The sequence below is a fragment of the Cydia strobilella genome, chromosome 14 (genome assembly GCF_947568885.1).
Source record: "Cydia strobilella chromosome 14, ilCydStro3.1, whole genome shotgun sequence".
Taxonomy (NCBI): domain Eukaryota; kingdom Metazoa; phylum Arthropoda; class Insecta; order Lepidoptera; family Tortricidae; genus Cydia; species Cydia strobilella.
In genome coordinates, this window is record NC_086054.1 from 7,857,762 (window position 1) to 8,429,781 (window position 572,020).

General features: G+C 36.8%; 4 protein-coding genes, 1 non-coding gene and 1 pseudogene across 8 annotated transcripts; 5 read left to right on the plus strand and 1 right to left on the minus strand.

Moving 5' to 3' along the window:
- Positions 1–31,553: 31,553 nt before the first annotated feature.
- On the minus strand, positions 31,554–460,762 carry LOC134747107 (brain tumor protein). 4 transcript variants are annotated; one of them, XM_063681683.1, is made up of 5 exons: positions 234,929–235,120; positions 192,214–192,257; positions 146,711–146,789; positions 50,518–50,560; positions 31,554–37,315 (listed from the first exon to the last, which is right to left on the minus strand). In XM_063681683.1, exon 5 carries the CDS (start codon positions 37,294–37,296, stop codon positions 34,762–34,764), a length of 2,535 nt encoding a protein of 844 aa, XP_063537753.1. In that variant the 5' UTR covers positions 37,297–37,315; positions 50,518–50,560; positions 146,711–146,789; positions 192,214–192,257; positions 234,929–235,120; the 3' UTR covers positions 31,554–34,761. The 4 variants fall into 4 exon arrangements, with proteins under 4 accessions (XP_063537753.1, XP_063537751.1, XP_063537752.1 ...); XM_063681681.1 differs by lacking the exon at positions 50,518–50,560 and having other exon boundaries at positions 234,929–235,117; XM_063681682.1 differs by lacking the exons at positions 50,518–50,560; positions 192,214–192,257; positions 234,929–235,120 and adding an exon at positions 460,617–460,762.
- On the plus strand, positions 169,089–169,161 carry Trnas-gga (transfer RNA serine (anticodon GGA)). The gene has a single exon. It is a non-coding gene; the product is annotated as a tRNA-Ser (tRNA).
- On the plus strand, positions 309,647–311,094 carry LOC134747390 (uncharacterized; annotated as a pseudogene).
- On the plus strand, positions 314,935–316,884 carry LOC134747358 (uncharacterized). Its single transcript, XM_063681990.1, has one exon. It carries the CDS (start codon positions 314,944–314,946, stop codon positions 316,882–316,884), a length of 1,941 nt encoding a protein of 646 aa, XP_063538060.1. The 5' UTR covers positions 314,935–314,943.
- LOC134747359 (uncharacterized) lies at positions 320,425–322,389 on the plus strand. Its single transcript, XM_063681991.1, has one exon. The coding sequence runs from the start codon at positions 320,425–320,427 to the stop codon at positions 322,387–322,389; it is 1,965 nt and encodes a 654-aa protein (XP_063538061.1).
- Positions 460,763–534,893: 74,131 nt separating the features above from the next.
- On the plus strand, positions 534,894–539,431 carry LOC134747360 (zinc carboxypeptidase-like). Its single transcript, XM_063681992.1, has 6 exons — positions 534,894–535,191; positions 535,927–536,317; positions 536,688–536,772; positions 537,532–537,734; positions 538,202–538,286; positions 539,169–539,431. Exons 1-6 carry the CDS (start codon positions 534,899–534,901, stop codon positions 539,429–539,431), a joined length of 1,320 nt encoding a protein of 439 aa, XP_063538062.1. The 5' UTR covers positions 534,894–534,898.
- The last annotated feature ends 32,589 nt before the right edge of the window (positions 539,432–572,020 follow it).

Sequence of the window (572,020 nt, forward strand, 5' to 3'; positions counted from 1 at the left end):
AAGCGCTTCGAGCTCAATGTGTCCCAGAACTCTACACGGAACTGCTAAAAGATCTGTACCACATTATGACGTTCCGGCAACAATGACAACGCACAACAGTAATGCAGCTACAGATGACATAGGAACGTCACCTTAATAAGGAGATTCAGTGACGTCGCCCCCGTTAAATCTTTAGCAGACGTCACACACACACACACACACACACACACAGACTACAGAGTCGTCATGTAAATGTACTCTTTATTAAGGCCCCAGTAGACAGTGGCTTACGATGGGCCATGCCAAGCCACTGCCATGGGCGACCACCTACGCCAGCACGATTCCTTTGAAGAGTCATAAAAACCGACAACTTACCGATTGCGCACCACGATAGACAACTGATGGATAGCCGTCCACCGTTGTATACCATTGCCCCATGTACACAATGGCGATGGCTTGTCATTTGTCATGGACCATCCTCGACCACCTTTTTTTTTGAAGGGATTTTAATGAGCCGGGCAGCGAGTACCCTGCTCGCTAGCGGACTTGAGCGTCTAATGCGCGAGATGGCCTTAATATTACAACATAGTTTACCGCAAGAAGCGTCAGGCCCTGACAGTGCCAGATCAATATTATTCCCCCAACAGGGATCCCGTTATTAATGGTCAGGCGTCCCGTTCGCACGCGGGGTCCGCCTGCGGCTGTTACGCGTCCTGGGTTCAAATCCCGACAAAGCCGCCGATGAATTTTCTTTTTTTTCTATTTGTTCGGCTTAGGGAAGATTATGTAGTGAACACATGCCGGGAATTATAGGAGTTTGTGTTGCCAGATATAAATAAAAATTAGTCATCATTGCATCATTGCATCAGAAAGAAAATAACAGAGTTTGAATCACTACAGACTTGGTTATAGATAGATACTTACTCTTTTTTACAGAATTTCTAAAAAATCTTTAAACAAAATGTCCTTTTTAGGGTTCCGTACCCAAAGGGTAAAAACAGGACCCTATTACTAAGACTCCGCTGTCTGTCTGTGTGTCTGTCCGTCTGCCCGTCTGTCCGCCTGTCACCAGGCTGTATCTCATAAACCGTAATAGCTAGACAGTTGAAATTTCCACAGATACGAAAAACAGAATAAAATTAATATTTAAGTGGGGCTCCCATACAAAAAACGTGATTTTTTTCCGTTTTTTGCGTAACGGTGCGGAACGAGCGTCTTGCACTTGGCCGGTTTTTTAAGTTTAAAACTAGGTATTTTTACGCAGCTTTGCCAACCCTAATTTTCATGTATGTGTGTTAAATACATAATACACATCTAACCAACGAGCTCGTTATGTCATATGTTAAAAAGTTGAAAAACAGAATCAGTAACAAGCGTAGGTAACTTTGCCCTGGGCAATTAACCGGCGATGCCCGAGGGCCGCGGGGGGCAACACAGGCAAAAGTTGTCCGTGCAATAAATTAAGTGACGGTTGTGACATGGGACCCGGTGACGGTTAAACTTATATGGATTTTAACTTAATCCTATCTAAATAATATCTACAAATGACACTTACTCGTACTCGAAATATATACCTATTTAAATAAAACACAATTGAAGTGTGCAAAAAGGAGAAAATGAGTGCGAATAAAGAGGCAGACTACAAATGAATAAACTTGATCACTTTTGAGTTTCATACCGGCTGGTTGCGACACTCGTTACAAAGTGAGTTGGTGGTAACTACTGGGATTTTTTTCTCAGTTGTTACCACTGGTAACAACTCTATTTTTGCCAAAATTGCGCAAGTAGGTGTAGGTATATTACAATTCCTTATTACGGCGCCCTATACGCGACGGCAGCATATGATCTACTTGTAATAAAACAAATTAAAATATTTTTATAAAGACAATTTTATTTGTTACCTATTTAAAGAGCTTCAATGTTTTTTTAAATAATCAGCTCCCGCGCTACCGCGTTATGATAGGTAGTACGGCATTGGAAAGTTCCATGGGGTCGGCGGCAGTATCGATTTTCGGCGGACAGACAGACGGACGTGTCGCTGACAGCACGGCGGGGGTGCGATTATAGTGTGCTCAATAAAATGTATGAGTGGTGCTATAGATATGGCTGTTGAAATGTTGTCTGGCAAACAGGTATCACAAACAGTAGAATAAAAAATCGGAATGATGTTAAGTGTCATAGGAAGTATTGAATTCAGAAGTAATATGAGATTGCGTAAATTATTTGATCGATAGATAGATAGAATTTTTATTGGTATTAATCATACACTGTCATTTACATAACAATAATTACTTACAAAATGATAATAAATTTAGATTCACATGTCAATATTTTTAAAATGCACATAAATATAAATTAATAATGTCAACAATTCCATAATTCAAATTCATTAAGAAAATAATAACAGTAACATAAGATATAATTCTAATTACAATACAAAATTACACAATTTATTTAATCTAATCTACTTGGTCACATGTCACATGAATTTTCAAGGAACTCATTTACCGAGTAGTAGGAGTAGTAGGGTAGTTTATACCAGTATGTTCCGAGATATACGGCCCGATTCAAACATTGAGATACGTTAAATAGGTATGAGATAGGTCTAGAAACGATTATATGTGTCACTTTTGACACTGACATATCTAATTCATATCGTTTCTAGACCTAATATTTGACGTATCTTTAAGTTCGAATCGGGCCGATATCCACCCACCGTATCCCCTGAATATAGCTTTTCGGACTGTCCAGTTTGGGTACATTCTAACGGCCGCCGTAAAGCTCAAAAGTGGATTTTTTTTGTGGAATTTTATGCCCTGGATGTCAGCCCTTTAAGCCAAATCTCATAGAAAAAGGGGCAAGCTATGATGGCGCCATCTATGCGAACCTTTGACAGTTGCCAACTCTATTCCCGTGGTATTTTTAAGCTCTAGTCAGACTTCTATAATTATTCTTGTTCGTCGGTATAACCCTTACAAATCAAGTTCACATTTAAAAACCTGGAATATACTTCCTTGTCACATCTCCGGAACACGAGCGCGGGATATAAATAGCATTGTAGAAGATGAGAGCATGCACTCAATTTCTCCCAGGCCGGCTAATTGAAATCTCGGCCGCCTGCAAATTACTTGCGAACTTGGCGTCTTGGCTGGCGCTTCCGTGCCCCTCGGGGCCTTAAATTGTTTCATTTTTATTATATTTTGTAGGTGTTTTTACACTTTTATTTTGCAAGTTTGACTCGAAATTGGATAGCAGTTATTATTTATTTTAGTTTGATTTGTTTGAGTTTTATGTTCTGGCGATTTACCAGGGCCCGTACATTTCATGCCGTCGACGGAAAAATGACGTCACGTTACATGGAGTATGACTCCAATTAGTATTTTTGTAATAATTTATCATTTGTCAACCTCTTTAAGTAAACTGATATACTATAGATACTTGACAATCAGTACAGAAACGTCTAACTAACTTTCATCTTATTGTCACTCGACTAAATAATTGATTATTAGATTTATTAGTTAATGAAACATATTTTTGATTTTTAACCGTGAATTTTACGTAAGAATAAGCACCAATTTTTCTACGCGTCAATAGGTAAGTTATCTAAATTTGTAATGCTGTAAAAAAAAACTCCCTGTATGCTAAATTACGTCATTTTTGCGTCAACGGCATGAAATGTACGGGCCCTGATTATGACATGACTTTAACTAAATTCCACGCAAAATTTAGTGTGAAGCGAAAATGTCAAAAGAGCAATGTGGGGTAAGAGAATCTGCGGGCCTAGACAAGAGGACAATCGTTAATGGGAAACTTAAATAATGTATGGAAAATTGGAAATATTCACGTGACTTTTCGTAGCATCTGTCATCTCGATATATTTATTACTAGCTTTTGCCCGCGACTTCGTCTGCGTGGACTTAGTAACAGCAGCTAAAGTAAGTATAGCGCCTGGAAAAATTCTCATAGCAATCATTCAATTTGAGCTATTATGCACACAAATTAGCAGGCACTTCATTCATTATCTCAATTCCACCACGCTTTTTACTTTCTTAAGGGATGATTTTCGGGATAAAAACTATCCTATGTCCTTCTCAGGGACTCAACCTATCTCTATGCCAAATTTCATCTAAATCGATTCAGCGGTTTAAGCGCGAAGAGGGAACACACAGACAGAAAGACAGACAGACATACACTTTCGCATTTATAATATTAGTATGGATTTCGTTTGGCGTTTGTCGATGTACGATGGTCATCTGGCCCCTTGGTGAGATACTGCAAAACAGACAACATATCATTTAACTATTATAAGTAATTTCTTCTTCTTATCGTGTGAAGGGATCATAACTAAATAATATTTTGCCAATATCTTGCCACCTCTAACCCCCGGGGGGTAGCTCTTATGAGGTCTTCTGTAGTGCACGTAGTTGGACACAGGGAACACTGCATCATATGTTGCGTTGTTTGTAGGTCGCCACATTCGCATAGTACATCACTTTGTCCTGGGTTGATTCCCCATTTCAGAAGGTTGTCTTTGGATCGGCCCCCTCCTGATCTTAATCTATTTAAAGACTTCCAGGTCACCCATTTTTCTCTTGCCCCGGGGGGTATGTGCTCTTTAGGTGTTATGTAATTTATTTTGTGTTATAAGTAATTAGCTATATGATTCTGATATACATATTTTAAAATTTATCCTCCCCGACGAAGCCCACGTTGCGGATTTGAATTTGTAAACCGTAAAATTTATTTATATTGTTAAATAAAAAAATCTGTAACTGTAACTACTGTAATTTTTTTTAATGTAAGTTTGCAATAAAAATAAAATATAATAATTATTAGTTTATAATCATTAGTTATTATATAATCATTATGTTTGGCGCTATTAAGAAAAAACCTCAGTATTGAATGTTAATAAGCAGTAAGTAATAAAAGTAACAAAACCTTTTTAGTATTCAGTTTATATACAAATTAATCATATACTCTTGCATTTTATTTTCATTATTGTTATTACTGTTTTTTTTTCTTATTTGCACAATTTATTTGGTATTTTTTTTATTTAATTTTTAATGTAATTATAAAAAACGACATGTAATACGAATTATTATGAATATACGAATATGAATATATGAATAGCTATATTTTACTCTGTAGAAACTTTATTAAACATGATGTTAAAATATTTTCATTAAGGAAACTGTAAGTCTAGCTTTAAGAAAATTTCCAGCCAGTGTTATGTATAACTATAAACGACTGTTTGTTTCTTAAATAAATAAATAAAATAAAGTAGAAACAAGTAGACAAAAAGGCAAATCAGTTACAAGTCTTTGTCACTTACACCTTACAACTGATGTAATTCGCAACAGGCTTTGTCAATCTTAACAGTCTAATCCTCCGCTAACGTGAACTCCCAGGCTCAAAGGGCTTTGATTCATCGCGCGAGAATCTCAGGCCATCACCGTCACAGGAGACCGTATTTTCCAGCCGGCTTGACGCCGAGCCCAATTCAGATTTAACCACTTGTTACGGTTTTGATATGACCTTGAAGATCGGAGAAGAAATGAAGTGAAAGTCGTGCGTGAGATGCGCGCCAATCACCAAGTTCATCGTCAAGGCCGTATCAAAATCATAACAAGTTATAAAATCCGAATTGGGCTCGCCGTCGAGCGTGTTATCTCGCCGGAATATTTCACAAGCAGCTCGGTGCAGTTTCGTAGATTGGCCCCGATATTTATGGTAGCGCTTTAGCTGCCGGCGTTCGATGAAGATCGCGTCCTTGGAATAACACGGTCAAAAAATTCGTTGTCCTGCTTTTTGTCCCCAAAAAATGTGACGAAGTGGAGCTTTTGTAGGTATATGAAATGAAATTAAGTCTTTAATTTTCTCATGTAAAATCTAGTTAGAAAGACATGCGCTAGCACTCGCCTAGAAAGTACTGGCAACTGAGGATTTTTATTTTATTTTTCACCATACCAACTCGTCAAGTGAACTTTTATTCTTCAGAAACTGATAAGAAAGCATTTTATCCACAAAAGTGGCCTTCGCCATTAATTTCATGTAAATAAGTTGTTTTAGAATATACGAGGCGTCAAACAACAACTTTGCCGCCTTGTAAAAACAATAACTTTTGTACTATTATGTCATTTTTATTAGGTCGGAGTTACCTAGGTTTCTAGTGGTGTTTTCTATTGACTTTATTCGGCTGTCAATATCTTTCTTTTTACACGACTGCCCAAAAAGAAAAAGAGTGTATTGATTTTATTCGAAAGGTAGGTATAAAACAAACAACTATTTGTTTAATTAATTAGAGGGTTTTAATGTTAGATTCATTATTAATCTAATTTTCATCAAGCAGAAACGTCTGTGAGTGATGCTACAAATTTTTATATTAAACGGAAATTGGAAACATTTACACCTTCCGCAAGACTCGGACTTGCGACCAAATGGTGGTGGTTGGTATGGTGGTTCAAATGAACACCGGTAAATTTGTAAATTTTTCCTTTAATCAAAAAGTTTTCCTTACCATTATCGTAATCTCATTCCTCAATTCTGGGTAAAAGACTAATGTAATGTGTGTAATGTATGTGTTTTTAATTTATAAGTAGTAGAGTGACTACTTAACACAAATTACTATATTTAATAAAATAATTCATTTTCATATTAAAACCTAGTGAAATAACTTGCCGGCTTGTAGGTGAAAGTTGGCAGGTTCTCGTTTCGCTGATCTTCAGTAAAAATACCTAATTAATATTGCTAATGAAGCAAGCCCTCGTACAAGCGCCTGCTGAAGTTCCCTGAGGCTAGATCGATAGACAAGACTTTCGGAGGGTAGTTTCAAACTATGCTGTAATAAAGTATGGTGTAGGTACTGTAAGTATTTTAACACGTTGGATGCCCACCAGCACCACCTACAGTAAGTTCACTTAAATACTAATATTAGTACTTAATAAAACAAATATTCCTCTTGGATCATTTTAATGAAGTCTGTCAAAAATACATTTGAACATACAGCAAATAAAATAAAACTATGAAAACGGATTATATCGCGTATATTGAATTTATAATACATCCCGACGTTTCGAACTCTTTACAGCGTTCGTGGTCAACGGGTGACTGAGGAAAAATTACAAAATGCAAAAATACCCACATACTAAAATAATGAACAATCATAGACTACAAACTTTAAGGCTGGTTGTACATGCAAAATCGGTTCATAAGGCTAGTTATACACTATAATTATTTTTCAAGTAAAGATATATATATATACGCGATAAAAAACTATGCCGGCTCCAACCCTACACCACGGACCCGAGAAGATTTAATTCCCTCCTAAATTGTAGGAGGGTATCCCAATATGGGACCGGCAACAAACTCCGCGTTTGTTGCCGGTCCCATATTGGGATACCCTCCTACAATTTAGGAGGGAATTAAATCTTCTCGGGTCCGTGGTGTAGGGTTGGAGCCGGCATAGTTTTTTTTTATCGCGTATATATATATATCTTTACTTGAAAAATAATTATAGTGTATAACTAGCCTTATGAACCGATTTTGCATGTACAACCAGCCTTAAAGTTTGTAGTCTATGATTGTTCATTATTTTAGTATGTGGGTATTTTTGCATTTTGTAATTTTTCCTCAGTCACCCGTTGACCACGAACGCTGTAAAGAGTTCGAAACGTCGGGATGTATTATAAATTCAATATACGCGATATAATCCGTTTTCATAGTTTTATTTCATGAGTAACTATCGCGGTAACCGAAGACAATATTATATACAGCAAATATATAAAAAGTATGTACCTGATGGCCAGTTTCAACAGTACTAAGTGAACTTACTACTAATAAATTCACACCTTTATATCATAGGGCACATAATGCGATCGCCACACCACAGCCTCGAACGTGACATCATACTGGGGCAAGTTGAAGGCAAGCGCGCTAGAGGAAGAGCCCCGGCAAGATGGTCGGATTCCATTAGACAAGCATGTGGTTCCATGCAGAGGGCAGCCCACATAGCCCTTGATCGCGTTAAATGGAGGGATATAGTTCTTGGTCACGATCCTCAGTCATGAGGGAACGACGAAGACGAAGAAGAATATCATAGTTAGTTTCTTTCTAATAAATATTTCATGTTAAAAAAAATATCCAAGTACCTATGCCATTAACTTTTATAGGTGTTTAGCCTGAGAAAGTAATTTTTATATTCGTGATTTGTAAGTGTTTGATTTAGTGTACAGCATATTACTTTGTATATTGTATATTTATTTTGAAATAAAGAACATATAAAAACAAAACAAAACATACACTTACAGTATTTGCTCCCACGCCCAATAGAAATTTAGGTGAGCTTTTGATCCCACCGGTGATGCTCATGGCAGCCAACGTGTTTATGGACTTTGTTACATAACGGCAATTTAGTTCGTTACACGTGTTCGATTCGAATTACTTTAAATTGGCGTATATATGAACATACCACAATATAATCATTTTAAATTTCTAATTTAGAGCAAATTCTGGACCAAAGTAGGCACATTTCACGATACATTAACAGGAAAGCTAAAACACATCTTACTCCTTCAACCTCTAAAGCCTAACATCCAAAACATCCGTAATTTTTTAATATATAACCTTATAAATATTCATCCGTCCGGACTCCCCGTCGCAATTAGAAAGATGGACTTCCGAGTATTATGCAAATTCCGCGCTCAAATAACATTATGAGGAACGTCTGTTATTTTTAAATGTAAGACAAATCCTTGACAAGTTGAATTGCGTTTTCGTCGTACAAAATCTTTGATATTCAGTTACATTTTTTATTTACACGGTTTTGTGCTTGGGGCAGTAGGGAGTTTAGTTCTTTTGATAATCAGAGAAATTGAGTTTTAAGGATGTGTTAGCGCCTATTTGCGCTGTTTAAATAATACAAGGTATCAACTTGAGATTACCATTTTAATGGATTTTATTACAATGTACAATAACTATATGTATAGGTTCTATGTCTAGGACACGCGCGTTTATCGTGGTGGTTAGATTGCAAGAGAGGGATGCGCTCGCAGCGATGCCCGAAGATGCGTCGTATGTGTGAAACTCTGGCGCTAGCATCACGCTTTCTGGTTGGACGCCGATCCCGCCGTCTATGTTGGCATCTTGGGGCTGCAGGGCTGCGTTTCCACACATCATTGGTTGGCGAAGCTAGCGGTGTTGCCACAGCGCTAACAGGATGACTTATGCCAGAACAGTCGAGTCCGGGCGAGGCTTCCGACACTTCGTTTTCTGGCCCCATCATAATATAGTAATTATTAATTATAATATATAAATTATAACAATATTTGGATAATTTTTATTTTATTTTCTTTATTGGGGAAGAAACAGATACAGGCCAATAAGATTTACAGGCAGAGTTATAAAAGTACATATAGCCTACATCCTAAGACAATTCCCACTAGGAGGTCCGACAGTAGTTATAGGATAGCCTTGTGATCGGAACTAAATACACAGACATACACTATATACTTACACTTAAACTTAACAATAACGACATTTAACACTTCTAAAGTACATAAGCACATGCGTAGGTTTATCATAGGTCATTAATGTCCTATAATATAATAATATTAATAATACTTGTGTTCGATTTCACGGAGAGGGAGGGGTCCAATCGCTTCAAAATGAGTATGAAGTATGAGGGCAACAAAATTGACGATGGCGTCAAAATGAGTAGGTACAATTTAGTTTTATGCACGTATTTAGTCAAGACCTTATAGGTCTTGAGATACAGCAGCCCAAAGTTGCTTGATTTTTTTAAATGCCAGAATATATGATACCAGGTGAAACATAATTCAAAGTATTCAAATCTGATAACCTGATAACATTTAAAATATTGTCTTCGGTTACCGCGATAGTTACTCATGAAATAAAACTATGAAAACGGATTATATCGCGTATATTGAATTTATAATACATCCCGACGTTTCGAACTCTTTACAGCGTTCGTGGTCAACGGGTGATAAAATTTGTTAGTTTAAGCCTCTAAAACAGTTTCATAAAAAAATTGCTGAGTGCTAACGGCATCAAATACGCTTTATTAAATCGGTGCGAATAGCACCCAAACAATCGATTGCACACATGTGTCTATCAAATGAATGAAATGTATAAATGAGTTACTTAGTCATTCTTCATTATTTTTACAGATTTTCTGAGAGAATATTGCATTTTCGCGCTATTTTGGACTTAAGTGTGCTTTAGTTACCTACGAGTAAAATGTAAGTAAATATGCACCAGGCAAGTAAATACTAAAAGTTAGCATTTCGTGTAACCAAAGATAGATATAACTCCGTAATAGATGGATACAGTCTAAGGAAAAAACGTGCCTCGAAAATCACGAAAATTTGATTCTCGATCAGAGGGCGCCACTAGTTTTGGCCTACACTCGTATAGAGGGCGTTGACGGTTTCGTTTGTTATTTATAATTTTAACGCATATCAGTGAAGGAACATGTGTCAAAATCATAAAAATAATTAATGCAAATAAAAAAAATCATTTATCCATATTTAAATACATTTTATCGTATTTTTATAAATATTTATTTTTAGTTTTAAAGTGTGTCGACAGATGGCAGTGAATTTACTGGGGTTACAAAATTTACTATGACAGTACCGCTCTAGTATAAGTTACTCTATGGTGTAACGCTAAATCGAGTCCATTATGAAGTGAAGCTCACTTCATTACTGCTGCGCAAAATTGAAATTTGTATTCAAAGTAAAATATCCTGCATTCAGGAACTGGCAAACATATTCCCTTTAAGGTTGTATATAGCGACAGTAGTCGATGCGGCAGTAGGGTATCTGAATTAATTTTTGTATCTACAATTCTTATAATGTTAACGTTGAAGTTTGCTACAATTCAATATATATTTGTGACGCAGTAGTAGGCTTGAAGAAACATTTTTTTCCTGTTGTAATGTTTTCTTGTAATATTGTGATTTTTTTAACCCTCGAGTAATTTACAAATAAATATCAACATAGCAGATGTAAATATTTAGAATAAGAGTAAAGCTTGAAATAAAACTATGAAAACGGATTATATCGCGTATATTGAATTTATAATACATCCCGACGTTTCGAACTCTTTACAGCGTTCGTGGTCAACGGGTGACTCGGGGTGACGGGTCACCCGTTGACCACGAACGCTGTAAAGAGTTCGAAACGTCGGGATGTATTATAAATTCAATATACGCGATATAATCCGTTTTCATAGTTTTATTTCATGAGTAACTATCGCGGTAACCGAAGACAATATTAAGTAAAGCTTGAACTTTTTTCGCTATATCAATAATGTCACAAATCGACCTGACGTATATAAGTAGTAAGTACATCTGCGGGCGCAGCATGATTCCATTTTTATCGCCTGTCACTATGCCCGTCACTTTTGCACTTACATACTTGTTAGAACGTGACAGGTATGGTGACAAGCGATAAAGAGCCGACCAAGCACTTTTTTTTTTTCGCAGGGGTAAACGCCTTTACGCATCTCACCCCCGGGCCAAGGAAGCCCATAAGGGGGGTTGGTATGTGGGACTCGCTCCTCCTGCTCCCTCTGTTAGTCAGAGGGAGGGGGAGGAGAATACCCACTAACATCCCCTCCAGCGATTCTCCGCACTGCCGTTTATGGGGGCGCCATGGGGTCGCAAACGTTCTACCACGACGTCCCCCAGCTGCCTTGGTTCACCCAGAGGCTTCCGCGCCGAAGGAGGGAAGGATTGGAGTGCGCTACAATCCCTCCTCCAGACGTGTGGAGTCTTCCATTGTGGGCCCCTTACCCACGGACGCCGACCAAGCACTTGAGATATTATACATATAATATAAATATTGCTCCTATAAATAATATCATACACAAGAAAAATATCTATAGGTTATTGCATTGACAACAGTCTCATCTACGTCACTTCGATAGAAATATATAAACTACCTAAATCTGAAAAAGAACCTAACATTTACATCTCAAATACGTCTCTACTGCCTTTAAACAACGTATACTACGCCCCGAGTTTACACTTCAAACGACAGGTCATGAATTTTGGAGTACAGCTCTACGATGCGGCTACGAGCTACGAGCTACGCCGTAGCCCCGCTACGGCCACGCTGATTTGATTCCCAAGTCTTCCGGACATTTTTCATTAGGATCTTTCAAGCTGCTTTGCTGCGCATATTTCAAAGCAGATTTATAATATCTTTAGTTGGGTTCCTGAAAAAGGGAAAGGACAGGGAGAAAAGTTGGGATTTATATTTACTTGCTTAGTATTCACAGATAAAAAGAAATAATGGAAATTGTTAATGTAGTCGAAATATGTCTATAGATAAATCCAACTATACCTTGTCTGAATTATTTTACACATTAAGTAATGCATACCTAATTATTTCAACAGCAATTATAATATTGCATTTTTGTAAAAAATAAACACTATATTACATAAATTATCTTTATTTTGCTCCGTGTGGCACATCATTCAATAGGTATTAAGAAAGAACTTTGAGGATTCTAAAAAAGTCACTGTACTAACTACACACTATACCTACTAGTACTATACTTTTGAAAATAATCGCTTCGAATGTCCAAAAAAGTATGTCCGTCCCTCCAACTTGAACAGTGTACCTGTGTGTAAATTGTTTAAAACATTTGAGCCATTAATGATTTTTCCAAAAATTTTATTAACGACGTAAATGCCGCGAAGTAAGTGGGTTTCTCATATCGAATGAAAGTACGCAACCCTCCATTAAGGATGAATCACGCTAGACCGGACCGGCCGCGGGCCGAAGCGTTCGACATATCATCTGTGATGACAAGCTCGGCCGAATTGCACCTTCCCGTACAAACGTAGTTCCGCTCTCATTTTAAAACTACGTATTGGATTGTAATGAAACTTTGCACATACAATGACGTGAGGTATATCTAGGTCTGTAATTAGTTTATCAAGCTCCAGTTTATAAAACAAGCTAAATAGAGCAAAAACAAGTTTTGTATGAATAACTTAAATTCGGTGTATTTTTAGGGTTCCGTAGCCAAAGGGTAAAACGGGACCCTATTACTAAGACTCCGCTGTCCGTCTGTCCGTTTGTCTGTCACCAGGCTGTATCTCATGAACCGTGATAGCTAGACAGTTGAAATTTTCACAAATGATGTATTTCTGTTGCCGCTATGGCAACAAATACTTAAAAGTACGGAACCCTCGGTGCGCGAGTCCGACTCGCACGGCCGGTTTTTTAACTATGGTATCTGAAGCTACATAAACTAATTACAGACATAGATTTATACCTTATCCTATTGTAAGTACAAAGTTTCAGAGCAATCTAGCTAGTCGTTTTAAAATGAGAGCGGAACTAGGTTTGTATGGAGAACCGAACTTGCTGGGAACCCTTAATTTAGACTTACAAAAAGTGTGTGCGTGTATTCTTTACGCGCGATTGAAGTAAAACTTCTACGTTTATCGCTATGTTGGCAATTTGACGTGTGTCCTACTGTGCGTGTGTCACTACTGAGCGTTACTTCCGTCAGAAAAAATCTGAGTTACCCTCTAGTCGCGCCTAAAGAAGTTTTACTTCAAAAATTCAAATGCTCATTAAATATTTTAGACTAAATATTTAATTACACATTACACACCACACGCAACCCGCTTCTGTTTCGTATCACCGGTGCCACATGAATATGAAATACGACTCGAAATGGAAACATTTTAAATTCCGACACTTGCCTCACTTGCATATGAATTGAAAAACAGAAAATGCACAGCACTTTGAATTACGTATATTTTTCACTTACGAAATGTACTGTGGCGCTCGAAAGTGCGTTATTAAATATTAATAGTTAGTAGCAGGTAGTATGTATAGGGCTACCACTTCCACAGTATAGCAAAGATGGTCGGTTTGTAGGGTTCCGTACCCAAAGGGTAAAAACGGGACCCTATTACTAAGACTCCGCTGTCCGTCTGTCCGTCTGTCTGTCACCAGGCTGTATCTCATGAACCGTGATACCTAGACAGTTGAAATTCTCACAGATGATGTATTTCTGTTGCCGCTATAACATCAAATACTAAAAACAGAATAATATAAATATTTAAATGGGGCTCCCATACAACATACGTGATTTTTTTGCTGTTTTTTTCTGTAATGGTACGGGACCCTTCGTGCGCGAGTCCGACTCGCCCTTGGCCGGTTTTTTTAAAATCTGTTATCACGCCTGTAACGTTCTAACAGGTATGTAAGTGCAAAAGTGACACATAACGACAAGTGATAAAAAATGCGACCATTATACCACCGCTGCAGATTTTTCACTGTTTGTCTATTTTACTCGGCTTGAAGGGAATAAAGATGTCATATACGATGTCCTTCATGGTCCAGGGCAGGATTCGAACCTGCGACACCAAACACCACAAACTGCACACACAAACACAAATCTAAATATTTAAAATGTTTTCTTTTTTTATTTGAAAATATTCCAATATAAATAACATTACTACATTATAGCTGTACTATTTGTAATACAAGAAATACGAAAAATAATAATTAGAAACTAAAATAAACTAATTAGTTTAAATCTAAATAAATTTGAAAATTGGATCTTCAATTTCCATTTTCTTGTTAAAATTACATAATATATGCTCGATGACTTTTTAACTATTATGTTTAGTTAAAGATTAAGCGCCACTTGCACCATCCCACGAACCAGGGGTTAAGCGGTTAAACCGTTAACCCAGTATCAAATTATACGGGTAACCATGATAATACCGGTTAACCCCGGCTTAGTGGAATGGTGCAAGTGGCGCTAAGACGGTTAGTAAGAAGTTAATGTCAACAAAAGAACGGCCTGAGCCCGGGCTGAGGCGTCGGACTCTTCGTTTTCTATAGAAATCATCATGTGACCACCGAGGAACCCTTTTTATGTGCAAATAAATGTTTCTGATTATGATTATGAGGCACAGAAGTGGCTGTTTTGTAGGAAACGAAGTTTTGAAGGCCTCGGCCCGGACCCGGACCGTTTTAGCGTGAGACATCATTAAGGACTGATTAGAAGCTCAACTTATTTGTATGATGAAGAGGGGTACGAATACTTTAATCAAATTGCAGACTCAAAAAACATTGACAAATTAAAGTGCAAAAAATAATTGACAAATAAAAGAGCCTTTCTCTACCACCACTTTCTCAATATAATTCACTGGATCTTACATAAAATATTTAAAGCATAAGCTTTAATTATAATGGAATATACAACCACATTAATTAGGCTTTGTGCAGCCTAAATTGGACGCTTATAGGCGTAATGTCCAGAAATGTGTGAAATTTTATGCATTATGCCGCGGTGTTGTCGACTGTACACTAACGGAGTGACGCAAATATGAAATTATGATGTTTCAGCGGCACATTCATCTGGCGAACGGGCTGTATTTCAGGCAGACAACCTCGCGGGCTTGAATAAAACGAATTCATTTTGGTACGTTTAATAAGTTCAACGATTTAATTAATTGGTTTACATAAAATACGTTAATGTACGAATAAATGAAAAAAATCTTTATTTCAGGCAATTAGTGGCCCATAAATAAATGTTAAAACTAGTATACATATTCTTCTTCGCTGCTTCTTTGCTGCTTCTCTCCTCCAGAGTGGGCACGCAATCTTTTTAATATCATCCTCCCATCTTTGTTGGAGGTCTGTGATCTGATCTTTTTGAGCGAGGCCTACATACATAATATAAAACTGAAAACTAAACAATACTTTATGGCTGCGATACGTTATGCAACCTCGCAGTGTCAGGGAGCCGGACGCGAAAACGCCGAAAATTGGCACCCTTCGGCCAAAAGTCCTTGGTGAAGGTCGCTAAAAGTGCGTATGCTCAGTTAAAGACCCCGCCTCGCCGCCACATTTCGGTTGTTGAACCTAAAACTTTATTAGTTTCTACACGAAAACTAAATTAATATATAGTTTTCTGATTGAAAATCCTACGAGTAAAAACAGTTTTTTACGGATTATATCGCGTATAATGCATTTAAAAGACATCCCGTTGTTTCACTTTTTATAGAGCTAGTGGTAAAATACCATCACCACCAACGTTAAAATTACAATTCATTATTGTACGCGATATAATCTTTTGAATTCACCTAGGGAAATTGCAACTGTGGGGCAAATGCATCTACTCTAAAAATATATATAAGAAGTGAGTGAGCTAGAGCCACTTAAAACATGGATGAACTTTCTTTCATCGCGAAAGTGTGTCATGAATTCAAATGGCTCTACTCTAGACTCACTCCTTGTATTTTTAGAGTAAGTAGTGCCCTGGCTGACCTTAAATAGTTTTATTTCATGAATAACTACCGTGGTAACCGAAGACAATATTTAACATTTTATGTGTTGTTTGATTAGAGAAGTTTTATACTTCTCTCATGCAAAAACCCGTATGACGTAACATTTTCGGGGACAACCACCATACCTAAAGGGACCCACTGACTATCAAGTTCGCCGGACGATATCGGCCTGTCAGTTAGAACAAAAATTTGACAGTTCCGAACAACTGACAGGCCGATATCGTCCTGCGGACTGATAGTCAGTGGACCCCTTAAGGGTCTCTATTGTTTCCCATATAATTTTAAGTCATAATAATGTATTTTTTGTCCACATTTTCGTTAGTCATAATTTGGTTTTTCTCAGAACCGCGTAACTTTTCAGGATTGCCATAAAACAAACCTAACCTAACCTATCTATAGGATCATCATCATTCGCTTGCCCTTATCCCATTCATTTGGGGTCGGCGCAGCATGTCTTTTTCTTCCATACCTCTCTCTCGCCCGTCATCTCATCACTCACTCGCATTCGTTACATATCATCTCTCACATAGTCCATCCACCTTTTCCTCGGTTTTCCTCTCCCGATACTTCCCTCCACATTCATTCGTAATACCTTTCTCGTCACATGCCTTTCATCCCTCCGCATTACATGTCCGTACCACGCTAGGCGATTCGCTCTTACTTTTTCTACTATAGGTGCAACTTTCAGGCTTCCTCTTATATACTCATTCCTTATCCTATCCATTCTTGTCACACCACACATCCATCTTAACATTCTCATTTCCGCTACATGCAATCTCTTTTCATCCGTCACCTTTAGGGCCCAACACTCTGACCCATACAACCTATCTATAGGATAACCTGAGGAAATTCCTGAAAAGTTAACGGTTTCTGAATTATGACTAATGATAATAACTTTAGCCAGTCTTCTCCGAGACCACGGGGACAACGCCGTCCTTGAAACGTCGGAGGTAAATTTAATACTTATTTTACGCGATTAAGTCCCGTTGTTGTAAATAATAATGATAATATGACAATCATTACATTATGACTTTCAATATTTATGTCAAACAAAGGGATCCCCATACCTAATTATGACTTAAATTCTAAAAAATATTCTTTAGTTGCACCAGACTTATATCGACCGAGATATGGACCGTGATTTACCTTACCCAGTTACCCGTGAACAAGATGCATGTAACTACGTGGAAATATCGGGAGCTCGAAAACAATACAAAAGGTAATCACGGTCCATAACCCGGTCGATATAAGTCTAGTGAAACTAATAAAATAAATAAAATAAAATAGGCTTTATTACTGAGTGTACAATCATTTTCAACAGTCAAAATAAATGTATAGCTATGTTTGTTTTGCTGAATTTAAGAAACAAAATTTTGGTTTTTATATGACATTATTGCTTCCTGGCTAACCGTGAAACTAACGTTGAATCATTCAAAACAGTTTTTTCAATTCTTTAGTTGCTTTTGCCAAGTTCCCAAGTTTTTATTATCTTTTAGCGTCCACTAGCTACTTGTTCGCTTATCACGTGCGGGTGACGTCACGCCGATAGCGGCCTGCAATCGACAGTTATGACAATGTCCCGGGCAAAAAACAGGCGGTTTCCGCACGAGAGGAAAAGCTTTTATTGCTGGCCTGAGTCTTGCTGAAGGAAATGGTTGCGTGATTTTCTTTAACCAAACTATTGGGTAATTTCATTCGTTTTACTGTTTTTGTTTTATTTCAGATTCCCTTGTTTTTCTGTTGATGGAGGAAATGATTGTTTTGTGAGTTTTATATGTCATTGAAAAGTTGCTGCACACAGGTAATTTTTTTTAAAGTTTGACTTAATAGTGAATTATTCAATTGCTTTTATGAATTGCGCCTGATATGACCTATTGTATAGTCAGCATCAAAAGTAACGGATCAGGCTATGCGTCAAAAGTATCTACAAAATTCTCTAACAGCTTAACAAAAAGTGTTATGTATCTATATGTGCAATTTTCAACCAAAAGGTTACTTATTGTCGCTTGACAGTAAGGCGCTATTTCCATATAGCTTCAATTAGAAATCAACCTTATCAACAAGCGACAATGTGGTACCTTTTGGTTGAAACCGTCACATATGTAGGATAATTGGACTGTACCAGATACTTTTGATCTCTATTTGGAAAAGTTTTCCAAGATGGCGCGATGTTTCATCCGGTTACTATTGATGCTGTCTCCTTTTACACAATCAATTTTCATTAGTTTAGTTTGAGGAGTAGAAATGGTTATTTCACTTAAAGGGCATCTAAGTTGACAAAACTTCAAAAAGCTACCAAACCTTTGATTATAAGGGAGACCGTGACAAGACGGGATATCTAAGGAAAAACTTACATATAAGAAAAATTAAATTAAACTGTTTAATAAAATAACTTTTATACATATACATATATGTATAGCATCATCAGTAAATTAAGTAGGTATAAGTACTAATGGCGCTGCCGTAGCTCAATGTCATGCATAACTCACGCATATTTTCCGTGCTGCCCCGAACTTCATCTTGCCCCGGTCTCCCCTAGGTAGCGCTGTACGTGGTAACTGGATTTTCACGCGTTAAATACTAGTGTTACTGTTACCGCATAACGTACGGAGCCGTCTAGCGCCATCTGCATCAGCTTCAAAGCACGAAATTTTATTACACTAGATTTCTTCCACAGTCAATAACCATTATGTGCACTTCAGCTCTTGGCACGTTGGTGGTGCGCGTGCCGCGGCTGCTGCGGGAGACCATTGAGACCGCGGGCTTCTGAGGAGGAACAGGTAAGGAAGCAAAAAATGTTTTAGGTGTAAATAGGAAGGATCTGTTCCCATCTGTGGCCGGCGGGGACAAATGAGAATGAATCCTTCCCATCTGTGACCGCCTCAGTTTCTTCCTGTATTTGTTATTATACAAATGTCGATTTCGATAGTTGTTATATTGAACAGTTAAAATTCCAATTCACGGCCCGTGATGTCACGAATGGGATCCGTCACGTGTCAGGCATGTTTACAGACGGCCTGTTTGCCGTACGTTGTACACGTGGACTGAATTGCAATGACATGTTTTGCTGCGACTTCCTAAAATGATAATCGGCGGGATGAACTGACACACTGGAGGCCGATTATTGAATTTCGAGCGCTCGATTTCGTGTGGCTCCCTTCAATATATCTCCACTACTAGGTATTTAAATTCTACTAATAGAATTGAAAAGGAGTGGTCAATACCACTAGATTCCTAATTTCTCTCGTATTTCAAAAATAGCATTTCGCCGTTTTCCACAGATTTTCGAGTGACGAAATCGAGCTCTCGAAATTAAAAAATCTGCCCCCTGATATGTAAAAGCGGTTACTTATAATAATTAATGTACCGCGCCATTGAAAAGGTTTCTATGTAAATCTATCTATCTTATACTTAGCTGTGTAAATGTTCCGTACTTATGTTGTATGTATCTCTTGTGTTGTTGTATGTTGTAGTTGTTGTTATGTCAGATTTTACTGACTTATTTTTAGTTTAAAGTTTTCTAGTTTAGTTATTTAGTTCCGTATTATGTTCGTGTGCTTAATAGAATATATTCTTGATTGTAGTTATGTATGCACGTATGTATGTGTCTGTTTCACTGTAGGGTCAAGACCACTTAATCAATAGAGTCGTTTTTACAACGTACTTTAAAGGGGAAACTTTTTTTTAGGAAAAACGTATATATTTAAAAGTATTAAGTAGTATTTGCAGAATTCATTTTTAATAGGTGTACCTATTAAAGGTTCATGACAATTAGGTATGTAAAGTGTTTCTTAATGTTAGGGTGAACTCAGAGCTCAGATAATATGAGTAAACCGTGAAAAGTTTAAGTAGGTACTTACTAAGTTACTCCTTTGGCTCGACGTCTGTACGTCCTTAACGTGGTTCTTGGCACTGTCTGCTAAAAAGGCATTCAAAAACATTCCCGCATTCTACCTCCTAGTGAATTATGGCAAATTTTCTTTAAGGAATATTCTACTTCTTATCAAATAAAATATTCATAAAGGATAATACTTTCGATTACCGCGAAACAACCAACACTACTTATGAAATAAAACTATTTTAGCGGATTATATAGCGTAAATACTTACGTATATTACTTATAGACTTAATTAAACAACATAATCAAACAACAACAAATTCTGTTTTATCTCCTTGTAATAAAATAATAATAATAATAATTAGGTATACACCTAACGCGTAGCTCTAAAGGGTTTAAAACGTCGGGATCCATTTTAAATTCAGTATACGCGATATAATACGTTAAAACGGTTTTATTCTTAGGTATTTTTTGACTTCCTATACTTATAGTTGGTAACACTGCTTAACAAGTTAGAGAAGGGTCCTTGTCCTTATGCTTCATCTAAATCACATTTGACCTACATACATGCTAACCACACTGACACTTCTATGTCACAACTATGTGCAAGCATTAAATGTCTATATAGTTTAAATTGTGTCACTAGTTATTTATTAATAATTAATTAGGTAAGTACTAACTTTCGACTATTTCATTATTTTCCACTGTTTTTTGTTGACGTGATCAGGTCCTGGCAGAAAATCAGTGCTTTTCCTAATGGGTGAAGCGTAATACTGAGCCAGAACCTTTTTGTTTTGCTGCGACGCACACAGGATTTTTATTTGTATAAAACAGTATTTTTATGTATTTTTTCCTTTTTCTCTCCTTTTTCTCTATTATGTAAAAATCTGTGTGACTTATTTGTTGTTGTAATTTTTATTTTTTTCTGGATTGTTCTGTGTACCTATGTCATTTCTGTATTTGAATATTTTGTGTGTATTGTGGCAAACAAATTAACAGTTATCTATCTATCATCTGCAATAAGGACGTTTTTATCAGAATTTCTGTTGAAATTTCAGATAGAAAAGTCCTTAATGCACTTGAAGCATAAGGGCCCTTCTATGATGGAAAGCCACATTTAATTTAGTCGCATAGGCAGTAAAATAAAATGTGTAACCAGTTTTCTTGGAGCAAATCAGGCTTTAAAAATTAACAGCGTTACCTTATACGACAGGGTGGCCCAAAAATATGTTGGCAAAGAATTTCTACAAATATTTTTCTTACACGTCTTTTACAAAAGTCAAAAGTAACTAAAAATAATTCCTTTTTATTTTTTCTACCACTGGTAAAAGGTGTTTTTTTTTCAGTAACTACTGGGATTTACCACCAAAGTTGTGTTAGAGTTCAATACTAATAAAAACAGTATAAATAGTGTATTATAAATATTTAGATTATTTTCCAAGTTATTTTATTAGTTAAACAGTTTATGTTTCAGTACTTTTGATCATTTTCAAGACAGTTTACTGAAATGAAACACAAATCCATTTATAATAATTTATTGAAACTAAATTTATTTAAAAAAATTGACTGTGTCATACATTTTGGCTGGTCTGATGTTGATATTTGTATGGGACAGTGAATTTTTTTTGCACGAAGTCGGTATTGGTTTCATAGTAAAAGTTGTTTAGTATGACCTACATATTCACCCCGTAAATTATTGCAGGTGATAATAAAAAAAAAGTAGCCTGTATTTATTAGTATTGAACTCTAACGAAATCGGTTTGGTGGTAACTATTGGGAATTTTGTTCCTAGTAGTTACCAGTGGTAAAATGTGGGGAAAAAATTCCCAGTAGTTACCACTGGTAACAACTTGGTAACTAGTAGGAATAAACCGGATTTAACCACTTGTCTGTGTTTGATAAGGATACTGATCTTTTCGTCATCTCGAATTTTTTCATCTTTTTGCAGTTTTTCGAGAACGTACATTTACTACATGCTCACTTCGTGGGATTCGAACGTTCGCTGACATCAAAATGATATTTGAATCATGTTTAGTTATCGTGCGTCTCGCCCGTGCAAATAGATACATGTACGAGCGAAATACACGATACCTGAAGGACTTCGGTCAGATATCAGTGTACTTTTGAATACCTGACACTAGTTCTCAACAAAGTTAAATTTTAGCAACCGTTGTGCTTTGTAGGCGAACAGTTTTTATAATAAATGTGACTCGAAATGTACGCATGTTATGCCGAATATTCGAAAACCACTAAATTCGTGGCATCTCTAATTAAATATATCATAAACATGAATTATACGCATAACAAGCATCGGTTACATTGGAAAATTAATCTGAAATTGGAATTAGCTGATGGAATTCGGTAAACAATTTAATGAGTTTTCAAACGTCATTTACTTAATTGACAATATTTTGTATAATTTTTATAATGCAAAGTTAATTATTGAGTAGGTACTCGTAACCTATCTAAAGGCATGAAACATAACCCTGTGGTACTAGTTTGTTTGGTAGTGAATGTGTTAAATTTTGTTTTAGCCACTATTATAATTATTAATATTAATAATAATTTTGAGACTATGGTTTATGTATTAGTTCCTGACTTTGTATTATAAGAAGGTAAGGGTGCCGACATATAGGTGCTTACTTGCAAATGAAACTAATATGTATCAACTCCGTGTGGATACATATTAGTCAAAAATCGATAAGCATTGTAGTTCATTATCATAAAAACGAAAAATACTGAGAGATCGATTGTGTCATACTAGTAGTATCAGGCTGTTCCATATTATGAATGGAATCCATTCAAAAAGACGTCTCATTTTAATACTGACTCTACACACCGAGGAGGAAATAATATTAGGACAAGTAAAAATAAAACGCACATTTCAAACCAGTTTCTTTATTTCGTGTTCATCATTTTAATACAACATACGAGTAAATTTATCATCAGATATTATTTATCAATTCTTAAAAGCTAACTTAATTATGACCTGAATAACAAGTATGTATGTATGAGTATTTGAAGGCGCGAATCATCCGCGCCGAACGAGTGAAAATTTTGTCTCTGTTATTTCAGGTTAGAGAGAAGGAGATGACGCTACTCACTTGGCGCGAATGTAAACGCGGCCCACCAATGCGCCTGAATGATCCATGGAAACATTATAAACGATCCATGAACCATTATAATTAGTAGAAAGTTGTTCAACCCACACAGTTCGCATTCGAAGACAAATCAACCAATAACAAAGTCTTATTATTTTTAAAACCCTTAAAAATTGGAATGTTTAGATTATAAATATTAATTGGAAAACATAAGACTTTGACAACTTTTTCGGTTATAATATTAGAAACAAGTCAGTAGATACATACTGTCGATCTTAAATATGAACATAATAAAATTATCAAAAACACAAACTCGCTGGTTCACACGAAAAACAAGGGATGGTGAAAAACGCATCATTAAGTCGTTGAACATGATTTTACGAAGACACTTTCTCCGTAAACTTGGTTATAAACAAAACACTCAGCTATATTCGACAACCATCAACTAACACAGATTCTACATATTTCCCGTCGATAATTTACACATGTTTCGAAAACGATCATCAGAATGGAAACCAAACAACGAGGTAAAATAAATAACTGGCGGCAGCGCCGACAGTGACTAGAGAAAGAAGTAGCATCTCGAAGACTCCGTGAAACGAAATTAAAAGAACCACGAAACTTATTCAACGTAACTCGTGAAACTAAGAAGTAACTTAGTAGCTAACCTAATCTGAAGTTGACTAGCTTCGAGTAAGCAAAAATACAAATAAATATTATCTCCTACAGTATTTAAGATTGTGACTTCTGCATGTCTATCACGCGATTTGGAAAGTCTTCACAATATTCAACAATAGAGGAAGACAATTCATGTGTTTTGTCCATTATTCTTTGATCTACATTTGTTCAGTTTAAAAATTCCAAAGTGACATGTTTATCTCGACAAAAATATCATGTTATGTAGGTACTCGTATTAGATTAAATAGAAAATATGCCGCGAGATGCTTATATAATTCCGGCAAAATCTCTTCTCTTTTTTATAATATCTCTTGGATTGTGTACTATCGGTGCCTATTTCACAAGATTTAAGAAACATATATCAACAGTTGAATGTCTAGTTTTTTGTAGGTCCACGACGAGGATAGACAAACAGCAGAAGTCAGAAATCAGAATTTAACAAATAAAAAAATCACTCAGAAGGGATAACATGGGTGCGTATAACAGAAGTGCGGAAAGGAACCGTGAGGTGGGTATACATGGATGTGCATTAATAGGCGGAGTGTAGTACGTAGGTCGGTTCGAGGACTGTTGATACGATCTAAAACATGAACACTAACAACTAAATCATTTGCCACGATCAAACTGCTTTGTGTCTCCAGTCACTGAGAACTGACCATATGCTAGCTGATCCAGAAAATCAAAGAAGCACGAGTGATCCGTGGCAATGATGAATACCACACGTTAAGTTTAAATTCCTACACAGTTATAAACCTTAATGTACCGATTAGCATTCAAGTTCATTATGAAAAAATATATCATTGGAAATATTTTTCAACTTCTCTCCTTAATTTCAAACCACCCAAGAACATCTTAATTATGCATGTGACAACCGTTTTTTATAACTACATGTATCCCTAACAACACTTTGGCAACAAATAGTATTTTTGTTCAGTATCCCGTCGATCAAACGGTTGACTTTGCTGCAGCATAGGCAACTGTAATCACGCATACGGAATCAAAGAACATACTCGTGGCTGTCACTTAGTGTTTAGATGCATGTGGTGACTCAGCTGATAGCCGCAAAATATTCTTGGACTCCGAACAGCAATGACAATCAGTTGTCTGTGTACAGTTATCAATGTTATCATTATCCTTACCGCAGATTTTCCCCATCTTTCATCCCTTAGATTCATCGTCTTATTAGGAGACAGAGAAGTCGACAGAAGATGAATATAGATAATGTAACACTCACTCAGGTAGTCCACCAGCAGACCTCATACAAATTTGGCTAATCAATTAATTAAATACCTACCCCTTCGGCTTGTAGACTACCCCAGTATCGAAGCAAACTGAAGCTTACCTAACCGATAAAAACAATTATCCAGGATTTTTCTTTTTTTTTCACTTCTTTTTCTGTGATCAGTCTTAAAATTGAGTCATACCATCTAACTAAGAAATGATGAACCCTTAAAGTTATCTTAAACCATTGCTAGGCCAGAACTATAACTTCGGAATTTGAGGTGAGGTTGTGTGGTACGTTTATATAAATAGTGGAAGTGTGTCAAGAGCTATTTGAGGAAGATAAGTACAAAAAGTAGGTAATATTAGTGTAGACGATCTGTCTGATTATGCTAACTGGCCTGCGTAGGTACTCGCTGCCACACCACCGTACATCACTACAATAAAATGGGAAAGGGAAATTTTAACTGTCTAAGGAAAAGGCTTCTTCTCCACTAGTAAGGCTCTCGGGGAAACTAGTTTACACCATACTTAACACATACATTATTGGTTTTAGAGTAATCAACATTGAATAGTTTTCATTTTAATATTAATCTTATTACTAAAGAGTACAAAAAATAAAGGAAATTTTATGAATACCTATGAAAAACAACAAGTTATCAGCGAAAACCATCGCATATCTTATTAGAACAACATTGTTTTTTCGTTACAGTAACATTTCACGCTTACAATGTATAGATGTGAAGTAACAGTCGCCGGCGCAGACTGCCCTCCCCTCCCGTCTCCTCCACCCTGCGGCCGACCGAAGTACCCCCCAACAATCCTTTATCTACAATTCGCGATTGTTTCCCTTCGATTATCCTCAAAGTATCAAAAATATCTGCTGAAACAGCCCTTTCCCTTAGAGAAAACTCGATAGAGTACATCTTGAACAGTCTCAAAGTAACTAATGAGTAGGTAACAAGTTATCAAATGTGTTAAATGGGGATATGCACGAATCGAAATATTGAAATCAACAATTATCATTAAGTTAAGACATATATAGGACGTAGACATAGCAATCCTACTCTACCAACATCTAGCCTAGACGAGGGTTACCCTACAAGTTAAGATATAGCACTTACAATAAACAGTTGATAATGCTTCATATTGAAATGTGAAATTTTTAATCTGTACAAAATTCAAATGTCTTTTTAATAAAAGGATAACACATTCCTTCGTATTTAAGGCCACGGCGCAAAATGGTGTTTCAGTAGATTAAAGTTAAGACTGAATTTAACATTTAAGTTATTAGATGTCATTAAATACTAATGACTGGCCTTATTTACAGTGTTCAGTGCAGTGCATGCGATATATATAACCATACGTTGCTCTGATTAGCAAGTCTGATTCGAGTATGAAGCGAAATCGCGTGTTACATTTAAAATTAAGTAGTGCAAAAGCACTTTTCTCGTGGAAAAGTTAAAACCGAGCGCTTGCTTCTTAAGGGTATTCCTGACTACATTACCGGGAAAGCATGGCTTGAAGTTACTGTTATTACTAGGTCCATAAAAAATATTGGTGCCAGACTCACACTGTTCGAAGCTCAAGATGTGCCTTAATCACTAAACTAACATAGACAATGCAATATCTAAAAATACACACTACTCCATACACTAAGTAGGATATAATTTACTTTAGTCATCATAAGCATTGTGTTCTCCTTACAACTGGCAGGATGGCATTAATTAAATGTGTAAAATCGATTTGTGTGTGGACAATTTAAGCATCATATAATTAATTTAGGTTAAAACTTACGTGCATACACAGTTACATTTAATTATCTAAAAGCATTTATCTTTGGCGACTAGCTCCGTTAAGAAAGATTCCAAAATCCTTGCTCGCCTCGCCTCGTCCGACCAACACTTCATCATTCCTTAACATTTCCTTAACGAAAACGGTATCTTGTGCTATTAGTTTCTTTTAATTTTCAAGTGTCACCACTAAGTGGAAGATATGTGCGTCCCGACGGCCGGGACTATTTCCTATTAAACCTTTCATTATTTTAACATGCGTAATCCAAAATTGAGTAGTATTGTCCATAATAATATCAAACAAAAACTTCAATTTCTCGTAAATACTTCACTAACCGTTCACCTGCTCATCCTCACTCCATTCGATTAATAATAAAACATTACTTGATATGTCATTAGCTACACCATAATTTTTCTATGCAGTTTCATTTGGAATCTTTCCAGTACAAAAATTATTATTTCTTAACTAAAATCACACATCTTACAATAGTAGTAAATATATCTAACACGTCATAAAAACATCGAAATCGATGGTGACCACTTCCATTGACCGTCTCTTTTGTTCAGGAGAATGTGACATCCGACAACTACTATCTGTCATCATCGATCTCTATGGCAGAAGAAGGAGCAACGAAACGCATAGAACCATAAAATGTACGCCTATATTTAAATATACTATCAATATCATGGTAGAATCCATGTCATATTATCCACGAACTCTCAAAACTTTGCCACTAAAAAAATTTCTTTCCTCTTGAGAAAATAAATACTATTATATGCAAACGTTTCAACTAACTTAAGCGATAGTAAAATATTTTTTACAATAAAATGTATCATAAAATTCAAACGCGAGTTAAAACAGCGTAGTTTTCTCTGAGGATGGATGGTTTGTGCTCGTGTGTGCTTTGTAAATTTCTCCTTAACTTACAACAATCACATTTTCGACATGAGTGTACGGACGAGGAGACCGCGGACACTATAATATTGCCCGTCGGGTTTGTCCACGGCCGCGTCCCCACCCCGCACCTTTTAATGAATTTACTTTCATTCAATTTAAAACAACGTCAGTCATCGATTTCAGTAAAATCATTGAATATTCTTTCAAGAAAAAATACTCCAAAAATCAAGTGAAATACCAACGTTCTGTGCAATTCACTAAAATATTCAATTAGCGAAATGGAGTTCAACAATGATACAACACCGCCGTATTAAATCACAATATTCCATAAAAGCGGTGTTTTAATATTACAATTATTCAAATACAATGACAATTTAATAAGAAAATGAATGCAATTCCTGAGCTTGCGCGTACGAGAGTACGCGACAGTAGAAGCGACAATGATATTTACAAACTTTGCATAATACATATCAACGTACCGTTAAGTTCTATCAAATTCAACGACGCTCTACGTAATATAATAATGACCAAACCGTCAACCACATACAATCTGACAAGCTAACATTGCTACAATATTTCTACCTTGATGAATACATTAACAGGTGTATTTATTAACTGCCACAAAAGTATAGATTCCAAACAATGTTAAGAGTAGGTATACTCCTACGGATATGGTTACGGTAGACCCTTATTCGAACCTCGACGCCGAACTGTCGCCCCAACAACAAATTCAATGTCTCGCTAAAGTATGTCCCTAACAACAATCCTAAATAACATCTTATTAATTAGCGACCTATTGTTGACTCGTAATTCATAAAAAAATACACACTTTTAATTATTTGCGTCCTTCATTCCGCTGTTTACCTTTACTCTTGTTCTGTGCCCGGCTCCCTACCCTACGCTACCACTAATCCTAAGAATGACATAATCTAACATATTTACATTATTTTCTATACACTTCCTGGCAATCGTGATGTGGATATTAGAAATCAATTTTCTGGGTGAAGATGGGACTAAGTAGCTATAAGCTTGAAATTTCATCAATGAGCTTGAAGACTTGGAAAATTTTAATGCATTTTAGATTCATGACTATAATCAAAGCGGTTAAATTGTATTTAGGAAATTTTAAAGTTAAAAGCAGCAGAGTTAATTTACTTTGTAATATTAGTGCAATAAACGTTACAAATGATTGTAATGAATGTGATATTTGTACACTGACTATTCATTGAGGAAACGTATACCATATAAAATTTGATGAAAAATAAACTGGACCAAATAATGGTTTTATTGTATCTTAAATTTTAACCTTAGGAAAACTGCTGAGTATAAAATTATAAACAATTGAGTAAGCCTAGTTAGTGCTTACGTTTATCTAATAGGTGCTAAAGTTAGTAGTAAAATGTTCCCTATAGTAATTGACTTGGAAATAGTGGTTTTGGTTAGCGCTTTTCATTCAAAAGCAGGTGCTGAAGGGCATCCAAGAATCCAAATCAGGTATGTCTAGTAAGTGGAAAAGTAAAGCTTAAGGATGACAAGCTAGACCGGGCCGTGCCCGGGCCGAGGCGTCCGACATGTCATTTTCTATGACGGCTGATCGGTGATCACGTGGTGCTTTCCATAGAAAACGAAGCGCCGGAAGCTTCGGCCCGGCCCCGACCCGGTCTAGCGTAAGTCATCCTTTATTCGGGTTACAAAGTTTAGACTTATGTTAAGTAGTACAAATAGTTCTTATCACGAAGATTATAGCCTATAATCATAAGAATATGTATTTTTACTTACGTTCTGTGAACAATTGTTATATCGTACCGCCCAATTCACTGAGGAGCTGTTAAAATCGCCTTGGCAAACTAAATATGCAGCCACTACCATTACAATGGGACTGTGACAAATTAGATTAATGTGCTTCTGCACTAAATAAGTACAAAAATAGCTAAGACCTTAAATAATTGTTCCTTTCCGCAAAAAGAATATAGTATTTAATAGTAACAAAGTTTTTCGTTTGGATATCATTAGCATCTTTCTTTTGGTTACATCTACCCAATCGAAATATTTAGTTTGCCAATTTTAATGAAACTTCATAAAGAAGAAAAAATCTAGTAAGTGAATAAATAGATACTACAGGAAACTATGCTCTAGTACTGAAAAAATAAGTAACTAACACGTGCACGTGAGTCCCGTCGTTCAGCCTTTCTCACATGTTAGGTTTTCTCATGTTGACAGAGAAAGAAGAAGAGAAAGTCACGTGACTATAATTGTAATATTAAGTTTGGAGTCTCACTGTCTAAATAAAGACAGTGCTGCTAACTCCGTTTCGAATCCAAGAAAAAAAAATGCTCCAAACCTTATCGTTGTTTGACGAAAAAATTAAAAATATCTACTTAAACTTGTGCTCGTAAGGTATATATTATACCGGGTGTTTCCTGTAACAGGAGCATTAAATTAAACTGGAGGCTGTATTCCTTAAACTGACCAACATTTGTTCAGCAATTTTTAAAAATAACTAGTGTTTTGATTTTCATTACACTTTAAAGTTTAGTTCTAAGACGCAATGTATTGCAAAATTTGTTGTTTAAACGGTGACAAGCAACGTCAACCACACAGGTCAGAAAGCCTCCAGTTTAATTTATTGCTCCTATTACAGGAAACACCCGGTATATCTAAAGTTGGAATGCCTTTGGGCCATAGTGTCAAGTCATGACTTATACGCAACGTTAAAGAAATACAAATTCATGAACGCTTCGATTTTCAAATGACTAAAAATTGCGTTTATTTTTTATTGTCAAGATCAGTTGCTTAAGATAAAAAAATAAAAAGTGAAAAATCGCTACACGTCATATGAAACACTTGATTCCCTAGTAGGTAGTATTTTGGTATTACGGAATTTTATTGGGGCTCTGTAAGTAAACAGAGGTCCAACAAAATGCCTACCAAAATGCTACTAGGGTATTAAATATAAATACGTAATCGTAAGACGCAATAGTTTGTATTTATTTCCAATTGCAGTACTTTGGTCGATTTGTGAATATTCTAAATAATTGTGTAAAGTAGGTACTTAATACTAAAGCAATACTTACGAATCTCATGCCAACGCTTGTTCCCCAACACCAACTGTTTGAAAGTAATACTTATCAAATGCACACACACGATCAAACAAACACACTCGCACACGGTCCTACCACCACACCATCTGGTAAAATTTTACAAAACTCGAAATATTGTTTTTGTCATTATGGACCACATAAATATTATTTGTGAAAAATTATAGTTTTGTAAAATAAACCAAAACGTTTGTGCTAAAAAATCGATTTGACGTAAAACTATCATTAAAACAGTATCTCGTAAGAAATATTGGCGTAAGTGACGACTGTCGGTATGCTGTGGTAGAGGTGCAGTAATTCAAATATTGTTGTACTTAATGAAAAACAGAGGTAGTGCAGGGTTATTTTAGACATTGTTTATATGTGTTCATTTTACTAGTATTCGGAGACACTTATAAATAAATTATAAAGCAACGGCAGAAACATCTAGGATCATAATTTTATTGTTTTTTTCTATGAAATAGCCGATAAGTAGATTAATTAGCACAAACACGCATTTTTCTAATCAGTCGCAGCTAATTTAGCTAAAACTAAAGTAACTGCAACCAAGAACAGGAACACTACTGAAGCACTACTCGGGCAAAATCAAAATAAAACACACATTAAAACTGCAATGAATTGGTATTATTAAAAAAAGCAATTATACAACAAAAATAATTCAAAACAAAACGATGTACATTAATTTAAAGAACAATTGTTTATACAAATAATTAAAAAAATATAATAATTATAACAACAAACATCGACAAAATATATTTAAAGACAAAACATATTTCAAATTTTAATCAGTCATCAAGCTTTAGAAATGCAATTTTAAGAATGAAATGTTTTTCGTACTTACAGAAAATCATTTTTTTACTTATATTATGCAAAAACACAAAAAAGTTAAATGTGAACGAAATTTGTAATAATAAATCAATAGGGATGTAACTTAAAATACCATATCAGGTTAAAAATAAAATAACTAACTCATTACCGTCATAATTAAAAAATGTTCGAAAGGATTACACTGCTTTACATTGAAGGTGTAGGTGTAGTTGTCATAATTTGCAAATCTTACGATAAAATTTTGATACTATGCTATACTTAATATAAATATAATACGTTGTAACGATCTCAATTAAGTAGAAGCGTATGTAGTTACCGAAATCATTCGTAAACATTACGACAGGATTTATGATGTAGATTGATCGGATATTTTTTGTTTGTATACAATGATGGCGTAATTTTTACGAATGAAACTTTTGCAAGTCTAAATGATTGTATTCACCTTGTTTAGCGTAACCTCAGTTCATTTAGACGAATTGTGCATAGTATTATAAACTAAAATAATCGGTCAAGATTGGTAAAGCAACTATAGATTTTATCAGATGACACGTTGGAATGAAATGAAGTATGTTCGAACAATTCATCAAAATGGAGTGAGATGAAGCAGGCTACGGCAGCTAAAATCGCAATCAATAGACCTTCACTCAAACTTTACTCGATTCAGTAGATTAAGTGAAATACAATATTAACGTCCGATCTTAGGAATGGTAATAATTTACTAGGAACAGGGCAGCCTACATTAAATCATTGGTGATTCATCACTGAAATTTCGACTCTAGAGATCTGAAAATAAATTCTACTTCACCTAATCTAGTGAGTATCCAAATTTAAAAACGAAATTTTACTATTGAATCGAAGACGCGTCGTGTTTGGCAGTAAGTGCGTGGGTCGCAATTTTTGAAAAAAAAAAGAAGCATAAAGAAAATCTGCTGTTTCAGAATGCTAACGATAGTGCAAGTGTGCAAACGATAAAATGAATTAAAATAAAATGCGATCCAAAAGTAGCGACTAAATTTCATAAAAAAATCCATAAAATAATCGAAACACAATTGCACTAACGAGTAAGATGTACGATCGAGTTCATCGGAGGCTTATAATTAGATTCCGTAGTCAAGGTTGTATGGTACATATTTACAAACGATACTAAATATTATTTATTAAATCACAACAAAGTTGTATGGCACATGTGTTGCAGGTAGGCGAGGCCACGACCCAAGCCCTCGCGACGCGCCTTCAATCATTAAACAGATTAACTTTAGAACATTGGAATATCACCGAACTCATCATAACCTAAGCAATATACTAATGCAGATCAAAAATTAAGAAATAGATCCCCCGACCGTAATAGACGGATCGAATCAGATCTCTTCACTTGTCATAGATTCAGCGTTTAAAAATAACTAAAAACGATTATTCACTAAGAAAACCAAAACTATTGAAATCAAACTAAAATAATTCTGCTAACACACTCACACACGGTAATGAAGTAAAAATAATAGTATAATATTCATAAAATACAAAAAAGTAAACGTTACACATGCACCGTATAATACTACTGCTACAAAAATAAAGTTGTTTCCACATAAAAAAATATCTTACCAGAATAACAAATTGCATAGTTATTTGTATACCGAGTGAGCTATAATACCTCAGTAAGTAGTGAAACGCTAGTTACACGCGTATCGAAATCTCAAAAATTATAATTATTTAAAAAAAAGTCTAGCGAGACGACCATTTCCTAAAGTGCTCTACTAGTTACTACCGTGTCCAAATACTAAAAACATATTCAATTACTAGATTTGTATAAAAACGAACAATATTATTATCAACCAAATGTTACTTATCTTTAAAACAACGAAAACATGAATTTCAGGTCCGTGGGCTCTCAGTGACTAGGCGGTACTGACATCGGTCGGGACAGAAGTCTTCCAACAAATATAAAGAAACTACAGCCATTTCATTCATAACTTATTAACATCATAATCTAAAATGCTTTATAATACTCAAGGTTCATGTTGGAAGAGGAGTGGCGTATCTAATTCGGAACTGAGCTGAGGTCTATAAAACATTTTCGATCAGTCACAGTTTTGTGGCATCAAAACTTTCCGTTCCACATAGAACGACATAAGGAAAGGACCTGTAGCATTGCTCGAGTTACATAGTGTCCAAGGAACGCCGCAGTCAACTTTGTCATTGATAAAACCCCTACCATCACTTTCCCTAAATTTTGTAACTACATCAAGAGGGTAGTAACTAATGATTGTCCACATTAGCTCAATCAATTTAACACTTACCTAATAATAATGTAACAACTTCTTACTTAGTTTCATAATCATATTTCCATCGACACAGAATAAGTGCTAATCAAAAACAGGAAGTGCCATTGTGCCGAAGAATATCTTACAACTAACAACAATACCGCTCGATGCTCTCTTATTACGATAAAATCACACGCTTAACGCCTAACAATTTGTTAAGTAATAATAGTTAAAATATTGGTCCAACAAATGGGCTAAATAATACAAATGCCCTTAATATTCATCCCTAATTTAACGATGTGGGATATGAAAAAATATTATTCAATAGATCAAAAAATGATAGGGTCGAGAACACCGTTCGTTATGCTTGGATCGATTCAACGGAATAATCTCCATCCTTTAAATAGGTACTCGAATAACAATGTCAATACTATGACTAATCTCATTACAGTTCCGAAATAATACATACAGATAGATTTTATGCCAAAAACTATTTTAAGAATTCCCATCGTTAGTTGAATTGATCACATCGAGACAGCCGCAACACTTGCACTTACAAAAACTATCAAGTACCATAATTCACATCAAAATTGTCACATGCAACTATTCAAAAATTGACACATCTGGCCGATCCGTTCACTTGCAAGTTTTTGCGATTCAACAAATGGTTTTTTGGCTTATAGTTCATCGGTCAATCCGATCTGATGTGATCAGAGCGGGGGGCTCACATGCCTATAGGCGGCACTTGCACGTAGCGATAGATATAGAGCCGGTAGTCCTTACTGGCCAAAACGACTGAGCCGTCGTCCATCAAAGCCACATCGAAGCACTGGGCGTGCTTCACCTTGCTTTCAAGAGCGGACACGAGTTGCCCGTCCTGAGTAAAGATCGTCAAGTTGAAGTTGTTGTGATTGTCCGCGATCAGGATCTCGCCGGCGGCGTTAATGCCTACACCAATCGGGTAGTTAGTCACACCTTCGCCTCCTATCTGGCGTAGATAAATCCCCTCATAGTTGAACACCTTGACACAATGCGCGCGGTTGTCGCTAATGAATATCTCCTGTTTGTCGTTGACTACTACTCCGTTAGGGAACTCTAAATGCTTGGAGCAGCCGAATTTCTGCAGCACGTTGCCCACTTGGTCAAAGATTATGACGCGCATCACTTTGCATTCTACGACCACAATACGGCCCTTGTTGTCGACAGTCACGCCGCGAGGGTGCTGCAGAATGTTGGCGCCAAATTTACGCACGAATTGGCCATACTGGTTGTAGATCTGTATTTGGTGTGTGGGGGACCTCTCAGTAACGATAATGTCGCCAGATGTGCGCACCACGGCAACTCTGTTAGGGTATAGTAGTTGTCCGTCGCGTTTGCCACACTCTCCAAATTGGAATTTAAAGCGGCCTTCCTTGTCGAATATCTGAATGCGATGGTTGTTGGTGTCAGCGACGATGATGTCGTTTTGAGCGTTGACAGCGACGCCACTGGGCTCCGTGAACTGGCCCTCCATAACTCCGAACTCTCCGAATTTGCAGTGATAAATCATCTTTTGTCGTTTAATTTGAGATTTCGGTGGGAAAATGGCAGTAGAAATTAACTTGTTCGTCAGATCTAATATAGGATCATTGTGTGCGGCAGTGGTGAGTGAGTAAGGGTCATTATTGGTGGGAGGAAAGAGTGAGTCGCAGCCACCATTTGACCATTTTTCATAGGGATTAATTCCATTCAAGTTGATGTCTCCAATAGCGGTAGAGAATGGTCCAAGACTCGCGCCATTATTAAATCTCTTGGAGATGATGTTGGATTCGAAAGGTGATGTGGACTGGCTGGTGGGTCCAAGTAGGCCATTGCTGTAAGGACGGTCTAAAACGCCGTTGAGTCCAGTCGGGAGGTGGATACCACCGTTTAAGCTTCCGGAACTTCCGTTGACGCTACTGCTGCTAGACGATGAGCCCCCATTCAAAAGTGAGCCGTTTGTAGGACGGGCAATAGGTGGTTGCTTGGTGGGCCCTACATTTTCGGGGTTAGAGCGGACATATCCAAATGTGTTTCGTACTCCAACTTGTATTGCCTGATAATTCGACACAAATTCGAGTTCAGATGCCGTTTGCATGCTTTGTTCTGGGTTTGTTTGCATCAAGGTCTGCAGTTTATTATCTAATAACTTTCGGAACATTAATATTTCTGCTAAATTGGCGCATTTGGTTAGCCGCTCTACAAAGTCGCAAGTTTGATAGATTTTGTCGACAGTCTCTTGAGCTTTCTGGCCTACAACCGTCAACGCGATCTGTTTCGTTGAGAATACGCTTTCGAGTTCTTTAAGTAGTTCCTGTTTGCGCTCTTCTAGCATAGAACGGTAGAATTGGAACGTATCATTTATTTCGTTTTGAGCTTTGTGGTACTGGACTTGTAGTTTGCCAGCAGCGTGTTCGACAGTCTTGACGACGTGCCTGATCTCCGTGGCGCGGGTCTTGGCTTCGTTGACGGCGGCTTGCATGAGCTCTAATTGTTTAGGTCCAGCGTCGGACAAGTGCTCATAGTCGTGCAATGCAGCGGGGTGCTCGATGATGGTGCACTCCTTGCACACCGGCACTGAGCATGTGCGGCAGAAGTATTTGAGAATATCATTCTTGTGCCGTGGGCAAAATGCGGTTTTATCCCCGCTCGTCGTGAGCGTAGATCCGAGCATGCCCTTGTCATCCTTCAGATCTGTGAACGCCAGCACTCTGTGGCCTTCGAAGCAGTGCATAAATTGGTGCGCCATAACGCAGTTTGGGCACAGGAAATTGGCGCAGTCTACGCAACGCGCTACGGCGTCCGATTCCTTTGATTTGCAGCCGGTACAGCGGGCCGAGGGCGAGTTGGTCTGGCGAGCAGACGGGAGGAGATCGGCGTCCTGCTCAACAGCGGCGGCGATCACCAGGTTCGTGAGCAGGCCGGGTACACCAGCCGGCGGAAGCTGACTGTCCACGCGGCAAGTCACGCAGGTTACTTTGTCCGGGTGCGTCTGCTCGCGCTCCAAGCAGCTGCGGCAGAAGGTGTGGAAGCAGTTGAGTACTTTCGGGTCGACGAATGTCTCCCGGCAAATGGCGCAGGTGGTGTCGAGACCGTCGAACTCGCGAAGGTCACATACAGCGGAGTCGCTCGCGGGGGGCGAGGAGCCGCTGAGGGTCAGGGGCGATAAGGAGCCACGCTCCAGCGAACCTATCGAGTTGGCACCGGGCAGCGACTCAAGAGACGGGGTGCGTGAGGCCATCTTCAGGAAACCGGCATCCCTGGAACAAGCGAACAGACACGGTTAGTATAAAAGAGAATGTTTTAAATTAATGTAAAATAAAATCATAACATTATACTCTTAATTTATTGCTCTCGTTTAGATTTTAAATATTGACTTCCTTTTCAAATCTTCAAAGTGAAGTGACGTGGCTTCATGTCTAGTAGGTAAAATTACTCTAAAATGTTGCATGGTAGTCGCGTCACACCTGTCATTTTGGCGAATCGAACTGCGTCCTGATTAATTGACAAAATCTGGTGTCGACTATTTGTCCTCCTGAGTCTTAGAGGCCCTTATAACATTTGCTTTTAACTTATATGAAATTAGACAAGGTTCGAAATTCAAAAACAAAACTTGAACAACTTTGGGAACAAATCAAATTATTTAATAAAATATTTTGATTTGTGTTTTTTTAAGTAGTCACACTACTATATATAAATTATAAACTGTAATAGATGTCATATATTAAAGAAAAAGTGACGAAGCCCTCCAGTGGTGAAGGCCGGCCTTCCACTGGAGGGCTTCGTCACTTTTTTTTCTATTACAGTCTATAAAACTAAATTTATCAAAAATACATAGGTCACTAGATAAGTTTTGCAATAGACTAATATGAAACACAGAGCAGGCATTTATCAAAAAATGTCATATCGGTACATATACATATCTCATTTCAGCTCTAATAAATCGATCTTAAAAATAACAAACTTTTACTAAAATGATCTTTTAAGCCACTACAGCACCATATTTGAGTGTAGATTTGCTTAAGTTGAAAACCTCAGTTTATACACATTACGCATATCCAACGTGGTAACGCGGCAAGTGTGATGGGCACCTTTGCACCCAGCTCGCGTATTTTAGAATAAACAAATATATTTAGTTTTGTAGTTTATTAATTAATTTTAGATATATTTGTTATTTTTTTATGATTGGATATACCATTTTTACATCATGAAATTAAAAAAAACCGGCCAAGTGCGAGTCGGACTCGCGCACCGAGGGTTCCGTACTTTTTAGTATTTGTTGTTATAGCGGCAACATAAATACATCATCTGTGAACATTTCAACTGTCTAGCTATCACGGTTCATGAGATACAGCCTGGTGACAGACAGACGAACAGACGGACAGACGGAGTCTTAGTAAGAGGGTCCCTTTGGATACGGAAGCCTAAAAACGTTTTTTCATTGATGAGAGAGAACCGATTACAAATACACTATAGGTAGTATGATCGGTGCCCCAACTTAAGTACCCACGTCGCCATACTAATAGGATAGAAAAGTGGATACTTATGTTAGGGAACCGACGTACTACGGCGCGCATCAGTGTAATAACTATGGATAGATAGATACACGTTTTTGTACGAGTTTTTGTACCTACAAAGGTTACAAAAATAGGTACATATTATCATCATCTGATAAGTATCTACTGGGCCAATATATACGACCTACGCCGAATAAAATCGTTAAAGGGCACGTGGCACGTTTTAACATTCTAATATCAATTTAGAGCGCCATAACGTAAATTCATCTCCTGTCCTGACCTTACCCGAAGATACAAGCGCCATAAACGTGATAAATAGACAAGCTTAACTTTATATTTTGGAGCCATTTACGGAGCCGGCATGCCGGAAGGAGCGGGAGCAACATCAATAACGAGAATGGGTAGCCGAAAAGTGCATTTCAGGAACGCCTCTGGAATGTTTACATCGGCGGTGCACTCCCTACAAAGGGCCCGTTGCCATGCCAACGCATAGGGCGAATCGAAAGGGGATCGCGCTCATTCGAATTAGGGTGAGGGTGGAAATTTATTTTGACTCCCCCGTGTTTAGAAGTGTGCCTAGGGGGAGATATTTGGAAGGTGAATGGCCTTGTTTTGTAGAAAGTAGTCAAAATTGCTCTCGACAAAAAGGTACAGAGATAAACCGGAATACTTAATTAGGTTGGTAGCTAACAGGTTCTAATTTCCGATAGTGCAGCTCTGGGGTAATATGGGAATTTACGGGCAGCATCCGCAATACATTACAGCGGCCCGCTTAGTCCCCAGTGACAGTGACGGCTCGATTGCATTGCCTATGCGCTGCTGCATACGAAATGACCACGTTGGCTCGTCGACTAATGATAAAATTTGCAAGCACCATTCGGTAACTATATCGTTGTCTACATTCCGTTTGAGGTGTCAAAGCGATGCAGCATGCATTAAAGTGGTTTATTTGTAAGCAGGGCGATGTTTCAGGCCTGCCGCGGGATTATTGTGTCAGGGTTTTACATGGATACAGTTACAGCGGCATTTGTTCAAGGAAGGTTGAAGTTTGAAAATATTGTTAAATATTACTGTTATTAGATTTACAAAAATGTGATATTATCTATATATGAGCCAATATTTTACTGTAAGTCTATATATTTTAAACAGCAGTTTTTACTACCCTCTTATTTGAAGTTAAACTGTCGTGAGTTAGGTCGTGAGTCATACTTATATTAAATTAATTTACTATGTACATAATTATTAACATGTCGCCCGGGTGACTAAAACTTTGCGAAACCCGTAAAAAGAACACTTAATTTGTTGTTACTTATTAGTATTTAAATTCGTTATGAAAGCATGTTGTTTTTTTACTGTAACAAATATTATATTGTTAGCTCCTAGTCCTCTGGTCTAGGACCTATTTGGGAACAAGCACCCGCTCGTAACCGTAACTCAGCCAGCAGCATTGAGCACAATCGAAGTATGAGCCGTTTCCCCGCACGGAGCAATTAGACGTCCATCGCTGCGTTGCAGTTCCGTCCCCGATGTATAGCTCGATCACGATACGGTAGATATACGACGAGCCAGACACATTGTTGCGAACAAAGCCCAGGCAAAATAGGTTTCGGCTGGAATCCGAATTTCACGAGACAAAAGGCCCTCAACGTAGTTTGTGATTACTCTTGGAGCTCGCTAGAATCAATAAATACTAACAATTGGATACAGATTGAACGATTAATCCATCAGAAATTGCCTGACAGAAACATCAACAGCAACCTCAGCGAATCCGTCAGATTTTAACGAGTTTTTATTATTTTTCGATGTAAGGGATTTCGAGTAAAATATTTCAAATTATTAAGGATATTTGTAGCGAAATCGGGGCTAGGACATACTAGAAAATTGTATGGCCTTTTGCCGCCACTCTTCGGGGAGTAGCCCTTAGTCCCGATGATATATAGTGGAATGGAAACGGTGACATCGCGTGGATTAACATCAGAATGTGGACATTTGACTTGGTGATGTTGCTTCAAAACCGTCGAGTTGTGTAGAACAACTATGCGCATAATCTTATGTGATTTGGGCTTTCTAGAGCGGGATACAAACGGGATAGAAACCTGTTGGCTTCTACATAGTTTTTCTATGAATGTTTATAAAAGAAAGAGAAGAAATAGGAAAGAGAAGCAAGAATAAACCTGAAAAGTGCGATTCCAGTGTTTTATATTGCTTCTACAATGTATAATTACCAATATAATATGCATGAAAACTATCTACCAGTACGTACAATATGATTATTGAACAATCTAAGACGTACAAAGAAGAGTTTATAAGCAGGATCAGTTTGCAATAAACACGTCCAGAATTCCCAGTACGAGCAATAAGACCGCCTGAACCGACTCCGCGCTGTTGGGACCTCATTAATTGCGATTGGGTCGAAGCAGATTACGGCAGCCGAAAAGGTTTACTGATTCGTCGTATATCACAGGCTGCAGCAGATGGAAACCGACTCAAACGTGCAGTAATTAAAGCAGATAATAGCTTGGAACGGTTAATGACAATTGAAACGTAAGGGTGGGCCGGGAGAGCATTTTAGCACCGTCGGTGAATTGTGGTGGAGGCGCGTCAAGCTGGAGTGTACAATAAATAATCTGAGGCTAAAGTATTGTTTGGGAATTAGCTTGAGGTAACTTTGGATTTTTCTGATCTCGCTGTAAATAAAGTTTGCGCAAGGGATGATCTTGGCTTGGGCAAATTGAAAAATTCAAGTCTGTTCGGAGCGTCTATAGAATGTCGATTTGAATTCAACTGCGAGCTTTCATTGAAAAGGAATAAAGATGTCTAGCGAGTGTCATAGCGGAAAATCGAAGTCTTATGATATGCGAAAAAAGAGAGAAAAGACCGTAGTTTATTTTAGCCGTATTGATATTAATATGTATGTCTGTCTGTGGCATTGTGACACACATGTAGCTGTGTTTAAGACTCATCAAGCACACAAAACCAATGCGTTTTCGTCATTATTTACAATACGTCAAACGAACATTCTTGAGTTAGCCCTTGTGCTTTATTAATACGATAAATGACAGGGAATCGGCAATAATGAGCATCGACAGCTCATCTAACGCAGATGGCGGGGACAGATGCCAATATTAACCTTTTTAGGGTGCGCTGGGTATTCCAATTAACGGTGTAACATTGTTTAACTTTGAAAGTCACAGAGCTATTATTAAAGCGCAGTTATTTGCTATTTAATTAAATACGTTTTATCAATTACGGTAGTTATTGGAAGTCTTTACATATCGAAATTTAAGTGAAACTAGATAACTGGGAAAATTTTTGAAGAGGGTGTTTTATCGACATTTGTATGGCAAATTTTTATTTTTGGAAAATCAGATTTATAATCATCGTTTTAGAAAGGGCTCTTAACAACAAAAAATATACTGTACGAGGCACCACTCTACTTTTTATAGCTAGATATGGAAGTTTGAATATCGACATTTTTATGGCACTGTTCATTAATTTTATGGCATTTGTATGGCACCTTTCCGACATTTGTATAGGACTATGTCGACATTTGATTGCCACATTCGACATTTGTATGGTCAAAGTAGCCGTACAAATGTTAGCACACAAATGTCGACAATAATGTGTTTTGGCCATCTTTCCTACATTATGTACCCGATTCACGTATTTATTAAACACAACATTCTTACACCATATTGCTAAATTTGCTAACTTGTATTATAATGAAACACATTTTTATTTCAATTGTATATCAATAAATAAGGAGCCATACAAATGTCGTAGTGGCCGTAGCAAAATACGTCGTTCGATAAGATTAACTGTTTCTTAGGTCAAAACTACCGTTTCTGTGTCCACTACCGTTGAAGATAGAAGCCCAAGTAATGTACTATGTACTATTGTATTGTCAATTAAAACGGAATGGTAGATCAATAGACAAACCAGATTTAGGGAGGTATCCTTGAATCATAAAAAAACAGTGCCGCGAGGTACAACCACAAAACACGCGACACAGCGGGACACGCGAAATAGCGGTATAGATTTCGCCGTTTTTAGGGTTTGAAAATCGATTTTAACATAAACAATACAACTTTTTTTATTAGTTTATAACATATATAATGAATATATATACATAGCATAGTTCGTTTAATGTATTTGGAATTATAGCCTTGGGACAGTAAAAATGCGCATTTGAAAATTGACCCAACTATAGGTACGATGTTATTTTTTCAAGAAAACGGCGTCACACCCCTCCATAAAAAATAAAAAACCGCCGGGCATCTCAAGAAAATCGTTTCATAAACCCAAATATATAATGTATCGGGCTGCCAGTTGCCATGTGTAATATGACGGGAGATTGAGAAGTTAAAACGTTAATATAAAAAAAAGACGTATAATTTTGACGTTTGAATTTTAATGTTGGCTCCCCGTAACATTTCAGCGTTTCAAAGCGGTATTTCCCGGGTAGCGTAATTAATTTTGTACTAACTCTAACTTAGTTTCTATTAATATTAAATGTTTTTCTTTAACTTTGCATAAAACTGTGAACGAGGCGTAAATGCGGTTAAATAAAAACACATTTTGACACTTATGATGAATAGTGTTTTATTTTATTTAAGTCAAATAAACTGATATCCATTTTTTTCCTAACAAGCGTGAAATTGTAAATCCTCTTTAAAAAGCTACCCTACATTTCTGTTTTATAAAAAAGCCAAAGTGCCAAGAAACCCCTGGTAAAACTTTGCTCCAATGGATTTCCAAGAATTTGCAATATTTCAAACTTGCAAACAGTTGCCGTCTCGCTTCATACATAATATTAATAAGGGACGGGAGATTTGCATGATTCCACTTTATTGAACAAGTTTCGTCTTGTCATTCAATATTAAAGATTAAACGTAGGTACTCTCTTGTTTAAGGTTTTTGGCTTAGACATATTTGTTTTATGCAAATGTATAGGTAAATAAAAAAACGAAACTTTTACCCGAAAGGGGCCCACATATTTTTAAGTTAAATTTTAAGTTGTTATTATACTCTAATGTTTTTATATTAATTTTGTTTGAAGTATGTGTGGAAGTAATAAAGCTTTTTTATATACATATTTACAGCGTGGGCATATATTGAATCCTGAACGAAGCGAAGGATTCTAAAATAGAATTCGGGGCGTAGTGAGGGATTCAAGTGTTAACGCCCAAGGTGGAAATAATTTTGCTACAATGTGACACATACTGCTTGTCACATCATCTATGAGGAAATTATTATGTTCTAACATATTATTTAAGCTAAAAAAATTGTATCCAAAATGAAATAAAATTGTGCCCTAGCACAGAAAATTGTCACTGGTCCCTTCTAGCAGGGAAGAAAAGTGCCACTTTGATCCCTCCTGGCAGGGAAGAAAAAGCCTTTTATCGAATGGGCGATGTGAAATAGTAGATTGTGTTACAAGGGAGCAAAATTACATATTTACGGCGAGGGCGTACATTGAATCCTAAACGAAGCGAAGGATTATATAATAGAATCCCGAGAGTAACGAGGGATTCTAAAGTAGAATCCTGAGAGTAGTGAGGGATTCAAGTGTGCTACGTCCAAGATGGAAATAATTTCGCTACCATGTGACACATACTGCTTTTCACATCACCTATGAGGTAATTATGATATTAATATTATTTAAGCTAAAAAAATAATGTGCAATAAAATGTAAAAATAGTGTCCTAGAACAGAAAAGTGTTATTTTGACCCCTCCTAGCAGGGAAGAAAAGTGCCACTTTGATCCCTCCTGGCAGGGAAGAAAAAGCCCTTTTTCGAATGGGTGATGTGAAAAATGATATCCCTACATTAGTAGGTAAATAGAGTAAAGGGCATTTGAAAAAATATAAGCGAATATAAAGAAACCACAAGCGACATAACATTGCAAATTGCTTTTTAATGGTGTTTAAAACGGCCTGTGTTACGTGTCCATGTTTGAAGTATAGCTTTAACACAAAGTTGTAATTTTTAAAGGTAAACCCACAGGGTAAACCTCAAGCTGACTCATTGCTGTCAAGTTAATGTATTCACAATGTTAGCATTGCTTGGCGAGCGTAGAGTGGGTCGCGTATGGGAACTAGTTTAAATCAGACCTCGAGATTATGCAGCATCGGGGACTTTTGAAAAATTTATAGTATCGCCAAACTGTAACCAGTTTGTTGGTGATTGAAGCGCTCAGTTACCTAATCGAATCATGAACCTAAACAAAACAATTAGCAGCTTAAACAATAAACCTTATGTATAATATTAAAAATAACAAGCACACATGCCTATATGCCTAATAAGCAAAGAGTTTATTGATTGCCGTAAAATTGCCGTCCAAGAGATAAATGTGCAGATCTCCCTGTACTGCGCCATATGTTTTGTGGTCACTTGTCAAACATCAAATTTTGACAGAGTTCCCGCATAATGTACCGAGCCGAACAGCGCCATCTCGTTAAGCTGTCTAATTCGAAGTACGATATTGCCAAACTTTACTCATCTTCCTCAATCAAAAAATTAAAAACACACATCTGTGCCCCTTGTAATGCCCGTAGTATTTTAGAAAGAACAGTTAAAGGTAAAAACTAAATAATTTGTGACTTTTTGAACGAATGGCATGGTTTTTTTCGTCCCTATGAAACAGCTCTCCATTATTATAACTGGCTGGTTGTCTTCGACTCTGTAAACCATCGAAATACCATTAAAGCATACGCCAAGGAAGCGTGAAGCTTGGCGTTTTACTGACGATGACGTCCCAAAACGCTCTTTCATTAACAATAACGCTCAAGTAATATTAATTATGGCTAAAGACAATTATAGCGTAAGGCGATTACGTCGAGATGACGTCGCGAGACGCCATAAATTGCCTCCATTAAAATTCTGAGGAATTCCAAATTTGAATTTCGGAGGTAGCGGTACGCGCGACATTTGGAAATCGAATTTGATAGTTACAAATTGTTCTTTAATGGCGCTCGGGGGAAAATGGGCTTGTTTGCGTATTTGGGGTTTAGCCAGAGATGCTTTTAATAGGTAATGCGGTTATGTTTATATTATGTTACTGGATTTTGAATATTATTAAACAACATAACTAAGTACTTATACATTTTGTAAGATAACTTACGTTATCTATGGTTTCTTTAGTATTTGTTTGCGAATGACATTTAACAATATTTTAATTGAATCGTACTTACTTTAATTATCAATATAAATTCACCATAAAGTAGTAAGTATGACATAACTTTATGTAGTAGTATCAGCTTTCCTTTTTTTCCAAGTTGCCTCCAGTAAGTTAGTACTAACGTATATCTATTTGTGACGTTTTCAACCAAAAGGTATCACATTGTCGCTTGTCGATAAGGTTGATTTCGAATTGAAGCTATATGGAAATAGCGCCTTATTGACAACCGACAATAAATACCCTTTTAGTTGAAAATGGCACATTTTGTGTTTACCCCCAAAAAGTCTACGTCTCGAATAAAAACTTTTTTTAAATGATAGATACAGGAGGCAAACGAGCAGACGAACCGCCTGATGGTAAGCGATTACCATTACATGGGGTGTCCAACTCCAGAGGGGTTGTGAGTGCGTCGACGGTGTTTAAGATTTAAACAGGTTTTTTCTTGAAGGTTTAAAGAGGTAAGTATTGTACTTAGTGTAACACGACAGCGTTGTGAGAGACGTAATTAAATTGAATTAACATAAACCAACACAATATACGCGGCAAGCGTTTGTACAAATTAGCGTGTTTGAATAAATATTTTGGTCCGCGTTAATTACCAATTACTTGTGTTATTCGGTTTACTTTGTTACGTTATATTGTTTATAATATAGCTCGCTTAGTAGGTTTCCGTTTTTCAGACAGTTTCAATTAATTAAAATAAACAGAAGTTGTTATAATATTATAGTACTTACTAATTGTTAATATTTTGAAATCGGCCCCGACCTAAAATAATAAGGCTTACCGAGTCTTCATTTTGATTAATTTATGTAGCCCTATTAGGTAGGTACCCACTTTATATAAAATAAGTTAAGCTATTCTTTATTTCAATTCCGCTTCAAATTAATAATAAACGAAAAAATGCTAGGTTTGATTTTTGTATAAAATACTATGAGTAAAGCTTCCATAAGTAATCATCAATGTTTTTACACATTAAGCAGTATCAAAGAAAAAATATTAATTAAAGTCTAGATAAATATACCAAGTAATAATAATATTAGTAAGAAGAAAATATTAGACGTACCAGACCAATAATAATTATGCTGAGGTCTCGACACGAAATTATCCACCTACGTGATTGAATTAACTGATTATTGAAACTACATAATTAATTTATGTATTACCCTTCGTGATCCATTGATCATGTTCTGATAAACACGTAATTAATCACAGATAGAGACAATTCAATTAATAAGAATATTGTCTAGGTTACCGCGATAGTTGCTCATGTAATAAAACTATTTGGGGCCACTTGCATCATTCAGGGTTAGCCACTAACTCATAGTTAACCGTTAACACAGGGGTAACTCCGGGTTTAACCGGTTAACCCGAGTTAGTGGCTAACCATGGATAGCGCAAGTGGCCTTTAGAAGGATTATAAATAAATAAATATTATAGGACATTCTTACACAGATTGACTAAGTCCCACGGTAAGCCCGAGGAGGCTTGTGTTATGGGTACTCAGACAACGATATATATAATATATAAATACTTAAATACATAGAAAACACCCATGACTCAGGAACAAATATCTGTGCTCATCACACAAATAAATGCCATTACCGGGATTCGAACTCAGGACCATCGGCTTCACAGGCAGGGTCACTACCCACTAGGCCAGACCTGTCGTCAGCAGCAGGGATTATATAGCATATAATGAATTTAAAATACATCCCGACGTTTCTAATCCATTACAGCATTAGAATAGATTGTTTTTTAACCTGGGAGTAAATTTTACCTAGAAAACGAATTTAATTTGTTTTTTGAAGTAGAAACACTACTATATTAATTAATCCCCTTAGCGCCAATTGCACCATTCCACTAACCCGGGCTAACCGATTAAACCTGGAGTTACCATGGTTGCCCTACAATTTGACACTGGGTTAACGGTTTAACCGGTTAACCGGTGTGATGGTGCAAGTGGCGCTAAGAAGGTAAAAATAAGTGTTCAGGTTAATACAGGAGTATTAATGTGGGAAAGAAAGGGTAGTTTTAACCACTATTACTTAAGTAGACGCCAGTTGAAGTCTTTAATGGAAATTAATATGGAACTAGCGACATCAAAGCGTATAATCCCGACCACGATCGCCGTCAATCACGAGGCCTCAACACTACCTAATTGTCCGATAAACATTCCAATTTAGTCGCCGCAACTATTGCCTACAGGCAGGCGAATAAAGGTTATCCATCCATTTAGGCTTTAGGAAATAATTAGGCTTTTAGTAATGATGTTAAATCCACTCTAGTGACCAGAGAGCTGGCCAATATTTTGCACAGCGGATCAGCCTTTTTGCCTTTTCCAGCGGGGCAATGCGGTTAGCCTTTTGGGCGAACTACCTAGCGATCAAGACTCAGGGGGTCTAGCCAAGGTGACAAACGTATATCCACAAACGCCAAACGAAAAGTAAAAATATATCGGGATGACAGATACGCTGTGCGAGGAAAACGCCAGCTCTTCGGTCACCAGTTACGTCAACCAGTATTATATTTTTACTCTGTCTTAATAGTTTTACATATGTAACCATACAAAATTAGTTTAAAAACGCGTTTTCACTACTTAAAACTAGTTTTATCTGGGATTTTTCAGTCAAAAGTAGTTTTCGCGGTGTTTTTACGGTGACATATACACCATATTAAAATCAGTTTTAAACGAATAAAACACAGAAGTAACAATGTGTGTTGTACATGAACCTGCAAGAGTGTCGGCGTGGAATGTGTTATTTTAAGGTAAACAGGAGAACCGGGCTTATTTTTATGTCAAGGGCATAGTAAAGCAAGTGCGTCTTAAAATAGCTTACTCAGCGGGAATGGCAATCGGAGTAGCAAGTTAATTATTAAACCGGTGTGATTACATAACCGGGTGTTTGTAAGGTTTTAAAGAACAATATTAAACTATTCGTTTAAAATACTATTAAATATTTAGCGGTATTCGTTTTAAAGTGAAAACTGCAAAAGTGAAATTTCAGATTGTGTTTTAATATGAATAAGTATAGTAAATAATGATCATATTCTTATTATTAGTACGAGTATATACCCTTAACTAACATTTCGTATAAAAACCTTAACCCTTTAACAGATTATATTATTATTATAAGTGGCAATGAGGCTTAAATTGAGGATTTATATCATTGCCACTTATACCCTTATGGGAAAAATACAAAAAGATGACGATATTGTGAGGTATCTTATAAAAGGTTATAAAAACCAGTTTCCATTGCTTTCACTATTCTTTTAAGTATTTGTCACTATTTTTACTTAACCATAAACACAGCGGGAGATCGTTCGAGGTCAAAATATCGAGCTAAAAACAACAGTTTTACACGGACGCAGTTGTCTCCGCCCTTAATGGGCAGCAATTTGATCCCCGGGCATTGGGCACCCTAATGCAACCTTCGAAACACAACACCTCCCTATAACCAAACGAAGCCTTTGTATATCCGAATCACTGTCTATGCAATTAAGGTTTAATTTTATTTGTAAGTTGAGTGGAATAAATTACCTTTTTGTTCCATGTTTACAATTACCAAGTTAGTTATTCAGCTAAATATATAATAGTAAAGCCGGTAAGCGCTACAAACTTTTAGTTTGTTGTTGGACATGGTATTGGGACCCCAAAATTGTCCATGTCGAGAGACAGTGGCGCAGGCCATCTACTCCAGCGTAAGCTCCTCGATGCGAATACTGCATATTGCACCCAACTTATGCATTGCCCATAGCCCCATACACGTGTAGGGTATCAAATGAAAGCAAATTAAATACATGACTTTAACACATACATGATTTTCCGAGAAAAATCTGTATATCTTGTTCTTATAGGGGCCGTGTAAAGTAACAAAGACTCAAGGTACCTAATTTGAGAGAATAAAGTGTGCTTAATACTCCAGGGCGGGAAAATCACGTCGAGCGGGATTTTTAGTCCGTAAAACAAATGACGCGCAATGTTTTACGACGAACACTGCTCATTTATCGGCTTGGAGATCCGTTAGGGTAAAAAACTACTTAATGATTGGCACTGAAAGGTAGCAGTGTTCGGCGCCTGATTTTTCAGGAGGCTCTGAAATTAATTATATGTATAGATATGGACATTTTTTATAACTGTTCTAAGTACAATATGGAGCCCGATTCTGATTCAACAACTTGTTACGGTTTTGATCTTGTTTTGATACCATCTTGAAGGTCATTGTGAAAGTGAAGTATGAAGGTGAAAGTCGTGAGATGCGCGCGAATCACCGCGACGATCGTCAAGTTCGTATCAAAACCAGTTTCAAATCATAACAAATTGTTAAATTAGAATCTACCTCAAGCTATTTGAATACCGCAAAGTGGGATGACTGGGAACAGGAGGGATAACATTAGACAAAGGTAATACATCGAAATAAAACTTTCCTGAGACTTATTTTCAAAATATTTAGGCTACAACGGTTACACTCACTTCGGGTCGGAAAGGACCCCCGACGGTCCCGAAACATGTCGCCAATAGCGACAAAAAATTCAAGATTTAGATTTAGGTAATACATATCCCCGTCATCTTTGAATGAGGATTTACCAGTCTTAGGGTCAATTTTTACAGTTTACACTAGCTAGATTAGTTCATAGTCAAATAAAATTGTCTAAAGTTACCCCACCTGTTATCCCCAGTCTCCAGTTATCCCACTTGATGGTAACGACATCAGGCCCAGTGGCATGATCCGATTCGTACTTGACGTGTTTTTAAACGACATTTTACCTTCATAGCCGTCCAGGGATTCATGTCGAGTCAGGATACTTACCTGTAATGAAAAAAACCAAATTAATACTAAGACGAGGAAAATCACCCATTATGCTTTGAACATTTTCCAACGCTACTTAAATACTTAGGTAAAAAAATTCTTCAATATTGAACGAGCTAGTGTTTCCGATACTTAAGTCTATTGTCTAGTCTAGAAGCTTAAAAAACTAATAGATAATTACGTCGACATTGTAAAGGAATCTTTAGAAATATGAAATTATACCGTAAAAAACTAACCAAGTTCCTAATGATTTATTTTTAACTGCGGAATCACGACCTAGCCCAACATTTCTTTGTACACGAGAGGTCGTGTCAAGTGACTGCTTGCCTCTCACTCATAGTTTAGACAAGTGAGCGAGATGTAAATCATTCATTTGTAAAAACAGCTTGACTACGGCTAAAAAAGGAATTTCAGTAAAAAGATTTTTTTTAGTAGGTATGTGTTATATTGAGACCGTCATTTTCCTTGTGAAATATGAAGTTTTATTCGTTATATTAATAAGTTTGTGTTAGTTGAAAACGAAAAAAACATAAATATATTTTTGTCTATGCTGCGCGGAGCCAGCTAATAATTGAAATCAGAATATTATAGGTATGTATGTTTCAAAAACTCATCTAATACGTATTTATACTTCTGTCCCCAACGGTTGTGATTTTATAAACAAAACAAACAGAAATTCTCGATTTGAATATTTAATTAATATTATCTTACACGAAAACAAGTGAATCGTTAAAATTGAGACAGAGACAACGGCTGTTACCGAACTGTTCCCAACATCTGTGTTCGGGAACAAAAGTAATCCGAACGAACGGCTTATACACTGCCCAAGTAATCCGAAAGGCTTTTCTGCGGTTAAATTTCGGACGAACTTTCGCCCTTTCAGTTCGGCGCGGTCAGCTGCATCCACATTTCAAACTGACACGTTCCAAATTTAAATTTTACCCTTCGTAAACTTGAATTTGGAATATGAATGTGATTTGAGAGTATTATTTTTTCGGTAATTTTAGGTAGATACCCTAAATATCACTGTTTGGTGCTTAAAGACAGTTTTTTTTTTAAAGACTGATAGTCTGGCAAAACAATTTGCCAGTAGAATAAAGGTAAATTTTAAGATCATGACTAAAGGACTAGAATCCATGGTAAAAAAATAAATAAAAAAATATCAAAGAGGCGTATACATTTTTTTTATTTGTCGCCTTTTTCTTCTGACAAAGTTGGCCTACCAGACTAAATATATAATTTATTTCGTTCACGAAAAAAGGCAGGGGTTAAAGTTATAATGTCGAAATTTAAATTAAAGTGCACTTTGAATATTGAAAGGCTAAACTGGTCTCAAAGAAAGTGAAACCATAACTCAAGTATTTCCGCAGAAAAGTTCCTGTTAAGTTACTGAATGACGTGAATTTAAAATTCGCAAAGCGGGAAAAAATGCAAAAACCGCTACGGGCAGTTTGTTTTGGCTCAAATTAAAATTCCGCTGGGCTTCGGAACAAATTCGTGCTTAATTAAGCTAAATAGTCTAATTAAGGGAATCTTTGAAGTTCACGTCGAGAATATGAAACAAAATTTGATTTTCTGATACAAGGATCGAGTTTCTTAATTAAAGTTATCCGAATTCCCTGGCGGGTGCCAAAGTTTTCTTTGGAATTTTTAATTTTCATTTAAAATCGTCAATTCGTTACGGTTAGAGGATCTCGGACTTGTACATTTCAAATATGAATCAAGAACCTGAAGTAGAATTGAAATTCCTAAATTGATCGGTGATTCTTATTTCTATAAAAACGATTGAAAAAACGAATGTTTAACATTTCTGTCACCAGTAGGGATAGGATGGTTGCGCTTTTATCGTCTACCGTGTAAAATGTGTCATGAAAAACTTTCGCACTTACTCACTTGTGTTGAAATAATACCATAAGCTTGATAATTAATGACATGTAACATATATTAAATAACCAATGCGATAAATATTCATTACCTAACTGCCAATTAATGGCGTCGCTGTAACGGTCCAAATTTCCAGTAAAATAATAACGGGACATTAATCGTGACGACAATTATTATTTATTGGCCCGCAATCATTTGTAATTGGTTTATGTGTTTAAGGATTTCGTGTATATTGTCCACACATGATAGCGTAGCAAATATATACTGGCGCCATTTTGTTTTTAATTTAACAATGAAATAATCTTGATAGCACAGAGATGTGAGACAAAATTTTACAAGAATGAAGATATTGGATTAGGTACATCAGGTATGGGCTAAAAAAATCTTATTAATCGCTCGTTCGAAAATGTAGATTTACTGTACATATTTACTATACAAAATACACACAGAATTTAGTTTTTTTTTAATAAATGGGGGGACAGTCTCACACAGTTCGACCTAGCCCCAAACTAAGCGACCCGACCGTAGTAGTTCTGTCGAAAGCGACCAAATTTTTATTATTGTCAGTTACCTACACCATAATTCATTTGGTCGCTTTCTGCATTGATAAGAGAATGGAGTTGGTCGTTTTCTGCATAAATGCGGTCAGCAATGCTTGTACTATGGGTACTAGGCGACGTTATACATAGATAAATACATACTTATATACATAGAATCCCCCATGACTCGGGAATCTCAGAATAGTTTATCTGTGTTCATCACACAAATAAATGCCCTTACCGGGATTCGAACCCGGGACCATCGGCTTCATAGGCAGGGTCACTGTCACTACCCACTACTAGGTCAGACCGGTCGCCATTGACATTGTATAGTCGCCATCAGATATATCGGAGCGACCGAGGCGCTCACAAATATCTGAACACGCCTCTATTGTCAAGGCGTTAAGAGTGCATTTTCAGATATTGTGAACACCTCGGCCGCTCCGATATATCTGATGGCGCGACTGTACACCGCATTGTGATTAACTACTACTAATTCTGAAGAAAGGCCAGGTCAAGAGCACCCTAAACCGGAGAACGTGTATGAAGAATGTTATGAAAGTGAAGGAAGCGAAAGAGGTATGTCAGGATCGTAGCAAGTGGAAATCCGTGGTCTCTGCCTACCCCTTCGGGAAATAGGCGTGATTATATGTATGTATGTACTACTATTTTGGAAGAACTGTATTTATAAGATTTTACGAGTATGTATATTTTTTAATGCGTCCCGCTGAGTTTCTCTCGCCAGTATCTCTCGGGGGTGTGGTGTACCCAGAGTTAGAACCGGTGGTAGTTTTGGACATTCATAAGTGCATTGTAACATGCCTGAATTGAAGAGACTTTCACTTTAATTTCAAACAGCTACAGCCAAAGTATAGTAATTTTGATTTTCGACGATTGTATGCGTTCTGTATAAGCCAATTTATAGCGCTCTATTTTCTTTTGCTTTTAACCCTTCTTTGCATGGTGATGGAAATTTCCATCGTAACAGTGTCCTATTTATTTATTTATTTTATTTTATTTAATGATTTAAAGGTACTTTTGGAACAGATTGATACTTATTTTTAAGACTGTCAACTTTCAACACTAATCCATTTTCCGACTCTTTAGTTAAATTTACGCAGTATTTTAATTTATAAAAATTACATTTGTTTTAAGACGAAATGTCGGAAAACTTGGCAAAACCCAGATGTAGATGATTTTTAGTATGTGATTTTGGGCGTTTTTTCGGGGTTTGTAATTGTTTTATATTCAAAAACTTTATCATAGGTATATCATAAATAGTGTACCTTTCTGATGGTAGTAAGATTTTTCATATATATCTCTTACTGAAAATTTTAAAAATGTGATTTATATGCAGCTTCTAACACTGATTTCGCAGTAAAAATCGATGCTATATATTTTTTTACAATTTTTCGCAGAATCAGCAAACAATTACACTGGCATTTATATTCATTTCGGGCAAAAAAAAAACATGCACAGAAGGGTTAAATACTGATACAAATAATAATATATTCATTTTGTGTCAATCAGCTGAAAATTTACATTGGCTATTCGAAGTAACTCGTAAGTACTTTTGTTGATATCATCATTAAATGCAAGTCGTTTCCACCATGATGGATCATTAAATTATATAATGATGCTTGCCATTAACATTGGAGCTTTACGAGTCAGTGTTACAGGTAATTAATAATACGAGCTGTATAATAGCTATATAAGAGCAATAAGAGGTACATAAGAGGGGCCTTGGCATGGTAGCACATGTTGGTTATTTGAGAAACTGTTTAATATATACGTATGATGTACATTTTAGAAATAATTTGTAAGCGCACCTATCTAACCAGAGCTGAACCACAAACAAGCTAATTATTTAAATAAAGTACTTTTGATAGTAAGTGGGCGTAAATCACAGTGAATATTTTTATCTAAATCGGGGTTGACAGCTGTCGTCACATAGAAAATTACGTTTTATTATGATGTGTACGTTATCCCAGTCTGTATTGAATATTTTACGCAAGCCTAATACTATGTTAAGTGCAAGCTTCGTTACCCTTAGAATACTCAGACATGGATAGTTAAACCCATCGCATACCATTAAAATCGATCCAGCCTGACGCTAACGGGAATTTATATAAATCACTACTAAATGCCCGTAACTGCGACAAACACCCGACCTGATGCCAATTTTGACATAAAATAAATGGCGACGAATTCGTTACTGTAGAAAAATCGTTAGTCACTTAAAAAAAAAAGGAGAATGAATGACGTTCACTCGAGTTGCCAGCTGTTTCCGTCAGCTGATAGAGCGGATATTGGCTGTTAGAGAGACGCCTTCGCCCTCTCTTTCCACTGAATAACGCCGTCCTTATCGGCGATTTTAATTTTTCATTCGTCACCTAATGAGGCCGCTTTCGATTGGGAATGAACTCTGAAGCTCGTAGGTATTTGCCGCTTGAAAAAGTAGTAATACTGGGGCAAAAACATTAAACAAAGATGAGATTTAGGTCAAATGTCCTAGTTTAAAAACTTAATTACAATTTTGTTAAAATTACTTATGCACCAATCGCGTGTTTTGGGACTTGTTACATTAAACCCATTGTAAAACTTGGCAGAATAGTAGTTTTATATCTCGTTTTGCAATAAAATAAAGTATAATACCTTCAGGCTTGCACGCGATTCGAATGCGGACGTCGTGTTCGAAATTTGAACTGGCCAAGTTTATAAGCTGTATTTTGCGGTTCGCATTTCAAAATTTTAACAAGAGGAGTTCGTTCGGAAACAATGCTTGTTAAAATTGCGATTAACTAGCAAGAACAACAGAAAAATGTTGAAATAAACACTATCACGAGTAATAATCTCAGCTCTGATTTTTATGAGACTATTCATTAAATCATTAAATCCCTTAAAGTTTATGTTTATACGATATGTGTAAACTAGAATGTTCAAAATAATTACATTTCAAACGGAATACATTTCAGATTTAAATTTTAATACAATGCATTCGATTATTCAGAAGGCCATTGCATCCATCGTATTTAAAATATCAAAAGTTTCCGCTTGTTTGGACTTTACCCGGTCCTACTAAAATTCGATTTTGTATGCATCAAGCAAAATTAAGTCGACGGATTTTAAGAGCGAAGTTTTGACAGAATTTCGCTGGAAATTTGCGGTTTCATGCCGCCGTTTGTAAAATTAAGAAGGTTTAATATATAATAATGGACGACCTCTGGGAGGGGAATGTTTGCTTTGACAAATTGCTAACCATTAGTCAAATATTAAAGGATCCCTAATGAATGTAATAACAATTCATGTACCTAGTAGTGTAATGAAGTTACCTACCAACGTCAGTTAGTAAAACGTGCGAGGTTGTTTTATTTTGCCCTTTAATTTACAATGCCCTGGTAGGTAAGGTAGGTTAAATATGTGGTGTCAAATATAATCCAGCAAAAATCTGTTAATCAAGCGGATTCAAGCGCAACATTGGACTTCTTAAAAACTGGTGTCGGATCATAATTGAATTTAACCCTAATTCCACAAAGAGGTCTAGTTTTTCCGGGACGTGATGCGTATGGCAGCTACCTTAATAACCAGCAGAACCGTTAAATTTAAAATTACGTTGTCAAACGTTATTATGCCGAATATCGGCTTCTTAGCTGTATCAGAAGTGTTAAAAAAATAGCGTCACATAGCCGACACTTCTAGAATGCCCTATAATAGGTAACAATACTTGAACAGGTATATATTACTATATATTTTGTTAAATTGGCAAACTAAAATCCACAATCTTATATTCCGTATCGCAACGTATTATTTAGGGTCAGTAAATTATACAGACACGAGTTGGCTGGCATTTCCTATTTAAATAAGGTAGAAGCAATCTTCGGGGTTCGAGCAGCCTACTAGATCCCTAGGGAGTAGGGACGGTACTGCATTGCGGTGGTATTGCCCGCGGTGCACGCAAAACCTCCATTACGTTTAGTTATTGATAACATATTTATGATAGGATATAGCGCTAGAGTTATATTATACTCTAGAGCTATATTACTATGATAAAGATATATTCAAGGAGTTTGATTAAATCGTAAGACGTAAATATTTTAAAAGACCCTGAGGTTTACATCAAGGTCACATCATGGTCATTTTATAAATTTAGTTTTTCTGCGGTCGGTACCTAGGTAATAATATCACGTATTCTGTTTTAAACATTGTATACATGGAGACTATATAAAGGAGCCAAATCTCTATGTATGAAAAGTGTCAATCAAAAAACAGTAATTAGGCGGCGCCACCATACACCGAAATACTACCAAAAACAACCTACGTAATTTGGTCGGGTTATTTGTTGCCTTATGTCCCAGAGCCTAACTAGCGCCACCGGAGAGATTAGGAACTATTATTTAAAGCTAAAAGCGATTACTTTTGCAACAATTCTGCCTTAAGAGATTGGCATACTTTCTATACCATCCATAATTGTATACATAAAAAAGTTACAAGTCTCCGAATTCAAAATTTTCCGCACGAATTTCTCTACATTCACCGAATGCTCAAAGTTTGAATCGAGGAATAAGTAAGTTTGATAAAGTACACGCGAAGTCTAATGAAATAAGGTTCATTTCCAAGTAAATTCAATGCACACGGGGTTAATTGTAGAATGATGCATAATTTGCATTCAGGTCATTTGACATGCAATTTTCTTTGTAAACTCGAATGTTAAATATGAAAATTGCACACGTTCCGTGAATTGATGGCATTATTCATACTAATAGTTCATATGCTTATTAACTTCGCTATTATTTCACTTACGATGCTATATTTCTTGAAGACAACATTTGTTCGACGGAAAATTAGCTCCTAAAGTTTCCGGCTGACAAAATGAGTTGGGAATTAAATCATGTTGGCCAACATAATGATATTCGTTTTAATTTGTTAGACTCTGTCGACACAAGTCAAACAACTACGAAAGCCGGACGTTCCGTTTTTGCTGCAAATTATTAAATGTACCTAATATACATTTGTTTGGCAAACATTAGATGTGTTGTGTGGTACGAGATTTGGTACAAAATACTGATAAGTAAAAGTATTCTGGTACCGGTTACTTGGTCATAAATACTAGGTACTTCTAGGAACTTATGTTTAACTACTTACTTACACCTCTGTCTTTAATATTGTATACCTACATATTTACTCAGCTAACGCTATCACCACCACCACGTGGCGATAATACTTAAGGATATAAGCATCCAGTTTCAAACTTTGAGAACTATGTTTTCCAAGTATTTATGGCATCTTGTAAACTCAGAAACCTTATCTAGTAATTATACCGGTCTCAAATCCTTTTGGCTCATCATAGAAGTGAGGAGTGGATGGAAACGCGCAGATTTAATGTAAGCTCATAAAGGCATGATTATGATTTTTTAGATGCAACGAGCAGAGCCGACTTATAACATTATACTACATATAACATTATATTATCATGTTTTTACATGAGCGATGGTGGCCGAGTGGATCTGGCGTCCGACTTTCAATCCAGAGGTCTAATCCTGGCTAGTACCAATGAGTTTTTCGGAACTCATGTACGAAATATCATTTGATATTTTTTTATTTGATTTGATTTTACGAATATCTACAATAATCTACATAGATGGAATTTTACTTTGAATAAAACGTCAAAGCTTCAAAGTCCTACTAGATTTTCTGTCAAAGACCTTCTTTGAAAGCAAAAACTAATCTAAGGTAACAAGTTTCACAACTGAAATTAGTAATTATAAAATAAATTAAGATTTCATACAACTTCAAGTTGCAGACTTGTCTGAGATTGTAATAAGAATTGTTCCTGTCATTTTAATTGGGGTTTTTGATGTTAAAATTAGTTTTGTTATTATAATTATACAGGGTGGGCACAGGGATTCCGACACACTTTAACCATGAATTCTAGTGCCTATTTGGATAAAAAAAAAGTAATATAACAATGCCATAGAAAGCCTAATTTACGAGATATTCAATTATTTAAGTAATTTCGAAGTTAAAAAAACTCAAGGCTAACACGCCCTTATGTGACGTAATCATACATACCAAGACACAAACAATCACACATGCAAAGCAGAAGTGTTAAAAATAGTAAATTTACCTGTCACCTGCTATAAACTAAGACTATAAAGTGTCATATTGGTGTCGCATGTTGTCTTTTTCACTCTTTCAAACTAAAGATACGTTCACAAGTTAGTACTATCGTTAATTGATTTATTTTGTTCCAGAAATTAAGTAAATTAATTAGGCAATTTTGGACCCATGTTGATATAACATTTTTCTTTCGTAACACTGCCAGGAATCCACGGTTAAAGTCTGTCGGAATCCCTGTGCCCACCCTGTATAGTAATAAACATTTATGAAAATAATTAACAGGCCAATTCGAACGTGCACCTGACATTAAAACGATGTCTGAGTAGGGGTCATACATTAATTACATCCCAAGATTAGGGGGAGGGAGGGGGTCAAGAAAATGTGACATGTTGTGACAAGGGGGAGGGGAAGTCAAAAACTTTGTTACGTCACTAACTTCATCTGTAACTAAACACTGTTTTGATTTTTTTTATTCGCTTTACAGTTAAATAACTAGTTTTTGAAATGGAAATCGATTTTATGTCATAACATCTCTAATATTGCTTTTCTTTAATTAAGATAATAATACTTGACTCGAATCTCTGATTTCGTTGAAAAGAAAATTGCCAAATATATGTGACATCACACCAGGGGGAAGGGGGGTTGTTAATTGTGACCTGGTGTGACAAGCAGGGGGGGAGGGGTCACAAAATCATGAAATTCGTGTGACGTAATTAATAAATGACCCAATAATATCAGATGCGTGTCGCTCGCGTTAATACACGTACGGACAAGTCCGAGCTAAATGAACGCGCCAATGATAAGTATACTAACTGACGTAAGACATCATTCAGATATCGTTTTGAAATAAAGTGAGGTAACCTAACCCCTTTGTTGGTTGGCAAAAAAAAGGTATTGAGGTATATTTGCCTATTCTTATTGATGGCCGCGTCCTTCTCGGTAAACCCTGAATGCAATGCTTTTATCTGGTCCAAACCATACTATACACAAAATAACGTCAATAATAAACATGGCTAGGCAATAAAATGCTGCTAAATCTAACACCTTACTTCCTAAAACAAACGTCAATTAGGTGCAAATACATCACGTTGAGAAAACGTGAGGGCGTAACACCTAATCCTAAACGTTTCCGTCTCTCTCACACTCATGCACGAAGCGAGACAGAAGACGAAGTTTCGGAAACGTTTGGCGTATTCGGATAAAACTGCAATAAAACTTTAATGTAAACGCACTTAAAAGTAGATTTAGTCCAGGTGGGGGGTTAACGACAATGTAATGTTACGAGGTTTGTGGAAAAATAGTGCTCATAGAATTTTAAATCGTTCTGAAACCTAAATGGACTATAAAATATTCTTGAAGAGCGTATTGGAGAGAATATGAATAGTCCGTCTAAGCTAACTTGCGCCGTATGTGTGTGAAGTATGTGAATGTGTTATCATAAACGTGTTTCTATGAAACTTCAAAATACAACGTACGGCTAGCTTCAGTTTGGCACTGACATAAACGCTAGCGTGAACGTAACTTAGGCCCAGAGGGCCTACCGCGAACCACGTTCGACGTGTTGCCTCCCTGTCACACTTTTGTACGAATTTACAGGTGCGACAGAGAGACAACACGTCGAACGTGGTCCCCTGCAACAAACGCCGTAGACCACTATAGTGCATTTCCATAGTAAGTATTCGTACGTCACGTACAGCGGCACGCCGGACGCGACCTACGGCGTTTGTTGCAGACTAGGGCCTGACATTCTATGCATCTCACTCGTACTGACATTAGTGCGAGCGAGATGTATAGAAAGTAAATTTCGTAGACGTTAGAGTTTTGACATACCTGACTACAGGCGCTTTGACAAGTTAAAAGTATCCCTGAGATGCCAGTTATTTATTACATGCGGAACGCTATAGTAAACATGACAAATAGCGCCATTTATAATAATATTATGTACGCGGCGTTGTACGTCCTCAATTCTCATCCAGAATTTTTCACCAAGTACGAACCTACGAACGTGTTAGTTTCGAAAAATAACTCTTGAAGCACTTTTAGTAGAATATTCAGAATAAGTTCTTGTTTAACTTGCTCTCTGTAACTTCGGGTTCTGTGGAGTCAATCTTGAGTCGCTTCTCGACATCCTGTCAGGATTCTAGACTAAATTTATTCTGACTTAAGGCCCGTTTATATGGTAAAAATGTTAGGTAGTAAAATTTTATGGTAACTGCCTAGGAATAGTGCGAGTACAAGTGTAGTTGAATTTTTCTCGTGTTACTATTATCTGATGTTCGAGGCGAGAAACTCTTACTATGTAAATTTTACTTAAATAGTACCTACCCGAGTATTCACAGGATGGCATTACGCATTACGTTTTTTTTTATTTAACAATACCTAGCTTTTAAAGGCAGTTATGAATTAACTTCGTTTAGAGGACAATTACTGTAAAATTAAATTAAATATGCATTAAAATAATAAAGGTAACCAAACCTAACGGCAAAATTGGACTGTGTTCGCAAAACTTTTGATATCAATCAATACGTAATTCTAACCCATCGAGTTACAAACAAGTGTAGTGAGGGCACACGCGGGGGTTCATCGTACACGGTGACAGGAGTTTTGTTACGTTGGGGTGGAATTACGTTTGACGGATGACGATAATGTGTAACGCAGATGTTACTTATTCTAATTTTGTGTGTTCTGAATGTTACTATTTTATTTTTATAAATTCGTTCAATTATAATTATTTCTGTATGTTCGATTTTTAAAAATTGGGCAAAAAGCATGGAACTTGGCATGTGTGTAGCTTCCAGGTGCGGTTTTTAAATCAGTTTAGTCATTCATAATAATGACATTCATTAAATTTCAGACCGAACGTGAGACTAAGTGTTGCATTTTTAAATACACAAGATCGCACTAAAAACGACGCGATAAATTTCCCTTTCGCACATACTTCACATAACACGGGATAAAAAGTGATGGATATACTTTCGCGCACTATGTAATGGCAGTAATAAATTGGGGTTATACTTTAAAGCCATACGCGCAGCTTTCCATGTATCGTATCTTAGAATACGTGTCAGTTTAAAAAGAGACTTTAGTGATATAAAAACAAAGTCGAAGTTTAAAGCGAACGCGGAATCAGAAGTATCAGAATGTGATCTAAGGAAAAGGATATATACGAAACGTTGCAGGTAGTTAACCAAAAACCCAGTAGAATGACACATTACGTAATTAAATTGCAACGAGGGTTGCCACCGTTCGGTTAAATTAATAGCTTAAAGTAAAGGGGAGTTTTACGCCCGTGTCGACTAATTGTGACTTTGTACCTTTTAAAACCGCGCGCGGACCTTTGCTAATAGCTTTTTGTTAGGCTTTGACAGATATTTGTTTGTAGGAATTACATATAATGTTTTAACAAATTTTATGGATATTTTGCCATGTTTTTTTGTTGAGGTATACTCAGATATATTGGGTGCTAATCAAATTTTGTTGTTTACAAATCTAACTTTTAAGGTATATGAAATAAAGAGTATTTCTATGTATCTTGTCTCTTGATCGCTGACTCTATTTATATTTTAAAGTCAGAAAAATGTTGTTACAAAATTTCTATCGTAGATAGATATCAATTGGTAGCTTCGAATTGTGTTCTTACGTAAACGCGAGCGTATTTTTTTGACACAGCCATTAACAAACACGAATAGATTTACGCATTCACGAAATCTATTACGACTGTACACAATCTAAAAGACGTGTTCAATCAATCATCGTCCGTCATCCATCAAACATGCAACAAGTAAAAATAACTGTTATCGGGCAACCCTGGAGCCAGTCACTGTTTTATACAATGGGGCTGCGCCCTAAGCGAATGACGGAGCTGTGTGCTATACGCACGACTAGCTGTGTACTGTGTGCGTGACAGTGCGTGTCATTACGACGGAAGGTACGTGCGTGTGTGTTGTTCGCGCGCGAGTGTGCACTAGGGCTGGCAGATGTGTTGTTTCACACGCAGCTGTCGTTTCTCCCCTTAAGCTTTAAAGTACTGTATATAATACGGCACGCGTTGCTTTCACGAAATTATACATTATTATTACCGGGTTATTATTACTGGATTGTAATTTTTGTTTTAAATGCAGTTGCCATGTCGCCGCCGGTTGCCCGGAGGCGACACGGTGACAACCAGTTAAATCTAATGGGGTGTCTTTGGTCTCGTGTAATAACAAAGCTATGTCAAACAGAGCTTGATTTGTTCTGAAGCTTTGATAATGAATTCGTATTTATTTTAATGCTATGCCATATTTGGGTAGCAAATGTAGAAAATTATGATACATATTTAAATAAAACACCGAATGCGTACGCAGCTTAGTAGTGAATAATTACGTAACACATAATGATATGACCCGAGAATGATACTTCATATCTAGAAAATGTGAAGGTCAACAATAACAAGAAGAAAGCACACAACAAAAGAAAAGGTCGAATAATATTCCTCCGTCCCTTCAAACAAAAGTTGAAATATGATGCTATATTTAAGATACAAGCACACTTGTCAGATATAACACAAGCAGCTAAGTGCGCAGCCCTGTAAGTCGTGAATCAAACAGAATTCTCTAGATGGCAACGTATTTCTAGTGTTTTATTGTACATTTTTGTAAGTAAATAAGTAATCGACGGTTATTACGTGATTCTAGGAATTTATGTGGCGTAAAAGTACAAAGACAACTTTTGTAAACTATAAGGTTAGTTGTAGACGATTGAGCGTCTGTCGTTAGTTATCGTTAGTGCCCTTACAGACGAGCGTTTTTCTTCTGCTCTTATTTCGGTTCGTGGGTATATAATTATTCTGATCCTATCGACGGTTTGCTACGCACCCCCTTATGTGGCTTTAGGCGCAAGTAAGTACTAACTTGTAACTGGTAAGCGGTTATTTAGTTTAAACCGCAAAACGGGTAGAAGGGTCATATTTACACATATTTAGGTTCTAATGTGCCAATGTTCTCAACTTTTTCGGCGAAATCATTCATCAGTGATAAAATCGCCTAATGTGTTTCTTATAGCAATTTTTTGTAAACAATTGTTTTCTGTATTTCAATATTCTTGCATTGGTTTATAATTAATGCATGTGAATTTGCTAAACGCACTGTCTGCCTTACAAATTATCGTTGTTTTCGATATTTATTGAACCAACCGGAAATACAGGTGTGTACGCAAACGACATTTTAATTGTCGAATGTGACAGTATCCGAACTTGCGACACCATTAACTTTTACTTTCATAAAAACCATAAACTGATAACACAGTAAAGTACAGTAAAGTATACATGTTACAATTAATATTACATACGGCGCGATTCGAGAAATGAATTAGAGCTTCACTAGATATGAAATAGTAAAGATATGTGACATTTCACGACAAAAGGTACCTTATGGAGGCTGGCGCTTACGTCGCATAGCGCCGCAATACCAATATTAATTGGAGCGGCGTTAATAATAGCGTAAGCTCCAACCGCCATAAGGTACCTTTAGCCGTGGGACGTCACATCTTTACTATTTCATATCTAGTGAATCTCTAATTCATTTCCCGAATCGCGCCGTTAGTTTCTATTTAACATTATACGTTATATGAATTTAGGGCGGTTTGAGACTAGCGGTTATACGCGCGTATAAGCTCGTTTTTGGAAGTGCGTATAAGTGCGTATAGGCGCGCCTTTTGCGAAATGTAGAGCGCGTAAAGTATCAGATAAATACGTGTTATCAAGAAATGGAAGGTACAAATACACTGCCGAATTTTGCTGTTTATTTCCTAGAAAAATATACAATACTGTCTACAGTAAAAACACTGACAATATGTAGCCTTTCAGAGAAATGGCCGTTTCAATGTACCAAGAGAAGCTTTTACACGTCAGTTAATAAAAACAAAATAAAAAACAGAACCCACCACATTTCAAATTGAAAGTTTGGTCAAACAAAAACACCACGAACTCTACTTTCAATAAACCCTATCAAGTTTCGATTTTTTAATCTTTTTAGAGCTCTATTTCGTGCAATCAAAGTCTTGTTTTCAACAGTAAAGTTTTTTGTTATAAGATTTTGTGCTAGTTATCGCTTGGAACATAATAATAGCCTGTGACATACATTTGTCGATGACCGATGTAAATAAAACGCCATTAGGGTAGTAGTAGTAAATTTTTGATGTAGGTAGGTAGTAGGTGTTAATACCAATATTGTCTGTGATCGGCAGAGGGTTACTAATGGGATGCTTTAATGATATGTGATTGGTTTAATATGGTTCATATATATGTGTGTGTTAATTGTTAATACATTCTCTCACGCTATGATGAACATTTACTAATAGGTATGGTTAAGCTTTATATAACTTCACGCAGCTTTTGATTATTTATTATGTTGCCACATTTTAAGGTAGACATCTAAATATTTAATATATAAATTTAATAGGGCATTTATTTGAGTGTTTATCAAAAACATTTGTTCCTGAGTTATGGAAGTTTTCTATATGTAAATATTTAAGTATATCGTCGTCTAGAGTACCCACAACACACACACATATTCGTGGTAAACTTTAACTCCTATCTATTTTATAAATGCTTATAAAACATTTGATTCTTGATTCTTGACAACACAAGGCTTATTGAGCTTACTGTGGACCTAGGTCAATGTCGAAAATTTTAAGGGCCATATGTACTGTAAACGTTGTACGATAGGTACACGTGCGAATAGGTAATTCGCAACTCGTTTCGATTTAAAACACTCCCTCCGGTCGTGTTTTTATTTATTACCACTCGTTGCGAATTTCCTACTTTTCGCACTTGTATCGTAAATAACTATAATACGTACATATATAAAATTTTAGAATAAGGCCCTCGCAAGTTCAGTTATTGATTCGTACCAGTCCTGGATCAATTCAGTACAGCGGACATGCCCGGCCGACATGGCATCATTGAGTTATCGAAGGTTCGGCTCCTCCTTATTTCGAGGAAGTGTCAATTGATTCGGAGCTTCGGGATTAGGCGTACCTAAGCCAGAATAAGAAAATTTTAACCCTCATTGGAAACGGGATACAAAATTAACATTAACTTTGACAGTATTTTGGCATTTCTTTTTCTACAAAGTTTCAAAGAGGCTTGAACTTACGACCTTGGAAACGTTTTGCGGCAAATTAAGGGTTAACACGAGGTCGTTTTTTGTAATAGATACACCTCATACTGTACTGTTTGCATATCTATATATAAATTTAGTCAACTAACAAACAACAATCGATCAACACTTCATTCACCAAAATCGATTGAATAGTTTTGACACTTTAATTAAGACGCTACAGCACAATAAAAAATCGTAGATAGGCCCTGTGTATTTCTAAAGCACAGTTTAACACATACAAATAGAAAATGGCCGGACTGCTGCTGCTGACTGTGCATGTACACTAATATTGTTTTCCAGTTGCAAATTCGAATATTAATTTCGATTGCCATGTTATGTCGATTGTTTTGGAAGCCGTACAAAGCTAGTTAACGAACTACAATCGCGCAAATGTAACAAGGTCGTAATTCAGTATTAACAGTGACCTCTAAACTAGTATTATGCAACAGTTATAAAAGATGCAAATTAGCGTAATATTTTTATTCTTTGTGTATACTATTTCGAGTGCCAGCCGGCTAAATAAGCTTCGGGTGAAGGAGAGCATTTTTTACATACGTTTTATGCGTGCTACGCGATTCTTTGGCGCAATAAAAAATGTACTGGTATATGTTGGGTTATTTTTCGTTGCCCTTTTCGGCTTGTTCATTCACATACCTGACATATACCACATATTATTATCAACTAGCTTTTGCTCGCGACTTCGTCTGCATGGAATCAGTAACAGCAGCTAGAGTAAGTTTAGCGCCTGGATAAAGTGTAATAGCATTCATTCAATTTGAGCCCAAGTTTAATTGCTTAACATTAATTATCAGGCAATTAATTAAATCTCTCAATTCCACCCCCCTTTTCACTCTCTTTAGGGATGATTTCCGACATAAAAACTATCCTGTCCTTCTCCGGGACTCAAACTATCTCTATGTCAAATTTCAACTAAATCGGTTCAGCTGCAGCGGTTTAAGCGTGAAGAGGTAACACACAGACAGACAGACAGACAGAAACAGACAGACTTTCGCATTTATAATATTAGTATGGATATGGATTTGACTACGGTACGCTGACTATTCTACTATTATAGTTGGTCAAGCAAATCTTGTCAGTAGAAATAGGCGGCTTTAAAAAATGTAGGCGCGAAGGGATATCGTCCCATAGAAAATTTTAATTTCGCGCCCATTTCTACTGACAAGATTTGCTTGACCAACTACATATATAGGTATGTAGCAGGCTTGACAATTAGGTATAAGGGGGTTTTCAGAAAAAATGGTACCATTTACTTTTTTTCGAAAACCATCAACTTTTGGGTTATTTAGACTCAGAATCACTAGTACTATTGAATGAGATAAAGAAAAAAAGTGTTCCCAGTTTTACATACAATTTTTGGGTGTCAGTTTTGCAATGGTCCATACAAAATGTATGTGAAAATGAGTTACAAGTGAATTTTTTTTTGGGGACATTTTTTTCTTTGTAAATTAAGTCCTCGTGATTCTGAGTAGAAATAATCCAAAAGTTGATGGATTTTCGAATAAAAGGAATATAATACATACACGGGCCTTTTCAATTTAATCGATTTTATCAAAATAACTGATGTGTAAAGTAAAGTACTACTGTATCATGTACAAATAAAGCCTATTATAATCACAACTACGTAATAAAATACACAAGATAAATATATACTTAACACAAAATTAAGAACATTATTTTAATGTCTTAAATTTAAAACAAAGCGTTCATAAAAAGTGTCTATAAAAAGCGGTCTTCCGACGTAATTACAAAATACGTTAGCGAAAAGCAATAAAAGGGAAATTGCGTATTTGCATAAAATAGTGTTCATAAAGCCGCTATGCGATGCATTGAGTTGTCTAGGAACGAGCGTTGGTTACCTAAACTTACCTCATTTGCCAAATTTTCATTTCAACGAACGCGCCTTTTCAAAAACCGTTGAATTTTAAGAAGGTTGTGACATAATTTGACTTGATGGTTACTGAAAACGAACGCTTTCGGTAAAATGAAAATTTAGCAAATAAAACATTTGGACAAAATATTTCGTGTTACGATAGGTTACCATGCCCAACAGTTGATTCTGCTGAAAGAATAGGATTAACCGAGATTTATCTAATGATATTCGTATACGTTAAGGCAAACAGATAAGTTCCGATAGCAAATACAGGCGTTGTATGACACTAAATATTAAGCAACGAACTTGACTGTATCATATCATTTATTGAATGCCAACCATGGTTATTAGAAGGTGTTTACATATAATTACTTTGTTTAACGTAATATTAAGACAAGATAGGCTTAAAGTCATGTTTAAGCCAAGCAGAGATTATTTTTAAAATGACATTTATTTAAATTAGGACATTACGTATATAAGAGCACTGGAATAAACGTGTACAAGTATTGAAAGTATCCTGTAATATTAAACTCCGGTAACATATAAAAAGTAGTTGGTTAATTTTGCGTGAAGTAAAAGTAAAAGGTTGCTTCTGTTTTCCTGTGTACGTTGCAATTTTAACTTATGAACGCTGGCGGGGTACTTAAAAGAAGGAAGCTTTCAAGAAACATCTCACGATGAACTTTTTATGAAACAGTTAAGTCTATTTCATTTCGCTTTATTTATCTTCCATAATCGATACACGCTCACGTTTTTATTTTCGACGATTAAAGCTGTGTAGAACTTATCAGTATTCGTATAAAGCGTGGGGTGGATCTAGTTAAACAATAAATATGTAGCTGTAAAACTATATTCACTATGCTTACTCGCATCTAAAAGAGCAGGACCGTAATAGGATTACGGAACAAAAGGGCGATTGGTCGGACATGGTGCAAGGGGCACACACTTCATCACGAAACGTCGGGAACGATATAGGGAGTTCAAGGCGCTTACGACGTTTCTGTTTTGAGTTTTAGATCCTATTGGATTTGCGCGCACGCTTCGGGATAATACGGAGAGGGATGGAGTTTTAATTATTTTTCGAACTTACAATAGTATGTACATTGTACATAGTGTACTGATGAAGCAGGAGATAGTAATCTTGTTTTATTTCGATTTAAGAACAGTTTGACCAAATCTGGGACTTGATTTGTTCAAGGATATCCAGAAAAGCCACATTAAGAAGGTTTTCGTAAAATTATAAGTAAATTTTACCCACACTACAATATTGAAACAAAAAAAACCCTTAGTAAACGCATTGAATTTTGTTTTAACTAAAGACGAAATACAAACAGACAACTGTTCGTATTCTGAATGTAAATTAATATAGACGTGTAACATTCACAAAAAATATACTTTTTGGGGAGAAAACGTACTAAAGCGAAATTACGTGTAAGCTAGCAAAGACTAGATCCCTCGAAAATATAACAAGGCAAACGCTTCCATGAATTTAATTAGTTACCTAGTTCACCCCTAAACTAAACTACCGAACCACATCACGTGCAGGGTTGACGTGGCTCAGGGGTATTTCATCCCCATTCTATTCAATCCCATAGTGCGCATGTCTCATACTCTAAGGGGATATTTTTGATGACCCCCAAACACAATGTAATTTTATTACATCGTATTTTCAAGTAATGGCGTAGCTCGTAAATTAGTAGATTCTTTTATGCGTTTTAATCGCGATTGTTATGTGACTGGGTCCCGTTTTATATGGTTTATAACAGCGTTGGGTAGTGGGAGTGTAATAATACTTTTTTTTATCCACGTATGATTGGTTATGAACGATGGGCGAATAAATAATACGGTTTGGTTACTACGGTTATCATGTCGGATAGGTATGTTTCGTGAAAGTAACATAATTATATCATTCGTTTCGTTATTTCCATGTATTTCAGTACTGTAGGTAAGACCGAAGAATTTAGCCTTGATATTGAAAATAAGAATAAAAAATGTAACTCCTCCTAGCTGCAGCAGCGAGCATTACCAAACTTTATTGCAGTGGCCACCTTCCAAATCTGATAAAAATAGGTGCAGGGAAATGTAATCCCAGATGTAATTTCCTTTGTTATATTTAGGTCGGCGAATAAAGTACGCGAAAAATGGAGCGGCGTTGACCTGCTTTAAATGGCGAAAACCGAAAAAGTTAGCAATTAAATGGAAATACTGCAGCCTGAACGCTTACCATTCAGCTGATTTACTATTGTGTTACATTATAACTGAAATATATAAAATACCTGTTAAAGGTCAAAACACATTTCAGAGATTAGCCACGAGCAAGAAAATCTAAATATGTACACCCCAGGCCAAAAGTATGGAAACAAGCTTGTATTTCAATAGAAAAGTGTGATCTTTTAAGCGATGGATTTTATACTACTCATTGAGAATTTGGTAAAAATAATAATAGAACATTCTAAAAGTAAATTACTCTGGCTGTGATAGTTGCCAATTCAACATTTTGTCATGTAATTAAAGGGTAGGTATAATTATGTAACTTTTTCCTACTTTATTTTTTTAGCTTTTTGACAATATTTTAGGATGTTTTGATATTAAGCGTGTATTTTTAATTTTTTGGGTTTGTCTAATGTAAGTCTTAATTTACAAATATATACAACAAAGATAGAAACATTAGATATTAAAGAAAACAACGTAGTTTCCATTATGTTGGCCGGGGGTGTACTTGCAACGTCTTATTGGATATTACCTAGTTCTTATCAGTTTTAAACAAAGAAATTATTTTTTATTAGATTTTTACTTTGAATGATAGAGTTGATTTCCTAGAAGCTTTTAGCTTTCGTCGGCCCAAATTGAGTAAAATTTACTCAGTTATAAATACAATAAACATCCCTTTGGTACGGAAAAACATTTACGTAAAAGAAAAGAAAGAATGACGAATCTGGGCCCATTGAAACGGTATTAATACTTTTGTTGGATCCGTTGGAGGGAGGGCCCACATACACACAATACGATGTAGTATATAACAAACGTTTTGTTTTGTGATACGAATTATACAGAATTTCGGACACACGCCAAAATGTTTTTAACTATTTACCGTGGTACATAAACATAATACATGTATCTTTTTTATATGAGTGTTTTGTGTAGAAACTACTATCTACTAGCGACGACGGTACGGTGGTGCGATTTTTTCCGTATCTTCGTCCGAAGCTGCGATGCGCGACGAATCGCGTTTATGAACAAAAATCCGTACGGTATTATGGAGCTCGGTGTGGCTACGGCTACCCGCACCGCATCTCCGTCCGGAAGCGCGAATCGTCGTGCGATTCACACCTTCGCACGGAGAGGCGGAGCCAATGTGTTATACTATGCAGTTTTTGCATACAAATCGAGATTCTACAGTAGAAAGTTAAAAATTGTAGCATAAGACGTCGCCCCGAAGTGCAAAGCAGAGTGATAAGCGTCGTAGACTGGAAAAGTAAGGGCTATTTTGTTTCATCATTGCCATGTAATGTAGACAGAATACTATGTCGATGTCCGACCGCTTTTTATGAAATAAATGTCTAAGAATCCGATATACCCGCCGGGACCCGATAAAAGTGGTAAATGTATCAGATTGAATGAGAATTATATGGTTTATTAAATAGTAGCGGATACATAGATTTTTCAACTGAGAATTTCTAAAGGACGCGTCCCTTCCGCTCAACCTCCCTGCTATTGAATTTGGACAGATTTCGTATTGGTGACGCGACGAATTCATGAATGTTCTTTGAATTTAAATATAGAAATACGTAAAAAGTCACATTGACACTAAATGCTACTTACTGTCTCCTCATTCATAGCGAAAACAGGCAGGTCTTCTACATATAATGACTAGGTAGAGGTACGTACCCTAATATTTAAATAAGAAGGTCAGATGTACCTACCTACCAAGATCAGCGACAATTATTTCAATAAACAAACGTCACCCAACTCCGCGTGTTTACCTTTTTAAGAATAAATAAATTTAAGAATTAATATTAGTTTAGCTACTTTTCAAGGATTTTTCTCCCGAAGTTACTTTCGATAATCGAATTTGCGGAACAATCGCGTACGATGGTTAAATACGATAAAAATTACCGAGGAAAAGTAGGGAGGGTTCCTTATCGTGTCCATATGAGACGGCGTTTCCATTTGTCAATGACATGTTAGTAAGACATATGGTAATTACTTAAGAGACATACTTTTTTGACAACAATATTTTACCTACAGTCTCAAAACATCAGAAAACGAGTATCAAGACCTACATTTGGAGTATAGCGTTATACGGAGGACGTGGGCATTAACCCAGCGCGATAGAAAACGATTGAGAGCTTTTAAATTGTGGATACAGAGAAGAATGGAAGGTATAAGCTGGAAAGAGAAGAAACCAAACGAGGATGTATTAGATTTGGTAGGTGAGAAGAGATGTCTGCTGAGAGCGAATGAATACAGAAGGGGTAATATGTTAGGGCACCTGATATTTAGCATAACTGTCCTAGAGACCAGCCTTCATTTAGTTTCCCTATAATCAAAGTATTTTGAAGATAGCAGTTTATAAAATGTTTTTGTAAAATTTCTCAAACATGCGAACCCTAAAAATCTGTCGAACTCAGCATTCTGCTTAATTGGATGAACCCCGGGCGAAATTTCCTGTGTAATTCATCCCGCATGGCATTATACCGCAAATTAGCATTATTCTACGTTCCTTTTGTACCTCACGTGCTCCCTGTATCGGAATACATTCCAAATTGCTCGAACTTACCTGGAAAAATGAAAATAAATTATTAATATATTTCAAAGGAAAAAATAATAAATTAATGACTGAAAATTAATTGCTTTCGCTGGAATTTCTATTACGCATTCAAGTTACGCGAAGGTCTAGAGTTGTGGGGCGGGAAATTATCGAAAGAATCGGAGTAACGGTAGGTAATATTCTTTTCCCCTCACTACCTCGGAAAGCCGTCTATTATCCTTTAAAACAAGCGGGGAAAAACGCATTTTATCCACTAGTGGGGAAAGTAATTTGACCTTGGATGGAGCGTGTTTATGTAGCTTGACAGATAACAAAACGTAAAACGCTCATAATAATGGTTCGTTCGATATTAATTATCATTAAATAAATGGTTTGAGAATCTAATAAAAAATACCAAATTTAGCTTTATTTAACAATTTTAAGTCATAAACCTTAAAACTCCATAAGAAACGTTAGATTTTTTATAATGATGTTAAATATAATTCTGAACGCACAAGTTGAGTCGATGCAATTTCAAAACGCATCGCTGACATTTCATACGTCAGAACAGAAATGTCAACATTGTCAACAAAATTTTTACTGTTCTTCTCACCGACTCACGTAAAAATCAGAATTTCTAGTGTTTTCTGTTATAATATCGTAAAAAAATTAGTGATTCCAGTGATGAAGATGATCTAACGCCTGTGGATGTTGCACTTTCCTCGCTATAGTGAGGGGAAAAGTTTTGTGTTACACACGGGTGCAAATGTATTTTACTTCTCGTGTGTTGAAACACTCGCTACGCTCAGGATTCTATTTTTCAACTATAGAATCCTTTCGCTTGCTCATGTTTCAATTCCACACTCGCGGGTAAAATACAACTTTGCACCCTTGTATAACCAATAACTATTTCCTATAGATATAATAATATAGTTTCACCAAATCTTGCTAATGTAAGTAAACTAAATTTTAGGTATTAAGAAACTGTTCGACAAAATCTGAATTCCAATTTATTACGCTAAAAGAACAATTAACCGCGATATGAGTTCGTTTCATCGAACCGCCAACTTTCTAGCCACACATTTTGATACCTTATTCCAACGGAACAAGGAATAAAATCGTAAAACATATTGGTAAACGAGTGAACATAAGGCAAAGCAGTCGCGAATCCGTATTAGCCTATCCAAGGCTTTGGCAGTACGCCAACGTCGCTGCTTCTCTAAGAGAAAGGTGAAATAAAAAGTACGGAAATTACCCTATCGGGCGCTTTGCAATCACTTTGTTGTGTACTCGTATAAATGAAAACGGGACTTCAAACGAATTTCGGCAGTGAGCCTTTTGAGCTTCAGTATATGCGGAATATGTAACATTAGTATACGTTTTTAGGGTTCCGTACCCAAAGGTAAAAACGGGACCCTATTACTAAGACTCCACTGTCCGTCTGCCTGCTTGTCACCAGGCTGCATCTCATGAACCGTGAATAGCTAAACAGTTGAAATTTTCACAGATGATGTATTTCTGTTGCCGCTATAACAACGAATACTAAAAACAGAATAAAATAAATATTTAAGTGGGGCTCCCATACAACTAACGTGACTTTTTTGCCGTTTTTTGCGTAATGGTACGGAACCCTCCGTGTGCGTGTCAGACTCGCACTTGGCCGGTTTTTTTATTATGTAATATAACCTCAGAGAGTTGTGAGACATAAATGCCAGTGCGCAGAGCACCTTACTCAAAGAATCGAAAGGTCACGCGGTAGAATACGTACCGGAAAACGCAACGCGGGAAAGGTAAAGGCGGGCTGACAAGCTCGTCAAGATTGCAAAGAACCCTTGGAATCCTACTGATCGTTAGGGAAGGCCCGGAATAGGCATTTTCAGATGCGAGTTGACGTACGAGTATCATGCAGATAATATAAAACGGTTGCACTGAAACGGTGAGAAGACTTAGTTGAATACATTGCGGACTGTTGAGGTTACAACTGTGGCGAGCACTGGGTGATGCGCGAGATCGCGCATAGGCCTGTGCCGATGCCGGCCGTCTAGTTGTCTACGTTTTTCTTGACGTGAATGACGTGATGAATATCCAGGGAGGAAAATGAGGACTACGTTTGTATAGAGAATCGATCGCCTATTCTATCAAGGGTAAAGTACTAAAGATAAGATTTTCTCAAATATTATTCCAATTAAAAGCTTCTAATAAAGCACTAAAATGACCTAAAAGAAAGAAACGTTGAAAGATATATATATAAATATTTTCAATAATGTTAATATCCAGAGAGGAAAATGGGGAATACGTTTGTACGGAAAACTGATTTCGAGGCGGTCGTCCCCTTTCGTGTTAAGTTGGTTTGCATAAAGCAAGCTTAGTTTATAAGCAGGTTCATATCATATTGCGAGAAGCTTAGCTTACTATATAAACTCAAGACAATCCTTCTCCGTTAAAGGAAAACTGCCAGAATTAAACTACCTACGTATATTGCTGAAGTGAAGCACCTGTGGCTTCACTTCAGCTTGGATTGTGTTTAGAATTCTAAACTTAGTTAATATTCTAGTGTCGTTCGGGTGGCGGAGTTTTTAAGAAACGTTTAATTAAAGTGTAGACCAAGTGTTCAGTGTGCTTCACTTGTTTATTTTAGCTTTAGACTTAGAGGTTTGTACACTATTCATGTCACTGTGTTTTTGTAAATTAGATCTTAATTTTATGAACATTAGTTATCACTTTCGTGTGTCCCACATTGATCTACGCAGCCGTGAAATACGCTGTCATGTCACCGGTCACTTTACGCGACACAGCTTGCATAGTGTTATAGACTCAAAAGCAATTAATTGATGAATACAATATTGATTTGAATAGGTATGTCAATATTGTGAAAAAGTAGATGGATTGTTGAGTATACAATTATCAACTTTATGACAAACATTTTATGATTCCATTTTAATCAGAGTAGTGAATCAGAAAAAAGAAAAAGTAAAATCATATATTGTTGATTTATTTTTCGCGGAACACCATCCATGAGATAAATTGTTTATTTTTTATTTTATGTGATAGCAAACGAGTAGACGAGCCTGCTGGAAAGTGGACCGTCGCCCGTGGACATAAGCAACACCCAGAGGAGCCACTTAAGCGTTGCCGACCATTGAAAACCCTGAATATCCGCTTCTTGAAGAACCCAATGTCGTAGCGCAAAAAAATACCTCAGGTATTTATTTCTCCCGACTTTACTCATAAAATCAAACAAACTGGAGGTAATATATAGGAAATGGGTAAGAAAACAGGCTCAATCTAGGTCAATTTGTAAGCTATGAGAGTCCGTTTGTCGCAATTCTGGATTCTATTTTGCCTCGCACCTGCCTCCGGTAAATGAAAGGTAACGAATAGATACGTAAATATATGTATGTCGGGGAAACAAGGGCGAATTTGTCATATATTATTTAGGAGGGCGAAGTAACGAGGAGAGTCGGACAGGGAGTTTTGAAAAATTATTTTTTTCAGTAGAATACGGTTTGGATACGAAACGAGGGTAAGGGGTTCTTAATTTTTGTTTTCGTGCGTATATATTTTTATGTGTGCGTAGACTATGTATATTATTCAAAGGTGACGTGACGATACCTACACACGTCGTGTCAATGTCATTAACTTTAGTCTTCCTCAAGCGGACTTAGTCTGCACACGTCTGTTGTGCGTAGTTAACGCTATAAGAACATATTTACGACCTACATTCGTTTTCGAATCCTTGTAAGTGCATTTATTTGTATAATGAGGGTGTTCTATGGTTATAAGTATGTACATATTTATTGAAGGAGTTGGAAGGGGCAGACCTCGGCGGACTTTCTCTGATCAGATCGGGGAAATCCTAAAGAAAGGCCAGGTCAAGAGCACCCTAAACCGGCGAGCGTGTATGAGGAATGTTATGAAAGTGAAGGAAGCGATAGAGGTATGTCAGGATCGTAGCAAGTGGAAATCCGTGGTCTCTGCCTACCCCTCCGAGAAATAGGCGTGATTATATGTATGTATGTATGTACATATTTATATATTATATTTATATCGTTGTCTAAGTACCCACAATACAAGCCTTATTGAGCTTACCGTGGGGCTTAGTCAATAGATATATTTATTATTAGTAAAGTTTTTGTTTGTTTTTCCCCCGCCCGTTGTAAAGTTTTTCACTAATAACGAAGTTCACATGTGGTCCTTAAGCCAATATTCATCACAAATACAGCCACAACGATCTCAAACGGCCGTGTAAATTTAAATTTCGAAGCCTGGAATGGACGATATATCCCGTGTATTTAGTAGCCCCGCTATAATAGCGTAATAGTATAACAACGCTGATCACCACTATATCCTATCAAACCCGCACATACTCGTGATTCATGGCTGTAGGGCGTGGAGCAAACATGCTTTTTGTGCAAACAATTAGGGCACTTGTTGCTACATCGATATTCTATATATATACAATCAACAGGGTTGTCACCAAATAAATGTAAGGTAAAATTATGTTGTCAGGCCTGCAAAGAAACAGATGAGATTTAGATATTTGTGCCATTTTCAATCAAAAGGGTACTTATTGTCGCTTGTCAGTAAGGCGCTATTTCCAAATAGCTTCAATTAGAAATCAACCTCATCGACAACCGACAATATATCTATGGGTTTTTAAATGCATCATTTTTTATTGGACAACTTCCAATAGCATTTTTATGTCAGTAATGCAAAAAGTCTAGTCAAAATAAGGCATTTGAATATTGTATACGCAAAACTACTTTACGGGTATAATGAATAGCGAATACATTCTAGACTTGCTATTGTTCAAGTCATGCCCTAGATAAAAATAAATTGCGTTAGTAAGCTTTGCGTTGTGCCACCTGCCTCTCTGAATAGCCTATAAAATGGAATCTAGAAAAAAGTACTAAACGCACTCGATGGTGAATAATTGATCTTGCATTTTTCAGACAAATTAAATAAAAGCAATGTGCTTCAGACCGTTGGCTCATAAAGGTGCTATCCAATCCAACCAGTCAATTATCTTGATGTATCTTTTGTCTTGGGTACAGGTTTTCAACTGTTTTTTCTTCTCTCGCCGTATTTAAAATGTAGCATTGGTCTTTGAAAAAAATTCTTCAATAATTTATATATCTATAATAAATATAATAATCGAAGGTACGTTTTTATTTAACAACCCTACTTGGTAACCAAATAGGGTATTTGTTTTGCACACCCTGTATGTATAACGTTTCTGTTGGTACATCGGAATTGACATTTTCGTTCCATCAAAATAGGAAATTGGTATTTTGTAGGTATATATGCCTCCAGCTACGGATGTTTATATACTGCGATATACATATTATTTGTTTGTAAATAGCCCGTTTGTTTATTCATGTTCGTGTATACGTTCTATGGGTATGGAGGTGTTAATATTTATATCAAATATTATCTCATATCATTTAATCAAAAGTGTTTACAACACTGTTATATGGTAAAAAAAAACTAATAACCACTGTTGTAAGTACCTTTTTACTTACGTTTGTTTAATAATGTAGTTAACGATAACGTTTCAAATTGAGAATTAAGTATTTGAGGGTTCATTTTATAATTATTTTTGTTAAACAACAATTCAATTATTTAGTAGTCAGGTAGATTTTAAGCTTACTTTAGACTTAGGTTTCGGCTTATTTATAGTGTAGCTATTAGACCGATGTTTTTATGAATAATATATTATTTATTATAGGTAACAGAGTGTGTTAAAATACAGCAGTTTCAGCACAAGAGGCGTAAACACAAGCTCGTGTTAGGTCTACAAAATAAATGGAGTGGACGCATCGCATTACCGAAGCGTGCATCCGCGAGCGTGGAGGTTAAGAAAATAATTGAAAGAAATGTCGACTTTCCCGACCTGAATGGGTATAAGAAAACGCGTTAGATAACGGGAATTGTTGGCAGATTTACCTACATTCGTGATTTGAATTTACATTTCTGAATAAGCTCAAGACGAGATTTTCAAACATGTAGGCATTAAAAATGATACTGACGATATTTTTGCTGGCTCGAGTATTTTCGTGCGACGACCCGATTTTTGTCTTTCTTGCCCTTGGTATCTTGATAAATAATATCAAATATTCAAGGAGTAAAAATACGTATACGTACGTACGTATTGTTTTGCTCTCAAGCAAACAGTCTCCTACGCGATACGTATAGTCTTTGTCTGCCTGTATGTATTAATAAGTCACATTTAATAGTTTTCTTTATTGACATTATTGACAACCGAAAATCATATCTCTTATCTACGAACGATTAATATACATACTACATAGAATGCAGATAATCTAAGTATTCTCCGTCTTTAGAAGTAACATCAGTTTAATTCCAAGCGAACTCTTTCAGTACGAACAAATTAAAATCGATGCCTATTCGATTGAATGAGGCGTGCCAACCAATGGTGCTGAAAACGGCCTAACTTGATAATATATTGAACTAAGTTGTCTTTTGAATATCGAGAATTTAAGCTGATTCATTGAAAAAGTTGGATTGCTATAAGTTATCTTTGAATTGTGGAGACTTCTCGGTTAAATTTTGAGTAGTTTGTGTGATACTTTAATTACTTAAGTACTTTCATTTGACCTGATAAATTCTGAATGTTGACTAGCTTTACGGGTAACTTCAAAGCTTCCAACTGTTTTCGTTACATTCAGAAGCACATCCGGATTTCGAGGTAGTAAATTTTTACTTCTGTATTTATAAGCATACCCAGATGTTTCCAAACAAGCCGTTAATGGTAATCCTATTTAATGTTACAAATAAACAAAAGATAAACTTAACCACTCCATAAAAAACGTGGAAGGAAACAAACTCAAAGCATTCTTCACCCAGCCGCAAAACCAGCCCTTTCCTTTCAAGTTGAAAAAGTAATTAATGAACTCGAGCCTAAGGACCACTGAAGCTTGGACTTCGTTAAAAATAGAAGCACGTTACGTAAACAGGCCCAGTAGACAACATGCCAATCGCTAACGCTACGTAGCGAACGAAACGCAACTGTCACTATCGCACTAATATGGAAGAGTGATAGAGAGACACAAAGCGATTCGATGGCGAAGCGCAAGCGATCGTCACCCTGGCTAGGCCGGCAGGTCGCGAGAAACGATTAAGATTAGTGGAGATATGATTAGTTTTAGAATTTGTTTATAGATGGCGGTGCTTGCACGGGTCAACGTTACTCGTGTCAATACGGAAATGAGTCATGTTCATGTCCATATGATGTGATAATCTGATAATTGTGTGTGCGTTAAATTTTAAAGGAATATATGAAAAGTCGGTAGTCGGCTTTATTATGTAATATAATTTTAGTAGTAGTATAAAGTTATTATTGTATCAAATCTACTGCGGATGGTGTACCGAGACAAACCTTACTGGTTTAACGGTACTTTTGTAATTAAGTTGTATATTATGTGTATTTACCTGAATAAATAATAATAAAAAACAAAATTCTTATTTCAAATTTCGTACTAACTTTAGTTCAAAATCGTAAACGTGTGAAATGGTAGGTGCGAACCCACCACCATGTTAAAAACGTTACACAAAGAGTAAACGTTTGAAAATTTTACAACACGAGATCTTCTTTTGTTTAATTAATCATAAATATTAAATATGTAAGCGCCTCAAAAAATGCACGCCTCATTACGCGTTATGTAAAAAGCCAAGATATAAAACGGCGTTAATGCATAACGCATTTACTTTAACACAAACATACATTCGATAAACGCAGGGGAGGTTCAGCTAAGGCTGGCGTCAGTCGGAAGTCGCGGGAATGATTTAAATACTTGCGTCTTATCTAGAATCTGAGACGTGACGACAAACGCTTTAGAGTCTTCGGGCCAGTGCGAGCGGGCGTCAGTGTTGAACATACTCTTTTGTATTTTATTACCTATTTTAACAAAGGTATAAAGGCGCAGGATGCGAGAATAACAAATGTCGATACACGGTATAAGGACACACCTAGTCAGGATTAACTTATCGAGATTTGAACTTCGAACACGAATTCCTATGTTCGGAGATGTGACTGATGTGAGTGTCTTTATTGCTTATTTATACGTTAGTTAGGGTGTCGGTGGAATGCAAGCAAGTTGATGTCACAGATCATTGTTATCTGACTATAACAATTCTGCGTACGAGTAGTCAAGTAATTAAAAAAACCATTGTCACTAATCGACAAAGAATTGTCAGTCAAAAAACAATTGACCAAATTGTTGAAATATAGACCATGGGCATAGACTGACCAACGGTTTTCTTATATTATCTGTGCGCACTTAAAGGTATCAGTCTACTTGTGACGCAAGAAATTAATCGCATATAAATTAAAAAGCTTCTAATAGCCCATGTATTATATCAGCAAAATAATTTACATGTAATTGGCGCCAAAACGTGTCAGATTTTCGCAGACTCGAGAGGAAAGTGAAAAACCAGAAAAAACGGTAGGTATAATAAAGCATTGTGTCAGGGGAATACGCGAAATGCGAGGATCGCTGACAAGTGTAATTGACGCGTGTCGTGCTTTGATCAGCATAATCACTATATTCGCAAATGTCTCTGAGCGGACATAGTGCTCACATTCGTATGTAGGCGTAGCTTTATTTGACGTTCATAAGCGCATTGTAATACGCCTACTTGAATAATAAACTATCTTTATCTTATCTTATCTTAGGTATGTACGAACAATATGTACTTGACAAATAGTTAAAGCGATGTTTCTAGTGGCGATGTGGATTGTGGAGAAAATTCCGTGAGTTCTTAGTCTTTTGGGCTTTAGAAAAACTGGGTCCTTCAATTTAAATTGAAGAGAAATGTCAAATACAAAATGTCAAATATGAAGAACATTTGACAGCCAAACATTTATAAACGTACTTTCGTTTTTCGACTGCAAAACTACTAGTACAAAAGTTTTTGATCAGGGCCTTAATCGCGAAAATCAAGTTCGCAATTTGCGAATTTCGGTTTTAACGGTAGGCCCCCAGGGCCGTGTTGCATAATAACTACAATCAATATTACAAGCGGAACTACTTTTCTAACAAGTGAAATTAGAAAAGGAATTCCGCATGTAATATTAGTTGTAGTTTATTATGCAACACGGCCTTGATATAGACTAAAAGTGCAGCGTTAGGTGTGGAACTGTGGAACCATCGTGGGAATGACATAATTTTCGTTTCATCTCAGCGGCGAACGTTTCATCTCACGCTAGAACGAGTGTGGAATAAGCTAAAAAAAAGGAAAAACCGATACGAGTATAGAATGAAAGCATGGAAATGGGAGTGGTCCTTGGAATTTCATTGAATACGTTTTGCTGTTAGATTTAAATTGACACATCGGATCGTGTATGTCAATCCAGACTGAGCATCACTATTTTAAATATTTATTTAAGAGGGTCACTTTTCTCTGCAGCTGACTGTACAAGCTCTGTTGATATAAATGGACCATGTTGCAAATGAAATAGGACACCTTATTACACGCTTTCATGCCCTACATTAATTAAAAAGGTACTCCAAGCACCGCCAACAGTGTGTCCAAACCTCACCAAGTAAATCGAGCCAGGCTTGTCCAAAATCTTGTTAAAATTCATTAGTTTGCGCGGGTTGATTAAGGGTTAATTCACGAGGGATTTTGCAGTAAATATGTTGACGTATATGCTTACTTTTGCGCCTACGGAAAATGTGCATGTTTAAAGTTGAAAACACTAACTAGAACCTTGAATTCTAACTTGAAAACATTTAATTATTATTAGAAGGAAACATTAGAAAAAGCGATTTCCCTAGGGAGTTATGAAGTTACTAGTATTATAATTAACAGTTTTTCGTGTTTATACTTAATTTTTGTATCGCAAGTGTGATGAAAAACATTGTGTGTAACTGTCGGGGCGTAATAATATTGAAAAACCAGTCTATAAATCGCTCCGGAAAGCCGTCGCGATTTAACTATACTCTCGTTTGCAATATTTAACTTACGCCCCATGTTGCACAATGTACTATAGTATCGTATCAGAAAGTCAAAACAATTACAGAAAAGCATGATGAACGAGGGTCAGTCCACCGACAAGAGTTGTGCATATTGGTGAGAATATAAATATATATATAGGGAATATTCCATGGGTTTTCTGGTAAATTTGTAAACATATTTACTATTAACTGCAGATCCCAGTAAAGGAAATTACGTCACGTTTCGAAGCCAACCAAATTTAATTGAGAAACGACTCCCTTAAAGGATTCACGTTTATATAACGGTAATTAATTAAGTTATATCGATCATAATTATTTTAAAATCTATCTAGGTACAACACTACTAGGTACAGTACATTTTATCTAAGTACTGTGTTGTATAAATGTACGAGCTTGCGAAAATTTACCGACGCCTTACAATTTACATGAAGTTTAAATGCTTTTTAAAACGTGACATAATGCGCTAGGTATAAATTCCAATTAGGGGGTGATAAAAGTCCATTAATCCAGGAGTGAGGGCGAGAATTAAAAACGTATACAGGGTAATGGCCTAAGTTCCGACTCCGACACACGTTCCGGCAATTTAGGCCCGCCGCAAACAGACCAATTAAATAGGATACTAAAATTTAATTTACAGTATCAATCAGATTTATTAAAATTTCGCTGTTATTGAACATTCTTTTATTATTATTCTCTTTATTTATTCTTTTTCTTATGTTAGGTTTTTTATAATATGCATATAAAAGTAAAATATAAAAACACTTACAAAACAATACAAAATACATATAAACAAATTATAAAAAACCTAACCTAGGGTGCCGCCAGCAGCGGGGCAGGGCCCAAGCTGCCGGTGGTCAGGGCCGCAGAGAGAGGAACCGGCGGACTATCCGCGCCGTGTCCAAGATCACCGCCTTCTGCATCTGACCCTTGATCCAACCACCTAGCGAGAGTCTCTCAAGGTGTTGGTCGAGACTCTTCGCTATGAGACCGTTCGCTGAAACGATTATTATTATTATTATTATTCTTTATTGGTATATGTGCGTTTTCATCGAATTAACGCAACAAAACATACAGCAGTTTGAACACTGCGTTAACATACAATAAACATATAATATAATAAACATATATATAATATAATATATATATAGTAAACATACAATTGCAAAGACGCCAGAAATCTAAACCTTTGAAAACTCAAATCTTTTATTCTCAGTGTTACATACCTACTCAGTTACAGACCATACCTATTCTATTGGATAATCATTTAACGTCACTTTCTCCATCCCACTAACCTGGGGTTAACCCGTTAAAACGTTAACCCAGTGCCAAATTGTACTGGTAAACATGGTAGCTCAATGCAATGCATGGCAATTCTTGGGATTAGTTGCCAAACGGACCCCAGGTTCCCATGAGCCGTAGCAAAATGCCGGGATAACGCGAGGAAGAAAAAAATCTCCAGGTTTAACCGGTTAACCCCGGGTCAGTGGGATGGTGCAAGTGATGCTTAAATAATTGTTATTAGCGGATTTTTCTGCCGTTTTTTGAGTAATGGTACGGCACCCTTCGTGCGAGAGTCCGACTCGCACTTGGCCGGTTTTTTATTAAATTTCTTTATTCACATGTGTGACCTTATTTCAAAAACGTAATGTAACAAACCAATCGTGACAGTTGCACGTGATTTACGTGAATCACAAAAAAGAAAACAATTCATTCGAGTATGCAGCTTTTTGTTAATCTTGTAGTAAAAAATATCCGTCATTTTTCACAAACGCAAAAAGAATATTTAAGATAGGGTTGCCTCAATTAAAATTTGAACCAGAGGAAAAGCGACCGTGTACCCTTGGAATTAGGTCCACAATTCACCCAAATTCATCTCTACATTTAGATTCGTTACAATTAGTTTTCGTAGGCCGGGAGTCGTGACTGTTTTTTAACTTTACTTCATCAGCCCGTCTGGATTGTATTGTTATACATTTTCATTTTTCATTTTTTCTTTAATAAATTTCAATAAGGAATTATGAATTTCAATGTTGTTTTCATGGTACTAATTTAGAAATTTACACAATAGATTTTTTAAGGTAGGCTACCTAATAAAAACAACTTAAGAATTGATCCTCACAGTCACAGGACGTTATGACGTAAAACATGTATGTTTTGTGGTAGGTATATGTATAGATAAGAAGACAAAAACTTTGTTGTGACGACATCAGGTTTAGATATTTTTGATTCGTCATCATCATCATTATTTAGTCATGAACAATATTAATTGTTAACAGCGGTTTAAAAACACTGACTGGTCCATAGTACATTAAACTATTGTCACTAACGCAATTCAACCTCTATATTGAACTAATGGTGGCACACTGGTTGTTATAGAACGTTACATAACATTGTATGACAGGGACAACAAAACACTATCAATACTATCATGTTTTCCCTGTCATATACGATGTTATATGACGTTATATAACAGCCAGTGTGGGACCACCATAACAACGTATTGAAAAGAGTTAAAGTACAGCTCCCGCCCTAGCCAATAGTACCTTACCCCTTTGTTCCTTACCCTAATTTTACAGCGCCTTATCACGAGATTCGATGCTATCGCGGCTTGTTTACGATCGCATAAATGTCTCACACTATTGGGTGCTCGATGGGTCACTGATTATGCATAATACTTTATAACGCTACAATAAGTATATGTACATTTGTTGGGTAAATCACGCGAACGCGTAGATGAGAGTTTCAGCCCGCACAGCATGGTTCCCCTATCACTAAGTCCGTCACTTTCGCACTCACATACTTGTTTGAACGTGACAGGCATGGTGATAAGCGTACCGTGCTACGACGCCTGGTGTGTCTCGCAATAAACATTGGGAAAATTAAAATATGCAAGTAGGCAGAATTCTTCTTAATGGCCTCTTAGCCTAGTTGGTAGTGAATCTGTCTACAAAGCTGAAAGTCCTGCGTTCGAATCCCTGTAAGGGGTTTTGTTTGTGTGTTTATTACGAATGTGCAGAACTTGTTTGGGGCTAGGTCGATTTAATAAGTAAATTTAGTTGTTCTATTTAAGCAGAGAAAGCTAACAATAGAATAGCAAGAAAATAAAAACCTTAAGTAATATAACAACTTATGTAAAGGAAGTTCCGTTGTAATGACGTTATTGTTTCTTGCTAATCTTGTCAAGGATAATTGCCAGATGTTTGTCATAAGGTTCGCAGAAACACTAATGATTATAGTACTGGCTGACAGCAATAGTAAGTTCAAGATGGAATAGAAACCATTTGAGCTTTTGTTAAATAAATGCACAATAAAACGTTATTGGCATTTAAATTAGATCATGATTTCGAAACGATCTATTTAAATATATTTCAAACATCCCAAATATGACAAAACTTCTGTGAGACTAAAACACATTAAATATATTCACCGTCACCGCAAGGTCCTGATGATGCTCCTCGGTACGGAGTGAAACATGTCGAGCGTTTTTCGACTTAAAATACGTGAGTGACCCGTTATTAATATATTTAATATCCCAAATATGTATAGATTACAGCGTAATCTGATAAAGCGAGACGTAAAGTGGATCATCTCAATCTATCAAATGTCTGTCTCCTCTTAATATAAACGGGAGGCTTCACCAGTGTTCTGACGTCAAACTCACGTCGACCTCAAACGCGCTACAAATCACGTACGATCTTGATTCTATTACAGGCACCTATTCTAAATACGTATTTGTATAATTGGAACATGTCTGAACCTTGAGGCCTATTCGAACTTACATTTAGACATCTAAATAATATCATTTTGTTCTCAATCGCCCGTGCGTCTCGCTCGCGCCAATGCACGTATTTATCGGCTGAGTACGAGCTAAACGGCACGCGCGAATGGTTACAAAATACATCAAAATGTACGTTCGAATTGGCCTTCTCGTCCTTCAATGAGATACCCCATGACACGGAATGAAAGTATGTAAATGTAATCAGCGGGAAAGTAACCTTTCCCAGAGGAAAGGACCCTAATATTTAACAGGGCTGTAAATAGACTGTTTAGGGGCATGCTAACACGCAAGCTATTAAGTTTTGACGTCGAAAACACAATATACGAGACGTGGATTTGTAAAGATGAATTTTAATGTCCAGCTTGTACCTAAGGGTGGTATTACACCTGTCCAATTTATTTGGCCAGTGTCATTGCGCCTCACTCTCATTAAGCAAAATGTGAGACGCAATGCACATTGGACAAATAAATTGGATAGGTGAAATACCCCTTAATAAATAATTGTCATCTAGCCTATTAGATGACAATTTTTTATTAATGGTATCAATCGATCAGGTTTGTTTTTGGGATCAAATGCCTATATGGGACCAACAGCATTAAATCAATACAAAAGTCAGAAATGATAGTCAAAGTCCGACAGTCGTACTTCACTCGCGAAACGCTCCTAACAAAATGATAAGTGAACGTGACGTCAAGGTCACTGATAACTGAGAGCCCATCTTGAAGTATGGAAAATTAGTCAAATTGCGATTTTGTTGGTGAAATATTGCGTTTATGCATATAGTTGCCACATAATCTTTTTTTGTATAAAATGCAAGGAATTTAATGGTACCCTTGCTTTATTCCTTTATGGAAGTTAAAAAAAAAAACTTTATTTTGAAACTTTAAGGTCCTGAAACCCACTACCAACTAACCAACCCAAAACCCTAAACCCTATTTTTATCACTACATTTTTGCAAATAAATATATCTTATCTGAATGTTTTTATTATTTCCGTATATTATTTTAATATTCACTTTTTTTGCCAGGATAAAAATTACACTATAAATTTGCGTCAATGTCAAAATTATGCTTATCTTCTTATCATGATCGTCAAACATTACATACTAAAAAATCCATACTAATATTATAAATGCGAAAGTCTGTCTGTCTTTCTGTCTGTGTGTTTCCTCTTCACGCTTAAACCGCTGAACCGATTTAGATGAAATTTGGCATAGAGATAGGTTGAGTCCCTGAGAAGGACATAGGATAGTTTTTATCCCGAAAATCATTGCTTAATTAACGAAGTGCCTGCTAATTTGTGTGCATAATATGCTCAAATTTAGATTGCTATGAAAATTTTTCCAGGCGCTATTCTTACTCTAGCTGCGGTTACTAAGCCCACGCAGACGAAGTCGCGGGCAAAAGCTAGTATAAAATAAATAAAAATAATTTTCTCTCCCAATAAGGATCGTCATATAAGTATGTATAAACAAAAACATGTTAAAAATTATTAATTAAATTATTAATTATTGTGATAAATTGCTCATTTGCTATCTATTTTACTATATTTTGTTATAAAATTCAACATGTGTCATCATCCCTTAGATGAGTTGATTGTTCCGCTGAACCGGAAAATGCATCTCGACTTTATTGGAAAAACGTTAGGTATAAAATTTTAAATGACTACTCTAAAGAGTGACATGGCCACATGAAAACACGCGAAACACGGCTTACAGCTCACACATTGTACACACATGTCATGAGTGACACACATCGATGTCTTTAGCCGCAACGACCATAAATAATTCTGGCTTCGCATGAAACTATTTGAATATTGTATGGGATATGTACACTTTGTACACGCAGTGCCCATTAGAAGACCTTTAACACATTGTATTAGGTAGTAAGGCACCTAAATATAAATAAATATTATAGGGACATTCTTACACAAATTGGCTAAGTCCCACGGTACTCAGACGATATATAAACGGTGTTTCCTATAACAGGAGCAATAAATTAAACTGGAGGCTGTACGCCTCAAACTGACCAACATTTGTTCAGCCACTTTTAAAAATTATGAAATTTTTAGATTTTAAGTTTTTCATACTAATTAAATATTATTTTCAATGTACGCTGCCATCTGTGTTTGACGTTGCTTGTCACCCTTTACACAAAACAAATTTTGCAATACATTGCGTCTTAGAATAAACTTTAAAGTGTAATGAAAATCAAAACAAAACCTCTTTAAAAGTTGCTGAGCAAATGTTGGTCAGTATGAGGATTACAGCCTACATCCATGACCCAGGAAAAAATATCTGTAAATATCACACAAATAAATGCCCTTACCGGGATTCGAACCCAAGACCATCGGCTTCACAGGCAGGGTCACTACCCACTAGGCCAGACCGGTCGTCCTACCTATACGAATAGTCTGACTGTGTGTCGTTGATGCTACTGTCTCTTAATAATCTAATGGATATTTGTGACGTTCTCAATCAAAAGGTACTAACATTGTCGCTTGCCATAAGGACGCTCTGACTGGTTATTCGTATAAAGATACAAGCAAATTTCGTTTTTATTGTAAGCGAGAATGTGGTACCTTTTCATTGAGAACGTCACATTTATTGTTCATTTCTTTAGTCATTCCAAATTGAGTATTTACATTGGATTAACTAGTGGATAATTGTTGCATTTGTGAGCGATTTGGTGATTTGGCGAACTGAACCTTTCGTTACGATAATGTGATGCGCACATTGTGATACGTTTGTAAGACTATTGATTTATTTCATTTGAAACCTAAAAGACACATAGGATCTGGAGGTTACTAATTCCTTGAAGGTTTTAAATCACATTGCCAACTGTTATTTTGACTAGATCTCTAACTAAGAACTAATGGAATAAGGTATGTAAAAATAACACAGCAAATGCGCCAGAACTGACTTAAAAACGTTAAGAATAGTGGTTCCAACTTCCCATAACTACTCTTTAAAAACTACCGCACAAATACAAAAGTCATTATAAAATAGGTGTGAATCACACAACATTCCCGAAACAATTGTAAAACGTTCAAGTGAAAAAAGTCCGTTAAAGGCCGCCATCTTAAGATTTGAATTCAAAAGGACAGGTCCAACCCTAGGATCTATTGTTCCATTTTCAAATAGAAAAAGGCACCTGATCGTGAGAATATGCGGGCTAGTAGCGGTTCATAGAAGAGGGTAAGTTTAAGGTATTTTGGGGTTGTGAAAAGTGAATAGTTTAATGTTCTTAACGGTTAACTCAAGACATGGATACGTATGAGGGCTATTCAGTTTTTGTAGCAGGGCCATTGTTGTTTAATCTTAATTTGTTTTATTCGTGAGAAAATGTCACGCGAAACGTACTATTTACTATTCTGTTGTGCATGGTTATGGTTACGTTAGTAAAGTTGTGAAGTTTTACGCAATACTAATGCAGCTCTTCGAGTTAGCATATTGGTACCAGGTTCGGAATTGATTAATATTCAATACGGGACATAAAATTACTTGAAACTATGTATATTCCCTCAGACAACAAATCGTATGCATGCATGCTTATCCTTCCTACGAATGGATGGATGTAAAACGACTAAACGGAGTTGAATGAAATGTGACGCCAAGATAGGTATTTTCATGCGAAATTCATTTTGAAAATAGATTGGTAATAAATAGTCATTTAAAAATCATAAAAGCTCTCATTTTTTAATTAAAATACTAACATTAGTAACAGATTAAACTTTAATCGTACTTAACAAAATATGGCTGGTTTGGTAGTGCGAGAAGAACAAAAGAGAACAGTCTACGAACAGTGTTTTAATTGTTTGATTGAAACTTGTTATGAGCAATTTGATTTTCCTCACTTTTACATTCAAGTTCAAATTCGAAAACAATCAGCCCACTTGGGTTGAAAGATCACTTGGCATGTAAGCTAACCCATTTTTCCGTAAATCAGTACATCGGTAACAGAGTTACGTCACGCGACGTTAACGTAACGTAGTTACGCGTAATCTGGTTGTGACGTCGATACGTAATAACGTTAATATGGAATATTGCGGCGCAAAGGACGTGTCAAGTGGGCAATAAAGGGTTTGTCTCATTTAAAGTTTCAGTAATAGCATACTTAGAGAATAAGTAAGCTTACTTATTTCTCTATTGTAATAAGAACAGTGACGAAGATAATTTAAGTGGCCATTACAGCTTATCTATTATGAGGACCTCAAACGGCTAATTAAGGTCGTCATTTACAAGCTATCCTAACAACGCAAGACAAGCCATAGTTTCGACAATTTGTGTCGCAGATAATAAAATAAAAATATTATTTTAAGAATCCACTAAATTGAGAATAAAATAAAATTACTTACACTAAAAAAATAAAAAAATAAAACGAATACGAATGTCTTTGAAAATAATCCTTTTACAAAACGTTTTCAATAAACTTCTTTCAAGAATTTCCCAAGTGTTTCGAATTGAATGGAAACCTAGTTACAGCACTTTTATCATCCATCACAGTAAGTAAACTAGTAACTCTAGAAACGTCAGGTAGGTTCTATCACAAAAAAAAACCCGACTACACTCTAAACGTTTCGTCAATGTTTTCATAAAGAAAATAAATAAATAAATAAATAATAGAGCTCCTTGCTGTCCTTTACCGCCCTATTGAAACGAAAATGCCGGCGTGGGCGGTGGGTATTATTCGCAATTTTCAAACCAGTTTAAGTATAATTTTCTCACTCGTACTCTGTATATCAAGAGGTCTTGATATAATAGTAAGCAGCTCACAGTCGCGTCACCATACTTAGCGAACTTTGGTACTTTCATCGTCAAAACGTCGCAAATCACATATATAATCCAATATGGATACAGCGTTTTTAAAATAACTAGATCATACATAAGCCAACCGGTCGCGTCTGCGCGCCCTAACATGAATCGGGACATCATTACTCATTGGGGATATTAATCACATTAATTACGGGTCTCGGCAAAAAGCGAGTGACAATTTATGACTTATTTGACGATTTGGCTATAAATGACACGGGTGTTTCCAGCTTAATTAGGGAACGTTTTCACCAACATCGGTGCGTTTGACATCTATTCGACTTGTTTTGAAGACATTTCTTGACACGACAGGAATATGAACGCTTTTTAAAAATTGAAATGTCACCGATGAACGGTCAAATGAAAGTCTACTTGGAATGCTTAAGAGAAGTCAAAACCAATTCTGGAATAGCGCCTGTCAGTTTGCTCATAGCAATTTAGCTGTAATATTCATTTGTTTCTCGAGCGCGTAGGCACTTGCGTATTCAATTCTTTCTATTGAAGGTATAAAAATAGTAAATTAAATAAATAAACAAATATTAAGGGACATCTTACACATATCAAACTAAAGCTAAGCAAAGCTTGTACTATAGGTGCTAGACGACGATATACATATGTACTTATATAGATAAATACATACATAGAAAACACCCATGTCTCAGGAACAAATATTTGTGTTCATGACACAAATAAATGCCCTTACCGGGATTCGAACCCAGGACCATCGGCTTCACAGGTAAATAAACCTGATAATCTGCTTATGAATTTCAAAACACCTTCTACAAGCGTCTCTGCAAATGTAATATTAGATATTACCTTAAAAAAGTATTAAAAAATATTGTCTTACATTGAGGTTTACAAAATTCAACCCTACCATTTCGACCTGACGTTTATCTATATTTACAAGCACTTAACTTTTTAAAGAAATGTACGGTGCGGGACGAACAAAGGATTCCACTGATGGTAACTGTGTTCTATGGGATGGAATACGTTTTGGAAACATGTTTATGACAAGGTTCTTTGGATTCGGTTTTTTATCGAGGAAATTTTACGTAATCAAGTAAACATTTAGTAATGTCGCTAGTTCAAAAGTATGCTAATTACTAAATGGTTTCAGATTTTCGTTTGATAGAAAATCCAATTGAAAATGCACATCGCCCAGGTTAATTGTGATTGTTATAACAAGTTATGAATTTGATGTAAATTTGTTATGGCGTGGCAGACTGAGCCTCCCTGGCGTATATTACGTCTTTAACGTATTTGTACTTCGTTTCAAGATGTAGACATTGTAGACTTTAGATCTGAAATTTTTAGAGGATGCTCTTTTTATAACAATATAAATAGAATTCGGAAACTCAGTTTGCACGTAAGTGATATTAAAATGGGGGCTATTTCGACTCGTCGAAATGACAAGTCGTGACGTGGCCATTACATGTCCAGGTATGGTCGACGACCAAACCAAAATGTCCCCGTCCATGTTTAGTAAAATGGGTTAGTGTTTATCTCATTATAAACCGACTAAGACCAAGCCCTCTAGTGGCGGAGGCCCGATACGAACCGGCGTCTTACAGCTTACGCGAGTTACGCGGCTAACGCCCTGCCGGCCTAGCCAAGGTGTCATCGCTATCGCTTCCACAACGCTTTGTGTCTCTCTATCTACGGAGCGTAAGCGATTGGCATGTTGGCTACGCGGCCCGGACCTCTAAGCTACCCGACCACGGCGGTACCCGTCAACTTCTCGAGTATATGCAATCTTTGTCTGTCTTTCTTCGTCTCATTGTTACTTAAATTTTAACATAAAATAGCACAAAAAACTAAGCAAACTGCGCACATTCAAAACGTTCATCGCATAACAGCCCTTGTTCCGATCAAGTTAAAGTACACATTCCAAGACAACGAGAGTTGCGGAAAGTTAGTGTACATGTGCAAGTTAAAGCCATTAATCAAATCGGGTGCGGAGCTAACTGAAATCTGAATAGCAAATTCGACGGTCGCTGTTTTATAACTCGCACGGTGAAGAGCGGAGCGGGTAGCGTTTCTGGGAGTTTTCTGAAAATAGTGTAGGTATCCACTTAGCGTGAGTTGTTAAGAAAAGTTAATCACTGTCAGTTTTGTGACGATAATTAAGCATCAATCAGGTACGTGGTTTTGGTGTTCATTCCATAAACCATAAGCGATAATGATAAAGCTAAAAAGCCGATATATGACATGATAACGTTTGATGACTTAACTTTAAATTCAACGGTATATATAATACAGATTTTTTTTATTTATTACAAAAAGGCAAGCATTTGACCGCAATCTCACCTGATGGTAAGTGCCGATGCAGTCTAGGGTGATCATGCTTACCTAAAAGATGTCTATTCACTCTCGATTTAAAAAGATCCAAGTTATAGTGGACTGGGAATAGATTTGCAGGAAATGAATTCCACTCCTTAGCCGTTCGCATGATAAAGCTGGATGCATAGCACTTAGTACGAATCAGATTTCTGAAGGTTATTAAGGTAGCTGCCACACGCGTCACGTCCCCGACAAAGTAACCTTTTTGTGGAATGCCCCCGCTCCTCGCGTCTCTTCGTACTGAATCCCCTAACTAATGACCAAGCCGTACTAATAACTATTTTAGTTTACAATCGAGACGCAGCCCGTAATCTGGTTCCAGACTAGGTACGAATAGCTGATGGCCCTTGCTTTAAGGGATTTGATGTATAGGTTAATTGGAAACCTTTGCTAACCAAGACTGATAAATACTCTTAAATACATGATGAATATACACAAGTCTATAAGATCTTCAGGGCTGTCTCGTGACGCAGGATTTAGATAAACTTACCTGAAACAAAACAAATAAGTTATTAATAAATAGGCTTTTTTATGGGTTTACCGTTTAACTAAGACGGTAGGTCAGAAAGTTATTTTCTTGTGGTTGATGTTTGGTTATTGTTCAACTGATTTGTATTCAGTAAATAAAAACAAAGCTATCATCTTTCGCTAAAAAACCGCATTAGGAGTGTCATTGACATATTCGCTAACGTCTGCGTAACTTACTTTCTATACATCTCACTATCACTAATATGCGAGTACGAGCGAGATGCATATAAAGTAAGTTACGCACACGCTAGCGAATATGTCAGTATCAAACTGGTGGTAGCTGTATAGGTAGGTACCTACATCGCGAATGGTCACAGTTAAATGGTTGGACTGTAAAAAACCTATTAAATTAAATTAAAATTCGTTTAGTAACATAATGACTCATACATATAAATTTGGAACAGTACACTTTAACACTAAACTTAAACAGGTAAGTACGTACGTACGTACACGTACGTGCTGGTATTACGTACTTTTTTTTAGTTTAATTTCAGGCTTTAAAACGTCCCGAAGCTCGAAGGAATAAACATATCCATATATATTTCTAATCAATACGGTACGGTAGACGGTAAAAAACCAACAAGAAATGAAGCAAGAAATATAAAGCAACAATAACAATTAGGTACAAAGTTCACGCCAACAAACTGCTTAATATTAGATTCCCATCGGTAAGCTAAGGTTACATATGACGTCATTGTGGGAAAAGACAGTTCTATACACATACAGGGTGTTTTATCAACGTCTAGAGTTGCTGGATGAAAAAATGGAATGTTCTGACAAACGTCCATCTGACATTTCCTGTACGGTAATTTGTCCAAAAATCTAAACCTTTCCTAGGCCACTAGGCCCTTAACTCGCCATCATATGCTGTAGCTACAGCATAATCATACCTAACCAAAATTTTAGCTAGTTTCTAGTAGACCGAGCGAAAGCGAAGGTCTCCGTTTTAGCTTGTGCAAAAAATCTTTAAAACGATTCTCGTGGGTGAGCAGGGATCGGGCGTATTTTATGTATGGGAACGAAACCGGTATTTTTTCGTACTTTGTTAATTATTTCATTTTTAATTGGGCAATCTAATAATACGAAGTCGTTACCTAAAAACACAGCTGAGTCGTGCATTTGGAGTATAAAATAATTCGAAATCATACATTTCGAAGTTTTTGCAAAAAACCGGTTCCGATCCCTGGGTGCACTGAGCAGCTTCATTAATTGTATAATTTTTTTTTGTTAATTCTGTTTTTGATTTTTTTTCAAATGACACAGTATTTGGGGCTCGCGCGAGGTCTACTCTACTTAGACCCACTAGTGGTTTTTTGAGGTCTCTAAAAAAAACCCTGATATTCTCCAAAATCCCCTGGAATCCTGGTAAAGGACCAAATATCTTAACTTGTCAGAAGAAATCCTGACGTATAGCAACCCTATCAACGCCTGATCATGCTTCGAGTTAAATATGTATGTGGACATTAAAGAAACACCGTATACTTATAGATAATTATAAAACTAGACCAGTAGAGCAATGAATTCATATACTACGACATATGTAAACAAAACATATGTGACGGCCATGTTTATAATATAACCGCGTGGGGCTATTGGCATAACGAAAAATTGCTTAAAACTATGGATGTCATAATAGACATGTGATTGGGAGCTTGACTGCTGTCACTAAAATAGCTGTATACATAATGTCAATGAAATAGTTATTTGTGCAACAAGAGAGGAAAGTTGGTTTTTCTTGCGAGTGTTTATTTTGAGTCCTGAGAAAGCGAAAGATTCTATAATTGAATCACGAGCGAAGCGAGTGATTCTAAGGTAGAATCTTGAGCGTAGCGAGGGACTCAAAAACACGAGATGTAAAATAACTTTGCTCTCGTGTTGCACACATAATTTTTCACCTCAGTAGTGAGAACATATTAAAGGTTAAAATGTATTTCGAATTACACAGAATAAACAGAAAAAAAAGTATTATAATATGTACGATACGATACGATACGGGACGGACCGGACCGGACCGGACCGGACCGGACCGTACCGTACCGTACCGTACCGTACCGTACCGTACCATAAAAAAAATGTAATAAAAGTATGAAGTTCATGGCCTTCACTAAATTAAAAAGTTACATTGTTTCACTCCCTGGAGTGAGGAAAGTCGCACTTTCCTCACTCCAGGGAGTGACGAAAGTAGGCTTGTTCGAGCTGCTGAGGTGAAAATAGTACTTTTTACATACCTACATCTTTTAATTGCTTATCATCTCGTTTAATCGTAGGTATTTGTATTTAGGTGAACTGAAAAATATGTCATAATCGACATCCGTAAACATGTGTTTACTCTTATTATGAAAACTGGTTTGGTATACTTCCGGTCGACCGGTCTGGCCTAGTGTGTAGTGACTCTGCCTGTGAAGCCGATGGTCCTGGGTTCGAATCCCGGTATGGGCATTTATTTGTGTGATGAACACAATTATTTGTTCTTGAGTCATGGCTGTTTTCTATGTATTTATATATAAGTATCTGTATATCGTCACCTAGCACCCATAGTACAAGCTTTGCTTAGTTTGGGGCTAAGTTGATTTGTGTTAGATGTCCCCAAATATTTTTTTTCTTTACGCCAGATTGGACAATAATAAAGAGAATCTTGGCATAACCAAGGCTTGGTTTGTCAAATTTACACATAGATTGTCTATACGCAGACCTGTCTTCGTCACGTACTATCTAAGTTATAATATTGTTATACCCACACGGAAACATTCTATAATATATAAACCAAGCTATAACTTTCCAATTTAGGTACTTCGCATCTCGCTCGCACTCATTCCAAAATGCATCGATAAAAGTAGTCAAGATTATCTTCACATATCATAACAGTCGACCCCAAATTGTAACTATGCATTTGTCGTCCATTAGGGGGGAGTAAGTGTACAGATATTTTTGACATCGACACTGAAAAAATCGGGTCAAACAGATTTGGACGTGATAAGTGTCTAAGAGTTCGAAGATGGAAGGCGTTGAGATAATACGCGATACATTTCCTGTTTACTCTGTTACACATCTACAAATCTAAGTAAAGGGGCCCACAGACTATCAGTCCGCCGGACGATATCGGCCTGTCAGTTGTTCGGAACTGTCAAATTTTTGTTCTAACTGACTTAATAGTAAGTTGAATATATTCAGACAGCTGTGTATATTTCACGTAAAAATAAATATTTTTGTCGTATTTTATTGTCTCCCAGAGCGACTAAACATAATACTGAATACCAAACTGAGTGCGATTGTAGATAATATAGTACATAATGAAATGTTAGAAATTAAACTATCGTGAGACATATTTCAAGATATTTAGATCAGTACGGTTCCCGACGAATCCGAAACATGTCGCCAAAAGCGATTAAAAACAATAGTGAGTGAAACCGTACCGATCTAAATAATGAAATGTATTAAAACAAATTAGAAAAAAGCGAATGGTGTGATGGTACCTACTGAGCCCCCACACTACTACACATATATACATAATATATTCTGCAATATGTTCAAGTTAACATAAGGCAAAAAGAACACGATGTAACATTATACCTAATTGGGCATACAGGTTGCCATGCTGGCCCCGAGGGCCTACCTTGAGTACCGCGAACTACGTTCGACGTGTTGCCTCTCTGTCGCACTTGTAAATACGTTCCTCAGTGTGACAGGGAGGCAACACGTCGAACGTGGTCCGCGGTAGGCCCTCAGGGCCCAAGCTGCTTATTCCTGCCGAGTAATAGCCATCTTCCGGACCTCTCTTAATAAAAATAAATCTGGCGCTAATGTGTTGAATGTCCATAAGCGTGCCGGAAATTACAGTCACGACAACATAAACCTGAGAACAATGAAACGAGTCTTTTTGTATGGATATTCATATAAAGTGGCCAATTTGTATTGCTCTTATGTAGTATATAAGCACGGAAAAGATACTGCATCACTGCATACTACAACTGAATTTTTTTCAAAATGAAAATATAATTGACATTTTTGTAGGCATTTTTGCTATTATAAATGTATGTTTTTAGGGTTCCGTACCCAAAGGGTAAAAACGGGACCCTATTACTAAGACTCCGCTGTCCGTCTGTCCGTCCGTCTGTCTGTCACCAGGCTGTATCTCATGAACCGTGATAGCTAGACAATTGAAATTTTCACAGATGATGTATTTCTGTTGCCGCTATAACAACAAATACTAAAGAATAATATAAATATTTAAATGGGGCTCCCATACAACAAACGTGATTTTTTTGCTGTTTTTTTCCGTAATGGCCCGGAACTGGTCCTTCGTGCGCGAGTTCGACTCGCACTTGGCCGGTTTTTTTAAATAATTAAGTTATCTACGTATGAATGTTGTTGTTTTATCAGTGTTTAAATTAGGCAAATATTGGAGCTGTTTCATGCACTGAGACATTAAGGCCTGAATAAATGGCTTATTTTAGTTTTTCTTGTACACCCATAATCGCAGTTCTTGAAAGATTTGTAAGGCGCACTTACACCATTGCACTAACCTGGGTTAACCGGTTAAACCTGGAGTTACCATGGTTACCAGTACAATTTGACACTGGGTTAACGGTTTAACCGGTTAAAACGCCTTAGTTGGATGGTGCAAGTAGGCCTAAGTAGAAGTTGTACTCTTGCAATTTCTGATACAGTAGTGACTAAAGGTTTTATGATTCTTTAATTTTGTCCTTGACTTTAATCCAAGCCAGTACATTAAAGTAAGGCGTGCATTATTGTTCAGATTTTTACCAAGCCACCTTTTACTCACTCTAATGAGGCACCACATTAGACTAAGTTCAATTCCCATCGCTAATCTACAGTTAGTGCAACTCAGACCATATAACCGTGACCTCGAGATTCCTAACATATATGTGAAGTTGGACATTATGCTTAGAGATGGACCCTCACATGCGGTCGGCGATCGATCGGAATATCCTAGTGCGTAGGTTTCATAACATTTGAACCGAGACTTTTGAAACACTCACGACAACTAAAATTAAACCTTATCCTAATATAAACAAGACCTACATTTGAAAGTAACAATGCACGTTTAGTTGTACGTTGTTACCTAACCTGTAATGTGATGGACTAATTTCGATGCACGCTTTGAGATGAAATCTAGAAACAGTATTGTCGGGTCATTTAAATAGTATCGCAACCTGGCCTACATTCACATATAATTTTTGGTATTTTCTTGTATTGCTTAATTTACTACTTCTTTTTTTTAATAATACCTACGTCACATAAAAACAACAATTTAACTTGACCGGTATCGTTTTGCAAATAGACCGAAAAGCTTCAAAAACCATAGGGTGTTCACGGGCACATACATAGAAGACACCGATTATTATATTAGTTGTATCTAATACATATATCGATCAAACATACAAGCATTACAAATCTATGTATAAACTCTTTATTGTACAAAACACAAATATGGCACAGGAAAGGCAGTACAAAGGCATATCAAGGCATAGGCAAGGTAAATCTATACTCGGTTAAAGGCATATACATAAGCAGAGAAAAAAACGTTATAATTATATGTAATTATGTATGACATTGACATGTATGTATAAAAAAAGTAGGTACGAACCCTAGAAGCGCGACTCCGACACGGTTTTTAGGGTTCCGCCGTACCCAAAAGGTAAAAACGGAACCCTGTCTCTGTCTCTCTCGAAACTCCTCTGTCTGTCACCAGGCTGTATCTTATGAACCGTGATAGATAGACAGTTGAAATTTTCACAGATGATAACAACAAATACTTAAAAGTGCAAAGCCCTCGGTGGGCGGTGTCAGTTTTTTTTAATCATCCAACTAAAAAACTAGTGTCCGAAGAAATCAAAAGTTCAATTTTGCTCTAGTTTGGGCCGAAATACGATACTGAACCTTCAGTCGAAACACGATTTTAATGCCGAAACCAGTCGACACCGAAACTTCGATTGGACCCTATAAAAAACGAATACACCTTTTAAAACTTAAAACGCACAGAGCCGATCCTCGGAATGTTTAGTCATACTCGAATAAGTCGTATTTTTTCTGAAAGCGACCCGCGGCGGAACAAAGACAGACACCCGGCGAAGTAATTTGTTGAGAGCTCTCGCCCAATCACTTTGGAAGGCAGGTTCAGTTTCAAAGATACGCACAGACTGGCGAACTAATACGTTTCTCGTTACGAAAGGTAAAGTGAGTTAAATATTTAATAGGAATTCGGAGTTTCCTTAGGTTAGAAATCTTTTATACGTAGCAGCTTTAGAATTTTTTCGTAGGTAGGTTAGTAAAAGACAATGATAAAAAATAAGTGATTGATTGATTGTTAAGTTTAAGTTTAATAAAGATTTAACGTTTAATATCTAATCAGTTTTTATTAAATTCGTATGTATAATAAACTAATCAAATATTCATTGAATAAACCAGGTAGACCAAGAAATATTTGAAGCTAAACATCTTCATAGCTACATTCAGTAGATACCAGCTATTTCGTTCATAGCAATTACGAAAATCACCAACAAAAAGCTCACGAATCAAGATTAGAATGTTTGTGGTAAATACTAAAATTCCAAGTTTATTATCTAAAGATATTTTAATTTCCATAGCGCCTGATAAAATTTCGGAGGCAATCTAACATTTCTCACACTAAAAGTATTCCAAAAATTTAAGGCCATTTTGTTTCTGTAGGATTTAGGACATTTTAATTAACCTAACGAACTTTGAATAACTTGTTTGGAAGTCCCGCAGAGTTATCTTTGAAAAATTCTCAATTAAAATTCTAATATTCAAAAAGTTCTACTTTAATTAAACTTTATATTATAACCGTGACTTTAGGTAATTTGAACACCGTTTATATAAAACACAAAATGAAATATCAAGCATTACACAAGATGAAATTGAAACCCTGTATTTTTATAACCGGCACACGCGGCGTTAACAAAGAAAAACAAACAAACTCACCAAAGCAATCCAAATCCGTTCATTAAAAGCAAATAATTCTTCTTCCAATCTTAAAAACAATTCAAACTACACAATTAAAACTAAACTAAGCTACACGACACTAACTTAGAAATACAATTTGGCGTTGACTAGAATTCCGAGCGCACAACCGTTCGCGGCAACGGTCGGATCATAACTGAAACAGGGGGTCAAGTTTTGGAAAAAAGAATGCAGGCAAGGCGCCCATACGTTACGGACGAGATGACTACAACAAAAAGTACCCTACTAGTTATATTACCGAAAACTGACGGTTCTCAAACATCTGTTTGTGTAAGTGTTAATTACTTTTTTGTGTCCACGCATAATTTTAAAGGAAATTAGTTTTTTAGTTTTGCTCCACGCACGTTGACTTGTCGGGCGAGCGAAGGTAATGTAGTCCAGTGCTATTTTCGTATCGGTTATAATAACGTACTTATTTTTTTGTTTTAGTAAAGATCTCGCATACAAGTTTTCAAGGTAATCGGCCCGCGTTCATTGTACCGAGGAGTTATTCTACTTCGTATACAGATTAAACTTTATGGACGTGTTTCTTTTTGTTTTATTAACTTTAAACGAATGGCGTTGTGCCGATTATATTCAGTGACGCGGCCTGTTAGGGTATAAGGCAGTAATTTAGATTATGATGTAATCAGTCTGTTATTAATATTTAGACTAACGCCAAATAAGCCTCCCAATTATTTGTTTCTCCATGTTGAGTTTAGGTACCTAGAATGTACTTATAAAACAGGTAAATGACACGGATTGGCGTACACGTGGTGATTGCTGGGTTTGTCGACCTCAATTTGAGGTGGTCAAAGACATTTCTCGGAATGTATAGAACATTTTCGGAATAATCTCTTTTCCTGCGATAACATGGTGCTTATGAATGAATATCTCATCACGCCTTTAGTCAGGTTTTTATTTACTTAGCCCTTATTGTGCGGGCGTAGGTGAATGACGCATCACGTAAGGGACATTGTCGCTTATACAGGGTGTTGCCAGAGGCTGTCCATTAATTTTGCTTGTGTAAAATAGTAGTCAGCATAATTATTGCAATGTTTTTTGATTCATATAAATAAGCATTTAAATATCCGTTAAGTAGCAAATGTCTGCTACTTTTCGATGCTAAGCTGACATTAATAAAAAAACTAAACATCGACTCACTTATAGAGAAAAATATATTCAATTAAGTAAAATCATGATATTTCATTTTTCAATAATTGATCAGAATAATTTAGTAAAAAAAACTGTTGTACCTACATATGTAACTTTTTATACTCCAATCTGACATAGTCGAGTCATAGTCTATAGTCGACGTCGAACACATCGCCTACGGTGTATATTTTTTTACTGTGGCAAACCCCAACCTGACGCGGCATTGACAGTTGGAGTCGCCGGGTGAATTTGTAAAACTTTGCCATCATGTTATTGGCTGCGGCCGCAGAATACATAGTTTTGCTATTGTCATTCCACGTTTGCAGGGTTTCGTTTTTGCAACGTGTTATGTTCAAGGCCGTAATCTGATAGATAAGACGACGTGTTCTAGAGCTGATATGTAACTACCTATTTATTGCACGTATATTACGAATTAACCATATATATTTCCAAAGCGGGTCTAAGTAGAATTCTATGTGTAATGCTAGTTGTATATTTAAGTTTTTATAACTAAAGAATAGATCAAATTACTAGAAATAAATACGCACACACACATACATGTTATCCTTGTCCATTAAATATAAAACATCAAAAGTATACTAAATTGAACACATTCATCTTCTAAAAACAACACACATTAAAAAGCAACATGCTTTTTTACATTAATAAAACGATTGCAACAGTTGCAGTAAATTCAAAGCAACACAAAACACGAGTCACAATTCATCGTATTCCTTGCAGTTAATAATAAAAGTTTGGGAACCGCGGGCGGCGGGATTCGAGTTTTGCAGCTGCCGCCGCACACATGCGCGGGCACATGTGTGCATGTCGTGTGCGTGTGCGTGTGATTAACGTATTGTTGTGTTGTTAATTGATTTTATGTATAGCAACTGCTGATGGATTATACATAAATAAAATATGTTGTTAATAATTTTTTTTTATTGTTAGTGTAAATTTGTTTTTCAGTTTTGAGAATAAATCGATGATGTTTTAATTTGTAATTTGACCCAATAACGAAATATACTTACTCAAGAGGTAATGCAAAGCTAATTCTGCTAACATTATTTACACGACTTGCTGGATCAGATTTTTTTTTCTTAAAATTTAAATCGAGTTCTGTACACTGCTTTGACCTATATCTTAATAGGTATTATCATTATCTACAATACAGACAGATAATAATACAAAGCGTTTTATAAATTCCGTTAAGCACAAAAAATATTCTTTTATTTTTGTGGATATTTTGACAATCTTATGTTCACTTCATTCGTCTATACCTATAGGCTAACTTATTCATAAATGTTTGTAAAATCTAACATATCGTTGATAATTGTTGGTCCCTAGCCGTCATCTTGACATCTGTTTGTGAGACAAAACTTAACAGGTTTGTAAGAGGTTGATAAGTTTTATGAATAAGGGGGTAAATCACAGATACTCAAACCGTCTTCAACATTTTTGGCCCCTAAACTCAGCTACTTTTGACCGTCAACACGACCTTTATGTAATTTCAATCTTGGCCCCTCGGGAGAAAACTGACGTATCCCAATAGTGTCGTAATAGGGATATGGTACGCGCGGGAAATAAGACTTGGATGGGAAAGTTGGTGAACAGTAATTGTTGATAGAAGTTTGCCATTGTCTGTGTCTGAGGGACATTTCGGGACATTGTGGATTGTTTTTGCGGCACTTCTGTATTTTGGGACGACGTTGGACCAGTCCACGAAGCAAAATCACCAGTCTGTTTCTTTTGTTAGTAAAATTATATTAACCATCAGGCCCCTGTTTCACCATGGTGACAATTAATATTAGTCACTTGACCCGCACATTGCTGGTCCTACAAGTAAATAAGTATTGAGGCTAGGTACCGTTCGTTACTTGTCGATCCAGTAATAGACAGGATATTGTCAGTGTCAGGTGTCAGTTGTCGCTGTGGTGAAGTAGGCCCCAAATGTTGAGAAAAATTATGTTCCAAGTCGTAATTTTTCTAATAAATACATATCAATTTTAATAAGTTCGCCTTTGTACATAACATTTTTATTTTTGTTCTGTTTTGTCCGTTTTATGTAAACCTGTTTACGTGCAATATAGTGACATACATACATAAATACATACCTACATACAATTTTTTTATTCCCGTTTATTACTAACGTTTAAACAGAACCGGGAACCCTATTCCAGGTAATAAATGATGTCATTTTGATATCATTTTTCCGCCATATCACTCATATTTATTGGGTATCTAACCTAACATTTTGAATAACTGATTTTTAAAGTTCTAATTCTAACGACACGTTTCGAAAAACAGTCAATTCGAAAATACTAGCCTAAACGAGTTGAAACCAGTAATTTTCTAGGAAACACCAATAATGACCGTCTATAGTCAACGAAACTGGATTGAGTAACGCTGCCAAATAGCGCAGGTGTGAGTCAACCATGAAACAATAAAGGGATACTCCGTAACCCTGACCTCTGGGCAAATAATGGAAAACTGTGTAGGTGAAACTATTACAAAAAAAAAACCGGCCAAGTGCCAGTCGGATTCGCGTTCCAAGGGTTCCGTAAATTAGAAAATTTTTAACAATGTTTTTTTTTATGTGAAACGTGAGTGATGTCTTTTAAAAACCCGTAGGGGTCGTATCAAAAACTAAGTAATTAGTCCGACTCACGCTTGACTGCTCATTTCTAATAGGTTTCCAGTCATCTATTATTGGTAAAGAACTATTTTGTGTATTTTTTTCAAAATTTTAGACCCAGTAGGTTCGGACATTTATAAACGGGGTTGGATGGGGGGGTGTACTATTTAATTTAAAATTACAAAAAATATATATTTGAGATTCTCAAAATGAGCTATTTCATTAAAAACGTTATTTTTAAATTTTCTCAATTGCCCCACAAAACTCACAAAAGTGGCCGCCATGTTTAAAATTTCATGCATTTGTTTACGTTAGATGTCCGTCTTTGGGTCACAAATTTACATATGTGTACCAAATTTCAACTTACTTGGTCCAGTAGTTTTGGAGAAAATGGGCTGTGACAGACGGACAGACAGACAGACGCACGAGTGATCCTATAAGGGTTCCGTTTTTTCCTTTTGAGGTACGGAACCGTAAAAAGCTCAGTCAAGAGTACCCCTACAGACGATCACGAGAGTGAATGTTTTGAAAGTGAAATAAAAAGGTGGCTAGGATCGTAAAAAGTGGATGTCAGACGTTCAAACCCAAACCTACCCTTTTGTTCAAAATCCATAATTATCTATTATAAATGCGAAAGTAATTACTTTCGCATTTATAATTCGCCTCTTTTAGATGAAAATTGATGTGGAGATAGTTTGAGGCCCGGGGAAGGACATAGGGTAGTTTTTATCAATCATTATCATCAATCCAAGCAGAAGAAGTCGCGGACAGAAGCTACTGTTTTTAATATAAACAGTACCTACTTACAATTAAAAAAAAAAACAACAAAATAGCTGAGCTAAAATGATTATTTCGATATTTTACTATAATATGTACATTTAGATAAATGATTTGTACACCGTGTTAATGTGTAAACTGTGATGATACACAGGAATACGAAACTTACCTGTAACAAATAAAAAAGACATTAGACACAGAAAAATAATTAAGTACATCGCAGATTATTTAGAAATATAAAAAAAAATGCTACCATATATTATGAGCATTTCACTAGATAGTCGCAAGTCATATGCAGGGACCGGCCCGCTATCCCTTATCGGGGTTTTATAAGGGTATTGCATAAGGCTTAACTCACCATACCCTTTGCCAGACGAAACCCTTTGTTTTGCTTTTAAAAACCCTTATATAAAACTACCATATTTGAGTAATCGGTAGCCCAATACCCTTACAAAACCCTTATCATCCGCTCACCAACACCTTGCATATTGCTTATAAGGGTTAGCCTTATAAAGGGCTTCCATTTTAGTATATAAGCGTGCTAATTTAAGTCGTCTACCTTGTTCATAAAGCACACATTACTTCGAATCCGAGCGATCGTCGGCGGCGACGGCGGCGTTCTTTGACTAGGCACGTATTTTCTTTCCTTTTCATACACTACCGTAGATATATACTAATCCTGTCTCTTTCACGCAAAGGGAAACCTTTATAAAAAGCGCTTAAAGATAAGGGTAACCCTTATTAAGGGCTAGCCTTATTTTTGGTTAGCTTTTCGGTAAGGGTTAGTCAAAGGTAAGGGTATGAATGGGCTTGCAGTTCAAAAGGGAAAGTCTTTCAATGTGTTAGCCGTGTTTAAGTGTCGCCCATTGAAAGGGTTTTATCGCGGAAAGGGTTGTCCGGTCCCTGGTCATATGGCAGCATTGTCTAAAACGTCCATAAGCTACACTCCTACGGCTACATCGTACCACCATGCTTAAGGGCTCCTTGGCTCCTCTACACGATGCACCAGCGAGATGGCCCATCGTGTAGAGGAGTCATGAGAAGTTTGCAAATGAGTTTTGGGGCTAGGGCCAAATTGACAATTGTACATCGACATACGCCAAATTAAATGAAAAAGACGTGTACCGGGTTGACATAAATGCCATGCTGAAAATTCACGTGACTATTTCCATACGTTATTTGAGTTTGGCGTTTTCAACCAACGGTTGTCATGATGGCTAGGACCAGAGGGTTGTTCCGAGCCGTTACGGGGTCACTTTACACTGGCACGCTCAAAAACTCACTCGCATTTTTTTTTACAATGCATGTGCTCGAAAAGTGCGTTTCCTACGGAGCCATATCATGCGGAATGTACTACTTTTCCGCACTAGTGCTTTTTGTTTTCAATTTTTTAATAATTAAACATTTGCCATGATATATTTTTTTATTTACTCGCACAATGCATAGTAAAGCATTGTATGATACATGTGTGTAAAGATGATTTCCGCACTTGTTGCATAAAAAATAGCTATTATCGCTATTTTATTTTATAGAGGAAAATGGGAATACGCACGGACCGATTAGGTATTCAAATATGTGTAAGACCTTATTGTTATCTTAACGTGGTAGGTCTGTAGGTGTCGCCTTAAGTACTTAAATACCAAAAAAACCTTTTAAGTCCGCAAAAAAACGGATTTAGCCGTGTACCTGTTATCAAAGGGATTCAGGTAGCCAGACAGTTGGTACCGCAGATTGGTGGTTAAAACGAGGCCGGTGGCGTTTTAAAACTAAGAAAAAATTTGTTCCATGTATAAAATAGAAAAATAAAAAAAGCACCACCACCAACATTGTGTGGGCAAATCATAATCAACTATTGTGTGATTTAAGCACTATATCGTCGATTTCGATCATACTCTCGTATAGTTGATTTTTATAAGCTGACCGAGGGATGAGATAAGATGAGAGCTCATGTTTAGTTCTAAACGGTCAGTTAACAAATTTCACCTATAGCTGTCGTAAGGCCTGTCCTACCTATAAATAGTACATACTTATTAAGACAAAACTACAATATGAGATAAGGGAATCACTAAAACACTACAAAATGCGATAAGAGAATCACCGAAACCGACATCACGAGTTTCCAACAAAACCTTTCGTATAGGCCCCTGGTTACATCAGACGATGACGCCACGGCCACCTAGGTCCGCAAAACGACATGTGCGGGGCTGTATCGTGGGGGTCCAGTGCTTTCGGATTTTTAACATGCTTGCACATGCCTCGCATATGGCGTTGGCACGGTGAAAATATTATAAACAGTATTATAATAGACTTATATTGACCGGGATATATTAGACCGTGATTACCTGCAAGAATGAGGGTAGACCGAGCGCGGTCTACACAACTTTGACCCACCCGCTATCTTCAGTCACCCGTGAACAAATATCGCGAGCACACAAACAATACGAAAGGTAATCACGGTCTATATCCCGGTCAATATAAGTCTAGTGAAACTGACCGTGAATTATTCCAAACTCTTAGTATTATAATAGTTTGCTAAAATGCTCGTACCAATGATGCCCTTGGAACTTTATTTTTTATTTAGTAGGGCGTCCGCTAGATGGCGCGGGTGCACGGAGCGGGCGCACGCACGTGGGTGTAATGGGGTTGGCAACTGTCAAAGGTTTGCAGAGATGGCGCCATCATAGCCTGCTCCTTTTTCTATGAGATTTGGCTTAAAGGGCTGGCATCCAGCGCATTAAAAAAACAAAAATTTTACACAATTCTAGGGACTGACAGGGCAAGCTATGCTGGCGCCATCTGCTTATGATTTCGACCGGCCAACCCTATTGTAGGTAAAATCCGCCGCACGCGTCCGCGCTAGTTAGCGTTGTTCATATTTTTCGTTTACCCGCTCACCCGCTCCAGCTAGCGGACGCCCGTATTAGTATTTACCAATTGCTTTTCACTAAAGGAAAATATCGTGAGGAAATCGGACAAGTCCCAATAAGGCCTAGTTTCCCCTTTGGGTTGGCGGGGCAAGAAGTTGGTAGTCGTTTTGTAAAAACTAGTGCTTGCACCAATGCGTGTACGCTCGACCTGATATTAAGCGGTTACAGCTTGCAATTTCAGGGGTGTCACATTCCATTTCCGACCCTTAAAAAACATTTGTTTCTTGTTTAGGAAGCCCAAATTGTAGTTTGTAGTGTGTAATGTGTATACAGTTTCTGTGTAACGTGTAAGTGCAAATAAACACGACACGCGGCAATAATTTTGTAAAGTAAACAAGGGTTGAGTGGCCTGCGTGCTCGATATCATAACATAACTGACGACTGGTATACATATTTGTTATTAGAATGGGTTCGGTATAGCAAATGTATTTTCAAATCTCAAGGAAAGTTACTTGCAACTTGTTACCGAGGCTTCAATTTTAGTTTAATTTTATTTTTTGTGCATAATAAATCAGAAAAACCTACACAAAAATTGACATTTACGTCATTATCATTTTCTTGGGCTTCACAAAACAGATAAAAATAAAATTGAAGTTATTATACTGGTTTAAATACATATATTACAAGCTGCAAGGCCGAAAGCTGATACAGCGGGAAGTACTTATAAAACTTATGAAAAACCGGACAAGTGCGAGTCGGACTCGCCCACCGAGGGTTCCGTACTTTTTAGTATTTGTTGTTATAGCGGCAACAGAAATACATTATCTGTGAAAATTTCAACTGTCTAGCTATCACGGTTGATGAGATACAGCCTGGTGACAGACAGACGGACAGAGGGGTCTTAGTAATTGGGTCCCGTTTTTACCCTTTGGGTACGGAACCCTAAAAAAAGAGTACATGCAAGATCTAGTAAGTTTACTTGAAAACAGTAAGAAATATTTAAAGTATAGGTTTTTTTGAAGTATTTGAATAAAAAAAGGATACTTTATTCGATAAAACGAACGTATTGCCAGTAACACTTGACGCAAAGTAGTCCGCGCATAATCGTACGCGCATATATGTCGCATATGGCACGCATCGGCAGGATGCGGCTATAAATACCTAAACTATACCTGTACATGTACATTGTATGGGTCAGCAGAACGTTCCCGTCGCGTCTCACAAATACAAGGTTGACATAAGTTAAAGATTTCAAGAAATAATTAAGACAACACAACGACAGCAACAGCTCAACGAGGGTGCGGAGTGTTAGGGTCGGCAACGCGCATGTAACTCCTCTGGAGTTGCAGGCGTACATAGGTTACGGAGGCTGCTTAACATCAGGCGGGCCGTATGCTTGTTTGCCACCGACGTAGTGTAAAAAAAACGCGAATAGATACGACCACATATCACATATTCCACTGGCCTAATAAATGCAAGCAATGTATCATCACTACGTAAACTTCGCACTTACCGACGGGACGTCACAATATATTACCGCTCGAAAAAAAAATTTACTACGCTCTTTTAATTAAGGCTACATAAAAATCTATCACATTAATTTAATATTTAACACTAAAACTAAGTATATTTCCTTTTATTTTGCGGTAGTATTAAAATACACTATATTTGGTCAATATTCAGTGTTCTATATATGCAATACCTAGATGATTCTAATTATTTTCAACATTTGCCTTTGCATGTCACTCATCCAATAGAGGATCTCAAGAACTGTGTCGTATGTATAAAATAATATACCATTAAACGAGCAATTTTTCTAATTAGGTCGATTCCCAAGAAAATTAAAAAAATCCTACTTAACGTGCAGCATGAGAAAGTGCTTTATGTTATGATACACAAGACCTCTAGGTTGATTTTAATTTCACTCTGTGGGTCATGAAGTAAGAACTGTTAAGAATGAAATCCAGTGAAGGACCGAAAGGAACTAAATCTTTTTGCTCGCTCTTAATCGGTCTTTAGGTCCTTCTAGTTCGGTAGGATTGGAGAGCGCTTGACTGAGTAAACAGACAACGGACGGAATGAAACAGTTCACAATGTTGCTAGCACAAGTGCGAACGAGACAAAAATCGACGTGACACGCCAAAGTATGAAGGAAAATCATTTTTTTTCTGTATTTTTTTTTTAAGTCGTGTTAAGATGTTTTAATATTTAATATCGCCATAATCATATCGTACAGTCAGCTGCAGATAAAAGGCACCCCCCACTGCATACAAATTTCTGTAAATTATTATTGTTATTCAATTACCTAAAATTCGAAAAAAATCGAGTGTAAAACCGATTCCTATTCATTCCCGGCTCTCAACAAGTTCAAACAATGGAACTGAACTAAAAGACCGAACTAGTTCGTTTGAACGATTGACCGAGAGCGGAGCGCTCTCTATAGTGAACGAGCAGGCACAAGCCTAAATTCAATGATCAAAATAAATGAGGTACCTAATAGTTTTAATTGTTTACTAGTTTTACAGCATCTGTTATCAAAATCAGCAAGTCGATATTTGAACAGGTTTCTTTGTAAGAAAAAAAAAACATAATTTGAACAGTAATGAGAGGTAAACATGGAATTACCGAACCGCCAAAACAAGAACAATTACCGGTCGTAAACGAAAAGTCAATTGAGTTGCATCTGGTCACGGAACAGAGTCAGTCGGCCAAGGTTGGGCGAAACAAACAGTCAGCGCCGATTTGAGTGCGAGTCCGGTTGATGAAGACGATTTTTAAAATTATTTTAAAACGGGTCACTCACGTATTATTAAGTCGAATAGATCCACCAGTCGAACTATGAATAGTCGACCTGTGAAGACGTGTCGTTGCTCCGTGAAGAGGATCCTCGTAAATTGGATCGTAACATGTCGAGCTATTCGACTTAATAATACGTGAGTGACCCGTTTTAAAATAATTTTAATATGTTCGAGCCTCACGGGAGTTTTATAGGACGATTTTTATAGTATTTGTGTGTTGGTTATATAAAAAAAATGGGTGACGTTTTATAAGGTAAAACAAACTCGTACTATTTTCTATGATCAACTTTTACTAAAGCATCAACTGAATTTACAAAAAAAACTGGACAAGTGCGAGTCGGACTTACACACCGAGGGTTCCGTACTTTTTAGTAATTTTGTTGTTATAGCGGCAACAAAAATACATCTGTGAAAATTTCAACCCTAGCTATCACGGTTCATGAGATACAGCCTGGTGATAAACAGACAGACAGGCGGACAGACAGACAGACGTACAGAAAAGGAAGACTTAGTAATAGGGTCCCGTTTTTACCCTTTGGGTACGGAACCCCGGTCGGTAAAAATCCCGGTTTCCATACATTTGTCGAGTTTTTTATTCTTTAGTTAACTTTTGTATAAAACACTAGACATTTTTTTGGGATTTTAGGGTTGCTTTCATAATAAAAGTTGGTTATAGTAAATATATGTATGTCTTGTAGATATTACCTAAAAAATTCAGCCCATATACAGAAGGAAAATTTGTAAGTAACTGTGACTAATACTAATATCGTCATGTTTTGATTTACTTTTTTTTTATGCATGATAAATTTAAATACGTATTTACGGCCACATTGATTGGGCTATGTGTAATGGAGTACACGACATTGCTGTTTATATTTGCGTCAGCAACCAGAAAAAATATTGCATTTAAGGTATAATAACAATTATGTGTAATCGATTTAATAATATGCTGACCCTTTGACTGAATTCAAAATAGGAAGATTTTCAATTTATCAAAAAATTATATAATATAAATACATGTTCAGCAATGCTTCTGAACCAATTGTAATTTTTCTTCTTTGAAGCAATTATGTCTTACAAATTATGTTTCAATATTGCTAAAATTTATTAAGTTAGACTATAGATTTATTTCCATGCCAAATTGTTTTTTTTTTTTTGACTAAGCAGAGAACGAACGAAAATGTTTTTTTTTAATGACCACTTCAATTGCTATGACAATACATCCAATATGATAATGACATCTTCGACTGTACTACAAATAAGTTTTAATTATACAGTAATACCTACTAACGTTATAAACGCGATAGTAAAACTGTCTTTCTGTTATATCTTAACGCTTAAACCACTGGACCGATTTAGACGAAATTTAATATGGAAACATCATTTTACGCAGACGAAGTCGCGGACATAAGCTAGTCTGTTATATGTATATGTAATACAAGTGTGAAAAGGAAGCAATTCCTGACGAGAGGCGATATTTAGCGATACGATATGACATGAATACTCGGCCTTTGTATATGAAATGAAATATCGACACGGACACATTACCAAAAATATGTGTACACGAACTTATAGCCCGTACGTTATGGTAGTGTGCCCATATTTTTGGCACTTTGTCCGAGTCGATATTGAATACCTTGACTGTACAAGAAAAAATATTTTCCCACATATACCACAATAAAAATTTACAGACCCGATCAGGAAAACACCGGGTCAACGTTCGAGTGAATGACCCCCGCTAGATGACTGGAGTCATCGTTTTACGACCATTGTGTGTATGACTCATGTATGGTCTTCAGTTTGTATGTAACAAAAGGCCGTTACAGTAATGATTTACACCTTTCGATCCTTCAAAAATGCGCGTCAATCAATATTTGGTTTGGGTTATTGTTAACGTTTTTGATGGTTTGTTGACAATGTATTTTAAGACTTATGAAGATATGTTTAGAATTTAAATTGCATTGGACGTGCAATTAATAACATTCACCAGTCGGCTCAAGAGTGAATAAGGAAAGCTATTAGAATATGTTTCTCCCAAAAAATGTTGTGATATTCCAGATATGTTATTAATTCAATAAATGGATCAAAAACATTCCGGAAAACCGGCGTCGTCTGTTCTGTAGAAATTACAAAAGTTGACGGTTTGTGTATTTTTTTAATACATTTACTATATAATTTTAATATTGTCTTCGGTTACCGCGATAGTTACTCATGAAATAAAACTATGAAAACGGATTATATCGCGTATATTGAATTTATAATACATCCCGACGTTTCGAACTCTTTACAGCGTTCGTGGTCAACGGGTGACCCGTTGACCACGAACGCTGTAAAGAGTTCGAAACGTCGGGATGTATTATAAATTCAATATACGCGATATAATCCGTTTTCATAGTTTTATTTCATATATAATTTTAGTTTTTAAAAACAAGCTATAAAGATAAACTGTGAAAATTAGGCTCATTTAATTTTATTATGTTAACGGGAAAAACGCATAACCTACTGATACTAGAAAAAAAGTGTGTGCGTGTAATCTTTACGCGCGATTGAAGTAAACCTTCTTTGACGATGACGTTTATCGCTATGTTGGCACTGACTTGTGTCCTATTGAGCGTGTGTCACTACTGAGCATTACTTCCGTCAGAAAAAAATCTGAGTTACCCTCTAGTCGCGCCTAAAGAAGTTTTACTTCAAAAAGCGTTTAACCAAAATATGGTCTTTTCATTCTAGCTTGGTGGCTTTGGTGGTTACAATACATGGTGGCTAATGTAATTAAATATATAGCCACCAATAGGTACAGTGGGTTTCGAAATTGCATGGAGAAATTATGAATGATTTCCATTCATAATTTCTCCATGCAATTTCGTACCTCACTGTACCTACTCTGAAATTTGATCGTGTTACCAGCAATCCGTCCAAAAGGATTAAATCATTTAGCGATTAAACAGTAACTTTTCAGGGTTCCATTCTCAAATAAAGTATGACTATGTGCACATTTAGCAGTTTTTTTTAATTATCATCAGATCAGATATATCGATTAGCGTCTCAAAGTCAAACGTGCTAAGGTTTAAATCCAATTTAATCTATACCAATCATATATTTTTGAAGATATCTGCATACGTGAAGTTTAATTTTCCTCTGATTAAGCCACGTGGGGATTTAACCCCTCAAATTACTTCCTACTATAACATGAATATACAAATACATATATTCCTTGTGTCCTCATGTGAGGAGGGATTAATTAACACGTTCTCGTAGATTTTGATCAGTGGCTGAAAGATAATTTAGCAACGTTTAATCGATGGGTGTGGCGGTAGAGGTTGTTGACAGTCACGGCTCTAAAGTACACATGGCTCTTATAAATTATAAAGTAGACTTTTGTTAACTTCGTGTTAAAAAAAACATAAAGTTAACAAATTACCTTGGCATTTTAGGTCATGAGTCATGACTCTAGTCTTATAAACAAATTGTCATCCTAGCTTTTTGGGAAGCATTATTATAAAAGGATATGTAGGCGGCACTAAACTTGCGGAATACTCCCGCAAGTCAGTTGCGGCTTTCTGTGTGAGCAATATGCACATGCACACTGACGTTTCTAGCCCGGCAGCGCAGTCCCATACAAAATCCAATGACAAGAAGCGCCTGTATGAACGTGCTCTAACCATCACAAATAAAACGCCTTATCTTATTCAAATACTACTGTCACTTCAGACATTTTGTGTGACATGGATAACCTAACCGACAAGTCCTTCCGTTCGGTCTCAGGTTGCACCGCGACATCGATACGGCCAGCCGTAACTGGGCCTGGCCGGTGTCAGTTGGCGAGGTTATCTGTACGCAATTGATTTATTGGCAATGGTTTAAACGTCAGCTGGTAATTGGATCAAGTCTGGCGAAAATCCATCGAAAAGAGTTGATAGGACGCTGTCCATGGCATTTTGAAAACCAAGTACAAGCATGAGTCATCCTTTCTCTAACGTTGATAGGTTCGTTGATTGTGCGCAATACAACCTACCCTTAATTGTTCAATTCGTGATTATTTGGATATTGTTTTAAGAACCATGGCTCAATCGGTTACTCTTGCTCTGTCACCCGAAGACCTGGTGAAATTTGGTGCATGCCGTGCATGCTGTGCGATTAATCTTACCAACGCGTGAAACTTTTGCCTCTATGTCTTCTGCCTTCTTTTTACCCTGGAACCATTCATTTTCCAGGTCATTCTCATCTCTACGCAACATGGCTGAAGGCATGCATTGAAAACTGATAGATCGGAGGAGAATTAAAAACAGACAGACGCTGCGACTTTATGTACACCGATCAGATTGCCAAGGCAGTCGTATCTGGATCATCCAGTCCGGATTTAAGAACAATATTCGGTAAGACGTTTACATTGGATGCGCATTTGCACGTCGCACCGGTGTCGGTATCGCTGTCCCGCTCATACGCCGGAGCGACGCGCGGCGTGCGAATTCGCAATTTAGCATCAGTGTGATAACCGCGTAAAGAAGAGGTGCACGTGAAATGTTATTACTCTTCTCTGCAGTTCTGAATCTCGAGGCGCCACTGTTGCAGAACAATATGCTCCGAGAATATCCCAACAACGCCCGGTCCTTAAACGAAATAGTGCACATACGCGATTTATTTAAATCTCTAAACGCCCCGAGGAAATTCCTGCAACGAACACCCATTGAAACCCACCGACATAACAGTTCCCGTACGTTCTGCATTGAAATTCAAGAATACCCGGACGCTGAAAACGAATTTTCCGGACGAGCTCCTACGGACCTTGTAAAGTGGTTTCGAAGTGAAACTTCCTTCCTAAAACGACGCATGTTGTCGGATAAGCCTGGCGCTTACGCCCTTCTTAGTAAGTTTTAAACGGCCACAGACCTATGTCCGTGGAAAGACCAAGTGACATAAGCTCTTTTTATAAATATAGCCTAAAAGTGTTTTCTCGATGTCGATAGCTGAATTTAATCTTATTTAACTGTAGTCTCCGAGTTAGAAAACACATTTTCAGAACGTGGTTTCCGTTTAAATAGGTCTTCTCCGTACAATGCGTCTGACTTTCTTGGATAAACCACGATGTGGCTAGCTTGATAGTAAGTGTTACCAGTTTTGTTAGACTTACCTGACTTAGCGGTTTCACTCACGTATTTTTAGTCACTCGCGCGACATATTATGTGTGTGTGTATATGTGTTGTGTGTATGTTGTTGTGTGTTTGTTGTGTTTTGTTAGACTGTACGAATTCTCTGTTCTACAGTCAGCATATACAAGGTGTTCACGAGGAAACCGAAAGATTTTAGCCACGCTTTTCTGAGGCCAGAAGAAGGAAAAAATGTAATAAGTTTAGGTCAAATTCACAAAAAAAAATTTTTTTTTTTGTTTTTTTTTTTTTCAATTTTTTAAATGTATTTGTACATAAAAAGTAAATATTATTGGTAAACTTGTCACTTAAAATGGACTTTTACTTTTTTTCTCGTAAAACCTAGTTTTTACAAAGTGTTACTTTGTCACTTTTTGACATCTATCAATAAGGATACTTAGACTACGTTCCATAGTGGCAACATCGCTATCAAAAATGCGTTTTGTCACTATGTAACAATAAAAACTTGTTTATTTTATTGTTTTTTTTTTTTTTTTTTTACTGAAACTAGGAGAATTACAGAAAAGTTTATAGGACATTTTAGTGTTTAAATATGATCAGGAATACGCTGTTAAAATTATTCGGTTTCCTCATGTTACACCGTGTAGTAGCGAAACGCGTAACACGCCAAAAGTATTGCCACCTTCGAATACTTTCCCAAATAGATATATCTCTATATTACGCGTTCAAAAGTAGCTGCTCTAGAATAGTAGATACTTTTGACGCGTTGTTTAATCCTTTACTCTTTATGCAGACTGTACTATTATATTAAATCACATTTTTAATCGGGTCTATCGCGAATTTATTTTGTTACCTTTATTTACAGTGGCGTAGCGTGAACCGTGCCGTGGGCGAAATCGCATCTGCGAGGCCCTCTTCCTTCACCGTGCCCGAAGGGGCCCCGCGCGAGGCCCCCCTTGGGGCGCGAGGCCGTGGGCGACGGTCCACTTCGCCCACACCTAGCTACGGCACTGTTCATTTACCGACGTTGTGTACATTATTGACGTTATGTGTGACATTTATGTGTAGTAGGTGGTTTGGTGGTTGTCTACCCCAAACTTTTTCATACACTTTTCGTAGGGTAGTCACACAAATCTCTGTTTTGACATTTTGCTGGGACATCAGTTATCCGCGACCACGACCAGTGAAACCTGTGTCGAAAGTCGGTAAATAAAGGTAACAGCGATAGACCCGATTATAAATGTGATTTAAATATGTGATCAAAGCGCGAAGGTTTTAAATGTTATACTATTATCTACATATGGCGTTACTGCCGTTAACGCACAATAAGTTGCAATTCTAGAGCTCACACGCATGACACCAACACCCTTAATAAGTACCGAATCGCTTATTAAAAGCAAAAAGGACAAATGCAGATCGAGCGGCGTCAACACTGTACAGTCAGCAAAACTAATAGTAACCTAGCACCTCTGCAACTGCATACATTTTTATGAATGCTTTATGCTGACCGTACTATATGTTGTTCGTGAATTTCAAATAGCAAAACTTAGGACCTGACCTACCTGTTGACATTGGTATTTTCACAAAATATTGGAAGTAACCTACAACTACTAACCTAACAATTTTACTCTTTTAGCAAATTTGCAACCAAAACAAACGCCATTCGTTATTAGCAAAACAAAATACTGTTTCAATACTTCCAATAGCGCACAATAAAATGAATCGAACAAGCAAACAACAATCGGTCCATGGCATGTCAAACGTAATTTATTCTTCTGCAAAGTAAACACGAGACGATCGCATTTTAAATACGAAACCCGAACGGGAAACAATTGCGGGCTTCGTTTGTGTTTAAAATTATTGAATTCGGTGTAGTATAATAATTGAACGATATGGGTCACACACATTTTATAGTGTGCTTAACTCGTTCGCGTCTTTCTTGTAGACATCGCAAAGTTAAGGGAATCTAAAGCTAATAATTTTTACGCTGCACACCCGCCCTTACAGGCGGGATACATTTTTAAGACTCAAATAAGAAAAACGGGATATTATTTCATATGTGTACCAGTCGTTAACTTCTATTGTATTGTCCACAGAAGTGACCGTTTCCTAAAATGAGTTTGACTCGTATAGGTGATGTTGAATTGTGTAACATCCTTGCTAATTATAAATGCAGTAAATTTGTCTAACTTAGTTCCTCTTCACGTAGTAGGCAGCACCAACTCGACAAAGCTGTGTTTTATATTTCGAATACTAAAATGACATTTCGACGGTCCAATTTACTATTTAATGGGACATTCAGCAAAAAAGTCAGCATTTACTATCTAATGGGATATTCAACAAAAAGTCTGCTTTGTTGGAGACGTGACGCGTATGGCAGCTACCTACCTTAATACCTTGCAGAAATTTGTTTTAATGTTTTAATGTTTTATGTCATTGTATTTGTATTAGGTTGAATTTAAAGCTTTATCATGCCAAATATCGGCTTCTTAGCTTTATCTGTTTAAAAAATAGCGTCACGTATCCGACACTATTCTGAAATGCTAGGCGCATTTCAGAATAGTGTCGGATAACCTGCTTTTTAGGGTTCCGTACCCAAAGGGTAAAAACGGGACCCTATTACTAAGACTCCGCTGTCCGTCTGTCTGTCACCAGGCTGTATCTCATGAACCGTGATAGCTAGACAGTTGAAATTTTCACAGATGATGTATTTCTGTTGCCGCTATAACAATAAATACTAAAAATAGAATAAAATAAATATTTAAGGGGGCTCCCATACAAAAAACATGATTTTTTTGGCCGTTTTTTGCGTAATGGTCCGTGGAGTGGACTTCGTGCGCGAGACCGACTCGCACTTGGCCGGTTTTTTCGCCGGCCGCGGACTGGAGCGCGGCGCGGCGAGTGGCAAATCAAGGCCATTGATACATTGCGCTCGAAAAAAAAATGAAGAACGGCCTTGATTTGCCGCTTGCCGCGCCGCACGCCGCTTGCGTCCTGTCCTCGGCCTGAGCGTGATATCTGAAGCGGTTGACGTATACAAATAAAACCGTTAAATGCGTTACGATTATCAGAACGATTGGAGTCCCACGCCAGGTGCCGCTGCGGTTAGGCAGGTGCGACAACTATGGCAAAAACCGCCTAGTAACCTAACCCTTGAATAAAGCCTATGTAATTATGTACGGACGGTAGGATGTCCGGCTTGTCAATGTAGCAATATGTAAATGGGTAGATTGTAATCTGATGTTATTGTTACAAAAACTTAAGAAAGTCGTAGGATGGGGTTTTGATTGATATGAAACGGTTCTCTAACTGTTTATTACAAAGTCGCTTTTTGTTCTAGAATTAAACTTTTCAATCGCTTTGAGCAAAAATAAACTAGGACAGGAAAAATTAACTAAAATAACTACTAATAACTACTAAACTAACTAACTACTACCATAGGTATTCTATTAAACGTTTTAGACAACATATCATATACGTACAATACGTCACAAGTAGACAAATTACTAATTACTTTCGTAATAATAATGCATCACATGGAGCCACTTTCGACAAAATATCTACGTAAAGAGACAATTACTTTAGGACTTTAAAGTAAGACATTTGCAATTTTGCAGAAATACATGTACCGAGTACAGACAGTAAATTAATTAGGAAATTAATTACGACAAATATGCAAACTTGCAGAAAATTGCATGACAATACTTAAATGCCCGACCGTATGAAATGAAAATGAATCTTTAAGAATCCGACTCGAATGGAACTAGGAAAGGAGGACTCGAGAAAACACGTGTGCATATCGTGATTTCCGATTTTAAAATTCGATTAAAAAAATAAGTAAATAAACCTAACCTATTTTTATAATATTTTTATAAAATGAAGATGAATGCGGATAAAATTTTCTTAATGTCGACCTTCGCTGTGTACTCAGTTCGCCAACCTTGTCCGCATATTCGGAAATTTATGGAAAACTTGCGGTACCAAGTGAAAATCCTTTGGTACGCCTTAATAGCATATGCACAATGCTCTGCTAGTCAGCGATCATTGTCTAATCAATCCGCAACACTCACAAAACTAAAACAGATCCCCGCGTCTCCCTCGCACTTTGTGTTCGAAAATTATTAGAATTTGAAATTGGTAATCTGCCGCTGGACAACCTATTACAAATCTACATAAAAAAATCACATCGTCATTCTACAAGTATTTCAATTGCCCTGAACCCTAAAAACTCCCCTTTTTCCGAGTTTTTAAAATAAAAACCGCGTTCAATAATAAATAGGCACACAAAGGAACGCCGCCAAATTTATCGTCACCACGAGCTCGGTTAATATATAGGGAAGGAAAGCGAACAAAAGAGAGAATAAATCTTCTAGGATTGACGAAACAATTACTTGGATTAAAAGCAATGGTCCTCACGCAATCGCGTTTAAAAAACAAATCGTTGTTGCCACGCGAAACATCAGAGCTGGAGTGTAGGCGGTAAAGGGGACCCTAGAGCTGCCATGTCACCGTATAAAGGATCATTGTACTTACCAGCCGTGGAGTTACTCAACGCTGCTCTTTTATATAGATTATACAACAAGGGCATAAAGTAACACATTTCATCTGAGGCAACCTATACAGGGTGGCTAAAAAAATAAGTGCATTCCCGTTGCCAGGGAGGTTTTGGGATTATACTGAGCAACTTTTACTATAGGACCAACCACAAAATCGCGAAAAAAAAATTTACCCTCCCATAGAAAATGGACCAGACAAAATGTATGAAACAGCCAAATTTTTTTTCGTGATTTCGGTGTTGGTCCCATAGTAAAAGTTGCTTAGTATAATCGCAAAACCGCCCTGGCAACGGGAATGCACTTATTTTTTGCCACCGTGTATAGGTCGATATAGGGGGATAAAATGGTCATTTTTGCCCGAGTTATTTATATACCTACTCTGCTTTTCACTTTGATTGCGCGGAAAATATACAGAAATATCAAATACCTATTTAAGTTTATTTTAACGTTTTTGTTCAAGACTAAAGAAATGAGTAGGTAAGTAGTAAGTACTCGGGCCCGCGCACGTTTGCGTAGGGCGCGCCGGCCGTCAGCTGCAGCACTGGCAATTTGTACGGCAGGTTTTGGACTTTATTGCTAAGTCAATAACGGTCGTAATAGATGATTTTACTTGATGCACTCGAACATAAAAAGCAACTTTATGCCGCTTACACGTGACTTAAACAACAATTTTACGAGCATGAGAAGTGAAAAATTTAAAATACATTTTTGTTCTGACATTGTATAATGTGGTGTGCGAATTAGGTGATTTAAGGTCCTTAAATGTACGCTTCAGTAATTCTTAATATAAGGGTATAGGGTCATTGCGCTAGTTTTTGTCTATTTCAAGAAATTTAAATATAAACCTTACATTGCTGCACAAGTTTGCCTCTGCTAAAACCTTCCTATTGGAGGAAAATGCTTTACATCCCGTTTATATAATTGACGACGCTTGAAAGGATAGGTACTGATGGGAAAGGGAAAATAAATAAGTCTAAAAAACCGTTTCAGCTTTCAGCATTCATTGAAATGTTTTCTGAACAGATTTTATTTCTGATTCAAGGTGCTAAATCGGATTCAAATACTACCAATTAATTCATTATTGGACTACTCTTGATGAAATGTAACAATTAGATTACAATTTGTATAAGAAGACAATTTTAATATGTTGTTAATTTTAGGGACGTCCGTAGTAGCGAATCGATTTGAGGTAGGTAATATACCTGGTCTGTACTAATATACTATGACTCGGTAAGACAGTACCGTCAACCGGGGTGAATAGGGACAAAACTTAAAATGTGATTTAACTGACAATTTCTTAAAAAAACACCGACACAAATTGTATCATACTAAATCGACTATTATTTTCAATCGAATGATACAATTTTTGTGGATATTTCTTTAAAAATTGTGAGGTAAATCACATTTCAAGTTTTGTCCCTATTCACCCCAGTCATCCCTATTCACCACAGTCATTCCTATTCACCCCGGTTGACGGTACGTACTGTTCCGTTTTTAAAAAGCGCGTTTCGATTTCCAAAATCATTTGACATAAAGCACATCGTAGCAAATTGCACCGAATCGATACCGACTAAACCAAAAATCCATGCTAATCACTACTTAGTGGCCACTCTCCACATTGAGCTCCTGATTTGTTTAAAAAAAAACATTCGAATTTCAAAATGATTTGAGATCGAGAACGTAGCATTGCACGTAGCAAGTTATCTTGGGCATGAATGCAACGGCGGGTCGATACGGCGGGGTAAACCCCAAAATCATTAGGTATGACGTGCAAAATTCTGTCGTCCTCGTTTCAAACGTGGTTGCACAGAACTTTTTGAGTATTTAGAAACAGAAGCTGATATCCTAGGTGTAATTGTAACTAATTTGGCCTGTTAAAACACTCGAATATTAAATTTCGAAAGAACGGCAAAGCATTGCACGTTATCCGTGCACGACTGAACGTTGCAGAAAACCCACATTTTTCATAGAATTTTACTTTTCGTCAGTAAAACAACAAAAACACTTCCGTCCATACCTCTTACACAAATCCAGCCAAATTACATTTCAAATATAGCATGCAAACATGTTTGGTTAGGTATTCGCTCGAATTCTACGGTTTCGTCGCTAAAATAACAAAACGCTTCGGTCCATATACCTACACACTTTCCAGCCGGGTTCGATTTTCAAAACTTGAAATGGAGAAAGGCACTGCACGTTATCCTGGCACATTGCACCGGCGGGTCGATACGGCGCGGTAAACACGGCGGTTGCCGCGGCAACGGCGGGATTCGTCACTTCCGCCCCGCCCTGGCCGGTTCCCGCGCACGTAGCGACTCGCAGGGCTAGTGTAAGTAGGGCCTCGAGAAAACGAACATGAGTACAGTCTGGCAAAAAGAGTAGAAATTTTAGTGGCAACACTGTAGTGTCGTCCCTTTCAAATCAATCTAAGAAAAACGGGACGACACTACAGTGTTGCCACTTTTTAATTTTTACTCTTTTTTGCCAGACTGTAAGTCGTAGCAGGCATTGGAAAAAAAATCACCACACCAACGCGAAAAATAGGTACCATCGCCCACACTTAACTGACAGTTTGTAAACCTTCCACCGATGGACAGTTAACAGTGTTGCTGTTTGTACTATTTAACTGTATAACATCAAAAAAAAAAACAAATCCAAATGAACGTTATTAAATATTTATCATTCCAAGTCACCATTTAAAAGTCAATGTGTGGTCAATGCTTACCAGCCAACATAAGGAAACAACTCCAAATTTGCATCAAATTACTGTGATTGAGAGGACTAGGCTAAATAGACTAATGGAGGTTTACCGATACTTCGATAATCCATAGGTACACTCACAATGCAATACGCATCTCGATTTACTACGAGCGAATTTAAATTAACATTAACTGTTAACAATCTACATTTTTTAGTTCGAATAGGTCTCTTCGCTACAACGTTACAACTTAGTCAAATAGTCATGCAAAATAAATAACAACGCCATTTAACGCTCACTGGATGTACGAGCATGTCAATTGTAATTATAATTATACTTTCTACTAACACACCTAATATAAGTTACTACTAACATAATATGGATTATTTGTATCCGAAATAAATGCTTTCATTTCATTTAATTAACGTAATGTAACTGAACTTTTACTTCTTCGCCTATCAACAGATGTCACTGTCACATGTATGTAGGTATGCACGCAAAACTCAAAAGGAATGTGAATGCCATGATTGTAACGAGCTAAAAAAATTTGATACTATGTACATTTTTTAATAATCAATGGCCCATAACCGCTAGGTGACGCTACAATCGTGCACAAAAAACAATACTGGTGAATACACGAATGCCTAAAATTAGAACGCTCTCGCAATATCCGAGTGATAAGGATGGTGATAAACGATTTTCAGAATTCGGTTAGTGTTGACCGCTGCCGTTGGCCGTTCGGTAAGCATTCGGAACAATGGAACCGAGGGCGCTGTCCGCACCACCTTCACAAAGTACAAAATACTCGACTGCGAGTTAGTGTCCAGTATAACATGATCTGAAGGACACTTAACAACTGTCAAATGAATGGTAAGAAGATACTGGTTCGTTTACGGAGAAGTGGTGCTTTGTGAATATTGGCTCTGTTGTGATGCTGTTCGATTTTTTAAATCGTACGTTGTTCTTGCAGTTTTGAATTTCGAAGCACCGGATTTCATTTAGAATGTTTGATTTTTGATTGAGTAAATCATTTTGATTGTTACCTAATTTAATAGCCGATATTAAAAGTAATATTTAAAAAAAATATTTATGTTTTATCGATATTCGATATCGAAATGTATGTTTGTTTGATATTTGAATGGTTTAAAACAGACGATTATCTCTCGATATTCACTTGAGTGCCATTAATGCATCAGTCTTTATAAAACAGTTGTTAGATTTTTTCTATTTTATGATAAACAAACAAATTTATTTGTATTTATATTTACCATTTCTGTGAAAACTGCAAACAACTTACCTGTAACAAAGACATTGTTATTAGAAATATAAAGATAAGTAAAGAAAATTTACTAAGAAAATAAACTTCAAAACAAATCTAGATGATAATAAAATTAGTGTGCTCTTAAATTAAATAAGTAAAATCAAATAATGGAAACTCGACTCCATGCCTCAATGCTATAAATATGTAGTATATTTGTTACATCGATAGCAAGCAATGTTCATGTTTCCAAAGTTTTGTTTGAAATACTTATACGGCTATAGAACCTTACACAAAACAGGACCCCACATGCCGTTGGCCGGTTTAAGAAAAAAAACCTCGAGATATCCTTGGACGGAATTTTAGCCGAATTCAAAATTGAACAATGGTTTTCAGCCCGATTGTCGGAGACAATCCGTTCGTTCATTAACGAATGGTTTACACAGATAAAACAGATGGGATGGCTGATTATTCGACATCCCTCTTTATGGGAGGGTGTGAGGGGTCTCGTCTCGACCGCATTTCTGCTTCGGAGACTATTCGCGCCCTATCCTTGTGGGGCGGTCTTCCGTGGACGACCGTGCGATCCGGTGTGCGCCATATTCATCGCTACCGGCCGTTATCGAACCCCACGACCCCTAACCTGGTGATACCGTTTGAGCGAGGCCAGGTTTCGGGGCCGCAGTGAAGGCGACCGGCAGCTTAGGCTGGCAAGTGCTTCGTGCCTATATACGCCTATATCCGATTGTGTGTTGTGTATTTGTGTCTTCTTCTTCTTCTTCTTCTTTGTGTAGGAGGGCTCGGGGAGATGCCGAGCCCCGTGTAGTTCCGGTGGTCGTGTGTAGTGTGGCGCGATTCCTCGTAGATGGCTGCAGTTGTCCGCGCGGTCATACATGACGCTCGACGAACTCCTCTATATAAAACAGATTTAATAACCCGGCCACACACTCGACGAGTGTTATGGGAAGTAGTGAAGGAAGTATGCAGAGCAGTATGGCGGCTGATGAGTAGCGCGTCCAATCCGTCGCTACTTCCCATGCCACTCGTCAAGTATGTGTGTATGTGGCCGAGGTATAACCGCTTTGTCAGGATATGAATTTGATTTTCAATTAAATGGAATTGTTGAAGATTTTACATTAATTCATATTATTATTATTTTAATTTATTTTGTATTCTTTATTATGTAATGTTTCTCGATCATGATAAGAAGATAAGCATAATTTTGACATTGATGCAAATTTATAGTGTCATTTTTATCCTGAAATAAATAAATCTAAATCTAATCTAAATTTATAATCTTGAATCAACACATTCATTAGTTGAATTCGTCCATTTTAGTCTGTATGTAGAATAGAATAGAAGAGAAAATAAATAATTTATTCGTTAGCACACACAAATAGAAAACAAGTGCGAGTCGGACTCGCGTTCCAAGGGTTCCGTACATTACACAATTAAAACAATGTATTTTTATGTGAAACGTAAGTGAAATGTCTTAAAAAAACCCGTAGGGGTCGGATCAAAACCTAAGTAATTAAGTCCGACTCACGCTTGACTGCAATTTCTAATAGGTTTTCCTGTAATTTATAGGTAAAGATCTATATTGTGTATTTTTTTTCCAAATTTTAGACCCAGTAGTACCGGAGATGAAGGGGGGGAATGGTAATTTTTTGCCTATTTTCTTGAATAACTACTAAATTGTTTATCCTAAAAATTATAAAAAAATATATTTGTGATTTTCTCAATGAGCTCTTTCATTTGATATATAATACGATACTTTACGATTTACCAAAAGTGGCCCCCGTGTTTAAAATTCATTTGTTTACGTTACATGTCCGTCTTTGGGTCCCAAATTTACATATGTATACCAAATTTCTACTTAATTGGTCCAGTAGTTTCGGAGAAAATAGGCTGTGCAGGCGGACAGACAGACAGACGCACGAGATCCTATAAGGGTTCCGTTTTTTTCCTTTTGAGGTACGGAACCCTAATTATACAAAACAGAGAAACATAAGAAACAAAAAGTGCCACGAAATGGTTTCACCTCAGCATGTTGCTGGCGACTTCCAGCGCTGATTTTCCGGTGAGACCATGTAGATATATCGCGTCTAGGTAAGTAACTAGTGACTAATACCAAACCAATATGTGCGGAACGAGACTGTATTTGCCGTCTCGCAACTCTCGCATAAGGAGTTTACTCATCTTTAGTGTGAAAGGAAATTTAACTCCTTATGCAATAATCTAACTAAATAAATCCGGTGTTAATTAGTTGTTTGTGTATAGACTGTACCCTGAGATATCCTCAAACACGTACCTACCGTCCTACCCTAAAGAAAACAAATTTCCGTATGAAGAACGCTATCCTATCACATATCTGGTTTAATCTAGTTTGTAGAAAGAATTAATATCAATATCATATTAAACTGTAAAAGTGCTTGCTAGACAAAATCAAATTAAATACTGGTGCTCAAACGCTACTCCGAGTACCTACTTTAATATATTTTGGAAAAAGCTTTTAGAAAACACTCGGAGCTTCTCCATCTTGGCTATTTAAACTTTATCTGTCTAAGAAATATCTAATTACGAAGTATAAAAGCTAGCTTACCCATAATTATGCCGCTTGCTTCAAATAACAAAGTTCTTTTCAAGCATTAATGTTCTCGAATGTTCAATACAGTAATATAATTCGATGGTCCGTTTGTATCAAGTAAGTAACATATGTCTAACTATGCTAGCGATTAGTGTTGATTTTTTTTACCTTTATGGTCTGAGAAAAAAACTAAAGTAAGAGAAAAAAAGCAACTAATTACCAAAAGTGCAAACCATTGTTACGAAATCACCAAATAAAATACAAAATTGCAACTGGACCATGTTGATATTTGTCAGTTTCTAAAGATATTGTTTGTTTTATAATTATTGTTATTTTATTCATGGTATATTCATTTAATCCATTGTTCATCAGTACATTAAGGTCAGTACATTAATTTTAATACGAGTACTATCTCGTCATTTCTACGTCAGTGTGAAATTGTAAAGCTTAACGTATCTACTTAATACATGATTTACATGTGACGACATGAACACAATAATGTATGCAGCGAGTCGGAATAACGTAAAATTAGCATACAAATCCCTAATTCATTAAAGCCAAACGAGGCAATTCGCGAGACTAACACTGCAGCTATGTGCCGCATGAAATTGGCTTTTCAATGGTACAGCAGTAAGTGATTATGACTGCATTGAAGTGCCAACACGTGTTTGGCATAATGATACATAACTTAATTATGATTTTAAGATTACATTAGCAGGTGCTTGTATTTGAGGCTTTGGGACTTATTTCTGCAAAAGATACATTTATTTTGATTATTACGTATAAAGCATCAAACAACTTTTAAGAAAATTCGAGGCTTACTTAAGGACTTGCAGATGATTTACAAATACAAATACAAATTTTACAAATACAAATAATTTATTGAAAAAAGTATTGTACAGAGGTTCATCTTAAAGACTAAGAGTTGTTAGTAGAGGAAAGTGGTTTACGAATGCCTGAACTAGGAGTTCCTGTGTTTCAGGCAGCGAAGGACAAAATTAATCAATTTTTAATTATTCACTTAATTATAAATTAATAGTAGTACTTACACAATAGAAGTCTTATCGCCTTAACAAAATGGGTCTTAAGTATTAAATTTCAAAGTACACAATCATGTTACGACTATTAGTAGGTTCTCTGTATCATCGTACGTCATATTTTGAAGGGCGCGTCGTAGAGTATTCTTACAACAAGCATAGCTAAGTGGGTATAGGTCTAGTTTTACATTTAACCTGTTGTACAAAAATGGGCCCAAGAAGACAAAAAATCTAGATGAAAATACGTGTTTCCTTTGAACGGTTTGAATACCTATTATATCTTTGCGCCTTTTGTTTCTGTATTCAGGGTTGAAAGGAATTCTGGCGTGCTGCTTTAGTGTTGTGCTTAATATATATAATTGACGAACAGTTAGTACGTTAGATTGAATTATTTTAAAATCTTGTATGGTAATATAAATTGTAAATATAAAAAATAATTTTAATACGTCAAACTTTAAATATAACTGCATAGCAATAGCATTTTCCGGTATTAATACTAGATGTTTAAAGTGAAAAATATTCTAAATAATATTTCGGTCAAGTAACTTGACAATGACTTAAGCCAGTAGACTGGTAAGACAAACGCACCATAATACTATTAGGGCTGTCAACAAAAGCGGTAATCCCCACTTTGTCATTCAGTTCGTCCGCGCCGATAATTGAATCAACTGTACGCAAGATGGCGCGGCCAGACGATTTAAGGAGGCTGTTTTTGTGTAGATGTGCCTGATTATTTCAGACAATTTTTTTTAAAATAAGTTTATAGGATTCCGTACCCAAAGGGTAAAAACGGGACCTTATTACTAAGACTCCACTGTCCGTCTGTCTGTCTGTCCGCCTGTCTGTCACCAGGCTGTATCTCATGAACCGTGACAGCTAGGCAGTTGAAATTTTCACAGATGATGTATTTCTGTTGCCCCTACAACAACAAATACTAAAAAGTACGGAACCCTCGGTGGGCGAGTTCGACTCGCACTTGTCCGGTTTTTTGTTCGGGCATAAAATTACATAATAAAAACAAAAATTTGACATTATTCTAGGGATTGTCAGGGCAAATGCTGGCGCAATCTGGTAAATACTTCGACCGGTCAACCCCATTGAAACAGAAGGAGAAAAGCCTCAGAACTGCATTTCGCATATACTTTTAAAGCCTTATAAAGACGCTTCAGTGAGCTTGAAACGAAGAGTTGTTAATAGTCCGACTGAAAGGGTGTAATGATAATTAACGTTAAAAGCTCAGTATAATCGTATTATGGATACTTGTGGAGTTCCGACATGAGAACGAGACGTAGGGTATTCTTTGGTAAAGGAAAAATTCTCATATTATTTTTATCTTATTTTACATTGAATTGGAAGTTCACGCTTTTAGTTGTACAAGTTCAAATTGATTTGAATTCATTTGCCTAAATGAAGAGTTCCAAATTCAAAAAACATAACAATAGCCTTATTTGAGATTTGGAACCTTGTTTATTTCTATAAAAGTTTAAAATTCAAATTAAAGCCCTTTGAAAAAGAAATACGGTCAGGGGTGCGAAACTCCTCGCTTCGGGCAAACTCGGCTCCGTTTGGCTCAGCATTGCTCCGAGCAATTATTAGGGTTGGCACAACTTGACGTCCCTTTGCGTGCACGACCACAGATAAGATAATGACTTGAATTTTGACAACCCTAAATAGCCGAAAGGAATAGTGTCATATATGAGAAAGGTACGTCATAATCCGACCCTGAACCGCTGTCAAACTTCGGTTTTGTGGGAAGTTTCCTTTCTGTACCGTAGTACTATTATTTATTCTGTGATACGGTGCCGAAATTTTAAGCCCGAGTAGCCTAAATGTGTCTGTTGTTGTCTGTACATGTTCGTACTCGTGTGTGTATATAGAAATAATATCTATGCTACTACCTATAAAGTACGAGACAACTCTGCTTTTTCCCGTCAGGTAGAATTTTTCCTTATAACGTCCACTAAAACTTTAAGCAACCCGGAAGTGAATGCGCGAATTAACATTGCACGCGCCCACGGGAAATCAGCCTGATAACGTAGTCTACGTGTGTAAACATCTGGTTTTAATGCCTATGCTAATGTTAAAAGCAAGGGCCTGACACTCTTTGATAGAGAAAAATAGTCTTAATGCGATTCCTATAAGAGGAAAAAGAAAACAGTGCAATGCTTTGTCCATCACCGACCGGGTGGCATCATAGGTAGGAGGCGATGGCGAAATACCGAATCAATGTATAAGAGCAAAGATAGATATAACTCCGTAATAGATGGATACAGTCAAAGGAAAAAACGTGCCTCGAAAATCAAGAAAATTTGATTCTCGATCAGAGGGCGCTACTAGCTTTGGCCTACTGTCGTATAGATGGCGTTGACGGTTTCGTTTGTTATTTAACAATTTTAACGCATATCATTCAACATGGAACATGGGTCAAAATCATAAAAATAATTTATGCAAATAAAAAAAATCATTTATCCATATTTAAATACATTTTATCGTATTTTTATAAATCTTCATTTTTAGTTTTAAAGTGTGTCGATAGATGGCAGTGAATTTACTGTGGTTACAAAATTTACTATGACAGTAGAGCGTAGAGTGGTACTCTTATTATACCTCTTTGATAAGAGTGATAGAGAAAAAATCCTATGCTGCCTAAATTTTATATGAATATTCATTCTCTTACCCCCGGTCGCTCGGTGGCACGTCTATAACTACTTTTATATTACGTAGCTTTATTCTTCAGATATAAACACAACATGTAGTACTTTGTATATACTATGTGTATGGTTTAAAGTGTTTATACTTGCACGTTTGCGACCTGAGAGCCTACCCGCGAACCACCTTTTACAGGTGCGACAGAGAAGCAACACGTCGAACGAGGTTCACAGTAGGCCCTTTAACCTCGTGTAAACCGCCCGCAATAGGGTAGTTCACTGACTAGTCATACAGTTTTTGTTTTCGAACTGTCAAAACGATTGACCACTATGGAATCTTCTTATATGAAAAACAGAACAATGACGGATTTATTTAATAGAAATTGTGTCTGAAAATAACTGCGGTCTAGATCTTTCTAATGCTTTATTTTGTGCATAGTGTGAAATAATGTATTTTAAAAACAGGCAACATCCCTATATTGTGATGTGGCCATTGTGGTCGGTTTACCTAAAGGGGCCTGTAGACGGACCACATTTTCACTGCAATATATGGCTGGCACCTATTGGTGTCCCTCTCTTACTCACATGTTACAGAAAGACACGAATAGTTGCCGGCCACATATTGCAGTGAAAATATGGCCCGTCTACACGCCCCATTATGTAAGCACCTCATGTTTACTAGTATTAATCAGTATAACTGCGCACACATAACACAGTTGTTACAGATTATAAAGTTACTCGTACACTGGCTAACTTTAATAGAAAGCCTGCGTTCTATAAGCTTTAAACACAACTCGCTACGTAACGTGGCTATTCGAATATAGACTTTATTAATTCATTAGCCAGGTATACAGGTTAAGGTATAAATTATTACATACCTAAAGCGAAATTCCCAGAGATTATGTAAATGGGGGTGTACTGCGAATCTTTGTTATGTATATTAAGAGGAAAGGGGACGGTCGTTTCTGCATACAAACGTAGTCCTCATTTTCCTCCCTAGATATTGACATTATGGAAAATATTTTTACATAATTTGATGTATATTAACCATAGCTATGACTATGACTGACTTTTTTCGATTTTTTTATTATTGTAAAAATTAGGACCGAAAAACAAATATCATACGATTTTTTTAATGCTTCTAACACTTATAATATTTAAAAATTTAAAAAAAATCAAACGTAAGGGCATAGCTGTGGTTGATATACAACAATTTGTGTCAAAACATTTTCAATAATGTTAATATCCAGAGAGGAAAATGAGGACAACGTTTGTATGAAAAGGCGATTTCGCGCGGGTCCTCCACTCTCGTCGTGATGTGTCTCTCGGAGTAGAGGCAGCTGAAGCTATGCGTACTCGTATCGAGCGTCAGTAAGTGACGTAATATTATATATAAATTCGCCGTACTAATAGTAGATTGTTAACCAAGGGATGAAAGGCACTCATTTCTGCCGAGGTATTTTGGTGCTCGAACGCAGTGAGAGCGCCAATAGTCCGAGGCAGAAATGATGCCTTTCACCCGAGTTAAACACTCTACTTTTCATTTCGAATACGAGGAAAGTAAAATGCATGTGTTTTTTTTAAAACATGACAAGTATACATTTTTATAGTATTTCTTGAGGGTACTTTCAATTAACAATTCAGGCAAAAGTATCGTTATTTATGAAATGGAGAGTCAAATATTAGAATGGAAATTGTATAACAAATCCATTTAAACTCAAATTTCAATTGCGTATCGTAAAAAAATTAAAAAAATCGTACTTCGAACGTAAAATGCTCTAGTGCAGACACGTATCATTTTCTGCACACCTTTTAGAACAACAATGACCCTCTTTCAGAGCATGAGAAATGAAAAATGTAGTTCAATACTCTTACCCAGGACTCCCAGAAGGGAACGCCCACGTGGTCTGTATTCATGCGTACTGTATGTAGTTAGCTCGCGAGACATATGTATGTAGGTAGTAAATAAGTAGTACTAAGATTCAAGGGAATGTTTATGCAGTCGCATTTTCAGGTAAAAGCTTTTAGAAACTACAGTATGTTTCCGCCATATTACATTACGCGTACTGAATGGAGTAATCTAGTTAAATTTAAATACAGAGTACAAGTAAAAGAAGACTCCCTTTTTAACACATTTTTTGTTTTTATGGTATTTTTTATAGTTTGTCTGATAAGTACAAGAATAAGTAGAGTATTGTAAGCCATACAATAAATAAAATGAATAGTTGTAATTTACTTATACACTTATTATCCAGAAAAAAGGCTAATTAAAATTTTGCTACGATACTAGTATGGGCCAATTGGGGCAATGCATGCAAAAAGTCTTAAAATGGTCATTAATTCTTTTCTCCATTACTGCTTCATATATGTATTACAAGATTTACATGCTGTATCGTCACGCACTATTCAACATAACGTACATCGTATGAACTACGAATTTTGATTAGTACTTAATCACCGCCGCCCCATCTCGAGCATTAATTGAAGTACGTGTACAAATATTTGCAGTTCATGAGGTAGATTGCATTTACGTGTTCTTAATACTAAATTGATATACTTTTGATTGAAACGGTGTAATTAATTACGCTAGGGTATCGCGTGGCTTAAGTCTGTATTCATTAATCATATGTATGATAACTATATGTGTCTGTTAATTATAATTGGAGACGTGTAGTTTAGCCCTTGCGTCAAAAGCGTAGATAAATGCTCGATAAGCAAGACTACTTCCAGCATATTTTACAGTAGAGAAATTGTCTCATGATATCCAGATATGCATTATCGCTGTGACGTGTTCAGATATTTAAGCTACAGTTTGCTTCGATGTGACACTGCAGTGTGAGGAAAGTTAAGTTTATGTAGGAACATAAATGTCAATCTTAAATGTATTAACACACGCGACTACCCTAAACATATGCATGTTAGTTTTAGTCCTTTATCTTTAAGTTCTTTATTTAATATTCGCACGCCAGAAAAGATGTTATATGCAGAAAAAAATTGTACCTACTTTAAGACCATTATGTAACCATATTACTGCGAATAAACTATTTGTATATAACTACCATTCGACCGTCAAATTAAGCATCAAAGTTCCGTGTTCTTTTAAACTCCCTAATGACTATAAATAATAATAATAAATAATAAATAAATTTCTTTATTTCAATAACACAACTAAAAGTTACATTAAGTACTTATAAATAGGTAAGGATGGAGGTACATACATCAGTCTGATTTAGGTACGTAAATAAACTAATTTAGTTGTAAAGTTATACATTATGAGAAGAATGAGTCCTTTACTCCCCGTACTAGTTAAAACTGTATCACGGTGAAGTAAGATTCGTCACCCGCAAACACAACTACTACTATTTCTGTTTTTTGTCATTTTCTAAGCACGCACTTGAAATTTTGTATAAAAAAAAGATGAATGGAATAGTTCAGTCCCGATGAAAGTTGAAATCATTGAGCTGACAACGAACTATTTTGTTGTTACAATTTGAGTCTTCTACGTTCTTCAGTAAAGTTGTAATTTGAACGAAAATGATTGTTATTCGGCAATGTTTAAGAAGTTCCACATATGGACAGTGTAAGTACACAGATGTGGCGTTCTTTAAAATGACAGAACGGCTGGTGTGTGTCGGCTCTGAAGTGATCACTTGAGACTTTAAGTTCTAATCCTCGAATCGGACTAGTTTTTCATAGCTTTCACGTTCAAGTAGTTATGAATGAATTTGAAGTATTTCCAGTTACACTTAGCACTTGATTTAAGCGGCATATGGCAATTGACAGATAAATTAATAGTATTAATGTCTAAATACAATGAATAGATTACCAGCATACATTATTGTTGTCCATCAGGCAAGAGAAATTGTCTTACTTTAGGATAGAAGTAAGAAGTTAAAAAATACTCGACAATATTATCTAGGCTAATTAATGACGATGATTAATATGACTGGAAAGAGCAAGTACTACTTGTTTGTGTTGCTATTATTTAACACCATTAGATGTAGGTACTTACGTTTAAATTTCCATGAAATATATTTGAACCTGATGTTAAATTATATAAGCCACAAATTAATATCAGATAAGCAAATTCAACTCAAGTCAGAGAAACATAGTTATAATGGAACGTTAGTTTGATAATTGTTCCATTATTTATTTGCTTTTAATGAAACGATACAGTATTAAATCATTTTACGGTTTAGACTCACTTGTTTTAGTCACTCGCGCGACATGTTTCGGAGAGCCTAGGTCTCCTTTCTCAAGCGCTAATAGTGCGAGCAGCGTTCACGACGACCGTGTGTTGCGTACTGCCGCTGCCGCGCGCCGCGTCGCTTGCTGCGCGCACTATTAGTGCTTGAGAAAGGAGACCTAGGCTCTCCGAAACATGTCGCGCGAGTGACTAAAACAAGTGAGTCTAAACCGTAAAATGATTTAATATTAGTATGTCTCACAACAATTTAAATTCGAAACGATACAGTGTAATGACGAATGAAATATTCTTATAAAATTGGTCTTATAACTTCTGCAAGTGTTATTTAATCATGTTATTACTTATTATTCAAATTCGTTAATTTAAAGACAAACTTAGTCCATTGTTGTATTTTTATTATTATTTTATTTCCAAATATGCAAGTTTACAGTTATAAACCAAAGCACTTACATACTACAATAAATCATATTATTAAATTACATTATATTACATTATTTTAATTTACATGTCAAACTATAATTTAAATCATTTCTTAAACTACCAATTCTTAAACTATACTATCCAATACTTAAACTACCAAACTATCCAATACTTAAACTACCAATTCTTAAACCAATTATTATACTAGTAAGTATTTAAAACGCATTTTATGAGGTTAATCAAATCAATGGTTAAATAAAATTTATTATTGTAAAAACACTACTTCAAATAAATAATAACTAATTAAAATTAATGAAATGAAAATATTCAGGAGTTTCAGGTTGTCTGGAAGAGATCGCTCTTTAGCGTAAAGACCGCCTGTTGTAACCTCTGTCTTCATTATGTGTGTCTGTAAATGTTATTAAGGTTGTACACTATAGAGGCTTTGTATTTGTATTGTATTCAGCAACACTAAAAGCCAAAACGTTCGTAAAATGCGGTGCACGATTAATTATAATAGTAAATTAAGCTATAATACCTTTTCCGAATGAATAGTTAAATTAATATTACATCCGAACAGGGTGCGGTTAGATCTGGCGTTCGGTTTTGCTCTAAAATTATTCGTAAGTCCAAAAGTATAAATCATTAAGCCTCGAACGAAATTAATACCGTTCGGTAGTTTAGCGGTTTAGGTTTTAATGAACTTTTTGGTTTACGAATTTATGGATTCTGGTTCTATGTTGTTAATAACAATACAATTATTATTTTAGCTTCGACTTAATGAAAGTAGTCATGAAAGTTCACAGTATATAATTACTTGCGTGCGTGCTCACAAATAAATAATTGATAATATTGATAAAAGCGAGAACGCAATTTATTTTCAAGTTAAATTTTAATGTATTGTCGGGGATATTTGGTTTTAATGGTTTATTAAATATCACAAAATTAATTAATTTCAGTATTTCACTGTCTAAGGTAATATCACAGCGAAGCGCTACGAAGAGTTATCGCTACGACGCGGGAAATTCTTGCTACGAGCTACGAAACGTATCAGGTAGGAAAATAGCGTATCAGGCCAATTCGAACAATGAGATACGTCATTTACTAGTTCTAGAAACGATATGGATTAGATATGTCAGTGAAAATGACGTTTCTTCAAACAATAACGTCATTTTTGACACTGAAATATCTAATCCATATCGTTTCTAGAACTAGTAAATGACGTATCTCATTGTTCGAATTGGCCTGAAAATCTTATAGGTCCTGAGGGCCTACCGCGAACCACGTTAAACGTCGCACTTAAACTATCGTGAGACATATTTCAAAATATTTATCAGTACGGTTTTTACTCACTATTATTTTTAGTCGCTTTTGGCGACTAAAAGCGACTAAAAATAATAGTGAGTAAAAACCGTACTGATAAATATCACGTTAAACGTGTTGCCTCGCTGTCGACTTGTAAATTTGTACGTAAGTGTGACAGGGAGGCAACACGTCGAACGTGGTTCGCGGTAGGCCTTCTTCTGACCTCATTATCCCGTTAATAGGTTTATTTTAAAGTACTTTTTAGGGTTCCGTACCCAAAGGGTATACGGGACCCTATTACTAAGACTCAACTGTCCGTCTGTCTGTCACCAGGCTAGCCTAGCTAGCTAGGCTAGGATCTCATTAACCGTGATAACTAGACAGTTGAAATTTTTACAGATGATGTATTTCTGTTGCCGCTATAACAACAAATAATAAAAACAATAGATAATGGTACGGAACCCTTCGTGCGCCAGTCTGACTCGCACTTGGCCGGTTTTTTTAGTCTGTCAGACGGTCATCCCTTATCAGTTTGCCACCGCGAGTGTAAAGCGGCCTTTCCACTAAGGCGGAGATGAGTGGAAATGAGAGAAGACGTGCAGTATCAAGTGTATCAACGAATAGCATTGGTTGTAATTCAGCGGAGCGCAGAAAACAATCCATGCTATTGGTTGATTTTCGTACGTCTCCTCTCATCTCCACCTCCGTGGAAAGGCAGCCTAAAGAGTCCCCGGCAAGCTCGGCCGAATTGCACCTTCCCTACAAACGGAGTTCCGTTCTCATTTTAAAACTACGTGTTGGATTGTAAATAAACTTTGCACATACAATGACGTGAGACATATCTAGTCCTGTAATTCGTTTATATAGCCTCAGTTTATAAAACTAACGAAATAGAGCAAAAGCAAGTTTTGTATGAAAAACTTAAATTCGCTGTATTTTTTTAACTATGGTATCTGAAGCTACATAAACTAAATACAAGAAGATACACCTACCTTATCCTATTGTTAGTACAAAGTTTCAGAGAAATCTAGCTAGTCGTTTTAAAATGAGAGCGTAACTACGTATGTATGGAGAACCGAGCTTGCTGCGGACTCTTAACGCCAGTTATCACAAACTATGGCATTTGTGTGTCAACGCCATAGTTTAATATACGGTTGAAATCAATTATTAACCCAAACTAAACCCAACAATGCCCCCAAAACATTAAGCGAACAAAAACATTGCCCGACAAAACAACTTAATAAGCGAAAGCCAAAATTAACAAGAAAAGCGTAGACACGGCAAAGGTTTATTAAAAATTAATCCCCCGAGTTGTAAACTACGTAACGCATTTACTCCCAAACTGTTGAAGTTTCATACGGATTATAATGAATTCAGAGCCGCGATGAATAATTTAATTTACCACACGGCGCATCTGAAGTTATGGCTGTCTATAGGAGTTTTGAGAGTTTTTGAGTTTGGTTATGCGATGGCTGGGTTAAATATATACCGCGCATGGCGGAAAGTTGTTGTATTAAGTATGTTAGGATCCTAAACTTGTGCACGTCAGGGGGAACAGCGAACATGATAACCGTACTGTTATGTATAGATATGTGGGTACCTATAATAGTGTATGCATACCGCCAGTCGGAAAAAAGCATTAGCTGTGTTAACGTACTCTCGTGGTTTCAATTATCCAAAATACCTCACGTACATCGACTAACACCAAACGAAAGGAAAAAGTATTGGGCATAGAAGAGTGGATACTCTGTTGTGTGGGTAGTCTGTTATTATTATTATTGCGAGCCTATTGTGTCCCACTGCTGGGCAAAGGCCTCTCACCTCTTCTTTCACTCTTCCCCGTTTTGAGCTACATCTGGCCAGTCTCTCAAAAAGGAGTCCAAGTTATCCCGCTATCGCCGACGAGGTCTGCTGAATCCCCGGTTCGACTCACGGGGCCCCCACTCCGTGGTTATCTTGGCCCACAAGTCATTCGGCATGCGGCAGACATGACCAGCCCAGTCCCACTTTAACTGGGCCGCTTTACGAGCTACATCTGTAATTTGAGTTTTGGAGCGCAGCGTGGTGTTCCGGTTGCGATCCCTTACACTTTTCCTTCTAAATTGACGAAAAAATTATTACTTAATAAATAATATTTTGTGTCAATACACGCCGATGGTCCTGGGTTCGAATCCCGGTAAGGGCATTTATTTGTGTGATGAGCACAGATATTTGTTCCTGAGTCACGGGTGTTCTTATGTATATATCTATAGGTATGTATATCGCGCCTAATAGCACCCATAATACAAGCTTTGCTTAGTTTGGGGCTAGGTTAACCTGTGTAGGATGTCCCCTAAAATTTATTTATTTATTTACATGCGTTATTCCATTTCAAAGGCGTTCAATCAAAACTAATATTAATATTTAAGCATAATTTTTTATATGGACTAATGTGTTAAATAGTGATTTTTTTAAAACTATAGGTATGTACAGGTATCGTAGCACCCTCATCTCTAGTACATCCTACAACTGTTAATTCATAAAAGCGACTGTTCATAATCAGACTTTAGGGCCGGTACAGACGGACTGGTACCCAACTGCAACTTGCATGGGAACTGCACGCCGATGTTGCAGTTGGCGTGCAGTTCCCATACAAATTGTAGTCGGGTTGCAGTCCGTCTGTATCGGCCCTTACATAACGATTCTTGGATGACCGTTGTGAATAATAGTATAGATTACATTGACCATTAGTAAGCTTTACTGCAAGGATATAAGGTCTACAATTGATTAGTCGTCGTTATTGTTAGGTGTGTGTAGGTCAACGACATGTAGGTGAATAGGCGATAATGCCAACAAGTACGCACTAACGACAATCAGTTAGCGTGTGTGATGTATACATAGGTGTTTGTGTTTAACCTGTTGGATCAATATGTTCCTGTGAGGTATTAACGTAATTCGTGGAATTCTGCGTCATGAAATTGAGATTCACATATGTGTACTAGTGACCAATACATATTTAATGATTAATACAAGTGTTGAATGTAGTAATGTTTAGTTTTTAGAGTTGCCCAATTTCACAATAGATGGCGCTGTTCTGTCGGCTGCTTCGCGCTGTTAAGATTTTTTCACAGCCCCGTATATAGTAAATTTGGTTTCGGAATAAATGTGTATTAAGTTGTCAAGTGAAGTGTTTCATTACAAAAGGTAGGAAGTGCAGTGCAGTATAGTGAGTGAACAACAAGTTTAGGTTAGTAATTTGTAGTGTTTTACCTTGCATGCCTGGATTACTTCTCTGTAACTCCTCCCTTCTTTGGTTTCTAGCGTAAGAATCCAATTGATCGAACCTTTTAAAATTGCATTCTCTGGCTCCAATTAAATTACTATTTTCTTGATCTGCGCCTGAAAATCACAGGATAACGTTACGGAGATGCTTAAAGCTCTCGCGAACTTTCCTGTCGCGTGCGAAGTCTGAAACCTCTGCCCCGCTTGCTGTTTCATAATTCCTGAAACTTACCTTGCTGTTTTTCTAATCATTTCATGTTTTTATAATAATTTCAAAGCTAATCGACCTAAAATTCACTATAAATTTTCCTTGACATATTTGTTTCTTTGTTTCGACATAATCCGTCAAACTATTAAATTACTCTAAATTCCTTAGCATGAAGTTTAGGTCGTATAGTTTTCAAGTAGTTTGTTCTAAATTTTACCTAAAAATTGTTACTGGTGAACAAATATTTTCAAATATTTTCAAAATTAATAACGAAGTAAAGAAGAATTCTAGAAAATGTTATTGCTAGCTATATAAGCGGCCCAGCGGACATCTGAATTCAGTTTGCTTCTAGTTCCCAACAAAGGAACATCAGTTGTAAGGGTCCGTGCGGGGCCAAGCCAGGCCCCGCACCATCAAGAAACCCTCGATCGCGCTCATTAAAAGGTTACCTGTGTTCCTGGCGAAGTCTGGCGCTCTCTGCACGCACCCAAGTCCGGTGGTGCTTTGCAGTTGCTCTAGCGGAGCGCCTCGTCTCCTAGGCGCGCGCTATCGGCGCGCCTCGCCTCAACAGGCGCGTGCTGTCACCGCGCCTCGCCCGCTATCGGCGCACCTCGCCTCAACAGGCGCGTGTTGTCACTGCGCCTCGCCTCTTTGAAGAGCGTGCTTATCAGCGCGCCTTACCCAGCGCGCCTTACCGTGCGCGCGCTATCAGCGCGCCTTACCCAGCGAGCCTTACCGTGCGCGTGCTACCAGCGCGCCTTACTGTGCGCGTGCTGCCAGCACGCCTCACCTTTGCGCGTGCTATCTGCGCGCCTTACCTTTGCGCGTGCTATCTGCGTGCCTTACTCTTGCGCGTGCTATCTGCGCGCCTTACTGTGCGCGTGCTACCAGCGCGCCTCACCTTGCGCGTGCTATCTGCGCGCCTTACCTTTGCGCGTGCTATCTGCGCGCCTTACTGTGCGCGTGCTACCAGCGCGCCTCACCTTGCGCGTGCTATCAGCGCGCCTATCCGTGTGCGTGCTCCTGCCTTGCACGTGCTATTAGCGCGACTATAAACTTTATTTTATTCTTTTTGTAATTTAAACCATCTGTAGCGTGTCATATTTAGACAATAGCCGTTAAATAAAGAACCTACCCCTGTTATATCTATCTTTTCCTTTCTACCTCCTCACTCCTAGCTCCGTTACTCACTCCTCCAATATACGTGGAGGAGGGAGTAACGTGACAGTTTTGGCGCCCAACTTTTAAATTTACCGGCTTTCTTAACCCTCTAAATTCAAAATTATAGACAGAATCCGTGTCTTTAAATCTTAAATAACTTTTCGGCCTCTTTCTGTTTAATTTTTTTTATTTTATTTCTTTAGTCAAATATGGCACGCACCATTAAATACGCTAATCTAAACAAAGCAGAGCTAGAATATGAGGTTCGCATTAGGTTAGAGGAACCTAGGGAAAACTTGGTTGCCTTGAAAAAGCAAGCAGAGGTTTTGGGTCAATCGCAACCCGCATCGGAGGTACTTAATTCCATTATTCCTCCACAGGAAGATTTATTACAGATTGAGACTTGCCTTACCTTCATACAAGCAAAAATTGAGCAGCTTCAAGCGAAACCTTCGCTATATGCAACTAAAAGGTTGGAATCATTTATCAATCACTTACATTATAGATTTAATCGTATTGATCTAGATCATGACTCTCCTTTTGCAGATAATCTTAACACTCTCTCTGAAAGATTCAAGGTTTTGGAGAACAGTTATGAAGGCTTACTATTTGGTTTGCTTCTAGTTCCCAACAAAGGAACATCAGTTGTAAGGGTCCGTGCGGGGCCAAGCCAGGCCCCGCACCATCAAGAAACCCTCGATCGCGCTCATTAAAAGGTTACCTGTGTTCCTGGCGAAGTCTGGCGCTCTCTGCACGCACCCAAGTCCGGTGGTGCTTTGCAGTTGCTCTAGCGGAGCGCCTCGTCTCCTAGGCGCGCGCTATCGGCGCGCCTCGCCTCAACAGGCGCGTGCTGTCACCGCGCCTCGCCCGCTATCGGCGCACCTCGCCTCAACAGGCGCGTGTTGTCACTGCGCCTCGCCTCTTTGAAGAGCGTGCTTATCAGCGCGCCTTACCCAGCGCGCCTTACCGTGCGCGCGCTATCAGCGCGCCTTACCCAGCGAGCCTTACCGTGCGCGTGCTACCAGCGCGCCTTACTGTGCGCGTGCTGCCAGCACGCCTCACCTTTGCGCGTGCTATCTGCGCGCCTTACCTTTGCGCGTGCTATCTGCGTGCCTTACTCTTGCGCGTGCTATCTGCGCGCCTTACTGTGCGCGTGCTACCAGCGCGCCTCACCTTGCGCGTGCTATCTGCGCGCCTTACCTTTGCGCGTGCTATCTGCGCGCCTTACTGTGCGCGTGCTACCAGCGCGCCTCACCTTGCGCGTGCTATCAGCGCGCCTATCCGTGTGCGTGCTCCTGCCTTGCACGTGCTATTAGCGCGACTATAAACTTTATTTTATTCTTTTTGTAATTTAAACCATCTGTAGCGTGTCATATTTAGACAATAGCCGTTAAATAAAGAACCTACCCCTGTTATATCTATCTTTTCCTTTCTACCTCCTCACTCCTAGCTCCGTTACTCACTCCTCCAATATACGTGGAGGAGGGAGTAACGTGACAGTTTTGGCGCGGGTAATGTAGTGTTTTACCTTGCATGCCTGGATTACTTCTCTGTAACTCCTCCCTTCTTTGGTTTCTAGCGTAAGAATCCAATTGATCGAACCTTTTAAAATTGCATTCTCTGGCTCCAATTAAATTACTATTTTCTTGATCTGCGCCTGAAAATCACAGGATAACGTTACGGAGATGCTTAAAGCTCTCGCGAACTTTCCTGTCGCGTGCGAAGTCTGAAACCTCTGCCCCGCTTGCTGTTTCATAATTCCTGAAACTTACCTTGCTGTTTTTCTAATCATTTCATGTTTTTATAATAATTTCAAAGCTAATCGACCTAAAATTCACTATAAATTTTCCTTGACATATTTGTTTCTTTGTTTCGACATAATCCGTCAAACTATTAAATTACTCTAAATTCCTTAGCATGAAGTTTAGGTCGTATAGTTTTCAAGTAGTTTGTTCTAAATTTTACCTAAAAATTGTTACTGGTGAACAAATATTTTCAAATATTTTCAAAATTAATAACGAAGTAAAGAAGAATTCTAGAAAATGTTATTGCTAGCTATATAAGCGGCCCAGCGGACATCTGAATTCAGTTTGCTTCTAGTTCCCAACAAAGGAACATCAGTTGTAAGGGTCCGTGCGGGGCCAAGCCAGGCCCCGCACCATCAAGAAACCCTCGATCGCGCTCATTAAAAGGTTACCTGTGTTCCTGGCGAAGTCTGGCGCTCTCTGCACGCACCCAAGTCCGGTGGTGCTTTGCAGTTGCTCTAGCGGAGCGCCTCGTCTCCTAGGCGCGCGCTATCGGCGCGCCTCGCCTCAACAGGCGCGTGCTGTCACCGCGCCTCGCCCGCTATCGGCGCACCTCGCCTCAACAGGCGCGTGTTGTCACTGCGCCTCGCCTCTTTGAAGAGCGTGCTTATCAGCGCGCCTTACCCAGCGCGCCTTACCGTGCGCGCGCTATCAGCGCGCCTTACCCAGCGAGCCTTACCGTGCGCGTGCTACCAGCGCGCCTTACTGTGCGCGTGCTGCCAGCACGCCTCACCTTTGCGCGTGCTATCTGCGCGCCTTACCTTTGCGCGTGCTATCTGCGTGCCTTACTCTTGCGCGTGCTATCTGCGCGCCTTACTGTGCGCGTGCTACCAGCGCGCCTCACCTTGCGCGTGCTATCTGCGCGCCTTACCTTTGCGCGTGCTATCTGCGCGCCTTACTGTGCGCGTGCTACCAGCGCGCCTCACCTTGCGCGTGCTATCAGCGCGCCTATCCGTGTGCGTGCTCCTGCCTTGCACGTGCTATTAGCGCGACTATAAACTTTATTTTATTCTTTTTGTAATTTAAACCATCTGTAGCGTGTCATATTTAGACAATAGCCGTTAAATAAAGAACCTACCCCTGTTATATCTATCTTTTCCTTTCTACCTCCTCACTCCTAGCTCCGTTACTCACTCCTCCAATATACGTGGAGGAGGGAGTAACGTGACAGATTGACAAAGCTTATCGAAAAGCTAGGGGGCGCCCTAATATAATCTCATCATCATCTTCCTCGCATTATCCCGGCATTTTGCCACGGTTCATGGGAGCCTGGGGTCCGCTTGACAACTAATCCTAAAGGAGCCCACTGACTATCAGTCCGCCGGACGATATCGGCCTGTCAGTTGTTCGGAACTGTCAAATTTTTGTTCTAACTGACAGGCCAATATCGTCCGGCGGACTGATAGTCAGTGGGCCCCTTAAGACTGCCATCTGACCTTCCAACCCAGAGGGGCAACTAGGCCTTGTTATGATTAGTTCGGTTTCCTCACGATGTTTTCCTTCACAGAAAAGCGACTGGTAAATATCAATTGATATTTCGTACATTAGTTCCGAAAATCTCATTGGTACGAGCCGGGGTTTGAACACGCGACCTCCGGACTGAAAGTCTTACCGCTAGGTCACCACCGCGCCCTAATATAATCTATTAACAATTAATAACTATATGGTAAAGCCTGTTGCGGATTACATCATTTATGTAATTGTGTTAGTACCTAGGTGACGAAGCCTATAAGTGATTTGTTTTTGAGTCCACTTGACGCAAAAAAAAACTGTTTTTTTGGGGTTCCGTACTCAAAGGGTAAAAACGGGACCCTATTACTAAGACTCCTTTGTACGTCTGTGCGTCTGTCTGTCGTCTGTCCGTCTGTCTATCACCAGGCTGTATCTCATCAACTGTGATAGTTGAAATTTTCACAGATGATGTTTTCTGTTGCCGCTATTACAACAAATACTAAAAAGTACGGAACCCTCGTTGGGCGAGTCCGACTCGCACTTGGCGGTTTATTTTGTCCATTACGATATTTGTTATTCAATCGTAAAGTAATAACTCCAAATCGCAGAAAGATCTAAGGCATCTAAGCGAACACGAAAACTTCATTATAAGAATTACAATTAATAGCTCGAGAAATGGAGAATCCATGTAAAACTTAATACAATGGATGAATTTGATGTTCAAACAATGATTTTCGCTTTTGTTGCCGAATCTGATATTCATCGGCATTTTCTTTTAGGGTTTCGTTGCTCACGAAAACTCCGATTAATGATATCTAGATTATCTAGTAAAGTAAAGGCAAAGCAAAAATATATTTTAATTTCGAAATCAACTAGGTATGATGAATACTAATAATTTCTGTACAAAAAGTAATGATATCCCATCAAAAACATAAATGTGAAATGTGAGCCAAGTTCAATATTAAGAATATGCGTCTTTGTTGACTTCACCGGAAAAAGAGTTGAGATCTATCTATATGGGTGCCAAGTTCTAGTTCGCTTGGGACGTAATTAAAGTTCAGGATTTGACTTGGCTAGTTTTTAAGTATACGCTATATTTTATTTGTCTGTTACTTTTCTAAAAAAAATTTTTGTTGATATAAAAACTAGCCAAGATAAACGACTCATGCTATTGGTTGATCCGCACGTCTCCTCTCATCTCCGCCTCAGCGGAAAGCCAGCTATATAATATGCCTATTAGCACGAGAGGAGCGCGACAGTATCGCCATCGCCTTTTGGCTTATTCTAACTGTGTTAATCAAAGAAGAACGGGTAGTCTATCTCGCGGGCGAGATACAGTCGCGCGCTCGCGCCATTCCTGTGCTAGCCCGGTCAGGGCCGGTAGCACAAAATCACTATTTAACCGTAGTTGAAAAAAAAATATTGCTTCGGAAACGAAAACTCTTAAGAGAAGAAAAGCTTAACACTCACGTTTCGATATCGTTTGTGCGATATCTAATGCATGGTTGGCGTTAAACGCGCCGCGTCCGTCGGCGCCGCTGAGACAAATCTGTAACAATAACAAATATTCATTAGACAGATTGATTTTTTTTACATAACTTGAGACCTGGATATCATTCCTTACAACGTAAACTGCATGGATCCACTTTTTTTTCGAGGTGCAAACCCTACATGAGCTGAATAAGTAAGAACTGGAAATATGGGATCAACCCATGGAAAAAATGCTTTTCCAAAAAAAAGTTGAGATCCCACAAGTGGAAACTGTTACTTTTTGCTCAGTTTGGGGCTAAGCCGATCTGTGTAAAAAAAAAATAGGGACTTTCTTACACAAATTGACACCGTAAGCTCAAGAAGGCTTGTGTTGTGGTTACTCAGACCGTATACATATATAAATAAATATTAAATCATCATCATCATCATCATGTCAACCGATAGACGTCCACTGCTGGACATAGGCCTCCCCCAAGGCTCGCCACTCCGACCGATCCTGTGCCGCTCGCATCCACCGAATTCCCGCGACCTTCACCAGGTCGTCGCTCCACCTCGTTGGAGGCCTACCGGCAGTTCGTCTTCCGGTACGCGGACGCCACTCCAGAACCTTCCGGCCCCACCGGCCATCAGTTCTGCGAGCAATGTGCCCCGCCCACTGCCACTTAAGGTTTGCAATTCTGCGAGATATGTCGGTGACCCTAGTTCTACTGCGGATATCATCATTTCTGATTCTATCACGCAGAGAAACCCCGAGCATAGCTCTCTCCATTGCCCTTTGCGTGACCTTGAGCCTTCTTATGAGGCCCATCGTTAGCGCCCACGTCTCAGATCCGTATGTCATCACTGGCAACACACACTGGTCAAACACACGAAAAGATACTGTGGAGCTTCCCGAACGCTGCCCAACCGAGTCGGATTCGACGAGTGACCTCTTTCTCGAAGTTTCTTTCTTTCTAGAAGAAATATTAAATAAATAATTAAATACATACATAGAAAACGCCCATGACTCAGGAACAAATATCTGTGCTAATCACACAAATAAATACCCTTACCGGGATTCGAACCCAGGACCATCGGCTTCATAGGCCCACTAGGCATTTTTCAAAACGAATTACATATTATTATTAACCTTTAGTATAGGTACTGAAGCACTGAACAGAGTGATCAGTGTATCCGCACATTCAACATGGGCATGACAACATTCATGTTTTGAACAGAGAAAATTTGACAGATACAAAAAATGCATCCTATTTAACATACATAACATACATTTTACGTAGTGCGTAATGTTGAAAAGTTCTAGTTCGTACATTACAGTATTACATCCCTGCAGAAATATATTGAACGAACCTAAAAATTTACACACACATTACTCATACAGACATTACAGACCTTAAATCTGCATTAACGGCTACTACCGCCAAAAAACAGAAAAATAAGCGTTATGCTATTTTATAACAGAACACAGGACACGTCCGTTGAGACTATTACCAACCGTCTCGCTCGACCTTGGGCCGAAAAAAACTCAGGTAGCAATAGCAACCGACCGACGCGACGTGATCGGAGAAGGCCAAGTATTCTAATTGCTTACCGAGCGCATTTGAGCCGAAAGCTCTGTAAAACCAACGTAAATTCGACCTCGACATCCATAAAAACTGAAAAGCGTAAATACACTGGTACTGGTTGGGCTCTCGACTCGTCAGCGCTCTGGAATAGCAGCTAAGGATCGCAGTCTTTAAAACGAACTAAGTTAAGTTTACCATCGAAAACGGCGACACTATCTGAGCTAGACAAGAGGTCTGTATGTAGAAATGGTAGTTCTTTATTTGAACAGCGGTATAAATAAGTTTGTTGAATCTTTATTGGATTCTTGACTCGATACAGCATTAGGAGAAAAAGTCATGGTATTTAGGTTATTGTTAGGTTAGGTTATGTTTAGCATTGTTTCTATATGTTTTACATTCATGCCCCGAAAATGTACGGTGCCTGTCAAACTAGACGCCAATCGTGACATCTTAATACAATTCATTGTATCAAAGAAATGTTTTCGAGTCAGAACAAGATAAGTCTGCAGCGATTTTGATAGCCCAGACTGTGCAAGTGTTATTTTAAATGTCAAACTTCAATGAAATTATGACATATACAAATCAATTGCACTTGCACAGTGTACTGTCAAAATCGTTGCAGAGTTATCTTGGTCTAGTAGGCATAGTTGTTGTTATGTAAGTAGCCCGCCAGTAAATAAATCCTTCAATATTTTTTCCATGGACCAAGTAGAATAAAAAAACCTTTTAAGTTTTGCTAAGGTTACATCACCTACATATATGTACAATTGTACACCTACACTAAAATCGAGTTCTTGTCATTTATAAATGCCCTAACATAAATCGCGGTCTTGCAATAAAAGCGTTAAATTCGTAATAACAATTTGTTAAAATTCAATCTACGAATCATTTAGCATTAAAGGCGTTAAATTATTCAAATTCACCAGACGTGCGGAAATAAACTCCAGTCTTAAGAAAACGAGTATAAATATAGTTGGAGTAACGTAATAATAGATTTTTGATAGTTATTAATTGATTGATTTATGAAACTCAGGCTAGTATCAGTTAAACGGGTCTTAGCTTCATATATTATATAAAGTAAGGCCTGATACACACGAGCGCTTTTACAACGCGCGTTAAAAAATAATCTTGATATAAACTAAGTAAGTAGGTATTTATTAATTGTCATTGTCGTATATTTTTGTACATTTTCTATATATTCAAGTGGACTACATCATAAAATCCAAAACATCCGCCCTTCTGCCTGATAATCTAATTTTACTGGCCTCCTAAGCCCTGTCGTACAAGGAAAATATTCAAGTTAGTGAAATTTGAATCTAAAATGTAAGATACTCAGTTGATTTTGTTTTGTTTGAAAATTGAACGCAGCAAAACAAAAGCAACTGTTCTTAATGAAAATATTTTTTTATTTTAAATATCAGGTAATATGTCCTATAGGACTAACCACGGTCCTACCCATAGGACCGCTACCTATAGGTAGGAGCTAGTTACCTTAGGAGGCTAGTATACGTGACGGCTAGGTGCGATGGGAATACACCAAAGGAAGGTCGCGTTATCGGCATCGTTTGAAATTCATTATCACCCACGCCATCATTTCTAAACCGACTAAGCACTACATCCCTCCCTTTCTCACCAATTACCGTAACGAAACGTAGAACAGAGACGACTTCAGCTATTTTGAAATTCGAACGATTCCATTAACCAAATGCCTACAAATACCTACATTACCAGATTAACACCAAATGTATTGGACGATGTAATTTGTGAATGTTCAGTTAGGAATTAAAATGTTAGGTAAGTTAACAGTCTATTGTTGAAAATGAATTTAATGGTTTATTTTGTTTTTTGTCAGGTTAATTGCTATTCAATTTTTATTGTTGTGTCGCCAATGTCGCCATCAGATATATCGGAGCTACGGTGCTCAATATTTGAACATTACATTTTGGTTAATTTTATTTTATTTATTTAAGTTATAATTATTTTAAATCGATATTAGAATAAGAAGAAGAATAAGAATATATTTATTTAAAAGAAAAAACCTTAATAATATTCGATAATATCCAGTGGCCCCACACTAGGCAATGCCTGTCACGTGGAAGCCGGGTTCGCATTAAACAACCAAAGGTTAAGTAAAAAACTAGGTGACATTAATAGAAGTAATAATTAAAGAAATTAAGTAATTTAAAGAAAGAAAATTAAAGAAAAACTTTGTCTCTCTGTGTGTGTGTGTGTGTGTGTAAGTGTGTGTGTGTGTGTGTGTGTGTGTGTGTGTGTGTGTGTGTGTGTGTGTGTGTGTGTGTGTGTGTATGTGTGTGAGTGTGTGTTGGGTTGCGCATGTATTAAGGCTACAGAGATTGTTAGCATACGTAAGTGATTAGGTGACGACCTTCAGCAGCATTTCAGTTTGACTATAGTTAAGACCTTTCAACCAGTTCTTAATTACGAATTTTGCTTCAAGAGGAGACTTTTTAGATATGTTGCAGGCCTTTACTACTGTATTGTAAATATAAGGATGCAGGGAGTTAGGCAAACGCCTCGCGAATGCGGATTTTGTGATGGGAGTAGGAACTTTGAAGATTCGATTACGGATTAGGGTAAGATATTCTTCGGAATTTATAGTTTTTCGATGCACGTGAGTTGCAACTCGTAGGATCAATAATTGTCTCACACTAAGAACATCCGCGTCTTTATAAAGGGTGACCGTTGAAAACCACCGAGGCTTCCCAAGCATGACCTTGAGCACAAACCTTTGGGCCCTTTCGAGAGGCAGTAGTGCAGAGCTAGTGGAGCCACCCCACACGCCAATGCAGTAAGACAGGATGGATTCGCATATCGAAGTGTATACAATCTTAAGCAATTCCCTCGTAGCAGAATTTCGTAGCAGCTTCATAATAAATATCACCTTTCTGACTCTAGTAGACATTATTTCGATGTGTTTTTTGAAATTAAGATTTTCATCAAGCGTAACGCCCAGATACTTTATGGTGGTACAATTACTAACAACACCGAAAACTCTACTCGAGTGACTGGCTGAATCGACGTCTGCATTGGCACGAGAAAACTTGAGATCTGGCCGGGAGCTGGGGGCAGAAGAAGCCGTTTTATGAAAGCATAAGTATTTTGTTTTTGAAATATTAAGTGAGAGCAGGTTGTTAGCGAGCCATTTGGTAATCACAGACAAACCTGTCTCAGCTACCGCAAAACATCGTTCCCAGGACACATCGTGAAACAGCAGAGCAGTATCGTCTGCGTAGCAGATAATTTCTGCCTGACTGACGGGCAGAGAAATTAAGTAATCATATTAAATAATATGATTGTCTGTGTCGCCCTGAAATGTATTGTACTCTTGAAAAGGTAGTTTGGTGAGACTACTAGTGTAAAAATTTAAGCTTAATATGTATTATAATAATTTTTTTTTTTTTTTTTTTTTTTTTTTTTTTTTTTTTTTTTTTTTTTTTTTTTTTTTTTTTTTGTGCTAATAAATATTTCTTATTCTTATTCTTATTCTTATTATGTAACCCATTCTCGACACATTAATATATTTTATTTCATTTATTCACAAACGTGTGTCAAAACTAACAAACCATAAGTTTGTCCCTATCTGTCATTTTGTTTCCGTTTGTTAGAGAGACAAAATTTAACAGAGTAACCTAGGACTAAGACAAAAATGTATTGTAGTTTTTAGTTTCATTTATTTACACAAATATTATATATTATATAGTATGTGAAATAAATACTTAAGCCACGTGGCCGTTCTGTATGATAATATCAGTAACTATTACTTATTCTGTGCCCATACATTCCAAGATTCATCTCTTTCCACACAGACTCTATTCGAATGTTCATGTCAAATTTCATGTTATTTCAGATTCAAAATGACGTTTTAAAATGAAATCGCAATTTCGATTGTATATCGGCGGCGAGGTACGTTTGACTCATAAATTATGCTAAAAATCATATCAATTACACTCGTAAGCGCTATATAATATGTTCATTCTCTTTTATAAGTAACGTCATTGTATAATGGTATTATACTGAGAATTTAAGTGTTAGATGATATGAAACTAACACAAGTGAATGATGAGATGACGGGTGACAAAGATGTATGGAAGAAAAAGACATGCGACCCCAAGCGAATGGGACAACGGCAAGCGAATGATGATACTGAGAATTTAAGTAAACAGAAATTGGAAACAGTGGCGTGTCTAAGTTTCTAACGAGCTATCAAGAAACTTATCCATTGAGAATAAGTACTAAACATAAATAACTCAATCAGTTACCCAAAGTTAACTTCAAAGAGCTGCTAATATCATTATGTTTATACACAAAAGCATACAAAAGCGGCGAAATTACGTTCAACTAAATTACCCATCCAAACTTCCATATTTACTTGGAAATCCGGATACTCGCCGAATCAATTTCTTGATAAACTCACTTCAAAGGAGTTAGGGAGGAAATTTAGTTAAAATTGATAGCTTATGCAACATTTTGGAGAGCCGCTAACTAATCGTAAAGGGGGCCCACTGATTATCAGTCCGCCGGACGATATCAGCCTGTCAGTCAGAACAAAAATTTGACAGCTCCGGACAATTGACAGGCCGATATCGTCCGGCGGACTGATAGTCAGTGGGCCCCTTAAGACCACTTGTCATTAATCTAGAGTCTAGACAAACCTAGGAGAGTCTGAGCTTTAGTGTTGGCCTAATCCTCCAATATAATGCTACATAAGGGATTACACTAATGGCCTTAATACACAGTGCAAATTCTACATAATCCATACTTATATTGACCGGGATATAGACCGTGATTAACTTTTGTCTTGTTTGCGAGCTCCTGATATTTCGACGCAGTTACATGCATATTGTTCACGGGTAACTAAAGATAGCGGATGGGTGTCAAAGTTGTGTAGACCGCGCCGGGTCGGTCGGGTCGGGAGCTCGGGAGCTCGAAAACAATACGGTAATTACGGTCCATATCCCGGTCAATATATTTGTTCGAATTAGAACGTCTCGCTCGCTTAGCTACTTCTGCTGCTGACTAAATAAATATACACTAATGCAGTCTCTAAGATAAACAACAATCATCGAGTTGTATATTATTTATTTAGACACAGACTGAACTGAACGGGACGCAAATGATAGCGCGATGTAGAAATTACTTTGCTCGCAACAGCGACATCTCCCGTGCAGTTAGGTCAACAAATCTTTTATGCATCAAATGTATTCGATAATCTGAAAAAGATGATAGTCAAATTTATGAATGAAGTTAAAGCCCGACCGGACGACACGTGACGTCCAGGCGTTGATCCCGATTGCGTAATGCAGGTGAATGGGATGGCTTATTCGGATTTCGGGTTATTTTTAAATGAATGGATAACGCTGGGAGTTCATACTTAATTAATGAATGGCGTTGGATTATGGAATCAAATGATTTGAGAAGAGTGACATGGGATTTATTTTACGTGAATTAAACGATTCCTAGTTGTAAGAATAACTTGGTCCCAGAGACAATGATTATTAATGACTATATATTTTCAGAAAACACAGTACCTAAACTTTACAAGCCTCATTAATTAAATTATATTATATCCCTTCCTTACAAATACATAAGTCAAAATGACAAATGACATATTATTGTTAATTGAAGCTTGTAGTGCGTTTATGAATAACGCCAATTAATATTTAGTTTAATTTGAAGAAGCCCGCATTGCGAAAATTAACAATTATTAAAGCATAATCACGAGCGCTTCCGCGGTCTATAATTTTGAAGACCTCAAAATATGAACTAGAAGGTTAGCAGTAACTTTTTGCTCCAAACGCCTTAACAAAGTTACATAAAGCAAACGAGCCAGGCGGGGCTAACTCCACTAACTCGGATCGTCAACACTCTCCTAACGAATTATCACAGCACAAACTGCTCGGCTTGACAAGTGTTAGATGTCTCTCGAGGACGAGGGAAATAGATCTTTAGACTTCCTCTCAACACTGTTAGGGCTTGAAATTGGACACTTATTAGGCTGTAGAAATGATGTCGCACGCAAAAGTAAAATACGTGAGTTAAAACGTCAAATTGGATGGATTGGAGGATTGAAAAAGGTCAAGAAAAATATTTTCAAGGAGATACCTAACGAATTATCACAGCACAAACTGCCCTATTTAACAAGTGTTAGATTAGATGTCTCTTGAGGGAGAAGGATATAGATCTTTAGACTCCCTCATCACAATCCTCTTCAGCACTAACAGAGCTTGAAAATGGAGACTAATGGCATTATTCATAAACGGTGATCAAATTTAACAAACCGTTGATAATCGTTTGTCCCTGTCCGTCATTTTGATATTTCTTAAAAAGAGACAAAATTTAACACAGCTTTATAAGAGGTTGAACATGTCGCTCGAGTGTCTAAAAATAGGCGAGTTAACCGTCAATTGATTTAATCTTTATAATTCTCTAAGGATTGAAAAGGCTCAAGAAAAATCTTTTTAAGGAGGTAAGTACCTGGAAGGAGACGAATTATCTTTAAGGAAACTAGATCTTGGAGCTTTATGGATGACCTGTTTTAAAACTTAAGTTTTATTACTGGTTTAAGGTTCATACTACCAAGGCTCAACTTATAACTCGTTAGTTTTTATATTTCAGATTTATTTTAAACCTAAAACTAATTGGTTTGTATTTGAGCTATGACATTTAGGAGCTGTAACATACTTTTGATTTCCTAAACGCAAGCTCTATACAGATTACAGAGCAACCCCAAAAGATGAAAATATTTCTTCGCAAATGCTGGTCTGAATCACGTCACCCCCATTGTTGATCCGGAACTCCTAGAATTGAAAAACACGTTCAAAACAATGGAGGTGGGAGAACGAATTAAATGCAAAACGATACAGCCTTAATTACCGAGCTCGGGTGGAATCGAATAAATTGTTAATTAAATAACACGCTGAACATAATGTTAGGTAATTAATTTGGAATGAAACGGGCGAATTGTATTAGTGGGCGGAGTTTAAATATACGTGAAAACAGTACACTGTTTTTGTCGTTGAAGAACGAAATATTTAGTTTTGAGTCGATTGAGCGCAATTAAATCATTCTGAGTCCGAATGAACAAAAAGGTACAGGACACAGATGTTTATCTATGACTTGTTTACCTCTCACAGCGTATCCATAACCACAAGGAAAGTTTACAATGAAATATCCAACAATTAATTTGTTTGTAAACTGAGGCACCACTATCCCACTCTAAACCGTTACGCTAAAACAAGACAGGTAGAAAACATAATCACGGCCGACCGTCCCCAAATATTTGTACTTCAATTTGGCAAGTAAAGTTCTTGTTTCATTAGTGTTATATTGTTAGTCCCAAGACAAGAGTTTACTTCTGATTGGGCCGAGTTCTGTGCAAAGTGTTGGCCGGTTTCTAAAGGGATTAATGTCGCAAACGTTGGTCCGCTTACGGTCCCGACAACTGGAGATTGGAACAACTAGGGATCTAAGTGCTCCTTGGTTTATAGCCTCTTAGTGGAGTTGACGAGACGTAATAGCCATGGGTTTTTTAATGTTAGGTACCTACATTTTCCTGAATTTTTTGATCATTAGTTTCAGTATTTTCAGTTAGTATGTTAATTTTAGCAATTTTTTAAGTTTTTATCAGGAATTTCAATTCAAATTTTGCTTGATTGCTATCAAGCAACATTTTCAAAACACGAACGTCACAAATAAAAAAGAGCCGCATCCTTCGTGAGCAACCTACTACCTACAATTAAGTTCCGTTAGTTGAAGGCGATATGTTACTTAATCATAACTTGATACACCCAAATATGGTACGCACGTCCCAATAATTTCAATCCAATTACAACACTAAATACATGTATATATGTTGACAAGACTAAATTAATGTCAAAGTTTAACATAATCTTGTAATTATTTACTTTTAATACGACTGAAACAGTTGTTGAAACGTTAATAATATAAACGTTACAATCATTAATTAATACAAAATAAAACACTTCGTATCATCGGAAATATTTAGGGGAAAAGGAATTTACGCCATCAGGCTCCCAACGCATTTTCCCAAAAATTTTCCCCATTATTCTACAAGCCGAATACCAATAAAGAGGCAATTTCCGAAGGTTCTCGAGGCCCAATACTGTGAATCAATGTGTAACCACACGTTAACAATTGAAAAGAAGAAATGGAAAACCTTTCAGAAGATAGCACTCAAGATAACGGAGGAAAAGGGCTGTAATTACTTTTTATGGCAGGATGTTGCTATACCTTACGTTCGGCAAATAGAAACGTGGAACATTGTGAAAGATTTTGACGTTGAACCCAGGATAGAAAGTTAATATATTTGTTTGTAAGTGCTTTATTTTGAAATGTATCTATTCAGCCTGTATCTTGTATCCAATCCACCCACTGGTGAGTATAGGCCTCATCTTTACTACGCCTATTAAATTGATAAATAATATTTCTGTCTAGCTTTTGTTCAGTTAAGGGACATGCAAACGATCCCAGCAATCCCAATTTTGCCATCGTTCTCGCATGAGGAGACATTGCAAAAGACTCGTCATTTAACTTAGGAAGTCACTTAGAACATGTCGTCAGATATTCGGAGGCAGTCAGCTATAAATATAATTGGCTTGTTAAGAATTAAAGGGGAAACTTTCCTTTGAAGACTATAGCTTTAGGCCCATACTTTAAATGAATATCTGGGGAGTGTCTTTTCAAAGGGCGTATTTCTCAAGAAAAGCATACAAAAATAAACCCTTTTGAAAAGACACTCCTCATCTGTAGAAGATCCAACATTTTGATTTTTTTCTTTGAAAATGAGTCAAGCCTACAACAAATATATTTCTCAATATGGTATCGTATGGGCGTGAGTCTAGAAGCATTCTGAGGTAGACACCATAGATAATACATAACATTCTTGTGACCTGTCAAAGATGATTTGTTGCCTTGTAAATAATTAAAACAAGCAACAAACTTAATTTTAGGTAGGTTTAGAATCCTAAATGGTTTATTAAACAAAAGATCGCTTAGTGACACTGAATTGATCCGGAAAAAGGTTTCATTTCGGTTGTCGGGAAATCAAATCAGTCGTGTCGTATCACGACGTCACTTTCAGTTTCACCAATATTTATTGGTTATTTTAAAAGGAGAGCGTACATGGATCAAGTAAAGGAAAAACTTAACGTGTCGTGTCGTATCAGGCTGCCAAGGAGAAGGCAGCTTACCGACATATATAAAAATCAATCCACCGACAAAGTAACTTTTAAAGATGATGATTATGACTTTAAATTTAAATTTTTCTAAGACACTGCCCGGTTAACTTGGGTATGGATTTTCCTAAATAGTTTATTTTACTATCCTTCTTGGTGTTGTTTGCTGCGTTTCTCACTAGCCGTTTTCAAGCAACTTATAGTCGGTTGTCAATAAACAAATCAACCGAAAGTTTTGTTCGTTTTGATTATAAGCGTCACATAATACATAAATATGGAAATGTAAAGACGGTTAATTATCACAGCTATTCCACTTGTTTTTAATCTGTTTGTTAATCCTCCATGTCCCGACGAAATTATCACGTCAAACAAACTCACCAACTTGTCCCTTTATTTTCATATAATGAATACGCTTCGTTCGCCTCAACTTTATCGCAGAGACATCTGTTGATTTTCTTTGTTAAACTCGCCTTTGTTCCAGGATTAAATTGAACAAGTTTCTGACTTATTACCGGAGAGATAAGGTCGCATGTCCTATTTGGTGGTATGTAATAATGAAGGTATTGTTTGAACTAGAGGGCGCCCCTATGCTCGCACATGTGCACTACCTACTCGTTACTCGTTAGGGCTTCATAACCACTTGTATCCTCGTGTATGTACAAAGATAATGTTTGCTGCCGGCGAGATTAAAATTAAACTATATTACCCCTTAATGCGTTAGCATTAGAGTCGCGTCTGGAAGGAAAGACCGAATTAACCTTGGTCGGTTCAGGGTTTAGGATGTTAAAATTCAATGGATTATGTAAATATGGGTTCCGCTCCTAATGGAACGATATATTTGTGTAATTGACATTCTGTTCCGTGAAATGAAGCTGAGGGGTCTCAACGGGCGGAGAGAAATGTTTCACATTAAAACCAACTTATTGGAAATTATATTAAGCACGTCATTAGTCAACTGTTAGAATAACCGACGCTATTCATTTATTATTCTATTCCGTAGTTCTATTGTCCGTTTTATTGCTATATCTAGATTATTTTTGTAGGGACTCATTAAATATAACGATTTCACGTAACGGCGCTCCTTTTTCTTTCTCAAAGTATATATTATTCGTACTTGTGAATGAATAGTTGTTAATAAATGAATAAATGTTAAAATGCTAGAGAAATCCTACAAATTTGAGTTAGTATCAAATTGAACCTACTTACTTTGAATCCAGTCGACAGTCGACTGCAGCAGTATTGCAGCGAAACAATACTGCCTGAAATGTCAAAACGTATCTAGATATAGATATATGATTCTCTTGTAGCCCAACCCAACACAAGTCTTACAAAGATTACTTTCTTTTTTATACGCGGACGGAGTATTTACTAAGATTACCTACTGTGTGCTAGGTAAATTATTGACCTAGGAGCCAAACTATGCGCACTAACGCCAGCAATGTTTCATTACATCATTTCAACTCTAATTTTGTATTTCTTAATGGAACGCTAGCTATGCTCAGAAGCATTTCTGGCATTTCCTACAAACCACGAGTCCAGGCGATTGCTGGATTTTAGAAGCAAATTATACTCTATTACGACTCTGTAAGGTTCAGTCTTGCCAGGTCGTAACGAATCAAATGCCCAATAAAGCAAGACCTCTCAACCCTCTTGCTCTAAATATTAAACAGGTGATAAATATTCAGCGTGATGCATAATGAAGTGTCCATGTTAAAATGGTCGTTGGCAAACGCCCTTTCTGTTCTGACACGCCATGCTTATTCAAATTTTTAAATAAAGAACGTGGTATAATATTCTGTTAAAAAAAAAAACAGACCATTTAACTCGTCCGATAACTATTCCAACAAATTACTCGTAAGTTTTGAGAATGACACATGAGAATCGTGTTATCAATGGAATAAATCCTATACGTCTGTTTAATTGGGGACTGAAAAATCGGCTCTTAAGCTAGTTGTTTTCGTTTTATATCAATATTTATGCAAGTTTTCTTGGTATGGTCGCGTGAGGATAAACTGTCGAGATATCTCCCTTAATGACTAAATGTAAGACTACGTTCCCAATAGTAATTATCTTTTTAAAAAGGCGGTTCATTGTTTTGTTGAGTAATTCTGTAACAGTAATATCCTTTGTAGATAACATTGCAGAACATAAAATGTAGCGGTATAGCAATACGGTCTGACCTAGTGATAAGAAAAATCATACGCAAAACAGTGAACAATGTCTGTAGATAGTTATAGCTGGGGACGCGGCGATGCTAAATGTGTTAGTTACTCGAGCGTCGTAGAGACCTATAGGAATCGAAAGATCAGATGATAGAAAGAAAAACTAGGTTATATAATATTTTCTTTTTTAGCGAGCAGGAAAGCGTCTACAGATTTTTAAAAATGTAAAAGAAAACCACCATGTGGAGTTACTCGAGCGCGTCAGATTAAGATAGGGATAACTTGCATTCTGTCGAGTACCTCCACCAAGTAGTAGTAGTCCTTGACACCGAGCCGGGAGTACAGGACAGCCCGTCAGAAGATTAAAAAAAATCGCTCTTGGGCTCCCCAAAGATTAAATTATGCACTGACCCAGCTAACGGTTAACGGTTATTTTAGTTCATTAATAGAATCAGGCGTTAATTTGGGGAAATCGATATTAATTCAAATAAAAATATTATTTTGCTAATCACGAAATAATAACGTGTTAATCAATCAGTGCTAACCCGTTATACTTACTGGCGTATTTTTCATATCCTCCTTTAACCTCCAAGTCATTTTAGTAGTTAAGATACACGTGCGTACTATGCACTTTTGACATATGTATCATATATGACTGTATCACGTATGTGTTCTAAATAAAAATAATAAAAAAATAATAGAAAAAGTTGTTTAACAGTCCATAATGTGTACACATTTCTTCATCTTAATTGTATACATATTTTTGTCACAGTACCTACTGTCAAAATCGGCGATGTAATTGCGTCATTTTTCCTTTTACGTCATTCATACTTGAAAAGCATTTTGCCTTCAACTAATTAATACAAAATCGTCTCCCCTCCCAGTTAGCGTGCCTGTTTTTAAAAACAAGTAAAAGTTCACATTTATCGAAATGAACCAGCTTGTAATAGAAATAGAAACAAAGCAACACGAAAATTACATTCTTCATTAATTTTATAGAACATGCGATTCGAAACTTTGAATATTCTAATTAAGACTATTCAATTTAGGATACAATAGAATCAGTAAATGGGTTATATTACAAGATTAAATTTATAACTTAACTGTATTCTTCAAGCCGAAATCCCGAATTTTAACTTACAGTATACAAAGGGTTAGACAGAACTATGTAGATACGTATAAAGCACTAGACATAAAGGAACTTTGCAATCTGCAAATTATGGTAATTTCATTTCATTGATTTCATCTCAGCGGTAATAATATAACGTAGGTAAAACAAAAATGAGTAGAATCTGACCAAGCTAACTCTACATGGCATTTGCAATGACAAAGTGTAACAATGTCATCATTTATATCCTATGAAAATATGACGTGTAAAAACTCTCTGATTGTTGTGTTTAAGTCGCAATGTTAGCTTAGATTGACTAAGTAAATAATATATTTTGCAAATAGTGACGCCAAAAAGCTTTATTTAATTACTAATCTGAATGGATCCCCCCCGTAAGTGACAATATGACAATATGTTTACAACACTTTTAAGGAAAATATTGACAAAAGAACCATTATATACGTGTCGTTTACCTACTTTACTTAGAAGCAAAACTCTCCTGTTATATGTATATTTATTATAAAACGCACTTACAACTTTGTGTTTCTTAAACTTTACACACGCATTTGTCCCAAACACTAAAGTCCCCCATTACGCACAGAAGTTATCTTCCACTGAAGTGCCCGCATGACTTATCTGAACGAACGCCATCTGTCGTTGACAACGGGAACTATTGTGAACGGGAAGACTTATTCACACAAAATGGCGTATACGCCGTTACCTTTTACGATGTATCGTGTGTGATGTGAGATGTTGCATTAAAGTCCGTTTTCCTGTGAAAACGACTCATGTAGATTCTCGCTTTTATCACGTCGCTTCAATTAATGATGTTTTTTTTATGTTTTTTCGTTAGTTTCAATGAGCCCCTATGCTTCCTCATACTCGAGTTTTTTCGTTGCGCATAAAATAAAGGTGTTCTTGATGTCTTCTATGTGGCTACAATAATGTGACGGATATTAATGAGACAAAAAAAACTGTGTCCTCTGATTAAGTATGCTGGTTCCCTTATGAGTTATATTTTTTTACCGGTATGTAGTATATATTTTCACAGGTAGGTACGTAGTATATGAGAGCCCTGTGTTCAGTGTTGTGATGTTACTCACAATAATGTGGAGTGTTTGACAAAGATAAATTATTGAAGTTAGGTTTACATTGAAAACCAATAATCGGTATGTATTTTTTTTAAGATTGTCGATCAGCAATCTGCATAATATGGTATGTAATTTGCAAGGACAAAGTGAGTGTCATCATTTATGTATTTTTTTAATGAAATATGCCGTTTATACACTCCCTCACTTTGTTCAGTCGCCATCAGATATATCGGAGCGGCCGAGGTGCTCAGAAATATCTGAACACGCCTCTATTGTCAAGGCGCTAGAATGTGTGTACAGATATTTTTGAGCACCTCGGTCGCTCCAATATATCTGATGGCAACTATTCTATTCAAGTCGGTGCAAAGTTAGCTTAGACGGATTCTATTATTCTTCGTTTTTAGGGTTCCGTACCCAAAGGGTAAAAACGGGACCCCGTTACTAAGACTCCGCTATCCGTCCGTCTGTCTGTCTGTCCGTCTGTCACCAGGCTGTATCTCATGAACCGTGAAAGCTATAGACAGTTGAAATTTTCACAGATGATGTATTTCTGTTGCCGTTATAACAACAAATACTAAAAACAGAATAAAATGAATATTTGAGTGGAACTCCCGTACAACAAACGGTGTTTTTATTGCCGTTTTTTGCGTAATGGTACGGAACCCTTCGTGCGCGAGTCCGACTCGCACTTGGCCGGTTTTTTTCTAAAAACCCGTGGATGATAACAATTAGTTACATATAAACAATTATAAATTAATACATTAAATTCTGCGTATATAAAGCCGATTCAGTCACTGTTTAACCTACATTGAGTTTTCCTGTTGTACATAACGTAGGTAATCAAAATTGAACTATGTTTTTAGGAACATAAGGTCGTCTTCTGGATGGATAGGTTAAGCCACAGATTCGAAGTACGATTTTGGATGTTTGTTTAGGTACGGATGTTTACTTGTCGATAAGAGCTTATGAAACATGTAACCAATGCATGACAGATATTTATAAGGCCTGTCTAACATTCATTCAGCACATTAAATAGGGCAGGGCCACTGTTGCTAACACTACCTTACACTGAAAGAAATGTTTGCATAACATCATTATTCGCTTGCCCTTGTCCCATTCACTTGGGGTCGGCGCAGCATGTCTTTTTCTTCCATACCTCTCTGTCGCCCGTCATCTCATCATTCACTGCACGTTTCATATCATCTCTCACACAGTCCATCCACCTTTTCCTCGGTTTTCCTTTCCTCGTATACCTCCCTTCACATTCATTCGTAATACCTTTCTCGTTACATAACTTTCATCCCTCCGCATCACATGCCCGTACCACGCTAGGCGATTTGCCCTTACTTTTTCTGTAAGTAAACACAATATTTTGGTACGTCGATTTAAGGATATTGATCAAAATTTATTTATTTTCTACTTGTTCATTTTTTTATTACTCATTTAGTTAGCTAATTTTTTTTTTTTTTCAGTTTATTTGAAACTTCTCTCATAGTGAACAAAAGTGTAACTGTTGTGAGCCCATCGTTGGGTGCGGGGTGTTAGAGTCGGCAACGGGCATGTAACACCTCTGGAGTTGCAGGCGTCCAAAGGCTACGGTACATCTTACCATCAGGCGGGCCGTATGCTTGTTTGCCACCGACGTAGTATAAAAAAATATTGATTTGTGTGTACCTTTAAAATCTAATACTAAAGGGGCCCACTGACTATCAGTCCGCCGGACGATATCGGCCTGTCAGTTAGAACAAAAATTTGACAGTTCCGAACAACTGACAGGCCGATATCGTCCGGCGAACTGATAGTCAGTGGGCCCCTTTATGTTATTAATCGTAATCCATTGTAATAAGGATGAGATCACATCACAGGGGAGCCGAGTATCAAATGTTTTGTGAACAGCTGCCTGATTGCAATAATAAATGACTGCATTGCTATTACTTTCGTTTTGATGACCTGTAGAGTAAAGAAAGTGTAACACAATCCATAGGCTATTTCTTACTGGTACTGGTACCCCACGTCCGTACCAATTTACAGAACTTTGTATGCAGGGGGGTGCCTTTTCTCTGCAGCTGACTGTACAATCGAGATGAAACACTTGCGTAAATTTATTATCTCGTCATCATCATCATTATCATCATATCAGTCATTTAATGCCACCTTTGAGCTTAGACCCCTTTTTTGAATAGAATAGAATAGAATAGAATAGAATACTTTATTCGTAAACACACACACAGACAATAGACATACATTAAAAGAACATGAAAATAAAGTGTCACGAAATGGCCCCATCTCAGCATGCTGCTGGCGACTTCCAGCGCTGATCTTCCGATGAGACCATCATGTGAGAATCACGGAAGGTAACAGACAAAAAGAAAGCAACATAAAAGAAAGAGACATAAAATATGGCGAAATAGTACATTACTACAGAGGCCGGGAAGTAAGGGGTTGCCGGCCGAATGCATATATACGGCCGAACGTAGTGAGGCCGGATAGTTATGAGGCCGACAACCCCTTTTCACGCCGATGTATGTATAGTGCTTTTCTCAAACATGCAATGAAATAAATAAAGAAATCTCCACGAAATCAAAGTTTTAATTCTAAAGAAACTAAAAGTAAACTAGGCACAAAATATAACTACCACCTGTAACTATCTTTATCACACGTGTCGTATATTTTACACATGTAGTTAATCAATTTATTACACAAATGTTCAAAGGTATATTTATGTATCTTTGATTTTTCGCCTTGCATCCTTCTGACTGTAGTTTTAGCCACATAACTAATAAAGATTACATCGTTTTTTATGTTGATATTATGCTTCACATACATCGTTGCCTTAAACATGGAGTATAATTAACAGGTATTCATTTAATATTTTCGTCGGAACTCATATTAAATAACACAATAAACAACGCACAATAAATCCAATAAAATAGAATTACAGATACACAATGAAAAATGTTCAACTTTACCTCCAAAACGATTAAAAAAACACCAACGCGTGTTTGAGTAGACATTTTTACCGCTAATATTTAAATGAAATATAGTTTGTCAAAGGACTGTCTCATTTCAAACATAGACAGAGATAATCATACTATCTTTGTCTTACACTGGTACTAGCACCCAAAAGAAAAGGATGAGTATAGTTTTTTTGTTCTTATTTACTGACAAACTGGTTTGACCAACTATATTTTAAATCTGTATTTGTAGGTAAATTTGCAATTCAATATTATTGGAATTTGTTAATAATGTTTTTTTTATATATTTTTTGTAAATTCGATACAAATAAAACTGCAAAATATATTAATTATCGTTTATTGTTTTTTTAAGGGGTATTGGCAGAATGTCATTCCGAACCATAAGCAAATATTGGTTATAGTTTTTTTTTGGCTGAATGCCATGATGCTGTGTCACAAATATATGTGAAATGGAAATTAAAAAAGAGCCACTTCCCGGCCTAGGCCTGCAACTTTGTATGAAATTTCATTACAGGCCCCTCGTCTAGCCGCGCCGGAGTCGTGATACTTCCCAGCCTAATATAAAGAACGTAATATCAATATTACATAGCATGTTTGAGAAAAATAAAATTACACATCGTTTACACAAACTAATACAAAAAGAGATACAATATGACGACATAAGAACATAACATAAGTACATATATACTTATATTTTGGTATGCCACTTGTCCAGAAGTCCAGAAGTGACCCGCAATCTTCCGAATGTCGTCCATCCAACGAGCAAGCGGACGCCAAGCGCTACTAGCTACTAGTACATATCTAGTATTTATGTATTTATTATCTGCAGTGGAGTAATAAATATTTTTGTCGTACTGTAGTGCATTTAGCTGAGCAGTCAGAGTTTTAATGACACAAAAACGCTTAAAAGGAACTATAAATGTAAACATAAGATCCTGTTTATACCCAGATTAGAAAAACTGTGCCTCTGCGTAGAACATTTGTGCGACAGATGCCAGTTTAACATTCAGAAATAGAATTTACCTGCTTTCCCCATTTTTTTCAAGTAACTTAATACCTCAACCGGTACAAGATATTTAGGACCTAAGATGTTGTTCTTAAACTATTTAGGTAATTAGCAGGGGGTAACTGCACAAAAGATCCCTATGGGTCGAAGTGTATCCCTAGAAAACCATAAGATAAGATATAGGTAGCGAAATTCGATTGGAGTTTTAGTTATTCGATCTGTTTCCGATATGATACTGATCTGTCAGTGTTAAAAGTGACGTTTTTGGTTGAAGAAGTGACATTTCATCTTTAATTTCATGTAATTTTTTCCAATGGAAACCTTGTTCAGTATGGCTATCTTAATACATTTTTGACGTTCGGGATCACGACCCCAAAATCACCCAGTTGGTATTCATAATACAAATCGAGTAGTATAAGGGACCTTTCTGAGACCGAAAATATCTTATTTTTACTCTTCCCTTTCAACCTTTTTTAACCTGCTCAACCTACATGTGTGTTAAATTCGTCGTAAAACTTTAGGGTCCTCTTAGGATTAGGGATGTATTATTAATGGCAATAAAACTGAAGCCCTTTTATATTATCTCGTCTTGAAAATCCAAGGCTGAGAGTGAGAGCTTGAATCCACGAGACTGGCTGAAAATGTCGTATATCATGTCTTATTCTAATTCGTATGGAAGAGCGACGCGGTATTTGAGAACTCCAATTTTCAAGAGCGATAGAGACAGAACTTGAACAGAAGGTGGTCGTGATTAAAGTCCTGATTTACCCTATTATGTACAATATATTATGCGTATTGCCTACGCTACGCTCCTGCCGTTCCTCTCCGTGTTACCTCTTTGATGAACATGACACTAATACGACTATCAAAAATTCCATTTTAAATTTAACTCTGTGACAGAATCAAAATTTGAATGAGGTCTATGTATACTATGTATGTAGACTTGTGCGGATGTGGAGCACCGGCGGCTAGGAGGTCCTAGAAAGGTGAAGCTTAGGCAAATACTCACCAGGGAGCTTTTTTGAATATCGAAAGCTCGATTTTGTGTGGCTCCCTTCAATATACCCATCTCCACTACTATTAGGCATTTACCCGCCGCTGCTGACGCACTTTATGTAACATTAAAATCATTTCTATTACTCACTTTCTAACAATAAATGATTTGTATTTTGTATTTTTTTTTTTTCAATTATAGATACTAATAGAAAACAAGTGGGCAATACTACTAAATTCCCAATTTCTATAATGATCTTATTTCAAAAATCGTCGTTTTCCACAGATTTTTGGGTGACGAAATCGAGCGCTCCAAATTATAAAATCGGGCCCCAGGCGTCATCATCACAGGCGCCAGACCATGTTGACACTTTGACAGTGTTACCACACAACAATTGATGTTCAGAGAAGGCAACTTGCCTCGTATTTCTTAATGAAAAGTGGGATTGACTTTCGTTGTCTATTATCTATGTATTATAAATGGCATATTTAACCTCTTGTCTGTGTATGATAAGGTTCCTGACCGAATTTTTGTCATTTTTTTGTATTTTTTTCGTGAACGATTTTTTCTGATCTACAGCACAACCGAGGCCACGATTTGGATCACCACACACATACATACCTATAGATTAAGTTAAAAATAAACCACTGAATTTTATTAGAAAACTAGGGTCAATCGCCGGTCATTCGTTGTCTAGTATTCCCAGACAGATACGTTTTAGGTCTCTTTAAATCAAAAATTAACCACTTAACTGTATCTTAGGTACTGTCATCAATTCCCATCAGGGTCAGCCGCCCATCAGCAATAAAAATGGTTACAAAGCGACCAAGTTAACTAAATTTGTAAAATTGAACAATGAAAACGGATAATATCGCGTATATTGAATTTATAATACATCCCGACGTTTCGAACCCTTTACAGCGTTCGTGGTCAACGGGTGTCACCCGTCATAGTTTTATTTCATGAGTAACTATCGCGGTAACCAAAGACAATACTAAATTTGTAAAAAAAATTTGTACTGTTGCCCCGGAAAATATATAAGCCAAAACGACAACATTAAATATAACGTAACGAATTCATCCCGGCATCGAGGTAAACACAGAGAGGAATTTTTTCATCAAAATTTGACTTAAGTAGGTGCCTGCAATCTTGGAGGCCCAAATATTTGTCCCGGGTTAATTATGATGCCGGGAATATGGACGTCCTGGGCTTTGGTATAATGGGCTCGAGAAATAGAATTTTCTAGACGTCGTTGGGAGGTTTTTGATTCTAGAATTAAAACTTTATTACTAAGGATGTAAATATTTTCTAACAATTCCTCGATATATTTAATTTAGGTGCTTGTGTTGCTCCGATTTAGTTAAAAAGTCAGCCAGGACACTTATTCCTATCAGGATCGAAAGAGCTCATGATTTTAATTAGATATACCTAACATAAAACTTCCCAAATCAGAAAAAAGTGTAGTGTACAACTTCCAATAAAATAACCCAGTTATGCAAGTAGGTTTATATATATCATTCAAAAGCATTCGAATCCGCCTCAACCATAAGCACACCTATTACACATGCTCGTCATATACTCACGTATGTACGGCGGTAAGGTAAACAGTGCCGGGAATAAACCGATGGGTTCACTCACTGGAACTTACCTGGAAACAAATGTACACGTTACGTATGGATATGAAGGGTGACGTGAAAACGTTTAAACGGGATGCTATGGGTAACATATTAGGTAACTTTACGATTGCAAAAAAATATAGATTCACAAAGGTTTAAATTACAGATGATTAACATATAAAGGAAAAATGAATTTTTCAATTTTTACACACAAATAACCAAAAACCAACTAATTTGAGATTTGTGTGCAGGGGTGCAAGGTAATAGTTATGCTGACTGTACTTTTATACAGTGACAATATTTGATCACCGCCATGTTTAGTTACTACTGTTACTAGCCACCGCCCGCGACACCGTTCGCGTAGAATTATCGTTATAAATTGTAAACCCTATTTTCGCCCCGCTAGTTTGAATGTCTAAAAATCCCTTCTAAGGGGAACTAACTAATTAGTGTCTAACCGAAACATAATTTATGTCATATATAGAAAAAGTGACTCGCTATATCGTAATTCCGTAAGGAATTCGTATAGGAGGTGCAAGCGCGTACTACTCGCCCTTAGAGTTTTTCAAAGACGCCTACTTAGTCTTAGCAGTCATAGTAAGATGGCATATAGTCAAGAAATTGGGACGGGGTGGCCTAGGGGTTCAAGGCGTTAGCCCGGATTGCTAAAGACGCCGGTTCGAATCCGGCCTTCATCACTGGCGGGCTTCGTCACTTTTTCTTTAATATATGGCATTTATTTCAGACTATAATATAATCCGTTTTCATACTTTTATTTTATGTGATTACTTAAAAAACACAAATTGAAAATATTTAATAAAATAATTCGATTTGTTCCCAAAACTTGTGCAATTGTATGTGTGTCAGTATCTATATAACGGAGCTCTTATATCTATTTAAATATATTATTAATCCAGTAACTTTGTCGCATTTTCGTCAAATCCGGTAGTTATGATTGGCCCAATGAATAATCCAAGTTTGTGACCTCGAGTGCCGAACGCAACTTTGTCAAAAAATTGAAAAATCCGCGGTGGAAAAAAATAATGGGCCCTGGAGGGAAAATGCCTTAAAACCTTAAGTAACGTCACGTTCGAAACGTCAGGCCATAAATAAACGTAAGTTTTTACGCGATTAGGTCCCGTGTTAGTTTAAAATTATGAGTGATTATCGTGTTAGTTTAATAGTAGTTTATGTGACTGCTACATAATGAAAGGCATTAAAACTCGAGTGTGGGTTAGGGTGGGATAATAGAATCACACGAGTGTTTTAATGCCTAATTTATGTACAGTTACATACACTGCTTTATCTACACACATATTATAAACTTTCTATGATATATTAACTAACCTCATATTACAGCCGACATTGGGGCATAGTTGCTCTCTGGCGGAATTCGCGGATATGAGGTGGCGTCTCCGAAATATCTTTAGCGCACATTTTACACGAAACTTTTGCTAGAGTTACTTTAAAAACAACAAAACAAATTATTTTTTACTAAACTGCACGTCAAATGGCGGCAAAGAAAACTTTTTTCACGCATGTCACGCATCCGTAGTTTTTTTTTTAATATTCAGAGACAAACTAGAGTGGGGGTCGATTGCCATATCGTTCGATTCGATACCAACTAACAAGCGAGATTTGTCAAATTTGTATACAATTGACATTTCCTTTCGAATAAAACGTCATCTCGACTGATATTAGAATAGAGGTCAAATCAAATTTCTTTGTTTTTCAGAGATGTTCGAAATTTGTATAAAATAATATTATCGAAATCGATGTTATTATTTAAAAATAATTACTTTTTCACAGATAAAAAATTTGCTGAAACAAAACAGTTTATTTTAATGTTGGCCATTATTTACGGATTTTGAAGGCATCATAGAGGGGGTATGATAATTATGTGTGTAGATAAAATATATAGCTCATTTTACTTAAAGGAATCATTCTTTTATTTAAAAAAAACTGCATTCAAAGATTTTTTTTTTTTTTATATTTCGTTTGTCTAAAAATATTCTTGTACTACTAAATATTCGATTTTATGGATATTTTTTACGACAGACGAGTGTAAGACCTAATGTTTCTTGGAGAAATGTTGTCATTAACATTAACTGTATCGACTAGTAAAATAAAATAGCGTGTTTATTTTTTGGAATTTTTAGATGGTTCGATTCCCGGGCGAGACTAGCGAATTAAAAAAAAAAACTTTGAATGCAGTTTTGTTTCTTTTAAAAAATAAAAGAATGTTTCCTTTAAGTAAAATGAGCTAACTTAAGGTTTTAAGGCATTTTCCCTCCAGGGTCCATACCTACATATTTTCCACACTGTATTTCTTGAAACATTTTCAGCTGAAACTGCTCAATGAAATCGCGTTTGCCGTAGTACTATTAACATTTTTGGCAAACCACATTATGTATCCAGTGTATAGTAAGAACGCCAACGACCTCAGCTCTAGCTTCCAGATCCTGATATCAATTATAAGACGACAGTCCTATTATCGTACAACTAATCGATACCTTTGTACAGGCAAGGTTTTCAATATCGACACGGACAAAGTGCCAGAATATGTGTACAGGACCTTATTGCCAAAACATTACGGTCGCGGTATATTGAATACCTTGATTGTACTCGATAAATTCCACGATTCGAGCGCCTGTGACGTGATAATGTGGGTACCTAGTAGGTAGGTAGGTATAGTCATTAGCTTTCAAGCTGGCCCCTAAGGGTTAAACTCTTTGTCTATTGTAAGTGAAACCGCACGTGCTACTTACCTGCGTAAAAAAATGGTTGGGCCGTTTTAACCGGTTATTGAATTGCCACTGTATGGAAATTGCAATAATGTTCAAAATAAAAAAATAATTTGCAATTTCTTGTGTGGTCGCTCTACGGTTATTGAGTGTCGGCGAGTCGAACGCTATAAAACCAGTCTAAAATGTGTCATCGAGATGCATAACAAAAGCGCGTTTTCGGAGAACGCACTTACACTGGTTTTTTGAGCGTTGGACTTGCCCGCGCTCAGGTGCCAATTAGGAAATGACTGACCTTTTTTTGCAGGTTGTAGCACGTGCGGTTTTACTTAACAATAGGCAAAGGATTAGTCGTTCGGGGCCAGCTCCAAATCGAACGACTTTACTACCAACATTCACGTATCTGCTTTTGACGTATTTGGATTGGATGAAAAAATATACAAAAGCGCTGGCTGCTGATTTGATTTCAATAAATGAATTGAATTATTACCTCTGAATGCAGCTCAGGCTGAATATAATTCCTGTAGTATGAAGTTTTGTTTATACCGTTATATTCCGTACGATGAAAATTATGATGATATGGAATTATTTAAAGGGTAGATCGTAACCTTAACTTAGCGCCACTTGCACCATTCCACTAACCCGGGGTTAACCGGTTAAAGCTGGAGTTACCATGGTTACCTGTACAATTTGACACGGTTTAACAGGTTAACCCCGGGTTAGTGGGATGATGCAAGTGGCGCTTAGAAGGTTATTCAGTTAGTTATTATATTATTATATTAAGTTATTAGGTTGATTAGTTCGGCTCGGCTATAGGGTGTGGCTGCGTGCGTAATAAAAAAAACCGGTTAAGTGCGAGTCGGACTCGCGCACCGAGGGTTCCGTACTTTTTTAGTATTTGTTGTTTTAGCGGCAACAGAAATACATCATTTGTGAAAATTTCAACTGTCTAGCTATCACGGTTCATGAGATACAGCCTGGTGACGCACAGACGGACAGCGGAGTCTTAGTAATAGGGTCCCGTTTTTACTCTTTGGGTACGGAACCCTAATTAGTTAAGTCATTCAAAAAGTTCGCAAGAATAAACCGGTATTCACCGTCACATTTTAAACCGATCTCGCTCCCAAAGAAGCCGCTATATCCTTCGTTTTACCAAGAAAAGTTCGTTAGCGAAATAAACCGGTTCACCGAAACATTTTAAACCGATTTCGCTCCTAATAAGCCAGTATTCGTGGTGCATGTTTATGCAGTGATACCACACGCAGTCCCACGTGGCAGGCGGCTCCAGAAATACCGCGTAAACACCGCAATATGTTCACAACTAATGAACCGAACACTTGGACGGGTATAAATAGATGGATAAATAATAGTGCTGCTCTAGGTGCAGTTGTCGATGATTGATTGACTGAAGAATTTGTCTAATTCACAACAGACCCATGACCGTCTTTCTATTGTGGTTGAAAAGACAGGCACTAAATGCAATACAATACAAATACTCTTTATTACACACCTCACTAAAGAAAACAATACAAAGAATACAGAATTCAAGTAGAGGTAAACAACAGGCGGTCTTATCGCTAAAAAGCAAGTACTTACGCACGTAAATACTTGTCAGAACATGAGTCTGTCGTCTTATCTTATCTTTGGCGATAAATGACAAAATAACTCTCATGACAGAAGCAGACCTGATACGATTTTGTATGGATTTGCGCCTGTGGCGCTGCGCTCACCACACGATATACCCTCTTACCAGAATTTCAACTCAAGGCGATGACCATGTTTGCCAAGTTGTTGAACTTAGCAAGCATAGCCACTACCGGCTAGGCTAGAGTGGCCTAATGGTAAAATTAAGTTATTGTAGCGCCACTTAGCTCAAAAACCTATGTTGCTACTGTATGCGATTATCTTTAGTACTGTCACAGACAATTACCAAGCCCACATAAGATACTATACAAAAGTAATACTGACATAAATGAGCCGCAGACTAATCGATAATGACGTGGCACATCCCTACTTAGCGCGGCCATAGAGCACATCTGTGTGCGTTTGGTACCGTTTTCTTTTTTTTTCGGCATAGGGCTGCGCTATAAAAAGATGAACTTGGTTTACTGCATGTGTGTTTACATTGGTTTTTGTGTTCGGTTTTTGAATCTTTTGAAGTCTATGCCTGGATTTATAACAGAATATTGGAGTGTATTGATTAACGAGAGATGCATTGTTATTGCTTTGTAGCGTAGTTGTGAGTTGTAACGAATGCTCTTCATAAAGCAAAAGGTTTATAAGGACTAACTAAAAAAACTTAATAAGTCAAACAAAGAGACATAGGAGAAGCTTACAAAAATATTATTTATTTATCGTATGGCTTCGTTACATGTCACTGGATACATAACTTTAGAGAAAACTTATATTATACTAACAACTTAAAATAAAATTTTCGCCCAAAAATATTACACATAATATAACAACTACAAATTAAATTCGAGATTTTGACTTTGTTAGAAATAAAAGAAAGTTCCAAATTCAAAAGCACAAAAATTTCCCTGTCTTAGAGGAATCTTAAAAAGGCAAACACACCTAGTGACATGTAACAATTAATAAAATATATTTTATAACAATCCTCATACATAATTAGCTTTTACTCCCGCCATCTTCCGGCCGTATTTTGTACGAGATAACTTGGTCCAACTTTCTCGTACTGCGTAGCAATCGCCCGATTGCGTAAAACTTCCCTTAGGCCATTGTTAGCTAATCCAAACTGGTCTAGGCCAAGTTGTTACGAAACACCATACATACCTGGGTAGGTTTGTAGGTATAGCTTCGTAAGTTATGTATTAAATTGAATATAGCTTTAGTGTGCTTGAAAATATCCGTTAGGTTACTCTTTTTACGATATACGAGGCACACGAGTAGACGAATCGCCTGATGGTAAGCAATAGGGAGTATTACTGCAAAATTCTGCCGCCAGAGTGCAGCACTAGCACCTATCGAACACCATAGAGTAACTTATACATACTGTGCCTTAAACAGTTTTTTGACAAGTTTTCACTATGGCACTGATGCATCAAGGCGGTTTGTTTACAGGCCTACCGCGAAACGCGAAAATCTAAATTTTGTTATCTGCCTCTCTATCGTTCGAATATGCAAGTGATAGAGAGGCAGAAACCGAGCTTCGATTTTCGTGTTTTGCGGTAGGCCCTGTGATTGTGCTAGTGACGCCCTCTACGCAGAGTTTCACGTAATATTCCCTATTATCTTTGCCCAGAGACACCTGTTACATTACATCCGAGAGGTTGCAATTGAGTTGCCGGCCTAGGAGTACGCTCTTTTCTTGATGGTTTGAAGGCATGTCACACCTTTAAGCTGACTTTTTAACTGAATTACATTTGTACAGGGTGAAAACTGCTTCAATAAGGTATATTAAGGTTTAGGACAGTTATCTTCGTAGAGAGTTCGGAAGACTTGCCCATGTGGGAGGCTAAAAGTGCCAAAATCAAAATGGACATTTTTTTTGCACTCCAATAATGACGCAACGATACCTATTATATAAACTATTATAGTATAAAAAATGATTTTATAAATTGGTTCGTCTCCCAAGAGTTTTAAACTTTACTTGAATGCGTAGGCGGTAACGCATTCCAAGTAAAGTTTAAAACTTATAAAACAGAGCAAAATGTTATATAATTACAAAATCATAATCCCTCTGAGAGTTGCGAGGATGTTATTCTCGTTACGAACTGTAAAACTGCCTTAAGTTTGCTTTTAATTACATATACTTATTTTGTTCATATTTAAACTTGAATATCAACTATCGTGGCGTCAAGCCAACGCGCAACGCCTCCGCAGACCTTACAACAGCCCACGGACCTTTATTGTCGTGGTCAGTGCCTCCTGCCCACAAAAATAAGACAAAACAGCATCACGAAACCAGTCCGACCGCTTTTGACCACTTTTCCTATCCCGTCGGACCGCAAACAGAAACTTTACGAGGGCGCAAGGGATTACAAACCTTATTTAGAGGGGTTAAGGTGAATGTGGCAGTAAAGGTAAAGTTGCGTTTTTTTCGACCCTGGTAAGATATAAAAATCGTTTCGTTTTCTTTAGGAATTCCGTCTGGCAAGGTTGGGGCCGTTGGGGGCTGCTAAATAATCGTAGAAGTGTAGTATTGAGCCGTTATACATAAATTATGTCTTGAGTCAAACAAGCGCTAGTTTATAAACTAGTTTTCTTGAATAAATTATAAAATTGTCAGAAAATTTCAGTAATATTTAAGATTGTCTAGATCGATTCCGAATTAGGTTTAATATAATAGCCTAAATCTTAAAAATATCGTGAGGCACACTTATTTCAAATAAGTACCTATTATAAACAATATAATTTGTAGAGCTTTTATTATATTACCCATTAAGGTACTTATCAAATTCAAATTAAGGTCATTCCAGGTTTTTTTAATATTTTATTTTATTTTATTGATTATATTCTTATGACATCCTTGTTTTGACGATCATAATATGAATTCTTGTAAATTGACATGCCTGCAATTTATAATGTAATCTGTATTATGAAATAAATGAATCTAAATCTTTCATTGTGGTTACATAAAGGCAACTAAACTTAAAAAGTTTAACTAATAAATTAAGTAACTTTTCTTGTTTGTGGTTATAGTTTAACAAAGTTTTATGAATGCATAGTCACCTTAACCTTAACATGCAATTTCCCATTAGCGGATTTTTATTTAATAATTTAACGTCGCCGAAGTGGGATTAGGTTACATTTGAAACAAATTTTAGCAAAAAAATTGATATTGATCAATTCAAGAACGTTTTCAAATATTTGTTGAATATCATTTTCATTTCTTTTTATGAAAAATATGGGATATATTTTCCTTCAAAACAAATGAATAACATATACATAATTAAAATGTTCTACTATTTTTGTATTTTACAAAGCGCTCTCCCTCCACCCATCAATTCAAAACGTTTCTGAACTACATACATCACAATTGAATTACAAATGCAATGTAAATTTCTATAACACAAAAACTTAAATATTATACTGCGTAATTATATTATGTATTTTATGTAATTATAAATATTTCATAATAAACGTTATCCAAATCAATTAAACACAGTTTCAACACTTACAACTTATTGTAAACAACATAAGATGAGTCAAACGTTCAAATATTTAACCTTATTAACTCATAAATAATACAAAACCAACACATAAAATGCCAGACGTTCACCTACCAGACATACCAACTAACAAAAAGACCACAAAACATATGGTTGAAAAAAGATAGTAACAAACTTGAACCAGACCTCTAAGAACGCTTACTAAGCGTGTACCCTGCTTTCATGCAGTTCTTTTAATACTGGCCGTTAAGAATCCATGGCCATTTTAAAAAGATCCCTTAAAGTTGATCTGAAGCTGTATAAGTGAGGGGCGGGAGGGGATCTTATTAAGCCGGTGTTACAGTCATCTAAAGGTTCCGTGGTCACTGACCAGCGCTGAGAATAGCGCAAGTACCTGATCCAGCGCCTTGGGTGTGACGTCACTATGTGAACCAAGTCCCTGTTAAGTGGGTTTAAACTTTTATTACATTATGGTGACGGAATATGAGTACATCTCGAAACTGTTCACGCTACGATAAGCTATGAAATAAGTTGTAAACTGTTTTATGTCTGTAAGCTAACATGGTTGTCAGCCTCCGTAAAGATTTTATATTTCGCTATAAATATTATGGAGACTTCTAGCGAAACAAAAGACTTGAAGTTTTACAATGTTTTACCCAAATTACAAGTTTTCATAGCACGGTAAGACTAAAGTGAGCTATGGAGTCGATGTCGATATTAACATTAAAATTAAAGTCATAGTCACTCATTTCATTCAGTAATTACGTAATGCCTTTATACACATTCCTAACTTTACAATACAATGTTCTATTTTTATTTAACTCTAGAAACTATTTTCTGGATGGTTACGCTCTGAAACTGCTCATATTTCTCATAGCATTATACTTATTATTTCTCATATAATACTGATCGAACTTCACTTTGAAGTTCGTTTGATCATGTATTATACATAAAAACAAAGGAGACGTAGAATAAGCCACCAATATAGAACCTAAATCGTTTTTTTCAGGCATTATCAATATTCAGACACATATCACAATTCACAACAAGGCCCATAAATTCATATTTAGCTATTCAAAGCCTCAAAAAGCGAAATATCACATTTCTTCAAAGCCGTATTACTTGCTTATAAAGGCGTACGTTCAAAGTAAAGCCCCATAGCTTATGATCTTCTAAGCAATGAGGGCAATGTAGCTGTATGAGTGAGAAATTTAACTCCTTAATAAAGCTGCTACCTGACGTCAACGGATTTATAACCCTCGGAATTAACCCTAGATGTCGCACCGAGATTTATATGGAGGAAATGAGGTATTTTTAAGTGCAGTTACATTCTTAAAGGTTGTTCAGAGCTTACAAAAGGCTACTGAGGAACTTTTTAATCTATTATAAGACAATTAAGTACAGAGATCTATATTTAAATAATGTATGGAAATAGTCACAAGGATATGGTCTAATTAAAGGTTTCCGGGTACGTCACGTAACTTTCAGCGCTCAGGCCGAAATGAGGAAAATGTTGTATGTTAAGAACATTTTCCAATTCCTAACCTGAATGGTTAAATTCACTTCAATTGTTGCAGCTGAGCGATTGTGTAGTAAAAAAATTCATTTTACAACAGGTGATACAAAATTAAACCTTACAACCTTGGCATTTTGTATGCCAAATAAGTCAAAATTCAAAAGCGCATTAAAACTGTACCTACTGCAAACACTTGAGACAATTTCACATGTGCAAGTGTCACTTACCTTAGTGTTTAGATTAAGAGGCCGGTTTCAATTTTAGTCGCAAAAATGTAAAATTGATAGATTTAGTCGGTGAAATTGTACACCTTTTGTTACCTAATTGAAATAACAAGTACTGGTTTCTATTAGCACGTCTTCTTATCTTGGCTTTTATCGGATAAATTTTTTGAAAACAGACTGACTAAGTTAGTAATGATTTTTTTTCTGATGGACGTTTAGGTAAACGTGCGTAAATTTCGTAGTTTGGACTGCTAAAAATGGTGAATTTGTGTTACACATATTCTGTAATTTTGTTATGACTTAGAGTTCGAGGAAATGAAAGTTAAACGAATTCAATTTCCTCCAGAAATTACTTCAAAACAAATGACAATTTCTCTGAAAATCGATTTAATTTCAACGTAATTTTGATACTTAAACAATCTACAACATTTGCTGAAACTATTCTTATACATCAATTTGTATAATTTACCACCATATTTTTTTATTGAATTTTTAAAAACTGCCCCTTCTCTTCATATATTACCGGTGACGCACGCTCGCGAACTCATTGTTAAAAGGAAAGATGAGAAGACGTGGCAATAAAAACCAATACTTGTTATTTAGATATTACGTAACAAAACGTGTATAATTTCAACGACTAAATCTATCAATTTTACATTTTTGCTCCAAAATCGACACCGGCCTCTTAAATAATAATTATAATATACGTACTTAAAAATATATGCGTATGTAGAGACACTTACCTGCAGGCAAACTGTAAATACAGTTTTGCAGGGATCTGTCTAGATTTAAGCTCTGTATTGTGTATTAATAAATAATTAATAATAAATAAAATAGCTTTTCACAATTTATTTCTCCATACTTTCAACAAATAGAATAACGCAAATTTAATTATTCATTATTCACCTGATATTTATTTTAAAGGCCCTCGACTTGAAAGGTTTCGTTAACATTCGAGAGGTTTTTTATTCCCTTTTTTGAATTTTCGGTTTAATTACTTTGAGGCAGGCCTTTCAAGGCGTGTGATAAATATTTATTAACAAATTTGTTTTCAAACCTTTACGCGTGAAATATAATGAGGGCTACCGCGTTTAATTTCGCCGCTAGGGGCGCTAGTGTTGACGGAGGTCTTTCAAAATGTCAAATGCATTGAAGTTTTGGGGTTTCAAGCTTTTTTATGGGGAATATTCACTCCTTTTTTATAATTGTGGTAAATCTTTGTCCATCTTTGATTAATCATGGTAAACAATAGATATAGCTCAAAAAAATTTAGTGGTTTAAAAAAAGTGCCAACTAAAATATATGCAAAATTAAACAGGTTGAAAAAATGGCACATTTAGACGTTTAAATACCTTTGTGTATATTAGAACGTATTGATTTTATAAAAATAAGCATAGAAGAATTTTGAGGTCTGTTTTTCTGGACCTACATCTAGTGGCGCCAACTGGTGACCACAAAAATATATACTTATAATTTAACTACTTGGAGCCTTGGAGGTAAAAGCTGCCGACTGATGTAAAAATATTGGTTATAGGTACACCTATAAGTGTGTATGTGTTAGTCTATTAGCACATACACACTTGTAAAACCAATATTTACACTGAAAACTAATACAACAGTAAAGCAATGTTGGGGGTAAAAAAATGCCTTAAACACAACATAATTCATTATTTTAAGAGAAATTAGATGGACATCATTAAAAATAAAGAATAGGTCATTAGAACAGTCTCGCAACACTTAACAACCACTATACGAACGATTAAAATGAAAAATGAAGCCCCGAGTCCCCGGGTGGGCCTTTTGTGATAAAACAATTAGGTATTCTTGTACAGTAATTTGGGCTCACACCGACAGACGAATTTGAAATTCAAAAACCCCAAGTTGGAGTTGACGTTTTGAATTTTAACTTCATTTACATACACAAATGAGTCATCTGCGGGATCGTTACGCCTGACTGACTGAATTTAGGGTTGCCATACATCAGCCCATTCCCGTGATGTCAGGATTTTTGGTCCTCTGTCAAGATTGCGGGAGGACTTGGTGAGTGTCAGGGTTTTATAGAAACCTCAACTAACTACTAGATGCTAGCTAAAAGTTTGGTGTTGGGCAGAGCAAAGCGAAAGTTTATGCTTTAGCTGTAGTTCATTGCATATACCATCGCCCACACTGTTAACTGTACATCGGTGGACCTTGTGTTTTACAAAAGGATAAGGATTAGGATTGGTTGCTGTTTGTACCATAGCCCGATTCCACTTGAGACCGTCGTTAGGCATGAACAGTAGTATTGTATTACTTGTAATGATAACAAAAGATATCATAGTGGCCGACTGGGTCATTTTTGGAGAAATTACCGTCCAGCAAATGTCACGGTTTTAGGGTGATGTTCGGACTTTGGATGTGGATCTTCCATTTGTTCATATGACAACCCTAATTGTGATGAACGTTACTTTATGCAGACGTATTTAATTTGGTCGATGGAATTAAAATGTAGCGTAATTTAATTGTGGACCGCGTTTCAATTGCACAAACGAAAAAGGATTTTAAGTTTATCACAACTGCTACAATATTTTCGTACACAGGGAAATAATGTAACGATCGCATTGTAATGAATAATAATCTGTATGAATAAGTTAGTTTGATATAGTGGTTTACTATTGTACCTATTGTGACTATTTTGACTTTTAACTTCGGCGTTATAAATAAAGTTTTGTATTTTGTATCACTTGAATATTCGGGCAAGCTCAGCGTTCAATCAGCTACGAACATACTGATGGTTCTCACTAGTACTTAGTATTAATGAACGGCGAGCGCAGCGCAGCTATTTAGTAAGGTCAATACGGGGCTGCGGGACAAGTGTGGCTGACCTTCACATAGGGGTCTGTTTATACATTTTCCACTAAACGCAAATAGCAAGTGTATGAACTCACAAACAACATTATAATCAATGTGTAAACACTAAACAGACCCCAATGTGAAGGCCAGCCACGCTTATCCGTATGCCACACGTACACTTCCCGTATTGACCTTATAACTTAATTTGTTGTTGTATTGACATTTTGATAGGTAGGTATCAAGACAAGACAACGCATTCAAGCAACATTTCAGCGAGGCGAAAAACGCGCAAACTTGACCCCTAGTGAGTCGAAAGAGAACTTGTTATGTGCCAAGGTAAAATAACATTCCCTGATTTTCGTGACCTTTAGTTTTGTTAGAAAGAGGACCTTCTGTACTTTAGCGCTAAATATTATTTCTTTTTTCTACTCCAGCACTCTTATTTGTAAATTAAATGACTGCCAGTGAGATCGAAAACAACTTCATAAGAAGCGCGGCGCGCGGGGGCCCCGGCGCAGTGTTTAAAGGATCCTGACAGCAGTGCTTTTAGGGATATTCATACAATATTATGCAACTGTCGTTTTTTTTTTGAATTCTAGGCAAAGATATACCAACCAATATTTACTTTAATTTTATTTCTAAGTACATACTTAGGTCTTAAAATTCTCGGGCCTCTTTACGAAACTCAACGTGGTCTCGTTTTGTAACTTTGGCCCTTGAATTTTAAGAACCCTTATTGTGTACCTGTTGCACAAAATACTATTAACGCACTGTAAAATTGTGCTATTGTTGTGATTTTTTATATTATACTAGCTTCTGCCCGCGAGTCCCGCGACGTAATCTGCGTGGAATGATGATCATTATTGATAAAAACTATCATATGTCCTTCATAACAAATTCCTTCTTAATCGGTTCAGCTGTTTAAGCGTAAAAAGGTAACAGACAGACATGTGACGAAATATGTATGAATATCTCAGAGTTATTCAGGCTCAATTTAAGCAGAGTTTTAGCTTCGTTCGCACCTCAAAGAAAATGCCGTATTCACTCGGCTTGAAAAGATCCAAATTTTCCTTTCCTTAAAGATCCAATAAAAGATTTCCCCCTTAAGGCAATGCGACATATTCGTAGATATATTATATGTATATAACAAAGAACTTTTTGTAAGCAATTTGGCGAAGGAAAAGGGTCGTTTGAATAAGCGGTATTTTGGTAACCTTATAAAGCTATTACATCGATAACTTAAACGTTTTAGTCCTAAATTTGTTATTAGAACTCAGGAAGCGCTATTGTCATGCCAGCCAATGGCGATCTTTCAATGAAATCAACGAAAAAAACATCAAAATCAGGCATTTGCATACATCAACGAGATGATTCAATGGACGGAAACGATTATTTTACAATGGGCTCCACTGGTAACGGAAACGCCCGTCTGTTTCCGAAAATATCTAAACATTCACATGTAAATTTGATTAGGCTACGCGGAAAAGGTATGTATTAAGCGAAATTATGTCATAAAAGTGTAGGTTAGATGGGCGTATTAGATAAAGATAGTTTTTTATTCAAGGAGGCATATTACAATGCGCTTATGAACGTCAAATAAAGCTACGCCGGCTTGAACCACCTCTGGCTCGAGAAGATTTAAATAACCAGTTAATTGGAGGAGGGTATCCCAATATGGGACCGGCAACAAACTCGGCGGGACACATCTTTTCAAAACATTACATTGCATCTTATAATTAACATGCATTACGAGTAAATAAGAAAAAAATACAATTTAAATTACCATAGAATTCCTGCAATTACATATAGGTACAGTAGGTACTTTTCTTTATAGAAATTCGATTTAAAAATGTATATGTACATCAAATCATACAAATACGTTACTCTTTCAGAAAACAAATCAAATTCTTAAAAAAAGGAAAAGAAAATATTTAATAAAAGAAATGAGAATATATATTATATAAATCTGACTGATTGTTATGAAATGTTACTAAATGGCATGGCGTGGAGTGAGTCTTCGTGTTTCTGAAATTACATTTTACACTTATATTATTTTAGTGTGTCGCGCTCTCTGAGAAAAGTGGCCTTGTTAAAGCGAGCGATAACGTCATTGTTGTATATCTTGGTACCAAAACATGTCAACAATTTGTTTCAATTAATACTTATTACTTAAAAATTCATTGCTATACATATATACGGTAAGTAAGTACGTACCGCACTAAGCTATATTTTTAGACAAAGACCATATGCTTAGCACAGGAACGCCGCGACAGTATCTCGCCCGCTAAGAAGACTATCCGTGCCGTAATTCGAACGTAAATACACTGACACAGAATGATATTTAAAATCATGTTATTTAGTTATCGTGCGTCTCAGAATGACATCAGTTGGATGACAGTGTACGTTCGAATTGGCCTGACACACATAAGAAATTTAAGAAAAGACAAAACACACCATTTCCGCAAAACACTAAAGTTTTATCACAAACATACAGAGGCGCATGAGTTGGTTTTTATATTTATTTAAGTATAATACATGTACCTATTTACATATATTTACTAACATATAACGTGAGATCAAGGACTTTCGGTCATAGACCTTCTTAATGGAGCGAGTTCCATTTTCGTATTAATTACTGTTTTAACCAAAAGTTCAAAACCGAATAAGAATATAGGTACTAGACTTATATTGACCGGGATATGGACCGTTGATTACCTTTCGTATTTTTGTTGTTGTTTTGTTTTGTATAAGTCTAGTGAAAATAACCGTGAATCATTCAAAACTGTTAAGAACATATTAATTTCTATTAATATTGTCTTCGGTTACTGCGATAGTTACTCATGAAACAAAACTATGAAAACCGATTACGAACACTGTAAAGGATTCGAAACGTCGGGATTTATTAAAATAAAATAATAAAAAAAAAATAAAAAAAAAATTCAATAAACGCAATATAATCCGTTTTTTATAGTTTTGTTTTAACTTCTATTGAAATGAAATAAGCCTTTCTTCAATGTCAAAATTCCACTTTCTGTGATATCAAAGAATTGATTTCGTTGAATATTTAATTTATATGAAGTATATGAACGTATTTATGTTATTTCCTTTAAGTTATCAAAATAATAGTATTTTTTACAATCGTGATATAATGGAGAGCTTTTCAGTCGAGTACCGTGTTAAGGCCACGAAGCATGCTGAGTGGCCTTATTGGGTAAGAAATTGAAAAGCTTGATTACCTATCACTATTGTATACAATACTTTTTCTACGAGTCAACAAAAATAATAGTTTAAACTAGTAGAATCATATACCTAGGTAAACAAACCAAAAGTATACAGCTAAGATATGCGACCAGCCGCGATACCTTCATACTCGTACGCGCCCCGGCCGCTGGGGCCCGGCGGGTTGGTCAACGACGCTTCTCGTAACTCATGAGGCCGTGGTACTTGCTCCTTGCTAAATTCAATTGTTAGACAGCTTTTTTTCTCGATTTTGGCCACCGTATTAGCCTATGAAAACTAACAAGCAACGCAGGCTGTTTTCTTAGTCTATTGATGTTGCTATATTAAGGGTGTCACATACGTGTTTCTGTCTTATGAAGCAATTGTTTCTACTATACAATCTAAAATAAAGAATTAATTTGATCTATCGTTTTGTTTCAATTTTATTATATGAAGTTGACTAAACCGTTTCTAAATGAATATTATAGTTCAGTTGAAGTACCCAATTACAGTATGATATACGAAATCCTTATTCAACCGTTACAGTCGACGAGTAGAAAAAGTAAATTAGCTTTGAATAAGTAACGAGCTTATTGAAAATAAACATTACCAATTTCTTACAAAGATCGATTTTATTTATGTATTGAAAAAATACTGTAACACAAGTTTTTACTAGGTACTTAGATTGCCTTCGATCGAACGGTATGGGTAGACGTAAGGCGAGGATTACACTTGTAAGTTTTACTTACGTAAGTAGGGACAAAGCTATTTGCTAGAATGAGATAACGATATTCATATCTCATTCTGTAGTATAGCTGTGTCCCTACTTACGTAAGTAAAACTTACAAGTGTAATCCTGGCCTAAGTCGGGTAGAAGTATTATTACTTATTTTTAAGCCACGCCAAGCCATAATCGAATAACAATACAAATTATGTAAACGAACAATTGATACAAGTAAGTTATTACTTTAAAAAAAGGCATTACGAGTATTTTTGTATTAAGCAGACACGTTTGCAAACGATACCACAAAGCTTAGAAATAAATGAGGTGGAAAAATTATCTGTCTCGGGCGAGACTTGAACTCGCGACCCTGGATCACTAGCCCATCACTCTGCCAGCCAACTGACCTACCGAGACTTCACTATGACAGCTAGTATTTCCACCATATCACTCATATGCGGCTTATGAAGGCGCCTAGCGACATCTACCGTAAGACCATTACACTTCTTAACACGTACGAATCGATACGTTATGTTTATTGTCTCAGGCGAGTTCGAGTGCCGACCGACACAGTGAATTTTTCCACTGTTAATTTATTTCTAAGTTTTTATATTGGCTATAGTACGAACTGTGTGATAGGAAACTAAAAGCAATGCACGCCGTATAATATGAAATGATTACTCTCCGGCCGAGAGAGATAAAAACCTCACATCTAAGATTTATTTTTAACCCCTCAGAAAGGTGCGATATTTCCAGATTTTCATCGACCTTAAGCCTATATGAAAACGAAATTTCGACATGCGACTCGTATCTTTCGGGCCACCCGCACTCATCCAACCGTGATTTTTATATCCTGACGCATCCTTTCCACTGCCGCCATATTGAAATTCCTTTCTTCCCCCATCACGCAAATATACCCTTTAACGCACTTGTAATACAGCTTTACACTTGCTGGTAAAGTAACAATGGAAAATGAACTCCCCGTGGTAAGTAATAAAGTCGGGTTTCAGGTCAACCGTGCTATTGCTCTTCTATTGTCAAGTTGAATAGAGCTTGATTCGGGTCGGGATGATGCGTCGCGTCAGTTTTTTTACCTGTCAAACCTTGGGCATTAATCAGGGGACACTTTTTCGTTTATTTTCAAGCGTGACTTATTATTTATTAGGTCGCTTGACGTCTAGTGGTGCGTTGAGGCAATCAAATATTTTTTAGAGTATAACTAATGCGTGTGCGTTCACTGATTCTCATCAGTGAACGTACGACGCATTAGTTGTTAGTGTTATTACCCGTTTACTCTCGTAAGAGGTATATAAAAACAAAATATGTGGCTTAAATAGTGGCCATCGTTACTTATTGGCTTGTGATTATCAGAGGTATTACAACCATCCCGAAATTGATCGCAATTAATCAAATTTTAGGCAATGCGCAGATAAAGTGAAATATAAAACATGTTTGACAGTTGCCTAAAGGTTTATTCTTTGATATTACGGAATTAAATCGTCGTGATTTTCATGTATGGCGTAACGTAAAGAGTTTAAAAGATTCCATTAATAATAATGCTAGAAGAAATCTGGTTTCAGTTGCGGGCAACCTGCAGCTAACAATACCTTGTCTTAAGGTTTGCAGGATAAGATGCCTGTTTGTTTTAAAATGTAAGCAAGCCGATGGGAATGAAGTTTTATGGATTACTCGTTACTGCTCTATCGTGTTACAGAAATATAATTTTTCGATTATATTTACTAAAGAATTTCGTATTTGCAAACTGGTTCTCAGTCGATTTGCGATTATTTTCTATTTTATTATAAAAATGAAACGAATACGCATCTGTAGGTAATTTATTCAAGCGGAATTCGTCTGAAATCCTCTTTATATTATGCTAAAATTAGGCCCGTATTCTCGATTGATAATATACGTTTTAGGCAATAAAAGCTCATTACTTATTTGATGGAGGAATAAAGTATGTCTTTTTTCGCTTATTCATATTCAGACCACTCAAATCACTCAATCCCATATTAAAGCATCTCTCTTTATACATATATACTTAATCAAGTGCTATACATAATATACATAAGTTCATACAACATTTTGAAATCGGTTTTCAGTCATGTGATGCGAAGGTTACGGTTACGGGCATGTGATGCGGAGGGATGAAAGTCATGTGATGAGAAAGGTATTAGGAATTAATGTAGATGAAGGTACGAGGAGAGAAAAACCGAGGAAAAGGTGGATGGACTGTGTGAGAGATGATATGAAACGAACGCAAGTGAATAATGAGATGACGGGTGACAGAGAGGTATATGGAAGAAAAAGACATGCTTCGCCGACCCCAAGTGAATGGGACAAGGGCAAGCGAATGATGATGATACAACATATTGAAATTATCGACATACGTTTACTGAAAGCATAGCGTTGTACAAAGGGCCAATGTAATTATTAAACGCGCTGATAACTCGCTTCCTGCGTATAATAAGATAAACAACAAATATGTAGTAGACAAATGTTTAGATTCTAAATTAGGACTTTGTCTACGCTGTCATCGTTGTGGAAGTACTGAAATCCGAAATTAAGCATAACGTACTTTAGATATACTATACATATGGTATTACCTAGTAAATAAACTTAACATTAATGATATCGTAATCGTAACTTAACGACTGTTAGACATTATAGTCAATTAAACATTCGTATAACTAATTCGTATAATCTCACTTCTGAGCCATGTCTACAAGCTGTTTTCGAGAGTCATCACGAACCGTCTCGCACGCAGGTTTGACGACTTCCAGCCTCCCGAACAAGCAGGTTTCCGTAAAGGCTATAGTACCGTAGACCACATACATGCGTTGCGGCAGGTTATACAGAAGACTGAGGAATATAACCTCCCCCTTTGCCTTGCATTTGTGGACTACGAGAAAGCCTTCGATTCGATCGAGACTTGGGCTGTGCTGCAGTCTCTCCAAAGGTGCCAAATCGACTACCGGTATATCGAAGTGCTGAAGTGTCTGTACGAAAACGCCACCATGTCCGTCCGACTACAGGGCCAGAGCTCGAAGCCTATTCCATTGCAGCGGGGAGTCAGACAAGGAGATGTAATCTCCCCAAAGCTGTTCACCGCTGCATTGGAGGATGCCTTTAAGGTTCTGGACTGGAAAGGTCGAGGCATCAATGTAAATGGCGAGTACATCACTCACCTTCGGTTTGCCGATGATATCGTAGTCATGGCTGAGACCATGGAGGACCTCAGTGCGATGCTCGCTGATCTCAGCAGAGTATCTGAACGAGTTGGTCTGAAAATGAACATGGACAAGACGAAGATCATGTCTAACGTCCATGTTGTGCCAACTCCCGTATTAATCGGAGGCTCTGCGCTCGAAGTTGTTGACGATTATGTATACCTAGGACAAACAGTCCAGTTAGGTAGGTCCAACTTCGAGAAAGAGGTCACTCGTCGAATCCGACTCGGTTGGGCAGCGTTCGGGAAGCTCCACAGTATCTTTTCGTCCAAATTGCCGCAGTGTCTTAAGTCAAAAGTCTTTGACCAGTGTGTGTTGCCAGTGATGACATACGGATCTGAGACGTGGGCGCTAACGATGGGCCTCATAAGAAGGCTCAAGGTCACGCAAAGGGCAATGGAGAGAGCTATGCTCGGGGTTTCTCTGCGTGATAGAGTCAGAAATGATGATATCCGCAGTAGAACTAGGGTCACCGATATAGCTCGCAGAATTGCAAACCTTAAGTGGCAGTGGGCGGGGCACATTGCTCGCAGAACTGATGGCCGGTGGGGCCGGAAGGTTCTGGAGTGGCGTCCGCGTACCGGAAGACGAACTGCCGGTAGGCCTCCAACGAGATGGAGCGACGACCTGGTGAAAGTCGCGGGAATTCGGTGGTTGCGAGCGGCACAGGATCGGTCGGAGTGGCGAGCCTTGGGGGAGGCCTATGTCCAGCAGTGGACGTCTATCGGCTGACATGATGATGATGATGATGATGATAACTAATAGATATTGTCAGCATTACTAATAAATGCATATAACTTTAATTTGCGTTTTATTACTCGGTGCGTGAGCTGTAGTAAGCTATTACCATGTGTTGTAATTCAATAGTCATAGCTATCTGCGCCCGGATTGCAAGTTAATTTTATTAGTGTGGAATCGTAGACGCTGTTGTATAATTAGTAATGTATGTACCTACTTATAACTAATAGATGTTGTAAGCATCACTAATAAATAGTGTCCGACCGAAGTCTCGGTTTCAGCAAAATATCATTTTCGGTCGAAGGTTCGGTTTCGGCTAAAAAACTGCCGCGCTGAAACATACAACCTTGTACTTTCATCACATTCGGCTAGTTCTCTATAATGATAAGTGAATTATAATTAGTCTTTCTTAATTAGAATTAAGGCATGGTCCGACACGTTTTTTACCACTTACTTGAATTATAGGTGTTTCATGTTCATATGTTTAAAAAAAGGTCACAGTTTTTTTTACGACAACACGTTTATAAAAGTTTTAGTTTCGGTAAAAAATCCGGTTTCGGTCGGACACTACTGATAAATGCATATAAGTTTAATTAGCGTTTTATTACTCTGTGCATGAGCTGTAGTAAGCTATACCATGTGTTGTAATTCAATAGTCTTAGCTATCTGCGCCCGGATTGCAAGTTAATTTTATTACTGTGGAATCGTAGACGCTGTTGTATAATTAGTAATGTACTTGAATAGATTACTGTGGGATATATGGGCTAATAATACAGGGAACACGGTTTTGGATAATATTATCTGTGGCTTTGAAAGATGAGTGTATACCTATTAAGTATACTGTTAAGTATAGTATACTGTTTCAATCATATTACGATGAAGATGCTTTGTAATTCGTCCTTATTTTTACACATGATTTTAATTAGTGACCAGGTAATTGATTAGATAAGATAATTTTTATTTTATTTATTAGCCTACTTTGGTGTCCCACTGCTGTGCAAAGGCCTCCCCTCGTATTTTCCACTCGACCCTGTCATCGGCATTTTCCCACCATTTGGGATCCATGATAAGATAATAGGGAATATAATATGATCCAGTTCCATTCTGGTCAGCATCAAGCCAAGCAAGGCAAGCAGTTTGAAAAGTGTGCTGTATAAAGTTACAACAAAGTTTCTTTTCTACACCGAAGACCTCAGCCCTCCTATTACAAATTACCACGATTAGCGCTCAAAAGGAAGCCGAGCGCTAACATGTATATTTAATTAAATACGTTTATATCGAGGAGTCACAATTGTTATTATGTTATTTGTCCCCGTCAAACCGGGCTACGCACTAAACTTAGTGCGTTGTGATTAGAAACCCACACGAGTGACACGAGACATGAACTTTCATCGAGAACTAATATCATAATATTGTTGTTATATCTATTATGAGCCCCAATTGTTCAAGTCACAGTAATCAAACATGACAAGACATATTTGCAATTGTCTAAGATGTATCTAATCTTGATAAGCTCACATGGAATCATTAGTCGTAAAACTTTTTTACTGTGAAAACGGGCAGTCAAGTTTGTGTACCCCTGAAGGTCGTTCAGCAATTGTGTTTGCAAGTAAACTAGAAAACCGACCAAATGACGCCATGCCAACAAGGCGTGTTTCCGCCGAATGTCGTTGACACTAACGGACAAAAAATGAACTTGAAGAGTGCGTGAACCTCCGAGTTTTTAAACAACTGAATATGCATGTATGTTGTGTGCGAAATACATCAGTTTGAAGAAACATTCGCATTCCTTCCAACAACAAAGTCAAGTCAATTCACGTCGCCAAGTAAAAATGGCTAGATGAAAAGTTAAGCTTGTCAAAGAGTCGTATGATCTATCAACCCGTCCTAATAGACCGCGGGCCAGGAACTGATTTCCATGACCAATCGCCTCCCGGGCGAAAATATATATATGATGAACCCTCGTGAACGTCAGCTGCCGCTCCGACGGTGGGTTGAGGAATGGCAGCAAATAACGTCTATAAAAAAAATTGTCATCGCCTCCCGCTTAGTAATTTGTCAGCTTATAGTTTAGATATTCACAATAGAATAAACAAAATTGTCAGCCGATTGTATCGCTGTGAAAAGATCGCCTCCCGTTTGATACTTTGTCAGATGATAGTTTAGATGCTATTGTTAATAAAACAAATAGTCAGCTGGTTGTATCGCGGTGAAAGACCGTGTTATGCGTTTTGGTGGCTGCCATTCCTCAACCCACCAACGGAGCGGCAGCTGACGTTCACGAGGGTTCATCATACATAGCCGTTAACCGCTATACGAGTTTTCGCCCGGGAGGCGATGACTGACGAAATTTGCGCCTGGCTCGCGGTCCATAAGTATAGGTATTTATTGACATACGAAAAAGTTGTATAATTTTATCTTAAAATGTCACATATAAATATAATAATACCTAAGAAGCGCGTATAAAAAAAAAACTAGTTTTAATTGGCTCGCAAATTTTTAAACGTACCTATGAGCGTCATGTTGCCAGCTTCAAGAATAACCAATTCTGTTCTTATTACATAGTTTACTTTTTTTCTTATGTCTGACACTATACCTCACTTATCGATTTCTGACATGTATTCAAGGCCAGAAATGCATTAGTTTTGTAGCGACAGTTGCACAACAACTAAATTCTGTAAATCAATTTTTTTTTTTCAAAATAACTTGATAAATACCTAATCCAAAGGCTACCCAAAACCAGTACCTAAAGGTTGCCTGGAAACGATTACTCTTTAGCGATAAGACCGCTTGTTGTCTGCCTCTATCAGGGTATTCTTTTCTTTTTCTTTATTGGGGAAAAAAACAGACATAGGAAGATAATATAAAACGAAGAGAATGGTTTTTACATTAATAGGTGCAACCTACATCCTGAGACAATTCCCACTAAGATTTATAAATCAAGAGTGTATAAGTGGCATTGTCATCGGATTGAGGTACTTATAACATGTGTGGTAGGTATAGTAGATAGGTACTATTCTATCTTTTATATATATTTTGGCCCTAAACTTTATTCAAAGTTTTCAAAAGAACGGCCATCGCTCTAAAAGTTTTGTAACTGCCCTGTTCATACAGCGTGTAACCGTTCTTATGTAGCATTTGACGTAATAGCAGTTCACACGATTGATACCTCAGTTAAGGTAAGTCACGTGAGTGAGTGCAACAATTGTGCAAGTCTGTAAGACAATGATAGCGTGGGAGTTTATCTAGTAACATAATTTATAGGTACAACACACATATATATAGGTATAACGTGTTGTTAGCCTCTGGGTAAACATTCAATACGTAATTTTTCCTCGTACATATTAATTAGGATATTTCTTAGTGATAGTTCAAATATTAAAATAAATAATACCTTAATAAACATATGAAGTTCTTCAGTAGAGTTTCAATAGGTACCTGTAAATAAAACATATACATAATTAATATCTCATTCACATGAATAATACCTACAAGTATTTAAACTGCATAAATAATAATATAACACATACACACAAATAAAACTGAACATAAAAAGATTTAGAGTACTTTCTTCGCAGCTGTATGGTTTCCTCACAATAGTTTTCTTATATCGAAAAGTTAAGTCCGCAAAAAGCTCGGTTCTCCATACAAACCTAGTTCCGCTCTCATTTTAAAATTATATATAACTTTAGCTCAATCAGTAATGTCTTACTGCATATCAGTGTGGGTTGGCTCAGCAAAAATCAAGTTTCTGGAAGTTGAAAGGGGGCAACGTTGATTACTAAGGTTATGTACTCTAAGCCATACAGATTCCCAACGAAAGACCTCTACCACCTAAGTGACTTACTAACAATGAGGAAGCTGTATGTACTGAGTCTAACAACGAGACTACATAAAACATTACCATTTAACCCACAGCTGCTAAATCGTAGAAGAAAACATAATGTTGCCCCCATATCAACTACAAAATCTGTATTTGCTAAGAGACAATTTGGAGCGCAATCTGCATATGTGTACAATAAAATAAACAAAATACTAAATATATACAATTTACAACTATATAAATGTAAAAAAATATTAACCGAGTGGCTTAAAATACTTAACTACGAGGAGACAGAGGCTCTGATATATTAAATTAAGTTGATATTAACTCAAACTCTAAAGTACCTACTTATCAGTTTTAATATAATAAGTAAGAAAATATGACATTTTACATTTTACAGTACCTATTGTATAAGAAAATACCTATTGTGTAAGAAAAGTACGATACATAGTTCTATGCTTTACAGTACCTATATATAAGAAGTGCCGATTATAGTACATCACCTCACCACCTGCACTCACACGATCTCATGCACCTACACACACACATACACACTCACTCACTCACACACATACACACACACACACACACACACACACACACACACACACACACACACATATATACACATTTAATGTAGATAAAATTGTATTAGCTTAAGTTTTCTTTCTGCTTTTGTTAAACTAAAAATTACTTGTTGCTACGGAGGAGCGGGGCTTCCTGATACAGGTATAATATACTTAAAAGGAAGTCCCAACCTACTACCTTGTAATGTAACATTTTATTAATGAAATAAAATATTTTCATTTTCATTTTCATTTTCATTTTTTTTTAAAACGACTAGCTAGATTGCTCTGAAACTTTGTACTTACAATAGGATAAGGTATAAATCTATGTCTGTAATTAGATTATGTACTCGTAGCTTCAGATACCATATTTTAAAAAAATACAGCGAATTTAACATATCATACAAAACTTGTTTTTGCTCTATTTAGTGGAGCTATATAAACTAATTACGGACCTAGATATACCTCATGTCATTGTATGTGCAAAGCTTCATTACAATCCAACACGTAGTTTTAAAATGAGAACGTAACTCCGTTTGTATGGGAAGGTGAAATTCGGCAGAGCTTGCTGCGGACTCTTAAGTGTTAGCTTAGAACTTATTCTCAGTATTCAAGTATTGTAAGTGTAAACTATTGATGTCTATTGTTACCTAGGCGTTACATATTATAACATCGATATTATATCATTCGACGAGCCTAATAGGGTCCTAATAGTTTTTATTATTAATTATTTCGTATAATAGCTTCTGTCCGCGACTTCATTTGCTAGGAATTAATATTTCTATATACCACTTCCAATACTTCCATAGTAAATTCCGCACCTCTTTTCACCAGAGGTTAAGGGATCATTTCCGGGATAAAAACATTCTTTCGCATTTATAATATTAGTACCTATATTTGTATTACTGTCTGAATACAATAATAGGTACGTGGTCGGCCGTATCCGTATTCAACTAGTTACGGTGAAGCAACATCATTGTAATGACATCATCCGAGGCGCTTGAACTTTATCAGATTTACCTCGTGACTACACAGTTTAGGAACCGTGGCCGGACTAACGAGAACGTATTTGTACTCAATTACATATAACATTTTGAGTGTAGTCAATAGTAATACATAAAACTACACAATTACACACTTTCGAAAAAAAAATCGACCCTTGTCAAGAGCTAACAGCTCCGAATTTGATATTGTCGCAACTCAGTCTGCAATCGCAGTCTTCCCTTCTTAGGTACGCAGCGTACTACGTAGGCGAACAACACGCGAACGCGAAGCGGCGTGGCGCGGGGTGAATCAATCCTTTGATACCATAGAAGTGTCCTACGTGGGCGATCTCGTTGCGAACGCGAACGCCTTGGGCCCGCCGCGCCGCTTCGCTTCGCGTTCGCGAGTGTTCGCTTAAGTAAGACGCAGCGTTAGTCAAAAGACGTACACATACACGGCGCTGCCAAGGTATACTCCCTTTTGCTTATAATGTACATGATTCTTAGGTACTAATAGCGCCTGTTCACGGCAGCATATTGGGACAGAAGGGTAACTACTGCAGAACCCTACACTGCGCAATGAGAATGAGCATGTCCCAACATGTTCTTGCCTGGTTTTTTTGGGTTTCGTACCTGAAGGGTCAAAATGGGACCCTATTACTAAGTCACCTGGGCCGCTAGATGTTAGATTAGATATAACCTCCATACAAATGTGATCCATTTTAACTGCTCGTGAGTGTAAGATACCAAGACAGAAGATACATTGTAAACATTTGTAACATCATTATTTTCTTGATTGTGTCTGTGACACCCGAGATTATGAAGGCTGATTGATCCACGCCCATCTTACTGTTCCGGACGGCAATGCTAGATTTTCCTCACTGCATCTTTCCGCGTTCTCGCTGTATAATGACATTATTGTTGCAATGAGAGCTAAAGTGGAGTGATTATAACGCATTTTATCATGATTTGAAATTGTATAACATAAGTTGGCCGTTTTTAGTTCGTGTCGATATATTTGTATTGTTTGATTTGGATAAATTAGGCTGGTGTGAAGAGCTCTTCTTCCTGTATGTATTAAATACGAATACAAATTGGGACAAAAAAGTGTAACGCTGCGTCTTACTTAAGCGAGCAACTCACGAACGCGAAGCGAAGCGGCGCGGCGCGGCAGGCCCACGGCGTTGGCGTTCGCAACGAGATTGCCCACGTAGGACACTTCTATAGGTATTAAAGGATTGATTCACCCCGCGCCGCATCGCTTCGCTTCGCGTTCGCCGCGTAAGTAACTATATAAGTTTCCGTTTAGTTTTGAAAATGCCATACGTTCTCGTAACACACAAGCGTATTCTGATTTTAATAACAGGACATGAATTAGATCTAGATTAGATTATGTACAGAATAGGGAATTATCTGTCCACTAAATTTTATCAAAATATGATGAAAAAAAAAACTGCCCAATTACTTTTATTTAGCTTTTACCGCATATGAAGCCATATATGGTGGATATGATATTCAACTCTATTAACATCTATTAAAGTTTAAAGCCGTTCCATCGGTTTGCCGCTGTCACTGTCACATTTCGTAAGAAAGAACGGGAAAAATCATGCACGCCAAATGTCAATTTTGATCAAATTTTGTCGATTTTTAATTATTTTAAAAACGTTACCTTCAATATCGAAAGCTATGAAATTACTATTTTTTAAGATTGTTTTTTCTTCTTTTTTTGTTTATAGTATCACATAATAAATAAACGAGTAAAGTTTGATTAAAAGTCCGAGTTAGAGGTTACTTTGGGAATTAATTGTATCGAGCGAAGTGTCATAATTCGTGCATCGGAAGCTATGTTATTAAAGATAATATAGTCAAGAACTACATATATTTTTTCCACATCTACGAATATATACGATTTTTCGCCTACTGGCACAGGGAACCGATGCAATTAGGGGTTAAAACAGAGTAGGTAGACTATCTTACAAGGGCTTTAGTCTGATGCCTAATAATCCTAATGTAAAATTAAACAAATAAAAAACTGAATCATAATGTTATTACTAAAGTGCGTTATCTTCTAGACGACGCAGTATGTCAATCTCAAGAGTAAATTAGTCTACAATGTCTACATGAAACCCTGTCGAGAAAAAACGCCTTATATAAATTCAACAGTCAGTCGCTTGACAAAAAATACTCAATTACATACTGGTTAATAGTGCAGAAGTCTGAATTGATCTTAAAATAAAGGCTTCAAGTTCAATATATAATGACAATAAATTTAATACAAACAGGTAATCGACAAAACAGTTGAGAAACAGAGCCGTCTGTCAAACTATTGTCTAATAGTTGTTATTTATAAACGCGTTACTGGCCTGAATTGGCTATGAATCGTTTGTCTTTATCTGTCATTTTGACTTATGTATTTGTAAGACAGAAATGAAACATAATTTAACTAAATCAGGCCCGTAAAGTTTTATGAATAAGGGGGTTAGACTGAAAACTAAACAAGGATCCCTACCCTTCATTGAATTATATTTATTAGTGAATTATTGATTTGGTAACCTTAAGATAATCGGGGAACCGGACAATGCTGCGGAGTTATGAATGAAGTTAAATAAATACGATAAATAGCACATCCTAAGCACTCATCCTAAGTTATCCCTTTTAATTTAATAATTAGCTAGCTACAAACTTAACGAATTAACTAAGCTCACCATTCTCGATAATTCCAAAATCCGGATGCGAATCAGGAACGGAAAGGAAACGTGCATTTATCGAAGTATCAGGCCCGGGCCCTAATTTTAGCATCACAAAGAGCAGGGCGGGCTGTCATTCGCCATTGTTTAAGGCGCAGACGTAATTTAAATATTCCATCGCGGACGACGGGTTTGACTCGTCGTTTTTCTTTCGAAACTTGAACACGCTTTGACTTGTGTAGACGGTTCTAGAGCGGTTTCGTGCGGCTTAGGGATTATTGATTGAACAAGTTAAGAGGATTTAAAAAAAAAAAAACAAATAAGTACTTACCTAATACATAAACAGTAATAGAATCTACTCACAGACGCATTCCTTATTTATTTAAACTTAATTGCACAAAAAGAGTACAAATGGCGGACCTAACGCCTTAAGGCATTTTCTACCAGTCAACCATTGGGCTAAACAGAAACAATTAGTTTGGTGCAGGATTGTAGAGAGCTCTTAAGCTAATTATCAGAGCAATTTATTGATGGTAATATTATTCCATAATGATATTGAATTATTATAGAGATCAAATTTAATAAGTACTAAATTTAATACAAATTTAATAAATCAATCATCATCATCATGTCAGTAGGATAATAAATCAATATTACAGTCATAATTGCTTGCAGTCATGTGATTCATGTCATAAATACATATTCAGAGACAAAGCAAACAGAGCATCAAACAAAGACAGAGACACCCGATATCGGCACATCACTAATTCCTTATTAAAAATAAGTCAAGGACCATTGTTCGATAATTTTATTTTGTCGACACGTGCAATCCTTACCCTTAAAGTGTCAATCAAAATCTCTTATTAAAAAGACAAGAAGGTTCAATTTCGTGCAATAAATCCGGAAGAATTAAATGAATCACTTTGTTTTCGCGTTCTAAATGTGCCAAGGATAACTTATATGATGCGTTGCTGCTACACGAAACTGAACCATACGGGCTATAACACAAAGTTGATTGATAAACGAGCTAACTTGGCGAGATACGAGTGTGCTACAGTAATCGGGGTTATGTTAAACAGCCTTTGTGAGTAGTACGACAAAGACGATACGCGTACTGTATGACCGATTTATTACGCCTACGTCATGTTTACAGTTATATGAAAGCGGTCTAATTTTAAGATTATACAAAAAATCTAAACGCTAGTAGTACATACCTACCTGCGTACAAAATATGACTGTAACTTTCCACGCCCCTTGGACACCTTTTCATCTCTCCATCTTAAGAACTACGGGGCAATATTAGTATCTAAGGATCGAAACCTTTAAAACATAGTACCTTGCGTTTATATTTAAAATAAAGTTGCCAAGAAAAACTCTATCTTCATAAATTAAATATAGGCCAGAATACAGTTTATTTCCTGATTTTCAAATTATTTTATATAATTTTGACGTTTAAATATACAATTTTGAAGTATGTCTCACGATAGTTTAAGTTCGAGTAGTCTAAGTTTATTAAGTACCAAGTAAATATATATCAGATATGTGTATGATTTATTCGCACAGACAAAGGCACCGCAAAGTAACTTTATCACTATCAGTAACTGCGATAATGAACCCTTAAATCAGAATAAGTACAAAAGAACGTAACAGCCCAAGATTTCGTACAATTTACGTCATATTGTATAAGCCTAACCCTATAAATAGATAAAACGGAACCCTAACAATGGGTTTAACCCTCTCTGCCCGCGACAGCACCCGCGTCACAAGTGCTTGACGGACCGATTGTTATTTAAATGTTCTTCCTTGAATTTAGAGCGGTTTAGGGTTGGTATTTACCTAGTTTGGGTTTCGATTTCGACAAGTTTCGCCATCGCCACGCAAGCCACGCTTTTCGCAAGGAATAGGAGGACCCTTGTTGAGGTTATTGGTTGAGCGATTTCTTAAAACGGGATTACAAGAAGCAATTTCTTGTTTTACTATCGTAAAAGTCAGTGTAATATTATGTAGGTAAACTTACTTTGAGACAGACTCCAAAATAGTAAAAAATTGTTGCTGCTCCATAGAAAACTACGAGTCAAAATGTAGGTACGCAACATGCATATGTCAACAAACTAAATTATTTAAAAAAACTATCTACTCTAGTGGTACAACATGTACAGGCGTAACTATAATAATATGGAGACATTTTTAAATGTTTCATATGTTTTTCCTATACTTTCTCGAATGGTATTAGTAAATTAAAAGGGCATGACACAACTACATTTTTTATTTCAAATCTAGAAGGCGAAGCGAGTAAGACAGTTTAGTCGAATACCGGTCGAGAAGACTCTTTATATGTATTACATACTAACAAATATTAAAAGCTCAAAACCCGGTATCGGTTTCGGCTAACCTCCGGCCCGCACTACCGAGATAGACTCATGTGTGAGACAGGTCACAAGGGCCACCCCCGTGCGATCTCGCCGGACTTGCAAATTACATTCGAGGAGCGAAATACTCATGCATGCTTTGATTGCTTTAGGATTTCGGTCTATATGCCGCAGGCAAATTGTAAGAATCCGCCGTTTACAAACGGCGTCGTCAATTTACAAACGTTTTCACGTTTGCAAATTGCCGAAGGCAAATTGTTAGTGCGCTCAATAGTGTCAACGTTAACGTGATGGTTGCCTGAGGGTGACCACGGTTTCCTGTTTTATAAATTTATATTAACTTTTATACCACACCACCATCCTCAAGGTCACCCAAAACCGAATCAGAGCACCCCACTATCCACGTGGTCTTGTCTGCCCTACCCCTAGAGAGCAATTGCGAAATCGGAGGAGCGGAGGGAGAGCAACCCTCGCCCACGGAGCGCGGGAACGAGCGAGGAGAGCGGCTGAGGCTGGTCACCACCGGGCGTAGTGACCATGCGTCGTCACGTTGGGGGGGAGGAAGGGTGGCTTTTCCGCAGCCCTGAAGCCACCCAGATCTAAATGCTTCCCCGCCCACTACGCCCCTAATAACTAAGTCCGAAGAACTCCAGATTTGATGGACACCCCAAGTTTTAAATTTTGATGTGCAGCGCCACGCGTGGTAAATAATTAAAGAACTAATTCGACAAAAAATGCCGCGGCAAATAACAAACGGCGCTGTTAATGTCATAAGGAATACCTTATGACATTAACAGCGCCTTATGGCATTATATAATATGTCGAAGGCAAATTGAAAAGTCCGCATTTTGTAATATTTTACAAAATGATGAGATGCAGTTATTTTCCATGCCTACATTATCACAGAATAAGTATCATCATCATCATCATATCAGCCCTTTATCGCTCATTGTTGAGCATAGGCCTCTCTTCTAGTACGCCACTTGTCGCGGTCCTGAGCTAATCTTATCCAGAAGTGACCCGCAATCTTCCGGATGTCGTCCACCCAACGAGCCAACGGACGCCAGGGGGGGCTTCTTTCATCCGAAAGCGGCCACCATTCCGAGAATAAGTAGTAGTAGTAGTAAATCACTTTATTGTACAAAACAAAAATTGTTAACATGAAATTCATATAAATTTAGGTACAAAGGCATAGGTATTAAGGTAGGATATAAGTATAGGCCAATCAAATTAGATATTTTCGAAGAATTAAGTCTCCAGCGAGCTGGAAATCGTTTTAAGTAATATCTTCATTTGGTCCTAAATGCGGGTGTGATCCGAGTTTACGCAATCCAGGTGCGCAAAATTTTTGCTCTCAGTTTTTAGCTTGTAGCTCAAAAACGGCGTGTCCGACGGAAAATTTGCTCCAATCATGATGAAAATTGATATCTGAGGATTCGAAAGGTACCTTAATATGAATTAGTAGTCAAAGTTGTAAAAAATCGCCTCCCTTTTGAATTTAGTTACTTTTGGTATAATCATATTTTTAAAATCCGAAAACACCTTTTACCAGTGTCTGATCCACCAAACCTTGCTGGTAATGCCATTGTAATTGATGGTGGGTTCACTTTACCTCGCCTAGTTTGGCAATCCAAGGAATTATGTAGCTCCCATGCTCCCAAAATTTATGTACACTTCCAGGAATTGCGCAAACTCGGATAACACGCATTTAGGACCAAATAAAGGTATTAAAACGATTTCCAGATTGCTGGGAATTCATTCCTCAAAACGCTTTTTTGGATCTAAGTTGATTGGCCTAGTAATAGTATTTCATATATAAATTACGTACCTCGCCCCGAACCTCACCTTTAAGTGAAACCTTGTGTTAGTACTACTTAAAACTTGAAGAATAAATATAATATCATTATTGTTGCCTTAATAAAACATTAAGGCAGTAAAATCGTATTATATCCAGATGTTTACCAGCCGCATCCAGATCATCAAAGGTTTATTGCTATCAGTCAATCAACACGAATCATGTGATGGTCTCAAGTGCTATTAACACTTTAAGTGTATCGAGAAAAATCAATAACATAATAGTACTGACGCAGTATTTGGATTTCTGACGGCCTTATTCGAACCTGAACCTTTTTCTCGATTAAGTTTTTTTTACTGTGTTGATTTTTACCAAACAATGGCAAAGCAAAAAGTCTATAGGTCTAAGATCACGCGGTCGATTAAGCTGCGAATACTTCGCAGATCGGAATCAAACTGAAATCTGCAGCTAACAATGGCTTAATGAGTTCATTACGAATTAATACTTCGTGTAAATTGTAAATCATCAATGTGTTGTAGGTATTCATTCAAAAAAAAAAATGAATATGAATATAACCGAAAGACGACAAAAGAAGCGTAAACTGCCACTTGCCTTCCGCCGAGAAATCATGACATTAAGAGTATGACTAATAAACTCTATTTCGGTTCGGCAATCTTCGTGCATTCGATGTAGGCAGTTTGCAACTCTCGTTCTATTCTAAAACGTAGCATCTAACAAGCAAACCTAAGACGCGTTCATATTTAGAGCAGGCCATGTGTTGTATCCCTTGCCCTTAACCCTCCGGAAACGACGGCTATTTCAGTCAGTTAAAATAAATTGAACAGTCCCAAGTTTACGACCGTTGCAGTTAACGCAATTCAAAACTATATAACAGTTTAAGATTTCATGCGTTTTCGAACGAACATACATAAAAAAACAGACTAATCCGGGACTACGGGAAAATTGTATCAATCAGCCTCGATATCAAAAAAGTTATGAGTGTGACATGGTCGTCATTACAAAATATACGTACCGTACTGAGTGTTTCAACGGGTAGTCATTGGCGAGGTGGATGGATAGATTATTAGTATTATAAAAATCTATAGTAAGGTATCTATCTCTATCTATTGCCTGAAAATAAATGATTTTTGATACTTGATTTTTGTAACTAAATATTCATCTTCCGCAAAGTAAAACTAGTCATATCACTATGGCATGTGTCGTTTAGTTTGTAACATGCCATTCTATATGTCGGGCAGATTTTTTAACGGCATTACTGCAATTGCGATCATTTTGTAAAATTAAATTTCCAACTAACATTATTCGCACGTGCTTGCGTTGCCTATTCGAAATGCTATCCTAGCATCGAATCCAAAGCATTGAGTGAGCATTCTCCGTATCTCAGCTGTGCTCATGGTATCCTATTACGACCCGTCGCCTAGTTTAAGTTTACCAATATACAAGATATTTTACGAGAAGTAGGAACTATGTTCAAGTATTGGCCCGTCATTTTTTAAAGCGATAATGTATTTATTTACTTAAGTTTAATAAATATTAAATTTTGTTACTTTTCATTACTTATTTATTGTTACATTATAAATAACATGAATACAAAGGGAAAAGAAATATTTATTCAAACAAAATTTAAGCCAATAATGTTCAATTAATCCATACATAATTTAATGCTATTTTGGGTATACAAGAAACTTGATTTGTTGATACGTCAAAAGATCATCAGGAGGAAATATAGCAAACTGTAATTCGAAAAGTAAATTCTGTATGTTACCGGGAAATAAATATATAAATAAATATTAACCTAACCTAACTCAGGACCATCGGCTTCACAGGCAGGGTCACTACCCACCACTAGGCCAGAGCGGGACCGGGTCGTATTTATCTATATTCCGGGAAATTTCCCAATTACACAATTTTGAGCTCGATATTAAACCCATATTTATCTGGTATTCAACGTAGTGTATTTTGCTAACGCGTAGGATTTAGCGATTTCATCGCTTTAATGACGTTTAACTGTCAACTATTCAACGCTCCGTCAATCGCAGGTGTATGTTGACCATACATTCTTGGGAAAGTTACTGACAAAAATATTCCCGACTCATAGGGAATATTTCCGGAAAATAGTCATTTTTCAGCGGGATATTAGTACTTGTAACACATTAAACCTTTTTGTAGAATAGGGAAGGAAGAAATCCTGTGGTCAGGATGATGATAATACTAAAGTTACCTCGATCTTTCTCTTTCTGTCTAGTTCAAAGTAGAGCGAAACTTACCTGAAACAATAATGTACGAATTTAAGATACATTCAGCAGCTAAACAAGAGCAAAAAAAAGCGGATTTGAGTTTTTGGTATTATATTATTATTATATTTGGCATTCGTCTAAGCAGGATCTACACGTAGAGCAAAAGATAGTGTCCAAAAATGACCCCAATTGTTCAAAATCAGTCCCCAAAAATATACCTATACTAGTTAAGTAAGATAAATCTGTACCTCTCTGATAGAATACAAAACATAATTTTAGAAACTTATTTTCTTACAAAAAGAACATAACTATCAAAATTTTACAAAAACAGCATAAGTGACGAACTTATTTTTCAATTTTTTTCCAAAAATACTGGTCTTTGAAATGTGTAATCGTATATTTCGGAACTATTGGCCACTTACTAAAATCACCTATACAATGTTTATGTCCAATAACTAATATATAAGAAGACATTTAGTTTTTTTCGTTTCCTGTAAATTCCTGGCTAGTGTAGTTATGTTGTTTTTGTAAATATGCCTTCAATTACACATAACTAAAATAAGCTTAAAAACCTAAATCTTCAAACTAAACTCATGCGTAAGTTCTGTTATTTAATGTAGCACGACGTAGCTAAAATGTGATAACTTTTTATAATACTGGTGTTGTGGAGGATAAATGAAGTTTTCTGCCAATAAACAGTAACGCAGTTTGACAGAAAAGTAATTATAAATATCTGAAACTATTTTTTGGATTCATTAACTTATATTTTTAACCTGCAAATTATGGTAACGTATGGTGTGGTGCGTTATTTTGTACAGAAAAACATGTACATTTATTATATGAGAAACCTTGATAATCATAAATAAGAGTAAACCCGTCTCCCTACATACACAAAGCATAATAGCTACAATTATGTATTATCGATCCTCTCATACATTATTATAACAATAATAGTAATTATGCTGTCTCCAGAGACGACAGCCCTACGTTGGCTCGGTAGACATGTAACTAAATTATGTCTGTTATTAGGGCACAATTGTCCTCATATTTTACATATGAATATTGTTATAAGTGGAAAGAAAGTAACTAGACAGCGCTTTTTTAACCGTTGGTATACCTTATATATAGTATGCAATATGCATGCATGCTAATGATATACAACTAAAATTAATAGAAAGTTAAAATTGGCGAAACGACTTTTTTTTCTATTGAGCCAATTTTAACCCTGTAAGGTTTTGGTTGGAGTCTGTCCTTGCAAATAGTCTAGTTTTTGTTTTTTTTTTTTCATTCGCCTTTATTAAAACGTGTAAAAAGTTCAATTTTCCCACTCAGTCTGTTCGGAAAGAGAAGAGTCGTGGAATGTATTGGGCCCCATACATTTCACGACTCGTTCTCTTTCCGCACAGACTAACAATGCGCATCTCTTATTGCTATGATCGTACTAGATTAAATAAAATAATTTTAAAAGTTTTTACCGCAACATTAGTCGTTTGTCGTATGCTCGTTGAATATTTATCATCATCTCTTTGAAGATACTTTATCAAAAATGGGATACAAGAAAAGCGGTATTTCACGGAGGATCTAAAACAAATGCGTCAAACCAAAGGTCTGGTATCAGATAGATATTAACGACGGACCGAGGAGCAATTTATACGCATAGCAGGTGCCCGCCCGGGTACATAATAAATAAAATGTGAATGTGTTATGTTGTGGGTAGTTCGACAAATAAGATATGGTTAAGCTGTTAGCGAAATATAAGATAAGATATAGGGTCAAACCGAATGTGGGTTTCGTAAATTTTGTTGTTTTGTGTACAAGAAATAGGTACCGTTCACTAGTCTTCGGTAATCAGTGTTTATAGGCTTTACTTAATCGACCTCCATCTTGGAAGATTTTCAATTTGTCTGCAATATATCTAGTAGTTATTTGCAATCCGTTTTTTCATAATTACTAAACCTCCGATATAATTTTTGTGAAGATCGCGAATCTTGGCATAATTGTTGTTGTTGTTGTATATAATATACTAGCTTTTGCACGCGACTTAAATAATCACTGATTATTTAAGTCGCTGTAGGCCTAGCACATGATTGGCGCGACAGTATCTCGCCGCGAGATAGACTACCCGTCTTTTACTAACTGTACGAATTAAAGGGGGAGGGGTAGTCTATGTCGCGGCGACATACTGTCGCGCCAATCATGTGCTAGCCCGGCTGATCAGCATTCAAAGATGACTTCCACAATAAAAACTATCCTGGACTTCACGGTACTAAAATTATTTCCATACTCATCTAAACCAATTCCGATGATGATGATGATACCTATACCTTTGAAGATACCAGGTATTTGTAAGACCACATAAAATATGGCACTGGCAACCGAAACGGTGAATACATTATCTTTTTTGACTTAGGTCACTTTATCGTTCAGACGTTAGGCATTTTATTCCAACACTTTCCGGGTCATTGACATAGAACAATTTTAAAGCAATTTTGAGGTTAGTTTTCGTGGTATAAGTTACACGGCTGAGGTCAAAATACTCAATACACCTCCACACCTAATTTGGCTAATATACCTACGTAAATACCAAATACCACAAACATGAATCTTAATAAGAACATCCGCTGCATGAATAAACACAACAGTCGTAAATCTTTTAATAGGTTATTGAATGATATAAATTAATAATTAGTACTTAAAACATACTTATTATACCTGTTGATTATAATTGTGTATTTATGCTCTCCGCCATAGGTATCGTCGAGTTCTCAAGTGAGTACTACCCGTTTACTTCCAGTTGGCCGTTGCATAATGGCGTCACAGTAATGTCACAGTCACAGTACTAAGCGGGAGGTTGACGGCCAAGTTGAAGCGAACGGCTAGTACAAATATAGGGATTATATGCACCAGTTTTTTTTTTTTTTTTTTTTTAATTTATTGAATAAGGAAGCAAATTACAGTTTTTTTAGATCATTACAAGACCCATCGTAGGCAAAACCTTATGGAGGTTTGTGTGCCGATGGGGAGTTCGAGAATAACATAAAGAAAAACAATATTATATCCTATATCTTATCATAAATATGATTCTTAGTATACATAGCTTGTGTCGTTAGTTTTTAATAAGTGCATTTTAACGACATTTTTTATATGTTTACCATTTAAATATTTAGCACAAACAACTTCTGGCAGATCATTCAATATTTTAGGTAATATATATGTGTACAGCCTAGTGCCATATATGTTGTTATATTTGGGTATACAATATTTGTTTTGGTTCTGTAGACATCTTAGTTTTGTACATCTTTTGTGTTCTTTTAGTTTAGTAACATGGTGATATTCTTCTGTTAGTATGGCTAGTTTACACATATTTTGAACTGGGAGTAAATTACAGTATTTGAAAAGTTGGGAATAGTCTGTTTCGTACTTCTTTTTGATATGCTTAGGTACAAGTGTCTTCAATAATCTTATTTGTAAGTTATATATTTTTTCTATATATGTTTTATAGGTTTTACCATAAGTACTCAGAGCGTAACCGATCACAGAGTCAGCAAGGGCTAAGTACAACATACGTAGGGTTTTGTACGGTAACTTATATCTTAATGTTGACATTTTACTTAGGATGGCTCTCAACTTATCGCACACATAATTAATGTGTGGTCCCCAGTTGAATCTGTGGTCGATTATTAACCCAAGGTACATGTGCTCTGTGACCACTTCAATTTTTTCACAGTTACACGTTGTGATATTATGCTGGTGCAGGCAGCTATGTTGGTGTGCAAATACAGTAATATTATGAGTAGTTTTATTGTGAGCTGAACGAATATGCATTATCTTGGTCTTTTGGGCGTTAATTACTAAACCGACATCGTGCGCCCATTTGCAGAGGGTGTTAAAGTTGGATTGCATTATGCGTTCTGCGGCAGCTATGTCGCGGTCGGCTGTGATAATGCATGTGTCGTCCGCGAACTGATAGACAGAGCCCTCAGTTATTATGTTGCACATATCATTAACATATAGCAGGTATTCCGTTGGTCCAATTATGGATCCCTGCGCCGTGCCTTTTTCGGTTTTTATTTCGTCACTGTATGTATTGTTTATTTTTACTCGTGTATGTCTATTTTTATGATAGCTTTTCAGCAAGTTAACTAGAGGACCCTGTATACCGCTCTGCTCTAATTTTTAATATAACGTTTCATAATCTAGCATTTCAAAAGCTTTGCTGAAATCAATGAAAACAACGAGCACATGCCTTTTTTCATGCATGTGCTCGTTGATTTCATTGTTGAAGTCGCGAAGTAGCTGAGAGGTACTTCGATTTTTTTGAAAACCGTATTGTTTACTGTTAATTATATTGTTTTGAGTCAAAAAGTTACTGATTTCGTTACCGAGGTATCTCTCAATTATCTTATCGATACACGACAATATAGTAATTGGTCTATAGTGCATATAGACATCGAAGAAGTAAGCTTCGGCACATCTAAATTTTAAAAGCGTAAACTGGCTTTCACATTTTTGTCGACCTTTAGTTAGGTATTAGGTTTATTATATCATCATACAAAATATGACAGATTTTTAATATTCTCATTACCCTCTCGCCAGTCAACAAATGCGTCAAATAAAAAGATTTAAATGTATTTATTTGTTTGTCCTTTAGGGCCACTTGCACTTCCCACTAACCCGGGGTTAACCCGTTTAACCGTTAACCCAGTGTCCAATTGTACCGGTAACTATGGTAACTCCAGGTTTAACCGGTTAACCCCGGGTTAGTGAGATAGTTCAAGTGGCGCTTAGAAATTTAAAGTAAAAAAATGTACGTATAACCAGTAAAAATAGATGGCGCAATTTAGCGTATGCATGGATTTATTCCCTGGTATCGATATAAATACCGATACCTCATTTAGCACACAAACACAATGATGTTTAAGATTTTAAACGCACATTTTCCCATACAAAATGAGTCACGGAGACAACGTGACAAAGTCGTTGAATTTTATTGCACTAATTGAAATCACATTTCGCAAACAGTACACGATGAACTCAAGTGTCAGATATCCTAATGGGGATCTTTTATTGTTCAGTATATCAAAACTCTTCTAGAATGTGCTACTGTATTGACAACAAATCTACAGATATAATATGAAGTGTCGTGGTCGTGGCGTAAAGGGGGGGATACCTTAGGGGACTTAGGACGAAGCGACGAATAAATAGAAAATTTTGATATTTGGATGTCGCTAACTATTATAGGTAGGTAAAATGTTTACGTATTTACTTTTAAAATGACTTGCAAAAGATAGGAAAACAACTGGAATTGTAAAAACATGTGACATGCCATGCATACGGTCTGGGTTTTTCGGCGATATGTCATAGACGATGTACCCGTTCACCTTCATAATATTACTAACGTAGCAGTAGGCGAACAACACGCGAACGCGAAGCGAAGCGATGCGGCGCGGGGTGAATCAATCCTTTGATACCTATAGAAGTGTCCTACGTGGGCGATCTCGTTACGAACGCGAACACCGCGGGCCCGCCGCGCCGCGCCGCTTGGCTTCGCGTTCGCGAGTTGTTCGCTTACGTAAGACGCGTTAGGTGATAATATAAGTTTCTCATTTTTTAATATGACATAGAAAGAGAAATAATTCGATTGTATGCCTGAGTTGTAATACATGTATCTAAATGGAACATCCCAGATCATTGTAGAACATTCCAGAACACTCTCGAATATTGTGGAATATTCTGGAACATTGTGGACCATTCGAAGCCTTTTTGTATGGGTAATCGGTAGGTAATAAAGCAAGATCCGTCGTGTTACCCTCTGTAAATTTAGCCAATATAGCATGAGTTTTTTGCTTTCACCTCTGATAATCAGGAAGAAACTGTAAATAGTTAGTAAAGAGTAATACCGGCCGGATTTGTCCGGCCGACTCTGATTTCCATGTCAAAAAGGGTTTCGAACGTTCAGGAACATCCCGAAGATCCCAGATCATTCTGGAGCATTCGAAGTCTTTTTTTGTATAGGGTGGGGGTGATCAAATTAAAATATTGCGTCATCAACCTCAGATTCCTACTTTGCTCACGGTCAACTATACGTAGCATGCTCTAGAGTAGGAAATTCTAAAAAATTACAATATTTACCCCGGATAACAAAATTACAAATGTTGTTAATAAACAAGACAGAACTATTGATTTATTAGAATATATTTTCCATAAAAAAATTGTACCTTATATTTTAAAGTTTTTTTCTCACAATCTCCCAGCTAGTCCTAATTACCCTATTTTATGATTCCTAAACATATTATATATACATGAGGTAACCCAACCAAAACTGCTTTGTAATTTAAGACGAATGAATTATGTACCAAAACAACGCCGGGGTTGATTTAAACCAGTCATCTCCGTTCCTTGTTGCCTGACGACAATGACTTACTATGGCAGGTAACGCCAAAAAAACGGCAGGTAGCGAGCCCCCTTTAGGAGAAATTAAGGCATAAGGTACAAAAAACTGAATAAGCGCGAGTCGAAACTAAGCAACAAGGGTCTATTAAATGTCTGGTCCTTTGGGGTATTGTTCATTTTTAACATAAGTGTTTTACTTTCATATGGATATGATTCTTCGACTGCAGGAATACTCCTAGAACGCCTAGGAGCTAGCCAAGATGCCAATCGTTTTTATTATACACAGCGATTTGCACTCATAAAAATACCGGCAACCTGTCGAGCACGTGCCCAAGTCATTTATGTTTAAAGACACTTGACAGTTGCTTTTTATTGTGATATTGAAAACGCCGTCTGACATTCGATTTCAACAACCCTGTTTTAAATTTTAAATTAGCTGTAATGTAAGTTTTAAAGAAATACATTTTAGAATGCGTTCAAAAAATAATCGTACATCTACAAACGCATGCGGGGAAATCTACAGGTGCTATAAAAACGGTTTGGTGTTTTAATTTTTATTTGCGGTACCCTAAATTTCTTGGTCGTGGCATCGTGGTTTTGATTCGGAGATAAAATGAAGTAGAAAAAATTCATAATTTTATCACGTATCACTCGTTGTTCTAGGGAACTACAACATTCCTCTGACCCGGCGTTCTGTGAAGATGAAATATAATGTGAATGCATTTCTAATGGTATAATAAAAACGAAAAACGGTGCATGGTTGTAGTTTGACAAAAGATAAATTTGTCTATCGGAAAATCTGGGGGGTTATAAATTTTTGGACGTTATGAGTATTCACCATACATTTTTGTCAGTTTCTGGATATGCTTAAACATTATCATTAAGGACCGGTACAGACAGACTGCACTGGGTTGAAACTTGCATGGAAACTGTACAAGTTACCCCATACAGATTCCACCGGAGTGCAGTCTTATGTACCGGGTCTAACATCTTAATAGGTAGGCCCGGCCAGATAAATGTACCTATAATGTATTTCACTATTCTGTACAAAATTAAGCATTTTTCGACGCTTCTTAGTGTAGTAAACATAATCGAATTTAAAAATAAATCTATTCTAAATAATTACTGAAAGCATCGAATCGTCAAATAAGAATTTTCAAGAAATATGTGTTTATTTTATCAGTCTATTTTCGTCCCTCGCAAATTCTAACCCTAATGCAGATAAGAATGATGAGCATCGGAAAAAGTTGGCAAATTCAGTTACAAGTTTAATCAGTTCGGGACCGATGTCAGAGCGGGGCTGACCCGAGGTCGATGACCTGGCTGTGTTGCCACATGGAGTCGAATTGTCAATATCTTGAAAAAAAAGGGATTAGTAGATTAGCACGGCAGTAGGAAAATGTTGATCTACAATTATCAGTAGCGTTTTTCGTCGTTTCTTATCAAATATAGATAAATTACGTTTGCTGACGCGTACGTTATGGTATAGAAAATATAGAAATAAAATATAAAACATATTTTTCTAATACCTACTTAGATATATTTTCTTCAAGCGGAACGCTGTAGTAGTTCCAATAGGTATTCAAAAGTGGAGTGGAAATGGTAACAAATCGAAAATAAAAATAATAAAATACCCCATAGGTACAAAACGTAGAAAAGCTCAGTCTCGTCAAATGTAACAAAACAATTGATCTGTCTTTATTGTCATGGTTCATAATAACCGTATCCAAAACTTCAAATAACGTCTAGCATATTCATCCCATATTCAGAATAAAGTACGTTAACTTAATCACGTAGGTAGTTAGTGAAAAAAACTGCGTGACGCGGGCAGAGTAACGACCGCTTTCAATGTTGTTTACCTGGTTAAGCGAATTCGGGGCCTGAATAGGTATTATAATATTAGGAGTGGAGTTATATAATGGCCATAGAATAAAATCGTGAAAACAGGTACGTCAGTGTGCCTATGATGGTCGCACGTTTATCGTGCCCATCGCGTCCTAACAAGCATTTAGTGCGTGAGAAGCGCATGAAACGATAGACGATAAAACGCGACCATTTAACCGTGAATTGTAAAACCAAATACATAATACGTTATGCTGTCAGATGTGGGTGCGTCTTATAAATACCAACATTTGATATAATCTAATTTTAATGCTTCCGTATTTATTTTACGTGTAAGTAACTCTTTGGGTACATCTTACAAACCAGGCTTGATTAAAATTTGTATGATAAGAATCACTTCCAATATACAAAGTAAAGATTCAAAGCAAACGTACAATATAGTAGATTGTTAATGAACGTCTGAACGAAAAGCAGTCCCCGACAAGGCCTGCACATCTTATTAAAACAAATTAACGTGCAAGCAGCGCCGCAAGTAATATTAAGAATGGTGCTGCCTCGAACAGACAAAAACAGAAAAAACACTCCCGCTCGTCAGAACAAAAATAAAAACGTGACAAGCACATTATAATCTCTTCCCGTCAGCCATTTTGTTTTCTAGGAAGGTCTCCTATCTCGGAAATTACCGAGAAAGTTTACGTTAGTTGGAAGATTGTCTTAAATGATTCAGTGGTTGATTCATATGTCATCACGCGTTGGAAGTGTTTTCAGGCTGGTTGAGAGATGGTGGATTGTGTATGAATGGGGAGTAAATACCGGTGAAACTATTTTTGGATAACCTGTCTACATATTCACACACACTGACTGCTTGCGATTACTCTTTTGTAATATATTCTTTTAAATGTTAGATACAGTACAGGCTACAGCTACAGGTAAACACGATTCCCACCGAACGGGCGGAGTCGGCGCGCATTTCACATTTGTACGGCTGCTGCAAGCGACTCCAGCCGATCGGTAGGAATCGTACATAAATGTGGCATACGATACGGATAAGTGTGGCTGATGGCCTTCACATTGAATAGGGTATTTGACTACCGGTCAAATCGGTTTCTTTTTTCGAACTGTCAAAACGATTTTGCTACTATGGAATTTATATGAAACACTAGCATGTGACGTCACAATCAAATTACCTACTCTTTATAGTTTTATACGTGTCTTAAAATTGAAATTGTGTCTAAAAATAACTGCCTTCTGTTTCTCTATTAATATTTTGGTGCTTTATTTCATGCATGGTGTTAAATAATTTATTTTAAATACAGTCAAATACCTTATTTGAGCCTGTTTAGAGTCTAGCTGCGCGGAAAGAGAATCATAGAATGTATTGGTTCCCTTATATTCCACGACACTTCTCTTTCTACAGTTATTGTTTATTGCTAGTTCATACATTCGCTACTTTCGACTTGCGTTTAGTGGCGAATGCATGAAGTCGCAATAAACATTAATCAATGTGTAAACACTGTAAACAGGCCCCAATGTGAAAGCCAACCACATTTATCCCGCAGACACACATCCGTATTGACCTTATATATCGTAGGTGTCTTGATTTTAAATTCACTTTTCTGACCACTAATCGCGTAGGTACTTACAACAACATTAACTCGTAACTACAAAATTACGCGTAAGTTTTCAAAATGGTATAAAAATGTCAAATGAAAGGGTACCTACACATAGAGTTGTACTTGTTTTTATACATTTTAATCCAGAATTAGAATTCTGGATAATTCGCTCTAAAACATCAGTTCTGTTGAACAGTGTGATTTTTGTACATTTAATATACAGTACAGTACTCATACAGATTCATTCTGTGCTTCCCAGACTCAAAGGACTACAAAGCGCTACCGTGGAGTGGAGCTCCGTAATCTGCAACATGGACATGGAATCCGCAATAACCCAGTACGTGTAACTAGGGGAACACAAAAGATCTCATTGGGAGAGCTTCAATAAGGCAAACTCAACGATGTAAGTTGCGACCTGGCGACCTGTCTCGCCTAGTGGGTAGTGACCCTGCCTGTGAAGCCGATGGTCCTGGGTTCAAATCCTGGTAAGGGCATTTATTCAGTGATGAGCACGGATATTTGTTTCTGAGTCATGGGTGTTTTCAATGTATTTAAGTATTTATATATTATATATATCGTTGTCTAAGTACCCACAACACAAGCTTTATTGAACTTACCGTGGGACTTGAGTCAATTTGTGTAATAATGTCCTATAATATGTATGTATGTAAGTATTAAATATTATAAAGACGTATGTACAGTCCGCATCAAAAGTAAAGGATCAGACTACGCGTTAAAAATTCATTCTTAGAAAAAGAGATATGTCACTATAATGTATGTAGAACAAATACACTGCAACAGATACTTTTGAACGCGAACTGTAGAAATATATCTACACTAGCTTTTGCCGGCGACTTCGTCTGCGTGGAATCAGTAAAAGCAGCTAGAGTAAGTTTGGCGCCTGTAGAAAGTTTAATAGCAATCATTCAATTTGAGCATATGCACACAAATTATCAGGCAATTCATTAATTATCTCTATTTCACCCCGCTTTTAACCCGCTTAAGAGGTGATTTTCGGGATAAATTATCCTATGTCCTTCTCCGGGACTCAAACTATCTCTATGCCAAATTTCAACTAAATCGGTTCAGCGGTTTAAGCGTGAAGAGGTAACACACAGACAGACAAATAGACATTTAGTATGGGTATTTGGAAGAGTATTCCAGGGTGGCAGATACTTTTGGCGCGTCGTTTCATCCGCTACAATTAATGCTGACTGTACAGTGGGGAGATGAAGCGCCACAAATAGCTGTGAACTTGTTTTGCTTATTTTCTGACGGTCGGTGAGACGTGAGACCAGTCTGACTGCCTTGGCGTGCATAAAAGGAGTTATTTGGCATATTTCTCGACCAACTCCATTCGATTGTTTCTTTTGTCTCCGAACCGACTAGACCGTCTAGTAACGCTCCCCTTATTTTACAAAAACTGACGAGAAAAATACATTTTATCCACAAGAGCGCGAAAGTAATTTAATTGATGCAAAATTTTGAGTTATTTCCTCGTATTGGCTGGTTGAATTAAATGATGTCAAGTGTACATTATGTGATGATTTTGAATGATAAATATTTAATAACGTTCATTTGGATGTGTACAGTAGGTGCGGTTAGTATTTTATTCGCGTTGGTGTGGTGAAAAATATTGTTTCACTCGGTGGCAATATTGTAACCCTCGCAACGCTCAAGATTCCACTTTTCGAACCGCTCGCTACGCTCATGGTTCAATTTTGTAATTTTTCGCATGCTCGGCTATCAATATTAGCACGAGGAATTAAACAACAACTTTGCCCTCTTGTGAAACAAATAGCTGTTACGTGATATCAACAAGGTTGACCGTCTCAATTTAATCGAAAGACGACAAGCAGTGGACACCTGTCGGCAAAATGAAATCGCGTTATTTCTGTTTGAAAAAAGAAAACAGGTACAAATTGTACCCTTTGTACATATTTGTTTTGAGACTTTTGCGGAATGAGAAAACTCGTTCATAAAATTCGTTTTAGTTAGTAGGATCATAAATACATAAAACATACGCGCGATGAATTTAATTGTAACAATAGGTACGGGTAAATAGAGAAATTGAATACCTAAAGTATACATCTCGATCACGAGGAAAATTAACATTGCAGCTAACATTAGCACATTACATTTATAATATTAATTAATACATCAGGGAACACGTCAATTTCCTCGCAAATATTTTAGTCAGAGCAAAATATTAATTCCCTTGCGGTCATTGTCATTCTTAAAAATAATCTTATCTTTTATTTAATGTTAATAATGTTATACGTGTTAAGTTCATCAGGTTATCGTGTTCAGATAAAAAATAATTACCGAATATGACACATGCGACGTCTAGACTCCCGTATGTTGTATTTACATAATTGAAGAGAACGAAAATAATTTAGATACAACCTATAGCCTCCGTAGTTTTGCAAGAATGGTATATTTTAAAAGTCGTCACAAATAAATAACATCTTTGATTGAGACACGGAATTTTGTATAACTTGACAAACATTGTTATTTACTTGCCTTCGCTGACACGTTTATAAAACTTGTTCATGGTGTCCAGAATTTCCAGATACAGATGTTATAATCATGTTTCTCTTAAATATCAATAGTTCCCTCTATCCTCTCTATTTCATTCATTCAGTAATGTGGAACTTACCTGAAACAAAAATAAATGAATAATTAATACACAGTTCAAGACATTCTTATTACGTGCAAAGTGATAGGTGAAGAAACTGGAAGCGATATGAAGGTAGGTAATTACTATATTTTGATTATATTTTTAGTTAAGAAAGAAAGAAAATACATTTATTTAGCATCATAACATAACATTGGACAATACATTGAAAAACACAAACAACACAAACTAGATGCTAAACAAGATCCTCACTCAGCATAATGCCACGGCAAGCCATGACGCTGATTTTTAGTAAGTATATCAATAGTAGCGAATGAGGCTTCACATCAAACGTATGTACGAGTATATACCTGTTTCTAATAGGTTTCTATTAGGTTTACAATTTCTTTATATGTGAGATCACCGCTGGATCTGTCAATTTCGAGATAGACTACCCGTCCTTCTCTAATGAATACATTTAGAATTGGGTTGTCTATCTCGCGGGTAAGATGCTGTTGCGGCGCTCCTGTGCTAAGCCTACATTATCACTAATATCCAGTAATACGCAGTAATAAGTAATAAGCAATCAACCAACAACGCATGAGCAACCTAAAAAATGCTTTATACCTCTTTATGCTTTTCATAAAACATTAGCTTCCTAAATTGAGACGTTTTATTATTAGAAATACGATTTTGACAGTCGTAAAGCGTCGATCCGGAGTTATTATTTCACTTTACGAGTTTGAATAGCACAATGCTGGCGCTTCAAAGAATTCGTAGGCCAATTCGAGTTTTAGTTATTCGATCGGTTCATTCATCCAGTGGAACTATATCGCCAGTATCAAGGTCTTTAGGTGCTTTAAATACGACTCAAATTGTACGGTTAGTACAAGACAGTGTATTACGGTGATTTTATTATCTCTTGTAAAGCGATAGCTGGACTTTACAAGAAGCACGTGGACTACCGGCCGTTGACTTCAAAATGGCGGTTAAACGCGCTTCAATATTAATGCTCTTTGCTAGTTTACTGTATGTGTAATAAGCTATCGATATTACACTTTAAACAATATTAATGAGCAAAAAACAAAGCAATTAATCACGAGTCTAAATATCAAGATGGCGCTCGAACCGAAAGTCCTTCGATCTGTTTCCGATATAATACTGATCTGTCAGTGTCAAATGTGACGTTTTCAACCAAAAGGTACCATATTGTCGCTTGTCGATAAGGTTGATTTCGAATTGAAGCTATATGGAAATAGCGCCTTATTGACAACCGACAATAAGTACCCTTTTGGTTGAAAATGGCACAAATGTCACTTTTGACACTGACAGATCAGTATCATATTGGAAAGAGATCTAATAACTAAAACTCGAATTGGCCTGTCGGTTACGACTACGACGAGTATTCAATTGGCACTGGCAACTGGGATAGTAGATTTTACAAGATGTATAAGTTTCATAACTTTCATAAGAGCTGGTGCGAGATAATACTGTACGAAATTCTGATATAAAGTATGCGCCAGCTTTCGTGAATTGAATCAATTTATGAAAATTAATTTATAGGAATCAATTTATTTTTCTCGCAATCACTTATGTTTTTCATTTTGATGCGTGTTGCAGATGACACACCTAATACCTATGTGTAAATGCACGTTTTATTTTGACGAAATTAAATCAAAATTAGACATGTTTTCATGATTTTTTTCTATCGAGCCAACTTAAACCTAGTAAGGTATTGCATGGAGTGTTGTGTGAGCTACTCCTTCCCCTCACTCGTGTAAACCGATACTATTTGCTCTTACTATTAATGTAAGTTCATTATAGACACCATAAACCTATACTTCATCAAATAAATAGTTTCATTCAACGTCCCAACACTACAGGAGTCTGCCCTTGCAAAAATAGTCTAGTTTCAGTGTGATATTAACGAGTAACAATTAAATATAAAACTACTATATGGCTAACACCTCGTAATGGCACTGAACGCCTTGTTGACTACCAACAACAATCCCTTTTGTTTGAAACCGTCACAAACAGAATAGTGACACATTAAATAGCACAAGAACGCTCTTCCGTTTCCCGACTTGAAACGAAGCCAATGTCATTGCCATTCTCTTCGCAAGGTCGTCGAGACTGCCTATTTGAACCTAATTAAACGGCTTTATGCGAAAATATATAAATATGGTTCGATAATTTGAATCGTGTGGCTGTGAGTCACGTTACATTATTTTAGGGTTCCGTACAAATCTTGTAGTTTCGACGTGGTTGGTTAGTATTTCATTAAGAATCATAGACAGTTATTTTATGATATAGGAGACAAAAAAGCAGAGAAGCGTATGGTAAGCAATTGCCGTTAACCTTAAACGCCAAGAGGGATTGCGAGTGCGTTGCCGGCCTCTAACGCAGCGTATTACGTAGGCGAACAACACGCGAACGCGAAGCGAAGCGATGCGGCGCGGGGTGAATCAATCCTTTGATGCCTATAGAAGTATCCTACGTGGGCATCTCGTTGCGAACGCCGTGGGCCCGCCGCGCCGCGCCGCGTCGCTTCGATGCGCGTTCGCGAGTTGTTCACTTACGTAAGACGCAGCGTAAGATACTCTTTTTTTGAAGGTCAAATCGGTCCGAAAATACCGCGGCCAACAGTTCATTCCACAGTAGCTGTGCGTGGCAGGAAGTTTCCAAAGGGCACAGTTGAGGACTGCCAACCATCTAAGTGGTGAAGATGGAAATGTTGTCAGTGTTGTACAGAAGTCTCACTGTCTAAATAAAGACACCTATGTAGCAGAAGGTCAATCAGGGTTGTCAATAGTGTAAACACTAGAGAAGCGAGCGAAAATCTCACGCCCAGCGTGTATGTGATAATACCTACCAGTATCACAGACGCCACAGTACGGATATGATGGTCGTATTTGTCTACGAGACAGCGTGATAATAACAGTATCTGTCTCTTTCAATCGCGTGGTGCTAAAAAGTGACACTTATTTTATCACATGGATAAAGGTGTTCGATGACATGTTTTTTTATAATCCGTAGATATTTATCGTAAGGATAATTCAAAGTGAATCGACCTTAAGCCAATATATATACTTAAATATGCTTCGCTAATTCGGTTCGTGTGGTAAGTGAGTCACGTTTTTTTCATTTGTGACGCGGTTTTTTTCCTGTCGTACCGCGTACGGCCGTGACATTTGTGTCTCTGACCGATTGGCCGGCCTTCGGACGCGGTCGTCAACACTGCGCATTAACAACGCCTGAGCGCTCAGACGAACTAGTGAGTGCGATCTCTGATCACGATGTCTTTACATATTAAGCTGGTCGCAGTAAGATTGGTTTTTCACGTGTGCACTTAAAAAAGCGATAGGAATTGCCGGTACCTTACCGCGTTGTGTTATGAGCAAAGCGGTTCATATTAACTTGCTTGCAGGAAACTCGAGTGCCAGAATGAACTAGAGTAACTGTGACCTTTATATGCTTAACCTCCATGCACAATCATAAATCACTATATTACTGGCTTAGATTAGCATTCGACCTATTTGCGCACAGTAGGTACCTATGTATTACACTTCTGTACCGAAATTTAGTCGTGCCGCTCCAGCGCTCTCGAGTCTTTCAACCTACACTTACATTGAGTCTGTAAGACGAATTCAAGGTGCGGTCTTCATCTGTAGTGCAGTCTTCATCCTTGGAGGATATAACCAAAAGAGACGCCTTGTCTGTAATTTGCTGTACAAAAGTCTGCCAGTTGTTGCGGGGGAGGGGAACGTCAAATGTATACGTAAGTTACGTAACGTCAAAATAGCCATGTCAGATAAACGTAAGTCCATACATTGTGTATGACCATCGGCAGACTATTTTCGACAGAGGGGAACGCCTGTTAATGGCTACTCCGTTTGGTTATACCCTCTAAGGTTATTGCGCTTTGTATAAGGTAGGATTGATACATTCAAAGTAGTAGAGACATCTGTCTGGGAAACAAGTTATAAAGTAATCAATCGAATAGTGTTTCGAATGTTACGTAGGCGTGCTTAGTTACGAAACGTTAGGATATAAAGTTATGCCTCTAAATATATTTTACGCAGTAGTAAAATAACCGTTAAAAGGGTTTGCCCGCATCGCTCTGCCCTTATAAATATAAATTGACTGTATGATGGATGTGTGTTAAATGATATTAACGACGGAATGAAATTATCAAGTGATTCTAATGAATTGCCGTTTCCAGCTATCAAATATTATATGATCATTTGACAAACTACTATGTCATAGTAAACCGAAAACTAACGTGAACTTTGTTCTGCTAAATAGAGGCAGGTTTATGTTTTCCGCTCAATATACTAATTATACATTCAATATGTTGATAAGAGCACTGGCCAGGAGTTTAACAACTTCCTTTGACGTAAATAAATTACCTATTTATCGCAGTAGTCTTACAGAATTAGCAAGTCTGTTCACACTTTCGACGCCACTATTCCGATGCGGCGGTGTGTGATCAATGATTTTTTGTGAGTCCTACATAGGTAACTAAGGTTTGTTTTTTTATTCCGTAGACTAAAATGACGTTTCATGTGTAAGAGATGACATTTCTTAGTACCACAAAAAATGTCATTTTAGTCTACGGAATAAAAAAACAGAATATAGTAGGTAGGTATAATACCAAAAATTGTACGAGTCTAATAGGAAGTGCACACTTATGTAAGTGTATGCTTATGGATGTTTGCAACTGACCCCTTAAAAATATTTGAGCGTTGAATCAAAAGGAAAAAACACGCGACACGCGGTTCAGGCCGACAAAAACAATATACAAAGGCAATTTCCATGAGGATATTTGTTAAGCAGTGCCATTGACCTCAGCTGGATACGTTAATAATGCCTATGTCCATGCCGAGTTCGAACTAGAAACTGTTTAGTATTTTAACTACGCATGTGTTCGCGGCATTTCCGCCGCTACCATGGCGTGTTGGGTAATACTAAAACTGTAGATAGGGCTTAAGTCCTTTTGTGTACTAAGGTACTTAATCCTTTCTAAGCTAACTCATTGAAAGGCCTTCGTCCGCTTACAATCGCAACAGACTGGAATCAATTTAGCGTCGCGGTTACAAAATACAACCTAATCACTTGTCCTCGTTGCGTCGGCAAAGGCGCAGAGCGTTTGTCACTGTCGTGTAAAACATTTGCTAGTAATATTATGGGTATTATGGCTTGGTCGTCCAAATCTCAATCTGATTCATATCGCCAATGTAATATACGTATACAAAGAGAATCACGATCATTTTTTCTAAAAGCGCAGAGATCATTACTTATACATGAATCAAATCCTGCGCCCCATAACATATTTCATTAAGCACTATTGGTTCGAATCAAATTATATATCACTGCGCATATGTATTCCTTACATATGTACGGTCACCATTTCAAGATAGTCTATAAGAAACGATGTCGGTGTCCAAGCGACCCACGGCCACGTCCAAGCGCACACACAACGCACCTTCTTTCTTAGCTTTGGGTAAACAAAGTCACGGAAATTTTCCTCATTAAGTATTTATATAATTTATTATTCACGAAAACAAGCAAGTTCCCCTTATTGTGTAACAGTCAAATATCGACCATTGAAATTATTATATTACGCAATGATGAACGGAGTTTCCCAAACGCTTGGGTATCCACGATTCCACGCTCCAATGACATACGCTTGCGAATTTCGCTAAGTCCGATGTAAAGTATCGCTGGGGGTGCACATTTAGCACATGCATCATCTAAATGCATGAAGTATCAATATTGTAAATGAAACGAGACAAGTGCCAACCAAGTTCTCTTGAAATTAAGACTTGGTTACGACGATATAAATTCTTAATGCACGAGTATTGAATCTTCATGTATTTAAGTGCTCATCACCTAATACTATACTCTCTCTTATACTCAAATGAATACGATGTCTAATTTTATCTTTTTTGTAAAATAAATATATTCAAAATTGTAGTTACATCTTTCTTCTGAAAGACTTAAAACATTGTGTGGGATGGCTTGTACAAAATCAGTACATTGTGAACTTGTCTGTCTGTCGCGTTGAATCAGCTGTCATTTAAGAAAAAGATTGTCTACGACCAGTGTTCCGTGACCTACCTTCAGATTTGCATTGACAAACTTAACCTGGACCTTTCACATATTCAGCAGTGGTCCGAAAAGTTTGGCCTTTCTGTAAATTCTTCAAAGTGCCAGGCCATTGTTATCGGTAGTTCCAGACAGCAAGAATAGACTTGGCCGCAGTAACACCAGTAAGTTTTGACGGCACTCCAATAAGGTTCAGTCAAAGTGTTAAAGATCTGGGTGTTCTTTTAGAGCACAGGTTACTAAAATCAGTCGATAGGTCATGGGTAATACGTTTGCATTTAAAAAATCTTTACGTGCTTTCTTTTTTTTTTTTTTTTATTACAAAAAGGCAAGCACTTGACCGCAATCTCACCTGATGGTAAGTGCCGATGCAGTCTAGGATGGATCATGCTTACCTAAAAGATGTCTATTCACTCTTGATTTAAAAAGATCCAAGTTATAGTGGACTGGGAATATATTTGCAGGAAGTGAATTCCACTCCTTAGCCGTTCGTATGATAAAGCTGGATGCATAGCGCTTAGTACGAATCAGTGGCAGAGTAACGACGTAAGGGTGAAACGCAAGTCCGCGTCTAGTCCCACGGTGACAGAATCGAGATGGGGGGATTAAATTATGTAATCCCATCGCACACTCCCCGAAATGTATCCTGTAGTACACCGATAAACAAGCTACCTTTCTACGGTGTTCAAGGCTCTGCAGTCTAGCCTCTACTAATCCCGCATCTCCAATAAGCTTCCTAGCGCGTTTGTCTATGGAATCTAAGGCAGCAGAATTCTTTGCTAGCAGAATGAAAGATTCTTTAATGTATGTACAAATTCTATATGTTTTGACAATTAATTAGTCTGTGTTGTGTGTGGTTTTGTCTTTATTTATGTATATATTATAAGTTATATAAGTATGTACATACATACTTATATATGTGTGTATGTATGGTATGTTATTATATTTTGTTGTTGTTGTTAAAGTGGCACCGCCCACAATCTCTCTGCCTTGCCGAAAGGTTGACTGGTAGAGAATGCCTCATGGCATTAAGTCCGCCTTTTGTACTGTAAGTTTTTCTTTTTTGCAATAAAGCCTAAATAAATAAATGTCCAAATGACAGACAAGGGCAAACGATTATCAATGGCATGTTAGATTTCACAGACGTTCGTGTAACTGAAAAAGGATGGTGGTGATTTTGAGTGCATCAAGTGCATGTCTCAATACATAAAGGTCAGAAGAAGTGCAGAATAATAACCATTTGACACGTTAGAACTAGCAATCTAGGCAATGTCATTCAATCGGACACACGAGCCGACATCGCACATACTCGCCTTCTTGGAATTCGTAATACACAATCGTTGCGCGGCATGCCAAGCGCTGGCTTTGTGATGTCTGGCTCGTGACGTAAGTTAGAATATCAAAATCTAGCAGATCACGTTTTTATTGGTTGTATTAACATGCAAAAGAGTTCTATAGTTCCTGATACTTTCTAGCAATAGTTTTGGCGTTTTTATCGTAAAAACCAGTAGGGTAACTGCTTTAGTTATTGGCCGAATCACTCCTAACAAATCAGAAAAAATATAGTCTAGCCTCGCGACAGAGACGAAATTGTGCAGACTTCGGCCATTCCTTTAAAAAAAACAGGACAAGTGCGAGTCGGACACGCCCACCGAGGGTTCCGTACATTTTAGTATTTGTTGTTATAGCGACAACAGAAATACATCATCTGAAAATTTCAACTGTCTAGCTATCACGGTTCATGAGAATCATGAGATACAGCCTGGTGACAGACGCGCGGACGGACAGACGGACAGTGGAGTCTTAGTAATAGAATAGAACAGTTTGCCTAGTTGCTATGCAACTTTGCAGCTATGCAGCTTTGCAACTTGGGTAACTAAAAAGGAGTTGAGCTCGTCTCGCTATCGCCGACGTATACACTTAAAATTGCCAAGTCCCTTCCCCCTTTTTACGCCTTAACCTCTTAATGTCTGTGATGATAAGGATCCTGACCGAATTTTTAGTCATCTTTTTTTACACATTTTTTTTGCTCTATATTTTTGAACCCACGATTTTTGACCACCACACACATATGAAAGGTTAAAAGAGTAAAAGACACAAATACGCAGTTTTATGTTATCAGCTATGTATTTAACCTCCGTATGGCTCAATAACTTCGCGATATAAATGGCGGAACAGTTCACAAGGAAACTACCTTACACCAGCAAGGTTAACCAGTGAAGGTAGTTCGCATAGTTAAGAAATATTTCTCATTTCTAAGATCCGTTTACACGCTACTGGCATTCATTGTGCAACGCAGATCATATCTATAATCCTGTATAATATTTCTTTAGTAATAATTTTATTAGTATTTTTCGCTTGGTTGCCGTACTGCGCATCGTTGTCATTACTGTGTAAATTAAATTTTTATTACATAGTATATTTTGCAAGTTTAGTTATTAAATTACCTAAGTGCAATGGAGTTGTTAAGCAATTTCGAGATAAACATATTCAATGCTCAGCATGTCTTAATTAGTCAAAATGTATGCCTACCTTTTTCGACATACAAAAGTAAAATTGGCGAACAGCAATGTTTTACATTATAAATATACAATTATATTTTAATTGACGACCGGTCTGGCCTAGTAGGTAGTGACCCTGCCTATTAAGCCGTTGGTCCTGGGTTCGAATTCCGGTAAGGGCATTTATTTGTGTGATGAACACAGATATTTGTCCCTGAGTCATGGCTGTTTTGTATGCATCCTAGCACCCATAGTACAAGCTTTGCTTAGTTTGGGATGATAATACTATTACTTATTCCGTGGATATAGTGACTCATAACACTTCTATGGCTAAAGCTCTTTAGGAGTAAAACTAAACAATCGTCTGTGCGTCTTCCCCATCGTTACTAACGCAGCGTCTTACGCTTCTATATGTATCATAGATTGATTCACCCCGCGCCGCGCCGCATCTCTTCGTATCGCGTTTGCGTGTTGTTCGCCTACGTAGTTCGCTGTGTAAGCGCACGTGTCGTAAAATGAAATATTCGTATTGAACGAAATGCGTCATATAATTCAATTTGACAATTCAGCGTTGGATGTCGTCATCTTAAAAACAGATGTGTAGTTAATACAATTATAGTTATACAACTAATAAACTGACTGCTTAAGAAATATATAGGTAAGGGGTTTTAGGTTTTTATATAGTATAATAAAATGAAGACAGATAAGACCTTAACTTTGTACTTTTTACACAAAATTGGTACTGATTGAATTCACCCGCATGAACACTGAAGTGTTATTATTCAATCCATACCTACTCAACTAAATCCGACCTTGACTTGACGCCAGTGACTACCCAGAGGCCAGTCTATGACTAACGCAAACCAAACGCGGCATGAGAACCGACTTGCGTGCCCGTTCCGGTCTCTTAACAATGAAAAAAGGGAGAATCTTACGGCCAATGACTATATGATAACGCTGAGAATTCGTCTACCCAGCATACCGTGACCTCTGCAAGACAACACCTGTAATTTTCCTTTCTAAAACGACGTAACCGTATACAAATTTGCAGTGGATATGACCTTTTTGCAATTAGAATGTAAACATACCAAGTATTGGCGAGCATAAGAGAGTCTAGGTCTTCTTCGAGCCAGTGTAACCATGGTCTTGAGAGCCATAATAAATGTAGGTAATCAGAGAGCGCGCTTAAACTGGTTTGACAATGAGTTCGAGTTGTTTGCACTTAGTAAGGTATTTTAGTAACACCTTAGTAACAAAGGTCTAAAGGTCTCCCATGATTGTATGTATGGGTTATGTAACAAATGAAGGGGACTCCGTTCCCATTGCGAGACGTAATTGCTAGTGCATCTTACGTTAATGAAGAAATGTACATGACAGGTGCAATTAGCGATATGCTGTCTTAATGAGAGCGAAGGTGTATTAATTGGTAATGAAATGAAGTGTGAAGATAGTGTACATATGTATGTCTTTTTTTAGAGTATCATAGTAACTACTTGTTGCAATGCGGTTTTGATGTATAACTAATATCCAAATTCATCGATTTTAGCGTGCGCGGGTGACGAGCTAAATGTATGGTCATGGTCGTTGAATTCGCTACGCGCCTTGAGCAGTCAAAAATGTTTTTTTGTGTGTCTTCTGTACTTTAAATTTATACAATACGAGTAGTACATTGTGCAACATGGGGCGTAAGTTAAGAGGCCGGTGTCGATTATAGTCACAAAAATGTAAAATTGATAGATTTAGTCGGTGAAATTGTACACCTTTTGTTACCTTAATGAAACAACAAGTACTGGTTTCTATTAGCACGTCTTCTTATCTTGCCTTTTATCAGATTATTTTTTTTTAAACAGACTCACTAAATAAGTAATGTTTTTTTTTCTGATGGACGTTTAGGTAAACGCGCGTAAAGCACTGATTTTGTCGCTCTTATTTGTAAATTGCGTAAAGTTTGGACTGCTAAAAATGGTAAATTTCTATGACACATATTCTGTACTTGACCTTTATCAGATTACATTTTTATTATATGACTTAGAGTTCGAGGAAATGAAAGTTAAACGAATTCAATTTTCTCCAGTGACAATTTCTCTGAAAATGGACTTAATTTCAACGTAATTTTGATACCTAAACAATCTACATCATCCGCTGAAACTATTCTTATACATCAATTTGTATAATTTACCACCATAATTTTTTGATGAATTTTTAAAAACTGCCCCATCTCTTCATATATTACCGGTGACGCACGCTCGCGACCTCATTATTAAAAGGCAAGATGAGAAGACGTGCTAATAGAAACCAATACTTGTTATTTAGATATTACGTAACAAAACATGTATAATTTCAACGACTAAATCTATAAATTTTACATTTTTACAAACGAGAGTATAGTTAAATCGCGACGACTTGCCGGAGCGATTTATAGACTCGAGTTTGCAATGTTATTACGCCCCGATTTACACACAATGTTTTTCATCACACTTGCGATACAAAAATGAAGTATAAAGACAAAGAACTGTTAATTATAATATTAGAAACTTCATAACTCACTAGGGAAAACGCTTTTTCTATAGTTCCCGCTAAGCCTGCGTGCAATTCCACATTTACTGAGCGGGTGTGATGAAAACGATATTTATTTCGATGTCCTGATTGCATTGGTGGGAGTTAGTTGCTATAAATTTTCAATTTATTCAACTCGCTTCAGTCACGCTCCAACTCTGCTCGGGTCACGCGTCGTGCGTAAGGGTCTTTCTTTGAAATTTATTACGTGTAAAATGTAAAAGAACGCACTTTTTAAATTGTGTAAAATTTTATCGCAATTCCACAACTTTTTTTGTTGTCATTAGACATAATTACAAGGATGCAATTACAAACGGCCTGTTTAACAGTTGACGAAGTGGTCTTTGTCTGAAGATGATTTATCGTCAATTAATTTACCATTGATCCTCTAACGCGACGTCCTTCTTTGACCGCCACGCCTATCATGCGCAGTGCGTTATTGTGAACCTTGTCAGAATGCACGAAGGTTCATATTGGGCTGTAGCCATGCGCATCATTCGACGTTTGGCGGTCAGTGTTTTAGAATTTAGATGGATATTTGAGCTTTGTATAATCTTAATCTTTGGTTGTCTAGAAGAGATCGCTCTTTAGCGATAAGACCGCCTGTTGTCTACCCGTTTAAGTGCTTAATTTGTATGTCATGTTCTCTTTCATGTTAGTGAGCAATAAAGAATATTTGTATTCGTATTGTAGCATTCTGATAATTTTAGTTTTATAGTAACTTCAGGCGATTCATGCTAGTCTTGTTATGTTAGTCTAGTATGTGACCTTTTGCGCACTAGGCGGTTTTGAGGGCAACGGCACACCGGCAGCGTGTGCGTAGACATCCACATGCGTTAAAATGTTGGCGCCGTGCACGCACACGTCACGCAAGCGGTGCTATCTGTCATAAGTATCTGTATATTATAACGCGCACGTGCACGTCCATGCACACGCGTCCGGTGTGCACAGGTCTATTACATAAATATAGTAAAAACATCGCGTTTGTACACCAGCAGGTTGGAGTAGCCCTCTTTGAAAAACCTGTTTTGTGTGTCGGAGTGTGTCCTGTCCTAGTCACTGCTTAAAAGCCCTTTCAAGGGGCTAGCCCTGACATTTGCGCCCGTAACCATGACGACGGACCCTCACAAATTGGATGATTACCCTTAATTGCAGCCGGGATGTGGTTTAACGGCACCCCCATAAATGACATGACTGTCAGTTTACGTTTGACATGTCATGGGAATGTGTTCGCTTCATTAAGTTGACCGTTGTTTTCGGTAGTTACAGTCAATTGTGATGACGCCGGTTTATATCGGGTTTTGAATGTATTATAAGTGTCTGTTATCGCAATTCCACAATGTTTAGGAAAATTCCGTCATTTAAAACCGCAACAACAACGTAGAATTGTAGAAAAGCAACCGCCTCTCTAAAAATACCTTTAGTAAATAAGTTGCAAATTAAAAATATTTCTTAGAGCCATCCACCGATATAAAATGGTTATGAGAGAAAAATCTCAACTAAATTATTTTTTAATTAAACAAGAGAACAGAGGGCATAGCTAAGGTGATAGTGGTTAATCGTAAATGCCAATCGATAAGTAAACAATCTATTGGTGTGACAAATGCGAACGAAACGTCACGTGGCCATAACTCATATCCATACATTTACTTTTAAATGCTTTTATGATATAGGACGCAATCTATCGGAGTGACCAATGCGAACGAAACGTCACGTGGTCATATACATACATTTACTTTTAAATGTTTTTATGATATAGGACGCAAACGAGCAGACGACACGATGGTAAGCCATTACCGTCTCCAAAGATAGATATAACTCCGTAATAGATGGATACAGATTACAGTCTAAGGAAAAAACGTGCCTCGAAAATCAAGAAAATTTGATTCTCGATCAGATGACGCCACTACCTATGGCCTACTCTCGGATAGATGGCGTTGAGGGTTTCGTTTGTTGTTTAACAATTTTAACGCATTTCAGTGAAAGAACATGGGTCAAAATAATATAAAAATAATTAATGCAAATAAAAAAATAAAAAAACATTTATCCATATATAAATTATAAATACATTTTTTGATATTTTTATTTTTAGTTTTAATCGTGTGTCGATAGACAGCAGTGAATTTACTGTGGCTACAAAATGTACTATGACAGTACCGCTCTATCCGATTATATTATTATCCTCTTTGCCGTCGCCCATGTACACTTACAACACCAGAGGAGTTGCAAGTGCTTTGCCGGCCTTTAAGAGGAGAGTACGCTCTTACTTGAAGGTTTGAAGGTCGTAGGTATCGGTCAGGTAATACCGCGGGCGACAGTTCATTCCACAGTTTATAGTATGAATTATCTCAGATGATTTTTTCGGGCTCGGGTCCTAATCTGTTAAACAAAAGCCTTTGTTTCTTTTAAGAGCGGTCTTCAGCAAGTGCCAATGCAAAAGCAACCATGTCGCTTACAAAACAACTATCGTGATAGAATTAAGGTTCAAATTTATGTGACAGCTCATTCAGAGAACAATCAGTGTGGTATTTTCTTTGGAGATATAACAAAACGTGTTCTCCGAATGGGCTGTTTCATGAATTTGAACCATATATATAGGATGGTAAACTTGCTTTTTAAACGGGCTTGTTCCCGTTACTTATGTTTGGGCTATTAGCAGTAAGCAGTGTAACCACTGCATAATGGAAACAATACCTTTTGTTTAACAGATTAGGGGCCGAGCCCGAAAACATTATCTGAGATAATTCATACTATAGCTGTGACGCAGGAAGTTTCTGAAAAAACGCACAGTTGAGGAAATGTTTTCAATTGACGTTGACGATTGTCATCTAGGCTACGCTCCTGTCGATAATTGAACCTTGTACCTTTGCCCCATTATTTTTATTTACTACTAATAAAATGACACTTATCAGAAATATATTTTTGCCTAATCATCAGACTAAAGAAATTGAAATAAACCACGTTCCGGCAATTCCACGTTCTCCCGGGCAATATCGCAATGTCATGGTATCTAGGATAATGGGGAACACAAGACTTGCCAATAATCAATTATAACACATTCAGGTATACAGGTGTTGAACACAATACATTATTAACAAGATAGATGACTGCACTGCTTGGCAACATAGTATAAATAACCAGTACCGTGATTTGAAAAGACAGTTAATCACAATAGGGTAAGCAATGGTTAACGGCTATGTATGATGAACCCTCGTGAACGTCAGCTGCCGCTCCGTTGGTGGGTTGAGGAATGGCAGCAAATAAAGTCTATGAAAAAAGTTTAGTGATCGCCTCCCGCTTGATACTTTGTCAGATGATAGTTTAGATGCTATTGTGAATAAACAAAATCGTCAGCCGGTTGTATCGCGGTGGAAAGACCGTGTTACGCGTTTCGGTGGCTGCCATTCCTCAACCCACCAACGGAGCGGCAGCTGACGTTCACGAGGGTTCATCATACATAGCTGTTAACCGCTATACAAGTTTTCGTCCGGGAGACGATGACTGACAAAATTTGTGCCTGGCTCGCGGTCTATAATTTTAGTGCAGAAAGGATATGTCTCCCTACAGTCCCTGCACTAACTGGCCCTAATAATGCTCAGGAGCCCGATTAAAATTTAATTGTTAATGATTTAATTTCCTTTGTTACGACCTTGAAGATCGCTCACCTCACCCTGATTGATGCATGCGAAATGAAGTGAAGATCGTGCGTGAGATGCGCGCACCAATCACGAAGACGATTGTCAAGGTCATATCAAAATTGGTTCTGAACCTTAACATATAGTTAAATTGGAATCGACCTCCAAATCAGAACGCGTTAATATGTATAAGGATGCCAAACTCATATTAGAACCGAGTAGGTAGATACAAATTATGAAACTGATGGCATGTACTATCACAGTGGAAGATAAATACTTTATACTGTGTAAAAACGGGCCAAGTGAAAGTCGGACTCGCGCACGAAGGGTTCCGTACCCCTTAGAGAAGTAAACTTTTTACTGTTACAGTTCTAGTTAAAAAAAAACTATTTCTTTTAAGGTATGTTTCGGTTTTAACTCTACGACCCTTCGCCCTTACAGCAGTTACAGCGTAGCTAAAGTTGTTCTGGTGCGTTGCACCGCGTCGTCGCAACGCATTTAATTGGGCATGTCATAAAAAAAAGTAAGTAAGTAAGTGAACACTTTATTGTACGAAAAGAAATGAAACAATGCGACGCATCGCTACGCACCAGTGGGGCTAGGCCATGGAATGAAGTCACGAAACTGCACATGATAAATATATTCTGTTGGCAAGTTTCATTAACAGATAAGGGTAGGTTTTCCTTTGTTACAAATAATAAGAAAACACGAAGAGAATATATAAGCGCAGTATTCCGAATGGACTAGAGTATTGTGAGTCATGAGTCACGTTCGGGATACGACTCATCTTAGTGTTATATGTAATAAGGTGAGCTACTTTCACCCTCTTTACGGATAAGACTTAGTATTTAATTAGGATTTACGAAAGAATATTTTTTTCGCCCGATTTTCTTAGGTTCTCGGGACGTAGTATTACTAATGAAATACAATCATTGGTTATATTAAATATATGAACTTTGAGAAATGGGTTTAGTTCGACTAGTAAAGTAGCAAACAAATTAGGTAAACATATGAGGCATTATAGGGATAGAACAAGACGAATGGTGATAGAAATTTTAAGTCAAAAAGAAAATAAATGAAATAGATAAGTTTTATTATTTATAAATATTATAGTGAATATCAAGTTGAAAACTACGAGAGAGTACAGGGTCCAGGAGTGCCGCTATAAGAACAAATAATGAAAAGTACGGAACCCTCGGTGGGCGATTCCGACTCGCACTTGTCCGGTTTTTTAAATAATTTAAGAGCCCGGTGTCGATTTTAGTCGCAAAAATGTAAAATTGATAGATTTCGTCGATGAAATTGTACACCTTTTGTTACCAAATTGAAATAACAAGTACTGGTTTCTATTAGCAAGTCTTCTTATCTTGCCTTTTATCAGATCAATTTTTTTTAAACAGACTCACTAAATTAGTAATGATTTTTTTTCTGAAGGACGTTTAGGTAAACGCGCGTAAAGCACTGATTTTGTCGCTCTTATTTATACATTTCGTAAAGTTTGGACTGCTAAAAATGGTAAATTTCTATTACACATATTCTGTACTGGATTTTTATCAGATTACATTTTTGTTATATGACTTAGAGTTCGAGGAAATGAAAGTTAAACGAATTCAATTTTCTCCAGAAATTACTTCAAAACAAGTTACAATTTCTCTGAAAATCGACTTAATTTCAACGTAATTTGGATACTTGAACAATCTACAACATTTGCTGAAACTATTCGTATACATCAATTTGTATAATTTACCACCATAATTTTTTGATGAATTTTTAAAAACTGCCCCTTCTCTTCATATATTACCGGTGATGCACGCTCGCGACCTCATTATTAAAAGGCAAGATGAGAAAACGTGCTAATAGAAACCAATACTTGTTATTTAGATATTACGTAACAAAACGTGTATAATTTCAACGACTAAATCTATCAATTTAAAATTTTTGCTCCAAAATCGACTACGGCCTCTTAATATGGTAAATAGTTGTCGCGGCTGCACCTTCAATAAGTAGCAATAACGATAATAACAAACAAATAAGTAGGTACTTAAATAAAACCTTATACTTAAATACGGTGTACGGTGGCAGTATCAATTTAATTCAATGTAAGGTCAGTAATCGGGTGACATTGTACGGTGTCAAGTCCAGGTTCCCATGAATGGCGAGATAACAAATTCAAACATTTCAACTTACATTTTGATGTCAAAATGCTGTAATTTTTAGGGTTCCGCGCCCAAAGGGTAAAAACGGGATCCTACTAAGACCACTGTCCTTCTGTCTGTCACCAGGCTGTGTCTCATGAACCGTGATAGCTAGACAGTTGAAATTTTCACAGATGAGGTATTCCTGTTCCCGCTATAACAACAAATACTAAAAACAGAATAAAATAAATATTTAAGTGGGGTTCCCATACAACAAACGCGATTTTTTTGCCGTTTTTTGCGTAATGGTACGGAACCCGACTCGCACTTGGCCGCATTTTTTAGCATTAGCATTTAGCAGTAGGTATGAGAGAAATGCACACACGAATTAAAACAAAATGACATTTAGAAATCATTTTGACTACAAGATGTAGGTACCTATGTTTGAATCGGTCAATGTATGAAAATATAGGGTAAACAAACCAACTTTGGTACCAGAGCTGTCTTAAAATGAGGGTGGAGGTAACAATTATTAGATGGGGCCCAATAATAAGTTTAGTTTGCTCTGTAGGCACACTTATTTCCTAAAGACTTACCTAGATATATGTATAAGGTACCTAGAATGTTGTTTGGTCTGACTATACTAGGTAGGGCAGGTACCTGCCTTGTAAAAACGTAGATAAGCGATTATTGTTATGCATTTACTGTAGGTACAGTCACTATTAGATATATCGGAGCGGCAAAGGTCCTCACAAATACCTGAACACGCCTTTATTGTCAAGGCGTTAAGTAGTGCGTTCAGATATTTTTGAGCACCTCGGCCGCTCCGATATATCTGTCTATCTGATGGCGACTGCACCTACTTATAACTACGATAAGCATTTCGGCGAATACAATCTCAACGATTTCTATGAGATAGCCATTTTAGTTTCGTGATTGCAAGGTTACCTAGGTATAATGTAGGTAGTGTAAATAATAGACATGTAGGTATGTGGTGTAGCATGCCTATATAGTTTGTCAAAGGACTGTCTCATTTTAAACATAGACGGAGAGAATCATATTATCTCACACTAGTACATATATTATATATTATAGTATTCTGTATTCTGTAGTAATAGCACCCAAAAGAAAAGGATGAGTATAGTTTTTTTCTTCTCATTTACTGACAATTTGGTTTGACCAACTATATATACCTAGTCACGTGGTTGCCCACTGACAATAGAGCTAATCTACCATAGGTTATGCCTACACGATGTCTAAGCGATAATTTCATATGTAAGTAACTCTAGCTATGTGAACTTAGGGCGTTAAAATCGCCTCTAATCCAATTTTATGGCAATTTGACATGTTATCATTGACATCTGACAGTGTCAACATTCAAAAAATACCTATTGTCCGTGTTAGGTCCATTGACACAATATTTACAAAGAATAATTTGTTAATCAGTGCAAATACGAGTACATCCTGTAAATATTATCCTCTTATTTACTCTGTAACATGTTGACAAGCATAATGGTTCATTTTAAAACGTTTAGGTATGTCACAATGACTGAAGTGAATTAAAAACATTAGTTACCTATTTGAAATATTTACCAATTGAACGTGCCTGTCTGTAGGTACCTTAATGTAGATATCTATTTGTAGCAACGGCCTCATAGATTTGAAATATGTAATTTGAATGCCGAAATGTAACAGTCATTTTGGCTGTTAAGATCGAATGTGAAGGTAGGTAGTAAAACATTACTGAGTCAAGAAAGGCTGTCAAAATGTCAAGCAAAAGTTAACAGATGGAAATGCAAGTTAACTAATATATTACGCAAGCATTATAAAAAGTAACCTAGCCTAACGGGGTCACTGACCTACAAACTCACGATTCTCGCAGATGCAGAGATAATTTAGCCATACGAGAACTGATCGGCTATTCAGGCTAATTAGATAGGTATGTACCCAGCTGTACGGTATGGTACGACACCAAATGTACCTGACAAAAGGCTCGAAAGAGCGTTCACCTTTCGACAAACTAAGTCTTTGTTCCACAAGTCAACGGCTTCGAATCAATCCCAATGGTATTATCCTGGAAATAGAAACGACTTATTACGACTAACGCCATGATTCATACGCGGACTACCCGTTAAAAACCCTTAGAAAAAACATGTGTGTATTAATATATCTAGAGACGTAAACAAAGAACATGTGCACGTTAAAAACACTTCAAAAGGGATACCAACCGTTCACCATAAAAACAACACGTACACTAACAGTTTTTTGTCTATAACACTGGGGTAACGTCGCTTAGGAACAAACTAGTTTTATTTTTCGAGCGCGTCGATCAAACGGGCAAACAGCCCATACGCTGGTCGGGGCGAGACTGAGTGCGGCGAGCGGCGGCTAGCGCCCTCTCGCCCCGCCGCCGCTGTGTGCGTGCGTGCCCGTGTAGGGGTGCCAGCCCCTGCCCAACCGACAACCACCGACCGACGCACACATATACACACGGACACCCGCGCCCCGGCAACCGTGTATTTATTTTCGACTAACTATAGGGTGGATAAAGCCGGTGCATTCGTCAGATATATGACTGCCGCTTCTCTAGATATTGAATGCCGATACGCAGTGGAAATTCAGTTTCCATTCAGCGGCTAAGTACGTTCGATGCTCAACATACGCGGTTGGATCGTTTAAAACGCGCGATTTAGACGACCATGAACTCGCGCCCGGTCATTGCCACGGGCACTGATATAAAAAGATGCGCGTCACACAAAACAAATCATCTGTTAAGATTTAAATTTCTAAAGTCGACCCCAATGCAAAAGTTTAAGAATAACTATGACAGTCTCGTTAATTTCTTGAGTCGTAATTACAGTGGCGTTCGGAGCGACAAGGCGGACTATTTCTAAATAAAAATAAATGGGAGCAGAAAAGGACGCGTTATTTCTGTGCAACAAGGCCACAATGAGTCCTGTGTTCGTTCGTGCCGCAGTTTTTGTTTGTGTACAATTTCGCAGTGCAGAAGTTGTAAGGCAATATATCTCCTGGCGAATGGCGACAGTATATTTTGGACGTTTGTTCCGTCAAAATGCGCATAAATAAGTCAGCAATGCTTTTCGGAATCGAGAATATATGTAGCTATCACATTTAAATTGTCATTTAAATATGTTGACTTTGCTAAACCTATTGGAGTCATGGAAAGTCAACTCAAACAAAGCTGATGAACATTATTAGTGACGTTAATGTAAGAGCCGATACAATTATTTACTAAACTCGCTGTTAGCTATAATTCGTCAGAAATCACTCTTCTTTGAATACCTAAAGATACCAACAAAATATGGCGGAAAATATCATTTCGTAGCCCCAGCTAATCATTTGCGTCTTTGTACAGTGAAATGACGCCACAGATAGCCCGAATAATGACCTCTCATTCCCTCACGAGTCACGACTGACAGTGACTAATACCCGAACTTCTCATGGCGTCCGATGTAAAGAATCGCATTTCCTTAGATAGCCATGGGTTTTTGAGGAAATATGACTTTTTCTTTCATGTTCAAGGGCCGTGCTCATGTTTCCTTTGTGAAAAATAAACCGCTTTTTGTGCATTTTTTTGAGCTGGAGTTTAAAAAGAAAAATCGATTGCTACATTACACTTTGTTATAGGTACCTCTTAGATATATTTTAGTATTTCATGTACCTATGTGTTTATGTCTCAAATACTAGATATTTGAGACATAAACACAGGATCTTGACATTAATATTATGTAGGTATTAAAACTTTTCACACACACACACACACATTCTTTTAAGATATGTACAGTACAAGCACTTTAGAAAAAAAAACATTTATCAGTAGAGGAAACAGAATTAACCATAGACATAGTATATACAAGTAGTTATAGACGCGCCACCGAGCGACCGGGGATAAGGGAAAGAATATTCATATAAAATTTGGGCAGCATATTAGGATTTTTTCTCTTTCACTCTTATAAATTTCGGTATTTCGCCATCGCCTCGTACCTATGATGCCACCTGGTCGGTGATAAGGACAAAGCATGGCAGTATTATCTCTTTCCTCTTATAGGAATCGCAATAAGACTATCTTTCTCTATCAAAGAGTCTCAGGCCCTTGGAATTAACAGTGGATAGGTAGGTATAAAAGAATTTACAATATACCTACCTAACAATGAATCTACGATTAGGTACTTACTTGTTTAACACCAGTTCATCTGAATGAAGAAATCTAAATAGGTACATTATAATTGAAAAAAATGAAAGCGTCCGTTTCGTCTTTAAATTCAAGACTCCCGAAGCTCCCGATCCTAATGTCTTAACGATTTCGGACATCCTGTGTCTTGATACCTGAATGTCACGGTCGGCGACGCTGTGTGAGTGAGGTACATTTACATTTTAAAAAAATGAGCCCTTTACCTGCAGGGCTGTCACAGCACCAACGCATCCTTTTGATAAAATTATGAACGAAAATACTGCTTTTAGGGTTCCGTACTAAAAAGGTACAAAAGGAACCCTTATGGTGCGAGGTGCGAGTTTGTCCGTCCGTCCGTCTGTCTGTCTGTCACATTGCTAAATATCTCGAGAACTACTGAAGCTATAGATTTGAAATTTGGAAGTTATGAACAACGCTAATCCAGACATATTGGGAGTGTTTTTTATTTATTGAATTTTTTATTAATTATGGAAAATGCCCAATATAAAGAGGTGGCAAAATTTCAATGTCGAGTGGGATATCATTTGAAAGAGCTCGAATTGAACTAAACTTACTACTTAAAATTAAAATTTTTTTTTTTAATAGTGAAAAGTGAGTTTTATATGAAGGAAAATGTGAAAAAAAAATTACCACTTTCCCCCCTCTTATCTCCGAAGTTTACCAACGAAAAATTGTGAAATTTTTACATAATATTAACATTATCATAAATATAACAGGAAAAATATAATCACACCTCTATCTTGAAAAAAATTTTTAATTATCAAAAAACATGTTCTAATTTAATTCGCAATTTAAGCCCCTATGCGGGTGTGTTTTTATACTTGAAACATAAGGTTACACTAAAAATACCTTTCAATTAAAATAAAAATTGTAAAAATCGGTTAACATGATAAAAAAATATCCCTGAAATACCCAACATACATACAGGTCGCGCAAATTAGTTTGCTAATTTGCCGATAGATGGTGCTGTACACAATTACGCTTAGTATCCTTCTGGTCAAAAGTCTTTCGATTATAGTTGCCTAGATGAGAAAATTAAATGTTAGAACCCTCGGTGCGCGAGTTATAGCACTTGACCGGTTATTATTTTATTTTTAGACATTTGTTCCAGCTAAAATGATAATATAGCGCCTATAAATACTTATCATTTGAAGTTGTATCGTCATTTTCTATCCAGTAAAAGTGGGGTGAAGCGCTGGTTAGTTTTATTAAAAACAGTACCTACAAAATAAATATAACGAATTTAATATTCCAAGCGTCGATAGAATCAATAGAAAAGATTATAAAAACATTTTCATGACAGCCATTTCAGCAGCATTTAAATGTATAAATGTCGTTTAATTTAACGATTTTTTGTCGCCCACGGCTAGACTGCCTGCGGCCTAGTTGTAACATTTAATTAAAACACGAAAGTGACTCGTAAACTATAACGTTTTGGGGTCAAGGTGAAAGTATGTGCTCACTGATTGTGACGCTACCGTAACTTTATAATGTTATGCAAGTTCTTTTACCGCTTCTTTATGATAAACTGTGAGCTAATTACGTACGTGTTCTGATTTTAATTTTAAATTAGGAATTATTGAGCGATTAAATGTCGCTGACCCGTGAGGGCATCCGTAATGCATAAGGCGACCTGGAACGCTATACGGTTTTCTAGGATCATCATCCTAACTCTTAAGAGCCTGGCTCTTGGCGGTGGAGTAACCGCCACTCCGTTCTTCTTTCTGCCACTGTTTTGATTTCCCAGGATAGGATGATTTTTTATTATACTAACATTAGAATTATCTAATAACGGATAAGAATCGTAATACTTGTGTAAAGTCTCTCATGCTATCATTTAGTGAAGACCATCAAATAGGTACGTAAGCAGTGAAAGCGTTTCAGGTACACATCTAATGTACTATAATGCACAATAACTGACACATAGTTGTGGTATATTTATCTCAAATAAAGATCATAAAATAAGAAATAGTACAAATGCGATGGATCATATAGATCATAGACGGTTTGTTATGTTTTTTTAAATAACACAGGAAATATGTCAGATCAACCCTCAGGCACATAGTTTTAAGAATGCTATGTTCCTATTGACAAGATTTGCTTGGCTAGATCGGGATATGGACCGTGATTACCTTTTGTATGTCAATATAAGTCTAGTGAAACTAACCGTGAATCATTCAAAACAGTTGAGATTGCTCGCCCAACTATATAATATATTATGTAAATCAGTAGTTTTGGGTCTTAATCTTTCGACGGTGACAACCCTAGCTATAACGCACACATCCATCCCATTGTTATAATAGGTGAACCATAACGACGATGCGTTGTGATTGTGATGTGACGGATATTATCTAAGTCGTGTTTTATTTTAAAAAGTTAACATTCATTTATGAAAACTATGAATAGCATTACCACAGCGTGATTTTGACCCCTCTCTTTGATGCGATCAATAAACAACCAAATTGGACTTTCATTAGAGTTCATTTTGGCTAGCGTTGGGAGAAAATTTTGTTGTATAATTTTTGTGGCGATATTTTAATTTCGTTTTCGATTTTGATTTCTAACACAACTTTAATAAAACCAAATAGACACATCCATCAAGATGTTTAAGCTTGGTTTGTTCAAATATGTGTAGTAAATCCGAAAAAAAACTATTTACTACATACCAAATACGTTCTATCGCTACATATGTAATTTGCGGAATGTGTAACTAAGATTCGAGCCGAAAACCTCCGGATTGAAAGTCGCCTTACCGTCAGCCAACGTTGCTCTATTTTTATTATTTCATATTAAAAAAAAAAACAAAGTACAAAATAACCTATTATATAGCCTATTTTTATGCTCTATTAATCACCATTAATGTTCACTAGGTAAATTAATAATGTACAGTCCCTTTCCTTCTCCTTTTGTAAAAGCACTCCGCCCTTGGCCAGCAATGCTAATCCTTACTTTATTCCGATGCTGTTTAGGGAAAATCATTATAGATAGGGTTCAACAATGTGGAAAATTTTTGACACTTTTCCCCGGGAAACCAGATTAATGGCCGATGTAAAGTTTCGAGTTTATTACGGAGTGAAATTAATCTGCTGTTTTCGAGAAGGCGGCGAATTAGAAGCGTTAATAAATGGAGTCCAGAGGGGAAACGATGATAGGCCATTTTATAACAATAAGATATATTTTGACTTGAAAAAGCTGGTGGCCTAGCGGTAAGAGCGTGCAACTTTCAATCCGGAGGTCGCGGGTTCAAACCCCGGCTCGTACCAATGAGTTTTTCGAAAATTATGTACGAAATATCATTTGATATTTACTTAGTCACTTTTCGGTGAAGGAAAACATCGTGAGAAAACCGGGCTAATCCCAATCAGGCCTAGTTTACCCTCTGGGTTGGAAGGTCAGATGGCAGTCACTTTCATAAAAACTAGTGCCTACGCCAATTCTCGGGATTAGTTGTCGAGCGGACCCCAGGTTCCCATGAGCCATGAGTAAGATGAAGATATGTGTTGACTTTGAACTATAGCAGTAGGTACTGTATTGGTCATCGATTTTTTTTAAGAATTTTATGATACGGTTGGCAACCTTAACAGAATATGATGAAAACGCTCAGAAACGAATTCCTTATTGTTTCAAAATCGATGGTCAATGTTACCCCACGAATCAAAGTAACCCCAGTTTAGCGGTACCATAAGTTTTGGAAAAAAGCACATTATGTTATCCTGAAACTGGAGTTTGTGGATAAATACTGGACCATGCCATAACAACGAGTCTCTTATTCCTAATTATGTTGAATATCTATTCCTTTCAGTCAAAAATCCGAGCGTGATTGGACCAGTCTACTATGATGGTCTACCTTGGGTCTAGCTGCAAAATTGCGAACCGAACCATTTGAACCCCAATTGAGATTATTATTTTTGGATTATCCACGGTGTTTTTTTAAAGTCCGTTAATTTCAAGGGTGCATTCCTGAGCTTAAATTAAGTAACTTTCTCAAAGAAACCGGTAATACCGATTTTTGTATATTGATTAGTGTTTAGTATGAGTTTATACATTTGCTACTAAACGCAAGTACTATCTCGGACGATCGATATTCGAACTGTCATTGGTATATGTCATAGTTTTCAATTGTTTGGTGGATAAAGTGTCTGTACTGGATGGTATAGAAAGGATGCCAATCTCTTATGGCAGAATTGTTGCAAAAGTGACCGCTTTCAGCTTTAAATAATAGTTCCTAATCTCTCCGGTGGCGCTAGTTAGGCTCTGGGACATGAGTATAACATGAACCAACAAATAACCCGACCAAATTACGTAGGTTGTTTTTGGTAGTATTTCGGTGTATGGTGGCGCCGCCTAATTACTGTTTTTTGATGGACACTTTTCATACATAGAGATTTGGCTCCTTTATATAGTCTCCATGGTCTGTACATGAATCTATAGTTATAATGTCAATGTTTGTAAACGTTTCATAAGTGTAATCTGTGAGATGATATCACGATGGAGTGACCCACGTTTAAGATGCCCACTATGTAATCCAAATAGGAAGGAAGGGATCGTGATAAGAAGCGATAGCGTGTAAGATTAAACTTACTTAAGGTGAAATTCACTCAGGCTGTTGAAGTGATAAGGCTTCGAGCAACACCGGCTTCCGACACGTCGGAAGGGAGGAGGCCAAGCGATATCTTACCGTACAAGTCGTTCTGCGATTTTTTGCGGGGAGTGCACACAGGCGCACTTCTCACTCACTACACTACATACAAAATCCAATCTGTAATGATGACACAAATACATATAAAATGACACACGTCAAAGACAAATCTTGTACACCTCGATCTTTTTTTGTGTACGGAGACAACTCGCACCGCGCTATGCCCAGTTGGGCATGTGCATAGGGGAAATAGTGCTAATGCCGACTTGCCCTTCCCGGTGCCAAATTTCATAAATAGTTCTAGGTCAACGGAAAGTAAGTACCCTATAAATTTTGAGAGCGCGAAAATAAGTTTTTTGCGACATACTCGTAAACTGCCGTATCTTTTTTATACGTTAACTTCTAGTTTGATTTTTTCACAGCTTCAAGGAACTGTAGATCTGGGTATATGGTTTTAATTTCAACTCGATACCTCCACGCATTCTCGAGATAAAGGGTCTTGACAGACAGACGGACGGACGGACATCAAAGAGATCCTTTAAGGGTTCCGTTTTCCTTTTGAGGAACGGAACCCTAAAATGTAACTATTTAGTACCTAAAGAGCTCGACTGAGGACCGCGAAACTGGTGTCTACTCCACCGACAAGAGCCAGGCTCTTAAATGATGATGATGGTGATGTTTATTCTTAAAAAGGAGAGGCCAAAAGGATACAGGATAAAATAATTATTATATAATTTTATAGTCATATTATTATAACACATTGAGTAATATAGGGAAGATTTATTATTTCAGTGTTAAATAAAACAATACTACATTAAATTTTTCCGTGACAATTCAATTTAGTCCAATCGAGTATTAAGAAGCCCTATAATTGCAGAAAAGTATATAATAAGTATAGATTTATAGAAGAAGAAACAGTATAAAAGACTAGTAGAATTTTTAAAGTCCTTATTAATGACACTGGACTTATTTCGCCTTAACACTTCTAATCTCAATCCATTGTTTGCATAAAGTCCCTTGTCAGTGTGTTTACAGACTCAAAACAGCGTATCAGTTTAGCTATACTTATGCCTTTTTGTAAGGAAGAATAGAAGAAAGGAGAGGCAGACGAGACGTGCATTTTTGGACCAAGCCGAAGAGAAAATTAACGTAGTGACATATCAGGAGCTCAAACCAGTGGCAGAAAGAAGAACGGAGTGGCGGTTACTCCACCGACAAGAGCCAGGCTCTTAACAGTTATGATGATGATGCCTTTTTGTAACTAAAGCTATGGCATGGCATCTAACCACGCCTTGCCTACCTCATGGTGGTTCAGACTTGCCAAGTACCTGTCAAACGTTTGTTTATTTTATTTTTATTCAGAAAAAAAATCATTGAGAGCAAATTTGTCTTGGTAGACTTACCAAGATATCAGCACATGATTTTCATATCATTGATCTATTACTTACTTAACTTTGTCGGATGATGAAATCGCAGAAAAACCTTTTTGTTATATGGCTTTGTTTCGCAGTGATTTTTAAAATGACATTTTGTCGAGACGTTCGGTATGAAATTTGCAGTAATTGTAAATTCCTGCAGCAGTATTGCAGCGCGACATTGCTGCAGCAAATGTCAAAATCGACGTTGCTGCCCGGATTATTGACAATTGCGGCATTAGAATTCGAACGGTACCTTCAGCCGCTTTGTTTTTGTTTTGCCTCCGTATTTCTTTCCAAATCGTGTAACCTGCAAGTGAACTCGACAAATCACTTGGACGGGCTCTAAATAATTACAAAGTGTAATAAAGTAATTAATTCGAGAGATCAGCGCTGGAAACCACCAGCAACATGCTGAGATGAGGTTATGTTTTCTTTTATATTATGTAATATCTCGTTTGTTTGTGCTTACGGATAAAGTAATTATAATTCGAATTAGCTAAAACGCGCTTCAGATCCTCTAATTAATCTTGTTTGCCGGCCTTGGCCTTTAATCTATTTCAATTCGCGCTAATCTACGAAGTACGAACCTTCGCCTTAGTAAATTTGTGAACATGACAATTGTTAACTACATATGAACTGAGGGAAATAAGCTAGTTTCCAAACTATATACACGCATAAGCACCATCGTCAAACCAGTTTAAATTTAGAACTTATTGCCCGGGAAATAAGGTAAACAATTGAGTGCGTTTTCAAATGGATGTTACGACTTTATGCTTGCTGGAAAAGTTCTATAAAATGTCAAAGCGGTGATTATGAAGTCAGTAGGTAGTTGGAATAGTTAGTCGTTCGTTATGGCGACACAGTTGCATTTCTCATAATAACTTTATATGACGTTTTTGCCGATTTTAAAATCATTGTAAGCGCAAAAACATGTTTGATGTTGTCGTTTAAGTTCATTTTCTTAAATTCGATTTCATGACTGCTGTGAAACGATTCTTTAGTGGTTTTTAGGGTTCCGTACCCAAAGGGTAAAAACGGGACCCTATTACTAAGACTCCGCTGTCCGTCTGTTCGTCCGTCTGTCCGTCTGTCTGTCTGTCTGTCACCAGGCTGTATCTCATGAACCGTGATAGCTAGACAGTTGAAATTTTTACAGATGATGTATAGGTATTTCTTTTGCCGCTATAACAACAAATACTAAAAACAGAATAATATAAATATTTAAATGGGGCTCCCATACAACAAACGTGATTTTTTTGCTGTTTTTTCCGTAATGGTAGTCCGACTCGCACTTGGCCGGTTTTGACAATACTACCACCTTGATGCATATTGCATAACTTGCATAGATGCCGATGCCTCTAAGATAACATATGATGCCAATAGGCGTCATCGCGATAACCTGATCCTCGGTGCGTCAAGGTATCAACGACAAATATAAATTAGCTCACAAAACGGAGACTAATTACCTACCATACTCGTACTTAAGTGAGTTTATCTTTAGTTGACATATGACCCTTACATTATATTGAAATTACCTACTTACTTACTTACTCCTCTGGCGCAGCGACCCAAAGTGTGTCTTGGCCTCCAACACGACAGTTCGCCACTGATCCCGGTCCTGTGCAGTTTCTCGCCAGTCTTGGACCTGGAGCTCGCGCAGATCAGCGTCCACCACATCCGCCCATCGGTACCTAGGTCGCCCGACCGGGCGGCGTGCTGTCGGTTTTCCCTCAAACGCCCCCTCCTCCCTCCTCCCTCTAGCGTTGAGGGAAATTACCTAGATATAAATAAATAACTACTTACTAATAATTACCTACTTGACAGTTGACATTTAAACCTACCCTCTCTACTCTCTGTCTCTACTAATTGGTTAGATACCCGGGCGAGACAAGCGAAAAAAAAATCTGAATGCAGTTTTGTTTCTTTTTAAAAATAAAATAATGTTTCTTTTTAGTAAAATGAGCTGACTTAAGGTTTCAAGGTACTTTCTTTCCAGGGCCCATAATTGTTTTCCACTCTGTATAGTTACTCTCTTAAGTTGAAAAGATACTTTATATCTCCAACGAACAATCATAACAATATTTAGCTTTTCGACTAGTCGCCCTAAGCCCTAGGGCTTAGACTTCTACCTATAAATTAACTTCTCGTTTCATAAAATAAATGTAAGATCAGTTTAAATGACGACCTTCGACCACCTTCGACCCCAGACAAAAATCACGCTTATTACGTGTTCGAAGTTCATTGCACAAATCTAATCTTAGTACACAATATGGCAGTAGAAATATTTAGAAAAGAATTAAAATAGCAACTAATATTAACGCAATACAAATGTAAATTTAAAACTATCCCGCTGTAAACACATATTAAATTGTAATTTGTAAAGGAAATGACCCCCGTTCTGAGTCATGGCTTGTTCAACAGGTCTCCATCGCCATACAGCGGGGTAACGCTGCTTAGTGTGCTGGGGACCTTTGGACCCGGCATGGCTCAGAACGGGTTTAAGTTTAAGTTTTTTAAGTCTAATTATTATTTATTTGTTAAAAATAACCTATTTATTAATGTTGAAATATAAAACACCTTAAAAATTAAAAAAAAATTGCGAAATAATATGTGATTTAATAAGTGTCATTTTGATATATCCATTGCGCATTCGAGCATAACAAAAGTCCCCGACGGCTACGCATATATATAATCAGTATCAAAAATATAATTTTGATTTATGCTAGAGAAATACTACAGTAATTATTTACTTTTTAATAGATAAAGAAAGTGAGAGAGAGAGATTTCCAACCTATTCATGCCCCCTCTACATTTTTCGGTGAAGTGATAAGTAACAAGAAAGTATGCGAGTTAATACAGTTTGCCCCCTTTAGCATCGTTACACCCTGATAGTAAGGGTGTGAACCTCCCCTGGTTGGATCTACAGTCGAAACTCGATTATCCGAACTAATTAAAAACGAGACTAGTTCGAAAATCAAAAGTTCGAATAGTCTGTGCGGAAAGAGAAGAGTCGTGGAATATATTGGGCCCCATACATTCCACGATTCTACACTTTCTGCACAGACTCTAACCGTAATGTGTTTTTAGGGATGAGATGAGATCAAACAAAAACAACACCTTTTTACATAAAAAGAGTACAGTATATTACAATTTCACGGACATATTAACGTTGAAATATAAAGTACTTGAAAGAAGTCGAACGACTTGTTATACCTACATATTATTTTTTAATTGACGAACGGGTGCAGCGTTCGGATAAAGTAATTCAGTGTTCCGATAATTGAAAGTTTGGATAATCGAGGTTCTACTGTAGATAGAGAGATGAATTCCTACCGGACCTTTCCGACAGGACGTTTCTACTACAGAACGTCACATGCACACCCTTTGATCATAGAGATGCGGCGTAATTGAGTCTTTCATCTTTGATCTCACAGGCGAGTACAAAAATGTCGTTCTTGGCGATAAGGAGTTTTAGTTTAGTGCCGTAGGATTACGCAGCTCTTCATGAGCCTTTAGATATGATACAGTGTATAATTTATCTTATAAATATGTATTATAAATCCGATTATACTATCTAATTAACTAATTCGTGACTATGGTTCAAAATTCCTTAAAAACTGTTCTCCATACTTAAGTTTTCCCAATTTTTCGCCCCTTGTCTGGCATTTTTAAAACATTCGCCGTTCTCAACAACTCTGTCAATAGCGTGATAGCCTGGTGGCATAGAAACGTGGCACACTCGCAATTTTTGCCCTAGCTGGCAAATTTGCCAATTGACAAAGGATTAAAAGATGGATAACAATGACAATTTAAGGATATTTATGGCAAACACATTATTGGTAGGTTCATTTAAGAAATCTTCATGGCAGAAAAAAGGAGAACCCAAAAAAGGTGGAATTTATGCCACAAGGCACTCTCTAGCATGTGTCTTTCCAATAGGGGCCACCCGGTCGGGTCGACCCGGTGAAAACGCTCCTGAATGGTGCAGCGGTGCACGGCTGCACGGTGACTCAAAGTCGTATCAAAATAAGATAAAACCCACACCAAATTGTTAAGACATAATCGGCCTCCTTACGTAGCAAGTTCAAGAACACCATTTATCCGCTGACGCGTTACTCGCTTTCAATTTCCCGAGAAAATCGGGAATATACGACTTTTCTTATTGAAATTTCAGTTTTTAGACGGTTTTATCTTCCAGGCTATTAATAAATAAGAAAGGGACATGTAGTTTTCAGCGTCTACATTCACATTATTAAATTGTAAAACGGGACTTAATCGCGTATTTAATTTTAAAGATTTTTCCGACGTTTCGAGGACGGCGTTGTCCCGTGGTGGTAATACGCGATAAGGTCCCGTTTTACAATTAAATAATGTGTAGAAATCGTGAAAGTGGTCTACATTCACGTTCGAACGATAGCGCATCGAAGTTTTATTTGAATAAATAGGTACAGGCTGGTAGGTGTGACATTGCTGCCGACTGCATTGCGGCAAATGACAAATATCCGGGCCTCAAAATTAAGTTTCACATTTGGCAGCTATGAAGAATGCAGATGTCGTGCTGCAATACTGCAGCAGTAATGCTGGTGCAGTTTGCATCCAAACGGTACCTTAAGAGCTTCTATGCGTGGAAAGCGGCAACTCCATCTAGTGACCTGTAGCGTAGTCACCTACTCGAACTACAAGCAGAAACGTCGAAAGCTCCTCGTATTTTGCAGTAAACTACGACTTTAGACTCCGCAAAATTCTCCAGACATATATATCACTGAGAGGTGAGATTTACGATGCTTATTTTTACGCTGACCAGAGTCTAGTAAATAAAGAAAACTGACAACCCCCGTACAACGCGGCGAGAACCGTCAATGTTGTAGATGACATTATTATTTTTAAATTTTAGTTATTTGCGTATGAAAACTATCTCCCTCTAATAGTTTTGAAGAATGGCATTTTCTGTCGGACGTACCGTTTTCGAGCAACAAGCAAAAAAATTAAAAAAGAGCAAAAATTTATGCACATCTCCCGGGATTGCGCAAACTCGGATTATAGTTTACACGCATTTAGGACCAAATGAAGATATTAAAACGATTTCCAACTTGCTGGAAATTAATTCTTGGAAAACGTAACATTGGACTTGACTGATCGCATTTATAATTTTATAGTCACAAAAGTTAAATTTAAAGTATAATAAAATGTTTTGAGCCCTTAAAAAATGTTAAAACTAGATGGCGCCATTAAATAAGAATATTCCTAAAATGCTTTTATTGTGCTTTAATTGTACTTTTGTGCATGACAGCGTCCAGGAAAGTCGAATTTTATGTTTATAAGTTATAAATAGCAGTAAGGTAACATATTTTATACGTACGAAGCTAAAGTAGAAAAATAGAAACGCGGTGTATGGAGTTTGTCCGTCTTAACTATTTCTAGCCTCTGACTGAACGCAGGTAGATTGCCTTCGATTTATTTTCTCGGTAATACGTTTGTTTTAGGTCGTATGTCAGGGGTTTAAGGTTAAAAATAGATAATCGTGAAGCTGCAAATATGAAACAAAGTACCTACACTACCTACCTATTGTTTCTTTTCTTTATTATTATTATTAAGACTTTATTTCGGACATCAATGATCCATAAATGATTGGTTAGTTACAATAGTACTTATCACTATGTTAGTATTGACAACACAAATTATATTGAAGAATTCTTTATACGCCGACGTATTTAAAGCCTGACCAGTAATATATGCTCATGCGCCATATTGCGGAATTTCATTGGAATTGGAACTAAATTTTTCATACTAAACTGAACTGTCACCATAAGTATACATGATAATAACAGCGCCCTCTTGACAATGATCATATAATCAATTTTTTAACATGCAGATACGTCTGCGAGCGATACTCCAAATTCTCAATTGGTTAATAGCAACGCACGGATTGCGGAGGTTGCGGGTTCAAATCCTGCCGGAAGTGTAACTTTTTCCATTTTTTCCTTTAATATAAAAATGATCATATATTTCCATAGACATAGTATATACACTTGTATGTACTAGTTATAGACATCTTTCTCTATCAAAGAGTGTCAGGCCCTTGTATATTTCTGGTCGGGCTTTATATAATTCAGATATATTCGTAAATAGTCCTCGTCGTTATCGTCATCCCACGTATACGGTCGCGGGCAGAGGCTAGTACTATGTATTGTGGTCACCACATGGCACGGGCATCTAATGTGGTCACTCGGTAAATTCTGCGCTTGTATGTGGTTACCGGCTATTGTGGTTTAACATACAAACATCAAACTGACCAACCATTGCAAGATGGTTTTAATGGGGTGTTAACTGTTTTGTACACTTGGGCTTGGTGCGCTTTTAGGCTCGCGTTTTTTTGCGTGTATATAAGCTCGGTTAATCATATTGAAATATGTATTTACGTACTCGCAATTCATAAATTAAGTATAATCCTTTCACATATATCAAATACACAGGCGCAAATACAGAATAGGCTGTACAAAGGGGAACTCATCCTACCTAAATTAATAAATTCAATAGTCTAATATTATGTATATTTCCCGGGATCCCTTTGTTTGACATAATTATTGAAAGTCATAATGTAATGATTGTCATATTATCATTAGTCATAATTCTGAAACCGTTAACTTTTTAGGATTTTCCTCAGGTTATCCTATAGATAGGTTAGGTTAAGTTTGTTTTATGGCAATCCTGAAAAGTTACGCGTTTCTGAGAAAAACTAAATTATAACTAACGAAAATGTGGACAAACAATACATTATGACTTAAAACTATATGGGAAACAATAAACCCATATTCCCTTATTTAATATATGTAATACTTCCGTTTTTATTCAGCCCATGCTTCGGGGTCTAGGATTCACTTTTCGACTTTTCCTTTTCACTCTACCACTTTGCACTCGCACTTTTTTGAGGCCATTGGCACGCATGTCATCATGGCTTGAGCTTTTCCATTCTTCCGGGCTGCACGTGAGTCTTTGTTACCTATAACCTAAGTAATCAATCTAATATACAGGGTGTCCTTAGCCATTGGACAAAGCCGAAATGTACATATGCATTAGGGTAATTTAGAATCAGTATACCAAGTATCATAACAACCGCTGTAACGGTTACGAAGAAATTAACAAATTACGATTTTTTACTTTGGAGCAGCCTGTATGTGTTAATAGCTCCTGAGGTAATAAATAGTATGAAACCTTCTTCGACCTTATTGATTATCTTTTTTATTTATGACATTAATAAGATTCTGGCTTTTGACAAATGTCATCATTCCCGCACATTATCGAACAAGTTGTCAAAAACACTGCCAATTATTTATACAGTATGTTTATTTTTGTTGTCGATCATTGGAATAAATTTTTGTTTGAAAATTTATTTCTTTATCGTTTGTTCTAGTTAAAAAAATATTAACGTTAGAGCATTCCTGAGAAGTAACCCTACGTGGGATTTTACGATTTGTCCAATGGTTAAGGTCATCCTGTATATATATTTCTAGTCAAATTTTAACGGAGAAAACAATCCTAAACCAAGTAGCTACCGCTTGTAGTGTACGTGCGCTTTTCTCCACCGTCATGGTGTAAAGAAAAAACGCGTCTAACTTCGCAAACGTATCCCCCCCAGAGTACATAAACGCAGTAGGTAAGCTATGCAAACGCGGTACAGACAGACAGACGGCTAGACGTCGAGACAGGGGGTCTGCGGTCCACTAATGAAATCACTGGGGGACCAGACTGCGTTGCAATTTGTGGCGGTTCGATACCGTCTTTTAACTGAATTGATGAGTGTTAATGAGTGCATGTTCCTGTGGTCGTTTAAATGGAATCTATACATGAGATTTGCTTATTTTAATAACAAAACATCCATGAAACACAGACATATTAAAGATATTAATAACGGGTCACTCACGTATTGATGACGCTCCTCGGTACGGAGTGAAACATGTCGAGCGTTTTTCGACTTAAAATACGTGAGTGACCCGTTATTAATGTTCTTAATATGAGATTTGCTCCTGAATTTAAAAGTTAAAATTTTTTTTGTCTTGGGTGAAACTTGAACACGCGACTGTGCCAGTAAATTTTTCCACTTTTAAAGTATTCTAAGCTTATAAATAATAGCATCGTTCGCAGAATTTACTGCTTGATACAAAAATAAATTTGCTTCTGAGTTATGTACTTCCTTGCTATGTACATTTAAAAAAAGCAAGGAAGCTTAGCTATTTGCTGCAAAAATATTGTTACCAGTAACATTTTTCAGATTCCTCTAGAGCAAGCTTTATAGTAATAGTTATTTGTTTTGTATGGGGCAAGTTGTTGTTTCACTCCTAGTGCTAATATTGATACCCGCGAGCAAGCGAAAGATTCTAAAATTGAACCACGTGTAGTTCGTAAAGTGGAATCTTGAGCGTTTCGAGGCACGACGGTTGAACAAACTTTACTACCGAGTTAAACACAACATTTTTCACCAAACTAACGCGAGGAAAATACTGACTGTAAAACATTAGAAATTAAATCCAAATCATCATCTTCCTCGCGTTGTCCCGGCATATTTGCCACGGCTCATGGGAGCCTGGGGTCCGCTTGGCAACTAATCCCAAGAATTGGCGTAGGCACTAGTTTTTACGAAAGCGACTGCCATCTGAGCTTCCAACCCAGAGAGGTAACTAGGCCTTGTTGGGATTAGTCCAGTTTCCTCACGATGTTTTCCTTCACCGAAAAGCGACTGGTAAATATCAAATGATATTTCGTACATAAGTTCCGAAAAACTCATTGGTACGAGCTGGGGTTTGAACCCGCGACCTCCGGATTGCAAGTCGCACGCTCTTACCGCTAGGCCACCAGCGCTTCGCAGAAATTAAATCCAAATGAACGCAATTAAATATTTATCATTCAAAATCATTACTTAAAAGTGAATTCCACCAGCCAACACTTAATATTTGCATTTAGGTAATTACTTTGCCACTCTTGTGAATGAAATTCAACTTTCTCATCAATTTTTGACAAATAAAGAGAGTCTTTACGAGCTGGTGTGGTGAAAAAGTATTAAAACATGTTCGAACTAATCACTAAAATTCGTCTCAGTGCAAACGAATGAAGCGCTCTGCATATGCATAGTGATTTCCATTTCAAATGCGAGCGCGATAAATTACCGCTTCCCGCTGAAACTCGCTTTGTTAACTAAAGATAGGACAAATTTAATTTAACAAAGAAAATGTGGTCATTGTTGTACTTAGAATTTCTATTATTTCCAACTTGCTATTAGCAGTTCTGAGAAGTGAAAATAAGTTTGCGAATATCATTTAGCATTTTAAGCTTACTTTAAAGGTCAGTCAGTCTCCTGAGGGCCTAGCCAAATAACAACGTTGGCAGAACACACCAATCGAAAGTGAAATAATGTATATGATCACGTGATTTTTTGTGACGTGATACATTTTTAGGTTTCCGTACCCATAGGGTAAAAACGGGACCCTATTACTAAGACTCCACTGTCCAGCTGTCCACTGCATCGCAGGCATCGCAACCATAATTTGTGTGTTTTTAGTTTTAAGATATATTTTATATGATATTCAGTTTTGAGGTTTTTATCTATGGGCCAATAGATGTCTAAAAATAAAGATTTTCATTTCATTTTCATTTTCATTTCATAAAAATCAATTTTGTGTCACTTTAGATTGTTTTTGGTAAGAAAATGAGAATGCCTTTAACAATTATACGTATGCACATTTGTTTGCATAACACAGCCAAAGAAAGCCAGTATGGCTCCTTTGACGTAGTGCGATCTACGTATTTATGCTAAAATCTGTCTTTTAGTCAGGCCAGACATTTTCAATTTTTCACCATCACACCTACAATTCACTCACAAAACCTTACTCAAACTTCTTAAACGTTTATTTAGTGTCAAAGCTCAAACGTTCAATACAGCTGCGTCCAGTCTCAAGCGGCATTCAAAACTTCAAAAACTGATCCTGATTTAATATTACTCTCAGTGGCTCTCGCTCATACGTATTAGTTCAAGCGAGATATTAAGAATAACTTAAAGGGCTTATTATTAACCGGGCAACTAAAATATTAATCAGGAACTTTCATTGGTCATATAATAATCTCCTCTGGAGTTGCAGGCGTATATAGGCTACGGAGACTGCTTAACATCAGGCGGGCCGTATGCTTCTTTGCCACCGACGTAGTATAAAAAAAAAATTTGGCCGTACATTAATATTTTAGAGCCTAAAAATGTATATTGGCTCCAAATATAAGCATCATATTATTAAAAAAACTGGCATCAAATTCAAGCCACAAAAATAATAATTGGGATCTTGAAATGATAGTTTGGCGACTAAATAATAAATTGGCATCTATAATTGCAAAGCGTATGATTTTAAATATTTGTTGTCATATAGTTGTTTACACCTAAGTAATCATATTGAGCACATCGTTTCAGGTAGTATTTAAATTGCGGAAGCAGCTAAATTTAATGAATATTAGTTTATTTTTTGTAATAATTTCTGACTAATATGAAATTTTAAAAATTTAAAGTCCTGGGTTAGGTTAGGTTATCGTGATCGTTAGGTGTGATTGTGAGTGAGGCCAAGTCAGGAGGAGCATGTAAGAATTAATTGGGACTTAAATACTCAAGTAAGTACCGAGAGCGCGAAGCGAGCGTACAAATACAAAATGGCATATTAAATTCAGGTAATTCGTTCATTAGGTAAATTTCAGACCATTACACTTTTCAAAGTTGGGTATTTAGACCATAGTTTATTAAGATTAGGTATATACATTTTATTAAGATCACCTAAGACCTAAGAATTTATCTTAGGAAGTTAGGTAATTCGTTTATTGGGTGTTATATAGTTTCATCATAAGGTTTTTAAAGAAATTATATTTCGAGCTTAAGTATTTTATTAAGTAGGTAAATCGATTTTTTAATACAATTACTTACTTAAAAAGTGCTACTTTATGTACCTCGCTGTTTACATTTATGACATTTGAAAAATAGTATTGTTTTTTTGTATAAATAATAAAAAAATGGTGCCGATTTTTTTTATCCCTACACCTACAAAAAAAAAGGAAACTTAAATACACAGTATCGTTTTCTTGTTAAAATGTGCTTCATAAATAGTCTCCAATATACTAATTCAGTTGCCAAATAAATAATTAGTACCTGCCTTTAAATAAACAAAAGCTGTAATGGCATTAAAATACTACTCATATTGGAATAATTTGATGCTCCGCTTTAGTTGCCAAAGTATTAATTTTAGTACCTATTTCTATTTTTTTTAAGCTACCGAAATCCGATTAATTAGTTAACCGGTTAAATACGCGTCAACTTAAAGTAAAACCGATATGTTTTTCAAAGTCAGAAAGCCAACCAAGTAAAAACATGCACAGCTGACCGTCGCGTCGCCGCGTTTTTGTGCGAGACAAATGGGGGCTTTGTAGTCCAGACACTAAGTGAATGAGGGACGTTAATAGCTTTTAGTTATAAACCGATACCGCTAGGCATGGGACACGGGCAGTCAATCGATAATATCTAGTTGTATACGTCAATCGATAATATCTAATTGTATACCTACTCGGGCAAGCCAACTTTGCCAGTAGAAAAAAAGCGAAATTCAAAATTTGTATGCGAGATACCGCTAGGGACGGACACGGGCAGTCAAACGATAATATCTAAATATATACTCTGGCAAGCCAACCTTTTTAGTAGAAAAAGGCGCGAAATTCAAAATTTGTACAGGAAATCAATCCTTCGCGTCTACGTTTTTCTTTGCCGCCTTTTTATATTATATATTAGTCTAGTGTCTACATTTTTTCTATTAGGTTCAGCGCCCACAGCTCACTGTCGCGTTGCTACGTTTTTGTGCGGAAGACAAATGGGGGCTTTGTAGTCCAGACACTAAGTGAATGAGGGACGTTAATAGCTTTTAGTTATAAACCGATACCGCTAGGGAGGGGACATGGGCAGTCAATGTATAATATCTAGAGTCAGACCAAGAAAAGTCTGAAACGATTTTGATAACACACGCAGTGCAAGTGTTGTTTTAAACGTCAAATTTCTAATAATGAGATTATGACGTACAAATAACACTTGCACTGCGAATGCTATCAAAATCGTTTCAGACTCGTTATCAGACTTTACTTGGTTTAACTCTAGTTATAACATAGTGTCAAAGGAGTCCGTGGCAATAATACCCCCAAACAACTTTATGGACAGTTTTCTTTCGTTCTTATCGAACCGCACTAGGGTCGGCATTCGGTTCGACAGTATGTTGAGTCTTTTAAGATTTGTTTGTTTGGCATCGATTTCGAACATTTTATTTATTCTTATCGAAACTTTAAATATTCGACATCTGACTCTTCATTCGGTCATTCTGACAATTATTAAAACTACATCAAATAGGTTATAAGTAATTTAGTTAATTTTATTGTAAAAGCGATTATAATATTTAAAATTTAGAATAAGGTACAGTCAAATAATTTAATGTCCTACCCACTTTTTACTTTGTCATAGTGACAATAGTATGCGGTCTTAAGCGAGTTCCATACTAATTGTCACTGTGACAAGGTACGAAATGAGTGGGAAATTAGTCTTAAGAGTAAGAGAAAGAATATTCATATAAAATTTGGGCAGCATAGGATTTTTTCTTTTTCACTCTTATAGATTTCGGTATTTCGCCATCGCCTCCTACCTATGATGCCATCCGGTCGGTGATAAGGACAAAGCATGGCACTATTTTCTCTTTCCTCTTATAGGAATCGCAATATGACTATCTTTCTCTATCAAAGAGTGTCAGGCCCTTGACACTATAAGTATAGTAATTTTTACTAGCGCTCGCACTTTTTAAAAGTCAAATAATATTGCATATTAATGACGTTATAACCTACGTCAAACCGGGGTATAAATATCACCCTTGTATCACCTTGGAAATAAACATATTTATATTTCAATGTCTCGCAATTAATAAGTAAGTACACGCTCTTTGAAAGTAATACCCTTTATGCTTGCCAACCTCGTTTGTCCTAATTTATGCTAACGTCCTTAATAAGCACTTCACCTTAGCCGGGCTGATGATTGGCGCGACAGTATCTCGCCGCGAGATAGACTACCCGTCCCTTTTTAATTAATACAGTTAGAAAAAGACGGGTAGTTTATCTCGTGGCGAGATACTGTCGCGCCAATCGTGTGCTAGGCGTACAGTAAGGAGAGCACAGAACACAAATTGTGTTCCAGTATTCTTGAATATCGAGGACTTTTTTTACTTTAAAGGGCCAGTTTCGCCAAAGGTTAACAGACTGATTAACTTCATCTAGCAGAGATCTATGAAAAATCCCATGCAATAAAATGTAGCGAACGCTTTAACTGTCAAAGGCGGTTTAGTGCAATCGACCCTAAGACTCACACGAATCCGCCGCCAAAAATACAGTGGATCCCGCTTCCATACAATCGAAGCTACGCTCTCATAATTAAAACGACATACTTAAATTACATGAAACGTGGCACATGAAAATTCACGTAACATGTAGAGCGAGAAGATTTGTATATAACTTCTACGCGCTCTAATTTCTTTACGACTATTTCGACCAACGAAATACCAGACATATAGTTGGTTAAGCAAATCTTGTCAGTAAATAAGAACAAGAAAAACTACACTCATCCCCTTCTTCTGGGCGCCAGCACCAGTGCAAGACAAAGACAGTATGACTAAGTCTACCCCCGAAATGAGACAGTCCCTTGACAGACTATAGATATATGTTACTTGAATGTTAACATCAAATTTCATGGTCGTTTTAAAATGAGTGTTTTATTACTGACGATAGTGGCGATGCATAGCCGAGCCAATAAAAGATAAAACGTTTGACGTGCCCGCCGCCTAAACGACGCTGGAGGATCGAACTGTACAAAATGGTCACAATTTGATCTCTTTTTGACATCACTGGCAGCGATGCATGCTTTCTGTGAGGTCAAAATCAGATTAAATTATGATTCAATTTTGATGTGTAATTTCGAATGCTGCTTTTGGACGGCTAATTAAAATTAAAATTAAATTATCGTTTATTTCGGGCTCATGACTCATAAAATGTTAGTACTTACAATAAAACTTAAAAAACTATGTTAGTGACAGTAATAATTTCTTAACTTAATTTACAGTTACTATACACTGTTACTGGGCTTGTGAAGCCCACAACAGTGCATTATGTACGGACAATCCATTCTATCCGCAATCATAGACAGGATGGTGTTGGGGCTGGCGCGCACGCGCCGTACTAGCGACGCGGCTCGCAGGCGCATTGCTGCTTTAAAACAGGTTACGCGCGCCTCGGCGATAATGATCATCGACTAATGATATGTATTTGATAAGAAAATTTATATGTAAATTAATTTCAAACACAATGATTTTTTTAATAAACTATGACTATGACCGAGCGTTAGCGAAGGTCTCCGTTTCAGCTTGGACAAAAATGCTTTCGCATGTCCGGATGTTCTCCTCTACATGTCGCATTTCTCATCGGTTGAGAATTTTTGTGAGCAGGTTCAAGAATTTTATGTCAAAGTTTATCAATATCGACTTATAAAGCAACTTTCATTTTGCCCTCACTAAAATTGCCCCAATTAGATAGGGCTATGATAATTTTATTATAAATAGGAACATAGAATTACTCATAGCTACGCGTGTCACGATACGTCTCCTGCTCAAACTGTTTTTTTTTTAAATATACATAAATAAAGAGACTTGCACTGTAGATAAATAGTTATCTAGTTGTATGACTCATTTACAAAGCACCTTTTCAAAGACAAGAAATACTGACCCATTTGTGTCAATCACCCTGTATAACGCTTGTTGAGGATTGTAGAAGGACCAGGCAGAATAAAAAATTGTTTAAAAATAGAAATGTACTGTATTCTGCCACGCAAGTAAATATATAAAAATAGAAAAATCTGTTGCTTGTTTCAAGTTCAAAATTGCAATGTCACAGCGATAGCTAGAGAGAATATCGTCGACAGAGGTCGCCCCCGTCTCGCCGCAGTCTCCGGTGAAGCCTTGCGTTTTGTTCCAACAACGCTCAAAGTCACAGACAACCTGACTTTATTATTATGTTTCTAATTTTATTATGTAGTTTGATAACCACAAATTATTAAGGAAAAGTGCCGCATGAAAATGTACATTCATTTAAAAGATTTACCACATCATGCGGCCGGGTTTCATCGTGTTAGTCTTTAAGGACCTTTCCATCAGAAAAGTGTCTTTATGCTCCATATGCATATGAAACATAAGGACCCTTCTCTGATGGAATGCCGCAAATAATGAAAATCAACTGAGTACGCCGAGGGTTATAACAACCTCATTTTCAGACAAGGGGAGTATTCACCCCGCCGCGCGTGTGGTCCACTTCAACCATGTTTACACACTTGACATCCATTTTAACGATAAACATGAACATTAACAGACCTCCCTGGCAATGCGGCTATAAATTTTCAGTACAGTCGCCGGATTATATATTAAATAAACGTTGTTAAATAAATCTAACAATTTAGTTAACAAAGATTGTGATATTAAAAAGTGTACTGCTAGTAAAGCTAAAATTGTAGTAACTATTGAATAAAAAATCTCACTTATAATGAAACAGAACAACTAATCAAATCTAATAAATGATAAAATTGTTGGACGACTCCTTTCGCTTTCTCTTTCTATTACCTACACTAACACACACAAACACCACAGACACAACACCAACACACACACACACACACACACACACACACACACACACACACCTGCTGTTTACAATTAAATAGTAATAATATTTATGATTTGATGTAATTTTTTTACTAGGCCTAAATTGTGATTTTTCTTGTATAGATTAAGCTTTTATTTTTATTTATTTATTTATTTTATTTATTTATTTTAAACTTTATTGCACAAGAACAAGTACAAAAGGCGGACTTAATGCCTTGAGGCATTCTCTACCAGTCAACCACTGGGCCAAACAGAAATTGTTAAGGTGGGTGCAGTGCGATGCGAAAAAAAAAATTCTAAATATAAATTCTAATACTAACGCCAATATACAAACTAGTAATATTTATATACTATAATACCTTTATAAACTACATAAATAAACAATATAAATACATATACAAATTTATCATATAATATACATAAATATAATACTTTAAGCTATTATTACTTAGTATTACTTAGTAGAATGCCAAAACGTACTTCAGCGTAGGAAGATGTAAATTAAAAATTGGAATTGTTTCAACTGACTCCACAAGACGAGACTCCACACTAGCCTAGTGTGGCGGTCATAGGTTAAAATAACAATATGTATTGTCAATTTTTTTTTCTATTTAATTTGTACAGTCGACATCAGATATATCGGAGCGGCCGAGTTTCTCAAAAATATCTGAACACGCATTCTAGCGCCTTGACAATAGAGGCGTGTTCAGATATTTGTGAGCACCTCGGCCGCTCCGATATATCTGACGGCGACTATACACATTGATAGATTTATTTACCAACGTTTATTTAATAACTGAATAGTTAAAGTTTAAATTAATTTTGTGTTTCATTTGTTAGGTTTCACTGTATTCCAATCGTGATGAAACTTTCTCACTGAAATAAAAACAAAAAGATATTTTATTTAGCATTGATAGGTACAAGATACCTTACGTCGAATACATCCATTACTCAATTTAGGATTTCAATTCTATTTCGGGTTTACATCTATAGCTTGAAAACGTCCTAAATTTAATTTTATTAAGATTAGCTTGCTTGCGAACAATTATTAGGCCTTTGTGCCGTTATCTATACGAATCGACAAACTGAAAAGCCCGGTTAATATTGATAAAAGTAGACCAATACGGGTATGATTGACGGAGATCTATACATATGATGTATGTATGTGTTAATATTTTTACCCATAATATATTTTTTTTGTCTCTCCGGTGTTACACCATAAATCGTCTGCAATAGACGCAAAGGCCAATGATGAATATTTTTTGTCATTATAATCGTTTTTTCTACTTATGATTACCCTAATTATGATTGATTATAATTATGTCTTACTGTTTTATAATATATCCTAATAATATTTTCTATAATTACTTCATGTCCTAATATGTTATTTCTTAACATATCAATTTGTCATAAGAAATTCTGGCAAAAGTTTGTGTTCGTGGAAGCCGCGGCATTAGGACGAATATGTATGGCAAGTGATTTTAGGCCAAAAATTTTAATGAAAATCGACTATGTTTTTCAGAATTAGAATTATGAAAGATAGTAACGACAAAGACGTTTCTTAGGACTGATGAGTTTTAGGATAATCATTACTACATTACTTTATGGCAAATAAGTGTTATGACAACTAAATATTTAGGTTTTTACGTCTTAGGACAAAGCGGTTAGGGCAAGGGATTTTAGGATAAAAATTATTAGGGATTGTGAGGGAGACTCTAATAGACCGCGAGCCAGAAACAGATTTCCATGACCAATTGCCTCCCGGGCAATAACTCGTATAGTGGTTAATGGCTATGTATGATGTACCCTCGTGGACGTCAGCTGCCGGTCCGTTGGTGGTGGATTGAGGAATGGCAGCCACCGCAACACGTAAAAATTGACTGACAATGTATCACCTCCCGTGTGATACATTGTCAGATGATAGTTTAGATGCTATTGTGGAAAAAAAATCGTCAGTCGGTTGTATCGCGGTGGAAGCAACGTCAGCTGGTGGCCTGAACATGTTAAAAAAAAGCGCTTTGCCTTTTTATAATAGTTTTTTTTACTACACTCATGAAACTTTGCTTGTTAGTAGCCTTTCATCAGAGTTTCAATAAACGGGTTACGCATTACGCATACTTTACGGACATAAAATGGTAGGGTGCGTATTTTTTACATGTTTATGTGGACAGCTGACGGTTTTTCCACCGCGATACAACCGGCTTTATTTAAAATAGCATTTAAACTATCATCTGACAAAGTATCAGCCGGAAGGCGATAACTGACGATATTATGCTCCTCCGCGGTCTATAATTTATTATTCTAGCAAAGTAGACGTTCGTATATTTTAATAGGCACAGTCAAAGTGGCCAAGTCAAATTATGTCGTCGTACCTATATACACATTTTTGTAGATATTACTTAACATGAAGAAACAAAGCTCTTTGAATGATTTCGGTCATTAATTTTCGACGTTTTGCGAATAAACTATTAAAAAACCGGACAAGTGCGAGTCGGACTCTCCCACCGAGGGTTCCGTACTTTTTTGTATTTGTTGTTATAGCGGCAACAGAAATACATCATCTGTGAAAATTTCAACTGTCTAGCTATCACGGTTGATGAGATACAGGCTGGTGACAGACAGACGGACAGACAGACGGACGAACAGACGGACAGACGGACAGAGGAGTCTTAGTAATAGGGTCCCGTTTTTACCTTTTAGGTACGGAACCCTAAAAAATGGCGACCCAAAACTGTGAATAAATTATTCAATTCAATCTGAACGATAAAGATCGACCTCGACGACATTGCAATATATAAAATGATTGGATAAAAAAAAAACCATTCAACAAATGCGCTGATTTTTAATCCAAACACCCGAAAATGCAAAAACGGAACGTACTAAATCCGACGCTCGAAAAAATTAAAAAGTAAAAATTTCAAGCGGCGAGTCGGATAAAACAAAATGGACGACATCTGGGACCGGCGGGAAGTGCGTTCCGGACGAGAGGACGTGTATCGATGGAAATGCAGTCGGCCATGCACGTTTCAACGGATTCTGTGAACTGATGTATAGGTTCCTGAATGCGTTTCGTTTCTATACGCGTTTGCTTTGGCTTCTATTTGCTCGTTGGATTTTCTTTTAATATTTGTCGAGTGCAGGGCGGAAAATATAGGTCGATGTTATGCAGTTCAAACATACGTGTTATGGGTAGGTAGTTCGATGGATAATATTTTTCACCACACCAGTTGGTAAAGGCTCTCTTGATTGTTCAAAAACTGATAGGAAAGTAGCATTTTATCCACATGTGGGACAAAGTAATCAAATATGCAAATTTTGAGTTGTTTTCTTATGTTGGCTGGTAGAATTGACTTTTAAATGATGGTTTTCAATGACAAATATTTAATACCATTTATTTTGAATCGATTTGCTTTGATTTTGTTTGATATTTTGCAGTTAGTATTTTCCTTGTGTTGGTGTGGTGAAATTTTTTGTGACGGACAGACGATCGGACCTTTCGTTCCCACCAATGGTTTTCGCCTTAGCCGGGGCCAGTCGCGCAATGTTGTGGCCAGCGCGTGAAAGACTTGTTCCTGCTTTAAAACGGCTGTATCGTTAAAACAAAAGAGCATCACCGTCTCATTTAACATTCACGCCCCGCCATTCTTTATTTGAATACATTCAAAATTGTAAGTGTTCTCAATTTGGATTGGGGAAGGGCAGGAAGGTGCGTTCCGTGCGAATGCGTCGGAGGGAGCGACGGTCGGGCTGGCACGACGCGAACGCTAGCTGAGGAGGATATACCTTTACATTTTAACACGTTTTTACTTAGCTTCGCTTATTAGTATTGAATAATGGGTCTTCTTGAGAGCTACACCGACCAACAGTAATCTATTGTGTGGAGGACCCGCGCGAAATCGCATTTTCATACAAATGTAGTCCTTACTTTCCTATTGAAAATATTTTGACACAATTTGTTGTATATTAACCACAGCTATGATGCCCCTACGTTTGATTTTTTTTCGATTTGATAATTAATATAAGAGTAAGGAGCACTTAAAACTTTGTATGAAATCTGTTTTAAGCTCCTAATTTATACAAAAATCAAAAAATCGAAAAAAATTAAATGTCCCCTACGGTACCACAGATAATTGATACGTGATTGATAACAAAGTCGGTCAAAGAGTACTCCGCGACAAGACACGCAACCACTTCACATTTAGTTATGATATATAAAAGTCTCGAGAAGTAATTGATTGACGTGCAAATAAGGTACAATTGGAAATAAAACATCAAACATTCTTGTTATCAAATATGTTAGAATTTTTTTTTATTTTTTTTCGTTGTTATGACATCGTTTGATTCACTTGAAACAAGTTGCAGGGATTACCGTGGTAAACTCGTGCCGCACGTTGCAGTTTCACTAAGTAAGATTCGAATGACGATAGAAGTAAAATAAAAAAGAAAAGTCTACAAGAAAAGAGCATACGGATCTTAAAGGCTGACAGCGCACTTGCAACCCCTCTGGTGTTGCAGGTGTCCATGGGCTACGGTTCCATGAAGCAATTCATGTGCCTCCTATAACTTTACAAAAAAACAGGTGTTTCAGGTGCTGTCTCCGCTTCCAATTCTTTACGTAGATAAACTAAAACTTAGTATTCCACACGGGTGTGTCCACAGTAAGCCTGTCGCTTGCCAAACTAGCTGGAACGAGTACTTGCGTCAAGTTCAATGTTACGAGCGACTTGCGCCAGTTCACTCGACCTTCCACTTCACCGTCCTAGAGACCGATTTGCTACGACACCGCGCGCACCACCTTGATATTTTAATTAAAGTAAAAAAGATCCATCCAGTGGGGTAATGCCGTGAGCATTATGGGCACTTTTGCACCGGAAGCGATAACGAACGGGTTTGACTAAATTACCTCGTGTAATTATATAATTATTTGTAAGGTATAAGTTGTGACATGTAAATTATTAATAAAAAGATTATTTTAAAAATAAATTTGATTAGACATATCGACCAGGATATTATGTCTAATTATGTGATTACGTTTTGTATTGTTTTCGAGCTCCCGATATTTCGACGCAATTACATGCATCTTGTTCACGGGTAACTGAAATATTGGAAACTCGAATACAATACAAAAGGTAATCACGGTTCATATATAAGTCTAGTGAAACTAACCGTGAATAATTCAAAACTTGATTTAAATTTTAAAAAGTGTAGAAATTCAATATAAAAACTAAAATTTTGCAATGCGATCTCTGACATTATGCGCATCACTTGTACAGTCGCCATCAGATATATCGGAGCGGTTAAGGCGCTCACAAATATCTGAACACGCCTCTAATTGTCAAGGTCTTAGAGCGCGTGTTTAGATTTTTTGAGCACCTTGGCCGCTCTGATATATCTGATGACGACTGAACTACTTACGTAGTTCCTCTTTAAGAGAAAATTCCTACTAAATTGTATTTAAATAAATAAAAGCTATTACTTATAAGGAAAAACATATTGAAACGACTTGCCATTTCTCCTTTGTTATAAAATACGCCTGAGATATTGTTTATGTTCAATGTACCTGAAAGAAGATAAGAAGGTGATTACTTTATTTGTTTACGAATATAATGTAAATGTATAGAGAACAGATCAATTTAGAGCCATACAAATGGAGAAAATACGTTTCAATAACATCATCACGTCACTTTTGATAATGACAGATCGGTATCGTACCGCTGTGACTTCTTATAAGCATTGTTGGAATCGGGCTGATAACCGTTCTTAAAATTATAATGGGTTACAGAAAAACGGCTATGTGTGGTGACCGCATAAAACTTATTAGATTAGTTGCTGTACAACAATCATAAACTTTGAGAGCGTCTTCACATTGTCCGATCCGACATCGGATGTAGGATCCTACATCCGCGTAGTCAGGCCGCGGGGGCGCCTGGGCGCCGTCTTTAGCGGTCACGCACACTATTACAACAAACATTATGCCGACACATACGCACACAAACAAATATTATCAGCTGACGGGGGGCTCCGACATGGCTGAATTTATCGGAAGCGCCTTTCAGATATCGGATGCCGGAAGGCGCCTATGACAAAAACAGCTACAGTAGATTGCCATTGGCATTAAGTCCGGCTTTTTTGCGTTATTTATCGTTTTTTAGTAATAATAATAATGATTTATTAAATGCATATATATTGGCGAGAGGTCGCACAGGATTGAGAAAAGTGGCGCCGTCTTGGTTCGGAGGCCAAGTCTCATTTTGGGTCGCTGAGCCAACGGAGTAAGTAAGTAAGTAAGTAAGTAAATAGTATATATAAATACAAAGAAACACATATATCTGACATTTTACTTTCTTCCGTCATCCGATATCGAATCGGACAATGTGAAAACACTCTTACGTTACTCGAGTACTTAGCTCTAATTACAAATAATACAATTAGCTCGCCTGTCCACCCTCATAACTAATTCCATTTTCATTAAAAACTACATGACCTTGAGTTACCTCGATAACTCGCAAAGCTCGGAAAAAGGCTAATATAAATTGGTCCTCCGATTATATATCGCTGTTTGAAGTTCAGAGGTCACCCCTAAGCTGGATAGGATCATAAACAATGGGAATTCTTACCAGTCTCAGGGGTTTATAAACGACCAAACCGTGTCAAACTGTTTGAAGGTCGCTGTAATTAGATTAAGAGATGTTTTAAAATAACATGATGGTGACGGAGGTTAGGGACACAGGTAAATTTTAAAAGTTTTGTGAATACCGTTATTTATGTTATGAATAACTTTCATAGCTACAGGTACATCTATCAGGTATAGATGCTCTATGTCTAAAAATGGCCATAACGACACGTCGTGTGTGATCTGTGAACTTACCATATATTCATAACGACACGTGTGTGATCTGTAAACTTACTTCTTGTTCGTCTAACGTCGTCGGGAACATTTTTCAAAAAACGAAACGAACAGAAAAAATCTATCTAATTATAGTTAGATAATTTTTTTAGATAAAATTTTGTAAGCACTGTAAGCACTTATCTTACAAAATCTTACGAGAATCGGTATAGAAATACGACCTGCAGATGAGAACTTCCGGACATACGAGAAAATTTTAGCCCAAGCTGAAACGGAGACCTTCGCTAACGCTCGGTCAACTACAGATTAATTTTAGTTAGGTACGTTGCAATGATTTTTGGTAATTCTTACATACAAACTAATAAGTACGTACGTAATGAAAGTTAGAAAATGGTTGCATAACATCGACAAAAGTGGAAGAGGCCATATTGAAAGGTTTTCCTGTCTTTTCCATCACGGAACCACGGACATTTGGGAGGCGTGCTCGGAGCCGAAGCCAACATGTAGAGCCGTTTACACTTTAATGAAATACGTAGTTGAAATGTAGGGGTACGTACACTGAGCGGATGCTGCCCTTGCCCGTTGCATAGTAGAGGCAGCACCCGCCAAGGTGTAAGGACTATTGAGAGTTGATGGGATCTAAAGAGCTAGGTTATTGGGTGAGAGCGATGGACTAAATACTGGGATATAGGATTAAATACTTAGGTTTTCCTTATTATTACGTTGTTATTTATTTGCGTTTGCATGAATAAATTATCCATAAACAATTAAACATGGTGTAGCCTTTAAAGAGGTATTTGTACTTTATAGTATTCCACGGGGAATACATCTGAATAGGTTCATTGTTAATTTCACACAACATCCAAAGCGTAGTTGATTTATTTCGCAATTTGCTACAACTGCTATTGCGCATATATGACAAGCGTATACGCATTCAATAATTCAGAGACAATCTCCATTTGCAAAGCGAGGATTCTAGGCTAACTATCATTTAGCCTAGCATCCTAAGCCACAAAGGGAAATTATTCCTTAGAACAAGACTCCACGCAATTTCCTTGGCCTCTTCAAAGTAAATAGCAATCTAAAATAGACCTAACCTGTTTTCCCACCCGGATTAGTTGGCGGGAAAACAAATTCCCCCTTGCAATGCAGTTCTCATCGTGGGACTGGTAAAGGATGCCCTTTGTGAGTGCGCTGCGTGCTTCTGTAGGGTACAGGGTCAGTATCAGCGGTCAATAAGCAGGGAATCCATGTGGAAACTGGCCATTTTAATCAAAGTTGTATACGATCCTAATAGGAGAAAAAGTGTCCCAAGTTCCATTACTTACTTGTTTACTTCCATTCCTTTACTATCGTTAATATTAGAGTAACATTGATATAGACCGTGATTACCTTTTGTATTGTTTTGTAAGTCTAGTAAACCACCGTGAATCATTCAAAACTCTTATCGTTAATTTACTTTGTATGACGGTAACAGAATGGAAGAAACGAATAAAAGCTATGGAAATTTTGGACACCTTTTTTCTCCTATTAGGATCGAAAAAGCTTACGGTTTCGAGTAGAAATAACATGTAAATTCTAAAATTTAGCAAAGGGTAGGTAGATTATGGGAGGATTTAGCGCCAGTAAAAGTGATTCTGAATTTAGACATTATTTAAACGCACAGTCTCTCCTGTGAATGTGTGTTCAGAATCGCTTATACTGGCGCTAAATCCTCCCATAATCTCCTTGGTCCCTTAATCTCACGCGGTTGCATAGCTCCAAACTTCATTTGGAATAAAGCGATTTCTCTCCTTTGTTTAGTTTGCTAACTCTTTTTTAATTTGTTTTGGTTGGCCCGGGCGGTTTGGAGCCTCTTTTGCGCAGTAATGTCCTAACTTTAACTAGATGGTAAACGGTTTTTTTGTAAGATAGTGTAGTTAACAATTATCCTGATAAAAAATAGACTTCTCACCACACCAGCTCGTAAAGACTGCCTATTATCCTCATTGTTCAAAAAATTATGAGAAAGTTGAATTGGTGAAGACGCTAATTTAATAATTTCAGCTCTCATTTCCAGACTTCAGCTTTCATTGTTCAAAAAACATATATAATAGCACACAGTCACACAATTTACTGTAACAAAGACATTAAACGATGAAAGTTAAAGGTGTGCATTTGTAGCTTTTTCCCAGAACGACTTTCTGTAACAAACTCCAGCTTTCAAACGTAAATGGTCGATTTAAAATTCCTAAAACTTTCATATGTACCCGTTAACGGGCATCCAAATCCTGTGATGGCGCACTCCGTGCAAAATCCGATTCTAGTAAAAAATATGTGTACACTCTTTTGTTTATTCGAGTAGTATAAGGTTCAAAGTTGTATAGATATTAATGACGAGTGACTTCGCGTCGTAAAAATGCAACATATTCACTTGACTGCGTTATTGCATTTGAGATTTAAAGAGAAACGTGTCGTAGGTTATGTTTTATGTTATAGTTAAAACGGGAAAAGCTTCATGCCAATATCCGGGGTAAAACTAATTTGTAAGTATATGTTGCAAGAAGGTATAGCTTTATATTTTTCTTGTTTCTTCTATGGCTGCAATTAATTTCTAGGTTTAATTTTAATTTTATTTTATTTAATATTGTATGAGAGTACATTTTGCAAAACAAGAATACTTATTATCAGGCATCGTAAACTGCGAGCGAAATCCATTGAAATGACGTACTTTGACTTGACTTGACTAAGTAACAACCCTAGTACTTCAATGGATTTCGCTCGCAGTTTACGATGCCTGCTTATTATATTCAGTTTAACTTACATTGGTTTAAATTAATTGTATATCGAACGGACTTAATTAAATAATTTTATTTTAATGACATTTTTTAAAAGTTGTGTAATTAAATATTCCTAAATTTTTTGTCAACGCAGTTTTAGGCCAACTTGTATAATAAATTGCTGTATGGCATTATCTTTAGCTGCAGAGTTATTCGTTTTTAACTAACTTGCAGTATTTAGATATTTTACTACTGGTATACAATAATGGTATACCGCAGCAGCAAAACCCTGGCTATAAAACCGCTGTTATTTCCGAAACTAGAATAAAGCTGTACTTCTTTAGGCAGATGTTGCACAAATGTAAGCCAAATGACACGGCTTTTGATGTTTACGATTTTACCGAAGGCGTTGGGATGACACAATATGTTTCAGTGGAGCAAAGATAGTTTTGAAAATGTATTCGTTGGAAATGTAGGAGTTCTTAGTTTTGTCTGTAATCTATATTCGACTTAAAAGAGTCCCCGGCAAGCTCGGCCGAATTTCACCTTCCCATACAAACGCAGTTTCGTTCTCATTTTTAAACTACGTTTTGTATTGTAATGCAATTTTGCACATACATAACATAAGGCATATCTAGGTCTGTAATTAGTTTATATAGCTCTAGTATATAAAACAAACGAAATAGAGCAAAAACAAGTATTGTATGAAAAACTTAAATTCGCTGTATTTTTTTTACTATTGTACCTAGACCCAGATATACCTTATCCTATTGTAAGTTCAAAGTTTCAGAACAATCTAGCTAGTCGTTTTAAAATTAGAGCGTAACTACTTTTGTATGGAGAACCGAGCTTGCTAGGGACTTAAGTTTGACGACGCAATGGGGATTTGTTAACTTATAACTTACAAGTGACCTAGTTTTTATACATTTGTTAACAATACCAACATATATTATAAATTAAATATACGAAGTATACGAACGAATCATTCAGATAAACAACATAAACTTTAAAAAATCTTAAATTAAACTCATGCATAAAAACATACACCAAACCGAATACACAACCTCCACCTATGAAATTGAAGTCGGTTAAAAAATGCTCCTCAGTTCGCCTTTTGCGTTATGGTGCCGAGAAGGCTGGCAGCGTTTTTGGATGGCTAATTGGCCTTATCAAATCTGAGAATTCCAAATCACTGAAATTCTGATTGGATTATCTGTAAAATTTGAACTCCGAAAATCGTCCATGGCATTGGATGGGGATGGGAAGTCAATGCCACATACGGCTTCTAAATATAACACTACTAATATTAGAGTATTATTTCAATCATTTAGTCTTTGACTTCGAGATTTACACATAATAAAAAATCAAGATCGGTTAGGTGCAACCAGACTGAAATAAATGTTTGCATAATTTTGTTACAACTTACACAAAAATAGACTTGCGAACTGTGTTACACCGCCCCACAGATAGATTTGTAACAAAAAATCGGTTTTTAGGATTTTTAGGATTTAGGGTGCAAAATTTATTTGTTTATTACTTGAGTTCAGTTATTTTTTTGATTACTCAATACTCAAAGTTCGGCTAATTATTTTTTCAGTGTACGGTTTGGTGCAACCAGCTCTTAATCCCTAGCACTCTGCCTGCAAATCGCCTGCGACCAACAGCCCAATTTATCGGCTGGTCGCAACAGCACTATGCTAATCCGCTCTTACAACGACCCAGCAAAGCTGTCAACATTCAAAAACAGTACCTACTATAAGCTGCCAGTGTAACTAGAGCTCTACAATAGGCTTGATGACAAATTTTCATTAATGGTATCAATCGATCGGGTTTTTAGGATCAAATGGATGGAGCAGACGAATCGCCTGATGGTAAGCTATTACCGTCGGCCGTGGACAGCTGCAATTCCAGATGGATTGTAGGTGCGTTGCCGGCCTTTAAAAAGGGAGTACGCTCTTTTCTTGAAGGTCGTATCGGTCCGGACGTACCGCGGGCTACAGTTCACAGTTTAGCTGTGCGAGGCAGGACGTTTCTGGAGAAACGCATAGCACAAATTGAGAATTGCCAAGTGTTTGGTCCAAAAGGTGGCACGTTCCGGCCGTCCGTGATCGGCTCCCTGACTCCGCGGGTTGCGTAATGCGTCGTAGTCATATTATATATTCAGTTGTATGTTTTAAAGTGATTTATTTAAGGGCCCTTAGTTGTCAGATAATACAATTTCACTTTAGTTCATTATATAATTAACATGTGATAAAATTGTATGCTTTCCGTCGAGGCAATCGTAGTATCGTGTCTTTCCACTATGATTTCTAATATGGAGGCCAATTCAAACTTACATTTTGACATGAAAATTATGTCATTTTCTTTATCATTCGCCCGTGCGTCTCGCTCGCGCCAATACACACGCGAATGAGAACTAAATGACATAATTTAGATATGATTTTGATGTTAGTGTACGTTCGAATTTGCCTCCAGATATCATGACTGGTCTGTTATAGGGTGACTGATATAGCTTAACATGGTAGAAAGAGACAAGGTAATAGAATCATGAACGCGAATGAATAAGACGTCAGAGTGGCCAATTACTATGGAGGGCCCAATAACTATAGCAGTCACACTATCAATCGACTCGGAAACCTTTGTGAACAACGATCCAGCTCAGCTTTTCTGCAAACTTCCACCACGGCTTGCATGAATTCATTATTACAATTTTCAGTTAAAAATGTCCGTTCAGTTTTATGGTTTTAATTCAGTTTGGAGTGTTATGTGAACTGCAATACTGTAAGTAGTTAAACTTTATAATTTTAAACAAAGTATTTTCACCATTCAAAATATTTGCTTGGCAAATTTCAGGGACATTGATCATAAAAAAATACTAGCGTTTAAGGGTCCCCGGCAAGCTCGGTTCTCCATACAAACGTAGTTACGCTTTCATTTTAAAACGACTAGGTAGATTGCTCTGGAACTTAGTACTTACAATAGGATAAGGCATATCTAGGTCTGAAATTAGTTTATATAGCTTCAGATACCATAGTAAAAAACTACAGCAGCAAATTTAAGTTTTTCATACAAAACTTGTTTTTGCTCTAGTTCGATTGTTTTATTAACTAGAGCTATATAAACTAATTTCAGACCTAGATATACCTCATATCATTGCATGTGCAAAGTTTTATTACAATCCAATATGTAGTTTTAAAATGAGAACGGAACATCGTTTGTATGGGAACGTGAAATTCGGCCGAGCTTGCCGGGAACTCTTAATTAGGTACTTAACTTAAAGTCTGTGAAACGCATTTCGTTTTGATAATGAATTTTCCCAAATTTTTTATTGAATGCGTTGCATCCATTTTAGTGTAACATTACAGTTCGTTATAACACTTATAACATGAAAACGATTTTGTTACTCAGCAACAATTTGCGAGTGTTTTAATTTTGAAAATATGGTATTTTGTTAATTATACAATACATAAAAAGCAAGATGCATTGAAACTGACATCCAATCTAAATTCATTTATAAAAAAAATGCGTTTCCCTATAACAACATTTTACGCAGTATTTTAACAACTATTTAAATACAAAATCGATTGCTCAAAGGTTGACTGGAAGATATCTCTTATAAGGATAGATTCGCCTTTGTATATATTTTGTTTTGTATATTGTATATATTTTGTTTTATTGTGTCTTAATATGGTATGTTGTGTGTAAGTGTTTACATATGTATATACAATACATATTTATTACATGCATAAAAATTTGTAATAGAGCTCAGGGTGCCCCTGTCTATATTAGTGCAAGAAAAACGCACCGAAATAAGTGATATTAACTATATTTTGAAATTCTGAGTAAAGCTCCTAAAGGCCACTTGCACCATCCCACTAACCCGGGGTTAACCGGTTAAACCTGTAATTACTATGGGTAACAGTAAAATTTTACAATGCATTAACGGTTTAACCGCTTAACCCCGGGTTAGTGGGATGGCGCAAGTGGCGATAAGGGAGTGAAACAAAAGGTTTTTGTTATATTTTCACAAGCAAACCTTATCCAAAGTTCGATTAAGCTCGTAAAGATATTCTCTCAAAGCGTTGTCCATATAATGAGTCCCAGAGTTTCTCTGATACCGTTTTATTCACTAAGGTCAGGGCAGAGGACGATGGTACACTTCTCAGATAATAGCAGTACAACAATAAATTTCTCTATGATGAATGATAGATAGATTGTCTTTGTTAATAGACCTAATAGTTATCACGATTAAGCTACAAAATGTTACAGTAATGCTGATAAGACTAATAAGTGATGTTATATTATTATTGGCAGGTTCATATATAGGCCGAATGATCACAAGGGCAAAATTTGTGGCCTATGTTACAAAATTTTAAATAAAAGTCGTTTTAGGCTTTTCGTAATAAATTTAAACAGTTAACCGTATTTACGTTATTTTTTATATCACTAATAAAAGCAAAGAAGCGTATAATCTGCTGGATCTGACTTCGCTATCAACAAAGTAAATTTTTGAGATCCGAAAACCTTGCTTACCATTACACACTCAATAATACATTTTTAAATAGCGCGATGAGGATCTTACTGTTTCAGAAACAACGTACTGTTTTTATCATTTTACTGTGCTACCGCCGACCTCATTCGCTAGGTATCTCATTAGGTCGCTTCGTCGCTTAATTTTTAACTTAAGTGAAAAATTTTAGTAAAATTTCACTCAGTTTGCCCTAAATGTAGGATGTTGGGAACGATATTTCGCTGGCAGCCACTGTTCTAGATTGCCAGCGGTGTTTAAGGTAGTACCAAGTTTTGCAGCAGATTTTTATAGAATCCCGGTTATAAGGAATGTTTTGCATTGTTGAGGCATGAGGTTATGGGATTTATATTTGTAAAATTAACTTAAAAAAATATGACGATTGAGACGATGCACTAGTTGAAACTAAGTGCCGTTTTGCAAAATGTTTTGGTGTTTGTAAATTTAAAAACGGATGATCGAAATTGAATGATATCCTATATATTTATAGACGGAATAACAGATATATATATATATATAGTTTGTCAAACGACTGTCTCATTTCGAACATAGACAGAGAGAATTATACTAACTTTGTCTTACACTACTACTAGCACTCAAAAGAAAAGGATTACAAGGATGAGTGTAGTTTTTTTCTGTTCTTATTTGCTGACAATTTGGTTTGACCAACTATATAATCTACTATTATTCCTATAAAACATCCCCGAATAAGAAAAAAATGGCAGATAATAAATAATTTATTTTCATTTTATTTTTTCCTCTGGTGAAAACGCGTTTTCTCTGGTCAAACTTAGTTTTAGCTGAAATTGGCGAAACCTAGTTTTCAGTAAGGTACTTCGTGGTAACTAGCTTTGAGTGAAAAATCCAAGTTAAAACTACTTAGTTTTGACTAGTGAAAACGCGTTTTCACCGAGGTATTACGAAAACTAGTTTTAACTAGGGAAAAAGCGTTTTTACTTAAAACAGGTTTTAGTGGTAGAAACTACAACTTGATTACAAAAAATGTTTCCATTTCGAGTCTTGATTGTCTAAAGGAATTAATTTTTAACAAGCAGAAACGTCTGCGATCGATGCTATTAAGCTTAGAATAAATTTAAAAGTGGAAAAATTACTGCCTTGGGTGAGACTTGAACTCACGGCCTCTGGATCGATACTCCAGCGCTCTGCCAACTGAGCCACCAAGACCTCATTCATAGTCAGCAAATCTTCCCACTATATGGGTCTAGGGGACCCTAGCGACATCTACCGTAAGAGTGTTACACTTCTTAAACGGCCACCGGAGTTCCAAGTCATATTGGAAATTCACCAGTTACGATGTGCTACCCATTCTAAATTAATTTTTAACAAGCATAGCAAAAGCAAGTATCGATCCAGAGGCCGTGAGTTCAAGTCTCACCCAAGGCAGTAATTTTTCCACTTTTAAATTTATTCTATGTCTAAAGGAAGTTTCCGAACTACAAAAGTTCTCAATATTCTGATATTGGCTCTGTACATACTTAACAATGTGAAGTGTCTCTGTTCTCAGTGTTCCAGTCCACAAACAATTAATTACCCGATACAGCTAATGCTTTATAAGTCGTTTGCAAGCAAGTATTCCAATTAAGCGCACCGTTGACTAATGACGAACATGTGAACTTGCGAATACTTGTAAATACTTAGGAAATACTTTGCGCGTTTAATGTCGAAACTACTTTCGTCGTTATAGATTCAGGTGTGGATAGGGTTACCGTATAGAAACTATAAGAATCGTAACATTTTTATATACACGACCGGTCTGGCCTAGTGGGTGGGCCCTGCCTGTGAAGCCGATGGTCATGGGTTCGAATCCCGGTAAGGGCATTTATTAGTGTGATGAGCACAGATATTTGTTCCTGAGTCATGGGTGTTTTCTATGTATTTAAGTATTTATATATTATATATATCGTTGTCTGAGTACCCATAACACAAGCCTCATTGGGCTTACCGTGGGACTTAGTCAATCTGTGTAAGAATGTCCTATAATATTTATTTATTATTTATTTATATTTATTTTTACCAGCTTTTATGAGTATTTAACCTGCAATGGTTTTAGTGTGTTCGGGTGCAATCCTGCAAGCTAAATTAACCACTTCCCATTATTCGATTGAGCTAAAACGTATGTACTTAGCAGGACACAGAAGGTGACCATAGGAACCATACATACAGGCCACCATAGGTGACCATAGGCATTATGATTATGATTATGATTATGAACTCTGTGATATAACAATGCGACTTACCTAATCTTTTTTTTTTATAAAATGCATTTATATTAGACAACATGGTCCATATTTTGTTAGTACATCTTAACAATGAAAATTTATAACTACGGTTAACTTAAAAATTAACATAATCTAACTTAGGCACTAAAGATAAATGCAGAGAGGACCAGTGCCTTATCAGGCCACTGTCCCATCTCTCAGCCACAACGGCCAGAAGGAGGAGGATAATTTCATTTTCACTTACCCAATTGTGTTTGGGTTTGTTAGAAAAGTTGTCAGCGTTAGAGTCTGTGCGGAAAGAGAAGAGTCCTGGAATGTATAGGGCCCAATTCATTCCACGACACTTCTTTTTCCGAACAGACTCTAAAAGCTTGTATTCAAAATTAAAGTTGTGACAAATAAGAAAACAAATGGTAGGCATTTATATTCTGGTAGCATTTATTATGCGTTAATTTCTTTAAACTGTATGTTTTATATCAGAATCACTGTAGTAAGAAAATAATTACTGTAAGAGCGTTTTCACATTGTCCGATCCGATATCGGATGTCGGAAGGGTTAAAATGTAAGAAATATGTGTTTCTTTGTATTTATTTATATATTTAATAAATCATTATTACTAAAAAACGATAGACAACGCATGAAAGGCGGACTTGATGCCATATGGGACCCTCCTGCAGCTGTTTTTCTCATAAGCGCCTTCCGACATCCGATATTGGAAGGGCGCTTCCGATAATTACAGCCATGTCAGAGTCCCCCGTCAGTTGTCGGACCGATAATATTTGTTTGTGTGCGTATGCGTAGGCATAATGTTTGTTGTAGTGTGCGTGAGCGTGACTGCTAAAGACGGCGCCCAGCACGCCCACGAGGCCTGACTACTAGGATCCTACATCCGATACCGAATCGGACAATGTGAAAACGCTCTAATTGTAAAGATTTCGGTGCTCTTAAAAAAAGGTTTTATTCCGGGAATTTAAAAATTAAATCAAGCACTGTAAAATAATGTAATATACGAGTATATGCACTAGGTTAAAAATTGCAGAGCGAAAAATGCTAGACAAGTAATTCTTTTCAAGTACTGAAATAAATATTAAACATATATAATAAAAATATTTCGCTTTACTAGCCAGAGTTTTATTAAAATGAAACATTGTTAATAATTGAAAAAAGACCTAGTAGGTTGCAATTTGCTAGTTCTGACATTTAACCAGTTTTTACACGGTTTTATTTAACTTGCCCTATTAGTAGGTATCATAGAGTAACATACTAGAGCGGTACTGTCATAGTAAATTTTGTAACCCCAGTAAATTCACTGCCATCTGTCGACACACTTTAAAACTAAAAATGAAGATTTATAAAAATACGATAAAATGTATTTAAATATGGATAAATGTTTTTTTTTATTTGCATTAATTATTTTTATGATTTTGACCCATGTTCTTTCACTGATATGCGTTTAAATTGTTAAATAACAGACGAAACCGTCAACGCCATCTATACGACAGTAGGCCAAAGCTACTAGCGCCCTCTGAACGAGAATCAAATTTTCTTGATTTTCGAGGCACGTTTTTTCCTTAGACTGTATCCATCTATTACGGAGTTATATCTATCTTTGGTAGGTATGTATGTTAGTTAGTGTGGGTCAAATCTTGGAAGCAAAATTTGACCCACTTCCCGATTTCTGAGAGAGCTGAAATCTTGCATACATATGCAAATCGGCGGGTGACAATGCAATATTATGATGACAGAGCTGATCTGATGATGTGGACAGGTCGGTGGCCATGGGAACTGTGATAAAACAACGCAAACTAAATTGTATTTGGGGTGATATAATTGTCTCGATGAGCACTAGTTGCCTGTAGAAAAAAAGTGTAGTCAGCGATAAAAGCTCGTACCAAAAATGATTTTTTTGCCAAAAACTTTTTTTTGTTTCTATATGATTTATTGCGTTTGTGATTTGCGCATAATGGTTTGTATACTACAGGTACAATTTACATGAACATTAGCATGATTGAACGAGCGACCTAAACGAAGTGTTCTTACATTCAACTTGGCACATGAAATTTTGTGAGACTATAAATAAAAAGATAATTTAAGTTTATGTTAAGTTTTAGAGATAATTTAAGTTTGAACATGAGGAGAATCGATCAGTTATAGATTAAAGAATTCGGAGGGCGAAAATAAATTAGTTCAGGGGTCTATTAAAAAAATGTACTGAAGGTAAACGTTATACTCGTAATAGTACTAATTTGCTGTCGAAAGTTCTTTAATTAACAAACTATTAAAACCGACAAACATTTTCACTTCATTCGTTAAGCACCCGACCTTCGTCAAGAGATGGCGCCACTATCGGGTCAGCTGTGACAACGTATTAATCCTATAGACTAAGAGCTAGCCTCGGAAAACGGTACAGTCGGTGCCCTAACATACTTATGTTACACTTTTCTATACAGCTAGTATGGCGAAGTGGGTACTTAAGATGGGGCACTTATTGTATATACATGATAATGAGAGCAACAAATTGCTATACTATCCTTGTTACTGGACCCAGGCGCCAGGCAGTTGTTCATCGGTGGAGGTTAAAAATGAGAGGCCAGCAAAACTTTTCAGTGGGAAAAAATGCCAATATTAATGTTACTTGGGATATACATGAAAAGTCCCAAACTTGTCTTATTCAAAGCCTATTATTAGACAAACTGCAGGGGATAACCTAAGAACCTAAGAAAAAAACTTAGATAACACCTGTCACTTGCTTCCCCCAACAAAAACCCATTCGAATTAAATACATATTTACCCTTAAACCCAGGGCTCTAAAACTTACAACCTTCAAGTTTCATCATTCTCTGATCTCCACCGATGAACAGCTTCCAGAAGCATAGTATAGCGAACTGTCAAAGTTTCGTTGCCCTCATTATCATGTACCATTTTCAAGGGTTAACTCTCTGTCTACTAGAGTAAGGTGGGAATGGTTTAGTAAATAATAAAGTGTGACCTGCTCAGTAACGGGGACATTGTGGGCACGTTTCGCAGTTGTAGGTCATGTGAGGTCTGCGGTTGGCAGCTCGTAGGTGTTTTCTAAACTTTACTTTATTAATTGTGCCTTACGAGAGACTACGGAGACGTGGGCACTAGTGGGCAGTTAGCAGAAAACTATTTCACTTGCTTAAAGTCGTTTAAGCGCATGTTGTGGAATACGCTCGTTTAGGCCTTGATCACACGTACCGAGTACTGGGGTAGTATGTCCGCCGGACATTGAATTTATATTTATTAATTCTGCAGCGTATTCATCATCATATACTTAAGAGTAAGTCTCTTGTCGGTGGAGCAATTTCCATGTTTCGCGGTCCTCTGCCTTCTCTTTGACAGCCTGATACGACACGACGTTGAGTTTTTCCTTTATTTGATGCATGTACGCTCTCCTTGGTCTTCCCTCCTTCCTCTTTGCTTCAACTTTCCCTTCTATGATGTTTTTGATAAATTCGTCGTGTCGTATCAGGTGCCCAAGCATCTTTCCTCTTCTATTATCTATAGTTCTTAACAAAGTCCTCTTTTCTCCTACTATACGTAAAACCTCTTCGTTGGTTTTTTTTTCAGTCCAACTGATCTTTGCCATTCGACGCCAGCACCACATCTCAAAAGCCTCCAGCCTCTTCCTATCACGTTGCCTCATTGTCCACGTTTCGCTTCCGTACAGTGCAATGCTCCAGATGTACACTTTTATGAGCCTTTTGCGTATATTGTCTGATATCCGGGCTTTAAATATGCACTTCTTTGTGTTAAAAGCTTTTTTAGCCATCGCTATTCTAGTAGTAATATCTTGTGTACATCTGGAATCACTAGTAATTATGCTGCCTAAATATTTAAACGATTTTACCTGTTCTATTACGTAGCGTTATAACGCCGTAATATAACAGCGTCTACAATAAGATTAAAAGAATTAAATTTATCCATGGCGGTGTCGCTACTGTAGAAAAGTGAATTATTTATCACCCGAGATAATACTTAACACAACTTTCATTACTACAGCTTCTATCACAAAGCAAACATTTCCGCACTAGTGAAATAAAGACGACGTTTGCATTGCTGCATCATTGTTAAAACTATGTTGCAACTTCTAGGTATAGCTCTTGGTACAGTCGAGTTCATAAGATATCTTTACAAACCAAAACTTCGAAATTATATTTACACGCCTAAAGACAGACTGACAATAAGGTCGTGTAAATATATACTCATACTCATACTCATTTTTTACTGGTAATAGAAAATATATTTACAGTACATATGGTGCTACTTTCTCGCACTAGTGCGTCAAATAGCACTTTTCGTGCATATGTCGAAAGTTTAAAGGGCCATATGTACTGTAAAACGTTGTACGATACACGTGCGAATCGGTAATTCGCAACTTACACAGTATTAATTACTATAACAGGACTTAATCTCGTACATTCAAGCGTAAATAATAATGATCTGACAAAACTTAATAGGTAGGTACCCTTATTCTATAAACGAAACATAATATAATCCTATACACTTGCAGTAATTTATTTCTCTCAACTTTACAACTCAAGAATATGAAATCTTCTTGCCACCAAAAGGTTACTTAAATATAAAACCCTGTTCTTATATCCTTAGCAATAGAGTGGTTTACAGATGATTCGCTTAGCTTCTGTAGCTGACTGTACACTATCTCGTTATTACGGAGCTGATGTAATAGTGAAAATTAAAAACAACACGGGTAAGTGGTTTAGAAAAACGGGGTCGGCAGAGATGAGTTTTGTAAGTTTGCGCGGGATTATACTGTTGTTGGCTTGAGATATGGTACAAGGTGCGAATATGGCTATACATATATAAAAGACGTTGGGGTAGTTTCGAAGCGAGGTAATATTGAAAATGGCTAATATCTACTAAACCAGAAGCACTGAATAAGTGAATACCTTGGCAACACTAACGCTACAGGACGCGTAGCCAACGCGCCAATCGTTAACGCTCCGTAGAGTATTGTAGTCATCTCTCTCTATCACTCTTCCACACTAGTGCGATAGTGACAGTAGCGTTTAGTTCGCTACGGAGCGTTAACGATTGCACGTTGGCTACGCACCCTGGAACGCTTTCCAAGGAATACTCACTGTTGGAAAATACATTAGAAAATGCGTCATGTTATTGGATATTTGTATGTAATTTTCGAAATTACCCCACATTCGTAGCTACTCTCATACGCAGTAATGCTGATTGACATCAAATTAAAGTATAGAGTTTGCAGTCAAGGGATTTGATTTACTAACATATATGTACATTTCGTACCTTGTCACAGTGACTGTCAATATGGAAGCCGCTAGAGATCTCATAACATAGAGTAACTTATACTAGAGCGTTACTGTCATAGTAAATTTTGTAACCCCAGTAAATTCACTGCCATCTGTCGACACACTTTAAAACTAAAAATTAAGATTTATAAAAATACGATAAAATGTATTTAAATATAGATAAATGATTTTTTTTATATGCATTAATTATTTTTATGATTTTGACCCATGTTCTTTCACTGATATGCGTAAAAATTGTTAAATAACAAACGAAACAGTCAACGCCATCTATACGACAGTGGGCCAAAACTAGTGGCGCCCTCTGAACGAGAATCAAATTTTCTTGATTTTCGAGGCACGTTTTTTCCTTAGACTGTAAACATCTATTACGGAGTTATATCTATCTTTGTCTCATAATTATTATCACTGTGACAAGATACGAATAGGTACATCAATCGAATTCCTTGCCCGTAGGTATTTATGAAAATATTTTGCCTTAGCTGCGACTTTCAAATAATAAACGAAGATTTTCGAGTAAGTTTAAGATCATACTTGGGTGGTTTTACGGTTAATGCTAAAATAGCCTTTCATAATCGCCTCATAACAGCAAATAGTTTAAAACCTATTATGTTCCAACCACAAATAGCCTCAGTACAAACAGCCAAGTGGACATATGAATAATTTCACGATATCATAAACCAGCGTTATTAAATATCAAATCATGAGTGGCCTTTGAGTCCCTGGCAAGCTCGGCCGAAGTTTACCTGCCCATACAAACGGAGTTTCGTTCTCATTTAAAAACTACGTGTTGGATTTTAATGAAACTTTGCATAAACAATGACATGACGTATATCTAGTCCTGTAATTAATATATATAGCTCCAGTTTATAAAACAAACGAAATAGAGCAAAAATTTTGTAAAAAATTTTTTAATTAGCTGTATTTTTTAAACTATGGTATCTGAACCTACATAAACTAATTACAGGACTAGATATACCTTATCCTATTGTAAGTACAAAGTTTCAGAGCAATCTAGCTAGTCGTTTTAAAATGACAGCGTAACTACGTTTGTATGGAGAACCGAGTTTGCAGCAGACTCTTAAGTGCACAAGTTTTATTTCAGTCTTAGCTTCAGCGATCTTTATGGCTAGATGCATTTTACGGCGGAAAGGCCTTCAAGATGTCCGCAGCAGTAAAGTTAAATGCAGGTTTTATTTGTCAGTCCGCGGAAGTCAAACGACGACGGCACGGAGCACTCACTACTGTCTAATCGATTTTAGGGATCCGTGGCTTAAAATATAAAAAAAACAGAAATAGTTTATTCGTGGCACACTATACAGGTTAACAAGAGGAACGAAAAGCAAACTTACACGTAACATTACACCGCATATTTAACATTAACAAACAAACAAACAAACAAACAAATTATTTATTCGTCGATCATAGGTGTACACAACATGATATTGCATATGATGGTAAAAAAGAAAAATTGTTCCACTATGTCGTACCCAAGGGCATACGAAATTCTGTTTGTTAGCTAATAGCAATTAGCATGCACCATGCACATTACCTATACATGACACAAATAATATTAGCTACGAAATGGTACCGATTCAGCATGGTGTTAGCCTGGATGGGCCAACGCTGGTCTTCCGTCGGGGCCATAAACGAGTGAAGCACGGAAAGTACACGTTAAAAAAAATCGCAACTTAAGGGGGTTTTCAGAAAAAATGGTACCATGTTCTTTTTTGTTCAAAAAACCATCAACTTTTGGGTTATTTAGACTCAGAATCACGAGTACTATTGAATGCGACAAAGAAAAAAGTGTCCGCAGTTTTTCATACAAATTTTGGGCGTCAGTTTTGTAACGATCAATACAAAATGTATGTGAAAATGCATTACAAGACTGTAATTTTTTAGGGACTTTTTTCTTTTTAAATCGATAGTTCTCGTGATTCTGGATAGAAATAACGCAAAAGTTGATGGATTTTTGAAAATAAGTAAATGGTACACTTTTAAGTGAAAATGCCCTTATTTTACGGTATTTCCGCGATACGACCTTCAAGAAACATCTTGAAGGCCGGCAACGTACTTGCAAGGTTGCCCCATGTCCATGGGCGATGGTTATTGCTTACCAACAGGCGATTCATCTGCTTGTTGAAGATCCAGAAATACCACGGAGAGAAGTTTTTGGAGAATGGATCAGGTCATATTTTGTTAAATTTACTTACATAATTTATTTCTCTGCGGGTCAATAAATAGTAGCCTGACACCAAAGTTTTTTTCATACAATTCTCTCAAATTGTAAAAAAATTTTTTATAAAGTGCGGTTCAGACTCGGCATTACAGGTGCGGATCGCTGGCGCCTCGCCCGCCACGTTATCTACACTGACACCGCTTTTATGACACTAAGTGCTCGATAGCTTATGTGAACTTCCCAATTGCCTTTAAGCGGTTTTAAGTAAAAGGTTGGGTCTAAGTATTTTTACGGTGACACTAAAAGTACTAAAACTGACCGCTTTAAATAGAGCGATGTCCCCATATCGTATTAAATTAAATACTTCCTACATAACTATGGATATTTACTTTTGGAAGTAATATTGACCGCGTTTCTATTACTCTTAAACGTAGTTGCATGTGCATTAGGATTTAGCAACAGTTGCTGCTGATTTGGCGCTGTTTGATTTTGATCATTACGAAAGAAATATTGTTGTGTTTTATGGACTAGTTCAGTCGCACTAAAAAAATCGAAACTCAAATAATATATAGTAGTTTAAACTCTCAGGTTTTGTACACATAATTAGTGATTAGTTATTTTTAACTTATCCGACGTTTCAGCTGGGTTGCACCAGCTGTCACGGAAAACTGACGTCTCAGCAAATATCAACGGAGATATGGGTAAACAACATTAAACCTGAAAATTGGTTGTAAAAATGTTTGTGTCGGATAAGGTAAAAATAGTGAAATAATATCGCGTTACACCCGTTTACATCACTAATTATGTGTCAAATTATATATCATCATCATCATCATGTCAGCCGATAGACGTCCACCGCTGGACATAGGCCTACTTCTACTGCGGATATCATCATTTCTGATTCTATCACGCATGATCTGAGACGTGGGCGCTAACAATGGGCCTCATAAGAAGGCTGAAGCTCACGCAAAGGGCAATGGCTACATGGCTAATAGAGCTATGCTCGGCGTTTCTCTGCGTGATAGAATCAAATTGTATATACAGGATGGAAAAAAATTATGGGCCCTGGAAGGAAAGAGCCTTAAAACCTTAAGTTAGCGCATTTTACTTAAAGGAAACATCATTTTATTTTTAAAAAGAAACAAAACTGTATTAAAAAAAATCATTTTTTTTAACTGTATAGTAGAATAAAATAGCGAGTGTTTATTTTTTTGGAAATTTTAGTCGGTTCTAATCTGTTTTGGGGCGAGGCAAGCGAATAAAAAAAATCTTTGAATGCAGTTTTATTTCTTAAAAAAAATAAAAGAATGTTTCCCTATGAGTAAAATGAGGTAACTTAAGGTTAAAAGGCTCTTTCTCTCCAGGGCCCATAATTTTTTTCCACACTGTATGTAAATAAGCAAGTTGTAGCTGCTGCAATAATTTACAGTAAAAAATTAATTGATATTGAATAATGATAAAAAGTGTAGTTATAACAAAAATAAAAATATTACAAGTTCTGACAATTTGAAATAATTCCCCTTGTCGCGTCGTTAAGGGTGATTCACACTCGACATAGGTGATGAGACGTGTTGGCGCCGCGCCAGTGTTGTCTACACTGCCATTACTGACAACGCTATGAGGCTAAAGTACACAACGATTTAGGAACTGTCAACCTAGTTAGAAATTGAAATAAAACTATGTAAAGGGATAAAAAAAACCGCGTAAAATTAGTTTAAAATACATAACGAACTCATTAACTGTGTAGTTTCATTACATTTACATTGCTACAGTTTACTGCCTAACACCTTCGCGGCTACGCAGTCGTAGCGCGTAAGCTTCTCGTAGGAGTCGTAGGCTTTCGCTCGTAGCACGTGACTCATTTCAGTTTTGGCGCTAGGGAGTTATGAATCATAATAACGTGTTGTTTTGATGATTCATTGAACGTATATTTTCAGACACAAACATATTGATTTGTGGGTGTACGGTGAAGGTTAAGAGCATTGTCTTCTTCTTTGTCGTCACATACTTGTCAGAACGAGCGGTCGTAGTCGTCATATCATGGCCGGTGGCAAGCCCGTCGCCATTCTTCCCGTACTGTAGCCCTTCTTGTACATTCGTGGAGTGGTCCATTGAGTGCATTTTTGACTCAAGTCCGACCAACGTATTGGTGACCTACCGCGCCTTTTGCCTTCGACTTTTCCTTGCACTATAAGTCGTACCACAGATGTATCGTTTCAACGTGTAATTTGTGGAAAATGGACGATGGAGGAAAGACGCTGTTAATACCAAGTTCCTGGAGAATTGAGACGTTGTTTCGGAACTGTGTCCAGGTTAAGCCAAGCATTCTTCTCCACATTACATTGTAGTTATATCAAATATCAGTGCGTGAAACTATTACTTGGTATACAGAGAAACCAATTTGTTTTTACCTTTTACGATAAATTATCTCTTAGGATAAGTTCTTCTTATTAGATGAGAACATTTCTAGAACACAAATTAATTTTACTCTTGATAGATTTAATGGGTGGCAACATTTACGACGAGGTGTAGTTAGGCCGTTACGAAGGCCGGATGCGTAGTTATGCGTAGACATACAGATTTTAATATACAGATCCTTATGAGAGACGGCACACCGCTTGAGTGAAGTGTGCGTGCACGGCTCCAACAGTTTAACGCACGCGCACGTGCACAACTACGCACATGCAGCCAGTGTGCTCTTTACCCATTAAATTTCGTCCTTGTTTTGAGTTAATCACAAAATAATATCGTTTGTGAATCTAACAGCACTATAAGGTAAGGCCTGAGTGGACGCTCGAGTTAAGCATGCAGCGGGGCGGGGCGTGCGGCGTGCATGTTAAACAAATGCAAACGTATAGGAGCGGCCTTAGTGCACGCTGCTCACATCACTTGTGAGCCCGACGCCACGCTGCACGCCCCGCCGAACGCTCCGCTTCGAGCGTCCACTCAGGCCTTACACTAACAGTACATTGTAAATCATATAACGATGATTCGAAAAGGATAATATTTTTCAGCATTTCCACCAAATTTCATTGTAACAAAATATTCGTAAAAAATGGCGATAGAATGAATGTGCTCGTTTGATTACAGGGCAGAAAATGACAGAGGGAACATATCGAATGACGGGAGTGATGTATCAACCTATGCGAGAAAATAATAGGACTTCGTCTGTTATTTATTTTGTGACGAAGTCGGCTTTTTTAAAACAAAGTTAGGAATGTACACACAGCTGCAAAAGTACATACCCATTTCATGAATAGGATGCATTCTGCATGATTCAAATAAAATAAATAAATATTTGGGAACAATCCACACATCGATCTAGCCCCAAAATAAGTAAAACTTGTACTATAGGCACTTGACTAGGCGACGATATACATGCTTAATATATATTAGAAAAATTTATAAATATATACAGATAACATCCATAACTTAAGAATAAATAACTATTCGTGATAAAGCCACAAACAAATGCCTTTACTAGGATACGGCCTATCGACTAGGCTAGATGCCGTTGAACACACATTATGAATGAATTGCTGGGTGTACAAAATTATATGCAATATACATTAAATAGATACGAGTAAACACTAAACTGAAGATTTTTAATTTGAAACACGTTATGTTTGGACACGTGGAAAGAATGAGTGAAAGCAAGCTAACAAAGAAAGTGTATAAGGGAGAAGTAGAAGCTGGAGTTGGAAGGGGTAGACCTCGGCGGACTTTCTCTGATCAGATCGGGAAAATCCTGAAGAAAGGCCAGGTCAAGAGCACCCTAAACCGACGAGCCTGTAGGAAGAATGTCATGAAAGTGAAGGAAGCGAAAGAGGTATGTCAGGATCGTAGGAAGTGGAAATCCGTGGTCTCTGCCTACCCCTCCGGTAAATAGGCGTGATTATAATTATGTATTTAAAAGAAACTTGGCCATCGAGGCAACCTGGATCTAAAGTTGAATTTGAGGATAGTGTAGTAAGGATTATGGTAACAGATGCACGCAAAATGCCTTAAGCCTAATGGATTTCAAAGTAAATTTAAAATATGATCCCCAATTCAGTTTCTGGTTAGAATTTCTTTTAAAGTCGTTTGACGTGACAAACATAATAAAAAGCAGTATTAAAAATAATTTCGTCGAATCTACGGATATTCTTAATTTTAAACAAACAGTTTTCAGGTTTTCATGATGTACCTTGCACCTTGTTTAAAATATTTGTATCATCACTTATCTGTCTTATTTATACAATACACAGCCCTGGTGAAAGGCAATATACCACACATTCCCACGAAAATTGGCTTCACCTTCGACAACATACAGCACGTAATATATCAATGGCTCTTACGTATAGGATGGTGTGGGTCGGCTAAATTGACACCACAGATGTACCTACTGACTTATCGTCAATTAGACTACGCACCTGTTTCAAAGTTTACGATTATCCAGTCAACTACATATTATTTTGCTTTTTTTAATTTCTCAGACTGACAAAATCACGTACCTAAATATGCATTTTACGCATTGACCATGTGTATTTTTCTGCTCAACATCGGACTCGCGCACGAAGGGTTCCGTAGCATTACGAAAAAAACGGCAAAAAAATGACGTTTGTTGTAGGGGAACACTAATTAAATATTTATTTTATTCTGTTTTTAGTATTTGTTGTTATAGTGGTAACAGAAATACATCATCTGTGACAATTTTAAACTGTCTAGCTATCACGGTTCATGAGAGCCTAGTGACAGAAGGACGGACGGACGGACAGCGAAGTCTTAGTAATAGGGTACCCTTTAAATAAAAATAAATAAAATAAAAATGTTATTTATTTAGGTATCAACCCATTACATAAATAATAATTATTGTATTAATCTAATTAATGGGTACGGAACCCTAAAAATGTATCGGACATCCCGACAAATGCTACGAAAAGTCACGTGACTATTTCCATACATTATTTAAGTTTCAATCTGGCGTTTTCTATTAACTATTGGCTGTAGGGGCCTAGCCATGATGACAATATCCCCATAGTCCTTAGCCCATATAAACTTAAATATATAAGATTAGAGCTAAGCAAATTTGTAATTTTGTTCTCTATGAAAAATAAACAGTTTAATTTTTTTTATTATCGTTGATAGAAAACGCCAGAGCAAAACTATAATGTATAGAAATAGTCACGCGACTTTTCGTAGCATCTGCCATCCGGATACATTTTATTTTTTGTTTGGCCTTTGTACCCTTGATATACGTACTCTTGGTGAATGTAAAGAAATTTTCCCGCAAATGTTTGTAATACAAAGCCACATTGTATATTACAGTTTAATATATGTTTTACGTGACGTGACGTTGCTTGCTAGTCTATAAACGTAAGTCTGCGACCTTCACCTCTTTATGGAGCAGATAAGCCACGCGTGAGGACTGCGAGAAATGGCGACGTTAACACGCTTTCTGCTAAAGTTGATGGTTGTGAGGATATTCTTAAAGTTACGTCGTTATGACACTTATGATCCTATTTTCGTATATGTTGTCTATATTATTTAGGTATATTTCAATCTTTACGATGAAGTGGTTAAATTTAAACTTTACGGTGCAAAAAGCCTTCGCTCTTAGTTCTTTATTTTGTTGTGTATTAAAGACTAAAAATAAAAAAAACAAGCAATTTAATGTTAACGTAGAATTACAACTAATAGGGAACAAATCAAATTATTTTATTAAATATCTTTTGATTTGTGTTTTTAAATAGTCACACTACTTTAAATTATGAATAAACAGATGTCATATAGATGGCTCTGGTAGCCGAGGCCGGAATTAAACGGCGTCTTCAGCTTACGCGGGTAACGTCCTGACCACTAGACCACCCGGCCACGGCGATACCCGTACCAATTTTTTTAGTATAGGTATTCACTCTTTGAAAGGCTAGGCGCCTTTGATGAATTCTAAAAGGCAAGCAGTACGTGCTTCGTATAGGTGATCCCGTATGGGATTCGTTCGTGTCCTATACGAATCCCTGACAGGATTACGGTATAGCGAGAGAGATGGTGCTGCCATCCATACGACTAAGGAACAAATTGAATCATTTTATTAAATATTTTTTGATTTGGGTTTATAGGTTGTCACACTACTCGTATATATTTAGATTATAAAGAATGTAGATAATTCTTTAGATCGTTTTTGAGTAACGGCTCGAAAAATTCTGATTGAATATACAATTTAAAAAGATTCAACAGGCTTACGAAGATCAGAAATCTAAACATTCAGGTTCATTTACTGGAAAATTTAGTAAGTTTTCTCAATAGCTTGTAATATTTTCTTTATAATTCTTAAAAAAGAAAATGAGCATTAGTCGGTTATAAAATCTTGCGAAGGTTCTTTTATGTCAGTAAGATCACGGTTATAGCGGGTGGGGCATGTAAAGGCGGGATTCCAACAGTGTGCGACACTTTGCGGCACAAGCATTTTTGTACTGAATATGCTTGTGCCGCACAGTGCCGCACACTGGTGGAATCTCGCCTTAACAAGAGCGAATAATTAAAAGATATATTGTACTCCTCAAACGGTGACACTTTTTTTCAATAACTTTTACAAATTATGAAGTCGACTTCCTATTTTTCATACAAATTAAATATTATCCTTAATGTACGCCATCATCATTCTAAATGATGTTGTTTGTCACGCCTTAAGCATAACAAATTCGCAATGCATTGCGTCTTAGAATAAACTTTAATGTATACAAAAAATCAAAACACAAGTTATTTTTTAAAGTCGCTGAACAAATGTTGGTCAGTTTGAGGAGTTAGCGTACAGTTTAATTTTTTCTTCCTGTTACAGGCCCCACCCGGTATACATGGTTATATACAATATATACCCGTATTGTAGTCAAGTTGTGTTTATTTTCAAAAGCAATTTTGATAAACTGCTTGTTTGCAATAAAATAGCATCTGAGAGAAAAGCAGCACAGGATTCGGAACGTTAAAAATGAAAATTTCAATAACTTACCCACGAATCTTATTCGATGTCTGCATATTAGATTGTATTAAATTCCATGTCCCACGACAGTTTTCGCAAACAATATACTTTTGCATTACGTACGCGGGCATATTAAATTTTCTTTTGTTCTGTGCGGGGTAATATATACGAGTGCCTGGAGTGGACACTAAGAGTAGAATATTGCTTGAAATATCATATTATGCAATGCGTTTCTGGACGCGGAAACTTGGGATTGGTATTTTGGTATTTTCTGCTAATAACTTTAGTAGTGCTTTAAATATCTGTCGGTATATCTACATTCAGTGCTGCCCGACTGATCGACTGAGAGACTACCATATTTTCAAATCATCATCATCAAGAGCTTTGCTCTTGTCGGTGGAGTAATTGCCAATCCTTTCTTTCCTGAGCCAGTCTTTTGATTTCAAATAACCGACCTTTAGATTTTATTATTTTATTTATTTCCCACACTTACAACTATTCTACTACAGGTACTCAACCTAAGAAAATAGTGTAACTATTTAAAAAAAAAGGAAAAATATCATTACGCCTGTCATACATAACCTGTATATACAATTCCGTCTTTGTGAATATTTTCCGTTGTTAAGTAGAGGGTCCGCACAGCGCGCGTCAGCGGCGCCAGACCGAAGCGCGGCCGACGCCGGCGTCACACATATCTATAGAGTACGTACATACACAAATTTACTAGAAGAGACTATTGTTTTCAATATAATACCTACAGTACACGTAAAGGTCGTGTACTGTAGGTATTATTTTCAATTGAATTCAATTATTTATTTTCAAGATAACATGATCCCATTGTGTTAGTATTACATATTATAAGGCTTATTGTAGGTATTATTTTATTAGTTAGGTAACTGTAAATATCAATAATGTAAAATCTTATCTTTTCTTCTGTAAATATAAAATAAGGCTTGCTAACTTCATGTTTATTTAAGTAAATTCTGTAAATATAGTAGCTAGTATTAGGTCTGCTGGCAAATATTTATATTATCCTAGGACAAAGAGTAAAGGGGCCCACTGACTATCAGTTCGCCGGACGATATCGGCCTGTCAGTTAGAACAAAAATTTGACAGTTCCGAACAACTGACAGGCCGATATCGTCCGGCGGACTGATAGTATGTGCGCCCCTTAATAGGGCCGAATCTGTCCGGCCCACTCTGATTTCTATGTAAAAAAAAATGGTGTACTGTCGAAAAGACGCTCAATAGTTTTTACGGCTCAAAGAAACAGTAAACCTAGACTGAAGAATAGACAGTTAAATCCGACACTATTTTGCCCCACCGCCCACGGAAAAACGTCTGGGGAAAATCGTATGGCAATACGTCAGGATTTCTCCCTTAGAAGCACAGTGTGAGTGTACTCGTATACTTAATACAAGCCAACAACAAGGCATGTTTTTGACTGTACCAATAGTACTTCTTGAATATTGTATAAATATTGAAATAAGCACGTTTGTTATGTAACATTATGAATAATATTAACATTGCCATAAAATATACAGCAGGTATTAATAATACACATCACAAATGTCCAAAGCATTTTAATAATCCAACCCAAACGCATAATAAAATAATTAAATCTCCTTATTAACAAAAGGTTTCGTCATTACACCCGTACATGAAATAAAAACGTATTTCCATTCCTAATCACGTACGTTTCATTATAAGGAGCCTGTTTCTGATTTACAATTTGATAAAGTTTTCATCTTGTTTTGAAACGACCTATGGCCTCGTGTCATTGTTGCGTTTCGCAAGCACCAATCAGCATTAGCTGTTCACGCTGATTGGTGCTCGCGAAATGCAATTAGAGTAATTTTATTAGACTCTCTCTCGCACCTATTGATGCCCTTGAGAAAGCCTATGACATTGTTACTATCTTTAGTATACTTGCCGCAGCGCCAAGTGGCAAATTGGTACTGTACCTTTTATCCATAATACTAGCTGCACAGTTGAGTCCCACGTCATAAAAGTCTGATGATACGACCTGACTCGCCACTTAGGTTTGCGACAAGTATAGGCATTCTTACCAATAAGTGCGAGCGAGTTGCCTAATAATACTACTCAAGGTCGTGTCAAAACCAGATTAACCTTATCAATTTTTTAAATCAGAATCGGAATTTCGGGGTCATAAGATTGTGTTCCATATGACTGTAATATCGCTAATGCTGGCGCAGTGGCTTGGTAATCTGATGCAAACGCGGGAATAAAATGTGTTGGTTATTGTTAATTTTCATGTTAGTTTCTTACTTATGTCCTGTGCCAAGGAAACGGTTTTAGTTTTCGTAATATAATAAGTTTCTTACTTTAGATGGTCCCCGTGGGGATCCAACTCGAGGTCACCACTTTAGGAGGCAGCGGCTGGTGAGTAAAGCTTCCTTTGGTGGGTAAATTTAGACCAATTTATTCTGTATTAATCAGTGCTTATATACAATAAATGCTATCTTAATATTACATCCTTAATCTACGCGCGGCGATACAAACATCATATTATTATGTCAAAATAACCGGCTAAAAGCATGTCGGGCCATGTTCAGTGTAGGATTCCGTAGTTACTTTTCCGTCACCCGTCACAATAGCCTAAACTGGAGCTAATAGTAAAGAAAATTGTTACCGAAGGGATGAAATGATGCCTTTCACCCGAGTTAAACAATGTACTTTTCATATCGAATAGGAGAAAACCAAAAACATAAGGCACATTTGCATAATCAGTATAATTAAAGTCATACGTCTATGGCCATGATTTTTTCCTTAGAACTTACTTTTAATCGGAGACTGCATGTCTGGTCACAATAATCCAAAGCGAAAAACATTAAATTGCTATATTTACGAAAAAAAAAACATATTTTTGGAAACTGCCGTAATTAAAAATTATTTGTTAATTAAAATATGAAAATCAGCGGGATGCAATTTTTTACTTTTTCGTTCTAAAACTGCCAATAGTCAACGGCATTACTTGTTCAGCCAGTGAAACTGTTTTAGAGAAATTAAATATCAAATAGCAAATAAATGCCTAATAACTTTAAAACCCATTTAATTATGAAGGGGAGACTTTTTCGTTCGCTATACTTTTCATTTAATGTCGTTCTCTCTCTGTATCTACGATTTTTTATCATATTTTTTCGACCCATGGTTCAAATCATATTAATCTCAAATTTTAATTGTTGAAACAGTTAGTTAAAGTCTAAAATCTCGACGGCCGGGCCCCGGCAGGCGATTGGCCGGGCGCCGGCGCCCTCCAGTCCTTGTTGTAAAATCTACTCGACCAATTTAAGAAGGTTCAGTTTCCATACATATTATTAGCAATCAGTTAGTCAGTCGGATTATCATTCATTACCTAACAAGTGCTATAATATAATAAAAAAGCACGCGTGTTTAATATCTAGAATTACTCGTATGAGACTACAGCGGTTCAATAACTTCCACGTTACGAGCAAGTATGTTAAAAAAATATTATTATTATAATATGTTAGTTAAGATTCATGCAGTGTTTCATAATCCGCCCCCTTAATTAGTATACAACAAATATTTGCAAGCGGAAACTTGAGGTTAAGCGAGTGTTCCCAATTTAGCTCACTAGTGGGTTCATTAGGTTGATATTAATATTCAATGTCGTAGCTGTGTTTAATACTTAGTTTCGTTGATAGGGGTTTTCAGAAAAAAAAAAACACCTTTAGGTTATTTAGAATCACGAGTAGGTACTATTGAATGAGACAAAGAAAAAAAGTGTCCCCAGTTTTTAATACAAATTTTGGGTGTTAGTTTTGTAACGGTCCATACAAAATGTACCTATGTAAAAATGCGTTAGAACTGTGATTTTTTTGGGGACATGTTTATTTCTTTTTAAATCGATAGTCCTCGTGATTCTGGGTAGAAATAACCCAAAAGTTGATAAATTGAATGAAATTGATGAAAAAAAAAAAAAAAAAAAAAGTAAATGGTACACTTTTAACTGAAAATGTCCTGATATCAAGATAGAAACAGTTCTTCATTTACCAGCCTTTACAACTAAAGGATTACCCAGTTCAACTAATTATCATTTATATTGCCGTCTAGTACCCAGAACACCAGCATTAGGCTGCCTTTCCACTTGATGAAAAGAGATGTGCGGGGATCAACCAGCATTGGTTGTAATACACATCTCTTCTCCGCTCCGCTAGATTACAACCAATGCTATTGGTGGAAAGAGAGTGCTCTCATCTTAAATACCGACAACGCACCTTCAACCCCTCTGGTGTTGCGGGTGTCCAAGGGCGACGGTAATAGCTTACCATCAGGCTTCGTCTGTTCGTTTGCCTTCTATATCATAAAAAAGTGTATAAAAATATAGCAAACCTCTTGTGTTTTTCTATCTAAATGTCCAAATGACTGAAAGAAATAATAGTACATTGTGCAACGAGGGGGGTAAATGAAATTTTGCAGACGAGGTCTTTAGATGCACGACAGCCGCAGGCTCCATTAAAGACTTGAGTTTGCAATATTCTCCCGGAGTTACACACAATGTTTTTCATCACACTTTGCAAAGAAAAAACTAAATTTAAAGCAAAATAATTCTTAAATACGGTGACGTTTCAAACATTCGTCCGCCATATTGTCATTTGTTGACAGGTTAGACATCGTGGGCACATACCAATCCGACATTCAGCCACGATTGAAAATTGTGTAAATATAATTTAAACGGCTATGAAATTAATGAAATTAAATATTTTTAAACGTAAACAAGACAATTAAATTATAAACTTTAGTATTTTGAAAGTAAAACTCATTTTATACCTTGAATTTTAACAAGTATTTTACTTAGAACCTAACATGGTTCGTATGAGTTAGTGTCATAACTTAAAAAAAGCTATAACTCGTGGGAGTAAAATGGACTTCACCTCACGCACACTTACTGAGCAAGTGTGATGAAAAAAATCAACGCTATGTTAAATTTACATAAACTCACGAGCCAAGAATTAAACGAATCTATTACTCAAGTTCCACGTCTCCAATCTCCATAATACGGGATCCTAGTATAGCTCGATGGATTATGAAGGCAATCTAGTGCGCTCGAAGTTAAACCTTACTGATGGACTTGTATAACGAGATCTAGCAACGGTTTTACTTTGTTGAGGTTTTCCGTGTCTTGCTGGCCTGAACGGAATATTAGTTTTAGTTCAACAAGGCGGCCACAGGCGAGTACACGTACAGTTATCATCAAAAGTAGTGGATCAGATTACGCGTCAAAAGTATCCACCTAGAAAATTGTAGCTTCATAAAAAGAGATAATATATGTATCTACATGTAGGAATAAGACTGTGAAAGATACTTTTGGACGGGAATTGTGGTGATATATCTATTTTGAAGAGTATTCCCGGGTGGCAGATACTTCTCGCGCGTCGTTTTATTTTATTCATCCATTTACACGCCAGAGCATTATAAAACTCAAGAAGTTGACGTTTAAACAACTTGCCTTATAGCGTTTTCACATTGTCCGACATAGGATGCAGGATCCTACAACCGCGTAGTTAGGCCGCGGGGGCGTGCCTGGGCGCTGTCTTTAGCGGTCATGCACACTACAACAAGCATTATGCCTACACATACGCACACAAACAAATATTATCGGTCCGACAGATGACGGGGGGCTCCGACATGGCTGAATTTATCGGGAGCGCCTTTCCGATATCGGATGTCGAAAGGCTCTTATGACAATAACAGCTGCAGGAGAGTGCCATTGGCATTAAGTCCCTCTTTTTGCGTTATTTATCGTTTTTTAGTAATAATGATTTACTAAATGCATAAATAAATACAGAGAAACACATATATCTTACTTACTTTACTTCCTTCCTACATCCGATATCAGATCGGACAATGTGAAAACGCTCTTACTACTCACAGAGTAGGAGTTTTTTTTAGCGCGGGGTCTCTTAAAACTAGGTCGAGTTATTCAAGTTAGAAGTCAAGCAAGTCCTTACTTTTCTGTGGCTGTGTATTGATAATAAACAAACTTACAGTGTACACTGTCTAACAAAACCAAATGTTGAATAGTGATTTATATCTCCCGTCTTTGTCGCAAAACGTTTTGCTAGAGTTGTCAAGTATTGTGCGTCAACTGGAGATGTTGAGATAATGCTGACAATGAATGCGGTAAGAATCAGTTTATAAAAAAAAAATATTTTCAGTAGGTAATTGAAAAAATAGACTAACGAATTAAAACATAATATAATATATATTATCCCTTATCCCACTGACTGCGCCAAATAATGAATTTAAATTTTCTTTTTCCAAAAATCCAAGTTCAAACAAATGTAATCTTTAACTAAGACATATATTTTATAGATTGTATACAATCTAAAAAAGATAAAGAAAGATAGTTTTATTTGCAAAAATATAGTGGTAAACATAGTCGAACAGTACGTAATTTAAGTGATAAATAAACTCAACGTTTAAACTAGACAAACCGGCTTCACTTATTTCAGACCTAATAAAACTAAACACAAAACAGTTACGTATCTCCAATAATCCCTTAACAAAAAACCTACAAGACACGAGAAACTATTTCACTCCCAGACAAGAACAAAACAATAAACTTTATTCTTTTTGTTTGTCGCTCGGCAGACCGACATACCTTCACAACTTTTGAAAGAAAATGTGGATAAAAGTCGAATTCTGCAAAGTTAACCTTTAAAAGTTTGTAAACGAAAAACGACCTTTCTTTTGGGGAATTAGGAGTAATAAATTTGTGGTAGAATTCTATGCCAAATTATGTTGTGTTGTAGTTTTTCTTATTTGTAAGTATATATGAGTAATAAAAAGTAAATATTTGGTCACTTGAATAAATAAATATTACCAATAGGATATTCTTACAGAAATTGGCCCAACCCCAAAGTAAACTCAAGAAGGCTGATATTTTTTTATGTCGTGACCTGGGTGAAAAAAGAGTAAGTATTTTTAACTAATTTTTTTTTGTAATTGTACTAAAACGAGGTACAGAAAAATAATCGTTCATCGACTAACGCCAAACGAAATTAAAAATGACAGAAACTACGAAAATTCACGTGAATATTTCTATATACTATTTATGTTTTGATTGGTGATATCTATCACCCTGAATAGCTAAAATACTAACTCAGATTTTTGTAGGTTAGGTATATGAAGCTGCAATAATTTGAGCCAATTTTTCCTCCTTAGGTACCAAGTCATACAAATTTCTGCACGTATGTATTTCAAGCTTCAGTACAACCTTGAAGCAGGGACACAAAGTTTACTACTGTCCAGAAATATGTCCCAATTGGGCATAATCCATCAAAGGAGCAATCCGACTTTGTCGCCCACTCGACGTGTCCGGAAAACATTGTCTAGCTAGAAATTTGACTGTAATGCTATCGCAGTAAAATTGACACATTTTCGCATTTTTATTCTAAAATGTAAACCTAACTGACTAAAATAAATGCTCCATCTTAAATCTTAAACAGTGTTTGTTAAAGACTTTGAAATCTACATCAAAAGGAACTATACAGGTTTATAATGTGTGGAGTTGGTAAGTAATTTTAAAATAAAAACTGTGTCAAAAACCTACACTCCGTTGATATAAATACACTAAAAATATTATATGTGCATCAAGGGACTAAACTATGTAGAATATAGCCAACACATTTTATTATAGAAGCAAGATACTCTTTCCTGGTCATCAAAAACCGATGTCGTAAAATATTGTATACCCAGCAACTTTTCTACTTTATTGAAAGATATTCTTAAGTAATAAAATTAATGTTGATTCAAGATTTTTGATATAGGTATACCTACTTACTTAAGTGTCTTAGAAATACAAGATATTTTGAATATCGGAGGCTTAATGAGCTTGCCTAATATTATTTTATATTAAAAAAATATTAGACGAATATTGTTGAGCAATATAATTTTGGTACCTATATAATTAGTAACACGAGATCTTTGAAACATTTTAGGTTTAATGAGCTTACATTTCATTATTTTATATTATAAAACAAGGTTTTCATGGATATTTTGAAATTACTCGTAAAATTACTCGTCAGGTGTGACTAGGGCCAATCGCCGATCAGTTTATAATAATAAAAAAAAAAAAAAGTAAATTTTTATTTCGTATTATTTAACAAATCCCATCTCAATCGGTGAAAAAGTAACAGACAGACAGACAGAATTGCTTTCGCATTTATAATATTTTATTAGTAGGGATTACAACTACAAAAATAACCTACTTACATATATTCTTTCAAGTGTATTAAAAACGAAGAAAACTATCAGTTCCCTTCAGTTTTTAAAACTTCTAAAAGTTGCATCCCTAGCGGAGTAAACAACAATTTTAAAAGCGTCACTGTGTATTTAAAAAGTTACTTTATGAGGAAAGTTAACGTGGTTAACTGCTTGACGCACAGGGTTGGTGAAATGGTTCAGCAATTTTAAAAATGCAGGCAATTTCGTTTAAGCTTTATGCAATTTTATAGTAACTTTGATAACAGGAGTTCTTTACCTTTTTAAAATACAGAGTATTTTTTTTTTAATCCTTTGGGATGTGAATATAGGTCATACTGAGCAACTTTTATTATGGGAGCAGCCCTGAAATCGCGCAAAAATCGTCAGTTTCATACATTTGGCTGATCAGATGCCGATATTTTCTGTAGAGGCAAATTTTTTTTGCAATTTCGTGATTGATCCAATAGTAAAAGTAGCTCAGTATGGCATTACCTTTGGCTTCAATCATTTTTTTCATCACACTTGCTCGTTAAAGGTGAGCACGTAGTCGATGGGGTCCGTTAATCCTAAATTTCGACTTGGGGCTGTAATGCACGTATTTTGGCGGAAGCTTTATTTACTTCCCTTTTTTCCTCACAAGTGGGATGAAAAAATTGTGTGTGCTACAGGCGATTTATGAATTAATAATGAATTACGAACTCTTGGTAATAAACCCCTCGCCTTCGCATTAAACTTCACGCTTCAAATCACACCAAGTTTACCGCCCCTTAATACACAATGTACTATTAAATACGAACGCCTTTTTCACCTTATGTGATCATTCCTGGCGTACTTAGTAATTCTTGTTAATCCAGGATGCAAACTAAAGTTATGTGAAAGGTCTGTTTTGCCGCTTTGAGCCACAAACATTCAAACATATTCATATTAATAGCACCTGTTTTATTTAATGGCCGCACATTTACTAAAAAACACAATCACTGTAGGCACTAAACGAGCCGCAATCGAGACAATGCCACCCAAATGCACTTAAAGGAATCAATGAAAAAGCGTTCCGTTCGTGCATCCATTACTTTGAAAGCAAGGTAAACAAAACGCGGCAGGAAAAGGCAGGGAGCGCTTAGTCTCCAGCAGCGAGAAAATATTCACGAGTTGTGTTTGTATGGAATAGACCCATTTTTAATTGCCAGGGCTTATCATTTCAAATACTTAGTTTTTTCTTATACAATTACCCCCGCTTTAATTAAACGATATCGCCGCTTGAAATGAGCAGTACATTAATTGTCTTTGACTAACAATAAATTGGAAAACATTCTCTACATTATTTTTTTTGCTTTGATTAGTGTTGTTGTTATTGCTATATCGTGTCGTTTAGGGATTCTCGTGACTGGTGTCTTTTGATCGATGTCCAAATTTATATTTCATTGACTTCGCTAGTTTCCTTACCTAAATCTAGGAGGCTTATTGGAACTTCACAGATTGATCTCGTTTTGATTTCAATTTGACATCAGTCGCTCTACACAAAAGAAAGCATGTGTGATGTCGTGCACTTCTAGTTATGTAATAACTACATTAAAATGTTACTTACTACATTTTTTTAATTTAATTTAATTTAATTTAATTTTAATTTAATTTAATTTTAAGATTTGTTTTAATGTACCTATTTATTGTTATTTTAATTGTGCTCGTGATTTTAATGTAATATGGATCTTGTTATCTGCAATAAAGAAATACATTAAGAGGAAAGGGGACGGCCGTTTCTCCATACAAACGTAGTCCTCATTTTCCTCTCTGGATATTGACATTATAGATAATATTTTAAGATAATTTGATTTATATTAACCATAGTTATACATTGACATTTACACATTTGACATTTTTAGATTTTTGGATTTTTATAAAAATTAGGAGCGAAAAACGGGGTCCCATTGTTTGACATAATTATTGAAAGTCATAATGTAATGATATTATCATTAGTCATAATTCTGAAACCGTTAACTTTTCAGGAGTTTTCTAAGGTTATCCTAGGAATAGGTTAGGTTAGGTGTGTTTTATGGCAATCCTGAAAAGTTACGCGTTTCTGAGATAAACCAAACTATGACTAACGAAAATGTGGACAAACAATACATTATGACTTAAAGCTTTATGGGCAACAATAGAGACCCACGAAAAACAGATTTCATAAAAAAAATTTAGTGCTTACTTTTATATTAATTAAAAATTCGAAAAAATATTTATATTAATTATATGGTGGCCCAAAATACGTTAAAAATTTAAAATATATTTTCGCACTTCAGCACTTTATTTTATTTCCCGTTGTATATTTATTTTATTTATACCTTTCTCTCGGAAAAAAAAACTGTCTAAACATGGACAACTCGATGGATATAAACAATTATACAATACAAAACAAATACTCTTTATTACACACCTCAATACAGAAAACAATATAAAGAATACAGCAAAAAAATCAAGAATAGGTTAACAAACGGCGGTCTTTATCAATCAATTATCCGTGCCTAGTTTGCAATCCGGATCCGAAATGTATGAAATTATCCGGATCTGGATACGGATCCGCGGATTTTTCCTTGCATTTCGGATCCGTCGTGCAAACCCTATTCGTGCCACATCCAGCTAATTTAGACCCACAAAAAAAAAACAGAAATGAAAAGTATGCTCAGGTCCGCCGCAAAATTCGCTAACATGCGGTACGGTCAGCAAGTCAATTAAAATATTAAAGCGGCCCTTCGCCCGTTACGAGGAAATGCGCTGTTGAATTAGGATGAAAAGCGTGTGTTTTGTTAATGTACATGGAAATTTCCATTTAATGTGACCCATTTTCAGTATTCTTGAGTGTATATGCATGTTTTATTAGTTTTTGTGGTACTTAATTTACGCTTTAATTTTAAAATGCCCAATTAAACAGCACCCGCAAAAATGACAACTGGTTTTGACACGACCTTAACGATTGTCTTGGTGCGCGTATCTTACGCACGATCTTCACTTCATTTTGCATGCACCAATCAGCGTGAGCGACCTTCAAATGTCGTATCAATACCATAACAAATTGTTAACTCCTATTTGTTTTAATTTAATTTGAAGTACTTATTAAATTTTACAAAAACAATGGAAGCATTAAAACGCGGAATCACCAACCATGACCGCTCAATCAATTTCACAAATAGTTAACCAAAACAATGCAGAATCCACCATTGTCATCACAAAAATGTTGAAAAGCGTAAAAAATTCGCCGGAAAAAGTAAAAATATAGTGATAAATTCGCCTAAAATAAACTGTGCACCGCTTGCGCCCTCCATCATAATCAATCATCGCGTCTGTGGCGCCTTTGTTTACGTTAACACGTGCATTTTCTTTCTGAAACTTGTTTTGAGGTACTTATTAAAGGTTACAAGCGGATGGCGACTGCAGCAACTTTGGTGTAATAATTTGCTGTAACGATAAGGCTTCCTGATAAATTAAAACTATTTGGTATGCAATACATTTCCTATATACTGACAGTAAAAAGTTGAAAACAAATTATCTTCAAAACTGAAATTACAAAGTCATTCCATTTTACCATTCGGATGGCGTCTGCAGATAGGTTTGTTGTAGCATTACTGCCGCAGCATTGACGCGTACAAATCAATCTGTCAAATATCTTGATAAATTGCTGCTGTCGTTGCCACACTGCTGTCGCAAATAACACCTTCAATCCGCCACTCATTTTTCAATGAGCATGACAGTAACATCGCCAGCAGCAGTAACACCGCAACAGCAAAGCTGATACATTGGTCAATCGCACCTTAAATACTTTATGAGCATACCCCGGAATTCTGGGTGCGGAAATGCACAATGGAATCACACCTTAAATACTTTCTGAGTTTCAAAGTTTATGTCCGCATTCACGGGTGATGTGGTTTTAAATGCTTGGCAAAATTATTTAAAAAAACCGGACAAGTGCGAGTCGGACTCGCCCACCGAGGGTTCCGTACTTTTTAGTATTTGTTGTTATAGCGGCAACAGAAATACATCTGTGAAAATTTCAACTGTATCACGTTTCATGAGATACAGCCTGGTGACAGACAAACTACTCGAGTCTTAGTAAATATGATATTATATGTTCGTAAATTTTCAGTGCGGTTAATAAGCTAAAAAGCTTTTCTGTATTTCCAGGTCGTGATAATAAACACTAAAGTTTTTATAACCTGATATTGTGCCGGTGGATGTAAAATTTACAATCTCGAGTGTTAAATGAATTTCCCTACTGTTCACAAATGTTGATTTTAATAGGTATGTGTAAAATTTTATGATATTTTTTTTATTAATAGTGTATTCAATGCGCCAAAGACAGAAGCAGATGGAAAAAGATCGTAAGAGAGAAAGTGATACAAAAGGGAGGTCATGACCCTTAATACTCAGAATACGACGCAAGGAGGAGGTATTCAATAAAAGTTTATTGCTAGGATAAATAACTACGAACATGAATTTGGGTTATAAGATAAAAGAAGCATAATAATAATTTAACAATAACATATCTTTTAATTTAGTATATGTTTCAAAACTTTTCATACTAATGTTAAAAATAGATTGCTAATGCAAAAAGAATCAGAAATATTGAAATTGGTATAAGTAAAAGAAACAAATAGACACCTAAAACCAATGGTGTCTTATTTATAATTATGTTAACTGAAGTCAATAATAACTGCATGTATTTCATAACAAACCCCGTAATTATTTTAATTTATCACGAAGCCTAGTTATTGTAACAACAAATTATTATCTTAAGTTCGCAAACAGTAAAGTTCAGTCGTAAGCTAGATAGTTAAAGGAAGATTCGAACTGTTTAATGATATAGTTTTAGTTTCTATCTGTAAATATTTTTATGCATTTAAAATAGTTTTAGCCACCGATATCAATACGATTGCGATTGCGGTACGAGAGTGCAACCCATCATTTGTCAATAATGCCGTAAACGAGGGTAGTTTCTCGCCCCCCCCTGCCTGCCGGTTCGTCACCGTCAACGCAAGCTCGGTACGGAGTGAAACATGTCGAGCGTTTTTCGACTTAAAATACGTGTGACCCGTTATTAATATATTTAATATGTTTGTGTCGCACGGAAGTTTTGTTATTAGCATAGTAACTTATACTAGAGCGGTACTGTCATAGTAAATTTTGTAACCACAGTAAATTCACTGCCATCTATCGACACACTTTAAAACTAAAAATTAAGATTTATAAAAATACGATAAAATGTATTTAAATATGGATAAATGATTTTTTTTATTTGCATTAATTATTTTTATGATTTTGACCCATGTTCTTTTACTGATATGCGTTAAAATTGTTAAATAACAAACGAAACCGTCAACGCCATCTATACGACAGTAGGGCAAAGCTAGTAGCGCCCTCTGATCGAGAATTAAATTTTCTTGATTTTCGAGGCACGTTTTTTCATTAGACTGTATCCATCTATTACGGAGTTATATCTATCTTTGTTTTTAGTCAATACGATTGTTTATACCCACCGACCGCTCTCTGAATATGTCACAATGTTTCGGTCTTTTTGGGCTGTTACTGCACACTATGTCTTTAAACGCTGGTCGGGAAAATCGTGCTTAATGGCATGCAATAATAGGAGAGGCCTATGTCCAGCAGCTGCTGGACATATTAGGACACAGCCTACTCTCGTTCAATAGTGGATGAGAGTAGACAGATGGTGATGATGAGTGAATAGCTTTGTATTGTTAAATAAATAAAATGAAGATATTCCTACTAATATTATAAACGCGAGAAAAACTCTGTTTGTTTGTCTGTCTGTCTGTTACCTGTTTACGCTTATACCGCAGAATCGATTAAGTTACCTGAGATGGAATTTGCTATAATTGGTATGCAGATAGTTCGAGGCCCGGGGAAGGACGTAGGATAGTTTTTATCAATCATCATATTTTTTACACTCAGACGAAGTCTTTCCGGGCAGAAGCTGCATATTGACTTCGTTTAAGAAAGTAATAACTTCCCTATATACGACGTGCTTTAGGTAATCAAATTTTTCTATTGAATATTTTTGATGTGATATTTTTTAAGTATTCATACTGCCAATTTAATTTATAAACTGAAATAAATGTCATATAGCTACTAAAGATAAATTCCCGTCTCGTTTGTAAGTAATGATTTCACAGACAGTGTAATTTAACTAATCAAAATGCATTTTAATAACAAAACTTCCGTGAGACATAGACAAATTAAACAAATCAAAATGCATTCCTATATAAATGTAGGTCATAATAGATAACGGATTTCTTTACTTTTTCAAATTACACCAAAATTCGACATGTCACAAGTGCAAAAATGAATAACGAACGACCTATCCTCTAAGTCGTAAAATGAAGTTAATACAGATTTCCCAAATAGAACTCGCAACTATGAAAGTACTTGCTCACCTATTACGACGCGAAGGGTTTATGAGCTTCACGTGGACACAGGTTGGCTAGATGTGGCCTGACATTCTTGAAATAACCTTGTTTTTTACCTTTATCTAATTGTTAAAAAATATTACTAAAAAACCGGACAAGTGCGAGTCGGACTCGCCCACCGAGGGTTCCTTACTTTTTAGTATTTGTTGTTATAGCGGCAACAGAAATACATCATCTGTGAAAATTTTAACTGTCTAGCTATCACGGTCGATGAGATAGATGGTGACAGACAGACGGACAGACGGACAGAGGAGTTTAATTAATAGGGTCCCGTTTTTAACCTTTGGGTACGGAACCCTAATAATGGTCATGAATCTAGGCAACTTCATGTGGAAATTTGTGAAATTTTGTTAGGCTGTCATTTTGTGAAGTTAGCTGCTGTTTTTCTTCATATTTTATGTCACACGTGTAGCCAGGACGTCGGAAAATGTATTTTTTTTAAATACCACGACGGTGGCAAACAAGCATACGGCCCGCCTGATGGTAAGCAGTCACCGTAGCCTATGGACGCCTGCAACACCAGAGACATTACATGCGCGTTGCCGACCCTTTAAAAACCTGCTGTACACTCCTTTTTTGAAGAACCCCATACTGTAGCCCCTCGGGAAAACCTCGGCAGAGAGCTCATTCCACAGCCGAAGCGTACGCGGGAGGAAATTCCTCTTAAACCCTTGTATTATTTTCTAATTAAAAATGTTCACTGACCTTTTAATCGTAATTTGACTGTTTTGTAAAATGAATAAATTTTGACTTCTTTATTTGGCTGGGTAAGGCTGCTAACTTCACACTCGTCATAGATTATATACGAGTTTACGTCAAAACAGAGTTTAATGCATTTAACTAGTTCAACATAATAGTATTTTGTGCAAGAGGTACATAAATAAATAAATTATAAACTGAAAAAGATATCATACACTAAAAAAAAAGTGACCAAGTCCGCCAGTGGCCAAGGCGGGAATCGAACATGCGTCTTTTGCTTACGCTTCCTGACCACTACACCACACGGTCACGGCGGTACAGGTATCGCCAATTTATGTTAGCGCCTATTTTCGCTGTTTAAATAAAACAAGTCAATCAACTTGAATTACCATTTTTAATGGGTTTTACTACAATATACAATAACTATATGTATAGGTTCTGTCTAGGACACGCGCGTTTATCGTGGTGGTTAGATTGCAAGAGAGGGATGCGCTCGCAGCGATGCCCGAAGATGCGTCGTATGTGCGAAACTCTGGCGCTAGCATCGCGCTTGGTTGGACGCCGATCCCGCCGTCTATGTTGGCATCTTGGGGGGACAGGTCCCAAATTCTTTGCCTTTGACTAACTCTAAGGGCGACCAGTACGTGCTTGCACCTCCTATACCTCAGAGTTGGTCAAAGGCGCCTATAGCCTTTCAAAAATAGGATACACCAGAGAATTTGGGACGGGTACCGCCGTGGCCGGTTGGTCTAGTGGTCAGGACGTTAGCCGCGTAAGCTGAAGACGCGGTTTCGATTGCCGCCTCGGCCACCGGTGGACTTGGTAACTTTTTCTTTAGTGTATGATAACTATTTCAGTTTAAAAAAAATGTTTTGTTAAATTATTTCTAATGACAATTACATATGACATCAATTATTTATAGGTAAAACTGTGTGAAAAATTAGATAAAGTTAGATGTTACATGCTGCAGTAAGTTCAATAAGGCTTGTGTTGTGCATACCAGATGACGATATATATAATATATTATCAAAACTTATATAAATAGAAAACATTCATAACTCAGGACGAAATATTTGTGATAAACACAAATAAATGCCCTTACCAGGATACGAACTCGGGACCTCCTGATTCAAAGGCACTTACTACTTACGTTGATTTTGCCGCATCTAGATTGAAACCACGGATAGAAGTTTTACTATCCAGCAGTATTTTATTGAAGCTTTCATTAACCTTGGGCTCTAATTAGCAAATGAGCTTTTATGGGGTTATTAACGCCGAGTAATCAAACGCGGATATTTATGTCCTTTTAAAATTCTTAATGAAACAGGTAAAAGAGAGATGATTATTATTCTAGATGATAGGTAGGTGATAGGCAAAACCTAATGAACAATTTGGAATTGTCTTTTCTATTTTATAGTTTACTTATTTATAGTTTAGTATGGGTTAGCACATTGTTACTGGTATAACTTGAGAATCGTCCCGTTAAGACATCATTCTCGGTTAGAGTTGTGCCGTTCCCGGTAACATTGCCCCTTTTATATGGGAAATTTTACCGAACGAGAAATTTCCCCATACAAAATGGGGAATGTTACCGGGAACGGCACAACTCTATTCTCGGTAGATGTCGGTATGCGCCTCCCTAACGCGCTGGCCACAACCACGACATTGCGCGACTGACTTAGGCTAACGCGACAACCATAGGTAGCGAGACACAGCGATCGGACCTTTCGTTCCAACCTATGGTTGTCGCCTTAGCCTAAGCCAGTCGCGCAATGTCGTGGCCAGCGCGTAAGGCGTGTAAACATAAGGAAAGAATGGAAAGATTCGCACGCTTATAGTAAGCTTCGTATTCTTCGTAGCTCAGTTGGCTAAGAGCGATTGAAGCGGTGAATTTATAATTTTTTCCTTTAATTAAAAAATTTGTAGTATCGTCTGCAGACGTACCTGATTGATTAAAAACTTCTCCTTTGATAGTAAAGTAGAAATACGCAACTAAAGCAATAACAAGAAGAAAGTGATGCAAATAATCATGTACTTCATGCAAAGCCTTGGTAGGACAAGAGCGTATGGGTCGCAAGGTGTTCCAACAGGTCATGGGTTCATATTCCGTTTATTATAATTTTGTTAACAATCCTAAACTCTATTAATCAATAATAATAATAAAAATACTTAATTACTAGTAGTTTTTGTTTTATTAAACAATCAAATACCCGATTCTCTTTTTGGAGACCCTGTATTAAATATTACTCCCTGCACTCCAATCCAACTACTGTTGCGCCCTGATGTTCCTTGTTTCTGTCTAACTGTGTTAATAATACTTCAGGTATAGCATTAAAATGATCTCCATAGTCGATGAAATTATTTAAATTGCATAAATAATTACAGAGAAACATATAAATCATACATTTTACTTCTTTCCGACATCCGATATCGGATCGGACAATATGAAAACGCTCTTAAAAGGAGGCCTATTAGGGGGCCGTATCATTACGGAAGTAATCAACGTAACTTTTCGTAGCATCTGTCATCAAAATACATTCATAATTATTATTTCGTTTGGCGTTTTTCGATGTATGATTATTATCTTGGCTAGTCCCAAGATAATATATCCTGAAGTATAGCTTAGCAATAGATTAATTACCTTTGTAAAAAAATAACAGTTTGCGTGAGGATTGTCGATTTAAGTACCTGAAACAATATCAATAATAAATTAATATTAATATAGGAAAATTGCCCTTACAGTAACTAAAAAATAATTATTATATAGGTAAGTACCTACTAATTTTTTTTTTACTAGCCTAATTTAGTGTCCCACTGCTGGGCAAAGGTCTCCCCTCGTTTCCTACCTACTAAAATTATGTATTATTTATTTCTTGTTGCTTTATTTTTATTTATAATGTAATGTAATATTATGAAATAAATAAATATCATATCATATCATATCATATCAGGTTAGGTCATTTAAAAATGTAAATAAAAACCGGCCAAGTGCGAGTCGGACTCGCGCACAAATGGTTCCGTACCATTACGCAAAAAACGGCAAAAAATCACTTTTGTTGTATGGGAGCCCGACTTAAATATTTATTTTATTCTATTTTTAATATTTGTTGTTATAGCGGCATCAGAAATACATCATCTGTGAAAATTTCAACTGTCTAGCTATCGCGGTTGCTTTCATACCAAAAGTTGCTCACAATCGCGTAATGAACATATCTTGTATCACCTAAAAAAACACATATAATTAGAATAATACATTCGTAACGGTGTAAAAGAGGCCCCCACGGCGGTAATTCAACCATTTTAATTACGATTACAAGTCTTTACTCTGTCTTCATTTGTATAGTTAACGAACGTGAAAATTGGCACAGCCCTGTAATGGGTACATTTGTATTGGTATTCTCTATGGCCGCTGTTTGTTTCTCGGTGGGGTTGTCAATTTAGGCCGACAGGGATTAATTGGTAAGAAATATCTTAATTTGATTACAATAGTAGGTAAATATATAGGTATACGGATACATTAATTTATAATTTAGTTAACTATCTTACCTGCAGACTAGCGTTGAAAAAACCGGGTTTTTTTTTCAAGTTTCTTTCGAAAAAAAAAACAATGTATTTTTCAATATGATTAATTAGGAATTTAAACAGGTAGGTTAAGGTTGCATGTCTAATGTGTTTGTTTATGGCATTGACACTGTCATCACTCATCAGTGGAATTGTGTGTGACGTATTTAATTTTTCTAAATAGAACTGGAAAAACCGAAAAGAACGAAATTTTGTAAAATTCCCGAAAAAAACATTTGATTTTTTCCGCAATTTTCATCCCTACTGCAGACAAACTGTGAAAACAGTTTTGCAGGAAACTGTATAAGTGTTGAATAATAAATCTCTCTATCTATCTATCTATCGGGTATATAAACTGGTACACCGGAATGTGACACAGCATATACGCAAGTACGCGATGCGTTTCTGACAATTTGTTTGTGATGTATTGTGTACCTAAACTGTAAAAATATATTAAAATATATTAAATATTTGTCATTCAAAATCATCATTTAAAGTCAATTCTACCAGCTCACATAAGGAAACAACTCAAAATTTGCATTTGATTACTTTGCCCCACATGTGGATAAAATGCAACTTTCTCATCAGTTTTTGAACAATCACGAGAGCCTTTACCAGCTGGTGTGATGAAAACATTATTAAATATTTCATCACTCAAAATCATGTTTGAAAGTCAATTCTACTAGCCAACTATTAAATTTGCATCAGAATGATTTTTTATTTATATGATATAGGAGGCAAACGAGCAGACGAATCGCCTGATGGTAAGCGATATTGATACCCTCGCAACGCTCAAGATTCCACTTTTCGAACCGTTTTAAAAAGCAATGTTCATTATTAAAAAAGTTGTATATCTTCAATACTGCATGCAATTATTTATGTCAGCCTAATGTCTAGTTCATTATAATTAGTTGCCTATCATTACTTCCTGGAGTTAATTTAACTTTAAACGGTAATGTAACTAACTACCGCTGTCAGAGATAATTATAAGGTACAAATATTTTCAGTCATTTATTGAGAGGCTTGCTCGAGCATTTAACAAAAGCATTTGGTGACATTAACTCGTTCTATGTGCATCGGCAAAATGCTTAAAATAATATTTTTGTTAAGTATCGGCGTTAATGCTAAAGTTAATATATTGTGGACACTACAATGAATCGATAAGAAATAGACTAATCGTGGAAAACGTCTGTGAACGTGGCAGAGTAAAATACCCAAAAAAGATTTTTGAATCAAAAATTCCTAGTGACATGATGGGATGTAGTTTGAAAGTCCTTGCTCTAGAACGACATCCCTTTATAAGTCATAATCCTTTGGATCCTAATATTGAAAGTTTATTGATTAATCAGGTAGCAAAACGATATAACCTTTCCCTACGTTACGAAATCTTGAATTCATATCGCGGAAAGAAGTCATTTAATGGTGACTGGAGCGGGGCTCTGAGAGACCTGACTTACGAAAAAGGTCAGCTACTTTTTGGAGGCATTTTTTCCGACAACGAAGTTCATGAAGATTTTGAGTGCAGCTCATCTTACTTAGCCGATTCCTACACCTGGGTCGTTCCACGAGCGTTACCGAAACCGGCCTGGCTAGCTCTTTTTGTGATATTTCAAAACACTGTATGGTTGACAGTTGTAACTTGTTTTGTCTTTATTGCTTTAAGTTGGATGGTGTTAGCTAAACTGAGCAAGGATCCAACTTATAAAACCAATCTGGATCAATATTTTATTAACACGTGGCTCAGTAATTTGGGTTTTTGTGCATTCTCACGACCAATTACGAATAGTTTGCGTTTATTTTTTGTCTTTATAAACCTTTATTGTATTTTATTAATAACTGCTTATCAAACAAAATTGATTGAAGTCTTGACAAACCCAAGTTTTGAATATCAGATATCGACCGTCAAAGAATTGGTTGAAAGTGGCTTAAAATGTGGCGGTTCTAGAGAATTGCATGATATTTTTGAGAACTCTACTGATCCTATTGATAATTATTTTTTTGACGTGTGGATTGATATTGCCGACATAAGGGATGCCTTGAGAGATGTGGCAATCCACCGGAACTTCTCTCTCTTGTGCAGTCGCTTGGAACTGTTGTATGTATCAACTATAATACCGGAGCTGAATGATCATTTTGGAAATTATATGTATTATGCTTTCCCAACGAACGTCTTAACTCTCCCTTTGGAAACTGTATCTATGAAAGGTTTTCCGTTTATGAAAGGGTTTTCTAGAACTATACAATATTTTCGAGAGCATGGCGTCACTAATGCGTTGAAATCACACTTTAGTGGTCATTTGTTAAGGCAGCGAGCTCATCTCTTGAACGAATTAGAAAATGAATACAGGAAAAGACCCGCTCTATCCATTCAAGCTCTTCAAGGCGGATATTTAGCCCTTATATTTGGATCCGTGTGTGGCACAATTGTATTTATAGTGGAAATTATATTTAATACAATATTTGTAAAAAATATAATATCTCATAAAAATCTGTTTATATGGTGATTGTTCTTTATTTACCAAAATAAAACTTCTTACATTTTCTTCTTCGTGTATTCGGATGTGCATAAATTACAAAACTATCGTCACAATACTATTTTGTAACTGTACAAATATTTGTTTTGGCACCTTAGCAGTAAGAACATATTTCGATTTTGGAAGGAAAGATACAACCTGAAAAATGAAATCCTTCTTAATCACTTTTTCACTCATGTTTTATAAGGTATTCTAACAATTAAGTTTGAATACCGCCAGAAATTACAATAACAAAACGAAAGGAACTTCAATGAAATAATATGGAAATAACGAACGTTAATTGACAATTCCATCGACATCTATTTTTTTTGGAAAAAAACTGAGATACGGCCCGAATTGAGGACGGCGGCTATTTGTCAACTATAGTATATTGTTAAAAGTAGAATTATGAATTTTTCGTGTTAATTTTTGTTTCGTGTTATTTTTTTAATCAAAATATTTCAACCCTACGCACGAGGTTTGACACATAGAATTTTATTATAGCCAATCAAAAGTTATATTGACTAATTACAACTATTAGCGCTGTGGCAACACCTCTATCTTCGTCACAACCACAACCAATGATGTGTGGAAATACAGCCCTGCAGCTCCAATATGCCAACATAGATAGCGGGATCGGCGTCCAACCAGAAAGCGCGATGCTAGCGCCAGAGTTGTATATATCATATCATATCATATCATTTATTCAGTAATAATCATACATTGTCATTGGTATTTTTTTCACTTATAGAAAAGTTAAGAATACAATAATAATAATACAGAAATTGATGTCAATTTGGGTAAATATAAATGTTAATTTAGGTATTTATTTATTTTAATGTCAGGTCTCATTATTCTCATCCATAAACTCATTCACCGAGTAATAGGCCTTCTGTACCAAATTTATACATACGGCACATCGTCGGGTAGCGCCGCGCGCTCATCCCTCTCTTCACTCTCTTGCAATCTGACATTCCCACAGATCGCGCGTGTCCTAGACATAAATGAGAAAGAACCTATACATATACTTTGTAAATTCACCATTAAAAGAATGGGAATTTTTAATATTTGTTTCATTTAAATAGCGCCATAAGCGCTAACAACATAGACATATAAGGTAACTGCAACATAGACATATAAGGTACCTGTCATGTCACAAAAGTAACTATGAAATGAAATTACCTATATATCCACGATCGGTAATATCTTCTTATGGTTGCTATACCGATTTCTATGTAAGTATCACATTCACATGAATGTTGTACTACACAACATCGGTGCTCCAAAAATATCATATTTGTGGGTAATTTTACAATTAGAAAACTAGATAATAATGTGTATGTCGGTAATAGATTTTTTTAAAGACTAATTGTTTGAGTTTAAAGGGGTCCATAAAAATACTTGTGTTGGTATGTTATAATAATATAAAAGAATGAAAAATTAAACATTACGTTGTGGCCGTTACCGACTTACGGATCGTTGATAGCTGCTGGGTGAAGCTATCACCGTCCTACTTTAATTTAGAGTTTTATGGTTTTAAAAATCTTTTAGATAAAGTGTGATGTAAAAACAAGAATTTACAATTGAATGAAATCATTTAGCAATAAAAAGTAAAGTAGAGTAGTCAATTATTTTAATAAATGTCTTAAACAGAAAACTCACGTTCTTACTTGAAAATACAAGCGCCAGTATGACAAGCCCTGCGTACACGCCACCCGAGTCGTGTTTTGCATATTTTATCTTTTTTTCGAACTATTACCACTCAAAATAACGTTAAACTACCCGATACCCAAGGAACAAACGCTTGTGAACGTTTATCTACCTACCGCTGAAATGGTGCTGGCAACGAAAACATATTTAATTACCTAAATAGATCGGTAATACCCGCAGATTTCCGATGGGTCGTTGATAGCTGCATTTACCTTATATTACTTCGTAAAGACCAGCCTTACGAGCACTACGAATGGGACCGATACATTGGAGTTAAAATCGCATTTAGTTACACTAGCGCACTCAGTCGTGTGGCGAATTGCGCAGTGGAAAGGCGTCGGTGTTCGGTCGGAATTGTATGCATACGCTTATACATTGTTTACACCAATTTATCTATGGCTAACAATAACTTTTTTTTTAATAGCGGGAAATTGTTTTTGGATATAATTAAAAACTGGATATATTAACCTTTTTTGAACTAAACATATTAATCGAGAACGGATAGCTGTTAGTGTCAGTGTGGCTGGGGTCATTTTTGGAAGGCATTTTTCTATGTAGAGCGATGTCTATATACAGGATGGCTAAAAATAAGTGCATTCCCTTTGCCACAGGGGTTTTGGGATTATATTAAGCAAATTTTACTATGGGACTAACCACGAAATCACGAAAACAAAATTTACCCTCCCACCAGACCCCTTTGGTTGAAAATGGCACATTTTATTATTAAACATACAAACCAACAGGGTCCTCATTGAATAGAATAGAATAGAATAGCTTTATTTGCATAGAATAAGTACATTATTTCGTGTCTGCAAGTGTAATTCTGACAATTTGTTGCTTATTCTGCTATATGTATATAATAATAATAGCATGCAAAAATTTAACACAAATTCAATTTTAAATAATAACAATTTCAGTTAACAATTTTGCTCCTGAATATTTTCGTAGAGTAAGTCTTTGAGGCAATAATAATTTTTATCTAATAAATAACTAACAAGACTTCTTTTAAATTTACTTAAAGATAGCTCCTTCATGCAATTTGGTAGCTTATTATACAATTTATTAATGCACAATGCAAAACACTGTTCGTTTTATAATGAAGTCTTGGGAGTAAGATCATGTACAAGACGACCTTCGTTTCTCGTGCCCCTCGGATATACGGTTTTACCCGTTGTGAAAAGCTCCATATGATTTAATAAATACACGACTCCAGAATATACAAAGACGGAAACGTCAGGATCTAAACATTTGAACAATTCTCTACATGAGTTAAATATTGCACTTGAGCAGGCCTCCCAAAGTAAATAAAATTTGTAATATTATAATATTTTAATGTTTTAGTATTTGCCTTGCGTTGGACGGTGTGGTGAAATTTTTTATGTTTTAGTCGGGCCTTGAAACCCTAGCAATGCTCAAGATTCTACTTTTCGAACCGTTTTAAAAAGAAATGTTCAATATAAGAAAAATTGTATATCGACAATACTACATACTCCAATTATTTATGTCGATCTAAATGTCTAGTTCATTATAATTAGCAGGGAGCGTACAATTCATGCCGGTTTCGTCATAATGACGTATATAAACACACAGGATGTTTTTACATACGTAATGGCAGATAGTCTATCAACGTTCCATTGTAACGAACCATATAGTTTTTACATTAGTTACTGAAATAAACAATAAGTACTTAATGTGTCAGAAACAAAATGGTTTATTGTGTAATAAATTAATGTTTAAATTAATGTGTCCGATTTTATTAAATTTAACTGAAGTCTGTTGTTTCCGCACGCCTCCAATTTATTTAAAATTAGATATGACAATGTCAGATAATAATGTTTTTTTACTGTCCGTCTTATGTTTCAGGTGTCAATCACCACTACCTACTACCACACACACTGTCTACTTAATCAGAATAGGTTGATTAGATAGTAGCGATTAATGATTAACCCTATTTTTCATATTACATAGTTATTACGGTAACGATAAATAAACGTAAAACCTGAAACATGCTGTATGTAGCTTGACGTCATTTGTCTGTCATCGGCATGAATTGTACACTCCCTGATAATTAGTTACCTATCATTACTCACTGGAGTTCATTTAACTTTAAACGGTACTGTAAGTAACTTGCTAGGCTTGCTCGAGCATTTAACAAAAACATTTTGTGACATTAACTCGTTCTATGTGCATCAGCAATGCTTAAAATAATATTTTTATTAAGTATCGGCGTTAATGCTAAAGTTTCTACTGAAGTTAATGACATCTCCAGTTGTGTTAGTGAAATAATTGATAGACATTTTGCCCAACCTGGACTTCTCTATTTCGTGGACACTTTTAATGTCAGCACACCAGTAGCTGGAATAAGACATGATATCATTAAATCTGTGCATAAAAAATTAAAATACTCTGTAAAAATAGCTACACCTACGAAGAAAGATAAAGGGATATGCCTTAACAATGATAATACAGCAAGAGAAATGAATGTTGAATCGCACATGGATCATTTTAGACCTACATCTCTTGCTGATTACTTCATTTTAATCATCGAAGACTATAACGAGTTCAGTAATATCGCAAGTAGACTCATTCGAGCTAGGAGTTGGAATCCAAGAGCCTTATTCATTTTGGTTTATTTTTCAATAACCAATTCTGACGATCAAAACATCAGAGATGCCGAAGACATGCTATTTTGCCTTTTTAAAGTCAATGTCATCAATGCCGTTGTGATTATACCAGAAGTTAATAATGTCCGGAAGGCAAATATTTATAGCTGGCGGCCTTATGAACCGCCAAAATATTGTGGTCACTACAATGAATCGATAAGAAATAGACTGATCGTGGAAAACGTCTGTGCACGTGGCAGAGTAAAATACCCAAAAAAGATTTTTGATTCAAAAATTCCTAGTGACATGATGGGATGTAGTTTGAAAGTCCTTGCTCTAGAACGACATCCCTTTATAAGTCATAATCCTTTGGATCCTAATATTGAAAGTTTCTTGATTAATCAGGTAGCAAAACGTTATAACCTTTCCCTACGTTACGAAATTTTGAATTCATATCGCGGAAAGAAGTCATTTCATGGTGACTGGAGTGGAGCTCTGAGGGACCTGACTTACAAAAAAGGTCAGCTACTTTTAGGAGGCATTTTTTCCGACAGCGAAGTTCATGAAGATTTTGAGTGCAGCTCATCTTACTTAGCCGATTCCTATACCTGGGTCGTTCCACGTGCGTTACCAAAACCGCCCTGGCTAGCTCTTTTTGTGATATTTCAAAAAACTGTATGGTTGACTGTTGTAACTTGTTTTGTCTTTATTACTTTAAGTTGGATGGTGTTAGCTAAACTGAGCAAGGATCCAACTTATAGAACCAATCCGGATCAATATTTTATTTACACGTGGCTCAGTAATTTGGGTTTTAGTGCATTTTCACGACCAATTACGAATAGTTTGCGTTTATTTTTTGTCTTTATAAACCTTTATTGCATTTTATTAATAACTGCTTATCAAACGAAATTGATTGATGTCTTGACAAACCCAAGCTTTGAATATCAGATATCGACCGTCAAAGAATTGGTTGAAAGTGGCTTAAAATGTGGCGGTTCTAGAGAATTGCATGATATTTTTGAGAATTCTACTGATCCTATTGATAATTATTTTTTTGACGAGTGGATTGATATAGCCAATATAAGGGATGCCTTGAGAGATGTGGCAATCCACCGGAACTTCTCTCTCTTGTGCAGTCGCTTGGAACTGTTGTATGTATCAACTATAATACCGGAGCTGAATGATCGATTTGGAAATTATATGTATTATGCTTTCCCAAAAAACGTCTTAACTCTTCCTTTAGAAACTGTATCTATGAAAGGTTTTCCGTTTATGAAAGGGTTTTCTAGAAACATAAAATATTTTCGACAGCATGGCATAAGTAATGCATTGAAATCATACTTTAGTGGTCATTTCTTAAGGAAGCGAGCTCTACTCTTGAAGGAATTAGACAATGACTACAAAAGTAAAAGACCCGCTCTATCCATTCAAGCTCTTCAAGGTGGATATTTAGCCCTCATATTTGGATCCGTGTGTGGCACAGTTGTATTCATAGTGGAAATTATACTTAATACAAAATTTGTAAAAATATAATATTCCATAAATATCTGTTTATTATGGTGATTGTTCTTTATTTACCAAAATCAAACTTCTTACATTTTTAATCAAACGTAATAAACGTATATATCCAGATGTGTATATATTACAAAACCATCGTCACAACACTATTTTTAAATTGTACAAGTATTTATACTGCATATTAAATTTATACTTATTAGTATATATATCCAGATGTGTATATATTACAAAACCATCGTCACAACACTATTTTTAAATTGTACAAATATTTATACTGCATATTAAATTTATACTTATTAGTATATATATCCAGATGTGTATATATTACAAAACCATCGTCACAACACTATTTTTAAATTGTAGAAATATTTAGACTGTATATTAAATTTATACTTATTAGTATACATATCTATGTTGGATGGATTTATAATGAAATCTATATTATAACGAAAAAAAAAAATCTTAAGAAAAAAAAATAAGAATCTGTACTATATTGCCATTTAATTTTTTTATCTTTAATACGGTAAACACGCCAACCTTGGACCAGTGTATGACTTTGTTCCGGTTGCTATCGAAACGGCTGGGCCATAGTGCGCGGAGGCCATGAAGCTGGTAAGGGAGATTGGGCGTCGGTTAAGGGACAGGGGCTGCGATTCCCGGGCAGGCTCTTATCTAGGCCAACAAACATCTTTGGCTATTCAGCGTGGCAACGCAGTTAACATATTTGGGACATTAGGGCCAGGCAGATAGTGAACAGTTCGGGGCTTAATTGTTAGAAAAGCAATTTTTTTTTGTAATATAGATAGTTATAAACTGAAATTAATGTCATATACTAAGAACAGGTGCGAGTCAGACTCAACCAAACCAAACTACCATACCAAATTTTATAAAAGTAACATAGACCAATATTATATAGCCTATACTTACATAAAAACTAGCCAAGACAAATCCTTTATAAATTCAGGATTTTCTACATAGCGCCGAACTTGGCACCCATATATATAGATCTCAATTATTTCCTCGGCGAGTCAACAACAACACCTACTAGTTTAATATTGAACTTGGCTCTCATTTCACATTTATGTTTTGATTGGGATATCATTACTTGTTGTACTGAAATTTCTATAGGTATTCATCATTAAAGCAGTTTTGCCGAAGCTGAAAAGGAGACCCTCGGGCCTCGCCAACGTGCGATCAGTTGTCAAACATTTTTCAGTCTTAAGATTTTTAGCTTAGCGTAGCGTAGCAGCTAATTTTGGAAAGCCTGAAGATGTACTTGAATTTTTTTAAACTATACAATCTAATAATAGAAATCAATTAGACAACGCAAATAACATGAACCGCGATAGGCGTCCAGGTAACATAAATAGTTATTTATCAAAGTCTAGTTATGTTAACTGTAGCACATCTAAAAGTAATAGCCAGAAGGGAACTATTTAGTGCTTTAATTGTCAGGGTGTGGGACATCCTAGCTTTAAATGTCTCAAACCCCTACTAAAGTGTACTACTTGTAACTTTATTGGTCACGATTCTCTACACTGTACAAAAACAAAATAAAATACACCTAAGGAGAAAAGTGTTCTTAGTTTCAGTGTCTGAAATACTAGCGACAAATACAAGATTCTGATAAACGTAAACGGTATCCTCATTCTGTGACAAGTAGACTTAGGAAGTGGGGCTACTCATGTTCAAAAAAGTAATCTGATGCAAATTTGAGTTGTTTCCTTATGTTGGCTGGTACAATTGACTTTCAAATGATGATTTTGAATGACAAATATTTAATAACATTCATTTTGAATTGATTTGCTTTGATTTTGTTTGAAATTTTACAGTTAGAGTTTTGAACGATTCACGGTTAGTTTCACTAGACTTATATTGACCGGGATATAGACCGTGATTACCTTTTGTATTGCCTGCAGAATTAAATAACACATTGCTGCGGTCAAGAACAATGACGTTCGCAAGTCAGCTATTGCTCAGCATCTCCTTGAGTCGGGTACAAATCACTGGATCGAGTTGCATAGTCCCAAGGTCATTTCGACAGAACGCCACTATATACCAAGATTGGTAAGAGAAGCCGTTGAAATTCACAAATACAAAAATTTCAATCGTGAAGATGGGTTTAAACTGTCAAATGTGTGGAATCCTGTGATTTGTTTGTGTAAAAAACCAGTGATATCCGAATCAAACACGCGTAGTGACACCGTGAGTGTAGTGTGTTTGGACAGACCAACGAGTGTGAACGCAACCGGACCAACAAGTGTGAATGCAACCGATGGTAACGTTGAAAGTGAACGCAGCCGACGCGCAAGAATGAGGGTAGACCAAGCGCTGTCTACACAACTTTGACACCCATCCGCTATCTTCAGTCACCCGTGAACATGATGCATGTAACTGCGTCGAAATATCGGGAGCTCACAAATAATACAAAAGGTAATCACTGTCTATATCCCGGTCAATATAAGTCTAGTGATTTTACAGTTAGTAGGTATTTTCCTTGTTTTGGTTTGGTGAAAAAAAAAAAATGTCATGTTTCACTCAGTGGCAAAATTTGTTTAAATCGAGATTCCACTCAAGATTCCGCTTTTCGAACCACTCGCTACACTCGTGGTTCAACTTTGGAATCTTTCGCTTGCTCATATAAACAACAGCTTTGCCCCCCTGTATAACAAATAACTGTTATTTGTATTTGATTTGTAATATTTCACACTTAGTATTTTCATCGTGTTGGTTCAAATTAGGTATCTTTTCTTTGCTCGGGTAACAATTTCGTGTATAAGCACGAGAGGTTGAATAACAACTTTGCCTCAAATTGCCCCTTGTAAATCAAATAACTATTAGGAATAAATAATTGATATTAAATTCATTTAACAATTAATTGCACTAAATTATTGCTGCGAATATATGGAACAGGTCATCACGATTTTATTATTAAACTAACAAACTAACAGGGTCCTAATTAGACTGTAAAATAAACAAAATTTGCTATTTTTGAATAATAAATATTTATTCCTGAGTCATGGACGTTTTCTATGTATTTAAGTATTTGTATAAGTATTATAAATATAGTTGTCTGAGTACCCACAACACATAGTCAATTTGTGTAAGAATGTCCCTATAATATTTATTTAAATATTTTAATAATGTTCATTTTTATTTATTTATAATATTTTAATGTTTTAGTTAGCATTTTCCTCGCGTTGGTGTGGTGAAAATTTTTATGTTTAAGTCGGAAGCAAAGTTTGTTTAACCTTCGGGCCTTGAAACCCTCGCAACGCTCATGATTCCACTTCTCGAACCGTTTTAAAAAGCAATGTTCAATATATGAAAAATACTACTTATACGCTCATGTCATTTATGTCGACCTAATGTCTAGTTCATTATAATTAGTTGCCTATAACTACTCACTGGAGTTAATTTAACTTTAAACGTTACTGCAAGTAATTTCTGCTGTCAGAGATAATTATAAGGTACAAATGACTGAAAATATGAGTCATTTATTGAGAGACTTGCTCGAGCATTTAACAAAAGCATTTGGTGACATTAACTCGTTCTATGTGCATCAACAAAATGCTTAAAATAATATTTTTATTAAGTATCGGCGTTCATGCTAAAGTTAACCCCGACGGTGCTACTGTGGTTAATGACATCTCCAGTTGTGTTAGTGAAATAATTGATAGACATTTTGCCCAATCTGGACTTATATATTTCGTGGACTCTTTTAATGTCAGCATACCAGTAGCTGGAATAAGACATGGTATCATTAAATCTGTGCATAAGAAATTAAAATACTCTGTAAAAATAGCTACACTTACGAAGAAAGATAAAGGGATATGCCTAAACAATGATAATACAGCAAGAGAAATGAATGTTGAATCGCACATGGATCATTTTGAAGCTACATCTCTTGCTGATTACTTCATTTTAATCATAGAAGACTATAAAGACTTCAGTAATATCGCAAGTAGACTTATTCGAGCTAGGAGTTGGAATCCAAGAGCCTTATTCATTTTGGTTTATTTCTCAATAACCAGTTCTGACGATCAAAATATCAGACATGCCGAAGACATGCTATTTTGCCTTTTTAAAGTCAATGCCATCAATGCCGTTGTGATTATACCAGAAGTTAATAATGTCCGGAAGGCAAACATTTATAGTTGGCGGCCTTATCAACCGCCAAAATATTGTGGACACTACAATGAATCGATAAGAAATAGACTGATTGTGGAAAACGTCTGTGAACGTGGCAGAGTAAAATACCTAAAAAAGATTTTCGAATCAAAACTTCCTAGTGACATGATGGGATGTAGTTTGAAAGTCCTTGCTCTAGAACGGCATCCCTTTATAAGTCATAATGCTTTGGGTCCTGATATTGAAAGTTTCTTGATTAATCAGGTAGCAAAACGTTATAACCTTTCCCTACGTTACGAATTCCTGAACTCATATCGTGGAAAGAAGTCACTTAATGGTGACTGGAGCGGAGCTCTAAAAGACCTGACTTATAAAAAAGGTCACCTACTTTTAGGAGGCATTTTTTCCGACAGCGAAGTTCATGAAGATTTTGAGTGCAGCTCATCTTACTTAGCCGATTCCTACACCTGGGTCGTTCCACGAGCGTTACCGAAACCGGCCTGGCTAGCTCTTTTTGTGATATTTCATAAAACGGTATGGTTGACAGTTATAACTTGTTTTGTTTTAATTGCTTTAAGTTGGATGGTGTTAGCTAAACTTAGCAAGGATCCAACTTATAGAAACAATCTGGATCAATATTGCATTAACACGTGGCTCAGTAATTTGGGTTTTTGTGCATTTTCTCGACCAATTACGAATAGTTTGCGTTTATTTTTTGTCTTTATAAACCTTTATTGCATTTTATTAATAACTGCTTATCAAACGAAATTGATTGATGTCTTGACAAACCCAAGCTTTGAATATCAGATATCGACCGTCAAAGAATTGGTTGAAAGTGGCTTAAAATGTGGCGGTTCTAGAGAATTGCATGATATTTTTGAGAATTCTACTGATCCTATTGATAATTATTTCTTTCACGAGTGGATTGATATAGCCGATATAAGGGATGCCTTGAGAGATGTGGCAATCCACCGGAACTTCTCTCTCTTGTGCAGTCGCTTGGAACTGTTGTATGTATCAACTATAATACCGGAGCTGAATGATCGATTTGGAAATTATATGTATTATGCTTTCCCAAAGAACGTCTTAACTCTTCCTTTGGAAACTGTATCTATGAAAGGTTTTCCGTTTATGAAAGGGTTTTCTAGAACTATACAATATTTTCGACAGTATGGCATCAGTAATGCATTGAAATCATACTTTAGTGATCATTTCTTAAGGCAGCGAGCTCTACTCTTGAAGGAACTAGACAATGAATACAGTAAAAGACCCGCTCTATCCATTCAAGCTCTTCAAGGTGGATATTTAGCCCTTATATTTGGATCCGTGTGTGGCACTATTGTATTCGTAGTGGAAATTTTACTTAATACAAAATTTGTAAAAATATAATATTTCATAAAAATATGTTTATATGGTGATTGTTCTTTATTTACCAAAATCAAACTACTCACATTTTCTTCTTCTTACGTTTGTTTAAATAAAACAAACGTAATAAACGTATATTCAGATGTTCATAAATTACAAAACCATCGTCACAACACTATTTTTAACTGTACAAATATTTATACTGTATACTATATTGATCTCGTGTAGTACACAAGTTTTTTCACCTCAGCAGTAAGAACATATTTGGAAGGAAGAATACAACCTGAAAAATGAAATCGTTCTTTATCTTTTTCACTCATGTTTTCATTAGGTATTCTGACATTTCAGTTTGATTACCGCCATAAAATACAATAACAAAACGAAAGGAACTTCAATAAAATAATATTAGTCTAACCCGTTCGTATAAAAATACCGCAAATCGATGTACAGGTTAGCCGTTTGGCACACACATACTAGAGGCGAAAACAAAATTTTTGACCCGCAGTTCCTAAAAAAATTTCGCTGCGGGGGTGTGGTAAATCATTATTTTTTTTGTATGGAAAAATAAAAAATAAAAATTCCAAAACCTACGGTATGTGGTATCATACGAAAGGGCTTTTTGAGGCAATTCTAAAAATGTATCACATTATCATTACATTTCGGGCATTTTTTTAATGAAAACAAAAAAAAATCTAAACACCAAGTTTGGGCTCCTCCAGACACGATATGGCTGATTTTTTTTTGTACAATATACCACAAATGATACGTGATATCCTCATGTCTAACTCCAGGAAAGCAATTTTGAAAATAATATCATTAACAATTTTAATTTTTAATTTTTCAATTTTATAAAGTGACACAGTTCTACTTCAATACCTATTTCACGAGACTTATAGAAATATTCTGCAGATACGGTACATATTAATCATAAAATGATACGTAATATCCATATATCGAACGGGAAATACCTCTTTAACCCTTTAACTGCGCCTTTCATCAGTTGGTATAGTTTGTTTAGTTTTTGACACAAAATATCAAGATTGTATCCTTCAGATACGATATATGTACCTTACTGATTTTTTTTGTACAGTATACCATAAATAATACGTAATATCTTGATATCTAACCCCAAGACAGCAATTTTGAAAATAATTTATTTGTTTTTTTTTAATATTTTTCATGTTTATAATTTTTCAATATTACAATATTGAGAAATTAAAAAAAAAATCTAAATGAAATTATTTTCAAAATTGCTTTCTTGGGGTTAGATAATAAGATATTACGTATCATTTGTGGTATATTGTACAAAGAAAAATCAACCGATGAAAAGGCGCAGTTAAAGGGTTAAGACGATAGTCGCTAATTTGTCCTTGAGCGTCTCAGCGTCTCTGTACCCGCACCCCGCTCACTGCGATCGTACGTGAATTTCGTTTCGCGGCACCACAACGAGCTACAGAATAAGCTACAGACCAGAGGCGCGCGGTTGGCGCTATACTCGTATTTGTGTATCTTTTGCAGATATTTTATCTTTTGAGTATGAGTAGATCATGCGTTTAGTGGAGCTCGTAAATTATAATAAAAATATATTCCCTTGTGCATTTATTTATTTATTTAATCTTTATTGCACAAAAGAAAATACAAAAGTAACTGTAACATGAGGCATTCTCTACCAGTCAACCTTCATTGCATTGTACTTTACTTATACTATACTTTACTTTCGTGCATTATACTTTACAAGCCTCAATTCGTTAATTTGTGTCTTATCTGTTTCTTACAAATAAATACCTAAGTCAATTCGACAGATTAAGACTTATAGCTAGAGCTTAGTATGTACTAAATTGAGGCGTGCAGTGTGTTTATTTTATAGTAATTTTTTTATCCGTAATAATTAAATATAAATAATGCCATTGGTAATTAACTTATAAAATTAAGTACCTACTACCTAGTCTACCTACATATACAATTTTGGAAATTGTTACCAACCTATTAGTGTTAAACTAGTATTATTTTTCGAAGTTCGAAGTTTTCTCAAACATTACGTGGGAAATATCATATCATTATATTACAAGCGCGCCACAACCAAATCAGTGCTCTGCAGTTATTTATTTTTTGGCCATAATAACTCCGATATAGTGGTTAACGGCTATGTATGATGAACCCTCGTGGACGTCAGCTGCCGCTCCGTTGGTGGGCAAGGAATGGCAGCCAGCGAAACACGCAAAATAAAAATTGTCATCGCCTCCCGCTTGATACTTTGTCAGATAAATAGTTTAGATGCGAATAGTTTAGATTTTTTTAAATCACATTAGTGATTAAAAAAATGGTCAGCCGGTTGTATCTCGGTGGACCGTCAGCTGGTCACATGAACATGTAAAAAAATATTCTCAGTCATCGCATCCCATTTCATATACTTTGTCAGTACGTTGGATTTTTCCTTTCGCCTTAATTTATATTAGTTTCGCCAAAAAAAAATACGACAAGCCGTTTTTGTATTTTTACTAAACGGCTTGATCAATTGTAAGGGTCATTATTTATAAATATTATAGTTTATATTTGGATTATGCCTACTTTCATTTATGATTAGCTTATAAAAGAAGTTAGGTTTTTGGGAATTGGGGCACCTATCCCAGTGGGGCATCTATCCGGGTTTTACCCTACTTATCGAACCTTGTAGGTTTCATACAAAATTTCACGAAAATCAGTTGCGAAATGCGACCTGCAAAGGTGAACAGCTGGACAGACATACAATAAACCTTCTTTGGCCAAGCTGAAATGGAGACGCTTCGAGCTGGCTCGGGCAATAAGACGTTGCAAATCACATTCCTATAGCAAAACCATAATGTACTTACCTATACAACTGTTACAAGTAAAGTTAAAAATGAATGAATTTTTTTTCCTCTTTAGCCATTCATTCCTTCATTCAGAAGTTCATTCACAGAAAGAAAAAAAAACTCTAAACTCAAACTCCCATTAGATTTCGGGACTATTACTTAAACGTAAAACTTTTTAACAGTCGAAATTTGTCGCCGACTTTATCCAAATAACTTCTAAGTGGAATTAAAACCTCCGCCGATTATTAATTGACGACAACCTTGACCGAGACTCGGTTATCGGGTCCTCGATTTCGCTTTCATTTATTAAATGAGATAACCTAAGATTTTAGAAGATTCAAGTGTACCTAAATGAACATTTAATAGAAATAAGTAGTTTATCAAACTAGGGACAAGTAGTTTATCAACACTACATATATCCATTAAATATGGTATGTTATAGACATTATCAAATGTCTTCGATCACTTTCAAGATTAAATATCTACCTATTAAGAGGTATAATTTTCGAACTTACTTTTGCATAATTAACCTTAGGTACTTTACGTAACATGGTATCTCATTCCTCCTAATCTCTCGCCATTAAAACACGAATTAACTCGACATAATAAACCTGATTAGTCGAGATTGAGAGAGGTGACAATAATTTACTACGGTCATTATTTTAAAACGTCGCCGAGCCAAATGTTCGTGAAATTCGCACTTAATTGCGGAGGTTGGGCAGGTAATGTTGGTCGTATTATATTTTGTAACAATGATATTTGCTGCTGAGCTATGTTTCTTGGAACATTATACAACAAAATGCGGAGTAAACACAATAATAATTATGATTTTAAAATAATAGTTTCATATTTAGCAATCTTCCTATCATAATTTATTAAGTCTAGCAACATTACTCGTAGTCATATGTCGTTAGTTTTGACAGCCCGCTCCTTAAGAGGCCGGTGTCGATTTTGGAGCAAAAATGTAAAATTGATAGATTTAGTCGTTGAAATTATGCACGTTTGGTTACGTAATATCTAAATAACAAGTATTGGTTTCTATTAGTACGTCTTCTCATCTTGCCTTTTAATAATCAGGTCGCGAGCGTGCGTCACCGGTAATATATGAAAAGAAGGGGCAGTTTTTTTTTTAATTCATAAAAAAATTATGGTGGTAAATTATACAAATTGATGTATAAGAATAGTTTCAGCAAATGTTGTAGATTGTTTAAGTATCAAAATTACGTTGAAATTAAGTTGATTTTCAGAGAAATTGTCACTTGTTTTTAAGTAATTTCTGGAGAAAATTGAATTCGTTTAACTTTCATTTCCTCGAACTCTGTCATATAACAAAAATGTAATCTGATAAAGGTCAAGTACAGAATATGTGTATTACATATTTACCATTTTTAGCAGTCCAAACTTTACAAAATTTACAAATAAGAGCGACAAAATCAGAATCCATCAGAAAAAAAATCATTAGTAATTTAGTGAGTCTGTTTTCAAAAAAATAATCTGATAAAAGGCAAGATAAGAAGACGTGCTAATAGAAACTTGTTACTTCAATTAAATCAATTAAAATCCAAATAAACTATAACTATAGTTAGTCAAACTAAATTGGCAGTAAATAAAACCAAAAAAAAACCATACTTATCCTTTTCTTCATGGTGCTAGTACTAGTGTAAGACAAAGATTAGTATGAGTCTCTCTGTCTATGTTTGAAATGAGACAGTCCTTTGACACACTATATATAATAACACCCGCCTTACGTCACTTTAATTCATCAAAACCCTTCTAAATACTAAAGGGCTAAGAACCGGTACGTACACTAAACTGAATATCTATAAACAATTAACCGTTTTTATGCGGTTACCCTGTGTCGTAAAGGCCGAGATCTCCTTATCATGTCGATGTCTTCGCGTCGTAATAGTTATTTCTGGCAAGGTCCGATAAAGTGAAAGTAGATACCGACCAAGGTCGGCCGAAAGTGTGTCTCGGGCAAGGCTACGAAACGCCAAAGTAGGTGACGCGGCACGCGTAAGAGCGTAAGATAGGTTTTTTGGTTATTACAAGGTAGTACAAGTGACAAATGCAATTGAAACCCTATTTCAATTGCCTTTGTCACTTGTACTACCTTGTAATAACCAAAAAAACCTATCGTACAAACGTACGTATCGTACTTTGGCGTACATCGAAATATTAATCCAGCTAAAGTTCGGCAAAGAAAATCTAAAGTAGACTTAGTATAGGTGCCAAATATTTACAATAAGCAAGTAATTGTTACAAAATTTCGAAAAATTATAGCGACATGTGCATACATACCTATTCGAAATGTTGAGCATGTTAATTTTGTATTTTTTTTTTCAAATTTTTAATAAGATAATATCTATACGCTTACATACTCATACTCATTTATTTATAATAATATTTCATATTACACATATACATATTTATTTATACTTAGTTAAAAAAACAGGGCCAGCTCGGCGCCAGATGGTGGGGACTGGGGTGCCCAGAAGGCTTGTGGCATCGCCGCGCTGTATCTTGCATTATTAAATTTAAATAAAGCGAAATATTTTTTTTATAAATTTAAATAAATTCCTTTCTTGATTTTTATTAACTCGCAATGTACCTATGTATATAACAATGTAACTATGTTTGTACGGGTCAAATCTTGCAACTTAAATTTGACCCACTTCCCGGTTTCCGATGAAGATGAAAATTTGCATACACATGTAAGTCGGGTGACAATGCAATGTTATGGTACCATCGAGCTGATCTGATGATGGAGACAGTAGGTGGCCATAGGAACTGTGATAAAATAACGAAACCTAATTGTGTTTCGGGTTTTTAGAATTGTCTCGATAACTATTAGTTGCCTGTAGAAAGAAAAGTACAGTCAGCGATAAAAGCTTCTACCGAAAATTAAATTTTTGCCAAAAACTTATTCTTATGTCACTTACACTGTTGTAATTCCGCGGTGCCGACCCCAAACTGCGTACTAACGTTTGAGACCATTTGTTTTTATGTGATCGTATTTAGCAACTGCTTCGTATTGACAAGGTCGTAAGCGCCTAAGATTAAGCTAATAACAGTATGACCTTTTGTAGACGGGGATAATGGAAGGGTTGCGTTTGGGGTCATAATGTGACGTTTTCAACCAAAATGTACCATATTGTCGGTGATCGATAAGGCTGATTTCAAATTGAAGCTATATGGAAATAGGGCCTTATTGACAACCGACAATAAGTACCCTTTTGGTTAGTTCTGAAGTCTTATAGGGTAGCCTTAGCTTGTTAGTTGAGCGTTCGCAAATGTCACAAAACTGACGGTCAATGGCAAATATTATACGTCACAAAACACATAACTGACTAGTAAAGAAGACATAAACACGACCAAGAGGCCAAATTCGAACGCGTACGAAGTCGCGGGCAACAGCTAGTAGGATATGAATTCGATCTGAATTAAACATGTCAGTGTCAAAAGTGATGTTTTTGGTTAAAGAAATGTTACTTTTGACATTGACAGATCTGATCCAGATCGAATTCATATCCTATAATTAAAATTGGACTACGCCTGTCTTTCAAACCCTGTTCCCTCCTACAATGTTACAAGCTTATTTTAACATAATATGTCGACAACTGTATACATTATAACACCATTCCGTAGATAAAGTTTAATATTGCACGGCAAACGTAGAGTGAAATGGGTTTCATTGCATGTTCGACGTGTATGCCTGTATCCACTGCAGTGGAATGCTGAAGGCAAGGTCACGTAGTACCGCAGCACAGTGTAGGGTAGGTACAGTAGGTCAGCAGATGCAGTCAATAACTCAAAATGTCCCCAATTTTTTTTATAAATTATTTATCAGTTTTTATAAACCCGATTTAAGTAGCTCGTCAAAATTTAAAGGGTATAAAATTAATCACCTTTAAATGAGGGCTAACGCGTATGAATTCGCCGCTAGGGGCGCTAGTGTAGATGGTGGTCTTTTCCATAGTTCGAAATGTCAAATATCACTTGTCACTTCAATGACTGACAGCTGTTCTTTAGTCTTTTGGACCACCATCAACAGAGGCGCCAACTGGTGAGCAAAAAAACGATAGCCCTCATTGACGTATTTTCTGAGGCAGCTTTGCCCCGAGAGCATACCTACTAAATAGCAATTTGTTTAAGTAGGTAGGTACACATAATTTTGCTTCTCGTGATGTTTATCTAGGATACCTGGAATTTCTTAGCATGCATGCGTACCTACCTACATTAACTAAGAAAATTACGCAGATAATGAGTGATCATTCATCATTCAATTTAAGAGCTGTGGGCTCTCTTCGGTGCAGCGTGATGAAGTTGTCTCGACCTTGAGACAACTTCATCATCTCCTTCATCCTTCTTCAACTTCTTGTAATGAGTGATACATAGATTATTTTATTACTACGCTAAGTATCAAGCTCAAGTAATAAGGAGCATTAGTTTAATTTGCTGATATCTACGAAACTAGAAACACTTTCTATTGTAGCAACAATAAGCAAGATGCCATGGTAAGCGGTTGCAGTAGCCTAAGTGGTGCTAAAGTATGAACTGCTTCTGGTTTAGTAGATATTAGCCATTTTCAAAATTATCCCACGTTCGAAGTTATCTCAATGCACCTTACCTACGCTTTCTTGTATGGACTGTATAAAAACTATGTCGTAAAATAAAAATAAAATAGATAGACTAATTCGCATGACTGAACATAGAGAGACATATAGACATATGGACGCCGACCTCCTGGACGGAGATGGCACGTGAAGAAGAAGAAGGAATTAAAAATACTAAGTAAAACAGTCGCGTCCACTATATGCCAGTGTCTTCTTTGCAGACAACCCTCTCGGGTACTCCTGTGGTGTAAAATTTAACTTTTCAATGTTACCGGTTCGTGACATCAAATTTTCAGGTATAAAACGGTGCATTCCTTTTTTAGTGCTTTTCATTTCTTACTTTTACTTACATACAAGTTCTTATAGTCGATTTTGGAGTAATTTCACTATATTTCTAAAGTATTTTGACGTGATAACGTCTTATAAATCGATGAACACCGGTAGCATGGACGAAAGTGTCACGTTGTGGACATATCTCCATGGTAACGTTGTGGACAGATCTCCATGATAACGTTGTGGACAGATCTCCATGGTAACGTTGTGGACAGATCTCCATGGTAACGTTACGGCCTTTTTATCAATGTTTTCTTATGACGTTATCACGCAAAATTATCGTTCGTAAACCGACTTTACAGACAACCTATTTTTTTTAGGAAGGCGTGGATAGCATAAGCCTTTTTTAGTGCTTAATGTTTGTCGCGTAACAATTATTTATTTAACATTCATTTTTCTATTCTAACTGGGAGGTGGCCGATAGTTTTAAATTCGCATTCCTATTTTGCAAAACTTTTCTTGGAATTTATCTTTTCTCAAAACTCATAATTCAAATACTCATATACGAGTATAACCCTTTATAAGAATTCAACAGTTAATTAATTCATTTTAGGAACAAGGCTGAAAAGGAAAACGAAAATTCTTTGTCGCTTTACATAGTTTTACTGGTTGAGGTTGGTTATATCCTCCAAGGGTAGAAACTAGAAAGTTCCTGATTCAATTTGCGCGTCGGCATTATCGTAGAAAGTTGTGGATAGTTCCCGAGCCAGCCTCTTGTCTAACTAATATTAGTGTACATGGCAGATAAGCTTCGGCAGTACAAGTGTAGGGCGGTTCCCGTATGCCATGACGCGCGATTTGGTGGGTTACCAGATAATGCTTTCATCCGTGTTAACGGCGTATTTAGTGTTAAATATAATATTATTTATTTATTTATTTATTATTATAACAACATATTAACACAGCATTACAGTTTGCACCAAAGCGCTGGCAAATTTTTGTTTACATAGTTATTGAAATACAATTTAGTCCATCCATCTTCCATGGAACAGCCGCAACAACGATTGAACAACTCATTGAATTGTAAACCGTATTATAGGTCAATAAACTCAAAATTCAAATAGTTTTTAATAGGCGAAGCAATAAGAAGGTATAGAGGGAAATGCAAGGAACACAATTTTTATTTATACTTCGTAGCTTTGTTTGGACTAGTTAGGAGATGAACATATCAAAAGTCCCCGGCCGTAACCCCGGTGCTGGGGGGGAGAGGGGGGTTTGAAGGTTACATTTTTCGGTTTTTCGATTATATCTCGGAAACTGCGTCTGAGCGACTTGGCTACTTATATAAAATGAAAAGAGATTTAATTTGTTACAAGTTTTATTCAGTCATGTTTTTCGATATCTTGTATAGTTTTTGAGATATCCGCTCTTGAAGGTTTATTTTGGGCTCTCATTTTTATCTTGATTATCTACATTTTCGTATAAATCGGGGGTGCTGAATTCATTTATGGTATTAACAATACACCTTTCCAAAGTAAAAACATATAAACTTTAAACAAATAACTTTTTTTTAACTCCTCTTCACGCTTAAACCGCTGAACCGATTTAGTTGAAATTTGGTAAATAGGTGTTTTAAGTCCCGAGACAGGATATAATATAGTTTTTATCTCAAAAAACATACTTTGAAGGTGTAAAATTTGGTGTGAGGGGAATTCAGCTTCTTCGCCGAAGTTGAATTCCTGAGGTTAATACTGTTTAAATTTAGGTTTGAAGTCATGTTTGGTATCATTATCAACTAACTCAAAGATGTAGACCATCCCAAATATTATTTAAATAGGTTCAGCGGTTATTGATTCCGCATACAAATTTCCACCCACCTTTAAAAGATGATTTTGGTTATAAAAACTATCCTATGTACTGTTCCGGGACTCAAACCATCTCTGTACCAAGTTTTAACGAAATCGGTTCGGCGGTTTAAGCGTAAAGAGGAGTTTTATAAATAATCATTTTTTTAAATTTTGTTTTTACTTAGGAATGGTGTCAATGTTGATACCATAAATGAATTCAGCACCCCCGATTTACACGAAAACGATCCCAAACCCGGCCTAGCAGCTTCACCGATGTAGATAATCAAGATAAAAATGAGAGCCCTAAATAAACCTTGAAGAGCGGATATCTCAAAAACTATACAAGATATCGAAAAACTTGACTGAATAAAACTTGTAACAAATTAAATCTATTTTTATTTTGTATAAGTGGCAAAGTCGCTCAGACGCATAGTTTCCGAGATATAATCGAAAAACAGTAAAATGGAACCTTCAAACCCCCCTCTCCCCCCAGCACCAGGGTTATGGCCGGGGACTTTTGATATGTTCATCTCCTAACTAGTCCAAACAACGCTACGAAGTTAAAAATTGTGTTCCTTGCATTTCCCTCTATACCTTTTTTGGGCATTTATTTCCTGGCCTATTAATGGCTGTTGCATTTGTTATGCGTGGTGGGGCAGCTGATTGAGATTAAACTTTTGACTCTTTTAATACTGTTCGTATCTAGTAAGACGTCAATTACTGAACGATTTATACTATTATTTTGTTTTTAACTTTAACTTCTCGATGACATTAAATATCAACATAACGAAACGGTAGCCGAACGGGACCAACACCGCCAAGAAGCCAAGCATTTAAGGCTGACGACATCGGTAACGAGTAGCACTAGCTCGTTACAAATTGTCGTTACGCAAAACGTTACTCTAACGACTCGCGTTCGCCTAATGAACTTGATCGCTAGTTCACTGGGTAACTTTAACCTGCCATTTGTTTTGTTTGCCGCCGGCATGGAGTTTCAGCTGTTAATTAAGTAAGTTTCAGGTAACAATTAATCAAATGTGTGATGTTTTACATTGGTTTTGCAATTTGTGATTAAATACGAGTATAATAAGTATTATTACAGTCTAAACAGATATGAAGGAAGTTATAGTTAGAGGCAGCTGTTTCAAGTCTCTTTTCGTAAAAATGTACGCTAAATTGGTTTAGATCGTGGCCGTTCTGTACAGTCAGAATCAGAACCACAGTCTAATTGTTCTACATATAGAGACATATCCCTTTTTGTTAAGTTATTAGATAGGTAATACTTTTGACGCGTAGTCTGATCCGTTACTTTTGATGCTGACTATACCTAAACCAGCGTGTCCGTTTGTAATGGTGCTCCCATCTTGGCTGTTATAAAATGTTATATAACATCGTGCGACAGGGACAGCATGGTAATATTGATAGCTTTTTATTATGTTGTCCCTTTCGCACAATGTTATATAACAGCCAAGGTGGGAGCACTGCAGCATAACAGCTAGCTTAAGCGCGTTTTTTTTGTTGGTTTACAGCAAGGATAATCATTCAACCTGCCAACAGTGCCAACGTCTCCAGTTATGGCAAACACTCTGGGCCTGCATCTTACGTCTACGTTCGGTCTCTTTTCATAGGGACTCACTGTGTCACTTGCAGTCATACTACCGACGAAGTAACCAAAATAGTTCTCCGGGGGCACTGATCAATCACAACCCTGATTGAAATTCGGATTATTGGTAATTTTGACCAAGGCAATTTCTTTCGTTTACGATTTATTTCTTAAGATTGCAAACACATACTAAAGAGACGATTGAGTAGTCTAGGGGTTATTTGAAGGGTGTCGACTGAAGAACACACAGGTTGAATTAATTTGGGCTTTGTAAATATTCTTTATTATATGACATCTGTTACAATGTGTGATTTAAATATAAGGTGACATTAGGATGTCAGAGCATTACTATTGCGACATTATGACTGCCGCCGCTGTGTCTGTCAGTCTCCTTCCCGCAACTTCCCCAACTATCGAACAAGACTAAGATCGAATAAGGCTGATCGCCGCTCACGGCGTGTGGCGTCCGACGGGTAAGCGCATCTAAGCGAAGCCAAAGGCCTGCGAAAGGTTAGTGCTTGCGAAGCTCGGCCTTCGGCCTCCGTAATTAAGATATTAGGGAAGTTGCGAACAGCGCGCACCTGTCGAAAATTGACAGATACGGTGGCGAAATCAATGCCGCAGCAGTAATGTCGCAACAGTAATGCAGCTGTAGTTGACATATTTACGGTCACCTACAACGACCCCCAATGCAAACCAGCAGAATTAGTGTCTGAAAAATTACCTTATTAGGTAACCGAAACATGTCGCGCGAGTGACTATACACAATACATATGTGAGTTAAACCTTAAATTTGACTAATTAATGATAAGTAGTAATTCACGACAGTTTATAAGTGGTATTCCTCGAATAAATTGTCTAAGTAGTTTAAAAGGGTGTCTGTTGTGCAAACGGACAACCTAACCTTGCAAGATAACTATGTAGATGAGTTCATATAACGCATATGACGCATCCTTTTCACAATTTAAAGCCTATACGTAAAGCTAACAAACGATTATGTACATGCATTAACATATATTAACCACGTTTAGGTCATGTATTACACATTAATGTCACGAACTATAGTTTATATGGCTGTGCGGGTTTCCTACTTTACCGTAGGTACATCTTATGGCAAACGTACATAAGTATTGTGTGAATAAATTATGAGGTATTACGGCGCAAATAAGTAGTATTGTTTTGATGATTCGATTTGTATGTTATTGTGTCATACCGTATAATAGTAGTTTATGTGACTGCTCATTATCACCAGGCCTTTGCGTCTATTACAGACGATTTATGCATTGCTGTTTAGACAACGAGTATAGTGACGGTAGAGGCCGATGCGTGAGCGGCATGACCTCCCATATTTTTGGCAGAGAAAGCTGCCACCTGAGGTTCCAGTCCCGGTTTGTTTCCCTGCGATCGAACAGTATGATTTTGAAAATATTTTTTGTATACAATTGTATGGGGAAAATTTCCGGTGCCTAAATACTATATACCATTGCGTCATTTGATCACACTCAATAAAACGGTATCTCGACTGATACTAGAAATAAGGTTAAAAACAAATTCCTTTATTTTTCAAAGATTTTTAATCATTATAACATAGATATCGACGTTATTCTTACGCAATAACAAAATTTACACAAATAAGAAATTGTTGTAATGAAACAGTTCATCTTAATGCTGGCCGTAATTTGTGGTTTTTGAACGCATCATAGAAAGTTTATATGATATGTGTGTAGATAAAATATCTTTTAACTAAAGTACTTGTTTATACGATATCATAATACCTATACAGCGAAAGTTACGTCAAAATCGTTACGTAAAAAACAAAATTGTCAACACATAAATTCCTGAAAATACATTGGTCATATCGTTTAGGTAAGGACAATTTATTAACGAAAATATTTGTTTTGACATCAAACACGAAGATGTCAAAGGGAATTAAACTCTTGTAAATAATTCTACAGTAAACGGATCTCATTTCAATAAAATCGCAAGTGGAAACACGTTTTATCCTGTCTCGCGTAAACAAAACAAAAGCATCCGAAAGAAAGAAATAAAGTGAAATCTGCCGAATGGGGTCCGGGTGTCTTTTATTGCAGGGTCGGTTCATTCGGTTTTATCGTTGCCCACCTAATTATGAAGTTGGAGGTCAGATACATATTTCCTAATATTTATTGTTTTGTAAATATTGAGAAACGGGAAATATTTAAGTTAGTTATCTAAGTGGTAATCATAGTAAAACACTTTATTGTACAAAGTAACACAGCGAGAGAAGAACACAGATCATTTGTGAAAGATCAGTCAAAGGTAAATTTATCCTTACAGGTAAGGGCGCTCTTCCAGTTCACCTTTCAGCAAGTGCTTGGCAGACATAGGAAAAGAAATTAAGTATAAGTCGAAGCATTAACTGTGACAACAATTTCTTTTGCGGATTCGGTGGTGCGGAAAAACATGATATTTGATATTCTACTCATGTCTTTTTTGTTCTACGTCAGAGGTAAACAAGCATAGGGACGGCTTTTGTTTAGCGGGTTGACAATGAAGACGTATAGAAAATCCTGCATTATCTCTTACTATAGCTGCCTTGTGAGTGCCTTGTTGCTAAGGTTGCTGCCGTTAGATTTTTAGTTAAGTACTACTACTACTATTTAAATTAAAAATGAACGACAGGCAGTTTGGTAATTCACTGATAATGTGTAAAAGGTTTTTGGCTGAGATTTTGGATCAAACCGAGTAGTAAGTCACGATTTATATCGCCAGAAAAAAATAAACAAATAATATACTCAAGTTGTCAGCTACTAAAGCTCTCCTAATTCAGATAATCCGAATAATCGCCGTGAAACTTGGTAAAAACCGGTATCTTTTACTTACGCATAGCTTTTTACAAGTTCTCTATACATTTTCCTCCTGTTAATGTATTCGACGCACGCGAGAATGCTTCACAAGCGGCCGAGTATAAAACGTAGTAAATAACTATGAATCTATATGGGGTTGATGTATTTTTGATCTGTTCGGTATTTCGTTGTCGTACCTACTTACTGTATATTAACTAAATAAAAGATATTTAGAAATCCGACCGCTTATGAGAAAATGAAAAATAACACATTATACTATTTATTAAACCTTCGTTATTCGTTACGTAAATGTAGGCGTAAAATCCACGCTATTATGTTGTCGACTCGTCGCCCAAACCTGATTAGTGTTTTGTTTTTAAGTATTTGTATTGTTTAAATACTTTTTTCCTTTGTATTGTCATTTATTTTGTAGTTTCGCAGTGCCTTGGTAGTAATACTGTAACTCGGCTGACTAATTGCTTTAGCTTATGTTTAGATATAACTTAATACCTAATAGCTGGAGTAAGATAATTTCAAACGACTAGCGGTTATAAACATGATAATTTATTAAACATTTCATAATGAGTGAGTAGGCTAAACCATACATCCCCCTCCCACAACTGAGACAAATCTAAATCGACATCTCATCCGGTGAAATCTCTCAAGCTGTTTTTGCTGTAGGTAAAATTACCTGTGTGATTACAAAACTAATAATAATCCATACTAATACATTATTATAAATGTAAATGTAACTCTGTGTGTCTGTTACCTTTTCACGCTTTAACCACTAAACCAATTATGATGAGAATTGATATAGGGATAGTTTGAGTCCCGGGAAAGGGTATCCCGAAAATCATCCCTTAAAGGCGTAAAAAAGAGGGAGGCATTTACTATGGAAGTGGTAGGTATATGGACACTAATCCCACGACGAAGTCACGGTCAGAGGCTAGTAAATCTATAAAATCGATCAAGCTTGAGGCGGGTTTAAAAAATAAAATGATAACATAATATAACACATTGCAAGGAACGCTTAGACGCAAGTTCGGCTCGCACTCGGTCGGTTATTTCTTTTAAACTACGGTCACTAACGAACATTATACGTGAACTAATGAATTAGCCTACCAAATGGGCAGTCATCACCATTTAACATTTTATCAGTGCATCTCCTTAATTACCACTGTCATGGGGCAATAAATCCACAGACACAGCTATTTACTTACGCTATATGTAAACAAATATAATATACCGCGTGCGTGTAACGTAACATGTGTTATTTATTTCGCCCCGTCCACGCCTCCTTCGAACAATGGAGATGGGAAAAACTATTATGAGCTAGGGAATGATGGGCTAATACATGAGCTGATGGCTTTTTGACAGCCCTGTCTTTATGGTATCGGCCTGTGAACTAAAAATCATTACTGCGATGTTTAACATCGATGGGTCCAAAGCGGTTATAGGATGTAGGAGGATTGAATGAACTGAAATTCGCAAATGATAATTAGTCGTTTATAGGTAATCTTCCCAATTTATTAAAAAAAAAAATAGCTTCTTTTTCATGATATAGGAGGCAAACGAGCAGACGAATCGCCTCATGGTAAGCAATTATCGTAGTGGACACCCGCAGAACCATCAGATGGAATGTAAGTGCATTGCCGGCCTTTATGATTACAGAGAGTACGCTCTTTTCTTGAAGGTTTGAAGGTCGCATCGGTCCGGAAATATCGCGAGCGGCAGTTCATTTCATTCCAGCTTGATTAATTTAATTAGTACCTATTGGTGACGAATTGTGCGAGCACGATAGACTGGATTGAGTTTTAGTTTGGGATTGTATAGGGTATTGGAAAACTCAAGAATAAAGGCTTTGGTAAAAGATAACATGACCTTCACAAAAGTTAGTAAGACACAAAGGACAAAAGGACAAATGAAACGAGTGCGTGTAAATCTATTTACAAAGATATTTGAGCCGCCTCGCGCCGCTTTCAGGGCACTGTTTGGACAGTGAAGTCATAGGTTTTATTAATGGTCTGTCCTAACCTTAATATTTAAGGTACACACAATAATTATGTGTGCAACATGATTAACATGGAGCGGTGGCAAATGTACAACTTTAAAGAGGGGCTAACGCAAAGTTGTACGTTTTATATTAAATTTGTACATGTTTTTAAACAAGGGCAAATGTTATGAAATAAATCACACAGAAATTAGACCATACTTGCAAGGGCAGACTCCAACCAAAACTTTAAAAGGTTAAAGTTGGCTCGATAGAAAGAAATCACGAAAACGTCTAATTTTCATTAAAACACAAAAAAATCATATAAAATAGATAGTGAAATTGCCGAGGAGTCTGATGAGCAACATTTTATAAAGACGTATATTTTCAGAGTAACTTAGATAAAAGGTAAGAACCCGCGCGATGGCATATCTTACGTCGCAAGTTTAACGCGGCGCGCCATATATTTTGTCCCCTTCTTAATTTATTGGCTTTACGCCCCCTCTTAAGGCAGTCGTCTCCGCTGACGCCCCTGTCTCACTCCACGTATTACGCGAGAAAAATAAGTCTCTGGACGTACCTCAGGGCCTTATCTCAGGGTTGACACTCGCAGGTTTTAGCACTCCTTGATTTGTGAGCGCAGACTGAGGCGCGATAAATCACACCCCTAATATGACGCGGGAATATTTATATTTGGTAGCTTAGTAGTGGAATATATATTTATTCAGAATTGTGAAAAATGAATGCGGTAGTGAGTCAAAATTATTTTTAGAATTACGAAACGCTTTATATTAAAAAGAACTAAAATAACGATAGTATTTAATACTATGTTAATTATAGGTAGGTATTTTATGCGATATGTTCAATTACAGAGGCAAAATTAAGAAAAACACAAAAATCAGATTTTCATTTTGATGCCGATCTTTAAACCTAAACCTATTTTAAGCGGACTTTCGGTTGCAATTATTGAAGATTCCCATTTATTCAGGTATTAATTAACCAGGTTTCGCTTATCAAGGGCACTAAATGCAGGCAGGCAGTTTTAGTTTTGCCAGTAGCCGCTGGCGCTAGCAGCTGCAAGCTGGTTTTTGACAGATGGTATGGTCGCATTCATAATTATTAATTGTCTATGGATTTGTTTGTTTGTTTCTTGAATGTTTTTCTTTTTTTTCTTGTATACTTGTTTTTTTTTTATTTTTGTTTGTGCTCTTCATGTATATCTTTTTGGTTTGGTTAATATGTTTGTATATAATTAGGTATTCTTTGTGTGTAGATTTGTAATGTTTTAATATGTATCTTTGTGTGTTATCTGTCGTGGCATCACCGAATGGGCCCTACGGAAGACTAACGCTGGCTTTATAGCTAGCATTATGCTGAGTTGGGTCCATTTCGTGATGCACACTTGATGATCTCTTCTTTTCTTGCTGTTGTTGTCTGTACATGTTCGTACTTGTGTTGTGATCGTCACGAATAAATGTCTTTTATCTTTATCTTTTAAATATTTATACTAGCCAAAAAAATATTGCTATCGAGTAGCGCGCTTCACTCGTCTGATTCTCAATTCTCATAACATCTAGTTATATTCTCGCATTGTTCTCGTATCATCCTTGCCGACACAATCATGAGACGTCAGCGAGCTGTAGTGCTACAGCAATCACTCAACGCGAGCCTTTTGCCGTAATACCTTTTACGTACGGATACGCATGACATTTCTCAAATAATATGGTCTTCCCGGTATTTGTGTTATTTTTCTTTTTTCTTTAGGTAAAATTTGGCACACAGATAGTTTGTAACTTAGAATAGAATTTCTTTATTTGCCAGAACACGTATGGTACAAGATGACAACAGAAAAGGAAGTTTAAATGACATATTAAATATATTGATAACGGGTCACACGTATTTTAAGTGACCAACCGTTATTAATATATTTAATATGTCTGTGTCTCACGGAAGTTTTGTTATAAGAAATGACATGAAACTTTTTATATATCTGAATTAATCCCGAAAAGCAACGCCAAGGGGTTGCAATTTAGTTAACTACATAGTACTAAGGGAGAGGAAGTTTAACTACTTCTACGCGGAAGAAGTCGGGGGAAGGGATATATATATTAAAAAAATAAACATTTGGGGACAGTCTTACACAGATCAACCTAGCCCCAAACTAAGCAAAGCTGGTAGTTGTACAATGTTAATTTATATTTTATTTTATTTTTGAAATTAAACTATCGTGAATCGTAATTCAAAATATTTACATCACTACGGTTTCACTCACTAGTATTTTATTTTTGTTGTTTGTGATGTAACTATGGGTGTTAAGTACCTGAAATAAACGAATTGAATTGAATAAAAAATGGGAAATCTAAAGACTTCATAACTTTTTAAAGTTATGGAACAAAATGGCTATTTGAGTAGCCCAATCTGTTTTAATTATTTGCTCGTGTTAAAGGCCCCAACCGGTATAGATAAACACATACTGATAGCACCTAGACAAACTATGAACAGATAGAAATGTAACAATCAAACGTACAAATTACTTATAAATTATAATAAACCTAAGAAAACTTAAACTAAATGACTTAACAAATACAAAATTACCCCCCCGGACCAAATGTGCCAAAATACTGGCGGCATTATCTCGCTGAATGGCCAGGGATATCTTTTGGACCAGGGAAGAACCAGAGCGAGGGTCGTCGCCCCTTTCGCCCTTTAATAAGTTCAGTTTTTAGTTTCAGACTTTGTAATTATAAAGTTGAATGTATCTTTAATCATTACAATAGAGTTCATTATTGATTGTATTTTTTTTAAATTTTTGACACCGGTGACCTTGAGTCGTCTAGTCTATCGTTCGCAGACGTTTCTGCTTGATACAAAAGATATCGCCGCTATACTTACTCAACCTCGTAGTCCTCGTGTCTGCAACACTCATTTGATGACAAAAACACCAGTATTCCGAATGAAAGAAAAGCGACATTTCCATCAAATGATTGTTGCAGATATGAGGTTTAGTACGTATAGCGACGATATACCAGCAGCTTCAAATACATACTACCCACTAGGCTAGGAGTTGTTGTTGTTTGAAATATATAGTATTGTTCTGATATTGTTCGTATTATCCTTTATCCCAGTAGACAATCATGAGACGTAACTATGTCATACTTTTACTGCAATCCCTCAAACTGAGCACCGCTCACATTTACGGCTCTTGCCTTTTACTTGACGATAAAAATGTCAGATATTAAACAACAATATACGTTGTATTATTGTAGATTTTGAAATATTGGCTAGATTTGTCAAATAATGAAAATTAGAAAAAAACCGGACAAGTGCGAGTCGGACTCGCCTGAGGGTTCCGTACTTTTTAGTATTTGTTGATAGCGGCAACAGAAATACATCATCTGAAAATTTCAACCGTCTAGCTATCACGGGTCATGAGATACAGCCTGGTGATAGACATACGGACAGACAGACAGACGGACAGTGGAGTCTTAGTAATAGGGTCCCGTTTTTACCCTTTGGGCACGGAACTCTAAAAATGTAGGCGGGATGTATTATAAATTCAATATACGCGATATAATCCGTTTTCATAGTTTTATTTCATGAACAAATACTAGTTAAAAACTAGTATTTGTTGTTATAGCGGCAGCAGAAATAAAAAGAGTAAATGAAATAAATAAGTGGGGCTCCCATACAACAAACGTGATTTTGTTGCGCTTTTTGCGTAATGCTACGGAACCCTTCGTGCGCGAGTCCGACTCGCACTTGGCCGGTTTTTTAAACTTGCCGCCTTGGCTTGCTTGCCAAACTATATGTCCATACTTTTACAATTTTTATGACTGGTATGTTATAAGATTTGCCTTTATTGCGCGGGTAACACTGGTAGATAATTCAAATATTTATGCCCAGAAAGAATAAATAATAAAAATGGCCGTTGTATGTTAAAAAACATTGAACCTATTTTGTGAATTGAAGAGTTTTAAAACTGGAAATAGTGAATAAAATATATACAACTTATTTTTATATCAAAAGAGGAATGTTCTGCAAAAATATCAGTTATCGGGTTACAGTTTTCCATTTTTATTATCAGAGGTCGGAATTTCCACGGCAAAAGCTAGTGTTGGAAACTTGTCTTTGGAATTTATTCTAGAAACATTCTAGACTAGTATTTTTTATACATTTTTTTATGTTTGACGATCTTTTTGTGAAATTCTTAGTATGAAATTTGATCTGCATAATAATTCTATATTATTATGGAATAATATTAACATCACTAAATTGCTCTGATAATTAGCTTAAGATATATATATGTACATTCTTATGTCTTGCCGTGAAAATTTCAACTACATTTATTATAATTCTTGTATAATTTAACAAAACACAAAAAAAAATACAAAAATCTTATACCTATTGTCAAGCAAGGCCTATACATACATGTTTTAGATACGTACAGCCTACCTTACACCAAAGAGGATATAATAAGATAGAGCGGTACTGTCATAGGAAATTTTGTAACCACTGTAAATTCACTGCCATCTATCGGCATACTTTAAAACTAAAAATGAAGATTAAAAAAATACGTTAAAATGTATTCAAATATGGATAAATGATTTTTTTATTTGCATTAATTATTTTTATATGATTTAGACCCATGTTCTTTCACTGATATGCATTAAAAATATAAATTACAAACGAAACCGTCAACGCCCTCTATACGAGAGTAGGCCAAAACTAGTGGCGCCCTCTGATCGAGAATCAAATTTTCGTGATTTTCGAGGCACGTTTTTTCCTTAGACTGTGTCCATCTATTACTGAGTTATTTGCTTACACTAATTATAAAATACGTACAATAATTATAATCTAAACCCTAAACATCATTTTGGCGACCCAACAGTTTTTTCTACGTTCTCTCTATCAACGCATAAATTGAAAACGTTATTTTCAGCTTATAAAAAGCTTATCAGAAATTGATTGATCTATATTAGACCGAGACAAACATTCACAAAGAATAACAGTAGATTTGTAACAAGCTGTCAAACCGAATTTAAACTGCCTCTTCTCTTCTTATCCTGTTACGTCTGCTGGGGTGTAGGGCTCGAATAGAATAGAATAGTTTTTATTCGTAAACACACAAACAATAGATATACATTAAAAGAACATAGTTAAAATCTAAATCTTATTCTTCCACCGACTTCGGTCCTGGACAGCTTGGGTAACCTCCTCCCACCCCATCCCCAATACACCCAACTCTTGCTCCACAGATCGGCGCCAAGTAGAATTTAAACTGTAGTGATATTAATAAGGCCGTTCCCTGAGCCAGAAACCGAAAAATCGTTGACGTTGAGACGTTGATGTTCGTAGACGTGGAAAAAATATATGTAGTTCTTGATTATATTATCTTTAATTACACAGCATCCGATACACGAATTATGACACTGCGCTCGATACAATGAATTCCCAAGGTAACCTCTAACTGGACTTTTATTAAAATTTTACTCGGTTATTTATTATGTGACACTATAAACAAAAAAAAGAAGAAAAAACAATCTTAACTTAAATAGTAATTTGACAGCTTTCGAATTTCAAAATTGTAAGGCAACGTTTTTTTAAATAAATAAAACATGGCGCGCATGGTCTTTCCCGCTCTTTCTTGCGAAATCTGGCAGTGATAGCGGAAAACCGATGGGGGCGCGCGGTTATCCTGAACGCTACTCATGCACTGCACTGATACCTGAGTGCTTGAAAATGTAGAGCTAGGCTCCGAAACATGTCGCGCGAATGACTTAAAAATACTTGAGTTAAACCGTAAAATTAGCTGTCAAATCATTCTGAGAAATCTCGATCACATCAACAGGTCATAAATATTTATCGGGCTTCTTTAATCGCGGTTTAATATCGGAAAGCAGTTATCGTCGAGTTATCGGAACGTTATCGTCCCGATATCGTGTAAGCGCCGTTGCGTTTGGGAATTTAAGCATGGAAATGGTTATAAGGCTGTATTACGCTTATCTCGTACCTAATTTTAATTTTTAGCTGTAGCTTTAGGGGCCGGTTGCGCAACAGAAGGCGGACTGACTTAATTCGGCAGAGAACAATGCGGGCTGAATTTTATTTTGTTGTCGATTTTTTCAGATTTCGAAAAAATTGGTGGATAGACGGAGATCCCTATTATGTAGATACATAAGTAAGATAAGTAAGTTTAGTTTTACGATCGGTTTGTAAAATTGTGGTTGGACCTAGCGTTCTAGGCAGTGAATGCCTTAAAAGTTAGGTAGGTACATCAGATATTAGATGTGACCAGTGAAAAGTTTAGATACAATCCATATTTATTTAAAATATATAACAAGTTACCGGCGAATATAATTGCATGTAAAAACAAGAATAATGTTTTTAAAAAAAACCTAAAAGCTTTTCTTACCGAGAAAGCATATTACTCTATTATAGAATTTTTGACTGAATTACCTAATTAAGATTTACTGCATGACATAACCCTGTTTTGACTATTATTGTTTTCTGTGATATTATGATTAGCGTGTATTTTTATTGAATTTGTATGCCAATAGGCACGACATAGTGATACTGAAATATGTATTTAACATCTTGTAACTTACCTATGTTGAACAAATAAATCTTTGAATCTTTGAATCTTTTTACTATTTTGGCTAGAACTTATAGGTTATTAAGTAGGTATATAAAAAGCGCGAAACATTTATATTTAATTACATTAAATTTCAATCAAATTTTGTTTAACTATAAAAATCTAGTGATACTCGAACATATTACGGCTCCTCTACACGATGGCCCAGCGTAGGCCAGTCCAAGGGACGCATTTATGCGCTAGAGGGAGCAAGTGATATCTCATTCCACCGCATAGCTGCGTCCCTTAGACTAGCCTACGCTGGGCCATCGTGTAGCGGAGCCGCCCACGTGCACACGTCGCGCGCTCGATTAGTAGACGACGCAGTCGGTGCTCCAGTTGAAGATTCTCAAAAAAGGATGTTGAGCATTTATTCGACTTAATTATACGCGAGTAACTGGTTTAAAATAACTTTTATACATATTTAGTTTCTACAGCTCTTCACTACAGTTTATTTAAGTACAGGTCACCATGCTAATATAATAAGATAGAACATTTAGTTCATCGACCTGTTTTTATATGCCTGTTCACATTATACTAAAAGTGCTTAGAGCCAAATATATACAGGGTGAATGTGCTGTTTTGTTTTTGTGACGGAACGTTATTGTCACTGACTAAATGGCCGGAAAACACGCATAGTTTAAAATTGCTTGTCACTATGTGGTAAAAAATAAGACCGAATGTAGGCAGATATAATATGAAAAACAGAACTTAAAAAACATGAGTCTTAATTGTTTTTAGGGTTACTAAGACTACACTGTCCGTCTGTCTGTCTAGGCTTATATCTCATGAACCGTAATAGCTAGACAGTTGAAATTTTCACAGATGATTTATTTATCAACAAATACTAAAAAGTACGGAATCCTCGGTGGGCGAGTCCGACTCACACTTGTCCGGTTTTTTTTGCAGAGATGACTTAACCTCTCATCTACGTATGATAAGGATCCTGACCAAAATTATTAGTCAACTTTTTGCGTTATTCTCGAGAACATTTTTTTCTGGTCATGGTTTGAACCCACGATTTATGACCACCACACACAGATACGAAAGGTTAATCAACAGGATGCTATCTTAAGGCATTAAAATATTTAAAAAACCGGCCAAGTGCGAGTCGGACTCGCGCACCGAGGGTTCCGTACTTTTTAGTATTTGTTGTTATAGCGGCAACAGAAATACATCATCTGTGAAAATTTCAACTGTCTAGCTATCACGGTTCATGAGATACAGCCTGGTGACAGACAGACGGACAGACGGACAGCGGAGTCTTAGTAATTGGATCCCGTTTTTACCCTTTGGGTACGGAACCCTAAAAAGTAGTTGTGAAAACAAGTGACACAATCTTTGAGTGCCACGTCGACCAAGCAGTAAGCTATTGTGACGGCCCTTTAAAGTTCATCACTAATGCCCGTTGAATCTAGGAAGTTCCAGATTCTTTGGGCCGTAATGTAGGTAAAGCCTGACCAGGAATATATGATCACTCGCCATGTTGCGGAATTTCACTAGAACTAATTTTTTCATACTATACTGAACTGCCACCCTATACATGACAATAACAGCGCCCTCTTGACAATGGTCATATATTTCTGGTCAGGCTTTACTTTACCCTACTTAACTGCTTTGAAATTATTTTCTTAGTAATAATCCTGCCATGGTTAAAATTTATATTTACTATTTAATGATATGGTAAAATGAAAAACCTAGCAAAAAACCTAAATTACCAACTAGAACAAAATACTAGAAGAACTAGGCTGACAAAAAACAAGTAAATTTCCATGGCACGGCGGGTCGTTGACTCGCGCTTGATGGGGTCATTGCACTGACCTTGGCCACTTAGTTGCCATAAGGCTTGCTATACCCGAATGTGGCGTTTTTAGCAAAAGGCGATGTTGTCGGTTGTCGGTTAAGAATATTTAATAGCCAATTTTTGACTGGATGACTAATGTACATAGTAACCCCCTTATAAAACTTTACGGGCCTGATTTAGTTATATTATGTTTTATCCCTTTCTCACAAATACATAAGTTAAAATGACAGATAAAGACAAACGATTTATAGCTAATTCAGGCCAGTAACGCGTTTATGAATACGCCATAAGTTAGTAAGTTTATGGCACGAAACAAGGATAGATTACAGTAGATATTATTATATAATTGAAAATAAAGTATCAATCCATTAATTTAATTGTGGTGTAGGTATTAGATTTATTAAAGGAGACGTTCGGATGTCACTGTTCTGTATCTGTCAATACCCTTGATAAAATGAGTGACGGAATGGACATTCAACATAGGTAAACAACTTTATTTTATGTCTAAGGATGCCCTTCCACTGAGGCGGAGATGAGAGGAGACTTGCGGGAATAATCCAAGAACATTGGTTGTCTTCTCCGCTCCGCTGGATTACAACATTTACAGCGAATACTATTGGTACATCTCCGCATCAGTGGAAAGCAGCCTAAGACGGTACTTACTGTGCTAATAAAAGTAATTTACGGGGTCTCTTATTGTTGTGTCCTATTTATAACTATTAAAATATATTTTTTTAAACCTACGCTATATGCCAATAAAATCCATTTTAATGCCAAAAATGCCTTACATCATTTTGGAAAACAGCTGATACTCTTCAAACTGCTGGATCGATTTCCATGAAACATAGCTAAGAACTACCGCTTTCACGTAAAAAAAAACCGCATCGAAATCGGCCCATCCATTGGAGAGCTACCATGCCACAGACAGACAGACAGAAATTGGCGTCAAACATATAACACCCATCTTTTTGCGTCGGGGGTTATAAACAGTAATTTTAGTTAAGCACTTTTAACTAACTACCTCTAGGAATTTTATTCTTAGATTTTAAAATGTGTATGAAAGTTTTAAACGATAATTTGTTTATAATTTCCTAGAATTTAAATTCTTAGTCTTAAATCCTTTGATTACACAAAAAAATATGTTTAAAATAGACAACAAGGAACTATCTTATCATAAACTTTGTACGTTTCAGACTTCCATGTATCTACAAATCTTATTTTTTGTAGATAAGTCTTTGAAACTCGTCGTAACCGCTCGTTAAGATAAAATGGTTAGTTTTTGTTTTTGTTAGAAGACGACGAATGTTTCGAATGCTTTATTATTTACTTAACGTAATTACACAATACAGTACAGACTTTGTCTTTATCACGTGATAAATGAAAATCTACCTATGAATAAATAACACTCGCCTACACAGACATAAACTTAGATAAGGTTACAAAAACTTTCACTTTTTAACCTATTGCCCACCAACCCACCATATGGTCTTGACTAGTACCAATAGAGCAACTTTTAGCGTCAATTTATTACTGTATAATGCTTATTAATGAGTATTTAGAGCTAAATTACAATAACTTTATATTTTTCAACTGGTTCGTTATTTTTGTAATAATGTTTTAAAATGTTTTATGATTAAGTATGAAAGATATTTGGGTGCCTAGCCAACGTGCCAACCGTTAACGCTCCGTGGCGTAGCGTAGTCATCTCTATCTATCACTCTTCCCCATTAGTGCGACAGACAGTTGCGTTTTATTCGCTATGGAGCGTAAACGATTGGTACGTTGGCTACGCACCCTGTTGTGAGTTAAGGATTGTTATTATTTGTAGGTTTGTTGATGTTTGAATGTCGTGATGAAGCTTTAAATTATGTTCAAAATACATCTACGAGTATACAGGGTGACCTTAGCCATTGGACAAACCCTGAAATCCCACGTAGGGTTACGAGGGTCTCAGGAATGCTCTTACGTTAATATTTTTTTAATTAGAACAAAAGATAAAAAAAAAACTTCAAACAAAAATTAATTCCAATGATCGACAATAACAAAAAGAAACACACTGTATTAATCATTGGCAGTGTTTTTGACAACTTGTTCGAAAATGTGCGGCAATGATGACATTTGTCAAAAGTCAGAATCTTATACTAATGTCATAAATAAATAAGTTTTAGGCAAAAAAAATATTTTTGGTACGAGCTTTTATCGCTGACTGTACTATTTTCCACAGGCAACTATAATACTCATCGAGACAATTCTAAAAACCCCAAACACAATTATTCGTTGTTTTATCACAGAGTTCCCATGGCCACCTTTCTGTCTCCATCATCAGATCAGCTCGATGGTACCATGATATTGCATTGTCATACGACTTACATAATGTATGCAAATTTTCAGCTTCATCGGAAACCGGGAAGTGGGTCAAATTTAACTTGCAAGATTTGACCCTTACAAACATGTTACATACATATTACATACATACTTACATAGGTACTTGCAAGTTAAATAAAAAAAACTTGTAAAAAGAGAATCAATAAGGTCGAAGAAGGTTTCATACTATTTATTACCTCAGGAGCTATTTACAGGCTGCTCCAAAGTAAAAAATCGTAATTTGTTAATTTCTTTGTAACCGCTACACCGGTTGTTATGATACTTGTATACTGAATTCTAAATACCCTAATGCATATATTATGTACATTTCGGCTTTGTCCAATGGCTAAGGATACACTGTATTTATGAGGTTTCTAAAAAAAAAAGTTATTCAATGTGTAATATTATTATAATGTTAATAGGAGGTGAGGATCTAAAAACATACTGTACACCAAACAAGCAGCCTACCTATTTTAATTTACCTATTTAATGGTACCGATGAAGAGGTTGCCGATACTAAAATTACACTCAAATTAGGAAGTTGCACTGAACAGCAATGAACGGGCTTACTTTAAACATAAGTCCTAAGCGTGTGTAATGTTTTTGAAGTAAATGCTAGATTTAAAAAAACAATATTTGTAAAGTGATTGATATATTTATATTAAACCAAGCTAACAAGCAAAGTGTCAGTATTGTCAAAGTGCACGACATTCGCGCGGCAAACGCTGGTAAGTGCCGCGAGTCACTTAGCTGTCTCCTCGCTCTGGATGAGCTTAAAGAGCTGGTCATATGGGGGCTATTCCGACGAGTTTTTACATTTAAATCTTCTTCAGTTACCTATAATTAAATGTTCATTTTCAGTCATCAATATCTCATAAATACTATAATTTAAATCTGCTAAATGTGCGAATATAATTTACGTTTCTTGCTCAACTTTCTATTATACGTGTATTATATTGATCTACATATAATCTCATATTACTAGTACTTTAATTGAAGCAAACAGATTTAATTAAAAAAAATATATGATTTATAATTTGCATCAGTTTCACGTTGGTTTTTTTCTTCAAAATGCCGTTATATACGCGATATATCACATGATGTCATTTCCATGACACCTACACTGAAAAGGTTAAATATATACATACCTAACATGTCACAAGCCGTCGTTTAACCAACATGAAAATCCCTGACCTTTGCCAACACGTTTCACTCGCCACAATATCGTTCGCCCGCAATACCCCCTTTTCAAGAGCGCTCGCCAGAAGCAGGCTAATGCATGTTTATTCCTGTTTTAAGTAAATGGATGTCGTTCTCTGTAAAGTGTTTTTTATTTCGCAAGGACCCGACAAGTATCGCTGGGGACAAAACGGGAGGATGTATTGTATGTATTGAGTGTGTATTGTATTAAATATTTATTATGATGGCATATAATGGTGCTTAACTGCATGAGTACAAAGGCCAGAGTACACCGGCCACGTGTGCGTTGATGTGCACGCACACGTGACGCAAGCGGTGTGCCATCTCTCATAAGTATATGTATATTACAACGCACACGCATTCGGTGTGCAACAGTGCCTTTAGATTGAGAACTTTGAGTAGAACAAAAATCACATGAACTAAGATAATGTTTAACAGAAATGCACACTTTACAAGACAGTTGACTTTTAAACGCCATTAAAATAATTCACAGTTAGCCCAAAGACGGCCGGGACACATCGTTGCCCTACGGAGTTCCGTTGATCAAGATAAAAACAAAACCGAACTGAGAACCTCCTTTTAAATTTCGAAGTCGGTTAAAAACGTAGAGTCGGACAAAGCTAACTCTACGCTGAATTTGCAATGACAGAGTGAGGAATTGGAAACGTCCAATGCCTATCAAAATATGGACTAGAGATTAGACGAACTTTAAGAAAAATATTTCTTGACAATTTGTTTTATCTGTCTCCATATGTGTCTCCACATTATTACGAGTATTTCATCAAATACCTACCCACCACACAGCAAGGCTATTAAGCTGGCTCAAAACTTACCATTTGACATCCTGTACTACCAATTACGTAACCGAGCAGGAAGAAATGCCGATGAGAAATGTATAGCTTTCCTTACGTAACTTGATAATTCTCGAGCTTACGCGAGCTTTGGCCCGATGATATCATAAAAGCGCCGATTTGTACGAGTTAAAGCTCCTATTCATGCCTTTTAAACGACGTAGTAGAAACCACAGATTTTAAATAACTAGATGAAGTGTTTGCCGAAAAGTTCTGGAAAGCTTAAAGAAATAAAGCTTAAAGATAAAACATGAATAATAAACCTTTTGAAGATAAAAAAAGAACAATCGAATTCGAAAGGGGTAAAAAAAAAATATTATCCCTTTTATATGCGCTAGTAACGATGCAAAGCCAAATAGGCACATACCTAACCTATAAATTAAAAAAGATGCGTATGTTACTATTTCTGGAATAGCAGCAGAAAGTATAAATAAGTACATAGGAACAAAACTTTATAAAAACAATTTTAGTGCATCACTGTATTAAAGCAGCACAAAATCACCATATATTGATCTTAAAAAAAAAAACAGTTTGTGATATCTATTCTCACTTCATCTGTGGCAACAAAGAAAATGGTTTTGGGTAGAAAGTGGTAACAAGATCCCTTTAGTATTGCAGATTGTAATTTGAGATGTTTTGCGCGATTTACATTCAAAATACTGTAGAAGATGCTTACAATATAGTTTCATGGATGGAGGAAGATAAATATAATATAATCCTTATATAACGTGCGACAGAGTAATTTTATCGTGTTGACTGATATTTTATCGTAGACGAGAGGAGTTGATTTTTTACAGTGCTATGTATATTTTATTTTGATGATTTTCGGCCTCGGCTAGTGCATAATTCTATTAAGTACAATAACTATAATAGTTAATGGAACCAATGCCTAAATCGCGAAAAAATTGGCTGTTTCATACATTCCGGCTGATGTTAGCCGCTGATTTCTATGGGATAGCCAAATTTTATTTCGCTATTTCGGCATTGGTCCCACAATAAAGGTTGTTTAGTTTGTCCTATAAATTCACTACGCAGAGTATGGCTGGAGAAAAATACATCCTGTATAGTATAGTAGTGGCTCATTATTTCAAGTTTGTATAAAACGACAAAATACAAAATAAAACATCACTGTGAGTACTGTGAGTGTAATCCAATTGTGCTGCAGTTAGATATGGTTACATTTGTATGGATTTATAAATAAGTAAATAAATAAATATTATGGGACATTATTACATAAATTGACTGTCCCACAGAAAGCACAGCTTGTGTTGTGGGTACTTAGACAATGATATATATAATACTTATACAAATACTTAAATACATAGAAAACATCCATGACTCAGGATCAAATATCTGAGCTCATCGCACAAATAAATGTCCTTACCGGTATTAGAACCCAGGACCATCGGCTTCACGGGCGAGTCACTACCCACTAGGCCGGACCGGTCGTAAATATTTAAATACATAGAATATAGCTCATTTCATGTGTAAAAAAATTGTACGGTAGTCCCTTACTAATTAAAGGAGTTTAAAAAGATAAATAAACAACCACATTTATTGAACGGTCGACGAAGGAATTTGATTCCTCTATATTATTAAACAAAATACGAAATCGGCTACTGCGAACAAATGTAATGTTATTATGAGGATTCTTTTTACATTTTCTGGAACAAAAGAGTCCCGCGGCCGTTAATGTTTTACTTACATACTGATTAAATAATTCACTCGATATTCCAGCTGACATACCTGCGAACAAAGAAATCGAATTAAAATAAAATTATCGACTCACGTCAACAGGGGAACGATTAATCGAGCATGATTGCAATCAGCACCGGAAATGAAACGCAACAGGAAGGCTGCTGATTTAAAAAAGAGAATTTTTTGGTTTGAAAAAGTTAAATCTGTAATTTGAGGACTGCGCTTTTGTTGGAGAATATTGGTTTTAAAAGCATTCGCATTCTGTATACATCGTCGGGTCTGTGTTGTAAAATTACTGGTGTAAATATAAAATGGGTTATTTTGAGTTCTTATCTTGTAATACAATCAACTGTACCTTATTTTATATTAATATCGACCACTAGATGTACTCGTATAAGCAGCGACTTACGCATTTTTACATACTTACTAACAATACATGAAGCTTGTAAATGAAGATTGTTTTAGGTCTGATGGGTTATGTTTGGTTAGGTTAAAAGCTTTTAAAACTAGCGCAGCCTAAAGCTCACTAAGCCACAATGGTTTACATAATCTATACGCTAAAATAAGCAAATTTATCAGTACCTTTTTAGAGATATTATTTCACTGAGGTGATTCGGAAAACTAGTTTTAACAAGGGATAACGCGTTTTCACTAAAACGGATTTTTAAAGATAAAGATTTTTTATTCGCAATAATACTTAATTCTGAAATACATAGGTGTAACGTGTAACATAGACACGATCACGAGATTTCGTTCGCATCTTAAAACCCCATATATGTTTACTTTTCGACTGTCCTCTTGGCTACTGGCCCAGGTATCTAAATTTTGATCCCATTTTAAATCGGTCTTAGTTGTTTATAATAAGAATTTGGCATTTTAAGTACTAAAAACATATATATGTTTTTCGATGACGGCGACCCTAAATAAACATTATGGACGTTGTCTAGCGTAAGCCCTAATGTGGCTGGCCAGGCCGAACTTGCTCTTAAATACTCTATTGCATGCGTGACAATAAAGTTGGCCAGCTGCGTTGAACGTGTACACATAGGAGGGCTTAGGTCTTTTTTTCGGTAACTGGCTTTTCTAGACTTTGTTATCAAAAGATTCGTTTGATTAATGATATTTGGAAAAAATGATTTCAGAAGCTTAGTTGACCCAGTCGGTTATTATATTTTATTTTTAATTTCATGTGGTCTTTTTTGCCTAAAATGTCACGAAGTGTAAAAATTATCATTGGATCCGTTAACACTGCGTAACGTCTTACGTAGGCGAACACTCAACGAGATCGCCCACGTACGACACTTCCATAGGTATCAAAGGATTAATTCACCCCGCTCCGCGCCGCTTCGCGTTCGCGTGTTATTCGCCTACGTAGTACGCTGCGTTACGGTGCTTACTGTAATAGTAAACCCGTAATATTCCACCAACAACATTTTGTGCTATCCTAAATACCGCATTTATACCATTCGGCATTACCCGCGAGCCTTCACCCCTAATCAAGTCGCTAGAAACCAAAAAAAAATATGGCAATAACTGCAGACAGAAAAGGAAAAATGGGAAACGTTTCCAAACATCTGGCAAGGGGTTCTATGTAAGTGGGATCGATCGGTAGGTATTCCATAAAATTAAACATTCAGAGAAGGCGCTGCAGCTTGGTGTAGCGACGTGCGAGGGAGAGGCGGAAGCGGGAGATCAAGGTTAATCCTTTTTTAGGGTTCCGTACCCAAAGGGTAAAAACGGGACCCTATTACTAAGACTGCGCTGTCCGTCTGTCTGTCCGTTTGTCCGTCTGTCTGTCACCAGGCTGTATCTCATGAACCGTGATAGCTAGACAGTTGAAATTTTCACAGATGATGTATTTTTATTGCCGCTATAACAAAAAATACTAAAAAAGCGGTCAAGTGCGAGTCGGACTCGCGCACGAAGGGTTCCGTACCATTACGCAAAAAACGGAAAAAACACGTTTGTGGGAACGAAAGGTCCGATCGCTTTGTCTCGCTCCAACCTATGGTTGTCGCCTTAGCCTAAGCCAGTCGCGCAATGTCGTGGCCAGCGCGTTAGAGGTCCAGTGGTATGACAAGGTCGCTTCCAAACAACCAACAAATGCAAGCGACGCACTGGCGATACAGTTTTAATAATAATCACATTTTTCCGGACATTTTGCCAATATCATTAAATTAATACTTACCCTTAAATTCCTTCAGTACCTTTAAACTAATCACGCACCCAATAACATCAGCCATTTTTGCACAATACCATTTAGTGGAATTATATTTCTGAAGTAAAATTTTATAAAAACAGTTGCTTTTTAAACATGTAATTAACTAAAATATATGTATGCCGTTTTTATTTAGTTTTGGAGTATTAAGAATTATTTCTTTCAGTAAAATTTTGAGTGCCATAATATTTTGAAAACCAATCACCATTTGCCATATCTCGCTCGCTTCTGTAACCCAAGTCACAAGGAAAATCCTTCGGTCACACTCCCCACTTACTGTTAATATGTTTATTTACTCCTACAGATACAGATAGGATCATATAAGTACATATATAGGTACGTGTATGTTGTTAATGCAAAACCATCTGTACGTGATTCGTATTCGAGCCGTGGCGCCTATTCGCGTTAAATACGACTTGGGAAAATAATTTTATACGGGATCCGAATGGCTAATGAGAGATAATGTTTATACGTGGATTGGAGCTGAAAAGTCAGAAGTTTCAAATGTTTTAGGTAATTTTGTAACGAAAACTTCCTAAGCAGGGCTTGTGTGTTCAGGGCGGGAGTTGATTAGAAGAAAGTGTTTTTATATTTAATCTTAATACTAATACATAATGTAGAATTAAGTTTGACTAACCACATTATGAGTGTAACTTACTTGCAATAAATTAATTATTATTGAATTATTATTACTGACAATCAATGTCGTACTATTGTCTCTTGTTCTTTGACTGTATGTATAGGCAAATTACATAATATAGGTAGGCATTAATAATAATTCAATTGTCACTGGGACAAGGTATGAAATAGTACTGCAATTAAGATCATTGACAGTATGTGCCAGCAAACGTAGTTCGGATAATATGATACCTTCCTACAAGGTGAAATTGTACACATTCATCAGAAACTATCTTTTCTGCCCATACCTGAATTGTTATCTATATCATTACAATTTAATAAAAAGTAAAACATTTTGTCTTTTAAATATTGTTTACTTATACTTAATCTGTTTATTAAGAGACATACATCTACATATGACACGTACATGTTCTTTTTATACTTCAAAGCCATATTCGTACATTACTCGTACATATATTTACATAAGCGCTGGGTTCAAACCCCGGCTCGTGCCAATGAGTTTTGCGGAACTTATGTACGAAATATCATTTGATATTTACCAGTCGCTTTTCAGTGAAGGAAAACATCGTGAGGAAATCGGACTAATCTTGATAAGGCCTAGTTTACCCTCTGGATTGGAAGGTCACATGGCAGTCGCTTTCGTAAAAACTAGTACCTACGCCAATTCTTGGGATTAGTTGTCAAGCGGACCCCAGGCTCCCATGAGCCGTGGCAAAATGCCGGGACAACGCGAGGAAGATGATAACAGGTATTTACATAAGTATCTCAATATTTGACGACCGGTCTGGCCTAGTGGGTAGTGACCCTGCCTGTTAAGCCGATGGTCCTGGGTTCGAATCCCGGTAAGGGCATTTATTTGTGTGATGAACACAGATATTTGTTCCTGAGTCATGGACGTTTTCTATGTATTTAAGTATTTGTATAAGTATTATATATATCGTTGTCTGAGTACCCACAACACAAGCCTTCTTGAGCTTACTGTGGGACTTAGCCAATTTGTGTATGAATGTCCCTGTAATATTTATTTATTTATATTTATTTAATTATTTATATTATAATTCTAATGTTTTCTTTAGTTTCAGTACTTTTACCATATACAAAAAGAGATCCCCAGCTCTGAGTGTCAAACAGGTGCTATGTACAGAGGCGAACAAACACGATCTGGTTCAAGGGGCGACATTTGAATAAACCCACTCGTGTCGGGCACCAAAATGGACCTTTCTCCACAAGAGCTTCTTCGCCATAACGTAGGTACCTTTAGGTGGTAGGTAGGACTTTAATGTTGAGAATTTGCTTATCTTTGTGAATTTTCACTTTTAATTTTCTTGAATTACTACATTTGATCTTAATCTTAATCATCATAGAACGTCAGCTTTCATAGAACTTTATGTCAAATAACACGTGTTCATCACCTGTGACGCCCACTGCTGTGCGGATATGATGGTCGTTCTTGTCTACGTGACAGCGTGATAAAACGGCGTCCGTCACTTTCTGTCCCGCGGTGTTAAAAAGTGACAATTATTTTATCACATAAATAAAACCGCCCATACGCCGGCAGAACTCTCAGGTGACATTCGGGTGGCAACTGCAGCTGCATTTAATCACGGTTGGCGCTGTCACTGTCAATTTCCTCGGTAAAATGAATGACGGATTGAACGTCATAATCGCGGCAGTAATGCGGGGCGAACGCAACAGGATTTCCGATTGATCTTCAAAATGGCGAAGTCTTCGTAATTTTTTTGTTTTTAGGGTAAAAACGGAACCCTTTTACTAAGACTCCTCTGTCCGTCTGTCTTTTACCAGGCTGTATCTTATGAACCGTGATAGCTAGACAGTTGAAATTTTCACAGATGATGTATTTCTGTTGCCGCTATTGTTATATTTGTTGTTACAAATACTAAAAACAGAATAAAATAAATATTTAAGTCGGGCTCCCATACAACAAACGTGATTTTTTTTGCCGTTTTTTACGTTATGGTACGGAACCCTCCGTGCGCGAGTCCGACTCAAACTAGGCCGGTTTTTTAGCTCATTAATGTTGTTTAAAAGTTGTAAGTACTAAATGTTATATTTAATTTATTTAGTATTTAGTTAATGTAGTTTTAAGGATAATTGTCATACCCTACCAGGGTGCCATGTGATCTTTTTTAATTGTAACATCTATTGTATTATTGTACCATGGTTTGCAATAAACGACTTACTTACTTAATATTGTCTTCGGTTACCGCGATAGTTACTCATGAAATAAAACTATGAAAACTATGAAAACTATTAAATCTTCTCGGGTCCGTGGTGTAGGGTTGGAGCCGGCATAGTTTATTTTTATCGCGTATATATATATATCTTTACTTGAAAAATAATTATAGTGTATAACAAGCCTTATGAACCGATTTTGCATGTACAACCAGCCTTAAAGTTTGTAGTCTATGATTGTTCATTATTTTAGTATGTGGGTATTTTTGCATTTTGTAATTTTTCCTCAGTCACCCGTTGACCACGAACGCTGTAAAGAGTTCGAAACGTCGGGATGTATTATAAATTCAATATACGCGATATAATCCGTTTTCATAGTTTTATTTCATGACTTACTTACTTACTTACTTACTTAAAGTGTAATATTGTAAGTTTATTATGCAGGAAACGAACGTGAAAATGTACAGGTAATGAAGAATTAATTTTGTATCAAGCACAAACGTTTGCGAACGATGGTATTACGCTTAGAAAGAAATTAAGTGAAAAATTCACTGTCTTGGGTGGGACTTGAACCCATGACTACTTGATCACTAGTACAGTGCTCTACTATCTGAGCCACCAAGACCGTATAAAATCAACCCATCGAGATGTTTCCTACCGTAAATACACTTCTATCTGAGCAAAATTTGACAATATTTCAAGAGAACCGTCAAGAGGTAAACGCAATCTCGCCGTTGTAATCGTTGTTTCTAGTAGCAATTTCATCACGGACGGCGACGGCCATTTTGACGAAATTGCGCGAACAACAATATCCCTTAATTTAATAAGTTGAAAAGACTGGCGCAGCTCTTCTTAGCCAATGGGTACGGGCGTAGGCGGGGTTCGAATTGTAGCGACTTAATTTATATTTTTATTTGGTTTACATCATTTGGATGCAAGAAACATGAAAATCTTGCCGTATGTGATATAAATATATCCTCATATGCAGTAGAGCTTCCATTAGAGGTCTCTAGAACAGCATTCATTGACTCCATAATCGGCGCAACCGAATACGATCGGAAATTACTTAAGAACGCGACAAAACACGTGACATTTAGACGTGAAAGACGTGATTTTAAAGACAAAATTACACCGATACCTATGTTACACCTGGTACCTTTTAGGTGTCACGTTTAGAAGACTTAGGTCTTCTGTCGATTTTGTCATCATCTTTCTCGCGTTATCCCGGCATTTTAGCCACGGCTACTGGGAGCCTGGGGTCCGCTTGACAACTAATCCCAAGAATTGGCGTAGGCACTAGTTTTTATGAAAGCGACTGCCATCTGATCTTCCAACCCAGAGAGCAAACTAGGCCTTATCGAGATTATAGTCCGGTTTCCTCGCGGTGTTTTCCTTCAGCGAATGGTAAATATCAAATGATATTTCGTACATGAGTTCCGAAAAACTCATTGGTTTTTCTCACTCACGAGCCGGGGTTTGAACCCGCGACCTTCAGATTGAGTCGCACGCTTTTACCGCTAGGCCACCAGCGCTCCTTCTTCTGTCGATTTTGTATCCGTTCAAAATATAACTAGTGGCCCTGTGAGACAAAAAAATCTATTTAATCATCGAACCTGCTCACACAATTTCGAGAGAATTTGTTGGGAACAGCGACTTGTAGAGGAGAACATCCGGACATACGAAAGCATTTTTGCCCAAGCTGAAACTGAGACCTTAGCTAACATTTCGGTCAATAATAATGTACGTAAAAGTTTTGTTTCAACAAGAGGAAATGATTTATCGTCCAACGCCACCGCTTGTAGAAAGCCGCACCTCTTCAATATTTCAGAGGCAAAAGCATCTCGCATGCAGCTCTAGTGTACCTCAAATATTTATAAAGGTTTTTGGAAATGAAATATATGGGCATTACATGGATTGGACAGTTGTACTTACAGAAAATGTTGAGGAATTTTGAAACGTTGAGCGCTGTGTCATAATGAACTTTATAGTTTTTTTTACCCTTGCTTAAATAGCTTTCGGAATATGGCATAGGTATTGTTCATTATTACATGATTTTCCTTCTTTTGTTCGCAATTAAAATGATAAATCGTCAGGTGACAACAAAAACTCACCAATTACTAAAAAATAATTAAACAAAAATCAACCTCATTTTATTGATAATTTGGTTCACTATGGCTATGAACTTGTGGTGATAATAAGTGAGTTTTGGTTGTCACCTGGCGAAATACAATATAATTATTTACTTTTATATATTTTTTATATATGTATTTATTACATCTTACGTAGGTACTTAAACACGTATTTTTGTCGATTTAATGGAAGTACTTGGGTGCCTATTCTTCTTCAATGTTTGAATTACCTAATGTTTAATAGGTAATAAAAAAATCACACGATACACTTTCAGTAGAAACTTATGAAGCCTAATGTTCCGTTAGCGATTGATCCTTTATAAGCGATGGGGTGGTGCGTAGGTCGAGTTGATACTGATAAGCGGTCGGCAAGGAATCCATTAGAGCAGACAACATCAAACAAGGTCTTGGTACTTACGAGAAACGCTTTTGATCAAAACAGGGTATACGTAACCTGGAAACGTCTGAAACGTAGCGACCATTCAGTTTTTTTTTCTCCTGGCATTTCTCGACCCCCGCGGCTACAACTTGCCAATGCCTAAAACGCTACACGCACGAGCGGAATTTACAATGTTCACTGAATTTAGTTTACTGGGTTTTAAAGAGAATGTATGCTTTTTCCGCTAATTTTATGTTTATGGTTGTTTGGTGTTTAAATCATTTAGTTATATGAAAATTTGTCAGCAAAGCAAAGCAAACATAGCAAAATTTGTAATCTTATAGACCCATATGACACAAAACTGTGACTCCATAGTCGCCATCAGCCAGGCAGCGCAGGCCATCCTGACGAATGTTTTTTCTAAATGTTTTAGACATTCGCTTTTCGCTCGTCATTTATTAATATGAAACAAAAATCTTGGATGCTTTTTCATGACATAAGCAGCATCCAGAGAAACAAGAAGGTTTACCTGGATGCCGCGCAAAGAAACGCATTCGCGCGCGGGGTTTACCGAGGGGCTACAGTATGGGGTTCTTCAAAAAAAGAGTGTACAGGTTATATCTCTGGTGTTGCAGGCGTCCATAGGCTACGGTGATTGCTTACCATCAGGCGCGCCGACTGCTTTTTTGCCACCGACGTGGTATAAAAAAAAAGAAAAAATGTACCTAATGCGTAAAAATAATAATTATTAAAAAATGCGAAAAAAGTAAATTCAAAGAGCCTGCCTACTTGAAATTGCCAAGAAAGTATTAGTTTTTTAGGCTTCCGTACCTCAAAAGGAAAAAAAAGGAACCCTTATAGGATCACTTTGTTGTCCGTCCGTCCGACTGTCTGTCTTGACCCTTTATCTCGGGAACGCGTGGAGGTATCTAGTTGAAATTTAAACCATAATTATTGCCAGGTCTACGGTCCCTTGAAGCTGTTAAAAATCAAACTTCTAAGTTAACGTAAAAAAAGATACGGCACTTAATGCCGCAAAAAACGTATATTTCGACACTCTCAAGGCAATTAATAGGGTACTTCCCGTTGACATAGAAGTATGAAATTTGGCAAGTTATATCGTCTTACACTACAAATACAGGGAAAAATCACAAAACTATATTTTTTTAAATAAAGAAAAATATAAATAAAATAAGTTAAATTTGTACGGAACCCTCAGTGGGCGGGTCCGACTCGCACTTCTCCGATTATTTTTTACATTTAATCAGTCAAATAAAAATTATACAGAAGCAAAATTCCGAGTCAAATTTAAGCTCAAAAAGACGTTCTAAAAACAACTTTTTTATTTGTACACCCGACTTTGTGACTTTTAATCCACTAAGTAGCTTTCCTCATAATTTACATGTCCCAAATAAAAACAAAAGCTTACGAAAAAATTCCAACTTCTGTGTACTAAACAAACGCAGCTTAAGCTGGAGGCCATGCGAGTAAATAAGTTCGCTGCACCTCAAACTTTCCGTAATTAGCACAGTTGCTCCCAAACTTCGCATTTAATTTATTCATAAACTTTAAACACACGCCATGGACACCCAGCATAGCGTAAGTTTAGTAGTTACAACGTTAAGCGTACACACATTTAACTTTCAAGAGCACTGCCTCGCATTTGTGTTGAGAATAATTTAAATAAGCTCTGACCTAGTTCATAATGGCACCCGTGACGAATCGTCTCCACACTCATCCATTATTTTCTTACACTGTTTTAACAGTTGCAGAGAGTATTAAGTCCGACTATTCTCTAAGCTAGGCAAAATCTAGTAGAAAAATTTGCATTTCATGACTTTATTCTTTGGGCATTAAGCCCTAATCTTCCATAACTCACTACACCTTGGAGTGTCTGTCTCTGTAATGGTTTGCAAATTGCAAATCTTAAAAATAATTGATAAAATGTATAATGGCAACGTTCATTGTTAGAAAAAAGGAATATTGAAAACTCTCCAGAATGTATCCGAAAATATCTACGTATAAACTAGACTAGATTTAATCGCATTTTTGGGTTAACTACCCAAGGATTAGCCAAAAAACCAGTAATTGGCCCCTATTTTTGTAAGAAAGTCACCAATGCTACTTATCTATCCTTTAAGTTGAAGGGGCCAATCATTTTAGGCCAAAATTAGGATAGATTACTAGTGATGTACCGACTAGTGATTTGGCCGACTAGCCGACTGGCCGACTAATCGGCGCTCAGGTGGCCGATTAGTCGGCCGACTAGTCGGCTAGTCGGCCGAATCCGTAATCATTACTTTCTCTATAAAGTTTACATAGGGATTTTCATTGCAATAACTTTGTCTTATTATGTAACACTAAACTCTCGCGTTTTGTACACATATTTAACCAAATTAACGGGTCTACCACGATAAAAATTCACTATTTTCTAGCTGGTCCAACACAGCAAAAACCATTTGTGTCGCGATATTTATCAAATTACTAATTGAAAGATGTTTCCTGCCCATGTAAAGACTTAATGACTGGTTGTGTGAAATAACAATTCAACTATTTATTACCATCCCCAGTGACCATAGGCTGTAGAAGCATTGTGCTCCGCCATTACTCATAACTTGAGTGATATAGAATTTCCTTATGAGACCCGCGTTCTGTGAGGTTGGTAGGTCCTACCTAGCAGCTTAATTAAAGACACCTCAAGTAATAGAAATAAAATTACCTAAAATTCATATTACCTACTTTTGTAAATGCAACCAAATACAAAATATGATACGGTCTGCGACGACATTGCGATAATAATAATTGTGTATGTACAAAACATTTCGTACGCAACCCAAATAGATATTTATCATTTGATATTCGCTGTTTATATCGTATATGTCCTGTTTTTTCTGTAATTAAGAATAGGCCGACTAATCGGCCATTTTGGCCGACTAGTCGCCGACTAATCGTTGACTACAAATGTGGCCGATTAGTCGGCTTTCCCGACTAGTCGGCGACTAGTCGGTACATCCCTATAGATTACCCTATTTGGACCGCCTTCAATTTTCAGTTAAGGTATGCATAAATGATGTAACCAAATGAATTCCCCATACGTAGCTGCTAATAACATACAAGCCGCAACAAGGCCCACCTGACCCGAAACTATCGACTATCAAATTCTCTAAGAACCAACTTTTGAACTGAAACTAAAGGTAGTAGGCGCCTGTACTTTCATATGAAGTTGGGCTCTTTTGTACACAACTTGGCCTAACTTGGTCCACTAATTAAGAGCTCCGCCTTCCAAGTTTGATGCACTAACCTGTATGTACCTAGTTGTAAACATATGTGTGCCGTTGAAGGTATATGGACGTATCTTACAAAAGTTAGCTCAAGTCACTGCGGCCGAAGTAGGAACCTTAGTTCTAGATGTTGGTACATAAATTTAAGTAGCGTACTAATTGGAACACACCTAAGTTTGAGTACGAACAAGCTTGTAAGTAGTACCTTTGGGCAGGATGTCATGTTGAAACTTTGTGATAAGTTTTTGCATGTTCAAACTTATTTTGTTAACGATAGTTAACGTACCTACTACGATACTAATAAACACGAACGAAAAATATATAAGTAGTAGGGAATTTATGAAATTCAACTAGCCTAAATATTGGGCTAGTTGATTAAGCACGATTCCCTCCGAACGGGGGAAGTCGTCGCGCATTTCACAACTCCATCGCTATTGCCATACATAATGTATATGCACATTGAAAATGCGCTCCGGCGCGGATCGACTCCAGCCGGTCGGTGGGAATCTGGTGGTGTACTTGGGTATTACCTATACCTATTTCTAAACTGATAAAAATGTCCTGTCTGTCACTCTGACCTCCACCGAAAAATAGCTGCCAGACGCCCGGATCTAGTTTCGGTCGGGCTTCGTTCCTCTTAAAATCATTGACTATTTTCCATAGGTATTCATCTATTAAAACAAAAAATATAATATTTCTTAAATTTGGTTTCACTTCTCTATCTACTTCTTTCAGGGAAGGTTTGCAATATATTTATTATAAGCCAGTATGTTGCTAGTAATCTGTATATACGTGAACAATAAAGGATTAAATTGTATAGGTCCAGCGTTAAGGGGTATCGTGTCAGATAATAGCGTTTCCCTGTACGGCTTATGAGTGGCCACCGATTGCCAAATCCGACACGATGCAGGGTCGTCAGAACACTATAACTAATAAATGGGGTTTGCAACTGTCAAAAGTTTGCATAGATGGCGCCATCATAGCTCGCCCCTTTTTCTATGAGATTTGGCTTAAAGAGTTGGCATCATAAAATTCCATTACAAAACAAAAAAAATACACAATTCTAGGGATTGACAAGGCAAGCTATGCGTGCGCCATCTGCTAAATACTTCGACCAGCCAACCCCATTGATAATTAAAATAAGTATATTATTTATAAGTAAAATAATTGTCAAGATAGGTACAGTTACAATACAAATTACTTCTTTTAAGTCTTGTTTTCATGTAGGTACATAATATTATTTTAATTTGACTACCATTTCGTATTGATCCGGTTAACCCCGGGTTAGTGAATGGTGCAAGTGGCCCTAACTAAACTAAATATCTAACTCTCACTTAATTTTTTGTTTGTTGATTATATCTCAATTAAACAGACAATACTAAACACAGCACATTTGCCTCGTTAAAATTTGTTCAGTTCCGTGAAACCACCACCCCTAATTATTCAATATCGGATTAATATCTACTGGACCGAATCTCCGCTTACAGATTAATCGCTGCCAATGTACGGACAGTTCCATTTTCATGCTACATTTATAAATGTGACGTTCCACGACGAAAGGTACCTTATGGCGGTCGGCGCTTACGTTGCGTAGTACCGCATTACTATTGAGTTGCCGCTAATAGAGGCGTAGTGGAATGTCACAAATTGTTTTTTTTTACACAAACAAAACGAAGGAGTTACTTTAACTGCCGACCCCTGAACCATACCTAGGACTATCAGCAGTTGGATGTGGTAGGGTAGAGTGTATTTTATGTGTTATACATATATGTATATACAGTTCAATAATCGCATATCACACAAAATACAAAAATCTAATAGCCAAACCAAACCATACCATACCAAACCATAACCATACCATATAAGGCTGCGCATGCAGTAAAGGGTTAAGTAGGTAAGTTTAGGTTTAAGATAAAGTTAAGTTACATATCAACCGCTAACACAAACGCAAAGAAGCCTCGTCTGCGAACAAACCACTGTGTGGTTTGGCAGAAGAAAATATGTAGTTAGTTGTAAGTAAGATCTTTGAATAAACGTTTATTTTTTATTTTTTACCAATTCGAGTTCGTACACTGACATCATAATGATATTTGAATCATGTTATTTAGTTATCGTGCGTCTCACCCGCATTAATACATGTACGGACAAGCACGAGCGAAATGCACCATAACTAATTAACATGACTCAAATATCATTCTGATGTCAGTGTACGTCAAAGGTGCTTGAAAATCACTACAGCAAAACTGGATTAAAATGCATATTATAAGTACAAACAGCATCTGTTGACAGAATTTTCAATTAAAATAAAGCGGAAGCCACAGATAATTAATTATAGTCAGATTTAAATTATGCAGAATATCAATTTGCAGACTAAATTATTTCCTGGCTGAACAGCGATTAAAATTCGCAGTAATATGTAATGTTTTCGGCATTTAAACGAATATCATTAACTGATTTAACTTATTTTAATTCGATAATAAAATCGAATGAAACCATTTGTTTTCAGGCAATGGTGTCATTTAATCAAATAATTTAGGTATAATAGGGATGCTTAGTCTACAAAAGACAATAATTGACTAACACATTTAAGGTGGCATTCGGAAGACGACTGCAGTAGTATTAAGGTGACGTTCCGATGGCAACAGTAGCTGCATTACTGTGGCGACATTACTGCCGTGGCCCGGTCTGACGGGGGCAGTTTTGGTTAGATGTTAAAAAGTGCGAGGGCAAATGAGTTGCTTTATAAGTCGACATCGATCGACTTTGACTTATCATACAACCGTTATCTAAAATATTATTATTAGAAAAAATATCCAGAAATTGCTTAGCACTGGTGTGCGTTTTTGCCCCTGACAAACGGGGGTATGAACGTTTAAAAAAATCTAAGCTCCATGTTGTTTGACTTGTTTGTAAATACTTATACGACGACGATACAAATAATAATATGCTCAGAGCAAGGGCCTGACACTCTTTGGTAGAGAAAGATAGTCTTATTTCGATTCCAATAAGAGGAAAGAGAAAATAGTGCCATGCTTTGTCTTTATCACCGACCGGGCATTTTTTCATGGTTGGTCATCATAGCAAGGAGGCGATGGCGAAATACCGAAATGTATAAGAGTGAAAGAGAAAAAGGATTATGCTGCCATAAATGAAACTGTCAATACATGAATATGTCTTTCTCTTACCCCTGGTCACTCGGCTTCGTGTCTATAAATACTTGCATATACTATGTCTATGGCTCAGAGAAACCAACCATGACACCGCTCAGCACGGCACTGGCCACATTTCAGATGAAACACAAATTACTAATAGTTCCTGACTACTTGCTCTAACTTGCTCTAGTGCATTGTGCAAACTACTAAGTGCAAGTACAGCTTCACGTTTACTTGCACACTGCCCGCTCTTATCACTTTGCCAGTGTAAATCACCCTTAGTTACACAGTTCAAGTTACGGAAGTTAGAACTTTGGCGTGTCGCGCCCCTATTATAGTTGCTACTGCTTCTTAGAATGTTCTTTTAAAATATAAATATCCATTTACGATCGCCTTTTTTAGTCCCAGAACTATGTGTAGAAATAATTTTGAATATTAGCTTAGGTCAATACAGGAAAGCATGGCATAATATATGGGTAATTATTGGCCTTCATATTGGGCCATGTCAGCCCATGTGTACACATTGGTCAGTGTTAAAGTAATTATTAATTGAAATAGATGTTATATAGGTACTAAAGAAAAAGTGACCAAGCCCTCCAGCGGCGGGGGCCGTTCAGGATTCGTATAAGAAGTGCAAGCACGTACTGCTCGCCCTTAGAGTTGATTGAAGACGAGTAGTCTTTCATCAAACGGAGCAGTTTGGCGAGAATATAAATGTTTTAATTTAAAAGTAGAAAAAGGAAAGGAAGGAAGGAAAGGAGTGGAAAGTGGAAAGTGGAGTGGAAGAGGCCGTGAGTTCAAGTCTCACCCAAGGCAGTAATTTTTCCACTTTTAAATTTATTCTAAGCTTAATAGCATCGATCGCAGACGTTTCTGCTTGTTAAAATTAATATAATAAAAATGTGTATTTTATTTCATTTATTAATTTCTTTAGTAAATAAGTTGTAAATTTGAATGTATAAATTAAATTAAATAAAAGGTTACATGTACACGAGAAATTGGGACGGGTACCGCCGTGGCCGTGTACGGCCTCCGCCACTGGAGGGCTTTTTCTTAACTATATGACATCTATTTCAGTTTATATCATATATATATAAATTTCTTTGAATCACTCATATGCGAGTAGATCATAGAACACTTTAATAAAAACGTCATAAGTTATATACCACTGAAAAGACTCTTCAGAAACATACAATAAAACCGTAGAAAATAGGGGGCGTAAATAAAAACAAAGATGTAGAGACTTACATCTTAAGTCAAATATTTTTTTTTTTTTTTTTTTTCAAAAAAGTATAACACATTTTAAACTTATACAAGTTTCGCCAAACTTGCGTTTAACGGCGAAATGGTGCACTCATTTTCAATGTTAGTCTAAATTTAATGATTAACTTATATTACATACTCATATACGCAACTACAAGCAGTCTGAAAGTGATTTACCCATAACTTCGACTCTTCAGCCTTCAGCAACCAACTACATAGTTAAATAGGTGAAGTTACGCAAGTGATATTGTGGAGGTAAAGGGTCAATTCCCCTATCAGTAGGGCGGTCGCGTTACAGCACCGATCATTGGACTTTATGTAAGCTGCGAGAGTGTACACACGGAGCTTCTATACGGCTTGCAATCAAATAGCAATATGACACCAATATATAGGTATTATCACTACATAGTATAAAACAAACTCGCTTTTCGCTGTCTGTCTGTCCCTATGTATGCTTATCTATATACATATATCTTTAAAATTACGCAACGGATTTTGATGCGGTTTTCACCTATCGGTAGAGTAAGTAAATTCTTGACGAAGGTATGTGTATAAGTGTATAATTTGTAAAGGTTGTGTGTAATCCGGCGAAGCCGGGGCGGGTCGCTAGTTATATTATATTAATATTATAACGGCCTCGTAGCCTTATCGGTAGTGACCCGCCTACCTACGAAGCAAGAGGTCCCGGGTTCGAATCTCGGTATGGGCATTTATTTGTGTGATTATAACGAATATTTTGTTCCTAAGTTATTGATGTTTTCTATGTATCTAAGTATGTATTTACCTAGGTATACAGTGTGGAAAAAAATAATGGGCCCTGGAGGGAAAGTGCCTTAACCATAAGTTAGCTCATTTTACTTAAAGGAAACTTTCTTTAATTTTTTTAAATAAGCAAAACTGCATTCACAGTTTTTTTAATGCGCTTCTCTCGTCCGTAAATCGAACCGGCTAATCAAGCCATTAGGGGGCCCACTGACTATCAGTCCGCCGGACGATATCGGCCTGTCAGTTAGAACAAAAATTTGACAGTTCCGAACAACTGACAGGCCGATATCGTCCGGCGGACTGATAGTCAGTAGGCCCCTTTAAGCTCATTAATTTTTTCCACGCTAGTAGGTACCCATAGGACAAGCTTTGTTTAGTTTTGTGGTTTGGGGCTAAGTTGATCTCAGACACAACGTTTGCGTGCCATTTTGGCTACCAGTGTGTCTCAGCTTATCACAGCAGGTTATATAAGCCGTCAGTTCGTTGTGGAGCGACGTAATCTAGACGGTTGCGCAACTCGGGACGTTTAGGACAGATAGATGACGAACAAGCCCGAAAAGTTGAGAGCGGTTTGGGGAAAATCGAGGCGGCATCCCTAGGGCACACATAGTGAACATAATAAGATACTTACGTTGTTATATATGTTTACTTTATCTTTAACACGATATACTTTTAGTTCTTGTAGGTATTTAGAAATAGAAATAATATCGATAAAATGGCTAAGTATTAACTCAGTGGGGCAGAGAAAGATTATGCGGACGTCACGTACCTACAGCGTTAGCTTAAAATGGAAGGAAAAACGAAGAACGATTAAAAATGGTTTCAATTAGAAGTAGAAGCAGTTTCAAAACAAGTTTGAGATTAGAAGAGGAGGATTTTTAGGGCATGATATATGGTATAAAAATACGATAAAGATAATAGAAGAACAACATTTTAGAAATAAGAGATCGTTAAAAACCGATACAAGCATTTATGAATGAAGCTAAACAGAAGGTTCAAAACAAATGTATGAAACAGAATTGTGATTATTCTACGAAAAGCGCGTATGGACAATTGGACATAGTTATTTGCCAATCTAACAATCTTCAATCAAATATGAAAATCAATGAGGGCGTTCCTAGAAATGTCGATTTCTTGGAAAGTGTGCAGCTGTAGAGCTTCCAATAACAAACGTAACTAAGGATATTCCCCGAATATGGTAAAAATATAACCTTACAAGCCCCTACTTGTGACTTCTGCGAAAGTCGTTAAACTAACTTCCTCAAAGGAATAGTATGTCTTCTAACTTCTATTATCATTTCATTACCTTAGACTCTTTGAGAGGATGATACTTGAAATAAAAAAGTTTCTTCATGTTGGTCCTATTAGGTATAAAAGTCAAACATTAAATTGATTTTACGAATTAACTCACCCGTTTATGGTTACTTCGTTCGGCACTAATTTCTGATTAGCCCAGTGGTTTACTGGTAGAGAATGCCTCAAGGCATTAAGTCCGCCTTTTGTAGTTTTTACTTGTTCTTGTGCAATAAAGTTTAAAATAAAATAATAATAAATAAATATTCACGACAGTTTAAACTCGAATACAAATATGCATTTCTCTCTACATTTTAAGGTACATAATCAATTTTATTTATTTATTCCATGTCAAATATTTTTTTTAGCTTTCCTACTATAGACCTTTTACAAAAAATCTAGATTTTCGATGAAGCACCTTACCTTATTAATATTTTTCGCCTTATTGTCACAAAATAAGGCGCAAAACTAAAAATACAACTCTTGCAGTGATATCTTAGTATTTTTAAGTGTTATGCTGGTATTCTTTTATGCGTTCTAAGTGAAAGTGAAACGATAAGGTTCACACGGATTGCTCGAGATGAGACTTTTGTGTTAAGAGAATAAAAGATCTTTTGTTGTCTGTTTTCAACATAGAATAATGAAAATACGCGAAAAAGTTACTGACTCCGTGTGTATAGCTTGTATAAGTTCCGTTAGAAATATTTTTAGTACCTATACGGCTTTAACAGTTTATCTCTATTTCAGATTTAAGATCGTTTAAAAAAAAATCCAATAATCATAATGTACATTCTATCTACTCAATAGTGATGTGATTATATTTAATAAACTACATGCTATCTACTCAATAGTGATGTGATTATATTTAATATGACTGAACGAGATGCAGTGTTGGTACGAACTTAGTCTTTTGAGTAAATGTGAAGAACACCACTCGTTTTGACGCCACTCAGGGCTTAAAAAACTTTTGAGTCTTTTAAGGCTCGAGTCAAGTCTTTATTGAGTCTTTTAAGCGTAACTTAAAAGGACTCGAGCCTTCGGATAAAAACTTCGTCAAAAAATGCAGGTTTTATATAAATGAACACTAAGGAAAAAGGCGTTACTTACCTTACCCTCGAATTTCATGCGTAATGCGTTTTTACCAATTTTTATACATAATTTAAGAGTTATCATACAGACGATATGGTACGAGTAAATTGGTCTCCCGCTATACAGGCCTGCGGCCGTAGCACGGTCCCATTTTTATCACCTATCACCATGCCTGTCACGTTCTAACAAGTATGTAAGTGCGAAAGGACAGGCATAGTGACAGGCGATAAAAATGGAACCATAATGCTGCCACCGCAGGCCTAGTGCGGGGACCTCTGCAATCTCTGTATACGCACTCCTATGCGCATTACTATGAATTCCTGATGTTATATCTGTGTAACTTTTATTTTTCTTTTTCAGTAAAATAATATTTTTATTATCTTTAAAGGACTGAAGTCTTTACAGCAGATGTCTTGATAAGAACTCATGTTTCGACTTAATTACTAGAGTCTGAAAACCCGAGTCGAGTCTTAAAGCAGAGGACTGAAACCAATACTAATTGGAAAGCCTTAATAAAATGCGGTTGCAATATCATTCTATCAACTTAATAGGATGATATTGCAACCGTATTTTATTAAGGCCTTCCAATGCACTTCGACGAACTACAAAAGTTTATTTAAACTTATTTCCTGTAAGCAAGCAGACTACCCTCTTAGCTACTCACCTAGCAAAGACGTAAAGAATATTATTTTCCCAGGAGATCGGAACGTACGTGAGTACGTAAGGAACGACGTTCACTGTCAGGTCGTTTCAATTTTTAAACTGTTTTCGATAACTATTAAATTTTAAATTTAAAAAAATCCCTACGCTAATCATACGATTTTTAACCAGTATGCCAAAAATGTCTTACATCATTTTGCTGATTTATACTTTTCATACTGCTCGATTGATTTTTAGTAAACATAGCTAAGAACCACCGCAACGAAACCCACTTTCTCGTAAAAAACCGCATTAAAATCGGTTCATCCGTTTGAGAGCTACGATGCCACAGACAGACACACAGACAGACATTGGCGTCAAACAAATAACACCCATCTTTTAGCGGCGGGGGTTAAAAAAGGATTTTCGTATTAATTTATTGTATCCGTGAGTATTCTGGATTCATTGTTATGAGACTTATGAGTATCAATAGTATTATTAAATCTCTAAGATTTTTGACTACGAGCACGATGCACTGGCTGTATTAGACTGATGATCGGCTCTAAACTAGACGGCTTCTATTTATTATGATGATGATAATAAATTTGCCTTTTAGTTTTCTCTTTGTCATAATAATTGTAAATTGTAAATCTTAATTTACTTAGAACAAATTGCGCGATGCGGATTATTTTTTAGCAAAAGTAATCATCTTCGGTCAATTTTACACTTGTGGCTTGTGTCGGTCGACGCATATAAATAATTATAAGTTTCAAGAGTGAAATACATAGAAACAAATACTTAGGTGAGAACCGAGCCTTACGACGCTGCATCGGTACGGAATACGGATACGTCGCTAACGTCAAATTACGCCCGACGCGTTCACAAAGTCAACGCGGGAATAGGTACTTTTTGTAAGAAATATCGTTTGCAGTCAATTTCGTAACTCTTTGAAACCGGAATTGGGTTGGGAGCAAACAGGAAACGTTTTGAAAATAAAGAAAATGCAGCCTTTCAGTTGGTCCCAATTAACAGCATTTCAATACATAAAGGAGTAGAAAAAAATAAGAGGAATAAGTTAGTATTTTAAATACCTAGAGTTTTATGTCTTACTAACTAACATGGCTAAGAATGTGTGCATTATTAAGAAAAATAAAAAAAGGGTAAAAATTTGAAGCACTTTCTCTTTGATGCACTTTTCGTACTAAAAGTGCTCTTGTTAAGTAACCCTTTTTTAATTTTTATCCCAGTACATTTGCAATTTAAGAGTAGACGGTACCCGGATTGCAAGCAGAGCTTCCGCTCATCACAAAAATTTACATAGCTAAGTTTTATTCTTGGAAAAAAAAATGAAACGCATCTTAATGTTGTCAATTATAGTAAAAAAACATCAATGTTACCTTTTATAAAATTAAAAAGCTTTTTGTAACATAACCATAATCCCATTATCCCAGATATTAAACAAGCTTAATCAACCAAACGCATTTAGCAACACAAATTGAAACCAAATCCAGGAATGATTAATATCATCCAAATTTTAATAGAATCGGTTATTTCAACTAAATAACATCCGGGCAGTGGATACGGTTCAAAACAAACCATACCATTAATTCCTTTGCAATTTGCATAAAATTAACAGCACGGTTTATTATGAACCGTATCCATTGCTGATGACATTGGGGTTGCAAGCCTAGGATTATCCCGTTTTTAATATAAATGCATAGTCTATTTCCACACAAACAAATATTTAGAATATAATATAATAGAATAGATGATTACAATTAAGTAGTACATTTGTACAAGAACAGTTATAGAAAGGTAAAATAACATACATAAAAAAAATACTAGTAAATCTAATTATTACTGAGTAAACCAAAGTAAAACTATTTAATCGGATCGGTAGACAACTCAAACGGACAAGACAAAGAAAAGACAATAAAGAACAAGTCTCCAATAACGAATTTCGTCGGAACTTTTAATGGCGGAAACTATTAACGAAGTCAAAGTTGTATGTCATTCGAATTGCGAATGTTTTTGACGTAAACACGAAGAAAGTACTGACAGTTACTTAGGGAATAGTTAGCCTTTTTGTTTTTTTTTAAGAAGTACGTACGTACTTGTATACTATTTTTCAAACAGCTTGGATAGTGTGACATATGTCATCTCAATACAACTTTGCGTGATTTTGCGTTTTAAGGTTATAAATTTTAAGATTTCAGCTGTCACCGTACCCAAGCTATTTGAAAATACTATAATTGATGTTTGACATATAGATGAGTGAATGAGAGCCCAGCTGACTGAACAATGATTTTACGAACTTGACACTTGCCTCGGCTCTGACAGTTAAATTAATATATCTGGGTCAATAAGTGTAATGAACATGCCTGGCGCCCATCGCAGGTATGTGTAACGAATGTTACGATTGTCAGTGTCACGCGTAAAATTACTTCTACTTAACTAGATTCTTAACCAAGTCGTAAGACATTTTGCAATAAAAGGTTTACAAAAAATGAGTATATTTAAAGATCCTAAAATCTACCTACTGATAAATTTTTAGGGTTCCGTAGTCAACTAGGAACCCTTATAGTTTCGCCATGTCCGCCTGTCTGTCTGTCCGAGGCTTTGCTCGGTGATCGTTAGTACTTAGAAAGCTGAAACTTGGCATGGATATACAAATCAACCAATCCGAAAAAGTCGTAAAATAAAATGTAAAGAAATATATTTTAGAGTACCTTCCCTGCAAAATGGATGAATAAGGGTTTGGCATAGAGATAGTTTGAGTCCCGGAGAAGGACATAGGATAGTTTTTATCGCGAAAATCATCCCTTAAGAGGGTCGAAAGCGGGGTGGAATTGAAATAATTAATGAAGTGCCTGATAATTTGTGTAAACTTTAACCAGGCGCTATTCTTACTCTAGCTGCGGTTACTAAGTCCACGCAGACGAAGTCGCGGGAAAAGCTAGTATACGTTTGTTCTTTCAATACAACTTGAGCTCTATGCGGGTCATAATCAAACAAAAAAGTGTCACATAAACTTTTATATGGCAAATAACATAAGCTATGTATAAGTATTTGCCCCGTTTTTACGATCCACTCATCACAAAGCCAAGGATCAAGGAAGTATATCACCACCAAATGAATAACAAACATTGGCAGCTACAACAATCCGAAAGCGCGCGTAAAGTTAATAAAATAGGGGTGATTTTGCATGGGTCGCTTGAACTCACGGGCCAATTCGAGTTTTAGTTATTTCGATCTGTTTCCGATATGATACTGATCTGTCTGTGTCAAAAGCGACATTTTTGGTTGAAGGAATGACACTTTTATGACTGACCGATGAGTATCGGAAACAGATCGAATAAGTGAAACTCGAATTGGCCTGTCAAATGTCAATTTTCGATGGATCAAGTTATCAATTGCGTTCGTATACAGGTATGGCTTACGTATGACCTAGTTAATGTATTCCGAGTCGATGGCTGTACGTTGGTGTAAACAAGATACGTAAGGATTACAGTAAAAGATTATATTAATGCCTAGATTGCCTAGATTTTATTTTATTTGTTATTGTATTTTATTTTATAATTTATGTGTGTGTTTTGTGAATTGTAATTGTATGTCACTAACCTTAATTCATTTTAAGTTTTGTTACTTACTATCACTATTTGGATCAAAATGATTCGAATTAAATAAATAATTGAATTGAATTGAATGCTGGAATTATGGGACGTTGATGCCTACACTCGAAAGAGATGTTTGATTGTTTATTAGTTGGATAATAATAAATCGAAGTAAATAAATTAAAAAACCCATCCCCTACCTAACTGAAACGAATTTAATGACACCTCATAGAAACATTGTAATCCGTCAAACGGCAAGTTAAGCCAAAAAAATTAGACAGACCCTCCTTAGGCAGTTGGGTAAATAGTTTCTACATAATGCAATAAGGGTAATGTGACCAAAATTGGCAACAACAAACAAACATACGTCCATCGCTTGTAGAATCCTCGACTCGAGTGTAGTTTTTAATGAAAATAATGCTGTCCTCCTTTACACGATGGCCCAGCGCTGGACCAGCGAGATGGCGACGCGATGGTTATGGCTCCTCTACACGATGGCCCAGCGCTGGACCAGCGAGATGGCCATGCGATGGTTATGGCTCCTCTACACGATGGCCCAGCGCTGGACCAGCGAGATGGCCATGCGATGGTTGAGAGTACGCACTATGGAATGGCCCACGTGTAGATGCGTACGCACCATCGCTGGCCCACTACCTTTGATGTGCGGATGAAAAACCGACACCGTGGCCATCCCATCGCCATCCCGCCGCGCCATAAGCCATCCGACGCCACTACCCTCTCTACACGCTGGCCCATCTTAGAGGGCCAGTATGATGAGATTTGAATGATTCACGGTTAGTTTCACTAGACTTATATTGACCGGGATATAGACCGTGATTACCTTTTGTATTATCACCCACCCACCCACACACCCACCCGCTATCTTCAGTCACCCGTGAACATGATGCATGTAACTGCGTCGAAATATCGGGAGCTCACAAATAATACAAAAGGTAATCACGGTCTATATCCCGGTCAATATAAGTCTGGCCAGTATGATGGCCCATCGTGTAGAGGAGGTATAAGACGGAGAATATTAAAAATACATAACATTGTATATTGTTGAACGATACCATAAGCGGCGCGACAGATGGAACTTATATTTTGGGTTGTCTAAAGAAATATATAGTCAAGGCTATTTTTTATAAATGTTTGAAAAAAATTTTTTTTGTTCAAATTTCACCGACTTGGCTGACGAACGAAATAAGTTCTAATGGAAAGTACCTATATACAACTTGTACAACATGAATCAATTAGGTTGCCTATCTTTTTCCGGTCACTATTATCAGGTTGCCGTGTTTAAACAGGTGTTTTTATCGATAAATCTGTCTGACGCTTGAATTGTATATCAAAATGATAGTAATTTTATTGCAAAATCCGGTCATAAATAAGGGTTGCCAGCATTTTAAATAAAATAAGAAGGCAAGACTTTTAGCGATAACTCATAAAAAGCATAACGTAACAAGTTTATTTGAATGTGTTTATTAAGCATTATTTTTGTGATTTGTTCATATTTTTTGAATCAATAAATTAAAAAAATAGGCAAGGTGGAAATCGAGTTAAATGGAAGCTTCGTCACTGGTACGAACAAAAAATCAGCCGCCACACACAGCTCGGTAATTTTCAATCCGTGTGACGTGTGACGCAGTTAATTAAAAAAACCAATAAGCCTGGTGGCCGACAAACGTCAATGCGGTGTCCAATTCACGTCCGTCGGCCATTTGGCTTGGCGCTCGTCCGTACCTGAAACAATTAAGGCTTTGTTTTACACATGCACTGTCAAATGCTAAGTACAAAGCAATAGGAACTATAGGTAGTGTTTTCGTGAATAATATTGATATAATTAGTGTCCAGCCCAACAGTGTAAGAAATAAATATTATATAATATTAATTTCGAATACGAAACACTTGGTCTCGTAAATAGTAAGTGTATTGACCAACAAAATAATTAAAACGGCAGATCGTGACGTCACGTCCGAACGAGTTGGCGCCATTTCGCCAGGCATAAAAGACCTGGACAACTGGTTATCGGGTGCATATTCGGTTGAGCTGTGAAGCCGTTCACAAGTATTTCAAATTAGAATAAGTATTGAATTGTAAAAACAACTTATTAAAAATAATAGTATAATTATCATTTTGTGGTAAATTATTTTAAACAATAAAAACCTAGTGACTGAAATTCTGGTGTTATACTTTTGGCCACCTGATTCCTTATAACAGTAATATTTCCCAGGTGGGTATGCTTACGTAACCGTACGTACGCTGCCCCACCATGTACAAGTATAACATTCAATTTGATTAACTTGGCGGTTTCACTCACGTGTTTCTAGTCACTCGCGCGACATTAAAATCGATTATAACATTCAATTGTTTTGAAAAAAAAAAACCGTTTTTCATATTGTCGCGCTCTTACCCGTGATGAGGAATTATGTAACTTGCTGGTAATTTCAAACGCCACAGTTAATTTCACTAAGGGCAGGCGTGACTCACTCCGCGATTTCGTCGTGCCGCTACAAGTATATGCGGCCGCCCCCAGTTCTGAGGTCTAGCCATAGTAATTGCCGCGCACGGAATGGACGCCTGTTTGCGCATGCGCCACCTAGCGGTCATGTCATAATAGACGAGTTATGTTAGAGAGTGAATCTTCTGTACCTAGTACTATTATTAATTCTGTGAAAAAAGGGCTAACTTAAAATTTATAGGGATTTCGTAAATTTAACCACCGTTTACCGCGTGAATAGAAGATAAAAAAAAAACAGTTGGAGCGGTTTATGGTGCAAGCCTGAACTGTGGAGGGTATTTCAGTAACAGAAGGCCAGACTCACATGCGAAAGTGAAGATGGTGTGAGATGTTAATCTTTAGGCTTCCTTTCCACTAAGGCGGAGATAAGCGCACCTTTCCTCTCATCTCCACCCCGCAGCCCTACGTGGTTATCACACGATGCAGATCCGCATGATGCTTCAGTGTGTAAGTGAGATAGAACTATGCACAACTATTATAAATTCAATATACGCGATAATCCCTTTTCATAGTTTTATTTCACAAGGAGGACTTCAATGTTTATGCCGAATTTCATGTAATTACAGAATGAAATGGCGGCGGCTAGGTTCGTGTTACTCTTAAGCGCTTAGTCCCTTTAGCACGTGTACATTTGTACAACAAAGGTCTCGGTGTACAAACAGACTGAACAACTCAATTTAGTCCATTAGTGACGTACCAATGGTCCAAACCCGCAGAACGCGGCTGATTTTAATCACGACCGCGTTGTTTCGCTTGATTGGCCCCTAAAATATCCACTAGAATCGTGCATACAAATGGCAACCTTCTGAAAAGGGATAACGGCGTGTTTTAGAGTGACCGGAGAGTATAAAAAGGTTACAAGCGAGATATTTGAATATTGTTAGGATGCCTCGGTAATTGTCAACAAACAAAATAGAATCATGTTGTTCTTGAATATTTTGTGTAGGTACATCAATCAAGTAAAAAATGGAATTACGTACAGAGCTGAGTAGGTAATGATATTTATTTATTTCATCCATGTCTTATTTACTACCTAATATATTAGGTACTAGCTTTAAAATGTAACCCATTCTTACAAAATAAACTGAGATTAATAATAAAAATACACAGCAAACTTATTCCACAAGTAAACGTTCAGTTTCAGAGACGACATAAAGATGACCTTAAATACTACATTCGGATTATGACTGCAGCGGCAGTTACTGTCGCGGCATTGCTGCTGCGACGTTAACGCGGATACTTTCACTGTCAATTTCCTTGAATATTTTCCTCGATTTGAACGTTTAATCCGTCACTCAATTCAATCTTTAGGTACATCGATATTGTCGATAATTTAGCCAACGTCAAAGTGGGATCGAAACAATATTTTAGGTTATAAATCTCAATTTCAGCCAGTGTATGGTATTAAATCAATAAATTAAAGGACGTTGTTCGGTAGTTGCCTTTAGTAGAGCTATAAATAGCCAAAATGAATTACCAAGTGTTGACTAAAAAATGGTTAAACGTGTTTCAAGATTAATTCTTCATTTTCTGCACAGTGCACACTTCCATGTTAGTGCACTGTTTTAAATGTTACATTTTTAACAACATTAATGAGCAAAAATCAAAAAAATTTGAGACGACTGCCATTTTTAAGTTCAATCGGAAATTCAAAATATCGTTAAGTACTCATTTTATCAAGAAAATTGACAGTGACAGCGTCTGCATCAACATCGCAACAATAACATTACAAACATTAACTGTAGGCCAAGCACATGATTGGCGCGACAGTATCTCGCCGCGAGATAGACTACCCGTCTTTTACTAACTGTATGAATTAAAGAGGCCGTAGTCTATCTCTCGCGTCAATCATGTGCTAGCCCGTCTGCACGCAAAAAATACGCAAGTATAACGGGTTAGCACCTACCTACCTGCTTTCGTTATTTTTTCGCAGATTAGCAAAGGAATATTTTTGTTTTATTTACTATGTATTTCCGTAAACTAAAAAAATCTTGAAATAAAACTATGAAAACGGATTATATCGCGTATATTGAATTTATAATACATCCCGACGTTTCGAACCCTTTGCGATATAATCGGTTTTCATAGTTATTTCATGAGTAACTATCGCGGTAACCGAAGACAATATTTAAAAAATCTTGTAATATCATGGAAGACCAATTAGATATGTAAACAACACTGTAATAGCTAAACTACTCTCACCCTAATCTGTCCGGGGTCAGTTCGAGCCGCTGGGTCATATTAATTTAACCTGATCTAGGGGATAGAAGATGGCAGCCGCGTTATTAAATTTGGATTCAAATTAGTTTCACCCTGTTACCGAAGGGGCTTGTATATCTATATAGTTAGTTGGAAATTCTCATTAGCAAGACAATCTTGGTATAAACTTTACCTAGTTAAAATATTAGGAGTAAAAATATAACCTTTAGAATAATAATAACGAAATTTAGGGTAAATTAGGTTTAGAATGAAATGAATAGGATTTGGAAATGTTAACTTCGTTAAAGAAAACTACATTCGATAATATAGGTCCATATTTTTAAGATTTTTATCAATTTTTTACAAAGTTTATTTCATTTTCCTGTGTAATCAATTGAGAAAAAAACTTTTGAATTACTCGAAACATAAAACAACGCTGGTTGTCAAATGAGAATTACCTCTCTACGGAATGATTATAACACGCTGGTTTTAAATCAAAATTATATCAATTTGCGTTCAGACCGAGTTTCAGCCACTATCGCATGCAAAACCAAAAATTAGTCTGCATTTGGAAACATGCACGAATTCCGAACTTTGACTACCTACTTAAATAGTTAAGGTTAATCAACGTGTTTTAATGGTTCCGACAGTTTGACATATTAAAACAAAGATAATTATATATATAGATTTTAGAGTTGTGAAGTTATGAAGTTTAATGGTTCGGACAGTTTGACATATTAAAACAAAGATAATTATAAATATATAGATTTTAGAGTTGTGAAGTTATGAAGTTTAATGGTTCGGACAGTTTGACATTAAAACAAAGATAATTATATATATAGATTTTAGAGTTGTGAAGTTATGAAGTTGTTATACTTCATATGACTCGTAGGGCGTATTGCGCGTATTAATCAGTGCGAGCGATCGATCATATCAATATTAACCATTTAAATATAATAAAGATTCAGCCTATTCACGTCCCACTGCTGGGCACAGGCCTCCTCTCATGCGCGAGAGGGCTTGGGCTATCCTAATGCGGATTGTAGACTTCACATACACGATGATTTCCTTCACCGAAAAGCTAGTGGTAAATTTCAAATGATATACCGTACATAAGTTCCGAAAAACTACGTACGCGCCAGGATTTGAACCCGCGACCTCCGGATTAAAAGTCGGACGTCATATCCTATCCACTGTGCCACCACCGCTTACCACATTAAAGGTATTACCACTGTTGCCGACGAGTACCGAGCGCCGCTCGGGGTGAGGGCGCGCGGGGCGGGGATGACCCCACCAACGAGATCTGATTGCGAGTCATACCGAACGGACGTTAATTTGCTAATTATTTGTCTTTTTCTCTAATATTCCTTATATGTACTGTGTAGTGTTCTATATAGTTTAAAAAAATAGTATAGTGCATTATTTGACCATTTTTATTGAAAAAAACCACTAAAATCTACGACAACCACATTAACCATACTATAACCACTTAAAAAATTTAGAGATCAGAATACCATAATTATATTATGATTGTAGGTACGTTCCAAGTACTTGCGCATAACAGTCGCGTGCTTATGCACACCGGATGCGTGTGCGTAGCCGGGCACGTGTGCGTTGTAACATACAAATTTTCATGAGAAACGGCACACCGCTTGCGTGATGTGTGCGTGCAAGGCACCAACATTTTAGCACACGCAGCGGCGTACTCTGGGTTTAAGTAGTAGTTGGTAGTTGGGCAGCATTCTCTACTTCAGTTCACGACAGGTTTAGGCTCCGTTTCCACTGAGAGGGAGATGAGAGGAGCCATGCGGGAATCATTAATCATAGCATTGATTGTAATCTGGCGGAGAAGACAAGGAATGCTAGTGGTTGATACCCGCACGTCTCTTATCTCCGCTCATCTCCGCCTGTGGAATGGCAGCCTAAATCCCCCAGCACAAAAACCCAATTAACAGTTGACAAAACCGCTTATAAAAGTAAATATTCTATTTAACTCCCGCTACAAATTCATACGAAGCGTTACGCGAACACAGAGCGACGTAGAGGGTAAGCAATCTGCATAATTTCAACACTTTGCCAAAGGTTATCCCTCACGAGTTGGGTCACTCTGACCTGTTCTCATTAACCTTGTTAAATGTACACATGGACATACAGAAGGCTCAAAAATCGGACACAATAAGTCTCATAAAAAGCTAAAAATTACTCAAAGAGCAATAAATAATAAATTAATATTGGACATTCTTACACAAATTGACTAAGCCCCACAGTAAACTCAAGAAGTCTTGTGTTATGGATATTTACTTAGGCAACGGTAAGTATTTATAATATATTAATACTTAAAAACACCCATGACTCAGGAAAAATATCTGTGCTCATCACAAAAATAAATGCCCTAACCGGGATTCGAGCCAGACCGGTCGTCAATAGAGTGAGCTATTCTCGGGGTTTCTCTGCAAGATCTAATGAGAATGTGGAGATCCAAGAGAAGCAAGGTTGTTAACATATCTCATACAGTTGCCAGATTTAAGTATTTTGCAGTTAACCGATAGCGCATAAGTTCCGAAAAACACAGTAGGAAATGACCCATAATAAGATGGTGGTGGTGGTGGACGTCTTTCGGCTGATACAATTATACACGAAAAAATGCCAGTGGTTGTCACAATATGTGGACGAGTAGAAGGCCTAAAGGTGCGATTCCGAGCCAAGCGACACTGACCCCACTAACACGGCGATACTGCGACTTGACGCGGCGTGACAGCCGCCGTGTTGGTACACGCCGTCATGTATTTATTTAGAACCTTGTACTGTCGCTCTGTCGCGGCGATACTAACGCGGCATTAGTGGCGTCAGTGTCGCTTGGCCGGAACTGCACCTTAAGGGAGATGGCGGTGCAACTTGTACGTTTTTATTTCTCAACAACTGGACAACAGTCTATGGAGGAAAAGCCTCTAGCTAAGCTTTAGCGTGGACTATGCTAAATATGGGTAGAATATTTAATTAGCCTTCATTTGATATCACACACGTGTATGTGCAATCAGCTGTTTGGATGCAATTCGCACTGTTTGTAATAAGGCGGCAGGCATTTGATGACGTCATTACTTCGGAAATTGCCGCTTTCAAAAAAGGCTATGACATGCTTCTATAGGAGATGGCACTGGAAAAAGAAGAAAAAATTCAAATAAATCACGACCTGCTGTGTTGACTTGGCGCGAACGGCCGCGTCAGCACACGTGGTTCATTAATTTTAACAAGCCCCGGTAATTTCGCCTTTATTACCCGCCGTTGAGGGCCAAATTTGCTTTATTGCTTATTTTTATTACGAATTTTGATACTTAATTCAATTTAAAATAGACTTTTGTTTTCGGAAATCACGCTTAATTGTTAATAAGGAAGCAGACAAAAATATTTAAAAAAGGACTACAATCAAAACTTTTTTCAATGTATTTTCGTGTAAAGTCATATCTCACCAATATATAGGTAATATCACTTTGTAAGTAAAGGTGTACATATAGCTATGTCGATCAATAGTCCGGAAGGTATTGTAGCCTCTTGCATTAAATAATAGAGGCATTAAAAATATGTTTGGGAGTTTTATGCATTCATCTACGAGAATTCAATTCAATTTCTTTTACATTTGCCATATAATTGCCGTTAATCAAATTATCATTAGAATATTGATTTTACTGCAATTGTAGACATCTATCAATACCGTTCTTCCGAGAAATGCTACGACCGCCTACGAGCTACGCCGTAGACTGCTACGGGAGTTTGAAGCGTTATAATTATCGAACATACGACTGCACTTTTCCAGTTTTAAATCTTGTGATAAGTACATATGTACCTTTTATCACCTTTGCTAAAGTTTCTGTACAAAATATCACCGATATTACAATCGGATATGAGGAAAAGTCAACAAAACCCAGAAATTACTCAGGCTGCCTCGAGGCGACCAAGCTTTTTGTCTTTTTTTTAGCGATTAGACCGCCGGTTGTTACCTGGTTCTATTTCCTTTAAAATTTCTTTGTAGTTTTACATGTATGTAAATGTATGATTATTGATTCAATAAGGAATATTTACTTACTTATTTTAATACGTACGTACCGTTTTGTACGTATGCAAAAAAGAGTAGGTATTTGTATGTGTATTATTTATTTACATTGAGTTGATTCGGGTAAGAATGTCCTATCATTATGATTTATTTATTCAACACTATAATCAGTTAAGAGTATGATTAAATTCAATATACTTAACAGCAAAAGTGGATCACAACATTAAGCAATACCACAATTTAATTTGCATATCTAACCATATTCTAATTCAGCAATACGGAGTAGTGAGGTAATTTGCCTAAAATTATCATAATCAAGAGTGAACTCCTGATTGCTAATTAACCTACCCAGTAACCACTAAGAACGGGTGCTCTTAGTGCTTACCCAGGCATTACATTGTATTGGATGAAAATGTCCTAATATGCTTCCACCAAGTGATTTTATAATAATTCGAACGCGATTTATATTGATATCCGAGGACCCATCACCCCGGTGACCCCTCACGCCCCCGCAGTACAAACTTTCCCGTTTCCTCAAGCCCCAAACCCACGGTTTTCGTGTTTTAATTATACAACACGATATTTTGAGGACAAGTAAATCTACTTCTATTACCTGAAATAAATAAAAATGAGCTACACGTAGAGTCCGTGCGCAAAGAGAAGATTCGTAGAATGTATGGGGCCCAATACATTCCACGACTCTTCTCTGTCCGAACAGACTCTTACAATTTTAATTTCAATTTCAATTTTATTTTGTCATGTAGATATACAAAGATACACTTATGTCCGTCAATTATTGCACATTATTTCCTTAAAACTATAACATTTTTAATTATTCGACTAATATTAACAAATACAATTATCCCATACATCTTTTTCTTCCAAATAATCTGACACTTTATAGTAAATTTTTTCTATTAATCTATGTTTGACAATTTTCTTAAAATATTTATAATCTAGCAAATTAATTATATGATTAGGTATTTTGTTGTAAAAATGTACTGCCAGTCCAATAAATGATTTTCGAGCTACATCAAATAGAATCACATATACCTAACATAACATAATATATTCATTAAGTAAAAGTAAACAATTCAGTAGTTCATGACGATGACTGTTTTTATATATCAGAAACGTAATGCAGGCTCTGACTGCTTGAAAAGGCGCGCTGAAACGGAGGATTGAAATGTATGAAATTATATCACACATGTCACACCACTAGCATTTCGTGTACGCATTGCAGTGCAAGGGCGCAATTTAAGCAATTAGACATCAGTCATGTCATATATTGTAGTTTATTTTTAGTAGATATTGCGCTAATCTACACTAAACAGTAGTGTTGCAACAAATAGAAGGTACTTTAGCAGTATTCGTACGGTCACAGACTTTAATTATTGATCCATTTATGGATCAAGCTAATTTGGTTTTCAATACTAACGGTATGAGGCCTACCTCGTTGGAGGCCTACCGGCAGTTCGTCTTCCGGTACGCGGACGCCACTCCAGAACCTTCCGGCCCCACCGGCCATCAGTTCTGCGAGCAATGTGCCCCGCCCCACTGCCACTTAAAGTTTGCAATTCTGCGAGATATGTCGGTGACCCTAGTTCTACTGCGGATATCATCATTTCTGATTCTATCACGCAGAGAAACCCCGAGCATAGCTCTCTCCATAGCCCTTTGCGTGACCTTGAGCCTTCTTATGAGGCCCATCGTTAGCGCCTACGTCTCAGATCCGTATGTCATCACTGGCAACACACACTGGTCAAAGACTTTTGACTTAAGACACTGCGGCAATTTGGACGAAAAGATACTGTGGAGCTTCCCGAACGCTGCCCAACCGAGTCGGATTCGACGAGTGACCTCTTTCTCGAAGTTGGACCTACCTAACTGGACTGGACGAGGTGGAGCGACGACCTGGTGAAGGTCGCGGGAATTCGGTGGATGCGAGCGGCACAGGATCGGTCGGAGTGGCGAGCCTTGGGGGAGGCCTATGTCCAGCAGTGGACGTCTATCAGCTGACATGATGATGATGATGATTATGATGACTAACGGTATGAACCCTAAATGGCTTAACAATTAAAGACCGTGACTGTACCTATTCATTGCATCACTACTTAAAGGAATCGTCGAACATGTATCAAATAAAGTAGATCAACGCAATGTTAGATGGCAATTGTGTTTTCAATAAATAAATAAAATAACATTCGTACAGAAATCGCCCTGTAAGCGCCACTTGCACCATCCCACTATAACCCGTCTAATTGTTAGTCTAATTGTTCTGGAAACTCCAGGTTTAACCGGTTAACGGTTAACCCCGGGTTAGTGAATGAACTTTTAAAAATCGCGCATGATTCGTGTTCAAAATGTTACAATGGTAACCTACGTATGGGACGTAACCCACGTCTCAAACAAGTGTAGAATCTTATGTTATCTCCGCTATATCCGGCAAGTAAAGGCGGGACGCGATTGCTTATGACGTGCCCTATCGCGTTTAATAAAGCTGTGCTTTTCCAGGTGCGGTGCAAGATACAAGCGCAAGCGGATAGATTCGGTTATCTGCGTCTATTCGGCCCCTACTTGAAGACGAAAAATAGTCATACAAATTATCTGAGAAATCATAAATCCAGTCTTACTAAGTACCTACCTACATACAGTAGTATTTATATTAACTTTTATGAAAAAATTTATTAAGCAACTTTGATGTATGGTGTTTCACATGACTCCTCCTCCTCCAATTGAGGGGGGATTTAAATTTTCTCGGGGCAGAGGTGTAGTAGGGTTAGAGCCGGCGTAGCTTTATTTGACATTCATAAGCGCATTGTAATATGCCTACTTGAATAATAAACTTTTTTTCTTTCTTTCATGTATAAAACCTGGACATAGGCTTCTTTATTTTCGAGATTCCCACCATCTGTGATTAGTAACACATGTAAAAACACACATACACAAACCCATAGATAAATGTGGTGCATGTAAAAGTTTGTGTAAGTACAATGTCATCCGAATGCGTGCGCCCGCTTCGTGCATCCGCGCCAACTAGCGGACGCCCTAACGCGCTGGCCACGACATTGCGACAGGCGACAACTATAGGTTGGAACGAGACACAGCGATCGAACCTTTCGTTCCCGCCTATGGTTGTCGCCTAAGCCGAAGCCAGTCGCGCAATTTCGTGGCCAGCGCGTAAGAGCGTTTCGCTTATCTCTTACAACTCACTTTCCTCAAGCCGCCTCCACTCACGTCTAACTCGGCACCCTTTCAATATCAATCAATATCAATAATGTAATCCGCGCCAACTATACCGGTTTGATTCATTTTGGCCGGGCGCCTCTCAAAACCTTAAAAAGCTAATATAATTTTGATCGCAAAATAACATTATTATCTTAGAAGGATTCGATAAACTTTTGTTTTCATGGTTGACTTTTTTTTTAAATCTATTGTTATATAAAGAAAACATACATTAATTTCGTTACAAAAATTTCGCCAAACTGTGTATAAGTTTGTTGGGGGTGCGCTCTTATCATTGTTTATCTTACCTAATACGTATATATTGATTACTGTGCTACAAAATTACAACATTAAAAGTTAAAAAGTGATTGATGAAAAAGAACTTTCTATTGTGTTATTGATAGGGAGAATCCAGGGTACTTGTACCATTAGATATATTTTTTTAAAGTTGTATGACTATCTTGAATATCAATAAAAAAACTCAAAATATTGCTAGACTTATATTGACCGGGATATGGACCGTGATTACCCGGTTTCCGACGTGTCGGAAGCCGGTGTTTCTCGAAGGTGATTACCTTTTAAACTAGCCGAACTAGCTAGCGGTTGGTGAAACCATAGAGTAACTTATACTAGAGCGGTACTGTCATATTAAATTTTGTAACCCCAGTAAATTCACTGCCATCTGTCGACACACTTTAAAACTAAACATAAGTATTTATAAAAATACGATAAAATGTATTTAAATATGGATAAATGATTTTTTTTATTTGCATTAATTATTTTTTATGATTTTGACCCATGTTCTTTCACTGATATGCGTTAAAATTATAAATAACAAACGAAACCGTCAACGCCCTCTATACTGTAGTATATCACAATACTACATGTAGGTAAGCATAATCAATGAGTTATAAACATAAGTATGTGGGTAGGCCGCTCGCGCTTGACCATGTTTTTAGTTAAGAATAAACCGCCATTGAAGTAACATCGTGTTTCTTTATATCGCCCTTTACGTACATTTCATTTGGCGCAGTCGCGAACCTACAAGTCATTTTGTGAAGTGGATATATAGTGCAAGTGAAAGATTATGTCTGTGGGAAAATTAAAAGCATTCGACATTAATGAAGGAAAGTGGTCAACATATTGTGAGATCGTGGAACAATACTTTATAGCAAATGGTGTAGATGACGCTAAGAAGGTCCCTACACTGATAGCATGTGTAGGCACTGCCACATACGAACTAATGGTAGATCTTTGCAGTCCAAAGAAACCTAAGGACCTTAAATTCAACGACTTGATCGCGGTAGTCGCGTCGCACATTCAGCCGAAGCCATCTTATCTCGCCGAGCGGTACAAGTTTCGCATAACAAAACAAACCGAAGGTGAATCGGTTGCCCAGTTTGCCGCCTCGTTAAAGCACCTAGCAACAACGTGCGATTTCAAAACTACTTTAGATGATAACCTGAGGGACCAGTTCATATGCGGCCTAAAAGACGAAACAACTCGTCAACGTTTGTTTTGTGAAGAAAACGACTTAGACTTTAAAAAGGCCTACAAAATGGCGGTATCGTTGGAGGCCGCTGCCAAAAACGCCGCAAATGTTGTAGGCAAAAAACCGTCTAGCTTTAAAGAACACGACCTTCATGCGGTATATGCGGCGCCGGCGCCGGGACACGGGCGCGGCACCAGCAGCGGCGCGCGCTTCGCTCGGCGGGGCGGCGCGGCGGCCGCCACGGCCGGCCGGGGGCGCGGCGCGGGCGCTGCGGGCGCTGCGGCGCGGCCGACCCGGAGCTCGTGGGGCCCACGACAACCACGGCAACAGTGTGGCTGTTGTGGTGACCAAGGTCACGACCAAACCATATGCAAGTTCAAGGAGTACGTTTGTAAAATATGTTTAAAAAAAGGCCATATAAAAAGAGTGTGTCCCAACATTCGTGAGATGAATTATACTACGAACACCGACACAGCAAATGATTGGGGACAAGATAACGGCACATATAGCAATCCAGATGAGGACTGGGAGCCTGGCCAGACTGGCGACTTCGAGGGCCTGTACCATGTGGAACTGACAGGACGGGAGCCGGTAATTGCCGAGGTCATTGTCGACGGGAAGAAGCTACACATGCATGTTGACACGGGTTCGCCGGTTGCTTGTATTAACGAAAATATGTACAAAAAATTGTTCGGACGCCACACATTACATAAAGACGATTCAAAATTACGCGGATACAATCGTGTACTAATCCAGTCTCTCGGATTCATACGTGTAAACGTGGAGTATTTAAATACGAGACAAGAACTAAACCTACATATCATCGTGAACGGCGGGGTGCCGTTACTAGGTCGGGAGTGGATCAAACCGTTAGGCATGAACATCATCGTCACAGACTCAGTGTTAAAAATCGACAAAAGTAATAACAAGTGCAGTGAAGTGTTAGATACGTCAGCATTGATGCGCGAACATCCCCGCGTATTCAACGAGTCCCTGGGAAGGCATGTGAGCGCGCGGGCGATGCTGCGCGTGCGACCGGACGCGCAGCCCGTGTTCCGACGCGCGCGCCCTCTACCGCTAGCACTGCGCGCGCCCGTCGACGCCGAACTCGAACGCATGGAGCGAGCAGGTATAATTACGCCGATTCCTTCCTCTGACTGGGCTTCATGCTTAGTTGTTGTTGTCAAAAACAATGGTAGCCTCAGAATTTGCGGGGATTATAAGTCCACCCTCAATCCCGTGTTAGAAGTAGACAGATATCCACTTCCGCGGGCCGAACAGCTATTTAATAATCTTAATGGGGGAAAACTATTTTCTAAATTGGATTTGAAGGAAGCATATATGCAAATTGAACTCAGCGAAGATTCAAAAAAATACACGGTAGTAAACACACATCGCGGTTTGTACATGTATAACAGACTAGTATATGGGGTAGCGTCGGCAGCGTCAATATTTCAGCGCGTCATAGAACAGGTAGTTGCCGGAATCCCCAATGTGACAGTTTATCAGGATGACGTTTTGATTACGGGAAACAGTGAAACCGATCACATAAAAAATTTAAAAAGTGTCCTAAATCGCTTTGAAGCCGCGGGGTTAACATTGCGTAAAGAGAAATGCACCTTTTTCGCCAAAGAAGTTAAGTATTTGGGCTTCATTATTTCTGAAAATGGGGTAAGAATGGACAATGATAAAATTAAGCCCATATTGGAGGCTCCGGCACCCGAAAACACGTCTACACTAAAATCCTTCTTGGGCATGGTCAATTTTTATGCAAAATTCATTAAAGGATTCACAGACATTTTGACGCCCTTATACCGACTGTTAAAAAAGGGACAGACGTGGGAGTGGGGCCAAACGGAAAAAGAAGCCTTCAACAAAATCAAAGTCGCACTAACGAATAGTCCAGTATTAACTCATTACAGTGAGCGGTTGCCACTGATTCTATGTTGTGACGGGAGCCAGGCGGGGGTTGGCGCCGTCATACTTCACCGAACGGCAGAGGGTGAACGGCCCATCGCATATGCATCGCGCGCGCTTAATGCGGCCGAGCGTAATTATAGCCAGATTCACCGCGAAGCACTTAGTATCGTCTTTGGCATAAAAAAATTTCATACATACTTATATGGTCGGCGGTTCACCCTGCGCACAGATCATCGTCCGCTGGTAAGCATTTTTGGGTCAAAAGCAGACATTCCAGCCACCGCTGCCGGGCGGCTCATCAGGTGGGCGCTACTGTTGTCGGGCTACCAGTACGATATTGAGTACGTAAAATCAGCAGACAATATAGCAGATGGACTATCTCGCTTACCATTACCCTTAGTTGATCAAAGCGACGCCAGCGATGATTGCAGCTTTGTACAGTTTATAGAAAATAATTTCCCGATTCGCGCGCTCGACGTTAAAAGAGAAACTGCCGCCGATAAAGCACTCAATGTAGTGCTACAGTACGTCAAATCAGGTTGGCCGAAGACAGGAGTGGTAGCAGACCTGCTCCCTTATTATAGAAGACGAGATGAGCTCAACATAGAAGGTGGGTGCCTCATATGGGGTTCTCGCGTTGTGGTGCCGGCGGCGCTGCAGGCAGCAGTGCTGGCCGAGGTGCACGGCGGACACCTGGGCATTGTCAAGTGTAAGAGTATCGCGCGGGGCTATGTCTGGTGGCCTAGGATAGACCTGGACATCGAGCAGCTGTGCAACTCATGCCGCGTCTGTGCAGAGACAGCAGATGCACCCCCGCGAGTAGCCATAGTGCCTTGGACTACGTCAAAAAAGGCATTCGATAGAATACACATAGATTTTTTGTCATACAATTCGAAAACATATCTAATAGTCGTAGATAGTTATTCAAAATGGATAGAAGTGTTCCCAATGACTTCCACAACGGCCGATGCAACTACAGATAAGTTAAGGGAGCTATTTGCTAGATTTGGGATTCCGTCCAAATTAGTCTCAGACAATGGACCCCCATTTAGTAGTGAACAATTCGCAAGATTCTTAATGTCAAATGGGATCACACACGTCACGTCAGCTCCTTACCACCCACCGTCTAATGGGGAGGCAGAAATAGCTGTGCGCACAATAAAAAAATGTTTAAAAAAAGCAACGAAGGAAAACACTAACCCTAATCAATTTTTACAACGCTTTTTGTTAGATTACAGAAACGCTAAACATTGCACCACCGACGACTCACCAGCTGCATTGTTGCTAGGGCGTCAATTAAAAACAAGACTTGACTTACTCAAAACCGGTTTGTTTGACACCATAGAAAAAAATAAGCAAACAAAAATAGCTCGTGGACCCCAGAACAGAAGGTCAATCGAAGTCGGGGATTTAGTGTGGGCTAGAGACTTCCGTAAGGGCCATAAGTGGATTGAGGCTAAAATTGTACAGGCAGTAGGTAACAACAATTTTAAAGCACAGACAGAGGAAGGCATGATATCTCGGCACACAAATCAATTGCGCGCACGCCACGATTATGGCACGGCGCCGACGGACGAGCCTAGCCACCGGCGCGAGGCACGCAACGACGGCGTGACCCCAGACGTGCACGTAGCCCCCCTGGCGGCGACTGGCTGTCCCGCACCCGCCACCAGCCCCAGACCGATGCGCGCTCACATGCCTGTTACGCGTTACGGTTTTGAAGACGTGTATCCGTAAACATGCGAACAATAACCTTTTTTTTGTTGTTCCTTATTATAAACAGATATATTATGTATATACCGCAAGGACATCCTAGCTTGACCTTAACTACAAGAAAATTGTCAGAGAAATTAGAACCTATAGCCTAACAAATAGAGTACAATTTGGTTTGTGTTACAACTCGCATCATCAAAATTAAAACAATTAAATTTAAATTTTATTAAAGCAGTTAGTACCTACTATATGTAAGTATAACAGTGTCCCATAAGAGTCAAACAATGATACCTTTCCATTGTTAATAATAAGCACTAGTTTTAAGTCACCATACTTTCTTTTTCTTTATTGTACCAACTTAGGTTTAAGAGGAGAGTAAATAGGTACTGTACAAGTGCTCACTTTAACTACTTACTCCTAGCAATTTTGAGATTTAACCGCTAAACAATTTTGCGTTTGTCATAACTTTAGTCAATAAGAATTAACGCCTAATTATGTAAACACCACATTCCTTCTTACTTATAGCGTCCGATATGAGTCATCTCACAGCTGTTGCTCGCCTGACCTAGTTACGCTTAACTAAGTACCTACCCCCGTGCAACCACATACAATAGGGAATCAGGTACGTACAAGATCGAACCTATCGGTAAGGGGGGAAGTAGTGTAGTATATCACAATACTACATGTAGGTAAGCATAATCAATGAGTTATAAACATAAGTATGTGGGTAGGCCGCTCGCGCTTGACCATGTTTTTAGTTAAGAATAAACCGCCATTGAAGTAACATCGTGTTTCTTTATATCGCCCTTTACGTACATTTCATATACGAGTGTAGGCCAAAACTAGTGGCGCCCTCTGATCGAGAATCAAATTTTCGTGATTTTCGAGGCACGTTTTTTCCTTAGACTGTATCCATCTATTACGGAGTTATATCTATCTTTGGTGAAACTAACCGTGAATCATTCAAACCTCAAAATATCGGCCAGTCAGGGACGCCAGTAACTTAACACAAGCAAAGGCTCCTCTCGCTTTTACCCCACCTTATTTTATGTTTAACATTTTATATACGTCGGCTAATGCATCTATTACCAAGGGCCTTAAATTGCCTGTATTTCCCCGTTTTACTGCGTGCTTTAAATCCATCGCCGGCCACTTAATGCCCTCGCCGTGGCTATTAAGATGTTGCTCAGATTTTATATCAGAAAGGCAGTTAACTAGTTAGAAGTGTCAAGTGAAGCAAAGTTTGCAATTCGTAAAAACAGTATAATTGTACATTTATGTACATTAATTTCCTTGATAAAATAAGTGACATCTGCAGCCGCATTGCCGCGATTGGAACGATCCAATCCGTCACTCATTTTTGGCTTTCCATCACATAAGGGTAAGGACTTCAAGTACGATAACGAGCATTTTATCTGAAATTCCAACCGAAATTTTGATAGAATGGTCCTTATTGCATATGAAGCATAAGGACCATTCTGTGATGGAAAGCCACATTTTATCAAGCAAATTGACACTGTTAACGCCCGCGTTAAGCCCCAGCAGTGAAGTCATAACAGCAATGCAGTTGCATTTGCCATCCGAACGTCACCTTAAAACAGTCGACAGCTATACCCGTACCACGAATACTGACAATTTATCAACACTGACACATACCTACGCTAACGCTGCGTACTACGGTGAACAACACGCTAACGGCAAAGAGATGCAGCGCGGGGTGAATCAATCCTTTGATACCTATAGAAGTGTCCTACGTGGGCGATCTCGTTACGCCGCGCTACGCCGCTTCGCTTCGCGTTCGCGAGTTGTTCGCTTACGTAAGACGCTGCGTAACGTCTACGTAATTTACTTTCTTTACATCTTGCTCGCACCAATATGTCAGCACGAGCGAGATGCATAGAAAGTAAGTTACGTAGACGCTAGCGTATGTGTCAGTGTTGACATTGTCTGTGACTCGTGGTAAGGTTACTAGTTGCTTTCTCATCGACGTGCAAGAGTCGGTGCCCTGTGTCTATCTGTCACACAAAGAACGAGTGCAGTCACATTTTAGTGTGTTAACACATTTATTAGAATATCAATCATATCGCAAAATTCCATATTTTCCCGAACAAAACAGTTTAAGAAAAATCTACTCTAGTTCCTAAACAAATACGTCTACGTCAAACTTACTGGATCTATTATAACTTTTGATGGATCATGTAAAAACTTGCCTGTGTTAGCATCAAAGAATATTCGCATTATTAATTATTGATGAGTGCCTAAATAAAGGCCCCTTACTCAGGAAAATGTTCTATAAAAATAATAACATAAAAAACCGCTGCCTGAGATTAAAACCATAAATTATTGCTATAAAACTTGGCAAGATTAGTCGTGAAAAACATCTTTAATGTCAAACACAAGACTCAAAAATTAAAATTAGTCGGAGGAGTTTTAAAAATAAAAGAATGTTAATTTCCCTCCAGGGAATATTAATTTTTTCCACCATGCAGCTGCAGCTGCCATCTGAATGGCAGCTGCAGCTGCATTACTGTGGCGACATTACTGCTGAGGACTTGACGCGGGCGCTGTTACTGTCAATTTCAATGAGTGACGTTCGCAGCCGCATTACTGCCGCGGCGCCCGCGTCTGAAAGTTCAAATCGTCACTCAGTCGTTTTATCAAGAATATGGCGCCCGCGTTAAGGCCGCAGCGGTAGTGTGGCGATGCCGAATGGCAAATTTCTATAGTATGAATTATCTCAGATGAATTTTTCGGGCTTGGGCCCTAATCTGTTAAACAAAAGTCTTTGTTTCTTTTAAGAGCGATCTTCAGCAAGTGCCAAAGCAACCGTCGCTTAAAAAGTAACTATCGTGATAGATTAAGGTTCAAATTTATGTGACAGCTCATTTAGAGAACAATCAGGGTGGTATTATCATTGGAGATAACAAAACGTGTTATCTCCGAATGGGCTGTTTCAGGAATTTGAACCATATAAATAGGACGGTAAATTTAATTTTTAAACGAGCAAGTTCCCGTTACTTATGTCGGGGCTATTTAGCATAACGGAAACAATACCTTTTGTGTAACAGATTCGGGCCCGAGCCCGAAAAAATCATTTGAAATAATTTATACTGTATGAAAATATTACGTTTAGGTATAACGACACTCCCTCACAGTGAGGGCCTCACTTCTCGTTGGTTCAATGTTAACTAAGTCGGACACTTAAGTACCTACTCAGCACTGGCCAGATACGAATTAAATACATGTTCAGGTTGATTAAAAGATTCGTTGACATCAACGAATAGGTCCAATTTATTGTTATACGAGAATTTCCCAAGCCACGAGGCCCCGCAATACAATTACGTTCAGAAATGGCAAGAACAATAAAATATTACCCGGTAAACTGATTATGCCACAACTCTGTAATTCAATAAGATAGTCATGTGTTTTGTCGATGTAAGTGATGCGAAGATGAGATGTTCTTGAGACGGCAATATTTCTAAAGAAATGTATTTTGGACTCAAAAAGTAATATTTTAAATTAAAAATCACTAATATGTGTTTCAAAGACATCCTCATTAAATAATTCTAAGGGGGTTCACAAGTCCAATATTCATAATAGGTTTGGGAGTTTTTAATACAATATATTCACGTTTTAAAAAAATATTACGGCGTTATTTCTAAACGACCTTTAAACATAAATTTTAGTTGAGTGTTGTTTATATTTCTTTGTCTTTATCGGTCACTGACGTTTGTTTGGACAAAAACAGTACCTAATTTAACGAAAAAAGGCATGCTACATTTTATGTAAGTATTTATAAGAATTTTATTGTTGGTTTTATTTGGTTGTCCTCCTCTTCTTTTCTGTATTATTGTTTTCTTTAATGAGGTGTGCAATAAAGAGTATTTGTAGTCATAGTTATAGTCATTTATTTATAATATTCTAAATATTACATGTATGTATTAGAGATTAGGTGAGGTAGGCATGAGGCATTAGGTGTATTGTATTGTTGTAGTTGTTTTTTTTTATGAGGGATATAATTTTTTGAGGATTTTTTTGTCAGGATAATTCCCGATTCCCAGAAACATTGGCAAGTGACATGCGCCTTGGGAATATTTCTCTGGTAATTTTCCTTCGATACATCACTAGACGTCATGTGAATGTCGGCAGTTCGGAGCGCGGATTTCGCGGATGTTAGGACAAGGTTTATTAGGTTGGTATATGAGATTTGACGAATAAGTGTCTATTTGCCAAGACTGAAGTTTGTACAATGAGGATATTACTTATACCATATTAGATTTGAAGCGTTTTGAGTGTATTAATATGGGAAATTGGCCGACCGTGATGTATTGGATTTCGAAAATTGTTATATTATATAAATAACATGGGTCTTGTGATTTGATTGCCCTTAAATAAACAAAAGCTGTAATGGCATTAAAATACTACTCATATTGGAATAATTTGATGCTCCACTTTAGTTGCCAAAGTATTAATTTTAGTACCTATTTCTATTTTTTATGCTACCGAAATTTGATTAATTAGTAGACCGGTTAAATACGTGCCTTGGAAATTCACCAGTAACGATGCGCTATCCCATACTAAATTAATTTTGTGTCAAGCAAAAACTTGACATTTCTGCTTGACACAAAATTAATTCTTAAACATGTATTGCAAAAGTTTAGATATAACATTGAATAAAACCTCACCAAATTTCCGATATCCGGATTCCTTCACAAGAGTTTTATTACATTTGTCAATGGCGCACAATTCCCTTTCGAATTCGAAAATGCCCTGGGTTCGGTTACGTTGGACAAAAGCGGCCAAATTGGCCAATTCGAGCTGAATAGACGAATCTGGGACCTTATTTATTTATTTACGAGAACAATTTTGAGCAAGGTCAAGGTAAAGTATGTATTAACCTTAGTAATATAAGTTAATCATTAAATTTAGATTAAGGTACTTACGTTGAAAATAAGTGCATCATTTCGCCGTTAAACGCAAGTTTGGCGAACCTAGTATAAGTTTAAAATGTACCATACTTTTTTGAAAAAGAAAAAAATAAAAAAAAGCGTGGCGTAGATAAGTCAGAACCATTTTGATTTGAGCATGTGCGTAGTTTAATCATAATCATTTATTTGCACATAAAAAGGGTTTTGCATATTAAAAAAGTTACATGTTACAAGCTAGTTTTAAGCTTTGTTACGTATTAGGTAAGTGTCGTTATAATAACTTTAAACTCCATTATCACCCTTACAGGTTGAATCTGAAACAATCATTTCATGTTGTAACGACAACATCTACAACAACAACAAGAATATGTGTATTATGTACTTATATAAGTTTCAAGGTCATTCGTACGTTTAGAAATTCAATATATAATTTAAAAACACCATGTAAGGATACCTCTCCCAAATGCCAATACTTTCGTTTATAAACCGCACACAAGTTACCCACAGTACGTGACGGAAAAATACGAGTAAGAATATTATATTTATTTTATCTAAGACCGGAAAACCGCATTTTCAGAAAAAGTTACCAGTATATGTAATCCCTATATTGCGGCTCATAAGCTGCCGTGACTGTTTAACATCAGGCTGGCCGCATGTTTGTTTGACATCATATAAAACAGAAATCATGTAAACCACGAGATTTGTACTGAGCTGTCAATATTTTCGTTATTTTTCCGGTACATTGGCGGCAGTCAGCTTCCTTCAAACTATTTGTATTGTTGACTCACGTTTTTTTGTATTCCTTCTGAACTAAGGCCTTACTAAAGTCCTCTCACCCTAAAAACAAACCAAAAAAAAGGTGGTTTAACAAAGTTAAGTGACCCCGCAAGATACGCCTAAAGATTCCTCTAATGCTCTAGTTAGTTCTTTTACTACGCCGTTACTTTACAGAAACAGCATTAATATGGGGCCGGACTTCTAATAAACCTCTTCGATTCTGGGTTCGTCCCGTTTGGGTTCGTTCTAGAGAGGCTCTTTTAATTGGTCACTCGCTTATTACGATGTCATAGTAACTAATCGATGAGAATTGAAATCACTCTGTGAATCTGTAAATCTACTGTTTTCAAAATCATACTCGCTCAAGTTTAATATCGTTAAGAGTTTCACAGGATCTCACGGCGCCGCCTCAAAGCCGCTTTCATTTAATCGGAATTACGTTATATTGTCTTCGTTTACCGCGATAGTTACTCATGAAATAAAACTATGAAAACGGATTATATCGCGTATATCGAATTTATAATACATCCCGACGTTTCGAACCCTTTACAGCGTTCGTGGTCAACGGGTGACTGAGGAAAAACTACAAAGTGCAAAAATACCCACATACTAAAAATAATCGTCGAAACGTCGGGATGTGTTATAAATTCAATATACGCGATATAATCCGTTTTCATAATTTTATTTTGGAATTACGTTCTTATCGTGGCTTACTCGGGCGTACTGAATAAGTACTAACATGACTGAGTAACTCTTTTATGGATTTCGTTCCTATTAAAATATAGATCACTGCTACACCGGCAGGGGTATTGGTTTTGATTTGCACAATTCAAATATGTTCAGTGATAAAATTTCAAACAGAAGTATCTACAATGAATATTACGTTTTTTTCAGGTCTTTGAAGGTTAAAAATGCTTCTTTAAATTTATTTGACGCCTTGCCAATTCAAAGAAGGAAATATTTTAACCTACTATGTTTCAATCCTATCCAAATTTTTACTTCAGCGAATCGGAAATTTGCCAACGGGGAAGATACCTCGAAACGTATGGCGATCACGTGTACGTGGCACTTGAACTAAGTATATTAGAGACTTTTATGGCACTCGTAAAACCCCCAACGAGGGGCCTTGATCTGATAGACATTGGGGGTTCTTCGTTAATATTTAGTATCGAATTAACTTGTGACTATATTGACTTAATGGAAAGCGAGTTTAGATTTCGAAGTAGATAGCCTAAGTGATGTTGAAAAGTTTTATTTATTTAGGTTGATAAAGCTACACAGTGCTGCTTTAAACCGTGTTACCCAATTCAAGTACCTAGGTCACATAGTGACAGAGGATTTAAAAGATGACATGGACATGGAGAGAGAGAGGAGGGCGTTGTCGGTTCGTGGCGGTATGTTGGCGCACAGGTTCGTTAAGTGTAGCACGGAGGTCAAAATTACTTTATTCCGAGCGTATTGCCAATGTTTTTATACTAGCGGCCTGTGGGCTAATTTTAAGCAGAAGTCCTTTGACTCTCTGAGGGTCTAGTATAACAACATTTTCAGGGCCCTGGTGAGGCTCCCGCGATACTGTAGTGCCTCTGGCATGTTTGCGGACGCGCACGTAGATGATGTTTATGCCATTATGCGGAAAAATATAGCATCAGTGGTACACCGTATACGTGGGAGCTCCAACGGGATCCTGAAAATGATAGCCAACAGGTTAGATTCGGTTGTTTTGGGACGGTATATCGAATTGCATGTTCACAAACATGCAGTTCGATAGATCGGCCACAATCATTTGTAATTTATTAGTATGTAATTTCATGTAATTTAGTGTAGGTACTGTTTTGTAACATAACATAGCCTGTAAGTTAATACTAACAACTATGGACTGTAACTGTCTGAAAATAAATTATTTTTATTTTTATTTTTATTTATTTTTTAAAACTACATTTGGTTTGACCGTGGAGTCAGGTATCAATTTCATTTTCTACTTAGTTATATTATTTATTACCTATTACTTATTTGTTATATGCGTTTATGGTCGTCTCGTTTGTTTGGTTGACGCAAAATCAAGTTCGATAAAATAATGGAATAAATAAAACGCACCCTATTGAAGGTTATATTTCGCAACAAACAATTAATATACTTCTATATATATATCTTATTTATTTACATTGCACGATGGATACAAATACACGAGTAAACAAATATTATGAAGACGTCCTCTATATGTCCCACTTTTGACATATTCTCACACTTTTGACATATTCTCACAAACAGAACCGAAATTCATACCACAGCAGTCCGCTATCTAGAGTCAATATCTACGCCCACAACTATAATATTAATATTAATTAATTTTATATTATATGTTTGTAACCTGTCAGTTTGGTTAAACTATCTATGTAAAAATGGTGCAAGGAGAACAAAGGAATTTATTAGAAGTATAGAAAACAACTAATAATTCTGATAAACTACAAAAACTTCTGATAAATTATTGGCCAGTAATATATATTTCATAACATAATGGTTTAGAAACCATTTACCTCCACCACTAGGTACTATATTCAGTCTAGATAAACGATGTCACGCCAGCTTTAGACTCAAACGCCCGTAAACCTACATTAAACGCCAATAACGTAAATATGGACCGTGTTAGCGTGAAATATACGGGGCCATTAGCATTATTGTCCCGCGTAATAGTTGGCGTATATCAAAACTTTTCAGAACAGTTAGCATTTAATAGTACCGGAACATCGCCCAAGATTATCTGAGCTTCTTCTCATAAATTTTGTATTTTTCATAAATTTTGTATTATTTCTACTTATTTTCTACTCAGAATCACGAGCTCTTTCGATCCTAATGAGATAAAAAAATGTGCCAAGCTTTTTTTCCTATTGTGTTACCCTTTCCCCATATACTTTGTATGGCGGTAACAAAAAGGAAAGTTTAAAAAATGTATGGAAATTTTGGGACACTTCTTTTCTCCTATCAGGATGAAAAGAGCTCGTGATCCTGACCAGAAATAACACAAAAGCGGCAAAAAAGGTCATAAAAAATTGCAAAAAACAGAAACGCTTATCTACGTATCCACTGTACCAGGAAGCGCTGCTATTGTTTATCCTTGTCAGTCTCACATTTTTTTATTCCTTACCGTAAATTTAGTATGGTTTATGGTGGGCAACAAATAAACTCGACTAATCATTTTGGTCGCATTGCGTATGTTCTGTCGCTCACGGGCTAGGTCTCTCCGTGTAAGGTGAGTACATAAGCGTGTGTAGCGAGAAGCAATCTCATTCCCGGCGTAATGTCCGTTTGAGCACATAGGTGTAGCGGCAAAATAAACAATATGAAGGCAGCACACAGCTTAGGTGGCGGACAGTGGTAACACCTCATTTACAATTTGTGTTCAGAAGTTTTAAAGTTACGCAAGTTGACTTAAAGGTATAAATAATATTTTTATTTGTTTATTGCAGAACATTATAACGCTTTCATTTATTCATTATTTCTTAAAATATATCAGAAAAGAAAAATAAATGAACAAATAAATGAATAAATGAACTGAACTGAAAAGATTGTCCAGAATAGTGTGCGGTAACAGCCCAAACAGACGGAAGCTTGTTACGCCTAAAAATCAAAGTAATTGATCGCGGCAAGTGCGGCTACCACTATTAGTGCGAGCGAGATGTATAGAAAGTATGTTACGCAGACCTTAGCGAATATGTCAGTTTGACACTGCTAAAGGCACTCCTCCTTTCTTTCTCATATCCTCTTTCACACAATCCATCCATTGCTTTTTTGGGTCTACCATTCGCTCTCCGTCCATTAACATTCATCTCAACATTATTTTGCCTATATGGCATTCATCCCTCCTCATTACATGCCCATATCTTACTTTTGAAAATTGTTTAACACAAAACTGTAATAAATACAAAACTAACTAAATTAGACTGAAATATTGTAACGTTATAAAATGGTTTAATACAAAGCTGTAATAGATATAAAACTAACTAAATTAGACTAAAATATTGTAACTTTATAAAATTGTTTAACACAAAACTGCAATAGATATAAAACTAACTAAATTAGACTAAAATACCGTAACTTTATAAAACTGTGTAACACATAACTGTAATAGATATAAAACTAGCTAGATTAGACTAAATATCATTCGAATATAATTGAACTAAACTAAAGTTGTACCTAGAAACAAATTTAATAGCAATAATGTAATAACTAATAACAGAAATTGTATTTATCTTATTCCAGGTATATAAACCTGAATCTCATTTTTGTCCTCAATTGTAAAAATTCTTAATCCAGGTATATAAACCTGAATCTCATTTTTGTCCTCAATTGTAAAAATATTATTCTAGTTAACTCGCATGACATAAAAATGTACATCTGGTCTCCCGCGATACAGGCCTAGCCTAGTGCGGGGACTCCTGGAACCTCCGAATGTCAATTCAGTTATGCACCAACTCTTTTCTGTAATTTGTGATATGTACCTACTATGTACTACAATTGTATTCGTTCTGTGCAATAAAAACATTTTTTATCTTTTTTTTTTATATCAAGCTAACCTACTACTCCTCATCTTCTCCGTTACTGGTGCTACTTTCAAACTTATATACTCATTCTTAATCCGATCCTTTCTCGTCACTCCACACATCCATCTCAACATTCTCATTTCCGTTGCGTGCACTCTTCGTTCATCCGTCATTTTCGTCGCCCAGCAATCCCATTGAATATGATTAATATTTCATCGAACTGAAAAAGAACTATACGAGGACCGTGAGCCTTAGGAGGTTAGAGCTAGTCCACAGGTTGCGGTGACTAAGACACACCTGATGACATGTAACTTGGCGTTATGAATAAACTATCTGTATCTGTATCTGTAAGTACCTATTTACCGCCGTGATTTAAAAAGATTTTGTCTCATTAGGTGCAAAAATGTTAAGATCCTTAGACCTCAATTTGTACTACTGTTAGTAAATAGGGTACGTTCTCAGCAACCCGAGTACTCAGATATATTAGTCTCTTTGCCCGTCGTAAACGCGCCGTTATTGATGCCCCATAACGAGTGCTTTGTTAATATTACTGTTTATATTTCTTATCAACGTAATATAAGGTGTGTAATACTGCTGTGTCGTAAGGTAAGGTCTGAGTGATGAGAGCTGGATTGATTACAAATTCTAAGTAAGTACTTACAAGCAGTTTAGTAGCATGGTTATGGTTAATATGTTAAGAGTCCCCGGCAAGCTCGGTTCTCCATACAAACGTAGTTACGCTCTCATTTTAAAACTCCTAGCTAGATTGCTCTGAAACTTTGTCTTACGATTAAGGGTAATGTATATCTGGGTATGTAATTAGTTTATGTAGCTTCAGATATAATACTAAAAAAAACCAGCGAATTTAAGTTTTTCATACAAAACTTGTTTTTGCTCCATTACGTTTGTTTACCAGAGCTATATATAAACTAATTAGGTACACAGACCTAGATATACCTCATGTCATTGTATGTGCAAAGTTTAATTACTATCCAATACGTAGTTTTCAAATGAGAACGAAACTCCGTTTGTATGGGAAGGTGAAATTAGGCCGAACTTGCTGCGGACTCTTAAGAGTTACACAAACTTAGCAGCCGCCATACAATCGAAGTTTATCTCTTATTTTAAAACGACATGCTAAAGTGACATGAAACTTGGCATGGACATTCAAGTAACATATATCTGTCTAGTATTACTTATTCCCAAGTTACCCAATGTTGCTCCACAAAAGTTATCGATAACGCTTGTTAAATTTAATAAATCCTTTATACTTACCCAAACTACATTAAGAAATACCGAACAGCGTTGAATGGAGATTTGGACGTTGATAGTTATCGAGCAAAAACTGATTCCTGGTTCATTACCCCGATTCTGACTGTTATTGCTTACTGAGCGAGAGTTGAACTATCGACGAAACCAGTGTAAAAGCCGTAACAGACTACCGCACCGCACCGCGACCTTGGACACATCGTGAAGGAGCGGTCAGGTCAGGGTTCCTGCAAGTACTTCCATTGTTGTATTGGTAATAGTTAGAGAAACAGAAGAGTGCAGAATTGATCAGTTTAATTGGAATCATACAGAAAGAAAAGTAAGCTTAGAGTGATCACTCCATATATTCATTTATAATAAGTCGCGAGCGGTAGCGGGAGGACCTCAGACTCCATGACTACATGGTACAATCGGGGACATTCCCGGTGAACCACTTCAGAATTTTTTTACCCCGATCCTTACGAGCGAGCTAAACTTCGCCTACCAATTACAATGCATTTAGGATTATTTGCATTTAGCATTGCACTGTACGGAATCGAAACGTGGACAATGAGGCAACGTGATAGGAAGAGGCTGGACGCTTTTGAGATGTGGTGCTGGCGTCGAATGGCAAAGATCAGTTGGACTGAAAAAAAACCAACGAAGAGGTTTTACGTATAGTAGGAGAAAAGAGGACTTTGTTAAGAACTGATAATAGAAGAAGAAAAGCATCTTTCCTCCTGCACCTCATACGACACGACGAATTTATCAAAAATATCATAGAAGGGAAAGTTGAAGCAAAGAGGAAGGAGGGAAGACCAAGGAGAGCGTACATGCATCAAATAAAGGAAAATCTCAACGTCGTGTCGTATCAGGCTGTCAAAGAGAAGGCAGAGGACCGCGAAACATGGAAATTGCTCCACCGACAAGAGACTTACTCTTAAGTATATGATGATGATATGTTAATAATGAAAAGGGTTAATGAGACAAAGAATAGGTATAGTAAGGACAGTTTATTAGTTGTTGTTGTTTAGGCTAAGCTTCGCCTCCCCATAAAGGTAACCAATTAGGATGCATTTTGAATTCCTTATTTTAGTTTGCAAATGCCGGCCGTCGCAAAGACAATGGACGGCGTAAACTTTACCTGAGCTAACCTTTTTTTTAACACACATTTTTAAGTGTCATGCTATTGGTCATCACTTTTATAATATCGCCTGACCGTCTGCAAGACGTTTAAACGATTTTTGCCCTTAAGGTGATACGACCGATGACGATATTACGACTGAATGTGATGAACAAATTTGACTCGATGGGCTTTATTTATAAGCAATGTGAATGTCCCGTGTGTTTGGTCGTGTCACGATTTTCGAAGTTAATAATCGAATAAAATGCCTAACTAATTCGATTGTTTCGAATACGGTGGAGTTAGGCGGCCTTGGTGATTTGAGGATATTGTATTCAAATTTTCAATCATTGGCCTGCAACAATGTTAGTAGGTTACGATTCTAATGGTTGGTACAAATATACCTATCAGTAATCAGTGTGTTTATTGCTTTCGTAGGTTATACAAGTTGGTACATTTTATTGGTTCAGCTATAAAAACAAAGACTTAAAAAATAGTGATTGTTTACATGTGCCTGAACTAAGCTTCCCTGTGTTTCAAGCGATAAATATGGCAAACATTGTTCATGCACATTAATTTTCGCTATAATTACTATGGCTTAAGGCTATCTATATTACATTGCTTATAATGATCATGCATCATATTATATACACAATTACACATCTTTTAAACGGTTACTAATATTTTTAAGTTGCGATATCAAAATTAATCCAAAATATTTACAGGAATACCATGAGCGAGTTAATTTAAATATACCAATCGTCAGCGTTACATAAAGTTATGTCCTTAAACGTGTAATAAATATAATATAATATAATATGGGGTAGAAAAAATTAATGGGCCCTGGAGAGTAAGTGTTTAAAAAACCTAAGTTAGCTCAAAAACACCAAAATAGCGGCGGATAATTCCGAAAAGAGACTTATTATAACGATATATGAGTGATTTTTAGGGTTCCGTACCCATAGGGTAAAAACGGGTCCCTTTTTTTATACTACGTCGGTGGCAAACAAGCATACGGCCCGCCTGATGTTAAGCAGTCTCCATAGCCTATGTACGCCTGCAACTCCAGAGGATTACTAAAACTCCGCTGTCCGTCCGACTGTCTGTCTGTCTGTCTATCCGTCTGTCACCAGGCTGTACCTAATGAACCGTGATAGCTAGACAGTTGAATCACACATGATGTATTTCTGTTGCCGTTATAACAACTAATTCTATAAACGGAATAAAATAAATATTTAAGTGGGGCTCCCATACAACAAACGTGATTTTTTTGCCGTTTTTTGCGTAATGGTACGGAACCCTTTAAATGCCGGCCGGTTTTTAAATGATTTTCGGGATTACCCAATTTCGGAAATTACCCGAATACGCGTTACATAAATATCTCGTTAGTCCAATTTTGGATTATTTTCATCGCTTCTCAAATTGCGAGACCATGTGTGTGCAATGAGTGTCAGATATTTTAATCCAATAGACCGCTTAACATAAAATATATTACTTGGGCTTATTCGGCGAATACCTACGGGGCGACGCATTACGGAAACAAAAACCGAATATTCCAGTAAACACCGCAGTGGAAGTAAAATAAATAAAAGTGGGGCCATGGAGACTATATAGACTTACTAGATACGACAGGAAGAAAGAAATGTTTGCATAACAGTAACAAAATATTTTGTTACTACTTACACAAAACATGGGACTTGCGAACTATGTGTTTTTTTATCTGTAACAAAATCGGTTTTGGGATATTAAACAAAATATTGCTAAGTTCACCTCTTTTTTGGAAAGTAATTAAATGATTAGCCATTTTCAAAACGATCTGCAGAAAAAAATTGCCATTAAATCATTCGGGCAGCATACAAATATGTTGCCGGCAATAAATAAAAATTGAGCTGCAACTCTTGTTCAGCAAATAATTCACAAACGATATCAACATTATAACCAATATCCATCTGCTTAATAAATAGTTGAGCTGCAAAATTATTATTTGGTCAGCAAGATTTAAAAATTGGTTAGCAGTTTAATTTGAGACGTATGCATATTAAACAAATGGTAATCTGATATAATGAGATGGGTTGCGTTTGATTTGAAAAATCGGCAGGGTTGCAGGCGGAGCGGGATCGTGCGCGTGCATTTCATTCGATGATTATTAGCAGTCACATAGCGGTGTTCTAACGTATTTGTTGGTGATATTTATCCGTTTTGGTACTTTGAGAGTATTATAGGTATAAAATGGAAGATATTAGTTACTAGAAAAGTGGGTTAGGTTAGGTTAGAACTGCGACCTTCACAGAAAACAACTGCTACTAGAAAAGTGGGTTAGCGTAGGTTAGAACTGTGACATTCACAGAAACAAACTGCTACTAGAAAAGTCGGTTAGGTTACGTTAAAACTGCGACCTTTGCAGAAATCAACTGCTACTAGAAAAGTGGGTTAGGTTAGGTTAGAACTAATTTTTGCGGATCAGTTAAATTGTAATCCAAAATGAAATAATCCGCTTAACCACTGACTGCTTAACAAAATTTGATTAATGGTGGATCGCTTACTGCCGATCAAATAATTAATTTGACAACCAAATCAATTTAGAGCAGCTCATTATGACATTAATTGCGAACTGATTTTGAAATACTTGCTAACCTTAAGTTGCTGATCAAATACACATTTTGGCTGACCAAATATATATTTTTGGTCATCAAAATAGGAATATTTTGCAGATCGATTAAATAACACCCTTATTTTTTTAATTAGGTACTCATTGAGTTCGACTTTTTTTTTCATGTACCTGGAGCGGTTCTCAGAAATCAGTTTATTTATTTATTTCAACTATCGCAGTAGAGAAAACCTTAATGTACAAAACACGGAGTTGATGCCATAAGGTACCTATTTTCTTCCAGTCAAATTTAAAGTAAAGAAGAGAGGTTTCGGCGGTGCTTCTAATCGGCAAGAACAAAAAAAAAGTAAGAATTTATCTTAAAACAAAAATCTGAATACCGTTCCTTGAAATAATTATACTTGTACCATCACGCTCCGCGATCGTTACGCCATTTAGGGTCCTATGTAAATTGGTTTTTCCATACTAACGCTATGGAATGTCTAATTAAGGTAGAGCCCTAAATGGCATAACAATCACAGAGCGTGACTGTACATAGGTGGGTCAAAAACGTTTGGAAAAAAACCGGCCAAGTGCGAATCGCACTCGCGCACCGAGAGTTCCGTACTTTTTAGTATTTGTTGCGTTATAGCGGCAACAGAAATACATCATCTGTGAAAATTTCAACTGTCTAGCTGTCACGATTCATGAGATACAGCCTGGTGACAGACGGACAGTGGAGTCTTAGTAATAGGGTCCCGTTTTTACCCTTTGGGTACGGAACCCTAAAAAACTATGACAGTTGCCAACGCAATTGACGGATAGAATATGTAGGCGGACTATCGACAAACCTAAATTATAATTATAATCTCCTCGTCTAAGTATGTTCTCAAGGTTATTTTCTCTATAAAATACCGCATCCAGACTACTAAATCCGGAACACAGTCGTAGCCTCGTAAAATTTTGAGCAGCGAAGCCTACACCGTTGTAAATAAAGCTTTACAACCTCCCCCTACCCACCCTAGTTACAAGATACAGATGGAAAAGTCAAGGGCAAGTGTAAAAAACGCCTGTTTTTATATTAAATAAATATTCGCTGTACAGCAAAAACGGAAATATCGCGTCTGGTTTTGAAGTCAATGCCATTTAAAATGTTAAAAATAAAAACGTTTTTTACAGGTTGCTGTCAGATTTAGGTCAGAGAAAAATCTGTGTGCCCGATTTAGGCTACGGTTTCACTGATATCGACTAAGAAACTAAATCGATGTTTTGGCTGGACCAATTTTTGATTTGTCAGATTCGCTTCTGCACCGATTAGCGGAATAGCTATTGAAACATCGATAAAGTCACGAAATAAAAGCCATAATTGATATCGCTTTCCAGGTTCGGGGGGGGGGGGGGGGGGGGTACGGGGATAGTCTGTTTTTAATCCACGATAGCTTACCTGTACTTTCTCGTAAAATCGTCATGGATATTGTTTTCTAGGTTGTAAGGGGTGCGGATTTTGAATATTATTACAATTTTGGATTTCAAGATGGCGGACATGTACTTTTACCTACTTTAAAAAATGTTTGTTACGTTTACGATAATAAACAACCAATTTTAAAAGGGTTAGAGCTTTTTTTTATGTTTCTCTTACACAACGATGTTATAATCAAGTGGCCTTACTGTCTTAGAAATATACTCTGTACGGTGTCGCAAAATTGTAAAGTCAATTTAGGGCTGACGCAACGACAAGCAATCAAACCGTAGATTTATGACTGGAAGGATGATTCGTGCTCTTAACGAGGCAAATATTAATATTGGCGAGTGGAGGGAAATGTAATTAGGGTAATTATGGATGTATGCTTGGTTTGTGAGTAGGAAGTAACACGAGAATTTGCAAATAAAAAGAAGGCATGTCATGGAAAATGTGGCCAAGTGCAGAAAGATTAGGTATGTAAAGTTTTATAATGTAAAACATTTTGATAAACTAACAACAATAGATTATAAATAATAGGTAAATATTGAAATAATCACTCGTAGATCTACAACTTAAGCATAACACACTGTGTTAAAAAAAAAACCTGTTTTAATTCTCGTATTAAACTCTATAGTCGTTTTACGGTTGTGAGTACTCACGTATTGGTTGTATTCACGTTTCAATTTAATTTAATACATGAAACTTGGTATCCATGTTGCAATACTTGCAACCATGTAGGATACAATCGAAGCTCTAAAGTCCATGTAAATGACCTTGACTTTATTATTCACAGCGACGGGACATAATCGCGTAAAATAAGTAAAAATCGTGAAAGTTTAAATCAGTACTATGACTTTAGTTCCTAACTAAGGCAATTCTCGTGTAACGCTAGACTTTTCCAACATCTCAATCAAAACACAACCATTTTATCTCATAAACAAAGTGGTCAGTGGTCCAAAGAGTAGTAAAACTAAGATTTTTCACGGTTAAAAAGATGAAGAACTCCATAAAGCTAAATATCCGAGTTGCAACATAGTGGCATGCAATCGCGGCGGGAGTCATTTTACGGGAAACAGAATTGCATCGTAAACTCTGTCTGTGGAAACCAGAATTTTAATGTACCTATGAACCAAAATGGTAATGAAGATCTACTGATAAAATGTGGATTTATGAAAAAGGACACGACTTGCAAGAAAGTATTGGTTTCTTAGCCTAATCAACACAATAAATCCTAACGGGTCGGCAACGTGTTAGTGACTTCACTGGAGTCTGCGGCGGACGTTTTCTTGCTGTAGTATAAAACTATATGCCACTATCTATATATTACATTGTAATCACAAACATTGCAGCTGAAACACCTACTGACATGACATAAATTTATTAATTTCCGCTACCTAAAGGTTGTCTGGAAGAGATCGCTTTATAGCGATAAGACCGCCTGTTGTTTAACCTCTTCTTTTCTGTATTGTTTTCTGTAATGAGGTGTGCAATAAAGAGTATTTTTATTGAATTAGATTGTTCAAAATGAATATAATCCACCCCGCGAGATTGAAACTTACATAAAATAAGTAATTTGCAGAGAGCGTAAAATATTTATAGTATACACCAATATGTTCATAACTAAATACACAAAAAAACATAGCCGAAAAATAAACAAGTTTAGAAAATAATTTTTATCATATGTATCCTTTGGCATTGTTTACTACTATCGACCCAATACCTACATTTTTGCGCGTGAAAAACATTCTAGGTCGTTCCGTGTTTCAGGTTTTTGTTTGTCAAACGTGGCATGGAGTAGGCAAAAAGTATTATACTAAAGTAAATAGAAATCGGAATATCGAACATCAGAAACAACTGTTCGTTTAAACTGGATGTTTGACTTTTTTATATTTTTAGTTTTTAGAACATGTTGGTGTTGTTCGTGTATTTGGTTTTATTTTTCAAAGATAAAGTAACTACGTATATGGCGTAGATTGTACCTATCAAATTTTTCGGTATGTCGCGAAAATTATTCGTAAAGGTGAAAGGATAGAGCCACGTGATTAGTACTAAGTACCTACTAGTTCTTCTACTATTTATACATGTTAACTTTTCTTTTTGTGTTATATGAGAAGGTAATAATTTTAACACGTTTTCATGCCGGCGGTAAGCGTGAATTAAATGTTAAAATAAATACTTTCTCAGATAACATTATGAAGAAAATATGGCATATAGAATATCATCATTGTAAACATAAACTTCGCTTGATAGAAAACATAATCAAAAGTTTAATTATTTCGGTCTCACACATCTCACCTTAGCTTTTTTGAGATTAAGGTCCAAGTCAACGGAGTAACCTCACTATTTAACTCATAAAAGATTTTGTCTCGATGGTAAGCGCTTTACCTCACACCACCAGTGTATAAAATTTCCATACAATGTAGCCCGTTTTAGTGCTCTCGAGTGTAATTTTAATCAGCTGTAAACAAACCTCCAAAACCTTTCATGCCGACCCATTCGACCTTTAGTACCAATCTCAACAAAGACAACTCAATCATTGTTGCGACAAACACACGTTTTAATCCTTATTACGTCGTCTTAGAGTATAAATTAGACCGTAGATGAATAAGTGCACTTGGCAATGTAAATAAAATTGAAGTAAAAAGGGTTACTATTGGCATAATATAATATATTACCTTGTTTTATGTACTTGCTCGGGATTTCGAGGTTTTGCTTGCGTGTACACTTGAATGTTTAATTTGAGATGGTGGAAGGTTAATAAAGAGATCTCAATATTTAGTTAAGTCGAGGAGACTAAAAATATCATATTAGAGGGTTTTCCGGTAAAATACCTTTTTTATGGAGCCATTATTTTATTTTATTTTATTTATTAAGTACATCCACATCGTATGTATTACATATGTTGCATTAAAATTGTGTCAAGGTACTTCACCTGATACAGTACGACAATTAAGGAGTACATAGCGTTGACTGTGTATAATAGGACTGGGAACGAGATCTTAAACTATACATAAAAAGAAACATTAAATTTTTAAAACAATTAACAATTAACCAATCCACGTAAACGCAAAAAAAAAAGTCATATAAATAATAAACATTTCGGAGAAGCATTTGTAAAATGGTAGGTTTTCTATGGAATACCAGGAAGTAGTGTAGCAAGGGCTACACGGTCTAGTTTTTTAGTAGTAGAAATCAGAAGATATGTTCAATCAAACATATGTCGCGTCAGTTCTTGCATTAGATTCACATTTACACAAATTAATAAAAATAGAGTATACGATAAATATAACAAAAATTTCGATTGTAAATAAAGGAATTTATTTGGATTATTATGACTTGGTAAATCATCAGCAGACTTCCAATACATATTCGATAAATACCTCAGGCAGCCGAGTTTAACAATAAGTACCGCCAAATGAATAAAACATGCTGTGTGAAAATTTACAAAAACCGAAGCAACAGCTTAAATATTAATTCTTCCAGCGCATTCTGATTTTAAACTTATTTAACGAACTCGACATCGACAAACAGATTCCATTTGAAAAGAGAACTTAATTGACCGTGATGCCCAGTGGCATTTAGTCGCGTTCAATTTAAACTTTATCATTTGCGGGATAAGTCACAGAACCGTCTGTAAGAAGTTTCTAGGCTATACTTTCACTAAGTAATGCCAATGTCAGCGGACGGCTATTTTCTCTGAAGTTACGCAATCCGTTACACGGTATTAGCGATTAGCAGTTGCGCAACAGCACGTGTATTTGCCTTGTACTTCTCATTGCTTACTGGTTACTGGCGAATGGAACATTCTGTGACCTCGAGATCCGTGACACTATGAATTTTTGGACAGCGCGCGTTATATTAGTTTTTCTAAACGTTAGCTCGCCAGCGTTTCATAAGCGCTTGGAATAGACCGAACATGCGTTCGATTTGCAACGGATTTTCTGCGAAAGAAACGTTTTTAACGGCTTTTTGCTAACCGCGTTTGTTTCTTTTAATTTCTCGTGCTGATGAACTACGTGCAATTATAGATTGATTCGGTTATAAATTTGTATAGTGTTTTTGATTGCTTAATTGCTAGAAATTATTTATACGTTAATTAAAGGTAGCTATATGCCGGTTTTAATTGATTAACTCAAAAAATATTTACACGTACATCTCAGTAAGTACCTACAAAAAAAACGCGGCACAAAAAGTCGGTCTCGCGCACCGAGGGTTCCCTTTTTTAGTATTTGTTGTTATAGCGGCAACAGAAATACATCATCTGAAACTTTCAACTGTCTAGCTATCTCATGAGATACAGCCTGGTGACAGACAAACAGACGGACAGCGGAGTCTTAGTAATAGGGTCCCGGTCTACGTCAATCGACAATATCGACATCAAAGTAAGATTATAAAATATGGTCATGCGAAATATTTTTTTCACCTCAGCAGCACGAACAAGCCTACTTTCGTCACTCCCTGGAGTGAGGAAAGTGCGACTTTCCTCACTCCAGGGAGTGAAACAATGTAGCTTTTTAATTTAGTAAAGGCCATGAACTTCATACTTTTATTACATTTTTTTTTATGGTATGGTACGGTACGGTGAGGTACGGTACGGCCCGGTCCGGTCCGGTCCGGTCCGGTCCGGTCCGGTCCGGTCCTGTCCGGTCCGGTCCCGTCCCGTATTGTATCGTATCGTATCGTACATATTATAATACTTTTTTTTTTCTGTTTATTCTGTGTAATTTGAAATACATTTTAACCTTTAATATGTTCTCACTACTGAGGTGAAAAATTATGTGTGCAACACGAGAGCAAAGTTATTTTACATCTCGTGTTTTTGAGTCCCTCGCTACGCTCAAGATTCTACCTTAGAATCTTTCGCTTTCTCGGGACTCAAAATAAACACTCGCAAGAAAAACCAACTTTCCTCTCTTGTTGCACAAATAACTATTGTCATTTGAATGATCCCTCTGTAAAATATTATTAAGTAGGTATATAAGTATTCAATAATTCTTCGTTCTTACGTTTTCTTTCCAAATTCATTTAAATCGTTGTTTTTTTAAACCTTTACCGTCATACGCAAAGTAAGAAATTCTAATCGCGACCTACAATTTTAGACCTAAAAGAAAAACTTCTAGACACGCGGCAGCGTGTCAAGCCAAGTTCAAAAGAAGAGAACTGGCGACGAACGAACCAATTGGAGCCACTTTTGACGCCTACGTAACTCAAAATCTATTTAACAAAAGGCTAACGAACTCCAAATTACATGAATATAGTTCAACCGGTTATTAAGCTCATATTATATATACATTATTATATATACAGTACCGGCCAATAATATATCACCCGCATGTTTTTACGGTATATTTGTGAGTGACTTCCACCTCACTGCTTTAGGTAGTCTAGTAGTATTCCTTTGTACGAGCGATGAAAAATATTTGTCTCATGTAATGGTTTTTTCATAGAGGTTTTTTTTAATGTATTGTCAACTTCATTTTTTACTAGAGGTTTTTTAGTTATATGCTGAGTATACTATTGTAATTCACTGTATTTCATTGCAGTATTCATCATATATTTGTATAAAATAAAATGACTAGTAAAATATGCATTCTACAAACTAATCTATATTGTTTAATCTATACAAGCTCACACAAAAAGACTTAAAGGTGATATATTATTGGCCGGTACTGTACATACATCTAAAAATCGGGATTATTCTCACTGACTTATTGACTCACGTATGTACTGTATTTATTTGTGGGGTTGGTTCCCGTTTGCAAAACTACTTACTATTTATTTGAATTTACATTTTTAATGTAACTTGGCAATGAACTGAAATATCTTCCCCCGGGATTCTCCCCTGGGATGTTTCCGGAGGGACATCCCGGCGTCAATCTTAGGATACGAAAGAGGACTTTCTCTAAATTCCTAAATAATCACCAACAAAAAAAAGAAATACCCCGCCGGCTCGGTCAAAACGGTGAAAACGGTTGTATTTCTTTAAAAACGTAAAAAACTAGTCATCGTACTGTATTCGTAAAACACGGTAACCAATCCAAAACTCCATTTCAGCCAAACGTACCTGTAAACAAACATAAATAACAGTTAATATTCATTAAAATCGTAAAAACAAGGGAATTAGTCTAACAAGGCAATTCGTTATTGTTAAGCAAATGGTGACAACGTATGCCCCATTGGTTTCAATTTATTTTGAGCCTTAATTTCTGGCGGTAAAGTCGGTCGTATAAGTATTAATTTAGTGACGTCACAGTTCAGTGACCGATGCCTAATGATTTGCACAGTTGTATGTTACATGTGTATCAACGTCAAAGCAGATAAATTACTTTTCCCCTCACTAGCTCGGAAAGCCGTCTTTTATCCTTTAAAACAAGCGGGGAAAAACGCATTTTATCCACTAGTGGTGAAAGTAATTTGACCTTGGATGGAGCGTGTTTAAGAAGCTTGACAGATAACAACACGTAAAACGCTCATAATAATGGTTCGTTCGATATTAATTATCATTAAATAAATGGTTTGAGAATCTATTAAAAAATACCAGATTTAGCCTTATTTAATGATTTTAAGTCATAAATCTTAAAATTCCATAATAAACGTTTGTTTTTTAATAATTATGTTAAATATAATTCTGAACGCACAAGTTAAGTCGATGCAATTTCAAAACGCATCATTGACATTTCATACGTCAGAAATGTCAACATTGTCAACAAAAATTTTACTTAATAACTTCTCACGTAAAAATACAGAATTTCCAGAGTTTTTTGTTATAATATCGTAAAAAAATTAGTGATTCCAGTTGATGAAGATGATCTAACGCCTGTGGGTGTTGCACTTTCCTCGCTATAGTGAGGGGAAAAGTTTTGTGTTACACACGGGTGCAAATGTATTTTACTTCTCGTGTGTTAAAACACTCGCTACGCTCAGGATTCTATTTTAGAACCACTCGCTTCGCTCGTGCTTCAACTATAGAATCCTTTCGCTTGCTCGTGTTTCAATTCCACACTCGCGGGTAAAATACAACTTTGCACCCTTGTATAACAAATAACTATTTTATACGTTTTATTCGAACGAGATAAGGACTACCGATAGTCAGTGACGCGTTTTGTTGTCAGTAGCATATTATAACTATACCCTTAAGCTTGTTAAAATCCTTTTAATAGCAATACTGCCACTATCGAAACAATTCCAGACTGTTTTAACGTAATTATTTTGTACGCCGGCATCGGGATCAAATTCAATTGAGGCAGAAAATTGACATCATTTTCATGCTGATAATATCGGAGCAGATCATGTAAAAAATCAGATATGCCACTAGAAAATAACATCAACAATATTTCGGGAATGTATATTTTCTTATTCACGTTTAATCCATATTGTTATGTCAAGAAAAGTATCTGATATATTATCACAACGCCAATATTGTTAACAATACCTATGGCTAAATATCTAAGGCGGCTTGATGCAAACCATTTCTTGCGATTGATATACGCAATTCGATCCTAGAACAAGTTACAGGTTACAGTGTGATATGTGTTCTCTGTAATACGTTATATATGAGAGTTGCATATCTAGTGCTAGTATATAATCTGAGTAAAATGGAAATGAGAAAGGTTTTCTCTTTAATTAAAACTGATAGGATTATACGATCATTAAAATGCACTTTGATAATGTAATTATAATAAATTAATTTATAACAAACAGAAACGTCTGCGAACGACGCTTAATTATAATAAGTTTCCGACAATATATGGTATAGAAGACAATCGGTCACCTGAAATTTTCCCATTATACAGGATTGTTAGATTTGTATGAGAAATAAAAGCTTTATATAGAAAATCAATTCTACATACACATTAAACGCAACCGCTCTGTAATCCGGCGCTCAGCTATGTAAACTTCCGGATTATAGAGCGGGTCACATGTCGATGTCGCTAATTGCCGGGTTACTGGACGCCGGATTGGCGAGCGCCGGAATACCGAGCGCGTACTGTATTTGCTGTTCTCATTATAATATTACAATGACTACAAAAGCCGGTTATAGGGGGTTTGCCCATTGAGTGAGGTATAAAAGATTTTATGAACACTAGGCCGGTAAACCCTATATAACCCTAACCTACCCTACGCTATATATAGTGCTTTTTTTAAATATTTGACTAGCAATTTTTTTGTGATTCCGTGATGGATATATTTTTTGTGTTGATTATATTATGTCCTTTTTTGTAATATTCACATTTATTTTGTTGAGAAAGAGAAAAAAATTAACAGAGGTTTGCTAATCAAGTTTTATGATTACGAATAAAGGGGTTTGTTTTTATCTTGGCTGGCATAAGGTCACAAGTTGTGACCTTATAGCCTTACTGACTTACGTGACTCACAACGCCACGTTGATATACTGTAGCTACCGTTTTATTCACCTGATATACCCCCTTATTCATAAAATTCAACAACCTGTTACAAACCTCTGAAATTTTTTGTCTATTTCTAACAAACAGAAATGTAAAGACGACGGATAGGGATCAACGATTATCAACGGTTTGTTATATTTAACAAACGTTTTTGAATAACGTCATTAGTATCTAAGAAGTAAGTACTGTGGGATTAATATAGACCGGTATATTTCTGTCGATGCGTCTGATCGACTCTTTGGCCTAAAATAGAACTCCGTAACGCAACATTAATTCATCATTTCGGTAGTAAGGTCATACTCGTACCAACGGCTCGTTGAGTATTTCCGTTTCAGTTGAGATGATGATGATTGATAAAAACTATCCGATGTCCCGATGTCTCGGGTGTCAAACAATCTCAGTGTTAAATGTCATCTAAGGCGGTTCAGTGGCTTAACCGTAAAGTAACAGATAGTTACACACACACACATATATTAAATCTATGAAACCGATATGTGTCACGACACATCAAACAAATGTTAACCGGGCTTTATTGACAACCGATCATACTGCCATTAGGTACAGTCGAAAACTAACTAACCAATCGCACGCAAACTTCACGTTTGCGTTATGTCTATTTTTGTATGAGATTTACAGCGCACCAAGCGGGATGTTTTGGAAGCTTAAAATCCCACCGAATAGCCAATTCATTATTCAAACGAAATGCGCTTAAACTGCCCCAGGGATGGCAAAAAATAATCGAGTATTACATATCCATCGAAAAATGTATTTTTTTAATTGATTAATATTTTAAAAATAAATGTTTCTTTTTCAATGTCGATAAGTCGAAAAACTAAATTGTTCTGCTGAAATATTACATGATTACAATGTATTTTTTTTGTAATAAAATTAGAATTATAAAAACAGGCTTATACTCACGTGAAAGTGTGAGGCTTGTGAGTTAAATAGGTCCCATGAAATTAAAATCAATACGAAATCATTCGTCACAGACAAACACAATTTACTTCCCCTATTCTTAGATTTATTTTTATCTCACCTTTGTATGAAATATATTTGCATAAAACTGCCTCTGACCCTTTTCTACTTCTTTTATTTATTTTCTCCTGTCAATTTGCTTTTGAGGAATTTTCGGGTGCTCGTTGCTTCGTCGTTTGATTCGCGCGAAGCCGCGGAGTCACTATAGGGATGGGAACGCAGGCCCCGAGTTACGCTTCATTTATACGTCAAATGAAAACAAAATTAGTCAAAGATGCATTGTACACCATTGAAGAATTCTTTTTGTAAATAAGTATTTAGATTGTAATAGTAATAGTTGTTTAATGTATATTTAATATCTAATGTAATGTGTAATTGTAAACCGACGGACGTATAAAATGTAAAATTTTATGAATAAATAATTGAATTGAATTGAACACGGTTTTGTAAAGTCGATATAATTTATTAAAAAAAAGAATTAAGTAAGATAAGTTGGGGACAATCTTACAAAATTTAACTGATTGTGCAATGGGTACTAGGCGACGATATACATACTTACATAGATTAATACATAGGTACTCAGATACATAGAAATCATCCATAACTCACACATTGTAACAATACTAAGTCAGAATCAGTAAATTTAACTTAGGTGAAGTTGATTACAGAATAACTTTGCTTTTTAAGTAAGTAACATTAAATTATCATCTTTATATTGTTGAAAACCGTTAATGAATAAAAAAATATAATAGTAAAATTTTAATTGGAAGTGTAGTGCAAATATAGGTAAATTATTAAGGCACCATCGCGTGTGACTTTCTGAACCGTTTAAATCTAAGAATTATGAGAATCGGATGTCAGTAGCTAACGAACCATAATAAAAATGTATACCATTGCAATATAAAAAAGTTTTCTCAAAAATGGACGGCAAAGTCGACGTTGCCGGTTAAAAAGTAGGTCGCGAAGTGCGTTGTTTATGGTCAGTCAAAAAATTAAAAAGTTAAAAACATTGCAGTCTCGATTTCGGGACTGCAATGTTGCATACAAATTCCATTATTTGTCGAGTTCCAAACTTTTTAAAAGTTGAAGTGGCCATATCAAATGCAGGCAAAGGTCCATTAAACAGCCAAACAGATGATCAGTACTTATAATTATAATGTTGGTACCGCGACTATTTAGGTGTCTCAAATAGGTTGGCGTATTTTTAGCAGAAAAATACACTTCTATTTTTAATTAAAAAAATAAAACGGCGGCAAAGCAAATCTTATTATGAAATAAAACTATGAAAACGGATTATATCGCGTATATTGAATTTATAATACATCCCGACGTTTCGAACTCTTTACAGCGTTCGTGGTCAACGGGGGAAATCTTATTACTTTTTTCTGTGAAAATATATACATAAGAACGTTGCTTCTGTAAAATATTTCTATTATATTTGTATTCATTGCGCCATTTTTGAGAAAAGCACTATATATGACTCGGCTGGAAGGCTACTTGCTGGCTTCGGATTCAATTAAACGGACTCCCAAGGTCGTCCGTTTAAAACGAATCCTCAGCCAGCAAGTAGCTACTTCCGAGCCTCGACAATAATGTACTATTTATAATGGTGTAACTACTATTTGAGAGATAGAGGAGATAAAAGATATAGAGAAAACTTTTACTATCCATGTTATGTGTGCAAAATTTTAAACAATGTACGTTTTAAATTATTTTAAAAGGGTCACTCACGTCGTTGCTCTGTGAAAAGGATCCTCGTAAATTGGATCGAAACATGTTGTGATATTCGACTTAATAATACGTGAGTGACCCTTTTTAAAATAATTTAATATGTTTGTGTCTCACCGGAGTTTTATAATGTACGTTTTAAACAGTACTACGGTTATGTAATTAAAAAATAAACAAAGCCGTATTTTTTGCAAAACGTGAAAACAATACCCAACCAATGTGTCTACAATATGTCTTAACATAGCCTAAGAAAGAGAATCTGATTAATAAGGCGTCATTTAGAGAAAAAAAAATTATGGCCTGTTGCTGAATACCGGTCTTAATGATAACATAATACGTAGCAGATCAATCCCAATTAAAAAAATTGCAAAACTTATTAAAAAAAAAAAGATTACTTTAGTATGGGTTAGGTTAGGGGGTGGGGTACATTGCTACTGGCGAATTCTCAATATAACTAAAAAAAATTGCAAAACTTATTTAAAAAAAAAGATTACTTTAGTATGGGTTAGGTTAGGGGGTGGGGTACATTGCTACTGGCGAATTCTCAATATAACTAAAAAAAATTGCAAAACTTATTTTAAAAAAAAGATTACTTTAGTATGGGTTAGGTTAGGGGGTGGGGTACATTGCTACTGGCGAATTCTCAATATAACTAAAAAAAATTGCAAAACTTATTTAAAAAAGAAAAATTACTTTAGTATGGGTTAGGTTAGGGGGTGGGGTACATCCCCCCGCGGGTTGCTCACCTTGTCGTGGTGGAGGGGCTTAGTAACCGTGGCTTGGTCACCCACGGTGAAGCGAAGAGGCAACCAGGGCCGGCCTGTTTGGGTCGCGGGCTGGCCCGAGGAGGACGCTCCAAGTGGGCTGGTTAAGCCCGCTTGTGATGCGCCGAAGGTGGACCGTCGAGGAAGAGGAGTGTCGGTATTGCGGTAAACCGTTCTCCCTATCTTCGGCGGCCGAGGTTGGATCGCAGGGGAAGAGGAGTGATGGTATTTCGATGCACCACTCTCCCTATCCCCTGCGAACTTGGCGGGGCCGTTCCGCTGTAGCGGCGTTGGTGGGGCTGCAGAGGAAGAGGAGTGTCGGTGTTACGTTGTGCCGTTCTCCCTGTCCTCTGCAGCCGAGTTGTGGTTTTGCGGCAGAACCATAGACCTGATCTGTCGCCGGGCGCCGGGGAAATTCCTGGCGCCCGTGGCTTCCTTGTGGCGGGCTCGGGGGGGTCCGCTACAATACAGAATGGAAGCCGAGGAGGAAGGCGCGTCTTACCATCTGGCGCGCCTAGCGTGAAGGGCCTTCGGGCATCCGCGAAGGAGCTGCGCTCGTGGGCGGCTGCCGCCGGTGGGATCGCAGATGACAAGCGCAAGCGTTCCTGTAACCCCACCAATAGGGCGGCGAGGCGGCATATGGGGGGTTTTTTAGTGGGTACACCGTGGGCCTCATTAGCCTATACGGGAGTCCCACATAACCACTCGGGTCACCCCCCGCACCCGGGTGGTATGCGTAATGCATTTTTCCCTCCTAACAAAAAAAAAAAAAAAAAAGGGGGTGGGGTACATTGCTACTGGCGAATTCTCAATATAACTTGGGACTCCGGTTAAGATAGTACTGTTAGAAGTATTAGAACAAATTAAATTATTTACATATAATACTCTAATTTGTTTTTAATTTAAGTAGAAACACTACTATATAAATTATAAACTGAAATAAATGTCATATACTAAGAAAAAATGACCAAGGCCTCCAGTACCGCCGAATGGCACAGGCACCTGCCGCGATAGCCGAGGACGCTGGTTCGTTTCCAGCCTGGGGCACTGGAGGCCTTGGTCATTTTTTATTAGTATATGACATTTATTTCAGTTTATCGTTAAGATAGATCATTAATAGTTAATACGTGTAAATAGTGTGTTTCAGTATTTCAGTTTGGTTAAGAGCGATCGGACCGGTGTTCCGAAAGGTCTCAAGTTCGAGTCTTGCCCGAAGCGGTGATTTTTTCCATTTTTCCTTTAATATAAAAATAATGGCTATCTTATATTATAAACAACTTCCCGCGTCGCGTCCCAACCCTTAACGAATATACATAATAAAACTCATGTCACATTTTACGCGCGCTCAAAGTCGAGCCGAAATTGGACGAAAGGAAAATATTTACCGAACAGAATAAGGATTTAAGTTGCTTAAGAAAATTTCGAGTGGTTGACGTAAAATTTACGTCAACTCTTAATAACATTGCTTTCTATCCATATTTAATATGGGTTTAAAGCAATGTTATTAAACTAAAATATGTACTTAGGAAATTTAAAAACGCTTTTTGCACTAGTCTGATTTTTTTAACTGTAAAGTACTACACCATACATTTTCTATTCATCTTCACTCATCACATTTAAAAAGTGACACCAACTAAGACGACATAATTGAATTCAGAAAGCTTGGAAACAGAAAGTACCTATTTATTTATTTCATCTAGGCCTTTATTTATAATGTTTAGGTACCTACAGTTGGAATTTTTAATTACTTAAGATCTCTTAAAAGCGGGTTTATGGCGGTGGGCTCGTGCGACTTAATACCTTGATGGACACTAGCCGCGTAATCCCATTGTTCTTTCTATTGTATCTGGCGTTGTGTCCAGCATAGTGTTAAACCTTATTACAAATGCATAAGGTCCACCGATGGATAGTTAAGTGTTGCTGTTTGTACAACGTATTTTTATGGTCGTGAAATTGGACATGTCATCATGACTGACATACCTACAGCCAAGCTAACCTTGACCTTTACACTTCCTACATGAGTTCAACAGCCTCTTTAGAGCCGGTTTACAATAAGTGCGTACTGTCAGAGTTTAGTAGACACTAAACTACATAGTTTAACTTTTGCTGACTATGGATGAGGTCTTAGTGGCTCAGTTGGCAGACCGCTGGAGTATCGATCCAGAGGCCGTGAGTTCAAGTCTCACCCAAGGCAGTAATTTTTCCACTTTTAAATTTATTCTGAGTTTCATAGCATCGTTCGCAGACGTTTTTGCTTTAAAAAAATATTTGACATAGTTTAGTTGGACTACTTACTATAACTACAGACAACTAACAGAAAAAGTAAGGGCAAATCGCCTAGCATGGTACGGGCATGTGATGCGGAGGGATGAAAGTCATGTGACGAGAAAGGTATTAAGAATGAATGTGGAGGGAGGTACGAGGAGAGGAAAACCGAGGAAAAGGTGGATGGACTGTGTGAAAGATGATATGTAACTAACGCAAGTGAATGATGAGATGACGGGTGACAGAGAGGTATGGAAGAAAAAGACATGCTGCGCCGACCCCAAGTGAATGGGACAAGGGCAAGCGAATGATGACTTACTATAACTACATATTCAACGCGAAACGAAGCGGCGGCGCGGCGCGGCGAGGCGGGCCCACGGCGTTTGCGTTCGCAACGAGATCGCCCAAGGACACTTATAAAGGTATCAAAGGATTGATTCACCCCGCGCCGCATCGCTTCACTTCCCATTCGCGTATCGTTCACCTACGTAGTACGCTGCGTTAGAATGCGTGTTCAGATATTTTGACCACCTCGGCCTCTCCGATATATCTGACGGCGACTGTACCAGCCCTTAGAAAATTTGGCTCTCATCTCTCATTCTCATTTTATTTGCACTAGTCAGCCAGTTAATAAAGCCACAGTAAGTATTCCAGAAGTTTAGTGCTGTAACTAAAATAACTGCATTTTTAGGGTCCAGTTAAAGAGCAAGCACCCTATTAATCTTGCTTTGTAGCTATCGTAAACTAAACAACGTGGAGGACGCGAAAACTGCAAGTAAGCTAGCGCCAGTTTATCTATGCCAGTATTAAACCGGTGTCAACGAGGCTTGGATGAACTTTTTGTAGTCTAAAAATATGAGTTCAGAAAAAACATTGGTATTTGGAAAAAGCAATTAGGTTACAGTTAGCAAAGATACAATCAAATATACGTATGCATGGGATGCAGTAATCATTTTTAATGTTTAAAACAATTGATCTGGAATGTTATATGCTAAAGCCAGATCGTAAGTGAAGGAAAGCGACAACTTTACGTAGTGTAATAAAATAACAATATATTGATGTTAAGTCACTTCTGCGCACAGATTTTTCGGTTCAAACAATGGTTTCAAAAGTAAAGATAGGCCCCGTCCATGTATTAGGCTAATGTGATTCGTTTTGACGAGTTCAATTCTCTAAATAAGGTAACATATAAGTGCGTCTTTAAAAATTACATTTTAGGCAAACTTATTAATTACAGCACGATACTTAATTAGGAATGTCACCATATGCTCTCAATACATATGACAATTTTACGTGACATATCAAACCTTGTACTAAATTCTATAGAGCTGTATTATGTGATGTACTAAATCCGAGGACATGCTAACCCATTTCCTTGGCGTATGTAAACAGAATACGTAACACATATATGCATAACGTTTGTTTTCACTTGCATATGTATGACGTAGATTGCTTCGTACCTACAGAATGTTTTAACCCTTATCTTGGCATTGTAATACCCGTGACACATTGAACATTATAAAGTCTAGCAGGTTCACTTTATTATTATACAAAATATGTCGAACAACCCTCCTTTATTATAGCAAAAAATTATGCACACAATTGCCATTGTAAATTAATTAGTAACATTCAACATGGCGCCGCGAAAACAACAGTTCTCATTTCGTTCAATCAAAAAACATTATGTCTGCTATACGATTAAATCTTTTTTTTTGAAAAAACATATTTACATATATTTTCGTCGTCACAATTTTCCTACTCGTACTCTCTGGACATTGTTTGTAAAGCCGCTACAAATAACAAAATCCTTCATTTAGAACAATAACGAACTTCACTGATAGCTCTTAAGGTTACAGCATTATCATAATATTTGCGGGACAGAAAATATGATTTAAGAGATTTGTAGTAAGCAATAGCAAACAAAAGTAAGTACCTAATGCTGGCACCACACTTCGCCTTATTTGGCAAATATTCGTGTTGCATCTCTTTCCTTTGACATTCAAAACAAAAGGGATGCAACACGAATATTGGCCAAATACAGCAAAGTGTGGTGCTGGCATAATAGTAGAAGGAAAACAGAACTATAAACAAAATCAGTAAACAAATGACTGTTTTTCATTCTAGATCCGAGGCCATGAGAATTTTATATAAAACTACACTACTTTATGTAGAAATACACTATTTAACAATACAGAATGATAGAGAAAAATAGGTTAGTAATGCGGGAAAGATACCTAAAACTAGGGGGAACCTTTTTTAGGGATTTCCGATGGCTCTGATTAGAAAACAGTTTTCAAGCTTAAGATGTCCTGTCTGGACTTAAGACTGGATTAAATCACCCTAATGCCTCTTCCATTACAGATCAGTAGGCAGGTTACTCATACTTAATTGTGACGTTTTCAATGAAAAGGTACCACATTGTCGCTTACCATAAGGACGAAAATTGCTTGTATCTTTATACGAAAAACCTGCGTCATCATGTCCTTATGATAAGCGACAATGTGGTACCTTTTGCTTGAAAACGACACAATTGCTTTATTTGCTTCAAAGGTCGATACACACGAGAACAATAGGCGATAACAATTATGTAAGTATGTACACACAGTGACCCGATTATCGGAATGCGTATACTAACAGCAACTCTAAACCGGTCATTGGTGGACCTTATGTCTTTGGGATAAGGTTTACGAGGTATTAATAACCAATGTAGACGATGGTACCATAAAACCACCCAACCACAGTATAATAAAGAGTACTACCCAACTATAGGTAGTCCAAAAGCTCCCAACTATGGTCCAAAGCTAACTTGAATATTTTCATTCAGGTGTGACTTTTTTATTTATTTTATTAATTGTTCAGAACACATATAGTCATACATATAGAATATAGATATCAACAATATATAAAAGCAGACCTGGAGGTTCACCATTCCGTTAACATTTTAGTCCACCGGCCATCACTCTGCCTAGCTATTGCTAAACATAAATCCGCCCAACTCCATTTTAGTTTGGTAATGACGAAACCAACGTCTTGCACCTTGGTGCGGCGACGGATCTCGATATTCCTTACTCGATCTTGAAACTTGATACCGAGTATGGCGCGCTCCATGGCTCTCTGTGCTACGCGAATTTTATGCACAGCCTGCTTAGTGAGCGTCCATGTCTCAGCACCGTAGATCATGGTGGGCAGCACACATTGGTTGAAGAGGCGAGTTTTCAGGCATTGTGGAATGTTAGCAGGTTTCAAGATGTCTGCTAATTTATTAAATGCCGCCCAACCCAGCTGGTTTCTCCGAGAGATCTCCTTCTACTAGTGTGTTTTGTACAATGATAGAATATGTCCAAGATACAAGTATTGCTCAACCACCTCTAAATGTAGTCTTTACATCTTGGAAATGGCTAAGTATGTTAGAAGTAATATTAACCACTTCCATACCAACGCTGATGCGCACGGCTCCATCACGCGACGGCGACATGACCTGAGCTTGCCACACACACGACTGGCTAAAACTAAAAAATGCCTTAACTTCATTGGTCCAAAGATTTATAATAAGATCCCTCCGGCAATAAAGCAGGCCCCGAGTTATGCTTCATTTGTACGGCAAATGAAAACAAAATTAGTCAAAGATGCATTGTACACCATTGACGAATTCTTTTTGTAAATAAGTATTTAGGTTGTAATAGTAATAGTTGTTTAATGTATATTTAATATGTAATGTAATGTGTAATCGTAAACAGACGGACGTATAAAATGTAAAATTTTATGAATAAATAATTGAATTGAATTGAATTGAATTGTTGTATCATTATTAAAGTTGTTGTTGTGTTAATTCTCTTCAAGGACTTGGTGGAGCAATGTAAAATATTAAACATTTGTTCTGTCCTTGTCATGTCCTAGTAAGCTAGAAACTTGGCAGTAATGCACAAGGTCCTTTTTACTGCAACTTCATAAGAAGCATACTGTTAGTATGTGACCCCATTTCTTTTTATAAACAAAGACCATTATTTACTTGAAACTATCTACGTAGGTTACGTTGTTTTTAGATTAAATGAAAGAAAGTGCTTCATTTGAATTGTTGCAATAAAAATGATATCGTACAAAGTACATACATACATAATATATGCAAGTATCGGAAAGTCAAAAAAGCTAGAAATTTCTCGGAAATTTTAGTAATATTTCATAGGAAATTAAGGAATCTTTACTTTGGGAAACGGAAAATTCTGATCTCTGTACAAAAATTTGAGAAGTTCCCGAAAAATTTTAATGTGGAAATTTTGTAATTTCGGAAAATTTCAGAAGGCACATCAGTACCCTGTAGGATAGGGTACATATGCTTTTAATAATTTAGAAGAGAGAAGACTCATCGTGCTGTTTCATAGGATTTTATAATATAAAGTTCTTAAAGACAGTAAAATAAAACAAATCATGACTTGTAGTACCTACCTCATTTGTGGGATTTGAGCCATTCCCGAATGAACTGTCGCCCACGTTATTTCCGGACCGATACAGTACTCCCATCTTAAAGCTCGGCAATGCACTTACAACCGCCTTGGTGTTGCAGATGTCCATAGGCGACGGTAATTGTTTGCCATCAGGCGATTAGTCTGCTCGTTTGAAATCTTAAAAACCGGCCAAGTGCGAGTCGTACCATTACGAAAAAAACGGCAAAAAATCACGTTTGTTGTATGGAAGCCCCACTTAAATATTTATTTTATTCTGTTTTTAGTATTTGTTGTTATAGCGGCAACAGAAATACATCATCTGTAAAAAATTCAACTGTCTAGCTATCACGGTGACAGACAGACAGACGGACGGACAGCGGGGTCTTAGTAATAGGGTCCCGTTTTGCCCTTTGGGTACGGAAGCGTAAAAAGAGATACTAAAATGTATGATGATATCCTTCAGTGGGCGAGTAGGATCTGCATTTGACAAGGAATTATTAAATTAACAAATTAAAATATTTTATGGGCAAAGATCGCAATCATTCACATTTTACAGTCACTCGTAAAAATTTAAATGGTTTTTAGTCAGTTAAAGTAAAGTTCTTATTTATTCACTGGCGTTTTATTGCATTTATAATAAGTTTGTTTGTCTACTTTGGTTGGCAGTAGTTGTTAAGCGGGCAACGTATATAAAATGACTTCAACACAACTTATTGAAGAATAAAATACTATAACTTTGTTCATTACATTCAAACATTACACATTAAATCTACTCTTTCATCAGTTTTCTAGTCATTCATCCCAGTATTTGATGAACTTTGGTTAATAATAATAATGTTCAACTAGTATAAAGCTCGATAAATGAGTAAAATAATGGCACAGTATACTACACCCATATCATTTCATGATTATGAGCTTTATGTCAACGAAACTAATACAATCTCGTTACCACACACGTTACCCATTCAAAACTACGCCCTAACACTATAATAATAGGGTGGGTTTTCGGTGCTGAAAGAATTCAATCACTTAGAAAAAATAACAATTCTTTCCTCCAAGGCGTTAAACAAATGTATATAATATCCTGAGTCGTTGTAGTAATGACTTGGACAAAGCGTAGATTGAAGGCGACCTAGTGTTAGCGGATTCATAAGCGCATTGTATAAATCAAACATTTATTGTAAATTGTAGAGTCAAACGAAGATTCAAGGGCTAATTACATACTGTATGTTGCTACAAAAGAAAGTATGTTTATTGCTACAATAGGAAATACCTTATTATGCTATTAGTAATTGCAAAACCTCGACTAGGGTTGAAAAAGGTAGTTTCTCATTCATACGCATAAATTGAAGTTATTAGGAAATAAATGGCACGCTTAGGTGTACCATTAAGAACGATCAGCCCTCAACTCATAACTTACATAATTTTTTTTATGTAAAATTTTATATTAGAACTAAAGAGCCGATGAGGCTTGACAAGTTTTTTTTTTTAATCTAGACCGTTAAAAGGTTAATTCATACTATGAGGCACTCTATAATATCTCACATAAAATTCTTTTGGGTCGCTTAGTCATCATACTAGCGAACATAATTCCTCTGTTATTGGCGACTTACAAGTGTAGTTCACACAAACCCAAGTCGCATGTCACTGGCAGTCGATCAACTGTCACCTAAAAGTCTTTGTGGTCATTGAACCACTAGTAGCGGATATACACCGCTGTCACTGGCACCGTGCAAGTGTAGTTCACACAAACCCAAGTCGCAAGTCACGGCACTCGATCACATCTCACCTAAAAGGCTGTCTCTCGTAAATCCCCATTTTTTGTGGTGTGGCGCAAATATTTCAATCTTTGAAGTTTTCGCGGACAATGCTTTGGCATAGGCAAGTATAATTAAAACCTTTTATTATGTCTTTATGTCTGCCTTTTAAGTTATCTTTCGTAACAATCTTTTTTTTATGAATATAAATGATTAAATAAAAACTAGATAACTCTTAGGTTTAGTGGTTTTGAAATATTTTTACAGCTAATTATATGATTACAACATAATAGAGCTTGCATGTTTTCATATACATCGTATATACATAAATAATGTGTATACGAAAATCGAAAACCTATAGTAAAACTAACAAACTTAGCATGCAGACTAATACATTTTTTTTTCAGTGAGGAGGACTTTTTTAAGCAGACACGTAAATGTATAATGTAACATGGAGAATTTCTTATACGTTCAAGAAACGCAATAATCTTAAAAGTTGCCAAAAATAAATCTATACTGACTATATTTATATTTATATATATTTATTCTAGCAACATGTCAAAAATATAACATCATCATGAAGATTTCAAATCATTAGCAGATAGTATTAATGTGAAGGCTAAACTTAGGCAATAAGTAATTAGAGCTAGCCAACTTGTTCTGGATGGCAAATGGTGTTCGGTTTCAGCACTAGAGTTAATTAAACTTGTTTCTAACACACAGACCATGAGCTACTTAGACGGAACACAGACAAACGGCCTGATTTCAACTTTATGATATCTCAAAAATTTGCTAGATACGACATGGATCGGATGTCAGTGTCAAAAGTTTCTTAAAAAAACGTCACTTTTGACACTGACGTATCCGATCCCTATCGTATTTTTAGCAAATTTTTTACGTATCTTAAAGTTCGAATCAGGCCGATAGATTTAACTGGATGTAGCAAGTATTAAAATGTACGAGTAACTACGGCCTCGGCCTAGAATATTTTTACATAATTTGATGTATATATTAACCATGCCCGACGTTTGACTTTTTTCGATTTTTTGATTATAGTAAAAATTAGGAGCGAAAAACAAATTTCATACAAATGTTCAAATGCTCCTAACTGATAATATAATATTTAATTCAAAATTCAAAAAAAATCAAACGTAGGGGCGCAGCTGTGGTTGATATAACAACAAATTGTGTCAACATATTTTCAATATCCAGAGAGGAAAATGAGGACTACGTTTATAAGAAATGGCGATTTCGCGCGGGTCGCCACTTTCGTCTTAAGGTGAGACTTAGCCTCTTTTTGTCTAAATTCACCATTAGGCGCACTTGGCTTATTTTCCACCATCGTCGTATAAAAATTAACTTTGAAAAACCGCTTCCGCTCATGAGTTAAACCATACGTTTCGGATTTGCCACGTAAATTATTTCTTTATGCGAACGTAAATGTATCTGTCGTTATTAAGTGATAAGAGGCCTGCCCCGGAGAGATAACAGTCATTACAATGCTTGACGGATCGGGATGAAAAAATGTAAGGTTTCCCGCAAAATTGGAAATTATCAGGGCTAAGGGACTCTTATGTCCTGAAGATATTTGCTGCGTAAAGTTTTTTGCTTGAGATATTTATCTTACTCTTTGGAAGATTCATTGGACAGAATTTTAAAATAAAACTCATAAACCTAAAATTTAGGATAGCACACTTGTGTGTTTTTTAAACACTGATATTTACCGAATAAACACCGAAACGGTAAACTGAGGATGCGGTTCACAGAATACATCTACTTACCAAGTTTCAACAGTATAGTTCTTATAGTTTCAGAGAAAATTGGCTGTGATATACGGACGGACAGACAGACAGGCAGACAGACAGACAGACAGACATGACGAATCTATAAGGGTTCCGTTTTTTGCCATTTTATTTCACATCTTACACCTACCGTCCTCGTTTGAAGACTGCATTTGCTTCACGAAGGTACTCCGGAATGGGGTCATAAATGTCTAGAAACTTTCCTTTGATTTAAATACTAGATCATAAATCTAGATAAACTTATTTATTTAAGACGAGAACAAGTGTATCGCGTATGTAACCGAACCTTTATGTGCTTATGAGAAATACATGCTTGTTAATTTGTAAATGGTGGTTTATTTAAACATGTCATACGATTGATGAGGATTTAGATCTAGGGCGTCCTTTTTAAATACTAGATCTGGATTCCTTGCTCCTAGGGTGGCATACCTACGACCCTATACGCGTCTCAGATTAGCTCGGTGCACTTTATTTCATTTAGGGAGAAATCCCATCTATGAGTAGTGTGATATGGGGAGCTCTGGCCCACTTATTAAAATTTAGGGACCAATTGGGCATTCTTTTCTTTTGTCCGGAATAACGTCCCCATACCCCTACTCCAGCCTATTACAACATTACCATGCAAACTTCCACCGAAAATTGGTTTGAATGAGATCTAGTAAGTAGTTTTTTTTAATACGTCATAAATCATAAACCGCAATTTACCTTTCACTCACGTTTCACATAAAAATACTTTGTTAAAATTATGTAATGTACGGAACCCTCGGTGCGCGAGTCCGACTCGCACTTGGCCGGTTTTTTATTTATTTTTAAGACCAACTTCAGTCTTTTATTCCTGACATTTTCAATCTTTTATACTAAACTAAACCGAGCTACTTAAACTTCTTTTATGCTGAAACTACTAGCGCAGTAGAAGTTATTAAGTCAGAAATAAAAGAGCTGTTCTTTGTTTGAACTTTTCGACTGCAAGTTAAATTCGTTCCGAGGCCATGATCGATGTCGTTTACTTACGTAGCTGTCTTTGTTATGTAGTACCTGAAATTATAAAGAAAAATGTAGTTAGTAGGTGCATTTAGTTTTATACTTTGATCAAAATATAATTTGTTACCAATCGCTTTTCAGGGTAACGGAAAATATCGTGTGGAAACTTGCATATATCCACGAAGGAATTCAAAGGTGTATGTGAAGTCTTCAACCTGTCCTTGGGCCAGCGTGGGGGATAGGTATAGCCCAATCTGTCTCTTGCATGAGAGGATGACGAGATGAGAGGAGGAGGACCCAGCAGTAGGACGTATATAGACAGAATTATTAAATCTGAGTTTGTAGAGTCTATCTGAGTTTGTAGAGTAAAATGGGATCTACATTGCAAACATATTGCTAATAAAATTAGACAAACCGCGTATATATTTCTAGAACTTCGAAATATAATTCACCAGAGAATACTTGAAACTGTGTATTTTGCCTTAACCCAGACTATACTATTGTATGGAATCATAGCGTGGGGTGCCTGTAGCGCAAAAAATATAGCAAACATTGAGATTGCACAGAAACTGATCCTAAAAATTATTAAAAGAAAACCAAGGCGTTTTTCTACTGAAGCAGTTTATAGGTTAAGTAAAGTGTTAGCACCAAGGCAACTATACATCTGGCAAGTAATAATATATATTAGTAGACATATAGATGACATGGTATTAAATGTTAACCCGGCAAACCTTCGAAACACCAGAAGCAAATATAAGATACCGATTACGAACAGTGCTGCAGCTAGGAAGCACTACTCATATGTTGGAACTAGGCTTTTTGACAAATAACCAGGTGACCTACAGGACATAATACAACCTAGCTATTCAAGCGTGTCTACTCAAAATAATCAAAGTTACATAAGTAGGCTAAATAAAAAAATTAAAGTGTTTCTCCTGAGTTTTTCTTTTACTGAATTTAAAGACTTCTACACAAAAATATTTCCCCAGTGAATAGATTACTACGTAACTCCGTGTCATATTTCTCTATTTTTCAGTATAATATATATATAATATATAGGTCAGTTGGACGGAGAAGAAAACAAATGAAGAGGTTTTACGCATGGTAGGAGGGAAGAGGAGTTTGTTGAGAACCATAGAAAATAGAAGAGGAAAGATGCTTGGACACCTGCTACGACACGACGAATTTATCAAGAACATAATTGAAGGGAGAGTTGAGGCAAGGAGGCGGAGGGGCAGACCAAGGAGAACATACATAGATCAAGTAAAGGAAAAACTCAACGTCGTGTCGTATCAGGCTGTCAAGGAGAAGGCAGAGGACCGACACTTATGGAAATCGCTCCACCGACAAGAGTATAACTCTTAAATATATGATGATGATATATGTATGTATGTGTATTAGATATCAAATAATATATATAGCTACTTACATAATTATAAAACCCAATATACGTATATTAAATACGTACATAAAAATAAAAAATACCAGTAATGCATGTTTATTTAATTAAGCTTTTTTAATTGACTAAGTAAACTTTATATTATAAGAAAATTGTTTATCCAAAATCCGATCGCTCTCTAAAATTGTGTCACATATATTGTAACTAGCCCTAGCACAGGCCCCGGTCTTTTTGGGCTGTTACTGCACACTATGTCTTTAAATGCTGGCTTAAATTAAAATGTATAATTAGAAATAGTGAAAAGTTTGTTGTATATATTTAATGAATAAAAAAAATATATAAAAATATAAATATATAAATATTGTAAGTAAATGTCAACAACAGTACAGAATCTTAACTGAGTATTTTAGCTATTTGAAAAATCTGTCAGGTGAAAAATAATGATATATGTTTAGCATCCTCTTGAAACGGCCGCCTAGCCTATAATGCACTGTCTTACGTAGGGGAACAACTCGCGAACGCGAAGCGCTGCGGCGCGGCGCGACGCGGCGGCCCACACGGCGGCTCACGCGAAGAAACAAACCGTTGATACGTATGGAAGTGTCACACGCAGCGTACTATGTAGGCGAACGCGAAGCGAAGCGATGCGACACGGGGTGAATCAATCCTTTGATACCTATTCCTCCGTGGGCGATCTTGTTGCGATGTTGCGAACGCGAACGCCGTGGGCCCGCCGCGCCGCGCCGCTCGCTTCGCGTACGCGAGTTGTTCGCTTACATAAGACGCTGCGTAATTAGTAGTGACCCTGCCCTGCCTCAGAAGCAGGAGGCCTGGGGTTCGAATCCCGAAATGAGAAATTGCGTTTATTTATTATGTACAGTATGAGGAACTCTATATCCAACAAATATTATCAAAATCTGACAAAAAGTTATCGACCACAAAATAAAAATTACGAATGAATCCTGGAATTTCACAAAGAACACATTATATTTATTGACTGTAAACAATCCATAATTATAATATATATCAATTACGAAACGAAATCAATTTTTCATTCATCCGTCATTTCACGTATTACGACCGATGTTAGACGACCGGTCTGACCTAGTGGGTACTGGGTAGTGACCCTGCCTGTGAAGCCGATGGTCCTGGGTTCGAATCCCGGTAAGGGCATTTATTTATGTGATGAACACAGATATTTGTTCCTGAGTTATGGGTGTTTTCTATGTATTTATCTATTTAAGTATGTATAACGTCGCCTAGCACCCATAATACAAGCTTTGATTAGTTTTAGGGCTAGGTTGATCTGTGTAAGATGTTCCCTAATATTTATTTATTTATTCAGTTACATTATTAATGTATTAAGTATTTCACAATAACTATAAAATAGGTAGTAGTTAGCTATATTATTTCCACTATTTTCCAACAATATATATTTACCCAGCAAACGTAGGCTATTCAAGCCAAAATTTGCTATGTGAATTTTCTATTTCAACCCGCTATTCGAGTAAAATAATGTCGCTATTCCGCACAGAGGTTCATAAAAAATGTACAGAGGTCAGCCGGTCATAAGCGCTGGTAGTGTAGCAGTAAGAGCGTCCGATCCGATATCGGATGTAGGATCTGCGTAGTCAGGCCGCGGGGGCGCCGTCTTTATAATAGCGGTCACGCACACTTCAACAAACATTATGCCTACACATACGCACAAACAAATATTATCGGTCCCGCAGCTGACGCTTCTGATATCGGATATCGGAAGGCGCCTATGAGAAAACAGCTGCAGGAGTGTCATATGGCATTAAGTCCGATTTTTTTGCGTTATCTATCGCTTTTTTAGTAATACTGATTTATTAAATGAATAAACAAATACAGAAAACACGTATGTCTTACATCTTACTACCTTCGGGCATCCGATATAGGATCGGACAATGTGAAAACGCTCTAAGGGGTGTGTTAACGAGACGGAGGTCTTGGTTAAGAATTTAGAATCGGTCCCATAGGTACATTTTCTTAGATTTCTTGCAAGATTGATGATTACTAGTATCTACCTTAACAGGTAGAGTTACGAGTAGACCAAGAAAAGTCTGTAACGATTATGATAGCACACGCAGTGCAACAAACGTCCAACTTCTATGAAATTATGACGTATAAATAACACTTGCACTGCGTGTGCTATCAAAATCGTTGCAGACTTTTCTTGGTTTTACTCTAAGAACGATCCTCAACTATGAAACCTGGGTCGCTGTGGTTTAAGCAGGTAACAGGTAATTCTAACTAACTTCGATTGTATGGCAGCGGGCTCGTGCAACTCTTAAGAGCTATCGATTTAATGTATTTTCTTTCAAATTAACTTTTGTAACCAACTCGATTGATTCAAAAATTACTGTTTGAAGTCAAATAAACCTGACGTAGTACGAGTATTTAGATTCCTAAATAATAAGAATTGACCGAAAACATTTCTAATGGTTTTCAATACGTGAAGTTAAAATTTGGAAGATTTACCTACTGCGAAACCATAAATTTTCGCTGAACATACGTGGGGGTCAAATCGGTAGCGTTACTGAGGAGGAGTTGGGAGGGGACAAGAGTTCAACCAATAGGTTGTAATCTAGCAGCGCCGAGAAGAAAACCAATGCATTGGTTTATTTCCGCACGTCTCATCTTCGCTCATCTACGCCTCAGTGGAAGGTCCTCTATCATTGTCCTTCGTTTGATCCGTATTAAACGTAACACTAGTTAGAGAACCGCCTTTGTGTCACACGTGTAGGTCTGGGAATATTTATGGCGGCGGGACCAAGTTCACGGCCTGAATGAGGATAAAATTTAAAAATAAAAGAACGTCGCACGCGCCGGTCCGATTACGTGTCGCCATGTTTATGTTGATAGAGTTTGAGTATATAGTTTTACCCTGTTATTCAAAAAAAATTTAGCAAACCTAAAAACAGGACATATTATATTTGACACACATTTATGAATAACGTTATTTATTTATGTATAGTTATGGGAGTTAGTTATAGTTTTCTGGAGTTATGGAAGAGGCCTAGCTAGCTCAGATGGCAGAGCACTGGGTTAGTGATCCAGTAGCCGTGAGTTCAAGTCTCAGTCAAGAACTGTCTTCAATTTTTCCACTGTTAAATTTATTCTAACCTTAAATAGCATCGTTCGCAGATGTTTTGCTTGATACAAAATTTATTTGGAGCATATTCAGTTTACTCACAGTCACCACACCATTAAATTTAGGTTGGGCGCGCTGCCACTTACGTCAGTGGCGCTGGCGAATGACGACTTCTACTGTAAATTAATTTGTATTTATGTAAGGTTGTCCATCGCTGTTCAGTGTCCAGTGTCCAGTGTCCAGTGATGGACTCCTGTGCATCTGGAAATGAATATAGTTACTTTAGGATTTAGTTTAATTTTTTTGTAATAGTTAAGTAGATTTTAGTTTATTATGTATTACTGTAAATTATAAATTTCTACGAAAATTGAGTTCTAGAAATGTACATGGGTTTTCGTGGTATAAAATGATTTAGGATATACTCGCAATATTTTACAAGTAAAGCAGGTGCTTTTGATGTGTGAGTACCTGCGTCATAAACGCTTCATAATGCGGTGCCTGTGTAGTGTGTAGTCTGTGCACGTAGCGCACTATATGATGTTAGGATATTAAAGGTAGTTGAAGAGCTGCATAAGTATTATCATCTACATTACAGACAAAGGACGTGGCCTTTTAAAGTTTGATTTCTGTCGTACCGAAGCCACCGCGGGGCCGTTTATCTGCCAAGGCAAGACAAGGAAAACTGCCTACATTTTCTCTGCGCCTATTATGGCATTTTCGGTATTTATTTGCCACGTAATTCAATTATGAAAACAAAATGTGAAACAAAGTCGACCGTCCAAATACCAACACGCAATCTCTCTTAATTATACTAGAGAAACGGGGTGAACAAACTCCCACGGCAATTTATATAATTCAATTGCTATAAATTTATCTAATTAGACCGACCTATCGCTCGCGCAGAAATCCTTCACATACGCAACAAAAAGAAAGCGAGGCCTATGACCCTACCACAATAAAAACTGCATGAAACCATCCGGGCTAAAATTATAATGTCGACGCACTCCCGAGCTGTCGACCTTAAAAAAATACAACCCAATACCAACCTTAAAACCACATGTATATAAAATTCAGAATTATCCGTCTACTTGATTCACGAGATGTCCTTTTGGCAACAAACTACCATCGCCATTCAAGACTGCTCAACCCAATAAATGTTACAACTCAGTCTCCATCAACCTGAATTCAACCCAAGGACAAGTGCGTAAAGTTCAAACACGAGCCTCGTCATGGGAATGCATGCACAGGAGTCATCGGAGCCTGGATAATGCCCTTTGTTCGTCGTTACCATTCTTCGAATTTCAACTTATTGGCTTTTAGAATACCGTTCACATTCGTTTACGATGCCTGCGCCCTCCAAAACTAAATGTCGTAAGTGTTGCCTGCGCGCGTAATCTAAAAACAACTTCAAGGGTATCTTGACAAGGTTGTTTTTAGGTTGGTTAGTGACGTGGAAGATTCAGACTGGTGTCATGACATTGCATTCCTGGCGATGCGAATGACTGGGCGATGACAACGACCAGACAAGGGCAGTACTTGCTCATGCGAGGGGCATCGGCTACGTTCGCTTGTTGCAACTATGTGGGGTACTACATCAATGGATATCTGCAATGTTTCTAATTCAGGACACGTTAGATTGTTTCCGCGAGGCAATTGTAAGTCTGAGCGTCATTTCTGAGGATATCTGAGACTCGATGCGTTCGTGATTGAACTTTTAGCTCTGTGGATGACTATGGCGCCACCATGGGGGCAATACGACATATCTGACCGTTGACAGCTGAAACATAGTATGGTGTCGATGATGTGCGTTGTTGTCGCTTGAACCTCGCGCAGAGCCAATAGAAGTTAGGAAATTTTTTGTTTTAAGAATCCCCGGCAAGCTCGGCCGAATTTCAGCTTCCCATACAAATGGAGTTTCGTTCTCATAATAAAACTACTACCTAACTAACTGGAAGAAATCCCTTAAAGGGATAAGTTCGCCTTTGTACTGCCTATTTCTGTGCCATATTTGTGTTCTATGTCTTTGTACAATAAAGAGTTTATACATACATACATACAAAACTACGTGTTGCATTGTAATGAATCTTTGCACATACAATAACATTAGTTAAATCTAGGTCTGTAATTAGTTTATATAGCGCTAGTAATAAAACTAACAAAATGGAGCAAAAACAAGTTTTGTATGAAAATAAAATTCTTAAATTCACTGTATTTTTTAACTATGGTATCTGAAGCTACATAAACTTATTTTAGAGCCAGATATAACTTATCCTATTGTAAGTAGCTACAAAGTTTCAGAGCAATCTAGCTAGTCGTTTTAAAATGAGAGAATAACTACGTTTGTATGGAGAACTGAGCTTGCCTAATAAATACACCTATACTTCTAATATGGGTAAAGTAAAAAAAAAAAAAAAAACAGTACCATTTCGTACCTTGTCACTGTGACAAATGGTACTGAAATTAAATTCCTTTAACGTACATGTAAAAGTTTGAATGATTGTTACTTAATAATAAAAACACAAAGACCGGCGACGCGCACTATTACACCCCTGAAGTTATAAACGACTATTGTCTACTCACCTAGTCCTCTTACCATCAGATGGACCGTATGCTTGCTTGCAAAATTCATACTATAATGAGATGTTAACAGTAGGCCAAGCACATGATTGGCGCGACAGTATCTCGCCGAGAGATAGGCTACCCGTCTTTTTCTAATTGTATTAATTAAAGAGGGACGTAGGACGTAGTCCATTTCGCGGCGAGATACTGTCACGCCAGTTATGTGCTAGCCCGGCTGTATAGCTACAGGTAGGCATATAGCGTAAATATGTATCTCAGTTCCTGACACTGCCACAAACGTAATTGTGCCATTTTCAACCAAAACGGTACTTATTGTCGCTTGTCAGTAAGGCGCTATTTCCATATAGCTTCAATTAGAAATCAACTTTATCATCAACAAGCGACAATGTGGTACCTTTTGGTTGAAAACGTCACAATTCTTAGCAATGGAAGTGACAAGCTGTTACCTAAAACCCAAGTGTCAGTCTAACTCCAAAGGTAGACTGACAAATACTGAAACGTTTACCCAAATTATACAGACAAGTTTGTATATTCAGAACCGAAACATACAAGGGGAGGTCAATTCAAACTCACCTACATTTGGCATCAAAATGATATCTAAACAATGTCATTTTGTTCACTTTTCCCCGTGCGTCCCGCTCGTGTCAATACATGTACCTATGGACAAGAATGAGCGAAATGCAGGCGCGACTGATAGCTAAATGATCATTTAAATATCATTTTGATATCAAAGTATACGTTAGAATTGGTCTTAAGGAAACAGTCACAGAGAATTCTATATGCAGGTGGCTTTGAAACACAATGAATAATATAAATATCTGCGCAGATCTAAGCTTTGATGTTACATTTAGTGATCTTAAACTTGGCCGAATTAATATGGGTAAGTGTTTCTAGTACTTAGTTTCTAAGCTGCTGTGGAATCCGAGTGATCTAGGTGGGTAAAACACATTTTCGATAAAGGTCACTAAATTACATTACGTTATATTTGAACGCCCCCTGCAACTTTTCAAAATGTCGTATGTATTCGTATTCGGATAGTTGATATATGCCGTTAAGTGCAAACGTCAAAAAAATACGATTTTATTTTTTTGTCCGGAAATACACATCACTAGTTTTTTTTGGAATAACTGGTAAATTTAAGCGTTATTTGTTTATTTTACAGATTTCATATTTGGAATTTTGATACGATGCCTGTAAGCCAAGATCCGGTCTTACCCGAAACGGTAAAAGGACGGAAGCTAATTATCCGATCTTAAATTCTCAGGGATGCTCAAACTTTGTACGTGTCACCACTATTTCTGATTAATAATTTATGTATTAAATCACAATAAAGCTCCCAAATCATCTTGTATTGATCGCTACACTTAACCAAGTAACGCTGCAACAATGAATTAAGCTCCTAAAAACAAATGTTTCTATCTTTAATTTTTATAAATAGGTTATAAAAACGCAGACTCATATTATTTTACCCTTATGTCCTCTTTCATTTCATCACCTTTCAACCTACCGTATTTATGGTGTCAATGGATCCACGTGGGTTCATTGACTCCCCATGAATTAATTGATCGTGGGATCAGATGTGGACCTAAAAGTTTGTCAACCATAATTTCTTGAATATTGAGTGCACGGTGTAATAGTGCGGATCGGAAGAAAAAATGCAAAATAAAAATCCTGTCGGATATGATAGCCCGTATTACTGCTAGACCAATTATTCTATATGTTAATCAGTGGGTAAAACCGGTTATTTTCCAATAGTAAACTCTGTGGGACCGGCAATAGGGCCGAACTTATAGGTTCGTCCGTTTTTACACCGTCAGTAATACTGTGAATTTATTTTGTTTCCTATATGTAATCACTCATTACACGCTCACTATGACGTCTAGAAAGATAATAAAATTCAATTATTTAGAACATTTCATTTTTGGGTCTAACCTTAGATCGAACATTAAGTTGGACAAACCACATAGACAATGTTTGTAAAAAACTAAAGAAATATTCATATGCCTTACATAATTTGCGAAAAGTAGTAAACCAGTCGACTGTTTTAATCTCTTATCACGCTCATGTTACATCAACTTTGAGATACGGGGTTATATTCTGGGGTAATTGTACTGATAGAGAATTAGTTTTCAGAGCTCAAAAAAAGTGTTTACGATCAGTATGCGGTATACAAAACATGGAATCATGTAAACCCTACTTTATTAAGCTAAATATTCTTACGCTTCCCTGTCTCTATATATATGAAGTCGCATTATATGTTAAGTATAACCCTGATCAATTCTCCTATTTCATAAGTTATCGCCATCAAAATAGAATACAATCTAGATCATGTAAAACAGCGTTACTAGCAAAAAGCTTTTTTGGAATGGCACTAAAAATTTATAATAAGCTACCAAAACAAATTGATGATTTAAAGAAATTTTAAAAAATGTTATATGATTTCCTAGTAAGTAAAGCATATTATTCTATTCAAGATTTTTTGTCTGATTCAGGAGATTTCATTTCCTTTTAGTTTGTTGTGTTGTGTATATTTTATTAAGACTAGTTTATAATTTCACGCTACGGCTCTGTAGCTATTTGTGTGCCATGTGGCGAAACATTGTGATACTATATTATACATTTAAGACCTGTTGTACATACCTATGTTTAACAAATAAATAATTTGGAATTGTATTTGAATCATGTCCGAAACCTAACCACAAGCTGAGAAATAAATCCAACATCATCTCAACCCACCTAAAAACGTCCGAAACTTAGGCGAACTCATCTTAATGTTGCAACAGTAATACAGATGTAGTTGATATCCAAAAATCATCATAACGCTGCTGTAGTATGATGACCTATGATCATGATGATGATGATACAAACAAACATTAGCATATACCTACAGCTTTTGTCTGAAACTAGATTAGCAATTAGCCAGTGTCTCAATAGACCATGGATCGAAAAGCAATTAATCAACCGTGTCCAAACACTGCAGGCTTCTGACTTAAAAGGACTTAACTCCATTAGTTTCTTACTCATAAATGACCTTTTAAATAAATAATAAATGCATAATGGGATTAGCGCATACATACATATATAGGGGGAAAATAGACAGAAGATATTTGGTTAAATGATCGGTAATGTTTACCACATTGTCCCGGCCAAGACTGACACCGTTCGAATCTGCTACATAGTCTAATTGCAGGAATCGAACTCACTGCGGTTGGACCGCGCGGTACTGTTGTTGTGTTTGATTCTTCGTATTTATTTCTGACTGGCTAACAGGTCTAGAATTTATGAGTCAAGTTGCGCCTAATAAAGACAAAGCGAGTTGATAGATTAGTTGTGGTCGATTGACTACCACTATGTTATGAACTATGAGGATGAACTGTTTTGAAATTAAGATCTGTCGCGTGACCATGGTCACACAATTAACTATATTCGCAGTATGAAGTCCACTGCTGGACATTAGCCTTCACCAATGATCTCCACAACGACTGAAAACGTCTTACTGCAAATATAGTTAATTGTGTGACCGTGGTCACCTGACAGATCTTAATTGAAACAGTTCATCCTCCAGAGCATGCAGCACTGGCAACCTTTTTAGACTTGTAAAACTCGATAAGAAAAATCCGTAGCCTGCGTGAACGGTGAGGTCTTATAGGTACCTGACCAAAAGATTGTACTGTTGCCCCTTTAACAAGCAATGGAGTTTGAAAATAAAGCACCGGGCTATTGGCGTGTAGAATCAAGTAAGATCGATTAAGACCACATATTGGCAGGCCTTCCAACGCAGGCGTTCCAAGTCTTGAACACTAGGTTTACTATAGCAGACGCAAACCAAACTGACGACCGGGGTCATATCTCTATCTCTCTCACCCTTCCTTCGACCACGCGAGCGTGAATGAGAAGTTTTATGACCGGTCATCAGTTTGGTTTGCGTCTACTATAGTCGAGTCGAATCACCCAACGATACTCGGACTGCATCATCGTTACCAGACAATAGATTCGAACGAGCGGTCACGTCCCACACCCAAGATTAAACTATTAATATGCAAACTGCATAGACGCGCTGATTGATGGATCACTGCACCTTATTCCTTGGAAATAATGCCGGTTTTACCCTGGCCTTTGATTTGAGGTTGAGATCAGGACAATATAAATCTTATGGAAGTAGAATAAGGTTGGTTTTGCCGTGGATGGAATAGTGTCGATTTCAGTGACGCAAGGAAGTTTGGTGTGTTTGTTGATCATAATATTATATTGATTTTTCGAACTATTGAGTTATAATATGATCATGTTAATGTATAATGCATCATCCTGCAGATAATTCATGCGGCCGCTTTAACTGCATAAAAATGACAGATAATAATTGTCTCTTTCAGTTAGCATTTGTCTCTTTCTAATGCCAAACAACACTGCTGTTGAAATAATTAAATATTGTTGTTAAAGAGCTCCTAGCTAAACATTGAAGAAGCATCGCCCTTCGTCAAATGACTTACAGTGCTCTCACACTAGCTGATAAATAACGTTATGTAACATTGTGTGACGGGGACATTATAATATTAAACCAAATAGTATCAATACTATCATGTTGTCCCTGTCACACGATCTTATATAACGTTATATAACAGCCACTGCGGGAGTACCATTAGTTGTAGGACTCGACGTTTATCTCCCTCATACTCGTAGTAGTGAGTCGGTATTTGGTCTAGAAGTTTTCTAGAAATCGATTTTCGCCCACGTCATCTTGGATATGGGTATATTTAATATCAATGCATTTCGTATTATAATCTGAACACGAATATATGATATGACAAGCGCGAAAATGGTATAATCCATTCAGTAGTTTTTAATCTAGAGCAGTTCAAGATCAACTGCATTTTGAAATTTTTGGACGTTTTCTTCTAATTTGTTAGACCAGGTAGTGAAAATGCTGGAGTATCTAAGTTATATATTTGTAATCTACTCACAAAGCCCTTTCATTTGGTACCCCACATGGTATGTTTAAAAGAAAAAAGTTAAAAACTTTGTACTGCCGACTTTATGAGGTCACAGTAGCTATCCCCACCATTTTCGCGCTTGTCATCTCATATATTTTTGTTCAGGACATCAAACTGAATGGAATGATAGATATTTCCCCATATTCGAGGTGATATGAACGAAAAGTAACCTAAAAACCTGTTCCGCCGCCCTATTATAGTACTAGTAGAAAAAGGGCAGATGTAAATCGTGATTATACAAGTAAAATTATAGTATTTTTCCTTAATCATGAACTTTCGAAGATAACGCAAAAAATAAAATATGTATTAACATATTAACTTTATTAAAATAAGTAGCAGTTTAGCGAAAAGACCGCCAGTTGTCTGCCTCTACATTAAATTAAATCAATTGTTTCTTTTGCATATTTTTACTGAGGTGTGCCAATAAAGAGTATTCTATCTATCTATGTAAATTACTAGCAGTAAAATGGTCACCTAAGTATTACTCTTTACATTTTTACACTTCATTTCGAAGGCACTCTTAAATGGGGAAGAGATTTTAATGATTAAAATAGGGATATAAATTACTATTAGTAAAATAGTCAGCTAAGTACCGATACTCTTCTCCTGTACTTACATTTTTGCACTTCTTTTTGAAGGCACTCTTAGTAATGTCACAGGGCAGACACGCTATACTCGTACATCATAAATCACTTGCGCTTCTATGTGTGAACGGCACGTCTGTACACGCGGCATGCGTCATTGTGTGAGACTGTAATGTAAGTTGCTTAAAAACAGTACTGAGCGGTCGGCAAATGGTCGTCAATCTGGTGTCGCGGGACGAGGTAATTCGAATCGGGGCGGGGCGGTGCGTGGCCGTTCTGTATGATAATAAATTACTTATTCTGTGGTAATGTTGAGGAAGAAATTTCAAAATTTTGTGACCATCAATGTCGTTTTCTTTTAGCCCGAGATCGTCCGGATTACAGCGATCACCAGTTAGCTAGAGTGTGGATGACCGAGGCTCTTTTGTACGGGTATGAACTCTAGATTTTTAGAGTTACGTAACCTACACAATGACGCCTCAGATGGAGTGAATGGACTTAGCGCAGCACTAATGGTTTAACACTTCGTTCGATAATTGCTAATGTACATAAATAATGGGGTTACGTAGTGAAGTGAGAAACAGTGGATTTGGTTATGAACCGTTGCAAGGCGTATTATTGTGGTAAATAGAGTAGTCTTAAACAAGCAACACACATTTTTTTAAATATATTTTAGGTTGCCTTACAGAACAGAAGTGACAATAAATAAGTGATTTAAAGCGGGCTGAAGTGTCATGGCGTAGGTATGGTCAATTTATATCATCCTACTCACGAAGTCTTACAACTACATATTCCCTTTCCATAATAATGGCCTACAACTTGCGGCTTGGTATAATAATGGTAAACATTTCAGTACCGACATTTCCCTAAATTTACAAGACCTTTAAAGGGGAAATTTCATCGGAAACGTCTCACCTACAAATTGCTTTTTAAAATCCTACATTGTGCTTGTACATAAATAACGACGATCTCATTTCATTCGAACATGAGCCCTAGAGGAATGTTCGAAGTTAAAAATATCAACTTGATTTGTCATTCATTATGAATTATGATATGCTACGATTAAGATGCAGTGAAACTTGCGCGCGCGTGCGAAAGTAAAGGTTGCATTCGTTTAGCGACTGCAGTAGTGACTGCTGTTGCTGTGTTAATGATACAGAATTGATGTCAGCAATGTATCTGACAACCTCCTTGATAAAACGAGTTACAAATTGAACTTAATTGGGACAGCAATGCAATTTATTAAGAAAATTGACAGTCAAGGCCGTAGCAGTAAAGGTGACGTTCAGATGATGACTGCAGCTGCATTACTGTTGCGCCATGACTGCTGCGACGCAGGCGCTGCCGCTGTCAATTTTCTTGATAAAATGAGTGACGTGCTTACTGCTGCATTACAGCCGCGATTAGAACGTCAATCTATCACTCATTTTATCAAAGAAATGTATAGTATGAATTTTCTCAAATGATTTTTAGGCCTTACACCCTAATCCATTAAACAAAGCCTTTGTTTCTTTAGAGGCGCCTTAATACACCGCACCTTGGATGTGACCTGGCACTACTTTTCCCCCAATTAAAACGCCTGGCAATGTTATATTCGAATTAAATACATAATTAGCTATTATATCAGCTAGCTCTATAAATTGCACACCTTCAATTTTTTTACAGCCCCTTTGTTGTCCATCCACTCTCACACCCACCGCTGAACAGCTGCCAGGCGCCCGAATTAATAAATATTGATAGTGTGGCATGCTAACTAGAGGGATTTCGTTGCTCTATAAATTGCAAACCTAATTCCGTAGCTAGCTCTCCGTCTATAATCGAAATATCTCACAATTGCGTTAGCAACGCGACAGCAATCACGAATTAATTTGAAATCTTAACGAGAGGGATTTTAAGATGTCAAATAAATTAAATAAATTTGAATTCAGGGATTAAATCGGACACGGATTTGATGTAAACTTGAAACAGGGTTCCATTTTACAGCCCGTCTTTATTATCTCACTAGATTAGATTAGATTTAGATTTATTTATTTCAGGACAAAAAATTACACTAAACATTTGCGTCAATGTCAAAATTATACTTATCTTCTTATCATGATCGTCAAACATTACATACTAACAAATATAAAGTAAATTAAAATAATTTTCTCTCCCAATAAGGATCGTCACACAAGTATGTATAAACAAAAACATGTCAAAAATTGATGTCAATCTAAGCAATTTAGAATCATTATTAAAATGTCAAACAAAAATAAAATGTGGAAAAAGACGTAAATGGCATTTTTAAAATACAATAAATAATTTGAATCATAAATAAAATTAAATATATCATTACAAATGGACCCGGGTATGTCCTTAAACTACGTCCAAAAGGACCCGGGTATGTCCTTAAACCACGACCAAAAGAGAGGTATGGGCACTGTGAATGACATCTCGCTTTGTGTGGTAGGGCACAGGGCAGCGGATGTCATTCCAGATCAAGAGCAGAGCCCAACTGGGGAGGTACCTCCACCTTACAGAAAACCGCAGCCAAATAACACTAGACCCTACTAATAGTGTTGTGTTCCTGCCGGTGAGTAAGGTTGCCAGAGCTCGAGGGAGAGGAGTGTTAGGGTCGGCAACGCGCATGTAACTCCTCTGGAGTTGCAGGCGTACATAGGCTACGGAGACTGCTTAACATCAGGCGGGCCGTATGCTTGTTTGCAACCGACGTAGTATAAAAAAATTCAATTCCATGAACTCATTTATAGAGTACAGAGGGTTATCTAACAAAAAATGGCACAGCAAGCTCAATAAGGCTTGTGTTGTGGATTAGCTTTATGAGTGTACCTGGGCTGATTAATATAGATGTTACCAAGGGCCTGACACTCTTTGATAGAGAAAGATAGTCTTATTGCGATTCCTATAAGAAGAATGAGAAAATAGTGCCATGCTATCACTGACCGGGTGGCATTATAGGTAGGAGGCGATGGCGAAATACCGAAATTTATAAGAGTGAGAGAAAAAATCCTATGCTGTCAAAATTTTATATGAATATCCTTTCCCTACCTCGGTCGCTCGGCGGCGCGTCTATAACTACTTGTATATACTACGTCTATGGATGTTACAGTATATAATGGTGTAGCATACAAAGTTGTGCCGCTTGAATCGGCATATTTCAAGTAAAATTGCATATGTGCTGACCTAGGCTCTCTGTAAACGCTCCATAATGCGGTGTCTGTGTAGTCTGAACTGGAAAAGCACTAAGATTATGATTAGGAGGAGGGAGTTAAGTATTGCGGAGGAAGCAAAAGAGAGTGGGGGAGAGAGTGAGAGAGAGAGAGAGAGAGAGAGAGAGTTTTAAGTTTCGTTATCGCTCCATTACTGTAGAATGATTTCCTGATTATTCAAGCAAATAAAAAGCATTTACGTAAAAAACAATTAAATATTAATTACGGCAGACTAGAAAGGCCGCGAGATAAAAGTAAGAATAAACCTTTGCTTAATAAAACCCAGAATTCGTAAAAGCGGACTAATGGTACTCGAAAACCAATCTTGTAGGTCCGAGTGTTCCAGTCTCCTCTTCAAGGTGTTCCACGTCATAAGTGGTAGCGGATATGCCATTAAAGTTAGTTGAGACAGATTGTAACCACGGGAATAGTTTACATATGCACCTACCCGTACTCGCACCTTGTAGCTATTTCTAGAGTAGTTTTTTTCTTAAGACGAAAGTGGAGGACCCGCGCTAAATCGGGTTTTTTATACAAACGTAGTCCTCATTTTCCTCTCTGGATATTAACATGATTGAAAATATTTTGACACAAATAGTTGTATATTAACCACAGCTTTCGAATTTTTAATTATTATAAGAGCATTTATTTAGGAGACTATAGGTACCAGTTATTTTTATCCCAGTGGCTGAGGGTATAATTATCAAATACATTCTAAATAAAGACACTAAAAATTATACAACAGTTATTCACCACTTATTTATGTACACCTTACATCAAAATTATACCAATTAATTAAGACATAATATAAAATACCTACAGTTAGTACAGTAGGATCAGAAAGTAAATAAAAAATTCAACATGTATTACATTCATCTCGCTCCCGTCTTTTACTTGTACCACTCTCAACGTTCCCAGGATTGGGTACTTACGCCAATCGCTTTAGGTTTTAGAGTGCGGACGTCATGTGTTAGGGATTTTTCCACTTAATTAATTAAAACGTGGAATGTGTGCCTTTGATGTGAGTGTGTGTGACCTCCGGCGTCTGTTTATGTGCGTGACGTTGATGGCACAAAGGGATTCATTACGTAATGTGAATGTGCAAATATATGTACCTAAGTATGTATTTTTATATATTTTTTAAATGGCTTCCATCAAATTTATAATGATTTCGCCAATATCAAAAGTGTACTCGTAGAGCAAGACGTTGCTCGGTAGTGATAGCTGGATTTTACAAAAAATTACAACGAACCATGTATATACAAGTAGTTATAGACGCACCACCGAGCGACCGGGGGTAAGAGAAAGAATATTCATATAAAATGTATACTACGCAATTTATCCGATTTGCATGTCTTTTCCATGTCTTTTCCAATGTCTTTTCTCTTTCACTCTAACAAATTTCGGTATTTCGCCATAGCCTCCTTGCTATGAATGCTATGATGCCCGCATGATGCCATAACCCAACCATGAAAAAATGCCCGGTCGGTGATAAAGACAAAGCATGGCACTATTTTCTCTTTTCTCTTATAGGAATCGCAATACAAGTAGTATATACTATGTCTATGATTGCAGACAATCAATCAATAAATTTTTCAGGTAGTATGGCTCCATCGATACTGTCGATGATTTCGCCAACGTTAAAGTGGGATCCACGTGGGATCGAATTAATATTTCTTGATTAAAACATATCGGCCATAGGGCATAGCCAGTGTACGGTAAACAATAAAATTATGGGCCTCTAGGGCTCTAGCCAGACACGGTTAGAGGTAGAAATACCAAATGCTCTTAGAGCACGACGTTGTTCGGTGGTTGTTGTAGTTGTCTCGTAAAACCGATAGCTGGATTTTACGAGAAGCACGTGGACTACCGGCCGTTGACTCCAAAAAGGTGGTTAAACACGCTTTGAGATTAATTCTCCATTCACTGCACACTACCACATTAGATTACTGTATAATAAAGCTGTCGATATTACACATTAAACAATATTTATGAGCAAAAAACAAAGGAATTAATCACGAGGCTACTATCAAGATGGCGTTCGAACCGGAAGTCCTATGATTGCAGACGATCTGTAGGTAATTAAGTTGTCAAAAGTGACAGTTTAATTAGTTGTCTAATGACAGAGACACACGAAAGGATATTACGAGGAAAAACGCTGCGAATTTTAAATTAAAATAAGTTTTTATATAAGATATTTTATATCTGATATTCATTACTAACACGAAAAACCTGTCTACCTGTAGTAGGTAGAGAAGGCAATAGAGAGTACTCTCTCCGGTGGGTGTTATGCCTAAGGACCAAAGTCCTATGAGTTGGTTTGGAGTATAGATTGTAACTGACATTCGGAACTCCGTAAGTGCGATGTAGAGAATGTATGGCGCTTCATATAAAATTACACTCTTTGTATAGGAGTGGCTATAATAACGCCATCTTGTTGAGTTTTGTGGCACGACAGTGATAGACAGAGGAGACGTCACAGATTTGAAGCTTTGCTAGTATGGCGAGAAATCATAAATCATAAATTATTTATTTGCATGAATAGGGTCAGATTACAGTTGTTACATATTATATACATAAAGTTTCTCCTAATTCAACCGTCCACAAACAGCATGCAAATATTAAAATGTATTTCTTAAACTACACAAGTACCTATCTATTACATTATATACATTATGTACTACGTTATATTATGAGTTATTTAAATAATCGTTAATTGAATAAAACATTTTATTTAACAGCCACTCATGTAGGGTTTTCTTAAATTTATTAATTGGAAAGCATTTAATGTCAATTGGCAACTTATTAAATATTTCCACACACATAGCAGGGCAATATTTGTTAAAAATTGCAGTTTTTTTTGCATTCCAACTACAAGTCTTTCACCGTCTCTGATATTTCTAGGGTATATGTCACTAGCTGTAATAAATAATTCAGGGTGTTGTTTTACGAATTTGGCTACTTCAAAAATATACAGGCAAGGGAATGGCAGAACTTTAAGCTTAAGAAACATCGGTTTACATGACTCGAGAGTGGCAATACGACAGATGGCACGAATACATTTTTTTTGACATCGCAATACTCTTATAATATCTATACCATTACCCCAGAAATCAAATCTCGAAGTAGGTACAAGTACATACGTACCGGCACGCCGTTTAAATGATTTGCACAGTAAAATTTAGTTCCTACTTATTAAGAAAATACAAGCTTAAAATTATATTGATGTGTCAAAATCACTTGTTATCTAAAACAGTAAATACCAAGTTGTAACGGTTTGCTATAAAACTTCGTTCGCGTTTGGCGCTTTGTGCTGGCCGGTTGTCAAAATTTAAATTTTTGCAGATCTCGTTCGGTAATCTGTCACAGGAAAAAATGGTTATGTTCTGTAAGAGATTGTTGCAAATAATCTTTTAAATATCCTTAATTTATAAATATCGTTAATATCTACCTTGATCAAATTTTCATCAAGTTTTATTGTTAATAAGCTGTGTGCGTCTACTGAATATTATATTGATTAATAATAGGAATATTTTGGACTCTCCAATCCCATGGCGCACGCTGCAGCGCATTCCGGACCTTCCCATGTGCGGGCCCGGATCCGGGACAGTGAAGTCGGACACCTTCCTCCTGCAGTCCCGGATCCGGAACACTGAAGCTGGCCACTACCAGTGCTGCGCGCTACCACTAATATCCTTTACTAAGGATTTGTTCGCGATTTTATTAATCTGTGTCGGTTCAGTTAACAAGGACCCACGGCCTTGATGAACTTATTTTAATTTTAATTAATATTAAACCTCTTGTAAATGTTTCTTTCTACTTCTTTCTAACTTACCTAACCCTTTTACATGCGACGCTAAACGTCACAAAGTTACCTAGTAAAATTCTCACATAAAATTTCAAACACTAAAACGCTATATTGAATCCAAAATGGCTGTCACGTTCTGTCGAAATTCGTAAGTTTCCCGTCATTTCGCACGTATCTGTGCGGTTTCGTTACCACTAGACCATTCACTTTCATTTTATTGCTACGTATACGAGCATGTTAGGCTATTCCTAGAAGATCGCTCGTTTTGTGTTTTGGTGTCTACCTAACAATATCACGCACGACTTGGGACAGTTTCTAAGACTTCAGTTTTAGTTTTATATTTGATCATGTATCATATACACACATTTTGCCATTAAATCATGACTACAATAAAGTAAGCAAGGACCTATAATCTAAGTACAATTGTCAAACTTAGGAGGCAGTAGGCATGCCAAATTGCTCGTAGAATATTCAATGGAATGGCTGGACAAAATTAGTCGATGCTGTGGAGAAGCATGTCTGAATCTGAATGTTAAACATTCTATTCGAAACTTTTGAACATTAAAAAAGTCATTAAAAATTTCACACTTCATTTACGAGAATCCTATGAATATTACAAATGTGCGGGTATAACTAATTATTACTAATAGGAATATTTAAATCAATCATACAAAAGCAGCTGATCAGAAAACCGGTGAAATTCAGCATACAGATAGGCTAAACCCGCATACAAGATGTTTCCATTTAGTCAGAAATACGAGAATAATATTAAACGGACGAAGAAACAATTCAAAAATATTACAGACTCAAATTTAAATATTCAATTAGATATCTCGGTAGTCTTACTTATTAATACGCTGCTTAGAAACTTGCAGCCATCTCCGGCCGTGTGTTCCGCCATCTTGGGCGGCCATATTGACTCCCGGAAGGAAGTCGAGTTGGGAACTTGCCGGAATTCTCCTTGCCGACGTATTAGCCGTTTATTCGTGAATGGCTTTAGTAGTTTTGGATGCTGACTTCAATTTGCTGCATGGAATATTGTGTGGGTAATAATTAATTTACAATATAGTCACAATTTACTTTAACATGGAATTTCTTTTCATTACTGGAATTTATTTATCTAAAATATATCAAAAAACCGGCCAAGTGCGAGTCGGACCCGCGCACGAAGGATTCCGTACCATTACGGAAAAAAACAGCAAAAAAAGTCACGTTTGTTGTATGGGAGAGCCCCATTTAAATATTTATATTATTCTGTTTTTAGTATTTGTTGTTATAGCGGCAACAGAAATACATCATCTGTAAAAATTTCAACAGACGGACAGACGGACAGACGGACGGACAGACGGACAGCGGAGTCTTAGTAATAGGGTCCCGTTTTTACCCTTTGGGTACGGAACCCTAAAAATGATGTACATGTGTTAATACAACTTACTTAATGCTTGATTTATAATGAAATGAAATGATTTTTTTTAATTTCAGGCAACTATATTGGCCCATAGATAAAATACCTTAAAAGTTAAAACTAGCATAGGTACATAGCATTATAAAATATATCTTAAAACTAAAAACACAATTATAATGCTAGTTACTCAACGTTAATCGATATTTAGAGTGGTTCGCAAGGATCGGCTTACGGATTCGGGGAACTGTTAAATTGGGCAGTCAAGTCTGAATAGGTTCACTTTAGATCTGCTTGTAGCTGGATCAACGTGCTTTTAAGATAAGTCCGACATTTGAAGATTCTAAAGCATTCTTAAAAGAACAAAAACTATGAAAATTATGTCAGCTTCGGCTTTTCTAATTAGGTATCTATACAAAAACATCGTAAGGAAACTAGCCTAGTTCCCGCTCTGGATCGGGAGGTCATCGGTCAGAAACTCAGAAGGCAGTCACTTTTCCCCCCCAGAGTGGACCCCAGGCTCCTCAAATGGGCCTTGGTAAAATACCGGGAGGGAAGAAGGGAGGAAGGGAGGGAAATACCAATTCGAGGAGGATGATGATAATGTAAAGTAATAAAAAGTGAAAAACGGTAGGTACATGGAGAAGGCCAAATATAATCTTATAAGGCATACGACATTCAGAAAATATTTACATCGATGAATTCTACTTTAAAATGTAAATATCTAACGTTCATTATGTGTAAATTACTTATTTAATTAAAGAAGATAATTATAATTACGTGCACGTTTCAACATTACTCGAGCTACAATATCGTGACAAAATTGTTTTACGCATAAAGAAAGGTCAAAAGCAATTTCGCTCTGACGAGTCAAAATTACATTATTTTACAGCGAAATATTCGCCCAAGATATATCTTAACAAGCATAAAAATCTACAAGCACCCGAACACTTGTGAATCGGAATTAATTATTTAAGAGAGATTTGATTGAAATTGAATTTTATTAGGCCATTGACGATCGAAAAGGAAAAAGTTAAAGAACATTTTTAGGTAAATTAGCAAGCTCCTATCACAATCAATTTTGTTGAAATTTTGATTTTACTAAAAGTTGATACGGTTTATAATTGCACTGCGCGTATACGCGTTTTAAAAGTGTGCACCCAAATATAGAAAACTCTTATCTCGAGAAACTCTGGTATTTGAAATACGACTTTATTGAAAATAGGGTTGGAACAGAGAGCTTTCAAACGCTTTTTACAAGGCGATTATCAAATTACCAAAGATATTTTACTTCGTTTTCAATTCGTTAAAAAGATGATGATTTAATTCATTTTACTGATTTTTCTTGTCTTGAACAGAGAGTGTTTTACTGAGTTAGTGATTGCGCCACAGTTTCTACACATTGTCTTATCGTATTATTAAAATAGCGATAGAGATACGTATAAACATAAGGTCAATGTGAATAAGACCGGCATATCAAAATGTGTGGAGAAGACCGTCACATCTGCGTTTACCTCTCGTATTTGTATTGTATACGTACGTTGTTCAGAAACATTTAGAAACGTTGTGCTTCGCGTCTTCTGTTTTCCGGCCGCCTGGAACAGGAATATCAGTACAATCGCAAGAGTAAAAAGCGACGCATGAGCTTGTAGACGGTCTTACCCACGTTGACTTTATTCCTAACAAGCTTCTACGCGTGCGTGTGTGCGTCTATGCGTGGGATGATGATGACTGAAAAAAGCTATCCTACGTCCTTCCTCAGGCGTCAAACTATAGTCAAACCAAGAAAAGTCTACAGATATTCTGACAGCACACGCAATGCAGGTGTTATTTTAAACGTCAAACTTCTATGAAATTATGACGTATAAATAACACTGGCACTGCGCGTGCTGTCAAAATCTCTGCCGACTTTTCTTGGTCTAACTCTACCAAATTTAATGGTTCAGCGGTTTAAGCGTGAAGAGGTAACAGACGGAGTTACAAATTTCATCTAAATTGAGTTACAAGTAATATTAGTAGTCTGACGTTATTTAATAGACCGATGTTATACAGGCTAGGTTTCCAGTCAGGCAGAACGCAACAGACTGCAATTCCCAGTTTAACTGAACTTTAAACGTTGTTAAAGACTGTAAATGAAGGTAGGTAGATTACTATTTCCATCCCCGTGCCAAGATTTCATTTTAACCGCCCTCATAAACGCTACAACAATAAAATTATTGCCGAGAGCCTCGGGCTATATTTTACGCTACCTTAATTTAAAGCCAGTCACTGTAATTCTTTTTTCCGGGCTAATATAAAGCTTGGTACACATTTATGCATTTTTTAAAGTATTTTTGTACATGACAAACAAAACTTAGAGTGATCACTAGATGAGAGAAGTATCCATAATTATTGAGTTTATCGATATAGGAACTCCTCATTAAATTTTTCCTCCAAAATTACGATGTCTATACATGACCATTTAAGCTTTATGCCAGTTTAGAACTCATGTACTTATTGCGTGGACAAACTTTCGACCCTTTAAAATATCACTTTTTTATCGTGTTGATTATTTAACTTTAAATAAGTTCTATATATATTGTAACTTGAAACTTTCTATGGCAATTTAGATTTGAGCTTCCATTATGGAAAAGTTCGACTCGCACTTGGCCGGTTTTTTATTTATTTGACGCGTTAGTGTAAGGCCTGAGTAGACGCTCGAGTTGGGCGTGCAGCGGTGCGGGGCGTGCGGCGTACATGTTAACCTTTACGACGCCGTGTCAAACACAAAAGCTGTCATCCAGACGCCACGTCACCGAAGTGTCAAAACTGAAATTGAACTTTATGCATATGCATGTAGGTCTATGTTGCTCTGTGGTCTATAACCGATTAATCGGTCTTTGGCGTTGAACCTACGGTGCGTATAAATCGGTAATTGGCGTCCAAAAGGTTAAACAAATGCAAACTTATAGGACCGGCCTTAGTGCACGCTGCTCGAATCACTTGTGAGCCTGACGCCACGCTGCACGCCCCGCCGACCGCTCCGCTTCGAGCGTCTACTCAGGCCTTATACTTAGTCTGTCCCCCCTTAACTGTCGAGATACGAAAAATTTAAATTCCAAATATCCGATTCCATCCAATGGCCGCTATAATTTGGGCCAATCACGGCATCGCAATTTTCTATGCTGAGTGCCAAATCTGCATATGCAGTTTTCGGTGCACCACAGTTCGAATTTGGTTGTAAAAAGGGCTGTGTTTATTATGGTATTGCGGTTAGATAAGACCTTTCGGTGTTGTGAAAATTTTTGTATGCAGATTACTTGGGAATAATGACGCTGGTTCAGGTTCCGTGTTCGAAACAATTGAATGTGGTGGCGGGTGGCGATGTTGACTTGTACGTAGAACTACTTAACTGGTAAAAATAAGTAAGTAGTGTCTGACCGAAATCAGATTTCTTGCTGAAATGGAAACCGAAATCGTAGGTTCGGTTTTGCTCGGTTTTGTCTTGATTTTGCCAGACATACATGTCCATGCCAAGTTTCGTGTAATTTAACCTTTTCGACGCCTCGTGTCAAACACAAATGCTGTCATCCAGACGCCACGTCACCGAAGTGTCGAAACTGAAATTGAACTTTATGCATATGCATGTAGGTTTATGTTGCTCTGTGGTCTGTGACCGATTAATCGGTCTTTGGCGTTGAACCTACGGTGCGTATATATCAATCATTGGCGACCAAGTTCAAGCATGTTTTAAAATGACAGCGTGACTTCGATTGTACGGGAGCGGCTTTTTGGCCGCGGGTTCGTGTGACTGTTAAGAGTTAGGGTAAGTAGTTGAATGTTAGATAATTAATAATTATATCGCGGTGTCAACGGCATAATTACGACGTAGATACCTATTATTGACAGTAAAATTAATAACAGACAGTGGATCATAATCAATAGAACGATAATGATTTGTTTACAAATATATGCGAGATGTTATTACAATATTTGAATCGTATTTATATTTCACAGTCAGATACTGTTAATCTCTGTTATAGAAGTTATAGTTGGTCAAACCAAATTGTCAGTAAATAAGAAAAAAAAAAACTATACCTATAAAAAAAAATGATGTTGTAGGGTGACCATGATTGTAGATAATCAAATAATCTTTAAACAGGAAAAAGGTGTGATTGTTTCACTTGAATACGAAGTTGAACGATACATTACCATTGACTGAGTGTGTAGGGTTCTGTTCACGTCTCTTTAATCAGGGCAGACACCATTACCTTTAGCCACCCGATCACGCCCGATCACCCGATCACAGTAGCTACAATCCTAATGTCTATTTGCAATCTTGACATTCTTGACACACGTGTCGGGCATTGATGAGGATGCTACTATTATCATTTGTCACGCTCTAACACGTTCGGTTACGTGTTAGGAAATGCAAGAGAGAGCTAGATTACCAACATTATATGAGCATATTGCCGAAATTAAGAATCATTAGGGCGAGTATAGGTGGTCACTAAAGCTGACGCGGATTTATGATAGAAATAATCATGAAAACATGTCAGTTTCATTTATTTACAGTGGTATATCATAACCCTGGATACCATAGCAATATATTTTTAGTATAAAATAGCTAGTGACATAACCGAGGGATCTGACGAGCAAAATTTTAAACAAAAATATATTTTCAGAGTAAATGAGATAAAAGGACCCACGCGACTACCATTTACGCAATGGCGCGCCATGTCCTTTTCATTATTTTTCTATAAGTAGCCTATGCTTTCTTGATATCACATGGCCGTTGCTACCAACTTTATAACATTCAAATCGCTCTATGTTCGCCTTCGCCTATGGTTCGCCTAAACTGCACGGTGTTATCAATAGGTACGCATCTCGTTGCGTGCAAGAATCACTACAAGTCAAATCATGGCCATAAAATCGGAATCTCACTGTATATTGTGACATGAAATGCTTACCTATACCAAAGAGGATATAATAAGATAGAGCGGTACTGTCATAGTACATTTTGTAACCACTGTAAATTCACTGCCATCTAATATCGACACACTTTAAAACTAAAAATGAAGATTTATAAAAATACGTTACAATGTATTTAAATATGGATAAATGATTTTTTTATTTGAATTAATTATTTTTATATGATTTTGACCCATGTTCTTTCACTGATATGCGTTAAAATTATAAATAACAAACGAAACCGTCAACGCCCTCTATACGAGAGTAGGCCAAAGCTAGTGGCGCCCTCTGATCGAGAATCAAATTTTCGTGATTTTTGAGGCACGTTTTTTCCTTAGACTGTATCCATCTATTACGGAGTTATATATATCTATCTTTGCCTATATACCCTTAAAACTTTAAGAAGTAAGCGAAAATATCTTAAATAAATCACAATATCACAAAGCTTTTAATTTATCTGACGTTCGTCTCAAGTAACACGACGCAAATTTGAATACGTCCGTAGATACGAACTCACTTTGACACTTCCCAGTCCAACTTCCTTTAGGCTTTTTATAAATGTAAATTCCAGCATTCTCTCAGTTCGCGATTTTTCTGGATAATATTTGCGTAAAACGGCGGCAGCTCCTTTATTATCATGGCTTCCGAGGAAATTCATCACAATAAGGCGCTAAACTTATTTCAGTATTATACCGTCATGCATAATAAAAAAGAGAGATATGTATTTCCATATTTCATATTTATTTATTGCATCCATGGTACACAGGTGTTATATAATAGTTTGTTTCACATAGGCCCTGGTAGGGCAAGGCAATTATCTTAAATCTAAAGATTAATTTATATATGTACAATATATTTGACAGTGTCTTATTTAACTTTTAATAATTTCATAGCTGTATTATATAATATATAGTTATTTCTAAAGTCAATAACTGATTTTATTTTACCAAAAATTATAAAATTAAATATACAATAATAATATACATGCTTAAAACGATTGTAAGTTTATGTCAAAAATATCGATACCTATCAATGAGGATATAATAAGATAGAGCGGTACTGTCATAGTAAATTGTGTAACCACTGTAAATTCACTGCCATCTATCGACATACTTTAAAACTAAAAATGAAGATTTATAAAAATACGTTAAAATGTATTTAAATATGGATAAATGATTTTTTTATTTGCATTAATTATTTATATATGATTTTGACCCATGTTATGCGTTAAAATTATAAATAACAAACGAAACAGTCAACGCCCTCTATACGAGAGTAGGCCAAAACTAGTGGCGCCATCTGATCGAGAATCAAATTTTCGTGATTTTCGAGGCACGTTTTTTCCTTAGACTGTATCCATCTATTACGGAGTTACATCTATCTTTGATACCTATATAATGTCAATTTCAAGCTTAAATTAAAAATTGTAAAATGAGACATGTCCAATAAATACACTAAACTACAAAAGAATTACATTTCATCTTCCAAAAAATCTTTAAGCCTGTAACAGCACTTATTAATTAAAAAGTCCTTTAACTGCTTATTGAATAGCGTTTCTGATGTCTGCAATTTAATGTCGTCGCTGATTTTATTATAAATTTTGATGGCCATCATGTTTGGGCTTGATTTATGTAGCTTTAGTAAAGAACTTGTCGGTGGCGCCAGGTTATTCTTAAATGTACTTTCAAAACGTCGAGGACGGTCGGCAATTTTTGGAAAGAATTCCGGGTATTTCCTGTCAAATTTGCAGATTTCTAAAATGTACATTGATGTTAACGTCAAAATTTTGTATTTAATAAAGTAGGGTCTACAATCGTCGGAGTCTGTAGTGTTGGCTAGTATTCGTATGCATTTTTTTTTGAAGGACAAATAGATCATTATTGTCAGTACTGTTTCCCCATAGAATTATCCCGTAACTGAGCCATGAGGAAGCATAGGCGTAGTAGGCAGTCAAAGCGCATTGAAAGTTGGTAGATTTTTTTAATTCTCTAATGACATATATAAAACTGGACATTTTGTTATTGATTTTATTTAGATGCGATTTCCAGTTGATATGAGAATTTATGTCTATTCCAAGGAGGGTAAAAGCGTCTACCTCACACATCTAGGGTTTTTCCGGTAAATTTTACCTTGTTTTATATCCCAGCGGTAAAATCCATGACACAACACTAATCACTTCAAAGCACTCACTCAAACATGCCAAGGAATTTAAATTTCGTATTTCGACATTCGAACGATTTTAAATTTCGAATAGAACGTTAACACTGGCCGGTTTGCGTGTAGTTTGCGCGCGGCCGACGTCGACGATTTGAATGAACGATAAACGAGCGATTACTCGGTTAGTGGTGGGATCGATCGGTTATCGATACCTTACTGCATTGCTCAGTGATTTATAGTGCATTGTGCAACGAGGCCTATGTGGTTACATTTGTTAACAAGAGTCAAACATAAACTTTTTCTGATATTCCTTGAAATCTAACCCCTTTACGAGATAGTGTGTTGAAAAATTATCAATTACACTTCCTTTTTTTTCTTCATTATTAATGTGTGTTTGTACTCATTTAATCTAAAAAGTTGTTTAAGTCGACAAACTCGTACAAACCATCAACATAAAGTATTAATAGTAGAATAATCACGATGTCAAAGTTCAAATTCATTGTAAACTATAATATAATCACAAGCATCGATAACGTGCAATACATTTTATCTAAAAGGCGAATGACCGTATGCTTGCCATTATAATTTAATCCAATAATAAACACATTAGTTAGTAAACAAATAATTATGTAGTTAACCTATTGATCGCCGACAATGTCCACAGAAGTGTTGTACAACCTTCATGTGTTCCAGTAAGGTTGACGATAGCGCCTTATAGGCATAGCTTTCAAAGAGTTTGATCATAGTTCTAGTTGAATTGGTCAAGAATTATCTCAAGAAGTGTTAAAGGCCAAGTAATGATAGTTTCGCATATAATATGACGTGCTATTATAATAACAATATATTTTTTATCTGGTCTTGACCTTTTGTCCCGCCGGGGTTTGATGGCCGTAACTTATCTAAGTAGGTATATAAACAAAAACACTGAACTCAAGAGCAATGAAAGTAGGTCACTTTATAAAAATATATATATAATGTAACCCGTTTTTAGTATATGTGTATGTAAATAAATTTTCTTATCGTGTTAGTTATATCTGTCACGTCACGTAAAGTATGTTATTGTTGTTACAAGCAATACTGTATTAAATTTATCTTTATTTTATTTGTTATTTACTGGCTTTTTATGTTAGTTAACTAGTTTAACTACAATATTTATTGGAGGATTAAGTGGGTGATAATTTTGAAGTAGCTAATAAACTTTTTTTATTTTAATTTTTTATTAGCCTACTTTGGTGTCCCACTGCTGGGCAAAGGCCTCCCCTCGTTTTTTCCACTCGACCCTGTCATCGGCATTTTCCCACCATTTGGGGTCCCGCCATCTCCTTTTCGGTCTGCCTGAACCCCGGCCTACACCGTCTTACCTTTTAGAAAATTACTATTTTAGGATTAAGGATACTAGAAGATCGGACTGTAATCGAAATATGTATAATATTTCACAATTGTGTCGCCTTACTTCAAACTCGGGTAAATCCATAATCCAACTGCATAATCTGACAGATGGATTTACCCGAGTTTGAAATTAAGCGACTCAACTATCACTAAAACAAACACGAATTACATATGTGTTTTGCACTCGCAATCAATCAATCAATCAACCAATTTATTTTGCTATAATAAGGGTTGGTTTACAGGTGTTATTACAATAAGTATTTTTATGTAAACTCCTTAATTAGCCATAATCTGCAAAATATTCAGAATTATTTACATATGTACAAATACAATTTAAACTGAACTAAAAAATAAATAATATTATCAGCCAATTAATAAATATTTCTAACCTTGCAATAAGGTTAGAAATATTTCTAACCTTGCAATAAGGTTAGAAATATACAATAATATAGCAAAAAATCATTCAATTTATAAAATCTGCGTTCTAAAAGCCACTCACGTATTTTTTTATTAAATTGGTTATCGAGCACTTCTGTAAGCTCAAGCAAGTCTCGCAACTTTCCTTTAAGAAAAAAATACAAATATATTGAGGATGAGGGCGATTCGAACTGTAATCTTGCTATGAAAAGGTTATGGACGTTGTTTTTTTACGATAATTGTTTTACTAACTTCGTACTAACATTGAAAAAACCCGAAAAGATGTTCCAAAATGGTTACTGCGTGGGACCCACGGAACACCAATAGAGTCCATAGACGGTTAGACGGTGCAGGCCGGGGTTCAGGCATACCGAAAAGGAGATGGCGGGACGACTTGGACGCATTCTACCCCAAATGGTGGGAAAATGCCTATGACAGGGTCGAGTGAAAAAAACGAGGGGAGGCCTTTGCCCAGCAGTGGGACACCAAAGTAGGCTAATAAAAATAAAAGTAATTGGCTTATATGGGCCAACAATAGTTATTCGATATTTGACATACGTCATATAGCGTGATAGCCTGACAATTTTCGCTCACGAATGTATAAGTTTTATTTTCCCGACCAAATACTCATATAGCCAATTAATACATCAAGTACCGATATCGATAATCCATCACTATCGACTTTACGCTATGTCGTTTAACGAATGCATTGTACTTTTTTAATTTCAAAATCGATTGCACACCGTTTCCACGATGATATAATGCACCGCTTACACATGATTACACTGTTACCCACTAACTTACCGACTTGCGATATAAGCTTGAGTTGCGATTCTGTACAATCTTTATGGACCGAAGGATCAATTTGTACTGGTGGAGTTGTGAATGAGATAGCTGAGATTGCGAATTCGTAACAAATGGTTAGTGGCTTGAATTTTTGCATTGGGACAGTGATTAAGGAGTCATCATCATGTCAACTAGAACATGAGGCTAATTGTAACTTACATCTCGATATCAAAATAATGTAATTTTGTAATCATTCGCGCGTGCACTTCGCTTGTACTTATTCGTGTAGGTAAGTAGATGGTTCGTGTATGATGGGTGAATTGAAACGCATTAATTGTATAGTTGCTCTTTAGGGTGCTATTCCAACTGTCCAATTTCTTGACCAATGTGTATTTGCGTCTCACATTTTTATTAATGAGAGAGTGAGACGCAATGCACATTACGAATACCACCCAAACTTAGATAAGCCTAGGAAACACACCGAAAGAGAAAGAGTCAAGCTTATGTTCTTAACAACGAGTGTAACAAAAATGCATGGATTGCGAAAATTAAGCAACAAAACGGATTCATTCGTAGATAGGTAATGAAATAGTATAGTATAGTATATAACGACCATATCTGTACCATGAAACTAGCCAACTTTGCCCGCTTTCATTGAAAAAGCACAATTTTCTGAGAAGAAATCTATGAAAGGCTAACATTTATTCCGGCTTAGAGCATCCATTATGATCATAGGTACGCATAATTTATTTTGCAAAAAGAATTTTAAATCATCATTAAACCCACTTTTTTGGCAATTTTGAGGGCGGGTAAAGTTAGCTGTGGTTTTCGCCAACATTGCCCACGTCGATTTCGTATGGAAATACAGCTCGTAATACATTGAAACAAGGGGCACAAAAAAAGAGCAATCCTAGTGGTTCCTTTTAAAATCTTAGGGTTAGATACTTTAACTTCCGTACAAAATGGGTGGGCAATGTTCTAGCCGTTTTTGCCATCCATACAAGTCACATACAGCATTTGCAAAAGTGTTAGGGTTGTCACTTTTAAGAAAATATGTTACAGTTTAAGGACCGAAAATATGATTTCGGTCCTTGAAATTAAATGAAATAACTTTATTTCAGGCAACTAGTGGCCTATTAGATAAAACTAGCATACATAATACAAACAATATATTTCAAAACCTCTCCTAGTTTGTAGTTGACTAGTTTGACGGTACCTAGTTATATAATATCATTGGCTCTAATTCGAATTATGCAGCTAATATCTATTACTAGCTTTTGCCCGCGACTTCGTCTGCGTGGAATCAATAACAGCAGCTAGAGTAAGTACAGCGCCTGGAGAAAGTGTAATAGCAATCATTCAATTTGAGCATAAGGTCAATCAATTATCAGGCAATTCATTAACTCTATTAATCCCACCCCCCTGTTATAAAAACTATCCTATGTCCTTCCCTGGGACTCAAACTATCTCTATGTCAAATATCAACTAAATCGGTTCGGCGGTTTAAGCGTGAAGAGGTGATTTAATTTGTTACAAGTTTTATTAAGTCAAGTTTTTCGTTATCTTGTATAGTGTTTCAGATATCCGTTCTTGAAGATTTATTTAGGGATCTCATTTTTATCTTGATTATCTATATCAGGGAAGCTGCTAGGCCGGGTTTGGTATCGTTTTCGTGTAAATCTGGGGTGCTAAATTCATTTATGGTATTAAGTTTCTACACCATTCCTAAGTAAATACAAAATTTAAATGTTTTTTTTTTACACTTCGTAAAAAGGTAACTGACAGACATTTGACACAGGACTAACTATCATCCACATTTGTTATAAAATATGGATTATGTGCCTGAAAAGAGAGAACTTACAATGTAATTTATTCACTTTCTGTAATAAAGAAAATATCGGATATAATAGATATTGACTTACTTTGAAATATTACTGAAAAACATCATAGTCCATACTGTATTATGAGAAAGGCGAGAAATAAAGAAAATACACACATAAACTTTCAAGACTATCAACAGAATTTTTCACTTTGCAAAATCGATAAAATGCAAACAAACCTATTCTTTCCATTTTACGTACACTCGTAAAAAAAATATTATAAAAAGTCATTGTCACGGGGACTTGATACGCATACCAAATTTCATTGAAATTGGTTAAGTAGAAGTGGTCGAAAAATCGATTGCAAGATTTGAAGCACTATATGTATATATACAACATACAAAGGTAAGTATATACGGGGTCAAGCTAAATAAAACCGTTTAATAATAAAATAAGAAACCTTTAAGAAACAGAAGTCGGACTCCATGAAAAGTGTGGACGCGCCGAGTTGTTTGTGAGTTAATCCAATATCACCACAATACGCCGTGGACGGTCGCTGCATTATTTATCACAACAATACTTTATCGGTAACACCGGCCAGGGCGAATACTGGGTGAAGGTGAAGTTCGAGTGAATTTGTACGAAAAAGTTTTTAAAAATTATTCTTAGCAGTCATTGCGCAGCTTTAAAAACATTTTTGTTATATTCAAAGATTCAGAATTTTTGTATTAAAATCACGAATCACTTTTCCCATTTTTATGCAAATAAATATCACATTGCTAGAAGCAAGCAAGCTGTTACTAACCTTTAATTTATATTAATCATCCTAGAAATTGGTTTTTGATATTGATATTTATTATGATGCATTGTTAATCACCTAGTTACTCACATTTGTTTAAAGAACAGTCGAGTCTCATGAGAAATTATATTAATAATAAACAGTCTTGACTTGCCTACTATTAGAACCGCAACACTACTCAATAATACATTACGTAACTTGCCTGTGCGTGTGCGCACGAACATCTATGCACGTGGACTGATTATCGGTCTTCGTTCACTTTTCACATTAATCTTGTTAGCTATTGGTACGTAATGCAATTATAATTGTATGGAGATAAGGGTCGGTTCGGTAAATTCATTTGTGACTGAGGTTTTAGTTTTGAACTCTTATAGAAATTAAAGAAGGTAGAAGGAAGCACTGGTGGCCTAGCGGGAAGAACTGGTGGCCTAGCGGTAAGAGCGTGCGACTTGTAATCCGGAGGTCGCGGGTTCAAACTCCGGCGCGTAGAAATGAGTTTTTCGGAACTTATGTACGAAATATCATTTGATATTTACCAGTCGCTTTTCCGTGAAGGAAAACATCGTGAGGAAACCGGACTGATCCTAACAAGGCCTAGTTTCCCCTCTGGGTTTGGTAGGTCAGATGGCAGTTGCTTTCGTAAAACACTAGTGCCTACGCCAATTCTTAAGATTAGTAAAGTTGCCAAGCGGACCCCAGGCTGCCATGAGCCGTGGCAAAATGCCGGGACAACGCGAGGAAGAATATTAAATAAGGTTCCAAATTTAAAAACGCGAAAATTGTTCTGGGTCTTACGAAAAAAACCGATACTCGTAAAATATAGTCTGGATTTCCTATTATTTCAGTAGGTACTAACTTCTTCCCGCGACTTCGTCTGAGTGGGGCCTCAAACTATCTCCATAGGTACCAAATTTCATCTTAAACGGTTAAGCCGTTTAAGCGTGAAAAGGTAACAGTCAGACAGTTACTTTCGCATTTATAAGATTAGTAAGGATCATCATCATCATCACTTAAGAGCTTTGCTCTTGTCGGTGGAGTAATTGCCAGTCCTTTCTTTCCTGAGCCAGTCTTTTGATTTGCTCGTACGATGCATTCTCTTTTACTTGGCTCAGATATGTGATTCTAGGCTTTCCACTGCAGAGGATAAGGCAGCAAAATTCAATTTATCTTCCATACTAACTAAGTTTTGCGCCTTTTATACTGGCGGATCTGTTTGTCAATAGTTAATAATTATCCCGGTCCGTTTTAAAAAAAAAAAATTTCCTCCACTTTTGACCTAGTTGACCTTGAAATTGTTTCGTATTGCCACCTCGTCCCTTCCTTCCCGTTTGTCCACTGCCGGGTCTAAATTCGGCGGTGTCCCCCATCCGATAGAATTTGTCACGGACGTGACGAGAAACGAAATGAGATCGAAACAATTGCGTAAATTATACCATATTCAAGACGCGGACACGGAATTGAATTATAGGAGAAAAACGAAACGCCATGACGATTCTGAATAACAAGTGTAGGAGGTATTAATATTTATCAGGTTATTTTGGGTTGAATCTGGTTATGCATGAAGCTTGAGATATTAAAAAAAAATCGTAGTGGAACCAAGCGAACTGGCATTTTTAATGACAAAGTGTGGCAATGTCATTATTAATTGTCATCATAATAGGGTATTTGACTGTATTTAAAATAAATTATTTTACACCACAGGTACATGAAATAAAGCACTTAAAGATTATTAGAAAAAAGTAGACAGCAGTTATTTTTAGACACAATTTTTATTTTATAACCAGTACTTATAGAATTATATTATAGAGTACATCACACAGAGTCACATGCGATTGTGACGTTTTATATAAATTCCTTGGTAGCGAAATTGTTTTGACAGTTCGAAAAAAGAAACTAATTTGACTAGTAGTCAAATACTCTATATGTCAAAATTCTATGTAAGTGAGACCGTTATAATGACACTCCCTCACTTGTTGCAAAGTTAGCTTAGACCCGTCTATTTTATATTTTATAATTTTCTGCATTATAATTTTTAAAAACAAATTGTGTCAAGAATACAAAGCTGTCAGATAAATGCTTAGCCTATGTGAACTCCTATATGTATTGTGAAATTAAACATATTTAAACCGTTTTCAAAATCATCATCAATCAATTACGCGAAATGATAATTAAAATGCCAATTCAAAAAATGGTCGAAGTAAACTCTAAAATATGCGAAGTTTTTCGTGGTTTAGTTTTTTTATCTTTACAACAACGAATTTTCTTTTTTATTTTTTTTACATATTTTATGTAGATAATGTTAATTATTTTATTGCCCAGAGCGACGTTTGAATAGTTAAATACAAATTATAAATAAACCGGTGTATTGTGAACTAAAAACACAATAAAGTCGTGAACTAAAGTCCTTTAAAACTTAATAAAAGCGGAAGCTTAACGCTGGTATTAGCTTTAAGTGTAGGGCATGGGCATAGTAACAGCGGCAGCGATTTTGATATTGCGAAAATGTACGCTGATTTCAAAATAAAACTTTGATTTCGAGGGTGCGTTCTTTATGTCTTCTCTTTTTATTTTATCGATCTGTTTAGCTTTTTCTTCATCGATGAATTAATAATTTAGGATCTCGTATATGTACTATGACATCATCATGGTTAATATTTCAAATATCGCAGTGAATGGAAATATGAACTGAAAGAGAGAGGGAAAATTGATTTTCGGACGGGCCAATTCGAATGTGCACCTGACATCAAACCAATATTTGAATCGTATTGGAATCATGCCAGTTGGCTGTCAAATATACATATATGTCAATAATGTTGGTTCGCACGTTCGGATTGGCCTTGGAGTCACCCACAAAGGCCACAGGCGGTTCAGGTTACAAAAGTAATGAAAAAATCAAAATAAATTGATACGTTACAACTCTTCATTCCGTATTGTTGTGAGAGGGAAACTGACACTCAAAAGAATTGGTTTGTTTCGAAGAATAAAACTGTTGAGCATGGCACCAAATCGCAATTTTTATTTAAACGGGGCACCACTATTTTCGTCTACCACGTTCCTCCTCACTTTTCTATTTTAGCCAAAAAACATATCGTTTTTGTGTATTTTACACTGTACGAGTATAAATTAAAGCTAGGTCATATTAACTTCTAAAACCGCTTTACGGTTAATGTGAGGCTTCATTAACCGTAGAGCGGTACTTTTTTGCCAGCAAGTGGTTTCCGCTCCCGCTCACTGCTACCACCATATCTTAACCCCTATCAGCACAATTGCATTTAGAAACCCATTCCCTGTATTATGCTATTACAGTCTTTGTTGTCATTTGCATAGACATTTTCACACAAGAGTCGTATTACCCGGACGGTACTTGTTAATGCGTTTATGGGATTCGCATTTTGATTCTTCGCATTATCTAGTAGATAGTAGTATGTATGCTATGTTTTGCCAATAAATAAATACGAGGGGAGGTCTAAATGTTCGTGGAATGGTGGGGATACGGATATAGTATGGACTCTTAAGCTCGTAACTTTACAAAATATCGTTGAGAACGGAAGAACCCTGGAAGCATGGAGAAAATTGAGTATAGAGCCATCATAAAATTCCTAACCAACCGTAAAACAACTCCTCAGACCATCATAAGTAGAATGACCCAAAACTATGGTTTACAAATGGCATGATCTTTTCATTGGTTGGTGGTAATATGCTTGCTATTTTGAGATGCTTAAAGTCGTTACATACAAAATTATTTCAGATACGCATGCAGACAATGTCCGAAACGCCCTGTATATACGAGGTGGAATCTTATATGTGATCAGAAATCACAAAACAAAGTTCCTAGCTCAAAAAAGTTAAAACTATAAATAAAATATGCATCTAGATTCCCCCTATCTGTAAGTTGTTAACAAGAGAAATCGTGTCAAGAATAGGTTTAAGATAATAGTGACACTAACAAAGAAATCACCATTACATTTCTGTTCTATATTCCTTGCTCTATGTCCACGCCGCACTTACCAAAAAAACATTTCACCCCCAAAATCATAACTGTCAAAAGAAATCACAAATCCCTCCTTAAGAAGTAATCCGGATCCCTTAACGAAACCTGAAGGCTTTTACACCTCATTGGGAAATAATAATAGCCAAGTTGCATTACGGAGCCCGATTCCGATTTTAGTATTTTTAGTACATTACTATACAATACAATACAATACTCTTTATTGCACACCTCACATAGTTTACAATAAATGTACAGTAACATAAACAAAGACAATTGAATAGCGGTAATAACAGGCGGTCTTATCGCTTAAGAGCGATCGCTTTCAGACAACCTTTGAGTATCGGAGAGAATATAATAAGAATATACGGTAGACCCGAAGAGGCCGGGAAACTAAGGGTTGCAGGCCAAGTAGATATAGGATAGGGAAACGCGGCTGCTGTATGAAATTCCTTTACATATATTTACTCATCGCACCGGATACGTAGTATTTCCGGACCTAATTTAAAGTCATGTCAACATTTCATTGCAAGTTTGAGAAAAATAATGTAATATGGTGTTTATTTTATTTAGATATGACCTTGAACTTGAGCACCCATCAGCGTTAGCGGCCCACGCTTCCTGCTGACGAAATGCAATCAGGCTATGGCGCATGGCACACTGCATCCGATTCGCCCGGCGCTCCAATATTGAGCGAGACAACGCTATGCGAGTATTATAGCGACATCCCGCTCGACGTGTGAATCGGATGCAGTAAGCGCCTATTTCACCACGATGACAATTTGCCGTACAGTAACAAGTAAATATTGACCGTTGCTTACCGACCCAGAAATGGACAGGAAACTGACAGTGTCAGATGTCAATTGTCAGCGTGTTGTCATAAGGCTTCGCCCGCATATTGGTGCGCGTGAGATGCCTGTTGAAACGACTCAAGATCGTATCAAACTGAGAACACAACCATATCAAATTGCAGAAACGGAATCGGACACCGTCTCGGACAAGGGGAAGAAAGGAAAATTAACAAAGTTTAATGAAAACATTCGGAGAGATCAGAAGGCCGCAAACAGGTGTAGAAGTAAATAGATGAATATAATGCCTTATATTCGGGCTCGTAGGGATGGGAATGCGATGTCCATCGTATATCGATAAGGCCAGAATTTTATTGGATTGACGTGTCGTGTGGTGCTTTAATTTTGTGATAGTTATTTACTATTTTTTTATAATGTACATACTATAATACCCGAATAAATAGAATTTCTGAATAATCAGGTATATTTTACATAATTTGGTTTACAAGCCTCTCATAGGGCGAAGTGTTAAAAAGACCCCAAGGACAAGTTTTGTGGTTAGTAGGTAAGTAATTTTGAACTAATTAACTAATAATGAAGAAAATGAGTTGGTTTGCTCATGATTCTGTTTTATACTTAGCGTGAAATATTTAGTAAAACATCAAACAAAGAACGAGTAAGACTTACAAATAAAAATATCGATATCATTTACTAAAATACCTACAGGCACATCTCTACTTCCTAATATAAGGATAATAAGTATTGTGGAAGCTCGGAACTGCGGCGTCTTTTGTAAAGAAAAAACAATAACGAATTTCCATTCTTTATTAACTTCGTCTAATGTTGGAATTTTCGGATGAATTTAGAGGCCTCAGTTACATGAGACAGTTTCTTATATTACATAAGACGATTTATACGACTAGATATCTTGGTTATAATTAGAAAAGCGACGTCTTTACGAAATAATTAAAACAGATTTTTTCCAAGATGACGAGGGCAACCCTCTAGAGACGGAGTACGGGTGGTCCCGGTACAATAGACCGCGAGCCAGGAACATTTCCATGACCAATCGCCTCGTATAGTGGTTAACGGCTATGTATGATGAACCCTCGTGGACGTCAGCTGCCGCTCCGTTGGTGGGTTGAGGAATGGCAGCCACCGAAACACGTAAAAAAAAAGTAGTAGTAGTTATCGCCTCCCGTTTGATACTTTGTCAGATGATAGTTTAGATCATCAGCCGGTTGTATTGCGGTGGAAAGAACGTCAGTTGGTCGCATGACCATGTATAAAATAAGCGCTTTATCTTTAAATGACAGTGATACAAACTCAAGAAACTTTGCATGTAGCATTCCATCACGAATTTCAATAAACAATTTACAACATTAACTATGACTGTTTTTAGTCATTTTCTGAAAAGTACTAAAATATAATACAGGATAAATAAAAAGAGGGTTAAAGGAATTTTGGTAAACTCGTAATGGCTTCATAATAATAATTTCGCCTTTGCTTCGAAAAGTAAACAGGCAGAACTTTCGGGAGGTAAAAAGGTTTTCGTCATAATTCGAAATAGCCCGGGCAAGGGCTTCATTTTGTTGAAAAATAAAGGCTTCATTTGTGTATTTTGATTTAAATTAACTGTATCGCGAAGCAGAACGAAAAAAATTGAAATGGTGTATAATAGTGTTATGCAAGGTAGCGAAGTTGCTGTATCCCGCTTGAATTGAATTGAAAAAAAAAAGCTGACTGTGATTGGCTGATTGGTTCCAAAAGTTGAAGATTGTTTGAACCACAGTTTTAATGTAGAGGCAAAACGCAAAACTTGTTCAGTAGGTAGTTGGTTCACGAGACTTGGTCATCACATTTTAAGGGAACATGGTATACTTACTAGCTTTAGCCCGCAACTTTGTACGCATCATATTAGTCATATCGTTGATAGAAAATGCCAATAGAAACATAAATAAAGCATGGAAATTTTCCTGTGACTTATCTGTCTATGCATCTGTCATCTCTAAACATTTTTTTCTTTTCGTTTGGCGTTTGTCATCTTGTCTAGACCCCAAGGAATTCTAGGAGCACAAATCCGTTGATTATTCCAGTACATAAGTTTCACACAGTTGCCTTACGTGCGCACGAAACTCTGCATTGGTGACATGAAATGCTATAATTTCCCAGGCACATGCCAGACCGTGTCGATACTGTACAATTTATACGATCAACGTAGTTTAGTTTCAAACTTCGCTGTGCCGAAGGCAATTTATCACCTAAACTTGCGCTAGCAGTTTAAAACGATTATTTCCGATTAAATTGAAAGATATGCCTAAGAAATTATGGTTTGTGCAATGAGATTAATCCATACTATTTAATATTATAAATGCGAAAGTGTGTCTATCTGTCTGTTACCTCTTCACGCTTAAAGCGCTGAACCGATTTAGTAGAAATTTGGTACAGAGATAGGTTGAGTCCCGGAGAAGGACATGGGGTAGTTTATATCCCAGTAAACATCCTTTAAGGGGAAAAAAGGGGATGAGGGGGTGAAAAGGGGGGTGGAAGTTAGTATGGGAAATCGTTAAAAAGCTGATTGGATAAAAAATAAGCTACCCAATTTACTAACTCCACGCAGGCGAAGTCGCGGGCAAAAGCTAGTATAAGAATAAACCCCAGGCTAAAAGTATCGAAACAAGCATAAATGTGAATAATAAAACAGTGATATTCAAGCGATACATTTTTATACTACTTATTAACAATAAGAAAACAAAATAGTTAAACTGATAATAGAACATTTTACAAGTAAATACCTAACTATAATTGTGGGTATCATAATTGTCAGTTCAACATTTTGAAAGGCAATAAAAAAGGTAGATTTTTTATTTATTTATCTTTTTTAATACTTATTTTTATTTTTATTTTATTTATTTGGAAAGCAAACAGAAATAAGTGAGCAGGAGATGAATTTACAAATACACATTAAGGACATTCACTTATTCCCTTAACAGCTCTCACTAAAACATGTAATGGAAATATACTACACTTAAACTACTCTTAGGGTACTAAATACAGTTACCAATTTACTAACACTAGGTGCAAGCTCATCAAACAAAATTATGACTACTAAGGGAGGAAGAGCCAAAGTAAAGAAAAAAACCAAAAACAAAAACAAAAATAAACAAAGCAGTAACGACTAACAATACTATTTCACAATAATAGCTACTATGTAGGTATTATGCCTATGATCTCTTATTAACTATCCATTGCCAATTTCAGTACTTTTTTCTTGAATTGCAGTTTACTGTTATTAAAGATATCGACTGAAACCCAGAACTTACTGTACTCATCACAAATACGGTGCAAAGGTGCACGAGCGCCAGCGTGGCTTGAGGATAGCGGGACGGCAAAAGAGGTGCATTTTTAATGTTGCGGTGAATAAGGGCATTAGGCATCATCAAAACATTAAAAATACCGAGAAGTTATAGGCGTTCCAAAATGTAAGCGCTTAAACTGTACAAAATGTACATTGCTCTTTAGTCGCGCCTTGGCAAGCTATAACTGCACACGTGCTTATGTGATTCCACACACCGAAAGAGAAATAGACAAGCTTATATTCAACAATGAGTGTAACAAGGATGAATCGTGTGCGAAAATTAATCAACAAAAGCAGATTCATTCGTAAAATACAGAAGTATTTTTTGTGCTTTTTATTTAGGTAACTATGAATACATATAAGCTATCTGTTATTATATACATATAATATCATTGCCGTTAGTCTCATTTTGTTCAAGAATATCTACTAAATCTTGTGTTAGAGTACTGAATAGGGTAGGAGGAACACCAATAAACACGAAACTCCCGTGAAACCTTGTAGAAACAAGTCTCGTTAAAGCCTACATCCCCCGTATCGAAACTTTTTGTTTCGAACCATTGCTTTGCATTTTGTTTTATTTCATCGCTTCCCAAGTAAATAAGGATAATTAATGTATTGCTTTAGTTAAATGTTTTAGAACAGTCTTAGCAAGTACGCTGAAGAAAAGCAGAATAAATGATGCGGATGTTACGTACGCATTTACTAAAACAAGAATTCAAATAATATTCATGAATATTATATTTAAAGTATGTATGTATGTATGTGTCTATTATATTTATAGTATGTAATGTGTATGTATGTTTGTATTTATATAATATATGTAGTTTATAAGTATATTAGTTTGCTTTTTTTTAAATTCATACATTTTTTATTCTCTCTGCACCAATAATTGTAAGTGTGTGTTTGGCCCTATGGTTGACTGGTAGAGAATGCCATTTGGCATTAAGTCCTCCATTTGTACATTATTGTATACAATTTGTGCAATAAAGTTTAAATAAATAAAATCGTAGCGAAAAATACCACAGTCCTACTTCCTACTCATATTGTAAATGTAAATGTGTGTATGTTCTCAATCACCTTGAAAATGCTGAATAAGTACCTAGTTGTTAAAGTAGTAGAAGTAAAACTAAAATTAACTAAATTGTAATAGTCCGTGAATATGGCGCTTGCAAAAAAGAAATTTAGGGAAATCATTACAACATTTACATGGTAAGTAGGGTAGGGTGGTCTAAGACTGCGCACTTAAGGTTTTAGGTGTGATAAATTAAAAACAAACAGTAATAACTGGAAGCAATACTAGTTATTCTCTTCCAGAATAACAAGACAACATAATTTTAAACACTATTTGTTAATAAGATCTATCTATCTATAATTGAAAAATGAGAAACGCGCATTCTTACACTACCCGCCGTGTAAGATTGCGCAGCAAGATTTGTAAGACTGCGCGGATGGTGTAAGAATACGCGAAACCCCAGGAGGCTATAATTATTTAAATAATTATAGTAAAGGCGGCAGCACCCGTATGCGCTGTGAATTGTCCATTGCACCGTTCATTACAAGCAGTGCACGGGACTCAGTCCTCAGTAATTGCTGAATAACCAATTGGTTCTTTATAGATCTCACCACATACAAGGAATATACAAATTTTCTTGTTGATTAAACTTTGGTGTTGTTTAATAGTTATTTTGGCCATTTTTTGTTTCGGTTTAGCAATATACATTAGTATTTTTGCAATTACTTCAAGCTGTTTAATTTCAGCCGTGAAACAGACTCGGCCATACCTAAGTTCTTTTGCAACAGATCTTTGACTCTGTCCTTCCGCAATATTACGTTTACGTGTGGCTTCTATAATTTATGAGGACAAGTGAAACGGTTTGAGGTTTTTTTTCCCTCCGCGGTGTCATACTTAAAAAAGGAATACGCTTAATTATTAACGTAATGCCCTAAAAGGATGTGTAAGACTGCGCGCGCATTCTTACATGGTCGTCCCCTGCGCATTCTTACACATTCTTCCATTTTTACTTAAAGCACACTGGCAAATCCATGTATGCAAAATGATGCGAAATAGCGACATCCTTTTAAACACACCGCTGTATAGGCAACGCAAATTCAAGGTCTCATCTTTTAATTTACTCTAGTCTAATTAGTGACTTCACGTTAAAATTTAAGAAAAAATAGATAAAAATGTTTCTAGAGTGTCGTATTTTCACAGTAAAAAAAATATATTCCGGGATCAATAACAGGTGCCATTACACTTCAAAACCACGTTGAAGTTAGCCACGAACTTCACTTTGCATTTAAGTTATGACGTATATGCATTCTTATCGACCGCGCAATCTTAAACCACCCTACCTATACCGTGGTAAAATTCCCGTAAGTATAGAAATGTCAAATATTCGATAGGTAGCAAATTAGTGCAAAATACAATTACGATCATAGACAGTACGGTGCAAACAACTCAACTTCCTGAAATGCTAAAATGTATGTGCATAAATTCAGATGAACTAGTTAGTTCTGCTGGGAATATTCCGGAAATCGACAACCATATGTCAACCATTGTGCCTATTTTGCGCGACAAAAGATGTAGCGCTACTTTTACCACCCCGGCTCCTCCACGAAACTTAGGAATGTCTTCAGGTCGCTATAGTATGAATTATCTCAAATGATTTTTTTCGGATTAGGGCCCGAGCTCGAAAAAATCATGTGAAAAATTCATACTATAACTGCCTCCTTGAGACCACTAAGTGTCTGCTGCTGTATACTTCTACCTGTTTACAGTCTAGGAAAATATGTATTGTTGTTTCCTCTGCTTCCATATACAAATACCTAATTAATAAAAACGTTGTGGATTATTCTAAAGCATTTGACACAATTTTACATAAAGCACTTTGGAATGCACTGACAGCTCAAGGTGTGAATCAAAAATACGTCAAGATACTGCAACTACTGTACAGTAAAAGTAAGGCCGCTGTCAGATTGTAAAGAAAAGGCAGACCATTTGAAATACTAAGAGGAGTTAGACAGGGTGACCTCATATCCCCAAACCTTTTCACGGCACTGCTTGAAGACATTTTCAGAAAACTAGAGTGGACAGGATTAGGCCTGAAAATAAATGGCGAATATCTCACCCACCTCTGCTTTGCATCTGCATCTTCACTTAGTATAACCAAATCATCTGATTTGGTTATACTAAGTGAAAACCATAGAGAACTTGAACTAATGCTGCAAAGTCTAAAAAACATGTGTAATGACTAATAGTAAGAAAATTTCAATTTAAATCAACCAATGTACACTGTCGTATGTAAATGACTACATCTACCTAGGTCAGAGCATAACATTCCGGGATCAAACAACTTCAGAAGTAGAAAGGCGGATAAAGAAGGCATGGGGCAAATATTGGGCCCTCAAACATATATTCAAATCGAAGCTACCAGTAAAACTTAAAAAGAAAGACTTTGAAAACACAATAATGCCTGTTGTATTATATGGATGCCAAACCTGGTTCTTTACTCAAGAGACAGTTAAGAAACTACAAGTCTTTCAAAGATCAATGGAACGAAGTATGCTGGGCTTAAGACTCCGTGACAGAATAAGGAGTTAAGGAGTAGCCACATAAGGCAGAGGACAGGGCTGAAATGTGTGGTGGATGTAGCCTGCAGAACAAAGTGGAGATGGGCAGGACATGTAGCCCGAGCTCAAGATGGAAGGTGGAGCGAACGGGTACTCCACTGGTGGTCGCGTGAAGACAAACGACCACAGCGTCGTCCCCGGCGTAGATGGAATCATGACATACTACTGTTTGCGGGCTGTTTGCGGGTACTGTTTACTGCTTAACAATCAACAGTTGTTTGTTATTCCAATTCAAAATTGACGTCTCTACCTTAATGATTAAATCCAAAACTTTGACATTAAATAACAACTGTATCCTCTTTATTTCAAGGTTCAAATTAGCTTTAAAGATGCTGTGGATAAGCGCCTTTTGACTTTAACAATTTTGACCTGAGGGCGTACGCAGACAAAACAATTACAAAATGCAACGTAAGACGTTTGTAATTTACATTAAAAAATTAAGCATTATATTCAAAATCGTTTTCTAATAAACGAGGTCGTTAGCGTCGTAGTATGACAGTATTTTGTTCATAGTGATTTTAAAATATATGAATAGTTAATAGTGTCTTAATAGTTGGTTGGCCTTCACCCGATGAGGGTTCTTGTCCGCCAGAAATAGTTAATATTTTGTTATATTATAATAAATTACTTAATATATGAAAAAAAATTACTTATAATAACAATATATTCAAACAAATTGACATACTTAAAATATATTAATACTTTACTATAACAAAACTGAGTTATTTAATGTAATTAACTTTATTTCAAAATTTTCAAATGTCATTAGTTTGGTAGTACAAGTACAAATTTTCTCCTGTGACAATGTGCTCTTCAAATTGTACCGTCTGACCGAACCCCAACATTACGTTAATAATGGCCCCCACTTAGCGTAGAACGCTCACCGAACGTTTATTTGGATTTCAAATTAAGAACACCTGTTGAACAGACGCGGACGGTAGCTCGCCCTGATAATTTGTTTATGTAATTTAAATTGCATCTAAATACGAGAACGAAATTTCCGAATTGTTCCGAATTTAAGATGTTTTTCGGTTCTGTTCTATCCTCAATTTTCTGTACATAAAAGGTCATTATGTATGTGTAAATGTATGTAGTACCTAACTTATTATTTTATTCTAAGTAAATACATAATATCAGACATACAGATAGCGGAAAGCGACTTTGTTTTATACTATGTAGTGACAATAATCTGTATTGAAACTTGATCATTGCTCTAACTTCAAAAACCATGGAGGAAACAGTCGAATACGTTTGTATTGAAAAATGACCACTCCTGTTGCCTCTTAAGCTTTAATACATTTAGCTCGATCTGCGAAATATTCCTCAAACGGTTTTAGGTAAACAAACACAAAGTACTACTGAATTATTTTATACTTGTACAGTTTGTTAGGTTTGCTCAATGTTGTAAATTTATTAGTTTAGGTAAAGTTCGTGCGCATGACAATATGCTAAAAGTTTTTTGTCGGGCACTTATTGACCGAGCGTGAGCGAAGGTCTCTGTTTCAGCTTTTAATTTTCCACCGATTTTCGTGAAATTTTGTGAGCGGGTTCATTAATTAATTTTGTGACCAGGTTCATTAACAAGTTTGGGAACAAATCAAATTATTTTATTAAATATTTTGATTTGTGTGTTTTTAAGTAGTCACACTACTATATATAAATTAAAAACTGTAATAGATGTACATCTACACAAACCAAAATATTTAATAAAATAATTTGATTTGTTCCCAAACTTGTTCATAGATGGCAGCACCAGTCTCTCTCGCTACAACGTAAATCCGTAAGGAGTTCGTGTAGGAGGTGCAAGCGCGCACTGCTTGCCCTTAGAGCTGGTCAAAGACGCCTAGTCTTACTAAGATGGCATATAGTCGAGAAATTTGGACGGGCACCGCCGTGGCGGGGTGGCCTAGGGGTTCATGGCGTTAGCCGCGATAGCTAAAGACGCCGGTTTGAATCCGGCCTTCACCACTGGAGGGCTTCGTCACTTTTTCTTTAATATATGACATCTATTACAGTTTTTAGCAGGTTCATGAATTAATTTTGTGAGCGGGTTCATGAATTAATTTTGTGAGCGGGTTCATTAATTAATTTTATGAGCGGGTTCATTAATTAATTTTATGAGCGGGTTCATTAATTAATTTTGTGAGCGGGTTCACTTTTTTTTGTCGATGCAGTTTTATTGGAAATTTTACAAACTGACGGAGACATATATTTATTCAGTTTTAAGCTATGCTCGTGAGTTCTACAGCTCACAGAGCCACTAGTTTATATCTTTTAAATATTATATATTCTTTCAGTGTTTATCTTTGTACCTAACTGTATTTTAAAATATTTGTGTACCGAAAACAAAAATATGACAGTAAGCGATTACAGTGCCAGAAATCCGCCCTCAGACACATCTGTGCCTAACTGCTGGGCAAGCCATCCACTGACAGATTTACATGTACGCCAGATGCATCTGCCAGACAGATCTGACGGACACATACTATATACCCTATCGTATTTTTTATTCAGTGGCATGCATAATAACAATATTTTGTTTTGGATATATACTTAATAACACCTATGTACATATGTATGTAATGTGTATTTAATATGATTGACAAGGCATGTAGGCACGTAAATAAATATAACTTTGTGTTATAAGTAGGTATAAGGTTTATACGACAACACCATAATCTCATTACATCCCGCCAAACATGATGTCCACGACTGTCAATTTAGTCTTTGTCAAGTTTTTACACACTTTTATTTAGCTTCACTGCGTATATACCTTTGTATATATATATATATAGTGCTTCAAATCTTGTAACTAAAATTTGAACCACCTCCCGGTATCTGATTCTGTTGAAATTTGGAGTACTGTCGTAATTCCGGTGACAATGCAATAATATGCTAACATGAGGAGGTGTTCTGACGATGCAGCCGGTAGGTAGCAAAGGCCGAACTCCTCGATGGAAAAACACAAACACATCAAGATTAGGCTCATTAGAAAGGTCTCAAAAAGTACTCGATAGACATGCAAATGAGAAAAAGTACAGTCAGCAATAAAAAAGTGTCACACAAAAAAAAATTGACAGTTACTTGTTACACACTTTTATTTAGCTTCACTGACCTTTGTATATATAGTGCTTCAAATCTTGTAACTAAAATTTGAACCACTTCCCGGTATCTGATTCAGTTGAAATTTGGAGTACTGTCGTAATTTCAGGTGACAATGCAACAATATGCTAACATGGAGGTGTTCTGATGATGCAGCCGGTAGGGAGCCAAAGGAACTCCTCGATGGAAAAACACAAACACATAAAATTTAGGCTCATTATAAAAGTCTCAAGAAGTACTCGATAGACATGCAAACTAGAAGAAGTACAGTCAGCAATAAAACTGTGTCACAAAAAAAAATGTTGATAGTTACTTGTTTTTTATTTAACTTGCCCTGTTAGTATGTATGATCAAATCTTGGAAGCTAAATTTGACTCACTTTCTGGTTTCCGATTAAGCTTTACATACATATGTAAATCGGGTGATAATGCAATATTATGGTACCGTCGAGCTGATATTAGTTACCAAAAAATATATTTTTTCCAAAAACTCATTCAACGTCTGGCTACGAGCATAGGATCAGTCCAATAGGTGAGTAAGGGTTATGACTTTTTTTTTTGGGAATAATTCTTACTCACGCGTTTTGTTACAAAATGTTAACAACAATTCATTTACTATTTAGCCTTATGGACGCTAATGACGGATAAATATATCGGCACCGCAGGTCCAAAGACTGATTAATCCGTCACAGTCGTCACAGACCACAGAGCAACAAAGACCTACGTGCATGTGCATAAAGTTCAATTTCAGTTTTGACAATTCGGTGACGTGGCGTCCGAGTGACAGCTTTTGTGTTTGACACGGCGTCGAAAAGGTTAACTAAAATGTAACGTATTATCTTCAAAATATTCTCCTAAGGCTTTGATACAAAAAAGCAAACGTTTGTAAAACTATCAACAATAAAACGTAGCAAATAAAATTATCCATGTATTTTGGGCAAGCCTGTTGCTACAAAACTAGCACTCACTTTTATAAGGTTATAGTCTAAAACAAAAGCAATTAAAAACAGAGCTTCGTAAGCACAAATACATATATTTTATTTTTAATTAGCAGCGGGGCAAAACAAAGGATGGCTACAATATCAAAGGAATTCTGCCGTTTTGTTTGCTTATTGAAAACATGTTTTCACCTTATTGCTGCTGCCTCCGTTTCTGAAACAAACAATAAATAGAAATTAGATGACCTGCGTAGTAAATAATTAAATACATTTACAAAGTTACACGTGTGTGTGGCGCCAATAACAGAAAAGCTGACGGAAAAACGTTTGAGGTGGTACGGTCATCTAGGCGTTCAGTAGACTACATGGTTAAGGTAGCGCTCGATATTCCAACGACGAAGCGAGGAAGTGGAAGACCACCTGCCACCTGGCTGACGACGGTTCAGCGAGACCTGAAAGACCTTAATATAGACGCCGACATTGCACAATCGTGCAGAATGGAGGAAAAGAACAGGGAAGGCCGACCCCAAGTAAATGGGAACAAGGCCTAGCAGGATTTAAACTGTTGTGAGACATACTAACATTAAATCATTTTACGGTTTAGACTCACTTGTTTTAGTCACTCGCGCGACATGTTTCGGAGAGCCTAGGTCTCCTTTCTCAAGCACTAATAGTGCGAGCAGCGTTCACGACGACCGTGTATTGCGTACTACCGCTGCCGCGCGCCGCGTCGCTCGGAAAGGAGACCTAGGCTCTCCGAAACATGTCGCGCGAGTGACTAAAACAAGTGAGTCTAAACCGTAAAATGATTTAAAGCCTAGCAGGATGATTACAAAGTTACACGTGTATCGTGTTCCGATATGTTATTGAGCATGGAAAAACATGTTTAGTTGTCGTCTGTGTTTATCTGTTTAAGGGCATAATCAGTAACATATTTTGATTAGAAATAAGTAAATTTTATTTTCGCCAGTTGTTTTGTTTAGGTACGTCCTATGTTTTCCTACCAATTTTTTTTCTCTCGTATCGCACACTTTGTGTTACAAGACGGTACTTACAAACACACAAACATATACGAAAGGACGACGATACTGAACAAAGAGTAACTTTTAAATAATAATTAGTAGTAACAAATCACTCCAATATAAATAAAAGTTGAAATGGTGTCTTTATAATTTAAATTCGCACTTTTTACTACTCAGTTATATACCGGTGCTCGCATTACCCTGAAAAGTATAGCCAAAAAAAAACTTGCACGACAAAACTTATCTCTCTAAAAAATGAACTCCGCATCGTTAATATTTCCCCGAGTTAGTGAAAAGACGTCGCATTAGCGGGCCACATTTATCAACTTGACAGATCATCCCCTGAGGCTCTTAGCCGTGACAAATGCCGCGGTCAGGTAAAAACCGTTTAGGAGTTTCACTTAAACGATGTCAGGAAATGCGTCTTAGTTGCGAGCTGCAAGGTGTGCTAAAGACGCCTGCGTTTTAGAATCTGTTCATGTATCTGTTAGAGTAAGAAAGAAGTAGGTAGTATTGTCATCTTAACCTAGACGAAAGCTGACGTTTACTTTTGCAGGATTGCAGGTGTCGGAGCTATTATTGACGAACAGCTCAGCTGAAGGGTTGACTTTTCAAGAAAACTCCTGCTTCACTTTATTTTAATTCGGTATCTTACAAAGATTTAGTATGCAAAAAGGTATGTATGAGACGGTAGTCGAGAGCCGTGTGTGTGGTGGGCGCGGTGAGTGCTAGACGCGCTCGTGACGTCATGCATGCTCCGAAGCCCTCACCCCTCCGGGACTGGTTTGACCGCTGGTGCGTTAACAGCAGGCAACATCGTGAGTACAAGGTGTAGAGCTACCCACTTTTGAAATCAAGTTCTAATCATCCGGAGACTAACCAATCAGCGTTGCCCCAGCTGGATGAGGACAACACACGACTGAACATTATGGAGATTATTAGGAGAGGCCTATGTCTAATAGTGGACATCTTTCGGCTGATATGATGATGTTGATTATAGATACCATAATATAAGTTTTCACTAAAAAAGTGTTAGTAGACCTATGCACGTTCATTGAATTTTGAATCATTATTTGACTATTTTCTACGTGTTTGGGTGGCTACCATTCTTCATAGTTTCTCAGTATGACCTATATATTCACCCCGCATTTTTTGCAGGTGACTAAAAACATCCTATATAATCTTACTGGACTTAGACTAAGTACTATAATGGAAAATGCCATAGGCAGCTAACTCTGTTCCTTAATATCGCTCAAACGTTATAAGGAAGTTTACATAGCAGTTCGCCACTCTGATCTAAAGTTTCGGGTGATGTTAATATTATTATATTACAAGCTGTTATGTGGACCCGCACGTAATATTCATTGGAGTTGAAAATTTACCCGCAATATTACAGGGGATGGCGGCGTGGTATTTCTATCGAAACAAGCAGTTTGGTAGATAAGTTGAAGGTAATATTAGTAAGTATCCACTACAATGTATAGAATAGAGTAGAATCACATAAGTACACATACACACATACTATTCAGGCAGTAGAAAAAAAAAACAAAGAGCGTGGATATCTCAAAAATTTAAAAGACTGACTTTATCAACGAAATTGACAATGAGCAGTGAGCGCCCGTGACAACGGCGTACCAGAAATATCCTAACAGTAATGCAGCTGACAATATAACAGCCGGATAGTCCCTAGGAACCGTGAGATGGAAGACCTTGTGGACGAACCTAACATCATGGGGCAGACTAAGCTCACAGACTCCGTTGGTTGGGCCATCTTGAGAGAATGGATGAAGATCGGAAGGTGAAAAAAGCGTACCTGGGCCGCCTAGCAGGAGGACGTCCTATCGGATGCCCCAGGTATCGCTGGTGCAGGGTCTGCGCGAACTTCGAGTCACCAATTGGCGAAAAGTCGCACAGGACCGAGAAAAGTGGAGCTGTCTTGTGTCGGAGGCCAAGTCTCATTTTAGTTATTTGAGCTAACGGATTAAGTAAGTAATGCAGCTGCAATTGCCATCCGAATGTCACTATCTCGAAATTATATATGAAACATAAATCAAAAAATACATAAACATTCCACATTTGGACAGCGGTCAACCCTGCGAATTCGCCACCAAATATGGAGCTGTGACACCCTGCAATGACGTCCGTCAGAACGGACGTGAAGTGATTTATGGACGATATCTATGACTCTTTTAGCTCGTGTCGGCCGACATCGTGACAGGCCGTCATTCACATGTAGATGAGCGCGAAATTTCCATGTCCTTTAAAAGGGACTAAGTAGATTGGTTTAATACTGCGCTTGACACTTTCACTGCGTGAGTGCGTGAAATTCAGGGAAACATGGGACAGGCAGTCGAACGGTTAAAGAGCTTTTAGTGATCGGATATTTAATGCGATGTCATGGAACGTATTTATATCGCTTTGGTTGTATTTGGTGATTTATGTTTACGAATGAATTATTCATAGATGTTTATTTAGGTATTTATTTTGTATTTAACATCGGAAATTTATAAACACAACTTTTGTTATTTGTCAAATTCAACATATTCTGAGTTTGTGCATGAAAATACAGTGTGATTAGGGTCATACACAGATTTTAAAACCAAAGTAAATACATAGTCACTTCTATGCATAATAAAATAACCCTACAGTACAGCAATTAAAACCAAAAGTGATGTTCCCTAACTTTATCTCTTAAGGCGGTTCCCTGAGCCAGAAGGCGAATAATCTCCTTATATGATCGTGTCTTTCTAAGAGGCGTTGATAGTCGTAGACATGGAAAAAATATATGTAGTTCTTGACTATATTATCTTTAATATCATAGCTTTCGATACACGAATTATGACACTTCGCTCGATACAATTAATTCCCAAAGTAACCTCTAACTCGGACTTTTAATCCAACTTTACTCGGTTATTTATTATATCATACTATAAACAAAAAAAGAAGAAAAAACAATCTTAACTTAAATAGTAATTTCATAGCTTTCGAATTTCGATATTGTAAGGTAACGTTTTTAAAATAAATAAAAATCGACAAAATTCGATCAAAATTGACACTAAACTTGGCGCGCATGATCTATCCCGTTCTTTCTTGCGAAATGTGACAGTGACAGCGGCAAACCGATGGAACGGCCTTAAGTTGCGGAAAGTTTCCAGAAAGTTGGAAAATTTCTTGGAAATTTTAGGAAAATTTTAAAAGAAATAAAGGTAGGTAGGTAATCGATTCCCATACAAAAATATGAGAAGATTCCGATTTTTTTTCCATGTACAAATTTCGCAATTTTGGAACCTTTCCGACGGCACGCCAGTACGATCAAGGAACCGTCAAACCACCCAATCCCGTCCAATACTACAACTATGGTCCAAAGATTTAATACGTTATTAGGTAGGTATCAATACCAATGTTCTTTTTTGGTTGTGCCTGAGTTTATCTGCCAAACTACTAAAATTATTAGTTGGGTGGTTTTACGGAACTTAATTTCTGTACCATTTCGTATTTTGTTACAATGACAGTTAGTAGCATGATATCCCTACCGGCTTTCATATTGATTGTCAATGTGACAAGGTACGAAATGGTACATAAATAAAATTCCTTTATACAACAATAGTATAGTAAAGTTGATCTAGTTATTGCAACACTAGTAAGTACTACATTGAAAGCACTACCTGCCAGTCTCCAATTGTCTGAGTGCCATCCTTGGGCCGCTCACTGTTTCGCCATCGTTTCGTTTCTAGGCTATTGGGATCAGGCGAAGTAAATTAATGCATTCGCTTTTATGCCTCAATCAGATGTAAGTACTCACGGTTTCGTATTATATCACATATTAATCGGGAAGCATCTGTATTTATCATATATATTTATTTATTTATCATCTGCATCTTCAAACGTATTGTAGGCCAAAAACCGAATGGACAATTCGGCGCCAATTACAGTACACGACATCACGGTACACCACGACGGAGATGGCGGAACGATCTCTACATCTTTCGAAAAGATTGGCCTAATATTGCCATAGACAGAGATGCGTGGAAAGAAGAAAGATTACAGACATTTTTTATACAGTTGGCCCCGAGAGCTAGTGGATAGTGGCCACTACTACAGCCATAGTAAAAATGTTGTTCTTCTGTTATGCTTAGCAGATAAGTAACCCATTAAATAAATGGTCTTTTAGTTACCACAAAATGCTAGTTTTTAAAGTCTTAACACAGGAGACGTATGTAACACTTCGTAACAGTTTCTTAATCAGAGTAATTAAGAAAGTCTTCTTAGTAGCTACTCATGAGTACCTTAAATCTGATATAAATGTATACGCGATTAGAATAGAATACAAATTATTTATTCGTAAGCTCAAACACAGAAGTGAAAATTATACAAAACAGAAAAACATACGAAGGAGAAAGTGCCACAAAATAGTCTTATCTCAACATGATATTGGTTTGCTCAGCTTGAGGAATGTAACGAGTGCCATGATTTGTAATCAGTTTTGTAAAGACAGTCAAGACTGTGAGTTGGAAATTGCCTTTTTTAGGGTTCTGTACCCAAAGGGTATAAACGGGACCCTATATTACTAAGACTCCGCTGTCCGTTTGTCTGTCCGTCTGTCGAGGGTCTGTCTGTCCGTCTGTCTGTTTGTCTATATATCCTTCTGTCTGTCTGTCTGTCACCAGGCTGTATCTCATTAACCGTGATAGCTAGACTGTTGAAATTTTCGCAGATGATGTATTTCTGTTGCCGCTATAACAACAAATACTAAAAAGTACGGAACCCTCGGTGGGCGAGTCCGACTCGCACTTGTCCGCTTTTGTTAAATGTTCATCGTCCACTATTTATTGGATCTAATATTATCATGTTCTCTCTAACATGCTACGCCCACGATTGTACTAAGTAGGTACTAAAAATGCATATACACGAGGGACTAAATTCATAACTCAAACTTTCTAAATCTGATTGATGCACCAAAACTATCCCGAGCTTGGGTTCTAAGAGCCTGGAGAACTTTAAACTTGCAGCAGCTGTGCCAACTGTCATCCCCGTAATTTATGAGGAGCTTTTTAAGGTAGCTGAGGCATGCTGAGGCTTAGATTATGCTCTAGAGAGAAGCCTAGATCACCCACAAAGTATTTTTTCAACCAAGACTTGGAATTTCTGGGCGTCACATGCGTGTTGCCGAATTGTTGAGTGTCCCACGTCTTCAACACAGTACTTCCGCAGGAGCTCTTCTAAATTGTTTGTACCTATTTGTTTTTATTTTACTATTTTGTCGACGTAAATAATATGCCAAATTGCAATTTTCTAGCACTAATGGACTAATGGATCTAGCTTAGCCAAGGACGGACAGACAGACGGACATGGCGAAACTTCCTCCTATTTGACTACGAAACCCTAACGTATAATAAAACACAAAGTCATTTGCAACGTCAAAATCTGTTCTAGATTTGAAAATTTCCGCGGGCAATTCCATTAATGTACCTAAAATAAAATATCATATTAAGCTCGTATTTTTAAAGTTCAAATACTCGATCAATCTAGAAGTTGAGTAAAAGTATAATATGAGTCGCGCATTAGCCCTAGGTCTATTTATTTTCTTTTTTTACTTCCGAGCGAGATATTGAAAGGCTCCACAGGGGAGACGGATTCAATGTCACTGTCCACTGCTATAACGGGGTACATGCCTATTTATTGTATTCATGTCAAAACTCAATAATCACGTAGCGAACGTGATGGGTGTCGCTGGATTATTTTAGCTCAAACGCTTTTTCATAACCCTGCTGTTGTCAATTTTATTATTCGCCATAAATAGGGCTGGCGGGACTCTGCGCTCTGCGACTGTAGTAAAGAGGTTCAAACCGTTGAGCATATTACAGCGCTGCCCTCTGCACTCATTTCCAGGCCCGCCGGAAGATCTGTTTAAATTAACACCTGACGCAATCTCGTGGCTCGGGACTCTGAATGTGGATTTATAATTATTTTATTTAGCTACATATTGTTCCAAATGTTTATGTAAATACGCCATACGATTAACGCATTCACTGCCAGAGGGCGTGGCCTAGGAACAAACTTGTATGACGGTGAACGCACATGTGCGTTGGGGGCAGTGAATGTGTTGAATAATATACTATAGGTGCCTTCAACATACTTTTGCATGTAACGCTTCCGTGTCATTCCTCGACGATTTTACGGCGGGATATTGCTGCAATCGGCTCCTTTTAGAAATGGACAGCCAGTTAACGATAGGAGGCCTAAGGACAATGTGTAAAGTTTTTGAAATTTACTAAATTTAGGCATATTCTCTTCGAATGAAACTTTTTCGTATTTTCGTTGCCTGTTAAGTTATTGAACCCACAATTTTAACATGATTAGAGGGTTAGAGGGTCTAATACTACGCTTCGAGAGCGGTCATGGCGTTGTCGTAATGGTAATTCACTTTTAAATTTGAAACAAATTTACTTACTACTCCTTCTTAAAACTATAACATTTAATATACTTAAAATAACATTAAATTTAACACGCCAGAACCATTCATTCGTAGAGCAAGCCGTCGTGTGGCATACTTATCAGTTTCACACGCTGTTTACTTTTTGGCACCGCGCCAGATACATGGTTTTAGCAGTCGTCAGCGGCTCGGGCGAAAAGTGAATTTAGTAGCAGAAATGTGCTTCTCGTTTTAGGGTACCGTTGAGAGCTTAAGTGCGACGAGTAACTCGATTTGGAAAATGAAATATAGAATTTGCTACATAATTGTATGAAGTTATAGCAATTTAAGTATAAATTGATGCGTGAGAAGCGTTGGTTGCATAGCGATAAGAGTGTGCGATTTTGAATCCAGAGATTGCCGGTTGAAACCCCGGCTCATATCTATTAGTGAGTTTTTTGGAACTTGTTTACCAGTCATTTTCTCGGTGACGAAAAAACATCGTGAGGAAACCGGGTTAATCCCAATAAGACCTAGTCTCCCCTTTGGGTTGTAAGGTCAGTTGTCAGTCACTCCGGTAAAAAAGCACTGGGCCTACGTCAATGCTTCGCAATAAAAAAGCACTTTTTCGTATTTTACGAGTCCACTAAACACGGGCGTATCCTGCTACATTTAAGCGGTCGCTAGCGGCCGCTATGAAGCTCAATAGTGGGCACGTCTTTTCATTTGTAATCTGCCTCTTTTGCACTCCTGAAATGTTCATTTACGTGATGACTTCCTTTTGCACACTACAATTATCTTTATTCTAAATCTGTGGTTTTCCGCCGTGGTTTCTCTAGCGCGTAACAAAAAAGCTTTTTTAGTGACGTCATGACAATTTGTAGTGTTTAGCGCTAAATGGGAAAAAAACAAGCGTCAAAAACCGGCTATATGTTTAATAGCTAGTAACCCAATCAAATAGATACACCCGGAAGGCCGGAACCCGTCATACACACAAATGATATAATGTAAAAAGTTATTTGAAATGGCCATTGGATAGCGTTTCCATTGTTGGCAAAATTGGGAATTATACGGTTTACTGGGTAAAAAAAGAAATATATTTGTGTTACGTATTTCATTTAAATGAATCATTCCAAGTTGTAATTTAGTGAGTTATTTTATGTCGCACATTGTGTATTGTTGATCAAGTTAGCTAACAAAGTACCTAAGTCTTTTGGTATGAATATTTGCGGAATATAATTATGTCAAATATAAAAAATCTGCATTAAGGTTCACATCTCTATACCGAAAAATTAAGAGCTAGAGTTTTCTGAACGCATCTCACCTATCCGCATAAATGGGTACTTGACTAGTTTTTTTTTATAAAAAAAAGATTAAAGGCAATTCGTGACAATCAAACATAAACGAATGTACAGACAACAAACGCAGAATAACAGAACATTAAGTGCGCATCACGAAATGGATTCAACTCAGCATAATGCTCTTTGAAACCAGCGCTCTGGTCTTCCGTACCAAGGTATTATTACATAACCAAATTTCAATTCAAAAAATAAGGGTATATAGGAGCTATAAATCAAGTGTACCGTGTTTTAGGAGGATTGTAATTTTGCCTAACGTTCGCCAGCAACGCAACATGATGTAGTGTTTCTAGAACGTTCGATCGGTTTAGCTCACGTAGTGTCGGACTCGGAGGTATTTAATGTATGGTTCCTAAATTTCGATAAATAAGTTATAAAAGAGTGGTAGAGCAGAGAGTATTTTAGATTTTTCATCTACACCTATATCACAAACTCACTTCGTTCGTTTTATAAACTCACACTGGTATTCTAATGCCATTCATGCACCACTCATTGTAAACTACTATTAAAGTAAAATTTGGATGGCAATGGATTTCAACATAAAGTTATAAAATAAAGTTATGTTATAAAATTGTGTCATTTATTTATTTAATCGTATGGCAATATAGTCACATAGGCAAAATTATATACAGTATTTTTATAAGGTTAAGTTTTGCAACCACTGCACAGCATCGGGCGTCAAGTCTATAGGTAGTAGATCATCCGGGCTACCCGAGTATGCGCGGAGTGGGCACCGCTGGCGCTGAATGATGTGCTCCATTGCCGGTCCTCACATAAAACTGTGTCATTATTTAACCTATGAAATGCTATAATAAGTATATACAAAAACTATAGTAATATGCCAAGATATGATATGAAACTTCACAAATAAAACGTAAACGTGCCAAGCTGCCAATGCCAATATACCTAAATGCATGGCGCCTCGTAAGACTGTGTGGTACCGCTTGCGAATTGCTACACCGAGTAAGGCGCTATATAATATGTGTCGTGCTCGTGCCTGCGTCACACCGCCACGGCTGCTGTACACCAGAAGACTGGTTACAAGCTGAAGGTGTTCCATCTTCGATCGCGCCACTACGTGCTCTTTAACTCTTTTTTGGTACCGCTGGGCAACGAGACAAAGTTCGTCAAAAATATAACCACGAAAGTGAGGCCGTTAAAACGCTGTATTAATAATTCATTTATAGCTCAAATGCCTCAGTAACCTAACAATTTGTAACACTATAGGTATCCAAACTTCGATCTACAGCTGAAACTAAAACCTTGCTCAATAATACCCGTTCGAGGTAATAACAAGGTGCTGGTTTACGTTCAGAAACGTGAATGCCTGACTTTACCCAACCGACGGTAACCAGCCAGTTGGCTTTTTAATAGTATTTTGTGCAACAGGTACATAATAAGGGTTTCGGGCCTGTCTTTACAAAACTCAACTTCGTTTCGTTTTCACACAATATTTTTTTAAGACAGCGGCAAACACCTAAAATTAGAAATAAAATCAAAGTAAATATTGGTTTGTAGATCTTTGCCTAGAAGTCAGAATAAAAATAAGTGTTCCGTCGTCAAAACAAAGTTTTGCACGGAACACTAAACAAACAAGTTGCATAATATTGTATAAATATTCCTAAGAACACTGCAATTGCAACTGAATCTATATAGTACGGTGGTTTTTGGTCTAGACGTCTTCTGGAAATCGATTTTCGCTCATGTCGTCGCAGACATGGACATATTTGGTATCAGTGCATTCAGTGTGATGTCCTGAACACAAATATATGAGATGACAAGCGCGAAAGAGGTGGGGGTAGTTGCTGTGACGTCAAAAAGTCGGCAGTACAGTTTTTTACTTTTTTTTAAATCATACCATGTGGGGTATCAAATGAAAGGGCTTTGTGACTAGATCACAAATATATAACATACTGTAACATTTTCACTACTTCGTCTAACAAATTATTAGAAAACGTTCAAAAATTTCACAATCCACAGTTGACTTTGAACTGCTCTAAATTGAAAATGACTGAATGGATCATTCCAAAATACATACCAAGTGACTGTGAATATCCTCTATAAACGTTAAAAAATAATTAACCAGATATGACAAAAAATAAGAAAAGTACAACAAGTTGAAAAAAAGTATAATTTTCTGTTACATTAAACTGCAACTATTATTAAAACAAACATAAAACCAGACTATTTACAGATATTTTTGAAATGGTCTTTTCACTAGCTTTCATTTGGTTAAAAATCATATCAAATGAAAGCTAGTGAAAAGACCATTTCAAAAATATATGTAAATAGTCTGGTTTCTTGTGTTCAGGACATCACACTGAATGCACTGATACCAAATATGGCCATATTTGCGACGACATGAGCGAAAAGTAACCTAAAGCCTGTTTCGCAAAGCCACTATAAAGTAAACCAGATCAACAGTATGCAATAGAATAGAATATAATAGAATAGCTTGCATATCACATTGGTGCCGCTGACAAATGAACGCTTATACATCACCTGCCCGCTCGCGGCAAATAATGGACCATTTATTGGTGCTTAGCGTGCTGATATGGATAGTGCGATACTCTTGCGAAAGAATCTTGATAAAAATACCTTCGCTAATATAGTGTTTAGTCTAGTTGGAGTTGTTTTATCTGATATCATAAGAACTTTTGCTATAACGTTTATTTTGACTAATCTCTACTGTCATACATAACACATTAAGTACTTATAACGATTAATTGAAAAACGGCTTTTTAACTTTTTTTGGATGTGTTTGTGTCCTCAGTAGGTCATAAATAAACGATTTGCAAGCATAATTGAACAGCGCTTAAGCGACCTCGCCTACCTGTTAAAGGGGCACCTAAGACCGGGAATAGAAACTCCGCGAAGAGGGGCTTCGTCAACTTTTCGGCGTGTTTGAGCTGTATTTATAATCCTGTGGCTCTAGTGAAAAAGTCTCGCGCAGCTCAACTGAAAAATGCTACAAGTGTTACATGGAACTTATACCTTTTTTCATCTGCGTTTCCCGAGACTTGTACCCCTTTTCACTATAGCCACAGTATTTATTTTATTTAATAACATTAACATTACACGATGTGATTATTATGTAGATTGTTCATTAGGCAACTCAAAGGAAAGCGATTATTATATTTTATTAAATTAATTATGAAAAAAGTTTTTATGCATTTCATCTTAATGCAAATAAAAAATTGTGTTCTGTTTGAATTTTTTAGTTTAGCAGACCTGTGTAACGCTAACGAGTGTGTTTTCTCCAAGGATTTCTATTTGCTTTCAAATACGTCAGTTAAAAGATAAATTATGGCGATATTGATAAAGCGACCATTTTGCCAAGGGGCGCCACAGGGGACAAACTGTCACATTTTGGTATTTGGTCGTAAATTATAGTTGAAGTTGTGAAAGCCATGTCCCAAGAAGTCAAGAGCGAAAAAAAAGTAAAATTCCGTAAGGGCTCGTTGCCATCTCAAAATACGTCTAAGATGGTCTAAGAGCCATTATATATTTTTTATAAAGCAGCGAAAGTCTTCTAGCTAGTGTGCCATCGATTGAAGCCCGAAATTTCAGGCCAGCAAACTGAAGTAAAAACAATTGTATTATAAAACTGAATTTCGAAGTAATTTTTGCGCGACTTAACGGAATGGTTATGATTTTATCATGTAACGTAGGTATGTACATATGTCTTTAGGTTAGTGTTTGTTTTGTACGTTCCACCGTGGGGTCTAAACTACTAAACCATTTTTTCATTAAGGTGTCAATCGATTTGTCTTTATGGCATAACTTTTGATTTTCCTGGACTGCTTCTTTAACCGACCTCAGGGTGGCCCAAAATACGTTGACAAAGATTTTTTTACTGAGCATATTGTTAATGATTTTAATTCTACGATTATTTCAGTAAAATAATAGTAATTATAATTTTTAATTACATTTTGTAAAATAAAATTTAAATTTAAAATTTAAACCTTCTCGAGGCAGAGGTGTAGTTGTTAGAGCCGGCGTAGCTTTATTTGACGTTCATAAGCGCATTGCAATATGCCTACTTAAATAATAAACTATCTTTATCTTTAAACTTTCTTTATTTTTAAAAAGACGTGTAGGTAAGTAAGAAAAATATTCCTAAAAAAATTATCAAAGTATTTTTGGGCGATCCTGTAAGTTGTATTCCATTTTGCAGGGCTAGCTCTCCACCTAAGAGTAAAAATCTACTAGTAATAACGTAACTCGTCCTGCGACGGGATGGACCACATTCCAGAAACGAGTCCGGATAAATGGTCATGTAACTAATAGCTTTTAAACGCAACAATTGGTCGGGAATAAGTGGAATGCGGATTGAAAAAGTGCCTTAACTATTTATGCTGGAAAATCAGTATTTATCTTCTGTAAGTTGTTTAATGGCGTGTTGCATTCAGCAAGTTGTTTCAGATAAGTAAGGCCTTCCGCTAGCTAGCGCGGATTCACGGAGCGGGTGAGCGGGTTAACGAAAAATAGTATGAGCAATTGAGCAACGCGGACGCGTTTACCTACAATGGCACCCGCGTGCGTGCGCCCGCTTCGATGGTACAGCCATTTACAATGTTATTTCTTTGCAGAGGCATCCTGAGATTTTACAATAGATAACTGATAACGTATTATGTCTGCTAGAGTCAGTTTACGAACTGAGATTAAATAGTTAGGCCCCTGTGCTCCTACTTAGATATAAGGTAAGGATACCTATATTTGTGCCGATTAAAATATTTTTTTTGTCATATTTTGTATAAAATTTGGTAGGTTTGAAGAGCTCGTCATTCTAGGCGGAATTTGGGACAAAAAAATGTATGTAATTTTCCATTGAGTTACGAAAATGCCATACGCTTTTGTTATTCAGATGAAGATTTTGTAGGACATACAGTAAAATTATTGTACAGAATAGGGAACTCTATGTGACGTTCTTCGGGTAAAGGTACCTTATGGTGGTCCGCGCTTACGCTGTTATAAACAATGCTCCAATACTAATGCGGTGCTACGCGACGTAAGCGCCAACCGTAAGGTACCTTTTTACGTGGAACGTCACATATTTCCACCAGTTTATTGCTTCTGTTGCTTTTCCTGTTTTTGTAACGATTTGTCATTTCTTACAAAGGCATTATCACCCTTAACCTGTAAGTTATATAACACTTATAATACATAATCATAAAGAATTTCATCATCGCTTAGCTACCACATAACTTAACACTGAGTATAACAGGTCCCAGTGAAAGGGAAAGCAGATAGCGTAGTATCGAAAACGAAAGGGACGATACGATCGTATTTAGTGCGAATCGCTTGATGCATGAACTGTGAGTCGTTTTTTTATTGTACAGTCAAGGAATTTAATTTCAGTACCATTTCGTACCTTGTCACAGTGACAATCAATATGAAAGTCGCTAGAGACCTCATACTATGTCACTGTGACAAGGTACGAAATGGTATGGAAATTAAATTCCTTGATTCACAATGATCATAAAAAAAGGTGACATCCTTGTGGCTGCGTAACTGCAGCAGCGTTACGCAGCGTCTTACGTAAGCGGACAACTCGCGAACGCGAAGCGAAGCGGCGCGGCGCGGCGCGGCAGTCTCATGGCGTTCGCGTTCGGAACGAGATACATAGGACACTTCTATAGGCATCAAAGGATTGATTCACCCCGCGCCGCATCGCTTCGCTTCGCTTTCGCGTGTCGTTCGCCTACGTAGTACGCTGCATTACTGTTGCGGCGATGACGCCGGCAATGTCTCTGGCAATCCTTGTTAAAATAAGGTCAGATACCACGGTCGAATCACGCCAGTAATGGGGCAAAGAACACTCATTTTATCAAGGAGATTTAGAATGACATCGCCCACGTTAACACTGCAGCAGTAATGTTCAAGTATTAGTGCTGAAGCCTGCAGTAGTTATCCAAATGTCACCTTAAGAAGAATGGGAACGACCGCTTCTCCATACAAACGCAGTCCCCAGTTTCCTCTCTGGATATTAATATTTATATATTTTTTTATTTCAATTTGATGTACCTACATAACATGTATGAAAAGGCGAATTCGCGCGGTCGTCCACTTTCGTCTTAACTAACTTTTGTCCAAAAATATTAACCTGCAATCTGCATACAAAATAATTCGGCCTGCAATGTAAAGCAAAGAAACACACAAGTTACGTGATACGAGCCTTTTAAAGTCAACGTATTGGCAGTTACTATAAAATGTTCGTATGTCATGTTATAATTTTTGCAGTACATTGCTGCTCGGTAAATTTTCAAAAATTGATTACGGGTCATAATTAAGTGTGTCTATTTAACTTAAAAAACTTCTTAATAAATGATTACACAGATAAATTCCATATCTTGTTTAAATTATCGCCCGTATTGGATTTACACATTGTATTGTGCGAGTATTTCTCGAACAAAATTAACACATGAAATAAAACTATGAAAACGGATTATATCGCGTATATTGAATTTATAATACATCCCCCCACACAACAAAATTAACACAATTATTTTGTTCTCTTTACAGCGCTCTAAATACTTACACGAAAATTGTAAAGCTTTTCCATAGTGTACATTACTCTGTTATTTATTACCTAAAGCGACAGAGTTAAATTATATTATGCAGTATACTAGGACACATAAATCGCATGAATGCAACGACACCGTTTAGTAAAAGTGTAATAAAACTTCAGTACTTGCGTGTACGGTTGCTTTATTACGTATAATTTAATATATTTATGTGTATTTATATGTGTACATTTATTTTTATTTTTATGTGTATAGTATATTGTTTTATTAGAATGAATGTGGAGGGAGGTAAGAGGAGAGGAAAACCGAGGAAAAGGTGGATGGACTGTGTGAAAGATGATATGAAAATAACGCAAGTGAATGATGAGATGACGGGTGTGTCGCGAATATCGCGAATCGGCTAATAGCTGCCAACGTCATGGAGTAGATGGCGCTCGTAGTCACGTTTAAGTGAAATAACCGCTTCTAGGTTGTTGTGATTTTTAAGGGTAAAACAAGAGGGTATACGCGCGAACGACAGTAAGAAAAGGAGGTGGGGTGCGAACAAAGCTACGGGAAGAGTGATATTTGCTTTAGGATCTATTCAAGGACTTTCTTATGGTGTTATTAGAATAATGAGGTGTCTCTTGTAGATTGTGACTAACATTCATTGTGATATCAGTATTCAGAGTGTCAACAGTGATCCGAGGGAATTGTTCATGGCTAATGTAAGTGAAGTCCAATCATAATTATACGAAGGGTTTCGTCCCAAGATATTAGTAATTTAGAATTATAGAACACATTGTAGTTACGAGAAAGTGTAACCACTCATCATATGAACTTAAGGTAAACTTAGTGTGCGGAAAGGGGTCGCTATAAGGGGAGGTTGGAGGCGACTATGAAGCCCAAGTAACCAGATGGATAATCAGGTGTAACTCATGTTATACGTAGGTAACAAATTAGGACACCAGCAATGAATTATCGTCATCTCACTAACGTCCAGGCCTCGTATTGGTATGCAGTATGTTTACATATCGTTTTTCCAGTATCAGTAAAGGCATCAGCTCATTCAGTAAAGGCATCAGCTCATTCGATAGGTTAATAAGTATAGTGAGCTTGACGACAGGGTGACAGAGAGGTATGGAAGAAAAAGACATGCTGCGCCGACCCCAAGTGAATGGGACAAGGGCAAGCGAATGATGATGTGTATAGTATATTGTTTTGTTTTGTGTATATTCTATGCTGGATTTCTTCTATTGCATCTGGAACACGCTACCTAAAGGTTGTCTTTAAGAAATCACTTTTTAGATATAAGCCCGCCTGTTGTTTAACTCTTCTTGAGTTGATGTATTCATTGTATTAAGGTGTACAATAATGAATGTCTATATTGTATTGTATTGTATTGCATTGCATTGCATTGCATTTAATTGTATTGTATTGTATTGTATTGTATTGTATTGTATTGTAGTATACGGTCAGACGTTCACGGTCTTTGACTGTTGGACCATTTAGGGTTCATGCGTATTAGATTGTTCAATACTTTCGCTATGAATATGAATTTGAAGTTACGCCTAAATGACTCAATAATTAAAGTTCGTGACTGTACCTATACAATAAGGTCATTAGCGACAAACTAGTCCAAACAAAACAGGGCAAAAAAAAACGGTATGCTCTGCATAAACATAAGAGTAATTTTATTGTGTCTGGCCGTACTCTGAGGGGTGTAGTTATTGGTCATAACAACTTTTACTATGGGGCTAACCCCAAAAAAGGCAAATAATAATCTGCTGTGTGTTTGTGTGCAAAATTTCGGCGAATCATATTATGTCAATGTTTTGTATGGAGCAGCAGATTTTTCGCGATTTCAGGGTTAGCTCCGTAGTAAAAGTTGTTCAGCAAAACCTACATATTCACCCCTCAGAGTTTGGACAGACTACAAAAACATCCTATATGCATATTTTAACCTTTTCGACGCCGTGTCAATCACAAAAGCTGTCAATCGGACGTGTCACCGAAGTGTCAAAACTGAAATTGAACTTTATGGACATGCACGTAGGTCTATGTTGCTCTGTGGTCTTTGACCGATTAATCCGTCTTTGGCGTTGGACCTGCGGTGCCGATATATCCGTCATTGCCGTCCAAAAGGTTAAGAGTTAACTGGTAAACTCCAAGTTTTATGTTAACATTAATTTTAATATGTCACGCTTACACAAATCATGACTTCATGCGTCTAGAACGACCTCAATAAACTGATTAAAATACTTATTTTGTGTGTTAATTACGCAGACTTCCTTAACGAGACTTTTAATTTTCAGATTAAACAAAGAGAATTTACAGGAATTTGAAACAGAGAAGAATGGCGCTTTAGATTAAATTCTTTATTCAGTTCTTAGTATTCTAGCTATCCTAGATCGTTTTTTTAAATCTAATTTTAAGCCTTAGTTTAAACTAGGAAATAAATTAGATCTCTCTAATGACCTTTTATTTCCAAATAGTTTCTTTTTGTATTAACTAATCAAATAATCAATCTTGGTATACATTTTTTAGTTAGGCTAGATGTAAAAAGTTTTGGGCTAAGATCTCAAACGAATTTAAGAGGTTATCATAAATTGATTAAGATTTTAATTGTCATTAAGTTTAGCAACATGGCTGTGTAATGTACTCAATAAGATTAATATTAAGTGTGTATAAGACTTAATTGCTGTGCCCTAGGTTACAGGGTCTGTATTACTTGTAATATGAGTTATATGAGAGCAATAAGTAATTAAACATGTTTAAAGTTTGAGTACATAGGTAAGAGATAAGTTTTGCATAAGTACTTAGACAAATATGAAACAAAGAGGTGGCATATCACATATACTTTTAAAAACTATATTTCCAGTGTTTGGCGGGAAAACATGTACTTTCTTTTTAAATTTACTTAGGGCCTGTTTCACAATGTCCAAGTAAAGTCCTGAATAAGCTACTTGCCACTTATCTGACGAATGAAGTCATCGTTGGCGTTTCACAATCTCCAAATAAGCTTTATCTGCTGTATAAAGTGTTTTTTTGTAGGCAATTTTATCTGGCAGTTTATTTATTTGTTAATTAGCTATCCAATATTTTACTTGGACATTGTGAAACAGGCCCTTATTAAAATAGATTTAAACTGACAAATTCGGCGTGGGATAGAGACGAATTACGAATATTTTATACAATATTTTGATTTCATACAAAGTTTGTCTACTGGTATTTTTTAATAAGTAGATTTAAAATAAAAGTAATTGTTTCCCGCCAACCATTGTAAATATAGTTTTAAAAAGTATATGTGATAGGCCTAAATTATTTGTCTATTGCAAAACTTATCTAGTGTCCTATGGTGGTCCTATATGGTGTTTCGTTATGATCCTATTTGTATTTGATGTACAGCGAGCTGCAATTGCAGTTGCATGGACACATTATGAATGGAATTCATTCATTAAGTAAGCCACGTATTAAGTCGAAAAACGCTCGACATGTTTCACTCCGTACCGAGTAGTGTCATCGGGAGCTTGCGTTAACGGTGACGGACCGGTGCAGACTGCAGGCCGCAGCCCTCCTCGCCCGATGCCTAGAGGTCATGAGTGGTTTTTTTAGGCAAACAAGCAGACGAATCGCGCAATGGTAAGGACTTACCATCTTCCATATATATATGTTAACGTTATGTTAATTATTACGCACAATAGCACTTTTGCAACTGGGTGTACTGGCTGGGCTGGGCTGGTTCGTTATGATCTTAGGCTATTTTTTTAGCACACTCTGCAGTTCAAACAGGCAAAGGTAGACGAAAGAAGAGTAACGTATTTAATATCTATGTCATCAATTGATAGCACGCCGATTATAAACTTGACGAATTTACGACTTTGCCACCAAAAACCGCTACACACACAAATATATTTGGCAAACACTCTTCGCCAGCAATTCTCCGATTTTGCGGCAATATATGTTTAATTCGCAACACATTTATCTTCCAATACAATTTCTCTCTTCTGTAAACAGTTTCACACCAGGAATGTTATTTCAATTGCCTCTTAGCGCGGACGAAGCCAATGCTCAGATAAACCACTATAAGTAGGTACGCTCTCCGTTTCTTTTTCTTCGTCAGAACACTAATGTACAGTAGCACCACTCTTAGCGCTTTTGCATTCCACTAACCCGGGGTTAACCGGTTAAACCGTTAACCCAGTGTCAAATTGTAATGATAACCATGGTAACTCCAGGTTTAACCGGTTAACCCCGGTTGGGATGGTGCAAGTGGCCCTTAATGTATTAAGTACATACATACGTCTTCAGTAGCAAGAAGTGTTGTGCAGTGGCTTGTTTAGCCAGAAGAGGAGTCGGTCGTTTCAACCGCTCTTGATCCGGAGTGTAAGACCTAATGCTGCGTTGCAACCATCATCCATCAGGGATGCAGTGGCCATTGATGATTCTCGCTCTATTTATTTTAAATTCAGCTTTTCTAATTACAATTATGGTAGTTATGCGTGGTGGGGCAGTAATTTAGTTTTCTGAAAAGGCTGAAACGGCTGGTTCCAACCAGCTAAGCGTTCAAGTCGCTTGAGCTCGAATAGCGAAGGAATAACACTACTAAATAACTAGAACTCGTAAAATGCAACTGTATTTTACTATTGCCAGACAACAAGAAAACGGTCTGCTTAACCGGATAATGTACTTGCATTTTGCAAACAGGACTTTGGTTAGTAAGATTCCGCTGTCCGTCCGTCTGTCTGCCTGTCCGTCTGCCACCAGGCTGTATCTCATGAACCGTGATAGTTAGACAGTTGAAATTTTCGCAGATGATGTATTTCTGTTGCCGCTATAACAACAATTAATAATCACAAAATAAAATTAATATTTAACCCTTAAATGCATAATGATGTATATATGCATCGTATATTTGATGGTCCGTGGCTCAATATGCAGCTATCCAAAATCACATTTATTACTTTTATACAGCATGACACATCTATTTCAATTTATTAAAAAGTTATACAAAAAATCATGCATTTAAGGGTTAAGTGGTGCTCCCACGGTGCTCCCATACAACAAACGTGGATTTCTGCCGTTTTATGCGTAATGGCACGGAACCCTTCGTGCGCGAGTCCGACTCGCACTTGGCCGGTTTTTTTATGAGAAGGCAAACGAGCAGATGAATCGCCCGATGGTAAACAATTACCGTCGCCCATGGACACCTGCAACACCACAGGGGTTACAAATGTGTTTCCGTTTTTTAAGATGGGAGTACCCTCTATTCTTAAAGGTTTGAAGGTCGTATCGGTCCGGAAATACTGCGGGTGACAGTTTATTACAGTTTAGCTATGCGAGGCACGCTAGTTTTTAAATAAATAAATATTTGGGAAAAATCTCAGATCGACCTAGCCCCAAACTAAGCAAAGATTGTTCTACTCTGATAAATACATACTTAGGTACATAGAAAACGCCCATGAAGGATCAAATATCCGTGCTCATCACACAAATAAATGCCTTACCGAGATTCGAACCAGGGACCATCGGCTTCAAAGTAGGGTCACTACCCACTAGGCCAAACAGGTCGCCTATACTGTACCTACACAACCCAATGTAATCTATCTCATGTAATTAAATTAAATTTTTGACGTGTAATATGTAACAATATTATTAATAAATGAGTATGAGTATGAGTATAAATCAACGATTCGAGCGAAGAACGAACGAAGGTTTAAAAATCAGCTATCTTAATTACTCTTCAAGCCGAAACGAAGTGTTGTTAAATAGATTACTAGAAACGAGATTATTTCAGTGTTCTCACGAAAAATCTTTACCAACAAGAGAATTCAGTACTTACGAAAGTTTCTAGAAACCAACTATCAAAAAACAGGATTATAATCACACTGTATAATAGACACCACAAAAAGGCGAGGGAAAAAACGGGAAAATTATCCGAGTTAACACTCCGTGAAATCTCTCCATTTATCTACCAACTATTTTGGGATGTGCCCTAACGAGATATCGTTTAACATTGTAGTGCGTTACATATTTTTTCTTACAATGGGGTGGATTGAGAAATATCTTTCTATTTCCCGCGAAGGGTTCCGCGTTTTAGAGTTAAGAGGCTATATTTCAGTGTCTAAATTTCCTCGTCCTGCCCAATGTGTTTTTTAAAGGACATATTCCATTTTTAGCAAGTTACCTATGAATAAAACATTTAAAACTTTCGCGTTTTGAACACATTAAATCACATCACGTCAGTCAGCCGCGATTACGACCAGTGAAACCTGTCTCGAAACGTCGGTAAATAAAGGTAACAAAATAAATTCGCGATAGACCCGATTGTAAATGTGAAGTTATGAATAAAAAGCCTGGTTGAGGTTACTGAAAATCTTTTTTTTTTACTTAAAACGTGAATCACAGGAAAATCAACTCTATTTTTCAAATAATTTGGCTTAAATTTCAATGGTTTAAACAGAGTAAGGTTTTCCAACCTTCACTCGCAACTTCGTCTGTCAGTCTACTTTCAAGTTAAAAGTTTCAACTCCCTTATCATTTTAGGGGTTGAATTTTAATAAACCTTTCTTAGTGGGAACTATATCTAAGGAGGCGAAGAAAATTTAAAAAACGCGGTCAATCTACTTGAGTAGAACGAGCAACCAACAATGTGCGTGCGTATACAATATGTATAACAAAAAACTCTGCTAATAGAATTCACATTAGATTAGGTATAGTATAATTAAGGTGATTTTTTTATCTTGTTGTCGATTTTTTTATTCATCAGATTTCGATCAAACTTGGTCGACACAAAGAGATACCTATTATATACCACACACACACACACACACACACACACACACACACACACACACACACACACACACACACACACACACAAACACACACGCACGCACGCACGCACGCGCGCGCGCACTCACACACACACACACACACACACACACACACACACACACACACACACACACACACACACACACACACACACACACACACACACACACACACACACACACACACACACACACACACACACACACACACACAGTGACACTTTATTTTAATGTATAACATACATGTGTAACATAGTTCTTTTAATGTATGTCTATTGTCTGTGTGTTTACGAATAAAAACTATTCTATTCTATAAGCGTAATTTCACCGTATGTCCTAAACAAACTTCCTCTGTGTTACAAAAACGTATGTTATTTTCATAAGTTAACAGATAATTCCATACATTGTCTCCGCGACAAGACAAGGAGCTTTTCAAACCAGTCAAATTTTATCTAAATGTAACAAAAACAAACGAGAACACTAAAAAACAAATCGGACCCAATTACGTTTCTTATTGTCTAGGCTCCGTAAACGAACGAGTAAATTGAAGGAATGATAAAATTGCGAGAAAGTAATATTGGCTTTATTGGTACTTTGACAGACTAACGAAAAATCCTAACCATTCCACGAATTAATACCAATCTACACCGAACAAATCACATTTAGGACTAACTAGAAAAACGGAATTGCAGAAGTAATCAGAATATCGTACGAATTCACGAATGCAAATCCGCCAAATACTGACATAGACTAATAAAATAAAGGCTTTACAGATACTCCACATTATGAAATATTTATGAAGGAGGTAAATGAGCAGAATTACTATCCCACCACTATCATCACTAGCCCATCGCTCTGCCAACTGAGCTACCGAGGCTTCAACCGATGACAGCGAGTATTTCTACCATATCACTCATATATTACCGTACAGCTACCGTAAGAGCACTTCTTAAACGACTACCGAAGTTTCAAGTCATATTGGAAAAAACTATAACTCTATAACTTGATATATTTACCAATTGCCTTTAAAAGAAAAAATAAAGCCTAGATCCGTCTCTAGGTTAGTGTCAAATGGCAATCGATTTTGTAAAAACTAGTAGATGGCCAATTATTGGGATTACGTTTTCGAGCGAATCTAAGGCTCCCCGGGTGAGCAAAAATGCCGAGGCGACATTACGAAGATTATGATGATGATGGCACCAATATGTGATAATGGCAACTGGCCATCTCTGGTATCATCTGATCTAAACTAGAGCGTAAATCTGTGGATAAGGATGATGAATGGAATAGTATTTTAGTTCGAACGATCATTTTCATTGGAACAGAATTTGAAACTTCATTTGTTTTAGTGTTAGTGTTTGCTCAGTGTAGTGCAGTGATATATACTCATAGTGGATAGATAAAACCATGATGAATATGGATGATTGAATACATTCGATTCGTGCGTTAGGAATTATTCTGACTCAGAAAAGACCTGACCTAAACGTAACATGTTATGCAAGAGCGTAAAAGATAAACGCATGTATACACATTATTATTTATTTAAATATATACGGAATGGAAAAAAATAATTAGCCCTGGAGGAAAAGTGCCTTAAAACCTTAAGTTAGCTCATTATACTCAAAGGAAACATTCTTTTATGTTTAAAAAGAAACAAAACTGCATTCAAAGATTTTCTTTTCTTCTTCAATTTCGCTTGTCTAAAAATATCGAGTTCTAAATATTCGATTTTATGGATATTTTGTACGACAGACGAGTGTAAGACCTAATGCTTCTTGGAGAAATGTTATCATTAACTGTATCGACAAGTAGAATAAAATTGCGTGGTTATTTTTTGGAATTTTAGTCGGTTCGATTGCCGAGCGAGACATCGAATTAAAAAAATCTTTAATGCAGTTTTGTTCCTTTAAAAAAATAAACTAATGTTTTCTTTAAGTAAAATGAGCTAACTTAAGGTTCTGGCACTTTCCCTTCAGGGCCCATTAATTTTTTCCACACTGTATATATAAAGTACCCTTCAAATATGCGACTTAAATTTTTTTTTGCAGTCTGCATATAAGGAGATCGATTCTTTAACCATTCGTTACGCTTTAGATTTTATATTGATATGACCTTGAAGATCACTCACGCTAATTAGTGCGTGCGAAATGATGTGAAAGTCGTGCTTAAGATCGTCAAGCATCAAGACGATCGTCAAGTTCCTATCAAAACTGCCGACTTACCTTCACAATACGCTTTGACTTATACGCGCTGACTTATACATACAATACGCGCGAAAGCCAAATGCAGATTAGATAGGTACCTACGTATAGGTATATTGCTTATATTGGTCCAAATAACTAGTGGTCGTGGTCGGTATGCTTTCCTGAATGCCCTGAAAACTCCGATGCGGCTGATCAAAGCGATTTTGCCGCCTCAATACACACAAAAGCCAGTGGCTTCTGTCAGTCGTTAGTTTTCGAAAGTCCAATAGACCTCAATTAATCTAGTGCCGAATTTTCAGTAATCAACGTATATTTGTTTTTGAGGTTATATTAACGATCATAACCTCCGTTCTGCTTTAAGGATTACTGTCGGGTCAATTTTAATAAGTAAAACTAGAAATTAGTGTGATTGACAAGACAAAACAGTTGATTGGTAAAACTGGCGGCGTGTCGAGAATATACATGCTCACGGTAAAGTTGAGCTCGTGGCACGTGGACACGTGAGGTCATTTTTAGGGTTCCGTACCCCAAGGGTAAAACCGGGAGCCTATTACCATAGAGTAACTTATACTAGAGCGGTACTGTCATAGTAAATTTTGTAACCCCAGTAAATTCACTGCCATCTGTCGACACACTTTAAAACTAAAAATAAATATTTTTAAAAATACGATAAAATGTATTTGGATATGGATAAATGATTTTTTTTATTTGCATTAATTATTTTAATGATTTTGACCCATGTTCTTTCACTGATATGCGTTAAAATTGTTAAATAACAAACGAAACCGTCAACGCCATCTATACGACAGTTGGCCAAAGCTAGTAGCGCCCTCTGAACGAGAATCAAATTTTCTTGATTTTCGAGGCACGTTTTTTCCTTAGACTGTATCCATCTATTACGGAGTTATATCTATCTTTGCTATTACTAAGACTCCTCTGTCCGTCTGTCTGTACGTCTGTCTGTATCTTATGAACCGTGATATCTAGACAGTTGAAATTTTCACAGATGATGTATTTCTGTTGCCGCTATAACAACAAATACTAAAAAGTACGGAACCCTCGGTAAGCGGTTTTTTAGACTTCTATGACGAAACTACGATTTGACGGCCTCTTAACCTATTCGGTTGTGACCCTGCCTACGAAGCAGGAGGTCCCGGGTTGGACGGAAAGGGCATTTATTTGTGTGTGTATCACAGATATTTGTTCAGTAATGTATGTTTTATACGTAAGTATACACGGTGGCTAAAAAGGTGGGTTTTAGGATTATACTGAGCAACTTTTACTATGGGACCAACCCCGAAATCGCGTAATAGTACATTATTGTCGAGGACTGGAAGTAGCTACTTGCTGGCTGAGGATTCGTTTTAAACGGACGACCTTGGGAGTCCGTTTAATTGAATCCGAAGCCAGCAAGTAGCCTTCCAGCCGAGTCATATATAGTGCTTTTCTCAAAAATGGTGCAAGAAAAAAAAATTAGTAGTCAAATATCAATTTTATTAAAAATAAACACTAGAAATTTATTGAAATTTAAATGTCATGTTGGTACAATTATTAAAAGTCAGATTCACAGACTTTCCGGGAAGACTGATATTAGTTGTTTGAATTTCTGCCTGAGTATTTGTTATCGATGTTGGCGGAGTTGTATCATGACAGGAGGCAGGCTGACTAGACGATGGAAAGTTGGCGCCAGACGTGGATTGCTGAACGAAATGCTTAGATGTATTAGGTTGCTGTGAACTTATTGGAAAGAATTTTCTGTGTTCAGGCCGTGTTTGGAGGTGGATGGCTGGTTGTGAGCATCATTGTACTGAATATTTTTGTTGATTTGATTATTTATGTCTCTTTTACTTGTTTTAGACTCTTCTATATATCCCTCGGCGACTCTATCAGATTTCCACCCTCCGTGGCGTTTTAGTGATATTAAATTAGCTCCAGAATCAGCTAATAAAGTAGCGGATGTGCGTCGGAAGCAATGACCTGTAAAGCTATCGCTGTTTGGTAAATTGAGGAAGGTAGCGATTGCCTTGGGAAACTTAGACATTTTGTGTCTCCCTAATACTTGGTTATGGCATTTGCCATTTCTGTACTGCAAAAAAAATTTGTCAGAGCTTGTTGAAGCGGGCCGTAATGCTTGGTACTTTTGAATAACTCGAAGATATTCATCCTTCACAACGAAAACTCTATCTATTTTAGTTTTTGTATCCCGTAGTTTAATCCACAGTTCGTTTTCATGACGAGTCACATCTTTCATTGTTAACTTGTATAACTCAATAGAACGGCAAGCGCCATTCACACCTAAAATAAGTGCCATCTGCAACGAAAAATAGTACTTAGGTAAATACTTTGAACTAAAATAATCTTTGATAGTTGTTAGGTATTGGGTAGTTATAAACACTACATGTTGTTAATATGAACGTAAAAGTAGGTTTAATACCTTTGTCACTAGATATATTTGGTCCGAGGCATCATTCAAAAACGTTTCTATATTTTCTGTTGTGAATACTTGAGATTTATTGCTTTTATATCCATCGGACTTTCGTTTTAGCAAGGCAGTTAAATTTGAGTAACTTTTTATATTAATATTATGCTTTATGTTGACTGTGAATTTCAACATAGAGTATATTGCCCAAAGCGTGGATGGCATTTTAGTTTTCGAAAGTTCGTTGAAATATGCTAAGAATATAGTTTCTGAAAATGAAGACGCGTGCTTTTGTTCTTGCCAGTTCCTAAAGTTTTCGTACGCTTTTAGGTATTTGTATTTCGATTTCTCCGGAAACAAATTATTTATTACTGAATTCGCCTCTTCCTTTAATTGTGGAGGTGTACATTCCATGTCCTCGTCACTTGTACTAGAACTCATTTTCTTCAAATTTTCAGTTTCAAAATATATCTTTACAGACGTTCTTACGTATTTTCACAGAAAAAAGTAAAAACAATTGAAAGTATTTGCTTTGCCGCCTTTTTTTTTAAATTAAAAAATAGAAGTGTATTTTTCTGCCGAAAATACGCCAACCTATTTGAGACACCTAAATAGTCGCGGTACCAACATTATAATAATAAGTACTGATCATCTGTTTGGCTGTTTAATGGACCTATGCCTTCATTTGATATGGCCATTTCAACTTTTAAAAAGTTTGGAACTCGACAAATAATGAAATTTGTATGCAACATTGCAGTCCCGAAATCGAGACTGCAATGTTTTTAACTTTTTAATTTTTTGATGACCATAAACTACGCACTTCGCGACTTACTTTTTAACCGGCAACGTCGACTTTGCCGTCCATTTTTGAGAAAAAGAATTTGGCTATTTCATACATTTTGGCTGGTCCATTTTCTATGGGACGGTAAAAATTTTTTCGCGATTTCGTGGTTGTTTCCATAGTAAAAGTTGCTCAGTATAATCCCAAAATAAGAATATATTGTTTATGGGATATTGTTTTTATTTTTAGCGCCGAATATAACTGTATGAAAGAGCGAATACCTCCTAACACAAGTTTTTTAACTTAAAAGGAGGATTCGACACCCTATGTTTGTAAACATTAGTTAAAAATAAATAATTTTGAATTTTTTTGAATTTTGAATTTTTGAACACAATGATTGAGCTTACTCTGGGACTAGGTCGATCTGTGTAAGATTGTCCTCCAATATTTATTTATTTTCTATAGTTATAGCTCTTCTTTTTCTTCGTTACACTTTTTACAGAGTGGTCGTGGCCATTATTTAACTTTTTGAGCGTCTCGCTTAACGACACGTCGCCATTCCTCCCGTTTTTATAACGTCTAAACCATCTACAAAAATCCAGAACATTCGCGAAGGAATCCTCTATATTAAGTCAGCTTTTAATTGATGAGTTTCCAGCTCGTGTGATTTGTCTCCATTGGTCTCTATCTCCCATAGTCCTCACCGCTTGATGGAGTTTGGATGGAGATGCAAAACCAAATGGTCACGATCCTCAGTAATGAGGGACCGACAAAGAAGAAGAATTGATGGGTATTCGACTGAAATTCCATTAAAAATTCAATAGAACGCCTGCTCAGTGCAGATAGCGATTTGAATTTCGTCAAAAGGTTGAGCACAATAGGGAGTTGAGTATGGATGAAAGGTGTCGATCGATTGCGGGGTATAGGATTTAAAGATGAAATTTTAGCTGACCTTTTTATTTTTATGAAAGTTAACCGTTTTTCTTGCATAGGTACTGCATTCATTGTGACATTTGTGACCATACGCATAGGTATGTTTATTTGCACAAAGCTTTTTTTAAGTCATCATTTCACCCACTTTTTTGGCAATTTCGATGGGGGGTAAAGTTATCTAAAGTTTTTGCCAACTTTGCTCACGTCGATTTCGTATGGAAATACGGCTCGAAAATCGTTGAAACAATGATCACTTATATAGATAACGGCTAATCTTAGCGTTCCTTTTTAACAGGAAGGCATAACGGTATGTATAATATTTTGGTACAAAATGGGTGGGCAATGTTAACTACCTGTTAAAAATCAGTTAATTTTGATAGATATTGTGTTGATTGTTACCTCGTTCCGTCCCTCTTACCAATAAGTACAATTGTGATGTAAGTAAGTACTAATATGTCACAACTATTTTGTTTTTAAATCTGAATACGCCTCCTGGCAACAAATATTCGACCAAAGCGACGCAGACAACCTTGAACTTGTCTGAACTTGACCAAACAGTCAAACAATAGCGACAATCGTGACCGAGATACTATCACGGTCGGTGACCTGTTCTTAAATAATTCAAAAATTATCAGTCATCAGCTAGACAGTGCGTCCGAGGCATTGTATCAGACTATAGTCCTGCCAAACTATTTCCGTCACTAGAAAAAAAAAACAGAACAATGAAATTCGAAATTCTAAAATTGTATTCGCGGGGTTTAGTCAGCAATGTCAGCATCAATTGAGGTGAATGACACAACGCTCCAAAGTATGCTGCCACCCTGGAATTACTTTAATAATAAGTTCATTGCATTAGTTTCCGTCCAAGCTCTAGTTTTCGTCTACTTGACGGATTAGCAAATAATATTTTCATTTTTATTTGCTACTTGCGAAAAATCATTTTTATGTAGATACTCGTAGATATATTGTTTAAGGATTGCAATAAGTCCAAATTTGTACAGCAATGTTGGTTTATTATTCATTTCATTCATTCAAATTCAAAGCGGGACCAATAATTGGTCCATAGCTCCTATACACTTATGTCAATTATACACTTGTTATGTAAATTCTGCTAGAGTTAAACCGAGGTAATTTAGTCTGCAACGATTTTGATACCACACGCAGTGCAAGTGTTTTTTATACGTCAAAATTTTTAGAAGTTTGACGTTTAAAATAACACTTGCACTGCGTGTGCTATCAAAATCGTTGCTACTTAAATTACATTATTTACTGATTATCTCTGCCATTACAGGAATAACAATTACTCTTACTCTTTATGTAACTCTCGTTCAAAATATTCCATTTAATTCCACATGGTAGAAGGAAAATCAATAAAACTAATGATAAGGCAACAGATTACAAGCTTATCAGAGCAATGATATGGAAATAATCCTAACTGGCGTGTTTTTTTTTTAATGATTACTGAATACACAACTGTTGTAACATGGCAAACCTGCATAGTGCAGCCACCGCGCGCACTGGCCGGCTGTAAAAAAAAATTAAGCCATTCGCCCGTCTTTTGTTTTTTCTCATAATTTTTCTCTGGGAATTTTGTTGCAAATAACCCACAACTCTGATTACTAATATTTATTTAATGTGACTCCATGCTTATGTGATTTGTGTTAAAAGTATTAATACGATAGTAATACGAGGGCTGCGTCTAATGCAGGTAAAATTTGTATAGTATTAAGTTTATGTTTAAATTAAACCTAATCCAAGTCTTATTTGTACGTCACTGGTTTTTTGTAACTGAATGAGGCTTGGGTTAGGTTTCAATCCGGAAACTAAGAACGCACGATTGTTGCAGCCCTTTCTTTTGGTTTAAAACTGAAGACGCATGATTGAAGCTACTTATTTTCTGGATATTCGCTCCTGAAGTTTTTATCTGCTTGCGCCTGGTGAGCCCGCGTAGCCCGCAGTTGCTACTACCGCTGCGGAAATTCATCGTTCGGCTCGACGAAGATTGGAAATCGAAAACGTTAAGGCCAGTGACGATATTTTATTGGTTTTGACTCGTGTACTGACAGAAATTAGTTTAATTTATTGTACATATTTTATTATTATATTGTTTTACTATAAGAACCTAGTTTTCATTTTCTACCGCTCTAGTTAGCCGGCTACACTGTTTTCTATAATATAATATAATCATACCCCGGTTCGACGTTTCAAAGGTGCTAAGTAATAAGTCAATGTATAAAATGATGACGTAAAACAGTTTCATTGTGTAATTTTTAAATATTATTATAATCACTTTTACGACAAAATAAATTGAATAATTATTTGATGTAGGTACTTAATTTTAAATATTATCAGAATGACTACAGTCAATATCATATTTATAAGTAGAGAATGCCTCATCATGGCATTAAGTTCGCCTTTTGTACATTACGTTTTTCTTTTGTGCAATAAAGTTTTAATAAATAAATAAAGAGATTTGCAAATAAAAAAGAAAGGAACTTACACTGTTAATTAATATTATTTACTTCAAGGATGAGTCAGATTTGTTATTATGAATTAGAAATTACTTGCTGTCGATATCGATAACACTAGTCCATATTTAATTAAACACTAGGACTGGTACGTTTTTGCTCCTGCAGAACCGGCCTATGAAATATGAATATGGGTGACGGTGACGGTGTATATTCCTCTAGGGTGACATTTTTATATAGGAATGATTTAGTCTAGTATTTAATAAAGCTTCATCCGTCTTTTTTATTTTCTGTGGTTCATACGGTTCATCCGATTGGAAGCTGCGATGCCGCAGACAGACGCACAGATATTACACATAAGTTGAATGAAAAATTAAAAGTAAGTATTTGTTATTTCGAAAATTATCGCGCATATTCCAAAACAAACTTATTTACGTAACGCAAATGTTAATCACATTCATTCAAGCAAATCAATCGAAATCATATATCATTTATAACAATCACTCACTCTTGACAACTAGGTACAAATTTTCACGTCTGCAAAATGCTATTTTGCTAAGAAGGCAGTCAAAAAGGTTGAAATTTCAATCTTATCAGCCTTGCAATAAACTCTTGATTTTTTTGTCCGCCGTAAAGCAAGTTACTGTCGAAGTATCTACATAACCAAACCATTTTATTCGTTTGAATAAATAGTAATCGATCAAAAATCCTTCTTATTACTAGGCAGATAAAACGCATGCAGTTTTTAACAAGCGATAAAATAAGGACAATAAACACAGAATAGAATTGCAATGGAGTCGTCACTCATTCTCAATTGTAGCCGTATCATAGTAATTTAAAAACAGTAATCAAACGTGCACAAAAATTGTGCTGAATAAATTGAGCCAGTAATTGGCAGATGTTACATCAAAATTGGAAAACGCTTTTAAGTTTTAAATATTTTATTTTGTTATCACACTCCAAACGATTAATATCAATTCTACTAAACGAATTCTGGTTTTAAAATGTTCATAAAATAACATTGACACTTTATTTACTAAAAAAAGCTGGTTAACCTAATATTTCCTAACACACCTAAACTACTAAGTACCTATATATAACCACGGCCTCCGAGTTAAGTCACGTCAAAAGTCACGAGTTATATGTATTCAAAATTGAGTGTATTGACACACAAATATTATTTACACCGTTACTTAAGAAATACCTTTTTTTTTTCAAAATCGTTCCTTAGGATCGACGACTCGTTTAAATTTGTTGTTTACAAAATACACTATATCCTCACTATAGGTCTACCACTTAGCTTAGGCTTAGGCAGTTGATAAAGAAGTGGCGCGGTGATTTTTCAGACTAGTTTGTATATTACATTTTTACTTAAGTAATTAACATAATACAAACCAATTATGCACCACCAAGCCTTCGGCCTATTCGTAGGTGACCATAATAACTTTTTACTAACCGCCTCAGTCAAACGGTACTTATTGCTTGATGGCCTCCTAGCCTAGTCGGTAGTGACCCTGCCTCCGAAGCAGGAGGTCCCGGGTTGGAATCCTGGTAAGGGCATTTTATTAATAGGGCTCGCGGTCGCGTCCGGGTTTCGTGTACGAAACCGGATTTGTGGCCCGTGTAATTAAGGTCCGTGTACCCGTGTTACCCGTGTGTCCAGATCGACGGATATTAATTACACACGGGTCCGGCCCGTTCTCGACGTATAGACGATCGGACGCGTTCTTTATAAGAGCGAAGAATCACAAGTTTAATATCGAACAGTAGCACATTAACAATCACAAGCAAAACAAAAAAAAAACAGATCCGCGAGGACACCGTGGCTCCGGAGCCGAACGCAGGTCCGTTCCCGAACGCACTACATGGGCACGGGCACGGGCGGGTTCGTGTAGTTCGAGCACCGCCGGGGCTAAGAACACGGACGCACGGGTTGGCGTGTAGCACGGAAACCGGGAGCCCTAGTTTCTATATAGGTGTATAACTACTATATATTTTATATATAACGTCGTCTAGTACCCACAACAAAAGCCTTATTTAGCGTACTGTGGGACTAGGTCGATCTGTGTATAATTATCTCTGTGTAAAATTGTATGTAGTTACCCTGTTGATCTACTGCGGCATAGCGGACTGTGGTATTGCGCAAGCCGCGGCGTCTGCGCCGGTTTTGCAAGCGCGTGGGTGAACAATGGAGTGTAATCTCTGCGGAGGGATTATGCGCAGAGCGAGAAAATGACGATATTACCTAGCTAGGGAACGATAAATAAAGTACATTGTGCAACATGGGGCGTAAGTAAATCCCTCTATAATTAGTGCTCAATGCTCCCCACACGCTCACTTCACAATAAATTCAAGTATGTTTTTTGCAGTCAAATGAATGACCTTAATTTATACGTTAACAGACTTTCGGAAACACTTAAGATATAAATACAGAAATTAAAAAAAAATTACAGATCACTTTGTTATTTCCTTCGAAATCACATCAAAATACTTCATTTTTCACTCACGAAACCGTTTACCCCATGTGACACTGACCACTAAACAATATCACGAATGAGATTATCCTGACCTTAAGATAACACCACAGTATACAATTTTAAGTATCTTCTACACGTCCCGATTTACAATGTGGTGCCCGAACCTCCCGACTGCCCAATGCTCCCCTACCTCCTCTACAACAATATGTGTATGGCCCCTATGTATCATTGTCATATCGTTTATATACCGCATATGTGTCGTTACGCCAGAAAACAACCAGTATGATTAATGAAGTCAGTCAGTTTTGGAAGTAAGCTCTAGAATCAGTAATGCCGGCTTTAGATGTCAGGGGGAGTGATAAAGAAATCCACCGACTCTTTCCTTGAGATTGTTTAACTTAACGTTGGATATTTAAAAAGTTTTTATTTGAGTAAGATCTCAAAGGAGGAAGGCTCTAAAGCTCTTTATTGCCACATGGTTTATAACATTTGATTTGTTTGTTACATGTATTTTGTTACATAACGTCCATTTAAAAATATCTTACGATTGGCAGAGAATAACTGCTTTTTTAAAATCGGCAATGTTTGGCTTGCTAGATAATTTTGACAAGGTTAACGGTACCTAATATACCTACCTTTTTAGATTACTTTCAAATACTCACCAATTGCTCTCGCTTTAAAAAGATCTACATTTCGTAATACAAAGACTGACGAATCTTACCTGAAACAAAAAGAAAGAAATGTTGCAGTTAATATTTATTCCAAGATATTTAAAATTACGATTTCCTAGTTTTAAATTATGCATGTCCACCAGCACCACCGGCTCTACATCTAGTCAAGTTTCAAGTTCTTTATTTGCAATAATGTTGTATGAGGGTGTAGACACTCCAGGAAATGCTTTGTTGAAGAAAATAAACTTGAGACATCAGTTTAACAAAGCATTTATTCCACCATTACGCACACAGTACCGGGATTTACTTCAACTCCTAACCGGCGTCGATCTTGACCGTTTCGTGGGTACGGATGGCAGCAATGTCTGTCAGCACGTTCAGATACCTTTATCTACATTTAAGTTTATACATCATTTTCAATCTTAGAATATGCCACTAATAAGGGGGTATTAATAACAAATAAGATGTTTCAAACATTGCGATCTCGAAAGGAACAATGCTTTTATGACTTGGTGGTGAAGATGACTACCTTTTTTCGTTCCCGACAACTACTTACGTGGTCGTAGCCATCGCCTCCTAGCGAATGGAACCTTTCACACGATAGCACACCAGTACTCCAATCGACCGCTTTCGGACACTCCTCAATATTTTTTTATCTTTTGCACCTGACTGCGACTTGTTTGCCGACAAAAATTATAAACTTTTTAAAGATTTTTTACGTTTTTGTGAATCAACATAGGTAGCTTATTAATTATTGTCATATTTATCGTATAACTTTATTACCTATATAGCTTTAATTACTTAATTTTACAGCGCATTGGCGCCCCTTAGCTGTAATTCTGTAAAATTTTATTTCAATAAATATCAATATCAATATCAAATGACAAGAAAATTCAAACATAAAGACGATTTTTATTGTACTGGGCCCCTGATGATTAATTTTATTTAAGCGCCATGTTCACGGAGAAACAATAGCGTCGAAATATCCGATTCGAATATTCTCAAAGTTCTCAAATAAGTGCCACTTTAAACCTATTTCCGTAGGAATTCTGCGAACTCTGAGCAGACTTAGCTTGGTCTGACTACTTTGAGGCGAAAGCTGGCTAAGCAATATAAATAGCAGCTGAGTTTGCATATCATTACACTGGCGATAAGGGCGCGTTTTGTTATAGAAACAGTACTTTCTTCTGTCACAAAGGCTCTTTGTGTTAAAAATCGCGCTTTCTCGTAATGCTAGTTTGCATTTTGAATTGTGGGCGCTTATTAGAGCGTGCTGAGGACTGAGCTAGGGTTGGTTTAAAAAGGACATGGGTTTTCGTAGCCACTTAGTTATTTTTTCGCATCATACGTGAGCGGAATTTACTGACTACTGTTATTTTATTGCATTTAACAGTTAATTAACACCCGGACATGTCAAAGCATGCTTGGGCATTTTGGCCCAAGCTAAAACGGAAACCTTCACTAATGCTCGGCAACAAGACGTAAATTAAGAAAAATATCAAACAAGTGCGAATCGGATTCGCGCACGAAGGGTTCCGTACCATTACGCAAAAATTATATTTATTTTATTCTGTTTTTAATATGTATTTGTTGTTATAGCGGCAACAGAAATACATCATCTGTGAAAATTTTAACTGCCTAGATATCACGGTTAATGAGACACAGCCTGGTGACAGACTGATAGACAGACCGACGGCTAGTGGAGTCTTAGTAATAGGGTCCGTTTGGGTGCGGAACCCTAAAAAAGGTGTAAAATAAAGTAAATATACACAAATGAAAAGTATATTCAAATAAGATAGGTAACTAAATTTAACCACAGCACTGCCAGTACTTAACAAAATTAAACAAAAAAACTTCTTTTCTCCTCGAAATGTTCCACTTTTTTCCCTACTTAACCATATTCATCTCGGAAAATATATTTTTAAATTCACACAACACCTAGAACTTGTAAGAATCCGTAAATAAAAGTAAGATTAAGGATTGTAGGTCAGCGGGTAGTTCCTACAGTTCTTATTAGCAAGAGTCGCGGAGGGCGCTACAGGCTCTTAGAGATAATGAGGTAGCGCGCTATGAGAGCAATACGAGATCTCTGAGTAAAATTTATTTAATCCTATGCTGTTTTGCCTTAATAATCCGAGATTATTTCCTGGCGATAGCACGAGATTTTTTACTATTATGAAGATGTGAAATTTTTGTTTTATTTTGTGTCCACTTGACGAAGCCTGAGTTGCATTGCTGATCACGAACTACGGATTTAAAATAGGTACGAAAAAATATATATTTCTGACAATAAAAAAAACGCTGTGAAAAAATGATAATTTCGATTCGTACCTACTGGTACTAAGTGTTCGTAGAAAACAATGATGTGTTGTTTACAGAAAATTAACAATAATTTGTAAACTAAACTAACTAATAACTTGTAGCTTGTTGTAGTGCCTACGCCAATTCTCGAGATTAGTTGCCAGGTGGTCCCCAGGCTCCCATGAGCCGTGGCAAAAAGCCGGGAAAACGCGAGAAACTTGTAAACTAAGCGAAGTTTTCTTGCTCGAGAAAGAAATCGGATAATTACTTTGACTCTTTATGTTCTATGATCTCTGTCTTTATACTCCTTCTAATCCAGTTGCGAGGCGTCAACAAATTTCGCTTTAATTTAGTTAAAATGAAAATAGTATTTCAGGAGTTCTCGGAAGTTTTTTAATCAATTTTTAACCGCATTGGAAACATTGTTTAGATTTCGATTCGCTTCGGGGCGGATTTTATTCTAGAAACTTAAATATATAGATGTCATGTACCAAAGGAAAGTGATAAAATGATTTGTTGCCAAAAGTTAAAGACTGAAGATCCCAACTGAGGGTTTTTAAATTGTCAATATTTTTTCCCAAATCATCGCTCTTCGTTTAGGCCCGTCGTAGGCCTAATTATATTATTTAGGAACAGTAAAATTAAATCTCGAAATCTTTTGAAGCCAATCTTACGAGAGGTGTTCTTCAAATAAAAGCGAAATGCGAAATTGTAGTCCAGGTCGTTCTTTTTAGCCTCAAGCGCCCTTAGATTCTCTTCGCAGTAATGACGCCGCGCCGCTCTGAAGAAGATTATTATACCTACGGACGCACTCGCACTAATCTACTAGTACCAGAGACCGACCAAGCTAACTCTGCAGCGATTTTGATAGCGCAGAATGTGCAAGTGTTATTTCAAACGTCATAATTTAATTTCGATTCAAGATTTTATTTCGATTTGTAATTTCATAGAAATTTGGCGTTTAAAATAAGTCAGTGCTATCGAAATCGCTGCAGGGTTAGCTTAGCCTGACTCTAATAGGAACACTTTTAACATCTTCTTCTCTTCATCTTCTCGGGGCTGTAGTGTGTTAGAACCAGTGGTAGTTTTAGACATTCGTAAGAGCATTGCATTGCAGCTACCATTGCTGAATTGGGTCCACTTGTTTATCTGCTTTTGTTCAATTCAATTCAATTTATTTATTTGCTTGAACATACACAGTTGTCATGGTTACATGTCATTGGGATGTTATAGGTACATATTGTATCTATTAAGTATAGGTACATGCATGTATGGTCTACCACAATATGGCATGCAAAATCTTAGACTAACTTAAAGTCTGTATGTAGATGTTTGTGATTGTCACGAATAAATGTCTTTTATCTGATCTTATATTAATGTCGCATTGTTATAATAATTATGTCTAAATTAAAGTATGAATATTTTCATTTTCATTTTTTTCCCACTTCCTTAAACCAAAACTCTTCGTAGGCAGCACGCGGACAAAGTTTAGGATTATAAACACCTTTTGTCTTATTTATAAAACATTTTTAAAACACGTAGGAAGTGTGAAAAACGCTTTCACACGAGTCATGTGAAATTAATGCTCACAAAGCTTTGACACGTAACTTTTCTAACTTTATTCACAGTTCTACACTCCCATTATTCTCAATTAGTGCGACTTGTGTGAGTACCTACGGGTCCCAACATTCAGAAAAATAGTCGGCACCATTCTGAAAAGAAACGTTTTTAATTTTTTTTACCTTGTTCACCTACTTTCGTGGCGCGAATTGCAGTTATTCATAATCTCTTTTACCACGGCTAAATAATAATAAAATGCAATTCGGGGCATTGACTCAGAATTCGAGATCCGTACGCTTCTGATTTAAATTCTCGCGTTTAAACCAATATGCTACCGCAGTTTACAATTTTCTCATAGAAATTTTATAGATACAGCTTATTTTACTAAGATCTTAAATGCTCTTTACTGATGTTATTTAGACCTTATGTATTAACAATATAAGGTTTAACTGTCTGGATCGGTACACGTGTACACGTTAGCCTCTTCCTTATTCTTGACTATTTCGAAAACGAGTTTTCTTTCAACACAAAACATCGTGAAATGCCAATACACTGTTGCAAATAGGCGAATAAATATACATAAACAAAAGTATTGCGCAGATATAATACGTAGGTAACAATTTAATATGTTAAACTGATCCCCAGTATTGAGTGCTAAATAAAAGGTTTACGTACAGGTTCTTAAAGGGTCGGAAACGCGCATGTGACATGTGGTTTTACGCGTCCCTATGCTACGGTAGCCGCTTATCAGCAGACAGAACGTAATTATGCTGTATTTGTTTGTGACTAACGTGGTACCTATAAAACTAAGTTTAATATCCACATCAATAATTTTGTTTAGTTTTATAAGTATTTATAACACTTACGAGGTGACTTGCGAAGGTGTGTGTAAGTAAATAAAACGTAGATCATTAAACTCTCTATAAAACATATATATAATTCACTTACCACGTGATTCAATAAAATAAGTCAATATTTGCATTTTATATTTACCTACTGTTTTTTTACATCTCTGATTTCTTATAAATATTTACGTACTATGTACTAACGAGTTTGTAAACATGAGCATAAAAAAAAGAATTATATTTAGGTACAAATCTCACTTAACTGCGAATGGGTTTGATAAAAACTGATAAAATCAATAGTGTAAAGGAATTTACTGGTCAAAAACTTTTTATTTAGTATCTCACTTCCCGAACGCTTTGGACCCATAAGTAGGTACCTAAAAGTACAGAACGACGCACTGTAGCAGAGTACTGTACTGTATAAAAAACACAAAGCAAAGCAGAGCCTACCTCAACAAGGGCATCGGACGCAGGGCGTGAGCAGCCATAGAATACCAATGGTGCAAGCATACAGAAGGCATTGATGAGTCATTTTATGCCAGCAGACGGGGTTTTAATTAGTTACAGTAATTTTATAGGAGAACAATTGTCATGGATTTTTAAACAAGATTTATGGAATAATTTTAAATGATAAGTCTTTTATTTATAATATTACTTGGTTATTCTATTAAATACAAGCAAAGAGGATATAATAAGATAGAGCGGTACTGTCAAAGTAAATTTTGTAACCACTGTAAATTCACTGCCATCTATCGACATACTTTAAAACTAAAAATTAAGATTTATAAAAATACGTTAAAATGTATTTAAATATGGATAAATGTTTTTTTTTTATTTCCATTAATTATTTTTATATGATTTTAACCTAAGTTCTTTCACTGATATGCGTTAAAATTATAAATAACAAACGAAACCGTCAACGCCCTCTATACGAGAGTAGGCCAAAACTAGTGGCGTCATCTGATCGAGAATCAAATTTTCGTGATTTTCGAGGCACGTTTTTTTCTTAGACTGTATCCATCTATTACGGAGTTATATCTATCTTTAATACAAGGTTTAAATCAGTTACTCATACTCCACTAAATATTTAACTGTATCTTTAATTAGGTTATGAAATTATTTAGGAATTAGTATGAGAGCAAAAGTTTAATAAACTGTTTATTTATCTAAAATAACAACATATTTGTAAACTACGATAATCTGAACATGTTTAATAGTTCAGAAAACGCATGATTTACATACATATGCAAGATTTATAGCCAAACTTAGTACTAACTAATACTCGTACTCCAGCCGGATGTCAAAAACAACACACTGAAACATGGGGTCCCTGCCAATTAATAATCATTATCAAAAGTAAAGTAGTTTGGACAGAGTAGCATGGCGGTCTTTGGTGTCGGAAGCCATGATTCACTTCGGGTCGGCGCGCCGCAGCAGTAAGTAAAAGTAGTAGAAAAATAGTTAAACGCGGAAGCGGCATCGTTTATCATCTGATAATACACGATACAATTCTCTCAGAACCTTCACCCTCTTACCTACAAACGTTTGGCTACGGATGGTCGCATCTGTTACATCGCCGCTCGCTGCTCTCCGCGATTCTTGACCCCAAGCGTGACCAGCCCGATCGTTGCCACTGAGTCAATTGGACGAGATACATATAGTACTTATGTATACATATTTATAGTACCTATCTGGTTTGTTGTGTGCTGTATGCAGTTCCGCTCTTGTAAGATGTGCAAATAAATATTACTAGTGGCTCTGTGAGCTATACATCTCTAGATAAGCTTAAAAATTAGAAATACTTCGTTAAGTCATTATCACAGCGTACTAACAATGGTCTTAAGTGCCTTAGATTATACTGGCCTTTATGCCTATTTCCGCCATTTTGAACGGGCCTACCGCGAAATATGAAAATCTTAATTTAATTATCTGCCTCTATCGCTCTCGCAAATTCGAGCGAAAGATAGGCAGATAAAGAAATTTCGATTCTCGGATTTGGCGGTATGACCTCTGGAGGTATCTTCATATACCTATTTTATCTAAATTTCGACATTGTCTGCCTAAACCAAAATGGTGAATATTGTATGATATACTCCAGGTCTACTCTTCCGCGCCTAGCATCTACGTCCCACTTAACTAGTTATTATATGTATATGTACAGTGAGTACTTTATCTTACATAAAACAGTCGGGTTATGAGAAACCTATTGCCAAACAACGCACATCTTAATTATTGAAGGTAGGACCATGAGATTTGAAACGTACCTATGTATTCATTAAATATTGTTTTTTGGAAATGTAGTGAGAAAAATTGGGTTATAAGTTTTTAACGAATTTGACGTGGACGAAACGGACGGGATTATTTTTTTAAAATTGGTTCAAACAGAAATGGGATAAAATCATAATTTGGCTGTCTATTTAACGGAGATACCTCGCTAATCAAATTTGGCTCTAGCTAAATACGCAATTTAGTCAGCAATTGGACACTTCAGGATTAAAACGAATTACATTAATAGTAAACAACTTCCGTAAAATTCAAATTTTCAGTTAAAATAGTGAGTACCTAAATGATAGATCACAGCAAGTTTACACAAGACCTTGAACCAATTGAACTCAACTCAATATTCACTAGCGGCCTGATTCGAACTTTAAGATAAGTCAAAAATTTGCTAGAGATACGATATGGATCGGATATGTCAGTGTCAAAAGTGACGTTTTTGTTTGATGAAACGTCACTTTTGACACTGACATACCCGATCCATATCGTATCTTTAGGAAATTTTTGACGTTGCAAATTCGACGACACGGCTCAAAATGACAAGCAAGTCTAAAAAATATCGACTCCTTTCGTAGCTAATGGATTATTCATATTAGGTATATATTTTATTTTTCTAGACTGTCCAATAAAACTGTTTTTGTTTACAAGACAAACAAAAGCAAAATTGATCGAAACGTTAATAACGGTAATGGTTAATTATTACCTTGTCACTAATATCATTTTAAGTGATGGAAAGCTAACGTTTCGATCAATTTTGCTTTTGTTTGTCTTGTAAACAAAAACAGTTTTATTGGACAGTCTAGAAAAATAAAATATATACCTAGCTAGGTAAGGTACATTGTAGGTGTAATGTAAATACTTGTTCAAGAAACATAATTTCTGTTACGAATTACATTTTTCCCACGCTTATTAGATATTAAAAATCTCGTTATCGTTTCTGTTTCATATCTACTGGATATCTAGTTGATGTCTAGATCATTGTTCGAATTGGCCCGTAAAAATTTAACGGCAAGTTTAACTAAAACGCCAGTTTATACAAATAAATGTAAAGTTACTCAATTAAATACCGTTTGGTTAAACTTAAATTATTATAACTTGAAGAAAACGTCAAGGTTCATCAACTCGTTTAACGGCCCGATTCGAACAATGCTTATAAGATGTCACACCGATATGACACTGACAGATCAGTATCATATTGATGTGACATCTTTTAAGCATTGTTCGTATCGGGCCTTAAGACTGAGCGTAACAAAAAATATACTTGTTTTACGTTACGAGTATGAGCACTCGGGTGAAAAAGCAAAGAAATTTGCTGCGCTTTTGCAGTCCGTATTAGTATCTACGAGAAACAAACCTTATGTTACCTCCAGCAACCATATTAGATATTTAGGTGTTATTCGAAAGCCAGCTAACTCTGTTTCTCTAATCCAATTGACGATCCCGTCCGATACAAAATACTGAGGAAAACCGGTAAACACAGATACCGGTAAATACCGGTAGGAACAAGACGGACATTTTCAATCGAAACGAACACAGTGAGGATCAGATCCTATTAAAGATAGGAAAGGATGCATTGTTAGGATTGGATCTCGTCTGTTTCAATCAGACTTTCTTAACTCAACACTCATGTTCGCTCTGCCGTGTCACGAGCAACTCATGAAACTTTAAAAGTTGAGTTTCGAGATACAATACAATACAATACAATACAATACAATACAATACAATACAATACAATACAAATACTCTTTATTGCACACCTCAATAAAAGAAAAGAATACAAAAGAAAACAGAAACACAAGCAGAGGTAAACAACAGGCGGTCTTATAGCTAAAATGCGAGATAATTACGTTTAAAGTTTTAATGATTCAAATACTGGTAAATATTTGCATTATCCTATGGTAAAGAGTAATAGGGCCGGATCTGTCCGGCCGACTCTGATTCATCATCATCATCATCATGTCAGCCGATAGACGTCCACTGCTGGACATAGGCCTCCCCCAAGGCTCGCCACTCCGACCGATCCTGTGCCGCTCGCAACCACCGAATTCCCGCGACCTTCACCAGGTCGTCGCTCCATCTTGTTGGAGGCCTACCGGCAGTTCGTCTTCCGGTACGCGGACGCCACGACTCTCGCGGACGACTCTGATTTCTATGTTGAAAAAACGCCAAAAATGTTAGATTTTTTCCTAATCAGAACACGACACCGAATGTGCCCTTAAACGGATCCCTACTATTTTTGTTACACCTTGTATACGAGTAGCCGAGGTGTTCAAAAATATCTAAACATGAACTTTACCGTCTTGATAATAGAGGCTTTGTTCAGATATTTGTGAACATCTTGGCCGCTCTGATGGATCTGATGGCGACTATAAATACTTTTAATGAATGTAATACATCGGGATCCCACAGTAATAAAACCGCTGTCACAGCAACCCCAACCTATTACAAAAGCCACGACCACGTGGGCAAGTACACTTAGTTTATAGTACCCACTATACCTTGCACAACAGTTCCTAGATACTCGTAATGCCAGCGTTTCAGAAGTCAGACGTTTTAAGATTAAAAGTTTACTTACAATTTGTGTCAGGGCGATTCCGTTCTCTACTTAAGTTTTGTTCACGATTTTGCCCAAGGCAGTTTTTATGCTTGGAAAAGGCATGCACCACACTAATATTTAGAATGAATTGATCAAACATCGCGATTTCAATGCAATAGCAATTGCATGAACAAATAATAATTCACATTAACATCTTGTTAACAGTATGAAGAATTGGAGAGATCGAGTAGATATTTTTGGTTTCACGGTCAGTAATTATAAGCAAAAACTTCGGACTGAAAAACAAAATATATTCAGTTTGTTCTTTAAATCTTCGTTTATAATATTTTGCTTATTCAAAGGACATAAGAAGCTCTTTTGACACAAAACATTTTAAGCCTATGTATTAAAATACGTAGTATGCGGATGTACCTACGTCTTATCTCGTAAACAGGATCCCAAACGAAATTACTTTACGCCCATTTCAAGGGTGTTATTCGCATTTTTACCCTCATCTTACTGGCACGTTGGAATAACTACCTCAAACAAGACCAGCTTACCTCAAGATCCGATTGTTCGCCAGTCGAATATTTGTGTTCATCATACAAATAAATGCCCTTACCGGGTAGATAGACCCGCCCCCGAAAACCCCCATATAACAATTTTTATCGAAATAGAGCCGTTTCCGAGATCCCCGAAATACATATACATACATACAAGAATTGCTCGTTTGTAGGTATAGGTATGTATCAGATTAAATTGGCATGAGACATTTACTTTTTTTTTGTTACCAACGATGGGTTAAACTCTAATCTAATCTCCTATCCAGAAATTTGAGATAGTATGTAAACTTACGTTTACTTGTGTGTGTTATAAATGCAAATATAACGCGTGCCTGTGTCTGTCTGTCTGTTAAGTCTTCATGTTTATGCCGCTGAACTAATTAAGATGAATTTTGTTATGGAGATAGTTTGAGGCCCGGGGAAAGACTTGGGATTGTTTTTTTTTCAATCATCATCATCATTCCACGCAGACGAAGTCGCGGGCAGAAGCCAGTATTACGTAAGAATACCGCAAAAAGCAGAAATAAACAACTTTAACTTTAACTTGTTAAGCAAGGGCTGCTACATATATGATTTATTTATTATTTTATTTATTTATTATTTATTGGAAACAATGTAAGTTTACAGTTTAAAACCAATTCACTTACATGCTAGGAGTACAGATATGAGTAGGAACATGGAAACTAATTAAAACTAACCTCAACATTAATACTTATAAAAACATGCGCATAAAAATGTCAAAACAAATTCTAATTTCAAATTTACTTACACGCTAGGAAACAAAAAAAAATCGGGTATAATATTAAACAATGCCAATAAAATATACAACATATAAAATAAAATGTCATGACAGTCAATTAAAATTATAAAAATTCAAAAATTGCCTAGCAGTTCTGCACAAATGTGCTAAACGATCGGCGAACATGTCAGCGTCTACATACTGAGTGAGCATTAAATGGAGCAATGATAAAGCACGCGTGGTAGGTGCGTGCCTCGCGTAACACGTACGAGCGGCCGGCCGCAGCAACACACACGGCCGGCGACGCGGTGCGACCGCCCCGTCTACATCCCGCGGTACCCTCCTAGGCACTAACAACCCTATCCTCTCTAACACCTCTGGGCTATCAACTTGGTGATATGATTAAAAGATAAAGATAGTTTATTATTTAAGTAGGCATATTACAATGCGCTTATGAACGTCAAATAAAGCTACGCCGGCTCTAACCCTACACCGCTGCCTCGAGAAGATTTAAATCCCCCTCAATTGGAGGAGGGTATCCCAATATGAAAAAACAAAAAAGCTTAAAGCCATAGGTAATCAAAATCATAAACAACAAACTTAAAATTTTCTTAGATGCCGCTGCCATCGCCTTCGTGTAAATCTACAGGTAAAGATTTCTTATTATCCGCTGACACTGAAACCTCAACTTCACGTCTTGCATAACAGATTGAAACTGAAGACTTGGCGACTTAGAGTAATTACTAAATATTTATGAGGTCTGACGACACGTTTATGCATATATTATTAACCTTTTGAACGCAAGAACGCCTAAAAGTGTAAATAGTCATGCCCACCATACAGCGCCATGCACAACTATAAGCGGTGGCGGATTTGCAGTTTTGGAGCTTTTTCAATGGAATTTTATCTCATAGTAACTGCCAAATAACTTCATAAAAGACACTGAAAACTATATATAGTTTACTTAACCATTTGTCACACTGCGCCAACCCACAACAATTACACAATATTAATAGCTGCAAGTCGTAGAAAGTAGAATGGAGCCAAGTTTGCCAGCTGGTCTCAACCAGTTGCATAAAGGCTGATTTACGGGTTTCACTGCAGCTTCGAATGCCGATACTCATAGACTACTTCCTGTAAACGTAGCATTATGAAGCACTAGTCCCTGCCTACGTCTTTGTTCGTAGAAGTCGTAATAGTAATTGTAAAAATCATTCTAAACCATTCATTTTTATACAATAGCGCAGCTCTTGGAGCGGATGCGTGTATATCAGCACTAGCATAGTATAAACAGGGCAAAGTATGTTATCTTCATACAAACCGGTGAAGCTCAAGTTTCATACATAATTTTAATATAATCGATCACAAATCGTAAACATGGACGTGAACGTCCGCGTCCACATTTATTATTATAGAATAGCCAATCAATGGTGATCGCGTCTTAAATGCCTCATCTGCCGAGCAAGTGATCTGTACCTGATACTACAAGCGTTACGCAAGTAAGGAAAATAGGTTGTTTAATTAAAATTGTTAGCGAACTTCCAAGTCACTGTGCGAAGCCTAAACAGTTCCAATTAAGACATTTTTGACTTTGGTATGGTTATGCTATTTGACCTATATAAGTATGTAATGTGTTAATATTATAGACGACCTAGTCTGGCCTATTCGGTATTGACGCTGCTTATTAAGCCGATGGTCCTGGGTTCGAATCCCGGTAAGGGCATTTATTTTTGTGATCAGCACAAAATATTTGTTCCGGAAGTCATGGGCGATTTCTATATACTTATTTAAGTAATTGTGAGTTACATATATCCTTGTCTGAGTATACACCTACAATAAGACTTCTTGGACTTACTTTCGGGCTTAGTCAAGGTATGTAAGGATGTCCTATAATATTATTTTTATTTATTTATTTATTTATAGCAGTAATTCACAGAAGAAATGGCGTTGGCGTTGATGTGGTTCAATAATGCATGAAACCATATGGATGTTCCACTATTGGGCACCGGCCTTATACCATTGTACAAGAGGATTTAGACAAAAATAAGACCTTTCCCCAAAAGACGAGGACATAGATACTTTGTGTACACATAGCCACAATCCTAAGAGATGTATTTACATCAATCATATTGCAAATATTTATCATACGTCGAAAGACTTGAGCAGGTACTATGTGAATCCAAGAAAGGATTTTGAGCTGTTGTCTCGTTTCAGCCAAGGATACTACGAGTATATTTGTTGCAAAAAGTACAAAGAATCCTTCAGAGACATTAAGGTCGTCCGATCTTCAAAATCGTTAAAGCCGCCATCTTGTTTTTATTTAAAAACCATTATCAGCGCGTACGGGTTTACGACGCCCGACATAAATACGGGCGTAAACAATTTTATGGACAAGTGATATTGGAATCCGTCATTCGTTTATAACAAATTCCGTGGCATCATGTGGTCATTACTGCCGGTGATTTTATTGTGCTGTAAAGAGTTTTTGTGATTGTTGAATCTTTAAACACTAGCATGGAATCATCATATCAGCCTTTCATCGCCCACTGCTCAGCATAGGCCTCTATACGAGTACGCCACTTATCCCGGTCCTGAGCCAATCTCATCCAGAAGTGTCCCGCAACCTTTCGAATGTCGTCCACCCAACGAACCAACGGACGCTAGGCACTCCTTTCGTCTGAAAGCGGCCACCATTCCGCTGGCCACTGGCCCACCTGCCATCACTCTGCCTGGCAACGTGTCCCTCCCAGCTCCATTTCAGTTTGGTAATGACGTACGTCTTGCACCTTGGTGCGGCGTCGGATCTCGACATTCCTCACTCGGTCCTGAAGTTTGATGCCGAACACGGCGCGTTCAATGGCTCTCTGCGCCACTCGCATTTAATGCACAGCCTCCTTAGAACAGCATGGAATAGAAGGCACTATAGTCTGGTAAACTATTACCCGCAGAAATGGACGTCGAACTTAAATTTACAATGAGTTTATCCCCTCGCACTAACATTTTTCGAATTTGCTGCTTTTCTCACTGACAAATTGGTTTGCCGGGCTACAGGTACCTAATCTGATTTTACGCAGTATATTCTTACTTTTTTGTTACGTAGGTACTATAATATGTCTCTCCGCGTACGTAGCTAAATAGGTACTTAATTATTTTTAAGGCTCTATCAACCCGTCTAGCTTGTATGTAGGTACCAAGTTTAGAGGTAAACTATTTAAATGATGTGGTAAGATGGACTGAGAATTAATAATCAATAACTTTATCGAGAAAATTGACATATCCAGGGGCGGCATCAATGCCGCAGTAGTTGATATCTATCACCTTAATTTCTCTATATAATATTTAAAGATGTGACTTGCAGAATTTCAAACGCTTTGTTTCTTTTCCCGAGGAGAACTTTTAAATATTTGACATCTCGTACACTTTATACGTAAGACTTACAAGAAACTCACTGGATCCCGCTTTGGAACGCTATCAGCAAGTGTTCTTTGCATATCATCTCAAAACTCATTTGTAATCCTTCAGACGTCATAACCATGCACTAGCATTTCTGTGAAATTTAAACTGAATTCCGTACTAACCCGGATCCGTAGCAGCTGACAATCCAATTTCATCTTGGACTCTCAAGGGTCGTAGCCGATAGATGAAATCCTTTGGATTCCACGCGTATTCTGCTTATATTTGTACGAGTACGTAACATTCTTCTTTGATTCACGACCACACACGTCGAGCGACTTTTGAGTGAACCAGTTTATCCTGATCCGTAAGTTTTGTGTAATCTGAGAGCTCTTATGCTGGTTTGTCTGGAAGATCAAGTTTCTGGCGGTCGGCAAGCGTTTGCAATGAGGCCCCCTGTACGTAAAAAGGTATATATATATATATATGTTGAGATTCGACGTTCGCATGTGGGAATTTTGGAAGAATTTGGAAGTTTTTGGCAGAATGCGAAACTCCGAAGTAATTCATATAATGATATATCTGACTTGTAGGGTTTTGTTGGATTTATGTTTTACAAGGACACGTTTATTGCGTTACATGAAGTAGAATTTTGTTTTATACTTCTATTATCTATAGATATATTATAGAGAGGTATATTTTAATTTGAACGCCGAGAGGTAAAGCATGAAGGACTATTTTTTACTCATGATTGACAAAAGTAAATTATCTTTATCTTTATTACACTAACTAAAGATAAGATTCAAAAGTATTTTATAAGTAATATTCATCATATATAGCATTAATTTGTAGGTCTCGATTAGACAGCCTCTGTCGTGTTAAGCTAGTCATTGCTTGTCGTTTTTGTTTATCTTGAAAACGTAATAAAAATAAACTCATTTCGTGTCTGCGCTGCCAACTAAATGCGAACTAATAACTACCATGTACACAGCCTGTATACATGTTAGTTGTTATATTTTATGCATGCAGAATGATTTCACAACGTCTGGGAGCTGAACATTTAAGACGTAGAACAACCGAGAAAGTACAAAATAACTTTTTTTCACATTTCGGCTGATTTCCGCGTTTTTGTATGAAAAACCATAATTTTTCATGTTCTGAATTGTCCTATAGTAAAAGTTATCTACCTATCTATTCATTTCGGAAAGTATGACCAATAGGTGTTTGAAAAAAATACCCTTTATGCTTTAAGGTTGAACACACTGGATAGGTACATATGAGACGAAGGAAAATGTTGCACATTCACAACATATTCCCAAGAGAAGAGTAGAGGCTACATTACATGCGGATTCATTTTCCAAATAACGTTTCGGAGTTATTCTAAAACATAAAACCCTCGAGTCATTCCTCAGAAACAATCAAAAAATCCTTTGCTTTTTTGGTTGCTTGGAATTTATTTTTCGAGGGTCTCGAGGGGCTAATACATACGGTATGGGGTTCTTCAAAAAAGGAGTGTACAAGTTTTTTAAGGGTCGGCAGCGCACATGTAACACATACACTTTTTTTTATTATACGAAAAAGTATAAGAGCATTTCTATTTAATGTTAACCCGTCACACGTGGAAATATAAACGATACACAATTACTTATTTAAAAAAAATATACCACGTCGGTGGCAAACAAGCATACGGCCCGCCTGATGGTAAGCAGTCACACGCATGCGCGTTGCCGACCTTTTAAAAACTTTTATTATTACTTTAAAGTAACTGTATGTCTTGTCAAAGACTATTCAAATCTAAGGCTTCAATCCGTCTGAAACAAATCCGGTAGTCCGTTACTAGAAGTGATATTCCAATGTCACCGGCGAGTTGAAGGAGTACGATAAGGACCTTCATAGACATTTTTGAATTCAGAGCTGAATCCAAACTTATAGACACGATACATTGCCTCGGCCAAATGTGGCGTTCCACGTCTAAAGGGTCCTTATGATCCATACGCATAAGGACCCTTTTCTGTGGAAAGCCACAAATGTATGAACAACCTTGATTTGCCGTCCGTGACCTAAATAATGTATGGAAACAGTCACGTGACTTTTCGTAGTATCTGTCATCCCGATACATTTTTACTTTTCATTTAGTGTCGATGTACGATAATCGTACTACGATTGTCAACTGAAGGGGACTGAAAGGGAAAAGTGTGGACTGAGCGAAGATGTAGTGACAAAAATTGAGAAAGGTATGTTGAGATGGTTTGGACACGTGGAAAGAATGAGTGAAAGAAGGCTAACAAAGAGAGTGTATAAGGGAGAGGTAGAAACGGGAGTTGGAAGGGGCAGACCTCGGCGGACTTTCTCTGATCAGATCGGGGAAATCCTGAAGAAAGGCCAGGTCAAGAGCACCCTAAACCGGCGAGCGTGTATGAGGAATGTTATGAAAGTGAAGGAAGCGAAAGAGGTATGTCAGGATCGTAGCAAGTGGAAATCCGTGGTCTCTGCCTACCCCTCCGGGAAATAGGCGTGATTATATGTATGTATGTATGTATGATTGTCAACTTGGCTAGACTTTCAGGGAGACTTGACCAATTTTCCTGACCACAAACAATTACATCTAAAAGCAGATAGCTCTATCGAACGAAATCCCGAGAACATTAGCAGAATTTATCAGAGCTAGTAAATAATGACGCTCGCAGAAGAATTTTCCATTTGTCGCGATCTTAAGTAGGTAGCCGTACTTCCAGCTCTTTCCAGCCGATACAGTTGAGCGAGCCTCCTCCGAGCGAGCCGAATGCTAGCGGAGACCCTGCTTAGCCAGGTGGTTGTCCGGTCTACCGAGCACGAGCTAATAAATACTCATTCCTAAATAATCCAGATCTTAGGTAATTCAGGAGGAGGAGGGGCGTTGATGGGAAGGACCGCAAATCTTTTGTTTTATTAAATGTATGTTAAAAAAATATCTGCAAAACCCAGTCTCGCCCACGCTCGGCCTAGCAGTGGGAACACAGCAAGTGCAATCCTGTCCGATCTAGTTCTTGGAGAACCCTCGAGAGAATACCCGTGTCGTGGGCCGACTATTGGACCTGCATATGTTAAGCTTGCTTCAAGAGGACGCTATTCACAACTCTTGCTTGTATGGACCAATATTAGTTGGACTTCAGAGTACGCATTATATTTAAAAGTCATCTTAGTTAAGTGTGTTGAAAATTCAGTGTACCTTTCTCCAAATAAGCAAGCTGATGGGAGCTCTGGTGTTCAAAGGGCGGTGTGAGACTCCTAAATCGGAGGTTGCATCCACACCGCAGTGGAGCAACGCTGAGCAACACTTTGCAACACGGTAACATTAGGTAACTGTTGCTCAAACTTGCTTCTATTCAGAAAAGTTAATTGGCGGTGTGGATGCACCTTTAGAACCTCGACTTGTACGAATAAGTTTTTCGAAATCTATGTAAGAAAGACGAGATTCCTATATTATCTAAATCTCAATTTGAAAATTATTTTAGTGTTTGTTTTAGTTAATTGTGGCCAATAATAGACATGTTTATTTATTTAAATAAATCTAATAATTTGAAACTACGCCTATAATTTTTAAAGGAAATCTAAGGGCCCGATTTGATTGGTCACCTTACAGGCCATTACACAACGTTTAGTAAATCACCTAGTTATATAGGATAGCGAATGCTTTTGAAATTGAACCCGTTATTAGTTCTAGAGTATCGGATATCTTACCGTCGATTGGATTTCCCTATTTGTGATAGCCGTGCTCAAGGCAGCTCTGTTTTACTTGGTACCGTGAGCTCATTGAGGAAAATCGAGATGTTGTCTTTGAAAATTGGGTGTTTGAAGTACATCCAAACTATGGAGGACAAAATTCATAATATTTAACAGTGAGGCGGTCTTCACACTGGCGCCGCTGATAACTGACTGGGCTGGGATGTCTTTTCATGATAGTCAAATTTTACATTAAAAACGCAAAGCGTGATGTAAAGCTTTATTTATGCTTTTCTGTTTTGTATAATTTTCTACTTTGTGTTTGTGTTTACGAATAAATTATTTCTATTGTATTCTATTAATTGGTACGTTATTTTGAATTTCCGACCCATTTCGTCGTACCTTGTCACAGTGACAATCAATACCTATGAAAGTCGCTAGAGACCTCATACTATTGTCACTATAACAAAGTACAAAATGGGTAGGAGATTAAATCCTGTACCCGGGTATGTCCTTAAACTACGTCCAAAAGAGAGGTATGGGCACTACTAGGTATGTGAATGTTATGTCATCTCGCTTTGTGTGGTAGAATACAGCACAGCGGATGTCATTCCAGATCTAGAGCAGAGCCCAACTGGGGAAGTACCTCCACCTCACAGAAAACCGCAGCCAAATAACGCTAGACCCTACTCATAGTGTTGTGTTCCTGCCGGTAAGGTTGCCAGAGCTCAACGAGTGTGCGGAGTGTTAGGGTCGGCAACGCGAATGTCCTCCTCTGGAGTTGCAGGCGTACATAGGTTACGGAGACTGCTTAACATCAGGCGGGCCGTATGCTTGTTGCCACCGACGTAGCAAAAAAATCTTTGACTGTGCAAATGTGAACTAATGCAATTGTAAGTATATATTGGTATAATCGAAATGCGCTGGGAGTTGATAATTCTATACATTTAGTTGTTTCTACTCCGGAATATTGGGTAAATAATTAAATATTATAATAATAACCATCACAATGTCTGGGGCTAATTAGCTTATCATTAATCAATAGTTTTACGCGATGTAATTGATGGTGATAAAAAGTTGATTACGAATATAGAATCCGAAGCAATCTAAATATCTGAAGATAACAAATACAATCATCCTGATAACGTGATAGTCAGTACGTCAGTATCACCTTAAGTCAGTGAGACAACGCTTACTGGCTTCCATTAAGAATAATTCCGTTAAGAATTAAATAAAAATGAAGCTTGTAACATATTTTGTACTCCTCGTTTACTTTTCAAACAGTGTGTTGAGTGAAAAATTGCGATATGACAATTACACTGTGTTTAAAATTCACGTAGAAAATTCGGTGCAAGTGAAACTACTGCGAGATCTTCAAGACACTGACTTCCGCTTTGATTTCTGGACGCACCCCGATCATCGGTCAAAGTTCGTACAAGTTATGGCTAGTCCGGAAGATAGAGCTGATCTGCAGAAATTATTGACTGAAAATAATATGAATGCTGAAATCAGCATGAGTAATGTGCAAGAGTAAGTACCTAATATAATGAGAATAAATCAGTGTTTTTCGATCGGTTGCCAATACAATACAATACAATATTTTTTATTTGCAAATAGGGTAACCAACCAACTAGGATAGTTAGTAGAGACCGCATGCATGCATTACGTGCCTTAAGCGAGGTTTAAACTAGCAAGAACTTGCATGCAATTTACGTTACATTGCTGACTACTAAGGTAAACTGCATTCAAAATGTTTATCAGATACCGCAATGTAATGAAAATTGCATGCAAATTCTTGCTAGTCTAAACCTCGCTTTAGTGTAAAAGAAGCAAATGTTTGTTCGTGACGTGATGTACTCACAACACAAGCAAAACAAACCTTATTGAACGTAATAAATAAGGGATTTCGTTGGTTTTTTAGATTGTTGTATTATGTACATTGTACAATATTTAATAATTAGGTATTTGTTTTATCTACTGTGCAACAATTTATGAAGACAAGTCAAATAAATACTATGATCACGTTAGAATCTGTTGCAAAAATTTTTTTTAAATTTTAACTGTTTATTTTTCATAAGGAACAAGAATTACAATATTCTTAGCTCTAATCTTATATTTTTAAGATTATATGGGCTAAGGGATATGGGGATGCAACCCCTGCTTACATTATTACATTTTAATTAAATATTTTACATGCTAGTGAGTCTTTATACATTTATGTTACTTATACAGATGGCATAGATTCATTTTTTTTTACTATTTTAGGTTTATCAACAAGCAAACTTTAAAACGTTACACAAGAAACAACATCGGAAGCATGACGTGGGACGCTTATTACAGTCTAGACGACATTTACGCCTGGATCGACGACGTAGTCGCACAATATCCCAACGTTGCCACAAAAGTAATCGGGGGTCAAACTTACGAAGGTCGAGAAATAGTAGGAATTAAAATCTCCCATGGAGAGGGCAAGAAAAATATCTTCATAGAAGGTGGAATTCATGCCAGAGAATGGATTTCGCCGGCGACAGTTTGCTATATTATTAACGAGTTGTTGACCAGTCAGGTACAAGAAATCATGGCTGCTGCTATAGATTTTGAGTGGCACATTTTCCCTGTTGCTAATCCTGACGGATACGTATTTTCTGTTGAAAGTGTAAGTATTTTACTTATTTTTTAATATGTGCACCCTTAATAGTATATACCAACAAAGCAAGTCAATTTTTGCATCAATACAATGACAATGACGTCATAAGAAAAAAATATGAAAAACTATTTTGAACATTCATGGAATTTATAGTTAACTGCAGCAATGAGGCCAATGGTGCATATTTAAATGTACCTATGTAGTAAATTTGTAACATCTGAGGACAGTCAGAACGCTTGGAATGGGAGCGCAAATGAGCGGTGTTTAGTTGACCCATAAAAAATTGTGAAGTACGACTTTGTTGAGTCCAATTCATTAATGATTAATGTATGAGTTCATTGGCTGTGGAGGAGTACAGTTTTTTTTTTCTTTTTTACAGGAAAGGTTTTGGCGTAAGAACCGACGTGTTTTCAGCGAAGGCATCGGCGTCGACTTAAATCGAAATTGGAACAGTAACTGGTTGGGTACGCATTTTCCTAATTATTAAACCCCTTATTCATAAAACTACAAACCTCAATTGGTTAATTCCGATCCGAATGGCATATAGAGCCATGATGCGCACCATGCTCGGCATTAAAAGTCCGAGTGAGGAATGTCGAGATCCGACGTTGTAGCAAGGTGCAAGACGTCGGATACCGTCAACCGGGGTGAATAGGGATGGCTTGGGGTGAATAGGGACAAACTTTAAAATTTGATTTACGTGACAATTTCGTAATATCTACACACACAAATTGTATCATACAAAATCCACTAATATTTTCAATGGAATAACACCATTTCAGTGGGTAGATATTTAGAAATTGTCACAAAAATCTCATTTTAAGTTCTGTCCCTATTCACTCCAGCCATCCCTATTCACCCTGGTTGACGGTACGTCATTACCAAACTAAAATAGAGCTGGACGGGACATGTTGTCAGGCAGAGTGAGCTGGTGGGCCAAAATGTTAACGGAATGGTGGCCGCTTTCACGAAAGGAGTGCCTGGTAAAATGTTGGAGCCGTGCGCGCACACGTCACCCAAGCGGTGTGCACAGGCCTTACGGCTCGGCCACGACTGCGCGACTGGCGACGGCGGCGCGGTGGCGATAACCATAGGTTGGAGCGGAACAGCGATCGGACCTTCCGTTCCCACCTATGGTTGTCGCCGTCACCGTCGCGAATCGCGCAAAGTAGTGGCCGAGCCGTTAAGGAGCGAGTTGCACAATAGCATTATGAATTTTTCAGTACATGGTGCGAGCACCAGCCCAAGCTCTGAGGTCTACGCCGGTCCTGGTCCATTCTCGGAGATTGAAACGAGGTCTATGGCCAGATACATGAGGGAAATTGGGGACCAAATGGAAATTTTCCTCACATTCCACTCCTATGGGCAAATGCTGCTGCTCCCTTTCGGGAACACATCTGAACCATTGGCAAATTATGATGAAGCGGTAAGCTTACGCTTAGTTAAATTGACGTGTGCCTAACAATCAATACAGCTAACACCAGTTTGGCATTGACATAAACGCTAGCGTGAACTTAACTTATTTTCTACGCTTCTCTCTCTTACTGGTATATTAGTGCGAGCGAGATGTGTAGAAAGTAAAATACGTTAGCGTATACCTATGTCAGTGTTGACACTGTCAGTGACTCGTGGTACGGGTACAGGCCCCTGTTTCACCGCAATGGCCTTCGTTTTTTTAGGGTTCCGTACCCAAAGGGTAAAAACGGGACCCTATTACTAAGACTCCGCTGTCCGTCGGTCCGTCTGTCTATCACCAGGCTGTATCTTATGAACCGTGATAGCTAGACAGTTGAAATTTTCACAGATGATGAACCCTCGGGGGGCGAGTCCGACTCGCACTTGGCCGGTTTTTAAATGAATGAATGAAATTAATTTAGTGTAGAAATTTTTCAGATGAACATTGGTCGTCGTGCTATGGGTGCTCTATCCGTCCGATACGGGACAGAATACGTCACAGGCAACATTGTTGAAGTTTTATGTAAGTATTTACATGGTTAATTAATAACTTCTTTAACATTCGGACTTTTTAAACCTATAAGAATTTGACATAACATATGGTTGCTCACTTTTCAATTGCAAATGTTTTCATGTTCAATGCGTAACGGAAAAGAGAAGCTGGGCATATCTGCGAGAGCATTTTTGCCCAAGCCGAAACAGAGACGATTTGTGGCTTTCCATCAGAGAAGGATCCTTATTGGTCTGCTGCAACAAGGACTTTTTTATTATAATTTTCATTGGAATTTCAGACGGAAACGTCCTTATGGCACTTGAAGCATAAGGACCTTTCTGTGCTGGAAAGCCACATTTACTTGCGCTGCGCGATTGCTCGGTGAAGTATAAGTAGGATATAGCAATGGTTAGCTTAGCAACTCCCTTTAGTAGTCAAATGATGTTGTCAGTGACTGAAGGAGTATTTAGAAAAAAAAAACAGGACAAGTGCGTCGGACTCACCCACCGAGGGTTCTGTACTTTTTAGTAGATTACTTAAATTGAGCATGTTATGAACTTTCCTATGTTGTTGTTATATTTTATTATTGTATCAAATCTACTGCGGATGGTGTACCGAGACAAACCTTACTGGTTTAACGGTACTTTTGTAATTAAGTTGTATATTATGTGTATTTACCTGATTAAACAAAAAAAAATAGTATTTGTTGTTATAGCGGCAACAGAAATACATCATCTGTGAAAATTTCAACTGTCTAGCTATCACGGTTCATGAGATACAGCCTGGTGACAGACAGAGAGACAGACGGACAGACACATAGACGGACAGCGGAGTCTTAGTAATAGCTGGGTCCCGAACCCACGGGTACCCTTTGGGTACGGAACCCTAAAAAACTAATGAAAACCGTTTCAGACGAAGCCACAGGAGGCACAGACGAGTGGGTCAAGGAGCATCTTCACGTCCCAATAGTGTACTGCTACGAGCTTCGAGACCGGTTCCAGTACGGTTTCCTCCTGCCACCAGAACAGATCTTGCCTACGGGACAGGAGACCATGGACTCCGTCGTGGATATAATCCATCAGATGAGGCGGTTTGGCATCTTGACGAGCGCTGGAATGGCTTTTAAAGCGTCAACGATGCTGATTCTGGGAATGGTCATATCATTCTTCGTGTAATGTGGCTAAACTGAATGTCAAGGGTGGAAAAATACGTTGCCAAAGAATTTTTAGGAGTCTTTGTCTTACTTACGCGCCTTTTACAAAATGTAAAAAAATATTAAAACAAATAGTTATAATACAAGCTTTTTATTAACTTGCAATGTACCTATGTAAGTATGTATGTAACTAATATGTTTGTACGGGCCAAATCTTGCAAGTTAAATTTGACCCACTTCCCGATTTCCAATGAAGCTGAAAATTTGCATACATATGTAAGTCGGGTGACAATGCAATATTATGGTACCATCGAGCTGATCTGATGATGGAGACAGGTGGTGGCTATAGGAACTCTGTGATAAAACAACGCAACTTAATTGTGTTTGGGGTTTTTAGAATTGTCTCGACGATTGTTAGTTGCCTGTGGAAAGAAAAGTACTGTCATCGATAAAAGCTTGTACCAAAAATGAAATTTTTGCCAAGAATATATTTTCCATACCACTGAGTGCTGGTGTACTGATGCCATGGCCTTTTTCGGGGAAGTGGGGAGACGCATGCGGGAGAGAGGTTTGTATCCTCTCTCTGGGCCCTTCCTGATGCAAAGGTTATCCATCCCGGTTCGGGTAAAGTAGTATTTTTATTATTATGAGTTTCTATGGTGGCTTCGTCAAGGAGTAATTTGTGTTTTAATTTTTATTTGGTAAGAATTTGTTGAACTCACATTGAACTTTGATTCACAAAAAAATCAACAACATGCCGTGGTAAAAATAACTGTCAACGTAATTTTAGGCCAACCTGTAAGAAAGTTCCCTGTAAAAAAATCCATGACTAGTCCAGTTCTAGCGTGGCGTAGATGGAATCGATTTGTAGGTATATCAGCTTACGTATTCCCATTCCAAAATCCCTAAAATTATCGAAGCAAACCTAACTTTAGGTAAGTCTCTAACTCACTACGTTTGGCAATTTTTTCGCCCACAATGTGCCATTTATGTTAATGCAGTTCATTATTATAGCAAAATACCGTAATAAAAAACGACAGTTTTCTGCCATATTTCCCGCAAAACGTCTTTTACAACGACAATGGCGATATCTCGAGTAATATAGAGTACACTAAATTCCGGCTTAGTGATTCAGGAAGCAGACCCGCTGGGTTCACGGACACGGATTTATTAGAGTCCACTGCAGCGACGCACACGGTTATTAATGGGTTATGTGAACGTGTTTAATAATTTGTGAGAGATTTGAATTTTTATTAACGCAGTATATTATCCGTAAGTACGTTATGTTAGCTCTGCGGAATATTTTATGGATAAATGTAAGTAAAAAAATATGCGACGTAGTTTTCTAGTAAAGGTATGACTTTTACATAATAACATTAAAAATTAAAATTACAATCATAACTAATAAAAATATCCACAAACACAAAGGTTTGTTAAATTTATGAATATGGCACAGTAAAAAAATGTCAACGTAATTAGGGCCATCCTGTACTACCACAAGTTCAAATCCATAATAAAACGCACTATCTTGTAAAGATTACGCTGTTTTTTTTAGTTAATTGGTGTGCATTTTGCAAATTACTTATTTTTGGTTGTCACCTGACGATTATTGCCCATAACGTCAACCAGACTGGTGAATCAGTAGGGTGACCCCGTTTGTAGTGATATAGGGATAATTTTCAAGTTAATATTTCGTGTTAAGAACTATTACTACCATGTCAGTCTTATAAAACTGTATTGAAAAATAATCATAAAATCATAATCATAAATCATTTATTTCGTGATAAACTTACATACTAGCATTACAAGGAAAATTAAATAAACATATTTGCAGTGTTTACCACGAAATGGGCTCGCCTCAGCATAATGCCGACCCAAGTGTCGGCGCTGATCTTCCGGCGAGTCCATTTGTGGGCCACGATCACAGCTGTATGGCACGGCCTCGTAAAATTGAACGCATCCAGTTGCGGCGACTGACAGCGCCGTCGGAGCTACGGGTATGACAGATAACCTAAAAAGACTGTGCCGTACAGGATGCTGAATATAACAATTAAGAATATTGGAATTTTAAGCATTTTTATTGAACAAGTTTGGGAACAAATCAAATTATTTTATTAAATATTTTTGATTTGTGTTTTTTTTAAGCAGTCACACTACTATATATAAATTAAAAACTGTAATAGATGTCATATATTAAAGAAAAAGTGACGAAGCCCTCCAGTGGTGAAGGCCGGATTCGAACCGGCGTCTTTAGCTATCGCGGCTAACGCCATGAACCCCTAGGCCACCCCGCCACGGCGGTGCCCGTCCGAATTTCTCGACTATATGCCATCTTAGTAAGACTAGGCGTCTTTGGCCAGCTCTAAGGGCAAGCAGTGCGCGCTTGCACCTCCTAAACGAACTCCTTACGGATTTACGTTGTAGCGAGAGAGACTGGTGCTGCCATCTATGAACAAGTTTGGGAACAAATCAAATTATTTTATTGATTCAAGATTATAAAATAATCACTACATTGTATAAAACAAAGTCGCTTTCCGCTGTCTGTCCGTCCGTCTGTCCCTATGTATGCTTGGATCTTTAAAACTACGCAACGGATTTTGATGCGGTTTATTTTAATAGAGTGATTCAAGAGGAAGGTTTATAATTATGTATAATTTGTAAAGGTTTTGTGTAAATTAGTTGAACTACCCGTGCGAAGCCGGGGCGGGTCGCTAGTTCAGTATAATTTCAGCTTGAATTGTATTTATTTTCAAACATATAAATTGGTATCGGCAATGTGTTTTTTCCTTTGTACTAGCTATAATTTTTTTAGGATCCCGTAGTCAAAATGGCAAAAACGGCACCCTTATAATTTTACTCAAAAGTATTAGCTGTATTATGATGAAATTGGGAAGTGTATTTTGTGAGCCGTAATTTAGTTTTGAAGTAAAAAAATTAAAAAAATATATAAATATATTTGGGGGGGGGGGGGGCACTCCATATATAAAATTAAAAAAAAAGTTCAGAAATAATTGCTTATTCATTACCTACCTAAGTAAATACATTTGCAAGTAATAGCAACGAAAGTCCAAAAAAAGTGCTCCCTCCCTTTTAACTTTTAAACCGAGTTTACAAAAAATAAGAAAATATGGCCTAATAAATACTTTCCACGTAAATTGTTTTGAATATTGAGTTGAGCCAATAATGAATCTTATTTTTTTTTCAAAAACCTCTTTATTAAAAAGTAAAAAGTAAGGCTTTTTATTTTTTCTAGGTATGAAGGTACGGATACGGAACCTATTATGCGTAGCCCGATATGCACTCGGTCGGTTTTTATGTATTAGAACTTTAGATTTAATTTAGATCCTAGACTCGCTTGAATACGCACACAGGTCAGGCAAAAGCAATCATGCGGAAAAACGTTTGTTGGGAAAATGAGAACATTGTTTCGCTTTCCAGTCAAAAGCAGGCATAAAATTATTGTTCAGAGCTTGGAAAATGTGCAATGAATAGTAAGAGAAAACTTTTAACAGACAGATACGATACTAAGTTTTTTTTGGCAATTATTTCGTTATTGAGATAGACGCGTGCGAGATAGATAGGTACTCGTCTTTTTTTAACCATATTAATTAGAGAAAGACGGGCAGTCTTAAGCCAGTAGGAGCGAGATGCATACAAAGAATGTTACGCTCACGCTAGCGAATATTCACTGTCAAACTGATGGTAAGGCTACTTGACTGTCTTAGTAGTCAATGTTGCGAACGCACCTAACTTACCTTATTTGTATAATGCAGTAGCTAAACGCAGCCGTCGGGCTCGGTTACTATGCGGAGGCTTTCTAAAAAGCATCAATAGCAGCGCTCCACATAACTTGTATCGCGGCCAATTAGAGGCACCTAAATTTAAAGTACCTTTTTACCATTCAAATTTAGCTTAATCACTCTTGCATCAGCCTCCATACCATTACCACCACTTCTACACCCTTTAACCGTTTTCGTCAACTGTACCTCGTAACCAGCACCTATATGATTACACGTTTACTTCAAATCGAAGTCTTTTTATTTGTCGTCGAGACCTGCACGGCGGCTACAGTCAATAAATTGTATAATTTCCTTAGGTACACTTGCCATATTTCTAGACAAAAACACATCGGAAAATAGCCATTGACATGTCACATTTAAATGACCCATCCGTTATACGGACAGTTTCGTCAGGAAATCATCTCACGTATCGGAGGGGCGAAACGGTCTTAGTCCCGAATGTTAAAGGGCCTTCGGCCTTCGCCTTTTAAGTTTTCAGCAAGTTTAAATTATGGAATGTTGCCGGCTGTTTTCGTGAGACTGTTAAGAGTCCTCCATACAAACGTAGTTACGCTCTCATTTTAAAACGACTATCTAGATTGCTCTGAAACTTTGTACTTACAACAGGATAAGATATATTTAGTCCTGTAATTAGTCTATGTAGCTTCAGATACCATAGCTAAAAAAAAATACAGCGAATTTAATATTTTCATACAAAACTTGTTTTTGCTCTATTTCGTTTGTTTTATAAACTGGAGCTATATAAACTAATTACTGGACTAGATACCTCATGTCATTGTATTTGCAAAGTTTTATTACAATCCAACACGTAGTTTTAAATTGAGAACGAAACTCCGTTTGTATGGGAAGGTGAAATTAGGCCGAGCTTGCTGGGGACTCGTAAGTACGGACAGTTTTCGTCCAACATTTTATGACTTATTGTTTTTTTTCTCGTGTATAAAAATCTGATAACTGGACGGTATATATTGTATTTATTTAGGAACTCAACATCCACAATCCATGATTTTTATACTCATTAGATTACGCGCTATATTTTTATCGGGCCTTTTAAAATTTTAAATTTAGTTATAGTCGCGTAAAGCCAAGCGAGCCGCCTCGCGTGTGCATAAATAGCATTAGCCGTTTTATATTAAACATATTAAAAATAATAGGGTACTTACCTAACTCTGAAATACTCATATGTATACTTAAAAGCAACTAACACGAGTAACGTTGTATATAAATTTCCTTCCAATATCCCGTCTACATTACCCTAGACTATACGAGCTGACTTCATTGTTCGTAAATGTGTCAGAGGTAGTTAGCGACCGATTCAAACTATAAAAAACAATACTGACCATTTCCGTGACAACAAAATCAGGTAATCGCACCTGTTGCCGGCCGTTCGCGTGTTACGGAATTATTACTGTAATCCTCCATTATGGATCCGAAATGGGTGTGATTCATTTACCCGTCTAAAAGGATTGACCCACAATATTTATTTATCATAATCCGAGTAAAAAGAATTGTTTGTTAAGGTAACACTGGTTTGTTAAAGGTAGATATTTTAAACCCCCGAATAGGTAATACCTAGTCGGAGTTTGTGATGCATGGGCTAATGTTCTTAATTAGCAGCATTAAAGTTCAAATTATACATTACTTGTTTTTAGTCAAGGGTCCATATTAACAAATAAAAGAATGGAATAGCCACTTCCAAAGATAAATTAAACAAAACAGTTTTTTTAAGTACTTTGATTATATTGATTAAGTAATCGAAAATTTAATTAAGTTTGATTGATATTTATACAAACATTGGTGCAAATTAAGGCTCAATTACAACCTATAAATATGAAGTACTCTGCCTTGGAACCAACGTATGATTTCATACCGGTGGCGGTGGAGACTGCAGGACCCAAGGGGTGCGGAGGCTAAGGAGTTTGTGTGGCGGTTGGGGTTGCTACCTCGCTCCGGATCATATCTGGTCCAACAGATCTCCTTGGCAATTCAACGGGGCAACGCTGCCAGTGCCATGGGGACTCTTGGGCCGGCTACGGTCCGAAGTGGAGACTTGGCCTAGTTTAATTTAGTGTTAAAGATTGACAAAGCCTGTTGCGGATTATAACATTTGTTAGTAGGTAACGAACCCTGTAGCTGATTTGTTGTTGTAAGCACTTGACGATCACGAACTATACAAATAAAAAATTGAATATGTTAAAACCTTATATACATATGCATAAAATCACCCTTACAGCCATTTTATAATTTATAAGTCACGTAATGTTCCACTGAAAATTGATCCTGTTAGAAGTCGTATCGAACACGCAAGGGGGTTTATAATTGGATAATTGGAATAGATTGGGTGTAAATGAGGCTGTTTTTAAGCCAGCTGTCGTGACGCCGGTTGAAGCTTTTCCATAATAATTATTACTTTATCTTCCAATCGGCGGACTTACGTAAAGCTTTTAATTTAATTTCCTTTAAGTTTCTAAGATAGCAATAACAAGTTTTCCAACATAATTAAAAACGTCTAAGTGTAGGTTTTTAAATAATATGTTATATTGCTGAACTTAGTAACAAGTTACTGCAAGCAACAGCAGCATAAAACGTAAAAAATATTAAAATGTAGAATAAGATGGTTGACACTAGATCACTCAATTTTCTAATGCCCGTATCTCGAATGACACATATTTGATTTGTGAACTATTGTAGACATAATTTATTCAAGTTTCATAATGTTATACGTATCTACTTCAAAATCTAAATTTCTAACCATTTAGTGCCAGTAACGCTTTTAAAGAAAAATGAGAATTGACTCACTGTTCAACAGGGGTACACTAAATCACCCGGTGGTCTACAGTAAATCAAATATGGAAATCATCTGCTAAATTATTGGACTCGTTGGTTATTGGTTAGTTGGTTGGTGGTTGGTTGGTTGGTTGGTCAAAGGACTTGGGATCTTTAAAAAAAAATCTGATCAATGAAGAGACTAAGTAAATAAGTAAAAAAATATTAATATTATAAATTTCAGATGAGGAAGCATCCTACTTAGACAAGTCTTAAGCCCCTATTACAATGTTTTCCTACTCAGGAAATTTCTTCAGGCAGGCAGCTAAAAAAATTGCATTGTCAGGGTTCCTTTAGCGAGCTTTGACCCACTGTCAACCTGATCCAGTCGATCCACTGTCGACTACAAAATAAATGTAATTAAAAAAATAAACAATGCGGAAAAAAATATTAGAAATATTTTGCGTTTTCTCCGAATTTGCGATAATTACTGTGCGGCACGAAGCCACTGTCAACCAGCTTACGCTGCTTACGCTACAGAATTTCTGTAGAAAAACATATTTTTTGTTAAAGCTATTACAGTTATATTCATATTGAAATAAATTCGTAATACTTTTAGCTTAAACCTTAGATCACTCGGCTAGTTTTTAATAAATACTCGTAAATTTAGAAATAGCTATTTGTGCAACAAGAGAGGAATGTTGGTTTTTCTTGCGAGTGTTTATTTTGAGTCCCGAGAAAGCGAAAGATTCTAAGTTAGAATCTTGAGCGTAGCGAGGGACTCAAAAACACGAGATGTAAAATAACTTTGCTCTCGTGTTGCACACATAATTTTTCACCTCAGTAGTGAGAACATATTAAAGGTTAATAGTTATTTGTTATACAAGGGTGCAAAGTTGTATTTTACCCGCGAGTGTGGAATTGAAACACAAGCAAGCGAAAGGATTCTATAGTTGAACCACGAGCGAAGCGAGTGGTTCTAAAATAGAATCCTGAGCGTAGCGAGTGTTTTAACACACGAGAAGTAAAATACATTTGCACCCGTGTGTAACACAAAACTTTTCCCCTCACTATAGCGAGGAAAGTGCAACATCCACAGGCGTTAGATCATCTTCATCAACTGGAATCACTCATTTTTTTACGATATTATAACAAAAAATTCTGGAAATTCTGATTTTTACGTGAGTCGGTGAGAAGTGTTTTTAAGTAAAAAATTTGTTGACAATGTTGACATTTCTGTTCTGATGTATGAAATGTCAACGATGCGTTTTGAAATTGCATCGACTCAACTTGTGCGTTCAGAATTATATTTATATAAATAAAAAATCTAACGTTTCTTATGGAAATTTAAGGTTTATGACTTAAAATTAAAATAAAGCTAAATTTGGTCTTTTTTATTAGATTCTTAAACCATTTATTTAATGATAATTAATATCGAACGAACCATTATTATGAGCGTTTTACGTTTTGTTATCTGTCAAGCTACTTAAACACGCTCCATCCAAGGTCAAAGTCGGCTTTCCGAGCTAGTGAGGGGAAAAATACATTGCAGCGCTTTCGACTAGCTGTAAAGTAGTAACTTGCGCGACATACCCATCTTCCACCGCTTTTGCACATTAAAAACAATAGGTCTAATTTATCGATCCAACCTTACTTTACAAACTTACATCTCACGATACTTCCCCTCTATCTTACTAATATATCGACTATTCCTCCAAACAGTACCTGTAAAAGAAAAAATGTATTAAACAAACAATCCGATGATAAACGGGCGCAACGCAAACAAGAAATTACTTCCTTCGGAACTATTAGGTCTTATATTTCTATTTATCACATGGGACATACGGCCTTCTGGTCCTGTAGTACAGAAATTATGACCAGAGGTTATTTATGACAGACAAGCTAATTAATCTCACAAGAATTACGTTAACATCGCCCTAATAAGCGCTAATTATTTCTGTATTTTCTTGAAGGCATATTAGCGAGAAATGTATTAAATTTGATCTTCTTAGAACCACAATAAATAATACTGGAGCCGAGGTTAGTTTGAAGTAGATGATAACCGTTAGTTTTATTTTTATAGCGTACACTTTAAATACCTCAAAAACCAATGTGATAATCGTTAATAGAAAACGCGAATCGAAACTTAAATAATGTATGGAAACAGCCACCTGACTTTTAGTACCATTTGTCATCCCGAGACATTTGGCGTCCCAACCATCCCAACCTACTATTACATACATATAATCACGTCTATTTCCCGGAGGGGTAGGCAAAGGCCACGGATTTCAACTTGCTACGATCCTGATATACCTCTTTCGCTTCCTTCACTTTAATAATATTCCTCATTCACGCTCGCCGGTTTAGGGTGATCTTGCCTTTCTTTAGGATTTCCCCGATCTGATCAGAGAAAGTCCGCCAAGGTCTACCTTCCAACTCCTGCTTCTACTTCTCCCACTCTCTTTATTAGCCTTCTTTCACTCATTCTTTCGAAGTGTCCAAACCATCTCAACATACCTTTCTCAATTTTTGTCACAACATCTTCGTTCAGGCCACAGTTTTCCCTGCCTATTATTATAAAGCCGAAAAGAGAAAAATCGGTTAGTATCGACAAATTTGAAACCACAAGTCACTTCTTTAACTGTGCTACGTTTCTGCGGAAGTAGATTTGATCCAACCGTAGCCGACCGATAGTGTATGTTTTTAGGGTTCCGTACCCAAAGGGTAAAACCGGGTCCCTATTACTAAGACTCCACTGTCCGTCTGTCTGTCTGTCCGTCTGCCTGTCACCAGGCTGTATCTCATTAACCGTGATAGCTAGACAGTTGAAATTTTCGTAGATGATGTATTTCTGTTGCCGGTATAACAACAAATACTAAAAAGTACGGAACCCTTGGTGGGTCCGGTGTCCGGTTTTTCTTAGTTTACGACGAGTTTAGTGGACTGACACTTATTCTTCGCTGCTTTTTAGGGTTCCGTACCTCAAAAGGAAAAAACGGAACTCTTATAGGATCACTCGTGCGTCTGTCTGTCTGTCTGTCCGTCTGTCACAGCCTATTTTCTCCGAAACTACTGAACCAATTCAGTTGAAATTTGGTATACATATGTAAGTTTGTGACCCAAAGACGGATATGTAACATAAACAAATAAATTTTAAACATGGGGGGCACTTTTGGGGGGTAAAAGAGAAAATTAAAAATAAAGTTTTTCAAACTATATCATGTTACATATCAAATGAAAGAGCTCATTGGGAGAATCTCAAATATATTTTTTTTTATAATTTTACGATAAACAGTTGAAAAGTTATTCAAGAAAATAGGCAAAAAATTACCATTCCCCCCCTTTATCTCCGAAACTACTTGGTCTAAAATTTCGAAAAAAATACACAAAATAGATCTTTACCTATAGATGACAGGAAAACATATTAGAAATGTGCAGTCAAGCGTGAGTCGGACTTAATTACTTAGGTTTTGATCCGACCCCTACGGGTTTTTTAAAGATATTTTACGCACGTTTCACATAAAAAATACATTGTTTAAATTGTGTAATGTACGGAACACTTGGAATGCGAGTCCGACTCGCACTTGGCCGGTTTTTTTTTTATCCGTCCACCTTAGGTGATTATATTCCATTTGATTAAATATGAAATGTAACTACTGCAGAAAAGCTTAAAATTTGTTGACTTTAGTTTTCTAACGCACCTTTTAAAGTTTAGAAGGAAGGTAGGCTCCGACTGGTAATTTCTTACACGTGTTTCACTAAAATCATTAGATAGATAGTCATTTCCTAATAAAGCCGTCAAAAACATTGAGTCACTGTTAAATTGGAGCGAGGAGACATGTGATCAACATCCGTTTCTAAGAATGTCTGAAAATTCAATTAACCCATTAAGATATTATTAGTCTGTACCCCGCCGTCTTAGGATAAAATGCAGTAAGTATTGTTGTAGTCTTTTAAGTACGAATATAACTTTTTGGTTGATAATCTAAATCTAAAATCAGGTTTTTTATAATAGTTTATTTTATGCTTTTGTTTTACTTAGCCCGTTAAAGTGTCCCACTGCTGGGCAAAGGCCTCTCCCCTTGATCTCCACAACTCCCGTTGTTGTGCTTATTCTAACCAGTTACTGATGAAGGTGTCGTCATTTTATGCTTACCTACTTAAAAAAAGATATTAACGTAGAATTAAAACAAAGAGATTAGGTACTTTACTAATCTGCGAAATAATATCGTGTTAGTCATATCAATGTTAACCCGTTATACCCGTATTTTTACATGCAATGAATGCCCACTTGCTTGCTTACTTGCTGGCTTGGTCACTTTTACAGTTACATTCAACTTTAAACTATCGTTCGCTTCAAATAGCGGCAGTGTGTACACCGCTTAATAGTAGATATAAATCTATCAGTACCTAGGTATTAGTCACGGGCCCAGCTGGTCCATAACAGCTGCTGTTATTGTAGGCAGCTAGCTCATTGTCTAAATGACTGGCTTTGCTTATAAGTTGTTACCAATGTTTTGCATAAGTGCTAGTGCTAGCATTGCCATTATGTTTGTGTAACGCTTGAGGCAGTTGGGTAGTAGGTATTGACGAATTGTACTAGATTAACACCGTGGCTTGCAAACTGTGGTCCACGGGCTGGCCCATGAGCACTTACTTTTGACCCGCGGAGGCCCATGCCATAGCCCTTAGGTCAAAAAGTGGGGCCCGATTAGCAAAAGATCTGCAAGTGTTTTTAGGTTTATTATTACACATGGAAACTATATCGCTGACTAACTACACATATGCTCAAACACACACAATTACAGTGGTAAAGCGTATGCTTTAGCACTGTAATTGTACACCTTACGTTATACATTAAATGTTGCATACTTTGATAAGTAACTATCCTTAGTTCATCCCTAAGTCGTATGAGAAAATATTCAACCTAGTAGGTATCAACTAAATATTTACAAAAAAATTACGCCTACACACTAATAATGCTATAACCTGAGCTTCATGTACGCCTAAATTTCATGTTAATCTGCTATTTCAAGTGAAAAATCGCATTAGTTATTATTGCATCGCAATTTCGTTGGCAAAAAGTCTGAATCAGAAAATGCCTGTTTTCACCGAGGTATACATAGTGCTTTTCTCAAGCATGTAAATACTGAAATATATAATATATTTAGCGAATGTGGCATACGTTATGTACACGTTCGTTCCGCAATGTTGCGCGCACCGCGCCCCCGCGTGCAGCACGCGCCCGGCGCGCAGCGGACAAAAATGGAATGTGTCGGTCATTTTACTCCCAGGAGTAAAACAAATCATACGAACTTCATTTTTACCCGCTACGTCCGCGCCGGCCTCGCGAGGGCCGTGCGTTGTCGTCGCTGGGATAAAAATTAGGCACTGCGTTTTCAATTTACGAACAAAATGCGAAAATTTCCGAGAATGTTTGAGAAAAGTTATTTTGAAATTTAGAACAAATAAGGACAATGGCATTATGATATTATTTAAGTGCAATGAAACCAAAGCAAATAATCATTAAATATGTCCCACATTCTAAGGACCTCTTCGCGAGTAAAGGCCTCCTCCATACTCTTCCAGGTGTCTCTCTCTTGCTTTTTTTTATCCAGTCTTTTCCCGCCACTCTGATAATCTCATCATTCCATCTGTCTTTCGGCTTTCCTTGCATTTTTTTATTAAATAACGCTTGTATACCTATGTTGAAATGTTACTATTTTAAGCTGTAAAATTATGTACTTATATACATGTAACATGTAATAATAATAATGTCCCACATTCACATTTTCCATAGTAGGTACAAGGAGAGACCCACAGTACGTAACCGCAGTCATTAGTAGAGATACTTTTTCATGCGTAACAAACGTACGAAGGTCCTCCCGGTTGATAAGAAAGGGTCACTGATAACAGACCCCTGACCCTTTGATGGCCCTAGATTGTAGATGTCACCAAAACGGGTCACTTTTTAATGTTAATTGCTCAATGACCTTTAAAGGTTAGTTGAGCACTTACATTTTGTAAGTTGTGGTAGTGAAACGGTTAAAACTTTAAACCAGGAGGTCGTTGGTTCAAATTAGAAACTTGTACATAATACATTTTTGTTTATTAAAATGTAAATTTTGGTAACTTAGTAATTAGTTAACCTAACCTACCCTTGTTTGACCGCCTGTTTCTGGCTTTATTTAGCTTACTCGTACATTGTGCGAAAGAAGTAAAAATTAATTAAAATATAGGAAAGCAAGCTAACGATACAAGAAGTAGTCAAATGCAATTCTAACCTCTCATATTTCAATAGTTATCGCCAACGCCAAGAGTAGATATAAAACAAATGTATTAGCAAAAAACTTAAGAATTTATAATGGCACCAAAATGTGTGACTACTTAAAGCAACATAATATTATAATTTCGTTCTTAAAACCGTGTCTTTATATCGTGCTGTCAAAAAGTCAAATAGTTGCGGCATAGTCATGTATGCAATGTTGCATGCCCTGTAGTTATCGCTGTGTCGGTGTCAACATAACAATGACGGAGAATCGTTACCGATAGCGGTGGTACCACAGTTTCTCGATTTGAAGTCGCTGTAAAACGAAGCCCAGAGAGATCGTCACAACCGTTGACTCAACAATACTTCATAGAACTGTAAAATATTTTCGAATATTTCAATAACTGTATTTCTTGTATTTATATTTAATTACGTTTAGCCATCTGCAGAGAAAACCACCACGTGCCACCCCCGCATAGAAGTTTGTAAAGGCACCTTTTCTCTGCAGCTGACCGTAGTACTAGGCGTATTCATGATCTCTTTGAATCTCCAATCCCCCTTCTTAGGTAGGCCCGATTTTATCAACATAACATAGGTATGTACGTAACATGAGTGAAAGAAAATTAATGGTTACCTACACCAAATGAAACATTCTAAAATAAGAACATGTAGTATAATTTTAAGTTAGCATAAAACACTAAATTTTTACGTACTTTAAATATCAACATTGTCAAGCTTCTTCTTAAAAAGTCGTATGTAAATATTGTAAAGGTTGTACGTACGTGTAGAGACTGGAAATAAAAATATTTAAATTTTTACTAGTTTTCTTTAATTATGTATGTTATCTGTATGACAGCGGATAGAAAAGAGAAAGAAAACCAAATTTGCCACACGCAGCAGGCGTTTTTACCATAAAGGAATTTTACATGTACAAATGAATATTTGTTTAGGTTTCACACAAACATTATGTAAGCATGGATTTGATCCATCTAACCTTCCTTCTTCCCTTCTTGTAAAGATTTCGATGAACCGAAGTGTCACTGCAAACACATACAATAAACGTACATATGTATACACGACGCATATGTGATGCAATGTGTGAGCTTTGTACATCCGTTGCCTGCGGGACATACATCACATTGCTATATTGTATCGCCATCAGTTACGAACATGTCTTAATATTATGTACAATCAAACCGCCCTTGGTAATATAAGCTATGTGATAGAGCCTATGTGTTAATTTGAGATATTTGTGTGTTATGTAATTACATACTATTGTGTCCATGGCTTTAGTTAAGGCGTTTAGTTTCGTTTTTGAAGGATACACTATTCATACGGAAGAAACATTGTACCTTTAATAATACCTATTTATGGTGCTACTAGGAGTGAAATTACTTACACAAAATATTTATCAACATGTTTAAATAATTTAGTAATTTGATATATTACGTTCCATGCTTTTAATTAAATTTTATGTAACAAAGTAATCACATACATGATGTCCATTTCTCTAGGCCTCTCCCAAGAATATTAAACGCTTTCTGTTTAAAACAAAGTTATGTTCATTTTGGAGACTTTGTCCGCTTAGTCACTTTTGCTTCTAATTGTTGTCAAAGATATGATTCCACTTTTGCACCTTACTCCTTTGTAATAAGGCAAAAAATGTAAACTTTTCACCACACCACTATTTTCACTCTCTTGATTGTTCAAAAACTGATAAGAAAGTTGCATTTTATCCACATGTGAGTCAAAGTAATCTGATGATAATTTTGAATGATAAATATTTAATAACGTTCATTCGATTTGATTTTGTTTGACTTTTTACGGTTAGTATTTTCTTCGCATTGGTGTGGTGAACATTTTTGTGTTTCACTCGGTGTGTTTAACCTTTGTGCCTTGAATCCCTGGTAACGCTCAAGATTCCACTTTTCGGACCACTCGCTACGCTCGTTGGGATCTTCGCTTGCTCGGGCATCAACAGTAGTACTACTATACTAAATTTAATGTAAGTATAAAAGTAAATTAACAGTGACTTGCAAACATCCTGTATTCTTTTGTTTCTTTGTTTTCTAACTATAGATTATTCTAAGCACTTCGTTTGCCTCGGCTACTGACTATACCTACGCGTGACGCCATACAAAGTCAAAAGTCAATTTGCAACAATGTGGCCAATATCCTGCCTCTGACTCAAAATACGCCAGCCTCAAACTGAATAGATCCGGTGATAACGCTACGCATGTGCGAATTAAACATTATGTAGATAAGACTAATGAAATGTATGAGCGGCATTCCAACTGATTTCATATGTAATTTTTTTAATAAATTATGCCTATAATAAACAAGTTTGGGAACAAATCAAATTATTTTATTAAATATTTTGATTTGTGTTTTTTAAGTAGTCACACTACTATTATATAAATTAAAAACTGTAATAAATGTCATATATTAAAGAAAAACCACGAGGTCTTCGTCACTTTTTCTTTAATATATGACATCTATTACAGTTTTTATGCCTATAATAGTCCTCACGTCACAGGCTTGACCCAGTGTGAAGGCTGTTATTTAATTTATTAATGTCCTAACTATATATTCCATCTATGCCATGGTAACGAAATACATTTATGTATTTTTTTTACGTAAGTTGTATCAATAGTGGAGAATGAAACAACGCTCCAAAAGTATCTGCCACCTTCATTCCTTCCTCTTCCTTTCTAAATAGAGATATATCCAGGGATCGAATACCGATATTTTTCATACAAATTAACCGATATTCTATTTCGGTATCTCGGTTGTTTGTGTATATTTTTCCATTTCATTTAGGTAATCTGATATAACTCATTGTACTTACCTAAATACCATTCTACAATATCAAAGAAATATTTCGGCTGCTACGTGATATTTTGATTTTATGTTATACGGGTAACGATCCCTGGATATATCGCTACAATTCATGTATTATAAAGTATCCAGAATTACAGTCCAATTGTTCTACATACACAGGAACTTATATATAGTTGGTCAAGCAAATCTTTTCAGTAGAAGGCGCGAAATTCAAATTTTCTATGGGACAATATCCCCGCGCCTACATTTTTTAAATTTGCCGCCTTTTTCTACTGACAACATTTGCTTGACCAACTATATTTTTGTTAAGATCTTAGAAAATTAGAGAAAGCGTAGTCTGATCCGTTACTTTTTGGTGCCGATTGTTTCTACCAAAAGCAGTATATATCGTTGCAGGTTAGATTAAGTAGGTTTAGCATTTGATGTTGTGAGATATGTTATTATAATAACACTCAACTATACAACTATACTCAACTATACTCAAAAGGCATACAACGCCCTTCGAATCCAATATAACGACGCCTTCAGGATGCTGTTGGGACTGCCTCGTTACTGCAGCGCTTCAGGGATGTTCGCCGCGGAACGAACTGACGACTTCGCACTTAAACTATCGTGAGACATATTTCAAAATATTTATCAGTACCGTACTGATAAATATTTTGAACTGACGACTTCTATGCCGTCAGGCGTAAGCGAATAGCGTCTCTGTTGTGTCGGGTTCGGAGCAGACACAACAGTATACTCAAGGTCATAGCAGACAGGGTGGATTATACATGTACCTTCCTGAAATTCTGGATTGAACTGTGTGTAAATAATTAAATAATTTAGTAGTAGTAAGTAACTAACGTAGTCATAAGCCAAACTAACAATTCTATGGATAAAATAATTATCTGAAATAAAGAATTAATAATAATAATTTTTTTTTTTTTTTTTAGTTCTCGGAAATTTGATGAAAATTTTACAGGGACCAAAGTACATGGAAATGGAAGACTTCGAGTCCCATACAAAAATATAAGAAGTTATCGAAATTTACCCATGTGGAAATTTAGCAATTTTCGAAAGTTTCACGGTAAGTACATCAATATAACACTAGTAGGAACATGTTCGGACTAACATGAACTTTCCTAACCCAATAACTAAATAGAAGTGGTAATTGTGACTGCTTACGTAAACCAATAAAGCTTTCAAGACGAATCGTTATCGCCGCGACTAATGACAAATGTTCGGGTACAGTCGAGGAAAAAAGTTCTAATTTTGTGAGACTTTTTTATGAAGCTGCTTTTATCAGGTTTCCAAATCGAAAAATTAATTTATTAGTTTGTAAATCTATCGGATATTCAAATATACTTCGGATATTTTAATATAAATTTACCCAATTTAAACATTTGAACTTTTTTGTTATTGTTATGTATTACCCGCAGTTAGGTGGGGTAACTTCAAAAGCGGGGTAATTTTAAAAGTATAAAAACAAAACCACTTTTTACTTAAGCAACACTTACCTTTAAGCTACTGCATCTCGCTTATCGTTGCTACAGTAGAAAGTGCTTTTAGTTGAGTATGAGTAGATATTTACCATTTTCAAATTACACTGCTTTTCAAGTTATCCCAATGCTCCGTATACCATTTAGCCGCGAATGCACAATTGACATATTTTTTTTTGCGATTTTCAGCTATTTAACAAAAATGTTAAATTAGATGGAAATAAAAAAGGCACCGTAATATTTTTAATCCTGACTATACTTAAGCGTAATGTCTTTTGTTATCTTAATGACATTTAAATGTACGGGTGGGTCAGGGCTGTTTAAAAATACCTTCAGACATGATGTATAAGTAGGTATAGTATAGCCTATCCGCTTTTTTAAGATCAAGTAAAAATTCTAAAGGCGGTTCCCTGAGCCAGAAGGCGAAAAATCTCCTTATATGATCATGTTTTTCTAAGAGGCGTTGATATTCGTAGACGTGGAAAAAATATATGTAGTTCTTGACTAAATTATCTTTAATAACATAGCTTCCGATACACGAATTATGACACTTCGCTCGATACAATTAATTCCCAAAGTAACCTCTAACTCGGACTTTTAATCCTACTTTACTCGGTTATTTATTATGTGATACTATAAACAAAAAAAGAAGAAATAACAATCTTAACATAAATAGTAATTTCATAGCTTTAGAATTTCGATATTGTAAGGTAACGTTTTTAAAATAAATAAAAACCGACAAAATTCGATCAAAACTGACACTTGGCGCGTATGTTCTTTCTTGCGAAATGTGACAAAGACAGCGGCAAACCGATGGAACGGCCTTAAGGTGACTGTCAAATAAAAGGAACCTTAGGCGGCGGCTTAGGTAATAAGACTAATTATTATTAGACTGTTCGTTCTGTTCTGTTAGTTAGTTATTAGTAACGAAGATTCCTACAGCGGAGTATACATACCTATAGGGTTGTCCCACACCGTTGTCACTGTTAGAAAGTTCGCTAAATCTTATATACGGGGTTGATTTTCTTATTGAGTCAGTGAGGGCAGCTACCAGATCCCTACGCGAAAACGGTCTTAGAAGACCTTCCCTCGATTTCAAATTAATGAAGATTGGCGTTTACCGGTTTTGGAAAAAACATACAGGGTGCGAGAAAAAGGTCATTTTTGACAAACTTTTTTTTGAATGCCAATAGATTCCATTACTGTCCAGGATCAAAAGCTTGTATGCGACCTTAATAAAAATTACGGCTAAAAGCCACGAATCTAGGTAAACTTTTTCCATACAATTTGTATGAAAATGAAAACTTTTATTTTTCACGAATTTTTTTTATGCCAATCGATTGCATTCCTATCCAATATCAATAGTTTCCTATGGGTCAACTTAAGATAATGTACTAAAAAGCCACAAATTAAAGAAAACTTTTTCCATACATTTCCTATGGAGAAAAAGTTAAATTTTTTTCACATTTTTCTATTTCGCCCATCAGTCAATTTCAGTTTATAATATTGTGTCCCTATTTCATCATGTGGAAATACCACGAAAAAATTCACACGGAAACTAGACTTTATTTGCGAGGGCAAATTTTATCTAAAAACTTCAAAGGTGAAAGTTGGCGATAGAAAAAAAATCATGACACGCGAATACATTTCATTTATTTTCAGTTCTATATCGTTATTCTGCATACCACAGGCAGTATAATTTTAATATAAAATAGTTAGTGATATTTGTTTTCTTCTAATTTCCTGGTTTTACGATCCTTCTTAATTAAAATAATGAGGGTCTTACAAATAAGGCACGCTCTTTTAACATACAACACACATGAACGCCTAAATCATTGCATATTTATCCCCATTACGTAGCATACCAAAACTCTATGCGCATAGGCATAACTCGACTAACTTATATACAAATGACGTAACCGCCATTGAACTTCGTATACGTTACGTCGTTTTTCACAAGCATGGCGTATCAGAACGGACAATAGAGGCCATTGTCTGACGCCGTAAATTATAAAGTTTGTAGCTGGACTAGTTAGTTTAACTAGTTCGCTGTAAATAGCAGTAGCGAGGCATCCGTAAGCTACGTACCTACAGTATAAGTGTATCTTAGACTTGCTCCAACTGTTTTAATCGCTGTAACAACTATTCTATCTACGGTTAAGCTTTTATCTCTTAATTATATCCATCCCTACTAATATTTTAAAGTAATCATGTCTGTCTGCCTGTAATGCCTGTTACTTCTTCACGCTTAAACCACTAAACCCATATTAATGAAATTTTGTGTGGATATAGTTTGAGGTCAGAGGAAGGACTTAGGGCGCTACCACACTAGCGATTTGCGAGCGAGTTAAAAGAAAGACGAGCGCGCAGCGAGTTCGCCGCGAGCGCGCAACGTGTTCGCTGCGATTGCGCAACGGTATCGCCGCAAGCGTGCAACGATTTCGCTCCAGTCCCAGCATCAGCAGCAGCGAACACGTTGCGCACTCGCGGCGAACTGGCTGCGCGCTCGCCTCGCTTGTAACTCGCTCGCAAATCACTAGTGTGACAGCTCTAAGGGTAGTTTTTATCAATCATTATCAACATTCAACGTATACAGTCGCGGGCAGAAAACGAAACACTACATGTCTACGAAGTAAGTATCAGTGTTATTACTTATTAAAAACAGCTAACAGCAAAGCCTGATATATATATAAAATCTGACTTTCCTGTCCAAAGAAAAAAATAAACCTTGTTATGATCCTTCCGTTTTACCACGATACCTTACCAGAAAAGTAGGGTAAACATCACCTGATATTTTTTCTTTACAATTAAGTAAATAATTTACCTCATTTTACTTAAAGGAAACATTCATTTATTGTTAAAAAGAATCAAAACTGCATTCAAAGATTTTTCTTTTTTTCTTCAATTTCGCTTGCCTAAAAATATTCTTGAGTACTAAATATTCCATTTTATGGATATTAACGAGTGTAAGACCTGATGTTTCTTGGAGAAATGTTATCATTAACTTTAACTGTATCGATTAGTAGAATAAAATAGCTTGTTTATTTTTTGAAATTTTTAGTAGGTTTGATTCCCGGACGAAAAGCGAATTTAAAAAATCTTTGAATGCAGTTTTGTTTCTTTTTAAAAATAAAAGAATATTTCCTTTAAGTAAATTGAGCTAACTTAAGGTTTTAAGGCGCTTTCCCTCTAGGGCCCATTAATTTTTTCCACACTGTATATAGCCCAAATACGTATTTGGGCCCAAATACGTAGGTATACACGTGTATTGCTCTCCACATCGGTCGGTTTATTGGCAATAAATGCCCAGGTCCACTTAAGGAACAGAAGGAAAGATGGAGGTAGGCCGGGGCTTGGTGCAAGTTACAAACTTCAGACGGTAAAAAAAATATTTTTACTGCTACCTACTATACCGGGTGTGGATTGTAACAGGAGCAAAAAACTAAACTGTAGGTTGAACTCAAACTGACCAAATACTTAATTAAAATAAGAGCAGTCTACCGAAATCGCTTAAGACTCCTTAACTTAAAAAATATTTTTAATTAAAGATTAATAGTTAAGTTTAATATTATATAATGTGATTTTTATTAAAATAGTTTTTGTTTTGGTTAGTTGGCCTGTAAGTACGTTATTTAGCTAAAGCCTTTTCTTAGATGTTGGTTCTGATCTGAGTTGATACAGCAGTAAATAAAGGTTTGAATGTTTTTAGCTGCAGTTAGTGGTCAGAGTACAAATCCACTTTTGAAATGTATGTTTTTGTACAGTGTTGGCCATAACGTTAATGGTTAATTGCAATTAACGTTCGGCCAACACCGTTTGTATACATGAAAGAAATCTCCTGTGGCTTAGACCGCAGATACCAATAAATTAGTGCAGCAACCCCGGCTAGCACTTAACGGGACTAAGCATTATTGTTCCCGCCATTCTGAGACCATTACAGGGTGCACTTACCCTACAACACGTTTTTAAGAACATTAATAATAAATAAATAAATATTAGTCCCCTATCCTCTTAAATAGGGTATTTGACTGACTAGTCAAATCAGATTGACGGATTGACGTCACGCGGTCAAGATACCTACTCTATATAGTTCTTTCCTTCTTTCTCATTAAAGTATTAAATAGACATTGTATAAAATAATAACTAAACTGTTTTTTAAACCGGTGGTTTTTTAGCGCTTGGTGTAAAATAATTTCCACCTTATTCTTGCAGCAACAAATTTCAGATTCCAACCAGGTCTTCAATGGCTGTTACGGCTGTTATGCGGGGTGGCCAGTATTGAAATGAGACAATCTCGGAGCAAATAGGCGGACGGCCGAGAACTAAACAAAAAACCGGACAAGTGCGAGTCGGACTCGCGCACGAAGGGTTCCGTACCAATACGCAAAAAACGGCAAAAAAATCAAGTTCGTTGTATGGTATAAATATTAACTTATTTTATACTGTTTTTAGGATCCACACGCAAAGGGTAAAAACCGGATCCTATTACTAAGACTCCGCTGTCTGTTCGTCTGTCCGTCTGTCTATCACCAGGTTGTATCTCATGAACCGTGATAGCTAGACAGTTGAAATTTTCACAGATGATGTGTCTGTTGCCGCTATAACAACAAATTAAATACTAAAAACAGAAAAATAAATATAGTAAGTGGCTACCATACAACAAACGTGATTTTTTGCGTTTTTTGCGTGATGGCACGGAACCCTTCGTGCGCGAGTCTGACTCGCGGTTGGCCGGTTTTAGTATTTGTTGTTATAGCGGCAACAGAAATACATCATCTGTGAAAATTTCAACTGTCTAGCTATCACGGTTTAGCAGGCTGTATCTTATGAGATACCGCCTGGTGACAGACAGACAGACGGACAGTGGAGTCTTAGTAATAGGGTCCCGTTTTTACCCTTTGTGGGTAAAAACGAGGAACACCCTAAACACTTTTTTTTTATACTACGTCGGTGGCAAACAAGCATACGGCCCGCCTGATGTTAAGCAGTCTCCGTAGCCTATGTACGCCTGCAACTCCAGACGAGTTGCCGACCCTAACACTCCTCTCCTCTCCCTCGAGCTCTGGCAACCCTACTCACCGGCAGGGTACGATAAAATATTGCCGGGTTTTTTTACTAAATAGTTTGCTGGACGACATTGACGACAAGGGTTTAGCTCGCTATGGGATACTAAAAGGGTTTTTATTTTCATCCAGTCTGTTTATTCTTGTTGTTGTGGGTTAAGAATAGACGGATAGCTAGTAACCCCGTTGTAGTAGGGGTTTAATCCTTAATAATACAGTGCAACCTCGATAAATTGAATAAGTTATGTTATGACGAACATTTAGCAAATGAAGGGTACACCGAAAGAACATGTCTACTCACTTTAGTAACATTTTGAGTAATCGCGGTTTTAAAATTTGGAACCATGGCAAAAGTATGGTAATTCCGTGACCAGGTCTTTTTTAACTAAAAAAAAGTTGTGTTACATATATTATACAGTTGTAGCAAAAGATATAACTAATAGTTCATTAAGAGCTCTACATTTTGAAATGAAAATCTTATTTTCCGAAAAAAGTGACTAGACATGTTCTTTCCGTGTACCCTTCAAATAACGCTTTTATTACATTTCTTATGAGGTTCGCATTATCGATGTATCACAGTTAGGATTTACTTTGATACCTAACTGAAACGAAGAACAGTAGATAGCCAGTGATATCCGAATCAAACACGCGTAGTGACACCGTGAGTGTAGTGTTTGGACAGACCAACGATTGTGAACGCGACCGGACCAACAAGTGTGAATGCGACCGTTGGTAACGTTGAAAGTGAACGCAGCCGACGCGCAAGAATGAGGGTAGACAGAGCGCTGTCTACACAACTTTGACACCCACCCGCTATCTTCAGTCACCCGTGAACATGATGCATGTAACTGCGTCGAAATATCGGGAGCTCACAAATAATACAAAAGGTAATCACGGTCTATATCCCGGTCAATATAAGTCTAGTAGATAGCTGTTTTGATTTCGCAGAATTAACGCTATACAATTTTAAATTATAATAAGGCGAGGTGTGCATACTTCCATAGGCTGATAAATGGTATTGTAAAGCGAAATTGTAATTATTTAAATGTTTAAGTTACCAGACCAGAAACGTCGGGATGTAGTATAAATTCAATATACGCGATATAATCCGTTTCCATAGTTTTATTTCATGAGTAACTATCGCGGTAACCGAAGACAATATTACCAGACTAGTTATGTATCAACTCGTATTTAACAAGGCATCATCAATAATAATCATCATCAGCATCATCTCAGCCAAAAGACGTCCACTGCTGGACAAAGACCTCCCACAAGGATCTACAAAACGAACAGTCATTCGCTGCCCTCAACCAACGGTTTCCCGCCACTTTAACAAGGCATAACTCGCCTAAATTTAAACTGCCTTGGATGAGACTTGAACTCACGGCCTCTGGATAGATATTCCAGCGCACTGCCAGCTGAGCCACTAAGACCTCATCCATAGTCAGCAAATCTTCCCACTAATATGGGTCTAGGGGACCCTAGCGACATCTACCGTAAGAGCGTTACACTTCTTAAACAGCCACCGGAGTTCCAAGTAATATTGGATTTTCACCAGTCACGATGTGCTAGCCATTGTAACTCACGGCCTCTGGATCCAGAGGCCGTGAGTTCAAGTGTCACCCAGTAATTTCTCCACTTAAAAATTTATTCTAAGCTTAATACCATCGTTCGCAGTCGTTTCTTGTTAAAAAAATAGTACCTAGTTATCGAAAACTATACAGAATCTGTATACTTTGTACCTGATACCCATAATAGGTATCTGATACCCACCATGAAACCAATCTATTACCAAGTTTAATATATACAAAGCCAGTTTCCCAGTCTCATTATTGTCAGGGAGTTCAAAGCGATCCGAGTTAGGCGGAGTAATTAATTTCGCTGACTTAAATGAAATACGCGGGAATTTTAACTTAAAACTTAACCCATTATCTCTTTAAGTGATTGCTTAACCAGCCTTGAAGAAAAAGGTAGTGTTTTTACCTGTAACAAAGGATGTTTTATTAGAAACTTGGAACTTTTTAACTTTTAATTATGTCATAAGATAAAATAATAGGGTTTTTATAACTATACAATAATGGTTACTATGAGAGCGTAGTACTTGCTTTGTATAGGGTATACCGAGGCGAATCGGATCACAGGGTGAATCGGATTAAGATAAAAAATCCTTTGGTATTTAAAATATTCTAAAGTACCAGACTCTATCACCGCTACAACTGCATGTTACTGGTTCATTATTTCATGATGACAATGATGATGATGATTTCTTACGTTTATTAGTACTTATTAAAGTCGTGTTGTAAATGTTGGCCAAAATTACGTTAAAAAATATTTTTACTGATGCAAACTGTTGATAATTTACACAAACGTGTGCGCTTGTATATAATATCAAAGATAAAGGAGGATATTTTAAAGATAATTCGATTTTCTTTGTTAAATGATTGTAGATTTAATTTTTAATGATATTTTGTTAAAAATTAATCGACACCGCGAGGAAAATGATGATGAGAGTTAAAAGAAACAAAATCCAATAAAAAAACTTGTCAACGTACTTTTGGGCCACATGGTGGTAAACACAACAAAGAAGTAAAACATAGTGAAATATCGAAGCGTTTCGTTTCTCATAACAACGTCATAATAGTTTATAAAAAATCAAAAGCAGATATTTAACAACGGAGTCCTTAAATAACGTGATTACTTACATTTTACATTTCGACATTCAAGCAGTAGGTCAGTACATATTATAAGAGTTATCACTCAAATCTATTCACGAATTGTTAGTTAGCTTAATTGAAATGTTGGCATTTAAACGAGGTTTAGCTAGTGACATATTTTACAAGCCACAAATAGTATGTATTTTAATAGTATGTATGTAGTTATTTTTAAGAGTATGGTGCACAATAACGATTATTTCCTTACTAACCCCGTTACGAAGGATTTGCAAACGTTTTGAAACCAGACTAATTTGGTCACAATACAACGTTAATACCTCGCAACGCTTGCTTACTCAATTTTGGAATCTTTCGCTTACTTGGGTATCAATTTAGCACGGGACGTTAAACAACCTTGTAAAACAAATAACTATTGTTCCCTAGTTGTCTTTGAGATTTAATTACTCGTTGAAGTTCTACAGAATTTACTATATTCACTGCTAGTGCGAGTTATTACTTGCAATACTTGCTACGAGCGTAACCGATAACACGCGTTTTCCGCTTTGTAGTGAACAGAGAGCGCCGCCTAGTTGGCAGTAAATGTGTTATGTCAGTTATGTTTTGTCTGTCAGTACTTAAGAAACTGAACATTTTTATACTAGAGAGATAAACAAAGCTATAAGTACATAATCACACCGGAATAAAACGAGGGCAGGGGCAGAACGAGATAATTAATGTGACAGTGTTTGTAATGGTGGAGTACGAAAAGATTAAATAAGAAAAATCCAACCATCGCGCTTCGGATGTGATGTTTGCGCTGGCTATTACGGTAATCTTGGAGTTGGACTGCGAGTGTACAAATCAGTCCATAATTCCATAATAGAAGAATTTATACCGGTCTACTCTGGACTCTCCCCGGCAAGCTCGGCCGAATTTTACCTTCCAATACAAACGGAGTTTCGTTCTTATTTTAAAACTACGTGTTGGATTGTAATGAAACTCTGCACATACAATGAAATGAGGTATATCTAGGTCTGTAATTAGTTTATATAGCTCTAGTATTTAAAACAAACGAAATAGAGCAAAAACAAGTTTTATATGAAAAACTTAAATTCGCTGTATTTCTCTACCCTACCCTATTTATGCTACCGTAAATAGGATTACTTTTACTTATAACTCTGTTCTCGTGTAAGTGATGTCTTTTATGAGAATAAATATCATTAAACCTAACCTATTTCATTAATATCGTATCTTAACCTACATAAATTAATTACGACCTAGATATCCTATTCTAAGTACAAAGCTTTAGAGCAATCTAGCTAGTCGTTTTAAAATTAGAGCGTAACTACGTTTGTATGGAAACTTTCATGTGTGGTGGTCTTAAATCGTGGGTTTACCTCGGTTGTCTGTATATAGCAGAAAAACATGTTCCCGAAACAAATACAAAAATATGACTAATAAAATCCGTCAGGATCCTTATCAATCTTATCATACACTGACAAGAGGCTTAAAACCTGGTTGTCAATGACAAGCAAGTAAAGGGGCCCACAGATTATCAGTCCGCCGGACGATATCGGCCTGTCAGTTGTTCGGAGCTGTCAAATTTTTGTTCTAACTGACAGGCCGATATCGTCCGGCGGACTGATAGTCAGTGGGCCCCTTAAGGAGTTGCGGATATATTAGAATTCAAGATATGATGGACACCCTCCCACGCTGGATGCTGCACATCATATTTTGAATTATATAACTAGGCCAACGCTGAAGTCACACATCGTTATAATCCTTGTTATAAAATATCATATAGAAACCGAATCAGCGCTGAATGCACACGTCTCGGACACGGCACGGTACACTACACTGCAATGTTACAGAGCAAAGACAGTTAGCATTTCAAGCAGATACGTCTGCGAGCGATACTACTTAAAAAAATAATTAAAGGAAAAAATTAAATAATTTTTCATTTTTTCCTTTAATATAAAAATTTCAAGTATTCAATAAAATACTAAAGAAAAGCCATAATAAATAATGGTGACTTTTCAGCAACACTTTTTGCCTTTCATATTTATATTCATAATTCAATCAAAATACCTATTATTTAAAAGAAATAATAAACTCGTAAATATAATAATTTCGTAACTAGTCATTGTTTGTTGGGTGCTTTTCAAACGTTAAAAGTGATGTACTTATCATGCAGCCAGGCAATTTTTCCGTACCTAAAGTATTTTACACATAGCTCGGGTACTTTTTTTACAAAATGTTTAACTGTAAAACGTATAAATTGTATTGAGATGACAGCAGTCACTGTACTCAAACAATGTGAAAAATACTACAAATATAATTAAATAAAAGCAATTTTGCTATATTATATTTCGTGAGTCAGCGGAGTAAATAAACTAAAATCCTGCAGTGTTTACTTTTTGATAAACAAGCCTTGACACGAAGTCGACTTTATTTTTTGACTTCAACCGTATAGTCTGACAAGAAATTGTAGAAAATTATTGAGGGCGCCACGTCACATTTTTGACGTAAAATGATTAAACATGGCAACAATTTAGTATGGATTTTTTTTAGTTCCATTTTATTTAATTTCTACTATTTTAGGTCGCACTATACTTAACGTTTTAGCAACTAAGTACAAAAGAAAGTTTCACGTCTCTCGAGTCCTTTCTGTAACAGGAGATAAAGTTAAATACTGACTACTATTTCCTGGACAAAAAAAAAGCAATACACAAGTAACAAACTGGACACTCCTGTAAATGCCCTGGAAATAGAATTCCTCGCACTGTTGCTCGAACAGAACCAATTCAAGGCAATACGTGGATGAGGACAATTGTGAGGTGAGGTGTCTGTTGTTAGCAGGAACTGCTCACAAAATGTCTTGTACTAGTGCTATGAGTTCATCCGAGCCCTAATGTGACTAGACTGTAAAAAAAATATGGGGTATAAGCGTACATTTTTCTACCCGTGAGGTCCCAATCCAATTTATAATAGTATTTATTTTTTTAATCTTTATTGCACAATATATGATATTATGAATTACGGACTTAATACCTTAAAGCATACTCCACAAGTCAGCCAATGGGCTAAGCCAGAAATATTAAGCAGGGCCTTTTAAAATAAATGAGATTGTAACCAAGACATTAGACGTATATTTAACTATAGGTGTTGAATATAGTATACAAGTAGTAATAATGGTTACGAATTACCTCCGTAGGTTTTCATCGATATTTGCCTTATGCCCTTGTAATAAGGTTATTTAAATTGGTAGTTTAACAATGTGACCGACGGCCAATTGTCTAAGAGAAGCTAATTGGCGCAGTCAGTAGAATATATGCACAAAAATAACTAAAAATAATAAACCTGGTCCGCATGTAGCGAAATTCCCAGTCAGCTTTGCGAATAGCAGTACAGACTTTGAGTTGAACACTAGTTCTGCTATTGTCTTTTGTTTCATTTTATTTAAGCTCCTGTTTGTAACGAGTTTCGAATCGTCCTTTATAGTAAATTAGTGGGAATATTGCAGAGGATTTAAGGCCTTACTTTACGTTTCCATCTGTTTTTATCGTTTTTAATAGTAAGATTGGAGTATCTAAGGATCTAGTGGGAAAATTATTTCCACTGGTAATTTTACTAATGAGTAGTTCATGCATACAGATATGAGTTGATATGATATGAGTTGTGTTACATGCGCTCAGACAATATTTACTGGTAATGGTAATAACCAGGATGGAATGACTGTACCAAAGTCTTTTTTTCCTCCCTCCCTAAATAGCTCTACTGCCGGAAGGAGAGTGGAAAAGATCACGAATGTCATGATGCGTAAAAATACAGCTTTAAAGTAAAAGATCCACAATTTTTAGCCGGCCAAGTGCGAGTTGGACTCGCCCACCGAGAGTTCCGTACTTTTTAGTATTTGTTGTTATAGCGGCAACAGAAATACATCATCTGTGAAAATTTTAACTGTCTAGCTATCACGGTTCATGAGATACAACTTGCTGACAGACAGACGGACAGACAGACGGGCAGCGGAGTCTTAGTAATAGGGTTCCGTTTTTACCCTTTGGGTACGGAACCCTAGAAATGGTATTAGGTATTATAATATATTATAGTCAATATGAAGCCGGAAAGGACATTTCTAAACTTAATTTCCGAATAAAAGGAACTAAAAAACATCACCTCCGCCCGTGACCTCGACTGAATAAAAGCTTCAACCGCATATCAACCCTTTTCAAAAAACTTTCTTAGTGCATGCACCTCTACTACCTTTGAATTTCTACCTTCAACAGTTGGGCTGCAAGTACGTGCTGTCAACATACCTATGAATCTTTGAGTACCTAACGAAACTGATTTATATAATACGCGGAAATTAGAACGAAATCTGTTACAGGTATCAGAATTTTTCCGTATTAAATAGCAGTCAATAAAGACACAATAAGCAAAACCTTTAGCAGAAAGAAAACGTACCAACGCGCCGATAAACGAAGCTTTGCTAAATATCACAGCAATTTCGAAGTGCTGAGCGCAGCACCCGTTAGGGTCTGTTGCAAAAACAAAACGCTGAAGCTCAGAACGTATTACACGGCCGAAATGGACGTAAATAAAACAAAAACCGTGAAGAATAGGGAGAGGATTTCGCAGTGAAGAAATCACTGGCGATATTTTGGGGAAAGCGGATTGCATTCTGTACAATCACTCATCAATTTAGTATCGGTTTTGTGCACGGATTTTAATGCCTTTAAGAAAAGCTCGTGGTTTGGGAGGTGTTGTATTTTTGAACACGACAAATTTAACAAATAATTTTTTGCAGTAGAATACTTAGTAGTAATAAAATTACCACATGATTTTTTCTTATAGCTTTATTAATACCCTAAATTAAACCTTAGCCTTGGCTCTCATTTCTAACATGTTTATTTCTTTCATGCAATAAAAAAGGTTGATACTACACAAAAAAGTCACACTAGACTAATTGTGCACTTCAAAGCGAACTTTTATCGTGTACCTACTAGGAAATTAAAACCTGGAACTTGCTACGGACACCGTTTACACCAAAAATTCAAAGCGTTTTGCGACAAAATCCCGCTTCAAATTTCCGATACCAGCCAAACTTTCATAGAAATTTCTGTTTCCATCGTTGTAGTCGAGTTGACGTCCCTAGCTATTGTTCTTTACGCGAGTTGTATTAATTAAGCTTCTTTGTTCCGTGAAGGCGCAGCTTTAGCTTTTTTTATAAAAAGTACAACAAACATTTTGTCTGAATGGGTTATTTGGAACTTGTGAGATCATTTTAATGAGCCTTAGGCTTATATTTTCTAAAATCAATGACAAGTGATCCTATAAGCGTTTCTCTTTTTTTTTACTTTTGAGGTACGGAACCCTAAAAAGATGATTGTGAACATATCGCCTGCCTAACAACTTCTGCTGCTGATTATAACATTAATAGTAAACTCTAGCCGGCCACGAATTAAAACTTCTTAAAACAATGAAACGGGAGGCCTATATAGGTCACTGGGCTGCTTAGGTAATAGGAAATTTCAGGACCATTTTATTCTAAAGTGCGTAAAAAAATACACGTGTAACCTTGGACACTAATAATAACTCTTACATTTCCCAATGAACCTGAGAAATAAAGGACCGCGAAACTCTTGAAAGATTTGCGAAGTGGTTGGAGTACCCATTGTTGGCAAACTCAAGGTTGTCCAGGGGATTATTAAAAGTAACAACAAGTTACTTTGAGGAAATTCTTGTAGGCAAACTCCATTTGAAGTTTCGGTACCTTTTAACTTCGGTAATTGTTTTTTTAAGGGCATTTAAGTAAAAACATCGACGCTTTTATGAAAAAAAACGTGCGTAGCTACTTTTTGAAGAACTCAAGAGATTTTGTTTTGTATTGACGCAATGACATTGTTTTTAGGGTTCCTTACCTCAAAAGGAAATAGAACCCTTATAGGATCGCGTTGTTGTCAGTCCGTCCGACCCTTTATCTTGGGAACGCGTGGAGGTATCGAGCTGAAATTAAAACTATATACTCATCAGGTCTACAGTCCTTTGAAGGTGTGAAAAAAAAAACGTAGATCATCATAGAATCAAGCCGCAAAAAAAACGTAGATTTCGACACTCCAGGGAATCAAAATGTATAGGGTACTACTACTCGCAGACCTAGAACCTAGAACTATGAAATTTGGCAAGTAATATTGTCTTACACTACAAATACAGGACAAAATCTGAAAACTTTGAATTTGTAAAAAATAAAAAAATAGTTTGTACGGAACCCTCGGTGGGCGAGTCCGACTCGCACTTGTCCTGGTTTTTTTTGTCGTATCAATCTCACTTACGCTGTTCTAATGAGAAACAATTACATGTACTTCCTCGGGCCTGAAACTATCTCAATACCAAATTTTATCTAAATCAATTCCAATTTTCGGCTTCAAAACTTCTAAAATCCACGACAGACTTCAATCAGCACGGCTTCATAAAAAATTCTAAGTCTTATCGTCTACGTAATTCACTTTCTATACATCTCGCTCGCACTAATATGCGAGTACGAGCGAGATGCATAGAAATACACGTTATCGACAGCGTTAATGTCAGTGCCAAACTGGTGGTAGCCACACAGATGTCCTCGAGTGCTCGCGTTTGCAAATTAGTCGACTTCGTAACTAATTAATTGTAAGTGCTCTTGCAGTGCTTGAAAGCTTGAACTAGAAGGCCTAAGTGCACGAGAAACTTTAGAATACGTTTGTTTGGTAAAGCGGTCACGTGACTGTCCTTGGGCTCAAAAATCACATCCCTATTTATCAAAAATCGATGATCATTTTTTCGTGCGATTCAGTGATCCCAATTTATTGTACTTTAAAAAATACTCCTCTAAAATGACCCATCTAGTTCTAAGTTAACCTAGTGCTCTTCCTACTTCCCGGATGGTAGCACAATCTCATGTCTCGTGTTTGCAAATTAGTCGACTGCGCAACTAATTAATTGTGAGTGCAGTTGCGGTTCGTTCACCTGGGGCATGGAAGCTAGCAACGCTTGCTGTGAAAAGGTAAGTAGGGCTACCTCGACCGTTGTACATAATAATGTAACCTATATTTTTCACGCCTAACATTATTGGAGAGACCAAAGCGGCTTCAGTGGCTCGGACACAGAGAGAATGAGAGAGGATCGTGCCGTGAAGAAAACGTACTTGGGACAACCAAATGGGAGACGCCCGGTTGGACGCCCTAGGTACTGCTGGATCGACGGAGTTGCTCAAGACCTGCTCAAACTCAGCCATGGCGACTGGCGAGAGCTATCGCAAGACCGAGAGGCATGGCGTAATCTGATGTCGGAGGCCAGGACTCACTTTGGGTCGTTGCGTCACCGTAGTAAGTATATTTGTCAGATTTTGAAATGTTTACGAGATTTTTCTTGGTTGTCCTTTGTATTATGGAAATGAGTTGTACAGTACAGGGGTCCGTAAAATTTTAATCTTGAAAAATCGACTTTATAAAATGGTTTTAAAGTGCTATTTTCGTACAAGAGAATGACGGCCCAGATATATTTTTTCTAAAAATCGATAGATGTTTCTTTTTTTTAACCTCTTAATTAATAGGTAATTCGAATCCGAAGGATTGTTTTAATAACCTGCAAACAAATGTCATTCAAACAATATCAAAATGACATAACAGCTGAGAGCCCAATACAATGCTGCAAGCAAAATAATGCTGTAACGAGCCAATGCTGTAATGACACTGCCTTAAGGTACTGT

Coding starts and splice junctions, on each gene's coding strand:
- LOC134747107 (XM_063681679.1), bottom strand. CDS start 101,305: ATGAACGGATTTGGATTGCTTTG. Junction 37,316..101,282: donor AACGGATTTGGATTGCTTTG/GTGAGTTTGTTT, acceptor CGCTTGTTCCAG/GGATGCCGGTTTCCTGAAGA.
- LOC134747359 (XM_063681991.1), top strand. CDS start 320,425: ATGTGCATCAACAAAATGCTTAAAATAATATTTTTATTAAGTATCGGC.
- LOC134747358 (XM_063681990.1), top strand. CDS start 314,944: ATGCTTAAAATAATATTTTTATTAAGTATCGGCGTTAATGCTAAAGTT.
- LOC134747360 (XM_063681992.1), top strand. CDS start 534,899: ATGAAGCTTGTAACATATTTTGTACTCCTCGTTTACTTTTCAAACAGT. Junction 536,318..536,687: donor ACGTATTTTCTGTTGAAAGT/GTAAGTATTTTA, acceptor TCTTTTTTACAG/GAAAGGTTTTGGCGTAAGAA. Junction 537,735..538,201: donor TGGCAAATTATGATGAAGCG/GTAAGCTTACGC, acceptor GAAATTTTTCAG/ATGAACATTGGTCGTCGTGC.